Source organism: Pagrus pagrus, assembly GCF_965226575.1.
Source record: "Pagrus pagrus genome assembly, chromosome: 1".
NCBI lineage: Eukaryota > Metazoa > Chordata > Actinopteri > Spariformes > Sparidae > Pagrus > Pagrus pagrus.
The window spans coordinates 36,463,211-36,905,223 of record NC_140185.1 but is presented as its reverse complement, the minus strand read 5'-3'; the positions used below and the strand labels follow the sequence as shown (position 1 = coordinate 36,905,223).

General features: G+C 43.0%; 15 protein-coding genes across 35 annotated transcripts; 5 read left to right on the top strand and 10 right to left on the bottom strand.

Annotated features, from left to right (window-relative positions):
* Positions 1-4,266: 4,266 nt before the first annotated feature.
* LOC311261717 (retinal cone rhodopsin-sensitive cGMP 3',5'-cyclic phosphodiesterase subunit gamma-like) lies at positions 4,267-6,503 on the top strand. Its single transcript, XM_084360597.1, has 4 exons — positions 4,267-4,343; positions 5,695-5,809; positions 5,909-5,946; positions 6,032-6,503. Exons 2-4 carry the CDS (start codon positions 5,697-5,699, stop codon positions 6,106-6,108), a joined length of 228 nt encoding a protein of 75 aa, XP_084216723.1. The 5' UTR covers positions 4,267-4,343; positions 5,695-5,696; the 3' UTR covers positions 6,109-6,503.
* A 10,439-nt stretch (positions 6,504-16,942) lies between these two features.
* On the bottom strand, positions 16,943-19,381 carry LOC311261683 (tripartite motif-containing protein 16-like; the record flags this gene model as incomplete). The annotated part of the gene is made up of 1 exon (XM_084360528.1): positions 16,943-19,381. The coding sequence occupies one exon, from the start codon at positions 19,379-19,381 to the stop codon at positions 17,705-17,707; it is 1,677 nt and encodes a 558-aa protein (XP_084216654.1). The 3' UTR covers positions 16,943-17,704.
* A 1,822-nt stretch (positions 19,382-21,203) lies between these two features.
* On the bottom strand, positions 21,204-28,018 carry LOC311266650 (uncharacterized protein; the record flags this gene model as incomplete). Its single annotated transcript, XM_084369098.1, has 2 exons — positions 21,204-23,704; positions 26,362-28,018. The coding sequence occupies 2 exons, from the start codon at positions 28,016-28,018 to the stop codon at positions 22,011-22,013; spliced, it is 3,351 nt and encodes a 1,116-aa protein (XP_084225224.1). The 3' UTR covers positions 21,204-22,010.
* A 5,966-nt stretch (positions 28,019-33,984) lies between these two features.
* Positions 33,985-35,831, bottom strand: LOC311261691 (tripartite motif-containing protein 16-like; the record flags this gene model as incomplete). The annotated part of the gene is made up of 1 exon (XM_084360540.1): positions 33,985-35,831. The coding sequence occupies one exon, from the start codon at positions 35,829-35,831 to the stop codon at positions 34,164-34,166; it is 1,668 nt and encodes a 555-aa protein (XP_084216666.1). The 3' UTR covers positions 33,985-34,163.
* Positions 35,832-37,257: 1,426 nt separating this feature from the next.
* LOC311259148 (guanylyl cyclase-activating protein 2-like) lies at positions 37,258-39,464 on the top strand (the record flags this gene model as incomplete). Its single annotated transcript, XM_084356068.1, has 4 exons — positions 37,258-37,452; positions 37,534-37,683; positions 39,029-39,125; positions 39,343-39,464. 4 exons carry the CDS (start codon positions 37,258-37,260, stop codon positions 39,462-39,464), a joined length of 564 nt encoding a protein of 187 aa, XP_084212194.1.
* Positions 39,465-42,776: 3,312 nt separating this feature from the next.
* On the top strand, positions 42,777-44,478 carry LOC311255645 (guanylyl cyclase-activating protein 2-like; the record flags this gene model as incomplete). The annotated part of the gene is made up of 4 exons (XM_084350281.1): positions 42,777-42,977; positions 43,098-43,247; positions 44,129-44,228; positions 44,357-44,478. The coding sequence occupies 4 exons, from the start codon at positions 42,777-42,779 to the stop codon at positions 44,476-44,478; spliced, it is 573 nt and encodes a 190-aa protein (XP_084206407.1).
* A 4,869-nt stretch (positions 44,479-49,347) lies between these two features.
* LOC311261498 (uncharacterized protein) lies at positions 49,348-84,503 on the top strand. 3 transcript variants are annotated; one of them, XM_084360192.1, is made up of 29 exons: positions 49,348-49,460; positions 50,921-50,980; positions 52,393-52,563; positions 53,974-54,111; positions 54,442-54,558; positions 55,316-55,468; positions 55,648-55,827; positions 56,002-56,124; positions 56,266-56,379; positions 56,545-56,848; positions 57,210-57,325; positions 57,642-57,759; positions 57,913-58,004; positions 58,101-58,251; positions 63,006-63,112; positions 64,979-65,069; positions 66,578-66,711; positions 67,389-67,498; positions 67,853-68,021; positions 68,104-68,208; positions 68,332-72,732; positions 80,015-80,112; positions 80,431-80,467; positions 80,745-80,891; positions 81,026-81,148; positions 81,657-81,754; positions 81,849-81,941; positions 82,022-82,136; positions 82,230-84,503. In XM_084360192.1, exons 2-29 carry the CDS (start codon positions 50,936-50,938, stop codon positions 82,386-82,388), a joined length of 7,809 nt encoding a protein of 2,602 aa, XP_084216318.1. In that variant the 5' UTR covers positions 49,348-49,460; positions 50,921-50,935; the 3' UTR covers positions 82,389-84,503. The 3 variants fall into 3 exon arrangements, with proteins under 3 accessions (XP_084216318.1, XP_084216317.1, XP_084216319.1); XM_084360191.1 differs by having other exon boundaries at positions 64,979-65,102; XM_084360193.1 differs by lacking the exons at positions 49,348-49,460; positions 50,921-50,980; positions 52,393-52,563; ... (16 more) ...; positions 68,104-68,208; positions 68,332-72,732 and adding an exon at positions 72,776-79,770.
* Positions 84,504-102,906: 18,403 nt separating this feature from the next.
* LOC311259259 (SH3 and multiple ankyrin repeat domains protein 2-like) lies at positions 102,907-313,850 on the top strand. 4 transcript variants are annotated; one of them, XM_084356290.1, is made up of 25 exons: positions 102,907-103,272; positions 116,428-116,498; positions 158,769-158,996; positions 166,321-166,524; positions 167,939-168,010; positions 172,546-172,654; positions 180,507-180,658; positions 181,887-182,054; positions 184,367-184,483; positions 189,504-189,581; positions 202,242-202,308; positions 224,075-224,498; positions 235,438-235,577; positions 237,700-237,813; positions 244,997-245,078; positions 254,021-254,103; positions 257,969-258,093; positions 283,424-283,559; positions 284,393-284,473; positions 287,386-287,409; positions 288,431-288,469; positions 289,074-289,186; positions 290,061-290,166; positions 291,229-293,728; positions 307,193-313,850. In XM_084356290.1, the coding sequence occupies exons 2-25, from the start codon at positions 116,487-116,489 to the stop codon at positions 307,719-307,721; spliced, it is 5,703 nt and encodes a 1,900-aa protein (XP_084212416.1). In that variant the 5' UTR covers positions 102,907-103,272; positions 116,428-116,486; the 3' UTR covers positions 307,722-313,850. The 4 variants fall into 4 exon arrangements, with proteins under 4 accessions (XP_084212416.1, XP_084212417.1, XP_084212418.1 ...); XM_084356291.1 differs by lacking the exon at positions 116,428-116,498; XM_084356292.1 differs by lacking the exon at positions 288,431-288,469.
* A 4,289-nt stretch (positions 313,851-318,139) lies between these two features.
* Positions 318,140-337,558, bottom strand: cttn (cortactin). 6 transcript variants are annotated; one of them, XM_084356422.1, is made up of 16 exons: positions 337,355-337,558; positions 334,794-334,894; positions 334,606-334,679; positions 334,386-334,515; positions 332,306-332,416; positions 332,056-332,110; positions 330,312-330,422; positions 329,292-329,402; positions 327,290-327,400; positions 325,158-325,268; positions 323,488-323,543; positions 323,338-323,407; positions 323,004-323,248; positions 322,042-322,186; positions 321,423-321,491; positions 318,140-320,167 (listed from the first exon to the last, which is right to left on the bottom strand). In XM_084356422.1, the coding sequence occupies exons 2-16, from the start codon at positions 334,875-334,877 to the stop codon at positions 320,031-320,033; spliced, it is 1,620 nt and encodes a 539-aa protein (XP_084212548.1). In that variant the 5' UTR covers positions 334,878-334,894; positions 337,355-337,558; the 3' UTR covers positions 318,140-320,030. The 6 variants fall into 6 exon arrangements, with proteins under 6 accessions (XP_084212548.1, XP_084212550.1, XP_084212549.1 ...); XM_084356424.1 differs by lacking the exon at positions 337,355-337,558 and adding an exon at positions 337,015-337,187; XM_084356423.1 differs by lacking the exon at positions 337,355-337,558 and adding an exon at positions 336,759-336,995.
* Positions 337,559-340,341: 2,783 nt separating this feature from the next.
* Positions 340,342-383,019, bottom strand: ppfia1 (PTPRF interacting protein alpha 1). Of its 11 annotated transcripts, none has more exons than XM_084356327.1 (32): positions 381,844-383,019; positions 379,260-379,529; positions 365,234-365,335; positions 364,331-364,495; positions 364,134-364,208; positions 362,418-362,519; positions 360,796-361,029; positions 360,406-360,552; positions 359,629-359,763; positions 357,428-357,511; positions 357,172-357,303; positions 356,791-356,853; positions 356,606-356,685; positions 356,368-356,518; positions 355,359-355,582; positions 354,753-354,984; positions 352,686-352,715; positions 351,427-351,551; positions 350,399-350,571; positions 350,190-350,283; positions 349,740-349,751; positions 347,617-347,698; positions 347,312-347,512; positions 346,965-347,027; positions 345,181-345,207; positions 343,682-343,857; positions 343,398-343,495; positions 343,087-343,262; positions 342,694-342,762; positions 342,428-342,596; positions 342,148-342,212; positions 340,342-341,942 (listed from the first exon to the last, which is right to left on the bottom strand). In XM_084356327.1, the coding sequence occupies exons 2-31, from the start codon at positions 379,527-379,529 to the stop codon at positions 342,157-342,159; spliced, it is 3,747 nt and encodes a 1,248-aa protein (XP_084212453.1). In that variant the 5' UTR covers positions 381,844-383,019; the 3' UTR covers positions 340,342-341,942; positions 342,148-342,156. The 11 variants fall into 11 exon arrangements, with proteins under 11 accessions (XP_084212453.1, XP_084212454.1, XP_084212450.1 ...); XM_084356328.1 differs by having other exon boundaries at positions 340,342-341,920; XM_084356324.1 differs by lacking the exon at positions 342,148-342,212 and having other exon boundaries at positions 340,342-341,920.
* A 2,497-nt stretch (positions 383,020-385,516) lies between these two features.
* Positions 385,517-390,210, bottom strand: LOC311259365 (ZP domain-containing protein-like). The gene is made up of 6 exons (XM_084356484.1): positions 390,051-390,210; positions 388,910-389,094; positions 387,991-388,391; positions 387,676-387,775; positions 387,221-387,413; positions 385,517-387,139 (listed from the first exon to the last, which is right to left on the bottom strand). The coding sequence occupies exons 1-6, from the start codon at positions 390,118-390,120 to the stop codon at positions 386,991-386,993; spliced, it is 1,098 nt and encodes a 365-aa protein (XP_084212610.1). The 5' UTR covers positions 390,121-390,210; the 3' UTR covers positions 385,517-386,990.
* A 1,832-nt stretch (positions 390,211-392,042) lies between these two features.
* Positions 392,043-403,604, bottom strand: LOC311257022 (CUB and zona pellucida-like domain-containing protein 1; the record flags this gene model as incomplete). The annotated part of the gene is made up of 14 exons (XM_084352468.1): positions 392,043-392,535; positions 392,618-392,813; positions 393,392-393,491; positions 394,686-395,086; positions 395,171-395,361; positions 398,566-398,624; positions 399,258-399,401; positions 399,517-399,658; positions 399,941-399,944; positions 400,641-400,781; positions 400,876-401,014; positions 401,432-401,524; positions 401,725-401,930; positions 403,482-403,604. The coding sequence occupies 14 exons, from the start codon at positions 403,602-403,604 to the stop codon at positions 392,399-392,401; spliced, it is 2,076 nt and encodes a 691-aa protein (XP_084208594.1). The 3' UTR covers positions 392,043-392,398.
* An 897-nt stretch (positions 403,605-404,501) lies between these two features.
* LOC311255926 (uncharacterized protein) lies at positions 404,502-412,538 on the bottom strand (the record flags this gene model as incomplete). Its single annotated transcript, XM_084350628.1, has 13 exons — positions 404,502-405,143; positions 405,226-405,421; positions 405,725-405,824; positions 406,781-407,181; positions 407,266-407,456; positions 408,019-408,077; positions 409,139-409,282; positions 409,396-409,537; positions 409,831-410,278; positions 410,373-410,511; positions 411,249-411,386; positions 411,542-411,747; positions 412,416-412,538. The coding sequence occupies 13 exons, from the start codon at positions 412,536-412,538 to the stop codon at positions 405,007-405,009; spliced, it is 2,424 nt and encodes an 807-aa protein (XP_084206754.1). The 3' UTR covers positions 404,502-405,006.
* A 6,660-nt stretch (positions 412,539-419,198) lies between these two features.
* LOC311254188 (uncharacterized protein) lies at positions 419,199-429,184 on the bottom strand. The gene is made up of 13 exons (XM_084347808.1): positions 429,056-429,184; positions 427,251-427,456; positions 426,958-427,095; positions 426,322-426,460; positions 425,411-426,227; positions 424,960-425,101; positions 424,703-424,846; positions 424,004-424,062; positions 421,735-421,925; positions 421,250-421,650; positions 420,239-420,338; positions 419,742-419,937; positions 419,199-419,659 (listed from the first exon to the last, which is right to left on the bottom strand). The coding sequence occupies exons 1-13, from the start codon at positions 429,176-429,178 to the stop codon at positions 419,523-419,525; spliced, it is 2,793 nt and encodes a 930-aa protein (XP_084203934.1). The 5' UTR covers positions 429,179-429,184; the 3' UTR covers positions 419,199-419,522.
* A 5,064-nt stretch (positions 429,185-434,248) lies between these two features.
* LOC311257015 (uncharacterized protein) lies at positions 434,249-441,364 on the bottom strand (the record flags this gene model as incomplete). Its single annotated transcript, XM_084352455.1, has 13 exons — positions 434,249-435,211; positions 435,711-435,888; positions 436,089-436,185; positions 436,269-436,663; positions 437,221-437,408; positions 437,592-437,650; positions 437,779-437,922; positions 438,142-438,283; positions 438,376-438,634; positions 439,219-439,360; positions 439,934-440,098; positions 440,376-440,563; positions 441,212-441,364. 13 exons carry the CDS (start codon positions 441,362-441,364, stop codon positions 435,081-435,083), a joined length of 2,241 nt encoding a protein of 746 aa, XP_084208581.1. The 3' UTR covers positions 434,249-435,080.
* Between the last annotated feature and the right edge of the window lie 649 nt (positions 441,365-442,013).

Genomic DNA, 442,013 nt, shown 5'->3' with positions numbered 1-442,013 from the left:
CTGCAGAGCGTCGGCACCACTGACCTCACATCATCACTCACATGTCGATGGGATCACAGGTGCATTTATTCAATACACCAGACCCTCCTCACAAGACGGACAGTAATCAAGTCTTTGTTTTTTACTAGCTTTGATTTTTATATCATTGCCTTGTCTGATGGTATCGATGTCCTTTGAACTCTTAAAATGCAACTCTAAAAAAAATTATTATTATCAGTGGTATTATTACTGATTGCAGCTTAAATGAGTGAGTCAGAGGCGTAAAGTGACACTATCACGCAGGCAGAATCTGTGGACAGACGGTCGGACTGTGGATTAATGAAGGGAACCATGTCAGAGGCTTTGAAAGCTGCTCAGTGGTTCAAAAAGTTCAACTTCCAGGGTGTAAAATACCAGAACCTTCTGCACAGCTTCTGTATTGAATGCTGCTGTGAGGACTCCTAAAACCTGGAAATCAGGTAGCATTTTAGCAAAACTCTCAAAGTCTGTGAGGTCTGAAATAAGGTGAACATGTTTACACATGGGGCTGCTGTAGCTCAGTGGGTAGAGCAGGTGACCAGCAACCAGAAGGACCAGAAGGTCACTGGCTCAAGCCCCGGCTCCCCTGGGCAGAACCGAGCTACATGCCGAAGCATCCTTAAGCAAGATGCTGAACCCAGAAATTGCTCCTGCGTGGCAGCCTCTGCCGTCAGAAAGGGCCCTGCAACGAACTGGCGACTCGTCCAGGGATATACCCTGGCCATCGCCCATATGAAGACTGGGATTGGCTCCAGCAACCCCGCAACCCCCTGAAAGGGTGGGATAAAGCGGCAACATCCCCGCGACCCTTACGGACAAAAGCGGACAAGAAAATGAGATGATGTTTACACGTTTTGTTCTCCAACATAAAATCCATCATTAAATGTCCCACAGTTGAATTCTAAAGCTCTTCCGTGTGTTAAAGACGGTTAGCGGTTGCTAACAAGTGTCTGAAAGAGACTACAGAGGTTGTCGGGGACATCAAACGTCCTCACAGCGAACACGGAGACTCATCTACTCACTGGTCCGTCTTTACAGGCCCACTTTAGTTACACACTATTCCGTATATATTTAACTTACGCTTCAGAAATCACAAACCTGGAGGTATCATAAATATCTCAGCAATATTCCAAGCTCAGAAGTCCCATCAGGCTTTTTGTTGAGGGAACCAGGGCGACGCTAACTTCAGGCCTGACCTACAAATCCTCGCTACACCCCTCTACTGTGTGACCCATAGAGCGAGTTCACAAGAGACTTCCTCCAGTCCAACAGCGAACTTCTGGTTTAGCCCTCCGATAACTTGATGCACTGAGACCCAAAAAGACGAGAAGGAAGCAGTGATACAGTGAAAGGTGCCTTAGTAAGTATTTGTAGCTGCAAGATTAATTTGTTATCTCTATTCAAGTTAGCCTGGCGCTAAACCGGAAGTTATTCAGCTTGGTCAGCAGTGGTCTCTCTAGTACACACAGTCTGTGAGCCATGTAACACAGAAGATCCAGGTAATTTCACAGTGCCCCCAGAAGTCAGACTTCTGACTACCTCACCAGACCTGACCTTGAAATCCAAGATGGCTGCCTTATAAATCAACGCCTGAGAAAGTTGTAAAATATTGTGTTTCTTCTGTCTTATTTGTGTCTCATTAAATGAGTCTTACAAGCATGTTGATTCTGTGTTTTTATGAGTAAATACTGTGTAATGAGTTTTCAATCAACCGGGTTTGTAATCAACAGCTAGCAGGTTCTGACCCGGCTGGAACTGGTGTTCCAACTTGTTGTCCTGGAAAGCAGTCGACTCAGGTAAGACGTCGTTCCCAGCTCCGAGGAATGCACCATTACACCCGTAAGTCGAGTTTTATTAGCTTCATGTGCCGCTGAGCAGTTTCCACAGGAATGACCGGGCCCTGCCTCCAGCTCCGTGTCCACACTTTAGTTGTTAGATCCATTAATAAAATGATTTAGTCGTGCGGCTCTTCTAGACTTTCCAAAATATTAACGGATGCTCAAAAATATTTATCCAACGTTTCTTTACCTTTTCTTTCACAAGTCTAAGCTCATGTGAAAAAGTCCTTATTTAATTGATAATTGAATTTTTTGGCCGCCGAGTCAAATTGGCTTCAAAGCCTGGCGCCGCTCCTGCTGGCCTGAGCCCGACAGACGGGCATATACACACCTGGCAGAACCTCAAAATGGCCTCTGTTGTTGTACCGCTACAAGAAGGGTCACCAGGAGCACACACACACACACACACACACACACACACACACAGTACACTAGCAACAATCATGAGGCATATTTTGTTAGTTTATCTCAACTACTCTTCAGTTTCAGGGGGACTGTGTCTGCAGTCGGCCTCCCACAGAGCTCTAATCTAATCGACTGCAGGTTGAATCTAATTGGATGTAATCTTATCTAATGTGATGTTATTCAATCCAGTTTAATCCAATCCAGTCTGTCTGTGCTGCAGCGCATCTGACCGACCGACCACTGTTTACTGCATTATTATTATCATTCATAAAAAACAAAGCAACATTTTCAATCTCAGAGTGATAAAATACTTTTTAAAAAGATTTAAAACAGATTACAAAAAATATGTGTTTGTAATCATGTTATGAATATTGTGTCAGATTAATTATAAGCAACATGCTGATAAGATGGACGTCTCTCTTTACATCTTGTTGTTTCCATCAGATCCTCTGTTCCTTCTTGTTTTTCCCCCTTTAATATTCTTTATTCAATGGGGAAGTAACACTGAGTGCAGAGCTGACCTGAGGACAGAGTGAATAAACAAAAACCAGTGATGATGGTAATGTGATAATAATAAAGGAAAAATATTTAAATACATTCATATAGACGAAAGTACGACAACATGTATTTTAAGATATCCTTATTGTATGTGTTCAATTACAACAGCCGAGAAAAAAGAATGAGAATAAAAGAGTTAAACCTAAAATCATTTAAACCTCTAACCATTTTGTTCACTGCTGGATAAATAATGAAGATTTGGGGTAGAGGGGTAGAGCCAGCGTGTTGTTTCAAAGGTCGCTGGTTTGATTCCCCTGGTCTGCTCCTGATGTGCTGGTCGGCACCTTGCATGGCAGCCACGCCATCAGTGTATGAATGAATTACTGCAAGTCGCTTTGGACAAAAGCGTCTGCTGAATGCCCTAAAAATGTAAATAAATAATAAAGAGAGCGGGTGTTATCAGTGTATGTCTAAGGGTTACCATTAGTAGGATTGTTGTATATGCTCTGGTTAGGTTTAGGCACAAAAAACACTTGAATAGCGTCAAGAAAACATGTTGTTCTGGCTTAAAAACACCGGTTTTGTGTCTGGAAAATGTCCAAATGTTGTTGAAAAGGACACTGAGGAAACTCAGAATTTAACTTTTACAATATTAATGAGGTAATAATACAAACTTTGTTTGAATGAACAAGCTGTTCTCAGAGGATAATAAGGTCCCAGAACACTGTTTGAAGCTAGAGAGGTGAATTCAGTTTAGGGTCAGTTTGTTTATTCAGTCATGAAAACAAAGAGAGTTTGATCTTCGATCTTTCTCTGCTCATGAAGAGTGCACTTTTAAAATGATCCAGTCCTGTCACACTGACAAATGTTGAAACTCAAACTGCAGTCACCGGCTTGGCGGCCTCGTCAGCTGTGAGATCACCACGATCCCAGCTGACTCCCAACATGAAAGTCAGCTTATAAACATGTAATGTGATATGAGACGTTTTTTAAAAAGTCAATATGATTCGTGGTCAATTATCAACGTATCAGCGGTTTGCAGAAACGTTACCAGCCAACATTTCATCCAGGCGGCTGGGCAGCGACTCAACAACCCTTTCACTACAATAAAATGGGATTGAGAGTTCCTATACAAAAAGGAAAACAAGATGGATTCTTGATGAGTGACTTTAGTCGTCGTGTGCGTGTTTTAAGACTGCTTTACATTTCCTCAGCTCTGAAGAAGAAACAAACTCTGAACTTAATGAAAAGCTGACTTTAAAGATGAGCCGTTATATCATGACGACCCAGAATGAAGCTTCACGATGCTTCTGGTAAACACTAAACAGACCTGGGACTAAACAGGGATGCTGACACAGGTACGAGCTGTTCCCACGATCATCAGATTATCTCCGTCATAACGCCATTAACAGCTTTGTCTATGAGCACAGCGGGTATATAAACTGTGGGAGGCTGAGGGAGAACAGAGACAGAGAGACTGCAGAAAGAAAGAGAACCTTCTCTTTGTTTTGCAGATCTTCCTTTGCTCATCGCTTCCAGCAGCTTCTCTTCACCGATCCAAACTCCCACCAAACTACAACGCAGGTGAGACTTAGCACACGACAGCAGTGACTGTGCCTGTAGACTGCAGTGTTTTATTGTAAAGGGACATTTCAAACAGCTCAAAGGGACATGTTGGACTTCAAAATAGGTTGCTCTGAAATTATACGAGATGACTTACAGTTGATCTTTGTGTGGAGACAGTTTATCAGTTTAACAGCCTGCAGCAAGAATATTGAGCACCATATTGAAAACTGAACAGTTATTTATTTCGGCATATTTTCATTTTCAGATCAGCTGACTTGAAGCACCCTGCAGCTGCTTTTGTGTCGATTAGACATGTTCAGTTAGAAAATCATCATCATTCACTGAGGTTTAACTTGTTTTCACTGGCATATTTTTGTCTTTTGTTAAATATTTATTCAACCGGACAAAAGTGATCGTCTTTAGTGTTTACATTTTACTTTCCACTGGTGATTTCTTATAGTTTTTGGTCTTTCAATGCTCAGTTTCTTGCTAACGTCTCTTCCCAAAGGAAAACAAGTTGAGCATTCTTTATAGTTTAATGATTAATGTTTCAGTTCATTGGTGTTTATTTTTGTTTATGTATCTTTGGGTTATTATTCGAAAATCCCAAATTTATTCGCTCAAGGTTCAAGAAAACATTTTAAAATGTTTTCCTCGTTATATTTCGATGGGAAGATTGATACCAAATCATGTCTGTGCATCTCAAATGCAGCTGGAGCGAGAGGAGGATTTAGCTTAGCTTAGCATGAGACTGGAAGTAGAAGGAAACAGTTAGCATGGCTCTGTGTATTTATTTGTGCGCCCAACAATACGACTTAGCTGACATAACTGACCAGCTGGGATCAGCCATCTAATTATGACTAATTATGGAAGCATATGAGCTTAACTGTTCACAGTTAGGTAAGGGAATTAGCTGAGGATGGGGACCGCAGCTTGAGATAGATAAGCTCGTTTTATCACAAGGACAGTATGGACATATTTCATTTATAGGTGCAGTCTGACATTGGTCCTCGGGGGCTGACTGAGTGAACACAGTCCAACTGCCTTTGTTAAACATCTTATAATCCAGATAAGGACAATAAAAGTGTAATGTATTATTATTATTATTGTTATTATTATTATTATTATTATTATTATTATTATTATTATTATTATTATCATTATTATGTGAGGCTTCACATAGTGGTCTCACAATCATTAATATTTTATTGGATACCTTAAAATATTTTAATGTAAACAGGAAATATTTTTGTTGGACCCATTTTAGACTCAAGGTATTGACCATGTTCAGCCACTGGGGGGGGCAATGTCTCTTCTATATCCTCTGTTTCTTTTTCACCTCATGTTTGGATCTTTGTTGGTTTCACAGACATGAACGCCGCAGCAGCATCAGCACCCGAGGGCGCCAAGGCCGCTCCCCCCAAGTTCAAGCAGAAGGAGACCAGGCAGTTCAAGAGCAAGGCTCCCAAAGCTGGACAGAAGGGGTGAGAGTCACATCCTCACATTGAACATCACGCTGCTCATCCAACATCTCTGATGACACAGAATATTTAATATCTGGTTCTTCTTTTTATTCCAAACAGGTTCGACAACGACGTCCCAGGGATGGATGGTCTCGGAGGTGAGGCTGAATTTGATGTTTAACTTTAACACTTTAACGTGTTTGAATGTTGCGTCTGGACTCATGCTCTGTTTCTGTCCTGCAGACTCTGCCGTCATCTGCCCCTGGGAGGCGTTCGGTGACATGGAGCTGAGCGACCTGGCTCAGTTTGGCATCGTCTAGACATCGTGCCGAATGGACACAGTTTATTCCTGGAGGCTGCGATTCAGCAGCTTTTTGTTCTTGGTGCTCTCCTCATTAGTTTGGGGCTCGGAAACGAGCCTGAGTGACTGATGACAGGAGAGGGATCAGAGCGACCTAAGAAGCTCTTGGACAGCAGCCCCCAAGAATGACTCTTCTTCTGTCCTGGGCCAGTACACCTCTCCACCTGGAAGTGTTAGCATCTCTGAGCTCTGTATTATCTCTGATTACAGCAGGAAGCCTCTGTTGTGGCCTCGTCGTCCTCTGTAGCCCGGCAGCTGTGTAAAAGTGTAGATCGCTGTACCGCTGCTCGGGTTTCAGTAAAGGATGATCGGTACACAACTGGGATTATAGATTATCTCCAGATTATAACCAAATCACAGAAGAACATGTAAATATGTTATTGTGATGTTATCTATCTATCTATCTATCTATCTATCTATCTATCTATCTATCATCACACTGTGATTAACTCTGGTAATAAAGTGATTTAGTTACATTTTTCTCGTTAGTCTCGTTTCATTTCCTCCCTTTTTGTGTGAAATCATGACCAATTCATGCGTACTGAGTTTGATGGCAGCAACATGTTTTAAAGCAGTTTGGACAGGAGCAGCTAAAGACTGTGAAAGTGATCCGGAAACACCTGTCCCACAGGTGAACAGGTTCAGTGGCAGCAGGTGATGGCATCATGACTGGGTATGAAAGGGGCATCCAGCAAGGTTCACTACTCTGTGAAACACGTGATTCCTGCATGGGCTCAGGAACACTTTGTAGAAATGACATGCTACATAACTTTATTTTGTTATTGCAGGTCCAAAAAGACCTCAGTGTCTCTGTTTGAGCTGAAGATTTGGACCAGAATAATATTTCCCAGCACACACTTTTAAACCCTAAATGTAATGTCAGAGCTAACTAGCTAACAGCCAGACTCAGTCAGCATCTATTTAAGCAACAAGTGAAGTTAAATCTCAGACAGTTGAGTAAAAGCAGCTGAAAACAACATCTCCATGAAGTTTGATCCAGTTTCACCAGTATAGTTTGTATTGTGTGACACAGAGCTGTAAAGCATGATGCACTTCACTGATCCCACCAACCCACCTTACAAACTGAAGTGATCCAAGTGTAACAGAGTTTGTAGGGAACATTATCACAACGTTCTGGTGAGGACGCACTTGTGTAGAGACGTTGGCTCGATGGCGCCCTCTCTCAGAGGTGGCAAACACGCCACCGGCCGAGACGTTGCCGGTTAATGAGAGACGTGCTGCACAGTGAACAAATAATGTGTATTAATGACCGTGTGCCCTTCTTTATGAACATGTGTGCACTGTGGGTTATAGAAATGGTGATGATTAGTGTTGTCACACTTTTTAACCGTGGAAATGTTCAATAATGCACTCTGTGATTAGCTAGTTAGCCACTGAATGAACCACGGCGTAAAATCGTCACACTTCACATAACGCAGAGTCGAAGGCAGGGGCGTCTCTAGGATTTTGACACATCCGGGGCTTAGCCCAGAAGAGCTAAGCAGATGCGCGCGCAGAGCGTGTGCCAACATTTTTAGACATAGAGACATTCTCCACATACCCTACAGGTACCTGCTCTTCTGGACTGAATTGAATTAAGGCATTTCATGGTTACCAGTTAATACCGGTGAAATCACATATCACCGGTGAAAAAGATGAAAACGATGCAATCCCATAACCACAGATCATCAAATGAATGACCCATTTTGAATTTAGTTTGCACCCATGCACTGACATTAGCTAGCTAGGTAACAACACATTGTTATTTCATTTAACACATTAGCAGCTACAGTAAAAGAGGCCGGCTGTGCAGGATCCCTATCTGCTAGCTAGCTGCTATCGGGCATGAAAAAGAAAATAAACAAGATGGTTCGACGTTATAGCCTAACATTAACTTTTTTATTTTTTTGAAAATTAAATATTCCGGGCTAATTAAAAAACATCCGGGGCTTTAGCCCCAAATGTTTTAGCCTAGGGACGCCACTGGTCGAAGGGTTGCTTTAACCGGTTACAGAGGCTCAGAGCGGGACACACAGAGACACCGTTCAGCCTTTAACAAGTCAGTGTCCCGTCAAAATGGTTTTAAAGCTGTTAACTTCAGGTCAAATAGTTACATAATGATGTTGTTTTAATGTCTTCATTCTGGACGCATGACACAAAGAGCGAAAAGGGCTGAGCTGGAGGAAGGTGGGACTCTAGGCTACGTATAATATAATAAACAAGGAGGTGGACACGTTAATACAATGCACGAAACTGTAGGTGACATCATCATTTAAGGATTTCACATGAGGAGAAGTTATATAACGAAGTGTGTCTGCAGGTAAATGATGAGCAGAGTCCCATCAACACAAAAATTTACAGTGTGGATTAACAAAAACTGTGCATGTAACCTACTTTTTGTTCACCTGGACCGTGAGGAGCTCAAAGGTTGACATGTTGCATCACGGAGACTCTGGTGCTGTTAATGGGATCCTGCAAAGCTGAACTGAGCTCATACAGTTTAGTACATGTTCCTTATTATGCAAAGGTTTCATGATCCCCTGACGCTCAACGTGCAACAGATTATTACCTGTAATCCTGTTTTTCTCACCACGCTGTCCCTGCACGACCCCCGACACACTGCAGAGTTAATGATCATATCAGTTTGGTGTCAGTTATCGTGATTCATTGTCAGTTACAAGTGAGAAACATTATCAGGAGAACGGATCCTTAGTTAATAGTTAATTTAATATTCTTTAAGCGAGCAGTGAGTTCAGTTACAGTTTGGATATGATTATTTTAAACAAACAGAGCAAAACAAAAAGACAGCTGGACACTAGACACTCTGATCTTTGACTCAGCAGCTTACTCATAAGTCTGCACTCAAAATACCCATCAGCCCTCGTGTCTTCAGACCACCACGTCTCAACAAGTTATTAGTGGGAGGTGGTCCAGGCTATAAAGGCTCTGGGTGATGTCCTGATGATGAGACAGAATAGAGAGACTGCAAGAAGAAAGACGACTCGGTCTTTGTCTTGCAGCTGCTTTTTTGATTCTTCTCTCAGTCCTCAGAAAAACAAGTAAGTGCATTCTTATATATATATTATATATTATTATATATTTACACTCATCATCCTTAAAGGATGCTACATTTATAGATTATTAAAATGAAGTTAAAATAATGAAATGCTTTATAATCTATTTATTAAGCAAGGTTGTAAATGATTTATAAAATGTTTTTAAGTTTAAATAACCATAAATGTACCATTGATTAACTGAAAGTTATTATAAAGTGTCTCACATGTTCTCACAGTTCATTTATCTTTTCATTTGCTGTTCATGTGTCTTCTTAAATACTTTTGGTTTGTATAGTGACGTGATATTTCACACTCTTCTGCAAAGTTTCAGCCTCTGATGTTTGATTGATGACACCATTGGTTTATTATAAGAGTCAAATATTTAATAATTGTTTTTCTAAATGATCACTTGAGTCAGTATCTCAGAAATCCTGTAAATCATGAGACACTGAGGTGTTTTTGTTTGTCTTGTTTATCTGCTGCTATCTGAGCTCAGTATTCATTTATCATTACTTTTCAAACATTTTCCTTTTAAATTAAACACACGAGGCCAGAACTGTTCGTTCTCTGTAACTAATTCGAGCACAATACGACCTTTCATAAACGCCATGATTATTAAATCTGAGGTCAGAAGTTGAAAATGAGCAATGACTGAATAATTGAATCTACTACAAATAACTTTCACCTTCAGTTGGCCACAGATTCATCAATTCATCCTCAACACTAAAATAGTTTTAATTTTATAAGTTATCCAACACCGATAACAGGCTTCAAGAATATAGAAGCATCAGTGTTAAATGAGACTGTTTCAGTCCAGTTACAAGTTTTTTAACTGAAAGAGAAAAGTCCAAAATAAAATCCATTCATAAATTTACTTATTCAATGAGTTTAACAACTAAATATTTCCTCCTCGTTACAATGTTTTCCTTCTTTAAATGCTATTAAATGGATCATATTTGGCTGTTTTTTGTAACTTTACCTGCTATTGAAATACTTTCTTGATCTCTGTGGGGAAACTACGTTACAGCAGCTCCTACTAGAATAGAAAAATCAAACTCTAGAGAGATTTAATATAATATAAATACAAATAAATATACAAGTAGTAAAATATAAAATAACTGTCAAAATAAATATGATTTAGATTCTGGTGATATAGAAAAAGATATTTGTCGTTAATTTAAACATTTTATGAGTATAATATTTACTTTGAGATGTTTAACGTGTGAATCTGAAGACATGCAGCAGGTCCGTCTTTGAACACTGGCCCAGTCGTGACGTAGACACACCAGCTGATCGGGTTTCTCTGGATGTTCAGCTGCTAAATGTGTTGAAAATTATCTTTTGAAAAATAGATTATAATCCTGGTGGTAATCCGCCCTCGTCCCAGAACGTCAGACGGATCAATGAGATTTTCTTTCGATCCTCAACCTCACAAACATGTTGTGATCCTGTGACGGTCGACCTCTGACACAAATAGGATTAACGCCGTCAAATATGGAAAGCGTTTATGACGAGTGAGCAGATCAGAAGACCGCTGAGATCAAGACGACTTATGAGGAGAATTATATAAGACGGAAGTTTGAGTCACGTGAGTGTGTGGAAATATGTTTTTGGGTAATAAACGTTTCGGCAAACCACAGAAATGTTGAAGCTTTACATTTCTTTATGTCACAACTTTACGTTTCTTTAGCTTCATTTTACAATTTCAACGCTGCTTATGTTCTCGTTAGGTTTAGGCACAGAAATCAGTCGGTTAGTGAAAGTCAGGTCAAAAACATACAGGCCTCATGTGAACACATTTTGCAGACGTGTCCATACGAAGCCTATGATACGTACAGAATGTGAAGGTCTCGGTGGTTACATCCAGCGCATCCACTCCTCTACTCAGCATTTATGATGAGTAAAAAACAGTTTTCTCTTTCTGATGAAGAGACTCCAAGATGAACGCATCAGCAGGTGCAGGCGCCAAGGCCGCTCCCCCCAAGTTCAAGCAGAAGGAGGCCAGGCAGTTCAAGAGCAAGGCTCCCAAAGCTGGACAGAAGGGGTGAGAGTCACATCCTCACATTAAACATCACGCTGCTCATCCAACATCTCTGATGAAACAGAATATTTAATATCTGGTTTCTGTTTAAATTCCAAACAGGTTCGATAACGACGTCCCAGGGATGGAGGGTCTCGGAGGTGAGGCTGAATTTGACGTTTAACTTTAACACTTTAACGTGTTTGAACTTTGCGTCTGGACTCATGTTCTGTTTCTGTCCTGCAGACTCTGCGGTCGTCTGCCCCTGGGAGGCGTTCGGTGACATGGAGCTGAGCGACCTGGCTCAGTTTGGCATCGTTTAGACGTGTTTGTTAGACGTGAGCTCCCGCTCTGGTCCGGGAAAGATGTGGTGAGGAAGATGTTTGAAGATGGAGGAGTGATTTCAGTGTGGGACAGATCTCTGCTGGCTCAGGGTGTTTAGAGGCTCTCAGTAAAGAAATATGCTTCTTATGTATCTATTTTTCTAGGTGCTGGTTAAATATATTTATATTATTTTCCTATTAAAAAACGAGACATGATGAATCAGAACAGCTTCACTGTCACTACATCACCTGTAACACTGTTGGTACAATAAATACAATAATCATGTTTGTGTTTTCTCAGCTCATTTAATTTATCATGTTTTTAAATGAACTTACAGGATCCTGCATCAACTGGGACATTATTATTGGTATTGATTGGTTATTAGCAATGATGGAATGTAACTAAGTACATTTACTCAAGCACTGTACTTAAGTACAATTTCAAAGAGACTCAGATAGACATTAAAGGGGCACTATGTAACTCTCTTTGTTCTCATGACTGAATAAACTGAATGAACAAACTGACCTTAAAGGACAACACAATTTATACTGTTTTACTTGGCGGACCCTGCCACCTGTCTGGCTTCAAACTGTTCTGGGACCTGATTTTCCTCTGAGAACAGCTTATTTATTCACTGATGGAGAAAAATACAGATTTCTGAGTTCAAACGTAAAATCGTTTGTGCAGAATGAGTTGTGTCCATCAACCTTTTCTGATGAGATACTTCAAAATGTTCATAAAAACACATTGATGGAAACTCAGCTTGTGTGTTACTTAAAATAAAATCTCAATTTCAGCTTTTGTTTGATTGTTAAACCTTTTTTCAGATGAGTCGTCAGATATGAGACATTTTCAGACAGATAACAGACTGATGTGGCCACATCTCCAATCTTACTGTCTTCATGTGATTGAACGGACCAGATGTGGGGGGTCAAACTGGGACTTGGGACATCTGTACTGGACTCATCAAAGTTTAAGGACACTAACATGTTGACACTCTTTATATTTACTTTTTGCCATAACAGACATGCTCTAATATGCACATACACACACTTTGCTGATTCATTTTCTGGATCATAATATACGAGACAACAAGTGTAATGATGATTTCATATTTTGTTCACACCTGAGACGTACAAACTGTGAGTATTGTCCTGGTGTGTATGTGGCATTTCATCTCATCAGGAGACGTTTCATTACAAATAAATACAGATGTGTGTTCATCTCTTTACCTTTACCCAAAGAAGACCATCTGTGGTTGAATTAATCAGATCAGTCAGATCCGCTTCAAATAAAGACAGTAGAGTGCTTGATGTTTTTTATTTCCTTTATTTTATTTCTGAAGTTACTCAACACTCAAGTCGTTTTCTTCAATAAATTCTTTCATACTCTACTTTAAGTAGTTATTTAGATCACAACCTTTAAGTCATTACACAATTTAGTGGACTCAACTCATCTTTTCAAATCAATTTAACATAAATATACAAGTTTTATTTATTTCATGTTGATTAAACTTTAAATTTGTAGTTTTCAGTCTCCACATGAAATGATGAGTAGGATGAATGTACTGTTCAGAGTTCAATCAACTAATTGAAATAAGTTTCTACACAAACATCTTCAGCACATTGGCAGATTTCCCAGCATGCACTGTTTGAGAGTTCAAACTCTCCTGAGACTCTTTCATACTTTGACAACAACATAAATGATGGAAACTTTCTGATTGTTTTTAACATATTTGTTACTGTTCTATTGTTTCTGAACAAAAACTTTTATTATGATAATGAAGTATTTTCTATTTACCTATAAACTTTACCCAAATTCTGTCCTGGGTTTTAACTAATTAACAATCCAAAAGAAAAATCACAAAAACACTTAAAAGTCATGAAAATTCATTCAGATTTAGAAATTTAATGATGCATCCACCTTAATTTTTAAAAAGTATCAGTATCGGTATTGGCAATTATTTACTTGGTATAGGATCGATACCAAATCTTGCAGTATCGCACACCACTAGCAGCTGGCACAGATTCCTGACGGCACAAGATGACGTCATTAAAGGAGCAGTCTGTAGTTATGGATGAAGAAATGTTAATGAGCAGAGAAAGATCTTGATTGGCTGAACAAACTAAATGAACAAATTCTCTTTGTTTTCATGACTGAATAAACTGAATAAACAAACTGACCTTAAAGGACAACACACTTTATACTGTTTTATTGTGTTTATATGTGGCGGACCCTGCCACCTTTCTAGCTTCAAACAGTGTTCTGGGACCTTATATTCCTCTGAGAACAGCTTGTTTATTCGCTTGTGGAAAAGATAAATATTTCTGAGTTTAGACGTAAAATTGTTTTCTGCAAAATGTGTTGTGTCCATCAATCTTTTCTAATGAGATACTTCAAAATATTCATAAAAACACGTTGATGAAAACTCAGCTTGTGTGTTACTCAAAATAAAATCTCAATTTCAGCTCTAGTTGTTTGATTGTTATAGACTTTTTCATAAATATTAATAATAAGTATAAATAAAATATATAATTATACCCAGTCTGCATCTTTTCACATCTCTCAGCTTTAGTAGAAACATTCAGTCTTCATTCAATAGTTTCTCAGTAGAGCTGCAATGATTCATTGATTAGTTGTCAACAATGAAATGAATCCACAAATATTTTCATGATCAATTATCCAAATAGGTTTGAGTGATTCCTAAAGAAGTCCAAATTCTCTGATTTCAGTTTGTTGAATGTGAACATGTTCTGGTTTCTTTCCTCCTCTGTGACAGTAAACTGAATATCTTTGGGTTTTGGACAAAATGAGACATTTGAGGATGAAACACTGATCGACATTTTTCACCATTTTCTGACATTTTATAGACCAAACCGCTCAGTTAAAATGTGAACTTTTACCAGAGAAAATCATGCAGATGTGTCTCATTTCAATGAAATAGTTTCAATAAACATATTTTTTCTAATATATATTAAAAAAGAATTCAACAATTGTCTGTATAAAACTGTATAATCAGGAGTTGAAACATCTGGTCAATCAGACAGAAGTCATCAGAGCACCGGGCTGACATACGGCAGGAAGTGTGTCTGTTGTGTTAAATGAGCTTATTATAACTAAAGTTCAGGAACTAGACCACGCCTCTGCCTTGGTGATTCTCTACCTGGGTCCCTTTAAATCAGCACCTGTGCCTTTCCAATCCAATCACCTGTGCAGATCTATATTGTCGAGCCTAAACATTTTTCTCCCGTTCATCTCAAGTTCTCACAACCCTCCCCCAAGACCCTCTACTTCTCCGTTATCCTCCCCCACAGGACCACTAAGCGGATCAGCTATCGACATCGGCGTCTCGCAGCAAGAAGACTGTCCAGAATTGGACCCTGATCATTCAAGCACAGGAACCACAGGGGATAATGAAGACGAGACCCACGCTCATCGAGATGTACCCCCACTCTGAGTCTCAACCTCCCTGGTTCCTACACGGACCAGAAACTCTACAACCTTATACGATCCCTCTCCTCTATCTCAATCTCGACCCCACCCGGTCTTCTCCATCCACCGATCTCGACCCTGTTTTTCCTTCATCCACCTACCTCGACCCCCCTTTCCACCGTTCAATGCACTCGACCCCCCTTTCCGCCATCCAACGGACTCAACCCCCCTTTTTGCCGTCCAACGAACTCGACCCCCCTTTCTGCCGTCCAACGGACTCGACCCCGCTTTCCAACATCCAACGTACTCGACCCCCCTTTTTGCCATCCAACGGACTCGACCCCGCTTTTTGCCATTCCATGGACTCGACCCCCGTTTCCAACATCCAACGTACTCGATCCCCTTTCCGCCATCCAACTCACTCGACCCCCCTCTTTGCCGTCCAACGCACTCGACCCACCTTTCCACCATCCAACGCACTCGAACCCCTTTCCGCCATCTAACAGACTCGACCCCCCTTTTTGCCGTCCAACGCACTCGACCCACCTTTCCACCATCCAACGCACTCGAACCCCTTTCCGCCATCTTACAGACTCGACCCCCCTCTTTGCCGTCCAACGCACTCGACCCCCCTTTCCGCCATCCAACGGACTCAACCCCCCTTTTTGCCGTCCAACGAACTCGACCCCCCTTTCTGCCGTCCAACGGACTCGACCCCGCTTTCCAACATCCAACGTACTCGACCCCCCTTTTTGCCATCCAACGGACTCGACCCCGCTTTTTGCCATTCCATGGACTCGACCCCCGTTTCCAACATCCAACGTACTCGATCCCCTTTCCGCCATCCAACTCACTCGACCCCCCTCTTTGCCGTCCAACGCACTCGACCCACCTTTCCACCATCCAACGCACTCGAACCCCTTTCCGCCATCTAACAGACTCGACCCCCCTTTTTGCCGTCCAACGCACTCGACCCACCTTTCCACCATCCAACGCACTCGAACCCCTTTCCGCCATCTTACAGACTCGACCCCCCTCTTTGCCGTCCAACGCACTCGACCCACCTTTCCACCATCCAACGCACTCGACCCACCTTTCCACCATCCAATGCACTCAACCCCCCTTTTTGCCTTCCAACACACTCGACCCCCCTTTCCACTGTCCAATGCACTCCTTTTTGCCATCTACCTCGACCCTCTTCCCCTTCATCCACCTACATCGACCCTCTTCCCCTTCATCCGCCTACCTCGACCTCTTTCCCCTTCATCCACCTACTTCGACCCCCTTCCCCTTCATCCACCTACCTCAACCTCTTTCCCCTTCATCCACCTACCTCGACCCCTCTTTCCTTCATTCACCTACCTCGACATCCTTCACCTTCATCCACCTACCTTGACCCCCTTCTCCTTCATCCACCTACCTCGACATCCTTCACCTTCATCCACCTACCTCGACCCCTCTTTCCTTCATTCACCTACCTCGACATCCTTCACCTTCATCCACCTACCTTGACCCCCTTCTCCTTCATCCACCTACCTCAACATCCTTCCTCTTCATCCACCTACCTCGACCTCTTTCCCCTTCATCCGCCTACCTTGACCCCCTTCCCCTTTATCCACCTTCATCCACCTACCTCGACCTCTTTCCCCTCCATCCACCTACCTCGACCCCCTTCTCGAGACAACAAGTGTAATGATGATGTCATATTTTGTTCACAACTGAGACGTACAAACTGTGAGTATTGTCCTGGTGTGTATGTGGCATTTCATCTCATCAGGAGACGTTTCATTACAAATAAATACAGATGTGTGTTCATCTCTTTACCTTTACCCAAAGAAGACCATCTGTGGTTGAATTAATCAGATCAGTCAGATCCGCTTCAAATAAAGACAGTAGAGTGCTTGATGTTTTTTATTTCCTTTATTTTATTTTTGAAGTTACTCAACACTCAAGTCGTTTTCTTCAATAAGTACTTTCAGACTCTACTTTAAGTAGTTATTTTGACCACGACCTTTAAGTCATTACACAATTTAGTGGACTCAACTCATCTTTTCAAATCAATTTAATGTAAATATACAAGTTTTATTTATTTCATGTTGATTAAACTTCAAATTTGTAGTTTTCAGTCTCCACATGAAATGATGAGTAGGATGAATGTACTGTACAGAGTTCAATCAACTAATTGAAATAAGTTTCTACACAAACATCTTCAGCACATTGGCAGACTTCCCAGCATGCACTGTTTGAGAGTTCAAACTCTCCTGAGACTCTTTCATACTTTGACAACAACATAAATGATGGAAACTTTCTGACTGTTCTTAACATATTTTAAGATGAATCAGGGTTTTTTTTCACAATAATGTTAAAAAGCTGAACATGATAAAGGTTCATGTTGAATTAATTCTTCACTTCATCAGTTTGTCGGAGCAGAATCTCAGCTGTGTACAAGCAAATAAGGACTGATCTCCTGATTGATTATGATCATGTGAACTGAGCTCATCATGAGCAGTGACAGCCTCTGAGGCTGAACAGACACAGGAAGGAGCGCCGCCTGAACACACTCAAACATTTACACAACAACAAGAAGATGTCAAAGTACCGCCCACAAGGTTTGATTGACAGGTGAAGAGATGACACAACAATCAGCTCTCAGCAACAATGATGGAAACAAAACAAGAAATGAATCACAGAATTTAACCCACTGACCCTGAAATGACTTCAGTCTATCTGAGTCTGCAGATCTCAGCAGTGACTCCAGGATAAACAAGAAGTCCAGCATAGAGAGGCTGAGTGAATGTGGTCTGGACTCTGTGGAGGAGAGTCATGGTGCCAGAGACACTGTAGAAGGACAGAATACCTGCACTGTGATCCAGGTACACTCCAACTCTGGAGGACCGAGGACCTGAGACGGGAGTGTCGACACTGTTGTGATAAAACTCATAACTGTCTGTTTCACAATCTAACCTCCAAGATTTGTCATTGAATCCAAATTCACATTCCTTTGACTTCCCTGCTCTCCTGATATTCTTGTATGCGACTGCTACATAAACTCCTTCCCCCCTCCCTCTCCACTCCACCTCCCAGTAACAACATCCAGTCAGACTCTCTCTACTCAGGACCTGCCACCAGTAAGTGAATCTGTCTGGATGATGAGAATAAGACTGTTGTTGTCTCATGCATTTTGCTTTTCTATTCCCCTCAGATAATAACAGCCATTTGGCTGCTGTGTTTGGATCCAGTGTGACTTCACGTGAATATCTTAAGAAGTCAGCTCTGGTCTTGGGCTCTGGTTGTGGCAGTAAAACATCCACTTCAGTCACTGTCGGTGAGACGTTTGTCTGTTTCTGTCTCAGGACGTCCTGTAGTTTGTCTCTGACCTCTGACACAGCTGCTGTCACATCCTCAAAGTACTTCAGAGGACGGATATTGATGCTGGATGAGTGTGTAGACTCACTGAGTGCTGACAGTGAGGGGTAGTTGTGTAGAAACTGGTTGTGATCCTCTGTGTGTGAGAGCTTCTTCAGCTCAGCGTCTTTCCTCTTCAGCTCAGTGATCTCCTGCTCCAGCTTCTCCTGAAGCTCTTTGACTCGACTCACTTCAGTTTCCTGCTGGGATCTGACCTGCTGCTTCACATCAGAGTGTCTTTTCTCCATGAGACGGATCAGCTCGGTGAAGATCTTCTCACTGTGCTCCACTGCTTCATCAGCAGAGCCATTGATGGCCTCCACCTCCTGTTGAAGCACCTTCACATCTTCCTCTCTGTCCTGGATTCTCTGCTGGATGTTTTGTCGACTCCCCTCCAGCTCTCTCTGCCTCTCAGTCCTCTCTGCTGCAGCTGACACTGTGTCGTGGCCTTTATGTTCCTCCACAGAGCAGAGATAACAGATACACTGCTGATCAGTACGGCAGAACATCTTCATCACCTCATCATGACGAGAGCAGATGTTCTCCTGGAGCTTCTTGGACGGCTCCACCAGCTTGTGTTTCTTCAAAGGAGCTGATTCATAATGAGGCTGCAGGTGTTGCTCACAGTAAGAGGCCAGACAGACCAGACAGGACTTTAATGCTCTCAGTTTCCTCCCAGTGCAGACATCACAGGCCACATCTTCAGGTCCAGCATAGCAGTGATCAGCAGGAGCAGCTTGGAGTCCAGTCTTCTTCAGCTCCTCCACTAAAGCTGCTAACATGGTGTTTTTCAGCAGCTCAGGCCTCGGTGTGAAGCTCTTCCTGCACTGAGGGCAGCTGTGGATCCTCCTCTCATCCTCTGTGTCCCAGTGGGCTTTAATACAGTTCTTGCAGTAGCTGTGTCCACAGGGAGTAGTCACCGGATCCTTCAGTAGATCCAAACAGATCGGACAAGAGTAAGTCTCTCGGTCCAGGTGAACTGCTCTCTGCGCCATTTCACCTCTCAGACTGCCTGAGTTTCACTTCCTGATAACAGAAACTGGGTTGAGCTCTGATCTGAACAGTGTGTTTGTGCAGTGAACGAGGTCTGTCAGCTCAGTTACACTCATCCACAAAACTGTAGCTCTGAAGGGAGGGAACAAGGAAATACACTGCCACAGTGGAGCTGCTGTGTGAGAGGAGGAGGAGGAAGAGGGTGTGAGGAATTAAATAGTTATCCAGTCAGTAAGCAATGTACTGTAAAGACCATATCAGGATGTGAGAGCAAAAGGGGAGAATCCCTTTTGGTGTGGGGGTCATAAAGTCAGATGAGAGGCAATTGTCTCTGCCTGAGGTGTTACAGGAAGATAGATGGTAGATGACGTTTACATTCTAATAAAGCATCAAAGGGTCACTGTCCCAGGAAAGATACAACCAACCAAATATCAAGGGGTCATTGTTTTGGAAGAAATATTGTAACCCCCACTCTGTTTGTATTTAAGTCAGAAACATTTGGAAGACTGGAGAGAACACTTCAGGTCTTCTCTCCATGCTGCATGTATTAAAGAGATCTTATTCATCACGCTGAGTCTACAATTCTTCTGAGATTCAGCAACTCTAAACCTCACAAAGGAGAATTTCCACTACAAGGAAGCGGTTATTGACCTTTGCTTCATTGCAGGACGAGGAGCAGCTCTGTGGATCTGAACTCTGTTTCTCATTTACTGCATGTTTCATGTTGTAAATGTTCGAGTGTGTGTCTGCAGTCAAGTTTTCATCCTGTTCTCAATCCAGCGATCTCGACCCTGTTTTTCCTTCATCCACCTACCTCAACCCCCATTTCCACCATCCAACGCACTCGACCCCCCTTTTTGCCGTCCAATGGACTCGACCCCCCTTTTTGCCGTCCAACACACTCGACCCCCCTTTTTGCCGTCCAACACACTCGACCCCCCTTTTTGCCGTCCAACGGACTCAACACACCTTTCCGTTCATCCTCCTACCTCGACCCCTCCTTCCTTCATCCACCTGCCTCAACCTCCTTCCCTTCCCTCATAAAGTCTTCTATCAATTAAAATAAAATTACCATTACCCTAGACAATGGCGTGGTCTTTGTTAGTGAAAACATATACGTTTAATAAACATACATGCTTCAAAACTGCTATTACTCCTGCTTTCCACTGCAATGTAATTAAATATTCAAGCTAACGTGTGCATTTAATTAGTCACACTCATTGGTGTAACCTGATGAAAAGAGAAGCACAAACTACAAAATACTGATGTCATGTTTCAACCACAGAGGGTCTTCAGGTAAAAGTGAAGTCATGAAGTCAGATGAGTCGTCTGATATGAGACATTTTCAGACAGATAACAGACTGATGTGGCCACATCTCCAATCTTACTGTCTTCATGTGATTGGACGAACCAGATGTGGGGGGTCAAACTGGGACTTGGGACATCTGTACTGAACTCATCAAAGTTTAAGGACACTAACATGTTGACACTCTTTATATTTACTTTTTGCCATAACAGACATGCTCTAATATGCACATACACACACTTTGCTGATTCATTTTCTGGATCATAATATACGAGACAACAAGTGTAATGATGATGTCATATTTTGTTCACAACTGAGACGTACAAACTGTGAGTATTGTCCTGGTGTGTATGTGGCATTTCATCTCATCAGGAGACGTTTCATTACAAATAAATACAGATGTGTGTTCATCTCTTTACCTTTACCCAAAGAAGACCATCTGTGGTTGAATTAATCAGATCAGTCAGATCCGCTTCAAATAAAGACAGTAGAGTGCTTGATGTTTTTTATTTCCTTTATTTTATTTCTGAAGTTACTCAACACTCAAGTCGTTTTCTTCAATAAGTACTTTCATACTCTACTTTAAGTAGTTATTTTGACCACGACCTTTAAGTCATTACACAATTTAGTGGACTCAACTCATCTTTTCAAATCAATTTAATGTAAATATACAAGTTTTATTTATTTCATGTTGATTAAACTTCAAATTTGTAGTTTTCAGTCTCCACATGAAATGATGAGTAGGATGAATGTACTGTACAGAGTTCAATCAACTAATTGAAATAAGTTTCTACACAAACATCTTCAGCACATTGGCAGACTTCCCAGCATGCACTGTTTGAGAGTTCAAACTCTCCTGAGACTCTTTCATACTTTGACAACAACATAAATGATGGAAACTTTCTGACTGTTCTTAACATATTTTAAGATGAATCAGGGTTTTTTCTCACAATAATGTTAAAAAGCTGAACATGATAAAGGTTCATGTTGAATTAATTCTTCACTTCATCAGTTTGTCGGAGCAGAATCTCAGCTGTGTACAAGCAAATAAGGACTGATCTCCTGATTGATTATGATCATGTGAACTGAGCTCATCATGAGCAGTGACAGCCTCTGACGCTGAACAGACACAGGAAGGAGCGCCGCCTGAACACACTCAAACATTTACACAACAACAAGAAGATGTCAAAGTACCGCCCACAAGGTTTGATTGACAGGTGAAGAGATGACACAACAATCAGCTCTCAGCAACAATGATGGAAACAAAACAAGTCTGAAGAAATGAAACACAGAATTTAACCCACTGACCCTGAAATGACTTCAGTCTATCGGAGTCTGCAGATCTCAGCAGTGACTCCAGGATAAACAAGAAGTCCAGCATAGAGAGGCTGAGTGAATGTGGTCTGGACTCTGTGGAGGAGAGTCATGGTGTCAGAGATGCTGTAGAAGGACAGAATACCTGCACTGTGATCCAGGTACACTCCAACTCTGGAGGACCGAGGACCTGAGACGGGAGTGTCGACACTGTTGTGATAAAACTCATAACTGTCTGTTTCACAATCTAACCTCCAAGATTTGTCATTGAATCCAAATTCACATTCCTTTGACTTCCCTGCTCTCCTGATATTCTTGTATGCGACTGCTACATAAACTCCTTCCCCCCTCCCTCTCCACTCCACCTCCCAGTAACAACATCCAGTCAGACTCTCTCTACTCAGGACCTGCCACCAGTAAGTGAATCTGTCTGGATGATGAGAATAAGACTGTTGTTGTCTCATGCATTTTGCTTTTCTATTCCCCTCAGATAATAACAGCCATTTGGCTGCTGTGTTTGGATCCAGTGTGACTTCACATGAATATCTTAAGAAGTCAGCTCTGGTCTTGGGCTCTGGTTGTGGCAGTAAAACATCCACTTCAGTCTCTGTCAGTGAGACGTTTGTCCATGTCTCTCTCAGGACGTCCTGTAGTTTGTCTCTGACCTCTGACACAGCTGCTGTCACATCCTCAAAGTACTTGAGAGGACGGATATTGATGCTGGATGAGTGTGTAGACTCACTGAGTGCTGACAGTGAGGGGTCGTTGTGTGGAAACTGGTTGTGATCCTCTGTGTGTGAGAGCTTCTTCAGCTCAGCGTCTTTCCTCTTCAGCTCAGTGATCTCCTGCTCCAGCTTCTCCTGAAGCTCTTTGACTCGACTCACTTCAGTTTCCTGCTGGGATCTGACCTGCTGCTTCACATCAGAGCGTCTTTTCTCCATGAGACGGATCAGCTCGGTGAAGATCTTCTCACTGTGCTCCACTGCTTCATCAGCAGAGCCATTGATGGCCTCCACCTCCTGTTGAAGCACCTTCACATCTTCCTCTCTGTCCTGGATTCTCTGCTGGATGTTTTGTCGACTCCCCTCCAGCTCTCTCTGCCTCTCAGTCCTCTCTGCTGCAGCTGACACTGTGTCGTGGCCTTTATGTTCATCCACAGAGCAGAGATAACAGATACACTGCTGATCAGTACGGCAGAACATCTTCATCACCTCATCATGACGAGAGCAGATGTTCTCCTGGAGCTTCTTGGACGGCTCCACCAGCTTGTGTTTCTTCAAAGGAGCTGATTCATAATGAGGCTGCAGGTGTTGCTCACAGTAAGAGATCAGACAGACCAGACAGGACTTTACTGCTCTCAGTTTCCTCCCAGTGCAGACATCACAGGCCACATCTTCAGGTCCAGCATAGCAGTGATCAGCAGGAGCAGCTTGGAGTCCAGTCTTCTTCAGCTCCTCCACTAAAGCTGCTAACATGGTGTTTTTCAGCAGCTCAGGCCTCGGTGTGAAGCTCTTCCTGCACTGAGGGCAGCTGTGGATCCTCTTCTCATCCTCTGTGTCCCAGTGGGCTGTAATACAGTTCTTGCAGTAGCTGTGTCCACAGGGAGTAGTCACCGGATCCTTCAGTAGATCCAAACAGATCGGACAAGAGAAAGTCTCTCGGTCCGGCTGAACTGCTCTCTGCGCCATTTCACCTCTCAGACTGCCTGAGTTTCACTTCCTGATAACAGAAACTGGGTTGAGCTCTGATCTGAACAGTGTGTTTGTGCAGTGAACGAGGTCTGTCAGCTCAGTTACACTCATCCACAAAACTGTAGCTCTGAAGGGGAGGGAACAAGGAAATACACTGACACAGTGGAGCTGCTGTGTGAGAGGAGGAGGAGGAAGAGGGTGTGAGAAACTAAATACTTATCCAGTCAGTAAGCAATGTACTGTAAAGACCACATCAGGATGTGAGAGCAAAAGGGGAGAATCCCTTTTGGTGTGGGGGTCATAAAGTCAGATGAGAGGCAATTGTCTCTGCCTGAGGTGTTACAGGAAGATAGATGGTAGATGACGTTTACATTCTAATAAAGCATCAAAGGGTCACTGTCCCAGGAAAGATACAACCAACCAAATATCAAGGGGTCATTGTTTTGGAAGAAATATTGTAACCCCCACTCTGTTTGTATTTAAGTCAGAAACATTTGGAAGACTGGAGAGAACACTTCAGGTCTTCTCTCCATGCTGCATGTATTAAAGAGATCTTATTCATCACGCTGAGTCTACAATTCTTCTGAGATTCAGCAACTCTCAACCTCACAAAGGAGAATTTCCACTACAAGGAAGCGGTTATTGACCTTTGCTTCATTGCAGGACGAGGAGCAGCTCTGTGGATCTGAACTCTGTTTCTCATTTACTGCATGTTTCATGTTGTAAATGTTCGAGTGTGTGTCTGCAGTCAAGTTTTCATCCTGTTCTCAATCCAGCGATCTCGACCCTGTTTTTCCTTCATCCACCTACCTCAACCCCCATTTCCACCGTCCAATGTACTCGACCCAGCTTTTCACCATCCAACGCACTCGACCCCCCTTTTTGCCGTCCAACACACTCGACCCCCCTTTTTGCCGTCCAACACACTCGACCCCCCTTTTTGCCGTCCAATGGACTCAACACACCTTTCCGTTCATCCTCCTACCTCGACCCCTCCTTCCTTCATCCACCTGCCTCAACCTCCTTCCCTTCCCTCATAAAGTCTTCTATCAATTAAAATAAAATTACCTTTACCCTAGACAATGGCGTGGTCTTTGTTAGTGAAAACATATACGTTTAATAAACATACATGCTTCAAAACTACTATTACTCCTGCTTTCCACTGCAATGTAATTAAATATTCAAGCTAACGTGTACATTTAATTAGTCACACTCATTGGTGTAACCTGATGAAAAGAGAAGCACAAACTACAAAATACTGATGTCGTGTTTCAACCACAGAGGGTCTTCAGGTAAAAGTGAAGCCATGAAGTCAGATGAGTCGTCTGATATGAGACATTTTCAGACAGATAACAGACTGATGTGGCCATGTCTCTAATCTTACTGTCTTCATGTGATTGGACAGACCAGATGTGGGGGGTCAAACTGGGACCTGGGACATCTGTACTGGACTCATCAAAGTTTAAGGACACTAACATGTTGACACTCTTTATAATTACTTTTTGCCATAACAGACATGCTCTATCATGCACATACACACACTTTGCTGATTCATTTTCCAGATCATAATATACGAGACAACAAGTGTGATGATGATGTCATATTTTGTTCACACTTGAGACGTACAAACTGTGAGTATTGTCCTGGTGTATATGTGGCATTTCATCTAATCAGGAGACGTTTCATTATAAATAAATACAGATGTGTGTTCATCTCTTTACCTTTACCCAAAGAAGACCATCTGTGGTTGAATTAATCAGATCAGTCAGATCCACTTCAAATAAAGACAGTAGAGTGCTTGATGTTTTTTATTTCCTTTATTTGATTCCTGAAGTTACTCAACAATCAAGTCGTTCTCTTCAATAAGTTCTTTCATACTCTACTTTAAGTAGTTATTTTGATCACAAGCTTTAAGTCATTACACAATTTAGTGGACTCAACTGATCTTTTCAAATCAATTCAACATAAATATACAAGTTTTATTTATTTCATGTTGATTAAACTTTAAATTTGTAGTTTTCATTTTCAGACCGATTTAATTTTCTAACTTGAAGAGTCTCCACTTGAAATGATGAGTAGGATGAATGTACTGTACAGAGTTCAGTCAAGTAATTAAAATAAGTTTCTACACAAACATCTTTAGCACGTTGGCAGATTTCCCAGCATGCACTGTTTGGGAGTTCAAACTCTCCTGAGACTCTTTCATACTTTGACAACAACATGAATGATGGAAACTTTCTGATTGTTTTTAACACATTTTAAGATGAATCAGGGTTTTTTTTCACAATAATGATAAAAAGCTGAACATGATAAAGGTTCATGTTGAATTTATTCTTTACTTCATCAGTTTGTCGGAGCAGAATCTCAGCTGTGTTCAAGCAAATAAGGACTGATCTCCTGATTGATTATGATCATGTGAACTGAGCTCATCATGAGCAGTGACAGCCTCTGAGGCTGAACAGACACAGGAAGGAGCGCCGCCTGAACACACTCAAACATTTACACAACAAGAAGACGTCAAAGTACCGCCCACAAGGTTTGATTGACAGGTGAAGAGATGACACAACAATCAGCTCTAAGCAACAATGATGGAAACAAAACAAGTCTGAAGAAACGAAACACAGAATTTAACCCACTGACCCTGAAATGACTTCAGTCTATCTGAGTCTGCAGATCTCAGCAGAGGCTCCATCTTCAACAAGAAGTCCAGCATAGAGAGGCTGAGTGAATGTGGTCTGGACTCTGTGGAGGAGAGTCACGGTGCCAGAGACGCTGTAGAAGGACAGAATACCTGCACTGTGATCCAGGTACACTCCAACTCTGGAGGACCGAGGACCTGAGACAGGAGTGAGGTCACTGTTGTGATAAAACTCATAACTGTCTGTTTCACAATCTAACCTCCAAGAATGGTTTCTGCATCCAAATAAACATTCCTGTGACCTCCCTGATCTCCTGATATTCTTGTATGCCACTGCTACAAAAACATCTCCCCCTCTCAGCTTCACCTCCCAGTAACAACGTCCAGTCAGACTCTCGCTACTCAGGACCTGAACCCAGTAAGTGAATCTGTCTGGATGACTAGAATAAGACTGATGTTGACTCACTCTTGTTGCTTTTCTGTTCCCCTCAGATAATAACAGCCATTTGTGTGCTGTGTTTGGATCCAGTGTGATTTCACGTGAATATCTTAAGAAGTGAGCTCTGGTCTTGGGCTCTGGTTGTGGCAGTAAAACATCCACTTCAGTCTCTGTCAGTGAGACGTTTGTCTGTTTCTGTCTCAGGACGTCCTGTAGTTTGTCTCTGACCTCTGACACAGCTGCTGTCACATCCTCAAAGTACTTGAGAGGACGGATATTGATGCTGGATGAGTGTGTAGACTCACTGAGTGCTGACAGTGAGGGGTAGTTGTGTAGAAACTGGTTGTGATCCTCTGTGTGTGAGAGCTTCTTCAGCTCAGCGTCTTTCCTCTTCAGCTCAGTGATCTCCTGCTCCAGCTTCTCCTGAAGCTCTTTGACTCGACTCACTTCAGTTTCCTGCTGGGATCTGACCTGCTGCTTCACATCAGAGCGTCTTTTCTCCATGAGATGGATCAGCTCGGTGAAGATCTTCTCATTGTGCTCCACTGCTTTATTAGCAGAGTGATTGATGGCCTCCACCTCCTGTTGAAGCACCTTCACATCTTCCTCTCTGTCCTGGATTCTCTGCCGGATGTTTTGTCGACTCCCCTCCAGCTCTCTCTGCCTCTCAGTCCTCTCTGCTGCAGCTGACACTGTGTCGTGGCCTTTATGTTCGTCCATGGAGCACAAAATACAGATGGTCTGCTGATCAGTACGGCAGAAAATCTTCATCACCTCATCATGACGAGAGCAGATGTTCTCCTGGAGCTTCTTGGACGGCTCCACCAACTTGTGTTTCTTCAAAGGAGCTGATTCATAATGAGGCTGCAGGTGTTGCTCACAGTAAGAGGCCAGACAGACCAGACAGGACTTTACTGCTCTCAGTTTCCTCCCAGTGCAGACATCACAGGCCACATCTTCAGGTCCAGCATAGCAGTGATCAGCAGGAGCAGCTTGGAGACCAGTCTTCTTCAACTCCTCCACTAAAGCTGCTAACATGGTGTTTTTCAGCAGCTCAGGCCTCGGTGTGAAGCTCTTCCTGCACTGAGGGCAGCTGTGGATCCCCTTCTCATCCTCTGTGTCCCAGTGGGCTTTAATACAGTTCTTGCAGTAGCTGTGTCCACAGGGAGTAGCCACCGGATCCTTCAGTAGATCCAAACAGATCGGACAAGAGAAAGTCTCTCGGTCCAGCTGAACTGCTCTCTGCGCCATTTCACCTCTCAGTACATCGACTGTCTGAGTTTCACTTCCTGATAACAGAAACTGGGTTGAGGTCTGATCTGAACAGTGTGTTTGTTCAGTGAACGAGGTCTGTCAGCTCAGTTACACTCATCCACCAAACTGTAGCTCTGAAGGGGAGGGAACAAGGAAATACACTGACAGAGTGGAGCTGCTGTGTGAGAGGAGGAGGAGGAAGAGGGAGCGGTTATCAAGCTTTGCTTCATTCCAGGACGAGGAGCGGCTCCGGGATCTGAACTCTGTTTCCTCATTTACTGCATGTTTCATGTTGTAAATGTTCGAGTGTGTCTGCAGTCAAGTTTTCATCTGAATGTATTTTGAGTTTTAACCAAACTTTGAGAAAATCATCCAAAGAAAATAAGCTTGTTTTCATCCACTACGAGTTAAACAGCAGCTGGCACGAATCCTGAGGGCACAAGATGACGTCATTAAAGGAGCAGTCTGTAGTTTTGGTGAAGAAATGTTAATGAGCGGAGAAAGATCTTGATTGGCTGACTTTTTTTCTGCCTAAACAAACTAAATAAACAAACTCTCTTCGTTTTCATGACTGAATAAACAAACTGATCTCAAAGGATGACACACGTTATACGGTTTTACTTTGTTTATATGTGGCAGACCCTGCCATCTGTCTAGGTTCAAACAGTGTTCTGGGACCTTATTTTCCTCTGAGAACAGCTTGTTTATTCACTGATGGAAAAGGTAAATATTTCTGAGTTCAGACGTAAAATTATTTGTGTAATATTTGTTGTGTCCATCAACCTTTTCGAATGAGATACTTCAAAATGTTCATAAAAACACATTGATGAAAACTTAGCTCGTGTGTTACTCAAAATAAAATCTCAATTTCAGCTCCAGTTGTTTGAATGTTAAAGACTTTTTCATAAATATTTATAATAAGTATAAATAAAATAAATAATAATACCCAGTCGACATCTTGTCACATTTCTCAGCTTTAGTAGAAACATTCAGTCTTCATTCAATAGTTTCTCAGTAGAGCTGCAATGATTCATTGATTAGTTGTCAACAATGAAATGAATCCACAATTATTTTCATGATAAATTACATAAATCGGTTCGAGTGATTCCTAAAGAAGTCCAAATTCTCTGATTTCAGCTAACCATTTTTCTCCCGTTTGTCTCAAGTTCTCACAACCCTCCCCCCAAGACCCTCTACTTCTCCTCTGTCCTCCCCCACAGGACCACTAAGCAGGTCAGCATTTGACATTGCCATCTTGCAGCAAGAAGACTGTCCAGAATTGGACCCTGATCATTCCAGCACAAGAGCCATGGGGGATAACGAAGACGAGACACGCACTCATCGAGATGTACCCCAACTCTGAGTCTCAACCTCCCTGGTTCCAACACTGACCAGAAAGTCTACAACCTTATACAATCCCCTCTCCTCTATCTTGATCTTGACCCCACCCCCTTCTTCTCCATCCACCGATCTCAACCCCCCTTTTGCCGTCCAATGCACTTGACCCCCCTTTCCACCGTCCAACACACTCGACCCCCCTTTCCAACATCCAATGCACTCGACCCCCCTTTCAACCATCCAACGTACTCGACCCCCTTTTCACCATCCAACGCACTCGACCCCCCTTTTTGCCATCCAACATACTTGACCCCCGTTTTCACTGTCCAACGAACTCTACCCCCCTTTCCACATCCAATGTACTCGACCCCCCCTTCCCAACATCCAATGCACTCGACCCCCATTTCCAAAGTGCAACACACTGGACCCCCCTTTCCATCATCCAACGTACTTGACCCTCCTTTTTGCCGTCCAACGCACTTGACCCCCGTTTTCACTGTCCAACGCACTTGACCCCCCTTTCCAACATCCAACACACTCTACCCCCCTTTCCAACATCCAACGTACTCGACCCCCTTTTCACCATCCAACGCACTCAACCTCCCTTTTTGCCATCCAACGCACTCGACCTCCCTTTTTGCCATGCAACGCATTCGACCCACCTTGTCGCCATCTAACACACTCGACCCCCCTTTTTTCCATGTAACACACTCGAGCCCCCTTTTCACTGTCCAACGCACTCAACCCCACTTCTGCCATCCAAAACACTCCACCCCCGTTTTCACTGTCCAACGCCCTTGACTCCCCTTTCCAACATCCAACGTACTCGACCCCCCTTTCCACCGTCCAACACACTCCACCCCCATTTTCACTGTCCAACGCACTGGACCCCCCTTCCCATCATCCAACGTACTCGACCCTCCTTTTTGCCATCCAACGCACTCAACCCCCCTTTTTGCCGTCCAACGCACTTGACCCCCGTTTTCACTGTCCAACGCCCTTGACTCCCCTTTCCAACATCCAACGTACTCGACTCCCCTTTCCACCGTCCAATGCACCTGACCCCCATTTCCAAAGTGCAACGCACTGGACCCCCCTTTCCATCATCCAACGTACTCGACCCTCCTTTTCGCCATCCAACGCACTCGACCTCCCTTTTTGCCGTCCAAAACACTCGACCCCCTTTTTTGCCGTCCCACGCATTCGACCCCCCTTTCCAACATCCAATGCACTCGACCCCCCTTTCAACCATCCAACGTACTCGACCCCCTTTTCGCCATCCAATGCACTCGACCCCCTTTTTGCCGCCCAACGCACTCAATCCCCGTTTTCACTGTGCAACACACTCGACCCCGCTTTTTGCCGTCCAATGCACTCGACCCCCCTTTTTGCCATCCAACGCACTCGCCCCCCCTTTTTACCGCCTAACTCGACTCCCCTTTCCAACGTCGAACATAATTGACCCCCATTTCCAACATCCAATGCACTCGACCCCCCTTGTTGCCATCTTACACACTCGATGCCCTTTTTGCCATCCAATGCTCTCGACCCCTCTCTTTGCCGTCCAATGCACTCGACCCCATTTTTTGCCATCCAACGCACTGGACCCCCCTTTTTGCCATCCAACGCACTGGACTCCCCTTTTTGCCATCCAATGCGCTCAACCCCCCTTTCCACCAACCAACACATTCGACCCCGCTTTTTGCCATCCAACACACTCGACACCCCCTTTTTGCTGTCCAATGCACTCGTTCCCCGTTTCCACCATCCAACGAACTCGACCCCCCTTGTTGCCATCTAACGCACTCGACCCCCCTTGTTGCCATACAACGCACTCGACCCCCCTTGTTGCCATCCAACACACTCGACCCCTGTTTTCACTGTCCAACGCACTCAAACCCCCTTCTGCCATCCAAAACACTCGACCCCCGTTTTCACTGTCCAACGCACTCGACCCCCCTTCTGCCATCCAAAACACTCGACCCCCGTTTTCACTGTCCAACGCACTCGACCCCCCTTTCCAAAGTGCAACGCACTGGACCCCCCTTTCCACCATCCAAATGCACTCGACCCCCATTTCCAAAGTGCAACACACTGGACCCCCTTCCCATCATCCAACGTACTCGACCCTCCTTTTTGCCATCCAACGCACTCAACCCCCCTTTTTGTCGTCCAACACACTCGACCCCCTTTTTTGCCGTCCAACGCACTTGACCCCCGTTTTCACTGTCCAACGCCCTTGACTCCCCTTTCCAACATCCAATGTACTCGACCCCCCTTTCCACCGTCCAACACACTCGACCCCCCTTTCCAACATCCAATGCACTTGACCCCCCTTGTTGCCATCTAATGCACTCGACCCCCCTTTCAACCATCCAACGTACTCGACCCCATTTTCACCATCCAACGCACTCGACCGCCGTTTTCACTGTCCAACGCACTCAACCCCCCTTCTGCCATCCAAAACACTTGACCCCCGTTTTTACTGTCCAACGCACTGGATCCCCTTTTCCACCATCCAACGTACTTGACCCTCCTTTTCGCCATCCAATGCACTCAACCCTCCTTTTTGCCGTCCAAAACACTCGACCCCCTTTTTTGCCGTCCAACTCACTCGATCCCCCTTTCCAACATCCAATGTACTCGACCCCCCTTTCCACCATCCAACACGCTCGACCCCCCTTTCCAACATCCAATGCACTCAACCCCCCTTGTTGCCATCTAATGCACTCGACCCCCCTTTCAACCATCCAACGTACTCGACCCCCTTTTCGCCATCCAATGCACTCAACCCCCTTTTCGCCATCCAACGCACTCGACCCCTCTTTTTGCCGTCCAACGCACTCGATCCCCGTTTTCACTGTGCAACACACTCGACCCCGCTTTTTGCCGTCCAATGCACTCAACCCCCCTTTCCACCATCCAATGTACTCGACGCCCCTTTTTGCCATCCAACGCACTTGACCCCCCTTTTTGCCATCTAACTCGACTCCCCTTTCCAATGTTGAACATAATTGACCCCCATTTCCAACATCCAATGCACTCGACCCCCCTTGTTGCCATCTAACACACTCGACCCCCCTTTCAACCATCCAACGTACTCAACCCCCCTTTCCAACAACCAACGCACTGGACCCCCCTTTCTGCCGTCCAACGTACTCGAGACACCTTTCCGCTCGTCCTCCTACCTCAACCCCTCTTTCCAACATCCACCTGTCTCGACCCCTCTGTCCTTCATCCACCTGTCTCCACCCCTCTTTCCTTCATCTACCTACCTCGACTCCCTTCCCTACCCTTATAAAGCCTTCTATCAATTCAAATAAAATGATAAATGATGATGATAAATGCTAGCATGGTCTTTGTTAGTGAAAACATATACATTTAATAAACGTACATGCTTCAAAACTACTATTGCTCCTGCTTTCTGCTGTACTGTAACTAAATATTCAAGCTAACATGTGCATTTAATTAGTCACACTCATTGGCGTAACCTGATGAAAAGAGAAGCACAAACTACAAAATATTGATGTCATGTTTCAACCACAGAGGGTCTTCAGGTAAAAGTGAAGCCATGAAGTCAGATGAGTCGTCTGATATGAGACATTTTCAGACAGATAACAGACTGATGTGGCCATGTCTCTAATCTTACTGTCTTCATGTGATTGGACAGACCAGATGTGGGGGGTCAAACTGGGACCTGGGACATCTGTACTGGACTCATCAAAGTTTAAGGACACTAACATGTTGACACTCTTTATATTTACTTTTTGCCATAACAGACATGCTCTATTATGCACATACACACACTTTGCTGATTCATTTTCCGGATCATAATATACGAGACAACAAGTGTGATGATGATGTCATATTTTGTTCACACTTACATGTACAAACTGTGAGTATTGTCCTGGTGTATATGTTGCATTTCATCTAATCAGGAAATGTTTCATTACAAATAAATACAGATGTGTGTTCATCTCTTTACCTTTACCCAAAGAAGACCATCTGTGGTTGAATTAATCAGATCAGTCAGATCCACTTCAAATAAAGACAGTAGAGTGCCTGATGTTTTTTATTTCCTTTATTTTATTTCTGAAGTTACTCAACACTCAAGTCGTTCTCTTCAATAAGTACTTCATACTCTACTTTAAGTAGTTATTTTTATCACAACCTTTAAGTCATTACACAATTTAGTGGACTCAACTTATCTTTTCAAATCAATTTAAGTATCAAGTTTTATTCATTTAATGTTGATTAAACTTTAAATTTGTAGTTTTCATTTTCAGACCGATTTAATTTTCTAACTTGAAGAGTCTCCACTGGAAATGATGAGTAGGATGAATGTACTGTTGTTTGACAACAACATGAATGATGGAAACTTTCTGATTGTTTTTAACACATTTTAAGATGAATCAGGGTTTTTTTTCACAATAATGTTAAAAAGCTGAACGTGATAAAGGTTCATGTTGAATTTATTCTTCACTTCATCAGTTTGTCGGAGCAGAATCTCAGCTGTGTACAAGCAAATAAGGACTGATCTCCTGATTGATTATGATCATGTGAACTGAGCTCATCATGAGCAGTGACAGCCTCTGAGGCTGAACAGATACAGGAAGGAGCGCCGCCTGAGCACACTCAAACATTTACACAACAACAAGAAGACGTCAAAGTACCGCCCACAAGGTTTGATTGACAGGTGAAGAGATGACACAACAATCAGCTCTCAGCAACAATGATGGAAACAAAACAAGTCTGAAGAAATGAAACACAGAATTTAACCCACTGACCCTGAAATGACTTCAGTCTATCTGAGTCTGCAGATCTCAGCAGTGACTCCAGGATAAACAAGAAGTCCAGCATAGAGAGGCTGAGTGAATGTGGTCTGGACTCTGTGGAGGAGAGTCATGGTGTCAGAGATGCTGTAGAAGGACAGAATACCTGCACTGTGATCCAGGTACACTCCAACTCTGGAGGACCGAGGACCTGAGACGGGAGTGTCGACACTGTTGTGATAAAACTCATAACTATCTGTTTCACAATCTAACCTCCAAGATTTGTCATTGAATCCAAATGCACATTCCTTTGACTTCCCTGCTCTCCTGATATTCTTGTATGCGACTGCTACACCCCCTCCCCCTCTCCGCTTCACCTCCCAGTAACAACGTCCAATCAGACTCTCTTTACTCAGGACCTGAACCCAGTAAGTGAATCTGTCTGGATGACGAGAATAAGACTGTGGTTGATTCACTCTTGTTGCTTTTCTGTTCCCCTCAGATAATAACAGATTTGTGTTTGCTGTGTTTGCATCCAGTGTGATTTCATGTGAATATCTTAAGAAGTCAGCTCTGGTCTTGGGCTCTGGTTGTGGCAGTAAAACATCCACTTCAGTCACTGTCAGTGAGACGTTTGTCTGTTTCTGTCTCAGGACGTCCTGTAGTTTGTCTCTGACCTCTGACACAGCTGCTGTCACATCCTCAAAGTACTTCAGAGGACGGATATTGATGCTGGATGAGTGTGTAGACTCACTGAGTGCTGACAGTGAGGGGTCGTTGTGTAGAAAGTGGTTGTGATCCTCTGTGTGTGAGAGCTTCTTCAGCTCAGCGTCTTTCCTCTTCAGCTCAGTGATCTCCTGCTCCAGCTTCTCCTGAAGCTCTTTGACTCGACTCACTTCAGTTTCCTGCTGGGATCTGACCTGCTGCTTCACATCAGAGCGTCTTTTCTCCATGAGACGGATCAGCTCGGTGAAGATCTTCTCACTGTGCTCAGCTGCTTTATCAGCAGAGCGATTGATGGCCTCCACCTCCTGTTGAAGCACCTTCACATCTTCCTCTCTGTCCTGGATTCTCTGCTGGATGTTTTGTCGACTCCCCTCCAGCTCTCTCTGCCTCTCAGTCCTCTCTGCTGCAGCTGACACTGTGTCGTGGCCTTTATGTTCCTCCACAGAGCAGAGATAACAGATACACTGCTGATCAGTACGGCAGAACATCTTCATCACCTCATCATGACGAGAGCAGATGTTCTCCTGGAGCTTCTTGGACGGCTCCACCAGCTTGTGTTTCTTCAAAGGAGCTGATTCATAATGAGGCTGCAGGTGTTGCTCACAGTAAGAGGCCAGACAGACCAGACAGGACTTTAAAGCTCTCAGTTTCCTCCCAGTGCAGACATCACAGGCCACATCTTCAGGTCCAGCATAGCAGTGATCAGCAGAAGCAGCTTGGAAACCAGTCTTCTTCAGCTCCTCCACTAAAGCTGCTAACATGGTGTTTTTCAGCAGCTCAGGCCTCTGTGTGAAGCTCTTCCTGCACTGAGGGCAGCTGTGGATCCCCTTCTCATCCTCTGTGTCCCAGTGGTCTTTAATACAGTTCTTGCAGTAGCTGTGTCCACAGGGAGTAGTCACCGGATCCTTCAGTAGATCCAAACAGATCGGACAAGAGAAAGTCTCTTGGTCCAGCTGAACTGCTCTCTGCGCCATTTCACCTCTCAGTACATCGACTGTCTGAAAAAAAACTGTAGATCTGAAGGGGAGGGAACGAGGAAATACACTGACAGAGTGGAGCTGCTGTGTGAGAGGAGGAGGAGGAAGGAGGAAGCGGTCATCAAGCTTTGCTTCATTCCAGGACGAGGAGCAGCTCTGTGGATCTGAGCTCTGTTTACTGAAAGTTTCATGTTGTAAATGTTCGAGTGTGTCTGCAGTCAAGTTTTCATCCAAATGTATTTTGAGTTTTAACCAAACTTTGAGAAAAATCATCCAAAGAAAATAAGCTTGTTTTCATCCACTACGAGTTAAACAGCAGCTGGCACAGATTCCTGAGGGCACAAGATGACGTCATTAAAGGAGCAGTCTGTAGTTTTGGTGAAGAAATGTTCATGAGCGGAGAAAGATCTTTATTGGCTGATTTTTTTTCTGCCTAAACAAAATAAATAAACAAACTCTTTGTTTTCATGACTGAATAAACTGAATAAACAAACTGACCTCAAAGGACGACACACTTTATACTGTTTTACTGTGTTTATATGTGGCGGATCCTGCCACCTTTCTAGCTTCAAGCAGCGTTCCTCTGAGAACAGCTTGTTTATTCATTCATGGAGAAAATTTTGTGTTATTACCTCATTAATATTCTAAATATTAAAATTCTCAGTTTGGGTTTTCTTTCAAAAACTACATTCTGCCCGTTTAATAATTATAATGGAGTGTATATTTGTTTATGTTTTACCTTTAACCTCCAGTAGGTGTCCAAACACACAAGACACAAGCTTCTGCTCACCTATTTATTACCTGTCAGCTGGTAAAAATAACTCACACACACATACACACACACACACTCAGGACCAATCCCTGCCCTCGATGTACATGGAAACGCCCGCCTCATTATCATATTAGGTTCAGTAGGGATTTGAAATGCTGCTCGGGGAACAGAGGAGCAGTAGTTAAGTGCTATAAATAATAAACTTTTGATCTGCCTGATAATCTTGTCCTGCCTTCGCTCTGTTCGGTCACTCAGGAGAGAAGCTAAAGTAAGAAATTCAACAAATCAAAGAGCGTTTCTGCAGACAGACCGCTCACATCAACTCCAGCCTTTTTAATTGACTCTACCTATTAGATGATTAAGTCGAAACCACATTAATCACAAGTTTTGGCGCTCGGTGATGACAGTATTGCCAGATTTCCAGACCTACTTGGAGAACGCCTCGCTGGCCGAAGGTCAAATGATTAAGAGGTTAATCAGATTGACCTCTGAGTAGTCTGCTCAGAGCGACTGCTCGCTGCTGCAAAGCTCTCCAGTTGGATTGGAGCGTGTGAGCAGATACCTCAGAGACCTGCAGACCGACAGGAGACAAACTTTCACTCCAACAAACCGTTTCATCAGGACATCTTTTATCACAGGAATCAACCGAACATGGGACAAGAAGAGAGCCACAATGAGGAGATGGATCTGGCTCAGATTCAGGAGCTGTGCATCATGTTCATGAGGGAGTGTCCGAGCGGAGCCCTGCACCTCCACGAGTTCAAGAGGATCTTCGGTGTGCAGAGCAGCTCTGCAGAGGAGTCTCTTTACATCGAGACGATCTTTCACTCCTTTGACACAAATCGGGTAAAAGACGCAGCAGATTCTCGTCGAAGAATTAGACTTTTAGTTCCTTTGTGAATAAAACTCTGCATTGTTTGCTTACAGGACAACCGGCTGGATTTCATCGAGTATGTAGCAGCACTTCACTTGATCTTAAGAGGGAATCTTGAAGATAGGCTGAAGTGGTCCTTCAAGATGTACGACAAGGACGGGAATGGCAAGCTGGACAGACAGGAAGTGAAACGGCTCATCAGGGTAAGAGAAGACATTTCAGATACAAACAGTTTATTATACAGATGACTTCCCTGTTCCAGGTGCTATTTGTAAGAAAAGGTGTTTTTGAGTCTCGTTCCAAACTCGTCAAAAACTGACATTGTATCCCAAAGCGTCGTTATCTGACGAGCTGGGAATGAGACTAAAAAATCAAAGTTGAGCTCATGTGTTAGGTTTCATAACACAAATCCTCTGAAGTCAGATTACAGTACACGCTTGGCAACAGGGCTTAGGGTCGGGGGCCATGTACTGCAGCTTCACTGTACATGAGGTGAGGCGAGGAGACGATGGTCTCTGAGGGCTATTCTTGACGTGAACATCTCTGGTGGAATTAACAGTAAGCCTCTGAATTCAGACACAAAATTAGCCCACTGTCCTCACGCTCTGAGAGGTGATATCAGGTTTTGTTCCCTGATGTGTGAGGTATTCAACTATCATATCAGCAGGAGGTGATTTTAGGAGGGTTGGCATCCTCCTCTCTATCTCCTACACTGTAAATAAAAAATTTAAAAAAAACAGAAAAAACTACCGTAATTTAACATTCGTTTTCTGTTGTTAAAATACAGTTTTACATGAGATCTTGTTCATTTTTTGGGCTTTATGTAAAAACAGAGAAATTTACTTTATACAGATTACCTGTAACAGTTTCATCTATTCAATAAATGTGGATAAATATTAATTTAATGTAAAAAAAAAAAAAAAAAAAGATTAATTAATTAAAATTAAAAAAAGAGGGTGAGGAAAAAAATGAGAGGAGGATTTTTAATTTTTTTTCATTTTGCACTTCAAGAAAAAGTGAAGATGTGGAAATGAAGTCGACTCTTCTGGTCCATCAGGTCCAGGTCCGGGAGCGGCTGACAGCTGCGAGCTGCCCGAGCCTCCGGTCTCTGCCGTTACTATATTCTTGGAGTATGATGTTCTGTGTGTCGCGTAACAATCTCTTCAGAGTCCTCATACTGACAACTACACTGTGTTTATGAGCTCAAAGAGAAATAATGTCTTTGTTACTGAAGCTGCTCTGCAATAGTTTCACCAGTTCATCTACACGCAGGGCTTTTTGTTGAGGCGTTCACATGAGCTGTGTGACGTCGTCTTTCCCTCACTCCTGGCCCAAATACTCTTCAGTAGAAATCACTACAGATAGACTTTGTTATGACAGGGTCAGGGCCACAGTCCACTCACTGTTTCCTCCACTTTAACAATCGTTTAACAACCTTCAGAGCAGACGTGCCTCAACAATCAATGACAGTGTGACAAACTGTATGTCGTGCAGAGGTCAGGTTATTGAAGCACCTCATCACTGACAATGTTCATGTTTCTCTCACAGATTATTCACAAGATCAAGCTCCAGCGCAGTGACGTCGACATGACGCCGTCCGAAATCTGCGACAGAATCTTTGAGCTGGTGGACCAGAACCACGACGGTGAGTTCGTTCACAGTCAGCATCAGTTAACAGGAAACAGGAACAACGCAGTATGTTGTGATTGTTACATGTTTGTGTTTTTATAGTGTAGTTTCAATCTTTTTTAAACGTTGTACAATCCTCACATGGGAACTTAGAAAGATTATCCTGGCACCAGATCAGAAGTCATAAACACAGTAATTTGGATCAGACTTTTTGTTGTTTTTGTGTCCCACAGGTCAGATAACTTTGTCCGAGTTCATGGAGGGAGCTCAGAAGGACGAGTGGGTGTTGAACCTGCTCAAGCTGGACGTCAACGCCACCGGCTGGGTCGTCCAGAACTGTGGGAAGTTTCCATGATGTCTGTCGGAGTGGGTTCACCGCCCACAGGTTTTTGTTTGAGGCTAACACAGATTTGCTGTGTCAGGGTTTTTTTTACCTGCGTCTCCATGTTGAGCTCCCTGTGACTCACAGCTGGAGCTCAGTTTTCACGGCTGCAGGTCTGCAGTGAGTTTGGCTGCTGGTCCAAAGGTCCTCGCTGAACGTCTGTGGTCTGTTTGACAGGAAGCTACTGTCTCCTGAGAAGAAGACTGAGAACATTTTCTGTTATTGTTATTAATTACATTAATTATTATTGTATGTGTTTTTGGTTTAGGACTGTGGGATTTGTAAAAAAAAAAAAAAAAAAGAAAAAAAAGCCCAAAATTAAAAAGTGAACTTGACAACAAAACCCCAAAAATCAATCAACAAATCACTACTTATGTGACATAATTGGTTATTGTTATTAGGTTATTTATTATTATAAAATGCTTTCACTTTATACATATTTATGACCATATACAGATATATTTGTCTTTGCTCTTATGTCAAGTGAATGAGTAGTTCTGAAATGTGAGGCTGGAGATAAACCTGATTTTTAACCATGTGTTCCTGCAGACAAACATCGAGCTGCATCGTGAACATAGTTGCTTATATATCTCAGTCTGTCATCGTTGTCCCAGCTGCTGCTGACGTAGAGTTGATTTCTGAGTATGTGCTCGTCCAAACGGACGCAGGCAAATATAACACATACAAGAATGCACCGTTTGAAGCCAGTATATGTCCGGCTGTAGTCGACTGCAATGGAAAGAGCTAATAGCGATCAGCCACAACATCTTGTTACAATGCAATGTGAAACACTGGGTCCAACATTATCTGGATGCTACTTCGACGTGCACCACCGCTCTCAGTACAGCTGGAGACCCTCATGGCAGCAGTGCTTCCTGGTGACAGTGGCGACTGTTCAGCATGTTTAGAAATGGTCCAAGGAACGTGACAAGAGCTCAAGGTGTCAACCCGGCCTCCAAATTCCCCAGATCCCAATCTGATCAACAATCTGAGGGACGAGCCGGAACAAGTCCGATCCACCGAGGCTCCACTTCTCAACCCACAGAAAGGATCCGCCCCAAGATCCTGCCTCAAAATACAGAGATGCCTCGGCTGCACGACGGGCACACGACATTAGGCGGGCGGTTTTAATGTTGTGGCTGATCGGCTTATGATTTATTTGTTCATCTATTTAAAGGTTCTCTGTGCAGCGTCAAAAATCGGTGTAAAGTAATGAAGCAGACGTCATGTAATGTATGTGGCATCTAACTTGTGTTATAATGACTGCATTAGCAAACAGTTGCCTTTTTACAGCAGAAAACAGAGAAAACATGTTAAAACAACAAGTTATGTTTGTGGTCGTTCAATAATCACAAACAATATTTTAAAAAAAAAACAATATTTGCTCTCTTTTAGCTCTGATTGGGCTTCACCAACAATGTTCACCAGATAGTCTCTAACTGTGTCTGACATTTGGTGACGGGCTGGTGCTGTGGTGTCGACAGGAACGGCGGGACAGAACCGAACCAGCCAGTGTCGTGGACTCAAACCAAGACACGAGCTAAGAGATACTAAAACGCTCCTATATGAGTGCGGTTTTGTCACCATGGGCAGTTCTTTTCATATCAGTAATCATTTGACCCATTGTACATATCAGAATATTAATATTTATTAAGTGAGATTGTGTCAACAAACTGTCATCTGATAAATAAACCCATTCAATCCATAAACGATTCAGCAACGAGGCTCCAAAAATACTGCAGAACATTTTTCTTTGAGGTGAGAGTGAAAAGTCATGCTGTATCTGTTTAAGATGTGCATTTATTTTGTTATTAAAATTATTTTTATACACGCTTCATGCTGTGTTGTCTTGAATTGTTTTGCTGAATGTTTTTTTTTATAATTCTGCCACTTGGTGTCACTGAAGTCAGAAATATTCGAGTCCTATAAATCCTATAAATCCTACGCCCCGCAGCTTTAGACACACAAGTAATCCTCCGAGGTTAAGTCTGCACAGTTAAGTCTTGGCTGCTGATCAGTTTGTCTGCAGGAGTTCAGGTGATCTGGAGTGAAGACAACATTGCTGAGAACATGAGAACATAATCTAACAAATATTTAGCTCTGTAAACTGAATCTTGCTGGTGAAATCTGTGCAGGAGGAAACATCTGAACAATGTGTGGGATGACTGCCTCACTGAACCAGATCTACAGATCTACATACCAGTGGCTGAAAACAAGAACTCCTTTTGTTTTAATTTCACTGGTTTTGTTCACGTCACACCAGTTTATAATAAAAGCTCCACTGAAATCAGGTGAGTGTTGTGGGTGGATCGATGAGGGGTGGTGCATACGAACATCAGTCATCAGGTCAGGCTGGTCTGGGGCAGATATAATGGAGACCAGGAGGGAGGACACATCAGGTGTTATGTTACCTGAGATCTTGGTTCTGCCACAGTCCAGAGTGATGAGATGGGGACGACTGAACATTGATGAAAGTCTATTTAAAGTGACATTATGTAGAAATTGTCATTTTGTGCGATTTGGCGCCCCCAGCAGTTTTCTGATCGCGACACCTGTGAAGCTCCAGAAAGGTTTTGTGGACCACGAAACTTCACCTGACTTTCATCTGCATGGAGGGAGGAGATGATGACTGAGTTTATATTTGGGGTTGAACTGTTCCTTTAAGATAATTTCATCAAACACACACACAAAACACCACAATTATGCTAAAATAATCCATATTTGTATTTATATTTATATTTATATGCATTGTGTTTGCAGTCAGAACAGGTGCAGATCGGCTGGATAACAATCAAAGACTGCTTTAGCATCTATCCGACATTCAGCAGCTCAGGAGGGTAAACTGTGTTCAGGCAGACCTCAGTGGATCGACCACGCTCCGGCTTTGACGTCATGTGTCCTTTAATCCCGCTGAGAGCTCGGCGGTGGCCTTTGGTCCCCCGGGGGGCAATCCACTCTTCGCTTTCTTTGCTGTCAAAGAGCCACAGGAGCTGTCGCTTATGAGCAAATTCATTAATGCTGAGAAGACAGTGAATCAGCCTCTTGTTCAGGGGGTGTGGAGTTACTTTTCACACTGGAGGAAATACAAAATCTGAAAAATTCTCAAGTGGGATTTGGAGATGATCACTGAAAAGTCAATTGGATTTGTGCAGCAGGTTGCCTTGAAATAGCCCACTCAGAGAAGACTGCTGGGGAGACGAGCTGTCGAGCACCGTGACGAACATGATTCACAACTTCTGTGTAGGTTTTTCATCATCTTAGCGACTTTATTTAGTGTTTTAAATCATGGGTCAAACACAGAGTGACGCAGAACATGAGGTGACTCTTCAAAACATCCAAGAACTTTACCGTAAGTTTGCGAGCGAATGTCCAAGTGGAAATCTGCACCTGCACGAATTCAAGAGGATCTTTGGAATCAACAGCAGCTCCACAGCGGAAGAAATGGCGTACATGGAAAACGTTTTCCGATCCTTTGACACAAACAAGGTAATGTAGCGCCGTCTCACGTCTGACATCATCACTGATAACATGATGCTGTGATGTCGAGCTTCAGTATTTGTCAGTTTTTGCCGAAATGTTGCATTAAATCAGCTGTTTTCTTCTCAGGACGGTCACATAGACTTCATGGAATATGTTGCAGCGGTGCATCTTGTTCTTCGTGGGAAACTCGAGGACAAACTGAGGTGGTCTTTTAAGGTTTATGACAGAGATGGAAATGGCTGCCTGGACAGACAGGAAGTGAAACACATCGTTACAGTAAGTATTCAGTCATAAAAACATTATTATTTTCAAGAAGAGAATCAACTGTTTGAACCTTTTGCTTCAACATCCAGAGAATGTCCCTCTTTTTCACATGTGTGAATCATCTTCATCAGGACTGTGTGTGTGGTTGGATCAGATTTGATTGACAGCGGCCAGACAGCATGTCCATGTCTGTCCAGACTCATATAATATATGTAGTGAAGGCTTTGCAGGAATTAAATTAAAGGGTAAATAAAGTCCTCGGTGAAATCGAAGGTATCACGATGTTGACGTGTATGAGTCCAGTGAATTAGTTCCAGAGAGCTTCATCACAAGGTGCAACGACAATCACCTGAAGATCAACATCAGTCAAGTATTTTGTCCCAAATTTGAAGAATTTCCCTCGAGGCGTTCCTGAGATATGGCGCTCAGACCTGAAATCAATGCGACCTTTGACCTTCGACCACCAAATTTTAATCAGTTCATCCTTGAGTCCATTTGGACATCTGTGCCAAATTTGAAGAAAGTCCCTCCAGGTGTTCCTGATACGTCTTCTTCACAAGAATGAGACGGACGGACCTGAAAACATGCTGCCTCAGGCCACGACTATCGCCGGTGCGGAGGCAAAAGTCCCCAAACACTGTCCTGGATTCAGTTTCGATTCAAATATTGCTAAATCCTGATTGGTGCATGGAAGCGTGTGACATCACTCCAATGAACACACACACATTCATGTGAAATAATCAGACTTTGTCACAAACGATCTGATGAGAGCTGATAGAGAAAAAAGGTTTTTGGGGCCTTTAACTTTTTTACCTTTTCCAGATTTCCTCTCTCGAGTATCTGAACTGTAAGCAGCTTGTTGTTTTGTCCCTTTGTTTTCTCCATCTCCTCAGATCATCTCCAGGATAAAGAGGCAAAACAATCCAAGTATCACGGTGAACATCCAAGACATCTGTGACAGAATATTTGAACTGGTGGACAAGAATAATGACAGTAAGTTCAAAGTTGATCATAACACAGAGTACCAACACCAATCCTCCAGCTCCTTCCTGCACTTCTTCTTGTTTCCTCTTGTCCTTGATGAATTAAACTGCTCTGATCGCTCTGACTCTGTTCCCCAGGTCGGATTTCTTTGGAGGAGTTTATCGAAGGGGCTGAGAAGGACCCCTGGGTGATGGATCAGCTCAAACTGGACATCGGACCATGTGGGTGGTTCATGGAACAGCAGGAGAAGAAACCCTGACGTCATAATGTACAGTTGTTGTACATTATGTTGTTTTATGTTCACTGATTGGACAATAAGTCACAGATCTGCCTCATCAGATGACGTTTCACAGCAGGTTTGTGGCTTTTGTGATTATTCAATGGAATAATCTGCGTTTTGTTTTCTGGTCTGGGAGATTCTGATCTCAGCTGTAGGACATAAAAACATGCCTGGATTCTGAGCCTGAATGATCATCACTGTCTCTTCTGAGAGAAACATCTCCTGTTCATCTTCTACCAAGTGTGAGGACAAAGAGTCTTTCCTCTGAAGTGTTTTTTAACATCTGTGAACTGCTGCATGGAGATCGCAACCAGACCCAACCCACTCTACATGAAGCTGAGCATTTCCCCTTTGGTACATCTGTGGATCATCAGCTTTTACAGGTGATACACTGGCAGCACTGTGGCTCAGTGGTTAGCACTGCTGCTTCACAGGTCCTGAGTTTGAATCCTGGCTGGGATTCAAAGCGGGTCAGGTGTTGTTTTTGGAGCCGGTTGTAACCTGCTTTGCTTGCACGGGTTTAATTCTCCCATCAGAACCTTTGACCAGTGAACTGGTTCTGATCTGCAGCTGGTTCCTGGGGGCTGTTTGTTGACTGCCAGACCTCTGAGAACAGTTAAATGCAGTTTCACTACTTTGTTCATTGTATGATATGTGATAAAAATAGAATAAAGACTTTTTGTTGATATATATTGACAGTGGGTGCAGGTTTATACCCATCAGCTGAAGATTTAACTGACAGGATTCACTCTGTAGCAACAAGTTTAGTTTTATTATGTGTTTTTTATTTCTTTTCCAGATTTATCAGAACTGTCTGTATCGCTTTGTTACCAGTTTAGCAAGACGTTTGCCACCAGTCGGCCATGATTAATGGCTATTTGATGAAACTATCTGCAGTCATGCTTTCTTATACTTGTTCACTTTCTTGCTGACAGATACGAACAACATCTCTAAAGTTTACTGCATCTTGTTTAATCTGAACAAAAGTCAGTCTTAATGCTAAGCTATGCTATGCTAACCATCTCCTGGCTGTGTTTTTACCAAAATGACAAACTAATTGTCTAAAGCTCAACAGTCTCAACAGATCACACAGTGACACATACAGACAGGCAGCTTCTCTGTGAAAGATGTGGTAGGCTAGTTTGTTATATTACAGCTCCACGCCTGCAGAGAAATGTCAGACAACAATGAAAAACGATTCGGCCAAAGTAGTCAACATCTGAAATGTATTGATGATTTATTATTTGAGTATTGATTTTTTTTTTGTTAATTTTTATGTCTCCAAACTTTACGGTGTTGAATTTGCAACCCAATCACCAGAATAAATGTTAGCTCAGTACGTTCCTGCAAAACCACAGATAAGTTCAAACTCAACATTTCTTTATGCTGCAACTTTCTGTTTGTTTCGGTTACATTGTATTTTATTTTTGTCTTGTCACAACGCTGTGTTTTGGCACAAAAACCACTTGGTTAGTATCAATAAAACATCATGGTTTGGTTTAAAATACCTGTCTCGGTCACCACGATTAAAGATGGAGATGATCCGACTTCCCGTGGAAATTAGTTGGTTTTGGTCGCCACAAAAACAACTGGGAATGTCTCCAGGTGTCCTTAAAATGATCCAGTGGTGTGACTCGGTCGTGTTGGCTGTAGTAACGCCATGATCCCGTCTGACTCCTTGGACGTATCTGTGGTTTTCAGAAACGTGGAGACTGAGCTGTGAATTTGTTTTTGCTACGAAACAAGAAATCTCCTCATGTTGAGCCAAGTGACAGAGATATCTGAGCGTGTTGTCTTGATGTCAGTAGAGATCAGTGCACACATGTACAGTCAGTCAAGGCTTCACCTGTAAATCTATTAACCTTCTCTTAGTTTCATCTGTAACTGCTCTACATGGAAAGAGTCATGAGATATCTTGTTATGTGTCTAAAACATTAACGTTTTAGACACATAACTTGACAGTTAACTTGACTTATCGCTGTGTTGCCGGGTTCAAAACCCAGAATACTGTTACGAGAGGTCATCTGAACGTGGGCGATAAAGAAAATAACTGCAGAAAGAAGGAACATGAATGCAAGAGCAGGATATGTAAATTAATTGTTGTCACCTTTTATGTCCTTCAATATTAAAATAAACCCCAAAAACTGTGTGCATGTTTCCACATGTTTCTGATCCACTTCAGGACCTGGTGTTGTTTCCTTTATTAGCTTGACTCATAAACAAGAAGAAAGACAAACTGTGTCAACGCAGCTCTGTAGTCACCTTATGGAGACCACAGGGGAGCTTTTACTGTATGGATTTAGCCTGACCTACTATTCTTAGCCTTTAAGGCTCTTTACCTAACAAGACCATCACCTTAAGCATCACAGAGACAACGAGAACCACTCAGACACAAAAACTTTTAGCCATTCTGAATCTCTCATTCATTTAAACTACAATTTGAATGTGTTTTCCCATCGTCAAGAAGACGACTGGCTTCCTCTTGTTTTTGTAAATTCTTGTCAATAATAATAAGTCTGCAGTGTGTGTGTGTGTGCGTGTGTGTGTGTGTTTGTGAGGGTTGGGGATGGATGTCTGTGAAGCCGGTGGATATCAGGCAAAGAGCCTTACGGCTGAGATTAGTCAGACAGGCTAAATGTATATTACTGTGACTATTAGCGTGATGCACCACTGCTGGTCAGAAAGCATAATGCTTGATACTTATATACATTATTCTTACTGTATTATGTTTGATTCTGACTAAAGTTGAAGTAAAAAGCAAAACAAATAAAATATATATACTGCAGATTGCTGTCCCTGCTCAGCTGACACTAATTCAAACTTGGCAGTCGACGGCACACAGAGAGTCCTCGTCGATCGGTTCATCATGTCCACCCCTGCTGGATTACCTACTGAGTGAGATGGTCAACGTGAGGCCACAGACCTTCAGAGGCCCCAAAGGCCACAGGTCTACGTGGGAACAGGTACAGTGACACTAATGAATGTCTCAAGGTGGTGATCAAGACCCTTTTCTTGATTCTAGCAGCACCTCACACTGTGAATTCACACAGCTGATGGAATAATAAAGGCATCAGACTCAGTGCACAAGGTTTCTGTGTGTGATGTTTTTTAATGACGGATAAAAAAAAAAAAACTCAAACGAGAAACAGACTGTGTGCAAAGGCCTTGAGAATTTGACTTATGCAATGTCTTTAATCGATAGTCAGCTGCATTAGTAATCAATTAATGATTAATCATTCATAACATATGAAATATGTTGAACATGCTTTAACCACTGACATACATGTTTGATTTGAAACCTAAAGTTATTGAATTTTCAACAAAATAACATAAAAAATATAATGACTTCATTTTAATCGTGGGGCTTCTTTTTGTCACTGTTCAACAACTGGCAACAAAATCAGCCAACACTGAGGCGACTAAATGACTTATAATAATATCAGTTTGTGTAAAATGTCTGTTTGTATTTTTTAAATTACAAATGACTTGTATTTAAAAAAAACAAAAACAAAAAACAAGTATCTGTAATCTGTTAGTGTAAGATACTCTTTGATTTTACCTTCTATGACTCTGTGGAGGCATCAGCCATTTTTATGGAGTAGTCTGCTGGAGCACTTAATAAACTTATCAAGAAGGCCAGCTCCATCCTGGGACGCCCTCTTGACCCAGTGCAGGTGGTGGGAGAGAGCAGGATGATGGACAAGCTGTCATCGCTGCTGGTGAAGGAGTCCCGCCCCCTGCAGGTCACTATCACAGCTCTGGTCAGCTCCTTCAGCAACAGACTGATACACCCCAAGTGTGTGAAGGAGAGGTACCGCAGGTCCAAGTGTGTGAAGGAGAGGTGTCACAGGTCCAAGTGTGTGAAGGAGAGGTGCCGCAGGTCCAAGTGTGTGAAGGAGAGGTGTCGCAGGTCCAAGTGTGTGAGGGAGAGGTGTCGCAGGTCCAAGTGTGTGAGGGAGAGGTGTCGCAGGTCCAAGTGTGTGAAGGAGAGGTGTCGCAGGTCCAAGTGTGTGAGGGAGAGGTGTCGCAGGTCCTTCCTGCTGCTGTCAGACTCTACAACCAGCACTGCTCCCAGTAGATCTCACTGTGCACTGTGCAATAAAAACTCTACTCATATTTATTTACCCACATTTATTAACAACAATACACTGCCACACTGTTTACAATTAGACTGTTGATATTGTACAATATTATGTATATACAATGTTTATGAGTCTATTTCTATTTCTTACCTTTTTATTATTTTTTTTAACTAATATTATTGTTTATTGTAATATTACTGTCTTTTGGCTGCTGTGACAGAAATGTCCCCGTTTGCGGCTCAAATAAAGGAATTGTGATTCTGATGTATCTGTGCTCATCTCTTATCGTTGATTAAGACATTTTTAATCAGTTAAGTTTTTAACGGAGATTAATCGATTTCTGATTAATCATTAATATGTAGTTCAGTGAACTGTGGGATGGCACCCCCTTTAAAGAAAAGAAAAAACAAACATTTATATTTATTGAGTCTATTTTAGATTAAATCGACCAAAATCAACCAGCTCTGGTGTCTCCTATGAGGCTGCTGCGAAAACGGAAGTGCTGGGTGTGTGTGCTCTTGGTGCTTGTTTCCTCTTGGATGGCGCAACACGGACCTCTCCTGGAGATAAAAACATATATGAGCTCCAGCAGACTTCCCTTCTTCACAGCTCTGACAGGTCTGACCACACACACGACCTTCATGAATACTATTTTTAATTAAACATAAATAAATACAAGAAAACATCCGTGGTTTCGTCCGGGACCTGTCACAACATGACACAGCTGCGCAGGCGCAGCTTCCCCCCAGTTGTCTGTTGACAAACGTGACCAATGCATACCTCTGTCCCTTCGTCGTCAAGTGGAATAAAATGTAATTTCGCAGGATTTTGTCGACGCTGCGAGGTTTCAGGTTGATTCTTCATGAAGTTGTGAATCCGGTAACCACTTAAAAACTAATATTTAACGGGTGTGTGTTGGTTGACTGAGCTAATTCATCAAGTGGATGGTCGAGATGTGCAGTTCAGTGCTAGCTACGTTAGCACGCAGCTACGTAGCTAGCCGGATAAAGTTAGCTAGCTAGATTAATGTGAGCCATAACTGGAGTTTGATTAGATAAGTGGCCGACTTGCCGACGCCAACCCCCGAGGCCTTCTGCCGGCCGCAGTGTGAAGCCTTTGCGGTTTAAATGAGTCGTAGTGCGTCAGTTAGGACAACAGTGGAGGTGCTAGCTTGTAACTTCGCTAATGTCAAAACGTCGGCGTCACACTGACAACTTTCAGTGACGCTACACTTTTAGCAATATCGTGTTTGAAATATGAATTTTGTCCAGCTCAGTCAGAACTACGTAGTGAGGCTTTCTGTCGCTTCAGGTTTCATGACAGCTACTATCATCTTCAGCTAAACGATGACCTCAGGAGAAACAGTCGCCGGTCTAATGTTCGTTAGCATCTGTGTGCAGATCTCATTGAGCTCTGTGTCTAACTTTAATCTGCACATCTGAATGTTTTCCTCAGAGTAGAGAGTTTGATAATGAAGCATAATGCAGCCACAATCAATAAATGACTGTGCACCAGATTGTGCACAGTTCGCCTGTTTAGTTTGCTCATTACAGTTTAGTCATTTAATATCGTGTGTGTGTGTGAATAAGTCGTCTTAAAACCCAGAAGAGTCGCAGGTAGCCATGACACCATCCAGGGTCCTGTTTCCTGCTGTGGTATGCATGAGAGAACCAGTTTGACCTGATTTTCCCCTGCGTCACATGGGCTGGACTGTTCAGCAGGCTGGATGAACTGGGCTGATCAGACACCCCCAGGCCTCAAGTCCCGGCCAGCTCAGTCTTCTAGGTGTTCGGGCGCCAGCCACAACCAGCACCAGCAGCCACACCTGTCTGTCAGTCTGGTTTTAAACGAGGTTGGGCCCTTTCAGCTGCTGAAACGGAGCCTGCAACCAGCTGCCGTACAGTGAAAAACGCTTTATGATATTGTTTGATTGTCAGTTTGTCCTACATCCCAACAATCACCCGGCTCACTTGGCCTACATCCGCTCTGCCGGTCAGGTTGCCGGATGAACTGAACTCCTTGGTCCATTTTCTGCTATTCTAGGATGCTGTAAATAATTTAAAGAAGCCGGTAGTCTTCCCTGCAACTCTATGAGGGCCGACGTGCTCGTTCATTTAAATATAACATCAGTCCCGTTCCTCTGGAGTTTGACCTTCCTCTGTATTATTTATTGTGAACCTTTAAATTACGCATGTTCATGTGTGAGGTTGTTTAAGCCTGTGTGTCAATTTACTGTGTGTCTGTGTGTGTGTCAGTGTTTGTTGCTGATTCTTCTAGATTCTGAATAATTTACTGTGTGTGTGTGTGTGTGTGTGTGTGTGTGTGTGTGTGTGTGTTAGGTCTAAGCTGAAACCATGCTGAAATGGTTTTCCGGCGAGGAGGGAGAGCCCGGTTCTGTAGTAAGTACACATGCTGGTTTTTCTCTGCTTGAATGGTCACATTGTTGTCCGTGTCAGGTGACTGGTGTCGTGGCGCTGCTGTCTGCAGCAACGTGTCCAGCTGTTACACATCTACAGGGGTTTCCCGACCATTATGAGGCTCAGGTGCAGCACCCAAGCTTAGTGGGCCAAATGATTGTAAAGTCAATGTGGAGAACATCAGAACATCTACATTATTTTACTAAGACCTGATGGTTGTAGTTGGTCTCCAGTGGGCTACAGAAGCATGTTAAATTCAATATTTATTTGCTAAATATGAGTTCCACAATGATGATCTACATTTATAATTATTATAAATTACTTTGTATATGATAACATGAAGAAAATGTCTGAGGAGCTACACAAGTGTCTCTGAAACTAAAACAAAATGTTGCTGTATTCACAGATTTGTAGGACTGTCTGTCATCAAGTGTTGATCAACTAAAATCACATACATGCCCCAGAGAGACTGTTAATGTCAGTTAGTACCACATTTATTAAACAGCAGCCGCGATTACAAATCATGTCATGTTATCTCGTGCAGCTTTACTATCACAAGCAGTTAAACTGGCTCAGAGGAAACCCAGCGATAGCTTTGCTGTCTGTTTCATATCCAGATAGACTGGATTTAGGGAGACTGCTGAGCACAGGGCTTTGACTCAGACAGTCAGAGCTCACACTTCCTGTGAGGGGGGACCACTGCTCCAGATTAAATCCCCCTGCATCCCCAACCCATTTACTCCACAGCCTAGATGCTTATCTCTACATCAGGTCATGCCAGGGATGCACTGATATGGGAAACTGCTCAAATTATTCAAAAGCATGAAAATGTGACATTAAATTAATATTTTCCAGAATATCTATTAATCTCAGGTAGTACAAGAGCAGCATCTATCCTTTCTTCTACCATCGTTATCTGTTGCCTCAGTCAAGTTCTTTTAAATTCCTGTTTCACTGTTCTGCTCTTTTGTACTTCGTATATTAAAGATATCGGACCTTGACTTGTCTTATTAGATGGGTCAGGTATTGTCTGACAACCACACGTGACTGATCCACAATAAATACACATTTTTTATGTCACTATTGTTTTCTAGAGTCCTAGCAGAGCAGTTTTATAACCTCCCAAGAACCAGATCTTTTAAATTTGCATTAACTTGTAAAGCATGTTCATGTATGAACTTACTGTACATCCTCATGTTACACCTAAAGGAGCTGTGTTGGATGAGTACTTAAAACAAGTATTAATGTATCAGAATTTTATGATAAAAGAAAAGTGGTTCTCTGAATCCATGTTGCCTCATTTCAGATCTTCTTTCAGGAAATCACAGGGTCACCATCTTTCACGCAGTACTTCTTTGAGGTTGTAGCAAACCTTCTTCCCCGTCTCTCCTCAGGGCCCAGGTTCTCCCCGTGCTGCTGCTGCTGCTGCTGCTGCTGCAGGTGGAGAGGTGGCTGTAGAGGAAATGGCAGAACGGCTCACCCAAACTGAGCAGCTTGTCGCTCAGCTGAAGGAGTTGATCCGGGAGAAGGATGCAGCACTTCGCTCCAAAGACGACCAAATGAAGGTGAGGACAATTTCTCGACTGTCTTCTGTCAAGACTTCAGTTCTTTATCAAGAATCGATCCAAATGATCCATCTGCAGCGCCTCACACGTTTGTTGTAATCTACAGTAATGTTGTTTTCACATGGCAGCTTTGAGATAAGGCGGTTAATGACTCTGCTGCACACACCTCTCAGAGTTGGACGGCAAAGTTGACAGCGCCTCCTCAGATCTTGGCTGATTAGCTGGGCTGCTGTAACAGTTATTATTCATGCCTGCAGACGTTTGCTGCCGGCATGTCCATTAAAACTGAGCTGCAGACTCGATTCTCTCTGCATCGATGCAGAATCTTCCACGTTTGCATAGCGATGCATCTTATCGAGAAGTTTCCACACCTCTTGCAGTCAGTGCTGAAATGGTCATTCAGATTGAATCATGTCTTCTCAGGTCTGTTGGCTTCATGAAATCATCTTTATAGCAAAACTTAGGATTGATCCTTGGACAGCTTCTAATAATAGTCGATGGACTTTGTGGAGTGCTCTTGTTTTACAGCATACAGCACATGTTATTTATAACAGAGGCCATATTCTCTAATTAACTAAACCATGATACAAAATGTAGCTTCTTTTCTCTTATTTGCTAGTTGCATATTTACTGAATAAAAGTGCACTCTTTATGACAGAAAAACAGAAAACATTTATGAAAACATTAACAGTAACTACACTGAAGCCAAGCACAGTGCTATTAGTGAGGTTTAATTCCTCAGTTTCAGTTCGGACTGTGTGTTCATGATAACAAACCTGCACGGCAACTCAGAAAAGTTGAACAGTTTATTTCCACAAGAAAATGTGGTAATGAATAATTGTCAGTTTCAAAAGAGACTATCAAAATCACTTCCTTCTTAAACCATGTAGATTACTGTTGTAAATATGAACTTAAATTACTGTTTTCTAAGTACTCAAATATCAAACTGCATGTAGGCTCCTACGACTGGTATGACAATTAACATGTGTTATATAATTATGTTAATGCAATTTTCTGAGTACATAATGAAATCATACAGTCTCTGTCTGGCCTCTCTGACTGAGTCAGGCACCATCGGTCACATGTGTTACTCTAAAACAGTGTGTAATGCTGCCGGAGCTGCTCCTGTTAGTCATTCAGGAAAAAACCTGGATCTAGTTAACCATTAAACTCCCGAGTCAAAAGTCTGCTGCACAATAACAAAGACAGGAATGTGAGATTAGAGTTCAGCCATGTTTGGTTACAGGAGACTGCAAACAGGAACATCCTCTTCACTCCAGCCATCACCACACTACTTATCTCATCTCCTGCATTGTTGTAATAAAGACTGTTCCTGCAGTAACTGTAACTAAGCACTTCACTGACGTTAAATTAAATGTGTGCGTAAAGAAGGTGTCATCTGTTGCTCAGGTGGAGAAGGAGTCATCTGAGGCCAAACTGTCAAAGCTGCGTCTGCAGAACAAGGCCAAGGTGACCTCGCTCAACACACAGCTGGAGGAGCTGAAGAAACAACAGGGAGGGCCGGGCACGCCAACACACGGCAAAAAGGTGCTACAGACACACACATTCAAACTGGTGTGACAATACATGTGAATAACTACAGTTAATACATACATTACACCCAAAACCTCAACACTGTGTGTGTGATTTTAACTTTTATTCAAGTTTTAACTCAGATTTAAGCAGTAAGCCATTTTTACCACTAGAGGGCACAAAGTCTCTGTTAAACACAAACATGTACCACAGGCTGGTATTATGTCTTATATTTTAGATAATAACTGCCAGCAGACACAGAGATAGAGTTTTAGTTGCGTTTCTAGTCTTCTAGTCCAGTGTGTGCAGGATTTTATAACTTTATATTTTTGTTTTTCGCTGTAGGGGTCATCAGACGGAGGAGGAGAGCAAGCCAGCCGGGGCAAGATCGTCGTGCTGAAGAAGAAGGTGGAAGATCTCGAACAGCAGCTTGCACAGAGAGTGGAGGAACTGGAAAAAAAGGTAAACTACCTTCATGTGCTCTCTTTACAGCAAAATAAGATCGATTCTGAGTGGTCTCACAAAGACGTGCAACGTGTTTATGAGTGAAAGATTAATTATAAAATGTTGTCCTTGCAAAGGTCGTGTTAGAACAGACTGTCCAACTTCCTCTGTTGTTATTAAAGTCATCGTACTAAAAGGGTTGATTGAATATCTGTGACTTCTGTAATCTTCAGTGTGTCTGGTTGTATCGTATCACAACACCAGGCTAACATTAGAGTGTTTGTTTACATCTGTGACCTCTCAGATGATCTGGTTCAGGTCTGTTTACTGTCCCCAGAGTCGAAGCTAAACATGGAGAAGCAGCGCACAGTTTTTATGATCCGAATATCAGCAACAAATTCCCAGAATACTTAAGATCTTCCCAACTCTCGGTTCCTTTCAATCAAGGCTCAAAACTTCTGTTTGCTACTGCAACTCAGCTTTCTACTTTTTATTTAAATCTTGAACGGCACTGTAGCAGCTTTTGTTGTTTTTAAATTGTGTTTATTTTTCATATTTTCTTTTAGTTTATATCCTTTTTAGACTGACTTTCTATGTCTTATGTAAAACCTTGATGCCTTGTTGTTGAAACGCGTAAACTTGCCTTGCCTTTTTCTAATGTTACATGGTTTGTAAGGTTTAAAGTGGACAGGTATACATTTACAGGGAGAGAAGCAACCAGGCACAGAAATCTGTTTTCATTTATCTGACAAAAATCATTACTAATTTCTTCCAGAGGAAGGAGGTTGAGTCACAGCGGCAGCGAGGCGAGGAAATGGACGCCATGCTGACGGAGAAGGACAAGAAGCTGGCAGAAAAAGAGGCTTATATTGTTCACCTGCAAACAGCGCTGGCAGGAGATCAGCCCGTCACACCTGCACCACAACAGGTCATACAGCTCACATGAATGTGGAGGAAACATCATCGTGACACAGTTTTCTTCATTTACTGCCAATACTTTCACATCTTTCATTGTTTTCATTCATTTTATTTCAACACAAAATGCTAATATACACATCGTAAATTGTCAATTCACTTATTGAGGCTCAACATGCTATACCTCCTCAGGTGACAGAGGAGGGTGGAGCGATGCAGGAGCTGCAGCTGCTGGTGCAGAGTCTGACCAGGAAGGTGGGAGAGTCGGAGGAGCGCTTCAGTTTGCTGCAGGAGCAGGCGGACAGCCTCAAAGAGCTGCTGGTCACAGAGAAGGAGCAGTACAGTCAGAAGGAGAGCATGTACAAACAGAACGTAGGTTTTCAAAGCGCTCAGTCGGCTTATTTCTGTTTGGAGGCACCAGAGACTTGTTTCAAATCGCGTGCAAGCAGCATCGCTTCTGTTGTAGAATTTGATACTGTTGTCTGTATTTGTTATGAGAAGCGTCGCTATCGTGCAGCTGATGATGAATCCTGTGTCTGTTTTTAGATCCAGACATTCAAAGACATCATTATTCAGAAAGATAACCAGCTGATGGAGGTCAGCCAGATGCACGAACAGGAGCTCTTCAAGTTAGCAGCAAAGTCTGATGCCAGCGCCGACTTAGAGCAGGTACTGACCGCAAAGTCAAGTTACTGCTGCAGCCACATGATTCTTATGACTTGTTTTGATGTTTCAGCAGTGGACAGTAGATGTTATAGAAAGTTTACTGTGACGTTAAATGTTAAGCACATGTTTTTGTCTTCTCCTCAGCTTCTGAAGGCTCTGAAACAGAAGCTTCATGAGAAGGAGGAGGTGCTGCTGGGTAAAACTCAGGTCATTGATGTTCTCCAGGGAGAAGTGGATGGAAGGGACCAACAGATCAAGGTCAGGAGCAGCATTCCTCTTGCTGTATATTTTGTGATAAAGTGCATATTCAACAGCAATTCATTAACTCCTCTTTACATAATAATTCAATTCATTCCTTCTACCTCATCACGTTTTTGTCACATTCTCAACGTCCTGCCTCTGCATCTTGTCTTCTCCCCACAGGAGCTTACAGAGCGACTGCGTCGGCTACAGGTGGAACGAGAGAGCTTGGAATCTAAGATGGAGGCGGAGAAGCATGTGATGCGAGCACAGCTTCGTGACCTGATGGAAAAGCAGCGGGCGGAGGTGCAGCGAATGACGGAGCAGCATCAGGCACAGATGGCCCAAACACAGCAGGAGCTCCTGGGGCAGCTGGAGGAGCTGAAGAGGGCCTCAGTAACAGCACCACCTGCCAACCAGGAGGCCTCAGGAAGTGGAAACGTGCCTATGGATGCAGCCTCCATCCAAAGGATCGCTGAGCTGGAAGGTTGGTTGATCCTAATTTTCGAATATTTAGTCTCATTGTTTTAGAAGAAGAATAAGGAGGAAATGTCCAGTTGTCATATGGGTTGGTATTTTGAAACAAACATGTCAACTCGATAGAACGAAGGCATCATCATTTTATTTATTTTTTTACAGACTTTGATATTTTAATTGTTTTCTAATCCAGACAGTAGACAGTAAATTAAATAAAGTGATAATAATAAAATAACAAGTCTATTTTATTGTTATTACAAATGTACATCATTCTTCTTCAGAACCACATTCATCCGGCCGTGGCCTTGAATATCACCGTTACATCCGCTTCATCCATTTCATCGGACTGTCTCTCTCCTCATTTCTTGCAGCTCAAGTGAACCAAAGAACAGACGAAGCCAGCAGATCAGAGGCCAAATTCCTGAAAATGAAAGCGTGGTCTAAATCTCGGATAAGACAGTTGGAAGAGGAGTTGAAGAAAAGCCAGGTGAGACGACAAGATGTTTAGGTTTATCTCCAGACGGATGAAAAAGAGATATTGCAAACAAAGATGTGTCAAAAGGAAATATTTGTTCAAATTTATCCAAAAGGAATTACATTTTTATTTTACCTGCTCATGGAAAGTCAGGTGAAGTTTGGTAGTCCACAAACATTTCTTGACCTTCACAGCAAAACAGGAGAAGCAAACAGACACAGAAACAACCCCAAAAAGCCACCATAAAATTGCTCCATACAGCTCATCCGGGTTAATCCAACTCTCTGGAAACCCCAAATTTAAAAGATGTTTGTTTTGCCTCCTTTAGGCCGGAGGTGCCCCCCCGGACCTGACGGCCCTGCGGAGTCGTATCACAGCACTGGAGGAGGAGAGAGAAGAAAACCTCTGGAAAGTTGAGCAATACGAGGAGATCAAAGCAAAGAACGGTAAAAGTCAAACCTGAGTCACATGAAGCTGAAACTTTTAAAAAAAAGTTTAATCCCCTCAGTGTCTCAAACTCACTGGAATCATAGTTAAATCAGTATGTCATTAGTAGCTCTGATGCCAAACTGAATATTGTGTTTGATGGTTTCTGCTAGAAATGCTGGAGGCGAAGCTGGTGGTGTACGAGGAGCAGCAGAGGACACTACAAGCAGACCTGGAGCAGTTCACCAAGAGGGCTGCCTCTCAGGTCAGGGCTCCAGGTCTCTTTTAAATGTTTCTAAATGTTTGGTGTAAAAACGTACTCACTGTTGTTCTGCCGTGACTCTGCTCCCTCTGGTGACAGGCGAGCGAGTCGGGCAGCGCTGACGACACTCAGAGCCAGGTGCTGGAGTGGCAGGAGATGGTAGCCGACGCAGTCAGCGCCAGGGACCGGGCCAAGGAGGAGAAGGCTACCATGGCCCTCCGCATCAGCCACATGGAGGAGGAAAGAGAGGGTAAGGCTGTTACTAGAGGATGAATGGATGAGGTGGAAGCAACAGGAATAGCTATCAGGGTCAGAGCTGGATGAGAAGACTTGTCCCTTGTTTTCTTGTTTACACTGTAAAGAAAATCTCACACACTGCCAACACTTAGTGAGTTTCATCTATTTGAAAAAGGCCCTTTAATGTATGTGATCAAAAACCCTCCCTTTGATAACTGTAAGAATTTAGTGCAGTGATGCAGCACAGGCTACAAACTTTCCATGATCCATTAGTCCGTGATTCTTGAACTGATAAGTTTATGAATTTAATAACCTCTTGCAAATCACAAGTACCTAAACAAGAAACTACTAATGTTTAAACCAGGATTATAATCAGTATTTTTATCTAACATCAAATCTTTATGAGCTCAACTGATAAAACTGACTACAATAACACAGAAATCAAAATCTTTTTACACTGAACAAAAATATGGAGCACAAGTTCACATTTGAACAGAGCGGTGGTGGTTGTTTCGTTTTAACTCTGGTCTTTCTGATTGGTTTGACTGGCTGACAGATCTGCTCCATGGACTGGGACTAACATGTCTATAATCTCTAAAGGACTATCCACACCAAGAAGTCTAACTATAACCATTACTATAATGATAACGATGTGAGCGTCCACGCTGATGAACGATAAAGTTCTGTAAACAGTAGCGCAGAGCACACGCTGCACCCTCCAGCTGTGTCGGCAGCTTAAGAAAATGAATATTGATAACCTGTTAGTGCTGTAGGTTGTGCAGAGAAGCAAAAATAAAACCCCCAGAAGGATGTGGCTTTACAAATTTCTTCACAGATGAGACGTTGTTCAGGAGAGATGTTGTCTTCAGTTAATCTGGTGATCGTTAAAGGACATCAGAACAAACTGCATAGACCCCATCAGCACCAAACAGCGTTTAGCAGTATGTCTGTATTTTGTAGTCACAGTAATATTATGTTATATAAAGTATATATATGAGTTTAATAAATATCCAGAGTGTCTCCTCAATGCCATCAATCAGCTAACAAAAAAGAGGAAGGCTACAGTTAGAAAACAATATTAGAAGCGCTCCTGCAACATTATTTTGTTTGAAAATCAAGCTCGTTGATGGTCCAGTAAATTCATTGGAGGCTGTAGTTTCTGGTGCTGTTTACCGTGAGGTCGGAATCAGAATCGGGTTTATTACCATGTAGGTTTTCACATGCGAGAGGTTGACCTTGGTATATCGGTGCGTAACAGTAAACTAGAAAATATAAAACAAATTAACTGGCAGCTAACTAATCTCATAACTCCTTTGATTTTGTACCAACACCAGAGAGATTTGGAGTGTGTGTTAACTGTTTACCACATGTCCTCTGTTGTCTGACTGAACATTACTTTCTTTATCTTATTTTTCCCCCCCTGTCCTCATCGCTGTTAATGGGGAGCATTTGGTTTACCCCCGTGCTGCCTCCCATCTCGTGGACCTCACCCCCACACCCTCCCCCTTCAGCCCCTGCTCCAGGGATGGGAGCAGCCACACAGAACAGTTTCCCATCAGTTTTGTGCATGCAGGCTCCTCCGAACCTCCAGTGCAGCTCCTGCTCACTGCACTGCCTGCAGTTCCCCCTTAACTTTCACCTTTCCCGGTGTGAGCTACAGGCAGTGCAGTGGCAGGCTGCACTTTAGAGTCTGCCATTTTGTTTCTCCTTTCTTCCCCTCTCCTGTGTTTTTCCTCTTTTCCATTTCTTCACCCCTTTCTGTTTCTGTCCTTCCGTTTCTTCCTTTCATTCTTTGTTTTCTGGTGTGGCGACATTAGAATATTTAATTAATATCACAGATAACCAAACGATATTCTCATATTTCTTTTTGTGGTGGGAAGGCTCGATTTGCACTAACTCTGGGAAGACTGACAAGAGATGCTGAGTCTCATGTGGCATCAGATGCTACATACATACAATAACATTAGTGTTCTCTTGTGATGGTCTATAACTTACTTTAATATCAGGATATACAAGCAAAATGAAAGCTATTGAATTGGGATATTTTATGAGAGCTTACTGATGGAAAAACATGTACAAGTAATATGAAAATAACATTCATCCCTCTGACATCCAGCTGTTTTATAAAAAGAGTAATGCACAAAATCTATTCTTCATTAATTGAAGTTCAATAAAACCGTGACGTTCAGAATAAAATCACTAATGGTCCCTTTTACGTTTACGCTGGCTGTTGACTGTAATTATCTGTGTGTGCGCCACTGACTGTTAAATTACTGAAGCAGTGAAGTGGAGTAGACATTAATGAAGCTGGTGAGAGTAATGAGACTCTAAAGCCTCGCAGCTCAACTCGGAGCGCTCACAGTAATTAACACTTTTCTGAAAGACTACTGAGTTGAATTTATTAAAGCCGTGCGTCTCACTCCACCAGCGTTTCTTCTTATATTGACAGAAAATCAGAAACCTGTCTCAGAACAAGAGTAGTGTCCGTTCTTTTTTACCATCCAGTCGAGTCGTTCCTTCTGGGGATGTTGCCCTGAAGTTCTGCTGTAAATATGAATTTATTGATGAAGTGGAAACTGAGTTTTGCGTGATACACACGTTGCATTAAGGTGCCTACTAGGGTCATGATAGCATGCTATACATGATATCTAAAGACACGTAACCAATGCCTGGTGAGCAGCAGTGTCACCATTTCAATTCTTAATTGAAAATCGACTGAAATCACTTTAATTTTAATTTCAATTTCGATCATCAAACTCAAAACCAAGATCTGTGATTCTGCCAGTATTTTTTCTCGACCCCGTCTTCTTAAACCTCTACCGAAAAAAAAAAAAAGACAACACAGCTAGTTTAGCGTTAGCCTGCAGCGTCACTTCCAGGCTCTCATCCTTTGTGCATGAAGAAGATCAGCTGACCGGTACCAGAGGAAACTCTGACAATGTCAGCGACATTGGGTCTATTTCTTTTTTTCAGAGATCTGCTATTGATTTGTTTGGGAAGAGGGTTCACTCTGGACAGATTTGAGAATTTCTATTTTCTTTTTGTTTGTTTTTTTATTATTGAATCTTAGACTTTTTTTTTTATTGAATTCTGTTGAATATTATTTTAACTTGTCTGACCCAAACCTGCAAAAAGATACCAGAATAATGTCAAGCTGTTGTTTTACAAGAGTTTGAAAATGTGAATGACAGTTATCAGGACATAAAATCATCTTTACAAATCCAGATGTGATACCATAAAATTGGCACCGCTGTCAGCACTGAATTCCAATTGAATCGAATCATGACCTTGAAATCCACACAATCGAATCAAGACTTTGCAGAATCAGAATCGTGACACATCTACTGCTGAGCTTTTGATTCAGGCAGCAGGAAGTCTTTGTTAGTGAGCATTATATGATTTATAAAGCCATAAGTAAGAGGATGAGTTAGTTCAAAGGGCAGCAAAGATGTTAGCTTTTGTTTTTGGAACAAAACAAATTAATCAATTGTTAAAAAAATTGAAGGTAGTGAAGCAAGTGATACTATTTTACGAAGGCCTGAACAAGCTGTCTGCGTTTGGTTTCTCAGGCATCAACTGAAACAGCCAGCAGGATTCACTTCTCAGATTTTATAGCAGAGGACGAACTGTTTTGGGTTTATTGATAACGATCATGTTTCTCCTCTTCTTACATCCTCTGTGTATAATTCTGCTGCTGTGGTCAGTGTAGGCGAATGCCCAGTACGAGGCAGACTGGTTTTATTCTACATGAACAGTGTGGATGATGTTATCCAGTCCTGATGCATGCTCAGTCTAAAATATATTCAGTAGTATGCTGTTGTAACAGTGCTGTGTTATATAAATAGTCCATTCATATAGCGCCTCTCTCTGCTTCACCCTGCTTATACACTGAACCCACACTGACCACTGCTTCACCCACTGAACTCCTTTCCTTTTTCCGCCCCTCCCTTTGCTTTGAGCTGCCCTCTCCTCACCCCCCCCCTCCATATCAAAATCAGCCTGTTGTCACAAAACAGATGGGAACATGTTTTGTTCAGCCTGATCAATTTGGTACTGCCCTGCTTGCATCCTTTTCTGCTAAATGAAAATTCAAATAAGAAGTTAAGCACTGCCAGAACCCCCTCAGATCTGTACCTGCCCTGCGTTACTCTAAATATCTGTTCTCCCTGTTGAAGAAACAGCGGTGAAACATTAAGTGTGACTCATGAAAACGGGCCCTCTCCTTCCTCCCACAGCCACTTTTACTCTGCGTCTCCCACATGTTTGAATGCTGTTTTCCTCTGCTATGCAAATCAGGTGTGCATGGCTCTGACCAGAATGTTGCTTTTGAAGTGTTTCTCAGGTCCACATACTTTATGCAAATACAGAAGTGCGTACATATCTGGAGTTTGAGTAACTCTCTCTTTCTCCATCCTTTATTCTCTCAGTCTCTGTCTCCATATTTCTCTCACAGTCTGTCTCTGTTGTTGCTTTCACTTTTTAGATTAAACTGTTTTTCTATGTTACAAAGTTCATTTGTGGTGTTGAAAGTGCCTCATCTCCCTCTTCATCAAAAACACCATCTATTCCAGCACACTTATCTATTCTCCATCTCTGTCATCCCGTCTTCAAAAAATGTCTTCTTTCACTCCGCCACCATTCTGTCCTGCCCATTTTATACCCACCTCCCATCCATAAATCCATCCTCAATCCAAACAACATTCCCCTTTCCCTGTGGCACAAAACTGATTGAGGATGACTGGTTCTTTCCTGGCTGCTCCGATCCAGCACTGGTCAGTCGGCAGCAGGAGTTGGAGGAGGAGCTGGCTCAATCTCGGGGGCTCGGCCAACACAGGGCCAAGAAGCTGGCAGCTCCAGCCCAGCGAAGCCTTCAGGTAGGTGGACAGGTTAACGTTACCTTGGCTGTGCCGTGGTATCACCAGAATACTTGTGAAAAATAATGCTTCAATGTGCTGTGATGATCCCAATGGTCTGACTCACTGGATGTAGACTGTAGCGATAAGCCTGCAGTCGGCAGACTATTTCAGGAAGCGTTCTTCCTCCTTTTGCTTTCTGCACATTAGTGTTTTCAAAATCCCAAAGTCGCTGCAGGAGCAACAAAAACAACCTCCAAGCAACCTACATGCTGAAAATGGCAGGTTCCCCGAACACTAACCTAGCCGCTAATGAACGAACCTGAGCAAGCTGTTATTTTTTTCTTTTGCAGGGATTCAGCCATTTTTAATATTGGATGTACTGCCCTGTTTCAAAATCACTGCTTAAACATAATTCAGGCTCACCAGACACCTAAACATGCCTGATGTCTTTCATCAAGATTCACTCATTGTTCCCTGAAAAATTAACGAAAAAAAACAGCTTACAATGTCAGAAAAAGTGACGACCCGTCTCTTTATCCAGAGCCACACCAAATGTTAATGGGATCTATTCTGGGTCAAGACCCGTCCTCCATCCACGTTTCATGGAAATTGTTCAGTAGTTTTCTGAATCCTGCCGACAAATCAACAAACAAACAAATGGACACGGGTGAAAACATAAGGTCTGTGGCCGAGGTTATTAAAGCACTTGATTGCAAAAAGAGTCAAATTATATTAAAGCTTGAAAATAAAGTAGTGCCAAAGGTTTGTCCTTGTTTCTGCTGCAGCGAGCTTCACAATCAGCACTGTTGGGCTCTGCGTCGCCATCAACAAGCTCCACCAGTTAAAGTCTAAACATTCCTCTTGTAATTGTAATAATCTCTAACCTAAACGTCATCATTTTATTTATGGAGCATTTTGGAACCGATCACAAATCCTAATAATAAGTTTTTTTGAAAACAGGGACAGTGCACATTGCTGTAAATGCGCCAGAATTAGCCAAGAGGCTATTTTTCATCTGTAGTCCCTAGACAGACGTTGAAGTCACCCTCCTTCTCGCTCCAGCCTGTGAGTGACCTGACAAGTCTGTTTATTCATTTGAAATTGTTCGCAGTCTCTTTTTAATTGACTGTCAAGTGGTTTTGTTTCCTCTGAATAACAGTTTGAATCGCATCCTTTAAGAAACGGTGTTCTATAATAGTAATTTAGAGCAACAATAATCGTAACACGTAACAAGTGGCGATATCACCTGTACCGCAAGGCCACGTTGGCCAATCAGAAGCCTGAAGTCATTACCAGAAAAGGGACAGCAACAACAATGCTGCCTCACGGGAGAATCATGTGTGACACTGAAGGGGAGTTACTCCTCAGTGCCACACGTGAATATAAAGTGAACAAGATCCAAGAAAATGTGGACTTGGAGTCTTGCTAATTAAAGTACGGTGATATCTTGGCTCTTTTCCGAGAGCAGTCCAGAGTTTCCTCATCGGTTTTCCTGTCTGAAAACACTGAACAGGGTGACCTGACAAGCTGTTAATGTGTGTACAGACCTAATGATTAAACATGTTTATTTGCTATCTTTTTTGCACAAAATCAAAAGGTTTTTCCAAGTTCACAATAAATCGGCAGGAACTAAAGAATAAGAGCGTTAGTAGAGCTGATCTGCCTTTTCAGTGTTCAATTGTTTTCACTCAGTGTTGCTTCTTTAACTGTTTGTGTCTTGAGGGAAATCTCAGCGATTACAAGTCTAAAGTAAAGGTTGGAATGAATAAATTACATGTGAGAGTGTGTCAGGTCAGAGCTGGATCAGACCTTGGTTAGCTTATGTTTAATACATGTGTAATAACCTGTAACTGCCCTGCTCTGATAATTTTATCCGGCCTGCAGGAGGACTTTGAGTTCGACGGGCAGGCCCCCTTCCAGGACCCGCGGAGCACCTCTGAGAGCACGACCCCGATGGAGGGAGAGAACATGGGAGGTTGGTGGCCCGAGTACAGTACTCCTGACACAGGTGTGAGACCCGCTAGACAGTTTACACCGGCATGCACACGGTCATCTGCACATTCCTGTGGGAAACTTGAGTTGCCTTTGGGTTGATATTTTATTGTTTTCACCATAACACCCAAACCTGTTTTATTGAGTGTTGGATTGTGGCTGTCGGTTGGTTTTGTCTTTTTTCATCTAACCTGCCAGTATTGTGAGCGTACGGCCTGGGTTATCTATCTGGGGTCACTGTGCTTCACACACTGGAGGGATCAGCTTGGTTCAGCTTGTTTCATTTCTACTTGTGGACTTCACACTGTAACAGGCTGAATTTAAGCTCATCTCACATTCTGGGACGATTAATGTAATCCGACGTGTTCAACACTCATCCATTGGTTTCCATTTTCATCAGTTGAGAATTTTCTTTGGACACGTGCATGCTGGTTGAGCTGCCTAGTGTTTGTTGAGATCTGAATGTTTTTTGAGATCATATAAATGTAGGTGAAGAAACTCATCTGTGGTAAGTTTTTTTTTCTTTTTTCATTGTTTGCATGTTCTGCTCCCTTTTCTTCATTTCCTCTCATCCTGACTTGTTGTGTGTTTTATTCTGCTGCTTGTCATGAAGCCAAAAATTACATCAGCAATTATCTGAAAAAGTGAATAACAATAATAACAAAACTAGAAATGATGATTGGAAGGTGGGACAACTGACTGATGTACTTTTAGGTTGTTTGTGGCTGAAACTTGAGCTCTTGAACTGCATTTCACAACCTGTCTGTAAATGAATCAGTCTGCCAGTGAATATTCTGTGATTAGACTTTGCTTCCTGTGATCATCTTTCCTAAAAAGTTTTACCTACTTTTTCTAGTTATACCAAAACAATTGGCTTTCCCAGGACATAAACCTAAGCTGTGCTTCCACCAAGCAGCCCAGTCCAGTTCTTTAAACATTATAACAGTTATTGTCAAGTTTCCTTTGGCAGAAGTCCCAGCTCTCTTTATAATCAGCTGTTTATTTCATCACAAGCACATCTGGAAATTCCAGTGGTGTCTCACTTACAAATGTTGAAACTTTGTCTGAAACTGCGGTCACTGGCTTGCCAGCCTTCTTGGCTAGCTGCAACTCCACCGCCATCTCCTGAAGGTCAGGTCATGATCATGTAATGTGAACGTGATAGGACCCGTACTGTACAATTGTTGATGTATGACATGTACAAATCTGAGCAAATCAGTGGTTTGATTAGTTTCAACATTTGATTCTGGCGACTGGGCTGCAAATAGTTATTCCCTTATAGCCACTTTTAATCTGAAACATCTGTGCAGGAAGTATTTCTAAAACTGTATCTTGAGTAAGTAAGCCCGGTGAAAAATGGCAGAATTAATGAGTGAATGAAAACAAATGGTAATTTATTTCCACCTCCCTTCGTTGGCATTTGGCTTCTGACTGGCTTTCATTTGTTCACGTCGCACCCCTAACACCTGTTCTTCTTCCTGATGATCCCAGATGGTTTGCGGTCTGTTGTGGAGGAGTTGGAGCTGGAAAGGAACCAGCTGCAGGAGCAGATCCTGAGCCTGGAGGAGCGCTGTCAAGATCTGGAAGATCGGCTGCAGCTGCAGGCCCGCATAGAGTCATTACAGGTAACCTCACAGTACCTCACCAAGCCCAACATCACATACTATGTTAGCCTGAAAGATTAGTCAAAGCAGTTCTTGTCTCATTGAATATTGTCTAACACTCACACTGAAACTGTAACTTAATCATTACTTACCTGCTGATGAGTAAACGATGAGTGAACTGCATGTTTCCCCTCCCGAGGACTAGGATTTTGTAACAAACCCTTCTAACACAGGTGACGTTTGATGTAGATGAAGATGAGCAGCCATTTTGGGTCTCTCAGGTGTGTTGGGTTTCTCGTGTGTGTGCGCTAGAGAGCACCTCTGGCGGTGACGGCTAATGGTGTGGTGTGTTTGTTTAATCTTGGTTTCAAAAAATGTTTTAAGCAAGTGAAATGTTGTGTCGCAGACTCACTGGGTGTCATTAATCACACTTCACTGCTTGACTTTGTAACTGTCAAAAACGGTGAATATTAGAGTTAATTATTACCACACGAATGGGAAAATGAATATTCTGATAATATAAGTGATTCTGATGGCGACTTTAAAACGAACAACAGTGACAATTGATTTCAAGTCTCCTTTGACGCTGTTCTCCAGCGCGTCTGCTGTCATCGTCGTCTGTGTGCAGTGAGAATTTCTACATCCGGTGCTCTGATTTAATCGTTGCGTATTGATCTTTACTTTCTCTGCCACCACAGAATGAGTCAGAGAAACTACAGAGCCAACTTGCCAGCGTCAGAAGTCAGCAGAGCAGAGATGCAGAGAAGCATCAGCTGCTGGTCAGCAGTCTCAACGAACAGCTCAAAGGGTAAGAAATCAGTTCTGCTACCTTTGATGCCATGAAAATATATCAGCATACCGAGCAAAAGATCATTAATTGAAGCTACACATATTTCTACAACCTTTGATATCCACCTTTATATTCTGTAGTTTTTAGCCATGTTGAAGGATTGTTGTTAAACAAGTTCACCCAAAAATATAAATACAGTCATTATCTCCTCACCCCCGTGCTGATGGAAAGCCCCAATCTCAATGTACCTGTGAACCCTGGCTGATTTGTGCTGCATGCGACCTGGAATTTGATATTTGTATTTTTTATTGAGTGTTAAATATGTTAACTGAGCTTATTTGAACAGTAATGATTGTCTGATATGTTTTGTAGGCTGAGTAACACGCAGGAGTGCCTGGAAAGCTCGCTCATCGAGAAGGAGAATACGTTGGCCAAGACGTCCGAGAAACTCGAGCTCATCAGCAGCCTCCGAGAGTCTTTGAGCGAAAAAGAAATTCAGTTCAAAGAAGTGTCCGACAAGCTCCTCCAGACTGAGCACACTGTAAGAGCTTCGGCTAGTTTTTATATGTTCCAGTTTAATATTCAGCACCTGTTAATTTTGTTGTTTGTTTTTTCTTCTGCAGCTTGAGAATGTTTCCAAGAAGTGCAGCAGCTCAGAGAAACAGTGCTCTGAGATGAAGACAGAAGTTGTCGACCTCACGCAGAAGCTGAACGTGCTGAAGGAAAAGGTGCGACTTTATGAATTGGAGCATCAATCATAATACTCGACATCACGCTGTAATCTTATGTGGCTTTGCACAAGTGGTAAAAACTCAAAGCTTCATCGTTGTCTTTTATCTCCTCATTTTCAGACGCAAAAGCAGGAAGTCACCATAGAAACTTTACAATCAGAGCTTGATCAGACAAACGAAGAGCTGGACAAACTAAACACTGCCTACCTGGAAGAACGAGCCCAACTCATTCATGACCTTCAAAGCTGTGAGCGGGAAATTGACAGTCTTAAAGATATCGTGTCGGAAAAGGACAAGGAGATATCAACCCTCTCTGGTAACATGGCTGAATATGCAGAACAGGTCACCGTGCTGAAGCAGGAGCTCAGACTCAAAGAAGAGAATCTGGTCCATGTAGAAAATGCTCTGAGTAAGGCAGAGCGGGAGGCCATGATCATCAGAGAGTCACAGAACTCAGACCAGAACGCCCTGGATAGCAAGATCACAGAGCTGGTCGGGAACCTCAAGGATGCTGAGATGGAGTTGGTCAAGGCCAAAGAGGAAAGAGAGTCTAAAGTGGCTGAGGTGGAGCTCCTGATAAAACAGACCGAGGAGGACAAGAAAACACTTCAGGACCTTCGAGGGGAGATCCAGAAACAGATTGTGGGTCATCGTAACCATCTTTCCGAATGCGAATCACACATCACGTCTCTGAAGGAACAGCTGACTGTATCCACACAAAAGCTTCAGGAGTCGGAAGGACTCGTTTCACAGCTCAAGGACAAAAGCACCAGCAATGTGCAACTACAGCAACAGCTTACTGACAAAGACCAGACGTATGAAACAGAACTGAAATCTCTAAAAGATGAACAGAACAAACTTCTGGCACAGGTGGAAACATACAACAATGAAATGCAGACGTTGTCCAAACAACTAGAGGAGCGAGTACAGAGCGAGGAGCTCATCAAAAAGGAGGTGCAAGAGAAACTGGAAACCGTAGCATCACTGGAGAAACAGGCCGAGGACGAGAGGCAGAAGTTCAACTCTGAACTGAAAGCTCGGGATTCAGAAAATAAGAAATTGAGCAGTGAACTTCAGAGCAAATCTGAAAATATCTCCAAACTCAAGAATGTTTTAAAAGGTGTGAATGCTGAGAAAAAGCAGCTGCAAGAAAAATTAAAAGGGCTGAATGAAGAGCTGGAGCTACAGAAGCAGAGCGTAACTCAACTTGGTGAGAAGGTGACGTCTGCTCTCGAACTAAACAGCAGTCTTGAGAATCAGGTACAACACCTCACAAAAGAGAAAGAGAGACTTGAAGTGGAGCTAACTGAGAGTGTAAAAACCGCTTCAGAAGTCACAGTTGAAAAGGAGTCGTTGCAAGCAAAAATATCCATGTTGGAAACACAGTTTTCACAAAACAACACAATAATTGAAAGGCTACAAAAAGATAAGGAGGAACTGACTGTAAGAGCTAACGAGTTAAACAGAGTTCTGGAGCAAAGCAAACACTCGAACTCAGAGATCCTGCTGGAAAAGACAAATGAATGTAATAATCTCAACCAGTTACTCAGGGAGAGGGAGGAGACGGTGGCACGACTGCAGGAGCAAGTGCAGAGCTGGACTTCTCAAGCAGACCAGCTGCAGCGTGACATGGCAGAAAAAGAGAAGACTGTCATTGATCTCCGAGCACAGACAGAAGTCCAACAACACCAGCAAACAGAACTTCAGGAAACACTGTCTCTGCTTCGAGATCAGGAATGCAGTCTGAAGTCTAGTTTAACGGAGAAGGATTCAGTGTTGAAAGAGAACCAAAGTTTGCAGAATGAAGTTGCAGAGAAGGAAAATATTGTTTCCAAACTTCAGGCAGAAGCTGAATCGCTGAATGAAGAACGCTCGAAACTTCGCCAGCAAATTGAAGAGAAAGAAGGAATGTTGAAAAAAGTCAAACAACAGTGTCAAAAACAAAAAGACAAACTTAACGACACAAACAAGACCGTTAAGTCTCTGAGTGACCAAATCAGTGTCATGGAGGAAAATGCCAGAAGGCTCGAGTCTGAAGGAGAGCTGAGGAAAACAGAGCTGGATAACTTAAACAGCTCCATCCAGGCAGTGACGGAGGAAAACCAGCAACTTCGTGCTGCTTGTGAATCCAAAGAAAAGGAGCTCGCTCAGCAAACACAGCTTCTCTCTGACCTTGACGCACAGCTGAAAGCCACGTTGGAACAAAACTCAAGTTTTAGTGTGAAGATCAGCAGCCTAACAGAAAATAATCAGAGACTACAGGAGGAGTTAGCACAGAACGTCAGATCAGTTTCTGAACTAACCACTGGGAGTCAGAAAACAATAGACGGACTGTTGAAGGAAAAGGAGACGCTGACTGCTGCAGCAGATGAGCTAAAAAAGATCCTCAAGGACAGCGAGCTGTCAAACTCTGCAGGTTTGCTTGAGAAAACAAATGAATGTGCTAATCTGTCAAAAACGTTAACGGAGAGAGAAGAACAACTTCAAAGTCTACGAGAGCAAGTTGATGGTTTTAAAAAGCAAGTTAGTCAACTCAGCACGTCCTTGAGTGAGAAAGAACAGACTGTGTCAGAACAGAGTTCACAGTTGGAAGCTCAGCAGAACCAACTGCTGCAACTTCAGGATACTGTCTCCATGCTTCAGGAACAAGGGTCCGTCCTCAAGTCAGGGCTAATTGAGAAAGACTCACTGCTTCAGCAGAAAACAGAGGAATGCAGCGTTTATCAGAATGAAGTCACGATACAGAAAACGCTCATATCACAGATGCAGAGTGAGGTAGAGTCACTCAGGCTGGAGTTCTCAGAGGCGAAACAGCAGATAGAGCAAAAAGAACAGACACTAAAAGAAGTAACAAATGAGTTTCAAAACCACAAAGACGAGCTGAATAAACGAAACGAATCAGTGATTTCACTCAGCGCTCAACTCGGCGCCATGAATGAGAATGCTGCAGAGATGGAGGCTGAAATTACCAACCTGAGGACTGCTGTGCAGAAGCTCACGGCAGAAAACAGCCAGCTAACACAGGAGGGAAAGCACAGGAACGCAGAGATAATTGATTGCAACGATAACATTCAAGCACTGAATGAGCAAAATACTAAATTGAAATGTGAATTACAGAATACAGTGACAGAGCTGTCCAAAGTGAAAGAAGAAGTCACACGTCTCAAAACATCATGCTCGGAGAACGAGGAGCTTTATTTGACCATGCAAAAGAAAGATGAGTCCCTGAATCAGCAGGAAGGTTTGATCCAGCAACTCAACAGCAGGATTGTTGAGCAGGAGGAGCAGCTGAAACTGAAGGCAGACGACAATATCAGTTTAAGTGCAAAAGTTTCAGAGCTTGAAGATTCTGTCAGAAAACTCAGAGGTCAAGTTGACAGTCTCACTTCAGAGTCATCCGAACTGAAAAATACTTTGGAGAAGAAAGAACAGGCGAGCTTTGAATATCAAAGTCATTCTTCAGCTGCTGCTGAAAATCTCAATTCAAGTCTACAAGCCAAAGAGGCCGAATGTGAGAGCTTGAAAGAGCAGATTTCACACCTCGAAGAGTCGGTCACAAAGCTCGACAACACCCTCCAAGTGCAAATATCTAAAGTGGAAAATCTGAGAAAGGCCTTGGGAGAAAAAGATGCAGCTTTCTCAGACCAATCGAAGTCTCTTCAGGATATTCAGAGGAGAGCAGATGAGGCTCTGCTCTTCAAATCTCAGTTCATGGAAAGCACAGAGTTGATCTCACAGCTACAGAGTCAAATTCAGTTACTGTCCACTGAGTCTGAAAACCTCAAGAAGTCAGCAGAAGAAACACAAAGTGCCTTCAACAACCTGCAAGAGAAGTACGCTGCTAACTTAGAGGAGTTACAAGATATGAGAAAACAACTGTCCCAAAGGTCTGATGAGGTGTGCAACCTTCAGAAGTTATTGGATGATACCAACAAGGAACATCAGACAGCAAAGACCACCATAGAAACGCTGAGGAACGAGTTATCTACGATCCACCTCAGACTAGAGGAAACAGCAGACCTGAACTCCAGTCTGTCAAAAGAAAAAGATGAAGCTTTTGCTTCACGTGAACAGAGCGTGTCGCTGCTGACGGTTGAAATAGAAAGACTCAAATCACAACATCTTCACGTTGTGGCACAAATGAATGCACTGACAGAAAACCTGGAGCAGAGAGAAATGGCTCTCCATGCAATCAACAATCAGTACACATCCCAGGCCAAACACACGTCTCAGCTGGTTTCAGAAATGCAAAGACTAGAGGAGCAGAATAAGAGACTGAACGAGGAGATGAGTCTGTCAAAGGAAGAGCACCAGAAGCTTCTTACTGCTGTTAGAAAGGAAAACACACATTTACAGGAGGAGGTTAGAAAAGCGCTCGCAGAAAAGGAAGAGCTGGAAAGGACACATCATCAGATGTGGACATCGCAGGGGGAGCTGCAGGTTCAAATGGAGCAGCAGTCCAGCAGCATGAAGGAAATAATGGAGGAAACGATGTCCGAGAAGGAGAGCCTGCAAGCAAAGGTTAGTGCCCGAGATGAGGAACTTTCTCGATTAAAAGAAAACATTCAAAAGATAGAGCAAATTCTGCAGGACTCTGAGAGAGAGTGGCTGCTAGTTCTGGATAGAGAAAAACAGGATAAGAATCTACTTGCTGAACAATTACAAAGTGTTGAGAATGAGATGAAATCTAAAGATGTTAAAGTTAATGCTTTGAAGCAAGACTTGGACAGTTTGCAGGAGAAACTAGCAGAGGCCTCGTCTGCAATTAGACAGGGCTCTGATCAGCTGAGCGCTAAAGAGTCGGAGGCATCAGCATCCAGGATTCAACTTGAGAAGGTGTTAACGTCTGTTCAGGAGAAGGATCGTGACAACATTAAACTACAACAGGCCCTTAAAGCCGCAGAACATGAGCTACACAATCTTTTAGCAGGAACAAAAGATTCTGATGAAGATTCCTCATCACCAACCACCTCTGAGAGATCAGCTGCTGTAAACATAGAGAAGGCCTCTTTACAGGACATGATTAAACACTTGCAAGAAGGTCATCAGTCTGAGGTCGATGCTTTGAAGAACGAGTTGGATACAACCGTCACACAGTTACAAAGAACACAAAAAACACTGAATGAAAGGGAGAGGACTGCTGAGGAGAAGAGTCAACAAGTTGTTCTTTTGCAAGAGATGGTAGAGCAGCTACACACTCAGCTCCACGCTGAAGTAGAGAAAGTGAAAGAAGCTACTGTCAAACACTCGTCTTCACACAGTGATTCTCAAGCAAAAGATGAACAAATCACCTGTATGAGCATTCAGATAAGTCAGCAGAAGGAATTACTTGCTGGACTAAGTCAGCAGTTGAGGGATAAAGATGCATCCATCGCTCAAGTCATGGAGGCTGCCTCGAATGAAAGAATGAAACTCGGCGAGGAAAAAACATCCTTACTAGCGCAATTCGAAAGCATGGAGCAAGAACACAAAACCTCCATGAAGAGGCTCGAAGAGATTTCTCAGCAGTTACAGGAACAAATTTCACAATCTCAGCGTGAAATTGAGACGAAGAACTCAGAGAAGCTTGAGCTGCTTAAAGAAAAGGATGCTATGAAGAGCGAACTAGCCAAGGTGTCCAAAGAAAAAGACACTACAAAGAAGAAGCTTCAAGCGGCTCTCATCGTGAGAAAGGATCTGTTGAAGAAAATCGAGCAATTTGAAAACCAAAAAGAAGAAAGCGTAAACATTAAAACTGAGGTTTCTCTTCTACAGGATCAGTTACAGGAGGTCACAAATCAAGCTCAGACTGCTGCTAAAGTGTATGAGGAGAACGTTTCTCTTCTTGAAAAGAAAGTTCTTGAACACAAAACAGAAAGTCAAAGACTTGAGGAACAGTTACAGTCAGAAAAACACATTTTGCAGGCCACGTTAAATGAGAAGGACGTTTGTTTGTCAGAAACTTTGCAAACACTGAGTGAGAAAAGCTCCATTATCGAGCAGCTGCAGTCCAGTGCTGCTGACAGAGACGAAGCATTCGAGCAGGAGAAAAACAGCTGGATGCAGAAGTTAGATGAACTTCAAAATGAAATCAGGACATGTAAAGATGAGCTGAAGGACAAGTCTTCATCCACTGCTGCTGCTCACGATTTAGAAAATGAGCTAGCGCAGCTAAAGCATGAAAAGGCGATGCTGCAGAAAAAGGCCCAGGCTGCTTTGCTGGCTCGCAAAGAGACGATGAAGAAAGCTCAAGAAAATGAAAAGAAATTAACTCAAGAACTTGCCGAACTGAAAGACGACTACAAGGCTCTTTTGGAACAACGCTGTCAGCAGACGAACGAGCTAAACGCTGTCCAGTTAAACTTTGACGAGAAGGTCAGGGAGCTGGAGGACCTCCGTAAAACCTCTTTGTCTGATCTGGATGAACTGGACACTTTAAGACAGCTTGTGGAGGAGAGGGATAAAACTCTGAGAGATTTGAAGATGTCTCTGGCTGAGAAAGAGAGTCAGTGCCATTCTCTATCAAACTTGCAAACAGAGCTAGAAAACATTAAATCCAAACTGGAGAGTGTGTCTCTGGAGATGGCTGGTAAAGATGAGGCTCTCGTGGTTGTAGAGCAAAGAGCTGAAGCTTTGAAATCAAAACTTCATATGATGGAGAATGACTTGGAGAAAGCTCAGGCAGACGTTAAAGAGAAAACCGAAGAAGTTGAGAAATATCAGGACACAATTAAAGTTGCTGAACTTAAGTCCCAACAGGAGAAACAAGCTTCAGTAGATGAAAAGCTCGCCTTGGAGACTCGGCTAAGAAACTCTGAGTCCGCGCTGGAGGGACAAGTACAAGCTGATGAAGAAAAATATAAAGTTTTGATAGAAGAAAACAAGGAACTTTTGGCACAAAGTAATCAAATGAAAAAGGAGCTTGAGACAACAGCTGGATTAGTTTCACAAAAGTCTCTGGAAGTTTCAACCATTCAAGAGACATTAGCAGAAACACAGCAGCAGCTCAGTGAAGACAAAAGTGTTCTGACTGAGGAGCTTGAAAAAGTAAAACTGCATTGTACTGAAAAAGAGACAAATTTGAATTTGTTAATTCAAGAAAAAGAAAATGCTGTCATATTAATCGATGAACTCAGAGACGAGGTGACGGCGCTGAAAGAGCAGCTGACGGAGTCCGGGAGAGGAAAGATGGAAGAAAACAACGATGAGGTGTGTTCGTCTCGCAAATGTGCCGAAAACTTCGAATTGAAACTAAGAGAGAGAAATGATGCCTTGTTAGTGTCTCAGGCTCAAATTTCAGAAAAAGAAGAATTAATAGCTGCTCTTGAATTACAATTACAGAAGCAAAGTAAAACACATGAAAGTGCCCTTGAGAGGATGAGAACTGAGGCTGTCGAGCTTCAGAAATCTCAAGGAGATGGCGCCAAAGTGAACGATCAGGACAGCCAAAACAAAATTTCCCTCCTAACCAGGAAACTTCAAGCAGCTTTAGTTTCCAGGAAAGAACTGCTGAAGGAAAATGCAACTCTGAAGGAAGAAGTAGAAAAACTGTCGGCCAACTATGACGTTAAAGAAGCCGAGTACTTTGCTCTGCAATCATCAGTCCAGAAGCTGACGCAGCAAAACGTGGACCTGGAAAGCTCCGTGTCATCTCTGAACAAGGAGAAGGACACGCTCAGCACCAAAGTTGATGGCATCCTCAACGATAACTGCAGCCTATCAGCCGCCTGCGACAGCTTGAAACACACCATAGAAAACATCACCCAGCAGAAAAAAGCCTTTTCCTGCCAGCTTGAATCTCTTAAGGACTCTCAAACGGACGAGCTGTCCAAGTGGAAGTCGAAGCACGCTGAGCTGAAACAAGAGTACGAGTCTCTTTTACAGGCTTATGAAAATGTCAGCAGTGAAATGGACAAGATGAGACAGCTTTTGGAGGGGGCCAGACGAGACAGACAGGAAGCCCTCAGAAAGATCCACAAACATGAGACTGAGATGGAGATTCTGGAGAAGCACGCTCAGGAGGTGGAGGAAGAAAACGGAAGAATTAAAGAGAGGATGCACGAATTGTCTGAACAGAGACAACAGAAGATTGAGAAGTTGGAGGAAGAGAATCAGAAAACTGGAAAAGAGCTGATTGAGCTTGAAGAAAACCACAAAGAGGCGATGTGCAAACTTACTGATAGAAATCAACAGCTGGAGGAGGAGATTTGCAAACTTAAAGAGTCGTCGGAGGATCTCAGAGAGAAACTTATTGAACTACAGGCTGAAAATAACCAACTGGCAGAGAAGCTCGAAGAATCTAGCTGTTCGTTGGAAAAGAAGCACTTGGAATCAAATACATACACAAACAACATGCAGCTTAAACTGGATGAAGCACTGAGTTTGAATAATTCACTGACTGCCCAGATCGAGGCCCAGAAGACAGAACTCGGTGCTCAGTTGGAAATCAGCAACTTGTTACAAAAGGAGAAGCAAAACCTTTCTGAAAGATTTGAGAAGATACAGAATGATCACGAATCGCAGTTGGGAAAGAAAGACGACGTCATTAAAGAGCTCAAAGACATCATCAACAGACACAGCCAGGAGACAATCAGCCTGAACGAGAAGGTGAGGATCCTGGAGGACGATAAGTCTCTTCTGCAGGAGGAGCTCGAAAATGTCCAAGAAATTTCAGACAAAGTAAAAAATGAAAATGAATATTTGGAGACCGTGATCCTCAAAAACTCTGAGAAGATTGACGAACTGACCGAGTCCCTCACTGTGTTGCAAAACCAAAACATGCAGCTGTCCTCTCACCTGGCGACTAGTAAAGAGAGGAGCAACCAAGTTCGTCAAGAAAAAGAGGAGGAGCAGCTCAAGTTAGTCCGAGAGTTTGAGGAGAAACTCAAGACGGTTCAGAGAGGCAACGAGGGCTCCAAGAACGTGAAGAAAGAGCTGCAAGAGCTCCTCAAAGAAAAGCACCTGGAGATAAATCAGCTGCAGCAAAACTGCATTAAATACCAGGAAGTGATTTTAGATCTGGAGAGCTCTCTGAAGACGTCACGGTCAGCTGTCGAACTCTTGGAGAAAGAAGTGAAGAAAGGCTCGGAGAAAATATCGGTTTTAGTGGAGAGAAGTAACCAAGTCGACGCTGAGCTGATTACACACAAGAATCTCCTCCAGCAGGCCACGGAGAAGATTCTGAGTGTGGAGTCTGAAAGAGACCAGCTGGCTCTGGACTTGTCACAGAGGAAAAAGTTAGACGAACAGGAGAAAACAAAATCACAACAAAGTATAGATGAGAAACAGTTCAATGCTTATATGGAGAATCAGTTTGTGTTACAGCAACAGATAGAAGAGCTGAGGGGCTTAAAAGATAAAGAAAGTCACAAAGTTATTGAGCTGAGGCAGCAGCTGGACTCTCAGGATCTACAGATCAGCTCTCTGAAACGAGCAGCCGAGACTTCGGAGGCCAAGCTGTCTGCTTTATCAGCCACTCCTCAAGGTGCCGACGCTGCTAAACTCTGGAATAGTTTGTTCCTAAAGACGTTACACGAGAAGGATAACCAGCTCCTCGAACAGGGCTTTGTGATCAAACGATTCCTGGAAGACATCAGAGTGAAAGACAAAGAGGTGAATGAACTACGAGTGACCAAGTCGAGACTGGAGAGGACTCTGAATGAATACTCTGTGGCCGCCGCAGCGCAGCAGAGGCAGGTGTTTGTCATGAGCGCGAGCAACGCAGAACTTACCGAGACTGTGGAGCTTATGACTGTGCAGATAAAAGAGCTTAGCGCTCACGTTGAAAGAATAGAACAAGATAAAAACGCTGTGAACCGACAGCTTGCTGACAAAGAAGATCTGATCTCCCAAATGCAGCTAAATCTTCAGCAAACAGAGAAGATAAATGCAGACTCTGATGCTCAGCTGCTGCATTTACAGTCTGTAAGTGACAAACTTCAGGCTGACTTTGACAAGCAGGAGGGAATATCTCTGCAACTGAAAACACTCCTCCAGGGCAAAGATGCTGAGATCTCCTCTTTACTGTCCTGTAGAGACGGACAGATGTCAGGATATCTGGAACAGCTGCAGGCTAATTATCGCTCCCAGGTAGCCGTGTATGAGGACAGGTTAGCATCGTCACGCTACCAAAGAGAAAAGGCCGACAAAGAGCTGAGGGTGCTCGAAGCCAAGGTCAAAAGTCTGCAAATTAAAGTGAACAGGTCAACGCAGGAAAAGGAGCAGATGTCTGCTAAGATGGAGTCATTCAAGAACTCGATGGTGTCTTTACAGAGCGAGCGGGAGCGACTGATGTCAGAATACAGAATACTTGAAGCAAAGAGTCAGTTAGGGTTAACAGGTAAAGAGGGCGGTCCTGACGGGGAAGGTGGTGCCGCCAAAGGCCTCAAACATGAAATAAGGAAGTTGTTACATCAGATGGATGATCTTAATTCTGAGAACGCGATGCTCCGGGCGCAGCTGGTTCGCTACAGAGAGGATTTGAATCAGGTTTTATCGCTGAAGGACAACCAGCTGAAGGTGCTGCTGAAGAAGCAGCAGGATGTGATCAAAAACCTTGAAAACCAAAAGGCCGCAGCTGAAAAGCAGCAGAGAGAGTCGCGGCTGGAACTCCAAAAGGAAGAAGAGGCGAGCAATACTTTAAAAGCGGAGATTTCTAAACTCAGAGCTCAGGTGTCGACACAGGAAGCTGATATATTAACTCTGAAGAAGGAGAGAGCCGCTACAAATGAAGGCAGAGTGATTGGTGATTTGCAGGAAGCTGTCGCAGCCAAAGCGGCCGAATGTAATGACCTCCAGCAAAAGCTTCTCTCTCAGAAAACCCTGACTGATGAGCTCAAGGAAAAAATGCAGCTGGTGGAAAATGAGACAAACAAAAAGCTGGGTGATGCTGAGGACAAATACAACAGTGAGCTGGACGCCTTCGAGCGTGAGGTGGAGCTGATGAGGAACGAGCGGGAGACGGCTGATCAAAGGGTGGCGGAGCTCGCAAAGGACCAACTGGAAGTGGAGCAACAGTTGTCAGAAGCTAAAACACAAAGCAAAGACTTGAGGGCTCAAAATGAGTCGCTGTGCAAAGCCATGGCTGCTTTACAGAACGACAGAGACCAGCTCATTGAAGACTTCAAGACCCTGAGAAACCGATACGATGAAGAACTCAGAGAGACTCAGGCAGCCTTCAACAAGGTCGAGCGCAGTCTGCAGGATGCCACCTCGGACTTGGCGATGTTTGCCAAGGAGAGGGACGTCCTTGTTCATAAGCTAAAAGCTTTAGAGAGCAAAGACGTCCCCGCGGAGCTGAACAAGCTGTTGGACGAGCTGTCGAAGGCTTTGTCAGAGAAGGAAAGGGAACTGAAGCAGGTCGTCCTGGAAAACAACACATACAGCAGGCAGCTATCGGCGTTCTCCAGATCCATGGCCAGCCTCCAAAATGATCGTGACAGGTTGATGGACGAGTTGAGCGGCGCCAAAAGAGTGGTTGAGTCCAGGCAAGAGTCCAGCCCAGAGAGTGTCACCTCCGCGAGCGTGGACAAATCAAAAGGAAGTGGCGTCAGTGCCCTCCAGAGTGAGAGAGATGGGCCGGTAAGTCGACTCATCAGCTGGTGTTAGAGTTTGGCTGCTGCTTGCACTTCATCTCTGCTGTGTTTCATTTTTAAGGGAAGCATGCAGGTCCAGTTAGTTTGTTTGTCATACGTACCATCGCTTTGACTTGCACGGTATCCTTTTGTTGGAATGCACATGTTCTGGTGTCCGTGAAATTCTCTGCTTGACAACATTTTTTTCTAAAATATAATATAATAAGACTTTTCTTCTTTCTTCATTTCAGGAGAGTCAGAAGATGGAAACAGCAAAGAAGATGCAAACCTACGGAGCGCCACCTGAGAGAGAAGTCAGCAGCTACCAGGAAGACACGACAGACCTGAGGTAAAAGAGGAGTGATGACAAGTCATGAATTTAAAGTCTTGTGTCCTTCAAGAGTATCTAAAAAAGTAACTGGACATTTCAGTCACTGACCTCTGATGGTTAAAGTCGGACCTTCCTTGCAGTTTGCACAGTTCATAGTTTGGTGGACCACAGCGAGTGCTTAAAGATATGATATGTATCATTTCTACATCAAAAAGTCTAAAAACAACATTATCCCAAATGTTTCAAACAATGTTTGAACCAGAGAAGTCTGTAGTTTTACCAAAGGTAGCAGTGTGTGTTATTTTGTTGCTCATGATACTGTTTTGTGTTACGTAGGTCTGACACAGAGAGGAAGGACACACTGCCAGTCAAGGTGAGTTATACGTTCTGTGTTTGTCTGAAAACTGTGTGATCTGTATCGTAGTTGTGTTGTGTTGGACTTGTGATGTGTTTCAATACTCCTTTAAATACTATTTGAAATGTAGGGGATTTTTTTGTTGTTGCTTGTTGCTAAGTATTAGAGGGATAGTAATAACAAAAAAAACGCTGGCAAACATTTGTAGTTGTTTATCATAATTACCCAACCACCGATTATTTCCATTGTTGATTATCTCGTCTTTCATCGTGTTTCTTTTCCTTTGGTACGACAGGAAACAGTCGTCCTGGCAGGTCAGAGTGGAATGGACGAGGTGGTGAGTCGGCTGGAGGCGGAGAGGATGCAGCTCCACAGAGACCTGCAGCGCTGCATGTACGAGATCCAACAACGAGACCACTACCTCCATCAACTCAACACGAAGGTAGGAAAGAGCTGAAACGCGTCAGAAGCTGCAGCTGAAGCGTTGATGGTGTTGCTGTCATTTTTCTAGGAAAGATAAATCCTCCAGAAACTAAGAATGAAAGCATTTATGTGAAACACGGACCCCATTTTCAGTTCCAGCAGGTCACGGAGGAGAAAGGTTCTGTTGCAGCTCAGCTGAGGGCCGTTTCTCAAACCCTGAGGGACACTCAGAATCGCTGCCACTGGCTGGAGGGACAAGTCCAAGGCCAGGCTCAGGTAAATAATCCTACATGTTCATGTCTGCTGCTGAAGTACTGTTTCTGTTTTTTTCCACATAAAGCATCAGCCTGTGTCTTCGATCCAGATTTGTTTTTGACATCAGATTTAAGAAAACTATTTTTCTTCCTTAACTTCCTGGAGAAAAATAGTCGTCTCATCCTCAGGTCGTTAAATGCTGACGCTTTGGGATTACAGCTCGTGCTGTTTGCCAACTCAAAGCGTCAGTATTTGATCTCAGGAAGAGACTCAACACTCAGACTTTTGTAGCTTTAAGCAGCCGGGTGGCAACAACACGGTCAGTGGTGTTGAGTTGATGTCCGTGTACAGATTCTTCTGAATTCTGTAGAATATGACTGATGTTGTTTATGATTTAGACACTTTTTATGCAGCTTCTCTCTTATTATTCCACCTGTAAACTGCAGAATGTGCTCCTGTGGTATTAAACTGATACAGCAGTAGGTTAAAGTTACATCTTCTGACCTGTAATCTGTGTCTTCACCACCAGGGGTCAGTGTACGCTGAGGTTGCACCTGGAGCCCCCCAGGAGAGGAGCAACGACTCCATGACCGCCGAAACGGCTGAAATCAGTCAGCTCAGAGAGAGGTGACGAGTCCAGAGCTTCTTTTTCTGTAGCTTTGTTCTCTACAGTCTGTCACAGATTGTTTGAGCTCATGGGTATTTTCACACCTGTGTTCAGGCTGCTGGAGGTGGAGCAGAGTCTGGCAGATGAGAGAGCGAGGAGAGAGACGACGGAGGAGGCTCTGCGTCTTTGTGAGGACAGAGCAAAGAGGTGAGACTCCACTTCATCCATCTGTCTGTCTCTCTATCTATCACACACACAAACACGTCTGAAATGTGTTTGTTTCACAGCGTTGGTTCCGGTCTGTCCAGAGACGGTCCGAGAGACTTCAGCATCGAGATGGAGACAGAGGAGGAGTGGGAAGCTCTCAGTCTGAACCCAAACCAGCCTCTGATAACACGAAAGGTGAACGACAACTTGTTCATGATTTCTGAGATTCAGATCCAGCAGTGTGTATGATGGTGTGTTTCCCTGACCGTGTTCTGTTTGGACCTCCAGGTGAAAGGCGGCATGGTGGCGTGCCGGCGGTGGCTCAGAGGGCGGAGCCTCTACTTCTCCAGGCTGCTGACGAGTCGCGCCCGCTCTCGATATTTCTTCCTGGCCTACTTACTCACAATACATGTGCTTGTCCTCATGTGCCTCACCGGTGCCCTGTAGTAACAGATCACAGCCATTTTATATTCTGTCTGTGTGTAAAGCATGAAAACACTGAACCTGGACGCAGGTACACAGCAGCCGGAGAGGGTCTGCGTGTACCTGCCAGGCTGATGTCATCACATTCTGCTAGATAGATAGATGCTAACACCAGCTAGGCAGTTCACATGTTAAAGGGATAGTTCACTCAAAAAATGAAGCTCCAGTCATCATCTCCTCCCTCCATGCTGATGAAAGTCAGGTGAAGTCTTGTAGTCCACAAAACATTTCTGGAGCTTCACAGTAAAAACAGCGTCACAGCATTCTGCTAAACACCTGAAGCAGCTTGATTTAAAACAGGAAACACAACTGGAAAGATAAAAATAAAATAAAAATGTCTCCTTACAGCTCATCTGGCGTAATGCAAATCTTTGGAAGCCTCTTAGATCCCAAATTATTTTGAAAAGATGTTATTTACACCCTCGACAGGCAGTCGAGCTCATGTACACGCTTGCACTTTTAGTTCAGCAGCTACAGAAAAGATTCAGCTTTAAAAAAGATGTAATTAACGTCTTATAAAAGCAATTTGTGATCTCGGGGCTTTCAGAGACTCAGATTACAGCAGACGAGCTGTGTGGAGACATTTTATGGTCTCCAGCTGCTGTGAAGCTCCAGAAATGTTTTGTGGTCGTCGAGACTTCAGCTGACTTTATATCAGCGTGGAGGAGGAGATGGCTGAGTTTACATCTTTGGGTGAACTGTTCCTTTAAAACTGATTTCAAATGGGATCCTCTATAAGACGTACTGACATTTTTATTTATCTGTTGTTTTTTTTAGACTGACAGAGAAATTTGCGTATTGTTTTTCTTTGAGTGTTTAAATGTAAATCAAGCCTTAAAGCATGACGCTCCACTTCGTTCTTGCTGTTGTTTCTCAGTAGTCGCAGGTGGATTCCTTAATAATTTAGGCGTGTTGCCAACAGTTTGTTGTTCTGAGATCCAAAATAGAAAGGAGACGAGGAGAGAGACTTGATTTTTGACAGAAATCCTCAAGCTGAGTTTAAGACGGAAGGTCTTGAACTTGGATGTAACGCTTATGTATAAGCCTAAGAAGGTTCAGAAAGCCATATCCGTTCTGGGTTAACACTACTGTATAAACCTTATTTTGAATCTCCTCTCCCTGAGCTGAGGCTCGGAGAACAGGAACAAACATGCAAACTGTCCCGTCTGTCAGAACCTGTTTGCTTTACATCCAAATCACAAATATCAGCACCAGCTGCTGCTTTCCTGCCTGCCTGGTTTCATAACTTGCACATAATCGTGATGCTGAGTTAAAACTATGCACTGAAACTCCAAATGTGTATATAATCATCTCATATAAGCTCAGAAGCACTACACCTCTCCCACTCCCTCCTGTTCCCTTTAACTGTAAAGCCAAAGGTGTTTGTATTCTCACCTCGGCAGTTTGAATAAGTGCTCTCATGCCCGTTAAACAAAGTGGGACACGACGATTTAACAATATCTGAAAGTTTGAATCCGGTCTCAGTTTGCCATTGAAAATGGACTGCAGAAAGAAAGCAGAGTATATGAAAGTACATTCTGTATGTATTTATGGTTTTCTGTATTTATGTGTGCATCCTCAGAAAGTATGCTGTACAGTATCTGTCAGACTGTATGTATGTATATATACATTTCTATCTTCTCTGCCTGTACATTTCTTCTTGATTGTTGAGAGTTTGAAAACGTGACGGAGAAGAGACGGGTTTCACAGAAGAACGAGCAAAGAAACAGACAAAGTAATAAGATCTGTGATTCTTGGTGTAAAAGATGCTCTCTGGCTTGTTCATTGATATTTTGTAGAAATATACGGTTGCTGGTGAGTTTGTGGGACGCTGTAATGATGATCTGTACATAAAAGTGTGATTGATGGACGAAACGATGAACTGAATCTATTTATGAAAAAAAGGTAAACTACTGAAAAATGTTGGCATATTTTCTCTACTGCCACTATTTTTAAGAGATAGTGACGCTGTCGCCTTTTGATGACATCAGGCTGAACTCGGTGCAATACTGTGTCAGAGGTGAACTTTCTCACCCTTTACCATCTGCAAAGACATTTAATAAAGCTTGTTGAACTTTTCTTTCTTCTCATATGATGTGTATTTCTAGTCCAGCTCAGCTGTGAATGAACCGAACTGATTGAATGATTGTGACGGAGCTGAATCTAAATTTGGCTGTATTTATAGCCACAATGCTACTTTGAGCTAAATGCTAATACTAACATGCTAATGCTGAAACTACACACACAGTAGATGAGACTGAATGTCATTATTAGTTTGATTAAGCCAATGAGGAAGCACCAAAAACTACAGTTCTTCAAACGACCACTTGAGGCTCCAAAGTGAGTCAATCCCCAGAAGAGTCCGTGTTCAGATGTTTAACTTTACAATAGAAATAAAAACCATTTACCGCCCGGTACAAAGGACGGTTTGGTCGCTATAGCTAGTTTATCCCTTCATGACGACAATATGTGAGTGAATTTTTTATATAACTCACTAGTATAAATTATATTGACTGTCTCCTGAGCATGTTAGCCTTAGCTAGCCTGTTAGCATCCAGACCAAGGATGTTACATTGAAACCTGGACAGTGTCGGACATGGAGCCTCGTTCATTCCTGTTAATGCTGCTCAGTGTGGACGACCACAAGTGTCACGGAAATATTAATAAAGCATTTAACTTATTGGACAATAAATGTAGGCATTCATAAATTAGTTTACAAATTAATGTATTCATCTATTCATAAATAGACTAAATTACAAAGTGATTCATTATTTGGTGTTTTAATGGGCAGCAGAAAGAGGAGTGATAAACAGAGTTTACAAATGAAATATTAATCCATCAATAAGTAGAACAAATTAAAAAGGGTTTTACAAAAACAGCATAAAACATTTAAAAATGCATTAATGTATTCATAATTAATGGAATTTAAAAATCTAATTGAAAACGCAGTTTTAAAAGACAAATAAACTGCTGGATTCACAAATCAGGCATTTAAAAGTGTAATTTCCTTTTCTATCTGCTTTTCCTTTTTCCTATTAGCGATTCCATTTGTTTATTCATTTAGCTTCTCTATTTAGCCTTTCTGTGACACTTTGGTCCTTCAGCTGGTAAAACAAGGTAACACTTGCAAATTAGCCGATGTAACAAGCTCTCTGATTGGTTATTGTCATCTGCAGACTCGAGCGGTGTGAAGACATTATTAGACTTGAATAGTCAGTTACGGAAGGAAACTTTTAAAATGGAAATAAGTATATTACTGACATATTATTATTAGTAATGCTTCATATTACTCTGTTACGCTAAAATAAACATATTACTGTAACACGTTGCTTTTGTAACACCAGAAACCTGTGGGTGACATCACGCTGGATACATTTTCAGTCAGCTGATCATAAACCAAAGTTTTTTGAACTGATGATGGCGCTACAGGGAACATTAGGGACCAATGATCAACCTTTAATGGGATTTATTAACATGAATACATGCGAACAACCGAGACGCTAACTCAGGCCTCACAAGAAGAAGCTAAGCTAGCACACAAAGAGGAAGCGGCTCTGTCAGAGACACATCCTGCAGCAGTCACACTTTTCTCCAGAGACTGCAGATTCTCATCAATGAAATGCTTTCACATTATTGTGTTAATTCACTGGGAGTCGGGTCGAACAGAATAATAAGACTTATTAGCATTATAATGTTTCAGTCCACGGGGTGAAGATCACTTCTAACAGCCGAGAATGAAAACGACCTGAGAAGAAAGAGAGTCGAGCTGAATATCTTATTAATCCTGGACTGAAGCCTTCTACAGGCTCAGTTACAGTCTTTTATTTCTTTGTGTGAGTGTGTTTCCTCGCAGGGATCATTAAAGCTTCACACGACTTTTTATCATCTCCTTGTTCAGCTGCATGTGGACCTCCATCAGCTGGACCCAGAGAAAACGTGCACGAGGGAGATGCACGTCATCATTTTTCTGCAGAGAAGAAGAATCGCGACGGCCAGATAAGAAAGTAATCTCACCACCACCACGAGGTGTTCTGGAGCTTTCCATCATATCACATGATCTTCATCAGCAGACAGGTGAACAGTGCAGGTAAAACACTTTGATTCATCTGTTTTATTCATGTCAGAAGTCCTTCAGTGTCGTTCATGTGGATTATCTGATGCAGCACCAGTTACTTTACTCGAGTACTTCCAACTCGATTACCCTTCTCGCCATGAACATGAAGTGTTTCGGTGGATTTTACTCCAGTAAATGTATTTACATGTGTTTACTGTAATGAGCACATGAAGCCAGTAGATGGCAAAACCTGCACATTAAACACCAGAACAACAAACCGAACACTGACAGCCGAGTGTAAAACAGCCTTTTTCTATTGCAGGTTTATATTTTAGTGTTTTTATTTCATAACCATGAATGGGGGAGGTGGGCTCATCCTCGTATGTCACATATTGTTCATGCTTTTTCTCCATTTTCCTTTTTTTTTTTTTTTTGTTATTTCAGCTACAACAGCTGATTTCCTCTCTCTCCTCTGTGGCCGGCGTTCAACCTCATAAATATTCATGGAGAAAAATTCCTTTTCTTGCCTCTCCAGTATGATCTCAGATATGTGGAGGGGTAGTCCTTCCTCAGAGAACCAGCTTTTCTCTGGTTCTCTTCAATCTGTCGCTGCTATTATCCTCTGTTCTCTTTAACAGCCCTGTGGTCATTGATCAAAGGGGAATCACACATCTATACCTTCATTTTTCATCACTGTATAATCACTCTCGCCTATTATCCCGTCGTAGTAACAGTCAGTTTAGTCTTTTTTTGTGTCCCAGTCCAAGATGAGAATGTATTTCTTGGTGCTGACAGGGTTTGAATCATCCATTTCCACATTTATGTGCCGGAACTGCACAATTTTACACTTTACACCGACATGAAGTCAACTCGGATTTGATCTCGTGGTTTCTGGAGGAAACTCGGTTCTAATAAAAGAAACCCGTCTTGTTGTAAACCTGCATCTCGTTTGGCTCCTGCAGCCTTCAGCTCTCTCTCTCTCCCTCTCTCTCTATCAGCTGGAGTGAAAACGGTCCTCCAGTTTGCCGCTGACCCACTTGCCTGCCTCCAGCGCCAGAGGAAGAGAACCGGAGGAGTAGGAGAAAATGGGCGGGGAGGAGGTAGAGGTGAAAACATGTGGGAGTCTGCAATGATTAATGTGCTTTCAGAGATGGAGTGAGTGAGAGAGAACAAGGGCATGTGTGTGTGTGTGTGTGTGTGTGTGTGTGTGTGTGTGTGTGTGTGTGTGTGGTGGTGGGAAGAGAGCAAGTAGTAAAGGTGCGTTCAACAAACAACATGACCCCGTCTTCATCTTAATGCATCCACCTGAAACAAAAGCATATCAAGAGAAATACTTCAGCAATTATATCTGCAAAAGGCAAACAGGCACTTTAACTGCATGGTTCGGTTTTTGTTCTCACTCCCGGTTGGACTCAATGATTTTATCTCTCCGGGGAGCCGAGCAGGACTCTTTTCAGATAAATCAGCAGGGACTGCGACCATCAGTCGACCCACTTTGATCCTCCTGATACTCAGAGGATCGATGGCATCAGTGGTGACCTCCTCCTCGCCACAAACGAGTGGGCCTGTTCGATCCTCCTGGATCTTGACACAAATGGCAGCTCGGGATGATGAATGGCTCCGTCACCGCGGAGAACACAAAGAAACGCTGCTGCAAATCTGATTTCTGAGCTCAGCCGAGTTATGAAGCTCGTCTTTGTTCATATTCTACATTTATCTCTCTGCATAGAGACATTTTTCACAAATGTCATGCTTCTTCAATCCTGCATGTTTGTTAGTTTGTTTGTATATCGGGGGATAAGTCAATGGACTTAAAGGGCAATTCCACTGATTTTCCACATGAAAATGTGTTTACAGGTGTTGGGGAGTAACACTGCATGTGTGAGCTGCATGTAATCTGATTAACTGTCTCCAGTGATGTCACTCTGTGGCTAAATTGCATTGTGGGTAATGTAGGCTCCAGGTTTTGAAAAGCAGTCCACTGCTCCAGGATTACACTCCCATAACATTACTGACTCAAAACACCTCAGAACAACAGATTTCACCTTTTTAATTCTGCACGTTCTTCTTCTTTTTCAACAACCCGCCGCCTACATTACTCCACCTAATAGACACGTTACCTCATCACCATGTGTCCTACAAACAGCTGTGTTTAAAAAGAAGAAGTATTTAAAAATACTCCAAATCAAATGCTTTTTATGACCATGGTGGTGCTCGTACTGCTCCTGTCCACAGGGACCGCCAGAATCAACAAAGTGAAACCTCCTTGTAGCTGCTTTAAGACAGAGGCAAAGAAAAAGTTTGGATCAAGAAAACATTTTTTTTTACACCCAGTCTTTCTCAATTTTGCCCAGACTGTATTACTAACTGATCAAATGACCCGCAGGCTCTGAAATCTGCAACTGAGATAGAAAAGAAGATCAAATATGTTGGAATTCAGCATTAAAAAGTCCAAAACCGACGAGACCTATGTTATAAATCTTGTTATAAATCTTGCTGAGTTTACTCAAGGTAACGGTGCATTTCATTTGGTCGCCTGTCGGTACTTCTGGGATTGAGAACTGGCAAAGGAGAGTAAACTTAACATGAATCGAACTTTAAAACATGACCTCGTCTGTGAGCATTTCAGTCGTCACATCAGATATAATTTCATCAGCAGTTCTTGTTTAATGGTTTATTCACCACAGGCAGAGCTTTTATTTGTGTTTATTCAGGTTACTCATGCATTGTTTATCCGCCCCAGACAGCCGGATGACTTTATACGTATGTAGGTGAGCACTAAGCTAAAGTTAGCGAGCAGCGAACAGTGCACACCGGTTCAGACTCTCTGTAACGTTCATGAAGTAAAGTCCATTTCCCCTCCAGCTCCAGTCAGCAGTCAACATTACAGAACAGAACCACCCGACAGTGGAGGTCACCTCCGGATCACTGCTGCAGTCAGGCTGATACACAGGAGTGAAGATAAATCCACTTTTTAATCCCACAAGTTAAAAAGTAATCTCTGAGCTCTCCTCCCGTCGGATCAGAACAGAATCTGATGTGACTCCGGGTGTTTATTCCTCCTGAAGTTCTGGATCTGCACCGACTCTCCTGCTCACTCTGCAAGTGTCTTGTGTTTTGTTTTGATCGCGAGCCTCCGAGTGGCAGAAGTTACATATTGTAATTCTGATTAGTCTGTAGTTGTTTAATTGGAGAGGGTGTGAGGGGATGTGGAGCAGGGTATCAACCGACGCCTGCAGGGTGCAGCTCCTGACTCGTGGCGGCGGTTTGTGTCTAGATGTGTTCATTGTTTCAGTAAATATTGTTGATTTTTGTAAATCAGATCACCACACAGCAAACAAGGATCCCACAGTGTGCACAGTCCACACACGGTGGACTCGGCACTGTTTGCCCCTGAGACCCATTAAGAATAAAATATTTAGATGAGCCTGTGCAGTATATGGTTAATTCATACACTTTACATTGTGCCAGCACTGACTTGTGATCATTATTCCAGCAGAAGGAAAAAAAAGATCTCTTGGTTCGTTTCTTGCTTGAAAATCTGCGGCAGCTCAGCGAGAATCCTTCTAATGAATCCTGACTTCATCGTACAGCAACATAATTACAGTCCGGGCTACACTTCCTGTCCTGTGAAGCTAAACTTGATAACAGAGGAAGTTATTTTATTAAATAAAAGTTAAAAATCTTCTTCCCCTCATATGTACTGTTTTCTTATTTATATAAACTCCTCTGCCAGCGTGTCCCGCACCGACACATTATAATCTGTGTAATTCAAACTTTATTGTCCCTGAGAGGAAACTCAATTTGCTGCCAGACAATCAAAGCAATCAGCCACATGTGAAGTTAAACACCAGGAGCACAGCTCAGCGAGTGAGGGAGTGTGAGTGTGACCTGCATGTTGGATGAATTAGCTCCAGTTCAGAGGAAAACTTTGTGAAATTGAATTCAGAGAAACGATTGAGAACATGTGATGATGTCAGAGATGACGACGGCGACTAAACTTCTTCTGAGGTGTGAAACGAGTGTGTGCATGTTTGTGTTGTCTGGACGCTGCAGGACTTCACTGCATCGCTGCTCTCTGCCTCCTATTCTCTTTTTAGCCCTACATTTTTTTCAGTGTGCCCTATATAATGTCCCACTTTGCAATTAGGTCTGCTGCTGCTGCTGCTGCTGTACGGAGACGAACAGCAGGACGGAGACTCTGCACGCTGTGTGTGTGTGTGTGTGTGTGTGTGTGTGTGTGTGTAGTAGTAGTCAAGGCCGTCTGTGATCCAGTCTCACACTTTCCTCGACTTCCAGACGGCCTTTTCGTCGCCTCTGGAATTGGTTCCACTTGAAACGTGTCCTGACAGAAACTTGTTCTTTGTCCTCGTCCTGCTCTTTTTTCTTCCTCCTGTGTCTTGTTCATCTTCGTCACTGTCCGCGGTCACACGCCACTCGACCATCTACACAACCTTTCCTTTACTCTGTGGTCTGTCTTCACTCTGCCACGTGTGTCTTCAGATGCTTCTCCTTCCTTTTCCTCATTAAGCGAGTGTTTTTACTCGTCCTCTCACAAACACTGTGAAATGGCCCACTTCAGCATCTTTACTGGAGATCCAGTACTACATGCATGACCCCCCCCCCCCTCCACATGGTTCATTAGTTGCCATAGCAACAAGGTCTTCCCTGGCTACCAGCTCAAGACCCCCGACTCCTTCGACCGTACATAATACAGCATATCCAGATGACTTGTTTCTCCGTCCTGTGTGCACCGGAGGTTTTCATATTAATACGTGTTTACACTGAGCTGAAAATGTGCTGACAACAGGGATTTGTAGGAGAGAGATTTCAAGAGCCTGATGTAAAGAGTGAAGCAGTTCAGTGGCTCTTTGTCTCTGAATCTTAATCAGGATCTTAGACGTGCATTTAGTGATATTTCTTTATTGTGCTGTGGTTTTATTGCCGGACTCATACTGAGCAGTTAGAAACATAGACGGTTGTTTCCCCCCAAAAAAACCTCTTAATTTTTCTTCAGCTCAATGAAACTTCCCTCTGTATGTGTAGAGAAGTCGAGGTTTTGTATCTGCCAGCTTCTTTAATGTCCAAAAATGTATAAGTTCATCTTGTTTGATCAGTTTTATGATTTTGTGCTCAGCTCAAGGTGAGTGTGAGGCTGTATTGTAATATTCTGCAAACAGTAAGTATTGGTTAGTCACGCACTAATGAACTGAGTGCATCTGATGACTAAGTCCTCACAGTCGCTGACAAATCAACACGACAGTGTTAATGTCTTTTTGTTTTACCATGGAGTGCTCTGATGCTGCTTAGACAGCACATTCAAAACTTGACTTTCAGTGTAGACAGACAGACAGTCAGACAGTCAGACAGACAGACAGACAGACAGACAGACAGTCAGACAGACAGACAGACAGACAGTCAGACAGACAGACAGACAGACAGTCAGACAGACAGACAGACAGTCAGACAGATGGATGGATGTGAGCATTAAAAAGCATTGTGAGCATCTGAGCCTGGATGATTTAATTACAGTGCTGAAGAGAAGTTGTCAGTTAATGTGTTTGAGAAGATCCTGAACCTGCCTGTGTAACTTGTTGTTGCAGTACGACACCTGCTCATAGTAACTGCAGCATTATTGAACATGTTTATTGTGATGTTGAGCCTAAACACAGGATCAGTAAAACGATCTGTGTTAAAATTTGACATCAGAATCTTTTCCTAAGCTTAACCAAACTGCTCATGCGTCTTAAACCTGAACACAGGCAGGACGTGAACGTTTGTTTCTAATGTTGGAGCCCTTTGCTTTGCACCCATCACCCACCCTGACCACCTCGCTGCAGATAACGTTCAGCATGGTTGAATGAACCTGCTACAGTTTCTCCGAAGCCTTCTTGTTCCTCATCATGTGAGCAGATCTGCTGCTGCAGTGGTTCATATTCCCTCAATGATCAATCACACCACCACAAACCAATTAACCAACATGAACCTTTCAGGGCCCCTGGAGCTCTGGGCCTCGGGGCAGGTGCCTGTGTTGCTTGGTTGGTAATCCAGTGTTGGCCACGAACAAAGAAAATGTGCACAGCTAACAGCATTAGCGGTGGAAATGTGAGCGTTTGGAACATATTGAGTTATAAATGTACACAGGAGAGGAAGATCAGTCTGCAAGAGCGGTCTGAGACATTTCTCTGGATGAATTTGTGACTGTGCTGAGTCACCATCTGTAGGAGCTGCAGAAGATCCAGGCTGAGAGCTGCTGATGTCGTTATGAAGGAGCTTTACCTTTTAAACCTGCGGGAGACTCAAAACATCTGACGGTGTTGGTGGTGCATTTCTTTAAAGTTCTTGTCATATCGAGCTGCAGTTCTTCCTCGAATGATCTGAATTTTCCAGGTTTGCTCCCTCAGAGTCGACTCTCTTCTTCATACTCTAGACTCGTGCTGTATTGTTGACCTCAGACAGATGATCCACACCGACAGGCACCGTCCTCCTCTCCTGCAGTTTTCATGAAGACACACAAAGACACTTATCACTCGCTTATTTACCGCCCTGCAGGAAGTTCTGCATCATGAAAGGTTGATATAAGAGGAGGAGTCTTTCCTTTCCACCCTTGCCCTCGAGAATAATGAATTCATTTGAAACACAAAAGCTGCAATAAAGTCTGAGGTGGTTGTTGCGGGAGAGGAGGGTTCACTTCAGCGCAGCTGGTAAACAGCTTGTTTGTGACATCGCTGTGCTGGTGATTGTAGTTTGTTCATGTTGGAGTGAGTGCAGCGGGGGAAAGCTCTGAGACAGGAGAGTTTACAGAAAATGGCTCCAGACGTCACACTCAACAGGCCGGGCAGAGATCAAACATGACAATAAGGCAGAGCTCACTTCAACTTTACATCTCACCAGTTTTCCCTCTCTGTCTTCTGTTCATCGATCGCTGTCGGCTCCAACTGCTCCAAAACTCCTCGATCGTACAGTGTGTCGACCGTACATGTCCAGAAGTTTTAGCGTTTTAGGTACAGATAACGGACGCCACGCTCATGTTTGAAGCTACACACGAGACATTTAGCTTCATTTAGCATAAAGACTGAAGGTGGAAGTATCTGTACGTATACACTCTTGTTAACAGAGACAGGGAATGAGGAAGAAGATCGATTAGGGAGATGGACAACTACCCTCAACCCCCCACTGCTGCAGCCTTCACAACATGGTGACCACTAGCAGCCTGCCTGCCGTCCAACGTAAAGAACTGGGTACTGATTGGACCAACGCCTCTTGTGTCCTGTCTGCCTCTGGATTTCAAACTGGACCTGACAGCTCGTTTTTGAAACTTTCTTTTAAACTACAATAATAGTCCACTGAAATGTGTTTCTAAAGACATTTTACAATGAAGTCATGCAGTTGCAGAATCTGTCATCACTTTGACTCGACAGTGGTTGTTTTTTAAAGTATTTTTTTGGGATCAATGGATACCCTGGATTAGCATAATCCCTAACCCTAAGTAAACTAGACCTCAACTTTACACAAATGAGGAGCATGTCGTCTCTTGAAACGCCACCAGAATACGTTGCACAGCTGCTTACATATGCAATGAATGGGAAATGTAGAATGATGGCACATACAATAAGAGACCCAGTTTAAACCCTGATCTCAGAGTAAAACAGCTGGTTGTATTAATGAGTTGCAGGTTTTGTAGAAAGACTGTCGGTTTTGAAGCGTCTCAAGTCCCGGTGCTGAGAGGAGACACATATTAACAGGGAAACAGACTTTGACACAACACCGGAGCGTCTCCATCCAGTGAACGCCGTCCCTCTATCCCTCTTCCTCTTCACCTTCTTCACCTCCTCCATCAGCAGTGTCCACAGTTATTCATGTTGTTCCACCGTTACCTGAGGAGAGTGACCGGGGAGAACGATGCCTCTTCCTGTTTTGGTTGCGCAATGGCAGACAAGCTTCTTTTGTGCGTTATCTAAGCTTTGTTTCTCCGGGAAAATTCAGCCAGATGGTGTCATTTTTCTACAGCCGTTACACTGTGACATCAGTATTTACTTCAAGATTAAACGTTAAAGCAAAACGTTATCTTTTTGTCAGTTTGAGCTTGAGGAATGTCATATTTTCTTTGCTGTGTTTACTCACGTGTCCATGCTCTTACGTTACGAGCTTTTCATCTCCGCTCAAACTATCTGTTCAACTACTGAGACGTCCTGAGGCTGAATTATTCCTGGCAGTTCAAACAACGAGCTCATGTCACGTACAGAGCTGCATCCAGAAATCAGCCATTTAAACCCACAAACAGCTGGACACACGTGCAATCACAAATATGCGTCTGACAGCTGCTAACTGTGTCTCTGTGCTCACACACTGTAAGAACTGCTGATTAAAGAGAAGCAGATATGGAGGGCGATAAAGACGAGGGCAAGGTTGTGACAGAATAACACAACAGTTCCCCTCATCTTGCATTCCACATCTTAATTGTTTATTTACATCGCGATGAAGGCACCCAGAAAAACTCTGTTTATCAGGAGGTTCAAAGAGAGAATGCAGGGCAGAGCTCGCTGGGTGGAGATCCTTCTGTTAATTGCCATATTTCTCCGTCAGATTAAGTCAGCGCCGTCTCGTTTATTTACTGCCCTGCAGGAAGTTCTCCATAATAAAAGGATGATACAAGAGAAGGAGTCCTTCCTCTTCCACCCTTTTTCTACAAGAATAATGAGCGCTGGATTCATTTGAAACACAAAAGCATCTGAAGCTGCAATAAAGGGTAAAGAGGTTGTTGCAGAAAGGAGATTTTATTTCCGCGCTGCTGTTAAACTCCTTGTGTGCGTCGTCCCTGTTCTGGTGCTGGTTGTTTATTCATGTTGTGCAGCAGGGAGCTCTTTATTAATAACTCGCTGACCGAGTGCTTCATTTCTTTTATTTCCTCCTTATATTCTTTGTGCTTCTCGCTCTCCCGCCCGCTTTGAGCTGTGTGGTTTTGTGATTGTGAAGAACGTTGTAATTCCTGTTTGGGAAAGGTTATCGCTATAGAAATAAATCGTCGCTTATGGTTTAGTTTATGTGTTTTGCTGCTCTTCAAAGGCCGTGACCTTTTAGCTGGAGCAGCGCTGTCCGTCTGCATTAACAGGCTGCATTTTCATGGACGGCACAGTGCTGTCAGTGTTTGTGCATTGTCTCAGAATTAAATGATAAAAAGCCCGCAGATATCTTCCATTACAGGAAGTTTTCCTCACAGAAACTTAAATCTTTTTAAAGTACAAAATGTTGAGGAACCAATGACCACATGCAGATGACACCCTCCTGTATTTGTGTAATTTGGCTGCTGACAATGAAAGTGTTGCTATGGGCGTGATGAAAAACATTTATTTTGTTCTCTGTCACGATGTACAACTTACACTACATGGACAAAAGTATGTGGAGGCGAAGTCCTCCCCCTTCTGATGGACGTGCACAGGAAAACATATGTACAGTGGATGACGAGAGCATCACACGTATGACGTTTGTCAGTTTAAAAGATAATATTTCAAGTCAGTAAAGTGTCAGTTTGTCATCAAACTAATAAACTATCAGACTGTGACATCATTATAAAGACAACACAGCCAACAGTGTCGTTAGTGACGTCGTCTCCTAACTTCAACATTGTAGAGCTGCTCCTGTATATCAGCAGCTCACAGAACTGAACCAGAACCAGAACCAGCTCTCCTTTCACAGAACTGCAGTTGTCAATATGAGCAGATTTACTGTGATGTTCATCTTGTTTATGACCTTTTCTGAGCCCAGTCAGCTTCATGTTGGTGCTGGTGACGTGTGTTGAGTGAGACGATGTAGTTCATCATCTGTGTGATTCATGACAGAGATGGGTTAAAAAATGTATTTAAAAAGATTCTTAAATACGATTGGTTACACTGGATTTTGCCTCTCTGTTGATCTGCTGCCTCCACTCTTCTGTTTTCAGGCTTTTCACCAGGTTTTGGGAGCTGGCTGCAGCGATCAGCTCTCGCTCAGAGCATCAGTGAGGTCCAACACTAATGTGTTGGTCTGGCTCACAGTCGCTGTTAGAGCCATTTATACAAAAGGAAAATAGTTGGACACTATTCAGAGTTTACTGTTTTTGATTTGCCAAGAAAAAGCAGCTCTATAGTTTCAATGCAGCATTCTTTATTAGAGCCAATTAAAGGAACAGTCCACCTAAAAACAAAAATCCAGTTCATCATCTCCTCGCATGCTGATATAAAGTCAGGTGAAGTCTTGTAGTCCACACAACATTTCTGGAGCTTCACAGTAAAACAGAGTTGCAGCATTCTGCTAAACACCTGAAGCAGCTGGAGATGATTTAAACTGTAAAAAACAACATACAAACAGCTCTCAGGAAGCCCACAGATCCCAAATTGAAAATCTACGTGTGCTCGAGCTCGTATGTTAAGGTCAGCAAAAATAATCAAGGTCATAAGCACAGGGCCTACATTGATTCGATAAGTCTGCATGTACTTCAAAACGTTTGCAGGAGTTTCTTGAGCTTCGTTCTCAAGTGTTATCATTAAAAGACGACTTATAACCACGTATGAGACACACAAAGAAAAGTCCAAGTAGTTTAACGTTGCAGCTTTTGGAGTCTCTTCTAGAAGTCACAGAGGAATAAAAAAGTGCCTGAGCAGTCGTTAATGGGGTTACCGGAGACCAAAGTAAATGATGTGCAGAAATAAAACAGTGAAGCTGCTGTTTTGTTACCGACAGGACTGAAATAACCTCCAGATATAACCTCGTCCTGGAAGCAGCTCGTGTTTCTTCCTGAGATTACAAGGAAGGATGATGAATTATCAAACATGCACACACACGATGAAATGAGATCACCACAACATACTGCATTTTAATTCAGACACCTAATTTTGATTTCATGAGGCGACAAAGATCCACTTATGAACATCATTATTAAAGTATGAAAATACTGCAGCAGGAAGTCACTGCGAGCTTCTTAAAGCAGCCGTCTGTTCTTTTAACACGGATCCAGAGCCAACAGACAGTTAATGAATTATAAGAGTGTAGAACTGGAGATATTTAGAGACGTTTGAAGAAAAGACCCCAGATGAGTTTCATCACAAGAGCAGCCCCAAAGTGTTCACCAGAGGCCGGCTCACAGCTGTCAGAAGCTGTGCCACAGAGAGCCGACTGCAGGCTTTCACTGGCAGAGCTTCATCTGGCTGCGCTGCTGCTGCCGCTGCCGCCGCCGCCGCTGCCGCTGCCGCTGCTGCCGCTGCCGCTGCCGCTGCCGCTGCCGCCGCCGCCGCCGCTGCTGCCGCTGCCGCTGCTGCTGCTGCCGCCGCTGCCGCTGCTGCTGCATGGACAGGAAGCTCTGGAGCACAGGTCAAAGTCAAGTCAAAGTCCTGTGTTCACATCTTTGATTGAGTTAAAGTAAAAATTTAATCATCCAAATATTCTTAAACTAAGTAAAAGTGTTCATTAAACAGAATGATGAATATCACGTGACTGAATCAATAAAAGTCTTATCTTAACGTATAATAATATATTTGTTGATTTTATTTTGAATTATTGATCTGAATCTGCAAAGTAATCAGAGTATTTACCTCTGAGGTACTGCAGTAAAAGTAAAAAGTAGCAGGAAAATGGACATATTATGAATTATTATTTTGTATAAAATATCAATAAAAAAACAACAAAATACTTCTAATATTAATAAACTTTATTCGTACAGAGAACAGGGTGTTGCAGAAGGAAAAACAAAGAATAAAAATCAGACGCAAGTAAAAAACAAGAAATGAAATCATGGATGATAAAATAAAAACAGCAAAACCAAAATAATTATAATAAATATTGATGAAGTTTTTCCTGTGAAGGAGCAAAAATCAGTCGATCAGCAGCAGACAAACCAAACATGAGAGTGACTGACAGAGACCGGTGACCATCATGAGAGCTGCATCATAAACACATCGTCTGTCAGCAAAGTGTTAACTTACTATAAACTTCTCTGGAAGCCTCTCACGTCTGTCAGGTCAGGTTAATGCTCTGTCTCCACCCGTCCTGCACAACTCAGTGAGGTTTTGGAGCGCTCCCGGCTGGAACACCTTCAGCTGAGGCTTGGTTTGATTTAAGACTTTGTGTTTGAGCCAACACTGACGATGGAGGTTTCATAAGGACACAGTCTGAATGTGAAGGGATCCTTTCACCCTGTCACGTACAAACAGCCAGAGAGGCTTTTTCTGCCCATCAGGAGAAAAAAAAACATCAGCTGAAACATCAAAACATCAAAAACATCAGATTTCTTCTGCAAATTTCCGCCTGTAGGTGAAACAGAAGAAGAGTTGTCGTATCAGGTTTCTGAAAATGCAAACTGGAGCGTGCAGTGACGGTTTACAGCCAGATGATGGTCGGATATGAACCTGTCAGCCTGACTCCAGCTGCACACAGCAGGAAGGTTTATAACATCTGTGAATTCAGAATCAGCTGATTTGACATGTAGAGGAAGATAAAGATGTTTAAATGTAAACTAGTCAATTGAATAACTTTAACACAAAGGAGGCCGTGCTGGGGACGGTTGGTTTGCATCACGCTGACTCCACTCCTTCGGTAAAAACATCTTTTCACAACAGTTTTCATAGATTTCACGGCTGACTTCATCAAGAACAGTCAGTTCCAAAAATTATTCACAGATTTCAGTAAAGATTTGACTGCTAGTCCGCTGGCTGAGGAACAAGTGTGATTTTTGTATCTGGTGTTGATCCAGGAACGTTTCAGAGGATTCATTTTGTGAGCGAACCTTTTGAACATTTCTACAAAGTTGAGTTGAATTAAAAAATATCTGGCACGACTGAGTCTGCAGAGCCGGATCCACATGCAGATTAAACCTGATGAAAGATTTTGAGCGTTGTTGAGTCCTGGTGGACGAGACTCAGAGGAGTCTGCCCGTCTTTCATGGACCGCTTCTCCTGCTCGATGACATCACAGGTTTGAGTTTTAGGTCTCACAGACAGATCTACATATTCACTGTCTTGTCAATTGACTTTATGGTATATTATTTGTTTAGTTCACCTGTGTTTTACAGAGACACCTGTCGAAGCTAGCAGTCGTACAAACCACAACAGTAAAATACAACATGTAAATCCACAATAAACAAAAGAACAGCGATTCAAATGTTTATATGAAGCTCTGGCCAGGAGAAAATTAGCCTAGCTTAGCTTTGGTGTGTCCAGAGTTCAAATATACAGCAGTTCATTTAAAGATAACACATTTGTGCAGATAAAAACATATACTGTGTGAGATGTAAAGAGTCCAATCTGAAGTCTTCAGGTCCAGTTTTCAATCATTCTCAGAAATATACTTTTTTTCTCTGAAGATATTTTTATATTTATAGTACGACGGTAAAGAGGCAGACAGGAAATATAGTGAGAGCTGAAGCGGTGCGACGTGCAACAAAAGTCCACAGCTGGAGTCAAACCGTGACGTGTGTTTGTGCTGCAACCATTTGGTTGGTTAGGTTCAGGAAAAGATTATGACATGAGGTAAGAATAAGTAAATGAATCCAGGAAGTTATCTGGAGAGTGTTGTGTAGTCTGCAAAACTACAGATGTCAGCCCATCACACCGAGATGAATGACTGGCGTGCGCTCCTCTCTTGTGCTGCACCTGCCGTTTTTCTCGAGTTTTTAGAAGTTGAAATATTCTCAGGTACACCACGCTGTGTTGTCACACCTGTACCATGTTGGTGTGATCGGGCCAACAGACTCAGTCATAAGGTTTATGCTCTTTCCTGACGTCTCATCACAGGATAGTTGGCACAGACACAAAAATTAAAAAAAATTAGCACATGAAGTTGTCATCACTCAGAAATAAGGAACATTTTTGATGTTGCACAGCAGCAGAAGGAACCAGACGTGTTTCAGGCCCGGGCTTTCCTCAGTGTTTCTGAAGCATTTGTGGGTGTGACCCCATTGAAATCCTTATTTCCTGGCTTTCCATAATTGACACACAAACATGAGAGCAGTCTGATCTTATCGAGAAGTCTCATCTGTGCATTTCCCAGAATGTCAAACTGTTCCTTTAAAGGTGCAGTCACCCACACTGTGATGAACAGGATGTTTTTGGAGAGCTGACAGGTGGTTTTGGATCTCGTCCCTAAATCACAGAACAGTTCTGATCCCAACAAAGATCTCCAGCCTTCTGTGTGAATACTTGTTGTGGAGGAGAAGATGGCCGACGCTGTGCGACCTGTAATTTGTGGACTGGATGTGTTTTACGCTGAGCTGCTGTCAGTGGAGAGAAATGAAAAGCGGCTCACACTCTTGTATCAAACCCCTGAGTTCACACGTCGACTCGCCCCTGGGGTGGAGCCGGGCTGTTGGTCTGGCCGCTCGCCACTGTTGCCATGATCGACATCATCCCGGTCCAGCTTGTAGCGTGGTTGTCATGGTAATGACCGTATATTTTGCAGGGGGCACTCTCGTCTCCAATATTTCCGGGAAACACACACAGACAGTCAGAGGAAGTGGAGGTGAGGGAGAGATGAGGGCAGCCGCCAGACAGACAATTTGCTCAAAGGGCAGGTGGATGGATCAGGCTCACGTAATCTCAGTCGGCCCGTTCTACAGAACAGTAATAACCCGACAGGACCGCAGATATCACTCATTTAGTGCTGATGACTTTGTTTTCATATCACCATCGAGTCATTTGTTCAGATCAGTCAGACTTTTGTTAAGTAGTTTGATGCTTCCAAGATTTTTTTATCCACTTCAAGAAATAATTAGTTATAATAATTAAAGCATATTTGAAAAGAAAACAAACCAAGGATTAGAAATTAATGTCACAGTCAAATAAATCTTAATCTCTTAAATAAAACTCCTCACCAAGACTGAAGGTGAACAACGACTGAATGAACAGGTGTGCACAGAGCGAGCGCACTGGAGACTTAGCCGCCGGCTAACTTCCTGTTTAGCGCCCGGCTAACTTGAATGGGGACAAAATAATTTAAGCGTGCGGCTCCTTTCCAAATGTTATTGGACCGAATGGCTCAAACTATGACAGTGAAACGAGTCATGTCTCAGGGTCGTGATGCTCAAAACAACGTATCCACGCTTCTTTCACCAGGACATCACGTGACGCTGTAGCTACAGATCGATCACTAAGAAACTTCACTTCAAACACCGACCCACTGCCTCGGAACCAATGAGTGATGAGGAAAGGAAAGGAAGTGAGCTAAAGGAAGTCAGGCAGGTGAGGAGAGTGTGAGAAATAAGAAAATAAGAGCCTTTACTCGGCTTTAATTATTCTTTAATTAGAACATATGACATATTTCTGTAGGCTAACTGAGGTTAGCATGGCCCTGGTTCCCTCTGTGGATTACTGAACTGGATTTTGGATTATTACACCAAATAAATTCTGTGACAAACACAAGTTTATGATTCTTCCGGGTTCTGTTCATCAACATGATCTTCACAGATGAACACTGTGATGTTTGAAGCGTAAATTACATCTCCAGCAGTAAAAAGCTAATGTTAGGCTACAAACAGACGACATCACGGTCACATGACTTAAACGTCTCCACCACTAAGTCGAGAGCCTGAGTCAGTTTTAGTTTGGTGAACTTGTTGGAGACGTATTGATCATGGGCTGATTGAGTTATTGATTTAAAGAGGCTTCAATATTAATGAGGTCATACATTCACACAAACTCAGATATACGTATTTTCTCCATCAGTGAATAAACGAGCTGTTCTCTGAGGAAAATCAGGTCCCAGAACAGTTTGAAGCTAGAAAGGTGGCAGGGTCCGCCACATATAAACAAAGAGCAACATTATGAATCATGTTGTCCTTCATTCAGTCGTGGAAACAAAGAGAGTTTGATCATTTAGTTTGTCAGTGCAGATCTCCACAGAGGGCTCCTGTGGGTCATTTTGTCAGAGAGGCTCATGGGACAGTTTGCCGGCTGCCATGTTGGGTCTCATGAGAACCGGCCTGGACGCTACAGGCCCACAGCCTCTACGAGCCCTCCGGTTCTCTGAGTTTAGCTTCCTCGCTGTCATGAATGTTTAATGAATCCTAAATTAAGACACTGAGAATCCTCGATTCCCTTTCAGTTGTCTTTTATTCATAGACACATGCACCTTTCATCAGGCTGCAGCTGCAAGTCGAGATGTTTTATTAAATTGCATCAGCTTCACTGTATACTTTCTATTTATAACCTCCTGCACTGATAATGAACAGCTCCCAGGATCCATTTTAAAATCCACTGGATGTGCACTTTCAGGAGGTTTCTGCTGTGGCCCCAGGTGACAGAAATGACAAAGATCTCCACCGGCACTCATCCACCTGTCTCTGCCTGGTGTCCCCCCTCCTGCCTCCCCCTCTCCTTCCCTCCCTCCCTCCCTCCTGCCTGCCTGCCTCCCTCCTCCAGCTCCAGCTCTCAGCTCTGTCTCGGTGTCAGGCGGGAGGAGATGTGCAGCTCGGAGCCGCGCTCGCTGTCTGTCGCCTCAGATTGAATTTCAGCGCGGCAGCAGTCGGGTTTCTCTGCTGGAGATCAGGTTTTTAAAAAACGCGTCCTGCTCTCCCGCCTCCCCCTCTCCCCCGCCCCGGTGCTCTCCTCCGGCCCGGCACTGCGCTCCTCCCTCCGGCCACAGAGCCGCACTTTGGCTGGAAGTTTGCTCCGGTCGAGCCGGTGCGCCGTCCGCGGTGCGCCCGGAGAGTCGGCGGCATGAGGCGGCGTTAGGAGCGAATACCCGAGGACAGAGGAGACAGAGGACAGAGGACAGAGGACAAGGGAATTAAACAGTCTGACTTAACAGGAACCAGGGACGACGTCTAAGGTAGGTTTGGACATCTTCCTACTTTTTATACCACAAGAATACTGCAGTACAGCGTGTATTAATACTGCAATACTTCTTTGAGAGACTTGAAAGTGAGTTTTTAGGACAGCTCTACTTTTATACATCCTGATGTTGGACGTCTTTGTTGGTTAAAGACAACCTGAGGCATCTTTCATGGAGGTTTTTGAGGTAACAGGCTTCATTTAAACAGCTTTCTTCATAGATCAGTTGTTGCTTCTGGTTGCCAGATGCTGTAAAAATCCCTCCGGCTGGGCGGTCATCAATACTCATTAATACAGTCATTAATATTGGCTAATGAGCTTCAGTGGGATAATGAAGTGGCTCCATGAATGTGTAGAAAAGTTGAGGCGTGTTGACTCATCACAGGTGCAACTAATCACCTGCCTGCTCCTCTCACCTGTGGGCTTCCTGCTCTGAGGGTCAGAGTGTCTGCTGTGGAAAAGGTCTGTGGATCTGAATCACTGGGCTGAGATCAGCTGGGCAGCTCGGGTTCAACTTTAATTTCGTTTTCATAACAGGAAGCTGAAGTGTGAAAAGACACACGGCCTCTTCAGCCTCCTCAGAGCTGCTGATGGATATTTAATTCATGTGTGAGGGTGGCGTGAGTGAAACGTCCTCAGGCTCCAGTTTGACTTTAATTCTGCTGGTACAGTCGTCAGTGAAGTCATTAACAAGCTTTTCACCGTGTGATAAGCCGGCAGTTACAGTTTGTACGTAATCTGTAATTAAAAATCTTAATAAGCTGTGAATAAAGAGGCTTTTACACTTTTCCATCTGGCTCCAGTTATAGTTAGTTAATTTGGTGTTATTAGATGGATTTTGGTCCAGAAGCTCAATTAATTAATTCAACCAACAATTAATTGATTAATTGATTGAAGTGACCTGCAGCAGGACAGTGTCTCCTCCAGCCCAGATGTGAAGCTGTCCTGGTTTTAGTCCTCAGAGATCAACTGAACCTGAATCTTTTGTTTTGGACGGTTGGTTGTACAAAGTGAGAAACCCTCAAGCATCAGCTGGGATTTAAAGATTATAGATTTCTGTCATTTTAGAGACTGAACGGTCTAAAGAAAGACGGCAGTTTAATTGATTTTGGGAAGTAATGGTTAATTGCAGGACTTCTCTGCAGCAGTCAGTCGGTCCACTGGAGTCATCTTCATGATCTGATGAGCTGGTGATAAAGAGGAGGAGGATGGACACCGGCCAAAGGGATGTTTCACAATCTGGCAACCTGAAAGGTGTTTAAATTAATGTCTTATAACTGCCCCCTCGAGCCGGTCCAACACGTAAAAATGTCTTCTTTATTACTGAGTCCGTGTTGACTGAGACTGTGTCCTCAATGACACACAGAGCTGGTCTCTATGTTTCCTTTGTACCTGATGAAGAGCCAGTTTTAACAAAGAAGACGTTTTCTGGGTTTAAAGTTTGTTGGGAAACAGAACCGACAGAACCAACAGAACCTGTTTGTGCTGCTTTTACACTGATTAACCATAAATAAAGTCTTTAGTTTAAAAACCTCATTAAAGGTGCCTTATCAAAGGATCTGAAGCATTATGAGCAGTTTACATCTTGTTTCTGTTCTTAAAGGTGCAATACGTAAGAGTGGACAATATACTCCAAACACATCGCGAGGAAACCAGAGCAACCACTTAGCCCAGTTAGCGGTGCAGGCAGCAATCCCAACCAGGAGCTCAGAGCACTATGACAGTGTTGGTGTTCACAACTCTAGCATAGGAAGCTTTGGACCGGGCGGGGATGGGGCTAGCTGTTTAGCATGCTAACTTCAGTAGATATCGCTGCATAATGTCTAAACTGCTATTTTCTGAACATTTTTAAACAAGGAAATCTTTCATATTGCACCTTTAAGCTTCTTCCTAGTAGTTCCTAGTAGCAAACCTGCTAAGGGCTAAGTTATACTAGCAAAGAGCTAGCTCTTAGCATGGATCTAATGAGGGACATTTGGATACATGAGAGGCAGCAGCTCGTTCATAAAACTGCTCAGTGGTGAAAAACAAAAAGAAAGGTGGATAAAGTTCCTCCTCCTGTGTGCAAACAAAAGAAGGAAGAGTCGTCACGTGACTGAATCTCACTGTGGTGCCAGACTGTGGTGACAGCTGTATTGAAGCTTATGGGAGATGAATGGAGAAACACAGTAAAACCCAACAGATCTACATCGTATAAGAGACAGAGGAGGCTCACCACTGATTACTTTTCCCCAAGTGACTGACAGGGCTGATGATAATATGGTGTCCAGCCAACTATCAGTGACGAGACTGCAGTCACACTGTGGACAGGAGCGTTTCCCAAACCAAACTGACGGATGGACAATAACAAAATGAGTGGTTAACCTCTCTGGAGTGTGTTCTTTCATTTCCTGGAGGCTTTTCTTCATCAGTAGTCAGACGGTGTACATATGTTGGGTTTTACTGTGTTTCTCCATGCATCTCCCGAATCCTTCAACACAGCTGACACCACGGTCTGGCAGCAAAGTGAGATTCAGAGACGTGATGACACTTCCTCCTTTTTTATGTCCCTCAGGTAAAATTACCAGGATCTTTGGCATTGTGAGTCCCGCCGAGCAGCTACCCTTCAGTTTAGCCCTCCGCTAGCTTTAATGGGCATAAATCAATTTAATGGTGCTGCTTTCTACACTTTCTACATGTTATTGGACTGTAGCAGAGGTTGTGACGCTAAAAAAAATTGATCCAGCGTCTCTTGCACAATGTCTGGTAGCTAAAACAACAAGTCAACACAGTTCATTAAAAAGACGTATTCGTACTTTTTACTTGATGTGAAACTATTTGCACATATTTACTTTCCACAACAAACCATCAGCATCAGTTGAGATTATGACATTTAAAATGTGACCGAACCTGAGAACGACCTGAACATCCTCACCCTCCTTCATCTGCTCGCCACATTGCTCCACCCGTCTCTTTGCACCTTCGCTTCACGTCTCTCCACTAATTCATCAAAATGTTCATCGTGACTGTTTCTGTGTTTCTCTGTGTTGTCATTAACCTACGGTACTCTGTGTTGGATCAGAACTCAGTCTGTCCCAGTATAAGACTTCCTGTTCAGGTTTTGTTTTTAAAATGACTCAGCCTTTGTTTTTTTTGTCTGTTGGTAACAAATTAATTTGAGCCACAATAAGAGCCCAGCACCTGCTCCACTGGTCGAGTCAGTTTGCTTTGTGTCAGCCTGCGAGCATCATTTGGTCGGTAATTGAAAAAACATTTTTTTTAAGTTATTTTTAGCACTTTGGATTAGTCCTGTTCATACAATAACACATTTTTCCGGAGCAAGTGAGCATCACGGAGACTTATTGTAATATAATGTCAATGAGATTTCAATTTATTTTCTTCTAAGTGCACTTTATTATCAGGTTTATGTGAGATTGTCTCCAGTTTCCAGCCTTTAATGTCACTTTAATCGGTTATTTGTGATGATAATGAGGCTGCTGATGAATCTCTTGGGCTGCAGCTCGTGAGTGTTTTCTCATTGGCAAATCATTTAGTCCAAAATTGTAAAAGGAAACCTGCCTACATAAACTCCAAGAGACCAAGGTGATGTCTCTAAAACCGCTTATTTTGTCCCACTCACAGCCCAAACACCAGCAGGATCCACCATGTTCATTTCAAACAGAAAATAAAGAGTAAATTCTTGCATTTGAGAGGCTGGAACCAGAACATTAATTATTTTTTCCTCAGATTGACTGATTGATTATCGACTGATGATGATTGCAGCACTGGAGCTGCTGTCGCTGGTCGATCCAGCATCTCTATGAGCTTCTTTTATGTTCGGTACTGGAAGAAAAATTCTTCCAAGTCAACAAAGCTTCAAATTTTTCATTTTAAAGGAAATAGAAAAAGATAACTTCTCAAAATGTTTCCTTCTGGGACACCGTGAGCTGCTCTGAAGTTTCTGAGCTTAACAATTTTCACACGTTCAGGACTTGAACAGGCAAATACACCGTAAATCCATAAAAAATTGCAATATGTGACACTTAAAACGAAGAGTAAACCTCAGGACTCGGGCAGAAACAGCCGTTGAGTTTGTCTGAGACCTGGTTTTCTGTGGCAGCGCCGGGATTTCATGAAACCGTATCATTTCAGCCGCTGCTTCGCTCAGCTGTGACATCCAACCTGAGCAACCGAGGGATGGCATTTACCGTTGGATAATTTACGTAAATGTCAGGTGTAAGCATATATGTGGGCGGACATCTCATTTACCTAGAGATGTTTAATTAATGCTTGACGGTTGGACAGCCTGCACCTGCTGCCTCCTTCGAGTGTTACAGTACGTGTGTCGTGCATCGGTTTTCTCTCCTGTCTTTTATCAAGATTTTCAAGGAATATTAATCTGGACGGCCTTCTGTTTCCTCCCCCAGCCTCTTTTTGTGTACTGGACACTGCAGACGCTGATTCATGCTCAGTTGAACTGCTCAGTTCGCTGATGTGGAAACGCTCCTGTGTACTGATGGTAATCTGAACAGGGTCAGGGGTCAGGGGACTGATTCCTCAGCTGTTTTCTGAACGCCACCTCCAATTTTTCACACTTCTGATATGAGTGTGTGTTTCAGGAAGGCGCTGACCCGGATACTGACGCTGTATGAACTGCAAATGTTAAACCTGATGGCGTCCCTGGGAAGGAGAGTAGGACATCGAAGCAAATGATAGAGGATGGTGCTGCTCAGAAATAATGACTGATGGAAAGATATTGTTTGATATGTGGTTGACTAGTAGGCTTCGTCTTTATACTTTATACAGGTGATGATTTATAACAGTCATCACAGTAACACTGTGATCGGTCCAGTCACCAGGATACAATGTTAGCGGTTAACGTGTCACCACAGATGCGTCCGAGGTCGACATGTGTAGCTCACCTGGCTTATCACGTTCACATTAGTCAAACTGACTGCGTCACACCACTGGATATTTTTGAAGGACACCTGGTGAATCTCCAGTCGTGATCATGGCGAACAAAACAGGTATTTTAAATCTAAAGCATAATGTTTTCTAACTCTAACCAAGTGGTTTCTGTGCCTAAAGCTAACCGGAGGATAAGCACAGAGTTGTGACGAGAGAGAAAAAGAAGATTCAACCTAATTTATCTGTGGTTTTGCAGAAACGTACGTAGCTGACATTTATTCTGGTGGTTTGGTTGTCTGATCAGTTACAATCCTGAAGTCGGGACGATCTGTAAAACAGAAGTAAATCATGATATGACAGGTACAGGACACGGTGCAAAGACAATATGGATAAGGTTTTACAAAATTAAGCTGGTAAAGATATTCCAATAAAATATATCGGCTGGTTTACAGTACACACATTTTTAGCAATGATCCCTCAAATGTGGTTATCAACACAGCGCTGCTAAAGAAAGGTAGCAGAGGCTGCAGGATAAATCACAGTTTAACAATTAACTTGAACTTGATCAATCAGGCCTCAATTTTTGCAAATATCTGTTTATTCTGAGTTTGAGTTTGTTTTCAAACAAGTCTGGACAGGAGCAACAGGAGACTGAAGCCATGACTGGGTGTGAAAGGGGCCTCGAGGAGGATTTGGCGAACTGAAACGTGACTGTATAAAGGAGATTACTACACGAGCTCAGGAACACTTCAGGAAACTGTTGTCTGTTTGTTTGCACTTGTAGGCTTTTGGACGTGTTTCGGTTTGATGTATTGGTCTTTGAATATCTGGTCAGATGTAGAAACTGATGGATATGAAACCATGAGAGCTGTGATTGGTCAGCTCGGCTGTTTGGTGTTTTGTTCACTAGTTTCTGATGCTGGTGAGGTTTGTTAACTGTCAGAGCTGAAGTGAATGAAAGAATATAAATATGACTTTGGTTACTTTACTTCTGTCTGTATGTGGTTGGACGAGGCTAAACTTCCCTTCATTGCTCTGTTTTGATGGTCGTCTCTCTTCAGGACATTCAACTAATCTCCAACTGCAAATGTGTTTTGTAGGAAATGTAATTCCACCTTCATTTCATTGTTCACTGCACACATTTATACAGTTTTCCAGCAGCTTCCTCTCCTCAGGGCCGGAGCCAAATTAGTATGTTTAGGGCCAAAATAAATGAACGGACGGAGTCTCAGCACTGCTGACTGTGGAGGTTTGTTTTGGTTTTGTTTGTGGCGAGTCAAAGACGTGTTCAGGGGACGAGGCTGCTCGGGGGGTTTGGACTCCTGACCTCAGCTTCAGCTCGGCCTCTCTAAAGCACGATTGATGTTGGTTCAGTTATAATTGATACATTTTAAAAGACAGTTGGAGGAAGATCATGACTTAGGTGAAATATTTTAAAAAGCCAAGCCGGATTTTTAACATGAGACTCAGAGCTTTTCAATATTTAACTAAAAACATCATCTTACAATCAGTTTTAATAGCTTAACCTTAAACACACGGCCGGACGCAGGAGGCAGATCCTGATCTCTGGTGTCCTGCGCTTCATCCAAAAGTCATATTTGGCAACAGGACATGTTAATTCTGAGTTCTGGTTTCAGGCCAACGTCACGAGCTTTGTTACACCTCTCCAGCTTTGTGTCCTCGTCTGAAATGAACGCATGTAAGATCACGTCTCTTCTCTGGGTTGGGCGTCATTAAAAGTCATTCTGGAGAAAAGGTAGGAAGTCCACCTTCACCTCATCACAATAAAGACAGATGTACGAATTTCAGACAGAAAAGAAAAAGGAAAACCTGCCGACGCCTCAAACCTCCAGAGAGCACGGCCCGTTTCCTGCTGCTCGCTTATCTCGGCTCTGACACAGGAGCCAGGGAGGGTCAACAGGAAGTGTGTGTGTGTGTGTGTGTGTGTGTGTGTGTGTGTGTGTGTGTGTGTGTGTGTGTGTGAGAGAGAGAGAGAGAGGCAGAGAGAGAGAGAGAGAGAGAGAGAGAGAGAGCACTTTGGACTTTGTCATCAGCAATGATCAAAGTCAAAATTGGGGGCATCTGAGCCCAATCACTTTATCAGCCCTGGAGGGTTTATATATATAGAGAGAGGGAGAGCAGAGGGGGGAGAGCAGAGGGGGGAGAGCAGAGGAGGGAGAGCAGAGGGGGGAGGTAAAGATGGTGGAAAGCTATGAAAGAGAGATAGAGTACACAGACAAACAGAGGGAGGGAGGCAGTGGATGACAATCTGTTGTGCTCCCGAACTTTCTCATCTCTCTCCCTCCTCTCCCTCCCCTCCCTCCTCTCCCTCCTCTCTCTCCCCTCCCTCCTCTCCCTCCTCTCCCTCCCCTCCCTCCTCTCCCTCCTCTCCCTCCTCTCCTCCCCCCTCGCCCACCCTGCCTGCCCGTGGCCTCCTCCTGCTGCGTCTCGCGTCTGCTGGGGGGAAGAGAAGGCTGATCTTTAGTCTTGGCAGGGAATCCCCAGCAGGCCCACTGCCTCCTCACACCGGGGCTGGTGACGCAGCGCTGTGCAGCAGAGGATGCAGGCCGGCTTTTGGAATTGAGCTTCTTACCTGTTTGCTTCAATCTAGAAAGCAGATGGCATTTTCCCACTGAGCTTTATCTTCTGTGAGGAAAATAGAAATAGAGCCTGGTGGCAGGTACACGTGGATGGATTTCAGCTCAGCGCTGGTTGGTTCTGGATGTTTAAGACACACAAACTCGTCCTTTAAAGCTGCACTCAATCATGTTTTTATATGAACACGTGGATCAGATAACTGTGTCATGTGAAACTGGCTGTTTACAGTGACAATCCTATTACCCCTTTTCCACTGTGTGTGCACTGAGAATATGTTCACTCTGCATTTACACCCGGATCCACTGACTCTGCAGTAGACCCGGTTTTTAATCACCTCGGCTCGGCTCACCCGGGTGAACACGCTAAATCCTGCCGCGTGAAGTGATGACACGTTATCAACATCCGGTGGTGGAGCGTAAATAAGGAAGGTGTTGTTGTTTTCTCTTCTGTTACAGCTGTTTCTGACACATTCGTGTCTTGAAACGTGACGTCAGTAACGTACAACGTAACGCTTCAGATAAAAATCGGGCTGTCTTGTGGGAAGTCAGAATGGGGTCAAAACACGATTCTTAGCAGGTTGACCCGCGTTTAAAAAACCCGTCTAGACCCGCTAATGTTGGTTGAAAAGCGGTACTACAGACACTTTGCTGTTCCCCTCAGCTCTACAGGGTGTTTTAGCATTTAACGTCACTTTGTGTAAGGAAGCTGTGATAAACCCGCTCAGCATGAAATGACAAAGTCAGACTAGCTGCTGAAGATATTTTTCTCAGGAGCAGGAGTGTCACGACTCTCCAAATCCATGATTCGATTCGATTTAAAACATTTTCAGCACGGACAGTTATGTTATGGGTAGAGTGAGACTTTTATTCCCTGAGTCTTTTACATTTTCACATTCTTCTTTGAAAAGAGGTTGCCTTTATCCTGGTGTCTTTTTGCAGGTTAGTGTGAGTCAAGTTCAAATAATAATCACCAAAAATATAGAAATTTAGTTTGTTACAAAGTTTGGTGTCACAAACCTGTCCAGAGTGAACCATCCTCTCCAGTAAATTAATCGAGGATCTTTGGTAATGTTATTAGTGTAATTGAGTTCAGTTTTTCTATGAGTGAACCCTGCGGGGGGGAATCATTGATGCTGCATCTGAATTCGATTGTTGAAATTGAGGTTTTTTTTTATCAATTTTTAATTTTAAAATTGAAATCGTGACACGACCTGAAAATGATCTGTGGATTTTCACGTTGACATCAGACGAGTGTTTCACTACAGTTTCACTGTCTTTTACTGTAAATTATATTCCAGACATGTGAAAACAAATATACACAACAGTTCAGGCTGCACAATATATTGTTTCAGCATCGATATCACAACAGTCGCATCGCAGGAAACAAACAGTCCTGTGGTCCAGGATCCAGTGGCGATACGACGCAGTGCAGTCAGGTGTGATATAAATAATGAGGCGTAAAGCCACTCAGTATCATTATAAATTAAAACGTGCATTATTTTCATGTTTCCGACTCCCAATGAAACATTTGGCAGGTTATGTTGGTTTTATTTCCACATGTACAGCATCCATATTAATGTAACTTTGTCATATTTGAGTGGAGTTATGCAACGAGGGAGACGTGCAGAGCTGTTATTGTGCAGTGCTTTTGGTCAGCCGTGCTTTGTTGAGCCTCTCTGCTGCAAATGTAACTCTTTACTATAATTTATTCATGTATATCAGTGCATTTGCTTTGGCTCCTTGTGTCACTGAGGGCTCACGCTTCCTGTTACTTTGAGTGCTCGCTGCCACCTGGGTTTGGTCGTATCTGCCGTTCTGTGTGTGTCTGTGTGTGTGTGTGTGTGTGTGTGTGTGTGTGTTCTTCTATTAGTTCGAGCCTCACAGGAAAGGTCCTGCCTCTAGATGCATTTCCCTCCTCGCTCTATTTTTTCCTCCAGACTCTCCAATCACAAAGCTTTCGGCTGCCTCACAGGACACCGAGGTCACAAATCCATGAAATCTCAGTTAGATTATAAATACGTCTCCGCACAAAATGCTCCGAGGCCGTTAAACGGGTATGCAGTCGCCATGGATACCTACTATATCATGAACTCCACTGCCGGGGAGCCCATTTGGTGCCATCCTGAGCAGCTGGTGATTGAAAATTGCAAGTCAGCACCGTCTGAGAAAATGGACATGGGCCTTCTTTCAGTCATCCACGACCTCGGGCTTGAAGGTTTTATCACCCGATGAGGTGCTGGCAACACTACGGGGTGGTGCCCCCGTGAAGAGTGGGCTGCTGAGTGCCTGAAAAATGATCCCCGTCCTGCAGATCCATGACATGGTCTTGACGGATTGATGAACATACAGTGTGCGTTGGCACAGAGCTGGGTATCTCCTGGGAACGTGTCCAAAAGACTACTCACTGGAAAAGGGTCACACGACATTTTAAAACAAGTCGATTTGTCGTTGAAGGTGACGAACACGTGCCGCCACATCCACCTGATTTGACTCAAGATCAGACCCAAGTTGAGAGTGATGATGACGTTATCACTGCTGTGAGCCACTTTCTGGAGGTCCAAGACGCAGACTTTTACAAAGAAGAAATCTGATTAAACGATGTTTAAAAAATTAAACGTGCCAGGTTTTCTAAAATTGACACCTTCTGTCTTCGTCGGCCATTAACTTATCAATTACCAGTCGTGCATTATCTTTACTGGATACTCGTTCCAGCCGAGCACTCGCTCAACCTGAATGTTAATGACAATATGTATTTCTAACATGTTAAAGATGTTAAAAGACCGACGTAAAACATTAAACAAGAGAATCTCTGAACCACAATCACTGAATCAATACAGCAGAAAAACAACAGATGAAAAGCTTGTGTGAAATTTAATTAACCTGCCAACATGCTCCATTACTGAGCTGCAAACTGACCTGATCTGGACGAGCCTCTCGTAAACACTATTAAAAGGTTAAAACACTATAGTTCACTTATCATAAAAACACAATAAACACGTGTGTGTGTGGTTTTTGCAGATTATTAGTTTAATTTCTTGTTCCTGTAGTTAATTAAAATCTTCATTCAATTTTCAATCTCATCGTCAGACTCTCAGGACGAACACACATTAAATAACATTTAACCAAACAATAAAACCAACACGGCAACAAATATTACGCCAGACGTTATGAATAATGTAATTTAAGTATCTGGAAGTTCGTCTGAGAGTTCAGATGATTCTGTGAATCAAATTGAACTTTGAAAGCAGTTTCCTGCGCTCATATTTATTTTTAATTTCCCTGAAGAGAAAATCCGAGCCAAGAACTCCTCCTTGAGTTTTACGCTGACAGCATCCAGACAGTCAACATGTGAAGGCTGCTTCAAAAACTCAGTCTCAGTCAATGAGGTCACTACATGTCCTTAAGCATTATGTAATAGCATTGAGGGGAAATAAATGCCAGAAATTGTGAAGCACAGACGGATTTTATTCAGTTAAATGTGACTTTCTTCATCAAAAGGATCAGAAGATTTATTATTTATTACCAGGACGTTCTGTCACATCTGTATTTAAAACGACTGCAAGAGATTTTTACTCTCATAAATGAATAAGCATGAAAATATTGGTTTGTAGTAAAATAAAAACATTAAATTAAACATATAATATGTAAGAATTCTGCGTTGAAATGTCTAAAAACGATCAGTACTTCATTATATATTTTGTTGAATTGTGTACTTAAGTTTTCTAGTTAGCTACTGAGTTTACTCGAGGTAAAGTTGCTTACAATTGGTCGCCCAGAGGTCGAGTTGTGTTACACTGTGAATTCAGCCACGTCATCATTTGTGTTATTCACATTACTTGTGCGATTGTTTATTCACTGCAACAGCTAGATTGCGTTACTGAGCGTTAGCCACAAGCTAGCGAGCGATCACTCAGCCCTCAGCAGAGACTCTGGTTCTGGTTCTGGTTCTTTGTCTCCTCTCTGTAACGTTGCGTTCATGAAGTAAAGTCCATTTCCCCTCCAGCTCCAGTCAGCAGTCGACAGTACAGAACCTGGAGGTCACCTCCGGATCACTGCTGCAGTCAGGCTGATCAACAGGAGTGAAGATAAATCCACTTTTTAATCCCACAAGTCAAAGAATAATCTCTGAGCTCTCCTCCCGTCGGATCAGAGCAGAATCTGATGAGACTCCGGATGTTTAGAGACCCCTAGTGGAAGAAAGTGCATATTGTTCTTTAAATGTGCACGAGGTGGTGTTTGTGTGGAAGTTTTCTGTTCATTAACTGGGTCAACAGATAGTGTGTCTCTGGTTTGATGGTAAAAACTGAGGACACACCAGAATCTGTCCGTCCTTTGTCCTCACTTCATGTGTTATTTCCATGTATCATTACAGATCGTTCACTTTACATCTCACTGATCCAAACGTAAACATCACGGCTGATTGAATATTTCTACACGCTCTGTGTATTCTGTCGATCGGTGTGTACTCTGTTATTCATGTCAAACCTCCTCAGTCTGTTCGTCATCATTCAGCTTGTTGTTGTTCAGCCCCCCCCCCCCGAACCCCATAATACCTATCACACACACACACACACACACACACACACACACACACACACACACACTGTGATGGTCCTGTGTTTACGTGTCTCAGGATGATATTCAGCCGAGGAAACTGCTGATTTTTATTCCATCTTTGATCTTCAGCTGTTTACGTGTTTGTTTTTCCCCTCCCCCTCCTCCCCCCCCCCCCCCCCTCCTCCTCCTCTTCCTCCTCCTCCTCCTCTTCCTCCCCCTCCCCCTCCTCTTCCTCCTCCTCCTCCTCTTCCTCCCCCTCCTCCTCATCACCCCCCCTCACTCCCACCCATCCTCAGAGGTTTGACTGTGTGTGCAGGCAGCTGCATCACAGCAATATTACTGTGTAATCAGGTTTTATTGAACATAAATCTTGTCTACAGTTATTGTACAGGAAGTGCATATTTTATGCATTAGCTGTAATTCTGGGTCAAAGCTCGGCGTGTTACAGTGTGTGAGTTCCTGTGCTTCAGGTTATTGTGTCTTCTAATTTGATTTTGTGTTATTTGCATCTTGAAGCAGAAACGACACCGTTAACGTGTCGTTTGTAGAGATTACAGCCTCGGAAAACACACGTGTTAGACCCAGAATTAGTAAAATTTGACAATACTGGGAATCTCCTCTCGCAGCAGGAAGGATGGCGCAGGACACAAAATAAATAACCAGTGTCAGGAATCAAAATTGACAAAAGATAACCCCCCTCTCCCACCCACCCGTTTCTCTCTCTGCAGGGAGAGAAGTGGGGAGTGGGAGAGCTGTTGTAGGTGGATGGGTTGATGTGATTAATGCTGAAGCTTTGTGTTTAACATGTTGCATAATCATAAATGGGATTTGCATGTAGCAAACACTGTGTCACTCAGTTTAGAAGTATTAGATAAGACACATACAGTGTGTGTCGATATCACGTGAAGTAAAACACACACGTTTCACCTCTCTAATGTTTTACTAACCGTCTTCATGTGGTGGTACAGGTCCTGTACTTCTCACTGTAAATATGAAATATTAAAGCTGATGATATTTCCTGAGCAGTGTGTAGAAGGCTCCAGTGATTTAATTCACTGTAGACATCTCTGTTTCCTCCCTCCCTCCCCTCTCTTCTCTCCTCCTTCACTCAGGGAGCCTGGGTGCAACAGTGGAACCTCCTCCTTGAGAGAGCTTTTCTCCTCTGGATGTTATGGCTGAAATGGTACGTAGGCTCAGTCAAAGGATAAAAATACAGTCGAAATAAAAGAGGGATGATTAACAAGCAGGAAGAGACACGAGTGCCTGAGTGTGCATGTTCCCTGTTTTTCATGTATCATCTCGAGCTGGGCTGGTTTTAGGATGAAACAGAATGCAGAGCTGGAGAGATGACCGTCTTCATGAAGCAGAACAGAAACAGATCGTCCGTGTTGATTCAGTTTGACCCAGTGAAGGTCAGGGATGGTTCAGATGAGGGCTGGGTGAGGTGGATACAACCTTTGGTGGTGTTAAATTCTCTGGAAGGTTTCTGTTTCTGGATGATCTGTCGAGGTTGTTCATCACACTGAAGCAAAAATCCTGTAAATCTAATATTCCTATAAAGACGTCCTGCTCATCGATGAGTATTATTGCCTGCAGCTGTCTCATACATCCAGACTATGGGTGTAAATATCGATGGTGCCTGTGTTGGACGGAGAATAGTTGAGCTTCACTTCCTAAACTTCTCTCACTCGCTCTCTGTGGTCCTTCTTATCATTACAGATATATTTTTGGTTACAAGCAAGATTGTTATGATGTTGTTTCCCTCTTTTGAATAAAAGTAAGGAGACCTCGTTTTCACCACACACAGTGCAGAGACAGGATGTTTCCTCTGTAGCTCTGTAGCCTGTCAAACACAAGTCAGGCTCAGTTTTCAGTTTGCAAATGAACACTGGTCAGTTGAATATGAGCTCACTGTTTTTATAAAAGTTGACTGAAGTTATTTTGTCTTAGCACTGACAGGTTATAACACAGGATGATAAACTGTTAGTCTGATATTACTCAGTACTAGCTGATATGATAAGTCCATCCATCTTTGCTCACTGCATCAACTACATACAAACTACAGTTAAGAGTCTTGTTGCACTGTTGTTTATCTCATCAGTATCAGTCTTGAGAGTCGGGTCAGTTTTGGTTATCAGCTGAATCGTGCATCCCTAGATCTGACGTGATTCGCAGGATGAGAGTCACCTGGTGAGTCTCCATGGTGACATGGCAGTCATCTGCTTTGTAATTGTTTGGAGTTGTTGTGTGTGTCCGTGTGCATCGGCGCCATCTATGGAGGGTGATTGGGTTTTATGCTCCTACTGAGTTAAAGACAAACGCTGTGGTACAGTCTGGCTGCTGGCAGTGGCCATGTGAGAGCTGAGACTGTTACAGCCTGTGTTCTTCTTACATTTAGACGATGTACACGATGAGACATCCGTCTGTGGGGGATTTTGTTGCTCTGAACCTGTGCTACCAGCCGAACCATGTGGGTGACCTGCGTGCTGATGTCTAGCGGATTCAGCGAGGGAGCGAATGTGTGAAAGAAGCGCCAGCATGTTGCCACAGCCACAGAAACGTACATGCTGTTAGGGGTAGTTAAGGCTGCAGCATAATAGTTACTGAAAGGCATCGTGTTGTGTTCACTGTCACAGAAAATATAATAAAACCTCTCTGTTGATGCAGTCACAAATGTGTCCTCCTGCGCTCTTCACAGCAGAGTCGGTCCAGACTGTGAAAAGCTAGCTAGAAGTCAATTAAGATAAACTAACCAAAGTTTCCCCCACAGATCTGGAACAGTTAAAATGTAGACGCAACACCTGCGACTGTATTTATGAAGTGGATCACATGATCCATCACAGAACCCATTTTTTTGCCCCCCAATGTTCAACCCAAATCGACGCCAATCTCAGAGTGTGAGAAATTACATGTGTGTTTAGGAACAAATCTGCTGCTGCAAGTTGTTCTCACATGATGCCCAGTGTTCAGTGTTTCACTACGTGTTCAGTGTTTCACTACGTGTTCAGTGTTTCGCTACGTGTTCAGTGTTTCACTACGTGTTCAGTGTTTCACTACATGTTCAGTGTTTCACTACGTGTTCAGTGTTTCACTACATGTTCAGTGTTTCACTCCGTGTTCAGTGTTTCACTACGTGTTCAGTGTTTCACTACGTGTTCAGTGTTTCACTCCGTGTTCAGTGTTTCACTACGTGTTCAGTGTTTCACTACATGTTCAGTGTTTCACTCCGTGTTCAGTGTTTCACTACGTGTTCAGTGTTTCACTACGTGTTCAGTGTTTCACTCCGTGTTCAGTGTTTCACTACGTGTTCAGTGTTTCGCTACATGTTCAGTGTTTCGCTACGTGTTCAGTGTTTCACTACGTGTTCAGTGTTTCGCTACGTGTTCAGTGTTTCACTCCGTGTTCAGTGTTTCACTACGTGTTCAGTGTTTCACTACGTGTTCAGTGTTTCACTCCGTGTTCAGCGTTTCACTCCGTGTTCAGCGTTTCACTACGTGTTCAGTGTTTCACTACGTGTTCAGTGTTTCACTACATGTTCAGTGTTTCACTACATGTTCAGTGTTTCGCTACGTGTTTAGTGTTTCACTCCGTGTTCAGCGTTTCACTACGTGTTCAGTGTTTCACTACGTGTTCAGTGTTTCACTACATGTTCAGTGTTTCGCTCCGTGTTCAGTGTTTGACCACATGTTCAGTGTTTCGCTCCGTGTTCAGTGTTTCACTACGTGTTCAGTGTGCTGCTGTCGAGCAGAAACGATGAAGCCATGTCGGATAAAGTTGCGAAGATCCTCTTAAAGAAGTCGCAGATGTTTAAAACTCTGATTCCCTCGAGGCAGCTGTACGAGTGCCGGATGCAGCAAAAAACTACAGCTGCACTCGCCGAACACTGAGAGGATAACGAGTAATATAACTCTCTCTGTGATTAACCAGCAGGTATCGGCTCGACGGGGAGTTTCTGACGCTAGAAATGTTGATATTTTGGTCCGTCTGTGTCGTTTGTGTGGAAGCCAATAAAATCTCTCTCTCTGCACTTTTACTAACTGAAAATCAAGCGAGTCTTTTCAGTTTCAGCGGCATGTTATCATCGTCTTTATCACATTATCCAACCACTCAGCAGCCGAGTGTGTTTGTGTCTGCAGGTGTGTGTGTGTTCAGCACAGTGTTTATTCTCTCTGCTCATCTCGCCGTCCTTAAATGTGTGTCATTTATCTCATGCCGGTCCATTGATTGTCCCCCCATCGCTCTGCCTGGCGGTGATTGGACACTTTTCTCCACGCGTCCCGTCTCCCCACTGTTCTCAGCAGCAGCGGAAAGGAAGCGCTTTAACATATTTCTCTGAGCTGCTGCCAGTTTCACCCTCAATTTGTCTGCATTTTGTTTTATACCAAGTTTTTTTGTTTTTTTTTCAGCTGTTATCTCAGAGTGTTGCCATGGGACGTGTGATAAGGGAGCTTTCCTATTGTAGCGGCTTCATTGTGAATGTGATGAGTTGTTTTTCATTTTAAATTGGACCCATTTAGTTTGGACCCAGATGGCTGCGAATACGAGGGGACACGAGCAACAGTGTCTGTTAGGCAGACGACAATATGACCGCTTAGAGATGGAAAGTGGGAAAAACACTGAAGGTCTGAGAATATGTGTGGGAGGAGGGTGGAGGGAGGTGGAGGAGGATGGAGGGAGGTGGAGGAGAGAGGAGGGAGGTGGAGGGAGGTGGAGGAGGGTGGAGGGAGGTGGAGGAGAGAGGAGGGAGGTGGAGGAGGATGGAGGGAGGTGGAGGAGAGAGGAGGGAGGTGGAGGGAGATGGAGGAGGGTGGAGGGAGGTGGAGGAGAGAGGAGGGAGGTGGAGGAGGGTGGAGGGAGGTGGAGGAGGGTGGAGGGAGGTGGAGGATGGAGGGAGGTGGAGGGTGGAGGGAGGTGGAGGAGGATGGAGGGAGGTGGAGAGAGGAGGGAGGTGGAGGGAGGTGGAGGAGGATGGAGGGAGGTGGAGGAGGGTGGAGGGAGGTGGAGGAGGATGGAGGGAGGTGGAGGGAGATGGAGGAGGGTGGAGGGAGGTGGAGGAGGGTGGAGGGAGGTGGGGGAGAGAGGAGGGAGATGGAGGAGGGTGGAGGGAGGTGGAGGGTGGAGGGAGGTGGAGGAGGATGGAGGGAGGTGGAGGGAGGTGGAGGAGGATGGAGGGAGGTGGAGGGAGATGGAGGAGGGTGGAGGGAGGTGGAGGAGGGTGGAGGGAGATGGAGGAGGGTGGAGGGAGATGGAGGAGGGTGGAGGGAGGTGGAGGGTGGAGGGAGGTGGAGGAGGGTGGAGGGAGGTGGAGGAGGATGGAGGGAGGTGGGGGTCCAAGTTTTTGAGTGAACAAATAAATTAGCAGCCTTGCGAGCAAATTTGGCGAAGAGAAGTGAGAAGGAGGGCAGGAGCTCCAGGAAGAGCAGAGAATTAATTAAAGGGAGAAAGCGAAGGTTCTGGTTCTGCGTCACCGTCCTCTGGGCCCAAAGTACCGCTGGCTTTCATATTGTAGTCAGCACAGGTCCTGATTAGGTGGCAGAATTGAAAAAGCAGCAGGACTCTGGGGCAGAGGAGGATAACCTTGAACAGAAAGTCAACAGTCTGAGTAAAGCCAAAAATCATTCCCTCCAAACTCCGACCCTCTTAAAGTCTGAGCTGTGTCGGGTCCCTGAGGTCCAGTGTCCAGAACCGTCGTCGTAATCAAAGTAGTGTAACTGCTGAGATCTTGGATTTGCAGCGATGCAGCAAAAATATAGATCCAACGAGTCAACAAACACGAATATTCAGATGATTATTGCTTCACTGGTGATGTAAAATACTTCAGCTTCTGTAGCGCCACCCACAGGTGTCATGACTTTCCTCTCAGCATCAGTCACTGATACAAACATATTTAAGTTCAGCGGTCAAAGTTTTAGGCCTCTGCACTGATCAAGTTTGTTCAGGTTGTCTATTCGTCTGTCTGAAAATGGGGAATTTTTTGAAATTTTGCACAAAGATTCATCTGAACTCAAACTGATTAGATTTTGTGCTCAAGTGACTGTGAGCTCACAAAATACACTTTTAGCCAAATCCCAAGAATTCATCCCAACATTCATTCGAGATGCCGTGTCATGTAGCTCTGTCCTTGTCCTTAAAGAGTTTGATGCATTGAGAAGCTGCGTCCTCTGCAGCAGCTCATCATGTTGACAGTGTTTGTTACTGTGAGCTCATTCGCTCACCTGTAGTCTGTTAGTTCAGCCCACGCAGCAGCGAACTCTTCATATGAGAAAATACCTGAATGCTTAAAGAAATGAAAGTTTTCTGCTGTTTCTCTCGGGTCCGATTACATATTAAATCACATATAAATACATTACCTCATCGTGATCCATCCATCCTGCGGTCTCGCTGTCACTCCAAAACAAATGCACACGCTAGCAAAGATCTTTACAACGCCAGGCGCTGGCGTCGTAACGCTTTTGTCAACAGGGGGCGCTAGCATCAACAACAACTCAAAGTTCCTCGTAGTCACTTTAATAACTAAAGTAATCTGAGTCGAGGAGTACTTTAAAGGATAACATTTGAAATGAAGCGATGATTTATATCAATACATTCACACCACAGTGACGTCTGTGATGAGACAAACTACAGTTCCTCTGCTGCATGTGGAAGCAGTGTACAGTACACACCGGTGCACACTGACCCACTTCTACCACATACAGGGCACATTAATAATTCATGTTCTATATGTTCTGCTGCTCTGTGTGTGTGCGTGTGTGTGCGTGGGTGTGGTTGGCCTTTATACTGTGAGGAGATCAATGAGCATGATGGTTCATAAACCCAGAGAGAGGAAACGTTCAGCCTGTGGGCCGGTGCTGCTGCGGCCAAATCATTTCCAGCTGATTCAGAGTTAAAGATGTGCGCTGGGTTAACGAGTCAACAAGGTAACGGTTATGAAACTATTCATGAGATTAGCAGTCGTTGGAATTTATTGCTACTGTAACAGAATCGTGTTAGTTCTGGTCGATCTGGTGACACCGGTGGTCACTGGTGGTCACAGCGAGCGTGTTCACTGTTGTAAATATGGATCTCAGGTTTCTGGAACAATTAGTCAGACGTGATGTAACGTGACGTTTGAACTACAACCTAATGTCAGCAGGTCGTAACGATGTTACGTCGTGAGAGCGCACAGCATGTCCTGACGTAAACATGCATGCTCAGGTATTTTTGCCGTGTGTTTGTCAGAGTTTGAACAAGCTGAACACATCTCAGCATCTGGCCTCTCAGTCAGAACTGAAGAAGCCTCTTGGACGAGAGGTGAAATGGTCCAGTTGCCTACGATACGGCACTTTGAATCTCAGAGCAGCAACAGCACACCGAGCCCACTGAGGCAGTCTGACATTTACTCTGCTGTCTTGCCTCTCGCTCCGTCACTGTCTCGTTTTCTCATCTTAGCCTCCTCCGTCAGCCTCCTCTTTGGTCTCTTCACCTCTGTCATGATGTCCGTAGAGGCTGCTGAGCCTGGTTCTGTTGCTCGCTTGTCTGGCTCCAGTTCTGGTGCCACATTCCTGCTTCGGACCTGTAAATCTCCTCCTTGAAAGCTGCTGTGATAGTGAAGTAGACATCAACACATCCGCTTCAGCTAACAGAGCTAACTTGTAGCGACAGTAACCAGCAATTAAAAATCTTTTCATTTTTACATTCCTCTGTGATCAACTGTGATCTGATCGCCTGCTGAGTCGTGGAGCAAGTAGATCTCTACACAACAGCACGGCACAGAAAGGATCTGTTGACCGGGCTGGTGTGCTTGTTGTCACAAACTGCATTAGGAGCCTGTTGACTGCAGCTCTGTGTGCTCCACTCCTGTACGGCAAAACTAAAAATGATCCATGGACACAAATCACCAAATGTCATGTTAGCAGCCCGTCACTGCTAACCTCAGTGACACAGGTTTTGTATTTCCTGTGGCTGCTTCGCTAGAAAAAAAAAGAGAAAATGGCAAAAGGCTTTGTGTGCCTGGATCACCACCCCTGATGATGTACGAGGGTCTTGAAGGGGAGCGGGGTAAAACTTGGAAATGGTATTGAGCCTTGGAGAGTGGACAGTAAACCAGCAGGATTGTATCAAGTAGATAACATTATTGCAACAGTAAAGGAGTTCGTGCGTGCACAGTTTTCTGTAAATCCCCTGATGAAGGTCTTAAAACACTCATAAGTAATGTAACCTGGCTCACGGTGTTAATGTGACTTGTAGTCTGAAATAACAGCACATGAATTCACACTTTAAAAATGGCATTTAAGCCGGCTATGTCATGAGATAATTTGAATTTAGTCGCACAGCACCATGAATGTCAGAGCTAAAGCGTAACCCCGAGACGTGGGGCATGGGTCCACATTCACACGCTGCTAAATCAGACCCTGCAGGAGCTGAAGGTGCTGAAAGTGGCCAGATAATGAGCCGTGGGTCCGTAAAGAAGCCAATTAGCCCTAATAAGCCACAATTTCTGGCAACCCGGGGGGAAAGGATGAAGTGTGTGTAAATTGTACATAGTATACACATATATATACACACACACACACAGTCTGCCGTTGTCTCCAGATTCGGGCCTCTGGGAGACGGTTGTTGGTCCCTGGTGTCCGTGGTGACAGTTATTGATCAGAGGACGACGGCTGCTCCAGTTCGTTCTCGCAGTCAGGAGAACTCATTACTCCACCGCTGCTCCCGTTCAAGCCACGGCATGCAGGGGAAGCGTGGAGGAGAGGAGGAGGAGGGACTGAATGAATTCTCAGCCACATGCAGCACATCTCAGTCAGTCCACCGCTGATCTGAGGGGAGTGGATGTATAAAATGGAGCCTCTGCTCCTTTTCTCCTGTGAATTTGAAATGTTACTGACAGCTGACGTCCACATATTCTGACTTGTGCATGGTTTAGATCTGAACAGTAACAAGGAACACGTGTGTGGTGGCGCTTTTAATATTTATAATGTCCTTGTAATAAACGTTAGGTAGGAATTAAAGTCTTTATAAGATGCTTATCAACATTATTACAGTAGTTATTAAAGTACTTTACTGTACTTCAGTACATGTTTCAGGTATCTGTCCTGTACCTGAGTATCTCTGTGACTCTCCCTCTCTACATCTGAACACAAACATCTGAACTTTCTCCTCCTCACAGACGTAAAAGACGTGAACAGACAGAGAGGGAGGCTGAATGGGGAGAAAAGGCGTGTTAGTGTCTCGTATCTGCAGAGAGTTTCTTATTTTCTCTCTTTGTTGCTGCTCGGGACGCTTTACCAACCCAACATGTGGCTATTTGACGTCCTGGGAATGAGACTAAACTATCAACTATCTTTGTGGTGCGTTCAGGAACAGCTGGGACAAATCCTACTGACTCTACCTTTAACTTTAATAGTCTGAATTATATTAATATGACGTGAGCTTCAGTTAGCTTTGACCACAAATGTCCTTCAGAGGGAGACTTTTTACTCTGATACTCTGAGTACATGTCAGAGCCTGTACTCTATTACTTTTACTGGAGTAAAGAAGTTGAATCTGTACTTCTACTTTTACCAGAGTGTGTTTTTTCACAAGTATCTGAACTTTTACTGGGGGAAACAATCTGTGACATGCTGCGAGTCGGGCGATTCTTGGTTTTGAGTCCATTGTGTATCAGGAAACCAAAAGGCGGCTGGCTGGTTGAAAATCATCAGTGTTGTGGATCATCTGTCCTGTAACGGCTCACGTTGTAAAGCGTAATAAAGCAGCCATACTGTACAGCACTTATTCCATCAGTCATGTCACCACAGTGCTGAGTTTTTCTTTTTATCACAAGAAACTGTTAATTCAGTATTTCATTCTCTATTAACTGAACGTTGCTATTCGCAGTTCTTTGTTCGGTGTTAAACTGAAACCCAGATGCTTCCCATTAAAACCAACCAGGAGGATGAAGGTTATTCAGTTTCCTTGACAGCAGAATGAATAGAAAAAACTGAATCAGTGATTGAGATCAGCGTTTCTGTCAAAATAAAGGTCTGCTTGTCTCTGTAGTCGAGGAAGATAAAGAAGAATTTACTGAATTCATTTTATTTTGCCGCTCGCCCAGTATCGGGTGGGATCGTCTCCAGCCCCCCTGTGACCCTGCAAAGGATCAGTTGTTACAGACAACTGATGGATGGATTATATTTTTCTTTTATTTGCTCCGACTGTCAGATAATCAGTGTTTAATTAGTGTTTGGTTTTTGTCTTAATCACATTAAAAACTCCTTAATCCTCCTGAAAACAGACCTCCTGCAAGTGGCCCTCAACTGGTGGTGGGAGATTGTTGTTGACATGATCCTGTTCAGCTTGATCTAAAATAAAAACCATGATGGCTGAAGCGTTAGTTCTTTATGCAGAAGGAAGCTGTGGCCGTCGCCTCGCGTCTTATTTGTTGTATCTGGCGATGACGTAATAATAACGACTAACGAGCAGTGGCGCCAGAGGACTGCGGGAGATTGTTGTCGACGTGATCTTGTCTAAATCAATCGATCTAAATCGTGTCGTGTCGTGCAAAGTAGAAACTTTAAGCTTGATATATTTTGTAGTTTTGATCAAAGTGTATCGTGTAGTTGTTAAACACATTTAACATCTGAAGAGACTCAAAAATAACAAAGAAAGAAAATATTTCTATTGCAGATGAAACGATTAAAGTGTCTGTTCATAAAAATGAGCAAATATCAAAAACCGAAATGTGTCCACAGTTCAAATAAGTTGTGGAGCGTCAAGAAATGTTTTGTTCATGTTTCTACATTTAGAAATATTTTGCATTAATGCTCTTTTGTTTTTGTTCAGTGAAAGTTGATGAAAAACTCATTGATAATGTTTTATTGATGCACATTACCTTTTAGCTCAGGTTGTACAGAGTTCAGAGATATGAAGCATTTGAAGATACTCCAAGAAATGACGTCACAGTCAAGCAGAAATACTGATCTTTGCACTGTGGCGCATCATTTCCTGTTGCAGACTCCTGGCCTGTGGTCGAAGCCTCACACTGATCACAAACTGTGATCTTTGATTTGTGTAGATTTGTTTGTATTCTGATTGACTGGTGCTGATTGTGAACGCACCGATGACGGACACGTTGTTGATGATTGTGGTCATCACGTTGACAACATTTTCTCGTCTCGAGTGTTTCAATCAGAATGGCAAAGAAGAATAACTGTTGTGTTGAACGTACACATCTTCTGCTTAAAGCTGAATCTGTGAGGCAGAAATGAGTAAATGCACAATATTCATTCATATCATTCAATCTGAGCATTTGGCTGATTTGTTTCCCCTCAGCGAAACAATTAAATGTTATCAGCGACTCCTCTGCAGTTGCGATCTCCGCTCATCGGCAGTATTTCCACGTTTTTCGTCTCTCGTTGTTTTCTGCCTCATCGTCGCATCTAATTGGGGCGACCACACAGCCATTGAGATAAGGCTGATGATTGCTTTCATTTGAGGGGCTGCCACCTCTCTGCCATTTAACAGGCAGAATGGATTGTGCCTCCTCTCCGATCAGGATGCTTGAGCGGTTCGGAGCAGAAGAAAAGCAATTTCACACCAAAAAGTACACAGGAGCCGAGAAAGAGGACGGCAGCTAACAACAGGAGAGTGTATTTTGGTGATGTGCTGCAAATACAACACACGCCGAAGCACATTTTTTCCCCTGTTTCATCCAATCCCGGCTCTGAAATTGATAAGATAAACAGCAGCACAGACCCTGGCGTTGATATCCCAGAAATCTTAGCGGCTGAAGCGGGATGAGGTGTGACATTTGTGTAATGGAGACCAAGTGTGGGTTTTGTGACCAATGCCATTGTGGAGTGAGATACGAGGCGCAGATGTGTGAGACTCTCGGTCTTATCTGCGGTGAGATGTGTCCGAATGGAGGCTGCAGGAGGCCTGAAGCTGGCACACAAAAGGAGGACGGTTTTATCACTCTGACTATTATTGAAGCCCCTTTTTCATTTGTTTGCTCTGCGCCTCAGCATCGTTAGAGAGGAAGAGAAAGAGGCCAGAGCGGGCTATTGTCTGACTCTCGAGGTGCCAATAACAATTATTGTGTATGTGTTATGACTGCTTCGCACTGAGAGGCATTCACATAAAGGTTAGAGACGAGCCTCATGACTGGAGGGTCAACGGCTCAAGAATCTCATTAAGTCGGCGTCTCCGAAGGGCAGAAAGGCAGGAAGGAAGCCAGTAAACAGCGTACTGAGACCTCGTCCGCACTAAGCTGACTAATTGTGAAAGTTTTTCTTGGTTGTACCCAAAATAGAGCCGGTTTAAAAACACTCCAGTGTGGAAACATCTAAAAACCATCGCATCAAGTTTTAATGTGAAGGGAAAAAATCCAGTAAACAAAAAGCTGTTGAGGTATCGTGGTTGACCAGCAGTTTAAAATTGTTTACAAGCTTTATCTAATCTTCATGATGTATCTGAAACGTGACTCCTCGAATAGTTTGGTGGTTTCACGTTCGTCTGCACCGTCCTCCACAGTTCATGTTGGAGACCTTTATCGTGACATTTTATCTTGAAATAACAGGTGTGTTTTCAGGCAAAATAACAGTTTGGTTGGGTTTAGGAGAATATTGTGATGTGGCTTAAATTAAACACCTTACTTATGTAACTTCAGTTAATAAGCTGCTTTCACAGTTGACTTACATGGACCTTTTTCTGATGAGGACGGGCGGGTCAGAGGAAGGGACACTGATTCTGGAGAAAGATACAGTAGTTGATTGATGAGTTTCACTCCCAGGTCATCAAATACCCATCCAAATTGTCTGCATTTGACGACCTTGGAAAAAGACTTTCTCCAGAATTCGCCTTCCTTACCTTTAATCCAGGAGACGCACCGCTCCGTCGTTGTTAGTGAAGAGAACAATGGTGTAGTTCAGTGCAGGTGACGGGCCGTGAAGTGGGTCAGACGGACTTTGGATGGACTGAAACACAATATAAATGATAATGGAGTGTAAAGTAGAAGTTTAACCTGCCGTGACTCGGCAGAATCACTGAGTTGTGTCAGTCTCTTCTGTTCTGATGAAAGATGTAACGTACAATTATTGTTGTTTATTGACCAGAAGAGGAAACAAAGGAGAGATTGGGCCAGAATCAGACCTTAACTGATGAACTGACAGTGGACGAATAAAGGCCAGAATAATGCCACGAGATGTGAGAGCTGCAGCTACATTCACACTGTTCAGTTAAATCTGAAGGTTGTTTTAATAAAATTACATGCAAATGTGCTTCTCTATTCATTTTAAAGAAGTACATCCAGTCCTGCAGGCACAGACAGAGACAGCAGCTCTCCGTCCTGTGCCGGTTGGCACGGTGGCTGTTCTGCTCTGGCACACTTGGCGTGGTAGACGGCGTTGGTTGGCACCGCGGGTGGATTTACCTTGTCTGTTGTCTGGCAAACTCTCCTCTCGGATTTAGGAGCTCATTTTCAACAACATTTCACACCTTCCTCCTGCAAAACAAGTTCACCTGTATGACAAAGTGTAAGAATCTGCTCTGATAAATTGTCTTCGGAAAAGAGTCAGCTGATGTTTTACTTTCTTTCAGTGAACCTGAGGGGTCGACTGCGATGTGTCTGACAGATACTCCTCTGGTCTCTGTTCAGACGGTGTTTCCTCTGTAGTTTTAAAAGCTGCAGGGCTCTGTCGTGGCTTCCAGGTGAATCATCACCTGCACTTACATTTCTTTCAGACACTCTGCACTCAGTGAGCTGCAGCGTGTTTTCTTAAACTGAACATGTATTGAGGGTTCAGTCGGTGGATCAGATGGTGTGTTATTGACAGGCTGACTGGTGGGTAACTCCTCACAGCAGCATCACTGAGTTTTATATATTTATTTTAGTTGTGCTTCTGCAGCATTTGAGTACAAAATCATTTAGGGAAGTGGAAAAATATGCAGATATGTAGGAGATATTTGGAGTAAATAATAAAAGACCAGGCTGTACACCGGGATGTAATTTGATTTGGGCTTTATCTAGTTTTTCATAACTTTGTACCTTCCTGACATTTCATCAGGGTGTGAAAGAAAAGGTAAAAGTTGAGCTCCTGGTGATACAAGTTATTTTAGGATGTGATGCTGAGTATCTCGTATGTAATCAACCTACAGGCTGGGTTTGAATTATGGCCCAGAGTGGCTGTATAATTGTAGAGGGATTTGTGTATTTTGCCAGTCGTGCGATGTTTCCCACACCTCTCGCTGGAGTCGACTTTATCTTTTATGAACGAAGGGAAAAGTAGAATGACGTTTTAGTGCCATAACACCAGTTTGGGAGGAGGTCGGGGTCGATGGTTGGGGGAACAAAAGTACGCCATTGCATCCTGTCACATACCAACAGTTACTGGTTGTCAGAGGACGTTACTGCACTTGAATTGAGCTTTAGGTGAACGAAAAGCAGAGGACATGTTTTTTTTGAGTGAGGCGACTGTTCAGACCTTCATGCAGTCGCTAAATTGATTATGAGATGAGATGGGATTTGTTTGATTCAGCTCAGCATGCGACATCGACTGATTGATCACATCATGTTTGTGCTGTGGTAATTTACACAGCAGCATGTCGTGAGGTTGGGACAAATGAAAACCAGCTGGAGGCATTTATAACTTCTTATGAATCTGAATCATTTCTGTTGTGGTCATATGTATTTGGAAGTCACTGTGAAACGGTTTCATCCTGTCGATGAGTCACCAGATCATCAAATGTTTCATTTCCAAAGGTAATGTCACATTAGAGAGGCTGTAATTGAATAAACTACAGGAAAGTACGTCTCTGGATTGAAAGATATAATATGAAAGAATTCTGCAATAAATAAATAAAGACCTTTGTTTTATATTGTGTTAAGTTGTGTATTTCAGCTGTTGCTATATCTTCCAGGAGAGTGTCAGCGAGTGAGGAAGGAAGGAAACGTTGAGTGAATAAACAGCCAGATTACTTTACTGTAAAGTGCAGATGTTTGAATTCAAGTCAGCCTCTGACTGAAGTCAGCACTCAGCAGAGGCTCTGGTTCTGGTTCTGGTTCTCTCTCTCCTCTCTGTAACGTTACGTTCATGAAGCACATTTCCCCTCCAGCTGCAGTCAGCAGTCAACAGTACAGAACCTGGAGGTCACCTCCGGATCACTGCTGCAGTCAGGCTGATCAACAGGAGTGAAGATAAATCCACTTTTTAATCCCACAAGTTAAAAAGTAACTCTGAGCTCTCCTCCCACCGGATCAGAGCAGAACCTGATGTGTTTATTCCTCCGGATGGTCCGACTCTGTCCAGCTCTCCTCACACGGACGTCTTTTGTTTCGTTTTGAATCAGAGACCCAGAGCAGCACAAGTTACATCTCGTGTGTTTAAGGTTTCTAAATGGTGTCACTGTTTTGTTGGGATTATGTTGTTTTTGGACATAATATTCAACATGCACTGAAACTTTATGAATTTGAGTCCAATCAGGCGAATTTAGCTGTAATCACAGTTCTCTGCTCCGCATTGTGTAGCAAACTTCAGCTCCCAACAGGACGTCCATTTTCTCTCCTTTACCTCTTTATGTCGGTTCTTCATAAATGACCCGTCAGTGCCGAAGCTTTAAATCTCTGTGAGCTCGACGTCACCACAGGAGGCTGCTGGCCAGGCTTCACATCGCTTTAGGTCTAACGTGCATTTATGTATTTTTATATAAAAGTCCATCTGTCGCACTCTGAGTGTTATGAAGTCTCTTGTGCATCAACACACCTCAACACACCTTGTGAGGCTGCGGACACGAAGCAGCATCTGTTGTTTTCTTGACCTCACGTACTGCAACTCGTCAACACCTACACACACACACACACACACACACACACACACACACACACACACACACACACACACACACACACACGCACACACATGATCTGAGGAGGAATGAGTAATGAGAACCAAGCCTTTAGTTAATTAATTGTCATGCGTCTGCTTCTTGGGGAAATAAGTGTTCAGTCAGTCGCTGAGCAGCGAGGATTACTAAGAGAGCGAGAGAGTGACAGAGCAGATAAAAAGAGGAGAGAAGAGAAGAAAGATGGCCTATTACGCTCCATTTAGACTCTTCTCAATTTGGAGGAACTCCGCTGTGTGTTGGCCTCTTTACACCGACTCATCTACAGAGACATGAGCAATGTGTAGAGAGGAGGGAGGGCCGGGCGGAGGGACGGCGGTGTTCATGATGAGTGATGAGTCAGGGACGCGAAGAGGAAGACTCAGTGAGGCGGAGGCTCGTTTGGGTGGAGTCATGTGTGCATGGTTAATAATCTGATTAGAAACACATGAGGAGAATGGGAAGTCCAGTTTAAAGCTGTACAAACATATGATCTGTATCATCATCACTTAAAGCACCACCGAGGTGATGCACAGGAAGTGTGTGTCTGTGTGAGTGTTCCCACTTGTTGTCTCATCAGGTTCATTGTGTCTCTTCTGCTACGTGATTTGATTTGATGTTGCAGCATTTTGAATGTTTAATGTTATTTCAGTAAACACAGGCTGCTGGATCGGGTAGATAACGTGCTCAGAGTTAATGCTGCACTAATCATTATTTGTACATTAAAGGGTGACTTTGGTATTTTTCAACCTGGACCCTTTTTCCACATGTTTTTGTGTCGAATGGTGACAACAATTTTTGACCTCTGCAACCAGCAGCCACGAAATGAGCTGCAGTGCATTTGTCCACTGTCAGAGTAAAACAAAGTTCACAGCTCTTCCTCAGTTCTTGGCTGATTAGCTGGACATGCCGTAGTCTTTATGGCTACAGACGTTAGCTTCAGGTGAAAACGGCTAATGTGGTATTTAATTGTTGTCAGGCGGATTTTGTCCAGTTCGTGCTGCCCAGTAAAATCTGAAATGTTCTCAGATTTCCACTTTCAAAATAACGGGTGTGTTTTATTTTTATTTATTTAATTTTTTTTCACTCAATGCTGATCTCTGCCTCCCTCCACCACGTGGACCAACATAAGTTATGTCAGCCTAATGTCAGCCCACAGTTCAATGCAACGCTACTTGGCATTTTTTTTAGCAGTTTCTTTGTTCAGTCAAGGCCGAACAAAATCAACAATCAAAGTTAGCGGGCCATAATTTTGTGTAGGCCGAGAGATTGATCTCTGATTTGAGAAATATCTACATCTCCATAAGTAACATCCAACTAAAGTTGTCGTTTTTTCTCTACTGACAGGCTCAGATTATTCGTGGTGTCTGACGACATCACAGCCGCAAAATCACTCTCGTCAAAACTACCAGACTCCTTTTGCAGAAACAGTTATTTTATCAGTATAAAGCAACTTCATTTAAACTCAAGAGAAACAAATTAAAATTCACTAAAACCATCTTGATTCATCTCTACACTGTTCCAACAATCCTGATCACTGATATGATTTGAAAAAAAAAGCTTAATTTACAGCATTCGATGTGAAAATATTGGGAGCAGAGCAGGAGGGAGGGCGGAGACATCAGAGGAGCAGTGGAGTGGGTTGTACCAGAGTATTTTCCTTTCTAAAAGTGAAGTTAAAAGTTATTTGTCTTCTGTGACTCTCAGGGTTCATGACATCGTTCACCGGTTGGAAACATTAGTGTTGGACCAGGATGAGTGTGTAAATGCTAAGAGATGCTGGGCCGGAGAGTTGAAACTATGATCGGTGACATTTACAAAAATAATTATAATTTTGTCCTCCGTTTAGTTTCATTAATGTGTGAAAAGTTGTTGTTTGCAGCTTTGTACTTTGTCATTCAACCAAAAAATGACTGCCGAAATTAATATTTCATGCGACGGTGTGAAGCAGCACAAAGGAAATTAAACTGATGTCATTTCACATGTTCTGCAGCTGTAACCTGAAAATCCTCCACTGTAGCGTTTACTGGAGCTCTCCTCGAAACCATCTGTTATTCATGAGCTTCAGAAGGACACGTCAGTATCTCCTCCTCACTGACACACTCCATGTTTTATAGAGTAGAATTAAAAGTGAGTAAATCGTAGATGCTCATATTTAAAATATTTTCTGATGAGATATGATGATAAACTGGACCTGGAATAATTAGCGTCTCCATACATTTTGCTTCAGTGCACTCAGTGACAACACCGGGACATATTTCGGGGGCTGGTCGGGAGCAGAGTGGCAGACGGCGCTCGCTCGGCCCGGAGACCCTTCCTCCGCCTCGGCCAGATCCCTCGCTGTGCCGCCGCCGAGTCACGTGAACCATTTACAGCCAGTTTCTGTAAATATTTCCCGGCCTTGACATTTGGCAACAGAGAGAACAAGCTCAGTGGGTGCATTTATTCAAACTGTCAAAACTGCATTTGGATGTAATCTGATATCCTCAAAGCGGGCCGATGGGTTCTGAGATATAACCTGAATACATTACAGCCATTTACAGTAATGTTGTGTAGTGGATGTTGGTGCTGAAATCAAGGTCGTGATTCACAACTGGGACACCACCTCATCAGATCCCACTTTACTCTCTAAGTAGAAGCCAATCTGTGAGCAGCCCACTCATTAATCTGAGTGAACCTGTTTAAGATGGAGAGAGGCTCCACAGGCGACCGCGGGAGAGCAGCTGAGGGTGTAATGAGGCCGAGCGGCACGGCTCTGCTCGCTGCTCATCTGACAGCACAGGATCGGATCGACCATACAGATAACACGGCTCGGCTGAGGCTGTCACTTACAGCACAAAGTGTGTGTGTGTGTGTGTGTACGGCACACATATGGACATGACTGTGGCTGCATGCCCATTTGTACGAGAGCAATGTGTCCAAAGGCCGGCGCTGTCTGCAGACCTCGTTTGTCACAGCTCATGTGTCACAAAGGGAACAGGAGACTCTCCCATATGTTGCTCAACCATCAGCCCTCCTCTCACTCTGCAGCTCTGCCTCTGAAACCATCTGATATCATAAGATTCATCAGTGTAGCGCTAAAACAATTAGTGTATGAGCTTATCGACTGAAAAAATCTAATTAAATAATCAATGGATAATTTAATTTGTTTATCACGGAGAAAGGCCACATATTCTCTGGTTCCACGTGAGTTTGCTGCTGCTCTTTGTTTTCTGTCACTGTGCACTGAATATTCTTGGGTTTTGGACGGTTGATCAGACAAAACAAGAAGATTGTGATCTGCAGGTTAATATTTTTCATTTCATAAACTGCACGACTTATTGTTAAAGTGAAAAAATAATCAGGAGACCAAGTCCATGATGACAATAATCATCATTTATACATATAAAGCAGCGTAAATGCACCAAAGATACATCAATAAATCAAACAACAAACAGAAAACACGTTTATTCATCATCTGTTTTGTACAAAGTAAAATATTAGATTTGCAAGAACAAATACTTTAACTGCTTTATGAATAATATTTGTCACGGCCGGTCATATTCATGGTTATTGTGTGCAGGAGCGGCCATCCTTGTGTTGTGTTGTCCTCGATCTGCACAGAATTGATACTGAAGAGTTAAAATACAAGTATTTGGTAAATGTGATGATGGTTATTAACGATAGCCGTTATGTTTTCAGGTTGTCCGTTAGATGGACACTGATCCTTTGTGGTTTACTATCAGTTTTTTTTTTATTTGACATCAGGACATCAGAGCGAGGAGGATGTGGGTGGTGACATGATCCTTAGAGGACAAAAATAAGGTGAATATTATCGCAGAGGCCAGGAGAAAGAAAAAGAGCGATGTTGACGTCACCAGAGCCTTTTTGAAAAGATGTGAGATTTTGAACTCAAAGCGCTCAAAGAGCAGCCGCACAAAAAAGGACTCAGAAAAAAATTGCCCTTTCTGTGGGCGGCCACCTGCCGCTGCATACGCTCGCTCCTCGTTAGGAACGATTGAAAAAAGATGCTGGAGCTCGTAAAAAGACGCTTTGTGTACACAGGGCCTGATGGGATGAAATGATAAAGTTATGACATTTTATATTCAAAAGATCAAAAGTCAACTTCACTGCGACATCATAATGTTCTGCAAAAAACTCTCTGGCCAATATTCAAAGGCTTAACTCAGTGACAGCAACTTGACTGCTGCACGGAGGCAAACAGCTGGGAGGCGGCTGTGGATCAGGAGGTGGAGAGCGGTCCTCGACCAATCAGAGGGCCGGTTGTGTGATCCCCTGCTCCCGTGGTCCAAACGTTGTCAAGTGTCGAACCCCAATTTGCTCCGAGTGGCTCATCCATCGGCGTGTGAGTGTGTATGAATGGTTACAGCTCCTGATGAGCAGGTGGTGCCTTCACGGTGGCCTCTGCCGCCACTGAATGAGTGAATGCTGTCTTGTAATTGGTCGCCAAGACTAGATTAGCGCCAAGTCCACTACCGTCCATTTATGTGGTGTTTGTGTTGTGACTTTGAAGTTGCCATTTTCATTTCCATTCAGTTAATTTTGGCTTGATGAAAGTCTCTGCAGGCGCTCAGACTCGTCATACAACCATCAGTTTGCTGCAGGCGTCCATGTTTTCCCCGAGCAGATGCACTGGGACACATTCAGATTGGTACTGGTTATATTTTTTTTGGTTTAGTTCACAATAGAGCATGATGAGGAGTATTAGGATGATTGGTGGAGTGGAGTGTACATCTTAGAGCACATCGCCCCTGGCTGGCATCATTTTGTAATGAGATCAAAGGAAATGTAAAGTTAAGAGGGAAACGACCCGATCGGCTGATGGAACGACTCACAAGAGGAAAGATTCACAGAGACAGACTTCCTCTTCGATCTTGAGATTCTTCGGTCGTACCTCGACCTCTTCCTGCCTGAAAACAAGCTGCTGGAGTGTAACAGAGACCTTAAACTGCCCCGAGGTTTGAATCTGAGTGTGACTGAGTGTCTCTCTGTGTCAGCTGTCTGATGGACTGGCAGCCTAAGCACAAAGTCCTCCTGCACTCGGTGTCTGATGGGATAAGCTCCAGCCTCTGTGACTGTGCATGCAAATCAGCGGGCAAACTGAAATCTGAAATATTCTCAACTGAGTGACATCGGCTGCTCCATCAGTGATGCACAAAAAGCCCACGACAGATAAGATGTTATATAACAACACACGAATACAAAGAATGTATTTCTGTACATTTCTACACTTGTGTTGTCTGGAAATCCTCAAATATTTTCCACAGTCGCGGTGACTCTGAGCCCGGTCCAGTCTAATCTTTAAGCGTTCTGCAGACCTGCTGAATTTGTCTGAACCTCTCCAGACTCCCTGAAATGACGTTAGAAGAGAAACCTCTCCCACATGGTTTGAAAGGTCCATCAAAATATCCACTGACTCCTAATCCCATTTCAGATGTGGCCGGGATTAAAAGTCCTGGCAGTGACAATCATAAAGCAACCAGGAGTCCTGATTAACATAATGTGGATGACACGGTTAATTATGGAACGACTCTTCAAAAAAACATTTCCTTTGTGATTTAGTTACACCTCGAGATGTTTTCCAGCCAACATTTTGACACAAACACATTCAGTTGAGCAGGCATATGCTTTTAAAGGAGTGGGAGGAGATGTAATATACATGTTCTCTATCTGACTCTGCGTCTCAGGAGGAGCAGAAGTCGACTTTGTGATGTTGTGAAAGTTTCATGCTCTGTTTCTCAGCTCGTCCTCTGTTAAATGGATCAGCAGAGCTGCACAGATGAGATCAGCTCACAGCTGTTCAGGCTTTCCTTTATTGTACTGAATGAATAATTATGAAATGTATCTCACAGCTGATCTGATACGTCAGTTGAACATAGTCACTGTTCATGCTCTGGTTAGTTAAGTTACATTTTATTGAATATTTACTTTTTGAGTCTTCTATATCACACAGCTCTTCCATCAAGGTCATGTAGTGGAGTTACTGTACGGTGCTGCTTCTCCTCAGTGTTTATATGCAGCAGTTTGATGACGGTGAGCAGCACTGAGGAGTTTATCCTGCCGTGTTTTGCACCTGGCAACCCGGAGCTGAGTCAGCAAATACAGCCGCTAACTTAGCTGCATGGCTAACCGAGCCCAGCAGCTGTATCAGCAGCAGTTAGTGGTTACTTTAGCAACAAAGCTACAAGTATCCGTCCATCAGGAAGTCCATAAATCACCTCCGTGCTGTAACTGGTCTCCTTCATTATTGGAGGCTGCGTACGGCCCCGGGATCATTAGCAGCAGGTAGCAGGTACTTCAGCAGCAGCCAGAAAATATATTCTCCAAGAAATATGATCCAGTTTCATCCAAGTCAGTGGATAAAGTTTCAAAGTTCTCGCTCTGGCAGAGCCTCCTTTTATAAATCCACGACAGCAACTTAAAAATTAACGCAAAATTAGTAAACGCCCCCGAGTGAGTGCATGATGAGTCATCAAGATTTTTCTTTGTTTTCCAGTAAATTACAAACTACAAAATGACTCTCTGTCTTTGTTCGGCCTGATACTGGATCATATGTGAGATACAGAACAAGATGTATGTGATAAAAAAGCTCAAACATCGATTTTGACTTCTTCAGAACATCAAAACTTAAAAACAGAGAATAGAAGGTTATTCTGAGGTTAGCGCTGGTGAATATAGTTTTTCCTCCCAGTAGCTGCAATTGTGCCTTTTCATAGCAGCCACTTGTGGGTGCAGAGGGGGTGTTATCGTCATGTCAAAAGTGATGCCACGACATACCGTCCGTACACAGTCCTGCTTTCTGAAGTGGAGGGGACAACACACAACACAGAACTGTCACCACAAGATGGATCTGAGCGGCTCTTGTGTCAATATGTGTCAGGCTGAGATGAATGCCGTCGTTCATTGTCAGTTTCAGATGAAGTCTTTCTCTGCTGTGGATGTGAACAGAATAGATGTGTGCCAGCAGTGTGTATTTTGGAGGCATCTGCAGCTGTTCTGACCTAAAACTAAAGAAATAAACCATCTTGTGTTCCCTGCTTCACTTGTGCTCACACATGATTTATGTCCTTTTGTGCTGGGAGCAGTGCTGATGTGCTCCTGGGCAGCGCTCGCCCTGACTGACTGCAGAGTGAGATGATTCAGCTCGTCTGTTCGGGTTGTCGCTCCTGGGAGGTTAACTGATCCCTCCGTCTCTGCTCCACGCGGTGCTGATGTGCTCTGGTGGAGGCCGTACTTGTTGCGAGCTTCATCCGCATCCTCGGTAGTTTCATCTCACTGCCAAATGTTCACACCGGACTGAAGAATCGTTCTGTTCAGACAGGATAAACTCAGTGCACCGGGATCCCTCGCAGCTCGAACGCTGGCCTCCACTCAGTGACTTCTCGTTAGTTGTTTTTGCTTTTTTTGTTGTTGGAAACACGTCTTTGTCCCAGATTTCAGCTCGGTGGAATAAATGTTTTGTGTGTCGATGCTGTGAATGGTCCATCGGGGCAGATATGTCCCCGTCTTTATCAACTCCAGTTGGCTGATCTGATACGAAGAGAAGAGTCAACTAAAATACTAATTCCAAATTAATCCGTCCACCTGACGGCTGAGGCGAATTAAGATTTTCATCAAACAGCATAATAAATGCACAGATGCGACCTGGACTGGTGACAAAGAAAGGCCACGCTGAGGCTCTGTCCACACGTGTATGCATATTTTTTCAAACAAAGTGTTTTCTCTGTGTTTTGGCCTTTCCTGCACGTAAACACTGAAAACAGAGCTTCTGGTGTGTACGAAGGGCCGAACCACAGAAACAAAGCTTTGTTTAAGAAACACCTGTGAACAGGTGGACGGGGCTCTACTGGTGTTTCTTACTGTCTTTGCAAGTTTGTTGTTTTGCATTTGAATGCACCTTTTATTGTGTCATATTTCACTCTCACTCATTCTACCCACTGTTCCAGCTTCAGTTTAAAAGTTAAACTGTTGTAATAACTCTCATGTGCAGCTTTTGATTTGAATAATTTTGTGGTGTGAGAGTATGAAGTAAGTACTCATCCTTTTTAAATCGATTGAGGGATCCTAAAATTAACTGTGAGAGCTCCATTATGTTCCTGTATGGCCCTCATCGTTTTAATGGTAATGTTAAACGGCTGAAATTCAGCAGCAGTGCACCGGGCTCCATGGTAGATTAATGTTTTTGCATTGCTGTGGGGCGTTGATGGATATTACTGTGGAGATCTTTTTAATATAACATGTTAGTCAGCATGGTCTGTTACAGGAGTGGGCAGGTGGTAAAAAGCAGCGTGATTGAACAATAAACCAAACATGTGAAGAGAAGCGGCTCGCTGCTGAACAATGGCCAGGGGATCTGCTGCAGAGAGAACATAACAGAAAACTGGGCAGAGAAAGAGAGAAAACAAGCGTTGTTCTTCAGAGAGCCTCGACTCATCTGTTTGTTTGGCTGCTCGGGGCATGCCCGCTGCACTGTTTGTATCTTTACCTTGCAGGCATTCAGCTGACACTGCTATCCAGAGCAAATAATGATAAGTGAAAGAGCCAGAGCCCCAGTGCCATGACAACATCCAGTGACCCTGCAATGATCCTGCAGGAGGTTTTTAAGCTCCAACAGGAAAAATAAAGCTGAAACAGGATCGTGATGAGGTAGAGATATTAAACTCTCAGAAATCAATAACTCTGGTTTCCATGTAGACTTTACATGCACAAGCAGCTTGTTCAGCGACCTCTGGTTAAAATGCCTTCCAGCTCAGTGTGGACGAACACCAGGACGCTGAACCTTCTCTGTTTCACAGTCACAGGACTTTTTCTGATCTTTAATAAAGTACATCAGATAAACTTCACAAAAGATGTATTGAGTGTTTGACTACGTTAAACAAATGTTAAGAACTGTATCAGGCTGCATCATATCGCACCCAATCATCCAGTATTAAAAAATAAATCGTCCCTGAATCATGTCAGAGCCCAAGAAGCTGGATGCGTATCTGATCGTCTAATAAGGGAGAGAGTGAGAGCCCTCTCTGCCTGCCAGGATCCCGTTAGGACACATCAGCACTGATCTAAATGGAAACAGCGCAGGTCGGTGAAATAAAAAGCCTCAGCGCTGCCTTCTAATAAATAATACAAAGAAGTCAAAATGTTTGCGTAAGGAAGTCGACCAGGCGACTCTTCATTCTGCCTCCAGCTTTGTTATCTTAGCAGCGCAGACACACTAACCAGATGTGATCTCCAGCTTCGGTCCTTCAACTCTGTGACATTAGTTTGATTCCCAGATGCTCACGCTGACTCACTCACTCACTCGCTCGCTCACTCAGTCACTCGCCCGTCCTCCTGAGACTGTCGAGCCTTCGTCTGTGTCGACAGCCTCAATTTCCTGTTGGACTGTTTGTTGAAACACTGAAGCGTCCGGCTGTGTTTGCGTGATGGCAACTTCTCATCAGCACCTGACCGTCAGTGATGCTGCTGCTCGCTTCATACAGTCGAAAACTTTCCTCTGAAAAGGAAAATGAAACTTAATTTGATGTGTAAATAATTACAATTACCAGAAGCAGATCTTATCACCACGTCTCTCTCAGTCTATGTGTAGTTGTAGATATGTGACGCTGAATAACTGTATTAGAAGTTTAAATTGTGTCATCGGTCACTACACCTCCTGTATCTGTTTCAAATTAAAGTTACTGTTTTTGTTGAGCGGTTGTTGCAAGAAATAAAAACATGATGTGTCCCAGTTGTCCTGATGGACACAATAGATCCTCATGAAGTAAAGGACGTGTCCTTAAATCACAATGGTTTTCTCTGCATCGGTCTGTTCAGGACATCCCACACAGATCTGATAGTCATCTTTTTGTTGCCGAGGTGTTCATTCATTCATCGCACCATCATCTATAATTGGATTGATCTTTTCCAGCTGTGAGCAGATCTTCCATCTCTTTTATCAATAACACACTCAGATATTTTAGCATCCGTTGTGACGATAGTTGTTCACTGACACGAGTTCCTGCTCCTTCATGTATACAACACGACATACTGTGTTAGTACGAACATTTATGCTGCTTTAGAAGATATTTCACTCAGGTGAACCGAAACTGCCGTCACAGGTGATGTTACAGTATCTTATATGAGGTTTACCTACAATCACAAAGCTCCCACTGATGCATACACACACACACACACACACACACACACACACATACATCAGTTGAGGCCTCATTTCTGACTCCCTGTGGCTCCATATAGTTTTCCTCATGAATATTCAGTGTGCGCAGACGGGCCCCAGATGTAAGCATTAGGCAGAACTGGGCCATGTGTGTATAATTGAAGAATTTCATTAAACTTTAAACTTGAACGGTATTTCCTGAATCGAAGGTCTTCGCTTGTAGTATTTATGAGTTTAATGGTGTGAAACAATAATTATTTCTACACTGATAAAAACCTCACATGATCTGTGTTGAATTCAGATAGTAAAGGAACAGTCCGTAAAACTTCTGTGTTCGGTGTTAATCACTTCCTGTCTGCCGCCTCTCACTTCTTTGAGTAAACAACATTATCGACTGTGAGCCATGACGACCCAGTAACGTGTCTGCGGACCTTTAGGGTGTACTGCTGCATGTTGGGATACGTACAGCGCTGTTCCTCCCCTTACTCGCACTACGTACCGCTCACTTGTGTGTTTGCACCGCGGCCTCTGAGGGAATAGAAAGCTGTTAGATCTCTGCTCACACGAGCCGGAGAGAGTTGAGATCTTAAACACGAGCAGCGTGTATTTGCATGTATAGTTTATTATTAACGTATCTCTGGTCCTTCTTTACGTTTCCAGATTCTCATGAACTTCAAATAGAAACCGTTCCTATAGCTGCCTCGCAGAGAAATCAGCCTGCATTGTCATTTCTCATTTGAAAAAACACCACAGAAGAAAGAATCGGGCTGTTTTTCAGAGTGTAGTGTACACACTGGTGGGATCTTCATGAATAAAACCTGGATTGCGGAGTTTAGCAGTAAGCCTGGCTTCCAGAGCCAAAACACACAAAGCATGGTGCCGAGGAGCATGAATGGCTTCGTGATTACTGCTGTCAGCCTGCCTGTCACTCACAGGCCTCTGCCGTCACACTCGTTTATATTAAAGAGGAAGAAAAGAAGGTAGTCAGGCTAATGATGTGCATGTACAGTGTACGAGGCGTTGGCATCATTGTTGTGGGATTCATGTTCAGAATAGATGCTTTAATTTACATCTTCGAGACTACAGTAAAAGAAAATACACTGTGGGTGTAAGAGCGACCCGACTGATGCATAAATCAGTTGCTGGGGTTATAAAGTGACACTGTCAATCCGACGTGTTGTCATTCTGTATTGTAAAAAACACACAGTGTGTCAGAGCGTGTCAATCACAGGTTTCTCACTCCTGTGACAGTTTCCATGATCAGCAGATGGTTTAATAGAAGTTTAGTGTTTGTAACGATGATTAAATCACATCTCGACCGTCACAGATGTCTGTGGAGTGTCAGCTTTGGACTCAGGAGCTGACACGTTGTTTCAGAGTTTTTGTTCGTCCAGAGTTTGAGTGACAACTTTCACACCAGCCTACGTAAATAACAGAAACACAAAGACATCAGAGTCTGTTTGAACCGCACCTGCAACAGGTTACTGTACTTTCAAATCGGCCATCAGGCAGATTAAACTAACTCGGGTGTGTTTGCACATTTAGTTTGGTTCATTGATGCTGAGGTGAACGCTGACACTTGAACTGTTCTGTGGACGGGTCCGCTTTCAAGCGAACGCTGGTCAATTGATGTGCTGATCAATGGAAGAGATCTCTGTTGTGCTCGTGTTGTGCGTTGTCGTCAGACATACAGAGCAACTCTTCTGTAACATTTCGATACTAGACACTTATTTTTGTCCTGTTTGAACTTGGTTATTGTTGTTTATGAAATATGATGCTGCAGTCTGAAATATCTCAACAACTATTCAATAAGTGGTGGAGAAAGCCTTTTCCTGCAGCGCCACCAGCAGGTCAATGTTTTGGCCAGCTGTTTGATGGATTGCTTTGAAACGTGCAGGACATCTTCACACCTGAATGACTAATAGGTTGACAGCCGGTGACTCCCAAAACACGTGATCGTTGCAGCGTACCTGCCGCAGACCTACAGGACCTGTCGTATGCTCACACCTTTGTTTTGGCAAGAAAACTACTTGATACCTGTCCGTCCACCCGTCCTCCTCGCTATGCAGACTTATGTCGCTCTTTACGTCACCTGACTTCCTCCTTTGCTGCTGTTATAATTACTACAGCAACTAGAGGTCACAACCTAACAATATACTTAAATATGTGTCGTATAGTCAACTTGTATGACTCCTCAGGACGTGATAGCTTCAGTTTCCACTTATCCTGTAAAATATCTACCGGTACAACATGTGGCATCGTGAGACTGACAGAGCCGCGAGCAGGACTGTAGACTCTTAGTCCTGGTTTTGTCCTGGTCCAGACCAGAAGAACCAAACTGAACATTGTTTAATGGACTTTTTAACTGTCCATCAATAAGTGAACAGACATGCTTCTGTTTTTACAAATGTGTTGGTACACACACTTTTAATGTGTGTCTTATTTTTTGCCTTTTGCACAACCAGTGACCTCATCATTATGATATAATGTTTAATGGCTATAGAGTAATGACACCATCGACGTTCAGATTAGATCACAATAAACCTCGCTTTCACTTTGCATCTTTGTCTGCCATCGGACACAAACTCTCCTGGGAAACATGAAGACTAACTGGCGCTGCAGTCAGTCTGGCAGCCTGGCACCACTTCTGTCTGCTTTCATGTCTCCATTATAAACTCAATAAATGAATAAAGTGGCATTTTGTCCTATGTTGTAGCTGCTGCTCTGAGGAAAACAAAAATCATCCAGTTGTCTTTGCAAACACTTGTGTATGTGTGTGTGATTATGTAACACTGAATAAAAAGTTAAAGTAAAAAACATCAGTTGATCCCTGAAGATTAAAGCGTATGTACACTTGAAACCGAGCACCGTGTATCTGAAGGCTGTTTCTCTGCAGCTCCTGTGCAGTTTTACAGTCGCTCAGCCTCGGTGAAAGCGAAAGTCATGAAAAGGAGAGCACTTCCATGTAACAGCGGGCACTCGTTCTCAAGTTGGCACGGCAATTATTCACTGTGAAATGAAGAGTATGCTCATTTCTCTTCTCTCTTCGTCTCGTCTCTTGCTTATACTCACAGATATGCACACACACAGTGTTTTCTCTTTTAAAGCGGTGGACCATCTGTGTCCTTGTGTGCTCTGTTTGTCTCCGCTTCCTTTTTCTGAAGACAGAAAAGAAAGAGAGGCTTACCAGTAAAGCGGGATCACAGCAGAGTGCTGGAGCGAGTGTGAAGCCTCGGTCTCAGGTATACGAGTCACAGTGGAGCGTTTCAAAGCCAAGGACGCCCACAGCCATCGAGCCCAACACACACTCATTTAAGAGCCGCGCTAACTAGCAGCTCATTGTCCGTTCGGCGCGCTGCGGTCGCCCTCTTTGGACCGTAGCAGGATGTCTTTATATTGAACTTTGAGTTTGAAAGTCTGTCCCTCCATTACCTCACATCCCTTTTTCTGATTTCTGTGCATGAAAGAAAACTCCACTCCATTTCCACTCTGTCCTCCTCACCCCGGTTTATTCTCCCCGTCTGCTCTCGACTGCTCTCCTTCCGTATCTCAGAGGGGAGGTCACTCAGTTCCTCTCTGATTGTCTGGGTCAGTAGGGAAGAAATGGGGAGGGTGTAATGGCGCTGAGTGACGCTGATGACATGCTGCACAGATGAAAAGGGACAAAAAGCTGACACTTGGCTCGGAGGAGTCTGTCCACACATTACAGCTTAGCCAGCGTGAAAGCTTTCATCAGCGGTGACTGGCGGCCGCTCGCTGCTTCCGAAAAGGCAATCAATGAATATAAAGTCAGCATAAACGGTGCGATGTGAAGTTCAGAAAGCCAAACGGTTACACTTTTACAGCTGTTTGTGTGGGTCAGACCCGGGGCGTGTGCCTGTGCATGTTGTGCTGTTGAAAAAAAAAGGTCTACTAATCTATGAATTAATCATCAGAGGATTCATCAGTAACACATTTTGAGTAAGGGTGCTGCTAAACCCCATTAAAATGTTGAGGAAATAAATATTAGCCTGGATTTATTTCAAAACCATTTGAAGAAATAGGGGAATATTAAAACAAAATGAAAAGTAAATAGGACACAGAATAAAGTTTCTGTGTTTGAACGTAGAAGTTCACAAGTCAACAAAATACATAAGGAAATATATAAAGGTCTAATCCTTTTTTTTAACATTTTACTGCAGGAATCTTACATCTGTGAGTTGAACCAGTGAGAACATAAAGACAAACTACAGCTGATCTATTTAGTGTGTGTGTGTGTGTGTGTGTGTGTGTGTGTGTGTTTGTGTGTGTGTGTTACCATGTGTTGATTAAAGCAGCAGGTGGTGGATTAGACGAAATTATACACTGATTAATGTGTGTGTGTGTGTGTGTGTGTGACTTTCTGTCTTTTGCCAGTAAATTGCTCTGAATCCAGTTCTATTGTTTGACGGCAGAAACTTTAACACGAGTGTGTGTGTGTGTGTGTGTGTGTGTGTGTGTGTGTGTGTGTGTGTGTGTGTGTGGTAGCCCTCTCTCTCTTTATACTCTTTGCATTCCTCAGTTTGTGAGTAAACCACAGAAGAAGACGCTCATCAAACATTAACTGGGCTGTGAGAAGATAAAACCTCACACTGAACACTGAGAACATTTTTATACGCGCCTGAAAGAAATAACTGAGTGAGTGTCAGTGATGTCATCATCAGCCGGACTGTATAATTTACCTCAATTACACGGTTGTTGTTGAGCCGCAGCTCAGCGGTGAGACGTATGTAAGGTTTTAATAACAGCTTTATTTACTGCTATTGTTCCTCCTCCCAGTTTGACACTCGGGGACATCGTGCTGCATGACTGGTGATCAATCATGATAAATCCTACTAATTAAAAAGTCCTCATTAAAGCGCTTATTAAAAATGGATTAGATGATATTTTCTTCCTCTGTGGTTCTCATGTCAGAGCGGTCGTCTCTCAGGGGCTTTTTCATTGTTACAGAGGTACGAGGAGGGTTGTGAACGCTCGACGCTGAGAGCGTTTTCATCAAATCAAACGGCTGTTTGATCACCGCAGACTCCTGAATGCTCTGTAGGATGAGAACAGATGAAGGCTGACGATGTTACGAACAGTTGAAGAGGAGATTAATGCACCGAGTCTTCAAGTGATGGTTACAGAAGCTTTAATGATCGACGTGATTCACTGTTTCTCTCCGCGTCATGAAGATACTGGGAGAGGAAAAAGAAAAACAACACATGAAAACATTGTTTAGCATCCGAACAGAGGACAGCACTGCAGAGTGTCTCACTGATATTTATATGAATATAAATGGGACGATGAAAACATTTATTGCAGATTGCGATGAAAAACACGAACAATGAGTCGGTTCGAAATCATTGATTGAGATTATCGTGAAAATCCTCACATGAAAGAAATCTTGAAATAGCTCTCTAGCTCACCAAAAAACAAAGACAATGTGGCCTTCACCAAATACCTCTGATCAAAACTGGACAACACAGATTCTGTAGACGAAACTAAGGTCAGGCAGTAAAGGATGTCGTTTAACCCTGTGGGACAGTCGTAAGACTCGTAACGTCTGCTAAACAAAGGAAGAGGCAGCAACGACTTCTTTTTATAAGACACAGCACCGGTCTAACTGGAACAGCTTCCAGTTAAACACGGCACGGGTTCTTTGCAGGGCGTAGGAGCACCTTTAAAACCTCCATCAACTCGTGTAAAGTGCTCATTAAACATCCTTTTAACTCCGGCAGTTCAGGCTTCACGTCTCCTCAGAAACCGGAGAACAATGCTCTGTCCTGGACTGACACGGGAAGTCTCAGAAAACACTATTAAGAGGACGTCTTCAGATGGAGGTGATTCAGTCCCTCTGCCTACAACCTCTGTTGCTAGGCGACAGAACTTTAACCCCATCACCTTTTGTTGAGGGTTTAGAGACGTAACCTTTAGACAAACAGACGCCACAGTCAACAACAAGACATGCAACCTTTGTGTCTGTTGCTCGCTTTCAGTCATAGTTACAATCATCGAAGAAATATGATTTATTCAAAGGAATATTGTTGAATTACACGTCCAAATATTCACACACTTCTCCTCCAAGGTTATGTTTCACCCGTGTTGTCTGTTGGTTGCTGGACTGCACAAAAACCAGTGAACAGATTTCCACCAGACTTGGATGGAGGATGAGCCTCAGCCCAGAATAGATTTTCTGACTTTCTTTAACGGTAACATGAAATGTTATTTTGGTTCATTTCTCAGGGAATAATTCAAGAATCAACCAGGTTTATTTAGATCGCTGGTACGTGTGAGTGAGTTTGATGCAGATTTTAGATCTGCTGGGTTTAATGTAAATATCCCCTGGTGTCCTCAGAAATATCCAGTCGTGTGACTCGAACTGTAGTCGGCCTTTTAGCAGGTGGCACGTTTGGTACGGATGCTAACGTTTCTGTGGTTTGCTGGAATGTTAACCGCTAATTTTATAACCTGTCGACTGAAAAGTGGAATATTGATGTGGTGTAAACAATACGTTCTCTCAAATAAGTCCCAGTTCTCTCCACTCTTGTTTTGTTATAGTAGGTGGCAGTAACGCACCTGAACGCACCTGAACGCTGAGATCTTCTACCTGTGATGATGAAGTACTGTACGCACATGAAGACCGCCGTTGTTGTCTGTTTTTCTCGTCCTTTATAAAGACTGACACGCTGACAGATCGAGGTCAGACTTCTGCACATTTTAACTCTTTGTTGTCGTGCAAACAGATGGATTAGATTTTATCGGCCTGGCAACGCTGTAACTCATCATTTTCATTTCACAAGCGTTTCATCATCACGGGCCTGTACAGTGTAGTAGGAGACAGCTCTGCATCACTCGTGTGCCTTTAAGGCGGTTTGTCACTTTTGACATCTGTCATCGACCCGTCACTCACACACACACACACACACACGATTACACACATGTTGACGAACAGCATCAATCAAACTCAAACGTGCCTCACGATCCGTCATGTCAGTGATACAAAGCAGTGAGCGGAGCACAGAGATGATCTCTGCTGGCTGAACAAGCTCATCAGTTGTCTGTCATCCGCGGCCTTTCACTGCTTTCAGCTCCGGCTTCTTATTGACCTTCACAGGAGGAAAACCCGATAAATGTCTCTTCCTCTGCCCACTCGATTCCTACAGAGAATATAACTGTTACTCAGAGTGTAAACGACACCAGCGTTACACAGAAATCTAATATATGTACACACACGCTTCAATATGTTGACATAGAAAAGGACATATGGCACATGTAATGTTCATATGAGCTCCTTATGGAAATAGATGAAGTGCTAAGTGCTGTATCGTAGGCAGCTGGACGTGTTTCAGTATCTTGGAGACGTCTCACCTCTCATCCAAGAGGCTTCTTCACTTCTAACTAGCTGGAGGGGAGTCGCAGGGTTTTAACCTCTGTGTGGGAGCGTCCTTACAGAGCCGTTAGGGACACGTGTGAGCTCTGAGTTTCAGAGTTAGGGCCACTTGTGATTCCTCGACCCAACCGGCCTTCATGTGGGTCGGGAGAGAACTCAGTACAGCATTCTAGGTGGGTGATAAGTCACGTCTTAGTCCACCTCCTCTGTTAAAGATGGTCGTTCCAGTTTGACACAGATGGATTCTTTTACTCGTCTTTCAAACCATCTGTCTTCTCTGGACAAGATGTTTACATTGTTGTCTTCAGAGGAATGATGTGTCTCCTTCAGATGTAAGTGGACAGCAGAGTCTGGACCTGAGGAGTTGGACCTCCTGTGTTGTGCCATTTGTTTTATGGTTTTATGTACAAATCTGTGCAGTCCTGCTGCATTGAACAGCATCAACTCCGTCGCTCTGTTTCTGCCTGCCGGGTGTTTTGTCTCTGTCTGCTCTGGATCTTTTAGAGGTTCTGACAAAGGTCCAGTTTGGGTAGACACAGGTTTTAAGTGCTCTGCTCCTTCTCCTTCCCCTCTGACTTAGTGGGCGCGGTCTCAATGTACTGGATGTTGGTTCTGCTGGACAGCGTGCTGTCCTGGAGCAGACGTTTCTTCACTATCTTAATCACTTATCGAGTGGGAATGCAAGTAAAAAGTGAGCTGACATCATAAGAAACCATTGTTTATCAGTTAGGAACATATTTGTATGTAGTTTATATGTTGTACATAAATGTAGGGGCTTGTTGCTAAGTTTATATGTTTATGTGTTTATATGTCCAGTTTTTTACATTTAAATACATTTACTCATCAGTTCATCACCTTGTAAGAAACATCTGACAGTTGCACTTAATTTATTCAGGAAGTCACATTGAGATCAAGATCTCGTTTACAGGTGAGACCTGAGTTAAAGTAAAACATGTAATAGAATAAAGTAATAATGAAAATGGTGACGACAGAAATATAGAAATAAAATAGGAAGAGATTTAAATATACGATCGTAGAGACGACAGCTGGACAAACATCCTTGGTAATGGAGTTGAGTTAAAGTCACACATTACACATTTGAGTGTACATGTTTAAATGTTATGTTTTAGGTTATTGCTACAGAATATGTCTGATATTACCACCGACTCACATCCTACAGGCAGCTGCAGGTTTGGTTTTATGTGAAGACTTCTGGTTTTTCTGCAGGTTTTCATTTCAGACAATCGTTACAAAAAGTCACCAGCAGACAGAAGAAGCAGAGGTTTAACTCTGGACTCATATCTGTCAGTCAGGTGTGTGTGTGTGTGCAATATATAGCATTTACTGTAGCAACAGTTATTTAAAAATAGTTCTCATGCTACAGCGATGATGCATTTGTTGTGTTGATCAGCAGGAAATGAAAACATGAAATATACGTATCTTAAGATAAGATAAGAGACAAGATAAGAGACAAGGTGCCACAGTATCAGATCGACAGTTTGTTACATAAAACTTACATTTTTCATCTGGAGAGATCATTTTTAAAAGGTGAAAATAATAACATGGTGCAACACGCTCACCTGAAGTTCACCTCGCTCTCTTGAGTCCAGCTCTGCAGAGTCCAGGTTGCCATGTCGGTCAGATCAGTTTTAATCAGTTCCTCACTGACTTGTTATTCATGAAAGATGTGGCGTACGTTATGAAAGCAAACCGTCCGTCTGCTGGATGTGTGTTGGTGTTTGGTACAGGAGCACCTGGGGCTGCCTGGTGACACAGCTTAGTCGTACCTGTTGTTCAGTCTGTTGTCTTCTGGAGCCTTTTGCTGGAAGCAGCTGTTTTTTCGTAGGGAATCTTTTCTGTGCAGGATTTAGTTCCCAGCTTTAGTTCTTGACAAGTTAAAAAGTCAATTAATAACATTTAAGTGAAACTGACTAAAAAAAGCTCCAGACTTTGTTTCATTAATGGATCAAGACTGAAAAGTGTCCTTGAGTCTAATTCTGTCATGAACAATTTAGTAGAAGATTCGAAGCATAAAATGACTTTATATTGGGATGTCTGGTTCGACGTGGAGCGAACAGCTCGAGCAGATGTCGTCAGGCTCTTTAAATGTCAGCGTGTGTGTGAAGGTTGATAACACCTGACCCAATCATGGCGTGATTCTGCACCTGGACTGGAGTAATGACTTTTCAAAAGCTCAGTGTGTCAGATTTGCTCCCAGTCGTGGAGAAATACTGAATTTGTCTGTATCAGTGTCACGGCTAACCTTTACTGCAGGCTCATTTACGCTCTGTGTTCAGTTTAAATAACACAGGGATCAGTGGTGATACGCCGCCCCGGCTAACGTGACAGCGGTTGTCGTTACAGTAATTTATTGCACCTAGGTGAGTTGTGCTTCTAACAGGTATTTATCATTACGATGTGCTCTCAGATGGTTGGTTGTTAATGAGGCTGTTTGATATTCTCCTGACGGAGGCCTGTCAGTCGTCTCTCTGTGTGAGGTAGACTCTGTTTGGGAGTGAAGTCACTTTGAGTAGAGAAACATCTCTGAAGCAACAAGCTGTGATAGAAAATGAATCTGTGTGCCTTCACACATACAACTCTTATGCTGTTACTTCTCTATTCACAGACGCTGCGAGACGTTTTCTAAATGTCTGATTTTAATTATGCAGAGCAAAACCGTATCTGAACTCCCACTTCGTCGTCTAGGAAACCAGGTAACACTCCTCATTTTGTTATTGATGATCATTTCAAGATTAACTTACCTCCGAGCTTTCTCTCCACATTTAAAATTGGTGTGACTGACGGCTGTTTCTGCGCTTGAAGACACAATCAAGCCAAACTTTGCAGGAGGGATTCAGAGGACTTCATTTTCCTGTGCCTCAGAAATGGCAACCGGTGACTTGCAGATACATTATGGACAAACAGTCGACCGGTAGAGGTGTCACAGTACACAGCAGTCATTTCAGTTTGTACCTCGGTTTTGGGGTCATAGGTTTGTTTTCATTCATTTTCCAATGACAGTAGTTACAGTTTGATCCACCTGAGACAGTTGGTGCAGTGTGTCGTACGTTTAGCAGTGAACGGTGAACAAACAAACGTCATATTTCTTCGCAGGACTTATAAAGAACACATGTAAACGTGATGTAAATGCCAGCCTGTCTGCTCTCACATCTACAGGCTGCTTAAAAACAGCGAGGAGAAGTTTTAGTCTCCTGTTTTTGTATCTTTGCCTCGCTCCGGTGATTGACACATCTGGGTGATGCAGACTGATATGCGTTTGCGTGTTTGACGTGTTTTCCGCTCACATACAACTGTCGAACAATGCCAACACACCGTCCTCATCTGATCCACTTCCTCTGCTTTTCTTATTTTAGATGCGTTTTTAACTTCACTTAAGCCTCGTTTCTGTCAAGCAGTCTGGTTCAGTTCAGGTTGTTACACTTTGAAACAATTTTTAATTTCCATCGTCAAAAGTTGTGGATGGTACCGAAACAACCTCTCAGTACCGTCCTGTTTTCTCGTCACCCTTCTGTTGAGTACCGAGCACACTGATCTGATTTTACAAGGTGGATTTCGCTTCCTGCCTGCAGCCTGTTCTCCAGTAAAGCTTGTTTCCTTGTTGTAATAAACAACATAGTACGTAGTATGTGCTATGTGTAGAGATTGTGTGGTGAAGCAAGACAGAGCGAGCAGCAGAAAAGTGACATAATGGGTGAAGTCAGGCGAAATAAATATACCTACAGAGTAAAGATGGTCGATGCGTCTCCACTTCAGAGCACTATACAATGATAAAGTCAAAGTGTCCTGGCTGTGAGGGCGGCCGTACTGCACTGGTGGTGTCATTTGGAGCCATACACCCGCCCGAAACACCCACAGGTGTGGCTCAGCTGTCAATCATGATGTCACACCCTCTTTTTGTGACACCACATAATGAATTAATGAAGCAATCAAACTTATCAGACAAATGAAGACTTAGACTTGATAATATCCACCTCAAGTATTTGTGATGTGTCCTCTGAGTTTGCACAGTTTTATATTAAATGTATTTATTCTGCTCTGACGGCCCGAGCACTGATCCCAGGTGTTAGTTTTACAGGTGTTCAACAAACTCTCAGCCTCTCCCTGTTACAGACGTTTACACTGGAGAGAGCGACGCCTTCCTCTCCCTCTCTCCCTCGTTTATAGCTCCCTCCCTCCCTCCCTCTCTCTGTCTCACATTCATATGCACGTCTCATGCAAATCAAAAGCAAATTACTGTTTTCATTACTGAACTCTGCATACTCTCTTAGGTACCTAAAGACTTTGGAAAGTCTCAGAGAAAGTCTTTTCATCTTTTCAATTACACCAGTGAATGAAGTGAGGGGGGAAATTAATCCAGAGATGACAAAAAAAAAATGGCCTCGTTACAATGGTCAGAGCTGTGTGTGTGTGTGTGTGTGTGTGTGTGTGTGTGTGTGTGTGTGTGTGTGTGTGTGTGTTTTAAAGTAGAGGTGGTAAAAAAAAAAGCGTGACAAAAGAACCAGTCACACTCCCGTCCTCCTCCCGTCCTCTTCCCGTCCTCCCGTCCTCCCTCTCTCCCTCTCTCTCTCTCTTAGTCTCACACACTCTTCGACACATTCACACTTTGACTTTCATAGACGCAGCCAGAGAGAAAGTGACGGTGCTCAGAGCCAGAGAGCGTTTCAGGCCAGACGAGTTTCTCTTGATTCGATGGTGTCGCACATTCAGTAGGCAATCTGAGGGGTGACATGTCCCCGTGATTAAAATACACCTGTCATCCCCCAGGAGTCCACGCTGCCTCCCTTATTTGAGGGGTGCAAATATTTAATGTTTATTTTCAAAAATTCAGCCAAAAATGAAAAAGTCAGGGGAAGTTTCGTAGTCCACAGTTTAAACACTGGCTCTAAATGCTCTTTGCTTTCTTTGCGTCCACCCTGGGGGAGGGTGAGCCGAGGGTCATCTGTACCATTCTGCTGCTAAACCCACCACACCAGTCCTGATAATACACAGTGATAAAAAGACAACGTAGGGAGAGGAGGGTGACAACTGCGCTGGACTTGTGTAATTAGAAAAGGCCAGTTCTGGTTAACGTGCCCAGCAGCAGTGGCCGGTGCTACACGGGTGCTGATAGGTGGTGTGTGGGCCGGTTGGTGCTGTTAGAAATGATCAAATCATGTGCACATGAGAAACCTGATAGATGTCACAGCCCTTTGCAGCAGAACCAGGTTAATGAGGCCGATCTGTAGAAGTTGCTTGAATGGTGCAATCTCCTGAAAACTGTCAGTCAGTCTGCGATATGAATGTCATCAGACACAAAATCAGAGGCGCTGTGAGATCCCATCAGACCTTTCTGCTTTTGCCTGAGATCTATAACGATGCTGCAACTCGGTCATTACTCAAAATGTATTCTCAGAGAGACTTTCAGACGAGAAATCTTTCTTTAATCGTGTCATTCTGATTTTTTCCTCCTCAATTTAAACAATATTTGAACCTGTCTGGAAAAACATCCTCATTTTAAGCATTTAAAACATACGCGTCCCGTTATCAGAGGTAACAGTCACGCCTAATTTAAATAAAATAAATAAATTAACTTAAATAGGATTAAGCTTTGACCGTTCTGTGAACGTTTATGTTTCCCGTGCAGAGACGTGTCTTCAGGCATGTCTGTTTAGTGTTTTGGCTATGAATGAATTAGCATGCTAATCAGCTGATAATTATCACGTTGTGTGACAAGAAGGAAATATTTGATTGGCTTTTTGTTTTTTGTTGCGCAGCATTAAGATTAATGGCGGAGAAGAAGCAGCCGTGTGTGAGCAGAAGAAGGTGTCTCATTAATGTGTTTCCTCCGACGATGCCTCTGCAGAGTCTGATGATCACAGACTCTTCTGTGTGTTTGTGCCGGTGGTGTGTAATGAATGTTGTTGACATACAGGGAGCTTTGCATGTGTGTTTGTTTTCTGAAGTAAGAACTAATCAACCAAAAGAAGAAAAAGTTTCCCTGAAATTACATGAATACGATTTCCTGCCCTGCATGTATTTATCAATACGCACTTTGATGATGAGAGAAATCTATTAAATCCATTTTCACCACTAACAACATCAAGAGGTAAATCAATTTCACTGAGTTTGTTGAAAATTAAAAATGGCTATTTTAAGTAACTACTGAATATTTACATTTTCCTCTTAATTGTTTTGTCTTTGCCCGTTGCTCAGCAACAACAAGTCCTCTTTCTATTTCTGCCTCTTCAATTTGTTCAGTGTGACTCCAAAGACCTTTGAGTAAAGAAAAGTTAAGAAAATGTTAAAGTCAATTTAGAAAATAACATCTAGTGAAAGGTTTGTATGAGTGAGTTCATGACTTTACCTAAAACAATTGAGGAAACCAATTATCTCAAAATGAAGGTAGACTAACAGTTTTAAAGAGGTCATATTATGCTGATTTTCAGGTGCATACTTTTATTTGTGTGTCCTGGTAGAACAGGTTTACATAAAACACTATTAGCAGCTGTGAAGTGAAATCTTCTTGCTGGAGAATCAATAACCCATGTTGACCTCGTTTCACCGATCATTTCTCATCCAGACTTGTTTCCTTTCTTTTTGATTTTTCTCACTGTAGAGTTTAACGTTACAACAGAAAGTTGTTGTACTACAGCCTCCGTTCGTTTACATCTGCTTCCCCGTGAGATCACGTGAGGTGGTGAACATCCTGCAGCGTACGATGGGGCGTTATTTTCAGATCTTGAAGTGTGTGAACGTTCAAGATTAGAGAGAAGAACATCTGTAAAGATTCTCCTGATGCAAAGCGAGTGCTGTTTGCAGGTTTTCCTCTCAGGCTTGCGGACGGCCACATCAAGCTCCATCGATCAAAGACTCAGGACGGCCTGTGTGTCGCCTGAGAGGCAAAAATATACAGAGATAACAAGAAGCCACTTGTCAGGCTCGTGTCAGTTAGATTGTTATTTCTGTGTGGGATCAGACGACATCGTTATATATATATAACATCAAAAAGTAGAACAAAACATCTTTGAGTAACACGACAAGCACAAAGTTTTGTTCTTATCTTAACTGAATTAAATGTTTGTATGTGAGCAGCCGCCTCAGTCTGTGTGCATCCTCCATGTTTAAGCAGGAGCTACTGGTTGCCATAGACACAAAATGTTTTCATCTATATGAGCTCATCGGAAATGATAATTAAGTTCATCCGAGCATCAGTCATGTAAGTGAATTACTCAGCTAACTGACTTATTATTATTTGTTTACTTAATTCGCTAGATTTTAATATTTGACATATTTTTCAGCATGATGTAAACACATTTGTGAACCGACACACACGATCACACACACACACACACACTCTCCATATGACACTGTAGTATCTAGAGTGTGTATAATTGACCACATGCTGATTGAAAAAGGATGAAAGGAAATTATACAAATTACAGTTTGAATCTCGCAGCAGGAAGCCGTCATGGAGACGAACAAAAAGCTCCACTGAACCAGAACTGACGTGCAAACTGATCATTTTCTAAACACCTTATTATAACAATTCACACCCTCAGTGCACTTTTCTAGGGACGTCACACTCGAGGAAAACACAGTGAAATGAGAGAAGCAGCAGGATGAAGTCTGTGGAGAGAAACGCTGATAGAAATCTGTTTTTTATCAGAACACATTGTCTCAGCGGTCGTCCAGGTATCTGGGACGGCGCCATGACACGATGACCGGCAGCTCAGCTAATGGACGTATGTAGAGCAGGATGAGTGTGACAGATGCTGCGAGGTGACACATTTCAAATGGCCCCACAGCTGAATGTGGCGTCTGTTCTCTGTCGGCTGCTCTGATTGGAGAGCTGCTTCTTCATCAAACCAAACACTTCACTGAAAAGTGAGGAATCAGCTCTTCTTGTTCACCGCTGATGAACAGAAATGATCGTGTTGGTGTCGCAGAGATTCTGTCAGTAATCCAGATCAATCAAACAGCAGGGGTCGAACCAGGCTTCTGTTATTAAAGGGACAGTTCACTCCTCTAAAATACTTCCTCTTACCTGTAGCATCTATCCATCTGAATGTTTTTGGTGTGAGTTTTGCAGATACCAGCTATAGAGATTACTGCCTCCTCTCCAGTGTAATGGCTCATGGTGCTCAAAGAAAAGATTGAAAATACTCAACAGCAATATCTCTTTCCAGAAATCATGACCGGCTACTCAAGATAATCCACAGAGCTCGTTGTGAGAAGTTTAATATAGGTTGTATTAATAAGAACTCAGGTCTTATTACTCACTGATCTAGTAGAAAGAGCGCTGGTTCTGAAGCGTCTCCATCAAGTGAACGTCCGTCCGTTCACTCTGGTTGTCACCTCAGTTTCTATCCCTCTTCACCTTCTTCGCCTCCTCCATCAGCCGGCTTCTTTTTCTTTTGCAGCGTAGAGTTTCCACAGTTATTCATGTTAGAGTTGGGCGATGTCTGAGTTGACAGATGACGATGTCTACAGTGAAACATCGTGATGGACGATGACATCGTTGTTTATGAATTTGAGGCAGCGCGTCCCCTCAGTGTTGTCGTAAGGCAGCAGTTGTGTGTTAGCTCACCACTGTAGCCGCCGCTGTTTCCCACTGCTGCTCTGACAACTCCAACTGTCTCACCCTGCAGAGGAAACTGTCTCCTGTTACCACCGACAGACATCCCTGTGCCCGTCCTCGTCTCTGCACCACATGTCCGTAACTGAGCTTTGTTCAGACAACGTTGTCCGACTAGCGAAGGAAGTGTCTTGGGTTCGCCTAACGGAGCTGGTTTAATGAGAAAATAATAAACGGTCGTAATGTTAGCGCACTGAGCAGCAACATGCTTCTTTTCATTTCCTCTCCCCACATATCACACACAACAACGACTCTTGCCCTACGGCAACTCTGAGGGGACACGCCACTTAATTGTGCTCTCTGGTGGGGAGCCTTTTGTTACGAAGGTCAGGGATTAGTAGTCGATGGCTGTCAGCCATCAGCGATGGACGATGGCATTGTTCCAAACTCCAATTCCAGGATAGTGACCTGGGACAACAGTGCCTCTTCCTGTTCTGGCAGACGTGTTTCCTTTGTGCCGTCATATGACGGGAAAAATCCAGACTGATCATTAGAGTGAAACCATCTGTGTACAGCCGTTACACTGTGACATCAGTGTTTACTGATGACGTCGTGTTTCTACAGACTGGAGCTGCAGCTCTTCGTGTCACAGAATCACATTGAAGCTTTCTTTCCTTCAGTTTTGTCCACAGACTGTTTCCTTTGACTTTTTTGAAGATCCAGATCATTTCCAACACAGTCGCTCATATTTACTGATTCACTGAATTTAATCAGGACAGTAGCTCCGAACATCACCCCACCGTCTGACAGTCTATGCAGAACATGAAGTGGACTTCTTCTGACAGAACCATGGACACTCTGTGCATTTTTTTCCATTTCTGTGTGAAATATGTCACATTAGAGAAGATTAAGTTAACTGCCACTGTCTTTAAGGTCAAACAACTGCAGGTATGCAAAATGATATTGTTGTTGATATTCAGTTAATGAATGATGTTCAAACCTTGAGTCCCTGCAGTCTAACGTCTAATGAGGACACCGTGTGATTAGATATTCAGGTTATTTTAAATGTCTTAATTCTATAACCACAAGCAGTGACTAATGACACGGTACCTCTTTCATTTGCTGATCCATAAATCACGCTGACGCCTCGGCTTCACAGAGTGCAGTCACTTGGCCTGCTGCCTTTGGTCAGATTGCACGGCTGCTTGCAGGTGCAGATTTCATCTTGCTGAAGTACTTTTGCTCTCACACAGTATAACTCTAATGAAGCGAATCCTTCAGTGAAGATGTGCAGTCACATGTATTCCTCAGGGTTCCTCCTGCAGCACAGAAAGGATGAACAAACAAACACGCATCGTCTTCGGGGGCTCTTTCAGAACACGAGAAGTGTTTTAAGGGGATCAGGGGGATTGTAAAACTTTAATGCCTACATGTCTTAATGAACAGTTTGTGCTCGTGTGACTCTGACCTTTTCTTCTCTCCTTCTGTGTCGCAGCTGAATCCGGCGGGCCTGCTGACTATGCCCCGGAGCCCCACCTCTAGTGAGGATGAGATGGCCCAGAGCTTTTCCGACTACTCAGACGACTGTGCCTCCGACAGCTCCCGCGAAGAAACCATTTACGAGACCATAAGGGCCACGGCCGAGCCATCGCAGAGCCGCATGGACGACATTCACACAAACTCGCTGGTCGTCCGCATCCTCATCCCCGACCTGCAGCAGACGGTGAATATCTGTGACACAGATGTGGAGGCTGGTGATTAACATGTGTCAGTGTACAGCTGTGTGGGGGTCGATATGAAATATGAGCTAGATTTTTTAATATTGACATCTGAGCATTGATTATCCAACCTGCTGCAGAATGAATGATGCTGCGTCTGACACGTTAAAGCTTTTTATTTTGGACATCAATACATCACCTCAACTGTTGATGTTGGAGCTGCCGGAGAGGCTGCAGGGACCTCTGTGGTGCTCAGCTGTGGGTTATGATCGCTCAGGATGCATTAAAACAAACAGGTGTATTTATAAAAACGTCCATAAAGTGGAATGTGAGTATAAACTCACAGATGTGACCCACGTGTGCACTCTCTGCTCACTCAACGCACAACAAGCAAACAGAATTAGCTTTTTTTTTCCAGAGCTTTGTCAAGAGATGGAGTACAAAGGCCCTGTTTTTTTATTTTAAAGAAACAGTTCACACTTCAACCCCCAGAACACAGACTTGTTCTTTATTCATAGATTCCACGCTCATGATTATTTTTGGGAATCCGAGATTATCTTTTATTAAGAATAAGCCATCCAAAAATGAAAAAATGCTGATGGAAAGTCAGGTGAAGTCTCGTAGTCCACAAAACATTTCTGGAGCTTCACAGCAAAACAGCGTTGCAGCATTCTGCTAAACAACTGAAGCAGCTGGAGACCTGATTTAAAACCCATGCTGGTTTGAGATGACGGTAATTACACCTTTTTAAGATGAGATCTTCACTGTAGTTGCTTAGTTGAAAGCGTTGGCACGCACCACGTCTGAAGTTGGTTCATGTTCTCGAACATGTGTCAAGGGTGCAAATAACTTCTTAGGTGGAAACAGTTGGGGGGTTTCTGGAGACTTGGATTACACCAGACGAGCTGTACTGAGACATTTGTTGTTTTTTGGTTGTTTTTCAAGTCTCCAGCTACTTCAGTTGTTCAGCAGAATGCTGCGACTCTGTTTTACTGTGAAGCTCCGGAAATGTTCTGTGGACTATGAGACTTCACCTGACTTACCATCAGCATGGAGGGAGGAGATGATGACTGGATTTTACTTTTCTGGGTGAACTGTTCCTTTAAAGATATTCATAAACCAGCCTGATGTCTTTTACTGCATGTGACAACTTTTTTGTGTCTGAATGGTGCTATAGAAACAAATCTGCATTGGCTTAAAGAAAAAATGGACATGGGAATACACAACGCAGCATGTAGTAATGTAAAATACAGTGTCCCACTTTGCGACACTGTGTTGTTTATTGAGATATAACGTGTTGTACAGCATTAATTAGAGGCAGGTAACTGTTTCCCCTATTTACAGTCTTTGTGCTCATAAGCTAACGAGTAGCCTTATGATTGACAGATGTGAGATATAAGAGTGGAGTCTGATTTAACTTTTCACCAGTGAAAGTTTATTTCCACATGTTGAGAACAAGCTGGGAGTCCTGGTAGCATTGTTGTCTCTTAGTCATAGTTTGTGTAGTTACGAGGTCTGGGCCTGAGAAAATATTCATTATGCATTGTTTGTTTTCTACGTGACATTCATTTACATATTGATGGAAAACGGGGGGACAATTATGATGTGTTTCATTCACTTTTCCTCGGGGTTTTCACGTTATTATCCTTCACCACAAGCTGCAGCACCGCTACACAGCCAGCTGCGGTGCTCTGAAGGCTGGAGCTTATCTTGATACGTATCACTGATCAATAGAGTGGGCCCCGTCTTATATTGTTCAGTATTGAATCATGCTGCGCCTACACACACTAACTGTCCCTGTCCTCAGTCATTTACAACATCTCAGAATCTCTCCCACAGTGTTTTACAATCACACGTCCCCCTGAATAATACAACGCCCCCGTTAAACACACACCTTCACCTACGCACAAGTCTGCAGCATATATCAACCCCCTGCATGTCGCCCACTCCACATTCACACACCGCTGCACGTTATCACAGTAGCCATGTGAGTCCGGCTGGTAAGTGCTCATTTAAGTCCAGCTCTTCACATCAAGATGGAAATAAGTGAAAGATTTCTGTAACGAGGTGATTTAGAAACCACAGGCAGATAGTTCATATTCATGCTGTAAGCTTCATTTAGTCCACACAGTGTTTCCTCCAGGAGAAGTTCAGATACTTGTGTAAAAACAGACTCTGGTGAAAGTAGAAGTACTGATTCAGCTTCTTTACTCCAGTAAAAGTAATAGAGTACAGGCTCTGACATGTACTCAGAGTATCAGAGTAAAAAGTCTCCCTCTGAAGGACATCTGTGGTCAAAGCTAACTGAAGCTCACGTCATATTAATATAATTCAAAGACTATTAAAGTTAAAGGTAGAGTCAGTAGGATTTGTCCCAGCTGTTCCTGAACGCACCACAAAGATAGTTGATTGTTGAGTCTCATTCCCAGGACGTCAAATAGCCACATGTTGGGTTGGTAAAGCGTCCCGATATCAAATGTGAAATTAACTTGTGTATATAACAATAGCTTCAACAGTGGAGTCTGTGAATGATTTATATGTTTTATTAATATCAACAGTGGGAATTATGGATGTTTTATTTACACAGCAGCTCCATGAATTCATCAGCTGCTCGGCTGCTGTAGCTTCCGTGGGCAGTATGTAGCTGCATGCTGCATCCCCATTGATCATATAGCCCGTATACTATAGCTGTCGATGGATATTGCTTTGCTGTCGTTCCTGGAGAAGGTTTGGATGTAAAGGTTTATCATCAAAGACCAGCTGGGCCTCACTGAAGCTCCCTGTGGAGGAGCAGCTGGAGGTGCCGCCAGCATCTGTACAGGGCTAATGTAGCTTTGTACTGTAGCTTGTCGTTTGATGTGCGTGTCCGCGGGGACTGAGAAATTGTTCTGGATAGCTTTACACTGCAGGTCCAAGGCTGTACAGTGAGTGAGAGCCTCTCCTCATCATGTGCTGGCAGAACAAAACAGACGGAGGAGGAAACAGGAAGTTGGCGTCGAGGCTTCTTGGCTGAGCTCTGCAGCCACCTGATGCCCCTCTCTCCTGGGTTTCATCCTGACTCTGCAGCCCATTTTATTCCATTTTGATTTTCCATTTGGATGTTCTCTCACCGCGCACATCTTTTCATTTGTGATGTAAAATTTCATCCCACTGCGGCTAACACAAGGAATGCTATTAGCAGCCGCTTCAGAGCACTTTGGACCCACTTTGCAGAAGCACTTTGTAACATCCTGAATTGCAAATCTGAACAGAATAAAGGAATGGTGCCGTGTGTGCGCACGTGCGCGCGTGTGTGTGTGTGCGTGTGTGTGTGTGTGTGATCCAGTGGGGCCAGATCCTGAAGGTACAGAAGCTACAGTGTTGACCCAGAGATGAACTCATGACCCTTTGATGTAATTAGCTCGGTGGTTATAACTCCAGGTTCGTTTGTGTGTGTGTGTGTGTGTGTGTGTGTGTTCACATGTGCACTAAGCACTCTCACATGTATGCACTAATGCTCACTGATTTCACATTCATCGATGAGTGAATGCACTCAGCGGTGCCTCTCGATCACATGACTGAGTCACACAGTCGTCCACTCGGAGATAAAACTCAGCTGAATAATTCAAACACGCAGAGACTCACGTGAACGAGAGCGCCCGGCCTCCAGCTCCATCCATGATGTAGTGTAGCGTGCAGAAGTCGGCTTTTACAGTCAGAACATTTCATTTATTAAAAAAGAAATCTTAACTCACTGGTCATTTCACTGGTAAAAGAAGCAGACATTACTCAAAGAGAATTAGATATAAAGATAGATACGACTCAAGATGTCAATACTTTTTCAGTATTGACATCTGAGTATTGATTATCGGACCGTCTGGAGAACGACTGCTGTGTTTGACATGTTAAAGTGTTGTTGACTGTCTGTAGAGCTCATTCTGCCACACAGTAAACTCAACACATCAGCTCTGCTGTTTATGTACCTAAAGGTGTTGGAGGGGCTCTCGCTCTGCAGGTCGTCTGTCTCAGCTGTGGGTTATGATTTTGCTCCAGATGCTCCGGTGGGCTCACTGCTCACTCCACGTACAACGAGCTCAACTGAATCTCAGAAGAGAGCTTAATTTACACTCTTAATGCTAATCACCTCCTGGCTCCAGCTCTTGGCAAGAAAATGAACCAGAACATTTTTCCTCGATGTTTTTCCCCGAACTACTCCTTTAACTCTCTCCTGGTCACATTCTGAGTTTGTTATAACGAGCAGCCTTGAGACTAAAAACTGGCGGCAGCTGTAACGACGGTTGTCTCCTTCACACGAACCAACCCGACAAAAACATCTCGGGCCATGAGAGAGAAGGACAGATGTCGGGAGCGGTGCTGTGTCCTCCCCACATGCTTCTCTGTGTCCTCGCTTCTTCTACGTTCTCCAAACTGTCCTCCTCAAATGAGCCTTTTCTTCTCACTCTCTGTCACCAGTCTCCCCTCTCATTTCATGCCAGTACACAGCTCTTATGTCCAGATGGAGACACCATCTTTTCAGAGCTCATTTTGCTAATGATTCAAAGACTGGACACAATGGTAGACTTGAGGTCAGACAAGCAGGCTAGTTTTTTCCAAACACTGTTGCTTTGAATTGTTGGACGACGATCGGAGGGTCTGAAATCGCTGGAAAGCTACTGCTGCCTCAAATAACCGAGTGTGTTCACACTCTGCCCAACTACCCACCATGTGCCATCACGTCTCCACTGAAAACAGTGTAAAAAAGACTTGGCAGGTGATTGGACAAACCATCTGTCTATCACCGACTATCACTGCACCCAATCAGATCAAGGAGAGGCTTTTTAGTCTTTCTATTTGACAGGACAGCCTAGAGAATGACAGGAATCTGAACCGGGGTCGCTGCTGGACCCAGGACTCAGTCTCCGGTACTTGGGCTGCCCGCTCTAATAGTTGATCTAGTTGAGCATCAGGTAAACGTGATTCGACATTTATACCAAGGTGAAAGAGTGTCCCATCAGGTGTGAGGCCGATCGTAGAGTCAGCTGCATTCTGACTGCAAACAAACGGCAGAGATTGAGAGAAAGCGATCAGAGACCCGCCTTTCCTGATGTTCTCGGCTCTGTCTGGTTGTTTTTGTTCACATCTGCACAAACGAACCAAACCTGAGGGTGAAACAGTCGGGGTGTCATGGTTTGGGTTTTTGGTTTCCTGGATTATGTTGAACGTTTATCCTCATGTGTCATGTTTTACCTTCCACTTCCTGCCTTTGTCTGTTTTCTGTGTTGCTCTCCCTGTGCACTGAAGCCTGTGTTTTCTCCTCACGCTTTGTTTGGTTTGTCTGTTTTGTTGCTGCACCTCCTGTGTTTCTCTTCTGTTCCCTGATTCTGTCTTCCTGTCGTGTTTTACTTGCGTTTGCTGCCTGCGTCCTCCCGTTACACCGGTTTGTACTTTGATTTGTTTTTTAGGTTGTTCTCAGTTACCTCTTGGATAACTTTTTGCATTTAGGTCCTCTTTTGCCAAACTGAACACCAGGTATCCAAACAACTGGTCCAAACAGGCTCAGTATGAATACACCTTAAGACCCAGGTTGAAAAATACAAAAAGTTTCCTTTAACCCTGTCAACCCAAAACCTAAACGCCAGGTTTTTATGGGTGTGTCCCTATTTTTTCTCTCCTGCTGTCTCTTCCTTAATCTCCCAATTTCACAATGGTCCAAATCAGCTGTTTCTTAGTTTCTGTGTGGGATGTGTGCCGTGGTACCTGGCAACCAAACCCAACGCAAACATCCCGGCCTGATGTGTGTCACTCGTCCCTGCGTCTCCTCGAGCCCTCGCTCTGCTCAGTCTGCTGGATGAAACAGGTCCCGTGAAGAGGAAACGCGACCTCACCTGATATCAGACAGAACTGGCAACTTGTTTCAACATTCGTATTCAGAGTCAGTGAACTCTGTGGAGTGGGAGGATTTAAACATCTGGACCCGGGCTATGTGAGACCTTTGCCCTTATTGACTTTCACCTCCTGTCTCACTCGCCCATCTCGCCTCAACTCTGCAGACTGTGGTCCTGCATCATTTTATCCTTCCTCTTCTTTTTCATGGTCTTCCTGGAATTCATCTCGACTTTCAATGGCTTTTTTCATACATTTAATGTGTTTTTTAATTTATAATACTGTGAACTAAGAACTTCAGGGTTAATTGAGCCATTTGCCATACCCCCCAAAAATCTCACTCTTTTCACAGCCTGATGTTGGCAGCTATGTTTAAACTGTTCCAGTCGAGTAGAGTTGTTGAGTTTAAGCACTGAAGGAGGCAGCAAACTGCAGTAATGAAGCCGTAGAAGAGCGTCGTTGTGCCATTCACGCTCTTATTTAATTGATGGTTGTGTCTTGTTACAGTTGGGACGAATAACAACATACTTTTTATCTGAGAGCAGCAGGAGCTCTGACACACATGCACCACATCATCATTGCTCTACTTGATTGACTCCCAGCTCCCTGGAAGCTTCTTACACATTGTTTAAGTCAAACTCATGAGGAGGCAGCAGTGATGGGAGCTGTAATAAACCAGCAGAGGGATGAAGGTCGTATCAGTCCAACCAGCCGTGCCAGATGCCAGACATCTGTTTCTGTATACTGTACCTTCAACCTTCATCTTCCTCTCCTCTCCTCTCCCATGCCCACTCCACGCCAGGCCAGAGGATTACGGTTCGGCGGAGTTCACAGACTGCTCATCCCTTCAGCCTTTATCACAGACGCAGGGTTGCTATCGCCGGCTGAGCAGCATATCCAGCTGTAAACACTCACAGACACTTCCTGAATGCCACGGCACAGCGCCCATAATCCCCTCTGATTCAGACGAGGCCGGCATTCGATGTTTATTCACTTCAGGGAGGCTGCGACTGGGAGGGATCGGAGGGCAGAGGGGTCGTGTCACTTACATCCTCAGCGGGCCAAGTGTGCCTGTTTAGCATACAGCATGCTAACAATAAAACAATATAAAAGCCTGGCAGCGCTGCCTGGCAGCCGCCGTTTATTTGTAGGAACTGGGACAGCGTTTGTGTTATTGAAGCACCAATTTCTATGCGTCTGATCCGTGTTGATTGGGCTCCATTGTTCTGTGATTCTATTCAGATCCTCTCATTACTGTTACGTCTCTGCTTATTTACATCTGTCAGTCAAAAGTAGGAAGTCCAGTTTTGCAAGTGGAGTGTGTCACATGTTGATGTTATTTCAGACATGAATATTTCATTCGTGTTGATTTCTCTGACTGCCAGTCGACACTGAACTCATCACCGTTTAATCAATTTCCTCTCTCACACTCCTCCACTCTCTCCTCCTGCTCCTCACACCAACCAGAAATGCATGCGGTTCAACCCGGATGCGACCGTGTGGGTCGCCAAGCAGCGGATCCTGTGCACGCTCAATCAGAGCCTGAAAGACGTTCTCAACTACGGGCTGTTCCAGCCGGCCAGCAACGGGCGGGACGGCAAGTTCCTGGATGAAGAACGCATCCTTCGAGAGTACCCCCAGCCAATCAGCAAGGGCGTCCCCGCTCTGGAGGTAAACCGACAGCCAGTTAGATTATTTCTCCAGTAAATGTATTAAATATTAAATATGTGTTGGTTCAAAAACCAAACTGGAGGCAGAAATATGTCTTCTCCTGTAAACCAGGATTACTAAACAATTATAAAAAATATATATGATATAAATTAATATGTATGTTGAGCTAAAATATTTTTTCCATTCATGCGACTTAATACTTTCACTTCACTACATTTATTTGATAACTTAAGTTACTAGTTACTTTGCAGATTACACACTGCGTCAGAGCCAACGCATTTTTAAATTCATTTATTTCATCAGGAATCAGATAAATAAATAAATATAATTTACTTTTACTTGTACTTTTAGTAGTTAAGTACATTTATTATTATTCGATCAGTTCAGGTTGTTTAATGCTGCTGGACTGTGGATTTCTTTGTGAAGGACTCGGGTCGGATTTTCCGCGACAGTCCAAAGGAAGTGACTTTATGCCCGTTCTGCAGCGCCTCTCTCCTCTCTGCTAACAGAGAGCAACAGTACCTGATGTTAGTTTAGAAATCAAGCCGCTAACATAAACTGACGACTGAAAAAGCAGCAAAAACAAAGAAAGATTGTCTGAGATATGTAAAATCTTTAATCTGGTTAATATCTAACATTTGAATCTGTGTAAGTTTTGCAGTGTGAAATGTTGCTGACATGACAGAAACTACTGAACAGATCCACTCAACTTGGATGGCGGTCCGGGCCCAGAATAGAACCTGTTAACTTTCTGTACGGATCTGGATAAAGGGGCAGATCCAGGAATTTGTTTCTCTCTTTAACAACGCGAGACGAAATGGTTTTTTTTAACATTTTTGTTAATTTTCCAGGTGATAACGAAAAATGTCGCTGTATTTAGGTGGCTATCTATGAGTGAGTATGAAATGGGACTGTTGGGACTTGGCGGAGGTATGCGCTCTACTGAGTGCCATTCAGATTAACAAAAATGTTGAAAGACGTCCATTGTTAAAGAAAGTGTTGAAAAATGGATCCGTCCCTCCCTGGAGACTCATCCTCCATCCAAGACTGGTGGAAATGTGTTCAGTAGTTTTTGTGACGAACAAATCAAACAATCAATCAGGCAAAGATGAAAACAGTCACACACCAACACTTCATCCTTCAAAGAAAACATATGATGTCATTTCATATTTGTTACAGCAACATTAGAATGAAAGTAATAAAAAAGTGCCTTTAATAAAGAGGACAGATCTCCGGCCTGATCCTGCAGCAGTCCCCTCTCCGGAGGAACAATTTCTTTGGAGATGCACTCAGAGGTGTAAACAAGTCTGAGGGAAAGGTCGCCCGCTCCCTTGTGTACACTGTTATTGGAACAGAGCTTCAGTGGAAACCTTGTTTGACCTGTCGGTTTGCTTTGGACCTTTTCACTCAACAGTTCCGCTACAAGAGCCGAGTGTACCGGCAGCCCAATGTGGACGAGAAGCAGATCGCCAAACTTCATACAAAGGTGAGTTCATTTGCTAGTTTTCATCTTCAAAATCACTAAACTGACTCTGAATTTAAATGTTAGCTGCCAATGTTTGGGTCCCACTGGCTCTCAGAGGCTGCAAATGATTGATGATGAACAGCAGCACAAGTGCCAGCTTTGACTGTAAGCACAAACTGGTTATGCAAATGTGGCAATCAACACCACATCAGTGAGAAATGTTTACTCCAGCTTGATTTTGGCACTCAAACAAGCAGCGTGAAGCATTTCCTGTGTGTACATGAAATTATCCAGGAGACTTTACACAGCACCGTAAAAACATATTCAAAAGGATTTATAAAGTGGAAGCATGAAACTGGTTGTTTGCTGTGCACCCGAGGTTTCTCTTCCTGGAGAGCCCCACCTGACACAGTGTTCACAACGGCAAATTAAAGCTTTCAGAAACCGGTCAGCGATAGACTCTGACTGTCTGTCTTCCACTCCACTCTTCTTTAACCCCGTTTTGAAATTGTGGGAAACATTGCCAGCTGGGAGACAAACTGGGGGGAGAGTGAGCAGCTGAGCAAAGATGTCACGACAGCGCCCACCTCAGTCTGAGAGGGACTTCAGACCGGGTACCAACATCTGTCCCGAGTTATCCGAACACAAGAGGACAGTCCGTCACTAACGTGTCTACAGTGACCTCGTTCCTGCTCTGTATGCAGATTAACATATACATCACTGATACATACAGACACAATGTTTTTAAACAAGAATATTTGCAGAAATGAGACAGCGTTTCACAAAGTTTATAAAGTTTCCTCTAACTCAACAACTCACGAGATTGAGACATTTTTTAAGGGAGTCTGGTGACTTTCTCTAAAATGTGACATGTTTAGATCAATAAAATGTTTCTTCTTTCATAAACTGAGTGTAAATGGTGAAATCAGTGTAAACAGTGTGTTCAAACAGCTGCTAAATGTTGGCAGGTAAGACTTCAGCACTGTAGACACAGAAGCAGACAGGCTGGTACAGCCATGCTGCCACAAACTGACACTTTTTACAAGGAAACAAACAACTTCTCAAACAAGTTTCTCCTCATTTAACAACTCTGAAAATCACTCGATTTGTGAAGGGAGTCTGGTGATAGTGTGGTAACTAGTTCAGTGGTGGGATCAGTTCAAACAGTCATCTGGTGCTGACATTGACAGGTTAATGGTCACAACTTGTAATCCACTCTGCCTGCTTCTTCTTCCTCTTCTTCTTCTTCTTCTTCTTCGTCTTCTTCTCCTTCTTCTTCTTCTTCTTCTTCTTCTTCTTCTTCTTCCTCTTCTTCTTCATCTTTTTCTTCCTCTTCTTCTTCTTCTTCCTCTTCTTCTTCTTCTTCTTCTTCGGTCCTTCAATGTAGCCCAGGACACCTGTGAATGGTCTGGCTGAACAGATCTTCAGTAGTAGTGTGAGAACCTCACAGTAATCAATGTTTCATGTCAAAGGTGTTGCCAAAATGAAATCAATATTTTAGAGAAGGGAAGGAGACAGACTTGCAGACTTACAGACTTACAGACTTGCAGACTTACAGACTTACAGACTTACAGACTTGCAGACTGAATCATCAGCCTCGCTGGTTAATTGAAGGAAGAGATTGTTTGTGTCCGTTTGGTTTAATTCTTGGCTGATGAGCCGTGTGACAGGAGAAGGATGGGAGGAAAAAACCCTCTCTTCTCTTCCCCTGTGATGATAAAAGAAAATCTGTAAGTTTGAATGCTGCTCAGAGGGAGTCTGTTTTTGCTCCATCTCTTCCCACCCACATGAGCTGAAGTGAATCTCTACAGTCATTTCTCTCGTTGTGTAAGGCCAGCTCTGGGCTGCCGTCCCATAGCTACTGTAATCCTGTAGTGCAGCCAAAGCATAAGTGTCTCTGGCAGCTCTCTGTTAGCAGCACACCAGGAAACTGTCTGACAGCTGCTCTAATTTCTACATCTGAATGCAGGAAGGAGAGCGACGAGCAAAAAGACGGAGAATGAGAAATGAAAACGGCAAAAAAGATGAAGATAAATGTGGAGCGGCGAGATGAAAACACACATCAGAACACATTCACACCGAAGTCATTAGTCACAAAATATGGCTCCTCTTTAATACACATTTATTTCTAATTCTGCGTCGTTGTTTCTCATTTTCTTGGCCTGACCCAACTTTTCCGAGCTAATCCTCTTTGCCGTGCAGTCTGCTGCTCTGTGGTTGGCTGGAGCTCACACTGAGACAGCCAATCAACAGCCAGCCTCCCAACCTGTTTCAGCAGGGAGGGAGAGAGCGAGGGTACCATCCTCCAGACTGTGATTCACCAGGCCTGCAGACACACACACACACACACACACACACACACACACACACACACACACACACACACACACACACACACAGGCTGGGGACATATCAGCTACATTAAATAAAACACGAGGTCACGTACACGACCCCTCGACATTTCCAGATATTAGACTGGCAGTGACTCATCGTGGTTGATATCCGAACAGCAGCAGCGCTCCCTGTCTGCGGTCAGACTCGCTCTGTTTAATTAGTTTACTTTGATTTCATTAAATTGTCACCGAGACTGTCACAAAATAATCCTCAGGTATGCTGCGGAAATGAGTTATGAACCCTGTAAACCATTGCAAACATTTAATAGGAAGAGAATCAAATAAAACAAACAAACACGGGTGTTGGTGGCACTAATAGAAAGGCAATTAAAAGTCTTTTAGCAGCGAATGTCTGAGCAGATTTGTGGGATCTACACCGATTAATGGCTGTTGGATGGATCGTGATGAGCCATAAAAAGCCTGATGCGTCGTTGATTCTTTGCTTTCTGCTGATACACCAGCTGTTAAAAGCTTCACAGTGATCAGACTGAATGATCATTTTCATTATTCAGTTTGACATCGTGCTCATGTTAGCTGTTGACCAGTTTTGCAGTGACTGTGGAGGGTTTGTCTAGAAAGCAACGAGGAGCCTCTTAGCAGGGATGTCATTCATATTTTCATGCGTACATATCGGCTGAATAAAGCCTGATCCATTTTTATATATTTATTTGTTTTCTACAAGAATAACCTGACACGCCAGATGGTTTGTTACGTGGTACCATCTGGGAAGTCGTCTTTGGAAACTGTTTTCAGGAACTTTCAATTAAACTTGGCAGATGATTGGACAAACCATCTGTCCATGAATGTCTATCACAGGCTAACTTCAACCAATCAGATCGACAGTAGGAGAGCAGCACCGTCAGTGGAGCCAGTTCATAACATTGATTTCTTAACAAAGCCAGAGAAGAACAAGAAGCCTTCAGTGTCGCTCTTTCTCTTCTTACAATGAAATAAAGTCTCCAGCCCTGATAGAACTGATGCTACAGCAGCGGCTACGCTAACCTCCGGTGGAGCCGCCACACTTAAACCACACCTGTAGCTGCCGGTAGTTCCTCATGGAGGCTGGTTAGCTCATAGCTTGAAGTCTGGCAAGATGAATTTGCGTGATCTCACGAATCCAGCTGCCTCACGAGCTAACTATAGTTAGCACTCTTATGTACAGACCCGTTCTCACTCCCACTGCGTCAAATACAGCAGCTTCTTGAAGAGGCCGTCCTGCAGCAGTATAAAGAACGAGAAAAGGAGTTCGGGGGTGTTTGGATGGGTCATGTCAGACTTTACCTCCAGACAACCAGGGTTTGCGTCCTGTTAACCTACATGACTGACGTACGTAACGTAATTATGTCACAAGTGAGTTACATCACTCACTTAAAGAGACTGAACTGAGTTATTATCCCAAAGTGTGATCTTATGTTAAAGACACCATGATGTGTCATAATATGTGAACTGTTTGTCAGCAAGCTTTATTTTGAAAGTCAAAGCGGATGCAGTGTCCTATGTATAATTGGTAACTTGACCACGAAGCCCGTCACGTGATAAACTGAATCTGGAGTATCGACTTGCTGCTGTATTTGAAGAGTTGGTGTGTACGAGTAAAAGACTTCTGATCAGAAATCAATATGGTTGTTTCCTGTGTATCGGCTCATGTTCTAGGTCAGGATCAGCAGCACAGTGTGATCAGGACGTCTCCACCTGTTCGTCTCCTCCCACCTCATGTCTCTGCCTTTTTCACTCCTCCCCAATTATTCTTCTCAGTCTATTCTTTTATTGCTACCCATTGTCTTTTTCTTCTTCTGGTGTCTCATTCTTCTTTCCTCATTTTCTCCTCTCCTTCGGGGAGCTGCTCTCTTATCTATTTTTATCATGCGGCCTGGAAAGAAAGCAGACAGGAACAGAAACCAGCAGCCATTCCTCTCCTCGCAATCGCCACTCTGAATCCTTATTTTCCTCCTTCTTTAACACTGAGTCCGTTTCACACTGTTTTCCTAAACGCTTCCACTCTTCACCCTCTGTTATGTTTGACCCACTACACCTTTTCTCTATCTCAACTTCTATTTCTGTCTTTTTTACAGCTCGATCCTGACTCTTTCTCTCTCACACCCACCACCATTTGTTCTTTCTTCTCACTATAATAGCTCTTTCTTCTTCTCTTGGTTTGCACAGGCCAATCTGAGGAAGTTCATGGACCTCATCCAGCACAATCAGGTGGACAAAGTGTCCAAGTTCCTGGACAGAGGCTTCGACCCCAACTACCACGACAGTGAGACTGGTGGTAAGGCTGCACTCGTGCAAACACAAAATACTCAAGAAGTGAAGACTTCAGACTTAAACATGATCTCAGTGGCAGAGTTACAGGAGTGCTGTGTTTAAATGTCACTTTGTGTTTGTGTCTCTGCCTGCATGTGTTATTTATACACCAGGCGATTCTCCAGAACAGGTACCAGCGTTCATACCCGCGGGCCTCAGAAAAACAAACGCTCAATAACAGAGATAGTTTACAAAGAAAGAGCACTTCATCAGTTCCTCCAGAGTCCTTTTCCCCAGTCTGACCATGAATAATCCCAATTTATGCCAAGTGACTGGTCCACTAACAGTCTACGATAATGTTGCTAAAGTGTAATTACACCAGTGTATCACATTAAAGTGAGTAAAGACCTGTAAAGTGTGTTTACAAGTCATATAAAGCCTTTTGTGGCTCCAGAGGAAGCTGCAGGTTGTATGATAAATTGCCTCCAGTGATGTCACTCTAAGTTGCATTGTGGGTAGCGCAGGCTGGTGTAGGCATATGCAGTAGTTCTCCCTCAGACTTGTTAACACACTTTAATGTGCAAACTTGGCATTACCCTTTAATCATTCTTGTTAAAGGAGCAGTTCACACAAAAACTCAGTCATCATCTCCTCCTGATGATATAAAGTCAGGCTCAGTCATCATCTCCTCCTGATGATATAAAGTCAGGCTCAGTCATCATCTTCTCCTGATGATATAAGGTCAGGCTCAGTCATCATCTCCTCCTGATGATATAAAGTCAGGTGAAGTCTCGTAGTCCACAAAACATCTCTGGAGCTTCACAGTAAAACAGAGTTGCAGCATTCTGCTGAACAACTGAAGCAGCTGGAGACTTGTTTTCTTCAGCTGTTTAGCAGAATGCTGCAACTCTGTTTTACTGTGAAGCTCCAGAAATGTTTTGTGGACTACGAGACTTCACCTGACTTTCCATGCATGGAGGGAGGAGATGACTGAGTTTTACTTTTTGGCTGAGCTCATCCTTTTAGATGATACTCTCCCCAGCCACAGGTCACGTCCTGCACAGGTTCAGTTGACCTCAGGTACAGAATTACCTGTACAGGATGTAGGGTAAGAATGTAAGGAGAGACAGGTGGGTGTCATTTCCAGAGCCGCGGCAGCAATTAGTTCAAATCTCCTCTTAGAGGTTGTCGAGGTCTTCAGGGGTCAAAAAATCTGTGACCTGACCCGGAAACGACAAATGTAAACTGACCTGAACTCACCTGCATAAACACTTTTTTGTTTTTTTTTAAAGAGAATCTGATTCGGCCTGAGGATAATTAGACCGGGTCCACAATGTGGTCGACCCAAACTGACTGACACAGAGAGAAAATGGCAGCAGGATGATGCTTCACCAAATAACAAGCAGCCTCAGTAATACATGGTATTTTATATCAAATGTCTCCGTCTGCCTCAAAATAATAATTTCTCTCTGGTGGTGATTATGATGCACTACAGAGCACATAGTGATAGTTCACTGGGATATCAGACATGTTGACTCACAGACCTGGGACAGGACAGAAGCATTTGTTTCTGTGGTGTTGCTGTTAACAGGGAGGTCAGTGGATTAATCAGCTTTGTGTTTTGTGGTGCACAAAAATTTACATTCCCCTCTGTTGAACAGGGTCAGCAGCAGTTTACAAGACCAGTGTGTTTCTAGCGCTGAGGCTGCAGATTGTAACCGACCGAACACCCCTCGTCTCGTGCTCCATTACAGTGGCTGCTAAAAATGCAAAGAAATGTCCGTCTCTGGGGTCAGTTTTTTGCTTGACTCCATGGACAGGACCTGCTCCCTCTGTAGATACAAGTGACTCCCAAAAAGACAAGTATTTTTATTGCCTAAACCAAACTTTGACTGAAAAGTGCAAATATTGCTTCAAATACGTAAAAACAAGTTTAGTAAAAAGCACAAAAACACACGGGATGCAAACTCTGGTCGCTCACACAAGAATCACAAACATCATCCTCTCCAGCTTGTCATGCCAGTATTGTGTTATTGGAGCATTTTTATATTATCTCACCCAAAGACCAGCCTGTCCACCACGCACACGGATGAGGTTAAATGCACAAATAATTGAAAAACAACTTAGATCACGTATGCACAGTCCCGTAGATGTAAAAGGCTCCATGAAGGTAACAAAAACACAAGGACTCTTAGCTTCAGGTGATTACACACCAACTAAAACATAATTATGAATATTATGTCCCATTTCTGCCCCTGAATCCACACTAAGCCTTTAATGAGCAGATTTTTGTAAATCATCGCTTTAAGACAACACAGTCGACACAACAACAGCCCGTTAAAACATTCAAGCCTTATTATTTACACTGTACTGAAACAGATATAGCAGTTTGGCCTGTAAAAAGATCTGCTAAAAACGCACTGATGTGCAGAAGTTCAAGAAGGCACCCGGCAGCTCAGCTACACGAGTGCAGCGTGTTGCCCTCTGGGCAGCAGTGAAGGAGTCTGTTTGTTCTGAGAGTCTTCCAGGTGAACACTCGAGTTGTGTACCTGTTCCTGAGAGGAGTGTGTGTGTGCAGTCAGCCAGCTGCATGCAGAGAAAATACAGTTATTGTAGCCAAAGATTTGGCTCAGTGTTTTTATACACAACCAAATTGGGGAGCAGCCAGTGCCCACAGTAATGAGCTGTGTCCTAATGTCAGTGTGTTCTCAACACAGCTCACAAATGTCCCATAAAGACACAGTGAGCAGGTGTTTCATGCAATTTTAGGTTAGGATAATAAGTCCTCTTAGGCCCACTCGGAGGCAGAGAGTCCTGTCAGGAGAGACAAACATATCATCTCCAAACATGCACATCCACTCACCTGCACTCCACTTAATTTGTTGTGCTTCCAATTAACATCAGAGCTTCTTCTCAGGGAGTGAAATCCATCAGGAGGAACACGTGCGTCTGTCTGAACCGTGCAGCAGATTCAATACGACAAAACGACTGCACGCACAGAACGTGTGGAGCTAAAGCACGCGCTCATTTTCACAGCTGTCAGACTGAGAGCTTGTTCATGTTTCTGTGGTTCGTCCAACAGGATTCTGGGTAATGACAGGACGGCGAGATGAAGCAGGTTGAGGGGAAATTAACAGTGAATGAGGGAAAATGTTAAAATCAGGTTTAGTGTGAAAATATCAAGATAAACTCGAGTAGTAAGAGAATAAGACAGGAATCAAAGTGCCTGTTGTAAACATCTGTCAAACATCTGGATCTCACTTACTTACTGTAACTGTGCTCACACAAGTTCTGATGACATTTCAGGCGAGCTCACTTTAATGTTTTACCCCCGAATAGGTTGTTAAGAAGACCTGACTAAATCAATGAAAAGTGAGACCCATCTAATTGACACATACAGTAATTATCCTTTAAGTGATTTAATCAATAGCTTCACAAGCAGGAGACAGATATTACCCACAGGAGCTGGTGGAGACCAAAAACTGAGCTAAAAGACTATTTACCTTTACCTATATTGGACTCAACTCACCAGGTGCACGAACATGACTGCAAATGATTCGTCTTTAACTCAAAAGGTGATGATATGTCAGTGTTGTGCTCTCACATTGTTTCTTCTGCTCCACGTGGCCAAACAAGCTTCCACAGGGTTTTTTTTAGCATTCTGGGAAATGTAGGATGAAACTAAAGAAGTCGTTTTTCAGACATTTATATGAATCAGTGCATATTGAATTAGACAGTCTTATTTGTATTTAAAGGTAAAATATCAGGAAACTTGTAATGTAAGCATCACGATGATATATAAGTGACACATTTTTACCCTACTCACCATTTTTGGGTCTAAAAATGTCTTTAAAGGCTGTTTTATCTGTTTTCTTTGTTCTTTCTTGTTCTCTGAGCCAGAAATCTCCACCTCAGCAGCAGGTACTGACAGATTATAGAACATTTCATTCTCAAATAAAACAAAAAGTATCTGTGTCAATAATTGTCTTAGTCATAATCAACTGGGAAGTTTCATCGTGATATCTATTGACTGCCGTCACCACCGTCTGCTAAGGAGCAAGCTACAAACACTTTAAACTCATCTTTCAAGCCGACAGGTGCTGAGTGTCTCTGCTCACCTCGTCCACGGCTCCTCGAACGAGTCATATCGGCTGTCGGTTGAGTAACGTGCTCAGCGGGAGCGTGAGTCAACGATCCATAGGATTGACAGGAAACTCTCGAGGCATTGTAGTTAGAGCACCGCAGGGGGGCGAGGAGGGAGTCGGGTTAAGAGCCGTGCTCCGGCTGCTCGTATTACCGAGCCTCTGAGAACCACACAGGGACGTGGACACTAATCAGCAGTGAGGACCTCTGAAGAGCTCTGTGAGAGAGGAAACGTCGCTGTTTTATCTGTCAAGAGAACAAAAGAAATCACTGATTCTGAGGACGTCCTTTTAATACGACACTGTTCCACTGCTGTACTGTGAGGACGGATTATAGGATTTCAAATTAACTTCTAGCAGTCTGTATTTAAAAGCTCAATCATTTGATAACCAGTTTACCTGTGTATTAAGAGGGATAATAATGTTTATTTATGAGCATTTAATGAATATGTCAGTGGTATCTCAGCGGTGCAGGTGCTCTTAATACAGCCACAATTGAGTGGAGAGAATGGCCAGAAAAAACTGGTCTATTGAGGCAAATAAAGGTGGAGCTGAGAGGAGAAAAGGTTATTAAGCAGAGAATTGAGGTTATCTTAATGGACTCTGAGAGCTATTGTTAAATGAACGCCTTATTGCTGGTGGTAGGAGGCGTCCCTGCAGACTGGGACTCTTGCTACTCAGCTCTTACTACCTATTGATTTCAGCCGTCCACTAAAAGCTCTCCATGTGATTAACAAAGGAAAAAACAAACACTCGTCTTCCTCCTGCTGCTCCTGTCGGCACACAGTCGGAGAAAACGAGGCTCATTTTCATGCTTTCAGAAGAAGCCGCTCGCTGTCAGTCATACTCGAACAATGTGAGAAATAACTTCACCACACTCGAGGACTGCCAAAGCTCATCTCTCACAACAAACATGGAGATTTCATTTCCTGTGGTAAACGTTCAGTTTCATCCCTGTTTTATCTCGACCGCTCTCTGATTTCTGTCAATCTCGTCACATCGACGAGGAGTTTTTCAAAATCAATATACAAACACACAAGTTTAACACATCACGCAGCGCACAAGAAGCTGCATCTGCTGTCGATGTTCTGGATGTGACGGGAAACAAAAAGTTTCATTTTGTGCATGCGCATATGAACAGGTAACTTTTACAAACTGCACTTCACAAACAGTTTTCCCGACACAGACAGACCGAGAGACGCAGTGACAGACAGACGAGAGGGAGACGAACTGTAAGACAGCACATCAAAAAAATGCTCCTGATATTTTCTGACATCCAACTCAGAGGAGGGAACACAACTCTACCTGATTGCTGTTGCCCTGTACTGCACTTCATTTAAGTCAAGTTTTAAAGGAACAGAAAGTAAAACTCAGTCATCATCTCCTCCCTCCAGCTGCTTCAGGTGTTCAGCAGAATGCTGCAACTCTGTTTTACTGTGAAGCTCCAGAAATGATTTGTGGACTACGAGACTTCACCTGACTTTACATCAGCGTGGAGGGAGGAGATGACATATCAGTTCCCGCACTAGCATTGACAAAAAGTATACTAACACATGCTCGTGCTGTTAATGAGCACATTTGTCCCAGAATGCAACACAGAAAGGATTTGAACAAGCAGCTCCTGGCTGGAAATGAGATTGCAAATGATGATGAGACGGCTCCAAAAACACAAATATTACATATTTAATCTTTTGAAACTGTGCAGTTGTATGTGTATCAGTAGGATTTTGACGTTGAGGTTTAACTGACATCAGCTGATGTGAAACATTTCTGTTACATATTGAAATTAGGACACTTCATTTGACTCTGAGTTGCGTTTTGATGACCTCATTTAGATTGACATGTCTAATGATGTCTTAATCACAGCAAAGGTTTTATTAGTCTAATTAGTTGCGGCAGACAACTGACCTGGTTTTATCAGCCCGGTTCACATCAGTGCAGAAGAGGAGACAACAACCTCACCAGTGACATGTGCTGGAAAGAAATAGTAAAAATCACAAATAAGGAGCAGAAATCTTATTTTTTCCGTCCGCTCGCTCTGTCGGGCCGCGGCCTCGTCTCGAGGCTAACCTCGTCCACATTCACACTTTATTTGGAAGACGTTTAGTTGCACCTTCAGCTCATTGTTGGAGGTGAGCAGTGTCATTCAGACCACTTAACCACAGCGAAGAGACTAAAAATGAGTCTCGGGCCTCCTTCGAGTGAACTGTAGTGTGGAGTGGGAGTGTAATGTAAGCCAACTGCAGGAAACAACCTGAGAATAGATCTGATTTATGAAATACATGATGCAACTGCGAGTCATGTTCACTGTGACATAATGAGCCAAGAACAAACTTGATCCATAAGTGACCATTAACTCGCTTTGGATAGAGTCTGTTGCTTTGTTCTTCCCACTGGACATTTTATAAATACATGTACAGTAACACGCGACCTGCATGGGTGAGAACAACCGGCAGACGAAACATGCAGATCGTTTCCTGTCGTAGATCAAATGAGCAGTTCGACATCCTCAACGATGCATCATCAAGATCAGTGGGTCACTTGTGTTTTTCAGTGCTGTAATTACAGTTTAATCACTTAAAGGGGCTTTATTCTGCTCATTTTCAGCTCTATTTGTGTTCTGGTGATGCAGAAGAGCCACCACCACTTCATCTTCTGCTTAGAGGCACCGCAAAGTAGTGATAATGGACACTGAATCTGATGGCCTCACTTATTAACGTACAAAAATACAACTTTCTAACTTTATTCACTGATTGTTTTTTTTTAACTGGATTATATTTCGTAGAAAAAATTACTCAGTTAGTCGTGTAGCTAGCTGCTGAGTTAGCCGTGTAGCTATCGGTCCTATCAGCTGACTGTGCTCGGACTGGGAGCCTGACATGTGTCTCTTTACACCTTTACAGCTTTGATTCACCAAAAAAAAGGGCTAGTCCGAGGCAGTGGGAGAGTCAGCTACTAGGACTGCTAACTGCACAGCTAATTGAGCTAACTAGCTAATTGCTGCTATAGTTTGCAGCAGTTAGCGGTTTCTTCAGGAACATATATGATTGTTAATAAAGTTAATACAAGAACACCGAGGAGGCTGGATGGAGGGTCCAGGTGGGTCCAGGTGGGTCCAGGTAGCGATGTTTGGGGAGCGGCTGAGGGCGGTGACTGTTTGGTTGTAAGTCCTGATGGCTCGGTTAAAGGCAAAGTCTCTGAATACAGCCTGTGTGCATTTCTCTGTGGATTGAGCATTTTAATACTATAGCCTACAGTATTTATGAAAGACCAGCCTGCTTTTTTACAAAACAAGACCTTTTCTGGTACCAGGACTGAAGGATCGTCTCTGTGGTGCTTCTTGCTCTTTCTTTCTGCTGATTCTTATTTCAACCTGAGGTGAAAGTCTGGTTATTAATTGTGTGCGTCATGTGACTTTACCTGTAAACTGCTCAGTGTGAAGTTAAACCAAGCAAACAGAAGAATGCCGGCAGACTTTTCCCAGGTGGTTTGTACCAAAGAAAACAAACTGTGTCATCACATCCTCAGTATCGGTCCCTGGAGTCGTGTCCCACACTGCTGTGGGGTAAATCTGATCACTGTTTTAGTCGTAACATGTTTACGAGTTTGAGAAAACAACACTTCTTAAAGCAAACCTGCTGGATATACTTGCTGGGTGTGATTCCTGTTCATCACCTGCTCTCTGACAGATATTAGATTAATGAAATTAAAATCTATTCTCTCTTCTTTCTCCAGAGAGTCCACTGACATTTGCAGCTCACCTGGACAATGTGGTGGAGATCATCAAGGTCCTGAAGAATGGAGGAGCTCACCTGGACTTCAGAGCCAAAGACGGCATGACTGCCCTCCACAAAGCCGCCCGGTCCAAGAACCAGGTCACACTCACGGTAAAGAAACCTGCTCTCATCAGTTCACACCTGCTTACACGTGCATCGCTGGATTTCTTGAAGCTGGAGTCTAAATGCGAGCCTGGCAGCTTCCTGATCATGCTTGGCGATCTTTTTGCAGCATCAGCAGCGTCACGTTTTGATGCATGCAGACCTGTCGCTCAGCAGCACGATGAGATGATGAAGCTGCTGATTGTTCTAGTAAAGTGAAGACTAAAGAAAAGAGGAGGCAAGACTGCCGTCAGCTGTCAGAGCGAGGACAACACAATCAGTTTTACTTTTTAACTTCCATGAATATACAGTTTCGTAGTCGCAGTTCTCTAATCGTTTTAAACTTTTGTCAGCTTTGATATTTTAATCATGTGTGCTTTGTTTCTTGTGACAGAATAAAGCAATTTGTAACATGTTTCAAGAAAAGAACTGAGAAATAACTTTTATTATGATAATGATGATGAATATTATTATACATCTTTCCTGAAAGGAGCACTTTGTAAGATATGGCCAGAAGTTTAAAATATTCAGAAAATGAACTAACATTATCGAGAGAGTGTGAAGAAACAACAGTGTTGACATTATGTTAACGACGTCTCTGTTCTGTGCTGCAGAGATGACTGCTGAAGTTAACATGCTAACCAGCTAGCCCCTAGCCCGTCCTATCTACTGATACCTCTCTGTAGCACAGAGGCGATGGAGGTCTGATAGCACCGTAGTTTCAGCTGAGTCTAATAAGTCAACAAGATAAACTCACAAAATGTCAAGAAAGGACAAACAGATAAATCCAACCGTACACCGTCTAAATTCAACTTTCTCTCCATTTTCCACATAATCATCTTGTTAATTCACCTGTAAATCACCTCTGTAGTGTTTCCTCCTTCTGCAAACTGACCTCCGTCGCTCTGAGAGGCTGAGTTCAGTCCCAGTCTGCTGTCCAGCCGTGTTCACTGGGAGGCTGCTGAGCTGTTACCTGCGTGACTCCCTCAGTGATCTGTCAGTCAGCTAACAGGGCCACTTAGCTCCACTGAGCTACTTGCTAACAGCAGATAGTCGCTATAGCTAAAGAGCGACAGCAAAGAGTTTACTGAACACGTTTAAGGAGGCAGTTTTACCATAACTTTGAAATCTGAGTTGAGAATTTTTCTCAAAAGGCTAAAACTTGATGACCCACCTCGCTTTATAAGTAAACATCCTCAGTATGTTAGTGACTCCACACACACCTGTTGCTCCTCAGACACTGCTGGAGTTGGGAGCCTCCCCGGACTACAAGGACAGCCGTGGTCTGACTCCTCTGTACCACAGCGTGGTGGTGGGAGGGGACCCGGGCTGCTGCGAGCTCCTGCTGAACCACCACGCCTTCGTCTGCTGCCAGGACGAGAACGGCTGGCATGAAGTTCACCAGGTAAACACACACACACACACACACACACATGCACACACACCACCAGACTCACCAGGTGCACACACACGAGCACAGAGGGATTTTTGGCTGTTTGTTGTTTGCAGCAGCTTGTATTGGGAAAGCATTACTAAAGCACACACAGCCTTCGCCGGCTGTGGGCGACTGTCTTGGCAGCTGTTCCCCGTCCACCTAGATAAAGTCGTTTAAGGAGATCCTCCCTGCAGCGGTGACTAACTGTGAGCGTCCCTCACACATGGTTGTGTGTATGTGCGTGTGTTAGTGTGCGTTAAAGCCATCAGCTTTATCAGATTGCTCATATCTCTCTCTCACTGTCAAGTTGTAAAATCTCTCCCTCTTCAGACACGATAACAATCAGCTGTCAGGCAGGACGCTGAGCAGAGAGGCTGCTGTGAGTTCAGAGTTCAGGGTTGTGTTTCTTAATTCATAAAATAAAACCAAACTAATTATTACTGTAAGAATCGTAGAAATGTTGAAATTCATGATATTTATAAGTTTTTGCTGGTTTCTGATGATGCTGCAGATTACAGTCTGAACACACATCAGCATTAAAAATAAATGAGTGGAGCTGAAGAAGTTTGCTGATGAAACAATGAAGATTATTTCACAACAATTTAGTTCATATTTTAATCATTTTTAAATCATATATCGAGCAACACGACTGAGAGTCGCCGCTCTGTGAGGTTCAGTGGCGTTTTGAGCTAAATGCTAATGCTATTCAATTCAATTAAAAAAACTTTATTTGTCCCTGGGGGGCGCTAAAAGAAAAGTCAGGGAGGGGATCAGACTCAGTATTCGATCCAGTCTGTCGACACCGTGAATGTTTTTACAAAATATGATGGAAGTCCATCCAGAAGTCTTTGAGATGTTAGTCTAGACCAAAGTGTTGGACCAGAACGGCGTCGCTCCATCCAGCCGCTTCGTGTTCTTGTTCTAGCGTCTCAAATGTGAAGATTTGATTATTATTATTTTTGAAAAACGAATTAAACTTCAACAATAATTCAAATGTGGTGGACATTTACACATTTTATGGGTTCGGACGATGGGGGCGGGCAAATGGTTCACTAGCGGCAGCTAAGTCTTAACAACGTTGCAATAAAAAGTTTTTTCGTTAAACGGCGCGGCTGTGGCGAATTTCGACAAGTTGCTGGAACTCGACTGTACCTGATTGAATCTTCACCAAATGTCACGTTTTATAAGAGTAAAGGCTTGAAGACGCCCCCGGTGTCCAAAGGGTTTCTAATGGTCACATAAACAGCACGTCACCTCGGAAAACTTAATATTTGAAAGATTCATTGATAATGACAATAATCATTAGTTTCAGTTTCTATATAAACTTTGTTCCACATCTATCAAGTGATTTACTTGGAGGCTGTTGGCAACATGCTGATTTGAGCACGAGCAGCTGATCGGTGAGGGAATAGATTTTTCTCCTCATGCTGTATTGAACTCACACTGAACCCTGACGTCCGCGTACGGTTTTATCTCCACTTGATGGATTTGAAATCATCGTCATCAAGTATTTATAATGATTCACATGTTCAACAGCAAAACTCTGAGTTATTCCACAGTAACTGTCAGAATATCCTGTGACCGAGCCGACCTCAGCCTGATGAGAAGTTCAGCATATAAAAGCTGCGTCCTCTCCAAACTGACTGCTCATATTTCTGGTGTTAATCTGCAGTTTGAACAGAAATGATCTGTTTCTCTCAGAATAAATTAAGCCTCACGCTTAATTATGTAGCACAGCTCCATCGCTCTTGAGATGATTGAATAATAATTTTATTGTAACCTTCTCTGGGTGATAAGCAGCCCTCAGGGTTCCTCTCCTCCCTCCTCAGACCTCTCAGTCTCAGTGTAAATAGGCCATTTCAAAAATAATCTCTTTTCATACTAAACAGCAAACTGTCCTCTGTCAGCACAACCCCGAACATTACAGAGAGAAACGGAAAAAAAATAAATGGGTTCATAAAAGCGATAACTTCCCGCTCAACCTCTGCTCGTAATTGTTTTAATTTACGCTTCCTCTTTGAATCCAGTCATGCACTCGCACACGTCCTGAAGCTTTCCCCCTGCACACGCTCATCTCCTCATCCTGACATCTTCTGATAACTGGGTTCAAACTGAGGCTACAGCTGCTGCTCATCGTGATGTTATCTCCTCTGCAGCACACTGACATCTAGTGTTAGAGGCCTGTTACTGCAACTACTGTCAGTGAAAGTGTAAAGACTGTATTTGACAGTGAACTGTGTGTGTGCGTGTGTGTGTGTGTGTGTGTGTGTGTGTGTGTGCAGGCTTGTCGTCATGGCCACGTGCAGCACCTGGAGCATCTGCTGTTCTACGGAGCAGACATGAGCGCCCAGAACGCCTCGGGAAACACCGCTCTACACATCTGTGCCCTATACAACCAGGTGAGCAGGCGGAGCGCGTGCACGACTTCCTGTACGTGTGTGTTTGTGTGTGTGTAATGTGAATGAGATCATATAACACTGTTGGGTCGACCCGGTGCTATTTTAAGGTTGTTACGCCAGTTCTGTCAATTCTGTCGAAAAATAAGTGGCAGAAATGTGGAGCGACGTGCTGAACTGACCGTGAAGGAAACTATAACACGCACTTCAATAAAGTTTTAAATAATAAAAGTCTCTAAATTCATCATAGTATCAACTTTCAATCTTTTCCTGAGATTTACATTGACCTTTTTTCACATTTCATTTTTTCTCCAGGTGTTTGTATTCTCAAAATGTGTATTTTTTCAAATTGTATTCCCTGACACATGTTTTTAAATATATTTGAATGTTTATGTTGGTTTTGTAATAAATTTGATTATCATCCTTGAGATAAGTTGTTGTACTATAAGGCAGAAGAACGATATACGAACGTTATCTCCTTATTTGATTTTGATCATAAGCCGGGTCAGCCCGTTTCAACAGAGGTTCAGCTGGTAGCACGTTGCAGCCAGGTGTTATTGTCTCAGGCTCAGGTTACGTCAGCTTGGCGTGCTGTTAATGTTCTGAGTTGTGTGCAGCGCTTGTGCAAACTGAGAAAAAAAAAATCATTTATGAGTTAAGATGTACGACGCTCCATCAGTAAACAGTCACACAGTCTAACTATTAATCATAATTAGAGGTAGACGGTGACGTGGCGGGTTGGTTATACTTCAGAGGATTCTCCGAGCGGCAGGAGTCCAGCATTAAGACATCAAACAGATGATAAATAACATGTGAGGAAAATTTAAAATAATTCATCCCAGGGGACAGATGAACAAAGACCCTGCAGGATGTGTACAAACAGAGCAGAACTGAATGAAGTGGAGGCAGCAGCAGCAGCAGCAGCAGCAGCAGCAGCAGCATTCAGATGAGGAGCGTTCAAGGCCGTCCGGTCGGGTCAGTGAGATGTAACGGTTAGCTGTCAGCTGACACACACACACACACACACACACACACACACACACACACACGACTGACAGTGTTCAACAGGTTCAGTTCTGTTGTGTACAACAACATGATTTCTTCTTCAGGTGCAGAGGAATCAAACGGACTCAGGTGTCAGACTCACTGAAGAATTTGTCCTTGTTGGTTTTTGCTCAAACCGACTGGATACAAGTCAAACAAGTCTGACTCAAGATAATACCTCCAGTACATTTACTCTCAAGTACTGTACTTAAATAAGTACAAGTATCTCAAAATTGTACTTGAGTATTTCCATTTTCTGCTACTTCACATTTTGGAGACAAATACTGTAGTTTTTACTCCCTCACATGTTTTTGATAACTAACTGAGCAGGCAGCTGGTGTTACAACAGCAGCAGGTCCGACTCTGTGTCCCTGCGGCTTTTTATTCAGTGAAGAAGAACATCTGAACGTCAGTCTGAGTCTCCCACCCCTTGCTCAGTTGCTAGAGTCAGCTAGCAGAGCTAACTTGTGGCTAACGTTAGCAGGTTGCTTTTTAGGAATATCCTTGAATCCAGGAGGGTTGAGGCAGAGCAGCCAGAGGACATCAGAGGGAAAAATGTGATCCAGTTTCACTAAAATCACTGATAGTTGGTGCTTTTTTATAAAAATATAAGTGTTGTGAAATTCTGTCTTTGTTCATTGTGAACTAATCCCACGTGCCGACTGAAACCTACTGAACTGATCACAGGGACAGTGATGTATCTCATTCTTCTCTGCTCCATCCTTGTCCATTAAAAACACATCAGTGAGTCACACTGTTGCAGCGGGCGACACGTTCCTCCATTTAATACACCAGATGTGTATAAATCCACTGCTGAAAATAGTCCCCATCAAACTCACTTTCTCCTCCTGTTGAGTCGCTGAAAACTCCAGTTAGCAGCTGTTTTTAGGAAACGTCTGACCGAGCAGAGACATGAGAAATCACTGAGACACCAACACACTGTTGGTTTTGGTCTTTTAATGGTTTAATCCTTTAACTGAATGTGTACAGAATAAATGAACCGTTTCAAAGAGCACTTCACTTCAAACCGTCAGTTTGCTCTGGAGCTAAAGGTCAGCAGCAGCCGCTGACCCGTGTTTGTAAGCCGTTCATCGGAGACCATTTAACACGTTGCCCTTGGAGCGAGGCCAGTTCAGCAGAGAACTACAGCCGCGAGTCCAAATCAGCCCACTGGTGTGTTCGAATCAAAGCAAACATTTAGTTCCACTTAAAGAAGATAATTCCTCAAATGACTTTCACACCAGCTTCAGTTTGTTGGTTACGTAGAAAGTTGTAGCTGTGAAATCCTGCGTCTGCATCAGAGCACAAAAAACTAAAGTTGCACTGTGCAGTTTTGGAGAAGAAATTTAAAACTCAGAACTTTAAATATTCTCAGTAATAATGAGGTAATAATACTCAGAAATATGTATTTTCTCCATCAGTGAATAAACAAGCTGTTCTCAGAGGGAAATAAGGTCCCAGGACACTGTTTGAAGCTAGAAAGGTGGCAGGGTCCGCCACATATAAACAAAAAACAACAGTATAAATCATGTTGTCCTTTATTCAGCCATGAAAACAGAGAGTTTGTTGATTTAGTCTGTCAGTGAAGATCTTTCTCTTCTCATTAAAATTATTTTCCCAGAACTTCAGACTGCTCCTTTAATAACAATGACAGCGGCAGACGATGTCGTCTAGCAGATTCACTAGATTCACTTTAGATTCAGTGAAAGATGAAATGCACAGGGCCATCAGTGAGTTTGATTCTGGGGATATTTTCCTGCAACATAATGTTGCAGCAGAGCTTCTAAGGCTGTTTGTGACTGTAGCCGACCTCTTTATGTGAGATAACTGATGTCAGTTGAGAAGCACTGTGTTAGATGGTGTGCTCAAATTAAAAATCAAACGTATTTAGGCTGCAAATTATGATTTTCTGCCAAATGGTCTGTGGCACTGATGGAGTCTCTGTAGTTGTCTTTGCTGCTGTCCTCTTCAACGATCACCAGGAGACTTGATGTTGCTGAATAACAGAATGAAACACCAGAGTTTTCCTCTCATCTGTGCAGAATCTTGTGACACCATATCTTCGTTTCTCTGCTTTATCAATATCCATTTTCCCCAAGCTGCTAACACAGCTGGAGCGTGCAGTGTAGGTCATCAGGGATCTTAAAAACAATAATGCTAGTGTTGAGGAAGAAATCTACTAGTAGCTCTGAGGCGTGGCAACCAGTCACCAGAATAAACGTTAGCTGGGTACGTTTCCACAGATACGTTTGAACTGAACGTTTCTTTATGTTGAATTGTCTCCTTCTGTCTCGTCACAGCGCTGTGTCTATCCTCTGCTGTGGTTTAGCCACAGAAACCACTTGGCCAGTGTTTGGAAAACATTATGGTCTGGCTTAAAAATACCTGTTGTGGTCGCCATGATCACGGATGGAGATGATCCAGCTTCCTTTGAAAAATAGCCGGAAACAGCTGGAAATGTCTCCGTGTGTCCTTGAAAATATCCGGTGGTGTGACTCCAACTGCAGGCGACAGTTTGGCTGTAATAACACCTCCATCATCTCCCCCACCTCCTCATGTGAACGTCAGCTATAAGCATATAATGTGAACGTGATATGAGACGTTTGCTACACATCTGGACGTATCTGTGGTTTGCAGACATGTTAACTGCTGACATTAGATCCTGCAGACTGGGCTGTGCATGGAGGGCTAAGACACATCAGGCTTCTGATGCACAGATATAATCCTTGTTAGTAGCATTGTTCGTTTTTATATTTCATGGGATTAGCTGATGATGATAATGATATAGAATATCCCCCCTCTTATCATTCAAAGCTGAAGTCGGCACTGATGGCTTGAGTGAAACAGAGGAGGTTGAAGTAACCTGGATTATTGTGTTATTAGGTTGTTACACTGTACGTCATAAATATGCATGAGTTCTCACTCCTTCTGGATGGATGGAGTACTCTGAGCAGATTCCAGTGCACAACGTTGCATAAAAACATAGAAAAGTAAAAAAAAAAAAAACTTCTGGCGAGAATATGTGAGAATCCTGCTCAGTCATCTCCTCCATCAGTGATCTGCACTCACCTAACACAACATGAAGCGCACAAGAGAAATCCATTTGGAGATGAAGTTTCCACGGTGTGTCCGAGCAGCAGCGCCCTGGATTATCCTCAGCATCGTGGACATTAGTCCCTCCAGCCTCTCCAGTCACTACATTTCCATTTTTACCCTTTCTTCTTCTCATTATACTCTAAAAGCTAAAATGCCTCTGCTTCAATTCATAGCTCTGATGTGTGCCACACATTTCCACTTAGACGCTTCATTATACAGTAAATGCATCTTCTATAGAAGAAAAAGAAAAAAGAAAACGTCGTGGGATCGCTACGCTCCAGATGGAAACGTCCACGACTAAAAATAAACACACTGATGCGTGTCTTAAAATAAAATGTCTAAATGTCTAATGGCAGGAGTATTTTGTGAAGCCAGCAGCAGTGTACAGATTACGGTTGTGTATCAGTGAATCTGTGTGAGCCGTTTTCCTCAACTCTCAATAGCTTATTGTGGATCTAAAAAAAGTATTTATATTCATGTGTGTGTGCACAGTACATGCGTGGTTGAGCACTTTGTGGGCGATTGTGCAGTAGATTCAAACCCCTCAGCACTCTCCATCTCTCTGTTCTCCTCTCTCTCTCTCTCCTTTCTCTCTTTATCTCTCTCTCCCTCTCGCTCTCACTCCCTCTTTCTCTTTGAGTGGAGGAATAGATCCACACTTAACAGCGAGTGAAGCTCCCGTTCCTCATGTAGGTAGTAGATGTTCTTGTTGGTCAGAGCTGGGATGTTTATGATCAGTTCCTGCTCTGCTGACTTCTTCTTCTCCTCCTGATAATGTCACTGGAAGCTCCACAAAGTAGGAGAATTAAAAGATTTCAGTGTTGTTTTTAGATTTTAGCAAAGCTTTTATCTTAATATTGTTTTTTTTTTTTTATCTCCTCAGGATAACTGTGCCAGAGTGCTGCTTGTTCGTGGAGCCGACAAAGAAGTGAAGAACTACAACAGCCAGAGTCCATTTCAGGTAGAGTGAAAAAAAAACAAAAAAAACACACAAACTCTCTTTGTCACCGCCGCTTTTATGTATAATTGATTATAGAGGATCGATTGCAGCCTTTCAGCGTCGGGAAATATTTTTTTTAGAAGCAACACATTTCCTTCGTCTCATTTGTTACCATGGCAACAGTGCAAAAATGGTCAAGGTCAGTTGTAACCAGGGATCGCAGCTGTCTTTCTGGCCATTATTAGATTTGTTTCACTTAAACAGTATTAAGTGGGGAACCAAAATTGAGCATCAAACCATGACAGAGTTTGCTTAGTCATTTGAGCTGGTCGTCCTTGAGCGGATGTCTTCACACATTTTATAAAAAAAAGTGTGTTTATCCGCTGAACGTCAAGTTTACGTGCAGTTTTGAGTTTGTTCTGAAGGTTTTTATAAAGGAGAGCTTGTAGGAAGAGCACGCAACCCTTCAATTAACTCAACGGAGAATATGAAAAAATAAAAAAGTTCCTGTGACGAGGTTTTTATGTGACGGTAGCAACAATAATTCTGTTATTATCAGTCAATCGAGCATTTCATGTTATTTCAGACCAAAGATCATTAAAAAGGAAGCATAGTTGTTCACTAAAGTTTGAGTGTGCGTGTGTGATAACGAGCTGGTGCTCTGTGTATTTCTGCATGTGGACTTGTGTGTGTTTGTGTTGGTAACGGTTGAAGTGTGTGTGCTTCATCCGAGGGAAAAAACCCCAGCAGCACTGAGAGCTGCCTAGCTGGAATGATTGACTCATAACCTACGCCTGAGTTACAAAAGAGCCTTACTCAGGCGGGCGTTTATGAAAGGCAGTCCCACGGGGTCCTCGACTGTCCTCCACAGCCACTCCAGTGGAGCGCTTCATTAGCTGGAGCGCCTCGTGAAGGGAGCGAGCACGGGCCGAATGCAGATCACATCGTGGTGTTAGTCAGTGTTCGAACGCTCACCTGTGCTGCTCGCTGTGGCCTAGATTCAGCTCGCTGTGCGTATCTGTGTTGATGTTGCTGTGCGTGCAGGGGCGGCTACCCGGGCTCTGGTTCTGGTTTGGGCCTTTGGAGTTGTATGTTCTGCCTGCGTGTGTTTTCCCCGGCTGCTCCCACAGTCCGAAGACATGCAGGTTTATTGCTGACAAAATACCCAGGAGTGTAAGTGTGTGTGTGTATGTTTGTCCCAGTTTGTCAGTGTGTGTGATCCGTGTGAGTGACCGACCCGCCTCTCGCCCACTGCAAACTGGGCCTGGCTCCATGTATCGCTGAAGGATGGATGTTACATGCAGCTTTATTTCTCTCTGCGTGACGCTTCAGTTTCCAGATCCAGGATCAGAAACCTGCTCTGATGGATTATGAATTTGGAAGTAGACACTTAGAAAACAGTCAAGTTTTGACTCTATTAAACATGATGATGATGTTTGATTGGTGACAAATTGTTTTGATCATGTTTGGGACATGATGTTTGTGTGAAACATGAGAAATGTGGTTATATCATGATCATAGCAGTACTAAGGCTCAGATTATTTGCGGTACTGCAGGCATGTCCTCGAGTCCACCCAGCTAATACGTAAAAAGAAAATGCATGCATGTTGTTGCTTCAGGTGCTGGTGGGACATGAAATATGATCCAGGAAGTCCAGTTTCAACATTAAATTATTGAGTTTGCAGCCACCAAAACACCGAACACAGTTATTTTCACAACTTTGTGTCACTTATCATCAATAATTTCATTTTTTTGCGGCAAACTTTGCCAGTTAAACATTAGAAAACAGTGTTCACAGAGCAAAGTCATCAACCAGGAATGTGCATTTGCTCGTATTTGATTGGCCAACGCAACGTATTCCCAGATGACAGTTGAGCATAACTGAGATACTCCAAAAACATGATCATAAACAATTCATGCAGATGTATTTATTCACTGAGTGGAGATGACAAATGCAGATGATTAATTTAAGGCAGCAGGGTCACTGATTGGATCGCTGAGTGTGGAAATGATGTGAATCACGTCCTCGAGGCTTCAGCCACCACATCTCAACCCAACTGAACATCTGTGGGAGATTTGTTTGTGACGACTGTCCGCCACCATCATCCAACTCGAAATGAGCGAATATGTTTTTATAAAGATGCCGTTCGTCCCTTCAGTAGAGCTCAGAGCAGGGCTGCCTGAACTTCTTCCCTTGGAGGGTCAAAACTGAAACCTAATGGTCGGCCAAGGTCCAAAAACAAGACACTGTTGTGTTGTTTTGTTAAGATGCAAAATGGTATCAAATGTCTGACTTCCTGCAAAGCGTCTCTGCCCGCTACTCTCGGATTATGACTTTGATTAAGAATAATTCAAAATTAGGGATCCTACATATATAAATACTACATATTTCTTTGCTAGACAAAAACAGGCGGGCCAAGTTGGATCTTATGGTCGACCAACTTCAGCTTGTGGGCCCATTTTTGGGAACCCTGGTTGGTGAATCTCCACTGAGCGTGTACTGTATATGCAGGATTTTTAAATTAGATGAAGCAGCAGATCATAAACATCATCGGACTACGATCAGAAGACGTTAAAACTTGTTTTTTTAACTTCAACACTCGTCAGATCATCGCGCCTGATGAGGGACAAAAATGTTCAGGAGCATATTCTGGTTTCATCACAGCTGATCGGAGCCAGAACCGATAAATACCTGTGACTGCTGCAGAGTCAGCTGACGCAGGAGTGAATACAGATTATACACGTTCACATTCAAGACAAGCAGATGTTTGTGTTTGTGTGAAAGTCTAAAGCTGTTCACACCTCAGAGACACTTCATGCTGGTATATCTCAATATGGTAAATGTATACAGTGCAGAAACATGTCTTTATGTCTTTATGCTCACCTGGACACCAGAATTGTGCATAACAAAATATACACGACAATTTTCATAGATTTACAAACAAGCCGAATGTTTTTCATCAGTTTCTGACAGGAACAGAATTACTGACTAATGGGAGCGCTCGGCAGCCAACATTTTGTTCTAGCTTCTCGACAAACATACAGGCAGAAATCTGTTGTAAAAGAGACAAACAGCAGTTCTGGTGCTGACAGAAGCCTCGACAGCAGAACAACAAGCAGCCACTAGACATGCTGTGGACTCTCACTTGTTTTCGAGTGGAGAAACTCGCTCTCTTGCTCTTACTATCTTTATCACTGTTGCACTCTCCACCTACACAAGGAGCCAAGAGCTGAATCCAACAAGTTTATGCCTGTTCTCTGAGCGGCCGGCGTTCTTGGAAATCAGCACTGAAGCCGAGGTAGATGAAGGGAAAAAGGATAAATGCATCAAAGACAAACGAATTACAACATTAAACTATGCTGCCTGATGATTGCAATTAATCTGACAAAGGGTCGGACGGAGCATTCACCTCCTGCTCTCACAGCCTCGACTCCTCTGGGTTCAGGCTTTTCCACCAGATGTGGAACCTGCTGCGGGTGGTTTGCTCCTATTCAGTATACAAGTCAATTAAACTAAACAACCAGCATTAATTCCTGCATCAAATAACTCTGCAGCAGTCGTGGTTTATAAGCTCCGATCAGCGCTGATGGAAACACAACACCTGGGTGGACACGCTAATTATCGCCCCTTTTCAGGTGCAATGCTACGTGTTGAAGTTCAGGACGTTGGTGCTTCAAGCAGCACTCAGACATCAGAGCTCAGTTGGTGTTGAGTCTGAAAAGGAAGTATGAAATAAAATATATTTTAAAGTAAACACCAGAACATTGTCACCTCCATGCTGCTTTCTGCTGTTCCCTGTTCGTGATGTCAGACGTGGCCTAAAGGCGAACTCATCCACTGACGATGAGAAAGGAGTCAGTTTCCTAGTTTTTCCATCTTTGAAACTCCTTCATATCTGCACTGATTATGGTGTAAAAATGGTTCAGTTGAGGTCCAACACTGGTGCTGGTGATCAGATCTGGCCCACAGTTGCATGGGGTCGAGTTCAGGTCTCTTTCAGACCAAACAGGGAAGACTCTTTCTTCATGGAGCTGCTTGCTGCACAGGAACACTCTCATGTTGAACAAGAAAGTGACACAAAATACAAACTGCAGCTATAAAGTTTGAAGAACTAAACTATTTTTCAAAAATATGACTGTATGTTACATTAAGATGTTCTTCTTCCAAACCAAGAAAAACAAGTCCAAACCAAAAGCTGTGTGGGCAGAAGTTTCCACATACAAGGACTCAAAGACTCACATACTGAAGTATCAAAGTTCAGTTTCTACTGAGTGATAATCCTCCTGGCCAATTATCACATTCCACATTCTGCACTTTTCTGATTATCAGAATCAGTTGGGTTTCTTTTTTTAAAATCTAAATTGCCAATAAGATAAATTAACACAGCATCAATGTTGCTGTTTGCTGGCAGCAGTCTCACCGGACCTTTGTGATATGTTCTTGCAGTTTGGTTACGTTTACGCTACGTCAGGTTCGATAGTTACGTAACTATTGTAACTTCAGTTACAAACGTACCAACGTACGTACAGGGCTGAAAAATGTGCCGCTTCGCTCTGATGCAGCAGCAATCTGAAAAGTAACTAGTAACTAAAGTTTTAAACTAAAAGTAGTAGAGTAAAAGTACAATATTTGGCTCCAAAATGAAGTGGAATGGAAGTTTAAAGTAGGAGAAAAAGTAGAGTACTCAGAAGAAGTACTCAGAGTACCTCAGCAGTGTATTTTAATAAACATATGTAGCGACAGTCCATCAGTGATGTTTTGCTGTTTCCTCTAAGCCAGTGCTGCAGGTGTGTGTGTGTGTGTGTGTGTGTGTGTGTGTGTGTGTGTGTGTGTGTGTGTGTGTGTGTGTGTGTGTGTGTGTGTGTGTGTGTGTGTGTGTGTGCGCTGTAGTGGGTGATTACGTTCTCTCATTCAGGTTTTCCTAACGAGGAATCTCCTTTTTATACATTCACATGGCTCTTTAATTATTCGTGCCTGTGTTTTTACCCACACGCGTCTCTCGGCGTGCTCGTGGACGCGGCGGGGGGAAACACCATCGTTTGGATCCAATCTAACAACTGGAAAGTGCAAATGCTAATAAACAGCTGAGTGAGACACGCGTTCGCTGTGCTGCTGCGTGTGCGCTTAATTAGGACACTGTGTGGGTGTGTGGCCATGCCATTTGATAATATCATGTGTCAGTTCAGTGTGTGTGTGTGTGTGTGTGTGTGTGTGTGTGTGTGGGTACCACAGCTTAGCCTGGTAGCCATTGTTGCGTTCAACAAAAGGAAAAGAACTGGAAAGCACAGAAACTCCCATCATCCTCTCTGAGAGCCTGGTTCTCGAGACAGAGGGCTTTCAAAGAGATAAAAATTCATTTTCTTTATTAAATAATCTCCCTCCAACAATTGGTTACTTCCTCTGCACTTCCTCGAAACTCTCCGTGGCTCCTCTTCTCTCGTCGAACGGCATTTTCATATCTCCAATCTAACCTCCGTGCTCCTCTAAGCTTTTCATCCTCTCCACCAAACTTGCCTTTACCTTTCTTCCCTTCGCTCCATTTTCAACTCCGTGTTTCTTTATATCTCGTCTGCACTTTCTTCTATAACATCCTTCTAATCTAATGACTCTCCGCGCTCCTCATTATATTCATTGTCTATATTCCACTTCCTTCCTGCGCCTTTATCTCCTGCTCTCCACACAGTCTCTCGTTCCATCCATCGCCCTTGGCACATACTCCAAGTCAGACATTATTTCCCCTCCCCTGCCTCTTTCTGTCTTATTATTCAGAGTCACGTGCAGCAAATTACAGCCACCAGTGACAAGTCATGTAGTACAGTATGCCAACGTGTTGTCAAATGTGCACGTCGGATTATTCCAGAGCTTCGTGCCATCAGGACGGTTCTGCCAAAAGACGAGCAGACATTTTGTCATGTCACTTTTGTCAGTGTATAAATAGTTCTGTAACGCTAACAGAGTCAATTTTAACCTGCTTAAACCCCCAATGAACAGCTGAGAGTGGGTGCCATAGCAACAATTGCTGAGGACAGAAGCCCAAGAGATGCTAGCAGGGAGACCCACTCCCCATCCCCCCGTTCCCACTCCGACACTGGGAATTATGAGCAGCAGCAGAACCTGAAGATAACAGAAAGTGACTCAGTGGAGATTAAAATGTCTTCAGTATGTTAGATGTTGAAACTAATATGTCGTAAAATGTGTTCCACGCAAATTTAGCTTCACTCCTTAAAGCTGCTCTGATTAATATTCACATATTTACAGTAAAACAGAGGTCGCTCATGATGACACACCCACAGAGACACAGTCCCCCGCAGCTGTACAGAGCATTTTAGCATCTTTCAGCTCATTGTTTTGGTTTTATAGCGACTTAACCTCCATATATACTTATAAACCTTGTCACGATGCTGCGCTTCTGCTCTGGTTAGGTTTAGGCACAGACACCACTTGGTTAGGGTTAGAAAACATCATGGTTTGGATTCGGTCGCCACAATCATGGATGGAGATGGTCCCACTTCCTGTTAAAAGTAGTTTTGTCACCACAAAAACAGCTGGAAATATCCACAGGTGTCCTTAAAGATATCCAGCTCGTGGTCGGCCGTTTGGCGGCCTTGTTGGCCGTAATAACTCCACCTTCTGATGTGAAAGTCAGCTAAAAAGCATTTAATGTGAGCGTGATATACCAGGTTTGGTACAAATGTCAACCATGGAAGTGTCTGTGGTTTGCAGAAATGTTGACTAACATTATATCCTGGAGACGGGGCTGAGAGTTTAGCTGGTGAAGGATTCGGTGGAGACCAAAAACAGATGACGGAGAGTGAATATCAGACTTTAAATGAATGCTAATGCTGCTCTGTGTCTGCTGGATGTGTAAATTAAATTACAAAACATTATCTAATGTCACAGAAATATTCCTTTTAGTTATTTGTTAAACAACAGAAAGCTGATGTCTGACTCATTTAGTAATTTATTATGTCCCCAAGGCTTATGTTGGATATGGGAGAGGGTCTCAGCCCGTCTTTTAATTCTTCCAGATGAGTATCGGCTCATATTCACCTGCGCTATCTGCACACGTTGGTTTGTTTTCTTTGTTCAGAGATCTTTATTGATTTGTTTGGGAAAGATTTTTCTCTCAGGTCAAATTTGAGATACTGAACTTTGTAACAAACTGAATGTCTTTTGTTGTTTGTTGTTGAATCACTGAAGGCTTTTTTGGTGAATATTATTTGAAGTTTTCTAACCCAAACCTGCAAAAAGCCCCCAGGATAAAGCCAAGCTGCTGAATATTTTAAACTGTAAATGACAGTAGTCGGAGTATTGATCTTCCAGATGTGATTGTCTTACGATGGCAGAGTCGTCAGTGCTCATAAAAAAGGGTCAAGTCAAATCAGATGGTGCTAAAAACCAAATGATTTTGGTTCAAACTGATGAAGTCGTGTCTGTCTCCACGTTGCTCCTGCTCACATATACATAAGCTTTTTGTAGATATTAGAAATTAATTTGATGTGTCTTTATCTTTAAAAATGAATCAGCCTCAAGAAAATTGATCATATTTGCCAGTTATTACTAATTTAAATAATGTACTGACATGTTCATGTAAATATTAAAGTAATGTCTCTCTGGTTTGTTGGTCCACTGTAGTCTAACTTTAGTTATTAATCTACGGATGGAAACACTTACTGGAGTCTGATTAGTGTTTAATAAAGTTTGTATTTTATGGGTTTCTGACCCTTTTTTAATCACGCAGCTCTGTTGCATCACGAAGGATCACTGCTCTTTTCTCTTTCCTGTCTTGGACTTTTGTTCTTTATTGATCGTTGATTGATTTTCTTGTCTTTTGATCGGGCAGACTTGTTGCCTGTGCTGATGTCGGATGCGAGTGGCTCACAACGCCGCTCCCCCCCCCCTCCTCTTTGTGTTATACACAACCATTTGTCTCCATGACAACCAAGGGAGATGGGAAAGAATTGATGTGGGGGCGGTGATGGTGGTGGGCGGTCGAATGATAATAAGAGATAAATTAGAACGGCGTTTCCTGTTTCTTATTGGTTACGTTGTTTTATGTGAGCTCATTAATTACAATGAAAGTTGTAACTGCCTCTGCTGCCCTCCGTCACCTCTCCTCAACTCTGGATTCCTCTCAGCGCCTGGGAGGAAAAAGCACAACTGGGCCAGTGAAAGATCAGTGCAGAGAGGCGAGGAGAAGTCAAACGACATATAACGAGATTGGATGATCAGCATGCACCGCTGCCGAGATGCTTGATTAAAACCCTGCACCCAAAGGTCTCTGCTTCAGTGAGCTCCTCACTCAGCAGCACCGTGACTGCCAGTGACTTCATCTGGAGCTCATCGCTTCCTGTCCGCTGCCGTTTCACTGAGGGAGGCTCTCGTGTCCCTCCAGAGGCCGATGCAGAGAGATGCAGAGAGATACAGAGGTGTTATAGTGATGTAATTCATGACATGTTGATACTCCTGCAGAGCCGACGTAACACTCAACACAAACTGAACTGACACATCTATCAGTTGTACAAGTGGTCCTTGACATGAATTATCTGTACAGACACACTGTTGTCTTGCTTAGTGTTGTAACATAGCAACACTGTGTTTCTCATTTCCTCTTTTGGATCGTCACTAACAAGGAAACAAAACAATTACTTTCATTCTCGGGCCAATCACAGCCTTTTAAAAGCAATGAGACTTGAGGGGTAGATCCCGATTGGATGACTGAGAACCCGAGGACACGCCGTGATTATAAACTCGATAGGAAACTGTTTACTGAGGCATCAGTCATTTTCTCATAAGCTTACATACAGTCGGACTTCATTTAGAAACCGGCAGAGCCTGTGTCAACGCAATGTGCTTAAAGGGTAACTCCAACAATTTCCCACGTTAACGTGTGTTTACAGGTCTGAGGGAGTACTACTGCATATGTGAAAAAGCAGTCACTCAGTGGCATTGTGGGTAATGTAGTCTCCAAGTCTTAAAAGGGAAGAAGAATGTGTGGAGTGATGCAGGTGACACCTCTGGTGCTGCTAAATTGATTTTGATCTTTTATTTTAAACTAACGACCCTCTCAGCCTGGATTTTGTCCACGCCGCCTACATTACCCACAATGCAACAGACATAGCCACGGAGTGATGTCACTGGAGGCAATTTATCAGATTACATGCAGCTTCCTCTGGTGACACAAAAGACTTTATACTATAGACTTTTCACTTATGCAATGGTACTCCTCAAGACCGGTATGTAAACACACTTTAAAGGTGCAATACGTAAGATTTGGCCACCTATCAAATTTGTATTGGAAACATATCTGCTGCTTACTTTAGCTGCCCTTAGCTATTTAGCTAAGTTAGCAGTTAGTTGCTGTGTACACTGCTAGCACAGGAGCTGTGGACCGGCACGGGACAGGGCTAGCCCGTATCATGCTAACTTCAGTGGATATCTCTGCAGCTCAAAACATCGATGTCATACTTTTAAAGACTCGTCCACATTCTGTTGATAATTTTAATACATTTTTGAATGTTTACAACAAAAATTCTCACATTTTTCGCCTTAATGTGTGAGATTGGTGGAGTTCAGCACAAAGCAGGGTCTGTTTATCGATATAAAGCCACTGGAATGATGTTAAATCGTTCAGTGTAAACCCTTAAAATCTAATTTAGCTTATTAGCTTCGCCCAGACATCACCACATCAGAACAACACAACAGGTCGGCTGTTTTACTGCCACAAAACAAAGCCCAGTGTGTCTTAGGTTTACTGTTACGGTACCATAAGTGTCCAATGCACAGAGTGAGTGAAGTTGTGATGGTGTTGAAAGGCAAACTGTTACGTCACCATTACAATCAGATCTGAAATAACAACTTCACGTGTCACCCTGTCACTTGATCCTGACGTCTCACTCCATCACATCCAGTGAGGCTGTGCTGGGATCGGGGCTCCTCTGGGACGATATCCTGTCATAGATGTGTCACACGTGCACTGTGGGAGGAGGTCAGCCCGAGTGGGAGATGGAGCAGCGTTAAAGATAACGTCCCCTCCTCCCTCTCACTCACAGGAAACATCACATTTGCTCCACGAAGAAGAAGAAGAAGCACAACGTTACACTGATCGACTCACTGTTTGGTTCAAAGTAAGCATGAAAATGTGGGATACTCGGTATGTTAATGCAGCGTGTTGAAAAATTCAAGAGGATGAGTACTTGTGCATAACATCTTCGTTAGAGGCTCCCGGGTGCTTTTTCTCAGAAATGCTGCGTTTTTATTTATATGGAGAAAAGGTCAAGTGTGGAGGGAGGAGGAGCAGAGTGTTACTACTCCAGCCAACTCCGCTGTAATAATACACCTGCTCTCCATCAGCTCCATCTCTCTTCCTCCTGGATGTTTGTTCTCCAGGAATCAGAGCAGGCAGGCTTATATAACGCTGCCGGGGTTCCCTTGAGGTGTGTGTGCACGCGGCCGTGTGTGTGTGTGTGTGTGTGTGTGTGTGTGTGTGCAGCACATCAGTGGAAAGTGAACCTGACTGTATTCACTCGGATCGTCCTGACTTGAGGTGGACTGTAACCGTGCAGAACTGACTGTAAGCAGCAACATGACAACAGGCAGTGTGATCTGGGTCACTGACAGTGTAACAACCCCTCCAGCCAGCTCGGGAGGAAACCCCTCTACTGCCCCCTGGTGGACACACAGAGGACAGACGGCTTTGTGTGATGTGGCCGGCTGATCACAATCTCACTCTACAAAGTAAAATCACTTCAGTTCTGCAAAATAAAGACAAAAATTCAGTTATTTCTTTTATTTTATTGACAACAAATAGCCAACAGTCAGACATTAAGAAACCAGAAAATAATCTCTGCAACCAAAAATGCAACAGAACAAAGATTCCTTTAACGAGATAAGTCATAAGAAAAACTCCCGTTTACTCAGGGAGGAATTTCATTTTGACTTTTTTTGAGATTGAAAGTTCATTCTGCATCGAAATATATTAATGATAATAATAACGATAAAAATGATAATTCAGGCTCCACAAATAAGCTTTCTTTAGGACTTTCAGTCACATCTCATGGTGTTCCTCTTCTTGCTCTCTAAGACGCACTGTCAGGATTTAATGGCATCTAGAAGCTTTGAGATTGGAGATTGCAACCAATTGAATACCCCTCGTCTCACCTTCCCCTGCAGTGGCCACTAAAAACTGGGCGGTGCAACATGGCAGATAAGAGCAGCTGCTCCCTCTGTAGATATAAACACAACAGTTCTTAGCTTCGTGTGTTTTTACACCAATGAAAACATAACTATTTATATTATATTCAACATCTGCACCCAAATACAGAGTAGTGTCCCCTTTTCTGTTTTCAGATTTAGATTTTTTTTTTGGCATTTGTCCAGAGAAATATATTTAATCAGATCATTTCTGAACGATACGGTTCATAGTCAAAGTAAAACAATAACGTCTGTCCTGACACATCAGCAGTTACACAACAGGAATCATTTCAGCTCGCTGGCTAAGTTAAAGTCAATAAATAATATATTAGATTATAGAAACACTGAATTTTCTATACAGCAAAGGCATCCTCCGAAGGATTGACATATTTAAATCATTTAAACATCAACGTGATATTAAGTGGCCAGAAAAAACCTCAAACCTTTCTGGATTTTTGAGAGAATGTTTCCCTGTTTTATAAATTCAAACGAAACGGACAAAATATTAAAAACACAAAAAAATTTACAGCTGAAAAAGCAAAAGTCTCAAGCAAAGATCTTCACTAGTCGTATTTATTTATTCATATTTGAGCTAATTCTGTTTCAGCTTACACTTTACACTTGTTTCCATTTTACTCTTCGCTCAGTTTAATATTGAAATGAATGATGATAATAACTTTATGTTTACAGCATACACCTTTCAAAACAAATGCCTGCTTCCAGACCCATGAATCACTGAGCATATTGTTCAGTTCCAAGTTCAAATGAATCAAAAAGACGATTCAGTGTCATCAGGTCGATTGAAAGTGGAGAAAAGTCAGAAAAAAATATTTTGTGGGAGAAAAATCGAAGCTACTGGAACAAACTTCATTATAACAAAGAGTTTAATAGAAACAAACTAAACTAAATCTTTGTAGTTTTTATGGTAAGTTTCATCAGTTATATGTTGAAAACATTGACCGATGAATAATGTAACATCTCCTCCGCTGCAGTCCGTCCCGCCTCAGTCTGTCCGTCTTCAACTCTCTCTGCCTCACATGAACATGTGACTTTGCGTGTGCGCTCTGCGTGCACGCCGTCGCGTCATGTGTGAATCTTGACTCGTACACGTGTGTCATAGATTACTAGACTCCCTGCTACAGACGATTTAAGCGATGAGGAGTAGATATTTTAAGTTCAGCGCGGTGGAAAGTTCAGTGATGAAGGAGCTTTTTCTTCTTCCCTTCAGTAACTGTTTATACAATCACCTGTATTTGCGTTTCTTCTGTGGGAGAGAGAGCTTTGCTTTGTTGCAGAAGGATGATATATGGTGCATTGTTATTGATCTGTTATTCAGAATAATAAACACGAACCACTTTTGTAAAATAAAAAAAATCCTTTTCTGCTTTTGATGTTTCTACATAACACTTTCTGGACGAACATGCAAACATGAACTGTGTTTTTTTGTTTCCTCCTCTTCCTCTCTGCTCGTCTATTTCTCTCTGCAGGTCGCCATTATCGCCGGGAACTTTGAGCTCGCAGAACTCATCAAGAACCACAAAGAGAAAGATATAGGTAAGAAGCAAAGCAGCAGCTCTTCTTTTCTTCTCCTCCATCCATCGTTCATCCCTCACCTATTCTTCAGCCGCCCAGCGAGTTTTCCTGAATCTCGCTCAGGATACATTTCAAATCCCCCCGTGGTTTGATCCTCCTAAATGACCTCCCGGTATAATCCCCTCCGCGGGATTACGACAGCGTTGCCAAGAGGATGAAAGTTTATGTTTACACCGGGACAATCCCGGGCCGATTAGGCCGGGAGAAATGATCAATGCCTCAGCCAGTGGGAGCGAACTGATTGGTCGGTTTCCAGAGGTGTCGGCTGGTCTGTGTGAAAGGATTTGTCTGCAGATGGATTTAACAGTTCTCTCTTCATTCTGATTGTTTTTTACACAACATAATGTTCAGTTTCGTGCATCCTGTGTAGGCTTTGGGAAAAACGATTTCAAGCTTTAATACGTTTGTCTTAAAACAACTGGACCATTGGTCTTTACTTTGTTGAGTTGTGTACTGACATCATCCCAGATGTTTCCAACAATGTTCAAACCAGAGAAATCCACAAGTTTCCTCAGTAACAGTCCCTTTTTTATTTTGACATCTGTCGCTGTAACTTCCAGGAGAGAGTCAGAGAGTCAGAGAGTCAGAGAGTGAGGAGGAAGGAGGACGTCAGATGTGACCAAACATAACATGAATAAAACTTTAACACATTAACTCGTCAGTGAACATTTCTGCCTGAGTTACATCAGATTGATTTTCATTGGCAGAGGTGCTCTTTAGCGATGAAGACAAGAATTCCCATGAGCCAGTGCTACTTAACTTAGATGTTTGCTGAGTGTTGTGCCGGGCGGGGCTGCTTGGAGCCGGACAGTTCTGGAGGAATAAACACCCGGAGTCACATCAGATTCTGTTCTGATCCGACGGGAGGAGAGCTCAAAGTTACTTTTTAACTTGTGGGATTAAAAAGTGGATTTATCTTCAGTCCTGTTTATCAGCCTGACTGCAGCAGTGATCCAGATGTGACCTCCACTGTCGGGTGTTTCTGTTCTGTAATGTCGACTGCTGACTGGAGCTGGAGGGGAAATGGACTTTACTTCATGAACGTAACGTTACAGAGAGGAGACAGAGAACCAGAACCAGAACCAGAGTCTGGTCATGTGACTGGTGGTGAGCACACCATTAAACAACCATCATGCGCTGATGATAATCTGTCTGACATGACTCAAATGTTCACAGACGAGGTAATGTTGTCATTTTTATTCACGTTATGTTTCGTCTCATTCTCCAACTTCCTTCCTCTCTGAATCTCTCCTGGGAATGAAACGCACCGTCGCTTTGTGCAAAGTCATTTTTTTTATTTTAAAATAGACATCTTGATTTTGGTGATTGGCAAAATGTAAAAACGACCATTTTGTTTTAAATGCATCCCTGATACAACTCTTATTGCAGTGATGCTGGGATCTACGTTAGTTTGCACACATTGAATTTGGAGGCTTCGTGCTTTTAAATAATATATAGACTGTTTAGCTCCAGTGAGGATTCAAGCAGCCACAATCACAGATAAACTAATGACCCTCTCAGCCTGTATTTTGTCCGCTGCTTTGTGAAAAGGTTACTTTTGTTAGACTCCATGAGGATGCAGGAGGGAGCCGGTATATATTTACTGTATGAGAGTTATTTCACTCTGCATCTGTGTGTGTGAGAGGAACGAGAGGGAGGTGAGAAGACGAGAAAGATTTCTCACGAACATACAAAAATGAAAAAAGAAAAAGATTCTTGAACAAATTCCATGCTGTTTTTTTTTTTCCCTTCTTGCTATTTATTGCATTCGTTGCTTAGTTGCCACTTACTCATTTTATTAATTCTGCAGAGACAGATTGGTGGTGGCAACAGATTCAGCTCCGATTTAACACCTGATCAGAGACACAGTTTCAGCTTTAAAGCCGTGCAAACAACCACAAATCAGCTTCAGTTTACATTAAAAATCAACCACTTTTCTCTCTGCTGCTCACAGCTGGTGTGTTGAATGAATGTAGACTGGAAAATAGTGAACACAGAGGTTGACTCCAGGACTGACTCGGGCCTTTAGAGTAGTTCATGGTGCACAGAGACAGCTCGGGGATTACGGGGCCTCAGAGAAAATGAGAAAAGATGAACAAACAAATGAATATATAAAAGGAGGACAGAGAAAGATTGAGGGGGAAAATGAATGGAGAGAGAGAGAAATCTAATCTAATCTAAAGATGTAATCCCGCAGTTGTTGCCCTCTCTCGTGGACGCCACCCACCAGCGGGCAGCCTCACGCGGAGGCGACCTGGTGAAGGGCTAAAATGGGACACGGTGGCGGTGCAGGATTACCCCAAAGAGCCTTGTTCCTGTCCACCGCCGCTACACACCCCCACCTCCATCCTCCCTCCATTCACAACATCTCGACCCCAACCACGAGGGCTCGGCCTCAGCGGTGACTGGGGTTAGCCACAGGTGATCAGGTAGTCAGTCGGGCTTTCGTTCCCTCTCGTGTTCAGACATCTTTGTTCTGTGTCGGTCCCCTGTGGGCCGGTGGGACTGTGGATTTTGGGATGGGACATCTTTACTTCTGGATTCTCGATTGGCCACCATGGGTTCAGCCTGCTGCAAAGGTTGGTGCCCCCCCACCCCTCCTACGCCCTCCCCCGATGCTCCCATCAACCCTCCACCCGAGCTCCTCGTCTCACTGCCCCACCTTAAACACAGACACACACACACACACACACACACACACACACACACACACACACTCACCCAACCCTTCTCACCAGAGACAGCTTGTGTCGTGTCGAGCCTCTTGCTGGTTATATGCAGCTTTAGTGTGTTTTAATGTACTGACCGTGTGTGTGTGTGTGTGTGTGTGTGTGTGCGTGTGTGTGTGTGTGTGCGCGCGTGTGTGTGTGCGTGTGTGATGTGGTCTTAACACCATAAGCCTCGTGGCTTTCACAGTTTCTCTTGCTGACTCTGTACAGATGATGTAACAGCTCAGCCACACAGATCTTCTACCTCATTACGTCATTCTTTATGTTTCAGTACATGGTCGAGGTCGGTGTCGGTCTGTGCAGAACCAAAATGGCCAATCAGTGGCCAAGACCTCCAGACCCAAATAAAACCACAGTTTAATTTTGAAATATGAAGCACTGAAGCAAAATATCTGTCAGTACCTCTGCACTGGTCTGACCTGCAGGTGTATTTATTAGTGTTTTTCATCATTTTTATGAACGCAGCGTTTTCATGAAGCGTGTGAAATAAAATACCAAAACAGTTAAAATAGAAAAATAAACTAATTAAAGAAGCAGCATTGGGTAAAATCAGGAGTTGCTTTCCGATGAAAGTACAAGACTTAAGAGGAGACATGGACTCGCGCTGCCTCACGTCCTCGGCCCGGTCGTTCCAGAGCCTCGGGGCCCTGACGGGAAAAGCTCTGCCCCCTTTAGTTTTTAACCTGGAAACGGAAGAAGTTTTTTAACCAAAGCCGTAATCTTTCCTAACCTGCCCAAGTAGTTTTGGTGGTTTATTTTGAAAGTTGCATGTTTGTTATTGGTAACTGGACCGTGGATTGAGACTCAGTGGCAGCGACAGGTGGGCCGGTGAGTCTGTCAGACAGTTTGTTGTGATATCGGGTCGTTAATTGGAATCAATAATGAAAAAAATCATTATTTGCAGCTCTGTTTAATGCTCACACTGGTTTACTTTATATTGTTTATGTGCACATCCTGACTTAAATGTGTGTTTAATGAAACTGTCTCATCAGATAAGGCCCACAGCAGCTGCCCCTCTCCCTCAGCCCCTATAATGTGTAAATGCAGCTCTGTACATTGGGTCTAACACAACAGGATCAATCCCACATTGATCTCGATTATTGTATGAGGTAAAATGGATTTAGGCACCAAATGTTCACTGTATATCTTCGTGCCGGTGCATCTTGTATATGAGTTAAAAATATAAACATCGCTGTGTGGGAACAGAAGGTGTTGGATCACAGATGCAGATGTCTGCAGCTGTGATCATCAACAGTCAGCAGTTTACTGCATGTGCTTATTGAATCTGTGCTGCACACAACTCAGCCGCAGGGCGAATTACTCAAATCAAACATTCAGATTTTGTTTTCCATCAACAGAAGGTGCAAGAAATAATCTGTCTGTCACATCTGACGGGACAGCGTGTAAGAATATTAGATTGCAGTGACAGCCGCAGTGTTAACACCTGATGAATGCGGGTCAGACACACGGGAGGGAGCAGCGCCGAGCGCCGGAGCTGCACGTTAATATGATCTTCATTTGGTGGTTATGAGACTTGGAAGTTTTTAATCAATCAGCCAGTTGTTTCATATGAGTTAACTCAGAGAGCTCAGATGATTATTGTAACTTCAACTTCCAGTTGCTTGAACTCAGAGAATTCAGTGCTGCCATCATTTCCCACACGGAGACAAAGTCGGACAAAGCTGTGAAATAGGACACAATGTGACCGGTGAAGGAGAAAGGAAGGCTTCTCAAAGGGCACTGCCAGCCATATATGTAGCCTGACGTAAGTGTGTGTGTGTGTGTGTGTGTGTGTGTGTGTGTGTGTGTGACCCATATACTGCAGTTTACAGTCATTACAGGGCTGTGCATGGACAAAAAAATAGGGCAAAATGCTGAAGATGAAGACTGTTCTACTGCAGACCAGTTACTATTATCATTATTATTATTATTATTGTTATTATTATTAGTGGCAGTAAATCAACTCACTCACACTGGATGTTTGAGGTTAATGTCTTTATTTTGACATCCTGCTGGACGATATTTCTTTTTCACAAACACAATCAAGTCATTTTTTCTGAATACTTTGAGTCGATCGAATACAATTTCCATCTGTTTTATTTTCCGCCCTCGCCTGGCACCAACAGATACATATCATTTTCATTTAACACTGTTGTTCACGTCTCTGACCCGGAGAAACTAGTCTCTCATGACTCCCACTTTGATGACTGCAGCTCTTTCTGTTTTGGCATCACGCCTTCTTCTTCTGTCGTCTTCTCGTCTCCAACTAGTCCACAGCGCTGTAACGAGGGTCCCAGCGAAACTCCAAAGTCTCCTGTCCGTCCCTAAACCCAGAGCTAATTGTTACGTGACAGGTGACTCATTCTGTCCTAAAACCTTTCCAAACAGGAAGTAATGTCTCAACTCATATTGGATGATTTGCCATGAAGTTTGGTACAAACCTTCATGTCCCACCACAGGATTAACTGGAGTGGCTTTGATTCTTTTGATATTTCTTCTCGCACCATCATCAGGACCAGAGCGGACAGTGTCTAATGGTTAACATTAACTTTGGTTAATGAACCAATAAAACTGCAAAACTAATTACAGTCCCATCAGCGTAAACATGATATCAGCCTGTTGCGAGCATGCTTCTCTCAATAAGGCCTCAAAGAGCCGCAAATGTGGGTGTAGAGTTATTTTTTATTTTTACTTTTCCTTCTCTTGTCCTCTCCATCTTCTCTTCTTTTACTCTTTGCACTGTGAAGCACTTTGGATCAATTCTGTTACGTATATACATTCGATATAACTGCATACCTGCAAATATATATATATATATATATATATATATATATACTGTACATGCAATAAGTGACACAGTATCACTTGTAATCAGCCAGTGATGCCTGTCTGTGTATCAGTCATGATCTAAGAACATTAAAGGAACACTTCACCTGAAAAATTAAAATGTAGTCAGTGTGTACTCAGGCTCGTGCTGATCGAAGTTTCCTTATCCACAAAACTTTTCTGGAGCTTCACAGTAAAACAGAGTTGCAGCATTCTGCTAAACAACTGAAGCAGCTGGAAAAAACAACCAACAAAAAATTTGAAAAATGGCACGATGCAGCTCGTCCGGTCTTCGGAGTGCTAACGCTTTGAGTTTAGCAGCTACAGAGAAGACTTTGGCTTAAAAAAAGGGTGTAAATAACTTCTTTTCAAATCAGTTAATCTAAACAAGTTTAGGGGGAACTTATCCTCTGAGACGCACAGGTGACAAGTTAAAGAAAAAACATTTGAATCAGATGTAAACGACCTTCACAGTCACCCGTTTCCAACTGTCATCGAAACACCAAATGAGAGAATATCAAAGAAAGATCTTCCTTCCTTCCTCTTTCATTTGTAACCAATCTGTAAAGTATATCTCACATTACAATGGTTTGGTGTAATATTTATTTAATAGATCATAACACAGTTTTACAGTATGTACCTACAACATAATAAGTATCTGTGAACAAATAACCGTCCAACAGACCGATAATGAACACATTTACACACGTCCACAGAAGTCTCTTCGTCTTTCCCATTAATTCCTAACACATTTCCATTTTTAGATATAGACTTTCATTAGCAGCAGTGAACACGAGCCGGGGTCACGGCAGAGACGAACAACAACACGACAATAATGGACAAACATTTACACTGCTGGTACAGCAGGCCGCTAATTCTGAAATATGCTTCTGCAAAAAGATTATTTAGTTTCATTACAACTGGCTCTCACACTGAAATGAGACACACACACACACACACACACACACACACACACACACGTACACACAGTAAAATGAATGAGTGTGTGGTGAGGATGTCTGCAGCAGATATGTGTTGTATTTGTCCTCTCCATACAGCAGTAAGCCTGGGTAAGAATGATTGACAGATGGGCGTATTAGACCGCCCGCTGCCAGAGTGTGATAATCCGACAGGGAGTATGTATTGACCAAACACACACTGTCATACTTACACACACACACACACACACACTGTCTCACATGCACGTGACACACTCTCACATTCACACACACATTAACCACGTTCACACTCTTCTGTTCCCAGTGTGCTGCAGGATTTACAGTTTAGACAGTTTCTAAATGTTTCTTAAAGCTGGAGTTGGTTCTGAACTGCACCTGAACACGAGCCAATCCCTGCGAGAGCCCCGAGAAATGACTTTCAAAATCCTCCCAAAAAATCCAGAGCTGCTGACACGCAGCAGGATCTGCTGCAGGAAAACAGACATCTACCTGTCAGCCGGTGAAAAGTCACGCAGGGCAGGAGGGACGGCATGTTTATGCATCAGGGTTTATTTTTACACTCACTCAGTGTGAGGCGCTGGTTAAAGACAGCTAACCCACTGATTCAAGTTTGTGTTAGTGCTTCAACTCCAAACAATGTTATACTCCCGACTCCACAAGCTCTACGTCTTCTGGGTCGGCGACCTTTAGCTTTAAACTGTGACGCTGTAGGTTTGACTCCTACTCCTCTTCTGATTGGTTGCTCTCGTTAGATATGTTTTCTGCACTTGACTCAAATGTGAGTCTGGTTATGTTTGGGTTTTTTTTCGGTTCTGATGCAGCGAGAAATTAGCTTTAGTTTCCCCAGTAAACACACCAACCTCCTCGTCCTCCTTAAGGCCTTAATTAGAGACATTTTATCAGTTTTTGTATCTTCAGTTTTGAGTTTTAAATCACAATAATATGCTTAAAAGTTGCAGTAAAAAGATTTTTTGTCTTTTCATTTTGTTTTTCCTTTGGTCTCCTGTAATGTAGTACTATTAAAACTTGTGCAGACGGTCATTGCTCTGTCTAGAGGTGACTGTTAATGTCACTTATTGTTGCACCCTGGTCAGACTTTCCTGTGTGACTCAGCTGTGGTGGAAGCTGTCACCTCTGCCTGCAGGAGATGAACTCTCTGCAGGAAAACGTTTGGCGGGGGGGCATTTGGCATTTACATCCACGTTCATCCACAGAGTCGCCCTCTCCATCGCTTCTTCTCTTGTTTGACACGGTAATAGTTAAAATGTGTTGGCTCATCTTCCCTCCACCTTCTGAACTCTGAAGCTTTGATTGGTTTTGGCAGGAGCTGCTGTAGCTGAGGTCTGTCCAAGTGTTTCTAACTATATGTGGCACCAGTCTGCAGTACTGTCAGTGTGTAACACATTCCTCTGGCAGATAGTAGAGCTGGAAAAGCAACAACACAAAAAAAATAAAAATAAATAAGCATCCATATATAACCTTTATTTAATCAGGTAACATATTTTAATCACAACATTTGCTTTTTATGAAAGTATGAGGAATAAAGAGTTATATAATGAGCAGAAATGACGAGTAATTACATTTTAGTTCATTTAGGAATTTTTAAGAAATGAATCACCAATAATTTGGAACATTTCTCAGGCAAAACACTTAACTTTCTTTGGCAATATGTTGCTTTTTTGTCATTTTAAATTGGATATCTTTCACGATGTGGACAGTCGATATCTTTAAGCAATTTGAAGATCACCTTGATTTTATCGACTTGATTTTAAAAATTACAAAAGCTCAGTGAAGAGGTTCAGAATCGTCTCTCTTCCACAAAAAGAAAGTTGTTTTATATGTCTTTGAATATAAATAAGTGAAGGACTCACGTTCATTTATTCATCACTATTAAATGTTCTCTTTCCTCAAACGAGGTTCCTCCTGTGTCTTATATCCACACTCTGAAATCTGTGCTATATTTGGCTGATTGTGCCAGCAGTGTCCTCAGGAAGGAGGACAAATTGACTCGCACAATTTCAACATCCTGTCAGCGAGGAAGAAGAACTTAATTCACACAGATTTGATGATTTATTTATTTCACACGATGTGCTACATTTGTGTTTTCTCACATCTTAAGCTGCTGCAACAAGTCTTGTATACAAAGTGTTCTGTCCTCATGAAAAGGTAAATTTATTCTGAGAACACGAGCTGGAAATTAGCATACAGCCCCGAGGAGAGCGCTCATTCACTGGGTGACAAACAGCTAAACTGCTCATTAGTATTGATTGGTGTTATAATTAGATTCGACTATATGATGTGGGTGTGAGCTGCATTTACTGATAAACATGGTTCAGTAGCAACAGAAAATTACCTGCTATCTCTCTCTGTGTGTGTGTGTGTGTGTGTGTGTGTGTGTGTGTGTGTGTGTGTGTGTGTGTGTGTGTGTGTGTGTGTGTGTGTGTGTGTGTGTCAGATCCGGTGCATTCCTTCACAGACAGGTGCCTCTGGCATCATAATGACATTATAATTACTGATTGCCCTACAGAACAATTACAGGTGCGACGTGTACATCTGTGCTGCTTATTTTAAGACAAAATTCACAACACAGAAGGTCCGAAGTTCTACTCTTTTTGGCCGATAATTTGTGGACAAGCTGTGCGTCTGCTGTTTCCTTCCCATCATGCCCCTGTGCAGTCAGGTCCCTCAAGAATTTGTATTCCTTTGTTTTCCTGTGTTGACTGACCTGCACAGACGACACCGCCGTCACTCATTAAAATAAATGTGAGCTAAGTGCGTTCGTGCAAACCACAGATACCTTAAAACTGAACGTTTCTTTGTGTTGCAACTTTAGTTTGTTTAGGTTGAATTTTCTATTCCTCTCCTGTCACAGCGCTGTGCTGATGCCCTGCTTAGGTTTAGGCACAGAAAAACATTTGGATAAGGTTAGAAAACATCATGGTTTGGTTTAAAATACCTGTTTTGGTCACCACGATCATGAATGGAGATGGACTGACTTCCTGTGAAAAATAGGCGGGTATGTCGCCACAAAAATGGCTGAAAATATCCCCAGGTGTCTGGATAAAAATATCCAGTGGTGCGACTTGAACTGCAGACAGTCGTTTGGCAGCCCTGTTGACTGTAATAACACCACCTCCATCTCCTCCACCTCCCAATGTGAAAACTGGTTAATGACCATATTCTGTAATGTGAACGCAATATGACAGGTTCGGATGTATCTGTGGTTTACAGAAACGTCACCTGCAAACATGATATCCTGGTGACCGGGCTGACGCATTACAAACAACGACGCAAGTTCAGTTCATTACAGGAGGAAATCAACAGTCTTGCAGGGTGATGCACAGAGAACAAAAATCCAAGGACCTGACTGTTTTTTTTCTTAGAAAAAAGGGGGAAAAGACACAGACCCCTGTCTGCATCAGTGGAGCCAACCTGTCATGGTCTTCACACATCTCCACCCTGGTACAAAAAAAGCCCAGAAAAGGCTCGACTTCTCACTGAAACTTAAGAAGGTTAAATTCTGGAGCCAGATTCTTGTTTTTGTGCCCGACCCAGGACAGGACGGCTCTGCAGCAGGTGATTAAAACCACCCAGAACATCAGTGGTACATCAGTGGTGCCGTCTACAGAGCATCAGTGAAGTGAGATGTCTGCACAGAGCACAAAGATATTAAAGACAACACCCACCCAGGCACCGTCTGTTCACCCTGCTGCCATCTGACAACGGATACAGAAGTATCTGCTGCCGTACCACCGGACTACAGAGCAGCTTCACTCGTTCCTCTGTGGAAAGAAGGCTACAATCTTTTATTATAAAATAACAATTCAATTAATCTTGAATCTTGAATCTTGAATCTGAAACCTTTGGGACGAACTGGAACTTCAAATGCAAGCCAGCCCTTATCGCCCGCCATCAGTGTTGGACCTCAGTAATGCTCTTGTGTTTGAATGGGAGGAAATCCCTGCGGCAGGTTCAACATCGGCTGGAAAGATGTCGAGGGTTAGTGTGTCCATATACATTTGGCCATGTAGTGTAATCAGGTGACTGACATATCAACCCGAAATGAAAACCTTGGATTATCAAACAAATCAGTACATAGATTACATTTTTTTAAACTGGAAATATTGGTAAGTAGACGTGTATTTTCCTCCATAGTTCATAATTCGACTCATTTGTTTGAAGTCTCAGTGCACAGCATGGAAACACCCATGAAGGAAATCTGCTCTCATCACTACATTACTGCATACTTTATGACAACATATGCTTTGCACGAGCCATCTGCTACGTTGCTCCACAGCGGGGTCAGCTCTTGGTGAATTTGTATCAGTGTGTCACCACGTTTGAAGCGGCGGTGGAAGGAAGCGAGCGGGGAAATAGAGACGGCGAGCTTTAACAAGCCTTCATTAGGCAGGACAGTGTGTAACCAGATGGCTTCACACCACAGCAGAGCGCGACATTAAAGTGGAAGCAGAACAAGTACAGAGAGAGGGAGTCATATTAATGTACGTTACATCATACAACAGGCAGGTGTGCACGTTGTGCAGCTGTAATGATGTATGGAGCCACCCCCCCTCTCTGAGTTGCTTAGCAACAACACAGATTTGTTTCTTGAAGAAGCTGCTCACCGGTCCACCATCGCTCAAATCCCATTTTTTCCCCCCTTCATCCTCTGCTCCCAACAACTGGCTGATATCAAGATAAACTTCCTGAAAGTGATCTATAGAATAAAATATCCATCAGCCTCAGCTTCATTCAAAGAAACCGTCCTTCGTTGTCTTCCTCTATGCAGCTGAAGATCTTCACGTAGACCAAACCTAAAAAAATATGAATCGAGTTCATTTGTCTAAAATAAGAAACTTAAAGAAATGCAATTACTGGTTAGTCTCTTTAAACACACATGGTTGAATGGTGGAATAATTAAATTTGTTGTTTAATATCGACAGATTTTCCTCTTGAATGAACTTTATCTAACTTTGAGCTTTTTATAAAACCAGGATCTGTTTTTATCTCGCTGTTGTTAAGCACACAAGGTGACGTACATCCAGGGAACCAGTGCGTACTTTCCATTTTTGCATTTTGGTAATGGAATTTATATTTACACTTGGTTTACATCACATCTTCATCTCTGTACTGTGTGTGTGTGTGTGTGTGTGTGTGTGTGTGTGTGTGTGTGTGTGTGTGTGTGTGTGTGTGTGTGTGTGTGTGTGTGTGTGTGTGTGTGTGTGTGTGTGTCTTGGGGTTTCAATCTGCACCGTCAGTTGTTATTTCGCTCCGTTCTTTTCATGTTTTATTCATCTGATATGTGCAAATGAATCGACTGTAAACACCTGAGGCTGCGACTGTAAATGAGAATCACACGACTGAATGTGATTTTATCTTTTTATCTTTTCAAATGTGACGATGGCTGATATCAGTCTGATGATATTCAATAAAAGTTCAAGTTGCTTTTCTGTTTTTTCACATTTCATTGTCAGAAATTAGAGTTTGATTTTGTCTCCAGAACAAACAGCCTCTGAGGAAACATTCAGACTCTCCCCTGAAGCCACACGAGTGTAAATCTCTGAGCAGTTACTGCCCTTTAAATGAACACGTGCTTGAGAAAATGTTATTTAATAGTGTAAACAAACAATATTATAAAACTGATTTGCAGTCTGTTTTGTCAGAGAACAGATCTAATGACCAACATCTGACATTTGATAAGAGGCCGTCATGTTCTTCATCTTTCTTCTTTTGGAAATCTTGTTTTCAGTCACATGATTTAAATTATTTCAGGTATTTGTAATTAAACGTGTACAACTACAAGTTCAACCTCGAGCCTCCAGATGAGCTCACGTGTCTCCCTGGCGAAGAGATTTGTGTCGATGTGTGAAGGTGTTGATTATTAAACTATGATTACTTTTTATGGTGTTTTATAAAACTATTTTATCAAGCAAATATCACACAAAACCATCAATCAGACCATCAGTTAGAGTGAAAACCAACATCAGTGAGGTGTTGTCCATCAGCGCGTCTTGTCATACATAAATGAAAAATTAAAGTCTGTAAACTCATTCATGCTACACAAACATGCAACATATAAACAGTTATCTATACACATATGAAACACGTGGTGCATTTTTTGAAACACTGTCCGTAGCATCAGTGACGTAAACACAGAGTCCACCTCTCCTCCAGCTGTAGTCCTGCGCTCTGTTGGGTCAGAACACGTCCTCCCGTCAGTGTAACAGCTTGAACCCAGGACGTTGTGGTGGAGACAGGTCTCTGTAAAGATGTAGAGACAACAGTCACTGCTTTTTCTTTGTCTGAGTCCCATTTCCATTATTTCATTTCCCTGCAGCCGGACGTCAGCCAGGAGAAGTCCAAACTTTATTTACTCAGGGGCGTTCGCTCAGAGGAAGCCTCTCTTTATCAGGAACGCCCCGATCACATTCACACCTACTACCACAGTGTGATCTGTCGGCCACTGAGCAGCTCCACTGGAGTGATTGGGGTGAACAGCCTCTCAGTGGTGGTAACACGGGGCAGGTGCTGCTCTTTAACTCGCCCCACCCAGGTTTATCCTGCAGGTCTGAGAATGAATTGGTGACCTTCCAGGCACAAGCTCGCTTCTCTGACCTTTAGGACGCCACTGGCCAGTTTGCAAGGTGAGCAGTGTTTAGATGCAGAAAATGTTTTTAGGTCATTCAGAAACAGCGTTTCCTCTCCAGAGTTGTATTCTGCCTCCACACAGGTGACAGCCACGGCCAGAGGCGTCATGTTTTCAGGTTGGGCGTACGTACCATTCTTGTGAACACAATATCTCAGGAACAAAGGGGATCCCCTCAGATTTTGGCACAAACGTCCACTTGGACTCGAGTATGAACATAATGTTCTTCAGAAACACTTGTCTGGCCATTATTCAACACCTTCACTCAGGAACAGAAGGGAGATTGTGATCATATTTCACATTTGGTCAGATGCTGAATCAGTGGCGCTGATCTTCAAACTGTGCTGATTGCAGAGATGTTCAGTGCTGCTGAGCTGAACGTGTGTGAAGCATCAACATTTAAAAATCTGTAACGTCTTTGCGTTCTATCAGAATCAGCTTTATTCACCGAGCATGTGAACACGGACGAGGACTGACTGTGTTTTGTTTCTCTGAATGAACCTTCACACTGACAGACATACAGCAGCAGCTGATTGGTTTGGCTGATATTGATCTTCAGATGATTGTGATGAAGTTCTCCATCAGTCCTCTGTAGTCGTCTGTAAAATCAGTCTCTAAGTGAAGACAGCGTGTTAGCGATGACTTCGATTCACCAAGAACTACAATTAATACTTTTTAAGTGTTCACTACATGTTAAATGAGTCGGGACAGACGTGGGTGAACCGCAGCGTGTCTGAGGTTTACAACAACAACAACAACAACAACAACAACAAGGCGTTATTCCAGTTCAACTTCACATTGTCCTCACATCTTTGTCACATCTGTGACTCTGTGGAATCATCTGCATCTCCTCCAAACATCTCTGCTGTCTGTTGCTTTGAAAGCAGTCTGTACTGAGCTGAACCCACACCTTCTGCACCACCTTCCTTCTGCACCTTTCTTGCTCCTGTCACTGCCACTGCATTGGCTTCTGCTCGGATTACAGTGAGACTCCACTGTGACTCCACCGTGCAGTTGTGCAGCGCGCTCTCCTCATGGGAGAGAAAGAGAGGGAGAGAGGGGAGGTGTGTGAGGGGCGGGCCAAGGGAAGTCATGTGTGTGTGAGAGTGTGTGTGTGTGTGCGTGTGTGTGTGTGTGTGTGTGTCAGCGGAGGGGCTCGCGCTGGCTCCGGGAGGCGGTGGTAGTGGAAGGCGTGAGCGGGATCATGTGCGCTGCGCGCGGCAGCTCCTCTCCGCTGAGTCGCTGTCCGCGGTGCTGAGCGGCTCTGAGTCCTGTGACATGCACCAACTGTGACGGAGTAGCAAAGGAGTGAAAATGAAGTCGATCATCAATGCCTTAAAAAAGGAAGGTAAGCAGCCGGCTCTGGCTTTTGTCACTTTTAAATCAGGCGCGTCGGTTTTTCGGGTGTTTCGTGCGCGTAAAAGCTCCAAGCGTCAACTTCAGGTGAATGTGGAGCGATTCTCTTCAAGAAAAGTGCTCGTGCATCCTCTTCCATGTGTTTAAAAGTGCTTAGCATCACTCGAGGTATTTTTACCGCCGCTATTAGGGTGTAGGTAGGTCGGCGCGTATTTAGGTTACAAGAATAATCTCCTTTTTTTTTTTGTTCGGACGAGAGAGAAAAGGAGGCAGCGCCAGTTTTTAGGTCATAGAGAGAGAAATGGGACTCCGAGGTGGAGAAAACACCCACAGACGTGACTATGTGCCGCTTCCCTCACCCGAACAGAACCTAAACAGCCCGTCCATCTGCCTGCGTGTGAAACCATGTTGGCGGCTTGACGCTTTGACTGTTTTCTCAATGAAGACTGGAGGCTGTGGAGCGACCGGCGCAGCGGGCTGCAGCCTATAGCCGGGAGAGCTGGCAGATCTGGCTTCTGTAGGAATGAAGTGACACTGAGTGCACAGCTTGTTTTGTGCACTTCTACATCCGGAGCTATTTTTTTTATTATGAATGCTTCCTAAACACTCAGTAGCACTAGTAAGTAGGATGCTTTGGGTGAATGCTGCTGTATTGGATTGCATTAGTTGTAACTGTTTGAAATGTGTGTGTGTGTGTGTGTGTGTGTGTGTGTGTGTGTGTGTGCGCTGCAGGCTGCTGCAGCTGCCAGATAACATATTTATGATGTCACTGAAGCTTCCAATGGCAGAAAGTCAAATCTAGTTTGTAAAGACAGAAGGTCAAATGTTTCAGTCTTCAGTCATTCACTTCTATTCTTGGAGAAAACTCCGACCCTCTGGTGTGTCAGGAAACAAAGATGTTGAATCATTTATTTTGTAAGAATGAAACTTGTGTGTCCGAACTGATTCGTACCAGTAAAATCTGCAGCAGAGAACTTGTGCTTCAGGCTTTCTGAGCTCCTGCTGTCACATCTGAACTCTTCAGACTTTCTTGCAGCTGTTTGATGGCAGAAAGATTCAAACCAGTGACTGGATGAGAACAAACCTGAAGGTGACATTAACTGAGCGTGCAGATATGAGAATGTGATGATTGTTGACCCTAACGCCAGAGAAATGAGTGACCGATCTGCCAGATTCAATGACAGCGTCACTATAAAAATGTAAATCTGAAATCCTCCCATCATTCACTAAAAACAGCAGCTTATAGAAACTATAAATACTCTGTAGTGAGCCGTAAATTGCGGTTGCGGGAACTTATGAATCATCACCATTTTGCGTCACCACTGACAGCGTAATTTCACATGACTGTAATTTACCCATCTGTCATGTCATACGCACAGGCAGAGCCGTGCATTGTGGGATTTTTATAACATGTAAGGAGCTCACAGTCGCCGCGTTTCTGCTCCATTGTAGGAAGCTCTAATGTGGACTGAATACAGGAATATATTAAATGTTGACAATTCAGAAGGTGAAATAAAATGTTTCAAACAGGGACACAGAGGAGACGTCCTCCGGGCTTCAAGAACCCGATCCACAAACACCCAAAACACTCCAGAACACCAGCTGTCTCAATGTAGAGTGAAAGGTGATGTCATCAACATGGTATAAAGAAATAGAAGCTGTTCTGACAACAAGAGCTTTAAATGTCTTTTTAATCTGCGTCCAAACAAACTTTAGTCTGCAGGTTGTCTTCAGAACCAGAACATGTCAAAGTGCACTCGGTGGATGGATTCATGTTGCTGCCACACGTCACCAACTCCCTTCACTTAAACTGAAGAGAGCCATCTGATGGAAGTTTAAAATATTACATCTTCTTATAAATGTGAATGTTTGTTAAACCAAACACAAGTTGATCATTTTAATTATCAGACATGAGAGGAGACATAAAGTTCTGCAGCCTGAACAACAAAATAAGTCTTTAATGATCTGTTGTGTTGAATCAGACCAGCAGGATGTGTCAGTGTCTCACTGATCAATACAAACTTAGATCAAACTATGAGTGTGTTGTAATTTGCCGCCTCTGAGGTTAAAGGTCCTGTTTATAAGAAAAGTAGATTTTTGAGTCTCGTTCCCAACTCGTCCAAAACTGACGCACACTCGCCCTCCATTTTTATTTTTATTAAATTAATATCAGCAGTCCTCTGAACACTGAGGAGGTCCTCAGAGTTACTGAAGCGGGCCAGATTATTGTGAGATGATATTTTTAAACTGCATATTTTTTCAAAATTGTAACAACTGAACAAACAAAACATTAACATGAATCCAACAAATTATTAGAAAAGATAAATTCATTAAAAAAACATTTAAATTTCACAACGTTGCTGACAGACTACCCATGATTCCTCGTGTAATCGTGTGAGCAAGCTAACCTAACTGTACGCTAAGTCACAGTGCGACACGATATCCATAATATCTAACAGCTGAATATTTGTAATGGAAACATATCGGCCAGTTATCTGTATTGTTATGGACCTTTCTGTGAGCTAAATGGATCATTTTCTGACAGAACCTCCACCTCAGACCATCAGAGGCCAACATGGCCGACGTTAGCCGTGCTGTAACTGCTGCTGACTTATTTAAACGTGGCGCTATCAGCTGACCTACGCGTCACTGTGGGCTCAGTTTAATATGCAAAGCGAGTTGTTTCTCTATCAGCTCTGGCCTGAAGAACGTGGTATGAGACGTTGTCCTCCTTAGATCGGGGAACATCAAATTTGGGCGTCATGACTGATTGTTGTTGGAAAGAGTCTGTTCTAGTCTGAGCTGATTGTTGTTCAGCGTCAGAAGAAGAAAATCGTTTGGTGTTTAACGATCCAAATAATTTTGCCTTGTAACTCAGTTGCTGTCTGTAGTTCTCCTTCTGATTATCTGAAACATGTTTGTTATTTACTATCAGAACCTGAACCGCTGACATCACGTGTGACGGTGAGAGATCGTTGTAACAATATAAGAGCAGCTTTTATGTGACACTTCATCAGGCCTCCGCTCGGAGCTGCAGCTCAGCGGAAGTTAACCTGACTTTGATGAAGTTCTCTCTCCTCCAGCCCTCCCTGCAGAGTTTGTCCTCCATTCACATCTCGTCCAAATTTAGAGATTTTTGCTCCGTTTTCTCGACGTATTACAGCTTCAATTAGCCAGCGAGGGGACGCCCTGGTGGCCTAGAGGTTAAAGTACCGACCGCAAAATCCTCAGTTCACATCTGGAGTGGGACCTTTAGTAACGTCTCTCCCCGTTTCTCCTGCAATATCTCTTCTGTTACTGTCTCATAAATGCATAAAATGCAGAGAAATAAAAAAATCAAAGAAATTAGCAAGGCAACCTCCCAATATCCGTTATTTTTTGCCAGAAACATGCAGGAACTTGTGTGTGTTGGAGTGTGTGCTCCTTTCTGGCCTCCAGGACTCTTCAAAGGTTTTCAGTAATATTATTTTTTTATTTCCCAGCCCCAGAAAGTGGTTGATTTTCTGGTTTGGACGTCCCTGGAGAAATGAAGAATAACTGCTTCTTCTTTCTCAGACAGGCTGGTTTGAGTGTGAATTGACCTGCAGAATGAAGTCAACTGAAAGTGTGTGAGAAGTTGTCTGAAAAATGAAAGTCTTGGTTCTTAGTGTCCTGATTTTAGCCTGAATTTTACTTGATAATCACACATCACAGCGCACAAGCCGGACTGTAGAAAGACAAACAGCATTTGAACTGGGTGTATTAGCATAATGTCAACATCATCATTTCTCTCAGCTGAGTGCTTCCAGACTCGCTGACCTCTGACACGCGCTCTGTGTTTCAAGAGCATTTAATTATATAGATCCCGCTGATTGCTTTTCCAACTCTTACATAAGATGCTCGGCTTGTTGTGACTCCCCACCGCTCTTTTACTTGGTAATTAATTTGTGTGAGCGATTATCTGCAGGAGATTCAGAGGAAGGAAGCGAGCGGGTCGATGCATTAGTGTGAGTGTTCAGCCGAAAGTTAAAAACTCGCCCCGGCAGCTTGGAGGGCCACAAGCACCTCAGGGACTCACGCAGATAGCCTGGTAGCTCCAAAATGTGCTAGCTCATTAGATGTTAGCACCTCTCCTCTTCATCAACACGTCGGCTGTAGACACACAGAGAGAGAAAGGTCTGAGATATTAGTCTGGGAATGTGATAATGACTCAGTGAATCCCCTTTCAGATGTTCAGGCGAACAGCAGGAAGCTGCACCACAGCTAGCAGGCGACCGTGATTAGCGCGGTACCATTGTATTAATCAGCTCATAATCAGGAGATGCTTATTGGAAAGGCTGCCGGCCCGGTTCTGTTCTGCTCTCCCTGCACTGTTGTAATTGTGAGGAGGAGAGCCGGTGATGGCTGTTGTAGGCTCGTCATCCCTCGGTGTAATGGAGAAATGTGTCCGTGGGGAAATCAAGGCCAACCTCCATTACTGGTTCAGTCCGACGGTACAGTGCCGGCAGCGAGGGCCAGAGGAGCTCAGCTCGGCTCCTGTAATCCTGATAATCATGCTAATGATGGTCAGAGAGAGAGCAGTGTGGAGCCACGGCCAATCAGCACTCTCAGTTCAATATTCGTGTGTGTGTGTGTGTGTGTGGGAGAGACAGTTATATCCTTCCTTTATTGATTTTACCTGCCCTGTGTTGGAGTGAGACCCAGTCAGAGAGAGAGATTAGATTCTGATGGATTGATAAGAAAGAAATGACAGGACATGTGCAACAACACCGGAGAACGAGTGGATGGATGGATGGATGGATGGATGGATAGATGGATGGATGGATGGATGGATGGATGATGGATGGATGGATGATGGATGATGGATGGATGGATGATGGATGGATGATGGATGATGGATGGATGGATGGATGGATGGATGGATGATGGATGGATGGATGGATGGACGTGCGTGTGCACACAGTCTCCTGGTGAGTCTCACGTCACCGAGAGAAAAAATAGCCCATCAGAAGGAGAAGGTGAGCTATTTATAGACTCCTCATCTCCTCCCCTGTGGTTTACAAATGCTGATATGAGCTTTGTTTCCACTCAGCACATGGAGGGTTAACTTCAGGCCCATGTCACATGTTACATAGCTCCGGTGTAGGTTTGATTTTTAATTCGGTGTTGAATTTCACCAAATGTTTGTATTGTATGTGATGTGAGGCTGTGTAGACAGTACAGGCAGGGACGATGTGTGTTTGTGGGATAACATGTAAGTTTAAAAGCCTGTGGGATTATTTACCTTTGGATTTCTTTGGTTTGCTGAAAATAATCTCTGTGGCAAACACAAGTTTACTCAAGGTAACGCTGCATTTGCATCTGCTGCTTCGTCCCTGATGAGGAAATCAGCAAACGAGACTGCAAATAAGGTGAATAAAACTTTAAAACATCACCTCATTCCTCCACAAACACCAGCAAACATCTGTTGTTTTGATTTGAGCCCCCTAGTGGCAGATGTTTAAACCAAACATTATTTAGCATGGAAGTTTGTGATATTACAGAGAAATGATAAAACAGGAAGACTGTTCGACCGGCAGCACCACGAGCCGTCACTCATCTAATCATTGTTTTGAAGCAACAACATCACAACAGTTTAACACCGACCTTAAAATACAAAGAGAAATGACTTCAGCCAACTAAAGACTGACTGACAGTATTAAAGACAAATAAGGCTCACATCATGTACGCTCGTTCAGGAGGAGGTAACGTCTAGTGTTTTTAAAAGTACACAAAAGATATTGAGTTCAAATATTATCTTGGTAAGAGTGAAAGTCATACGAACAGTACTTAATAATATAAAAGGTTTAAAGTATCTGATATCAAACATACTTGAGTATCGCTGGTAACGGGTTTGTTTCAGTTGGATCTCTGCAGGACGTCTTTAGGATGTTTTACAGTCACAGTGTGTTCGTGTCGGTCCACACTGGGATTTAAAGATCAATAACAGAATCTGGAAATGAATTCAACAGATTTGAACCAGATGTTGTGTCGCTCCAGTTGTTTTGATCAGAACGCTGCTGCAGATGTGTGAAGGGACGACTCAGGCTCAAGAGACGCAGCTGTAGAAACAAACTGCAGCGCTTTGAATGATTTTCAATGTTCTCGATCTCTTTGATTCTGATCGTTTCAGCACTCAAGACTAAACACTGACTGTATCAATGGTACAGCAGCAGAAGTCTAACGAGTAGTACCGTACTGCGGTTACAGCACCGGTGCTGTACAGATCAGAACGACTGGTTTTCAGTCCTGTGAGCACAGCTGCTCCACAGTTACACCTTTCCTCCCCGGGCCCAGTCATCGACAGATCGTGTAGCTGTGGTTAGAAAAACTAACAAATCATTCCAGGACTTTGATCCAAGGTCAGTGTGACGTTTCTCTAATAGTGGCTCAGAGTTCAGGAAAGCTACCGGCCCTTCATCATCACTGAACGACTGCCTAACATGCAGGAGCTCTTTGTGCTGCTGCTTCAGGGTGGAGGAGGAAGGAAGTGTCTCCACTGACAGACTGTGGATTCCTCTGTGGTTCTGGTACCAGATAGTGTTTAAGTTTGTAGAATCTATAGAAAGACGGGATAATTTGAGGCAGTAATGTCGCCCTCTAATGTTGATTTTCAGTTTGTTTCATTTTATACTGTTGGACCTGCACGTATGCAAATTATAAAAATGAATATTGTTGAAATGAATCCCTGTTGTGAGTATTTTACAAATTAGACCGGTGCATTTGTGATAAGACGTGCTGTGGACGGCCCTGCTAGTATGTTTTTCCTTCTGAACACCATCCACGTCACCTGCTCGTGAAGATATCTGTTACTTTCCAGCTCCACTTTGCATGTATGTGTGTGACTCATCATGTGTGATGTCAGAGATTATACCACCAGGTTAAAAGCAGGCGGGGGATGATGGTCTGCAGGTCTGAGGGACTGCCTTGTATTGTTTTTTCATCTTTTTTTTTTTTTACATACTTCATTCAGCATTTTTATAACAGGCCTGACACTCCAGGACAATCAGTGCAGTGTGCCAGGCGGGAATTCTCCCGATGGCCGGTCCGGGCCTGCCCCCAAAAACTCCAAAAAAACATTATGTCCTTTTTTATCAGCATTTAGGAAATGTAAGGAACTGAGAGATGAAACAAGCAAACGTTCTCTACTGGAACAATTAAACACTAACTCCCTCTTCTCCGTTCCTCGTCAGTGCCTTTCCGCGAGGCTCCAGCCTACTCCAAACGCCGCCGAGGTCCATCTTCTGGCAACGGCAGTGGAAACGACCAGTCCCTCTCCTCGTTATCAGCGCCACGGGTCCTCCTGCGCTCCAACAGCGACAACAACCTAACGGTCAGTCAGTACCAGCAGCACGGTTCTCCCGGCAACTGGGCGCCTCATCTGCAGCAGCACCAACACGCCCAGGCCCACCTGCAAAGGGCCCCCCTGCAGGGTCACCCGCAGCCTGGCTCCTCAGCATTACACCGCAGCCTGTCACCCCAGCTGCTCCAGCAGATGCCCAGCGGCAGCCCCAATGGCAACGTGGTGGTCCGGACCATGGGGAGGGGGGCGAGGAGCCGGTCACCCTCCCTCAGCCGGCTGGGGGAGGAGGCCCGGCGGGCTCAGCGCCAGCCCAGGTGAGTCTCTGCAACACAGTGTGTGTGTGTGTGTGTGTGTGAATCAGAGGAAGGACTGACACACACACTTTGTCCCTGTCCACTGTGGTTTTTATTCTCCTTTTCTTCTCACAAGATCCAGACGGACGGAGCTGCAGGTCAGAGGTGTTCATGTGACTCAGCGTTTCACTGTCAGTAGTTTGCTGTCGTGTTTCAGCACAGTTGAGATCTGCTGAGGGACGGCTGTTAGCTGTCACATTTAAGAAGCTGTCACCATCACTTAGATACGTGAGCGTCAAGAGCGAAATGAAACTAGACCACAGAGAAGATTCCCTTCACATTTTTGCATGTTTTGCAACTGTCTTGGGTTTTAAGTTACGCCTCCGCACTGGCAACAGTTATTGCCGGAGGTATTGCGTTTTTGGGTTGTCCGTCCGTCCCATTCTCGTGAAGGTGACATCTCAGAAACACCTGGAAAGGATTTCTTTAAATTTTGCACAGTTGTCGACTTCTATTAGATTTTGGTTACGCTGATTATTTCACAGATTTCACACAGACAAATGTCTAAAGGGATAAAATGACACAGTGACATTAAAAGTCAAAGATCAACTTCCCTGTAACATCGTCACGTTCTGCTGAAACAGTTTGTGGCAGTTATTCATCACCTTCACTCAGGGACAGAAGGAGATTGTGACCATATGTCACATCTGGTCAGATGCTGACTCGGTGTCACTGATCTTCAAACTGTGCTGACTGTAGAGATGTTTAGTGCTGCTGGGCTGAACATGTGTCTCATCGTGTTCTGTCAGAATCAGCTATATTCACCAAACATGAATACATCCGAGGTATTTAATTGTTTTTCTGTCAATGAACAGTGATAGACACACAGAACATGAACAACAAAGCTTAACAAAGTGAAGTCAGATCAGTTTTGTCTCCTAGGTGTCTTCAGGAAGAACATTCTGTCCCGTCCCTTCCTGAAGAAGGTACTTGTGTGAGTCGACCCGCTTCACTTCCTCTGGCTCAGTTCATTTGGTTCAGTCGTTTTATTATCCCAGATGGGAAACTTTGATTTGCAGTCAGGGGCACAAGATAAAAAACACGCAAATACAAAAAACAAAAGTACAAGAAGTTTCCTGTACATTGAATATACACACAATACGACAACAAAACAATCTCTAAAATATTGATTTACACGTGCAGAGTAAGCAGCGTTATTGCACAGGGAGCAAAGGAGCTTTTACTCCTACTGCACTTCCCTCTACGAGCTGAGGGAAGAGTTTCAGACTCAAAGTAAAGTGGCTGGTTTGTGCAGTCTAATAAAGATCTGGACTTGCAGAGAACCTGCTGCTCAAAGATATTCAGTCGTCTGGGGCTCTGTGGGACACCTGTCACCTTCACAGTATCAATCAGGTGGTTTGTGTCCCTGATGTTCAGGTTACCATACCGAGCAATCATAGAAACATAAGAACAGATTAACTTAATGACTCGTAAAACAAATTGTCCTATCTACATTAAAACATTTATAAATGTAGAAGTGTAAAAGATGTATGCAGAACTGACATCGAAGTCCTGTCTGGATGATAACCAGGACAGCGTGGTAATCCACCACAAGCTGATTGGTTTTTTGATGATATTGATCTTCAGGTGATGAAGTTGCACCATGTGATGAAGCTCTCCATCTGTCGTCTGAACTCTGCTGAGAAAAACAGTCTCTCAGTGAAGACAGTGTGTGAACCATACATGTCAATATAGAGAGAACTTGTGAAGAGAACAATATATAGAGAAAAATGCACTTAATTCATTTTATTATTTGAACTGCAACCTGATTGGTCGACTCGTTGACTTGACTCGAGGTGAACAATCACGAGGTGGTAATTCCACTTCGTCCCGGTCGTTGAAGATATCGTAAAAAGCTCTGACCTTTTCAGGGGGAGGCGAGAAATCTGATTATCAGCCTGCTGCATGTTCACACAGACTCACAGTAACCAGGTTACTGCAGCGCGTTAAAAAAGCTTCCTCTGATTCCAGACTTAACCTGGTTCCTCTGATTAACCTGATTATTTTAAAGGAAACTGCAGATTTCAGCATCCGTTTGAAAATGATGAACCTTAATCTCAAACCCCCAATTTCCAGCACCAGGTTTTGACAAAGAAGAAGAAGAGTGCACAGAATAAAAAAGCGATTTTGCTTCCATGATTTTAATAATTTAAAAGGCACCAAAACCACCTGGTCAGGTCTTGGAAAAGATCACGGTTTGGGTTAAAATAAGCTACGTAAGTTAACATAACTACGTTACATAAGTTGAAATAACTCAGTCTTGACTTTTGGTTTCAAGTCCTGTGTTTGACCCATCCACCCACCCTGACCCCCTCTCTATGGGGACTTTACTGCTACTACGTCACCTGACTTCCTCCTTTGCTCCCATCACCACTAGGGGTCATCGTCTAACAAGAAATGTGAATGTAGGTCGTAAAAAGCTGCTTGCACAGATGACCTGTGCGGCCGTGTTCAGGGGGAGGACGGCCTGAGTCTCGGTTGGAGGCAGAAATTCCAGATATCTCAGATCCTGGAGAAATAAAACCTGAGAGTCTCTGCATGATGAGAAAATGTTATTTTGTAATTTGGGTGAACTTACCCTTTAAACGAGGCCTTGTTGCTGGGTGTAGAGCTCTCAGTGTGTCTCCTCTGGCAGCGAACAGTGAAGTCTTCATGTACTGTACGTACAGTATACATGCTATCCCACCATCCCCCATGCGAGATGATGTATGACGGGTTCCTCTGGGAAACGTGCCATCAAACAGACTCGGGCTTCCTACAGTAGCTACGGCAACTGTTGCTATGGTTGCCTACAGACACTTTGCAAATGCATGCAAGTTTAGTATGTATGCAGTATGTATGTGCACTACATACACCTGCCGTACGTGCACCTGTGTGTGTACGTGTGTGTTCATTCAGAGATGACGCCGTGTGTGTGTGTGTGTGTGTGTGTGTGTGTGTGTGTGTGTGTGTGTGTGAGAGAGAGAGAGAGAGAGCGAGAGAGGGAGAGCGAGCATGTGATCTGGTAGAGGATTAAAGTGTGACGGCCGTTTATCTTGAAGCGATGTAACTGTCAATCCCGATTAAGACACATGCTCTCTGGCCTCTTCCTCCTCCTCCTCCTCCTCTTCCTCCTCCTCCTCCTCCTCCTCCTCCTTGGCAGATGGACACATTTGGAAGCTCTCTGCTGCACCAACACTACCCACACTCTGTAGCTCTGCCGCTGTCCAACACTGAGGAGAGGGAAAGTGTGGAGAGGAGAGGAGATGCAAAGACGAAGCAGCAGAGTTAAGACAGGAGAGTAAAGGAGGAGGAGGAGGAGGCAGATTGAGGGGTTGAGAGTGAGGGTGGAGAGGACGGAGGGGAAGACAAGTGGAGGAGGAGATGAACGAAGGGCCAGAGAATCAGGGGAGGACAGTTGCAGTTGCTTTGCAGTAACATGAACGTCACTATCACGTCTCGACATACTTCAGCGTTAAACTTGAGGGGGCGCTTGTAGAGAGAAAGCAAGTTTGATCATCGACAGCAGGGATGTTTTTGTGAGCTGTGTTCAATCTGAGGAGCTCCACCGTCTTCACATCAGCGGGGTCTACGTGTGATACTGTCGACTGCAGCTTTGTGTCAGCATCTCTGATGTGACGACCAGCGGTGTCGTGTGTGACCTCAGCTCCACCACCAGATCCTTACATGCACGTGTGGCTGTGTTGCCTGTTGAATGTCAAATAAGGGAGTAGAAACCCTTCCCTAAAACTTAAACTGAATTAAAAGGTTCAGGGGAAAAGACACCCAGTAAAGATCAAATCCATATGTATTCTGCGCCCTGGAACTGAACTGTGAACTAATTATTAATGTATCTGTAAGTCCACGTGTTGCCCCAAATCAGTCGACATGATAAATGTCGGCCAAGTACGTTTCTTTTTGTTGCAACTTTACGTTTGTTTAGGTTCAATGTTCTATTTCTCTCTCGTCACAACACTGTGCTCCTGGTTTTTCAGAAACGTTAACTGCTTACATTAAAGCCTGGTGACTCCTGCGAGAGGTCAGGTGACTCCTCTTTGGCCAATAGGAAAGGAGATCTGACGGTTAACAATTGCAAAATTCAAAGATGAATAATAATGTCAGTCTGTAACCTAATCACCATTTTGTCTCTCGTCTATCAGGATGTTCGTAGCTCTGCTCAGCCCCTCGTGGCCCGGCTGCAGGAACCAGGCAATTAATGACTTCTAATCAAAGATCAAAGTTGATTTTTTTTATACTTACTCACATTTTTGAAAGTCAAATTATATTTATGTGTTAAAGGATATTTTTCTCGTTGTCCACAAATCCCTTAAACAGACCAAAACCAACAGTGAATACATCAACATCCTCTGAGCCATAGATCAACATTATTGTTACACACTGTAGTTTATTTTGAGACCACAAATACTCACTAGAGCACCAAATGTGGATTAATCCGCTGCTGAAAATAGTCCCCAACAAATGCATTATATCCTAGATCTTTATGACTGAATGATACGTCGTACCAGTTGTTCTAAGAGAGAGAATTAACGTCCTGCTACTGTGGAAAACGCTGGTTCTGCTTGAGCGACAGGAGGTGCCGGGTGTCGGGCCCTTAATTTGTGCAAGGTATCGTGATAGGGAACCAATCAGAGTCGTTGTTCTGCAGCTCTTACACTGTGCAATCAGTATCTACTTCAGGATAAACAGAAAAGTGCTCTTGATAACATTTATTTTTAATAAACGCAGCTGACGACACACATCAGTGGATTTGACTTCGCTATAAACCAGCTGAAACGTCGCTAACATGTCCGATAAGTGTGAACTGTAGCTGTCAGAGCTCTTCCAGGCGTTCCCACCCAGCTGCCCTTTAAAGCCCCTGATGCTGCCGCTTTCCCTCTTCGCTCCAGCTTTCACTCCTCCTCTTCCTCTCCAACCAATAATCCCATCCTCCCCACCCCCCTCCGTCATCCAGCCTCCGCCCACACACACACGACAGCGTCTCTGTGGCTTCCCCCTTGCTCCCACTTGACATGTCAATTGTTGGAATGCAACACACACACACATACTTATACACACAAACAAGCACACGGTGGCAGCTGTCAGTCAGCCCCGGGGTGTCATGGCAACAGCTTCCCAGCTAGATGTGGTGAGAAATGAGATGTGTCCAGCGTCAGGACACACAGATCTGCAGATGATTGAAGACTTGGCAGTAATTTGACTTTTAACAGCGAGAAATCTGTTGACGAACACGCGTCGTTGTCGTGAGTTCGAACAGATGAGACGTTCACAGAGAGCGACTCTTCACGAGGTCCAGACGGACGAACCAGGAGGTCAGAGGCGTCTATATGAGTCATAAATATTTTACTGTTAATATTTACAGCTGAGATCTGGTATCATCACATCTCTGTAGGTCTGAAGCATCGCAGGCGTCTCATATTACAAACAAAATACGATTACATCTCAGAGAAGATTTCCTCTGTGAGTTTGACCCGATTATAAAATTCCCCTGATTGATTTAACTCGTAACGTCGTAAAAGCAATATACCCACAACAATAAAACAACGATAACCGAGACAAAGACACCAGTTCAGTAGAGTCTGAGGCACGGACAAATAAAATGACATTAAATTAGATAGTAATGAATAAAACTTTTAATAACATGTAACACAAACAGTCTGTTTCACATTTCAGACAAAGTTTTCCCAACATGTTGAGATTAACAGATTCAGATAAGACTTGCGTGAAATTAAAATAATTAAAGTCTGTGTTTTAGGCAAGTTCTTACAAGAATGTGAGGACTTATGCTGCGTTTACCTTTAAGTAGATGAGGTGATATTATGTCAGTGTTGCGTTCACAGCTTTTTAAAGGAGACCTTTAATGCTTTTTAGGTTTTTTTTTCCTTCCTTTGCTTCGTTTTTCATCGGTTCTTGTACCTGTGAAAGGTCTTGAAAGTTAATAAGTCCGTGCCGGTGGAGCTCCTCTCTCCCACAGAAAACACTGCCCCTTAAACACCTCATCAGTAGTCCCGCCTTCTTGACATCACACTACGTCACATTAATTCATGCCCGTACTCAAGGTAGAAGTGAAGCTACCTGGAAGCTGAAAACACGACAGAGTTAACCCGTGACACTTTGAGCAGGCTACTGGCTCAGGTGTGTGTTAGCTGACCAATCAGAGCAGACTGAGTATTCAGGAAGGGGGGGGGCTTAAAGAGGCAGCGTTTCAGATAGAGCTGCTGTGTGAGGAAAATGAGCACTGAAGCATCAAAATCTATTGTAGTAGTAACACAAAATAAAATAATAAACCTGAAAATGAGCAGGATATGTTTTCCTTCCTGATTGTGCATTAACTGCAATTTCACAACACTGATGTTAATAAACTGCTCTGTGTTTGTCTTTGAACCTGGCTGGGATCCAGTCCCAGTGTGAGCCAGACCAGCTCCAGGTGTGGTCTAGACCCGTGCATCACCATGTGTTGCTCTGAGCTAATAAGATGTCCACATGCATGTTAGCAGCAGGTGTGAATGAGGTCACGGTCTCTCCACACACAGTCAGGGTGGCGTCGGGCAAACTGCACAATATAAAGACTGTGAATGTTGATTGTGCAGTATTTGTGTCTGCACTGAGATGTTGTCTCTCCCTCTCTCTCTCTCTCCCTCTCTCTCTCTCTCTCTCTCTCTCTCTCCCTCTCTCTCTCTCTCCTTGTCTCGGGTGATCATCCAATAATAGCACAAATTATGCACAGCTGGTATTAATCAACACTGTCTAATTAGCACCTCAAAGCCACCTGGGTAATTGCCAAAAAAAAAAAAACTATGGCTGACGGTTTCTTCTCCGTCTCAGCCGGTACCAGCTGATCCTGTCGGCCGGATTCAGTTTCATCTGAATGTGAAGCGGCTTGGTGGGAAATGTTTCTCCCACATCATGATACCCACAAGAACAGATTCAGAACCGGTCCCACAGCAGCCGTGGATGATGACTTGTTCTGTGTGTGACAAGAAGACTTTGAAGAGTTGTGTAAAAATTTGCAGCGTGTGTGTGAGAATTCCTTTATTTAAGTTTTTGCACAATAAAAGCACATTTTCTAACACAGAAGGGACGACAGATGTAAAAGATAAAAGTGCTGTCAGGTGTGATGCAGTGAGATGTCTCAAACTAGCAACTTGCTAAAACCCAGTGCAATGCATCTCCCTGTTATGTGCAGGGTTAATGTTTTATTGTGCACTGTCCCTGTTCAAATAAAAGAAATAACAACAACTATCACTACATGAGTGAAGAAGCAGTGAGAAGAGTTTTCTTGTTGCATTAAAGTCCTGTACACCTGCAGAAACAGGTGTAACGTCACCTGTGGCTCTGCATGGTGTTAAAGTGATGCCATCACAATTATCTCTTCTCGGGCTTGGAGACAATTTAAGATCGCTGTGGTTACAAACCAGCACCAGTAATGGTGCCCTCCATTGTACTGTAAGAAATAAACAACCTCCGATACAGAAAAGTGCAACAGAGTGGTCATCCAAGTGGGACTGTCGGAAAGATCCATGTTTTTCCGAGCAGATGCACCGGAGCGCTTTTAGATCGGGAATATGGACTCGGAAATTCCAACTTCAGTCTAAAAGCTGTTGGTCTTTACCAAGCAGATAATATCAGGTTGCATTATGGGAAATGTAGGCTGTAGTGTGTATATATATATATATTATCCTGACAGATACTATGGACTAAAAGTCCAGATATCTTTGTCTCTGCTGCTTCAGTTCTGAGAAACTTTGAGTTTTGAGAAATTCATATAATAATCTGCCCCCCAACTTCATGCAAGTGCAGTAATTCATTGAGTTCCACTTAAATATAAATGTTTTTTATTTTGGCGACAAGAGTACACGTCATATACCTGAGTAATGATCAACTAATGCAAACATTGATGCAGGATGTATCTTGAATTCCTGTCATCATCAAGTTACTGTGACTTTAAGTGATTATTTCACACTAAATACACATAAAAGTAGAATAATGTAGCTGGATTTATATGCAAATATTTGCATCTTATGACCAGTTTGATAAAACAAAACAATGCTCTTATTTCTGTGAGAACAGAAACTGTTCTGCTTTCAGAGAGGCTGAGAAAATAATCAGATGACGTCCAGCTAATTTGATCAGATAATTAATGCATTAAATCCTCTCGAGTCCTCCCTAGAATAATTACAAAACATTTAAAAACAAGAAAAGCATTTAGTTTCTGTTATCAGCCTTTTTTTTAATCATTATTCCGACTCTGTCCCAACAGCCTGTGCAGCAGAACATCAGGAGCAGAGCCGGTGCATGAGGATTATATAATGTCCACATCTGTAAAAATAGGTTTGGTTCATGGCTGTTTGGGTTTACGTTGTTAGATCGCCGTCTTGATGAGACCCTGGTCACTTTCACAGTGCTTTATATTGTGATGATTAAATTACTGTAAGTCAATCATGTGTAGCAGCAGTTTGATGAGGCTGATATCATCCACAACTTCTCACTGGACGGGGTTATTGAGGACTTGTTGAACATGAATCTTACCTTGTACGTGTTTCCCTTTTTTTGTTTTTTGCCACTGGTCCGTTCATCCTCTACAACAGGAAATGAAAGAGATTCTCATTAAGAGTCGCAGACATGAGACCAGTTGTGGTTAAGGTCTTGTTAAGCATTAAATATACATAATTACAGTCATAACATCCGTCTCTGTGATGCCCTCACAGGTAAAGAGCCTGACCAGATTATTTGTGAATTGTCTTGTATAACGCCGGACGTCAGCCGTCGAGCAGAGCGTCTCCAGAGCTTTTTAAATTGCTGTGTTTGAGTCCTGCAGCATTATGTCTCTCAGCGGTACACTGAGTATTTCTCAGAGTGCACAGTTGCAGTTTTGTCCGTGGCTTTCCCTTTGGAAACTGTGCGAGCAGCCTCACTAGGTATTGAATGGGGTTAGCTCTCTAAAGGCCCGTGAAGGTTTGAGGAGGAGCGCAGTCTACAGGACAAGGTGACCCACTTACTTGAAAAAACCATTTCCTTCCTCTCTCTCAATCCCTCGCTCTCGCACTCCATTTTCCTTCTTTCTCTTTAATCTCCTAGTTTTTTCCTTCGCTGTGGTTTTATCTCTGACTCGTCCTGACTCCTTCTGTCTCTCTGCATTATAAAACAGTGTGTGCATGCAGGACGCCAAGAGAACGTGGTTGAAAACTTTTCAGCGTTTGTATAATTTAAGGTGATATTAAAGAGAGACGTGTCCTGGTCTGAAGCCGTCCCTGTGGTTTCACCTCATGTATTTGACATGAAGATTTGAAGACGTTAAGGAACTTCACGTGTTTGCAAACGTTCAGCCTCATATTTCATCTCAGTCATTTAACAATTCAAACACATTTTATTTCTGTGCAACAAAATGTCAAGAGCTTGAAGGTTTTTAATAAAACATATCACGCTCTTACATGTTTGGTTAGAATAAAAACTGTATTCTTCTGGTCCTCCGGGACATTTGTGTTCCCAGTCTAAACTTCAGTCGGTTGTGATAAGTGTTGTTATGGAAGTTGACCACTAAGTGGCGCTACATTATCATGTCAGGTGCATCAACCAGCACCACTGTGGTCACATCTCAGCTCTGTGGATGACTGAAGGAGTGCTGGGGATCTGTTTTCTGTTCATAAATCACACTGACCCTCTTCTAGAAATAAATTAATAATTTGGTATTTTGATATTTGACTGTTTGAAACACCGAGCCGGGTCCTGGCAGCTGTGTGTGGTCTTTAGAGCGTCTTGTCTTCTACCCAGAAGCCACTGCAGCTCTGTGGGTCAGAGACCGCCCATATTCTGCCCCACTTACTACTGAAGACACGTGTCTGCTGGCCTCTGAATATCTCCGCTGCATAATTGGTTTTTGTGTGTGCGCACATGTGTGTATCCATATGCATGAGTACAGTGGAGCTGTGTGTGTGTGTGTGTGTGTGTGTGTGTGTGTGTGTGTGTGTGTGTGTGTGTGTGAGACAGCTCGTGTTGTTAGTGCTCATTCGTTGAAGCTCATAATGATATTTTCTTATTTGTTTTACACTGTTAAAGGTTATTTTTAACCTTTTGAAACACTGTCGACCTGTAAAGATTTATGAAACACGTCTCTGCTGCTCGACGAGGTCACATATTGTTTTGTATTCCACTTGGTCTTTTTAGAAATATTTCAGTTGATTATTAACTTCCCACATTTTGTTGTGTTAATGTCTCACACATGACTGACATATTGCTCACAGAGATTTCAAACTATCACTTCATTAGCTGCAGCAAATTAACATTTAGACATTTCCACTTTAAAATGTCTAAAAAGAAAAGACCTTCGTTATAGAAATCTGTAATTTACTCGAGGTTACGGTGAGTTTCATTTGGTTGCCTGTTGCGTTCAGGGGAGAACATCTGATGATTCGTCAGAGAGACGAAGAGAAGTCAGAAAACATTACTTAACAGTGTTTTTAAATCCTGGTCTGCTTGTTGTAGATGTTTCACTGCCCCCCAAACACACCTGAATCAAATGAATGGGTCTTTATGAGGCTTCAGCTTCAGCTTGACGGAGCGCTGATGCTTTGATTCAGAGCTGTTGGATCTAAAACATGAAGGTCAGGGGGCCCGAGTACCAGAATTAAAAACACTGTCTGAATGTAACGTGAATTAAAAAACTTCATTACCTCGTCAGTGAAGATGTCTGCCTGAGTCACGTCAGATAGATGAGGACCAGCAGTGAAGGTTGTTTAATGAAGTCAACAACTCCCATGATCCCACGCTCCTGTACGACATCATCAGACTATCTTTTATTTTCATCGTTACGATTGACAGACTCCCTGCTGCATTAATTACTCTACACACTGTCACTAAATGTAAATCTGAGTCCTGACCAGTGTCTCGTGTCCTCTCTTGTCAGTCCCAGCAGTCACAGCGAGGCGGTCGGCCCCAGGAGGAAGCTGTACAGCGCCGTTCCCGGGAGACATTTTGTGGTGGTGCGTGCTTACACCGCTCAGGCCGAGGGGGAGATCAACCTCTACAAGAGCGACAGGGTCAAAGGTGAGACTGAGGACAACCTTAGTGTGTTCTGTTGTTTATGTTTTTAATCACTGAGGGACGCATGGTCCCAACCTTGACCTCCAGGAGAGCCGGAGTTGTTCAGGTATGAGTAACACAACGTTTGACCCTGCAGAGCTGCAAGAAGTACTCAGATCTGTCACTTCAGTAAAAGTACCAATACTGCAGATCAGAAATACTCTGAAGTAAAACAACACGTAACATATTCTAGGATTATGATTATTGATGCATTCATGTGTCGGCATCTGGTAAAGAAGAAGTTAGCCTTACACACTTAACTTTTTATACATTTTACTGCTCGATAAATGAATCTTTAATCTTTATTTTGTATTTATGATCTGAGTCTGCAGATAAACTTGTAACTCAAGATGTCGGATATGTTTATGGAAGTAAAAGTGAAACGTTAATATTTAAGTGGAGGGTCTCAAAACTGTACTTAAAGGAACAGTTCACCCAAAAATCCAGTCATCGTCTCCTCCCTCCGTGCTCATGAAAGTCAGGTGAAGTCTCGTAGTCCGCAAAACATTTCTGGAGCTTCACAGCAAAACAGCGCTGCAGTGTTCTGCTAAACAACTGAAGCAGCTGGAGAAAACAGCGGAAAACATGAATATAAACTGGCTCCATACAGCTGTGTGGTGCAATCCAAGTCTCCAGGAGCCCCAAGATCCCAAATTGATTTGAAAAGCATTATTGGACGTTATTATACCTCATGGAGCCGTTTGATGTTTTTCTTTTAAGTCCCCAACTCCAGAAATGTTTTATGGACTATGAAACTTCACCTGACTTTCCATGAGCACGCGGGGGGAGGAGACGATGACTGATTTTATATTTTTGGGTGAACTTTTTCCTTTAAAACAGTATGAATGTAATGTACTTTGGTTAATTTCCGACCCCCGACCACAGAGAGATAAATAGAACTGGATGATGATGAAAACCAAATACCGAAATCAAAAAGCAGATAAAAGGCTCTGATTCGTCTTCGCCTTCATTTCATAATTGTGTCTGAAAAAAGAGAAACTGGAAATCAAACAGCAAATTATCGTCTCTGATGAAAATGAGGCTCTGCAGGGTCTGAACACAGATGCTGAGGAACAGCATCGACCTTAAGATCGAACAGTTTCGGTCACACTGCAGCTCTGACGCACAAAACACATTATTTACTGAAGAAACATCCATCATAAGTTTATTTTTAATGCTCAACAAGAATGATTTTGTCAATAGTTACTGAGCTATATGTGTTTTGATGGAGCTCAGCTGATGTCTCATAGAAGAACATTTCAAAACCAAAGTTTGAGTTTCAGAGACATTAACAACAATAATAAACAGCAACAGCATCATTACGTTAAATACTTTTCATTTCACTTTTAATTCTCAGGAACCAGACTGATAATTAACTTGTCATTTTGATACTTAAGTACATCTAACACCAGACACTTTACATATAATATTAAGTATTATTCATATATATTAACACAAAATCTTTTCTTTTTCTTAAGTCTGACTTTGGGATACGTTTTTCCAGCGCAGATCTTCTAAGCGGATCTTTATCTCCATGAAACTGAACTGAAGGATAAAAAAACAAAAGGTCTTCAATAACGGTCATAAAAACCAAAGATCGTTCTCCCAACGTCTGATTTTGCTTCAAACTAAACAAACTAAAACAAACGATTTGAAATGTTCTCAGGAAGAATATTTCTGTGACTGTCAACATGTGCAGGCTTCAGCTGCAGCTCTCACCGTTAATGGATGACATTTCAACAACCTCTCACAACTGTGGGAGTTTTTCATTTTGTTTAAATGCATCATATTTATCAGCTCCGTGCTGAATACCAGCAGATTCTTGTATCGCAGTCATGTTCAGAACATCCTTTATTATATCCTTTACCTGCGGTTCTGTTCATGGTGCCGTGGGCCTCGGGTCTGATGTATCGTAGGAGCGTTTGTATAAGCAGAGACCTTTAACTTAATGTTTCACTTTCTATTTAAAGGAGCCATTTAAATGTTTAAACTGATCTCTGGGGAGGCATTGTTCTCTTCTTCTTTTGTGCTCTGAAGCTGATGTCGTTTTTCACTCTGCTCTCCTCTCTCTTCCCTTTCGGACCAGTTCTGAGCATCGGAGAGGGGGGTTTCTGGGAGGGCAGCGCCCGCGGCCAGGTGGGCTGGTTTCCAGCCGACTGTGTGGAGGAGATCCCGGCCAAGACCTCCGACGAGAGGAGCTGTAAGTCTAATCACTCGGGGTTGTGTGGCGGTTGGAGGTGGGACAGCGACTTATGTAGGACGCGCTGTTTGCTATCACCCAGTTTAGTGGAGAGAGGCAGAGAGAGGGAGGACGCAGAGAACAGAAGCTCGGGCTAAATGCTGAAGCTTCCTGAGGCAGCGTGATGGCACGTGGCTGCTCTCTCTGCAGTACAGGAGCTGCGTGTGTCTCTGCTCCTCTGTCTGCTCGTCTCCCTGTCTCTTTCTGTCTCCCCGGGCTGTGGCGCACAAAGCTAAGCGCTACATTGCCCTGCTAACTCAGCTGTGCTCTGATGTCCTCTGGGTGCAGGCTAATGAACATATCACGCCATGCTCCATCCCCCACAAACATCACATTTTTCCTTGTCCTTGGAATCTCTCTTGCTGTTGTGAGAGTGCTGTCAGTGCGTCTGAGCGAGGGAGCGGGTTTGAGAAAAGGCCCGTCTCTGCTGTCTGTCCTGCTCTCTTCCTCGCTCCACGATCTCTCTCATCCTCTGGTATTCTGCTCCCTGACAGTATTTAATTATTGACATTATCACAAAGCGCAGTGTCGCTGGAGTCAACTCCTCACACCCACCCGCTCTCTTAGTCTTCCCTGCTCTTTAGGAGTATGTCAGCAATGATGAAGGCAGATGGGGAGCAACTTGTTCCTCTCTCCTCCTCGCTGTTTGCCTTCTTCTGGGTGGCTTATTTTAAAGCCTAACCCAAGGCCATTGGCACGGGGAGCTCTGCTAACACTGTGCCACATCCAAATTGCCCTCAGGTCTGCCTGCAAAGAAAGCCTGTCAGAAAATGGGAGCACAGTATGGTGGTTCGCGAAAGACCCATTCAAAGGCGACCTCGGCCAAGGCCACGGGCCATGCATGTGTGTGTGCTGCAATTAGCCGGGCGGTGAATAGTCTGCGTGAAACCAACAGTTGTGGCTGATTGTAGGAGCGAACGGGAAGCTGAGAAAAAGATTTTTAGCCAAAATGATTCCCGTCAGACGGACAGGTGGATGTAGAGAAGTAGCTTTATCCTCTCATCCATCATCGGCTGTCTGAACATCTAAAAGCTCATTTCTTTTCTTACTGAGAGTTAGATGAGGTGAGTCTCATCTCCTCCCTCCATGCTGATGAAAGTCAGGTGAAGTCTGGAGACTTGATTTAAAACGGGAAAACAACCAAAATGTCTCCATACAGCGCGTCTGTCTCTAGAAGCCCAGAGATCCCAAACTGATTTGAAAAGACGACATTTTTCAAAGCTGAAATCTTCACTGCAGCTGATAAACTACAGTGAAGATTTAGTTTTTTTCAGTCGCGTCTTTTCAAATCAGTTTGGGATCTAACCAACACTGACTCGACATGCTGTCTTCCCTCCCTCTGTGGTCTGTCCTCCATCTCACTCCTCAAACATCAACCTTTTTAATAAATCAGTGCCGAGGTAAAAAACAATGTGTGTGAGAGTTACTATTTGTCATTGACGAGCCGTAAGAAAGTAACAGACGACAGAAGATACCTTCACAGTCCAGAATACCTGACACGTGAGGCTGCGATCAGAACAATAGTTACTGTATCTTCTCTCAGTGGAGCGTGCAAACTACCAGGACTCTGCAGTTTACCCATCAGCCCTCACGCACACGCACACACACACACACACACACACACACACACACACACACACACATGCTGATTTAACTTAAACACCTTCAGCTTCTAATCCCTGTGATTCAATAGATGTGATGCAGGAGGATTAAGTCCCGCTCAGACACGCTTTGTTTGGGTTCAAGTTTGGACCTTGAGAGCTCTTCAGTGAGTGAAGCCTGGACGTCACTGAGCTCACAGAGGAGCCAGCAGAGTGTTTGTATGACCTATTTAAACCATCTATAGCACCACAGAGCGAGTGTTAATGATAAATCATCATTTATTTTTCAACGTCAAGGTGTAAATGCTGTTTCAGCGCATGTCCACACGGCTAGGATTAAAATGCATGGTTGAGAAACGCTGAAGCGTTTTATGTATTATTCTGTCGGCCTAAAATGTCTAAAAACACGGAGATAAGCTCATAAAATGCGCATTTTTAAACCAACATTTTCACAAGAGGAGGTAGCTCAGTGTTCGCTCTGTGCATTAATTAATGTACTGTACATTATCTGTGCACAGCAGCTCTTTTTGTATCGTTACAAACAAAACTGACTAATTAACCTGATTTTAGAGAGTCGTCTGTTTAAGTAGGTTCATCTGATCCTGGACCAGTTTTGGTTTGATGACTAAAATGAGTCACTTGGTCCCATAAATGATGTGTCTGAGAGAGTTTGTCCTCTGTGTGCAGGAGAGTGCAGTATATTAATATACAGCAGTACATTTAACAAACTATATCACTCACTGAATGTTTATTTAAAAAATGATTCAAGGCTTTTATTGACACACGTGTCGCCGGGTCAAAATCCCACAGCTCACCTGAACCTGCCACCGCTCAGGATCCAGTGACGTGAGCAGTGTGAGCGTGTGCAGGTTCATTACAGTGTGAACATGTTCAGACTGTGAGTTAAGATGATTGATGCTCTTCACACGCTGGGGACAGAAACGATCAGAGTAACAAACAAATGTATCTGTTCCTTAATTAGTGTTGTTTGAATCATCACCCTGAAGCGTCTCACATCAGTTACACAGTAACGTGCAGCTCAAGCAAAGCACAGAGATACAGTTTTTGTTTTTATTGTTCATTAACAATATCTTAATTAATCTTAATATATAAATACAGAGGATGATTGTCTTCTGATTATCCTCATGTGACCTTCACATCTGCACCAAGGGCACAACACCAGGAGCAGGACACAAGTGTTCAGGTGTTTGTTCTGTGTTTCCTCAGTATCAGCAGAGACCAGCTGGCCTCAGGGCTGCTAATTATTGTAGTAATAAACTGCTGCTGATCTGATGGGACTGTAGAAGATGATACACAGCCGGCCGTGACGTTTTAATATGACTTCCACTGATAAAGATTTAAAGATTAGATAAAGATTTTGCCTTTAAGCTGATCCTTATTTTAATAAGTCTAATAGTGGTCTATGTGCACGTGGATGTTTGGGTCAAACTGGTCGGTTAAAATATTTCAAAGTACAAATACTTCCCAACATCACAAGACTGATTTCAACCTATCAGAGCACATCACGCACGGCAGACGCAGCGAGACGAAACAAAGACATAAAAGACGTGAACAGACAGAGAGGGAGGCTGAATGGGGAGAAAAGGCGTGTTAGTGTCTCGTATCTGCAGAGAGTTTCTTATTTTCTCTCTTTGTTGCTGCTCGGGACGCTTTACCAACCCAACATGTGGCTGTTTGACGTCCTGGGAATGAGACTCAACTATCAACTATCTTTGTGGTGCGTTCAGGAACAGCTGGGACAAATCCTGCTGACTCTACCTTTAACTTTAATAGTCTTTGAATTATATTAATATGACGTGAGCTTCAGTTAGCTTTGACCACAAATGTCCTTCAGAGGGAGACTTTTTACTCTGATACTCTGAGTACATGTCAGAGCCTGTACTCGATTACTTTGACTGGAGTAAAGGAGTTGAGTCAGTACTTCTACTTTTACCAGAGTCTGTTTTTAGATACAAGGTCAGGAGGCGAGGAGGGACACACTAAAGACCTGGAGAGGCCCAGACGCACACACACAAACACACACACACACACACACACACACACACATGGCTGAGGTACAAACATCTGACAGACCAAAAACACAAATACAGACGTGGTAACGTGCATATTTTCACACAACACACACACACACACACACACACACACACACACACACACACACACCATGCATGCAGTATCTCTATTGATCTGTGACCATAGAAACCAGCTGGTCGCAGTCAGTTGCTATGGAGTGTGACTACAGTATGTTGTGGAGATCCTCTCTCTCTATACTCTGTTTTTTTTCTTACACATATAAACTCTGTCTTCTTCCCCCCGCCTGCTCCTTTTCTGTACAAAAACACAAAGCTGTAACCCATTTTTCATCTCTGTCGGTCGATCATCAGCTCCCAGCCGCATCCTCCCTCCTCCTCCAATCTGACACTGTGGACGTAGAATCAGGAGGGGGGGAGAAAAAAAAAAAATGTTCCTGCGAGGATGACAAGATCTAAGCCGGATCAGAGGAGATGGAGTTTCTGTGAAAGTGTGACAGCTGGTGTGAGAGAGTATGTGAAGTGAAGGAAAGAGAGGGAGAGGAAAGGGGGGAGGAGATGGAGCTGAATGGGGCGGAGGATGACAGGAGGCAGCTTCACTCTGCAGGTCATGTGTGGGTTTAAAATACAGCTTTTTTATAAACCATCTGATCCTCTTTTCCTCTATGAACTGTTACTGCACAGACTCTTTAAATGTAATTAAAGACAGGCAGATGAAGGAGGACTGAGGTCAAAGGAGAGCCGAGTGTAAAACCGTCTCATTTACCAGACGAGCCTTGAATCCGAGGTGTTTTCCTTCTGTTTTCACGCTCGACACATCCACCATGTTTAAACAATCTTTGCAGTTGGAGGTTAAACAGTCAAAGCCTCTTATTTCTCTGTTTATTAGTCAATATTGCCGCCCTCTGCACCTCCCCTGGTTTAAAAGCTATATTAACTAATGTTCAGTAAGAGCCTTTAATTGCCGCAGTGTGAGCAGGTCACGCTTCCTGTATTTGTCCTGTCGAGGTTCATCACTGATTGTTGATCTCAAATTATCTGTCTATATTTATATCATTTACTATAGATGTTAAATACACATAAACTGATACCTTTTTGCATTTTAAGAGGAAACTTGTTGAAAATGTGTGTCCGGCACTGCCTCCGTTCAGCTCCATGTGTCATTGCCAGTGACTGTTAAGATGCTACCAGCTCGTAAAGTTGCACTCACTGATTATATTTAAATTAATATAGTTTAATCTAGCTGTTGACACAACCTTTGAGTTTGAGTTTTGAAACCAAGGCAGGGCTCTGCAGGTCTTACCCCCCATAATCTGAGGTTCAAGGACTGTGTCTTCTGTGTTCTGGTGACATTTAAAGAACGAAAGTAACAAAAGAAGTCAAATGCAACAGCATTTTTACATCAAATCAATGTAATCTTCAGAAAACAATGCAGAATAATTCACCCTTTCATGTAAACATGCATAAATCTGCTGCCCTTCAGAGAGTCCGTGCACGGTGCTGCCCTGTTGAGTCTGTTGATGGGGACCGACAGAAAAAAATCAATGTGACAGAATTTACAGCCTGTTTCCTTTAAAACTCCCTCTGAAGTTTATTCAGCGGACTACACACTGCACAGCGACAGAGACGGGCTGTGATTACTGAAAACGTTTGACAAATTGGGGGTAATACGGGAGGAAACCGGGAGGGAGCAAGTTCTGTCCAATCCAACAGCAGGTAACACCAACACGATGCAGATACTTTGTACAAAAGCTTAATGAAACAGCATTCTGTAGTTTTAAGAAAGCAAGAAACTGTGGTTTGAACATCAGCACACAAACTGAAGCACTTCAGTGATAAACTGATCACCTGTATCTCCACTCTCTCTCTCTCTGCATGTCTTATTACTTTCACCTGAACTTGTATGAAAAATATGCATCATTGATTTACAGTCAATTAATAGTACCCAATGTAAAATATCAGATTGAAGCAACTCCACACATGACAGTGTTTGTGTTCAGCCATCATCATCAACTGCAGAGTTTGCTTACGGGTGAAAGAAATCCCTGTCGACCTGTCAGTTCTACTTAGACCAGATCCTGGTAATGGTATTGTTTATTTCCACTGTGTCCCTGTTGATGATAAAATACACGTTTAGCCCAAATTGCTGAGTTTGGGTATCGATCTTTGAATAGTTTAGGATGTATCGATGTTTCTGTAGCAGTCGGCACTTCACAGGAGTTGGCAGAGGCAGAGGAGGGAGGTAAAGAGAGAGTGAACATTAGTCAGATATCCAGAAACACAACCACAGAGAGACGCTCATGATGCTGCGAGTCTGCTGGATTTGTAAACAGGGAATTGTTTACTAAGACAACAACTTTAATATGTTAGATTTTAATTACAGCTTTTTCTTCCTCAAGTGGCCAAAAAGTCAGTTAATGCAGCTTTAAACTCAGTTAATTTTCAAGGATCAACAGGATTACCGTATAATAATACAGCTGACTGGGATGTTCATTATGAGAGCGTGATGCTAAATCCTTAAAGCTGCGGCTGAGGAGCAGATCTGATGGCTGGACGCTTACAGAGTAACTCCAACAACTTTACACATTAAAGTGGTGCAAGGGCAAAGTACACAGATGGGCTGCTGTCATCTGTCACCTCCAGTGATGTCACTCAGTGGATAGGTTGCATTGTGGGTAATGTAGGCGACAGGTTTTGAAAAGCAGTCTCGTTATGGACAGTTTAAAAAACAAATTATCAGATCGACACAGAGGAACCAGAGATATCACCTTTTTTATTCCACGCAGTCATCGTCTTTTTCAAAACCTGGTGCCGACATTACCCACAATGCAATTTAGCCATTGAGTGGCATCACAGGAGGCAATTCATCAAATAACATGCAGCTTCCTCTGGAGCCACAAAAGGCTTTTTACTTCTTTATTCACACGTGCAGCAGAACTCCCCGACACCTGTGAACACACTTTAATGTGTAAAACTGGTGAAATGATCCTTTAAGAGTGTAACATTGACTGCAGTGTATCTGTGTCAACGCGCTGCTCGTGCTCTGGTTAGGTTCAGGCACACAAACCACTGAGGGTTAGAAAAACAAGATCTCGTAACATTTCCCGTAGTTTGACACTTACAAATATTTAAACGAGCTCTTGGACTTCTCAGCTTCTCGCTTCACCTCCGCTCCCACGCGTCTACCTCACGATATAAAAGTCAGAAACATGTAACGTGAACGTGATATGATATGTTGAAATGTCAATAAGGTACATAGTTTTGTTTTTTCTGAACTCTTTCGGCTGTAGAGGAAAGATGAATGAAGTGAAATGAAATGTTGTCGTGCTGACACATCTCTCATGTCTAACAGATACTTTGAAAATGCAGGAATATATTGATTTGTGTTAAAAACCTGTCCTGCCACGTTGATGGATCGGATCCTGAAGTTCTATCATTAGTCACAAATGTGACCGATGTGAATATTAATCTCGTTCCTCTGTGTTTTGTCAGATTCCCGAGCGGACCGCGCCGACAGACGGAAGCTCTTCAGACATTACACTGTGGGCTCCTACGACAGCTTCGATGCTTCCAGGTGAGACCTCACACCTCAGCCCTGTTTCCACCAAGCGGTCCGGTCCGGTTCAGTTCACTTTAGTTTGTTACACCGAGCATATTGATTGGTTACCTAAAGGGTGGAGCTAGAAACTTCTTCAGTCTGCTGACTGGTCGACAGAATCGACACAATCAAGGAATAGAGCGAAAATCCAGCCACAAACCCGCTTCAGTGGGTTTCTCAGCGATCGGCTGCCCGGGGCTTCCAGCGCACGTCCGAGCAATGCAGAAAGCTCAGGAGTGATTTTCAGGCGGATTAAGAACCGCAGCAGTCGAGAGTGTTGCTAATAGATAAAGCTGGAGACGGTTCACATCACATTAGATATCATGTCAGGTTAGTGACGTGGCTGACACACCCGATAAATACTCCGCCTGCTGAGTAAGAGTAAGATCTGTGGTGGAAGCACGGAGCAGAATCTGGGTTTACTGTTCTGATGTGTAACGAACTGAACTGAGCCAAAGCGACTGGTGGAAACAGGGCTGTATGTTTATTTATGTGTATATATACTGTGTCTTTAAAGCATTGATCGATATAAGATTTAGTTTCAGGAAGCTGTTTGTCTGTTTAAAATGTTTTGCGTGCAGTGAAATCAACGTACAAACAGAATCTACAAACTAATCTGCTGTCCGTCTTTGCGTGGAGCTGAAAACAAACTGGAAACGTTTCCGCTGTTCTTGAGGGGAAAAAAGGATTTAGATGCGATCGTGTCCCGTCTAATGTCACCTGACGTTGAATCCCAAGGTCTCCACCATGCTCTGCTCTTAAGTTATTCTGCTCCACTCGTCTCTTCCCTTCTGTCACATCCACTTCTATACAAGCTTCATTAGAAATGAAGATAGATGTATCCTCCTCTGTGTGTGTGTGTGTGTGTGTGTGTGTGTGTGTGTGTGTGTGTGTGTGTGATAGAGAGAGAGAGAAAGAGAGAGAGTGTATTCTCCATCGTGAACAAATCCTATTTAGAAAGAATCGATCACACAGGTGAGCTGATCGTCCTTGTAGGAGCATGAATATGAATCAGGTTGTGTTTGATGGCACCGGGTCAGCGGACCGACATCATCATTCACGCAGCGGTTTGCACGCCGTGGTTTTTAAACCCCTGCATGGAAGCGAGGCAGAAGTTCTGACCTTCCTCCGTCTGTCCTGCACGGAGAGACGGAGCTGCAGAGGATGAAGTGCAGGCAGATTTTGCTCCGACTTATAAAAACTGCTTTAATAAGAGATGAGCGCTCTGACAGCTGAGCGGTCCGCTCTCATTCCAGAACTTTTAATGATGATATCACGGCTGTAGCTGATATTTAGTCATTTATATTGATTCATCTCTTTTATTTCCACATTCAAGAAGTGACAATACATGAAATAAAGTAAAACATTTGTTATTTAACTTGTTCACTTTGTGCAGTTGTGTACTTGTACTTGAGTACACGGGAGTTTTTCCCTTCTTTTCCCACTACACACTTCTGATTCACTTTATATTTCAGGGGCTGATATTGCTTTTTACTCCGCTGTATTTATCTGACAGCTGTGGTTACTCATTACTTTGCATATTCAGTTTTTATAACTGTGATGCATTGTTAAAGATTAAAGATTAAACAACCGAACAGTATGAAAGCAGTTTAAAATCAGGCAGCTGCAGCACTGAAATAATAAAAAAGAATCCATCGTTGTAATGCTTCCTGATATTAAAAGTGTGCGAAAGGCTTTTGTGTGTAATGAGTTTGTTTATCTTTGATACTTCAGCTACATTTTACTGATTCAGTACTTTTAAGAATTTAATAAATAACTTTAATAAATCAACAGAAGTCACTGCTGACTTTTTGTCGCCTCTTGGATGTGGAAATAAATCAACGTTTTCTTTGCGTCAGACGTGCTCCTTTAAGACATTTGTCGTGTCCTTGTCCGTCCTTTTTCACGATTCAGACCTCACATGTTGGCGGTCTTTCATCAGCTAATGGACGGCTCTAACAGGCTTCACAACAACACGCTGATTGAATCTCAGGCTGTCGGTTTGGCCTCTGCGTGATTAACTAATTTCTTTAGGATCAAAAGTATCAAACATGCTGATTCTGCCTAACTGTATGTGAAAGATTAACAGTGACGAGCGGACACAAAGGTTTTGTTCTGTCAGTTTTAAATGACTACACTGCTCTCTGCACACAGAAAGACAAAATGTCACGTAGTCATATATCACATGTGGACGTGTGGGGTGATAAGGCCGTGAAGGACAGAGTGTAGTTACTCTGCTGGATCTCCTCTGGCCGTGAACACACTAGAAGGTGTTTTTCCAGTCGGTGTCCAGTATGTGGGTCAAGGTGAACCTTCTCCCACCCAGCGCAGGTTGGCCGAATGTGGGTTGTGGCTCAGACTAAAGACCCATGTGACATCAGAGATCCAGGGGAAATCTCAGCTGGAAATGAAAACTGAACCTGGATATAGACTCGTACATGTCGGTCCTTCGCTCTCTGATGGAGCCCACTGTGTCATAACTCGTATTTTTCCAGATATGAGAATAACTGTGTGCATTTCCTTTTGGAAAGCTGACTTTTCCGAGGCACTCACATCACGTCCTTCCTCTGCTCGTTAAAGATTCATAATTGTTTTTTAAACTGGCAGAGGGTGCCGTTAAATGTTGCATGAGGCAGGAAGTCCCCTGGTCTGTGTGTTGACGGGCAGGAAGAAGGTGCCAAACAGCGGTCTGATCTCCGCTCACTCACAGATTTAAAAGGGAAGATGAGCCGAGCTGTGAGCGCAGACCGACACTCATTGTGACTCGACTTGGCAGGAAATAAAATGACTTGAGCGCGAGACTCGACTCCGACTTTGGAGGTCAAAGACTCGTGTCGACTCGAGACGTGATGACTCGCCTGCGTTCATTTCATGTTTGAGTATTTGATTTATTTCTGTGGACGGTTATCAAACAACGAGCAGGAACAAGAAATCCTCACACATATGCGGCTTAAGAGCCAGAATCTGTTCAGAACTGAGAGTCTATTTCTGAGAGCAGACGGACAGACGGACGATGAGGACTGTAACAGAGTTTGATGTTATGAAGTCTGACCGTCAGTATTTTTCTGCTCAAAAGTGAAGTGGAGGGAATATTTATTAATTATAACACAAATGCAACTCATTGTCATCCTTAAACAAATAGACCAATAATATCATTATCAGACACGTACTAATATCGTGTCTTTTCTCTTTATAAAGATCGAATCCTGCAGGTTTGTGCACGTGTATGTTCCCCGTACGTATGAAAATAGAAAGGTCCGTCTCAAACAATATAAGCGTCACTGCCCACACAGAGACAAGACAAAAGACATTATTTTCTAAATATTGAGCCTTCTCCCCAGTGAGAGGAACATTTGGTTGGAAGTAGTGACTCGATCATTTACTAAGTAATCAATATGGTTATTGTTAAATTAAACACATAACAAATTAAACACGCCAAATGTAAAAATACTAGAAAATGCATCGTGTAAGATTTAAAGTGTAGTACGTAAAGACACGGAGGACATGACACTGAGGACATCGTGTCTTCAACAGAGCTGCAACGATTCGATGATTAATTGAGTCAAAATAAAAATAATCAGAAGCTATTTTGAAAATGGATTCATGGTTTCAGTGCATTTTCACGATGTGTCCAACGTTAACGTCTTCCAGCTTCTTTAATGTGAAGATTCGCTGCTTTTCTGACAGTAAATGAAGAGTCTTTGGGTTTTGGACAAAATAAGTGATTTGAAGACGTCACTTTGGGTTCTGGGGAACTGTGATGAGCGTTGACATTTTATATTAAAAGTAGATTAATCAATAATGAAAATACTCATTAATTGCAACTCTAGTCTTCAGTGGTAGCTCTTATCTGACTGTGTATAAGTATAACTGATGAAACATGAACTAGAATCATAAAAACAAATCTCAGGTGGAAGCTTTATCACTATTTTCCTCTCAGTCTCAGTCAGTTTATTCTTCTACACTCTTCACAACAATCATAACTGTGACCAGAGGGTCAATGCGAGTGAAAGAAGAGAACAGGAATCTACTGTGAGTTTATGGCTCATGTTGAATTATTAAGATAAACGATAGCCATCTATAATGATTTACACGATCATACGTCATAATTCCTCCTTCCACACAGAATATTTCAGACTTCCATATAGGAGACAGAGAAGTATGTGATGCTTTTGCACACGTTATGTTTAAAATGACCTTTTTTAACATAAAAAACGAACACCGAGCAAAGGTTATGAACATTATGGTACTGATTACCATAATGGATGCAGAGTGTAGTTACAGCAGGCCATAACGCCTCGCTGACAGTTCATTGTGTGCTTACATAAATTAAAACTGTGCTGTGCTGCACCTCCAGGCTCAGAGAAGATGCACAGTCATCCTGACGACAGCGTGCAGCACATGGAAAACTGCTTATATTTGGGTTTTTTTACTGGATTTATCTACGGATCCAGAAAACTCACTGATCCAAGGGGATAGATATCAAAGTCAGAGCACGACATGGTCCCAAGATGTTTAGAGACACAAATGAAAATATTTTGTCATGAGCAGAAAACTGATCTCATTAGTTTTCTTCTTAAAACACATTGTCTTTGCTATAAAAGGAAAAATAGCAGATTTGTTCATACTGGCAGCGATGTGTTGCTGTCAAACTGTTTGTTGCTGACTCTTTAGCACTGCGTGTCCTGATGATGGTGTCAGACTAAAAGTTCAGCGCTGAGAGTGTGCACGAGCTCGTCTCTTTTCCATCCGTCTTCAAATCTGACTCGTGGACAGACGATCCCTCCCCGCTGGGTGAGATGCAGAGGGAGGAGAGCCAGATGTGGATTTCGGTGCGTGATGCATCAGCTCTCTGCCGTCTGAGATAAGATGCTGATGATGCCGGTGCCCGAGGAGTCGTTGCAGAGTCACGTGATTGCATACGGAGGAATGAGAGCGCTCTGCAGAAGCATCCAGAGGTTAGAAGCCCTCAGCCACATGACTGACAGATTACCCTGCATCATTTTCTCCGCCAGCCATCAGTCATGCGGTGTAAGAGCTCGATGACTGTCTAACCACCCTTGAGCCAGACCTCCAAACTCCAATAAAAAGTTTCTCAGCGGGTGATGAATGTCTGACAAACAAACAGTCGTTGCATTGCATACAGAGCCTCTCCTCCAGACTATAAATACACCGCGGCCTCCCACGGCGGAGCCCAGATTGAGGCAGCGTGCTCCCTAGAGTAAGCTTGCACTTTATCCCGTCAGCCTGTCGTACAGCCTGTCCCACATCCTTCACGCTGCATCCACTTTGTTTTGACGAAGTGGACCGTCGTCAGCACCGCGCATCACTTGTTGAACACGATGACACCTCCGATAAACTGTCAGGCCCCTTCTCTGCAGCAGGCTGACCTACTGAAGCTGCCGCCATGCCAGATTTGGGTGATCAAGGTGTGATTACCTGCAGCCGTCCACTATGGACCGGAGGGTGTGTGTGTGTGTGTGTGTGTGTGTGTGTGTGTGTGTGTAGAGGAATGCTGGGAGATAACCTTCAGTGTGTCAGCAGTGCGGGCCTCCTTCCTCTCTAGACAGATTGCGTTGCTAAGGGAACTGTTGCTAGGATGGCAGTCGCACCTCTCTCTCCGTCTTTATACTCCCCTCTCTCTGTCTTTTTCTCTCTCTCATCCCACGTGTCTATTCAGCGTAATCCTCTCACCTAATATAAGCCGAGCGATGCACCCTCACGGCAAAACACCTCCGGCGTGGAGGAGAGAACTTGGCCTTTTAAGTCGCACCTCTCCTCGGCTCGGTACCCCCGGCTCAGATGACTCTGGTCAGTCTCAGCACACCAGGCCCGGCCATGATTACTGCAGGAAATGAGAGGCGGAACGTACCATTTCATGCATGTTCCAGAAAACGGAGACCAGCGGGGGGCAAAAATAAACTGGGTTAACATACAGGATTGTGAGCTTAGAGGAAGATGTCAGATGAGACGGTTTGATGCTGAGTCAAACTTGGAGAGGTGCTTCTCGTTTGAGAGTAATCCTTCTCCTGTAGCTGCATCACCATATGGAGGATTCCTCACATACACAACTGAGGCAACAACAGTGTGACGACCACAGCTGCTGCTACTGTTAGTCAAAGGCAGGAAACGAGATACAGAACGTCACATGCATTTTTTAATTTTGAAGCCACGGTTGCTGACTGCAGCGCTGTCTCCTCTGTTGTTTAATGAGGATGAATCATGGAGCATTAACCTGCGAGCACCTGAATTCATTTATGAAATAACTGATCTAAGTTATCAGATATTACCAGATATTTGTTTGTCAGAATGCACCGAGTAAATCTGGATCATACGGCCTCATTTTCATTATGTGTCAGCTGCTTTTTTGGTAATTTGACGACCAAAATTTGGGCTGCTTGGTCCCTCGAGCAAATCTGACCCTACAAATCTGCAATCTGTCTTAGCTGGCCTGTTAAAAAGGGGTAACAATTAGGGCTGTAACACATGATTTTGTTTGGTTATCAATTAATCTGCAGATTATTTTGAGTTAAGTTGATTAATCGTTCAGTCCAGGGCTGCCCGGAGTGAGGCCCGCAGGCCAACTTTGGCCGGCCGTAAGGTTTGTTTGGACTGCTGTCTGGTGATCAAAATGTCAAACTGACAAAAAATATGTGAACATTAATCGCTGATTAAGCTGTTTTAATTGTTGTGTAAATCCCTTGATTCCCTGAGATCCTCGCACCACTCTGCATCCTATCATTACTGTTTTTGGCCCGCGGCCCTGCAATCAATGCAGAAGTGGAAAGTTTGTGCAAGAATTAATCTTTTTCATTGGAAGTGGATTTTTTTGTGACCTGAACCACAAAAAAAAAAAGAGATAAAGCAAGTGGTGTGCGTGTTGCCTTTGACCCGTTTGGCTCTCGTCCCAATATTTATTTTCAGTTTTTGCCCTCCAAACAGAAAAGTTTGGGTCCACCTGGTTTAGTTTATAAAATGTGCTCATCACAACTTCTAAGAGCCCAAAGTGACGTCTTTAAAATGTGGCGTTGTGTTGTTGTACTCAAGATAAGTCTCAAGAGATAATTATAAAATATAATATAATAATAAAATAATTGTTTGATACGTACTGTCAGATACTTAATGACGGTTTCTACGGGAAGACGAGAGTCGTCGAGAGAAAACCTGACGCTTGCATAAACACTTCCCGTCTTGTGTCAGGTGGACAGTAAAACACTGAGAAGTGTTGAATAAAGAGTTAAGTTAATTTCAGCTCCTTCCTGTTTGTATTTATTTGCGCTATACAGCAACAAATGAAGAGAATGAAAAGGAATCTTTCTTTGTCTTCTGTGGCATTTTATTACATTACATTATTCATTACATTTTATTGTGTATCATGCATTGTGGGACGTGCACTGGTCCCTGCTCTCTACTCTGAGGACTGCAGTACACAGCGAGCTCATCGGCCAAATGAAAAACACTTGAGAAACCACTCGAGTCATTTCTTGCACTCTAGCACAATGCATGATGGTATATAATGCTTGGTTAGTGACCATCAGTTGTACACTTATTTTCATGATGCATTGTGGGAAACTATATAGAGAATAATAATTCTCACAATGCATTCAGACAGCACTACAAGATGGCACTTTATGGGTCGTGGGTGATTCCGGACACAGCCTCGGTCGTGACTCGGTCTCGGTTCAGGTGTTCAACGTCCAGTTGCTTCTTTTGTCCAAGCAACAGTTCAAAACCCAAATACTTTCCATTTACTGGCAGAAATGACAAAGAAAAGCAGCAAATCCTCACGTTCAAGAAGCTGGAACCAACAAACGTTTGATATTTTTGCTGGAGAAACAAAAGGACTGATTGACTGTTGCTTAATTGGCTAATTGTTGCAGCTGAAGTTACAATAGGTCATTCCTGTCATAATATGTGCATATGATTTTCTTTATAGGCTACTTTTACCTTCTATGGCATCCAAAAATATGACTCTTTGTGTCGTTTTTGTGACAGAGGTGAACGTTTTTAGGATGAAAGTTTAAATAAAGTTGTTTAACAAAAGTTAAATAAGTTAAATCGATCAAAAAAAAAAAGATGAAACAACAAGCAGCTTCTGGAGAAATGTGAGTGAATCGACCTGACAGGTGACAGCAGCCCTCAAATCTGAACCAGATCATCAATCAATCAGTCAATCAATCAACTGATCAGTCGGTGAGTTCGGCAGACTGGACCATATGACACACACACACACACACACGCACACACACCCTCCCCACCAGCCAGTCAGTCGCTTGTGTATCTGTGGTTGCACATTGCAGAGCCGCGCGCACAGACCTCCATCCACACCGACTCTCTGCTGCTCCCTCCGTTGCGCGCTCCCTCCCTCCACCCCCCCCACCAGCCCGGCGAGCCTCAGCCTTCCTCCCCGCCTCATCATGAGCCATTAGCCGCTAACACCACCAGCCCGATGTCGCTTCTCCTCGACGGCGCAGCACTCCCACACCGCCGGCCGGAGCCTCCGCAGCAGCAGCGGCGGGGGTAACCGCGCTGCCGACCCGCGTCTCCGCGCAGGAGAGGCGGCTGAGGGGAGCGCAGAGGAGGAGAGGGAGGCGCGCCTCTCTCGTCGTCTCCCTCTTCTTTTATTTTCTTTTATTTTGGGTCGTCTCTATCTGGAGATGCTGTCGCCGGGCTGTCGGGGCCGCTGTCATACCGTTTGATAGAGATAGAGGCCGGCGAGAGGAGGAGGAGGAGGAGGAGGAGGGGGAGGCGGCAGCGGCGGTGGTGGTGGTGGGGTGGGGTCGGGGTTGCCCTGCCCTGCCCTGGCCGGACTAGCTCTCCTCCAGCAGCATGAACCTCCACTCGGGCAGGGCGTCCGTGGCCATGCTGCGGATGATGGGCTGTGCTAACGGGCGCTCTGCTCGGCATCTCCTCCACAGTGACTGCGTGGTGGACGAGAAGACGGTGGTGCTCCAGAAGAAGGAGAATGAGGGATTCGGCTTCGTCCTCAGAGGAGCGAAAGGTAGGAGCATTTACTGACTTTATGTGCTTTTAGTCATTTATCTCCTTTTACCCATTCACACCCACAGTCACATCTGTCTGTTGTGGCGCTTCCACCACCAGCATCCACACATCTGCACACTCTGCAAGAATGTACTAAAGTGCATTTTTGTGCAGTTTGTCTCATGTGAGATCATCCTGAGGAGAGAGAGTGAGAGAATGCATCCCCCTCCCCGCCAACAGCAACATGCAAACAACTTCTGCAATTAAAAATACATTGAATGCAACTTTATTGTGACCTCCAGTGAAGCCTCGTGCACACATCACACACACTGCAGGAGCGTCAGATCCATGTGATGTCAGGGATGCAGCTGATTGTAAAAACACCAGAAGTTGCCTTCATTTTCTGTGTTTGCACGACTTTTCTGCAGCTTTCAGGGCTCAAATAAACATCTGTAACGTGACATCACGTGTTTATCGAGGAAAGGCATTAAAGAAATCCTTTTTTCCTCCCCACCGCCGTTCACCTCTCCACCACCACCACCACATCATCATATGAGTTGTTGTGATCCCAGCGGCCGATCCAGGCAGTTTGATATTTTACCAGGCCGTGAGATTGCCTCTAAAAATAGCCAGTTTGAGCTGCTGCGTCGGTTTCTATGACGATTCTCGCCATGTCATAATCCACGTTGCATTCCACAACTGTGCGGTGCCGCTGGATTGGTCTACGCCATGGTTACTGTCGAGAGGTAAATTTAGTGTATTCGTGCGCCCGTGCTTTTCTTTTTTTAAGACGTAGAGAGAGAAAAGAGAGGAGGGGGGAGGCAGAGACGGAGAGAGGGACTGACATGGAGGGGAGAGAGGGAGGAAAAGAGGGATTTGGCTTGAAAAACAAGAGGAATGTTCTAGTCATTCTGACACACTCTGCTATCACCCCGGGGAACTGACCCAGCCGAGCTTATCCCGCACGGGGGTGAACACACACACACACACACACGCAAACACGCAGCGCCGCTCGAGCTGTCACATAAGCTCACATCCTCTTTTGCTCCCTGCGTGTTTTTTTTGTGTGCTCTCCATCCATCCCTCTCTCCCTCCCTGCATCCCTGTGTCAGACACCTAAAGAAACACAGTCATCACAATCATGTAAATACCCTCGTACGCACTCGTGGACTGTGTCTTCCAGTAGGAGGATGAGTTATAGGAAGTGTCACTTGTCACCACTGGTTTCTCCCAGCCGCAATATTTTTTAACCTCCCCGAGAGCGAGAGAGGAAGGGAGGGATGGTGGGCTGGTGGGCTGGAGCCATGTGTGGGGGAGAACAGAGTGATACTACAGTGCAGGCTGGATGTTAACTGTGGCTGGAAATTAAAGGAAACAACATTTGCATTTTCTGTGCATGTACTGAAACATTGTGTGTATGCACGCTGGTTCTGGTCTCCATCGTGCTTTCTGGCATAAATAACCATCTCTGTTTGTCTCTGTTACTTTCATCCCCTCTCTGCTTCTCTCTTGTTAGACATTAGTGCCGGGTATCTTCCCTCAATACTTCATGAGTATCAGCTGAAATGCAGCTCTAGCGCTGAGCATTGAAAGCTGTCAGGGACGGAGAATGGTTGGCATTGAAATGTTTGTGTCTTCATTATGTAATCTTTCATCAGATAAATCATAATTTTGCTAAATTTAGACCGTATTGTCCGCTGCTTTGTGTTGAGACTGAGAGAATTTGAGAAATTTGGCGACAAAGAGACTTCAAACTGTCTCACTTTAGTCAGGGCTGCTGATCGTCTTACTCGTGGACAGACGAGATGATCTCTGAAGGCGACCCCAGCAGATTATGTTAACGGTTAGAGGATCTGCTTGTTCCCTGTGTTGACGGGCCTGGGACAATTAATCTAATCTGACTTGAGTATTGTTAGCCCAAAACAAAGTTTTGAAAATTGTGAAATGGTACCAGCCATTATGAATAAACTTTACGTTCCCTCATGCTCTTCCGTAAAGCACTTTCCTCCATCAGATCCTGAGTAGACACAAAAAATGCTTAAATATGAGCAGAGATTCAGAAATATCTTGAAAATCCTGTGAAGACAAAGGTTTGCTACTGACACCACAGTCTCCCTTTTAATACATAAGTTATGTGTTATTGTTTAAAGGAACGCCTTGTCAGAGATCAGAACGATATTTGCTGCCTGTCTGTGACTTTCTGCGTGTTATAACCAGCTGAACGTAGCTTAGCACAAAGACGGGAAGCAGTATTAAACAATTAGCCTCCATCAAAAGTCGAATAATGACAAAGAAAACCTGTAGAGTCTCTAAAGCTGTCACGTGTACTCATAGTAAGTCACTAACACTTTAAAAAATCACCTTTTGTTCAACTGTGACGGCTAGCCAACCTGCTATCCTCTCTGAGGTCACGACTGCTGACATGCTAATCGCGTCCAGCTGGCGGGAATAAATCCAACGTGTGAGCTAATGCTGCTGCGCCCTCACAGAAAACTGAAGTAAATCTGAGCGTTCAGGCATTTATTATACCAGCTGGTTGCAATCGTCTAATCTGTGATTGAACCGTCGATGGATTAGAGAGTCACGCTATACAAAATTAGCTATTGTGTCGTGAAATGTTAACAAGTGACAACAAGGCTCAAACATCTTTTATTACCTCAGTGGAATATATTCGCTAATATTGGATTTTATTTAGATTAAAGTGCCGGTGTTGGGTCATAAACAGGAGACACTGTAGCTGTAAAATAATAGTTACAGTCTGCACAATCTGACACAAACTCTGAAGCCATTTCTATTTATGTTAATTATGCATCATACGACAGGTGAATATGAGAGTTTGGAGTTGGTGTAAAGCCTATTTATTACTGCTTATCTGTTTGCTATTTAGTTATTTGAGTTTTCATCACAACATAACAAAGTAGCTCACGAAGCACTTCATAATAATCTATGCATCCCAATGAAAAATAAAAAGTCATAGCAGAGCCTCGTGAAAAAGACTAAAGTACTGTACAGTAAAGCATTGCTTCATGCCTCTGTGCTCAGCTCGGGTCAACACAATCCAGCCACGTCTCGGTGATTTAAAATGGTAATAACGGTCGTTTCCACTGCAGATTTGACTTGTTACAGTAGGATCAGGCGTTACTAATATCATTCAAGTCCGCCCAGAAACGAAATGTCAGTGGTTTTCTATCCAGCTCCATCCTGATGGAAAGCCGGGTGATAGTTCGTCGTCCACAAAACATTTCTGGAGCAAAACAGAGATGCAGCGTTCTCCTGAACAACTGAAGCAGCTGGAGGCTAAAAAGTAATCCAAGTCTGTGGAAGCCCTGAGATCCCAAATCGATTTGAAGAGACGTTATTTACACCCTCAGTCGAGGTGTGCGCTAAAACTTTAGCTTAGCAGCTACAGTGAAGATTTGAGTTTGTAAATTACGTCTTTATTTAAATCAGTTCGAGATCTGGAGACTTGAATTCCACCAGACGAGCTGTGTGGAGCCATTTTATGTTTTGCTGTGCTTGTTTGAGTCCCCAGCCTCTTCACTTGTGTAGGTGCGATACTGTTTTCCTTTCTTTGTCTTTCTGTATTGGTTTATTTAAAACAGCTGTGAAGCTCCAGAAATGTTTTGTGGACGACGAAACTTCACATAATGACTGACTTTTCAATATTTTTGGGTGAAATGTTCCTTTAATTGCATTCAGTTGTAATTGAAATGCAGCCATCAACAATGGTTTGAGTTATTATCTGTTAAACTAAACCATCCTGTTGTTGTCTCCTCGTCAAACCTTCTCCTCTGACGTTGTCTCATCTTCTGTCTGCATCATTTGTGTTTTGGTTCGCTCTCTATAATCGTCTCCGTCCTCTTCTGTCCCTCCTCGCTGTGCAGCGGACACGCCCATCGAGGAGTTCACTCCCACACCTGCCTTCCCCGCCCTGCAGTACCTGGAGTCGGTGGACGAGGGGGGAGTGGCATGGCAGGCGGGGCTCAGGACGGGGGACTTCCTGATCGAGGTGAGAGCTGCTTCATTTTACAGATGGATTTTTGTGATATCTGCGTATGTGTTCGGTTGCAGAACCTGGTCCAGCACGACCGGGAACGTGATGAATCCTGAGACTGATTTTAAAGATACTTCTTGTGCTTATTAGCTGGTAAATGTTTCTGGCTTTGGTTTCTGGCTTCAGTCGTTGTTGTTGGATTCTACTGCTGGTTGCATTTTGGTAACGGAGGATGCTGAGCTGCTCCTGCTGCGAAGTCCTTCAGGATGGAAGTAAAAGGCTCCGTAGCTCTGACCTGCTGCCTTATATTTAGTTTCTGATGAATATTCGTGTTGCTCGTGTGCATCGATAAGCAAAGTGTGAGCTGTGTGAGCTGTTCAGTGGATCTTCTTCAGGGTAATGTGTTCAACTGTATGTGAGTTATTATCATCATAATACTCAGGTGCATTTAAAACGGTTTCAGCAGCTTGTTACTGTGTAATTGTCAGTTTACGTCTGTAGAGCAGCTGCGTCTCCGGCAGCCTCTGACTGGAACGTCGGCTCGCGGATGGAAGAAACGATTTGTCTGATTGGTCACTAAATAAACTGATCCAATAAGATCGATGTGTGTTTACTGAAAGATGACGGCAATCAGTTAATCTTGAAGTTCTTTTGAATTCTTCACACATTTTATTGAAAAAGCAACAAGTATGTGAATGAAATGTAAACTTTGATTGGAGGTTTAGCAGCTTTACTCTCAGGAACGTCTTCTGTGGGATTTACAGGTGATTAGTAAAGTTCCTTCAGTGGTCGTGTGTGATACGTTCCCCGTGTTTCTGTGCCTCCAGACAGAAACAAACGGATTAAACACGTTGTTATTAGGCGTTAATATTCTCCCGTTGAACGGATTATCAAAGGTTTACATCGACTCTCTCCACCAATCCGAGTCCAGCTCTGACTGATGTGTTCATATGAGGCATTCATGAGTCCGACTGGGCCGCGGCAGCTGTTGGCATGTGATGAACGGTGTCCAGAGTGAGTCTTGAGACCTGTGTGCAGTGCTCCTGAGGCTGTGGCGGTGAGGTTAGCCAAAGCGCCAGTATTTTGGCTCTCGCTGTTCCTTAAGCAGCCGGTGATAGTGAAAAGATAGACCTGCAGGGTTTGAGTCTTTCAGATATTTATTTAAACGCTTCGGTGTAATCCAGCTGTTTGATGAAACTGTTGTGCTGTTTACGTTCACGCCGCTGCGACTTCCTGCCTGTAACAGGAGAAACTGCTGCTAATGAATTGGATAATATAGTTTATATTTAACTGGTTGACTTCACACCCAATGAAAGGCACCATCTCAGTGTGAGAAGCTGAGGATGATGAGGAGTTTTAAAGGATCGTCTTTTCTCAGGCTGCTGTGTCTCAAAGTAAAACCATCTTTATCTGTGTGAGTGAGACCTCCGTTGTCTTTAATATAACTGATGAATTAGATTTGTGTTTGAATTAAGTACGCCACAGTATTATTAAATTAAAATGAAGAATCCTGTTAATTCATTTGTTCAGTTTATGAGACTCGTGTCAGCACATGGAGCTGTCCCCAGTGTGACGACAGGCGCAGCGTCAGTTTACTCTCCACATGAAGGAATCACTCCTGTTGCTTCACTTTGATTCAGTTTTTATTTTAAGTTGGGTAAAGGTTTGATTTCCCACTAAGGGTCTTCTGTGTGGGGCCACAGTTTGTCAGTAGCTTTTTGTCTCAGAGAAGATGTTAGTGAAGTTCATGACGACTCTTGCCGGGTCTGTCTGAGCGCTCATCAACCAGTCTAGTTGTTGCATCATGAGGAACGTGACGATTGTTGCAGCTGCATATCCAGAACGGGGGAAGATAAATAGAGTTACACCACTGTTAGACTCTCTGTTGACCTCTGGGGATGTTGGCCCGGTAACACCCGTCCACAGAACTGTGTGTCACGGTGCGTCAGACTGGACCTCTCCCTCCATTCATCTCTGTGAGGAACAGGGTGACACGTATCTGCGTCTGGTCGTGAGCTGAACCGCCATCTTTCACTTCATGCAGAGTGTAATCGTGTCGACACTGTTGTGAGTTTGGGCGGTATGGCACACGATAAGGGACAAAATGAATTCTACTGAGAGGCGAGCAGAGGCTGTTTCCCAGCTACTGATCTGGCCAATGATAAGCCGGCGCTGCTAACTGAGGGGCCATCGGTGGAAAATGAGACTCGTGTCCAACCTACTAACCCGCTGGGTCAGGTCCTGCCCCGGTTGGACATTAGCGTTCCTCGGCTGGTAGCTGGTTCTGATGCTAGCTACATTAGCGTTCGATCGGGTTTTCTTCCTCTTCTCTTCCTCACCAGCCTCTCGGTTACCAGTGCTGGCTTATCATTGGCCAGATCAGTAACTGGCCTCTGCAGCATCAGTTTTGTCCCTTATCCTGCACCGTAGGGGTTTGACAACATATTGATACGGAAATATATTGTATTGCTTCCTCAGCAGTACGTTATCGATACACTTTTGCCAAATATTTGTATTAAAAAGCATGCATGAGCTCTGAGCAGATGTTTGCCTTCCAATGTATCGCAGAATCACTGTACAGTGATACGATGGTTATTGTGCACAGCGTATCATTATAGTGTCATATCGTGAGTTACTCTGTGATTCCCACAGGCTGTCCATTGTTCAGCCATTTTGAAAGACGGGCTTTGATCATAGAGCGCAGTTGACGCACTTTATTGTCCAGAATGACATCAGTGCACTGAAATGGTGAACTCCACTGGGACTTCAATAATGATAAATTACCCAAAGCATCTTTTTCTGCATTATGATCTTTAAAAACAATGCATATTGGACAACATATACGCCAATACCAATGTATCCATGATTTGGTCGATCGATACTGGAATGAAATGAAGGCAGTGGAGAAGGAGGGACGCTGTGACAGAGGCTGATGGCAGTAAAATATTCAATATCTCATTTTGTCTCTTAAACTTTGTGGAAGCTGTTGTTTGCCACATTAGCTCCTCCACAATAAGAACAGAGACTGGAGAAACATAACTCAGAGTCAGTCACAACCTTAGTAATTGAAACGTACAATGATTATTTTCATTGTCTATTAATCGATTAGTTGTTTGGTCCAGCAAAAAAAGGCGTCAAAACACCAAACAACTAATCGAGTTCAGGATTTCAGTTTAATGTTTGTCTTTCGTTGTCATTTCCTCTCTCTGATCTCTGACATTGTTCGACACTTGATATATTTCAGAATAAATCTAATCCTTCACTCTTAAAGATACATTTCCTGCGTTTATAGTTTTTTTTTTAGGTTTTTTATGAAGCCTGCACAAATGAGAATTACACTGTGTTGTGTAACATTTGATCTCTTGGGTTTATTTTCCAAATGCCTTCATATTAAATACTTTTTTTTTTTTTTTTTTTTTTCCAAATAACTGAAAATCATCTTTAGTGCTGCACAGCGTCTTCATCACTGCTCATGTGTCGGGTGAAATGTCATGTGCTGAGTACGATTGTCAGGATTTCAGTTGTTTCCTCGCTTATTACAAATCATATCACAGCAGCTGAGAGAAAAAAACAGTCAGAGGAAAAATCACATTGTCTATTTTGAGCTGCACTTTCTTGCTCTTCTTATACGACTCCATAACGACTGTGTCTGAACGCAGCGCTGCGCTGGGGACGGCTTTATTTTGTGTTTCTGTTAAATGGAGCATCAAATGAGGAGAGCAAACTGTATCTGCAGCTCGCTCTCCCTCAGCATCGCTCACTCCTCATCTCTCATTTGTTTTATCTCAATATTCTGTTGACCCCTTTAATCGTCTCATCAGTCTTCTGCCGACTGAAGTCAAAACTGCAGAAGCATCAGAGAACGAACATGTTTACTAAATGCATCACAGGGATTGAGGATGTTTGACGCTCTCACAGCTGCACAGCCTCTAGCTGCTGGAGTTAGCCGTCCACAGCTCGTACTCTCTAATGAGTGTGAGCAGAATATCACGCTGATTACAATCACTGTGGTCTGAATCTGGACCTCAGACTGCAGTTAAAGTCTAAATATCTGTTGAGAGATCCGTCAGGACTCTTCCAGTCGCCTCAGAGGAAAGTTTTTGTGGCGCTGTTTGAGTCCGACCGTCCTCGAGGTGCCGCTCAGCTCCCCGACAATAAAACAGATCCCTCTTTAACGTGACGAACAGCTTCCTCTTCCTTCACGTGTCAGTCCTCGCCAGCTTCATCACTCTCCTGTCCTCGCTCCTCAGCTCCTCCTATTACCAGTAGGAGATGCACGGGTATGATGGAGGACACGACACGCATGAGCGTCTCAGTCCAGCCTCGTTTTGAAGTGCTGCCAATGAGCTCGCTGCACAGCTGTCTCACCTGTCTCACCTGTCACCGGGCTCATAATGTATCGTACTGTCGTCATTTAGTGTTGTGATGTGATGTGTTATTGTAACGGCCGCTGTGTTCTGTCTGTAAATCAGCAGACATATTGAAAAATGTGTTGGAGAAGTGTAAAGTTGAAGAGATCCAAAGACAGATCAGTGACAGATATGAGCACGATCTGATACTGCCGTGTTGGTGTTTTTCCTTGAATGTCCGTTGTAATGTCAAAGCTTTGCAACAATGTGAAAATATAAATTTATTTAACTAAGTATTTTAGTTCCCTATCTCTGACCAGTCAGCCAAAGAAAACTGAAAAGAAATGGAAAATAATAATAAAGTAGTGTTGTTACGATACTGGAATTTCTAACTTAGATCCAATACCTTGAAAAATATCGATATTGGAAAACATGTTTGAGGGCAAAACGTCTTTAGATATTTAATAAAAGATGAATATAACAAGGCTTGTGTTGTGTGTGTTGAGCACAACAGCATTCAGGATAAAATGCGTCTGAGCGTTTGTCAGAAGAACGAGAGGAGGCGGCTGCACAATGTGGATGCTGTGGAAACAGTTTCAAATGTTCAGCATTGATATTTTTCCACATTTTGATATATTTTACATCACTCGTTTAATGTTGCGAAAGTACTGAGTACTGATCCAAACCATTTAGAGACAGAAAACTGAAGAGGAACAGAAGATAATGAGTGAACAGTATAAAGATTTGATCCAAGCAGTGTGTCGATCCTGAGTGACAGTCCGGTACCTGACCCACTCGACCACGACAGCTTTTCTTAAATTCAAATGATGGTCGTTAAACATTAATTACGATGTTTTAGGAACAACACGGTGATCAGATACACCATCAATCATAAATATGAAGGGACAGAAGCAGTTTGGAACAAAATTAAAGAAACGTGGAAACGATTAGTTTTTATTTATGATTCAAGCTCTCCAAGAGGGGTTTTTTGCCGTGCTGTTTTATGGTGATCCATAATAAACCACTTTTTATTGGATCGCTGAATGTTCTGGGATGCTTCAAAGAACAAAAGAAATGTCGACACACTGATGATGTGAATCCTGACAGTGAGATGAGAACTATGATGGATCTGGGGCTCACACTTAGATCACACATGGAGTCACCACGTTTCACAAATGATTGTCACTTGCAAATTGCAGATGAAGCCGTGAGTCCTGGACGACTCCGGTCGTCTCATGTGCAGCATTTGTCATGATCAGTAAAAAGGAAACGATCTCAGGTTGTAAACTGAGTGAAGTGGGCTCAGACTCACATTACAGAGACTGATAGTGACAAAAACACATTGTAGAGCATTAAAACCTGTTTATTGAACCTTAATTAAGTCTATACTAGATTAATGATAGTAGTGGACGAGCAGCAGCTGACAGCTGACATCTCGCAATCGGTGCATTCAAATCATGGATTTACAAAAAGTTTGTTCAAGTTTCTGGAGGACTTGTTTCAGGCCCGGTCTCTATCTCACCCTCGATGAATGCGTGTTGTTTGTTATAACGTTGTCGTGGTGATGATGCGGCGACAGTGTCACCTGATGACCTGCAGGATTCAGCTGCTGGACAGATTTTAAACGAGGAGATGTTTGTGTCATATTTCTGTGACAGGTGATCTCCTTATCTCCATTAGTCTCATCACATGTGTGCATCACATGTCTGGATAATGGATTTCCATGTACAGATACAGCATCATCACTCTGAGCTCCTCTCAAAGTCTCCTCTCCTACTGAAGCATTTAAGTAAGTGGGACATCCTCACAGATGATGGATTTTCACAACACGAGTTAAAGGACAGGAACAAAGATTCGGTAAAAAGAACGAGACAGAAGCCTCGACTACCACAAAAGATTTGTTTTATAGCAGTAAAGGAACCGATGTGAGTTAGCAGTGTGGACCGGTACCTGGCTAACGTGTGTGTATGTGTGTGTGTGTGTGCGTATGTTTTAAACATCTGTTTTGTGTCTGCATGGGTGCACATGTTTCCCTCCTACTGTACATTAGCAGAACATATCCATTTGCATGCATGATTTAGGGCCTGGCCGAGCATCAATCTTTCATTGCCTCTTACAGCTTGGCATGAGGATGCATGCACGCACTTTTCTGCTCTCATACACGAGCACTCAAATCATTTGCCTAAATGTGTTTAAGTGGGTGCTTGTCGTGGTCCCCATCAATAACCGCCATGCTTCAGCGGTCTGGGCTTCATATCAATACAGCTCGTTGACTTTGAGTAAGTGAGACGAGTCAACGAGGGGAGGCTGCGGCGTGTGACGAAGGAGGAGGAGGACTCGTTATTGAGATCCTAATCACCTGTCTGTTGCACTCCAGAGGCTGAGAGTCAGAAATCAGAAGATCAGAGGTGATTGTGATCTCCGCTCTCGGAGATGGACTGTAGCTCAGTGTCCTCTTGGTCAGTGCGTGCTGCAGCACAGAGTCGTTCCCGTGGCCACAGGAGGTGAACGGTCATCATAATTACGTGGTGTCCATTGGGATCGTCTCATCACTGCTGATTAAGCCGGAGGCCGAGTTCATGGCAGGACACTGTGGCTCATTTTCTCTGCTTCATGTTACCCCAACGTGTTTGTGCAAGCGACAAAGCCTCAGTGTTGCTTTCAGTGTTCAGGAAATTGGAGATCCACAGTCACCGCTCACAAATCCGTCTTTAGTCTTGAGATGCATCTGTGTTCGTTCTGTCTTTAATTAATGTGTTGTGAATTTGTCTAGAGCTGCGTATCGCCACTGATTTCTGATTTGATTAATTATCAATTCAGTATGAGATATTTCAGCTACAATACCATTTTTTTCTGGGATATGAAAGAGATTCTGAGAGAACTGATGCTGTAAATTGTCCGAGGAACCGTCCGGCCGGGTTCAGTATTAAAGAACATTAATGTTTACATGAAGAATTAAATTAAACGGTTTCTGAGATTTGTTGTTAAAATCTGCCGATGGAGAAACGATTTGAATATTGTGATGATTTTAGCTTCTAGAACTGAATAATGCTGTAGTAGCACAGTTTCTTATTATTCTGGTACCAACATGTATCCGTCAGTGTGGTTGATTTACTCGCCAGAAGAAAAATCTTCCCACGTTTGACGCTTGGGTGTTCATTTCGGACCCTGACGTTCACCCACAGGAAAAGGCAAACGGTAAAAGAAAGAAGATTTAAAAGTTTAGAAGTTTTAAAACCTTTAAATTAGATTTAAATAGTAAATACTGCGGCTAACCGTCTGCATTCAGTCTGAGCTGATGATGAAAACAGATTAGAAAAAAGAGAGGAAAATATTTTTGGATGTTTGCTCGTCACTCTGTGGAGACATCTGTGATTACATCTGATGAGGAGTGTGTGCAGCTGTTTCTCCAAGTGCAGACGGCAAGAAACATTCGGTTTTTAAGAAGTCAAAGAAATAAAGTCAGAAAAAAACTTGTGAATAAGAAAAAAATAAATGCTGAATGAAGAACGCAGACAGACGTGAGTCAGTCAACACGCAGCTCAAAGGGTTTTTTCAGTTTTTCGGACAAAACATTTTTCCTGTTTTTCTCGTGTCGCTGTCAAAAAAGGCTAAATGACCTCTTGACAAAGGTCAGATCCATTGCACAGCACGAGGTGATATTTTCCCTCATTCACTTTCTTTGTCTGCAAATGTGACAAAAAACATTTTAGACTTGGACCAACATGATAAACAGGTGGTGGTCACGACGGGCCGCTGCGCTGATTGATCAGAACCTGACTGAGGACGGATCGTTGAGGCCAAACACTGATGTTGATATTTGAGAGATTAAAATATAGCAGATGTTTAATGTTTCTATACCGTCACATCAAATCTTCATCCAGTATCAAAGTTGCTTATTGAATCAACTCAAGTTAAAAATACTGAAAAATTCAAAAACTCAGGTGAGATCAGTTCCTTTTGTTGGCAGAATGGATGTGAACATATTTGAGTTGTGGCCTGAATATACACAATTTTTAGATAAAACCTGAAAATGAAATGTTTGAACTTATATTTGCACAACTTATATTTCACAGGTTGTTGGTGTATGGTCCGAGAAAACAACCAAATCATTGAAAATTTTGCGATGGATTTTTCAGATATGTTGAAACTTTGTGTTTCTTCAGGTTCAATTTACAATCTTGTGACAATGTTTGGCACAAAAATCATTGCTAGTGTTAGAAAAAGTGTTGTTTTGGCTTAAATAATAGTTTTAGTGTCCACAAACACATCTGGAAATTGTCCCAAGCTCTACTTAAAAGCATCAAGTGGCTTCATGGTTACAGATGTTGAAACCCAGCTGTAACTTCACCACCATCGCCTTGACCTCCCGACATGAAAGTCAGGTCATAAACATGTCGTGTGAATTTGACGACGTGTTTTGTAGAAGTGTCGGCGTGTTCGCAGAAACGTGACCTGCCAACAGGTCTGCTGGTGACTGAGCTGTCAGAAACCTGACCCCCTGGTTCAGAAGTCAATCAGCAGACATGATATGAGTGAAAGTCAAACTGTGAGACTCGTGACCCTGACGTGATGCGATCAGCTGTCTGGTTTCAGTGGAGAGGACTCGCTCTCTGTCAGCCTCACTGAACTACAAAACCACAGTTGGCTTCATCCATCAGCTGCGTCGATGCCTCCGTCTGACTCCATCATTGACCATTCCCTGAACCCCTGCAGAGGGACGTACGTACACTAACGGCTCTCCCGAAGTTAAAAATATACGCTCCTATCCTCGCATGTCCTCCCAGCTCAGTGTTGATGTGTGAAGCTCAACCGCGAACCGAAGCACCGACAATGAGCGGGAGGACGTCGGGGCGCTCAGGAGGTCTGTGAGGTCCAATAACAGCATGAAGTGTGTCTTTAAAGACGAGAGCGCTCGTCAAAAGCTGCTCTGATTGGGCCGTGAGACACAATTATATAGTAAGTGTTTTACTGACTGTACATAACGGGTATAAAAACTTAACGTGTGTGTGTGTGTGTGTACGTGTGTGTGTGTGTGTGTGTACATGTGTCTTCTGTGTGTGTGTGTGTGTGTGTGTAGTGTAGGTAGATGGAGTAAAGCACTTAGTTTCTTATATAACACACAACTTTAGCCAACAGAAGGATGTGTGACCAGTGTAACATGCAAATGCATCTGCCTCCCTGTGCCCTCAGGTGTGTGTGTGTGTGTGTGTGTGTGTGTATGTGTGTGTGCTTTGGTGTGTGTGTGTGTGTGTGTGTGTGTGTGTGTGTGTGTGTGCGCGCTCTTGTCCTTCTGTCAGATCTCTGCCTCTCTGCATCCCTCTGAGGGCTGCAACACAGCACACAACTGTCAGTTGTGCAGTGAACTAGCACAGGCAGTCCTCTGCTCACCATTTCTTTCTCCAAAAGCTCTTAAAGAAAAAGGAGGAGGGTGGAGGAGGGGTTGTCTCTTATTGCCGTGCAGCAGGACTCACTGACTCCGTCTCTAAAAGAGTCTGGTATCCCAGCCGCCATGTGCGCGCTTTGATTTCTGGATTAAAAGGATCGTGTGTTCATGTCGAGGCCGAGCGATGATTTTTCCTCCCAGATAACATTTGTCATAAGCACGTGATGTGAAACACAAAGAGATTAACGTCTTCCACAGTTTTTAGGTGTTTTCAGCTGAGGAAAATATTCATCTCAGGGATCGTTTAACAATGTTATCATCGACTTTTAGTTCAGAATAATACTCAAGTTTCCTGAGTGAGAACTGAAACCTTAAATGTCGGGCTGCGACTGATCTCTTTTGATCGGTCAGTTGTTTGGTGAGTCAAACGTCAGGAAATAATGAAAAGTGTCCGTGTTGCTCTAAAATGTTTCCGACCCAAAGATATTCAGTTTACTGTCATAGAGGAGGAAAGAAACCAGAAAATATTCAAATTAAAGAAGCTTTTTTTCTTAAAAAATGTCTGATTGATTTAATAGTTAATCAGGATATTTGACCTTCACTTAATAGTTGACAACTTATCAGTTCATCTCTGCAGCTCTAATAAAATGCCATGAAACATGATGCAATGCCAATTTTGAGTTAAAATGTCAAATATATCTCCGAGATACTTTGCAGAAAGCCCCAAATTTTACAGTACTACAGTAAATTGTATCATTGTTTATTCTAAATTTTGATAAATTAAATAAATTTACGTCCAGATATCGGTCATTGTATCAGTCGATCCATAATATCTTCAACACTGTCTGTGTCCTCGTGTGCATGCAGAGCATCCAGTTGAAGCTGTCATAGATCTAACTTTTATCTTGTAATGTCTAACTTCTGTATTTTAAAGATTTATTGCCGTACAAATCTAACTAACAATACTTCATTCTGGTGCCTGACGTGATCCTTGTGACGGTAACAGACACGACGTGCCGTATTCAGAAGTAATCTTCCTCTTAGATTTGGCCAAAATATGCAAAAAGCATTATTTCAGATGTCACTCTGTGTCTTTTTCCTCTCTGCGTCTGTCATCCTGAAGGCAGAAAGCTTTAACACGCAGTTAAATATGGAAGAGAAAAGCTGCAGTCGGCGTCCGGGGACACGAGCAGACTGTCAAACGTCTGGCTTCACTTTGGGTTTGTTCCTGTCTGACCTCTTTTTTTGAGATCTGGATTCAGGTTACATCATCTGTTTCTGTGTGGACAGACTGATCTCACTTTAAATACCAGTTTAAAACAAAATCCTGCTACCTTTTTGTTCCTAACACTCGGCGTCCTCTTGATGGATTACAGGCATTATTGCTCTTGACCCACTTCTGGTCGACTGGGTCGCCCGGTGGCTGGTGGCAGCGTGGCTGACCGGAGGGTTAGAAGGCCAACTGTGGCCGCTTGTTGGCTTATTAAACAAAGACTTCGGTTCCCCTTCGGGATTTTCACCTTCACAACTGACATTTTACTTCTGCTACATGAGCAAATGTTTGAAAATGTGATCAACAGTGACTACAGTGACTTTGTCCAGTAATGCGTCGCTACTTCTAATTTCATACATTGTTCACAGATGTTTTTCAAAGCGGCTCATAACAACCTGAATTTTAACTTTTGTCAGTATGAACCTGCTCTACATGGTCAGATTAGTTAGATTCTCCACAGTTCAGTCGTTTAACTGATTTTCCAGCGTGGCAATAAAAGGAGACGGTGGCTGATTTCCTTTGAGGTGGTCATACAGTCCTAATTTGTGTCCTGTCTTCAATGATTTTTGTTCCTTTAGTCTGTAAGTGTCCACTGATCACAGTTGTGAATATTGTCCTGTGAAGTCCATCAGGACACACAGGACACGTATTGTCTCATCTTCCTGCCGCTGTGTTGTTGAGTATGTCGGTCTTTCTTCATGTTGCTGCCGACAACATGAAGGTGTCTCCACCTGTTTCTGTTCGCCAGCGCTCCCAGTTCGGAGGTCCGACCGGCTCGTGTCTTCGTGTGTCGGTTGCCCGGGAGCCGAGCTATTTTTTATTTTTCCAGTTGTTTTCTAAATGCAGCTGAACGCATGTTTTATATTCAACAGAGACCAGGCTGAGGCTGTAATAGTGAGACAATATTACCTTTTATAATGCTGAGTCGCCATTCTGCAGTTTTTTTTATGACTTTTAAATGATAGTAACTAGTAATATGTAATCCATTACATGTTGGTTACACGCCTGTCTGAGAGGTGCACGTAAGGAGGTGTCGTTCCCTCCGTGATCCGTGACTCCGACCTCATAAGACTGGAAACCTGCACGTTTATTAAAAAAACGTGTCTAAAGGGAGACGACTGGCAATATTGTATATTTTTGTTGTTGCATGTAAACCGCATGAAAAGACAAAAAACAAACAATGAAGTGCTGTGTGTGTTTATCAAAGCCTCGTGTATCGTCCTCCTCTGAGCCACACAGATCCACTGTTGTCCAAAAGCTATCAAACATCAATGAGCCACACTGCTGCACTGTGACATGATCCTTCATTACCATGAACACACACACACACACACACACACACACACACACACCGTCCTGCTGCCATGAAAGCACCGAAAACACAACTGAAAAAAGTCCCCGACAAATTCTCTATTTACTCCTGCGTCAGTGTTGTTTGCTCTGCAGCCCCCAGCTGTTTTTGGAAAGCAGCTGGATCTGAAATGAATTATTTAGCCTCTGGATCCGACTCTCCTCCAGTCGCTCCGAGCCAGTCCACCTAACACACACACACACACACACGTACACACACACACAGGAGACGTTCAGATAATGAGGTAATAGTTTTTAGAAGATGGCAGAAACGTGACCCGTGTCGACGTCTGACTCGAGGTCATCCGGAGGTCATTCTGCAGACTGTGAATCATCTCAGTCAACAACATTATGAGCCACTCAAAGTTTCCCCGTCATCCTGAGACCTTGCAGAGAAGTTGGCCTGCAGCTATTACATTTCCTGTTTTCAGAGTTTCAGTGAAAAACCCACAAGAGGAAGTGTCTCTGTAAACATAATATAATGCTGTGGGAGTGATAGAGTAGACTGCAAATCACACAGAGGAAAGATAATAGAGGAGAAAGTGTTCAGAGCGTCCCTCCAGCCCAGAGCAGCTCACACAGATGGCCAGTGTGTCCTTGTTTGTGTCGCTGTGTAGACATGTTTGTGTGTCGACACTGCATCTGCATTTGTACATTTGTGTTTATTGCTTTCTGCGACCAGGTGTGTGAGTCTGACCGGACGCCTGCAGCGGTGCATTCCCCGCGCTGGACACGGACAGTTTAATGTCCGGTTTGCTTCTGCAGCGTTTGTCTTGAAAGTCCGTCTGAGAGACTGAAGCTGCCGAGCGGCTCCTGTCCCCACGTTTGCATTTATATTTACCTGCTGACTCTGAAGTTCTCAGAGCCCAACGTGACGTGACGTGACTTGCTTGATAAATGAAATAATTAATGTATTACCAAACATTCTGCAATTAATTTTATTTTGATTGATTAGTCTGCCAATCGTTGCAGCAAAATCTAAGATGATATCATCTCATACTCATAACTGATTGATCCACTCATCCAGCTACAGCTGACGTCTTTTCATCCTCTGTGAGTTGAGATTTTTTCTGCAAAGTAATAGTGACTGAATGTTTCAGTTTCAAGATTTAAGGCTGCAGTATTCAGTATGCTTTAATGAACAATGGATGAAACTGTGCAAAGTGGAAGGTGTCGCTTGCTGTGACAAACTCAGAGAATGATCTGTTTTGGTTTAGTCTCACCAGCTTCATCTCCGTCAGCAGTGTTCATCAGAAAAGCGCTCATACACACCAGTTCCTCCAGGAGGATGCAAATTCTTCTCCAACATTTCTGCAGATTCGACCAATCGTCATACCGATGTGGTGTTTGTGAAATCTACACGACGTTGCAATGTCCTGCAGGAACCGGTTCACCACCTGCTCAGCACCAAACAACAGGCTCAGTTTAATGCTCGAGCTGAGTGGAGGGTAAATATTGTACTTACATTCATCAAGTGGCCAGAATCAGCACTCCAGATGAATGCTAATGCTGCTGTGTGACTGCTGGATGTGTAAATAATAAGTGTTTGCTCAGACGTTCACCTCATCAGCTGTGATAATCGACATCCACAGAAATCAATTATTTACAATTTCTGAAATCATCTCATCGTCCATACAGGATGTTTTTTAGTGACATGACATGTGACACGTCTGAGCTCAGTCAGGTTCATGTGTGTCTGATACTGAGTATTGATTCCTGTTGTGGGGACCTCCGGGAAGGCAGACGGAGAGTTTCTCTGCTGGTCGCATTCACCAGCTTCATCTCAGCTGCCTGTCCCAGTCCAGGCTCCGGCCCGGTCCGTTGAGATGTATTAATGAGTTAAAACAAAAGTTACAAACAAACTAACCGATCGAGGCGGCAGTGGACCAGCAGCGCCGACGTTCTTCAAAGTAAAATTACCGTTTTTATCAAAGTAGTCTGGTGGAGGTGAGCTCAGCTTCAGATCCAACACATACAGCAGTCTGTCTGTGCAGGGAGCCATCGAGGTCACCTTCCTCATGTTGTCTTTATATTTTTGTGTCCTTGGTCATGAAATACAGCGTGACGGCATAAACAGTCAGCAGGTCACGAGTTGTGACATGACGTCAGTTTCCTTCAACCTGATTAGTTGACGCCTTCATTTGCAGTGAAAAAAAAATCAACCTTGTTCTGAAAAAAGTCACTTTTTCGCCGTGTAATATTCTGTGTGAAGGTCCTCGTGACAAAAACAACAAATATTGACGTGCGAATGAATCACACAAATGAAAACACCTCCAGTGTGTGAAGAATGAAGAAAGCCCTCCATCGTCATCATCAGCTCCCCTTTACTCGCTCTAACACTTTAACACTGATCAATACCTCGCTGTGGCCTCTTTAAACAACCCTGCAGGAATCTGTTGTTCTGCTGGCAGCTGAGGAGGCAACAGAGCCAAATCTGCATCTGCGTTAAAAGTGTGAGGCGGCGTGCCAGGAGCCGCACCAGACGCTGACACTGTGATGTTACACGTCACGCCTCTTCCTGAGCGTACCTCTGAAATCACACGCTGCAGCAGCATTACGCCGCCGTTTGTTTGGTTGAGTGTAAAAAAGCAAAGCTGGTGAACTGACAGCTCTTCATTACGGCCGTGTTGCAGGATCTCAGCGTAAGAGAAACTAGTGAAGGTCAGGAAGCTCTCACACATACAGCTGTGTGCACACAAACCCCACAAGCCGACGCGCATACGCAGAGACACGCAGTGAAATCACATGACGCTCCGTCTTAAAATAACACAGAGTGGAAGCGTCGTTTCCTATAAATAATTTATTTATAGGTACAGCGCACAAAGAGCAGCGTGCCTGAGCCCACGGAGCTCAGGGAGCTGCTTTTTATTTTTAAAACAACCACATCGCAGCCCGCTGTGAAAATATGGCATGAGACTAAAACCTTTAAGATGGCTGCAGCAGGAGGAGGAAGAGGAGGAGGAGGAGGACGAGGAGGAGGAGGAGGAGGAGGAGGAGGAGGAGGAAGATGAGGAGGAGGAGGAGGAAATGGGGCTGAGATGTTGACGAAGCGCTCCATTGACAAAAGACGAGCTTGGTATCAAATTAAGTCCCCCTTTAATAATGAATGGTATGATCCCTCCCCACCACCAACACTGATAACATTCTCAGCACCACTCCCACCTCCAGCGGTATCACACGGCAACTGTCGCTTAGCAACCGGGAGCATGTTGTGGCTCACTGTGTACACAGTGATAACGCAGCTTTTAAGAGTAAAGCAGAGACTCGGGAGACGGAGAGACTGAGGGGATGGAGGACATGAGGACAGAGGGGAGACGACCAACAGACCAACACGAGTCTGAAGTCTTTGAGTTGTAGATTAGTTGACCCTGATTTTTCTGACGCTGATGAAATGTATTTTGACGAGCTTTCAGCTCGATGATCAAACGGTTTCACTTCACTCGTTCAGCCTGATGTTTTGTTCCTTTCCTGTCGTATCGTTCAGTGAACCTGTCCTTGTTTCTCATTTGAGTGCTTGTTTTATCTCATTGTTTTAATTTGTCTGTTTTTTTAATTTTTTTGAATGGTGCTATTTAAATAAAAAGCTTATTATTATAATAATTGCTCTCTGCTTTGTTTGGCTCTGAACGTATACGTCCACCGCTCTCTGACTCTCTGACTCTCTGACTCTCTGACTCTCTGACTCGGTCTCAGGAGGAAAACATCCCCATTCTTAATCCCATCAGCTCATTGTGTTGATGAGCAGAACACCTGACAGACTTTGAATTGCTAATTAAATCAAACTGACGTGAGTGAAAGTTCAGAGGTCTGGAATCGGGTCAGAGCTGGACCTACATGGCGTTACTGTCCTGATGGGGAGAAGCAGATTTTATAGGAGACTGTTGATTCCAGATGTGACCATCCACCAGCAGGTGATTCTCGCTGTCATGTCAGGAGCTGCTAAAGATGCTGAAGTGCTTTCAACAACAAATCCTAACTGACTGTGCCGACAGCTTCAGTTTTTATGTGATAAACCACTTCTGAAGTCAGTTCGCCTCCAAACGACAGAGATGAATAGAATCTGTTTGTCACTGTTACTCAGCTCGACTATGTCAATACAGTTTCTGTTACTGACCCTTTGAGTTGTAATTGTAGTGTGAGCTCAAACAAATCGAACACAAGGATTTAAAACAGACTGTGTGCGTGTGTGTGTGTGTGTGTGTGTGTGTGTGTGTGTGTGTGTGTGTGTGTGTGTGTGTGTGTGTGTGTGTGTGTGTGTGTGTGTGTGTGTGTGTGTGTGTGTGTGTGTGACAGGGTGTGATGCAGACGTGGGTTTGTGCCTGTCGACGGTCTGGATGTGTGCCAGTAGGGCAGAGCGGTAGTTAACCGCCACCAACTATCCATTAGTGTCCTCCTCTGTGCTGCATGAGAGGCTTATCTTACTTCTGTTTGGCCATTGGCTGACGGCTCGGTCACGTGACTCCTCTGGTGGCGACCCGAGGAGAGCCAGCAGATTCGACGAGAGACGATACCTGTCAGTCAGACTGTCACCTGGGCGTCATGTTGGTGCTGTGGGAGTGTGTTTCAGCAGAAGGACTTGAGAATGAGTGTGTGTGTTGAGGGTGGAGCTGATGTGCAGGCCACCACTGGAGAAACTGCATCCAGAGTGTGTGTGTGTGTGTGTGTGTGTGTGTGTGTGTGTGTGTGTGTGTGTGTGTGTGTGTGTGTGTGTGTGCGTGTGTGTGTGTGTGTGTGTGTGTGTGTGTGTGTGTGTGTGTGTGTGTGTGTGTGTGTGCGTTCCCTAACATGTGCTCTCATCGTCCGTTTGATATTCAGCCACATGATTCATCAGAGTGAAGACTCCTCTAAGTAGGACTCTGAGTCATCAGAATCAAACTCTCGTCTCCGTCCCTGCTGCCTCCCTCCTCATCCTGTTTCAATCCTTTACTTTATTCTTCTTTATGTTTCCCTGTGTGCCTCTCTCTTACACACACACACACACACACACACACACACTCTGTCTGTATATTTCTGTATTTAATGAGCCTGCTTTGATGTACTCCAGCTTCCTACAAGGGGAAAACACACACACAGGATTCAGAGAGCTCTCACCCTCCCGCCTCGATGCAGATCAGCTCCAGTGTTTCAGATGCTGATGAACGCTGCTGCTTTCATGTGTGGGTGAAGGTTTACAGCCATATGCAGCTACCTGTAACACGCCTGTGTCAGTGTGTGTGTGTGTGTGTGGTCGCGTGTAGTTTTCGCGTTTCATCACTTCTTTTTTCTTTTTTTTTATTATTTATGTTTTTTTTTATTTAATTTGTTGTTAAACGTCTTTTCTTTGCGACTGACGAGTCAAAAGACATCAGATGTTTTACGGTTCAAACTGAGCTCAGTTTGGTTGAAAACTGGAGGATTATGTCTGGATTTTAGAAATACTGACGTCCAGGTCAACGATCCGACAGAAAAATGTGACCAGAAACCAGCAATTAAGTCTGAATTCTTTCATTATTTGGATTAAATTGATACTTTAAGTGTCCAGTTTTATTTATGTTTCCCAACATCTGTCTGTCCTGCAAACAACTTGTTTTATTATTATTATTATTATTATTATTTTATTAACGTTAACTTTTTGTGAGCTATGGAAAACTATTTTCAGCATTTTCAGTGAGAAGACATCAGATGTTACTGTTGAAACTCAACTAAATGTGGTTGAAGTGGAGGATTGTTCGGCTTGAGACTGTATTACCAAACAAATCAACGCAGAAGAATATCAACGTTATATACAGTGTTTCAGTGGGTTAGGACACCAGTGAGTGGTTTGAGACTGAAAATAGTGCTGCTTCTTATTTATTCAATCAAGTCTGAATCAAATCGAACACCCAATAATCAGAATCAGATTGTATCGAGTGATCAAGACTCACACGCCTTCATTCATTTGTATAAAACGGCTCAAATCAGCTTGTAAAACATCTAAAAGAGAGAATTACAGCGGAGGTGACCTCGGTGTCACTACAGTCATGTCACCATAACATTTAGATGAGTATGGATTCAGCGATCTGATCTGATCCACTGGATCAGTTCGACACTGACCTTCTTAAGCGGATTTGGTATCAGCATTTAAGATCCATAATTAAATACAGCTTCTTCAACAATGTCGTCATAGAGCTCGTGTTTCTGTGATCTGTGCTGCCTTCAACGTGACCTGGAAGATTTCATTTCCTGGAAAATGGGAGAAAATCCAATCAAATATTATCTGTGTTTATCACGTTTAAATAAAATACAATAACCCAAAGTCAAAGTATTTGAGAACCTGGGAATGAGACTGAACAATCGACATCTTTTTCCTGACGTAGTCCCGGCGGCACACAGAACAGGTTTTAATATCTTGATATCTGATCGTGATCTGTGGATAACCTGAGCTGAGGTGTTGAAAATATACACAAAAGAAAATATTTCAAGGTGAAGTTTCACACTGATCAACAGGTCTGTGGACACTAAACCTTTACGTACATACCTTAAATAAACTCATGATTTGTTAAAGTTTTGTGTAAAAATAAGACTCGTGAATTAAAAGTGATACTTTGAGAGAAGACCTCGTCTGAGTGGAGCTGTGTGACCTCCCTCCATCTGTTTTCTGGTGACTCGTGATGAAGAGTGACAGCATTAGTCATTTGTTCAAATGCCAAAACACAACCTGTGTTCACGGTTATCTGAGGAGAGCGAGGTGACGGATCGGTTTGTTGGGAGGACTTGTTGGTTTTCTTCCACCGCCCAGATCTGGTTGGATTATGGAGTGAGATCAAGCTCCTCCGTCTGCTGCAGCTTCTCCTCCACATGCTTCTGTATCCGGCCTGTGGTGAAGGACAGAGGTGATCTTCAGCGCTCACGTCCTACATTCATCTGACCTTCAGTGCCTCTTCACCTTGTTGTCCCATTTCTCTCACCTTTTCCATTTTCTCTCTCTCTGTTCATTTGTATTTCATCGCTGACATTTGCTTTTGTGCACATTCAGCTGTTCGAGCCAGTCTGACATTCTTCTTTCATTTTATGGTTCTGGTTTGCTAAATGTTTCACTTTGAAACTACCAGAAGGTTGTTTTTACTGCAGACTCATCCTCTGCCAACACCTTTTTTAATATTTAAGCCAATATTAAACCCTAACCCCAAAAATGTGGGACGATTTGTAAATCATAAATAAAACAGAATGTGATAATTTGCAAATCCTTTGATATAAACTCAATGAAAAACAGCACAAAGACAATATATTTAATGTGTGACCTCATCGAATTCATTGATTGATTTTGTAAATATCTGCTTATTGTTTTAAACATGTTCAGACAGGAGCAACAAAAAACTGTTGAAAGTTGTGTGACGCTCCAAAAACACCCGTCTGGAACAAGTCACAGTATTTTGATTGGGTATGACATAGAGGTGTCCACAATTCATTTGATTCTAATTTAAGGTCACAATTCGATTATCAATTTAAAAATAAATAAATAAATAAATGATGTCATTGTTAGACTCATCTGAATGAGAAGATGAACAGATCTTTGTTTTTATCCTGATTCGTGTCTTTTAGAATTTAAAATGGTTCTTTAAAACAATATTTTATGTATTTATTTATTTACAGCTTGATGTCATCCTGGTGGTTTCTTGCAGGTTAGGTTCAATAAATAAAACCCTTCAGTGACTCAAGAATAAACAACAGAAGATACAAATTCAGTTTGTTTTTTAAATGTTCAGAGGGCGGCTGCAGGCTAATGCTAAGCTAGTCGTGTCTTCTTTGACGTGTTCTTACTTTTGGATGCAGCCTTTGATTTAGATGATCGAGACTGAAAGCTCATTTTGATCCATTTTCCCGACATGGTGAGTGTGACGGGGCGTCTTTGATCGGCTCAGACAACTCTTTAGGATCAGAGTTGTACATAAATGAAGATTTGAACGGCCTCTGAAAACAATTAACTTGTCGCTGTTGTTGTTGTTGTTGTCATCCAGTGTTCTCTCCTGCAATAAAAAAGCAGTACAGCAGGTTCCTATTTGAATCACAGATTTGCCGTCTTTTATTTACTTGTACTTTTATTGCCTCCTCTTTTCCAACACCACCCGATCCTCAACCCGACAGCAACAACACAATGTATGAATTATGTATTCAGTGAGGTATTGCAGGTGTAAACAAAGATTTATGTTAAATACTCGCGTCTGTGTTTATATTGGTGTAGAGAGATGAGCTCAGCGCGGGCTTGTTAACCCCTCCCGGCTCTGACGGGCTGGATTAGCGGCGTCTGTGTGGGTCAGATTATAATTGATTAATCAGATTAGCGACTGTCAGCGAGCGAGGAATATTTGCCTGAGATGAGATCGAGCGATCAGATAGATTCTGGGCTGCCTGTGTTCTGCTAAATGGGCCGGCTGATGCTTAATGTTGTGGAACTATTATAATGGTTATGATAATGATAATGGCTTTTGAATAGGCTCCTTCTGCCTGATCTGACAGACGGATGGCTTTTACATGCAAACTGTACCGGAGGCCCGGTTTGTCTTCTGTGTTTTCCATCTTTAAGTGTATGTGTTTGTCTGTGTGTGTGTGTGTGTGTGTGTGTGTGTGTGTGTGTGTGTGTGTGTGTGTGTGTGTGTGTGTGTGTGTACTATTGATTAAACTGTTAATGTTCAGGCATAAAGCTGCTGCTTCAGTGCTGTTTCTCTTTCTTGTACTTATTGGTTCAGGAGTGTTTGGGCTGTTTATGGCCTTCAGGCTTCATCTCTCACTCTCTCTCGCTCGCTCACTCAATAAACCACACTCATGTGTAACCCATGAGTGTCAGCGTTCGATTGGCTGCGGTCACACCGGTGTCAACGACGGCAGAAGTTAATCAATACCACTAATCGACTGCATGTAAGTGATAGCTGACGCACTGATTTGCTCCCTGGCGACCTCGTCTGACCCGTCACACAGCAGCGCTCCATCGGGGGGCGACTTCTTCATTTTTTATTTCCACTCCGCACTATTAATGGTTAAAATGGTAAATGGGCTGAATTTAAGTGCTTTTCTTTTTTTGGGGGCCGGAGCTCCCTTGCTAGTTGCTGTCCTGCCCCCCAGGAGACGCTCAGGGCCCGTGTCCACATAGTGTCCACATAGTGTCCACATAGTGTCCACAGAAAAGCACTTGCTGTACGTTTTGGAGCGCTGTCCCTTTATGCGGTTTACTATCTGTTTGTTTTTTATTGGACATCAGGACATCAGAGCGGGGAGGATGTGGGTGATGACATGATCCACAGGAGACAAAAATACGGCTCTAATGTTGAACAGTGCCGAGAAGGTGGAGGAAACTGGTCTCGCCTGTTGTTCCTTGCTGAGTTAGCAGCTCTGTACTAACTTGCTTGTGGAGTTAGCTGACAAGCTTTGTGTCACCGCTGCTGATGCTAACTGAGCTTGGGTTCTGGCAGGACCTCACGTTGCTGCTGTAGAGAGGAGTTCTGTGGGCCGGTCGGACCTGCAGCTGGCCGCTCTCTGCAGTTGTTGAGCCCAGGAGAAAGAGTAGCTCAGAGGGCGGGGGGGCCCTGGAGAGAGAGAGAGAGAACAAACAGCGTTTTTTCCACCAGCACTTTTGGCCGAGTCAAACTGAGCCACCCAGATTTGCTTTTCCATCATGGACCTGCTCCGGGCAGGGCCAAGCCGCATCTGCCCCGCCTCCAAGCGGGCCGCGGTGACGTTTCGCGACTGTTTGTTGCAAATCGATACTGAACTCATGTCTGTCCTGATCTGAATGACTTTAGTTTCTCTCGTCCTGTTTGTTTCAAACATCTGCTATGTTTCACTGTTTCATCGTGTTCACTTTCAGCTGGTTCATGTTTAGTTACTGCTGCTGAAAACACAGCGTTTCCTGTGATGCTGCTTCATGATAAAAGCTTTAAAATGACTAAATACTGCGGGATGGAGACGAAGTGAGTAGAGCCAGGCTGGAAGTTGTAAATGGTAAAACGCCAAAAGAGGCAGCTGGAGTTTAGTTTTCAGGGGGGTCTTGTGAAGACGGGACTTCTGGGGGACTGAGTTCAGTTCAGAGTCCATTTTGAAATCAACGATGAAGATATTAATCTTTGGATCCCGACAGAAATAATCATTAGTTGCAGCCCGAGTGGGCAAGTTTTATAGTTGGGTTCAGTTTTCTAAGTGTTAACTGTGAAATGAAAACCCAATTTCTATGCTTCATTTTCAGTGGAAAAAATAGGTCAAAATATTTTTTTAAAAATGTGGGAAAATGAATTGACAAATGCAACAATGGATTCAGTTTCATATTCTGACAGCTGTGAAGTGAGTAAAGAGTCAGTGGAGAGAATCGTTCCTCATACTTTCAGATGTGAACTCGACGCCCGAAGATAAATGTGTTCTCAGTTTTTTGTCAGCGTGTCAGACTCATCTCTCGTCCTCGCAAAGGCCTCTCCAAAACCAGTCTTACACCGAATCCAAGCTGGCTTTTCACTCTGAAGTTGGCAGAAGAAAATATTCATGAGTGTGTGTACGGTCACGTGAGTGTGAGTGTGTGTGTGTGTGTGTGTCCGTCCATCCTTCACGCATAGTTACATAATAGGGTGGACAGACAGAGCGGATTACATAAGGCCACCCCTATATGTGAACCAGTGTACTGGATGGTATCAGAGAGGCTCGGTGTGTGATGGAGCCCGATGGAGGGAACACGAGGTCACAGTGAAACAGCTGTTGGGGCATTTCTCTCTAATTATCAAAATGTCCGCCCTCGTGACGGCCGGCCGGCGTCTGTTAGATTAAAACCACGAGAGAGAAAATATAGTCTTTCTCTGCGTGTCGCCATCACTTCCCCTCGCCGCCGTCACTCCATCGTCCTCTACATTTTCCTCCTCATTCCTCCCCCCTGACATCCATCATCCGTCCCCGTCGCTCCGGGCCGGTCTCTCTTTTCATCCCTCCATCTGACCCCTCCTCCGTTTGTCTGGGAGAAGAGAGGAGGGGTGGAGGAGATGAGAGGAGCGCTGCAGCAGGGTCCATATTAAATTAGACGAGCAGTAATGAGATTAAACCCTCCTCCATGTGGGCACGCATGTACGTGTTGAAAGAGGAAGTATAAAATATCTGTGTGTGTGTGTGTTTAAATCTGATATGAGCATGTGGGTGTGTAGCGTGTTGGGTATCAGCTATATTCAGATGTTAATATACAAGCTGCCCGCTAGTGTCACACACACACACACACACACACACACACACACACACACACACACACACACACACGTCACCTTTAATTATAACCGGATCGTGGCTGAATTTTCAGCAGCAGGATTTTTTTTGGCCACAAACCAACTCGCTCTGATTGTCTTTGAAGGCCGACTGTGAGGGCAGCGGCCGCGGCTCCCTCTCCTGCCGCCAAACATGAATGCTGCAATTATGAAGATTGGCAGCAGGACGGGAAGAAAGAGCTAACACCCAACCAACCAGCGCCGTATTTGCATATCCATGGTCAGGTTGAAAATTGCATTTTTCAGGCTTTTTCCTTGAAGTCTACTTAGTGCTGCGAGACATTACCTGCAGGATGAATCAAAGGATAATTCGAACTGTTAAAGTCACAAATTTTCACCATCAGGGACAAAAGCCGCTGCGTCCCAATAATCCTCTGCTCGTGTTGTCCAGAAAACCCAAAGACTTTTCATTTACTGCCATAAATGAGAAAGAAAAGCAGCAAATTCTCACATTGAAGGAGCTGGCAGAGCAGATGTTTGACTTATTTGCTTGAAAAATGACTTTTTATCTGATTATTCAGCTAATTAGTGCAGCTCTAAAGGTTCAGTTTATTACCATGAGACAAATAAAAGCATAGGAGCTGGATTTATAAGGACAAATGACATTTCCTGTCTTTCTCTTAGATGTCAGACTTCCTTTTAAAAGAAAAAACAAAAAAAGAAATAACTTTTCAAAGGAAATGATGTAAAACAGATGCTTTTGGACGTCAATTAAACTGCATGAAACACCAGCTCAGGTTAGGATGGAGAACAGACGTATAATAAGAGGTGGATACAGCGTTGGAGGCGCGGCCCTGTTCATCCCTATGAAAGCTGCTCAGTGGCGCATGAAGCCAAGAAAAAAAGTTTGACTTGATCTCCTGCATAGTTTCTGTATTGTGACGCCTGTGAGTGTGTGCGCTCAGCTAACTTGAATGGGGATAAAATGATTTAATCGTGCAGCTTGTCTAGACTTTATTAATGTCTTTGGACCAAATGCATCAAAATCTGATAGTGAACGAGCCGTTTTATGGAGGTTATCCACCATTATGCAGCTGTGTCTTTCACAATCTAAGCTCCTCTGGGGGCTCAGATCAGAGATATTTGTGGCAGGTGCAGGTCAGTTTGAGACGGGAAGCTCGTGTGTGAAGTGAAATCTGTTCTGACCGCTCCACCCAAAGGTTGGAGGAGGATTAGAGGGAAGTCAATCAAACGGTACTGTATGACACAATGTTGTACGTCTCTTTACCCACCCTCCAAACATTCAGTCAGTGTTGGCACACTGTGTGTAATCGGGACACATTTTATCATATCGAAGTGTACCGTCAGTCCCTCCCTCTTCCTGTGGTCAGTGGAGTTGATGCTGCATCATTTGTCAGTCACTTTGATGAGCTGTCTATCTGGAAATAGCATCAGGCCCAGCGTGAAGCCACCGCAGGCTTCAAGTGAGAGTCAGCAACTGCTGCAAGTCTCTGAATGTCTTGTCTGCTGCTGGTTTTTTCATGCTGTTTACCACCATGAAGGTTCTGGATTGTTGCTTTAAATTTGCTTTTCAGAGATGATTTTTTTCCGTCTTGTGTAAACAAACATCGACGGTTAAGTTTATTTTCTCAAAATCACAATCGGACTAAAAGGATGGACCAGTTTTGCCTCTCGACCCGCTGACATCGATCATACATGTCAAATTATTTGTTCCAAACTTTCCAACAATGTGAGTCCAAGTCCCGCCGTTAATGACTCCACTGATGTGTGTCCACGGCAGGTGAACCAGGAGAATGTGGTGAAGGTGGGCCACAGGCAGGTGGTCAACATGATCCGCCAGGGAGGCAACCGGCTCCTCATCAAGGTGGTGACGGTGAGCCGGAATCTGGACCCCGAGGACACGGCACGCAAAAAAGGTACGATGACCTCAAATTATACTTTTCACATTTCTACACTGAAGAAAATCTATAACCAGAGTGAGATATCCTGTCCAGACTGGGGTAGAAGTGACTGACGGTGTGATAGAAAATCATACATGGATTAGAAAATAAAATAATATTGAGCGGCAGGACACAGCTGGTGTGAGAAACCTCCTGCTGCACGGCTCTGCTAACAGTTGCACCTCCTGTATGAAAATGCCAGAGACTCTGCAGTAAAGCAGTGTGCTGACTGATGATGTGTTATGTAATAACATCCCTCAGAGGCAGACAAACCTGACTTCCTCCACGTTCACAATGCAAACAAAAATAACAGCAGCAGAAGTTCACATGCTTCGCTGCTGGATGTCAAAAGTCAGCTGAGTCTCTGGGAGGAAATGAGGCGGCGTAATTGCAGCTTGTTAGATGTCAGATTATCAGAACTTCATTTAACAGTTCAGAACCTCAAAGTTTTAACTGCCCGTCAACACGAAGAGTAAAAGGAAGCGCACAAGATGTCAGGAAATGGTGAAAAATGTCGATCAAGTGTTTCCTAAAGCCCAGAGATAGTCAGTTTACCGTCACAGAGGAGGAAAGAAACCAGAAAATACTCACATTTAATTTAATTTAATTCCAAACAGAGCGTCTCAAGTTATCTGGTGAAAATTCACCTATTTTTATTAATATTTTTGCTGTATATATCACAGAAAACCAAGGTATCACAGAGTTTTTCAGCCCTGATTCTAATTCATGAGCATCATCTATGAGAAAAGTCACTTCACACTTGAATAAAACAAAATGACATGTCTGTGTTTCGTCTCTGTGTCCCTCAGCTCCTCCTCCACCAAAGAGAGCCCCCACCACAGCCCTGTCCATGCGCTCCAAGTCGATGACCTCTGAACTGGAGGAGCTCGGTAAGGTCTCCCCGGTTTGACTTTAACTCAGCATGTCTTCAGGAACTTTCTGTCTAACAGCTCCTCTCTCTTTTGTTCCCCTTTCTTACTCTCATTGATTGTTTAATCTCTCTGTAGTGGATAAAGGTAAGCAGTTAATGCTGCGTAACCTTCTGCCTTCCATTTCGCTCAACTGCAACTTCCATCGGCTCGCAGCGGCTGAATGAAGCGTTTGTTCAGGCTGATGCAATTTAAGTTTCCATCGTTTGATCATTTTGCTTTGATTTGACTCTTAAGAAAATATTTTTGTGTTGTTTTTTTCTTTGCTTCTCCTCCCTCCTCGTCTCCTGTCCTCTTTGCCATTATGCATGAAGGACTCTTGCTTCTAAAGACCCACGCATCCATGAGCTGTCGCTGTGGCTACAAGGCGCAAATGAGTCAAAAAATATGACAGTAGTGTGACAGTGTCTTCTCTGTTTTTGTTGCTTTTTATGTGTGCGTGTGGTGAGGACCGCATCAGAGGACCCCGTGTGTGTTGCGTTATCAGCTGCAGCGTCCTGATACTTTCTGACAGACGGGACAGTCAGCGTTTTCTGAGACGCACGAACAGAAAGAGAAGCCACGTCGGTGCTGATCAGGAAGGAGAGAGAGGTGGAAGGACAGGAGGAGTGAAAGGCTGCGTGGAGGGCAGGGCGTATGTGACAGAGAAGGAGAAAGTAGTAAATACTACACCAGGGTTTTCCCTCAGGAAGCCGTCAAACAAAGGGTGATAAGATCCTGACACGTGTGACGTCATCAGTTCAGTCAGCAGCTGGCAGCCGACACAGTGATCGCTCTCGTTAAACCCACTGTGTGTCTCTCCTCCTGAAACGTGTGCTCATCCATCAGGATGTTATTTATTATGTTCAAGTTGTTTCCCTGAGAGTTCAGTCCTGGCTGATTTGGCAACGCTCGTGGTTGCCGTGGTAACAGCGAGTGCGGTTTAATACTACAGCCAACACACTCCTCGAGCAGCTACAGTCCAGCAGAATCAAACTGGTCTGTCTGTTTACAGTGCAGCCAAACGCTCGCTCGAACAGTCAGTCAGTAATAATTACAGCTTTGATCTGACTTCAGTGTTAGTTCAGCACGCAGCAGCAGGACGCAGTGAGGAGAGCTGGAGGTGTGCAGCCCGTCACCGGCTCACCGTGGCTGCTCCGTTACTCCCTGACAAAAATAAAAAATATCTGTTTTGTTGAAGCAGTCAGAGCTGCTGACCACGGTGCCGAAGAAATTTCCTGTGACTGCTTCACAATAAAAGCCAGCGCATGTTTAAAACAGTTAAATGTTTTGAATGTGAAGCAGCAGAAGTGGAAAGACAGTGAGGCCAAAGCGGTGCGACTCCATGTCTTGCACTGAATAGTTATACTTGTAGTTAAAATATTTCAACTTCTAAAAAGCACAAGAAAAATGTGTCGCGCAGCAGAAGAGAGGATGGTGAGCCAGGCGCTCCATACCATAATAAACACTGGATATCTGGATGGTTTTCAGTGACACATCTCGGTGTGATCGGCCTCTTAGGTAGGCAATCTGAATCTAGCGCAGGAATGCCGGTTTCGCCACTGCCAATAAGAAAGTACACACATTCGACTTTAAACTGTTTTTATTAACATGGTAACCGTCTAAAATTGTGAATAATATTGTTAAAGTCTTACTGTGTCGACTCGTTACGAGAGAAGCAAGCCTGAAGTACTCTCAGGAGGAGTGAAACCGAATCGTGCAAAGGAATTAGTTGCAGTCGGTTTTTTAAACGGTAATAATTTTATCAGACTGCTTGATTCAAGCTGTCAGCTTTATAAATATACTCATACTGAGATAATTACTGAGGGTATTCTGGATGTTGAAGGAACACGTCGAGCAGGGCTTGTCCTTTTTTTGGCGAGCTGGCCGATCTCTTTTCTAAAACTCTGAAACAATTGTTGATTAAATCGTTCGTCAAAAAATGAAGCAAATAACGTTTTTTTTGCGTCTCTTTTGGTTTGTTTCATTGTAAACTGAATACATTTGTGTTTAGGGCTCTAACAATTAATCCATCAGTTGTCAGCTATTTAATGAATCGCTGTTATCGGGAAATAAAAGTCAAAATTCTCTGATTCCCGCTTGTTAAATATGAATATGTTCTGGTTTCTTTCCTCCTCTCTGACAGTAAACTGAATATCTTTGGGTTGTGAACAAAAACAAGACATTTCAGGACACGTTTAACATTTTAGGGGCCAAACAGCTGATTAATTAGCCGAAAAAATTATTATAGAAAAATAGATTATTTTAAAAACAATCGTTAGTGGCAGTGTTAATTGTTTTTTGGACTTTTGTTACGGCAACAACCAATTAAAAGATCGAGCTGTGAGAACTCGTTGTTCATTTCTAGCTGTATTTTGTGACAATAGAGGTTGAATGATTAATAAAGACTCATAAACACATCATTAGTTGCAGCCTGATTGGTGCGTACATTGTTCTGAATAGCAGCTTGTGATTCAGTGTACGTACTTCTGGATCAATCAGTAATAATTGCAGCTCTGCGGCCGGTGTCAGAGGTGTGCAGAGAGCCGGCCGGGAGATGAAAGGTGAATGAATAAATAAATGACAGCGGAGGGAGTCCACTTAGATTACAGAAAAATGCTGACAGAGAGATTCCTGCGGTCAGCATGTTCTTTATAGAGCTGCTTATTTGACACATTTGCATTTCATTCTTTACTTTACTGCATTTATAGTAGTGATAGTGTGGCTCGGTAGCGTGTGTGCATTATGGGATGCACTACACATATGCATCAGCTGCAGCAGGACACATTTACACAGATTAAAAACAAGTAGATTTTGTGTTGATCTTGGGAGGAGGACTGAGTCTGTGTTTGTGCTTCAAAGACTCAGAAATCTTTTTGTGTCGTCCCTTTAAGCAACTCTAAGGAAAAAGAAAGGTGGTAAGTTCCTGTAGGCATGTTTCACTCTGATCCAATGATTGACTCCTGTCACGTATCTTCCCCACCCACTAACACTGTTGTACATGTTGACAGTTTGTTTCAATATTTCCACAAGGATTTGATTTTGATATTTGACTTTCAGTGCAACTGAATGGTGTTGCCCGTAGTGTGTTCTTGCATGATTTGTAAATTTTTTACTGCAGATGTTTTGAACTTCATTGTGTTCTTAATGTTGTTGGTGCATGGTTTAATGTTGTAGTGATGTAGAATAGAAAGATGTCTGAACTCCTCTGTCCCTTGTTCACAGCCACAGATTATTTCTTCTTTCTTTTGACTCAATATCGCGACCGCGTGGATGCTGAGTAGTCCTTTTGATTCACGTTGGAGTAAAAGCTGTAGTTCAGTCCTAAACCCTTCGTGCAGGAGCAGGAGCGAGCCCACGTATTTACTTTTCTGGGAGCTTCAGATGCAAAGGAACACAGCAGCAGATCTTTAATGAGGAATTACAGAATGTTTTACTCGTGCGTCTTTGTGTCTGTGAGTGTTTGTGCACATGTAAAGAAAAGATGTAAAATGAAAACAAAACACGGTCGCTGTAAGTCAATGTCTGTTCACTTTACCTGAACTGTGAAGGTTTGTCATGTCTCTTCTTCACGTGTGCCTCTTTTTTTTCCTCCTCTGTTGCAGGCTTGTGTGTGTGTGTGTGTGTGTGTGTGTGTAGGTGTGTGTGTGTTTTTGTAACTGTGAGTGTGTGTGTGTGTGTGTTTGTGCGAGGAGGGGGAGGTTTATTCCAGGAAATGTTTCACTCACAGATAGGTTTCCAGGGCAACCGTGTTGCATGTTGTCTGATAAGCTGTAGCTGCAATCGGAGAGAGAGAGAGGAAATGTGCATTTTTTCTGTTCTGTGTGTGTTTTTGTGTTTTAGCTCTGACTGTAGTGAAGGTCATTGATGTTCCTTTCCTCCCCCTTTCCTCCCCTCCCCACCTCTCCCCCTTTCCCCACTCCTCTCCTCTGTGTGTAGATGCGCAGAAGAAGAGGATTGTTTTCCAAGTCACTCTAAGTAATCACTCCCCCTAATGCATGGAAGCTTTCTACATCCTAGACAGAGCTAGGGGAAGCAGGGCGGTGATAGAGCGAGGAGGCTAGATCAGGGATAGCATGTAGCTTCTGTTAGCATAAACCCTGTAGGTGGACTCTTATCTGATGGCATCATCACACGCCAGAGGGAAGTTCAGTTCTGCCAAATTTGCCGTTGACACCTTTCCCACTTTGCAGGCTCAAAAAAGAAACCAGACTGAGAAAGATAACGGCAAACTTGACAGACTTCACATTCATTGCTCATTTTACATTCAATGAGGGAACGACCCTGAGAGTTAGATGATGCTGCTGAGTCGGCTGTTTGGAAAGAGCTTGCACGGCTTGCAAGGCTGGACGCACCCCGATGCATTTCATCAAAGTCCTCCTGTGCCCCCCCCCCCTCCACAAAATTTTCTTTCAATGTTTTTTGTTTCAGTTTCATCCGCAGCTCAGTGTGGACACACAGGGAAGGGTCACTGTGAATGATTAGCTTGCGTTTGGCCCATAAAAACCCTTCGAAGGCTTTGCAAATTAAGTCCTGCCCTCGTCGTTTTTGTTGCTCATCACGGCTCGTTTTATCTTTGCAGACAAAGTTGAAGAGATGACACACGCCCAGAAGACCTCACCTGTTGATATGAAGATCGCTACAATCAAACCACGCCCATCCAGTCGCTGTTTGGTGACGCAAGCTGACATGAATGTGAGTGAAGAAAACTGAACTGAACATTTGATTATTTAGTACACAGAATATATTATGTAAGATAAGGCCTGACTTTACTCTCTAACTCTTACCAAACAGTTAAGTACAACCGCACACCTTCTGAATTCAAGTCTCTCTCCTTTATCAAACTAAGACGAGCTTAATCGACTCATTAACTCATCGTAAAACACACTTCAGTCAAACTGGACACAAACTAAATAAAACTTACCAAAACAGTCTTGATTGTTTTTCCATAATAAAATTAATTCTTCATTCGACGAGTAAGATGTGAAAATATTCTGTCTCTACACGCTGTTTTCACCGACTGCTGATGTCCACCGTGTCTTCTCGTCCCTGGAGTCATAGTCCTGGTCCGCGCCGCTGTAAATCACCTCTGTACTATATCCCCTGTCTTCAAACTGACCTCTGTGGCTCTCAGAGGGTGTGTTCAGTCCCAGTCTGCTGTCCATTTTCTTTACTTGGAGGCGGTAGAGCCCAGTTGCCCACAATGACTCGCCCTGTGATCCAGGCAGACTTCCATCAGCTAATAGGGCCACTAGCTCCTCAGCTAGCTACATCCAAAAATAGCTAGCAAAGCTCAGCAGTTAGGTTTCCCCCTGTCATTTTGGAGCTCAAATTGTGGCCATATTTTACACATTAAACCTTTAAATGTCTTTAGACTAGAATGTTTTTGGTTGTTTGCCGCCTCCACAGATTGAACTCCCTCAATACAATTCTTTGAATTTGATGTTGACATACAGCAGTTTGTTTTATACCGTCTTTTTTAATGATAGATATCTGAAACCGAATGCTGTTAGGCAGCCGGTGATGTGTGTGTTTCTGGGTGTGTCATTAACAACATTCTGGTTTGCAGTCCTTGTATCATGACCGCCAGGGAGTAGCAGTGGTGCCACCCACTGTGCCAGGGGCCTTCCTGGGGATACCTGAGAAGGGGACGATGAAAAAGCAGAAGTCCATAGGTATGATGTGTATACAGTGTGTGTGCGTGTTGGAGGGCACAGTGTGTGTCAGCTTGAGTTGTGAACTCCAGCACCTGGTGCTTTTAGCTTGTCGTAATATTCTATTAATGCTCGGAGGACTTGCTCTGTGTGCTCAATATTAAAGCTAATTATAGATAAATTAGAATGATCCAGTCAGCAAAGTGTGCTTTCAGGCGATAATATTGGAGGTCATTAAGCATATGCTGAGACCTCATTCTCACTGCTGAACTAGAGGGACGTCATGCAGGCTAATGTTACTCACAGCTCTTTTGATTTGCAATGCCATCATTATTATGACAAAAATTGAACGCCTTTTTTTTTTTATTTTGCTTTAACTGCCATGAAAGCACTTTGAGCTTGTTCTTGTTTGATGACACTCTGGGGAAAGATGACACTTGGGAAATGCTTTCATCTGTGAAGTATATGATGTCACTCACTGGCCTGAGCAAGGTGCTTCCTCCCCCAACTTTAACATTAAAAGAATTGTGCGTAGGAAAGGAAGTAAACAAGCGTCTTCTGAAAGCTGGATGAACAGCTGTCTCCTCACGTCTAGATACCCAGAAGGCTGCTTCAAATCTGGATGTTTCTTATTTTCTGAGAAACAAAATAAAACACATGTACATTTGTGCAGGTCATGTTGGTCTTTAAATTGAGATAACTTTACATGACACCTTTTTCATTTATACAACTCCATGGCTACTATTCGGAACACATCTCGATTCATCATTCGGCCTTTTATCTAAATGTTTATTCTTGTCCTTGTTTCCGTTTTTCAACACTTCAGTTGGAGGGTAATTGGTCAAATTAACTCACCAGGAAATTCCCACTTGGTGCTGCAACATCTTATAGTTGGCCACTTTTCTTTCTGGCCTCCACCAATTTCAGGAACCCCCTGCCTGGATAAATAAAGGTTAAGAAACAGCTCACATCAATGAATGAGACATTTCCTGTGGAAAGAGGAGGCCATGCTTGAAATAAAAAAAATAGGGATGTCTCCCTCAGGTCCTCACATAATTTTTCTTTCTGCTCCACTTCTCCCAGATACATCGCAGGATGAGAAACAGGGATATCTTACACCTCCCCTACTCAAGTTCGCCCGCAGCCTCTCTATGCCTGACACCTCAGAGGACATTCCTCCTCCCCCAGCCATTTCACCCCCATCGCCACCTGCCTACAACTCAGCTGCTGGACCTACACCCAAGAGCTACGGCACCACACGACCCAGCTTCACCCAGAACTCACCCAATGCAGTGACAACCATTAGCCGAACCACAGACGTCGGTACGTTAAGGCGTGGCTACTTCCGCCAGAGCTCAGAGCATTTTGAAAGCACACGCACCCGAGGGCGCACGCCAGTGCCAGAGAACCCTTACTCCGAGGTGGGCAATAAGACACTGTACGTGCCAGCAAAACCAGCGCGAAGGAAGGGAATGCTAGTAAAGCAGTCCAATGTTGAGGACAGTCCCGAGAAAACATGTCACATGCCATCGAGCCCCTCGGGCCCGGTTTCCATGCCTACCACGCCTGTAGAACGAACATGCTCCTCCATCCCCATACCCACTATCATTGTTAAGGAGCCCTCCACCAGCAGCAGTGGCAAGAGCAGCCAGGGTAGCAGTATGGAGATCGAGCCCACCACCCCTGAACACCCACCCCTCACGCCCACTGTAGGTGGAAGCGGTGGTTTGCGTCCTGAAGACCCTATGTCTCTAAGCAACCCGTTTGCAGCAGCTATTGCCGGGGCAGTACGGGACCGGGAGAAGAGGCTAGAGGCAAAAAAGCACTCAATTGCCTTCCAGTCAATAGACATGGGGGATGATGAATTCAGTAGTCCCACACCGACCCCTCGCCTTCGCCAGTCAAAGTCCATCGATGAAGGCATGTTCAGTAGCGACGAGCGGCTTCGAAGGATATTGGCTCCTTCATCAGCACAGCTCGGGCCCCCTGTTGGGGGTGGCAGTGGCAACATGACAGATTTCAACACTCCTGAGCCCACAGTGGTTCGGGAGCCTCTTAACACCAGAACAGGCCAGTGTCCCAACCTGGACAGTCCTGTAAGTCTCCCATCCACTCCTCCTAAGAGCCACTACAGGGCCAACGGGACCTACCTCCATCCTGTCACCGGCAAGCCCTTGGACCCTAACTCTCCACTAGCTCTGGCCCTGGCAGCTCGTGACCGGGCCATGAAGGAGCAACAGAACCATCCTCAGAATCAGCCACAAAATCCTCCTCAGGTTCAGCAACCCACCAAGCATGAAGCCCAGTCCCTCCCAATTCAGCCAAGCCACAAACCAGACCTCAACCAACCGCTGTTTATTGACACCAAACTACGCTCTGGGATCGAGACAAGTTTCGCTGCGATCTCCACTGCAACCATGGGGCGGCCCGGCCGAGGTGGCCTGCGGAGACAGATGACAGAGCAGAAGTATGAGTCTGACGGGGCACGGGAAGAACGGCAGCATCAGGCAGTTGAGGAGAGGAAAAGTGCGCCAGCGGATGTGGCAGACACGTCACAGCCAAAGTCAGCTGGGCTGTTGATGGTCCACACCACAGATGCAAGCAACAAGGTGAACAACCAGGAGGAGGGGCAGGACAGCAACAGGCCATCAGAACTGAAGGACCCCAACCAACCCGATCCTCTCAAAGCTTCAACTCTGTCCGCCAACCCCCAGCCGCCCTCGTTGCGGAGGAGGAGCATTCCCTTAGGCGAGTCCTTGGATGAACCGGTCAAGCTGCCCTTCCGCATCCCCCCTCCCCCTCTGGCCTCAGTTGACATCGACGAGGACTTTGACTTCACAGAGCCCCTCCCCCCACCGCTGGAGTTTGCCAACAGTATTGACATTCCTGACGATCAGGCTAGTGCCATTGCAGAGATGCTTCAGCAACAGAGACGGAATGGGGGACCTCCTCTACCCCCATACCACGCTCACGCTCCACCACCTGTCACTGATCAACACAAACGGGTCGCAAACAACATGCCACCATCATACCCTCCTCCTCCACCGGACCCGGAGTCCGGGGTAGGTGACTCGGGCATCGAAGAGGTAGACAGCCGCAGTAGCGGGGATCCTCAGCACATGGAGACCACCAGCACCGTTTCCAGTATCTCCACGCTGTCGTCAGAGGGAGGCTTCTGCGACAGCACTCTGGAGAGCCTCTATGCCACTGCAGACGGGCATGCCTTCCTGGTGGATCGGCCTCCTGTGCCACCCAAACCCAAGGGCAAGTCAGTCATCAACAGAACATCGCTTTATCATGACGCTCTCATTGAAGAGCCCCCGGAGTCCTATGGGTCACCACCTCAGGCCCCTCCCCCTCCCCCTTCATCCTCTGAACCTCCTAGGACTCCTACACAAAGGACATCCAAACTGTGGGGCGATCAGCCCCCTGAGCTGCGCAGCCCTCCATCTACACCAGACTCCAAGAACACCGTCATCACCGAACTGAGCTCCATTCTGCAGCAAATGAACCGTGACAGGCCAGCCAAGCCAGGAGAAAGCCTCGACTCCCCCACCGGGACCAGGGGAGCCTTCGGAACAAGGTACGTCATCGTGACTCAGGTTTTACTAATTCTTGGTTCTCAATTTTTGTTATTTTGGTTTGCATGCTCCATACCTCATGTTTTCCATGACCTGAATAAGCCCTGTCTACTTCACTCAAAGATACTCCCTCATCTTTTACTTTATTTATCATTTATTTAAATTGTTTGGAAGAATTTCCCACAAATTTTAGAAATACAAAGAGTATTAGTACAGCATTGGTTCAGCCACGATACAGCATAACATTTTCTCACTTACTCCTTGAATTATGTAGGTTTTGTGATATATATGACAAAGGAAGCTGTCAACAGTTTTCATCGATGAGCTGATTGCTGTTTGCACATCATTGATTATACATATAAATTTGGTTTTGTGTGGGCAGTTTTTTTCTGTTCTATCGTCTGGTGGTTTATTGGGTCTTGTTGGCTATAAGTTTTGTACAGTGAGTGCAATCTTTACAACTAAGCTGGTGGTTTTGAGTGGTGTGGGGCTGCAGCAGTCTGTTTGTATGTCATGTGAAGGTTTAGAGAAGTTTACATAAACTTTATAGAAACCATGGCTTCACATTGTTGTGGCTTATAATTCTTTCATCCTCTAAAAGCACAAATTCTGTTTCTGTTCAGCACCTGTTAGTAGTTGTTAACTTTAGTCAAAAATGTTGATCACTACTGTAACAACGAATTGTTTTCTAGCGGGAAGATTTTGCTTGTCGCACACGGATGCTGAGGGTACATTGTGCGTCTGTAAGAGACAACCAAAGGGTATGACTAAGAACTTGTGTTTTTTAATGACCTGGGATGAGATTGTGTGGCTATCTACGTATTATTGAACGATACTAGCCAGTTAGCTACACGTCATTGTTTAATATGCAATATAAGTTTACACTATACATAGTAGGGGGTCCATGCTCTGTATCTCTAACAGCTATGGGGTCCTTGGCCTGAAAAACGTTGGAGACCCCTGCTTCAGGGCAAGTTAACCTCATGATTGACAAGTCCTCTAGTTATCAGTCAGATCCAATCAGGATATCCTCTCCAGCTCCACTGTCTCATCCAAATGTGGTCACTTCCGAAATTAAACTTGAGGTTTCAAAAGGGTAGTCCATGTTGGAGGGTTTACTCTTATTGAAACGTGGCAGCCGTTTCTGCAGGTCGTTGTGTTACGGAGTCATGATCAACAGATAACCTGCTGTACGTTCTTAACCTGAAGATCTGATGAAAAACACTGTGGGGAGCTGAATCCTCAGTTTATAATGTAGCACATGTGCAGACATCACTTATCATTCAGCTCATCCTCTCACTACTTTATCTGTTTGACATTTATTTACACTGTTTTCTGTCACATTTCTCAACAGAATGTTTACTTGGATGGAAGCACAAAGCACCGTCCGAGATTGAGAACAGTCACTTTAGGCGATAAATATGAACATAAACGCTGTTTACTTGTTGATCGGCGCAGTGTGGTACATTAGGTATAACAAGATTGATTCCTTGCCTAGCCATGTTTGAGACTGTCCAGGGCACGCAGGAGTCAAATTTGCAGTAACTGGGACAACGTTTTGGTGGACCCTGCACCTGAACCAGCTCATCTCATGTTTTTTTAAACTCACATCTCCCGTGTATGAGAGGGAAATAAAAAGCACAATAAATAATTCACTGCTCACATGCATTTTGTATGAATGGTCCCATCGCTCATCAGCGAGGTGTAGAGAGCAGAGGGAGAGAGTTGATCCTCTGGGTTCCTGCTTTCTCATCTTCTCGACACTGTTGCATCTACTCAGTGACGTCTAGTTGTGGTAATTACAGTGAGATGGCTGGCAGCTGCTCAGGTCCGGCCTCGTATACGCTCCTTCACGCTTCACGCTTCAAGCCGCATGCTATCATGTTATCCTCATTTTCCTCCTCTGCAGTTCAAAGTCATGTCTGTTGACCTTTACACCTTGTACTCATTTCATTTTCAGCTCACGCCTCTCCATCTTCATCTCCATTCTCTTCAGTCTCCCGTAGTTCCTTCACCTCTTCTTTCTTCATGTCCTCTGTGTCTCCCATCTTCACAGGTACGTTCCACCGGCTGCCACCACGTCACACCACAGCCCTTTTTCCAATTTTGTGTGTTTTAAATGTGGATGTCAATCCCGGCCATGCCACATGCCTTTTAGGAAATTAAAGAATAAGTTCATCAATAACTGAACATTCAGTCATTATCTCCTTCCCCCCATACTGACGGGAAGTCAGGTGGAGTTTCATAGTCCACAAAACATTTCTGGAGCTTCACAGCAAAACAGGGTTGCAGCATTTTTCTAAACAACTGAAGTAGCTGGGGACAATAGTACCGTTTTGTTATAGGCCGATTTCAGTCAAACTAAATATCAGTCGAGCCCTTTAAAACCATGAAATGTCTCTGTATAGCTCGTCCAGTGTAATCCTAGTCTCTGGAAGCCCTGAGATCCCACATTGATTTTAAAAAGATATTATTTACACCCTTTTTAAAGCCAAAAACTTCACTGTAGATGCTAAGCTAAAAGTGTTAGCGTGCACCCCATCTGAAGTAGTTGCAAGAGCACAACAGCATGTCAAGGGTGCAAATAACATCTTTTCAAATCAGTTTGGGATCTCAGACTAGGAATACGCTGGACGAGCTGCATGGAGCCATTTATGTTCTTTTTGTTTGTTTTATATCTCCACCAAGGAGGTTGTGTTTTCACACGTGTCTGTTTGTTGGTCGTTGGTTTGTCAGTAGGATTACACAAAAACTACTAAACGTATTTCCGTGAAACTTGGATTGAGGATGAGTCACCCAGAATAGACCCCAATAACTTTGGTACAGATCCGGCAATGTTTTTTCTCATGTTCTTTAACATTGTGAGATTTTTCAACATAATGCATAGATCTTGATGAAAAAAAATCAGGCGTATACAGGTGGCTGGTATCTATTAGTGAAAACAAAAGAGGACTGTTGGGCCTTGTTGGAGGTATGCGCTCCACTGAGTGCCATGTATTCCAGTCAACAGCAACAACTTCAGTTGTTTAGGAGAAACTGTTTTGCTGTGTACAAAACTTCACCTGAGTTTCCATCAACATGGAGGGAGGAGATGATGACTGGATTTACATTTTTGGGTGAACTGTTCCTTTTAACTGTTCCTTGGGTGACTCACTTGTTATAAATGCTTCTCCTATCGAGTAGATTTGATTTAGGTCACTTTGCAGCATGAAGTTGGATATAGGTGAGGAAAAATGCGATGTATTGTAGCGGGTTCAGTGTTCAAGATATCCCTTTATATGACACCAAATACATTTTAATGCAACCATATGTTAAGTCAGACATTTTGGCAAAGAACTTAAGCAGAATAAAGATATAAATTATACACAATGCATAATGAATGAGCTTAATTAATGACTTCATTACCACAGCATTGTATTTAAACTCACAGTGATTGTAGCGTCACGTCTTTTCCCATAAAGCAAAGAGTCATCTGCTTGTCTCTTTCTGCTGTTAGTAGTTTGATGACGTTAAGGTATCAGGTGCACGAAGCTGGCAGCTTCTCAAAGTAAACTGTTTATTCCCCCCAAGCCATGTATTCACAGCGATCTCCTGTGCTAAGAGGATTGTTTGGCTCAGTGAATTTTCTCATGATTTCTAGAAATCAGACATTTTTATGTACTTCTTGTTGCAGTTTTAAGGTCATGTGACTCATTTGCAGCTCAAATTTGAGCTGCAAATTGGGAAAACTCTTGTGCGTCAGCTTCCTGATGAAAATTAAAAAAGAGATGTGTTGGATTATTTTTCAGGTTCTGGTGTTTCCCTCTTGGCCTTTTGAATTGCGTAAGAATGGGAGTTGAATTCACAGAGCAGTCAAAGGAAAAGCAAACATTACACATACAGTACAGCAAATTTTAAACTCAAAGTTATGCGTGTGCTGTGTGCGAATGTGTCAAATCCTTAAAAAAGAAAAACAATGATTAAAATGAGGAATAAATAGAAATAAAGGGGGAAACAATTAAAATACTTTACATGTGCATCTTATATTTGGCCCAGCTAGGATCAGAACTACAGTACACTTATCTTCTGCATCATCTGAGGGACATTAACTATCTGACAGGAGACAGGAATGGACCTTGTTGCTCCCCAAATGGTCATCAACAGGAGAAACACCTGTGTGCCTGGGCTGTTAGGTATCTACTCACTTTAAATCACAGAAACAAACACAGTAACACTTACTGAACCAATCTGTGTACCCATACATCAAACAGTTATCTTCTTGGAGCACAGAAATGAGCATACATGTCCTTTAAAGGGTCATATTCACAGAAACAACACATCTTTAAGGTGGGCTGAAAACCACAAAAGAACATTAAGGAACATGTACTGATTCAAACTAACAGCAGAAACATGATAAAAAGGAGTTAACCCATGTCAGTTATGTCTATCACAACACCTAAATAATAAATATTTAGCATATTACAGAGAAAGTCTGTGGCATTGATCCTCAGAAAAAGAGTAATATAAATTAGGGTGTCATCTGCATACATAGTGATGGGTGTTTTCTAAAATGTTGCGTTTTTGTAATAAACGTTCATGAGCGTTTATTACAAAAACGCAAAATTTTAGAAAACAACCATCACTATGTATGCAGATGACACCCTAATTTATCGAGTGTGCGGACGTAGTTCAACATAACTAGAGAAATACTTACATACACATCTTTTTGAGACTGATGCACACCTTTCAACATCAGGCCAGAAAGTCTCTCATACTTCATGGATAAAAGAGAAACCCCCAGAAGGATATGGGTTATGGTTCGGGTTTGAAGAATCCAGCACTGTAGTTTTCTAGTTGTCACTCTAGTTTTATTAATACTTTTGGCTGAGTCAACATCAATTAACCTGCCGATCGTTATAAAGGACATCAAAACACCGCAAAGACCCCATCATCTGAGACTGTTTGGCAGTATAGTATGTCTCAGCTAAAATTATGTTTTTATGTATATTTTACAGTCTGGTATAAGTTTTATAAACATTTCATAAGTTGGATAGATGTCCAAGACTGAGCTACAAAGTAGACCATCTAAAAAATGTCTCCTGAATACCATCACTTAGCTTAATTAAAGGAGGTCGGCTATTGAAACGAATATTAAAAGCCATTCTGCAACATTTTGTAGGGAAATGCCCCCGAAACCAAACCAGTTGATGGCCCGGTCATTTGGGGTGTATTCTGATTGGCTGTCAGTGTTTGTGTTCATCAAAGTGAGCCCAAAGATATCGTTCCCCACTGTGGTTGTGGTTTGGACTCCTCCATCCATTTGGGTTAGAACGATATTTAAAACTATCTATTTATCGTTCTTGTGTGGACGTCCCTTCAATGTAAATAGGGAATATAATCCAGTGATATTTGTACTGAAATCTGCTGGAGTTATTTAAACAAAGGTTGAATAAGACCCTTATTTGTGGATCATTACTGTCAAGAATTACAGTAGCTGGATGGAGTCAGACTGATCAGTGTTTCACATCAGTAGTCGATTACCTGAAGCTGCAGTAATGGGTGGTGGTGTTGTAATTTCCCAGTGACAAAGCTACACCCACAGACTTCAGTTCCAATTCGTTGCAATTTGTGGTCTGAGCTGGTGCTTTTGTGAGGTGTAGCTATCTCAAACTTGGTTTAATATTTCAATATTTCTGCCCACATTAAAGACAAAACTCATCATAGTTGTCCCCAGCTGCTGAATATACAATCATACACAGCTGAGACTCATATAAAGCAAATGTAATTTACAGCTCTGTGGTTGCTATTTACTGTATTTTGAATCATATGCTTAAAGAAACAGGTCTCTTGGCTGCCTTTTTATCTGCGTGTGTGTAGTTTGAAGTAATGGTGACTGGTCTGATGAGCTCAGTTCACTTCAGTAACTGGTTCATAACAGGATCAAACAACCAGATGTCGTCCTGCCCTGACGTAACTGCAGCGTTCGCCCCTCGTTCCTAAAGCGACGCCGAACATCCCGCTGAAATCTCTCAGTCTCTTGTAATCTGGTCTGTTCGATTGTTGCTCTGAGGAGTTTGTGTGTGTGTTTCTCGTGTCGGATGAAGTTTTAAACCCTACTCACTCGTGTGCCGCCGGGGTCTGCGATTATCTGCCTCTGTGCTCAGAGGGGGTTTTTGAGTTGTAGCCGTGTGGAGAGGGTTGCCAGGCGCGGCGGTAGAAGATAAGGTTGTAGGCAGCGAGAGGGCACCTCGTCATGTGAAGAGGCCTGCGGAGGGTGAAGGTGGTCCTGCTTCTGAGGCCGTCAAACAGATGGCAACAGAGATGCACAGAAGATGGCCTAGATTCACACATGCTCTCCCTCTCCTCCTCGCTCTCCCTCCATCCTCTGCTCTCCTACTCTCTCTCTCTCTCTTTTTCTTCCTCACTATGTAAGAATCAGCCTCATCACCAGTGCAAACATCAGATTTTCTTCTTTGGACATTTGTGTTTTCTTTCTCTGTTCTTCTTCTTTTTTTTTTTTTTATCTATCCCTGTCTCTCAGCCTCCCAGATTAAATGTGCGTTGGTTGTGCCTGTGGACGAAAGGGTTGCCTAGCAACCAGCTGATGAGAGCAGCCTTGAGGCCTGCAGTGATGTCAGTCTGAGTCGGGGGAGGGGTGTGTGTTTGTACGTGTGTGTGTGTGTGTGTGTGTGTGTTTTGAGATGGAGCAAGAGGATGGCGGGCCTAACCCTCAGCAGAGTTCAACATCATCTCACGCAGGTCACGTGCCGCGCTGCTTTAGTAGGCCACCGTTATGTAACCCAGCACAGCCGAGTCAGTCCGTATGAGTGAGTGTGTGTGTGTGTGTGTGTGTGTGTGTGTGTGTGTGTGTGTGTGTGTGTGTGTGTGTGTGTGTGTGCATTCAAGCTTCTATAAATAAAGGCAGCATGTGCATGCATGCCAATGAAACGACCCTGTATGCGTGAGCCGGTGTGTGCTAGAAAGAAGCAGGGAGTCATGCGATGTGTGGGCGTGGCGAAGGCGAGGTCTCCCACCACTGATATCAATAGCTCTGCATCACTTTCCTTCAACCTGCTCAGCTGATGGAGGGCGAGCGCTGTTCCTGCTGAAGTGAAGGAGGCCAGCGAGGGACACGTGCTAACGTTACCTATGTGTAGTGCATCTGTGGTACATTTGCAGAAAGAGGCTGCTGGTTTGAGGCTGAAACTTCCACAGAGGACTCGATCCTGCAGTTTAAAGCTCTGTGACGACTTTTATTTTGTATTTTTTGTTTTGTGACTTTTGAAGTAACACTTAACAAAACAGACAAAATGACCTTGAATTATTATCATTATTATACTATATTGTGATCATGATTTGAGACTGTGCTGTATAAGGTCTTAGATTTTGGATGTATTATGACATAAGTGTTTTCTCTTCCTGGTTTTAAAGACTGCATCACAGTACAGTGAACATACCAGACTGTTCGTCTTGTTCTAATACTTGTCTTTACCTACTTGGTATCTGAAAACTGTTAAAAATGACCATCTCAGGTGTCCTATAACTCAAATTGCTCATTTTGTCTAACTAACAGTCCAAATCCAAAACATATTCAGTTTTGTAAAACAGACAAAAGCAGTAAATCCTCATATTTGAGACGCTGGATCAAACCAATGACCACATCAGGTCTAAAATTAACACACAGGAATTTATTTAAATAATGAATTTTACACAAAATCTTGTTTAAACGATGAAACATGAGTTATCCATTTTGTCCAGTGCTCAACCCAGATAACAAAACTGTTGCCCAGATCTGGCCCACACCAGACGTGTTCATCCGGCCCACATGCAGCATGGAGTGATGGCGCTCAGTTCGCTCCTGTTTGCCAGAACTGAGCCACAAGCGAGCCAAATAAACCAGAACTGGCCCAGATCTGGGCCACAGTTAATTTCTATTTTAGTGGTCTGGATCTGGCCCACATGAAGGCCAGTTCTGGTTTATTCGGTTCGCTCTTGGCTGACACCTGACACCATGTTATGGTCTGCTCAGATCTGGCAAACAGGAGCGAATCGCCCAAGTGCCATCGCTCCCCGCGGTGTGTGGGCCGGATGAACGCATCTTATACAATTTTGCTATGGGATGTTGTTTCCTGTGTTTCCTTTCAGGGTTACAAGTAATAAATAAACCTCCTCAGCCTGCAGTTAAAAATGAAAAGTTAAAATGTTGCTTGTAAGAATCCTTAAGTGACTCGAGGGATGACAAAGTCAGGCGAGGCTGCATCACATGAAATACCTGAAACTGTTGTACAGACTTTAATCCAGAAGATGAAGTCTGCTGACTTTAGTGATGCCCTGGTTTTTCATGTGCAGGTCAAAGTTTATCATTTTCTAAAGCTGCAGCGATTAGCTGATGAATCAAAATTGACATTGTCTGTTTCCAGCCTCTTAAATTTGAGGATTTGCTGCTTTTCTTTGTCATTTCTGATAGTAAATGAAGAGTTTTGGGGTTTTTAGACGAATGAAGCGATTTGAAGACGTCACTTTGGGAAATTATGATGAGGCCTATTCACAATTTTTTTTGACAATTAATAGACTAAACAATTAATCAATTAAACATGAAAATAATCATTAGTAGCAGCCCAACAAGTTTCCATTAAAGTATCTCCACATCGACCACGTATTATGACACAAGATGATGAATTGTAATAACTTTCATGATCCTCTCACTTTTTTTTTTTTGCTCTATTATCAGATCTAAATTTCATCATGTCCAATAATTTGGTAAATGACCGAACGCCTGCAAAACAAACACTTCATCAGCTCTGTGTTTGATGCTAATTAATAAACTAAACTCAAGTGGTGACCCTGGTTAAAAAAAAATAACTGCTTAACCTCACCGTGTCAGCGTGCAGAAATGATAAAAACTTCTGTGCACATTAAAGGTGCAACACGTCACTGACTGAATGATGACTGTCTGGATTCCTGCCTGGACCTTCTGTGTGTGACTGCTGCTGTTAAAGTGACGTCTGAGCGATAAAGATTGTGTTTCAATCAACGAAAAAATATATATTCACAAATCATCCGGGCGGCTGAGAGAAACTCACAGCGTAGCTCGTCCTCTTTTTGTCATACGTGACTCCTGGTGGCTGCAAGAAACGGTAATAAGGTCAGAGAAGCTAAACGAGGCACTGTGCTAATTAGTCTAATAGGCAATTACATACTTTTCACATCAATTTGAGTCCTGTAACAAAACGTGTTTAATAGAGGATGAAATACCAGAATACCAATTAGACAAGTGCTCGACAGATCTCAGGTTAAGTATTTTTAAGCATCTGTGCTGTTGTTTGGAATCAGAGTCGGTTCGTTTGTTGTCGGGTTTGATGAAGATGAAAATTAAAATGTGACCGAGGAGCACGAGTCCAGGTCGCACAGCAGAAGTGACAACAGAAGGCAGACTGATGAGCATCCCTTTGTTTTCTTTATCTCACGTCATTGTTTGTGTGTCATGTCGTCCATCACGTGTCTAACATCGTCCTCTGTCTCCATCTCATCCATCAACACGACTTCCTGTGGAGAAGCTGGTGTTGAACAGTGAAGACTGTAAGTTTTTTCGGGCTTGTTGAAGGCAGCACTTTAACAATGGCCCACTTCCGTGTTGGCAGAGCCGACCCCCTTTAGTCCCCTTCACTTCCCCTCGGGCTGTTCCATATGTTACAGTAAGGAAAGAGCCCGATCTGGGCTACACGTAACCTCGTGGTGGTTTTCTGCCCTTGTCTCAGTTTTTCTCACAAGAGTCAGGATCAGCTCGATTTTTGAGTTGAAGATTCAATTTATTAAAAAAAAATCCTCGGGGGAAGTTGAAGGAAGGTGTGATCATTCTGCATGGATTGGTGTGTGTGTGTGTGTGTGTGTGTGTGTGTGTGTGTGTGTGTGTGTGTGTGTGTGTGTGTGTGTGTGTGTGTGTGTGTGTGTGTGTGTGTGTGTGTGTGTGTGTGGTGTCACTGCATCATCACATCCCTCCATCTTGAGAGCAGCAGGTAACATGAGGCTGACTCTCTGTAACTCTGATGTGTCCTGTGTTTTTTCCTGTGGTGGTGGACTTTGTGTTTTAATGCAGAACTGTCTTGTTGGGGCTTTGTCTTGGCTTAAAGGAACAGTTCATCTAAAAAGTGTTTTAAAAATCCAGTCATCATCTCCTCCTGATGATATAAAGTCAGGTGAAGTCTCGTAGTCCACAGAACATTTCTGGAGCTTCACAGTAAAACGGAGACGCAGCATTCTGCTGAACACCTGAAGCAGCTGGAGATGATTTAAAACATAAAAGACAACCAAAAAACCATCAGATGGATCCATACAGCTCGTCCGGTGTCATCCAAGTCTCTGGAAAGTCTCTGGTCGAGCTCGTGCACCCACTTCAGTCGGGCTGCACGGTAGTTTCACCAGGATAGTCTCTGAAACTTCACCTGACTGTGAATCAGCATGGAGGGAGGAGATGACGACTGAATTTATATGTTTGGGTGTTTTTATCCTGTAATAACTGGCTCATGTTCAACCCTCCTGTTTAAAAGTATCTTAACACACTTTATTAGTTTTTATAAGTCAGTTGTTCTATAAATGTCAACAAATCCCTTGAAAAGACCAAAACCAACGTGTTGTTTATTATAAATAATCTGAGCTCCAAGCTCATTGGTTCCTACTGAAGACATATAAGTTCCTGATAAAATTCTGAATATGGATCCCACACATAGTATACAGAAGGTACATTACATGCATTTAATATATGTATAATTTACTTTTACTTATCATACTTTTGACACTTTCACTTTTACCAAAGTAATATTTTAACGTGATATCTTTAACTCAAGTAACTTTAACACTGGTTTCCATCCAGAGGTTGGTTTTGGTTTTCTCATGGGATTTTTTGACAATAAGAAAAGTTACAGAAGAAATAACCAGACTAGACTCGTCCAATAAAATGAAACAGTGTCTGCTTGTGACCTTTTATCGCAGGTTGTCTTTGAGCTGTGAGCCGTTTAAACCTTTCGAAGATGAAAAACTGACTGTACTTCAAAAACAAAACAAGGGAAGAAAGACCAGGAAAATGTCAGAAAAAAGTCATTTGTATGTTAATTTAAATGTTTCCTGACTCACCAATCAGATTAATCTGGTGAGCTCTTCCAGAGAGAAACAGCTATGCTGCAGTTTAGCTGTATTTCTTTTTTGTTAAAATGAAATGCGAGAAACGTTTCTTTGCTGACGATGTCCATTTCTCCGAGGGTGAACAGTTACTTCAGTATCCTATTACTCTGTTCCCTCTGGTAGTGTGAAGGCTATATAAAGGTTTGAGTAACCTTCCCCCTCCCGTGAAGCCGTACACGTCCGTCCATTAGGAAGCAGGCTTCCCTCCGGCCGTGGTTCACTCAGCAGGCAGCGGCTGAGCGTGGACTTTGTTACGACCCCCACAGAAATAAAATCCTTTAAAATCCTGGAAAATCCTTTAAATGTTGTACATTTGAGGGAAAACGTGGCGAAAGGTGGAAGCTTCATTTCATCTAGGGAATAATTATTTTTAGACTTTATTAGATAGAGTGAAAATATTATATACTATTTATCAGGATTTCTTGAATTGGCGTGATTATGAGTAAAAAATCTCATGTAAAATCACGACCAATATCTTGTTTTTCGCCAAAAGAAGACGACTTCAAGTTGTTAAATTTCACTAAATAAAATCAAGGTTTGATCACTGAGGTCCATGTGAATCAGGGAAGATTGTTTTAATAATCCTGTTTTAATCGTTTGATACTTTTAAAAAAAAAAGAAATAACCAAAAAACCTATAAAACTTACTTCCGTACTCAACAGTTAATCAAATCCAAGGAGAATATCATTAAACTCTGCACGTTAATCAATACGAGGTTCAAATAATTATTATGATTTTTAAAAAAACATCTAGAAATTCAAAAATAACATGTATCTTAACATATGTAAGTTTAAATTTAAAAAGAAAATATCCCTCTAATGTGTTTAACTGATCATAACCTTTAATCTGTGTTTTAAAGCAGGTTCCTGTTAAAGGGGTGGAGTGATTCCCATTTCCTTGATAATTATTCCATTGATAAATATTATAGTAAAAAAATAATTTTATCAAAAGGAAATTAATCCAAATAGAAGTGACACGTACACGATGACAGCTGACAGAAGAGTAAATATGAACACTAACAGTAGAGTACGGATACTGTAACTAAACAGTCTGGATGGAGATTCAAACCAAACGGCTCTGACCTGATTTAACATCCAACATGTTTCATCAGCTGCTGCACATTTGGTAGAAATGTTCGCCTGTGATGCCACCTACTGTTCACTGTGCAGCATCACAGCCTCAGATCCTTCAGCAACACGGTTTAATGAACAATAAAGAGACTTTTAAAATAAACCTTCAGTCTTTCATTCAGCTCTTCACCACACGTCTCATGACCTGTCACATGTTTTTAGGATGATTTCCAACCTCTCAGGTGTGTGTTGGTTTCAGATCAGGACAAAGAGTTACAGAGATCACATTATTTTAACATCTTCTGTGTTTAATCTTCTAATTAGAGTTTTATATTTACATTTTAACATTTCCTACAGCTCCTCCCCCACCTCTCCGGCCAAAAACATCAAATAATGCAGGTTTCGAAGGCTGCAATCAGTTGTTGACTGATTATTATTGCCTCTCAAACAAGTGAAGAATTAAAACCAACATTTATATTCTAGTTATAAATTCAGGGGAACAGCCAATTACCAGAATAAATGTTGGCAATGTATTTTTATTTTTTTGCAAAACCACTGATATGTTGCAACTTTGTTTCTTTAGATTCAATTTTCAATTTTATCTGCACTGGTAGATTGGTCCAGTTAGGATCAGGCACACCAGCCACTGGTTCGGGTTACGAAGACATCATATTTTGACCTAAAATACCTGTTTCGTTCGGCACAAACACAGCTGGAAATGTCCTGACTTCCCATACAAAATATCCGTTTTTTGACCAGACGAACAGCCCGACGTGTCCCAAGGTCTCGTCAAAAACACCCAGACTTGTTGCCACGGAAACCAGAAAAATGTTCTCGAGGTTTGCTTAAAGATATCCAGTGGTGTCACACTTACAAATGTTGAAACGCAGTCTCAAACTTTAGGTGAACGGCTTGTCAGCCTTGGCACCTGAAACTCCATCATCCCCTCCACCTCCAGACATGAAGGTCAGCTCATAAACATGTAACGTGAACGTGACCTGAGACTTTTTGTTGAAATGTCAATATTGGTGGCCTATGACACGCTCACATGTGAACACTTCAGTGGTTTATAGAAAGTGCATTTCATCCTGGTGACTGAGCTGCTGACAGTACACGTGGTTCGTAGTCTAATAATGTGAAACAGCCCCTCCACGTCTTCATGATGATCTTTGGTTGATCTTTGATCAGTCTGTGTTTGTCTCGCTCTGACTGACCTGTCGTCTCCTCTGTCCTCCTCAGGCCTCCCACTGAAGACTCAGGAATGCGTAACAACGCTGCCGGCGCTGCTGCCCTCACCTCCACCCCTCCCAGCAGCCTCCCATCCCAGACGCATCCTTGCAGCCCGCCTGACTCCGCCTCCTCCCTCACCCCCTGCTCCTCGCTGCCGCCCTCCGTGTCGCCCACCCTCACTGACGTCTTCGGTCTGCCCACCCCGCCCATGGGCAGTGGCGGCGGATACAGCCTGAGCTCCTCCTGCGGCGGCAGCGGGAGCTCGCGCTCTCCATCGCCACTCACGCTGATGCAGGCGGTGGCGGCCTCGGGCAAGCCCTTCGCCTCCAAACCCATGGAGCTGTGGAGCAAGCACGACGTGGCGGACTGGCTGGAAAGCCTCAACCTGGGGGAGCACAGGGACGCTTTCCTGGACAATGAGATCGAGGGCGCCCACCTGCCCTCGCTGCAAAAAGAGGACCTGATAGACCTGGGCGTGACGAGGGTGGGCCACCGCATGAACATCGAGAGGGCCCTCAAGCTGCTGCAGGACAGATAAGCCCCGAGGAGACGGGGAGGAGACGCGTGGAGTCCAGGCCGAGGAGAGGGAGGTGTTACCGATCACTTTTACCAATCTCTTCATCAGACATAATCTCAAGTCGTGGAACTGGGTAGAAGTTTTGTCCAAGCTGATGCTGCCTCTTGCTGTTTTTGTCCTCTCTCATCCTCTGTCGCCCTCATCTCAGTGCTCCGGTCTTGTCCGCCCTCTTCTTCCTTCCCACCGCCCTGAGCATCAGGCGATCATGGGATGTCGGCGGAGCTGCAGGGGGAGAGAGAGAGAAGAGAATAGCTGCTAAGTCACATGAAGGAGAGAGAGAAGAGGAGACCAGTATGAAGGACTGACCAGAAAACAAAAACTCTGGAATAGCGTGTACTCAAACACTGGAAAAATACTTGTCTGGAGGTTTATTTCACATAAAGACTCGTGCTCACCCAACTGCTTTGGAATACTGAAGACTTTTTCCATACACCCGGTGTGGGTGCATGAAGAACCAGCTGAGCTGGTCGTTGCTCCTTTTCTATCTTTGCTAGAGTTTGTTCAGAGAATAATATTTCTTCACTAGAGTCCTACCGGAGTTATATTTCTGGGTGCATCTAAGGTTGTAGAGAAAAATTTGAGATAGACTCCATTTTTTTGCTTTTCACCTGTTTGTGTCAAAAATAAGAACATTAGCTGACATGTTTAAACGAATACTAAACCATATCTCATGTCCGTGCACACACAGACACACACACACACACACACACACACACACACACATACACACACTTTATGCAGAGTGCCACACGCTGACAAACGAGAACACATACTGTCTTCACACACCCCGAGCATGTGTACACACACCGATACTGCGATGGCCTTCTTCTCCTGAGAGAGAGCAAAGCGTGGAGAGAGGTGGTCACCAGAGGAGGAGCTCCGCTGTAGCAGGGGCCCCGGGGCCCCTCATCAGTCTACACCCACCCGGTGTCCACCTCATCATACGAGGAAAACCGAGGCGAGGACACGAGGTACAAGACGGACAGACAAACGTTGGACCAGAAATATTCTCACCTTGAAGTGGTTTCAGCTTGTCTGTCTGATAAGGGCGTCCTCTTGGCTTTTCCTTCAAGTGTTGTGTGTGTGCGTGTGTGTGCGTGTGATGGTTGACCCGAAATATCACTAAGGCCAGTTTAGCTCTTTCCTCGGACCCGCTCTTTAGGCCCCAGTAGGTAAACTAGAGCTGTTCTTCGCTTTTGTACTTTCCTTTTCCTCACGACGTCAGACTCCTTCACCTCACCATCAGCAGGTCAACACTCGGCGTTCATGTGGCCCCACAGCAACGCTAACGTATCCAACACCCTGTGTGTAAGAAGAGGTTCATCAGAGAGAGCATTACAAGGTTTAAAGGAATAGTTTCACAGTTTTGGGGAATAAACGTACTGGCTTTATCGCTGCGAGTTAGAACACTGATAGTCTCGTGTCTGTGCACGAAATATGAAGCTGGAGACGATTAGCTTAGCATTAAGACTGGAGGCACGAAAACAGCTAACAAAGGCTCACAGACCTGTAACATAACATGTTATATCTCACCTGTTGATCAGTGAGATCCAGAGGAGTTTGCAGGCAGATTTTTAGACACGCTAGCAGCTCCATGCTGTCAGTCAGTCAGTCAGTCAGTCCACTGCTTCAGTCCAGACAGAAATATATCTACAGCTACTGAACTACTGCCCAGAATCCCGACTACCCCTGACATTTCCTCCTGTCCATGAGGTTATTACAACATCTGGATGAATTCCCAATTAAATTTCTTCAGGATGAATTTTAATAACTTAACCTTTCATTCAGCGCCATCATCAGGTAGAAAAAAAAACTTGCCAGGTATAAAAACATATTTATATTTATCATGAGGTTCCCATTAAACTCAGCTGGACTTTTTGTTTACTGCTAATTTAAGCTTGCTAACCTGCTAAACTAAGATGGTTACCCAGTTCAACATTATACCTGGTATAAAACATCAGCATGTTAGTATGCCGATGTCAGCATTTAGTCCACAGCTAAGCTGCTGTGACTAGTAGGGATGGACATTTCAAGCAGAAATGATATTGTGTAGTCACCGGGAACTATTCGACGATCGTTCAAAGATCTGCTGTTTGTATGTCCTGTGGCATGTAGAGGCCCCAAGGCCTGAAATAATGTGATACCACCGGGTACGAGGGAAAAAACAATGGCAAATATATATTTTTAGACAAAACTATAGTTACATGAACTATTTGAATATTTCTAATTTGGATAAAGCATCACATCCCTTCAAAATTATCCATTTTGATCCATTCTGGTAAGAATGTCTGGAGGAGCGAGACGATTGCATCATTTTATTTAGCGAAGGGTTGAGCTGAAAGTGTCAGTGGACGTCTCCGTCCTCCGCACAGCAATGATGTCGGTAATTTTATATCTGGAAGTTGGACTTTCTCGGCTTCATGCATCACAGAGCAGCTTTAATTTGAACGAGGCCCTGACACAGAAGCTGTTTCCAGTCTTAGTGCTAAGCTAAGCTAATCACCTCCAGGCTTTACCTCCACATTCACATGACCGTGGTATCAATCTTCTCAACAAACTCTGAACAAGAAAATTATAAGTGTATTTCCTAAAATGTCGACCCATTTAAAGCTGTCACCTGATAGTGTTTTACTGAATCTGAATCCAGTGTTGAATCCCTTTGGATCCCTTTTTTAGCTGTCAACAATTTTAAACAACACAAGTTATAAGTAACCTGATATTTAAGAACTAAAACTCAAGTTTTGCCAGAGAAATTAAGATCTTTTCTATTTATCCGATGACTACCTGAACATTTTGTACATTGTTCTTTGTTAATAGAAAAAGAGCAAGGAGATCAAGACTCAGTGAGATTTGCTAACGTCAAGCTAACTCGAGCTCAAGTCCAACCAAACGGCACAATCCTGTGATCTGGAGTCAAAATGAAACCAACTACTGTTTCAGACCAAAACAGCCTTCAGTGGTTTTCTTTAATAAAGAAGCTGGAGACGCGACGCTGCGTTAACGAAGCTGTTGCAGACCGACGCTGGCAGAGTCAGGTCGATTGAGTTTGAAGATTAAATAAAGATCTTGTCCTATAATTGTACATATCAGCAGGTTAATACTTTGTAAAGCGACTTCAGCCTGATGACATGAAATCTCGGCGAAGCGTTTTGCTTTTTGGAGCAGATGGAGAATCCGAGGCTTCAGGGTTTTATGTAGAATTACGTGTTCACGTGAGTCCTCATGCCTCGTCCTGCCCTCCAACCACTGTGCAAAAAACACAAGCAGAGAAAAACCTGACGGAGCCGGCAGATGTTCGTCAGCGTGAGCCCTGTGTGAGATTAGAGAGGGAAAGAAAAACGTTTCTGATCCGGTGCAGATGAACTCGACTGGACAAAGAGCTTCTCCGAGCTTCTCCCGTATTCTGATCCGGTCTCGCTGCAGCTCCGGCTGAAGAGACGCGATTTAAACTTTGTTATAAGGGTCCAATTTAAAATTAATCAGCATTTATAAAAAGCTGGACATTTGTATGTGTTTGCTAGCAATGATACAGGCTGGTCAGAAGTAGAAGTGCAGTATGTGTTGAAATGTGTGTATATAAGAGTGTTTAACAGGATAAAAATGTCTATTTGATTCTATGTATAGCTCTATTAAAAGGTTTAGAGTAAAAAAAAAAAAAAAGAAATTCTATGAAGGTTGATTTATAGTTGCCAGAGCTGACCTGAGGACCAGCGCAGTGGTCTCATTCACACCATCATCCTGCAGAGGATGCCTTAAATAGCTCCCCTCCTCCACTACCTGCACCACCGTCGCTCTGTAGAGAAGAAGAGCTCGTGTTTTTATCCTAAAGTAGATTCTTTCAGAGCACACCTCACGTGTGGTTTGATATGTGCTCGACAGTAACCCAACGTCTGGAAATATATATATATATATATATCGTTTTAGAGCAACTTCACCCTCGTTTGGTTTCATATCACACTCCGCAGCTTCATGCAGGTGCAGCTTTCGAGGAGACGAAGTGAAACATACACAAGCTCTGTGTTCTGTGAACATTAAGCCGTACGGAGGCTGGCACGGGACGATGCTGCTATAACGCTGTTCCTGTTTGAACATGTAACTTATTTTAAAAACAAACAGTGACGTGTCGGAGGGGCAGAAAAGCACAGTATTTTTAAAGATTTGTATAGAGTTCTATGAAATTTTATAGAGGTTCAACACTGACGCGTGGATTGCCAAAAAACAGAAATACTATATAGATAAAAACGTGGATATTATTAGACTTATGGGTTATGTAAGAAGCAATATTTATTCTGAATGAATCTCCTTGGTTGTGTTTTTTTTTACCATTTTAAGTTACATATCATGACGCAATCACTTGTCGGTGTTTTTAATAAAGCGTTGCCAACCCAGTCGCCAGAATAAAAGGTGGCGACGTACGTTTCTGCAAACCACGGATACGTTGAGACTTTACTTTTCTCCCTCGATGTTGTGTTGTGACGGCGCTGTAGATCACCTGTCTGACAACACACTGCTCAGAAACACAACATATCTGGGTTTTCTCACCACAAACACGGCTGGAAATTGTCCCAACTTCCCATCAAAAATATCACTTTTTTGTTGCCACATTCGATCCAGGACATTGGTCTTGTTAAAACACCAGGTTGGAGATGTCCCAACTTCTCATTAAAACCATCCAGCTAGAGATTTCCTGATGTTTCGTTAAAAACACCCAGTTTTGTCTGCACGAAACACGGCTGGAAATTGTCCGACATAGTTTTGTCGCCACAAACATGGCTGAGGTTTTGTCCCTACTTCTCATCAGTCAACAAACACGTGGTCGGAGACTTCAGGACTTCACATAAAAAATAACAAGCTTTGTCGCCACCAAGGCCGGTGACGTCCTGACTTTTTTGTGGACAAAAACACGACTGGACATGTCCCCAGGTCTCATTAGATACACTCATACTAATACTTTGAAATTGGCCCAATGTCTTGTTAAAAACACAAAGATTTGTGGCTACAAACACGGCTGGAGACATCCTGACTTCTTGTCAAAAACATCTGGATTCGTTGCCACAAACACGGCCAGTGATGTCCGTTCTCATCAAAAATGATTTATTGTTTGTGGCCATAAATGCGGTGTCATGACTCCAGATGTTGAAACGCAGTCTCAAACTGCGTTCGCTGGCTGGACGGCCTTCACATGATATGACACGTTTTGTTGAAAGGTGAATACGGCACATATGAAACGTACGGATGTGAACGTGTCAGCGGTTTGCAGAAACGTTCCTGCCAACATTTCATCCTGGCGACTGGGCTGCGTGTTGCCTAAAGTAGATAAACTCTCTTCTGCAGTAGAATTAAGATTTCTTTTGGCCAATCAAGTGACCACAAACCCAGGTATCTTCTGACGACCACCATCTGCCTGACTCTCATCTCCTGAAACCCCCCCCGAGTCCAGAGTGTGTGTATAAAAAGAGCAAAAATCTGTAAATTAAAAAAAAAAAAAAAAGTATATATCCGCAGGCCATCTTGGTAGGAAACTATATGAAACCTATATATATGTATACATACATAAATCCACCACAAAGATTAGCGGTGGCTGCTGTGTCCTCTTTGTGGATCAGCAGGTCACTGAGCAGTTTCTCTGTGGAGACGTAGAGCTGAGTAGATGTAGTAGGAATCTTTAACGAGCATCACCAGGCCGTGTTTAGGACGGGCACGGCTCACTGACCCACTTCCACTCCCCGTCAAAAACACTGCTCCCACCTTTATCATCGTCCAACATTTGGGTAACTGTTTCTTTTTTTTCTTTCTTTCTTGATTAATTAATTTATTTTTCTCATGAATAGATTTTATTCTTTGATTAAGTCTTCATAGAGGCTAAGATGTTTTTTCGGTAATTTGTGCAGAGACTTGTGTTCATGTTTTCTATGTTGCTGTAATTTTGTGCTACTGAATCATCATAGAGTCAAATAATTACTGAAATGAAAAGAGAGAGAATTGTCCTGTAACTGCACTCTTCCTTCCCCCCCTGCCCCCTCGAATCCTCAAGACTTCTTGTATGGCAACCAAAATTCACTGTAAGAAATAAATATAATATTGCACTAGTGTTGTTTCCCTCTCGGTCTTTACAGTCGACGGGCCTGTCGGAGCCGGATCATCACACCTGAACTCACAAACTCAGGTCGTCAGTTTGTGTCGACCAAAATAAAAATAAGCAAAACTTCTTAATTACACACTTCATTTTACAGCTCCGCAGGTTTCGTGGTAAGTAACAAATTTGAGATTTCTTTGAAACGACCTCCCAGCTGCCACGATGATGACCTCAAATCTTTCTGAAAATGACCCCAACATGATGTAATAATAATATTCTGCTATTTTTCCAAAAAGCATTTCACACTCAGTTCATTTAATCTCCTGCTTTAACGTTTACAGTTTTTATATTTCATGAGCTCTCGTTCAAAGTTTCCTCTCTGTAGTTTAAAGATTATTTAATGGTGAACCTGAAAGTAAACGGCGTCTCACTGCTCGAGCTTTGAAATAAAAAGATTTGTGTTTAAATTGTTCAAAGAAACAGTTTGTTGTTCATTTATTATCTTTTCACTGTGGTTTTGTTTTTACTTTCAGTTTTGTATAGAATCATTTAAAGTTTAAGTTTATGGACGAGCTTCAGGATTATTTCCTCCAGAATAAATAGCTCCAGTATTTCAGTGCTGTGAGCAAAACAACATCCATCTCCATTAAACGTGGCTGGAGGACCCAGAGAACTGAAGATTCATGTGTTCTGATATTAAACTGACTCTTTGTTGTTGTTGAAGCCGTCAGTCACTGGTGACGACACTTCACATGAGAGTAAAACACCTTTCATGATGTCACATTAACATTCACATTATTTTTTTTACCTTAAAATGTTATTGTATGCAACAAAATATGTATAATTTTCAAATCTCAATGACGTCATTATCAGTACTTAGATGAATATTATATTTTATTATATTATAATATAATATAATTTAATGCTTTTTATTCAGAACACAGTTTCACGTCTTGTATCTACAGGGCAGACCCATAGACATAATATTATGTTATATATTATATTTTATATATATTATGTCTATGGGCAGACCTGCCACATCCAATATGGCGGCCACGTCGACGTACAGTGCAGCGCGTCACTGTGACGTCGACGTACAAATGTGTCTAATAAAAACGACTTCATACAGACACGTGGTGACGTTAATACAGCAGCTCTAACAGACAACATGCAGATTCAAACTACATTTCCTGAGATTTATTTTTAGTGTGTTGTTGATAAACACAGTCTCCCACAATGCATTGCGCAGCGGAAACGGGACAGCTGCTCACAGGTGGACAATCAAAGCTGATTGATGATGATGGCGAACAAAACGTAAGTTTAACAAACATTCTGATGTTTCTGTGTGAAGTTTGATTATTAGAAGTGTGAGACGAGTTTCAGTCTGATTCACGTGTGAGGGCTCAGGTGTTCAGAAACACCTTCAGTCAGATGAACATTAATGAGCTGTCAGGTAACAAATGCACTCAGTGTCCAGTTAATAAGGTACAGCATGCTAAAGCTAATGCAGCTAGCAGCAGTCCTGCAGTGAATCCTGCCCTCATGATCACAATGTTCAGCTGATGTGTTGATTCATCTGGACGGAGCTGCTGCTGTTGAATTATTACATTACAGGCTACAGAGAGGTGTTTCTATTATTTTGTCCACCCCATTCATTTCACAGAGGCTCAGATAAATAACAGAAACCACTTCCTCCAGAGACACTTGGATTATATGGAGGCAGATGTGCCTGATGCTAAACCAGGGTTGTTAAAGTAAAGATACTGTGTTCACACATCAGGCACATACTTCTGTATGTTAAAGGGACAGTGCGCATCGATCAACAGTCAAACGAATGTAAGTGGGTGAATTTAAAAATAAAAGTTGTCCAACAGATAAAAAGCTTTTACATGTGATTAAAAAAACATTTAGGCCCATAACACAGTTAGACTGTCGGCTTCTTAAGTACATTTAATGTCAGATACTTCAAGACTTTTACTCAAGTATCTAAAGTAGTTTTCTGGCAGTAACTATATGAAGTATCCAAAGTACAAGAAAAGTAAATTTTCATATATTCACATGTATATGGCTTGATACTGTATATTATGCGTTGCCAGTTATCAGATCACATATCATTAATATTCTTGTTTATATTGGAATCAGTGGTTTTGTTTTGTTTTTAAACCTAGTACAAGTACCTCAAAGTTGTACTTGAGTACAGTACTTAGTTACATCCTGTTACTGTGTGTTTGAAGTGATTTAGAAACCAGTTCACAGTTTGTCCAGCAGAGGGCAGCGACAGACTCACTGCAACTGTCAAGTGACCAACTCAGTTTATATCCTGTTCAGAAATAATGAAAACATTCACGTGAACAAAATGTTTGTTTTTAATAAACAAATATATATTTATTTTAAACTCTTAAATATCCGTCAGGCTGCAGTTACGAGCTGCAGCACTCAGGAGTTAAATATCTTCACTCTTCTGTAATAAATGTTGTTTCTGTGGATGTCATTTTTGAATTTGTGATTATTTACCAGACATGAAACCTGCTGCTGAGACAGATGTGCCAGAGGAGGAGACATCATCATCATCACCACCATCACACCTTCATCTTCATCATCATCATCATCACCTTCATCTTCATCATCAAGTCCACTGGACGAAAGCATCTGTTCATCAAGGTGAGACGTTCAGACGATCACTGATGATCAGGAGCAGTTTACGGGGAGACGCTGCTGATTTCTTAACTCAACATGTTTTCAAATTGGCACATATTTAATTAGCCTTATTTGCATATGTAAACATAAAACAACACAATAAACTGCAGTAGGAAACAATAATTGTTAATATAAGTAAACAACTGATGCCGTTTCATGGTGATAGTAGCTGAAACTTATTTTTACTCTCTTCGCCCTGAAGTAAAAGTTCAGTCAGGAGGCAAAGTTCAGTTTCATATTATAAAATCAGCATTTTAAATCCTGTAGCTCGTCAGAGAGGAGCTTATTTAAAAACAACAACACCACCACCAAAAGCTTTATTAGTCAGAGACATCATGACACTGGAGCTTCCTCAGGTCGACCAGAGTGAAATGTTGTGATTCCTTTATATAGAAATAATATTAGTGGTCATAAGTCTGAATGTTGTGCAATAAAAATACCGCAGCTCAAATATGTGGGAAGGAAGTTGACAGTCACAGTGGAAGTTATATCTGTAACAAAAATAAGGATTATAAAAACATCAGTTTGGTGGAAACAGCAGAGCTTCACAGGTCGCTCTCTGAAGTTCGTTGAGACGATCACCTCCTCTGTCAGAAGGCCGTCGCTGCCGTGACAGTTATGGAAATGAAGTGCTGCAGGTTGATTAACCTTTTTGGTTTTTTAAAGGATTATTTGTGTTCTGCTTGTCAGTCTCTGAAGTTATTTATCAAGTCCAGCTGCACCTCCAACAGACGGCTCCACAAACAGACTCAGTGGATTTATAAATGTGATGCTGTGCTGTATCCACCAGACAGAGCTCAGTAAACCAGCTCAGTCCTCGTTGTCTCGGTGGGAGCGTCTGAAGTGAGCCCGCGTGCATCCTCCTGTGCAGTTTGTATTTAATGTCACATCTCAACCTGCAGCGTAACAAGTATCTACAGCTGTTAAAGTACAGTATTTATGTATCAGGAGAATTAAAATTACTGTTGTGGCGCCCTCATCTGGCCAGTTATTTTAATGACGCTGTCACACTTTTGTTTAATGATTTAAAGTTTGTTGGATTCCAAATTTTCAAAAACAGAAAATTCAAATAGCGCCAGACAGAAAAATAAAACAAAATAATATTAAATAAAATGTGTAAAGTACAATAATACTGAAAGAATAAGACAAATAAACGACTGAATTAAGGATTATCAAAAATAAAAGTATTGTCAGATGTTCACTTGTTTTTCCTGTTATTTATTTATTAATAGCGCTTTATAAAGTGCTTCACAGAAAAGAATCCACAGCAGATAAAAACAGTAAAATTATGAAAGATCATTGAATAAAACAAGGCATAATCAGAGTAAAATAAACTGAAAACCTTTTAAGAATTCATAAATGCTTCCTATAAAAAAGGTTTTAAAAGATTTAAAAGTTGCAGATGCCGCCCGCCTGATTCCTAATCTGAATAACTGAAGCTCAGTCTGATGAGCAGTGTAATTTCTTGGTGATAAAAGTTTAGCTTAATGTTTTTTATAGAGTTTGAAAGTTTATCTCTGATTCAGGAAATCACGGCTCGACTAAAAGAAAAACAAAGACAATTCTGTTGATTTTCAGCTGGAGGGAAATAAAACAAGACGGCAGCTCATCGTTCATAGTTTATTTATTGAAACTAAAAAAAAAGAACAAGCAGGTAATGATGTGACTCAAGCAAACAGAGGTACAGATAAAAATAATGCATTTGAAAAGGTCACTTTTTTATTATAAAACCCCAAAGATGGATTTAATGAAAGCCCTCACACACACACACGCTCTCTCTCACACACACACACACTGTTTAAGCTACACTACTGCGATCCACAGACGAGCTGCCGTCTGGTAGAAATAATTAATTAGTGTTTGGAGAATTCACCACAGCGTCTTCCCTTAACAGCAGCCTGCTGTCCGTCTCCGCAGGCCGTCTTTACTGCTGAGAAATCAAACCCATTTATAAAAGGTCACTCACTCACTCGTTTGGTCGTGATGAGGATGTTCGCTCACGTGTGCACGTCAACATTTTATGACACAAAAAAACCCTCCGAGCATTCACGGCAGAAAGACACAAATACACATCCAAAGAAAACCACAGCGACGGGCGACAAAAATATGTTTTCAAATCTCTTATTTCTCAAAGCATCATAAATCAGATCTCTCTGTACATGATTCTACGCTGTTTAATGTCTGACGATGATTCAAATAATACTATGAGCTGTAGTGCTTTTGTTTAGCTTGTGATTTGCCACAGTGGAGATAGTCTTTGATATTATGGCCCCGTTATTCTGCGAACAATTTAAACATCAGTAAAGGAGCAAACCTGATTATTGATCATTTATCAAATCAACCTTAAGACTGATGCAAGCAGTCAGGAGAAGGATTCGTACGAGTCTAACGGACGTTTAGTTTCCCACCGAGAATCGAGGGGAATTTAAACTTGACGGACCAGGAAGCAAAAAGAGGTTCATCAGCTTTTTGGTCCACACTCGCTGCACTGAAAGTATTTATCCATCAATATACACGATAATCCAAAGTTTAAACTCCCCTGCTGACATTAAGGTTGAGCTACTTCGCAGTGAGCACCCTGAGCCCCGTGCACAAGACTCGTCTGAGACACATGTTCAGCTCGTTGCTGTCATTACTCTGGTCTTTGGTGAGACTTAAAGAAGCAGCGATACCTGATCAACACCATGTGAGCTCGAATATTTCTGTACAAACAAAAAGCTTCAAAATGTAACACAGGAGTCGCCTCAGGCCCGAACAGCTACGATGCATTTTGCAGCTTTAACTAATACAAAGAAATCTTTGTGCCTGTTTTAAAGGAGCTTTATGTAAGAATTATAGTTTAAAACATTATCAACAGAATATGGAGAAATAACTTTAACCTTTTATATGTGTGCTGCAGAGATAGCTACAGAAGTTAGCATGCTAACCAGCTAGCTTTGGCCCATCCTGTCTCATGACACCAGTCCAACATCAGAGGATTAAGATGCAGCGCTGCTCTGACGGCGTCTTTTTACCACCTGCGTTTACATCAAAGACAAGAAGTGTGGCAAGTACAGAGGTTGATGCTAACATTGGCGATGTAGCGATAGCTTAAAGGGGGCTAATAATGACATTACTTATGGTGTTAATATGTGAGTTAGATGAAAGAAAGTCCAGTTAGTTTGGAGTCTGAATTCGACAGGTGGCACATTCTTACATATAGCACCTTTAAGCCCAGACAGTGAGTTCTGTTTCTTCTCTTGGTATTGAATCACTCTTACACAACTCATCCTGTCCTCTGCTGCACACAGGGAAACAAACTTGGACTCTGTAGCGACGGGATGGAAAGAAGGAGCAACAGAAAGAGAGCTGGGAGACCTGAGGACGTCTCACAGTGTCGAAGCAGATGAGGTGAAGAGAGAAAAGAGTGGAAAGGAAAGAAGAAGATTCGTCTCCTTCCTCTTTTTTTTTTTTTTTGCACAAGGACGGGGGACACAGGTCGTCTCAGCGCGGCGTCATCATTGTCGAACCTCCACGTAGTTGGCCGGGAAAAGGCCGTAGGCGCCTCTGCACACGCCTCGCCACCAGCCCTCGTCGATCATCTCAATGTTGGTGATGATGTCATCAGGGTCGAAGGATATCTCGTCGTCGCCGGCTGAAACGGGAGAAGACAGAGAGGTGACGAGGGAGCACGAGGTATTTATAGAGCTGAGGTGATTAGCCAATGATTCTATTCGTCAATCAATAGAAAATTAATCAGTTACCTTTTCCAGCTCATGTCACAGATTTTCTTTAACAAGGAATCTTGTGGAAACTTTGACCCGACAGGATCCCAAAGCTGTACTCAGAATACTTGTTTACGTTCTGAGTTTTTGAAGCTGATTCTCTGTGTGTGATCTGAACCCGTCCGTCATTTTTCACTGGATTGGGTTGAAATTTCTCCTGAACCTCCAAGAGTCCTTTTTTTTTTTTATGAGTGTCACATATGTTGTTAAATTTAGCTTTAGAGCTGAAAACCCACTTTTAAGGTTATTTTGACTGCAGGTTTCCCCAAGAAGGATAATGTAAAATGAAAACATTCAAAGATGTTATTAATCCTTCGCTGGCTGTGATGTTACATTCAGCAGGTTTTTGTTCTGTGTTGATTTCACAGTTTTGTCTGTCTGATACCTGTTGAGCCTGTTTTTCATTGGCTTCTGGACATTTTAAAGTTACAGCTTGTAATGGTTTGGTTTGTTGCGTACTAGATGATGTCATCTTGCACATTATTTCACGATGCCAACTGATTTCTGACATCTTCAACATCGACAAGTTTCAGAACTCATTTATGTCGTCAGACACACAGAACAGATGACATCATCTGTGAGGCAACGAACCGAACCATTTTAGGACGTAACGTGCAAATTTCCAGACGCCAATGAAAAACAGACTTAATGAAGTCATCACAGCACAAATATCTGATGAAATAAAAACACTGACTGTCAATCAGTTGCAAGAAAGTAAAAATTAGTGGAGATATGAATTTCTGAAAATGACAGATTCTTCATTCTGGTAAAAAAAACTGTAAAGTTTCCTTTAGGTTTGTTGGATGTTCAGGACAAATTTCTACCCAATCAAGTGAAGAAGAGTCGGGGCTCTGAGTACACTTCGTCTAAAGAATCACTACAATGCTGAAATTTAGCTCCGAGAGCCAAACTTCAGAAACACTCATGGATTCAGTGGAAGCTTCAACATCCATGACCTGAACTGGGAAACGTTCTGGATTTTGGGTGAGTTGTCCCATAAAGGATTTTGTATAAAGTCACTGAGATATTGGGACACTCGACCTTTTCAGACAAAACTTTTCTGGCTTCGTCCGTCTGTTAAAGTGGTGATTTGTCATTTGGTGCACGAGAGAGCTTCAGCCTCACCTGCTTGGTAGTCGTACAGAGCCACCGCCGTCACCCCGAGGTCCTCGCCGTAATCGTACTGCTGTCCGTCTGCAAGACAACGACTGTTAGTAAGAGACGACGGACTGACTCTGGATACAAAAGGTTCGTATGAAGTAATTTTTCTCACAGGATCGTTTCTATGAGACATCATTTATTTCTTTTCTGCAGTTTTGGGTGCCAGTGTTCTGTGTTTCTTGGGTAATCTAATGCAGTCTAATACAACAGTCCTGCAAGAAATCCTCCCTTCATGTAGTTTATATGTTCAGTTGTTGTTGAAACAGTTTGAGAGACGTCTTCATCTTCAGGTGTTCATGAAGGAGGATTTATTACAGGACTGTTGTCTTACACTGCATTACTTTAACTAGTTGTACCTAATAAACGAGTGTAAATTTGAATAAACTGCCATCATTTTTTCACCTTTGTAGACAATAAAGTTTTACTGTATTCCTGAAATCTTTGTGAGCGTTTCAGTAAAACTTTGAAGAGACGTCTCTGATCTCGTGTCAGATCTGTCTGATCAATCCACCTCATAATTAACCCTGACGAGTAATTTATCAATCATAAACATCAACGGTCACAAATGAAAGCAGAGCCTCACCTCCTGCTGGTGTCTCCTCGGGGGTCTGGTACAGGTCCTGGTCCTGGTCCGGTTCCTCCTGCTGAGCAGGCTGGCTCTGAGGCTCCGGCTCATACAGCTGCTCTCCGTTCTCCTCCGCGGCATCGTGCGACACTTCCTCTGCGCTCTGACGAGACAAACACAATCTGCTTTAGGGACATCGTCTCCTGCAGAGAACACTGAAGGAATCAAATCAATTCTGTTTACATGTTAATCAGGTCACAGAGTCGGAGTGTTACCAAGTGAAGCTAAACGCACACAGTCAGGCAGAACCGAGAGCTAATTATGCATTTAAGAGTGAAAAGTATGTCAAGTGCAGTAAAGATGTGGTTTATTAACAACACATTAAAACAGGAGGACACAGACTTTTTATATATCTCATGATTTAGGACAGAGTTTACTCTCCTGATTTAGATGTAATAGTTATTAAGGACGACGCTTTAATTTGATACTTTCTGATCGTGTTTTAGCATTTTTTGCATAACTCTACTTGCAGTTTACTTGTAATTTCAAACCGACAGCTGTAGCTTCATTCATGCTTCTATTGCAATATGTGTGAAAAAGGTTTTGAGCCAACAACACATATACAGTAAAAGTGTTCCTACACCTTTTCTAGAGTCCAATTCAGTCACTTTTCAAGCACTTTCAAGGTGCATTTTCAAGCTTTTTCTGCACCTAGTAGCTATGGTAATTTACAAATGTATATATGTACACACTTAAAATACTTATTTTACTTCATCACATTAAATCAAACGTTATTGTGCTCCAAACAACCAAAATGATGTCTTGTGACATCATGGCTCTGTGCTGAACCTGGCTGAGCTGATCACTTGAACAAGCGATTTATCGAGGAGCATCAATCACTTTATCCAAAACTTAACCCTTGAAAACGCCTCATTAAAAGCACTCGTATGAACCCTGCTGTAACAACCAGCACGCCTCACCTGGTATGTCGCTGCAGCTGGCTGGACTGGTGGAGTCGGGCTGGGACTGGGACTGGGACTGGCAGCAGGGACGGGAGAAGGGGCCTTGGCCTTCTCTTCGATTTTACGGCGCGCCTCCTCTTGCTCCTGCTTCTCCTTGGCCTGTCGACGCGCTCGCTCCTCCTCGGCCCTCTTCCTGTCCTCCTCCTCCTTCTGCTTGGCGATGTTCTCAAAGCGGGCCTTGATGCTTCCTGTGCTGCTGCCGGCTGATGAGTGGAGAATCGGAGGATAAAGAAATGAGTTCACACGTCGCTTTAAACTCTGACTGACACACAGCTGATGTTGACGAACTCACCAGCCTCCACAGGTTTGGTTTTCTGGTAAGATGAGGTCGGCTTCTCCACCTCATCAAAGGTCCCTGCACTCTGTCGAGACAAGAGACAAAGACGTGACAAAGAGCTCTCCTCATCATTTCACACACACAGACACACAAAACACTCCTCACCTTATCCATGCGATCATTCTGGACTCCAAATTTTCCTCCAAATCCTTTAGAGTAATCTGGTAACAAACAGGAGAAAAGAACATTTTAAGTTTCTGTTTCACATTAATGACTCAACCACAGTCCGCTTCACCAGAACCTGTTCCCCACAGCGGACCTTCAAGTTTCTGTATTAGAAGCTTCTCAGGTCTGCTGAAGTTCAGATGAAGCAGACTGCGGTTGGTTTCAGGAACTGATAAACTGAACTGAAACGAGCTGCTGGGGGCTGATGAGCTCATGCAAACCTGTAGAGAGGAGCAACAAAATAAACTGAGTGCAGACAGAGACAGCAGGAGGACGGACAGGAGAGTCTGAACGTAACAGAAGGCAGACAGGTGGGGTGAAGCAGCCATCTTGGCTCAAACTCTGCTTGAAGATCAGCCGTGTCTGTGAGCTCACAGCAGGAGGCCGCTGTGGTCGGAAGACTTCATGCACAAAACAAATGCAGAAGCATACAAACAGCAGGGGAGATGATCAGGGAGGAGCAGGGCCGAGGTGATATACAGAGATGAATACTGCTCCATTAATGTCTCAGTTCCTTCATATAATGAGGTAACGTATGGGCCACGCCACAGGAGGAACTCTACACGTCTACAGCTCACTTCTGTTTACATTATTTACATGAAGCTGCACACTGATTAACATCACCTGACCCAAAACAAAGCTGTTTGCAGCAGGGAACGATCTGCACACAACAAAAATAAATAAAAGAATAAGAGCAAATAATAAAAAGGCTGGCAACAGAAAGTTACCACTCCTGAGCAGCACAGAAGAAAATATAGAAATATTACAGGAACGTAGACTTAAGTGTTTCCTTCCACAGAGAACATCAGTCAGACTAAAGTTTAAAGAAGTCGAATAAAAACTGATTTCTCTCCAATTAAAAAGGGTCAGTTCACCCAAATAACAAAAACATTTTCCCAACTGACTCTGGGGACATTTTCATAATTGAGAATGATGACTTTAAAAAATAACTCAAACTGATTAATCGATTATCAAAAATAGTCGGTGATTAATTTAAAAGTTGACAGCTGATCGGTCAGCTCTAACCTGGAGTCTGCATTTTCTTTAATCTGTTGTCCGAGAGGTTCATGAGGTCTCCACAGTTAACATTAATCAAGGTGTTATTAATGAGAATTAAAGTGGCAAACTTGCATTTAGATGAAGAACCAAGAACATTAAATTATGAGTTGATGCAGGAGTTTACTACCCAGTTATTGTAAACAAACATTACGATTGGTTCATAGCTGTGTGGTGTGCTTCCAAAGTCAAGTGTGAACTTTGATCTTCATAACAACTGTTGTCTTGAGACAGTTTAGTTTGTGAAAATATACATTTCCTATCAAACAAAATGACACCAGAGGCAGGCGAGTTTGTCGTCATTTGGGTGAATGAGCTCGTCTACAGTGTTCATGTTAACTGGTTGGTGCTGCAGAGGTGGAGGCTGTGTGACAGTGAGGGGTTATCTGACAGGAGGGGCGTCCTTCACTTAAAGGAAAACAGCCATTGCTGAGGATGAGGAGGACGGAGTGAAGGACGGAGTATCAGGCTGGGAGGAAGCGTTTGGGTGAGGATTGTGGGGGTAACTGAAATGGGAGGTGGGGGAGGTTGTGGTGTTCTGGGGGTATCTGTGCCTTTCTGGGACTCGTGCTTGGCCAGGCTCTCCTTGTGCTCATAGCCCAGGGCACACTGGTCCTGCTTCTCCAGCTCTACCCCATACCGCCCTCCAAACCCACGCTTATAGTCTGCAACACAACACAACACAACACAACACACACACACATATATGTGGACAGATAAACACACACACACATATATATACACATATAAACAGACAAACATATAGAGACAATGATGCACCGGGCAGGTGAAGGAGACACGTCGTGGTTTAAAACAGGATATTTGTGGGAAAAATCTTCATTCTTCACGTGATGTTGAATTCTTGAGATCAGAATCACTGCTGAACTCTTTCTGAACATGATGGAGGTCAGAGGTCAAAGCTCTACAGTGAACACTGAGCTCTCCCCTCATCCTTCTCCCCGGCCTCTCTGTCCCTGCTCTCTTTATCTGGCTCATTTCTTTACTGGCCTCCTCATGTAACATTTAGTGACCGGATGCTTTGCTGCGTTTGTCGGCCCCATCCCAGTGTCCCCCTCGTTCCTCAAACCCTGAGCCTTTATGGACTGAGGTGTCAAAATGGTATAAATAGGACTGGGACAGCAGTTTGTGACATTTCACTTCCCCTCTGTGGGTTTGGGACTTTCGATTTTAAGTTTTAAAATATACGACAACAAAAAAAAAGAGAACACATCAACACAAAACAAACCAGAGCAGCAGCTATCGATCACTTTGGTAATCGAGTATTCTGGCGAGTAAGTAATGAAGTAATTTTCAATTACTTTTGCTTTAAGAGCAATAGTAATATCCAGAAGAGAAAGTAAGACAGGTCTCTTTGATGAACACATCATTGATTTCCTTTTTTGAGAAATTAATATTTTTATTGCTTAAATTGTAAAATCTGTCAGTGCAGCAGTTCAGAGGAGAGGCTGCAACAACCTGATCACAAAAACGACTTTAGTAATCAAGTTAATCGAGGAATCGTTTCAGCTCTGAAACAAAACAAGCTCCAGAATATTTTTCAGCTCGTTACTTTTTTAGTTGAAAAAGCTGAGATGAGTGATTTGAGTGAAGAATCAGTTTCAGGAGAAAAATGTCAGATCTTAACATTTTTGTGCTTGTGGAATAATAACACTAACCAAATAATAAAGAGCGTCATTAGTAGGATTATCAATGTTTTTTTTGTTCGTTTTTTTAGTTTAAGGGCTTTAAAAACATGACAACGCTGTGAATTGTGGGTAATTCCTTCAGGTAAAGGACTTGTGGCTCATTTCTGCTCTGGCCGTGACTCAAAACTGAATCTAAAAATGTTTAGTTTTAGTTTTTTCTCGTCTCGTCACTTCTCTGAAAGCACACTGGGTTCATTTCTCTGTTCAGTCACTGCACAAAATGACCTTTGCTGTCTGATAATGAGCTTCAGGAAGTTAGAAAGTTGCAGACCTCGCTGCTCGACCTTCAGAGAAGCTTTCCTCAGCTTTGAGAATGTTTTTAATAGGATAAAGGGCTTTCTGTTTTAGATTTGTGATGCTGGTCAGACAGCAGTGTGACTTTATTTCACAGCTGACCTTATTTACTGTGAATGACAGCAGCATCAGCAGACATGCAAATCTAAATCTGAGCTGCGGTTTCACTTCCTCTATCTGAAACGTTTTTCACCCACAGATTGAGGAAGTTTTCAACCTTTGAACGACCACATCCAAAGCCACAATCAAACCACATCAGAGCTGAAGAGCAGGGCCGAGGAGGAAGAAGGGTTTTTACAGTGAACACACATTGTTTGCTAAACTCAAAGCAGACAACTTATAAAGGCTGACGTTTGGTGGAAATTCCCCCAAAAGGAGGGTTTGATGTTAAACAAGACAAATATCCAGATTTTATTCCTCTTCACCCATAATTTATAATACATTTCTTACTGAATCTAATTTATTGACAATAGAGAAGACAAAGACTGTTTTATCAAGTCGAGTATAAAACCAGACGAGCTTCAGCTGGTGGTGATTAGTGTTTAACTGGGGTGGATTTTCCACACTGAAACAATCAGATTTGACATCATCAGTCTGGGGGTCTAGATTTTCTGTCCCCATAACTGTAGATTTTTGCTCAGACAGATCGTGTCTTCCCTAAAAACCATAGAAATCAGAACCAGTACCTTTCTGGGACTCGTGGAGCTGCAGTTTCTCCTGGTGGTCCCATCCCAGCGCCGATTTATCCTGTCTGTCCGTCTGCACACCGAACTTGCCCCCGAAGCCTTTGACGTAGTCTGCAGAAAAACAGAACACACGGGAGAATCAGACGTGAACACACGAACATGTTTCTGGATCCTCTGGTTGAATTACCTGAAGTAGGATCGATAAAATCACCCCCGTTGTTCAGTCATCATCATCAGTGACGTACTGACAATAAAAATGTGGTAAATTTCCTGCTAATTCTTCTGACAAACTGGTTACAGATAAAATTTTACGCGTGAGAATCTCAGCAGCGCACAATTAGATTTGATTCTGACTCAGAGGGCGACGTGTTGATTTTTATTCTATTTTTTAAGGCAAGCCGTACTTGTGATGATCCATAATCAAAGTAAACAGATTAATTTACTTTCATCAGGTTTGTTCACATTGAGCCGCCCTCACCAAAGCTCACACAGAAACACAGCTCAGAACGTAAACATGAGGCACGTTTATGTCCGTTACATTTCATCATAAAGAGCGTACAACTGTGATACAGGTGATCATAACGTCAAGAACTGGGTTTTAAATTTCTGATTATTAAACTTTATCTGCAAAGCAAAATCTTTCAAAAGAGAATCACGATGCATTAAATAATTAACAACTCCCCCCATCCGTATAGAAAAACCTGATGGGAATGCTTTGGACTATTTCAGTTATTTAACATAAAGCAAATATCCCATTAAACACTTCTGCTCACTGATCTGCAACAGCTGCATGAAGTAAATATTGAGAAACATTATCAGGGATGTACGATTTACATTTATATTATCAGTCAGAGTTGCTTTCATTGACCAACAAGCACAGCATCTACACGCTCTGATTCAGTATGTGGCGGTATGCACCTTTAAAGTTGGTTTGCGATCTGCCAACAACCACAGAAGACAAAGAAGCGTCGGACGCTGCAAACTGCTCGACCTCGTAGAGCCACAAAGTGTTGACCAGACAGCCAAACATGTTGCCAGTGTTTTATTTAAGTTTGAGAGGAAGACGACATGATTGTAATTTGCAAAACATGTTCCACAAGGATTCAGAGAGGGACAAAGTTTTAAAGCTTTGACACAAACCTTATTAGAGCTGTGAAATATTAAATCATCCATCTGTGCTCAGAGCATCTGAGCCTATATTATCCAACAGTGAGCATAAAACACAAGTTAGGAACGTCTTTTTAAGAGATTATTGATAATATTATCAGTATCGGCCATGAGAAACGGGTAATTATTGGTTATTGTATCATCTGAATAAAACCTCATCCTGTTTCCCTACGCAGGACTGAAACTTCTAAACAGATGAGTTCCTTATGCACAGGTTGTTTTATCACTGGTGCTTTAGAAAGTCTGGTCCTGTTATCAGAGCATGTGACCCAGTTATCACAGCCTACATCACACATGCAAACACAGCCCGGTGCATTGTGGGAATTCTTGAGGTCACCCGCGCCTTCGACATCATCCCGTATTTATAAGCTGCAGTTGGCCAACAGGCAGTAAAGTCAGTCAGACAAGAAGCTGCAGGTAAAGCTGCTCTGCTGTGTTGCAACAGAGTCCAGACAAGTCAGGACACACATGAAGGTGCGACTCAGTCGGTTCCCTCTGGACACATAAACCCACTGATAACACATCAGCAGCAGAGAGTTCAGGCATCAGAACAAACCACACCTAAATATGTTGATGACAATCCGATGGTTGGTAAATGGACTATAGCCAGGTGTCCATCAGAACTTTTGCAAAGCTTCTTCAAATTTTGTGATCTCTATCAAACTTTAAATCGCTAATAAAATACATGGATGTAAACAGCTTATATGATCAATACACATTATCACTACGTGGGAATATTAGTACATGACGGCAGAGGCTCAACTGGCTGATATCTCTACACATATAACACATAATACAGTGTGTTGTGATGTGATGTGTCTCTGATGATACCAACCTTTCTGTGACTCGTGCCTCTCAGTTTTGCCCTGGTACTCGAAGCCCACAGCGCTCTTGTCCACCTTGTCGGTCTCGACACCAAACTTTCCGCCAAAGCCCTTGGCATAATCTGCCGATGGCCAAAGCAGAGGAGGGAGAGGAAAACACAAAGTTAAGTCAGGAAGAGGTGGAACAGAGGTAACCCACGACCGATGAGTCTTTCACCACCAAATATTTTTCTCCCCATGCAACGAAACTGGAGATATAAAATGAGATCCAACTTTATATAGATCTATAATTGTTTGTATATTCATTATGACTCAATATAGTTTATCTAAAAGTTATCAGTCACATGTTTCTTCTGTCAAACTCTATATTTTACATGAGACATAAACTAAGAGCTCATTATAATCCCTCTGAAATACTCAAGTGAGCCTCTGAGCATATTTCAGTTGTATATCTGCATTTTCAAGAAAGAAAAAAAAGAGAATAAGTGAACAGGAAGAAACCCGATGCCTTCACAACAAAGGGCATGTTCATCAGGCTGAAGCCACAGACTAGAAGGTGCTGGCGACTCTGAGCCTCTCTCACCTGAAACCTGAGATGAGGAGGAAGCAGGAACATGAAAGAGAGGAAATGGCCTCCTACGTCTAATAAGACTTCAGAGTCCTTAACGTCCTCTGAGGCAGATGTACTGTGTGTGTCATATCTTACAAACAACATAATAAAATGTTTTATTTGACACTGAGGCAAACAAACATCACGTCACACACGCAAAGAGAGTTAACAGAAAACAAAGCCGTGGTTTGCAACCTTACATAAGCAGGCTGAGGAATGAAGGAAGAGGAAGAAATGCAAAATAACATGATTTGTCAGGACCTGCGTGGAGCTGTGCTCAGTCAGGACGCGTCGTTTGTAGAGGTTGTGTGTGTGTGTGTGTGCGTGTGTGTGTGTGTGTGTGTGTGTGTCTCTCCATTATCCACATTTCTCCATACCCTCCGGGTTGATGGGAATTCTGCGTCAGGAGATCTAAACAAACCTTTCTGGGAATCGTGTTTCTCGGTTTTGCCCTGGTAATCGAAGCCCACTGCGCTCTGGTCGACACGATCTGCCTGCACGCCGTATCGCCCCCCAAACCCAGTGGAGTAGTCTACACAGCAAAGCAGGGGAAGTGGGGTCAAGGGTCAAAGGTCAGGGTGAAGCAGCGGTCACAAAGCAGCCCAATTCCAAAATTCCCCATAACATTTAAAAAATGTCAGCTGTCATCATCACACACCTGTCACGCTGTTCTTAAATCCTGTTCACCCCAAAATCAACAGTACATATTTTTCCTCTTGTATTGCTTTTTATACATCTGGATTGTTTTGCTGTGAGTTGCAAAGTTTTGGAGATATCGGTCTCTCCAATGTCATGGAGCCAGATGGCACCATAAAATTACATTTTAAAACACTCAACAGCAATTTCTCTTTCCAGAAATCATGACCTGGTTACTCAAGATAATCCACAGACAGAAGACAACGTGCATCAAGGACGAGAGGCTCTTGCTCATGACAGTCTAGGATGTAAACGTTAATGGCGTCCTCATCGGCTGAGCTGTGATGTCAGCCAGCCTCTCGTCCATGAGTAAATGTACACTTCCCTCTGGACAGGTTTTGGTCGATGCAGTTTGAAAGAAAATAGTTCCTACGTGAAACTTATGGGGAAAAAAAGGTCTATGGACGATCTGGAGTAACCCGGTCATGATTTCTGAAAGAGACACTACTGTCCATCCGGCTCCATAATGTTGGAGAGAAACAAACCAATCCAAGGCCCAGATCTCCAAAGCTCACCAGAAGGATCTAGATGGATGCATTTTTGATTTTGGGGATGAACGATCCTTTTAACGAGATACACTTAGACTTAAAAAGAGGAATATCCGCACTGTGGTTAAATAGTGACACTGCGGAGGAATCATTGGAATTGGGCAAATGTGCAGCACTCCTGTGCATGAAACTCTGGAGGGGATGGAGCAACACAAAGGTGATGACAGTATGAGCTCATGAGATCGCAGCTTTAAATACCAAAAGCCCAGAAGCCAGAGTGGACTCCAGAGCACTGAGGCCGCCGTTCACACTGTACACAGTGCAGTGGGTAAGTGTTGTGAGTAGTTTTATTTCAGCACATCAGCTCTTAGAGTGTTGAATTTAAACTTGAATCTGTTTAGTTCTTAATGTAGAAACCACAGCTCCATTTACATCCTCACTGAGGGGCAGAAGGGAAACAGTTCAACACTGCTGATGAGTATCTACAGCTCAACGTGTCAGTTTAAATGCAATCTACTGACTGTTTACTACAAAGTAACATCCCACGACCATAACACTTACAAACTGCACTGTTCACTATGATGCGGCAGTAAAACAAATACAAAACAGCAGCTTCACTAGCCAACAACATTAACACAGCTTCCAGACGTGGTGTCTGTGCGGGACATCCTGGCAGAGCAGAGCTCAGCCAGCCTCTGATCAGACAACAGCAGCGCACATGGTGCAGCTGGCCACCAGCCAGATGTTCATCAAACTGTTTGTGCATCTAAAATGTGACTCCTGTAGGCCATTTACAGAGCTAATCAAAACCTAACAGGCTGATAAAAACATAAACATTCATTTGTGTCCCCTGAATGAGGAGGTCAGCTCCATGTCCTGGATTAATGGCGACATATATTTATTCAGAGAAGTCTGCCAAACATAACTGCAGGTGATCTGAGGCTGAAGCAAACGTGCAAGAAGTCAAGTTTGTGACATCACCTTTCTGCGAAGCGTGTTTCTCCGTCTTCCCAGCGTACTCGAACCCAACAGCTGACTGGAATGAGAGAGAAGGATTCAACACAATCACTGCTGCAACGTCACTGCAATGATTATGGACATTTTCTGCAACAGTCTCAGTCCAGCTGTGTTTCGTGGAGGAGTTTAACATTTTATGCATCAACAAAAACCATGTTTAAAATCAGTGACATGTGTTGTTGTTACTGTAAGTTGTGGACAGGACAGGAAATACCTGGTCAACACGGTCAGCCTGCACTCCAAACTTCCCTCCAAAGCCCTTGGAGGTATCCGTCTGGGAGCAGTGCTTGGACAACTTGCTCTGATAGTCGTGACCCACAGCAGACTGTCAGCAAACACACAGAAAAAAGACAATCTCAGTACATAAAAAAGAGCAGCGAGGGAGCATCTGAGGAGGGCAGAGGTCAGGAAAAGAGCAACACAGCTGGAAACACAGCCAGCGGTTTGGAGTGGCGACACCTGACTCATCACAGTGTGGTGTAAACAGTGCCCGGTCATCACATTCACGCTGCAGTGACCACACAGCCCAGAGAGAGAAAGGTGTGGATGGACGGAGCTGCTTGCCAGGAAAGATTATCGAGTGTGAAACGGTCACAACTGACTCAGCCTGTTCACGCACACACATGCACACACACTCACATACACTGAGAGGAACATTAGAGAACCTGCTGAAAAGGCTCAAAGGACTCGCAGGTGATTTAGGTTTGTGAAAATGTTCTAACCCTCTTTGAAAAAATGAAAAGCTACAAAATGTTTAAGAAATACAAACCGGATCTAACAAGCTGGTTTATATTTAGCTACAGCTGCAGGAAACTGGTTTCACACCTCAAAGAAAAGTGGTGAAAAAACACAACAGCAGGATACGATTTAATCTATCCGTCTCTGTATCAGCTACAGAGAACTTACTGTACCGTCGTGCAGCTGTGCACAGGCAAGATATTCACAATAAAGTGAACAGAAGGTACATTACATTAGAAGAAAGCATCCATTATTGATCCAGAGATCAAATAACAGTCAACAATGAGCACTACAACCCAATACAACCTAATCTGGGATAAATGTCTGACACGTAATGTTACACTACACTGAGGGTGGTGGTGATGATGATGATGATGATGATGATGATGATTTCTTGTTGGACAAGGACATCAGAATATGGTGAAATACTTCATTATCAAGCTCAGGCTTGTTGACAAACCGGTTTTGTTGAGCACGTAGATTTTGCTGCTTTCAGGCGTGACTTTCTAAAACACACAAACTTCTATTAGATCAACAGGCAGTTTACAGTAACTGCTGCGCACAAAGACCTCAGGCTGACAAGATCCTTCTTCAGAGCTGGAACGACTTTAATGATTCTGGGACGTTCCCGTTTCAGGGCTGCAAACCTGGGCCGGTGTTTTTGTTCTTTATAACTCATACTGTTGCCAGGTAAACCAAGAAATCTTCATTAAAATAAAATAACAGAACTGTTTAAGTCATTCAGCATCACCAGGACCACACAGAAACTACAGCCGCACAACTCCACACATTTTCCCAGATTTTAAACAAGTACAGTCGCTGCTCTTCAGGCTCAGATCATTAACACATCTCCACCCTCGTGTGCATGTGTGGGACAGTCGTGTGTCATACAGTCAGTGTTAAGACCAAAGACTGTGGTGCAGTGCGACGATATGTCAAAACTGGATTTGCTGCTGAAATAAAATATTTATTTTGACCTGCTTGAGATATCATAAGGTTTTTTAAATGTCAAAAACAATGTTTCCTATCTGAAATTCACTTAACATGTAGATATTCATTCTGGATCACCACTGAAAAGTGTGACAAAATCAGCAGATTCTGTTTGAACGAGCACAAATTCAGTCAAACAAATTCATGAAGCAACCTTTAATACAACCTTATTTTACACAACAAATATCCTCTTTTGGAAATAAACTGCTTTGAATGCCTTTTTATCCAGCTAAATAACCAATGACAAGAAAATTAAGGACTTACAGCCTTACAAACTGACGGCAGACATGTCACGAGCTCATGTTCCCGCACGATTGTTGTAATACAACAGATAAACATCAGTGATTGAAATCTTATCTGCCGACATCGGTCAACAATGAGAATAAAGGTTGATACCGTCACTCACCAACAAATCAGTGCATCCTTAGTTATGATACACAAAAAGTTTGAAAGTTTATTTTGTACATTGGAAATATCACTTGCCAAAATAATCTCCCTGTGAGCACCACTTAGAGGTCCTCACAGGGACGTTCAAGTGTGAGCACATGTCTTGTGGTCCCTCTTACCTTGTCCATGCGGTCCTGCTGAACTCCAAATTTTCCTCCGTATCCATGCGAGGCTTTGGGCATGGTCTCCAACTCCTTCTGCTTCAGGCTGGTGTGCTCCGTCGACACCGTCTCACGCAGCCGGTGGATGCTGTGCAGAGGGAGGGCAGAGTTAGGTCACACATTTTAGTGCTTTCTACGTCAAACTTTATACCAAATGAAAAATGATTCGCTTCCTCACTCTATGTGCTCCTGATGTCCGGAGCCCGACACCGTCTTGGCCCCCCAGCGCTGCTCCTTCTCCGATACGTCATTCTAGAAAAAAAATGGCAAGAGCAGGAAAATGGCGATGAGGAGAATGAAGGAAGGAGCTGAACTTTAGAAGCAGAGCGAGGAGAACTAAAAGGGAAGCAGACGAGTGAAACGTACCTCGAAGTCTGGGTCAGTCTCCCAGTCGTCTGCCTCGTCATTTACAGCCACATTGACTGACTGTCCTGCTGCTGCCTTCCACATGTTTAGAGCAACTCGCACTGAAAAACCAAGAAAGTGAACTTGAGACAAACAGAGTTTAAACAGGCAGAGAGCTTCAGTTCTTCAGGATAAATAAAGAACAGTTCAGTCAGTGGACCGTATGTTTTAATGTTTTAATATTTACTGCAGTGTGTGTCCCAAAATATGTTAAACAATAATCACATGTAGAGCTGTGATGATGTAAACTGGCTAAAGACAAACCATCACTGTTTACACTAACCAGCACCTCAGAAGATATGAGGGCATGTGGGGAGGGTATAGAGCTGCAACTAACGGTTATTTTCATTGTTGGTTAATCGGTCAAAACTTCTCCCGATTAGCTGTTCGGCCTATAAAAAGTCAGAAAATGGTAAAAAAATGTTCACCAAAGCCCAACATGTCGTCTTCAAATGTCTCGTTTGGTCCACAACCCAAAGATATTAAGTTTACTGTCACAGAGGAGGAAAGAAACCAGAAGATATTCACATTAAGGGGAATCAGAGAATTTTCACTCAATGAGACTCAACTTGGAAGTCAAAGACTTGTGACTTGACTTAAGACATGATGACTTGAATGACTTGTCTGTGTCCATTTTGTGTCTTCAGATAGTTGTTTAGTCTGTCTGTCAGGGTTTCACAGCTTAAAAGTGGTCTGGAGTGAATGAATATTTGTTTTTGCCTGAGAAGAAATTAAGAAATAAGTGAGCTTTTATGAAGCTATTTGTTTATTGATTGATTACATTCATTTAGAATACAAATTTAATTCATTGTCTTGTTTTTTTTAACAGGTTATGTAACAGGTTACATAAATTGTCCTTGAGGTGAGACTGAAGCATCCCAGGAGGGGAACTTGCCTTAATTAAAGACTCGACTGACTTGCCCGAGAAAAGATCACCTGCTTGATGACTTGAGTCACATGTCTGGTAATTCCTTTAATAGTTGATCACTGATCAATTAAACGTTGCCGTTCAAATACACTCAAAATTAGTTTGGGATATTTTGTTGTTTCACTTGATTGTTTATCCGGCGACATATCTGAATTTTAATTTTGTGAATATGTTCGGTCCCCACAGATGACGTGAAACTTGTCATTTAAAGGTGCCATTTGTAAGAAGCTGATTTTTGAGCCCCATTCCCAACGCGTCACATAATGACGCGTTGGGACAGTTTTTGACGCGTTGGGAATGAGACTCAAAAATCTACTTATCTTAAAAAAAAAAGCACCTTTAATTTTTACTGAATACCCATGCACATGTATATATGCATCCATATCACTATATCCCTGACTACTTTTTAGAAGTGTATTGCATTAATATAAACTTCTTCTAAAACTCTCCTTAATAAACTATCTTAGCACAACATGCCGAGTCTCTGCCAGCTCATATACACCAAATCCTGCTTGCAGGCTCAAGTACACCAACCTGCAGAACCCAACAGATTCTGGATCTCTGGGCCTGAAACCAATATTGGAAGGTAAAAGATTTCAATATCAAAATACACTGATCCTTCAAATGTGGTTCAACTTTATATTCAAATATATCTGTGACAGTCCAATGTACTGGATCAGAGATGCTGCACAGCTAAATGGTGTCTATTGTCTGGCTGGTTCTGGTTCTGGGTGATCTCCGGTGATCTGCCATCTGACTGGAACAAAAGCGTCCTGTGCTAATCTTAATTCCTGACTCAGCACTGTGTGGTCAGTCCCCATCTGTGTTGAATCAGAGGGGGCAGCAGACGTGGCTCCATTCACCTCAGGAGCAACAGCAGGAGGCTCCTCAGACCAGGAAGCAGCCTGACAAGTCCCAACTTCCAGTGCTGGTTACATGACTGAGGTGTCTCCGACGACACAACCACACCCATCTGCTGCTCACATCCAGATACTCACACTTTCAGCGTTTCTGAGGAGGAAAGCTTCGGTTCGTCAGTGCTAATGAGTCGGGTCCACAGGGAGCAGCTAGCAGAGCCAAGTTATCCCGAAGCATTAGCGTGATTTCCGTGAAGTTGGCTCGTTTGACGTCACCCCAGCTAACGTTAATGTCGGTTAGTTTGCTCCAATCAAAGTGGGTCGGGTCAGGGAATTAAAGACGATCATGTCCGGAGATGAAACGCAGTTAATTAGACGGTTAAACTGACACAATTACCCGTCTCTCCTCGCCCGCAGACAGGCTCTGGAGACAGGATGAACACCTCGGAACCGGACCTGTCGACACATCGGGGTTTAAAGATGAGAGATGAGGAGCGGTACCGCGCTTATTTCAGCTCCAGAATCAGAACAGTGTGTGTCTGTGTGTGTATGTGCCTGGCTCTGTGTGTGTGTGTGTGTGTGTGTGTGCCTGGCTCTGGCATTTCCTGTTCCAGTTTTCCAGTTAGCTAGCATGCTAAAGCTAACATGCCTGCTGGACTGATTAACTGACTCAGCGCGCGCTCGGCGACACAGGTAGACATTTTCCTGAAATCCTCCTCGGAGCTGCTCACACTCACCTTCCGACCACGAACACAGCTCCGACCGCAGGCTCGACTTTGATTCTCCGGTCCCCCTGGTGGATGCAGCCCGTTCACACCTCCAGCTCTGATGGAGAAGCAGTTCGCGGGGCTCTGCTGGGTCTCTGCTCGGGCTCTGCTCGCTCTCTCGCTCCCTCCGCGGCTCTTCTTCCGGCTCTCCCAGTATCCCGTCCTCCGCCAGCGCTGACGTCACAGGTGGGCGGGGGACGTAAACAATAATGATTTAGTTTGAAATGTCTTTAAATTATGAAATAAAAATAGAAACTATGAGATAAAAAGTCATAATTATGAGACGAAAGAATCTAAATTATGAGGAAAAAGTAATATGAGACATAAAGTCGCAAAAATCTAGATTGAAATAGAGAAAATGATTTAATTTAATGTAAAATTTAATTTAATTATGAGATAAAAATACAAAATTATGAGACAAAAAGTCATAATAATGAGATTAAAAAATAAAGTTGTGAGATAGTCATAAATATGAGACAAAGATGCAAAAACTGAAATAAAAAGTCAAATATGAGATTAAAAAAAAAAAGCAAAAATTATGATTAAAAAGTCAGGACATTTTAAAAAATCGAAATTATGACCTAAAAGTCACAATTATGACACAAAAGAAATCTAAATATCAAGAAAAAGTCAATATGAGACATAAAGTCGCAAAAATTGAGATTGAAATAGTGAAAAATGATTTAATTTAATGTAATTATGAGACAAAAAGTCTATGAGATTCAAAATCTAAATTATGAGATAAAAGTCGCAATTAAACGAAAAAATATAAATATTGAAAAAAAGTCAGTATGAGAGAGTCGCAAAAATTGAGAAAAAAGTCATAATCATGAGACATAAATTCAAACATTTCAGATAAAGACAATTATTATTCACTATTATGAAAAAGTCGCATAATGAGATAAATAAAAATTATGAGATAACAATAACAAAATGTATCTGATAATTATGACTTTTTATGTCATAAATGTATTTATTTTTAAAAAAAATCAAAGTAAAGTTTTATTTGGGCTTCCATATTTCTTGTTTTCTTATAAATGCATTAAAATGATACCACAACAGAAAAAGCCTCGTTCTCAAAGGGTTTTATCCTTGAATCCAAATGGTTTTACCTCACACACAGTTGTGACAGACTGTAAAAACAATCACTGACTGAATACTTTTTGCAAGTATTAAACAAAGCTTAAATAAACTTTACTGTATAATGAAAGATAAATGACCTCAGGTTTGCACCTGCGTGTTAAAAGTACCAATATTTTGTTTTGGATACAACTGTGAGGTACCAGGCAACAGACTGCAGCTGTAACCGTGCATGTTTTGTTCTGTTCAAGTAGAAGTAGATACAAATGTTAGCAGTTACACTTTCTGCATGTGTTTCAACATTTGTAAACGTGACGCACCTGAATACTTCAAAGACAACCTGGGACATTTTCTGGCCTGTTTGTTTCAGAGACACCTCAGGACATCTGCAGTGTGTTTGTGGCGACCAAAACAGGAGCTACTTTAAACCAACACACAGTTTTTCTGACCAAACCAAATGTGTTTTTGTGCTTAAACCTGAAACTTTGACAAGAAACAAACAAAACCTTTCTTTAAAAAAGTATTACTTACTATGCACCACAGCACCACCAGCACCGGGCTCAGAGGCTCCACAGACAGGTGTGTGGGGTGCAGGTTGATTGGCCGTGGACCAAACCACTGAGAGGCACGTGGAGGGTGGGAACCAATCTTTAGAAACTTAAAAACATAATTGCTTTTGCCTCTTTAATTAGCAAAAATGTTTTCAATGCATCATCATCATTATTATATACTTTTACATTATTTTTTTTCACTGATAAAGGTTATTGAGGACAAATCTCTCTTTTTTTCTGGACGCCCTGTCCCCCCAGGATTTCTGCCTATGCCAACATCATTAACTGATAAAACTAGAATATTGTGTTCAGCATTTTCTCCATCTTCTCTGAGTTTGTCAGGAAACAGACAAGTGGAAAATAAAATCTGATGAATTAGGTGTTTTTTACTGTCACATCCTCAGCTGCAGCTGTTGAAAGATGGATTATGTTGCCAATTACACAACTTTTAATTATAAAAACAATCCTTAAACAAATATTTTCAAAAATTCACCTTTTTCATTTCAGCAGAGATAATTCTTCATTTTGACATGAAAATAATCTTTTTCTGTTGGTCTGTGACCAAAATAACATTAAATCATCTTTAATACAATGTTTTTAGATAATAAAACTGTACATAGGTGCTATAATTTTCTAGAGATGCTACCACAAAGAACTTAAGTTAAGACTAATTATAGGTTCATATAAATGTATGCACATACTCACTCCTTATTCATTGTTATCAGAAACATAATTCTTTTGTTTTAATTTAGGGCCTATGTTCAGTTTTCTTGTCTGTCAGCTGACCCACTCTGCAGCAACTAAACACTGTCTGGTTAAAGTAGCAAATAACAAGAAATAATTTGTTTCAAGTTTAACGACGATGCCTCAATTTTCCTCTAAAGTTAGAATCAAAGTACATTGTTGTTTTTTCTGGGAAGTTACAGCCCATAAATTAAAGTGTTTCTTGACCTTTTGAACGGTGCTGACTCATCACTGCAGCGCTGCCTAAAACTGGAAGTGGAAAATAAAAGTTTCCTCAGGGGATCCTGAGATCGGTGAGTAAGGTTTTTCTCTTTCACATCTTTTTAGTGTCCTTGCAAGTCATTTCAGTTTAACATCCTCATCTTGAATGCAGGGAATTCCTTCATCTTCTGACCAGCGGTTACCTAAAGAAATAATCCCTGAGGCAGACGACTGTTGACACATTTTAGACCTGCACATGACGACACAACACAGTCTTTACTCCACTTTTTGTGAGTGTCAAGAAACCAAAGACAGAACCAGGAAATAGCGAGAGATTGTTGAAAAGAAAAGCTTAAAGTCTGTTTTATCTGCAGTGGAAAATAAGTTTCAGTATTTTATTGAAAGTAAGCAATAAATAATATTGTGATAAAAATAGTTTATAAGTACTCAGACTGTACATCATTGTTACAAGATCAGAAGATTCAATGGGAAGAGCAGGAATAAAACAACAGCAACATGATTTGTGCATAAATGACTAAATCACAAACAGAAAAAAGAAGCGTTTCTACTTTAATCTTCAGCTACATGAAGGGTGAAAGAAAACTCTTCGGTTCCTTCTCATTCATTAATGGTGGAACCTGTGTTGGGAGCGTAGACGCGACAAACTCAGACGTGAGGAGCGTTGCTACATTCATAGGAGCAAACTATGAAAGAGTAACTGACGAAACACAACGTGGATGAGTAACAATAAATAAGAACAGACGACAGAGAGGAGTTAAGAAACAATAAGGCTTGATATGAAATCTTCGTACAAAGTGTTTTTAAAAAAGGGCTGTGGGGGATCGCACCGCCTTGAGGGGTATCGACTGAGGCCTCAGTGAAGTTGGTCCATCGAAGGAGTTTCCACACGTTTGACTCGTCTGTATGTTTCAAGTCCTCCTGTACAGGTGAGCCTGTGTGTTCCTCCAGAGGTGAGGGAGGTTTGTTTTCGTTAAAGGGTGTCGAGCTGTTGGGGTGTGGTCGGGTGGGGACAAGTGGAGAAGTTTCTGCATGCAAGGTCAACAAGAGAGAAACCTCGAATTCTGTTTTCACTTGCATCCGAAAGAAGCCCTCTGTTGTGTTTTCGCTACGGTTATATGGCTTAAATTCTTAAATTCAAGAGTTTCATTTTGGTTTCGCAGATATGAAAGAAAAAGAAGAGAAAAGAGAGAGAAAAGGAAAATATACTGTGTGTTTCACATGATATGTGTCGTCACCATCACCTGGCTTGCCAGCAGTTATTTTAACGGCGATGGATGACTCACAGTGTTGAGCAGTTTGTGAAACAGTCTGACAACTCCAGCAATTTTGTCTGATATTCACACATCCGTAGACCTAAGAGCTGCATTTACACAAAATCACAGGTAATAAGCTACAAAAATTACAACAGTTAAAAAGGGCAAAGGATATGAATTAAGTTATATCACATATCAAAGTCACTTAAGCATAAATTCAATGATTAGAATTCAAATCAAAGAGAAGAGGGAAAAAAAACATACATCTGGTCAATAGAATCAGGATTATAAAAAAGATTAGATAAAATGTCTGTTGGTAGAAATATACAAACTCCAGACAGCTGAAACATTCAGTTACATACATCTGAGAGCTGAGCTTAATACGGGCACAGTGGAGAAATGTTTCTTTTTAAAAAAGAAGGTTGATTAAGGGGATAGAGGCGAAAGGGATTACATAGAAATTCTAAAATCAATTAAAATGTCCCATTGGTTTACATAAATATAATAACAAATGTAGATAAATCTAGAAAGTTTCCTCTAGGGATACTGAGATCGGTGAGTAAGGTCTCTCTCTGCGATGACGACAAAAAACAAAACATCTTTTTAGTGTCCTTGCAAGTCATTTCAATTCATCATCCGGGTCTTGAATGCAGGGAATTCCCCTTCATCCTCTGACCAGCGGTTACCTATAGAAATAATGAGGATAAACTGAGAAGGGGAAGAGAGAGATGAGCGGGCACGAGAGGGGAAGCAGGACAGAAGAGGAAGAAGAAGAGGAGAGGCGTAGATCGTGCGTTATTAAAGCCGAAAAAACGAGACAGCTGCTTTCTGCTTGGAGAGAGAGGAGCAGAGTGCAGTCAGGTATCAGCCGTACTGAATGCTCTGAAGTTACAGGTGATGTGTGTGATCTTACCGTTGTGTGTTAACAAGAGTAGGTCCTGACTGTGGCAGTGTCCAGCCTCTGTATAGACTGACTTCCTGTGTTTCCATGTTGGTAGAATCACATGCAGAGACGTGCCATTAGTCACAGCAGAATAAACGAGCAGCAAAGCCATTCAAGAAGAATTAAGAGTTCACGAGGAGTCTGGGCTCGTTAGGACCCGTCAGAGAAGTATTACTGGAGTAAGTAGCAGCAATGACAGAGATATTACACACACACCAACACATTCACGTGCACTCATTCCTCAGCTTACCCTCCATCGGGCTCCTCTTTGGCTGCGTGGAGGGAGACGACGCGCTGCTGCTGGTCACTCGGAAGTTGGCAGGCAGGGTGTCCGACGCACCCAACGACATCCCCCTCATGTCTTTGGGCCTGAACTTCTTCCTCCATGAGGGAGCCCGGCGGAAGTTCTTATCGTCATCCTGAAGGAGGAGGAGGAGGGTGGAGAGGAAGTTGGTTTCACATATCATTTCTCAATCGGTTGTGTGTTGATAAGTGTGTAGTGTGTGTGTGTGTCACCTCTTCCATTCTCCTGTCTGTGCCAATGGCAAGCAGACTGTTGTATTCACGCTCAAGTGTTGCTCTGGCCTGGAAAGAAAGAAGGAAAGGCTCAGAACAGTACTGAACCTCTTTACATGAAATAATCACAGCATCTCTTTGACTTTCAATGGACACATGGGCCAATCATACATCACACAGTTTATCTTGGATGGTAACACTTATCTAACTCCACTGACATCTCCCATCACGTCCTGTCTTTCCTGCCGACATCACATTTCGGTTAATTCTGACGACTCAAAAGTGAATAACTTTTTCCTGTTTTCATCTTGCACACATGGCCCCTCGGCTTGTATCTCAGATGATGTTGAAAAGTGCAGCAAGTTGGTGAAACGGCTGACGAGCTGTGTGTACCTGTGTGTTCTGTGTGGGGATCTGCAGCAGCAGGGCGAGAGCGTTGTGATCGAAGGTTTCGTCGAGGGCCATCAGCGCTCCGTGGACTCCGCTCTCGTAAAGGTTGCCACTGTACTCTTTCAGCCCGATGGCCTGAACCCAGCTGATCACACGCTCGTTACTCCACACCAACACTTCTGAAAGACATATGACGTATGAGATTGTGTCTTACAGATTCATTTAAACATATAAACTATGGATGTGGATGGTCTTGTGTCACTGAATCTGCAGAATTTATAGTTTTGGTCACAAATCTACAGGATGTTTGTTACCTTGAAGCTCCATCTGAGACTCTTCCCGTCTCCTCTCCAGCTCCTTCCTGTCATAGTTGAGCCGCCTCAGACTCATCACTCCACACTGAAAACTGTTCCTGTTGCGCACACAAAAAGACAATTATTTAATTGGATCCCCATTAATTTGTTATCTTGGCAAATCTACTCGTATTAACTTGATAAACATTCTTTCTTCTGTATTAGTGCCTCCCAATGAAACACTATAGCCCCATCTCATGTTTAACAGTTAAAACCATATTTACACTTGGATCGTCTTGTTTTACCTGTGGAAGCTATCCACCATTTTGAGCTGTCCTCTGAGGTCCTTCTTGGTGAGGTGGTCAAGCATGCGGGCGTCCACCAGGGACTCCATGAAGTAGGAGCGGTACTGCGGTAAACCCAGACTGGGCAGCCACTCGTTACCAATCCACTCGTGGTTCATGTCTCCATACGCGAGAGTCTACGGTCAGAGAAGAGACGGCTCAGCAAGTATTTGTGAGTGCTGAAAATATGGATATTTAAATTTATAAAAGTGCCACGATTTTTTTCTTACAGGAGCTTGAAATATTTGTTTTCTGATGAATACAGTTAAACTTCTTACTAACTTCTCTTTTTCATGGCAAGTAAAAATATAACCTTACATCAGCCTTACACACTGACCTGGAGGAATCTTTCAGTCCTAATACGACCATCGATTCAAGGTTTTAAAAGGCAGACAGGTGAATGATCAGATGTAATTTATTAAAAGCCATATGGATGTGTTCTAGTGAGAGTACAATGTAAGTTATCTTTATATTTATTTGATTAATCAAAATGTTCAGGAAAGCTTTCACTGTGAGCTACGTGTGTGTGTATTGTCTGAGTATCTTCCAACACTCTCTGGGGTTTTAACACAGGAAACCAGACTTGCTGCACAGAAACCACAATTGACAAAACCTGTGATGAGAAAGTCACCACAGGTTTCCTTCTGACAAATTCATCCCTGCACTTCAGCTGGACAACCACTAGATGGGACCAATGAATCGCTTCTGAAAAGTCAAGCGACTGGTGTGAACTGTACACCACAACACATTATTATAATAAAAAGCAAAGAAAACAGAATTATGGTTAAAAGATAATTCATGTGTTGTGTTTGCAGCCTGTCATTTTATGTTATTTTATAAAAATAACATAAAAAATAACCATCCTCTCTGGTTTTTAATTTGTCTCTGTCCATTCCTTAAAAAGTTTATTTCATAGGGTTTAAACAACAGCGGAAAGGCTCGACTTCATCATTTATGCAGCTCTTGTTTCATTTGCATTATTAACCCTTCTTTCTCGTACTTCACCTCAACTGGCTGTGATGAACAACATGAAACATCTTGTTCTGGGGTCGTTTCCTGCAGCTGGTTTGTACGATGCTCTAACTACCAACAAACACACCCACAGTTTTTATCATTTCAGTACAGAACTTTGGTCAGCTGTTGTTGTTTTTAAATGTGTTTTATAAATACATTTTGATTGATTTTGAATGATTGATTGATTGATTGGTTGATAGTGAGAATCTTTAAGTAGTTCGACTGTATAAACGAACCAAACTAAAGGGGTAAAACTGCACAATTCGAATGGATCATTCAAACATGCTTGTTGTGAACGCACCCTCAGTGAAAAGTGATTGGAATTAAACATAAAGGGAAAACTGTGACATCTCCTCTATGAGTTGAAAAGTAAAAAACACAGACTTAAAGATAGCAGAATCTAGAAGGTGAGCAAAGGGGAGTTTTTGGGGGGAACGTGTGCAAACCTGGGCCCAGCTGCCCTCGTCATCCTCCTGGTGTTAGCATGGTTAGAGTGAGCATGGTGAGAAGAACAGAAAGGCGAGGGGTTAGTGAGGCAGCAGTGCCGGGTTAGAGCAGCTTCATGTGGAAAATATCATTCAAACTAAAATAACAAGACACAAATTAAAGGAAAGGCGTCGAACAGGAAATAAAAATGTGGACCAACGAGAAATTGTCGCAGTGGGCGATAGATAAATCCTCTATTATGGGTTATTATTTGATTATGTAATTGTATTCATCCATATCAATATAGTGTGTGTGTTTTATGCAAATCTAGTCAATTTAACACCAGACAAACATTAATTAAAAAATCTGATATTGTAATAAAGCAGCAGATGTTGCCGTGTTCCCACTGCACGGTACGGCTCGGCTCGGCTCGGCGCACGTTTGGTGCCAGGTACTTTTTTTGATTCTGTTTTCTACAGCTGCTGGTTCCCTCTCAGTGTAGGTGGGATTCTTGGCTGAACGTCATAGCAGCACCAGGTGCAACTTTAACACGACGCAACACACAGAAACAATGGCGGATATCCTTTCTTTATGAGATCCTTTCATCAGCAGCCGAACAGAGAAACGTCTGAGCCACAGTGTGGTTTAGTGGACGTCACGTGAATAAAACTGGAATTACCAGTCAGGTCTCTGTTCCTGAGCTTTGGTATTGAATAATGGCCTGAGCATTGTTTTACATAATGATGTAACAGTGAAGATGACCTTTGACCTCATGGATATAAAATGTCATATTGCCAGCAATGTTCATTGTGGTAAGAAATTACCACAACACATTCTTGAGATACTGCAATCACAAGAATGGGACGGACGGACGGATGGACAGCCTGAAAACATCTGGCCACATCCATCGCTGGCGTGGCGCTACATAGAAATTTCGGTCAGACGTTATGTGGAGTTAAGTGAGGAAGTCTGTGTCATCCTGGTGACGATTATCTCCCACCAGTCAGCGGTCTGCAGTTTCACTCCATCATTTAGTATCGGTTTAGCTTGCTTGGACCAAGAACCAGGTACTGTCCGCAACTTTTGTCAATGGAAAACCGCACCATGCAGTGGAATGAGGCACTTGTTTGCACACAGTGGTATAATACAACAGATATAAAGACCTCGGTATAAATGGTATCTGACAAATTCTTTTTGTCTCGTTTTATATACAATTATATCACCCAACCCTAATAAATTGCAGTGTTACAGAAACAGTTTATTAAAAAATAAATTAAGTTAAATAAATGAATAAGGGTGAAAGGTGACAGCTGGAGGGAGTCCTTCATGCATATTTTCAGTGTCCTTCTGGTATTTAGACACCTTGTTCTGGCTCAAACTTATAACTTATCTTATTCAAATTTAAAAACATAGAAACCGCAATAAACTTAGCAGCAGGTGTTTTCTCTAAGCAACTATAAATGACCAACACAAAAACACACACAAACACTAAAAACTAACTAATATAAAAGCAGAAACACACACCGCTTTATAAGGTCTTAAGGAGGAGACGACAAAACTACTAAAGCCGACAAGAAGGAAAGTAAAATACAAACTACACGACAGAATAAGATCTTGTTCCAAGTTGCCTGCTGACAGTCCATGCAGCCAGATTAATTATGGACTGATAAACCACACTGACGTGTCAAATAATAAGCATGCAATGAATGAGGTTTAGTGGCTGTGAAGGCAACTTGGAACGAGCCTCTACAGTCACCACAGAAGCGAGAAGCCACCAGCGTCCAGCCAATCAGGGTAGACTAACCGTGGGAGGTGTGGCTGCCAAAGTTTCCATTTCTTCATGTGTGACCCAAACGTTTCCTGTGGTCTGATCATGTGACACCCCCCAATCACAAGTGAGAGAAGTGTGTGAAGAGGGAAGAGCGATGAAGGACAGAAAGAGAGCAGGATGGAGAGAAGGTCAAGAAAAAGTTTGTTTATTTATTGTTAGAAGAATTCAGCCAAAATCAAAACGAGTTCGATCCTGTCATTAGTGCAGGTTAAAGTAGTTAAAATGTTAATGCAATAAAGTGTCATGCCCAATCAGATGACAGGAATGTGTAGACAGAGAGCTAAGAGGGAGTGTGTCTCAAACAGCTCCTGCACAGTTACCGTTCTCGAGGTCGGCGGGGCAGATGGGCTGGTCAGAGACATGATCTCCTGGATGGCCAGGCGAAGCTTCAGGCGATGTAACGGGTTGCTGATACCGATCTCCCTCTGGATCTCAGTGTCTGACAGCGCTGACATGATGGCTCCACTCTTCACGTTGGCACGGCAGGCAGCCACGTACCAGGCTGGCATGCCCACCCACAGCTGACGAGAGGGGGCAGGTCAGAGACATTAGTGAACCTGGATAAATGCTTACAGACAAGTTACTGGTGTAAATGGTTTTCAGATCATCTGTGTGTGTGCCATACCTCCAGCCAAACCACAACAGTCGGTCCGTCCCACTGGGCAAATGGCAGGCCCTGCATGCGAGCCTCCTCCAGTAATTCATGCCTGACACACAAAATATATATTAAAGCACATATGCAATAAAAGTTCACTGGCCAAAACACACACACACTTGCACAGCCACTAGGGGTTCACGATTTCGATTCTAAATTGAAATTCATTCAAAATGAGCTTTTAATTTTGATCTTCAAAATCAAATTTTTCCAATAATCTTTTTCTCTCCACCTTCGCCTACTTGAGAGCGTCTGAAGGGTAGAAAGAACATAAAACTTCAAAGACAACACAGCTAGCTTAGCGTTAGCTTACAGCTGCACTTCCAGACACGTATCCTGTGTGCATGAAGACGATCAACTGACCGGTACCAGAGAAAACCCTGACAGCGTCGAAGATGTTGGGTTTATTTTCTTTATCAGAGATCCTTTGTTGATTTGTTTGGGAAGAGGGTTTACGTGGGACAGATTTGAGATACTGAACAAACTGAATTTCTATCTTTTGTTGTTTATTGTTCAATCACTGAAGGCTGTTTTTTTTCTGTTGAACTCTGGAATCTGTATTTTGGGTTAATATTATCTAAACGTGTCTATCCTGGCGTCTTTTTGCAGATCAGGGTTAAAGTCATGCTGTTGCTGTTTACAGCAAAGATTCATTCTTGATTTGGTTTGAAAGAGGGTCAACTCTGCACAGATCTAAGAAACTGAACTCCGTGAAACAAAGAGAATTTCTGTCTTTCGTTTGAACATGTATATGACAGTCGTTGGGGCATAAAACCAATGATCTGTTGATCTTTATAAATCCAGATACAAAAGTATAACTTTGGCATAGCCATCAGTGCTGGAAAAAAAAAGGGTTAAGTAGAACGTCAAATCGAATCGTGGTTTTGGAGAATCGTGACACCCCTAATAGCCCCACATCTAGCAAGCTCAAACCCACAGAGCCCGTCGTAACTCCCAATATGCAATCCATCCAATTCACCGTTGGAACACACACGTACACAAACCCAAAGACATCAACCAACATGCACACTCCAAACAGAGAGCAGGAGTTTGAGAGAAAACAAAGAAACTGAAAACCAGGAAGACTCAAACAGAGACATGCTCATCTGGAAAACCTTCACATGAAACACTGGCCTTTAAAGACCAGAAGAGTAAAAACATCCTCAGTATTTTTCAAGCCTCGACTGTCCAGGTTTGACCAGATGGCTCTTTAGTTAAGCCTCTGAGGAGTTACAGCCGCCAGGGCTTCAGGAATGAAGACCTGACTATTAGTCAGTAGAGTTTTCTCCCAGAACCAGTGCTTTGAGAGTCCACTGAGGAAATAAATTTAGTATGGATGCATTCCTCTACAACTGTAGGGGTCATAACATGCATAGAGGGAAGTATTTAAAGCAGGAAAACCTTCGAAACTCTGTACGTCCATCTCATGCACATTCTCAGTTTGTAATGAAGGAACATTTGGCAGAAAATCGCTGCAGGTTTCTGGAGACTTTGGAAGATAGTGTCTGATTTAAGTTCTCTCAAAGTTGATCCAATTACTGGGTCCTAACTGATGTTATAACATGAAGACAGCAGTGGTATTTGTCCACTAGATGGGGCTGTGTGCCACAGATCACTGATAGAGAACAAGCTCATCCTCTGTTTGTCAAATCTGCCACTTTAAAAGGCTTCAAATATGTTCTAAAGCTTCATTAAGAAAGTTACTTTAATTAAAATTCTGATATTTACAGCAACACAGTGACTGTGCTGAAGTATATTATGTGATTTTTTTCCCTACTTGGACAAAAAAACTCACAAAATGTCACCATTAGGTTAAATTCTTCCATTAACTATCTTTCGTGTAGCTGTGGTGCATAACGTCATGCTCCAATAGGAAAACTGCGAGAGGAAAATGTGCCACTCACTAAATATCAGCACACACACATTCCTGTTAGTTAAGCTCTGTGGAAAGCAGGGTAAAGAGCAGCACGGAAAAGCCATCAGACATTCGGAGGGACAGTTGTTCAGGGTCCTCAGAGTTATTGGTGAGGTCAACATGAAGCCAAGTGTGGGAAGAAGATAAGGCAAAGCAAAAGCAACGTGAACCAACTTACCCGGTCTTTGGACTACACATGGAATGAGAAGGGGATGATAAAAAAGAAAAGGGAGGTTGGCAAAAACAATAAAGAGAAAGAATGATCTAATGCTAATTTTAGAGCTACATGGAAGCAAAGCAACATTTATGGTGTTTGTAATACGTCTGCAATTAAATGAGAATGAAGGAAAGAAAACATAAAAGAGATGTGGGAGGTGACTGCGATGGAAACAACTGGGTGGGGAATGGAAGGAAGATGAGCTGACTGGAGGGAGCGTGGGTCAGATGGCGGGGGGTGAGCGTGTGAGCCAGCCCTGGACTGCAGCAGGAGTGCCAAGGACTTTTAATTTATTAACACATCAGACATCCGGTGTAGTAGCGTGATATCTCATCATCTTTAAACTTTTTTTCTCAGTCTACATAAAAAGTGGAAACAGCAGGAGGTGGGAAGATGTTGGAGGACACTTACTTCTTCTGCAGCTTCCTGTTCTTCTCTGCGGGGCCGCCCAGGGTGCCCATTCCTAAACCATCTTTAGGTGAGCTCTCTGCCTCAGGAGTGCCAGCTAGGAACATGTACAAACACCTTGTTCAGCGGTCTGACAGGGCCAGGAACACAGCAATACTGGCAGCGTGCTTTACATTTACATAAACATGTGCTGCAGTGTAATAAAACCTGACCTTGGCTGGGGGAGTCCTTGCCGGGAATGCTGGGTCGGCCCTTCTCCTTCTTCCCAAAGAGACGTCCGATGGAAGACTTGATGCTCTTCTTCTTAGCTGCTTTGTTGAGGGAGTCCTGGCTGCTGTTACTGCTGCTGGGGTTACTGCCCTGGCCGTCCTGCAGGCCTGCCAGACTATCGATCCAAAGGGTGATAAGATGGAGAGAATAAAAATATGAATGAAGGCCCCCAGGAAGAGCGCCAGATTTCTTTTCTTTTCTTTCTTTCTTTCTTCATCCCTTACTTTTCTTTTTCTATATTTGTGATTGCAATGTACCTGTACTGTCTGACTGCTGTACTTGTTTACATTTAAAAACAATAAAAAAGTTGTTCAAAAAAAAAAAAATCTTTAGTTTTTTCTCCCATGGACGAGTCAGAACACGCTACACTAGCATTGGTTTTTAAAAATGGCGCTATAAGCGGTTGAAGTTGGACCTCGGTCACGATAAACCCCCACGCCTCCTGACTTAAGAGATTCGTTGTTTCAAACCAGCAAATTGTTGGTGCCACTCTGGAACCAGTTTTCCTGGCTGAGAACCAGTCCTTTGGCTGTGGAAATGCAAAGAACTGGTTCCAGAGTAGGCACTGGCTCTGAACCAGAACCTGAACTGGCTTGGTCAAAAAGCGGTAATAGTGGCCAAACCATGTATTTACGTCCCGCAGTGAACTGGGCTCAAAAAGGTTTTTTCCTATAAGCTTATATTAAAATAGAAGCAACTGAAAAAAAAAATAAATAAATAAAAAATTGAGTGTCACAAAATGATTAGACTTTGATCCATGTGGTCCAATAACATTTGGAAAGTCTGCTGAAGTCTCTAGCGAGCAAACTCTACTATTTTGGCTTCATGTACCAAGTAGCTTTAATAGGAACTAACAGGGCTCTGCCTCTGATGCTGGATCCAGATTGTTCTCTTATTAGATCCATGCATCAGTGGTAGAAAAGGAGAAAGACGACGATAAAGGAAAATTTACAGGTGTTGCAGGTCTTACCCTCGAATGTCTCTGATGTCCTCATGGCTTGCAGCATGCCCTGCCTCCCTGTTCAGGCGCATGGAGCGTGGAGTGGTGGGGGGTGATGTTTCACATCGGATTGTGGCCTTGTCATCCTGAGCAGACTGCAGAACAGCGGGAGGGTTACATGTTAATGAGGTGGATCGTTCCTGATATTGCTCTGTGCAGACCATGAGGTAAAGACAAAACCCTTCATCATGATTTATCTTTATCATGATATCATATCAATAGGATATAGTGCACAGTTAATAATGAACTGTCTAACAAGTGCAGCTGTACTGTTGCTTTGCTATTGACAAAAAGACACAGAAACACTGTTCTCCAAAACTAGAAGAATTAATTCTCAGAATTTCTGCAAGCAAAGAAACAAACATCGTAGCAAAGCAAAAGTATTAGTTACAAGGTGCAAAGAATCAGGACTGACCAGGAAAAGACCTCTAAGCCAGGTTATATGTCTAAGCAATAACACTCTAGACCTTAATCATTGGCATTATGTTCTTGTTTGTTTGGTACAGAGTCGATTTTGACTTCTCTTCTTGTTTTGGAACGGATGCAACAGACGACAATTTGTAAAGTTCCTGAAAACCAATTAAAGGATCAAAACGCTGACCCGGTGCCAAAACGTTGAGTTATAACTGGTCGTACTGCTTTAACTTGTTGGGTGAAACAACCTCAGTGTTTTGAAGTGTCAATCATCTTACACCTTTAGTCACTTCCTCATTTATATGATTTCCTGTCATACAATTTTTATTTTCAATATCTATAAATCTGCTAAATATGATATGGATTCACTGATAATAGTTTGATCTATGAACTGTCAGATTACGCATGTTTGTTTTGTCTGCCCAGCAGTTCAAAACCCAGAGATTTTCAATTTACTAAGATGTAAGACTAAAAAGCTGCAAATCTTTACATTTTAGTGGTTAACCTAGCAAATGAGTTGCTTATTTTTTTATAGCCATCAAAATTGTTGCAGACCGATGTCTTTCATTGACCTGAGCAGTCACTCTATTAATCATTTTAGCTCTAGAATAACATAACAGTTCCTTCTGTACGACAATGTGTTGGTGGGAAAGCAAAGCCCCTCAAAGACAACAAGAATCTCTGAAGATCTGACGGCAGAAACTTTGTATGTTCAGTAAAAGAGTGTATACATTGTGGATTTCACTTGGGGGGGATAATATGAGGGTAATATACAGGTAGATGACAGAGCCCAGGAAAGCAGGTCTCTAGTTTACCTTCCTGCGGTGCTTGCGCAGGTCACTAGGCTGAAGCATGGCAAAAAAGGAGAGAGGAGAAAAGCCGTTAATGAGACGAACAACAGAGCAGCGGTGGAACCAAGCCATGCACAAACACACACGAGCGGGAAATCAGAACGAGATATACATTTACCCATGTATACTGGTACACAGAAACACACACACAAACAGTGAAGACAAAGAGAAACTGTCGGTTTAATTGCGCAGTAAGACGTGCAGTTCTTGGGAAACGGGAGAATCACCGCAAAACAACCACAATGAAGGTTGGGTCAGGATGGCAGGATGGGTGCAGCCTAGCTCGAGGAAACAGATAAAGAAATCAGAGGGAGAAGTGCAGACTTCAGTCGAATCAAAGCCTTGATGAAATCTATTTGAAGAGTTAACTGAATTAGACACCAAGCAGCGAACAGGTTACTTCTGATTAACATGGGAGTGCTGAAATCACAGGTGACGACACTATGCGCTCATTAGCTTCAACGTTTACTGGGTTGTATTTGGCCATGGGCAGTCTGACACCTGAATTTATGGAGCAGAGCTGTTCGTCATATTTTCCACTGTGCATCTAAAGGGGGGGGGGAGGATTTTTTTCCCTGCTGCATTCCTCACCGGCCTGGCATTAGCAGAGCAAATAAACCACCAGCGTGCCACATTTCTACAGGAGTTTCTCTTGCCCCCAGGAGGAAAATACCTAATCACTCATTTCCTTTCCTCAACTGACACACGGAGGCCCGGGCAGGGAAGAGATTAGTGAGCTATAAAAGGGAAACAGGAAGAGGAAATTGAGGGGGTGAGCAGCAAATTAATTTAATCGCCCAAAATGTTCCTTTTCTTCGAGTGTCTGAATTAGAGGATATTTTGACAAGTTTCACAGATGCTTTGCACACAGATGTGATAGTTTATCAAGGCAAGATTGAAAACAGAACTATGTTAAGGCTGACAGTCTTTTCTCAGACACTATCTGCCAAACTACAAGCAGCACTCCTTTCATGTCTGTAATGTTTTACAGTCCTACTTCAATAAACCTCATGATCTGTCTAAATCCCTCTGTCTCTGCTCTGCAATCCAGCCATTGCATGAGGATTTCATTTTTTATTCTTTACTTCAATAAATATGACGTTACTGGAAGTGCTTAGTGATTGGTGACCTTTGTCTTCCAGAATTCTTGCAGGACTGAACACATGTAAACTGCTTAAAAGTGAATTCTTAAAATCGCAAGATCACAAACTGGTGAAAGACCAGACGGATGGGTAGCACCAGCGCCGGTGTTAACAGGAAAACAAATGACTATTCCTCAACATGAGACGACTTGAACTACCAAACAGACCAGGCGAAGAGAAACGCACGACGGACAGGAAGTTAAAGCTAAAACCACGACTACACTTACAGCAACTTTAATTCAGTTACATTACGGCTGTTAGTTTCATAAAGAAGCCGTTTCTTCACAACAAAGCCATAATCACAATTACTGTCAAGCAAAGTGATGTTTGGAGATGCAAAAACGAACAGAACGGAGAGAAAGTGGCAGACTGCACCCATCTGCAAAGAAAAGGAAGGAGTCGTCCAGAGATCTACAGGTACCTGTAAGTATGGTGCATAGCTATAGGCCTGAGGGGGAGGACTGAAGCCAGCTGCACCATAGGGCAGGTAAGTTACAGTCTGCTGGGAGAGGGAGCTCTGGATGATGTAGGGGTCATAGCAATAATGCTACGGGTGGGGGGCAGTTACACATACACATGGTTACATTCTCTCATGCACACATACAAAACATTAGTGCACTAATCACACTGGAGAGTGGAGCTTCAATACACAAAATCAACATGGAAAGACAAAAGAGCAAGTTAAAACACAGAGGAAGAACAGACAGTACAGTCTTAGATCTGAACTACAAGAAAATTACAAAACAAAAGACAAATTACATAGGAAACTATAATCCTTACTTATTAGAGTTACTTAATGATGGAAAACAAAACTAGCGGGCATTAGCAAAAGGAAGTGCAATGTGCCTTTCAGTGCACTTGTATGATCTGAAAGTAAACTAAGCGTTACCAAGGTCATGACCCCCATTCGGTCCAGTTCTCTGTTGGGGCTGCGGGGGATGCGTCTGGGGGTGGAGTGGCCGGAGCCCGGGGGCGAGCCTCCCAACGAGGAGCCCGCACACAGTGACGGAGGGATGGAGCTCATGGAGCGGAAGCGTCCTCCCAGGCTATCGCCGCTGCCCACCCGGCACTCGATCTCCTCTGCCCGGATGGCTGTGCTCTCCTTCTCCTCCTGGATCATCCTGCAACGATAAAGGAAGGAGATGGTGAGGTTAATTTAACACACAACAGTCCCTGACATTTTTAATGAAAAGTATTAGAGCTACAACGACTAACCGATTAAATGATTAGTAGTCTCATATTAGTCTAAATTCTCGGATTCCAGCTTTTTAAATGTGTTTTTTTTGTTTCTTCCCTCCTATATCTTCAAGTTGTGGACAAAACAAGACATTTGAGGATGTCATCTGGACACTAATCAACACTTTTCACAATTTTTTGGCATTTTATAGGCCAAACTACTAACTGATGCCAACAACAGATTACTGGACAATAAAAGTAATCGATAGTTGTGGCCTTAAAGAGATAAGGTTTTGGTCTGCCATGTAGCTGCTGGTACCTAATTTCATTGTTGATAGCGTCCAGCTGCTCCTGCAGCATTAAGGCGAGGGTCTGTGCGTCAGCCTGGCCACCAGGGGACAGCAGGTCCACTGAGCTGAAAATCGTCTCCCGGTCCTCCTCCAAGTCTGAAGCATCCATGTCACTCTCAAACGCCTGGGCAACATTCGCCAGAACGTTGGCCTGCTGCATGCGCTCCCACTCCTGCTCATTCAAAGTCTGCACCTGGATTAAAACAGGGAATGGACAGGAAATGGAGGAAGGGTATTCAGACAGGGAAGGCAGATACAGAAAGCAGAAAAAGGATATCAAAGAAAAGAATAAAAACACAAAAAGAGACACAGAATGAGAGGCAACAAACAGGCAGGAAGTTAGCTTGATACTTGAGCATTGAACATTAACACACCACACTGACACTTATCTCCAACACACTGACTTACATGTCGCTGATGTCCAAAGCGGAAGCAAACAGAAAGAAATGAAGAAGAAAATCATCAGGGAGAACTCAAACATTAGACTGAAACAGGTAAAGGAAGGAAAAATGCACACAATACAAATAGCACATTACGAAGAAGACACCACCCCCCAAAAAAACACCTTTCTAGAAAGTTTTTATTTTCATATTTGATTGGAAAACATGAGTCATTGTTTATGCTTCACAAACTCTATCTGGGCTGAAAAAAATATCAAATGTTTTGACAGACTGCAATTGTGGTTATCAATTGTCACGATTTTAGTGGGATCATCTCTGCAGCACCACAATGCTTCATTTATAACAGTATGTTGAGACACCTTTTACACTTTTAATTCGAAAAATGAAGCTTCTGCGATTCAGATATTGTGATTTTAATAATAAATGAAGTAACTGGTCATCCTTACTTTCTACATTGGAGTGTCAGCCTAAATCACTGGGGTTGATACTACAGTGGACATGTAGATTATCCCAATTTTTAGATAAGTGTTGCATGTAAACAATAAATAAGCCACCAGCAGAGGAGCTGGGAGCTCACCTTGGATGGTTCGTCCCGGAGCGCTGCCATCCGTCCTTTTTGAGGCCGTCTGAGCACAAGAGCGCTACCATAATGGTCTGAGTTGCTGTCCATCATTGAGGAAGCCGACACTGGATACCTGAAATCTGGAGTGCTGCCCAGCTGAGACCGTCTGGGGAAAACATAAAAAAAAAAAGAATCAGAAAGACTCTGAGGTCCAAGGTTGAATCTGTGAACTCTTAAAAGTTAAATGGCTTACCCGTGTAGTAAGGAGTTGCTTCTGCTCCGCCCCTGCTCGTTCTCTGCTCTCATGGTCTCAATCTGGATCAGGAGTTGCTCCTATAGGAGAGGACATTCACAGACATAATAATTATTATAAGGAGCCAACATTCCCCCAAAAAAACACAGACTTAGGGGGAGATTCAGTTTAAAACGATCCCTCACCTTCTCGTGGTGAGACTCCTCGATTAACTTCTTGGTGTGATCCAGTTCTCTGATCAGGGCGTTCTGAGGAGAGACAGGAAGAAGTTGACACGCTGGCAAATAAACAGTGACCAAGCTATTTACCATGCACCATGACATGCCATCATTAGGGATGCACCATATTGAATTTTTTTTAACCACTGATAAGATATCTGATAATTCTGTGTTTTGAAAAGAAGCTTGTTACAGCCATGAGATTTTTTTTTGGCATTATAAACTAGTCATGGGACACACACAGTGGAGGAACAACAAATGTCTATTTTGGTACAGAATTACTGTCCTCAGCTTGTTTGTCTCTTTGTTAATCTCACTGACTTTTGATCACATTTCTGTATTATTCACCTTATCCTCCAGAGCAGACATCCTCTCTTTGAGGTGAAGCTGAAGTCTCTCGTTGGACTCTGAAAGGAGCTTGTCCACCGTCTCAGACAGTCGCTTATTGTGCTCCTCGTTCATCTTCTCTCGCTGTCGTGCCTTTATAAACAGACAAACAACATTTCAAAATGTGCACATGATGAGATTGTCTCTGTAGCAGTGAAAGCATGAGGCGGAGGTCTGGTGTAGTGACAGCACATTTCCACTTCCCCATCTTTCTCACCCTGAGCAGTTCCTGATTCTTCTCCTCCAGCTGGGCCTCCATCTGCCTCAGTCTCTCCTCCACATTTCCATGACGTTCTTCTGCCTAAAAGTGGGAGACAATAATTAAAACCTTTATCTTCTCTGTACCAAGATGTCCAAGTGTCTCAGCACCAGTGCTAGGCCTTGATCTCCCCTAGAGTTGTTTGTAATCCATTCTGGAGAAGGACCTCGCTGAGAAAGGCCTAAACTTGGCCCTGTTTGAGGTTGTGTGTGCAAAGCTTAAGTCCTTCAGAAGGATGGAGTCATCAACATGAAAAGCCAGATAAGCAAGCATCTCTAGCAACTTACAGCTAGAGGTAATAAAATCATGCACCAGCAGCACGACCCACAGAAAGACCACAACAAATACAGCAGAGAAAACTTCCCTTAATGCAAATCTACCACAGAATCATCACGGTTCTACTGAGAAGTACAGACGTGTTCATGTGAATAATGATTTCTGTCTCATGAATGAACAGATGATAAACCAGTGTTCACTAACATATTTTATCAGTGTATTGGCTCTTAATCAAGAGTCAGTAGACTGGTAAACATTTTTCTGTGGCACCGCCTGTTCTAGTTTTCAGTAGCTCTAACAGGCAGGGTCCCCTTTGAGCAGATCAGCTGGCACTTCCTGTTTGTTAGACACCAAACCAAAGCGTTTTCTGTGTTTAAGAAAAAAGGAGAGGTACCAGCATGACTTTCCGATCAACACGGCTCACCAGCACATAAAGCAGAAACACACAGAGACGTACAAGGAAGATTATGATATAAACTGTTATGATGAAATATTGTCTGATACTGCACTTAACCAGGCACTTCTCATGTAAAAGATGTGAAGAAATTAGAGATCTTGGTGACAATGTGTTTGGAAATTTTCACTATTTCAAGAAACAACAATCATTTCCCCCTCAGCTGTTCCAGAAACACTCCTCACTAAAACTTCTATCTGCCTGGTTAAGCTCAGTAGCAGAACACAACTAAAATGTTCCAGTATCCAGTGGGACGGGTTTTAGCTCTGTGAGTAAAGCTGATCTACCTTCTTCTGAGTCTTAGCGCCTTTAGAGCCACACAGAACACACTAGGGGTTTGACAAGGAGGTGGTGCAGGCAGCATGAAGATCACACAAAAAGAGCACGACGAAGACAGAAAGAAATGAGAAAGAGGAGAAAACAGAGTGTACGTTTAATGTGAGCTTTAGCACAATTAAACTGTGGTTGGAGGGACAAAGTGAGGACAGACGAGGTAGATTCAGCAACGGAACATGACTTTGATGTCTGTTGTCATTTCCACTCCTAGCATGAAGACAGAGCAGGTAGACAAACAGATGACACTGTGTGTTAGACGAGGAACAATGTTGCACAGACAGACTTCAGACTGAACAATGGATGATGGAACAACTGCACTTTAAGCTCCTCCAAGATTGGGAGGGTGGAGAAAAGTGTGGATGATTTATGTTGATATCTTGGAACTGCATTGAGGCGATATTAAAGAAATACCAAGCACATCTGTCAGTCTGCTGTGTTCTATATGCCAACTATGTGGCTTAGGCTGTAGCCAAAGATAATTAAAAATACCTTATCTATAGGTATATCTAAGATAAGACTGAAGAGTTACAGAGTGGGGAAAAAAAATATTTTTTTTTTTAAATGGAGGACAGAGACACGTGCTTCCTGATAAACTTCAAAAGACTCAGCTGAGAATAAGAACGAATGCTAACTTAAATATCAGATTTGCACTGTGAGCCAGTTCCTACACTAATAAGGTGCTAAAATGTCTGTGTAGGTTCAGCAGCATGTGTTGTCCAAGACAAAGACTCAAACTATAAATGGACAAAAACATGAGCCAAATCTCTAAAAATAGGTCCCTGTGGATATTTGGAGTAACATAAACAATGGCTTCCCCAGCAGCTTCCGCAGGAGCTGCTGGTTGTTGCGATGTAAAGGAACTAATCTAACAGTCTAGGTGACTTTATGTGTGCTGGTGCCCAGTGAACGTTTAAGTTACAATCATGATTTGAAGCAATGCAATTTTTAGTTTATTCATTAAAAAAAAAAATTCACAGTTGCAACCAACAGATACGCTTATGCAGGAGGCCCCTAATTACTAAACATTGTAATATGTCAAGAGAAGTTGAAGGTGGGTTAGGAGGGACATGGGGGGGTGGACAGGTGCTGGTACCTTTGTGAGGGCCGCTACCCTCTGAGCGAGCTCGGCCTCCACCTCAGGCAGAGTCTCGGCCTTGCGGATGGTTTGCTGCAGCTTCTGCTCAGCCAGCTCCAGCTTTTCTTGGAGTTGCCGGTTTCTGTCTTCAGTCTATAACAAACAAACCAAAAGCAAACAGTCATTGGCAAGCAGGCTGAAGACTCGTCTGTGCTACATCCTGGCCTCAGGGTTTTTTGCTTTCAGTTCCACAAGGTGAAGAGAGGCAAGAAATAAGACTGCAGGTCAGGGAGTTAGAGAGAGGGAGGGAGACAAAGGGAGACAGGGAAAGAGGATGGGTAAGGGTGGGGTGGGCAGGAAGTGAGGAAGAGAGCATTCATAATGACACAAAGACGGACAAAACCCATAAGAAAAGAGGAGAGCGACATCTCCATCTCAGTGAGTACATGTAAAGAAAAAGACAGTGTCTTTGAGGCTTCCCATTCAGAGCCTGCTGCGCTGGTCAGTGTGAATACAGCAGGAATTCATTAGCAGGGGTTTGGAAACTGACAAGGGGAACTGCAGGCGATTCCTGCTGGCAGACAACTCTGAGACGCAAACACCAAAATATACACATGACTTATCAACTCTGAGTCAGATTATAACACACAGATATGTGTCGATGTTAGGAGTGTGAGGATATATCTAATATCTTATAAGATGCAGTGAATGAGGTAAGAGATTCACAGACAAGTCGATGCAGGCTTCAACAACTCTGTGATTAGACACTAGTCAAATTAAGAACAAGGGACTTACTTGTCTGAAGAGAGAGTCCTTGTTGGCCACTTCATTCTCCAGCTTGTCGTTCAGGTCATGGACGGAGGTAGCCTCCCGCTGAGCTGCCAGGTAGCGCTTCTCCAAGGTTGTGATCCTCTCCTCCATGTCTTCCTTCTGAGCCATTGACTGCACATACATAACATTAGCATTAGTGTCCTCATATGACTGGATAATACTGTACAAGCACAAACAATGGCTGACAGAATTTTTCTCAAATATGCAGGTAATGCTGTTAACATTGTTCTGCAGTATATTGTACATAAACAGCATTCTGATATCATCTACTGAATGAAAATAAGTAATGTAAAGGAAAAGAAAACAGATAAAAGGAAGTGTTTAGATGTTGCTGCTCTGCTCACACTAACCCACCTCTCTCAGGTCTCTCTGCAGCCGCGTGTTCATGTCTTCAGACTTGATGAGGTCTTTTCGGGCCGTGTCCAGATCCTCCTCCAGCTCACTGATGCGTGAAACCATAGCAGCCATGCGCTCCTTCATCTGGCCCAGATCAGCTGTCTGACGGTCCACCACATCCTGGAGCTCGCCGACCTTCCCGAACACAGGCCCCGACTCCTCCTCCTGACTCAGCGAACCATCCGATGACCGCTGTGGGTGAATTAACATGTTTTAGTGAGCTCGAACAAGATGTACAGAACAAAGGGCAGATCCAGCAGTGATTTAATTAACCTTATTCAAACATCTTCTCGAGGGAGATGAGGCAACAAGCATAAACGTAAGAATGCAAAACACCTCAAACTTATACGAGCAGTTCAGCAAACAGTGAATACATAGGTAACTTTCAAAATGCAATGTCTTCACATTTGGGGATTTTTTTGTCTTTTTGTCTGTGCAAGCCTCTCTGGTTGTTGATTTTGTGTTTAGGACATCAATTCATTTTTTAACTGTGCGTATAAAAGACAAAATTTTCTAGATAAGTACAGTTTACCTCATTAGGTCTAAGGCTGCACAATATATTGTTTCAGATCAACATCGCAGTGTGCGCATGTGCAGTAGTCACATCGCAGGCCCCATTAACTTTTGGTGCAGATCCAGATAAAGGGATGGATCCAGGAATTTTTTCGAACTTTCTTTAACATTGCGAGATTGCATATATTGATATTCATTAATTTTTCAGGGAATAATGCATGGATCTTGATGAAAAAAAAATCATTTATATTTAGGTGACTGTTTAGATGGCCTCGGTGGATGTATGCACGAGTGCCATTCTAGTCCTTGATGCTTTGGTTGTCTGATAAAATTAACTCCCCTACAAAATTTCACACATTCATTCTTGAACGATGAATTCCTTCCAATTAGAGCGACTCAAGTTATCTCGAGGACATTCCTGCTGTTTTTTGTTTTTTTCATATTGCAATATATTTAGCAGAAAATCCACATTAAATATGGCGCAGCCGTAAGATATGTTGCCATTTTATATTAGGATTAAGTTTATCATGCACATAATGATCATGAGAACCTTTCACACTCACTCTAAAACTGCAGTATGTCCCAGCTTAAAATGATAAAACTCTGACATTAATTAATCAGTGCTTGAGGAAAAGCAGAACGAGCTGTCAGCAGTAACCTGGACTATTTCCAGGCTGCCCACCTCTTCCATTCTTGTCCATGCATGAATATAGACGACATAGCATAGTACAGTTAATTACCACGTGCCAGGACAGAAATGTTACATTTTTCTGAATAAATGGAAGGAGGGAGAACAGAAAAATACATGCATTATTAACATGCAGAGTTTCTGCTTATTCTTATTTGTTTAAACAGTTTGTAATTGTGTTTTCATCAGATTTATGGACTTGCAAAATATCCACAGTAGACACAGTGCATATATATCCTGAGTTCATTTAATCAGGTCAGATTTTATTTCATTAACTGAACAGATGCGAGACACGTGTCACACACAAACAACTGTGGCCTCGTCTCCCGCTTGGACTTCACACACATACAATTTAACATATGCTGTTGAGTAACCTCACCTTGCCATTAGTGCTTGGTGTGTTTTCAGAGTTGTGGTTGACCTCGCTCGTTCCATCTGCCAGCCCTCTCTTCTGGCTGTGCTGCTCCCTGAGGTAAGCCAACTAGAGAAAACACCAGTTTGTTAACACCTTCTGCAGTCATTCATCTGATGGTGATAACCCTCTAAACAATTATCTGGTTGACCACGCAGCCAAGAGCACTAAAACTAGTGAGTCTCCTTTTATCATCTGTGATGCTTATTTTTTTCATTTCGCTAAAGCAAGTACTCAGTGTGTGTGAGTGAGTGTGTGTGTGTGTGTGTGTGTGTGTGTGTGTGTGTGTGTGTGTGTGTGTGTGTGTGTGTGTACATGGGACAGATACACAAAGAAGTGCAGCCAGCAGCTCTCAGTGCCCAGAGCCTCGACTTCAAACCACAACTATTCTGGTTGCACACTCACATGAATGAGCTGCAGTACATAATATTCTCTGTGCCACATGGTCAAACTGTGAGAAAACAAAACAGCAAAAAGCCGCCTCGCCTTAGGATGTAAGGTTACTAATAAAAGCAAAGAGTGGCAAGTGGTGGATTTAATGTGTTGGGGTGTGTGTGTGTGTGTGTGTGTGTGTGTGTGTGTGTGTGTGTGTGTGTGTGTGGTCCCAGGCTGATTCCCGGGAACAAAAGATGAGTGTAGCATGAAGAGCTGTCGCATGAAGCAGAGAAGAAATCTAGGACACTTCCCCAAGATCCTCTGGGCCTTTTGTCAATCTTAATCCCACTCAGCACACAGTGGACTCGAGACTCTCTGTCCATTTGCATGCATGTGCACATTTATGTGTGTAGGAGTCGTAAATCTCTTTTTATTAGATTCAGTGTGAACTGAATGTCACTGCATTTCACTGACATGTTGTGATAACCGATATACACTTTATTCACTTTAGATTTCTATGAAGATATACAACCTAAATTAATTTCCTAAAGGAACAGTTCACCCTAAAATGAAATTTCAGACATTATCTCCTTCCTCCATGCTGATGGAAAGTGCAGCATTCTCCTAAACAACTGAAGTAGCTGGAGACTTGTTTTAAAACGTAAAAACAATCCCAAAAAAAAAACAACATCAAATGGCTCCATAAAGCTTGTCTGCTGTAAGCCAATTCTGTAGACGCCCCAAAATCCCAAACTAACAAAACTTCACCTGACTTTTCATCAGCACGGGGGGAGGACGAGATAATAACTGAATTTTACCTTTCAGGGGGCCTTTGAATCAGTACATGTGGGACACCTGACCTGTTTAAATATGAAAATCTACCAATAAACTCCTCAAAAATAATAAAAAGATAGGGACAACTAGTCCTACTGTGGAGAGCTTCCCAATAAAGCATGAATACTGCTCCTGAAGTTCAACATTTATGACAGCAGCAGGGACAGCAATTTTTGGGAAGCATCTATTTCTGCACTCAGATTGTCTTTGTTCAGTTTGGTGTTAAATTTAAAACTAAATGTATCACTCACCAGGTGCACATATGCTACGCAGGAAATAGCTGAGAATAAACAAATGTAAGCACGCTACGTGATTTGAATTTATTACTTTAAGCTGTCAAACTGTTCCAGGAAATATTTCTATATCACCTGTGCAGAATATGACATACAACTTGAAAAGGTTGTATTGAGTTGGAGGTTGCAGTTAAGAAAATTTCTCTTTTTTGTTATTTTCCTTTAAGCTCTGTTTGCTTACTTCTTTGTGTGAGATGGTGAGTTGTTCCTCCAATGCGCTGCATCGTTCCAAGGCAACGCGAAGTCGCTCTCTCACCTAGAAAACATGTCAAACAAATATAAACAAACCTCAACTTTACAATTCTTTATGTCTCTCCTAAGTCTTTGTACACGTACAGTATGTAGACACACCTACTTCAATCACTCCTTTCAACGTACCTTCTCATCGAGGGCTTTGTGGTGTTCGAAAAGTGACTTAAGGGCTTTGAGGACCTCCACCTCACTTGAGACTCCTGCTGGAGACTGAGCCTGTCTCTTCACCACCGTCATTCTCAGACTACGCTCATGGCGAGACACCAGGCACTCCAGGTGCTCCAAGAGGAGCTGGACATACACAAGACAAATGGGTTAGAAACCATTCAGAATAAAACTTGCACATTTGAAGTCACATTTGCAAAACCTATCCTACCACAATAAATCACTATAAAATGTTTTTATACAGCCATCGTAGAGCTTTGGTGGAACTGTGATGAGGTTAGTGCTGTTGGATCAGGAGTCCAACTTTGAATAATATTTTTGAATTACTCATCTTGCATGACTGACGCTTTTCATTGACCTATACTATTATGATTCAGATATTATAAGCAACAGATTGTTCTATGCAAAGAGCATGCAAAGAGTAAACACAGTCACAGAGAGACAGTACTGACTAATACCAAACACTCTCTGAGTTACGGTCCTGCTGCGTTTCAGCACAAACAGCTGGAATCTGTAGTGAAATTTATAGTCAGCGGTTGAAATATTTTAATGACTGAGCAATTAGCAACGCCCATGACTTCTGACAATGGTTTGGATTATAGGACAGAAGCTGATTAGTCAACCAGTGTTATGACAACCATCTAAAACCAAAACAGAAACATGCAGGAATTTGACGAGCACGCAAAAAATGTTCCTCATTAATGGTGGATAGTGGAGCTTGTGTCCTGTGTCAATGTGTCATACTTGTTTGTGGAACTTTGTCCTAAACATTGATGGACAACTGTGTGTGTGTGTGTGTGTGTGTGTGTGTGTGTGTGTGTGTGTGTGTGTGTGTGTGTGTGTGTGTGTGTACATTATACGAACCCGTGTGTTGTTTCTCTCAGCCTTCAGCTCTGCGATCTCCTCCTCCTTCTCCAGAAGCTGCTCCCGGCACACGTTCACCTCCTTCGTTAGTGCAGCAAACTCCTAGAATAGAAATGTACAAATACAGTATCATGTAACCGCTGCTTACTGAGCTCAGTTTTTTCCTACAAAGCTGTGCATGGGAAAGTCTAAAAACTGTTGGTAATGTAGAGGCAGGGAACTTGCATAGTTAGTTAAAGTTTAAAACTTCTACAGTGAGAAATCGATTCTGAATCCACTGCAGAAATATAACGTCTGATCCTAAAAGGTTTGTCAGACGGCTGCAAACTGTTTAGGATCAGACGTCTGTGTTTTCTGGTCCACATCAGATCATCAGACTTTGGATCTGATGTTGCGCCAAGGCAGTTTTTCTTTATTAACATATTTGTTCTGTGCTGGTGTAAAATACCAGTAAATGTAGTTTCTATATCACTCTTTTTGTTTGGACGAGACTATGGTCATGTTTACATTGGAAGAAAATTTAGTTCAGAGGACTGCTTGCTGTGTTAAAGTGTGTTAACTCTTTTCTATTGGCACAACATATGACTTTCAGACTAGTCAGACTGCTGGCCTCTTTGTCAATATTGTTAAACATTTAAATCTTTTAGAGCAGATGACTTACTCCATACAGCTTAAAAAAGAACTGGGAGAAAAGAGATGGGAAATTTTTGTTGTATTTTTAGCCAAATTGCTATATTGTATCATGTGTAACTTTTTATTTTAAAATAGGCACATTTGCCTTCATTTAATGATTGTCCTATGACCTTGTGTTTATCGTTTGTATTTGTTTTTCCCCCTTATTGTCTTTTTGTGCACAGTTCTTATAATGTGCATAATGTGAAAAATGTTCATAAATAAAGACTTAAAAAAAAAAAAAAAACATGTCAGAAGGAGAAATCCCAGGTAAGTCTGTCTGATCTACAAACTCCACGTGAGAGTGACAGGGGACTCCTCCGCTGATATTACCCACGTCCCGTATCTCATTAGCCTAACAAGACAAATTTCACACGTTAGGATTTTGACTCGTAGATGGGTCCATCAGGACATCTCTCAGACCACATCTTTGTCAATTCAAACATGATTATTGATTCTCATGGGAGAAAGCACCAATTTGCCTCTGATCTGGAGCGTTTGTCAGCAATCTCCACAAACTGTGTAGAGTTAATTGTGTAGACCACACAGACTTAACACAAACCAATCATAGCAGAGTGTAAAACATACAGCACCAAGGTTTGATGTTAAAATAGAAAAAGAGAAGATCAAGATGCTGAAACTCCATCAGAGAGGCTTCTGACAAACACCTCCAAGTCAGTGAGAAATACGAAAATACAGTAAATATAATCACACTCCACTTTTAGAACAGACTTGTTTAAATAAACCTCATATTACTCAAAGCTTTCTCAGGTTCTCTCTGAATAAATGCAGCTGTGCACACACACACACACACACACACACACACATACACACTCTCTCTCACACACTTGCTTTTATGGATTACATGCATGGTCGGACCTAAAGAATGTGCCATCCTGATTTTTTGCCCCGCAAAAACCAGCACAGGCGCCCTGAGTGCTGAGGCCTTCTTGCTACGTTTCTGAGTGTGTGTGTGTGTGTGTGTGTGTGTGTGTGTGTGTGTGTGTGTGTGTGTGTGTGTGTGTGTGTGTGTGTGTGTGTGTGTGTGTGTGTGTACGTACAGGGGCTGGGGGGGGCTGGAACTGATCGTTCTTTTCAGTCACTACCACAACTATTCTCTCTTCCCTTCACTCCAGCCTCTGAGCTTTTCCAGCGACTGGCACAGATTCTAAAGAAGTGAGGGGGAGTTTGCTATTGGCTACGACCAAAGTCTCCACTCTCTGCTGGCCAATGAGAGGCCGTTAGAGGCAGGCCCGGGGGTAATTACAGAGTGGCTTACTTCCTACATTCCACAGCAGACGCTGAGGTTGAGTTGTACAGCAGCCTTGAGATTTGTCTCTGCTTCTATCTGCCATTTATGACCCGCTTTGTTCTTTAACTCATCATTTATACAAAAAATTGTACGGAGCAAAAGCAAATGGGAGTGTATAAGGAGTTTAAGAGTGTGATGTAAAATAAAGCCAGACAGGAGCACACATAAGATGCTCACTGGCTATCAAACCTAGTATATTGATGCAAAGATATTAGTCATTATAATTAATCAACTGCAAAAAATATTTATTTTGAATACGGACGTTTAAAGTTGAAAATAATTGTATTCGTTACACGGCGAATATGTAATACCTTCACAAAGGAGGGAGCAGATAAAAAGACAACCTGGACCTTCAGTGGACCATCAAAACCAACCCACAGTCACTCCCACCCACTACATAACGTACATATGCCAACCCACCTCACAAACTGGGCACATGCCCGACAATACTAACACTTAAACACTTTAACTTTAAGAATCTTTACTTTCACTGTCATGTATGGAATCCAGACATCAAATGTAAAATCTGAGCGTTCATTTGTTTCAAACGTTCAACACTTTAATCCCAAAATAAATACTCTTAATGTAAATATGCAGATTGAATGCAGTAGAATCATAAGCTGGTATACATGCGAATGCAGCCATGGGCATTCGAGCTGATCCCATTTCTCCCTGCAGCAGGGTGAACTGGTGTATGGCTCAGCAAGAGTAGACGAGCGACATGCTGGTTAGAAGTGGACTGAGCTGCTCTGTAAGCCTTAGAACAGGGGAGGGGATTAAGGGGGGGTACACGAATATGTGTGCCAACCTATTAAAGGAACAGTGTACCAAAACACAGAGGAACACACAAAAGCTTTTCAGGGATGACTGTATGGTCATTTTCTGCATTCAGCCTCACGGAGCACAAAGACGGAGACTTATTTCTGTATTATAATATAATTAAGAAATCTGCCTGATTTGATGCGAGTGAAGGAAAATGCGAGCACAGGAATGACAAAAATGAGTAATGCTTCAACACAGCAATAAAATGTTTTCCTTAGTTTTCATATATAAAAACTAGGGCTGCACAATTAATCGCAAATATTCTAAAAATTGCAATATTGAGAAGCGCAATATCCAAATCGCAGAAGCTACAATTCTTTGATACAGGTGAAATAAAGTAAAAGGGCGAGAGGCGGAGATGTCCTGGCCTACAAATCTTGTTCTCCGTGTAAGAAAATACGTTTGTTTAGCACACACCACAACATCATCATGATTTTAATAGTTTTTGTTCAGTGAAAATTGTGGTCCTAAAAATGTAATAATCATATTGAAATTTCTGTCAAAATACTTACAATATATTTTTCAACTATATCATGCAGCCCTAATTATTACATATTGTGTAGGATTGCTCATTCTTTCCACCACAAAATGTTTTACAAAAAGGATTTTTTGTTATCTTGTTTATTTTATATTTCATATTATTTTTTGTAATATAGAATTAAAACAATTAACATATTTCGGCCCAGCAGTCCCAAAGAAATTAAGACTATGCTTCCATCATTATACACCTCAGAAAATAACACAGTTTCACAATGTTACACAATTCTGATTATTAAAAGCTACATCAGCCCTTAAAAGGGAGGAAAACTAAATGGTTTTCTAGGTTGAGAAAATACTTTACTTTAAAAATATAATGTCCTGACAGGCTTTAATCTTGATATAAACTTGAAATATTTTCTAGTAATAAAATACCATATATAAGCAAATGTATAGTGCTGCAACCTTAGTGCAGGGGACAGCAATGTAGGCCAAAGATATCTCATATTTTCTGTCCATATAACAATGCCTTTTTTTTGTTGGCAGATCAGTTATAAACAACAGGAGAGAGGAACGGACTCCACTGCAGCTCTGGCTACACTGATAAATGATGGACGAAGATCAGGAAGCAGTGAGGCCCCTCTCTGTTATGTCAATATAAGGACAAGAATGTAAAACAAACTCCAAATGACAACATACTTGGTGACGCTAAAGGTCATTTTGTGTGCACGTTGAATACATGTCATGACTGCCATCGCTGAAGGCTCCTGCCAACACTGCTCCATCACAGAGCTGCAGCCGTTCAACCTACACATGAGCATCTTTTTCATTCTGGAACAGTCAAAAAAACAAATTTAAATTTTGTTTCAGACTTAATCTGCTTGAAAGCACCTGTGCTTAATGGATTCTCAATTTCATCAAAGCAAGGCTGCTGATGAATAACTTCTTTTTACTTCCTACAACATGCCATCGACAGACTGTGCTGTATTTGGGACTGAGATCGGAACCAATAGGCCTTCCTCCTACATAATGACTTTAGCCGTTCTTAAAAGCTTATAGCGTGTGCTGAAATCTGACACTGTGCAGAGGGCATCTGTTCTCCTGGAGGAGGACTCACCGTCAAAAACTAATTAGACACCACAATGGCTCCTATTCAGAGCTGCTCAGACTGCTGCCCAAACACACACAGACAAAGTCAATTTAAAGGAGCTGACCGAGTGATAGTCCCCCCTGTTAAGAGACATCTTCATTATGTTCTGTTCATCAGATGTCTTGCAGGAATCCCTTACTTCATGTACAGCCCAACACATGTTGTTCTGTGTGTATCGTAACACTTCTTCTGTCAAAATATTAAAATGAGTATGTAGGGAAACAACATTAGAGGTGATGCAAGTTCCTTCTAATCCACCATATTGTATATTTGGTCGAGGCATTATCTTGTTCACTACCACAGTAGTTTACCAAATGACTACAAGGTAAAACAAAACAAGTGTGTCACTGGCTACCTCCAGACAGGAGATGGAGAGATTTCTGTTGGGTAACATTTACGTTCCCTACGACTCTCAAATATATGAACAAAAATTACTACATTAATTCAGACTGAGGATGAAATTAAGAGGTATATGTCAATAAAATATGTACAGTTTTGTGACTCTGTGTTCTCCCCTCATGTATCTTGAGGATGCACCCAGAAATGTGTAAGGCCCCATAAAGCTGTTATTTGCTGCTTTGCAATCATTGTCAGGATTTTATTTTGAAGTAGCTACAGTCTCCTTTAGCCTTAACGGTGCAATATGTAAGAACTTTAATTGGAAACATTCAGAAATTGACTAAATCTATCCACAGAATGTGAAGAAATAACATTATTGACGTAATGTGGCTATGTATCATGTTGAAAAGATATCTACTTAAGTGAGCATGCTAACCAGCTAGCCCAGGCCCATCATGGTCCAAAGCTCCCATGCTAGTGGCGCTGGCATCAGCACTTCCCTGGTGCTTCTAGCTCACTGTCTGTATGGCTAGTTGCACAACTAACTGAGCTAAGTAGCTCACAGCAGCTACAGTAAGCAGCAATTAGTGGTTACTGTGGTGATAAGCTGCCCTCTATTTGTTGTGAGTATGAATTCGACAGGTGGCCAATTCTTACATATTGTACCTTTAACTAGTAATATTAGTGACTCCTAACTCCTCCGAGTGTTACCGTAGGTGTAAAGAACGATCTGAACATTTTTCTGCACTTCTTGTGGATCAGTTACGATATCTTAGGGATGAACTTTCACACAAGGCTGCAGCCACAGTAAGCTGATGAGATGTAGAAGCCTCACTGCAGTTTGGATAATCATAATTCGGCACATGTGCAACAGGTGAGGACACCTGGTAGTGTAGTAGGTCCAAGACCACCTTGTAGAAGTGGAATAAGTGAAATGAAGAAGCACAATTCTTAACAAATTCCTCGTTTTTAAGTTTCAAACTAAAAAAAACATTTGAACAGATGCCTGCCTGCCTGCCTGCCCCTGGAAATCAATGTTATATTGTGCACATAAAATTACATTTTTGACTAAATCCTATTAATACGAGTTAGTAGGACACACTCTCACTTAAGAGGCGAATAAAAGAGAACCTGAGAACACAAACAGTGGTGGGGACACTAAAAAGGTTGAGGTTATTTTCAGTTGCACTTCCCTGTTCTGAAGAGTTTTCTCATCACTTGCCTCGTCCTGACTGTCTTTTCACATGGACTAACCGAGAAATTAACTTCCCATCTTCACTGAGAACCAGATAGGTCTTAATCTTGAACTACCCTCCTTATTCCTAGCCCCCAAGATACCTTGTAGTAAATTATGAAACTTCAGGTGCACCCGGTCACTGAACCAGAAGCGGTATTTTCGATGCTAAAAGGAAGGCTACTCTTCTTCTTTATCTAGTGAATACTACTGACATTATTTTTATTGCTTAGCCCACTTAGCTAAGCTGCTGGTGCCTCATAAGGCTCATCATTCAGTTGGATACATGTTTGTCAGGTATACATACATATAGCTAGGGAATAGTTAACACACTGAAATTATAACTTAAATTTTGTTTGGCAAACTACCTTTATTAAAAAGTGAAGCTCTACTGAGACGGTGAATACATTGGTATTAAAAAGGTGCCATGTATCAGCTGCTGTCTGAAATCTGGTTTACAAAGACAACAATATTAAGACTGTATTACTGATCTGGTGACAGTTTGCATGAAAAAATGATAAGCTCTGGACATAGGGCCCACCATCTTAATCTGATCAGTTCCTCTAACACAACATTGTGCCTTGCTGCAAGAAACTGCTTCACAAAAAACAGCTTTAAGGATCTTTGGTGCAGCTTGTGGGAAGTTAACAGCAGAGAGCAGTCAGCTTTAAGGCCGAAGTGAAGTGAGGAGCACGGCCTTCACTTCCCTGTCTTCGGTCTGTTCCCTTTTAAGTTTCAAATTCAGCTCACATTTGGCAAAAGGCAACACTTGCACTCTGTCACTTTCATGTCACTGTGTGAAACAAGTCAGTCTTTGTCTCCGTCTTACCACTGTGCACTCTGAATTCATGCCATTGTGCCACTGACTTTGGTCAGTGTGGTCAACTGGCCCCTTCTAAATCATGAGCAAAATATCACAAACAACTTACACCTGTGATTCTGCTTTTGAATCATAAATCAGAGAGATCAAGTTTTTTTTTTTGCCTACTACACCAGATGTTTACCAAACCACAACCCCAATACTGAGGTCTCCAAGTCTATTTTCTACCTCTTTAGCTTTTAACAGCACGGAACAGTTTCTCATCTTGCACAATAGCTTAAGATGGAGAACAGGACATTTTTTTTTTTTTGCCATATAACATTGCAGTTTGTTCATTCAGCAAGTTTAAAGTTGAAGGCTCAAGGACCAAAATACTTCCCGTACTCACTTTCATTTCAAATCAAACAGATTTACAGACAAAGCACTGCGCTGGTCAGTCCGATTACAGCTCGACTGTCATTCTGCTGTGCACCACACAACTGATAAAATAGCTGACACAGTGCTAACTTTCTAAAGTTGTTGTAGTCTTATAAACCACAGGGTTGTGGTATCTGATAAGCCCTCAAACTCCCTAATCTGTATAATACAGAACATTCATTTGGGAGGTGCTTTTGTCCAAATCAAACTCCATGCAAGACGAGAGCTAAATGTCCTCAGAGGAAAGGGAGCAACTTAAACTTTTATCAGTGCAATAGAGGACTTTTTTCCATTTATGCAGAAATAAGGCGTTTGCTGGCACTGTGTTAGTAGAGTGTGAGTAGATTTTCAGCTTGTGGCGTGTGATGGGCAGTGATTCTGCTGTGACTTCAGTCAGGAGTTCGTTTCACCACTGTGGGACCAGAACAGAGAGGAGCCTTGACCGAGATGAGCGGCGACAGGGTCCTCACAGTGACAGACAGGCAGGGGTTTCATTACTCACACCAGCCTCATGGGTTGTATTTCATCTGCTCACTGGTACCTGAAGCAAGAGCCACTTGCATTTTTTAAGGCAGTGCTGTTTATGGTCTGAACGTCTGGGGAGACCCTATATACAAAAAACATGAACCTAGTAAAACTAGTAAACCCTTCTGTTTTCATTCCTTTAAGGATAATTGTAATTGACAATAACACTATTAATTTTGTAATGCTGTATACTGTGATACCACAAAACCTTGCTATCGGTGGTAATTGTAATGTGAAAATCTCATCCCGTTGCAATCCTACTGCCTATAATCAGTATGGTCATCTGCCCCAAATGTCCAGTATGAGTCAGCCTCTAGTTCACAGTGTCACTGAGACAGTATGTTGCTGGACTGTTGAACCACACGCAGCTTATGTGCAAGTGCAAAAAAACTCTATACAGAAAGTCCAGTAAACTCATTAAACACAGACATGACAGGATGTCCCGTTAGCTTACACATAACCGAAAAAAAAAATACACAAAATATGTCTAATTAAACTGAATTTCCACTTAATTCACATGTTCGACAAAACAATATTATTTTCAGATTAAGATTTACATTTAGAATTGCGCCCAAAGGCAATAGCCCTCACCAGACATCACACTAGAAACAACACATCAGCATCACCATGTGGAAAAGTCATCAACACAACTGCGCCCATGACAAATGGTCAATGACACCTGTTTGTTTGTCCAAATGCTCGGATAGTTTCCTTCGTTTCATTCACACTGAATTTAATGCTGACATATGAAAGAGTTGTGCCTGACATTGTCATGTGGTCGTGGTTTTGGCTGGGACTTTTTGCTTCTTCTGCAGTGAGGAGTTGGGAGAGGAAAGCGGTCACCCAGAGCGTCACCTGACAAATGTGTGTGGGAAAACATAAAGAGGCAACACCAAGCATTTAGCTTACTACTACCACTTATTTTACTACTTTTACTGCCTTAACAATCTTCACAGCAGTTGCAGAAAAGCAGCTGGAATTTCACTGCCAGCAGACATAAACCCAGTGAGGCCCACTTCAAGCAGAAATATTACAAGCCTTGGCTGACACAGAAGCAACGAAATTATCTTCGCCGCAACATGTGGGCCCTAAAACTGGATCACTAAAGAAATCTATCTGTGCACACATAAAAACTGGAGTCAATGAACTTCCCACAAGACAACATTTGTTTGAGTGTCGGACCAATTAGGCCTGCACACTGAACACATACTGTACAGCATAAAGAGAAAACAAAAAAAAGACACCGTTCAACAGGGCGCCGCTGGAGTTTGGAAAAGCTGTTGACGTGTGAGCGAGCTGCCCTGGAATGTTTGTGCATTCCAGTGGAAGGGTACGCTCACCAGGAGGGAGGGGACGACAAACTGCACCTCCCCTTTACCTATCTACTCCGGCCTGAACACTCAGACTCTCCCTAATGCAACTGTTCAAGACAGCACCAATTTCATCCATTAACATCTCTTTACGGTTACTAGAGCCCAATTCGAACAGGACTAGTATTACCTGGGGACTTCTGTTAATTTATCATAATTGCAAAACACGTCTGTGATCTTAATCCTGTGCAAATCTTCAGACATGTCCGTAATTTGCTAAGTAAATATTCCACTGCATACTAATGACCATATTTTGCCAAACACAGAGGTCATGTGATAATATTAGTCTCGTGAGAACAAACATGTCAGGGGAGCAGCCAACACGACATGCCACTTCTGATATCAATATATTTAAATCACACTTTTGAGACAAAAATGTAAAAACTTACTGAACTTACTTTAATAATGTCCAGGACAGTATCAATAGGCTAATGCTAAATCGGTGGGTCAGTCATTACAAACTCTACTTTCTAAACCAAATAAGTAGAGGTCCTTACAAGGTCCAATGTGTAGGAATTAGGAGGATCTATTGGCAGAAATGGAATATAATATTCATAACAGATGTGCAGTCAGATTGGTTGTAGTGATGTTTAAAATAAGTGATGAAAAGGTTTGGAGCAACAAAAGGATGTCATACTCAAGTACAGCCACAAAGCATCTGTCACTCAATATAAATGAACTGCAAATGTGTATTAATGCTTCCAACATGCTAACACATGCGGAAAGTGGGAAAAACAACAATACACTTTGTAATTAATCTGGCTGCTGACGTACAGACGCTTCCTACACTGATGGTACGTTGATGCTTTCACATCATATCCAGGGGATAATGTCAGTAAAATACACTTTACGATACACAACATTTGCACGGGATGGTGGGTAATTTCAGTATCTCAGTGCAGTCCTCAGGCTTTTAGTTGTTCTTGATTTTATGTTCCCTTTGGTTTACATATTCTCCAATTATCTTTCATTGAAAACGCTTCTTGAAAAGTGCTTTTACCACTGAAAATCCATCTTCGATCCAATATTAAGTCTACAAATCGAGATTCACTGGCCAAGCGTGAATCAATTAATAAATCTTTCATCTATGATGGATGAAACCAAGACAGAGAAGAGATGCAAGACAAAACAAATTAAAATTCTGATGGAGCATTTTGTGTAAGAGCTTCTGGTTAAGAAATCCTAAAATAAACTAAAAATGATTGACAAATGTTTAAATCTGGATTCTGTAATTGGTCTGCCGAGATTTCTTTAAATCTAAATAAATAACATATTTAAAGTTAGGATTTGACAAAACAACAGAACATGATACACTGATACACAGGCCTGCTAACGCAAGTGGTCTTGAAGTCTTATATAAGGTTTATAAAATATAAAATACTAATGAGTGGAGCTGTAATGATTAATCAATTAATCGATGAGACAATTGAGGGAAGGATTTGCTGCTTTTCTTTGTCATTTATGTTATTAAATCCAGAGTCTATGGAATCTGGGTCGTTAGTTGAAGAAAAGAAGCAATTAATCAGCAGATTCATCGATCGTGAAAACAATCGTTATCTGCAGCCCTACTGACGAGGTGATCTAATCCTTCGGTTACATGATGTTATTAATCAATTAGCGGAATTAAGTGAAAACGGCTAAAAAGGGGTTTTGGATTGGTAATTTACACGCAAACTGCACTGAAAACAAAAGAATGTCACGTAGTGTATTAACACCAGATTACAGCATATAAAGTGCTTCTACTTTTTTTAACAGCTGGATTTTCTGGCCTTCCAGATACAAATCCCAGGAGGCTTGGCAGACAGCCAGACAATCAGCTGAAAACACCAGCGCAGCATAAGCAGCAGCAAGCATGCACACGTACGGGCACACAGCGAAGCACACGTATGAACTCTGAAACTTCTCTGATGAATAACAGGAAGAGACGACGAGTATAACAGAGTGAAGCTGAAATACAGACAGAAGTAGATTTATGGTGACTGATTACCTGTTAGACTGGATTAAAAAGTGAGATTTCATAAGCTAACAAAATGATAACAGACATCACTAAAGTAATGTTTCTTGGGGGATATTTCATGCTGTGTGTAAAGTGATGATGAAAATGATGCTCGTCAATGATTTTTCCCCAAATATATACACTTTTATCCCTTCAAGGCAACGCAGTGAAGACAAGTTTGAAACACCTAAACATGTTGGATGTTTGTGAGATGGCCCTGCGTCGACAGGATTACAGCTTTAATATCTTTAGCTTTTAGTCTGAATAAATCCTTGATTCATTGTCTATAGCTTACCACAATTGATTTTCCACGTTCAGTAAATGACTTGACTGGCTGGAGATCGGCTCCTCTGAAATATTTTTGATGATATTTGACAGATAAGTTTCGCACCCACTGGCTCCACATGCACCTATCTTTTTAAATCAACGTTCGGTTCACAGGCATTCGTCAAGATCAACAACTCCTGGTTGTTAAGAAGTTCGCCTCCAATGCTGTCATTAATTCAACATCCATAAACACAATAACTTGAGTGCTACTGGTGACAACGCTTTACTTTTCCATATATTTATTCTGCACTACATTAAGTGTCAACTGAATGACTCAGAGTGCTAACACTGTGTCTCAATGTTTTCACTATGGATGTAGTTTTCCTGGCAGTACAACACAGAGCTGCAAATAAAAGCCTTTGCGTCCCACAAGTGTGTTTAACATCAGCTGTTACCATCTGCTGTTCCAGGAAAGTTTGTATACGATCAGTTAGACTTCTGTGTAACCTGTTCTGCTTTCTTTATGCAGTGGTCCCTCACAATCCACAGGCCCCTCTGCTGTAAGTACTGTGATCTGTAATCTGTCATATTCTGAGCTGTGATCGCTCACAGCCTCATGGCTCCCTCACACTCATTTAATAAAGAAACAAACGCCGACAATAAACAGCGTCTGAACTTTATACACTGAATGCATATTTATTCAAAACTACAACAACGCTTAACTGATAACGAGCCTCTTATGCATTATTAAAATCTGGAAACCTGACCGCTTTGTTTTACCACGGCGGGTAGAAACATGAGTCATTAATATAACAAAGACCTGCAAGCAGATGTACAAAGTCGGGATCGCCGTTCGTTCCACATTACGTTATGCAAATAGAAGAAACGGAAGCACGGCTATGACAACCTAATTACTGTAAGACTCTTACATTTTAATTATCTGCACAGTAGGACTGAATGGTATTTGAGAAAGAAACATCTTCTTGTTTTGAAAAATAGGGCCTTATTTTATTTTGTGCACACCCCACTGCACCTTTCAATCAGTCGGCCGTACAGGTACCCGAACCGCACTAGACTCTGGTATCACTTTCTCTAACGTAGGAGCCAAAGATCTTTGAGAGTGGTCATCTCAAGGTGAGATTTAGACTTTGGCTGACAGTGCAGCAAGGAGCCATACAGGAAGATTATTACGCAGGGTGCTGGTATTTTTTTAAACATTACAAATGTTCATGATGTGAAATAGCAACAAAGACATGTTCGTCTTCTTGACCTTTACATCCTGAGACCTGATAGATATTCTGGACAGCTTAGCAGAAGGGGTGTAACAATCCATTGATCCGAATCAATATATCGATTCGGTGATCAACGATCCACTGTGACATCGATCCATATAATCATTTTAAATATGCTGCTTTATTTTGAAATCCTCCTGACACGTGCATGTCACCCTGTCTGTCCAAGATCACATCATTTGTTAACAGTCATACAGTGCTGTCACCAGGCAGGTTATAACAAGAAGAAGATGATGAGGATATTTACTCGCCTGGGAATAAATCAGATAGTGGAAATATCTGGATTATGAAATGAATCACGATGTGGACAATAAAGCCTCACTCGACTTTGCTCCCATGCTTTGGATTGTGGGCGGACATAAGCCTAACGTTACTTATGTAGGAGGTATGTCAGAGGGAGGCAGAGACCATCTGCAAGAGTTAAAAAACTCTGAGTATTTTTTTAAACGGACATCTCGGGGCACATGTCGAATTTTATGAACTTGCTGGGAAGTGGACGAGACTTCTGCTACACAACAATTATTAATCACGTTAGCCATTTTCACATGAAGATAACGTCTGCAGGCATGAATAATAACTGTTACAGCGAGCCCAGCTAATCAGCCAGGATCTGAGGAGGCGTTGTCAACTTTGCCGTCCAACTCTGAGAGGTGTGTGTGCAACAGAGTCAATAAATGTCTTATCTCAAAGCTGCCATGTCAAAACAATCTTACTGTAGATAACAACGAACATGTGAGGCGCTGCAGATGGATACATGTTTCGTTTGATGCATTGAAAAGATGCAACTTTTATTTTGTATGATGATTGATAGATTGTTGAGGATGCCGTACACTGAGATGCATCGAGAATCGCTTTGCTTTTGAATCGTTGACAGCTGAATCGTAATTGAAACGAATCATGAGGCCGGTGAAGGTTCACACCTCTAGTGGGAATATGTTGGATTTTGGAAGCCATGTTTTTTGTGTGTTAGTAAAGTCAGTTTAAAGTAAACTTTCCTGCACTAACCCTTACAATTACTTGCTATTATTCATGAGTTGTTTTTGTTCTTTAATGGCCAGAACCAGAAAGGAAAGTGGTGGCAGCTTCTACTGTGTTAAATGGACATATGAATTAAATTGTATTGATTATCGGGGCAGACTTTGTGACAAAGGCAAATGTTAAATAAATACATAAATAAATAAAGACATGTGATTTACAACCCTACTTTGTACAAGATGGCAACTGCAGCTGATAAATCTCTCTCATCTCACAGTACACATGCTCATATCATCCCACTCCACGGCTGAGCTTTCTTTAAAAAAATAAATGAATAAAAAAGGTCTCTCTCACTTACTTGTGGCAAAGCAGTGTTCAGTTGTCTCTGCAATGAGTCTCTTTCATGGCTGACTTCGTGCAGTTTGCCCTGAGTCAAGCCGAGATTCTCCTGAGTCTCTCTCAAAGTGTCGAGAAGACGATCCCTCTCCTCCAGCATGGACACCATCAGCGACTCAAAGTGACCCTCCGAGTCCGACTGCAGTGGAGAGCCAGAGCCCCGACGACCACCGCCGCCTCCCCCGCCAGGCCCTTCGGCCTCGCTGATGGTGGGCATCACCTCGCACATCATCTACGACCACGGATCAGACAGGACCGAACAGCGCCAGAGGAGACAGCAGGAGAAGAAACAATTTGGAGTTAGAATGGAGATGAAAATGGTGAAGGCAAGAAAATCTCAGGAGAAGAAAAGACGTGATGAAATGCAACATTTCAGTTTTTAAACATCTGAACTGTAAAGTGAGTGAGGACAATAAACCAAAACATTTCCAGGAGTATTTAGATTGTTTGGAGGGTTTATTTCAATACTCATCGATAAACCAGTATGAGCGGCGCGTTCCCGCTCTCTTTATTTTTAAAGGTCTAATATCAAGAGAAAAACATGAATGTTTCTTAAGCAGACGTCCTGACAGATTTGAGATAAGACAGAAGACGGCAAGTTTAAAAGTGCATCTCCCAGGTGATTAATCCACATACTTTGCAATGGCCACTACAGCAGCTTATTGACCGAGCAGAAGGCAAAACAGCTGAACGTGCTTACTGATTGTTACTAATGGTTAACTACTGCTGGAATATACCTGCCCAAGGTAAACGGTCAAGTTAAATAACACAGGTCCTGTTTAGAAAACAACAGAGAACACTTAAATGAATGACAGACAACAAAAAGAGCTGTGCTGTCTGAAGCTTTCTGAGTCGTGTTGCATCTAACAACAGCTGGGCAGAAAGGTCTGGGGAATTAGAAGCAACCTCCACACCAAGGAGCTTAGGTCCTGCAGACAGACTGTTAGACAAAAAGCCAAGAATCATGTGAGCTGGATTTAACATACCTACAAGGAACAACAATTTACAAACTGGAACAAGTCCAGTAGGAACTTGGTGGCAGCCACAGCAACCCCCTTCATCTTATTCTTTGCATCGCCTGAGATGCCAAAAGCCATTTGCTTTCAGAAACCACTGTGTTCGCTTCAGTGCACCAACACTCAACTGTGTCTTCCAACAACGGTGTTCGATGGCTGGAGCTTACCTGTTACATGTGAGTTAACCGGACGAAAAACAACGTGCAATCTTTAATTGACTTCAATTGCAGATTGCCTGTTTTGGATGGTAAACACTATTTCTGGTGGGAGAAGCCAAACATAACCTAATTTATCAAAACCAACGCTCCATATTGAGGTCAAGCCACTCAGGCTCAACAATGTTTATGAGGGGGAGGGTCACACAGCATCCACGAGAGGGTGTGACAGATGGTGGGTCCAGAGGAACTTAGCACAGACATCCTGTGCGTCAAAAAGTAAAGATGACAAACCGTGATCTGACGGCAGGACGCTCAAATAGACCTGGACATAAAACCACTTCATCGACTTAAGTACAATTCTGGAGCATTTCTATTTTCTGGAGTATTTTCTATTTTTGGAGCATGATGCAGAGATAAGTGAATATCAGAGAAGCATGACAGAAGACTGAGGCACCACCACTTGTGACTCGGTTAAGATGAGGGGTGGGACCAAAAAACAACACAAAACATCCCCTGACAATTCGATTTACCAGAGTCACTACTTCAGAGCTTCTCCTTGTGTAAATGTCTGTAAATCTAATTTACACAGATTGAAAAAAATGTAGCTGCATCTTTCCTTTAAACATTTAAACTCCAGAACTGTTCTGTTTTCTGGCACTTTTGCCTTTTAGCAGTTTATGGCTATTTTACACTGAAACGAAGGTACACATGGAAATAAACATGTTTCAGTCTGTGTGTTTGTTAACGATGCACTGAGCTAAGAAGCTAAACACTTTTTTATACTTTGTTCCACTCAGTTCATTTCAAATTCTGTCAAACTGACAACACAATGCGGTGATTGAATACACAACTCCTGCACTTTGTCTTTTTAGGGGTATTTTGTATTGTTTAGTGAGTAACACATCAGGACATATCATTAGATGATTGTCTTGCAATGTAAAGATTATCGCAGAATTGCTGTATCGTGATAATATCAATAACAATATGAGTTACTCTGTGATTCCCACCCTTACTTATAACCTATGTGTAAACTGAAAGCTCTTCTTATTGTGAGACAAAGCTGATAAACTGATGTCAGAGAAGCAAATCTGTCTTTACATCAGACTGAGGACATTGACACTTGTGACACAGTTGAGATTTGATTTGATTTATGTAATTATAATTGCACTTGCAAGTGTCAAACTTATGAGATATTAAGTTTATATACATTTGGTCTTCTGACATCCTGCAGGAAAAAAGGTCAACTTAATGCCAGAAACTGAAGTACAGTTCAATCAGTGCTGTCACACACAGACCAAAATATGTTTCTGACACGAAACTAATTCACTTTATGGCTGAAGTTGTTAAGTGTTCACGTGTGTCTGTATCTCACCTTTGAATAATAAAGTTAGTCCAGGTGCAGGTGTAATCCAAGTTACTTTATGATGCCAAGTAAACACCAACAAAGTCCAGGTCCTCCAATTTATGTTACAACCTTGTCAAGCTCCACAAACATCCAGAGTCATTAAGCGGATATAAATTCCATTCAGATGCTGGGATGCATTAAGGCTTCAAAAAAGGGTCTTCTCGCTGGAAAAAAAAGGGATAATTTCCTAAAGGCCTCAAAGCGAAACCCACATAAAGTGAGCAGGGGGCAGGACTCCAAGTTTGGCCGGCTAACTCAACGTTAGCAAGCTAGCATTAAGTAAGCTGGTGATTCGATGATTGCATATCTGGATTTGGAAGATAAGTGTCTATCTTTGCTTGTCAAAACAAACGGCCATCCTCTAACATAAAGTTCAACACGCCGAATAAAACATTTCATAACAGCTACACATACGACGTTACAGCTGGGTGACGTGGAAACAGTGGTAGCCTGGCTAGCGTTAGCTAATTTGAAGCAGTTCTTTGGCTTGAAGTCAGTTTAAAGTCGACCGCTAGCCAACGTTAGCTACTAGCCAGCTAGGTAGCTAACACTTGCTAGTTTCATATACTAACTTAGCTAAGATAACGTCAAGGTAGTTATCTAAGGATAAGATCTGTTTCGTAAAAAAGTAGACAACATGATATAATATCTCATTACTATCTGTCTTACATTATCGAAAATACTAAAATAAGTATTAAAAATCCTGAAGTAGGTCTCCAAAGCTCTGCCGAAATGATTAATCTATCAAGTAACGTTAGCGCAGCAGCTAACGTTAGCTTCCCGTCGACTCGGTGGAGTCGCGTCACCACATCACTGCTCGACCCGAAAACTTCCAGCTAACACTGAACGTTAGCGCGGTTTTGGTCCGTTTGGGAAGTCCAAACCACGGATACAAACTTATATTCCCTTCGTTTCCGTCCGAGTTTCCGCGGTTCTCTCGGTATTTCCACCAAAAAAAGGTCCGTCGGTCCGGTCCTTCCCTGTCGCCACTGCCTGCCAGCCTCGGCAGTCGGGACAGCCAATGGTGGGCTCCGTGTCGCTGCTAGCACTTTTCATTAGCCGGGTCGTCCACGGGAGGAGAGGAGCGCTCCTCGGGCTGGAGCAGGAGGAAAGGGAAGAGCAGCGGCAGCTCTCAGTTCCTGTCGGACTCAGGTAAACCCACACAGCTGCAGTTACTTAACATCCATACAGACATATGGAATAATCTATAATGCAGGTAGGCCTATTTACTAGTCTTTAATATACCAATAATAACAACAGAGGCCTGTCATGTAACACTTAATACACTGTTTGTCTTGATTTCCTATTTAATTTTGTAGACTTGTTGAATGCATTTTTTTTTTTTCAACAGCCAATAAAAAAATAACAAAAATGCAGTTTAACATGACTGAAAACAAAATTGTGCATTTCCCCCTTTGGATTAAAATTAATATAACTGGAAAAAATATATATCAAATTTAAATAAATAATTGAAATTGCACTCTTTAATATACTTAAATAGTAAACATAATACTGCATAATTTTTTTTACAAATAATATATTTAGTTTAATTAGCGTAACAGTTTTTAACCATTTCACTGACTGACCTACATTCACATGAAACTCTCACGTAGACTCACAATAAACGGAATAAGGGCGCCATCTTGTGGTTAATCAACGCAACGCGCCTCTTATTTATAATGCAGAGTGTAAACTAATGTGAAGTCTTACCAAGGAAATACAATTACACCTTTTTATAATTAAAATGAAGCATTATAATTTCAATCTTCAGGCAGGATTTGCCATTATTTGTATGTCACATCTTTGAAAAAGATAGGCCAAGAATGATTTAATGTAATCTGATTACAGGCATGTGGGTCCTTAGAAATAGTCAGAACCAGGGCTGTATACGCATATATTATTATATGGTGATATGACTTAACTGTTGTCTTTTGCAGACTGTTCTACTTGTTTTAATGTTTGTCTTTACCCACTTAGTCGTTGGATATAACAACTATTACTGATGATTATTTATCAGAATCCCCATTGTGTATATATTTTGAGAAAGTGACAATAGTCAAAAACACCATGATATTTGATTTTTGTCCACCAGTTGTTGCATTTATGAAGTGCGGATTGAGATATACATTGTGTAGCATGATATAGCCTAAAAAATTGCAATATCACTGAAAGGCCATGACGCCTAGCCCCATTGAGAACACCTCCTTTGTATTTTGGAGGGAATTAAAAGACTAACGCTTGTTTTATTTACTGATTCAAGGATTTTTTAACATTTAAATTTCACTTTTCAGCCGACAAAGATCACATGAGTATAGGTTTCTGTATTTCTCCACAGCTCAGAGGAGACTGTAAGTGTGAGGATGTAAGAGAACAGTTAACGTGATGGAGTCGATAAAGATGGAGCAGAAAACAAAGTAATATAAGTAACATTACGTAGAAGTTGTCTTTTTGTGTGATCTGGCGCCCCCTACAGTTTCTGAATGCAACACCACTGTCATACAAACAGATCCCAAGTCTGTAACGGTCTGTCAGACGTAATGGAGGTGCGAACTACTAACAAAACTCATAACCAGTGGCGGTCCTAACTTGCATGATGCCCCGGGCGGACCTCACCTTCAGCGCGGCAAAACTGCTGGTAAACATGGACAATGTCTCTCACCCCCTCCACAAAACTCTGGACAAGCTTAAGAGCAGCTTCAGCAACACTCATTCAACCCCGCTGTGAATTCACATTATGCTTCTCTTTCCTCCAGTGATCAACCTGAACCTGAACCTGGTCTTCCTCGCTGGATGTCTTCTTGCAGCTGTCGGCATGATCAGTGCAGTGGTCATGTACAAACAGTGGCGGATTTAAGAAATTTGGGGCCCAAGGCAAAGGCAGGCATGGGGCCCTCTGAAATGAGAAGACAACACACAAAACAACAGGTCAATTATACAGAAACATACATTTCAACAGAATACACATGTATTATGTGTTTTACCTGTTGTCCCTCTCTTCCTGTCCCTTTTTCACGTTGTCTCTCTCCCTCATTCTGAAAACAAACACACAAACACAGTATCAGGCTCTGACCCAGTGGTGAAGTGTAAGTATATTTACTCAAGTGCTGACGTAGACATTTTAGGATTTCATGCAACTTCAGTTTTGTCTGCTCCGCTGTATCTCAGAGGCAAATACTGCACTTTCTACTCCACTACTGTGCATCATTTACGTTGCTGGTTACATATTTCAAACCCTTCCTGCCCAGTGAAAACCATGTACCCTCAAAATGATGATTTAATGCTAATATTTGTGATAAACTGAAAGAGTCTTCCTTTGTGGGGCGACTCCTTCAGCCAAAACTCTTTAAAAAATGGTCTTGGGCCAGCTGGAAAATACATCATGACAAGACTTCAGTGAAGTTAGTTTTAAGTTGGTTATTCGACATTCGCAAGCCACTCCAACATTTCAAGTGCACCCGTATTGCAGACTTTACAGTAAACACACGGAGAAGACGACTACAGCGTGTACCGACTTCCTGTTTTCAAAATAAAAATGTGGGATATTTAAAGCAGAGATACTGTTTAAAGCTATTGACAAGCTATTGAGCTAACATGCTAATATTTACATATAGCCTAAAAATTAATAAAAAATTATGAACAGATGTAAAATGTAAAAACAAGAGGCGTATCTCATGCAGCCAGTGTAGTTACATGATCCCAACATGATTTTGAGTCAATTGATCGCCTGACCTGGAAGCTATTGAGCTAAAATGCTAATATTTGATAAAAATGCTAATATTTGCATATACAAATTAATAAAAAATATTTAGAGACGTAAAATTTAAAAACAAGAGGCGTATCTCATGCAGCCAGTGCCGTACTTGAACTTATCCCTGCTACCAGTTGCAGTCAATCGTAGAAAAGTCGTACAATCTGCATCTCTGCACCAGATTACAACTGATAATATTTTAATTAGCATGCTCTTCTTTCTCAGTCGTGTTTCTATCATAAACTAATGTTAACTTCTTTTCATCCAGTGTGTATTTCACAACATATAACAGCTTTTACAGAAGGCAAAAAACAATGCAACCCAGTTCATTCAATCTTTATTTATTGATATTTGAGAGATCATTGAGGTCACCCTCATTTACAATCATATCGAGCCAATACAAAGCAAAGAAAAGGAGTCACACTTTAAATCATCAACCCGATAAGAGACCGATTCATTACTGGCTTTAGATAGAGGCTGTTCTTTTAGATAAAAGCCTTCCTGTACAGAAACAATCACATGATGTACTCTAATGTAGACATTTATGACTCTACCTACTGTTATCGTGTCAGCTCAGTTAGCTGTGCAGATAGTCAGAGTACCAGAGGAGTGTTGGCGTTCACACCGCTAGCACAGGAGCTTAGGACTCGTCTTTTTAGTTTTGAACAAACATTCTTGCATATTGCAACTTTAAGCAATAAAAGTTAATATTTTAAATTTCTTATCATGCGAATACTTTATCATTTAAAAAAATATCTTCACTGATTATTGTTTATTGCATTGTGTCAACGTGTGTGTCAAAGTGATTAATTGTTTGAGTCGTTTTTCAAGAAAACTACCAATCATTTCGTCTTGTTTCTAATCTATTACATGTGACAATTTTTCTGCGTTTCTGTTTTATGTCTTTGACCCAAGAACAGTTAACTGGGGTCACATGGTGCAAAGACCTGCCCCTTACTGGACTTTTTTTGGCCACAGGTCCAGGTGAAGGTGCGTGTTAGTGTGTATTGGATATAAAGAAACTGAAGGAATGTATTTAATGATGCAATAAACAAGAGTATCCTAACTGACATACATGGAGCTATACAGTTCTTAGACATATAATAATGTCCTTTGACGCAGGTATAATTGGATAAAATAAAGATACTTGCCTGACATCATGCTGTCATACATAATAGTAGAAGCAGCTGTGAAACTAAATGGGATCCCACAACAGTAAACACTGAACCTGAACACCCAGCAGCTGAGGTACCAGCTGATCATCTTTTCAGGGATGTCAAATATAAAACTTTCTGTCTGACAGCAAGCAAAGCAAAAATAAGCTTGAGATCTTCAAACGTAAATAACAACAGAACTTGTATTCTGCTCACGCTGCTGGGATGCTCTCACATGCGTTCAGAGGTTGGTATTTGACCTCTGACATTTTGGTTTTGTACAGGACCACTGCACTGATCATACCGACAGCTGCAAGAAGACATCCAGCGATGAAGACCAGGTTCAGGTTCAGGTTGATCACTGGAGGAAAGAGAAGCATAATGTGAATTCACTCTCAAACACGCAGGCGTGCTGTTCAGAAACACTCCCTGTCCTCATTACCTGGGCCTTCAGCGCCCTCTGCTGATCTCTTCAAGCGGAGGGGACCCTGGGAAACCAGGTGCCTTGAAGTCTGGGTGACAGCCTCTCTTCTTAGGACATGACGGCCTGACCGCCCAGAGTTGATGCAGCCCTGAGAGCACCTGGTGTTTTCGGCCTCCATTTCACACATCATGACTGAACAGCTGATGTACACCTGAATACAACAGGACACGCTGTCATTACATCATCAGACATTGTCTCTTCTGGACAAATATTTAACTTTAAAGGAGTTTAAAAGTAGAGTATTTAGAAAAAATATCAATTATTAATGTGATAAGAGTTTGGGGTGTTTGGAGGTGATTTGTAATGTGTTGTTACATGCTGTGGCTTCAGTATAAAGATGTGGTGGTTTCACATTGTTGCTCAGGATTTTCAGGATTTCAACCTTTGTTCACACGACAGTGTATTCCCAGCACCTGATCATGCAAACTGATGAACTTGAAGGCCTCCATGCTGAACCTGAAGTGTCTCTTGGTGGGGGAGGGATGGTGTTTAACAGTCGGGTCCCTGTTGCACCTAGCGAGAGCAAAACGTAGAAACCATAAGACATGTTGCCTCAGTAGCTCCGAGAGGGAAATCAAGACTTTACTTTAACATCCAGACTCACATGGTACAGGTAACAAGAGGTAATCATCTACAAGATGCGTAGATGAACTTCTCATAAACAAGCACACAACAATATTTACGTTGTTACATCCTCTGTTGCCACTAGAGGGCGTACTCATACCTACCCCTTGTCAATGATGGGGTAGGTTGGCTGGGAGTTTGGGTTGTCATATGGTGCAGCACTGCAGGACTCCACAAACAGCTCGGTGTTGCTGAGTGTCGTGGTGGCCTTTATCTGCATGTACATCCTGCTCCTGAGCTCACACTGCAGAGGGTACAAACTGGAGCTAATCACGCTCCTGTACTGGTTGTCAGAGTAGAACTCAAACTCGTAGGTGAACCTGCCGAAGCCTTTCTCCAACACTGTGACGTTCTCTCTGTGTGCTGAGAAGGTCTGTTTCACTTTTCCCCGTTTGGGGTACTGGCACTGGAACTGCACATTCACCTCACATTTTCTGGTGATCAGGTCATTGGGGTTGTCGACTGAAATGATTTCATTCTTGAAAATAAGGTTGTCATCATCTTCCTGCAGAGTTAAAGGTCACAGGGTCAGTCATCATACTGGTTTTATAAATTAATTAACTGATGAAAAGGAAAAGCAACTGCATTCACAGATAGCCGACACAATCGGGCCTCATCAGGGTCACTTATGGTCGGTTACAGCTATAGGTTGCTGAAAATGTCATGAGGTGGGCTCGACACGTTGCAAAAATATTAGCAAACGATTCTGCAAACCACAGATATGTCCAAGGTTGACATTTGTACCAAATGTGGTATATCACGTTCACATTATAGAGACATAAAGTCAACTCATCAGTGGTTTCGCAGAAATATATTCTAGCGATTGGGTTGACATGTGGCCCATGTGGCTCACATATGCTGGACCTTTGGCTGAGATGATCCCGCCTCACTCACCCCGAGTCAACACCATCACTCAAGGCCAAAGTTGGGCCATCAGAAAACTGCACATGTTGTCACACTTGGGCCAAAAACTCATAACTATCTGGGATAACTAACAGACGGGCGCTTACGACCCTGCGTTACCTGGATCTTAGTGCCACAAGAGTTGAGGGGGACGACAGTGTAGATGTGGGTGCTGTTGGACTGGAAGCTGCAGCGGCTGTCGCCGTGCTCAAGGAGCTGCAGATGACCAACAAGGAGTCCGGGGTACGACGCTCTCTCAACGGCCGCTGTCATGGTGGTCTCAGTGCAGGTCACGCTGGATTTAACTGGAGCAGACGGTGGATTATAAACTGTTTATGGACGTAATGCTGAAAACTGCACACTGTCAACAAGATAAGTTTGACAGTGTGCAGCTTTATTTTCTTTTATTAAAGTGCTTGATGCAGTAAGATATACAAACTCCACAGGACACTTTAAAGGGTAACTCCACCCATTTATTTCCAAATGTGCTTTAGCTCTACTGGTGATGGAATGTAACTCAAGTACTGTACTCTAGTGCTAGATTTGAGGTACTTGTACTTTACTGGAGTCTTTTCTACTGATGCTACTTTATACTTCTACTCCACTACATTTATCTGACAGTTTTAGTTACTTTACAAAACGTACAACTAACTTTAAAAAATGTGTTTTGTTGAAAAATAAACACACAATTGGTGCTTTTATGTTTAATTGTCTTTTAATTTCATTTCATGTTCAGACTTATCACTTTGGGCTCTGATAACTTTTAATTAGCTTTTCTCACCATTCTCAGATTTTTTTTTTACCAACCAACAATCAATCAGTTCATCAAGAAAGTAACGATCAAATCCATCAATAATGAAAATAATGATTAGGTGTGCTCCACTTCAACCAACTCCAACAGTAAAATGCTTATTTTCCATGAATGCATGAGTAATAATTATATAATAGCAGACCATAACATTCACCGGGGACATTTTCCTTTTAGTACTTTAATGCTTTTACATTTCCCCTGCTCATACTTAGACCTACATACTTACATCACATTCCCAATGCAGTACTTTTACTTACGTAACAGAGAATTTTTCTGCAGTGGATGCAACAAAACTCGTTTTTTTATTTCACAATCAACAACACATGTTAAAATCACCAAACTTTCTTCAGAGGCAAATTAATAAATACCACAAATTTGAATATTAAAGACGTCACAGCTTCACCCCTCTTACTTTCACTCACACTAATGTGTAAGAAAAGTGTGATTTACCGCAGCTCACTGTCCTCAGTCCTGTCCTCAGTCCTGTCCCCAGGAGGACCACAACTGCGAAAAAATACATTTTCTTCTCACAGGAGTCCCTTCACGGATCTGAGACTCTCCAAAAGGTTTAGTCGGGGTTTTTGACCGTTTTCTGAGACTGCTGTAAACATCTGGCACCACTTCAGGGGGAGGAGGATCGATCCCCAAAGTTTTGACTCTACTGATGTGAACAGGCCTGATGTGCGAGTATCGATTCTTTCCTCAGTGGGATCAATGTCAGATCACATCCTGAGAACATGGACACTCACAGCTGCTGTATTTAAGATCTCTGCTGCTGCTTAATAAGACTGGATGATTCACATAATTAACATTTGATATTTACCTTTTTAAGGCTGCTTCGTGTTTAAACGTGCATGTGATTCACTATATATTTATATTGTATGATGGAGCAGTGGGAAGAAAACACCTGTGTGTTTGGGAAGTTCACCTCAGACATCACGACATAATGATCACATCGGTATTGATATCGGTGATCGTGTGCCACGTAGTGAGATCTGATAAAACAGTCAGATCGAAACTTAATTCTGCCACTTTCCAACCGAAACCGAGTGCACGCGCCCTCCGAGATGCATTCAGGGGCTGCACGGAAATAACACACGTTGTATCACATTGCATTCCAACTATTCAACGACTTTCCTGCAGCACTTGGGCCAAACTGACACATAGACTGGTCTCAAGAGAAGTGTTGTCAGTCTCTTGAGTCATCTGATGATTATCATCCGATGACCGCAGAGACCTTCAGAGGGGCAGGTGTTCAGAGTTAAATGGGGAATTAATTGCCATCTAGTTTGATAATTATTATTAATTGACATTATTAAGACATTTTTCAAATAAAAATGTCAAACATTCTTTGGTTCTGGCTTCATTTCTCTTCTCTTTACGAGGCATCTCTGCACTGCTGAGTGAAAGTTCATGATAAATACAAGAAATGTTTTATAAACATAGAAACAATAAAAGATGCACACAGTTAAAACTGTGTAAGTTGCAAAGTGAACTATTGATGACACAATGATCGATCTTCAGCAGCTTTACATCAGAATTCTAGATTAGCTGTTTGATGATCCATGCTTTTAGATTATTGAACATTTATGGCCTGTTTTTCTCAAATATTCTACTTTCTGCTATTAAAAGACTCATTAAAAGGGAAGAGATAGAAAAACGCTGTGGATAAACAAAGGTCATCAGCAGCAAAGAGGCTTTTAAAGGGGCACAAACTCATAAATATTTATTTTTCCATAAGTGAATAAACAAGCTGTTCTCAGAGGAAAATAAGGTCCCAGAACACTGCTTGAAGCTAGAAAGGTGGCAGGGTCCGCCACATATAAACAAAGTAACACAGTATAAATTGTGTTGTCCTTTGTTATGTGACGGCCTCAGGGTTGGTCCTGTTCTGTCCTCTGCTGGCTGTGTATTTCCTTTGTTTCAGGAGGTTGATGGGTGGAGCTGAGTCGTCAGTGATGCAACACACCTGAGCAGGCTGGGCTCAGGTGGCTATAAATCAGACCTGCAGGATCCTCTCTCGCTCTCTTGCCCCGACCTGCCGACTGACATTGTTATTTGTTTCTCTTTTTACTTCCACATTTATACACCCACACAGACATTGCATACATACTGATTGACTGATGGACATAATTTTATTGCTTATTTCATTTAGTTAATTAAAACCTTTGGCATTATTTACAGACTGTGTGTGGTCTCTCTCTTTTGTCACCTACTGTTAAGGCAGGTTGTGACAGTCAAAGAAATGAAAACAAAGAGTTTGATTATTTAGTTTGAAAATAAATCAGTCATCAAAAGACCTTTCTCTTCTGATTAACATTTCCTCCCCAAAACTACAGATTGCTCCTTTAATGTAAAAGAAGTTTAATGTCCACTCAGTTTTTTTTTCATAGTTTATTTCCCAAAAAGCAAGCAAACGAAGAACAAAGGAATCCTGCACGCCTCTCCTCCTTTGGTAAAAACCAGAAGCCCACCCAGGTGCATCATGGTCCTACACCTGCCCTTCTACCTATATGACCTAAGGTACCCACAGCGTTACCCCAAATTTCTGAGTAGGAATTTGACAAGTGGCCAATTCTTACATATTCATATATCATTTGGACGGATTACACACATAAATGAAGATAAATCATACTGTAATAGTAGAAACAGTTGTAAGGTTACATGGGATCCCACAACAGTAAACCCAACACCTGAACAGCCAGCAGCTGCAGTACCAGCTGCTCATCCTTCATTTTAATATAAAGCTTCTTCAAACTTAATTAACAACAGAACTTGTATTCTGCTCACGCTGTTGTTTAACTCTCAAATGTGGGCAGAGGTTGGTATTTGACCTTTGACATTTTGGTTTTGTACATGACCACTGCACTGATCATGCCGACAGCTGCAAGAAGACATCCAGCGATGAAGACCAGGTTCAGGTTCAGGTTGATCACTGGAGGAAAGAGAAGCATAATGTGAATTCACTCTCAAACACTGCAGGCGTGCTGTTCAGAAACACTCCCTGTCCTCATTACCTGGGCCTTCAGCGCCCTCGGCTGATCTCTTTAAGCGGAGGGGACCCTGGGAAACCAGATGCCTTGAAGTCTGGGTGACAGCCTCTCTCTTTGCAACGCGATGACCACCTGGCTGGGTGGAGTTGAGGCATCCCTGTGCACACCTGGTGTTGGGGTTCCCTGCTTCACACATCATGACTGAACAGCTGATGTACACCTGAAAACAACAGGACATGCTGTCATTTAGCAGACGTACACTTCTCTTCCTGACAAACAATGGGTTTATTAAAGATAGGTGTTTCAGTCGTGATCATCAGCAATATGACACTATATATATAAAAATATATATCTCATCTCATCTCATTTTCATGTCCGCTTATTCCTTGTTCGGGTCGCGGGGTGTTGCCGCTTTATCCCCCCTTTAGGGGGCTTGCGGGCTACTGGGGCCTAATCCGGTTATCAATGGGCGAAGGCCAGGGTACACCCCTGGATGAGAAGCCAGCTCATGGCAGGGCCCTCTGATGGCAGAGGCTGCCTCGCAGGGTGCCAGCTGCGCATCAGGAGCAATTTTGGGGTTCAGCATCTTGCTCAAGGATGCTTCGGCATGTGGCTCAGTTCCACCCAGGGGAGCCGGGGTTCGAGCCAGCGAACCTGCTCTACCCACTGAGCTACAGCCGCCCCAAAAATACATATAAAAGGAGGAAATTATGAATTGGACCTATTCATTGAGGCATTATGATCACAGAGACATTTACAGTCACTCCCTCCAGTCTTACCACATAATCCACCCCTCACCTGGTTATTCTGACCGATGAACTTGAAGGCCTCCATGCTGAACTTGAACTGTCTCTGGTGGTCAGGGATGTGTCTTTGAAGAGTCGAGTCCACGTTACACCTTATCAGAACAAAGAAAATAGAAAACTTAAGAGATGTTCCCTCTGTACGTCTTACAATGGATAACATTAAAGGGGCAGAGTAGAATATTATTCTATTGAAGGTATCTACATGATGAGGAAATGTAGGCGAAACCTCAACTTTCACATCCAGACTGTGGATGTCAGTTTAGATATTCCTAATCAAAACACAGTCGTATTGCAGCCTAGTCTCATTCCCAGATACATGTTTTCTCAGGTCCTTCAGCGCCTCATACAGACCCAGACGTTATCTTTTTCCATATGAAGGCTTAAACTAATACCCCATCTGTGGCAATATGAGACAGTCAGAGCCTCCTCCACCGCACTTTGTATACAGAGCGATGTCCCAAGAAGGGTGCTGCTTTGGGTTAAAATGGTGCATCACACACAGGACCTTCACCCAGGAGATCAGGGTTCATGTCCCGCTTGCAGCCAAACATCAAGGATCTTTTCCTAAACCTAACCAACCGGCCATTTCTTTTTATCCACGTGCTAGAAAGGCTTTCTGACAGGAAGGCCTTACACGTATGCTTTGGCCAGACACAAGGATGTAAACGCAGACTTCGTCACGTTCTGGAGTGTGTCACCTGAAAATCATAACGCAACGCGAGCTGCAGGCGCCGTAGCACAACAAGAGAAACCTAAGTCTTCTGCTTTCTCTCTACACACACCATGTTTGTTTACTACTATGGTCATGGAAATGTCTGATGTCTTTTTGGACTGAAGTTTGTTACCTCCTCCTGCCTGTGTATATTAAGTATGTTCTATGTTTACTAGGGATGCACATCTGTGCCAGCAGGGGAACTGCATCTGGGTCTGCATTCACATACTTGCATGGACCACATTTCTGGCCTAAAGGGAAGGCTCTGATTGTCACACACAGATGCTACAGAGTACTTTGTGTGTCTGTATGGGCAGCGAGGGGCGTGACAAAGCAGCATCAACATTTGGGACCCTGGATGAGGACATGTTGTGCATAGGTAAGCCTCTCAGGTAAAAAGAGATAATCATCTACAAGGTAAAACGCATTCAAGTATTTAGTTTATCTTTCCATCCACTGTCTACAATTGGATGGATAGATGGATCCTAACGTAGCAAGCATTCACACTCTCATTCACGATGACAGCCGATTTGTTATGTCCTCTGTCGCCACTAGAGGGTGTACTCATGCTTACCCATTTTCAATGATGGTGTACTTTGGCCTGGAGTTTGGGTTGTCGTATGGTGCAGCGCTGCAGGATTCCACAAACAGCACGGTGTTGCTGATTGAAGTGGTGGCCTCGATCTGCATGAAAATCCTGCTCCCTATCTCGTACCCCAGAGGGTACGTATTTGGGTCCACCATGGTTCGGAATGTGCTGTCAGGATAGAACTCAAACCCGTAGGTAAACTTGCCGTAGCCTTTCTCCCAGACCGTTACGTTCGGCCTGTGCACCGTGAAGCTCTGTGACACATTTCCCCGTTTTGGGTACTGGCAGCGGACCTGCACTTCCAGCAGGTGTTTCCTGGTGATCACATCCGTCCTTCTGTCGACGGTGGTGATTTCATTCGTGAAAATGAGGTTGTCCTCATCTTCCTGCAGAATAAAAAGTAATATCCTCAGTCATCATACTGCTAAGAAGAGAAGAGCACATGACACCAGAAAATGAGCCTGGGTTACCTCGATCTCAGTGCCACAAGCGTTGAGGGGGATGACAGCGACGACGTGAGTGCTGTTGGAGTGTCTCTGGAGGCTGCAGACGGTGTTGGTGGGGTCATTGAGTCGCAAATTATCCTCATGGAGTCGAGGGAATGAAGATTTCTCAATATCTACTGTCATTGAGGACTCATTGCAGCTCACATAGGACTTAACTAGGGCAAGGACATACAGTTTATTTGTCAATCATGTATAGACATTATGCTGAAGAGCAGCTCAGGAATGGCCTGAAGAAAGTGACAAAGAGCTCACAGCATCAACCTGGCCTCCAAATTCACCAGATCCCAATCAGATTTAGCATGCCTTACTCATAAAACACAAGACTGAACGTTGTGTCCTCTCCTTGAACCGACACCTTACCGTGGTGGAGGGATTTGAGCACCTGAATGATCCTAGGAGCTATGTTGTCTGGGGCTTAATGCCCCTGGTAGGGTCTCCCAAGGCAAACGGGTCCTAGGTGACAGGTCAGACTAAGAGCGGTTCTAAAGCCCCTTATGATAGAGACTACATAGAGGCAGTTCACGTCGCCCGGAATGGCGTCACCAGGGCCGGCGCTGGGGCTCGCAGGCGAGCCCTCCAGTAGGCCCACCACCCGCAGGAGGGTCCAGAAGGGGCAGGTGCAGTGGGATTTGGGTGGCTGTCCTGGGCGGGTGCCCCGGCGACCCAATCCCCGGATGGTGACTCTAGCCATGGGGACATGGAATGTCACCTCGCTGGGGGGGAAGAGTCTGAGCTAGTGCGGGAGGTTGAGCGCTACCGACTAGAGATAGTTGGGCTCGCCTCCACGCACAGTCTGGGCTCTGCAACCCAACTCCTTGAGAGGGGCTGGACTCTCTTCTACTACTCAATGATCGACTTTGTGGTCGTGTCATCTGACCTCAGGCCGTATGTCTTGGACACTCGGGTGAAGAGAGGGGCTGAGCTGTCAACTGATCACCACCTGGTGGTGAGTTGGATCCGCTGGCAGGGGAGGAAGCTGGACAGACTTGGCAGACCTAAACGTATTGTGAGGGTCTGCTGGGAACGTCTGATGGAACCCTCTGTTGGAGAGGTCTTCAACTCCCACCTCCTGGAGAGGTGGGAATTGAAGCAAAGGCGGTCGCGGAAGCAAAGGTTCGGGTCTGGGAAAGGTTCGGGGAGGCCATGGAGGAGGACTACCGGTCGGCCTCAAGCAAAATCTGGCAAACCATCCGGCGCCTCAGGAAGGAGAAGCAGCCCTCCACCAACACTGTAAGGTAGAGGTGGGGAGCTGTTAACCTCGACCAGGGATATCGTCGGGCGGTGGAAGGAATACTTCGAGGATCTCCTCAATCCCACTGACATGCCTTCCATAGAGGAAGCAGAGGCTGGGGACTCGGCAGTTGATTCATGCATCACCCAAGCTGAAGTCACTGAGGTAGTTCAGAAGCTGCCCAGTGGCAAAGCACCGGGGTGGATGAGATCCACCCTGAGTACCTCAAGTCTCTGGATGTTGTGGGGCTGTCTTGGCTGACACATCTCTGCAACATCGCGTGGCAGTCGGGGACAGTGCCTCTGGATTGGCAGACCGGGGTGGTGGTCCCTCTATTCAAAAAGGGGGACCGGAGGATGTGTTCCAACTATCGGGGGATCACACTCCTCAGCCTCCCTGGTAAAGTCTATTCCAGGGTACTGGAGAGGAGAATTCAGCCGATAGTCGAACCTCGGATTCAGGAGGAACAATGCAGTTTTCGTCCTGGCCGTGGAACACTGGACCAGCTCTATACCCTCCGCAGGGTGCTCGAGGGTTATGGGAGTTTGCCCAACCAGTCCACATGTGTTTTGTGGACTTGGAGAAGGCATTCGACCGTGTCCCCTGTGGCATTCTGTGGGAGGTGCTTCGGGAGTACGGGGTCAGGGGCCCTCTGCTAAGGGCTGTACGGTCCCTGTACGACCGGAGCAGGAGTCTGGTTCGCATTGCCGGCAGTAAGTCAGACCTGTTTCCAGTGCATGTTGGACTCCGGCAGGGCTGCCCTTTGTCACCGGTTCTGTTCATTATTTTTATGGACAGAATTTCTAGGCACAGTCATGGGCCAGAGGGGATCTGGTTCTGGAGCCACAGGATTTCATCCCTGCTTTTTGTAGACGATGTTGTCTTGTTGGCTCCTTCGAGCCAGGACCTCCAGCATGTCCTGGGACGGTTTGCAGCCGAGTGTGAAGCAGCTGGGATGAGAATTAGCACCTCCAAATCCGAGGCCATGGTTCTCGACCGAAAAAAGGTGGCTTGCTCCCTCCGGGTTGGGAGAGAGTTCCTGCCTCAAGTGGAGGAGTTCAAGTATCTTGGGGTCTTGTTCACGAGTGAGGGAAGAATGGAGCGTGAGACTGACAGGCGGATCGGTGCGGCGGCCGCAGTAGTGCGGTCATTGCATCGGTCTGTCGTGGTGAAGCCTTACGGCTCAGCTCTCGATTTACTGGTCAATCTACGTTCCTACCCTCACCCATGGTCACGAACTTTAGGTCGTGACCGAAAGAATAAGATCCCGGATACAAGCGGCCAAAATGAGTTTCCTTCGCAGGGTGGTGGGGCGCTCCCTTAGAGATAGGGTGAGGAGCTCCGCCGCACGGGAGGAGCTCGGAGTAGAGCCGCTGCTCCTCCACATCGGGAGGAGCCAGCTGAGGTGGCTCGGGCATCTGTATCGGATGCCCCCTGGACGCCTCCCTCGGGAGGTGTTCCAGACATGCCCAACCGGGGGGAGGAGACCCCGAGGAAGACCCAGGACACGCTGGAGTGACTATGTCACCCGGCTGGCCTGGGAATGCCTTGGGATCGGGGAGAGGGAAGTCTGGGTGTCCCTGCTCAGACAGCTGCCCCCGCGAACCAGCCCCGGATAAGCGGAAGAAAATGGATGGATGTTGTGTATCAACAGGTTTTATAGGAAACAGTTGTAATCTAAGAGGGTTAAAAAATACCTTCATGAAATGGAAATACTCGAGTAAAGTACAGGTACCTTGTTACATTCCACCACTAACATGACTTGTGTTTGTTTTCAAGGAAACTCCACAGGTTAACTTTAAGTTTACACTAAAAAAGCAAAGTGAAGTATATTCATGGAGAGGCTCCAGTTTGTATGAATAAAGAACCCTGGTGGTATTTTTGCATAAAACTTTGCAATATACAATTGATGGTTTTGTTTTGTAGCAAGTTAACCTGAACACAGCACTTAAGATGAGTCCAGTTCTTGCAGCTTTAGAAATTGTTCTCTCATGTACAGCAGTTATGTCGCCAATATGTGTCACTTCAACATAGCATTCAGCACGTGATAGTGTATTGGGTGAAAACACATCATTACAATTGTAGTTACACGACAAAATGTTGATATTAAAGTAATGCTTGAAGTCACCTTTCTGATCCACGACGTCCACCACAACACACCTCATCTCAGACTGGTAGATACGATACCTGGAAAGCATCAGTAAACACTGTTACAACATTTTAACTGAGAAGGTTAATGTCTGTTACTCATTCAGCTTGGCTCATTTTGTCATTGTCAAAGTCTCCAGTAATATGTATAACGTGTAAGAATTTTGGTTTCAAACATTTAAAAAAATTAGTTATCTACGGAATGTGAAGAAATTACAGTTCTTACACTTTGTCAAAGATGTCTATGTGTTGTCTTGTAGAGATATCTACTGACTGTCTTGTAATACCTTTGCAAGCTCCCAGTCTGGACCACTTACTGCACAGGTAACTGAGCTAACTAGCAAAAGGCAAGAGTTTAGCAGGAGTAAGTGGTTACTCATGACATGCTGCCCCCTATTTGTTTGGAGTGACCTTGGTTCGACAGGTTAACCCTAACCCTTACATGTAAAGTGACAGAAGTGTAAATGTTGAGTGACTTAAACCACTATCCAGTAAAAGTAAAATGTAGTTTGAAAATACTTTTTGAAACTTTGTTTTACTTTTGATACATGTTTACTTCTGACTTTACTATTTAATGAACAAATTTTTATTCTTTGAATGTTGGCAGCTTGATAAGTTCCTTATTTGTTCGTAGCTTTCCTAATTTTCACTTTCTCTCGACTCTGAGCTCACCCTGCCATGGATTCAACAGCAAAGCAGATTGAGTAATAATTTCCCAGTTCGTCCGTGATAGGTGTCCACCTAATGGCAAAATCGCCATTTGTTGTCCGGTGCTTGCTGATATTCAAGGGCCCACTTATGATGATATCAATTATTCTGTATGGAAACAAAAGAAAGAAAACACAGACTTCTTTAATCTGATGTTATTTTACCTGCTGAAATGATAAAAAATGTTTTTTCTGCCACATTGATCTTGTTGGTGCTTACTTACCTTGCGTATGAAGCTTGTGCTTTGACTTTTATCTCCAGTTCTTTGTTGATCTCTGCTTGGATGCGTACTCCATTTGCAGGCGTTGGGGGCAACAACCTTGGCAAGTAGAGCCCCTCCTCACATGACGGAGCAGGTGGGTCCACTGGAGTTAAAAAAAAAAAAGAATAAATTAAATTCCAAATGCAGTTATTCAATGACCAAAAGACAAAAGTTAACTGAATAAATAAAATATTAAAAATGTCAATAATTAGGAAAAAAAAGGTGGCTTCTGGCGACAACCACGTGTAACATTACATGAGGGTGTTGCATGAGCTGCAACATGCACAAACGTTTCTACTCAATGTCAAAGTGTTTTAGTCTAAGATATTAAAGAATAAAGATTTTCTCATTAATAATGTAGTCAGAAAATGATGACAAGAGAAACCTGACTTACCAAGAAAAGAGAAATGCAAAGGTAGTTTACTGAGAGGACCAATGGTGCCAGGGTGCGATGTGGTTGTGGGTGCAGCTGTGGTTGTGGTTGTGGGGGCAGCTGTGGTTGTGGTTGTGGGTGCAACTGTGGTTGTAGTTGTGGGGGCAACTGTGGTTGTGGTTGTGGGGGCAGCTGTGGTTGTAGTTGTGGGGGCAACTGTGGTTGTAGTTGTGGGTGCAGCTGTGGTTGTGGTTGTGGGTGGAGCTGTGGTTGTGGTTGTGGGTGGAGCTGTGGTTGTAGTTGTGGGTGGAGCTGTGGTTGTGGTTGTGGGGGCAGCTGTGGTTGTAGTTGTGGGTGCAACTGTGGTTGTAGTTGTGGGTGCAGCTGTGGTTGTAGTTGTGGGGGCAACTGTGGTTGTGGTTGCAGCTGTGGTTGTAGTTGTGGGGGCAACTGTGGTTGTGGCTGTGGGGGCAGCTGTGGTTGTAGTTGTGGGGGCAACTGTGGTTGTAGTTGTGGGTGCAGCTGTGGTTGTAGTTGTGGGTGCAGCTGTGGTTGTGGCTGTGGGGGCAGCTGTGGTTGTGGTTGTGGTTGCAGCTGTGGTTGTAGTTATGGGGGCAGCTGTGGTTGTAGTTGTGGGTGCAGCTGTGGTTGTAGTTGTGGGTGTAGCTGTGGTTGTGGTTGTGGGTGCCACTGCTTGTCTCTTTGCCCTCACAGGCAGTGGTGCCCTGTAGGACCGGGATCCGTCATCATAGGTCAGACTAATGCTCCTTTTCGGGAAGTCCTCCACAACCATCTCAAATCCATAAACTCTGACATCGGCAGAGGAATAACGGTAGTTTAATGTGCAAGAGCCCTGACAATGTGAACAATTACTAGTTAAGTTAGGCATCAATCAATTCATCAATAATCAGTTTCCTCATACCTCGTATATGGATTTGTTGACTAACCTGATCTAAGTCGAAGCCTAAAGGTGAGCGGCACGAGCTGCACTCCGCAGATCTGAATCTTCCATATCTGCATCGAACGTTGTCACCGTCGGGATCAAAAGACGGCAGTTTGTATGTCCGTGGACAGTTTTGAGGCACTCTGGAATAGAAACATTAACGGTTAGTGACGGCCTTCTGCAAAGTGCATCGGCCATGTTTGACACTAAGGTACGGTGGAGCTGCGTGAACAAACCACACACAGACCTGCAGTAAAACCAGAAATGTGTTAAACAGGAACTTGGTTGTATGAGTAACTGGACAATGGTAAACTTCTCTCCATCTTGCCTGCACCCAAAGCCCCCCACTCTTTTGCCAAATGATACAAAATAGTCATCTGAAGGATTTTTGAAGCATTTATGTTTATGTGATTGCAACATTTTGTAAGTGATCCTGCTCAGTTATTTCAGTATCTTTGGACTTTATTTTGACACAATTATCTGGCTGCCTCACTATATCTTTTACGTACTACCACTGGGAGAGTAGGACGTCTGTTTCATACTGACTGCAGGGAACTTACCGTAGGAAAGGTAGGATGGCGATGTCTGGCGATCTGTTTGGTTGTCCGGTGTCAGATCTTGTTCCCAAATCCACAGAGGTCAGTGGAGACCAACTGTTTAAATGGTTACGGTTTGCAACCCAACAGCAGCTGGATGCCCTGGTATGTGTGGAAACAATACTCATTATTGATTGTGTGCAACTGGGTGACTCAAAGCAGGTTTGATCACGAAGACGAAGCTTCACAAACTTCACTCAATAAATAAAGATCAGCAGCAACTATATTAATATGATTTAATGAAGCAAAAAACTCACCTCAAATTAAAAGGTTTGTCACTCGGGACGATTCTTGTTGAGACCGTCTCAGTTTCGCACCATCGGCTGTTATATCGGGGTGCATTGGTGCTGCTGTCAAGTGTGCCTCTCCTATAACTGGTTCTACTGCCACAGTTGCTGTTGTAACAATACCAGTTGAGGCCAAACCCACATCCATCAAAGGTTTCCCTGCTGCGAACATCAATCTGTGGAAAAAGATGAGGTTAAACAATTGTGCAGTTGGAGATGCCTGAGGTGGAAGGAGTCAGTTTTAGAAAACCTCGAACATTTATTCATCCTTGTTAAAAGCATTAGCGTCATCATCACCGTCAAAATGGTGACCAGTGAGCTCCTTCTTCATCTAAGGGTGGTAAGAGTAAGAGGTGGTAGTCTGAGGGAGTCAAATCAAGTGAGCAGGACGGGTGGACGAGCCATCAACACTGTGGACTGTGGGGACTTCCAATTTTCAATTACCTGAAGGCTGTGAGCTCTCTGTTTTGATAATTTCAGAGCAGATGTTTTTGAAATCAGAAAAAACAATTATATTGCAATATGTCGATGAAGTCATTGTTTGAATGTGGACATAATTAAGGGTAGACAAAAACCAAAAACTAATAGATACCATCTTGAAACTTGTTGTGTTTCAAGATGTGTTTTTTTTTTTTTTACAGTTGTGGTTTTTTGTTGTTTTGGTTTTTTTTTACATAAGACAACATTATTTTGCATTACAAGATTTGATATGTGGTGTTTGAATATGTCATCCATCTGCTTAAATATATACAAAACACACAAATTTCCCCGTTTTGACCAACAAAGGAATTCTGATTCTGATTCTGATATTTTCATTTGCATACATTTCTGGAGCAGAAATCCAAATTAAAATCAACTCTTTTTTAAAAAAAGACACCTTTCGTAGCAGGAACAAACACAGAGGCAGCTTTGAGTGCTGAACATGAACATGTTGAAGGGCGTAATGGCTGGTGTAATCTCATCTTCAGATGATCTGTAGCTTCTTTATCGTTTCTTTAAAAAAAAGTGAGGCTGGAGGACGTCCCTTTAAACTAGTGGGAAATTCCACAGTAGCTAATTCTTCTTTTATCCGTATCGTTTATTGTTTTGCAGGCACATATTAATCAAAGAATGTTTTACAAGATAATATAATTTACTGTCCACTCAAGTTCTACGTTGAAGTAACTATTGTGTCTAGAATGTAGGAAATCAACAAAGCCATTTGGAGTGAAAATACTAATCACAAGAGTATAATTAAAAATAATTAAGCCCTCAGTGGACAATCCATATTATTTTTAAGTTGTCTTGTCATCAGTTCTTATCCTCAGATGTCAAGAAACTTTGACAAATGGTTGCTTTACATGTTGCGGCAAAAACGAGAGACATCGGCTGTGAAAGCTTCCTTGAAAAGTGACAGAATATTTTAGGTTCCTTTGGTATGCAAACAAGATCAGTATCAGTGGTATTTTTTATTGTTTCAGAGAAACAATATTTATCAGAAGTCAGATTTTCCTTCTGAGAAAAAGTCTGAATTCTGACTTTAAGCTCAGAAATCTGCAGAAAAAAGTAACTTTTCAGAGAATTTCTTTTTTTTGTCCCCATAGTTCTGGAGAAAAAACAAATTTTCACAGGTGGTCTTAATTCTCTTCTGCAGAATAACAACAGCAATAATAATAATAAAGTGACAAAATAAATTCACACATTATCTGTATTTAATGTTATGTCTCAATAAAAGTTGAATCACTCACCCTGTGTGAGCCATCAGGGTTTTTGCCTTTGTAGGTGAAGGTCGAGGTTGCACCATAGTGATGTGATGCCGACGCCAGCGAGACCAGGAGCGGCAGAAGCAGGATCACCAGTGTGGAGGCCATGATGCTGCAAACTCTCCTCTGGCTCTAGATTTGTCGCTTTCAGCATCTTTTTATACACCTGCTGGAGAAGCTGACTAGCAGTCCTGTAAGTTGAAAGGTATGTGCACTATGTTTCAGAACAATGGTCCAGCTGCAAAACCGGTTTCATTGAACAGACTGAAATGAAGATCTCAGTTTTCCCTGAAATGTGAAACCTGTTTGATACCTTATTGTACAACAAGCAGGTTTTCTACATGTCATCCATCAGAGGTGGAGGCAGAGACATTTAGCTTTTAGTTTCTGTCCTGCTGTTTCTCTGCTCTGACCTGAGTGAGGGTTAGGACTACAGATGCGAGCAGAGTGGTGCAGGAATGAGTCCTAAAAGCTTTAGTTCCCGCAACAACAGGTGTGTCCAGGGTCACATTTTACCATTGCCACTTGCACAAACCCGAATGAAAACATGTCATGCATTGTGACGATTCTGTCTTAGTGTTAGTGCTTTTTCCTGGCAGCTGATTCCAGTAAGTAGAGCTGCGCTGTTTCCTCATAGCTCCAACACACAGCTGCGACCATAACAGTCCTACTTTGGCCTCCCCCCCAGAAAATAATTCAGGTAGAGAAACAACGCAATACAACTCAACAGCACCACAAAGTACACTAAGGAGACGGGAGGTAGTGGTTTGGCTCATCAAGCACCCCGGAACACTTTTTGAAGCGAGAAAGGTGGCAGGGTCGGCATCAAAGCAAAACAGTATAAATTGTGTTGTCCTTTCAGGTCAGTTTGTTTATTCAGTCATGAAAACAAAGAGAGTTTGATTGTTTAGTTTGTTGAGGCAGAAAATAAATCAGTCAGAAAACGACTTCTTTAATGTAATGTAGGCAGGCAAAAGAAGTTTAATGTCCACTCAAAGGTTTGTCCAATAGTTTATTTCCCAAAAAGCAAGCAAACGAAGAACAAAGGAATCCTGCACGCCTCTCCTCCTTTGGTAAAAACCAGAAGCCCACCCAGGTGCATCATGGTCCTACACCTGCCCTTCTACCTAACCTTCTGACCTAAGGAACCCACAGCATTACCCCAAATTTCAGAGTAGGAATTTTGCAAAGTGGCCAATTCTTACATATTCACATATCATTTGAATGGATTACACACATGAATGAAGATAAATCATACTGTAATAGTAGAAACAGTTGTAAGGTTACACGGGATCCCACAACAGTAAACCCAACACCTGAACAGCCAGCAGGTGCAGTACCAGCTGCTCATCCTTCATTTTAAGTTTAATTTAACATACAACTTCCTGTATGTAAGATACATTGATTTGTTTAAAAGTGCATGTAATCAGACACCTGCCACCCATCACCTCGAGCTTCATATCTTCAAACTTAATTAAAAACAGAACTTGTAGTCTGCTCACGCTGTTGTTTAACTCTCAAATGTGGGCAGAGGTTGGTATTTGACCTTTGACATTTTGGTTTTGTACAGGACCACTGCACTGATCATGCCGACAGCTGCAAGAAGACATCCAGCGATGAAGACCAGGTTCAGGTTCAGGTTGATCACTGGAGGAAAGAGAAGCATAATGTGAATTCACTCTCAAACACTGCAGGCGTGCTGTTCAGAAACACTCCCTGTCCTCATTACCTGGGCCTTCAGCGCCCTCGGCTGATCTCTTTAAGCGGAGGGGACCCTGGGAAACCAGGTGCCCTGAAGTCTGGGTGACAGCCTCTCTCTTTGCAACGCGATGACCACCAGGCTGGGTGGAGTTGAGGCATCCCTGTGCACACCTGGTGTTGGGGATCCCTGCTTCACACATCATGACTGAACAGCTGATGTACACCTGAAAACAACAGGACATGCTGTCATTTAGCAGACGTACACAAACAACTAAGAAAAATTAGCTGTCAGACCCCAAATACAAGATCATGCCTTTGGTTAGGCATGTCAGCACTGGGTTTATTAAAGGTAGGTGTTTCAGTCGTGATCATCAGGCATCAGATTTGCAATATGAAACTATATATAAAAAATATATATATGAAAGGCGGACATTATGAATTGGACCTATTCATTGAGGCATTAAGAGATGATCACAGACATATTTACAGTCCCTCCCTCCAGTCTTACCACATAATCCATCCCTCACCTGGTTATTCCGACCGATGAACTTGAAGGCCTCCATGCTGAACTTGAACTGTCTCTGGTGGTCAGGGATGTGTCTTTGAAGAGTCGAGTCCACGTTACACCTTATCAGAACAAAGAAAAAGAAAACTTAAGAAATGTTCCCTCTGTACATCTTACAATGGATAACATTAAAGGGGCAGAGTAGAATAATATTTTATTGAAGGTATCTACATGATGAAGAAATGTAGGCGAAACCTCAACTTTCACATCCAGACTGTGGATGTCAGTTTAGATATTCCTAATCAAAACACAGTCGTATTGCAGCGCTGCCTGGTCTCATTCCCAGACTGTCAAATATACATGTTTTCTCAGGTCCTTCAGCGCCTCATACAGACCCAGACGTTACCCTTTTCCATATGAGGGCTTAAACTAATACCCCATCTGTGGCAATATGAGACAGTCAGAGCCTCCTCCACCGCACTTTGTATACAGAGCGATGTCCCAAGAAGGGTGCTGGTTTGGGTTAAAATGGTGCATCACACACAGGACCTTCACCCAGGAGATCAGGGTTCATGTCCCGCTTGCAGTCAAACATCAAGGATCTTTTCCTAAACCTAACCAACCGGCCATTTCTTTTTATCCACGTGGTAGAAAGGCTTTCTGGCAGGAAGGCCTTACATGTATGCTTTGGCGTGGACCATGTTTCTGGCCTAAAGGGAAGGCTCTGATTGTCACACACTGATGCTACAGGGTACTTTGTGTGTCTGTATGGGCAGCGAGGGGCGTGACAAAGCAGCATCAGCATTTGGGACCCTGGATGAGGACATGTTGTGCATAGGTAAGCCTCTCAGGTAAAAAGAGATAATCATCTACAAGGTAAAATGCATTAAAGTATTTAGTTTATCTTTCCATCCACTGTCTACAATTGGATGGATAGATGGATCCTATAGTAGCAAACATCTATGATGGACAAGATTTCACACCGACAGGCGATTTAGTGTCAAACTAATTATTGTCAAGCAAGCAACACATCTTTGTTATGTCCTCTGTCGCCACTAGAGGGTGTACTCATGCCTACCCATTTTCAATGATGGTGTACTTTGGCCTGGAGTTTGGGTTGTCGTATGGTGCAGCGCTGCAGGATTCCACAAACAGCACGGTGTTGTTGATCGAAGAGGTGGCCTCGATCTGCATGAAAATCCTGCTCCCTATCTCGTACTCCAGAGGGTACGTATTTGGATCCACCATGGTTCGGAATGTGCTGTCAGGATAGAACTCAAACCCGTAGGTAAACTTGCCGTAGCCTTTCTCCCAGACCGTTACGTTCGGCCTGTGCACCGTGAAGCTCTGTGACACATTTCCCCGTTTTGGGTACTGGCAGCAGACCTGCACTTCCAGCAGGTGTTTCCTGGTGATCAGATCCGTCCTTCTGTCGACGGTGGTGATTTCATTCGTGAAAATGAGGTTGTCCTCATCTTCCTGCAGAATAAAAAGTCATATCCTCAGTCATCATACTGCTAAGAAGAGAAGAGCACGTGACACCAGAAAATGAGCCTGGGTTACCTCGATCTCAGTGCCACAAGCATTGAGGGGGATGACAGCGATGACGTGAGTGCTGTTGGAGTGTCTCTGGAGGCTGCAGACGGTGTTGGTGGGGTCATTGAGTCGCAAATTATCCTCATGGAGTCGAGGGAATGAAGATTTCTCAATCTCTACTGTCATTGAGGACTCACTGCAGCTCACATAGGACTTAACTAGGGCAAGGACATACAGTATATTTGTCAATTATTTATACACATGATGCTGAAGAGCAGCTCAGGAATGGCCTGAAGAAAGTGACAAAGAGCTCACAGCATCAACCCTCAGATTGAGCATGCCTTCCTCATAAAACACAGGACTGAATGTTGTGTATCAGCAGGTTTTATAGAAAACAGTTGTAATCTAAAAGGGTTTAAAAATAGCTTCATGAAATGGAAATACTCGAGTAAAGTACAGGTACCTTGTTACATTCCACCACTGAACATGACTTGTGTTTGTTGTCAAGGAAACTTAACTTTAAGTTTACACCAAAAAAGCAAAGTGAAGTATATTCATGGAGAGGCTCCAGTTTGTATGAATAAAGAACCCTGGTGGTATTTTTGCATAAAACTTTGCAATATACAATTGATGGTTTTGTTTCGTTGCAAGTTAACCTGAACACAGCACTTAACATGAGTCATGAGCATTCAGCACGTGATAGTGTATTGGGTGAAAACACATCATTACAATTGTAGTTACACTACAAAATGTTGATATTAAAGTAACGCTTGAACTCACCTGTCTGATCCACGACGTCCACCACAACACACCTCATCTCAGACTGGTAGATACTAGACCTGGAAAGCATCAGTAAACACTGTTACAACATTTTAACTGTGGAGGTTAATGTCTGTTACTCATTCAGCTTGGCTCATTTTGTCATTGTTAAAGAGTAACTAAACCCCCAAACCACTTTTTTTCTGCTGAAAACAAATGTATTTGAGTATGAAGTAGTGTTGTTGATTGATTTTGGTCCAACTCTTGATATTTTAGTCAAAGTATTTCAATTTGCCGTATTTTGTTGTAAAAAAGTAAGAGTGAATGCCCTCTATGGGTTGAAACCCGGCTATTACAATTGAAGTTTGCAACTGGCAGAGATGGAGGTCAATGACATTGTGGTGGCAGCTTTCATAGGAGGGGGGCTCTGTTGGAGGCTGCACAGAGTGACTGGGCGTGTCTTAACTGCTCCAGGAGCCCCGCTAAGAATCAAGGCATTTTTTGAATTTCCAGCCAAGATGCACCTCAGCCAAAACCTAGGGCTTTAGTTACTCTTTAAAGTCTCCAGTAATATGTAAGAACATGTAACAATTTTGGTTTCAAACATTAAAAAAAAAAAAAATTATCAACGGAATGTAAAGAAATAACAGTTCTTACACTTTGTCAAAGACGTCTATGTGTTATCTTGTAGAGATATCTACTGACATTAGCATGCTAATCAGCTAGCTCCAGCATGTCCTGTCATGTAATACCTTTGCAAGCTCCCAGTCGGGACAACTTACTGACAGCTAACTGAGCTAACTAGCTAAAGTTTAGCAAGAGTAAGTGGTTACTCATGACATGCTGCCCCCTATTTGTTTGGAGTGACCTTGGTTTGACAGGTGGCAAATTCTTACATATTGCGTATTGTAAATGTTGAGTGACTTAAACCAGACTATCCAGTCTTAAAAAAAGATTAAAAATGAAGTAGTTTGTAGTTTGAAAATGCTTTTTGAAACTTTGTTTTACTTTTGATACACATTTTCCTCTGACTTTACTATTTAATGAACACATTTTTATTCTTTAAATGTTGGCAGCTTGATAAGTTCCTTATTTGTCCGTAGCTTTCCTAATTTTCACTTTCTCTCGACTCTGAGCTCACCCTGCCATGGATTCAACAGCAAAGCAGATTGAGTAATAATTTCCCAGTTCGTCCGTGATAGGTGTCCACCTAATGGCAAAATCGCCATTTGTTGTCCGGTGCTTGCTGATATTCAAGGGCCCACTTATGATGATATCAATTATTCTGTATGGAAACAAAAGAAAGAAAACACAGACTTCTTTAATCTGATGTTATTTTACCTGCTGAAAGGATAAAAATGTTTCTCTGCCACATTGATCTCATTGGTTCTCACTTACCTTGCGTATGAAGCTTGTGCTTTGACTTTTATCTCCAGTTCTTTGTTGATCTCTGCTTGGATGCGTACTCCATTTGCAGGCGTTGGGGGCAACAACCTTGGCAAGTAGAGCCCCTCGTCACATGACGGAGCAGGTGGGTCCACTGGAGTTAAAAAAAAAAAAGAATAAATTAAATTCCAAATGCAGTTATTCAATGACCAAAAGACAAAAGTTAACTGAATAAATAAAATATTAAAAATGTCAATAATTAGGAAAAAAAAGGTGGCTTCTGGCGACAACCACGTGTAACATTACACATGAGGGTGTTGCATGAGCTGCAACATGAACAAACATTTCCACTCAATGTCAAAGTCTTTTAGTCTAAGATATTAAAGAATAAAGATTTTCTCATTAATAATGTAGTCAGAAAATGATGACAAGAGAAACCTGACTTACCAAGAAAAGAGAAATGCAAAGGTAGTTTACTGAGAGGACCAATGGTGCCAGGGTACGATGTGGTTGTGGGTGCGGCTGTGGTTGTGGTTGTGGGTGCAGCTGTGGTTGTGGTTGTGGTTGCAGCTGTGGTTGTAGTGGGTGCGGCTGTGGTTGTGGTTGTGGGTGCAGCTGTGGTTGTAGTGGGTGCGGCTGTGGTTGTGGTTGTGGGTGCAGCTGTGGTTGTGGTTGTCGACCACCACCGCCATGGGGCTGTGGTTGTGGTTGGAGCTGGGGCTGTTGGCCACCATGCTTGTCTCTTTGCCCTCACAGGCAGTGGCGCCCTGTAGGACCGGGATCCGTCATCGTAGGTCAGACTGATGCTCCTTTTCGGGAAGTCCTCCACAACCATCTCAAATCCATAAACTCTGACATTGGCAGAGGAATAACGGTAGTTTAGTGTGCAAGAGCCCTGACAATGAGAACAATTACTAGTTAAGTTAGGCATCAATCAATTCATCAATAATCAGTTTCCTCATACCTCTTATATGGATTTGTTGACTAACCTGATCTAAGTCAAAGCCTGAAGGTTGGCGGCACGAGCTGCACTCCACAGATCTGATACTTCCATATCTGCATCGAACGTTGTCACCGTCGGGATCAAAAGACGGCAGTTTGTATGTCCGTGGACAGTTTTGAGGCACTCTGGAATAGAAACATTAACGGTTAGTGACGGCCTTCTGCAAAGTGCATTGGCCATGTTTGACACTAAGGTACGGTGGAGCTGCGTGAACAAACCACACACAGACCTGCAGTAAAACCAGAAATGTGTTAAACAGGAACTTGGTTGTATGAGTAACTGGACAATGGTAAACTTCTCTCCATCTTGCCTGCACCCAAAGCCCCCCACTCTTTTGCCAAATAATACAAAAATAGTCATCTGAAGGATTTTTGAGCTGCTGTATGAACCACAGATTGTTGTTCTACATTTAGTATGTGTGTATCCACAGACACCAAACTCTGATCTTTATACGTATGTACTTCCTCCCACTGTTTTCTGAACATATACATATTGATGTTAATAAAATTTGTTTCCTAGAATAGTTGTAGGTTTACTGTTCTTTGTTTGATTTTTTTTCATGTTCAAAATGAATGAATGAATCAATCAATCAATCAATCAATCAATCAATCAAATCCAGTCATGTTTCTGTGATTGTAACATTTTGTAAATGATCCTGCTGGCAGATCTTTTGGTTTGTCGACGTGCTGTGGGAAACATTCCCAGTAAAAATGTTTGCAGTCTACGTTTTGCTTTCAGCCTAATTATTTCAGTATCTTTGGACATGATTTTGACACAATTATCTGGCTGCCACAATATATCTTTTACGTACTACCACTGGGAGAGTAGGACATCTGTTTCATGCTGACTGCAGGGAACTTACCGTAGGAAAGGTAGGATGGCGATGTCTGGTGATCTGTTTGGTTTTCCGGTGTCAGATCTTGTTCCCAAATCCACAGAGGTCAGTTGAGCCCAACTGCTTAAATGGTTACGGTTTGAGACCCAACAGCAGCTGGATGTCCTGGTATGTGTGGAAACAATACTCATTATTGATTGTGTGCAACTGGGTGACTCAAAGCAGGTTTGATGACTAAGACGAAGCTTCACAAACTTCACTCAATAAATAAAGAACAGCAGCAACAATATTAATATGATTTAGTGAAGCAAAAAACTCACTTCAAATTAAAAGGTTTGTCACTCGGGACGATTCTTGTTGAGACCGTCTCAGTTTCACACCATCGGCTGCTATATAGTGGTCCATTGGTGCTGCTGTCAAGTGTGCCTCTCCTATAACTGGTTCTACTGCCACAGTTGCCATTGTAACAATACCAGTTGAGGTAGAACCCACAACCTCGGAAGGTTTCCCTGCTGCGAACATCAATCTGTGGAAAAAGATGAGATTAAGCAATTGTGCAGTTGGAGATGGTTGCTCTGCTGAAGCTACAGAACCATTTTAAAATTACATTTCTTTATATTTCATAAATATAATGTAGTCCATGCTAACAAGAGTTTACAAGAGGTGATAAGTTATTATTTTTTAGTTGTCTTGTCATCAGTTCTTACTCTCAGATGTCAAGAAACTTTGACACACAGTTGCTTTACATATTGCGGCAAAAACGAGAGACATCGGCTGTGAAAACTTGTATATATTTTAAATAACTTCCTTGAAAAGTGACAGAGTATTTTAGGTTCCTTTGGTAAATCAGTATCCATGGGATTTTTATTGTTTCAGAGAGGAAAATATTTATCAGAAGTCAGATTTTCCTTCTGAGAAAAAGTCTGAATTAAGTAACTATTCAGAGAATTTTTTTTTTTCTGTGGCCCAAATCCTTTTCTATGGTATGAAAGAGCGTTAAGACCAATTTGAAAAATGAATTTGAGTTCTGACTTTCTTTTGTCCCCATAGTTCTGGAGAAAAAACTAATTTTCACAGCTGGTTTTAATTCTCTTCTGCAGAATAACAACAGCAATGATAAAAATAAAGTGATAAAATAAATTCACACATTATCTGCATCTCATGTCACATCTCAATAAAAGTTGAATCACTCACCCTGTGTGAGCCATCAGGGTTTTTCCCTTTGTAGGTGAAGGTCGAGGTTGCACCATAGTGATGTGATGCCGACGCCAGCGAGACCAGGAGCGGCAGAAGCAGGATCACCAGTGTGGAGGCCATGATGCTGCAAACTCTCTTATGTCTCCAGATTTGTCACTTGCAGCATCTTTATATACACCTGCTGGAGAAGCTGACAAGCAGTCATGCATGTTGAAAGGTATGTGCACTATGTTTCAGAACAATGGTCTAGATGCAAAACCAGTTTCATTGAACAGACTAAAATAAACTTCTCAGTCTTCCCATAAACGAGAAACCTGTTTGATACCTTATTGTACAACAAGCAGGTATTCTACATCTCATCAGTCAGAGGTGGAGGCAGAGACATTTAGCTTTTAGTTTCTGTTCTGCTGTTTCTCTGCTCTGACGTGGGTGAGGGTTAGGACTACAGATGCAAGTAGAGTGATGCAGGAATGAGTCCTAAAACCCAGAGATCAGTTAGCATTTTTGCACATCCGGTTCCCTCACCTGAAAGTCTTTGAGTTTTTAAAATGGGTTTTCAGTTAAATGTGTGAAGTAAGGTGCGTGGTGACCACAAGTTATTTACACGTTTGTTTCTACGACATCAAATCCATCATTAAATGTCCCACAGTTTAATTATAAAGGTCTTCTGTGTGTTAAAAACGGTTAGCGGTTGCTAACAAGTGTCTAACTGTACAACTTGTGCATTGATCAGTCTTCAATCATCATAAAGTGGTGTTCATCTGTGAAGATTATCTTGATGAACAAAACATGTTAGTATCATAAACTTGTGTTTCTGTTTATTTTCTGCAATAATCCAAAATCCAATTGAAAAATCTCACAGGCTTTTTGTGGAGGGAACACGGGTGATGCTAACTTCAGGGTTAGTCTACAAAAATAGATCATCCGTGCGGCATCAAATGGTTACATATGTTGGAGCTGAACGCTCCCTTTTATATTCGATTCAGTTCAATTCAACTGGAGACTTGGAACTGGTGATGGGATTACTGCATCATGATGTGATACCTCAGTACTCATTCGTAAGATCCCCCCTTCTTCGGACTAGATCTTCATTTAGATGTCACCTATACGTCTGTACAGCTTCATGACTGCATCTTGCACAGATGTGATGCTATTGTGTCTCAGACAGACAGACAGACTTAAAGTGATTGTGGGTCAGGGCCATAGATGTCCAATGGCTCCATTCTCCATTCCTACATCCAGTGTCCCGGCGCCCTTGCTCGGACCACACCCATCTTGTGTTTCTGCCTATATTTTGATCTCAGTTGAACACCTGGAAAGGTTCATGACTGCATCATGCATAGTTGTGATGCTATTGAGACAGATAAACACCCGGCAAAGTACTGAAACCACTTCTGTGGGAGTTCCCAGGTATACAACAGGTGTGTCCAGGGTCACATTTTACCATTGTTGCTTGCACAAACCCGAATGAAAACATGTCATGCATTGCAAGGATTCTGTCATAGATGTAGTGCTTTGTTGTTGCAACTGATTCCAGTAAGTAGAGCTGCACTGTTTCCTCATAGCTCCAACACACAGCTGCTGCCATAACAGTCCTACTATTGCCTCTTAACACCTTGTTTTTATCTACATCTCCCATCGACATTTATCAATCTCATTTCTGTCTGTGAGACCTTGTGAATCAGGTATGATCATACGTCTGTTTGTTCAGCTTTCAATAAATTACACATTGTCAGTCTAAAACCTACATGGAAGTAGATGCACAGATACCACAATCCAATCCAGTCCAATCGTGATAAAGAGCATAATTATATGGGTAAGCAGGGCGAGGACAGGCATTGTTCCATGACGCCTGAATACAGTTTGTACGACTTCTTTCTCAAACTGAAAGAGAAACTAAGAGTTCATTATGAATTAGGGGTGTCGCCCATAACCAGTATTGACAATAATCGTGATATTCAGTGAGATATTCAAACCACACAAGATAAATCAGAATGTAAAAAGATTTAGATTTTACAGAAGTACAGATACAAGAAGATAGTGAAACAGAAGAGAGCAATAGGAGCCCACATCCGTCAATGTGTGAGGCAGCAGGATCCAGGAGAGAGAGATGTTCCTGGAGGGCCGTGGTCCAGCAGAAAGGAGCCTGAATGAAAAGAGAGGAGGAGGGCGAGGAGGATGAGGAGGATGAGGAGGAGGAAGAGGACGAGGACGAGGAGGAGAGTGAGAGAGCAACACAGCTTGAGGGAACAGAAAACAAAAAACTAAGGTTAGAGAGATATGAGACTGAGACCGGCCAATATTGATTGCTCATTATGTTAATAATAGACATATGATAATATTGTGTAAATAATCCAGCGCCTCTGTAATCGATTCTGTTTCTTTCTGTTCTCTCTTGTTATAGCAGGTGGCGGTAATGCACCAAAACACTGAATAGTGTAGAAACATAAAAGCTGCATGAACAGTTAACTGTTGGCTGGCTAGTGCACAGTCTACTGAACCCGACGTTCCACAGCAGTTAATGTGTGTCAGCTTATGAGTGACAAGAAAGTGCAGAACGAAAATGCCAAACAAGTTTTGAGGTCAATCTATTTTTTTTTTCTGACCTACTTAATTTTTCATTAATAAGAGTTCATTCCATGCAGGTGCAGGTCAAATCTTTGAGTTGATGATGAGGTTATCGCTGCTGTGGACAACTTTATGGAGGTCAAAGACGTCGACTTCTGCAAAGAAGGGTTCTGTACACTCCACAACCGCGAGGTGGTAAAAGTAGGAGGCGACTGTGTTGGATAATTAATGTGCTAGGTTTTCTTGACTCCTTCTACCTTTGGTCACTAACTTACCAATTTGAACAACCCTGGTGGCCTGCCAACCCAAAGTGTCTGAAGCATTCTCCAGAGTCGCTTCCCACACCTTTAAATAGCATGTATACAAACAGCAACCCACACATTCTGTGTTTGTCTGCAAGGTTACCCAGGTAAACAGAACCAGACCAACTTAGAAGCGGGTCAGGATGTAATTGTTAGCTGCAACAAAGGCCAGCTTTTGCAGACAATGCTGCAGCAGGTGAGATCTCTGACCGGATTAAAAGTCAGGGCCACTGAGGTTTGGCTGAACACAAACACACACCCATGACTGTCAAATGTTCTCACCTATTCAGAAGTTATATCTGATGCCAGGAAAAATACAAGAACAACAAACACACTCAGTAGACCAGTTTGTCCTCTTTGTAACTTCAAGAATTTAATAATAATTTTAATAATTTTATGTAATTACCTTCAGCCAAGGTTATGTTTTCATGCGTATTCATTTTGTGATTTGTTTGTTGGTTTGTCAGCAGGATTACACAATGGAGGAGGAGGAGGAAGGAGGATGGGTCTCGGTCCAGAATGGACAACATTAACTTTTTGGTGCAGATCTGGATGGAAGGATGGATCCAGGAATTACCCTTCTAACTTTTTCAAATTTCGGACTGTGTGACAATGATTCAAATCATCAATAAAACCCTTCAAAAGAGACAAAAACAGCCTCCTGGATGACTGCCTCACAGTCACCCCACCATCCTCTCCCCCAGCTCTACTCCTCTCCACCCTCAAATCAACATTCTGCCAACTTGTGTGCCCCTTTCTGCCGAAAAGACGACAGGACCCAGCACATCCCTTGAATTCCTCGGCATCACTCTCAATTCACTCATCTTCCAAGCCTCCCTGCCAATGGACAAGTTACTGCATACATCCCTGTTCATTTCCAACTACCTCCTCGCCCACCACTGTACCAGGCGCCAGCTTCTCTCCCCGCTCGGGCACCTACACTACGCCATCCGCATCATGCCCCAGGGCCAATCCTTCATCTTCCACCTACTATCCCTGTCTTCTGCCATTCCATCCCTCCACAACCACATCGTCCTGGATGATTCATGCAAAATGGAGCTGGGATAGTGGCACGATTTTCTGTCTGCATGGGACGGCATTTCCTTATTTTATGATGACGGGATCACCCAACCGGAAGACATCCAGCTGTATACAGACGCCGCACCCTTGACAGGTTCCATCTGCCGGCTACTATGCCGGCACATGGTTCGCCTCCACGTGGCCCCCAGAACTGTCCTCACTCTCCCCTTCCTCTACCGTCTACGAAATTTATCCAGTCATCATCGCTGCTCTTCTTTGGGGGCACAAATGGTCCAGAAGAGTCATCCTCATCCAGTCTGACAATCTCACAGCCATCAACATCATCAACCAAGGCCGCTCACAATCACTGGACATCATGCAATTCATCCGTCGCCTCACCCTAGTATTACCCTAGACCTTTTTGCAAGGCGGAACCCCAGCTTGCACCAAAACGCCTACCACTGACTGCAGACCTCCTCACCCACTGCATCCTAAACCTCTGCTCAGGATACTCATCCCCATTCATCGACTTGACCCAAGAATCAATGTTCCTCCTGGCATTCTTCGGCTTCCTGCGATGCTCACACCCCATCTTCCTCTTCCGATTAAATTCATACCTAAGCCCTTACGAGCCCATTCAGTCATACTTACTCCAAAGACGAGCATGCCACGCTTCCACACAAGATCCACTCTTCATCACCGAATCAGGCAGAGTCGCTTGCTTCTGGTTCCATCACCATTTCCAGATTTTAACCAAGTCAGGGATCTCTCCAGAACTCTATTCAAGCCACTCCTTCCACATAGGCGCCGCCACCACCACCACCAGACAAGGAATCCCTGACCGCACCATCAAGCTCCTCGGCCGCTGGTCCTCCCAAGCCTACAGCTCCTACATCCACAGCCACATCAGCGATATCCATCGAGCGCATTTCCGTATAACCTAGTAATCCTTTTGGGGGATGATGAAGCCACACCGACTAAGATGTGGGCCCATCGAGACGTACCCCTATTCTGAGTCTCGACCTCCCTGGTTCCCAGACGGTCCAGCCAATTGGCAACGCTAGTCAAACCCCCCCCTTTCCTTCATCCACCAACCTCGACCCCTTTCCCTCATCCAACAACCCATAACCAATTCCTATCCTCTCCAAATATTCCACCAATTCAAATAAACTAACTTAAACGTTAAACTGCGGCGTGGTCCTGTTAGTGAAATGGAGCTATTATAACTAAGGTTCAGGAACTGGACCATGCCGCCTCCTCGCTGATCTGTCACCGAGCCCAGCCAATCCAACCGCCTGCGTCTTCAATCAATAACCTGTGTCTCATCAACCTAACCACCTGTGTCTCATTAACACAACCACCTATGTCAACCTGATCCAATCACCTGCAACCTCATATAAGCATGCCTAACCAGTGTTCTCCCGTTCGTCTCAAATTCTGATAACACTCCCCCCCAAACCCTCTCCTTTTCACTATCCTCCCTCACAGGATCGCCGGCACACAGGTCATTCCAGCACAGAAACCACGGGGGGATGATGAAGCCACGCCGACTAAGGCGTGCGCCCATCGAGATGTACCCCCATTCTGAGTCTCAACCTCCCTGGTTCCCAGACAGTCCAGCCAATCGGCAACCCTACTCAACCCCCCCCCCCCCCCCTTTCCTTCATCCACCAACCTCGACCCCTTTCCCTCATCTAACAACCCCTTTCCTCTGCAAATCTTCCACCAATTCAAATAAACTACCTTAAACGATAAGCTGCGTCGTGGTCTTGTTAGTGAAGGTCCTTTGAAAACTTGGGTGACATGCCAATTTAGATGAGTGCCCCCACTGGAGCACTTGGGACCCGGTAGAGTCTGGGACAAATATATGACTGGGTGGACAGTCACTGGAGTGCTCTACATCCCACCTGGCTGCAGCCACCACAAACTGGGGGGTAGGATGAGTTCATCAGCAATCTCGTCATTGTAGAAGGAGAACTGACGAGAGAGGGTGTCGGACTTGGTGTTCCTGGAGCCAGGGCAGTAGTTGAGGGTATAGTGAATACGACCAAGGAACAAAGCCCAATGAGCCTGGCGAGAGCTAAGCCGCTTGGCCATGAACTGGAGACTTGGATCCGGGTGGGAAAGGACCGGAGCCATGGAAAACAGCGTCTTCAGCTGGAAAAAACGCCTCCTCACTTCAGGTGTTCAGAGAAATGGGAGCTTGGCGGAGGTGAGCTGGGTGAGAGGTGTAGCCACACGGTTGTAATGAAGCATCGATAGAAATTGGTAATTTGAGCTAGAAGTCTGCCGTCAAGAGCGAATACATGCCGTCAAGAGCAAATACATCTTTGGATGATGAGAGAGTGAGTGTGGGAATGTTGGCTTGAGTTACTGTGTCAGAGTCAATACAATTGTCGTCAGCACCTGAGTTGACAAGCACCTGTAGAGGGAGAGTCTGTCGAGGCCACGAGAGGATTCCCTGGAGCTGGATACAAGAGGGGGAGGTAGTGGTAGTGGTGGTTTGGCTCATCAAGCACCCCCCAACACTGTTTGAAGCTAGAAAGGTGGCAGGGTCCCCAACATATAAACAAAGCAAAACAGTATAAATTGTGTTGTCCTTTCAGGTCAGTTTGTTTATCCAGTTTATTCAGTCATGAAAACGAAGAGAGTTTGATTATTTAGTTCGTTGAGGCAGAAAATAAATCAGTCAGAAAAAGATCTTTCTCTTCTGATTAACTTTACCTCCCCAAAACTACAGATTGCTCCTTTAATGTAATGTAGTCAGGCAAAAGAAGTTTAATGTCCACTCAAAGTTTTTTTTTCATGGTTTATTTCGCAAAAAGCAAGCAAACAAAGAACAAAGGAATCCTGCACGCCTCTCCTGCTCTGGTAAATAACAGAACCCAACCCAGGTGCATCATGGTCCTACACCTGCCCTTCTACCTATATGACCTAAGGTACCCACAGCGTTACCCCAAATTTCTGAGTAGGAATTCGACAAGTGGCCAATTCTTACATATTCATATATCATTTGGACGGATTACACACATTAATGAAGATAAATCATACTGTAATAGTAGAAACAGTTGTAAGGTTACATGGGATCCCACAACAGTAAACCCAACACCTGAACAGCCAGCAGCTGCAGTACCAGCTGTTCATCCTTCATTTTAATATAAAGCTTCTTCAAACTTAATTAACAACAGAACTTGTATTCTGCTCACGCTGTTGTTTAACTCTCAAATGTGGGCAGAGGTTGGTATTTGACCTTTGACATTTTGGTTTTGTACATGACCACTGCACTGATCATGCCGACAGCTGCAAGAAGACATCCAGCGATGAAGACCAGGTTCAGGTTCAGGTTGATCACTGGAGGAAAGAGAAGCATAATGTGAATTCACTCTCAAACACTGCAGGCGTGCTGTTCAGAAACACTCCCTGTCCTCATTACCTGGGCCTTCAGCGCCCTCGGCTGATCTCTTTAAGCGTAGGGGACCCTGGGAAACCTGGTGCCTTGAAGTCTGGGTGACAGCCTCTCTCTTTGCAACGCGATGACCACCTGGCTGGGTGGAGTTGAGGCATCCCTGTGCACACCTGGTGTTGGGGATCCCTGCTTCACACATCATGACTGAACAGCTGATGTACACCTGAATACAACAGGACATGCTGTCATTTAGCAGACGTACACAAATAACTAAGAAAAAATAGCTGTCAGACTCCAAATACAAGATCATGCCTTTGGTTAGGCATGTCAGCACTGGGTTTATTAAAGGTAGGTGTTTCAGTCGTGATCATCAGGCGTAAGATTTGCAATATGAAACTATATATAAAAAATATTTGTAAAAGGAGGAAATTATGAATTGGACCTATTCATTGAGGCATTAAGAGATGATCACAGAGACATTTACAGTCCCTCCCTCCAGTCTTACCACATAATCCATCCCTCACCTGGTTATTCCGACCGATGAACTTGAAGGCCTCCATGCTGAACTTGAACTGTCTCTGGTGGTCAGGGGTGTGTCTTTGAAGAGTCGAGTCCACGTTACACCTTATCAGAACAAAGAAAAAAGAAAACTTAAGAAATGTTCCCTCTGTACGTCTTACAATGGATAACATTAAAGGGGCAGAGTAGAATAATATTCTATTGAAGGTATCTACATGATGAAGAAATGTAGGTGAAACCTCAACTTTTACATCCAGACTGTGGATGTCAGTTTAGATATTCCTAATCAAAACACAGTCGTATTGCAGCGCTGCCTGGTCTCATTCCCTGACTGTCAAATATACATGTTTTCTCAGGTCCTTCAGCGCCTCATACAGACCCAGCATTACCCTTTTCCATATGAGGGCTTAAACTAATACCCCATCTGTGGCAATATGAGACAGTCAGAGCCTCCTCCACCACACTTTGTATACAGAGCGATGTCCCAAGAAGGGTGCTGGTTTGGGTTAAAATGGTGCATCACACACAGGACCTTCACCCAGGAGATCAGGGTTCATGTCCCGCTTGCAGCCAAACATCAAGGATCTTTTCCTAAACCTAACCAACCAGCCATTTCTTTTTATCAACGTGCTAGAAAGGCTTTCTGACAGGAAGGCCTTACATGTATGCTTTGGCGTGGACCACGTTTCTGGCCTAAAGGGAAGGCTCTGATTGTCACACACAGATGCTACAGGGTACTTTGTGTGTCTGTATGGGCAGCGAGGGGCGTGACAAAGCAGCATCAGCATTTGGGACCATGGATGAGGACATGTTGTGCATAGGTAAGCCTCTCAGGTAAAAAGAGATAATCATCTACAAGGTAAAACGCATTCAAGTATTTAGTTTATCTTTCCATCCACTGTCTACGATTGGATGGATAGATGGATCCTAACGTAGCAAGCATTCACACTCTCATTCACGAAGACAGCCGATTTGTTATGTCCTCTGTCGCCACTAGAGGGTGTACTCATGCCTACCCATTTTCAATGATGGTGTACTTTGGCCTGGAGTTTGGGTTGTCGTATGGTGCAGCACTGCAGGATTCCACAAACAGCACGGTGTTGTTGATTGAAGAGGTGGCCTCGATCTGCATGAAAATCCTGCTCCCTATCTCGTACTCCAGAGGGTACGTATTTGGGTCCACCATGGTTCGGAATGTGCTGTCAGGATAGAACTCAAACCCGTAGGTAAACTTGCCGTAGCCTTTCTCCCAGACCGTTATGTTCGGCCTGTGCACCGTGAAGCTCTGTGACACATTTCCCCGTTTTGGGTACTGGCAGCAGACCTGCACTTCCAGCAGGTGTTTCCTGGTGATCAGATCCGTCCTTCTGTCGACGGTGGTGATTTCATTCGTGAAAATGAGGTTGTCCTCATCTTCCTGCAGAACAAAAAGTCATATCCTCAGTCATCATACTGCTAAGAAGAGAAGAGCACGTGAAACCAGAAAATGAGCCTGGGTTACCTCGATCTCAGTGCCACAAGCGTTGAGGGGGATGACAGCGATGACGTGAGTGCTGTTGGAGTGTCTCTGGAGGCTGCAGACGGTGTTGGTGGGGTCATTGAGTCGCAAATTATCCTCATGGAGTCGAGGGAATGAAGATTTCTCAATCTCTACTGTCATTGAGGACTCACTGCAGCTCACATAGGACTTAACTAGGGCAAGGACATACAGTATATTTGTCAATTATTTATACACATTATGCTGAAGAGCAGCTCAGGAATGGCCTGAAGAAAGTGACAAAGAGCTCAAAGCATCAACCCTCAGATTGAGCATGCCTTCCTCATAAAACACAGGACTGAATGTTGTGTATCAACAGGTTTTATAGGAAACAGTTGTAATGTAAGAGGGTTTAAAAATAGCTTCATGAAATGGAAATACTCGAGTAAAGTACAGGTACCTTGTTACATTCCAGCACTGAACATGACTTGTGTTTGTTTTCAAGGAAACTCCACAGGTTAACTTTAAGTTTACACCAAAAAAGCAAAGTGAAGTATATTCATGGAGAGGCTCCAGTTTGTATGAATAAAGAACCCTGGTGGTGTTTTTGCATAAAAACTTTGCAATATACAATTGATGGTTTTGTTTTGTAGCAAGTCAAAGCAACACTAGGTAGTTTGGTCTCATTACTACCCCCGGCTGGTTCAGAAGCGCAATTATCTGTTACTAGTGTCGTAAATACTGTCACTGTATGCGCATCCCTGGGGAAAATGAATACACGTGAATTTGTTGACGGAGCCGGCGAATCGCAAAGAATCGTTTGGAAACATCAAAAACATGAAACCTCAATCGAGTGCCAACAACAAGCTAGATTCAGAGATAGCAGTTGGTATTTGTTAGCATATAGGCTGCACAGCACATTAGCATGCTAGAATTATTCTCATACCGAGTTGGTTGTAGTGATTGCACCGACTAAGTTACTTCTAAAACACAACGCTTGGGCGTGAAAGTGTTTAGTAACGTCTGAAAATATAACTACGTTTTCGGGAGTTACTGAATAGAATCGCAAGTTGACGTTGTGTTCGGCGTAATAACTACAACCAACTCCGTATGACAACAGTAAGTAGCATGCTAACGTTGCCTCCCGACCACACTGTTCAACAATTACGTTGATTATCTGCATTAACTAAGGAATCCGCAACTTTTCAAGACAAGGCGTTCATAGTGTTTTAGTAAGTTACTCATCGTTTACAGTCACTACATGAAAACGTGCAAGCTGACGTTGTGTTTGGTGCAATAACTACAACCAACTCGGTACGACAACAGTAGCTAAGTAGCATGCTAACGTTACCGATAACAACAATAGCCTGACGCTACCTCCGGACCACACTGTTCAACAATTATGTTGATTATCTGCATGAACTAAGGAATCTGCAACTTTACAAGACAAGACGTTCATAGTGTTTTAGTAAGTTAGTCATCGTTTACAGTCACTACATGAAAACGAGCAAGCTATCGAAACGGACAGCATTAGCTTATCTCCCGGCTTTATTACGGTTATAAACTGTGGACAAATAGAGCCTTAATGAACACCACATAACAACAAATCAACTCAAAGTAAAAGTCAGTAAGATAATAAATATGTATATATGTAATATATGACGTACAAATCCAGTAGCATCTAGGCTAGGTCGCCATCGGTTCTCTCAGCTCGCTCCACCGAGTGTAAGCTATTCTAATATTTATCCATGTCCGGCTCATGTTATATCACTTTCTCTTTTTCTTTTCTTCGCCTCCTCAGACAATAACTTCTTGGCTTTTTTAGCTGGCTTGGCCATGGCGTTGGTTTACAAAAATCCAAGTAGCTGCTGGCTAAATCCACCGATGAATAAACGTGTCGTAAACCAGGTCGCACTAGACTTCTTTACGTCAGATATGTAGCTACCCACTCTGGGAAGTTACACAGTGCGGTTTCTGCCGGTGCGACCCCCCTCAGGCTGCAGAGGCATCACTGTTCATCCTATTAACTGTTATTCTACCACTTAACTGAGTTTAGAAATATTATTTTAAGGTCGAAAAACTACCTAGTGTTGCTTTAACATGAACACAGCACTTAACATTAGTCCAGTTCTTGCAGCTTTAAAAATTGTTCTCTCATGTACAGCAGTTACGTCACCAATATGTGACACTTCAACATAGCATTCAGCACGTGATAGTGTATTGGGTGAAAACACATCATTGCAATTGTACTTACACTACAAAATGTTGATAATAAAGTAACGCTTGAACTCACCTATCTGATCTACGACGGCCACCACAACACACCTCATCTCAGACTGGTAGACACGAGACCTGGAAAGCATCAGTAAACACTGTTACAACATTTTAACTGAGGAGGTTAATGTCTGTTACTCATTCAGCTTGGCTCATTTTGTCATTGTTAAAGTCTCCAGTAATATGTAAGAACATGTAAGAATTTTGGTTTCAAACATTTACAAAAATTAAGTTATCTACGGAATGTGAAGAAATAACAGTTCTTACACTTTGTCAAAGATGTCTATGTATTGTCTTGTAGAGATATCTACTGAGGTTAGCATGCTAACCAGCTAGCTCCAGCATGTCCTGTCTTGTAATACCTTTGCAAGCTCCCAGTCGGGACAACTTACTGCACAGCTAACTGAGCTAACTAGCTAAAGGCAGGAGTTTAGCAGGAGTAAGTGGTTACTCATGACATGCTGCCCCCTATTTGTTTGGAGTGACCTTGGTTCGACAGGTTAACCCTAACCCTTACATGTGAAGTGACAGAAGTGTAAATGTTGAGTGACTTAAAACAGACTATCCAGTAAAAGTAAAATGTAGTTTGAAAATACTTTTTCCTCTGACTTTACTATTTAATGAACACATTTTTATCCTTTAAATCTTGGCAGCTTGAGAAGTTCCTTATTTGTTCGTAGCTTTCCTAATTTTCACTTTCTCTCGACTCTGAGCTCACCCTGCCATGGATTCAACAGCAAAGCAGATTGAGTAATAATTTCCCAGTTCGTCCGTGATAGGTGTCCACCTAATGGCAAAATCGCCATTTGTTGTCCGGTGCTTGCTGATATTCAAGGGCCCACTTATGATGATATCAATTATTCTGTATGGAAACAAAAGAAAGAAAACACAGACTTCTTTAATCTGATGTTATTTTACCTGCTGAAAGGATAAAAATGTTTCTCTGCCACATTGATCTCATTGGTTCTCACTTACCTTGCGTATGAAGCTTGTGCTTTGACTTTTATCTCCAGTTCTTTGTTGATCTCTGCTTGGATGCGTACTCCATTTGCAGGCGTTGGGGGCAACAACCTTGGCAAGTAGAGCCCCTCCTCACATGACGGAGCAGGTGGGTCCACTGGAGTTAAAAAAAAAAAAAAGAATAAATTAAATTCCAAATGCAGTTATTCAATGACCAAAAGACAAAAGTTAACTGAATAAATAAAATATTAAAAATGTCAATAATTAGAAGAAAAAAAAAGGTTTCTGGTTAAGCTCTTCTGGAGACCACCACGTGTAACATTACACATGAGGGTGTTGCATGAGCTGCAACATGAACAAACATTTCTACTCAATGTCAAAGTCTTTTAGTCTAAGATATTAAAGAATAAAGATTTGCTCATTAATAATGTAGTCAGAAAATGATGACAAGAGAAACCTGACTTACCAAGAAAAGAGAAATGCAAAGGTAGTTTACTGAGAGGACCAATGGTGCCAGGGTACGATGTGGTTGTGGGTGCAGCTGTGGTTGTGGTTGTGGTTGTGGTTGCAGCTGTAGTTGTAGTGGGTGCGGCTGTGGTTGTAGTGGGTGCGGCTGTGGTTGTGGTTGTGGGTGCAGCTGTGGTTGTGGTTGTGGGTGCAGCTGTGGTTGTAGTGGGTGCGGCTGTGGTTGTGGTTGTGGGTGCAGCTGTGGTTGTGGTTGTGGGGGCAGCTGTGGTTGTAGTTCTGGGAGCAGCTCTGGTTGTAGTTGTTGCCCTCCACCACCACGGGAATGTGGTTGTGGGGGCAGCTGTGGTTGTAGTTGTTGCCCTCCACCACCACCGCCATGGGGCTGTGGTTGTGGTTGTGGGTACAGCTGTGGTTGTAGTTCTGGGAGCAGCTCTGGTTGTAGTTGTTGCCCTCCACCACCACCGCCATGGAGCTGTGGTTGTGGCTGTGGGTGCAGCTGTGGTTGTAATTCTGGGAGCAGCTGTGGTTGTAGTTGTTGCCCTCCACCACCACGGGAATGTGGTTGTGGGGGCAGCTGTGGTTGTAGTTGTTGCCCTCCACCACCACCGCCATGGGGCTGTGGTTGTGGTTGGAGCTGCGGCTGTTGACCACCATGCTTGTCTCTTTGCCCTCACAGGCAGTGGCGCCCTGTAGGACCGGGATCCGTCATCGTAGGTCAGACTGATGCTCCTTTTCGGGAAGTCCTCCACAACCATCTCAAATCCATAAACTCTGACATCGGCAGGGGAGGAGCGGTAGTTTAGTGTGCAAGAGCCCTGACAATGAGAACAATTACTAGTTAAGTTAGGCATCAATCAATTCATCAATAATCAGTTTCCTCATACCTCATATATGGATTTGTTGACTAACCTGATCTAAGTCGAAGCCTGAAGGTGAGCGGCACGAGCTGCACTCCACAGATCTGATACTTCCATATCTGCATCGAACGTTGTCACCGTCGGGATCAAAAGACGGCAGTTTGTATGTCCGTGGACAGTTTTGAGGCACTCTGGAATAGAAACATTAACGGTTAGTGACGGCCTTCTGCAAAGTGCATCGGCCATGTTTGACACTAAGGTACGGTGGAGCTGCGTGAACAAACCACACACAGACCTGCAGTAAAACCAGAAATGTGTTAAACGGGAACTTGGTTGTATGAGTAACTGGACAATGGTAAACTTCTCTCCATCTTGCCTGCACCCAAAGCCCCCCACTCTTTTGCCAAATGATACAAAATAGTCATCTGAAGGATTTTTGAGGCATTTATGTTCATGTGATTGTAACATTTTGTAAATGATCCTGCTAGCAGATCTTTTGGTTTGTCGACGTGCTGTGGGAAACATTCCCAGTAAAAATGTTTGCAGTCTACGTTTTGCTTTCAGCCCAATTATTTCAGTATCTTTGGAGTTGGTTTTGACACAATTATCTGGCTGCGTCAAAATATCTTTTACGTACTACCACTGGGAGAGTAGGACGTCTGTTTCATGCTGACTGCAGGGAACTTACCGTAGGAAAGGTAGGATGGCGATGTCTGGTGATCTGTTTGGTTGTCCGGTGTCAGATCTTGTTCCCAAATCCACAGAGGTCAGTGGAGACCAACCGCTTAAATGGTTACGATTTCGGACCCAACAGCAGCTGGAGGCCCTGGTATGTGTGGAAACAATACTCATTATTGATTGTGTGCAACTGGGTGACTCAAAGCAGGTTTGATGACAAAGACGAAGCTTCACAAACTTCACTCAATAAATAAAGAACAGCAGCAACAATATTAATATGATTTAGTGAAGCAAAAAACTCACTTCAAATTAAAAGGTTTGTCACTCGGGACGATTCTTGTTGAGACCGTCTCAGTTTCACACCATCGGCTGCTATATAGTGCTGCATTGGTGCTGCTGTCAAGTGTGCCTCTCCTATAACTGGTTCTACTGCCACAGTTGCCGTTGAAACAATACCAGTTGAGGATGTTCCAACATCCAGTGAAGGTTTCCCTGCTGCGAACATCAACCTGTGGAAAAAGATGAGATTAAGCAATTGTGCAGTTGGAGATGGTTGCTCTGCTGAAGCTACAGAACCGTTTTAAAATTACATTTCTTTATATTTTGTAAATATAATGAGATCCGTGTTAACAAGGGGGTTTACAAGAGGTGATAAGTTACATGAGGTGGAAGGACTCAATTTCAGAGAACCTAGAACATTTATTCATCATTGTTTAAAGCGTTAGCGTCATCATCACTGTCAAAATGGTGACCAGTGAGCTCCCTCTTCATCTTAGGGAAGAGGTGGTAGTCTGAGGGGGTCAAATCAAGTGAGCAGGACGGGTGGACGAGTTCCAATCCGGTTCATTTGCATACATTTCTGGAGCAGAAATCCAATAAAAAAAATTAACTTTTTTAAAAATGTTTTCTTTCTATTAGTCTGAAAGATGAAAATTCTCACCTGGGGAAAGAAAACGAGAACGAAAACTAACGATAACAATTCTGGTAAAAGAAAAAAGATACAACAGCAAAAAGAAAGATGAAAACAGCACAGCCTATGCTGCAGACACAGGATCATGAATCAATAAATATCTATTTATTGACTTTTATTGAGTTCAAAGTCTGAATTAAAGTGTGTGTGTGTGTGTGTGTGTGTCATCATGACAAAATGTGGTCCTGCAGACACCGTTTGTAGCAGGAACAAACACAGAGGCAGCTTTGAGTGCTGAACATGAACATGCTGAAGGGCGTAATGGCTGGTGTAATCTCATCTTCAGATGATCTGTAGCTTCTTTATCGTTTCTTTTAAAAAAAAGTGAGGCTGGAGGACGTCCCTTTAAACTAGTGGGAAATTCCACAGTAGCTAATTCTTCTTTTATCCGTATCGTTTATTGTTTGACAGGCATATATTAATCAAAGAATGTTTTAAAAGATAATATAATTTACTGTCCACTCAAGTTCTACGTTGATGTGACTATTGCGTCTTGAATGTGGGAAATCAACAAAGCTATTTGGAGTGAAAATACTAAACACAAGAGTATAATTAAAAATAATTAAGCCCTCAGTGGACAATCCATATTATTTTTAAGTTGTCTTGTCACCAGTTCTTACTCTCAGATGTCAAGAAACTTTGACACACAGTTGCTTTACATGTTGCGGCAAAAAGGAGAGACATCGGCTGTGAAAACTTGTATATATTTTAAATAACTTCCTTGAAAAATGACAGAATATTTTAGGTTCCTTTGGTAAATCAGTATCTGTGGGATTTTCATTGTTTCAGAGAGGAAGATATTTATCAGAATTCTGATTTTCTTTCTGAGAAAAAGTCTGAATTCTGACTTTAAGCTCAGAAATCTGCAGAAAAAAGTAACTTTTCAGAGAATTTATTTTTTTTCTGTGGCCCAAATCCTTTTCTATGGTATGAAGGAGCGTTAAGACCAATTTGAAAAATGAATTTGAGTTCTGAATTTCTTTTGTCCCCATAGTTCTGGAAAAAAAACTCATTTTCACAGGTGGTCTTAATTCTCTTCTGCAGAATAACAACAGCAATGATAATAATAAAGTGATAAAATAAATTCACACATTATCTGCATCTCATGTCACATCTCAATAAAAGTTGAATCACTCACCCTGTGTGAGCCATCAGGGTTTTTCCCTTTGTAGGTGAAGGTCGAGGTTGCACCATAGTGATGTGATGCCGACGCCAGCGAGACCAGGAGCGGCAGAAGCAGGATCACCAGTGTGGAGGCCATGATGCTGCAAACTCTCTTATGTCTCCAGATTTGTTTCCAGTGGTGTCTTTATATACACCTGCTGGAGAAGCTGACAAGCAGTCATGCATGTTGAAAGGTATGTGCACTTTGTCTCAGACCAATGGTCCAGCTGCAAAACCGGTTTCATTGAACAGACTAAAATAAACTTCTCAGTCTTCCCATAAGCGAGAAACCTGTTTGATACCTTATTGTACAACAAGCAGGTAATCCTGGGTGAGGGTTAGGACTACAGATGCGAGCAGAGTGATGCAGGAATGAGTCATAAAACCCAGAAATCAGTTAGCATTTTTGCACATCAAGTTCCCTCACCTGAAAGTCTTTGAGTTTTTAAAATGGGTTTTCAGTTGAAATAAGGTGCGTGGTGACCACAAGTTATTTACACGTTTGTTTCTACGACATCAAATCCATCATTAAATGTCCCACAGTTTAATTATAAAGGTCTTCTGCGTGTTAAAAACAGTTAGCGGTTTCTAACAAGTGTCTGACTTTACAACTTGTACATTGATCAGTTTATAGAAAACCTGTATAGTAATTGTGCAGTAAGACGCTTAGTGGTGGTGACGTTTAAGTCATGTGACCGTGATGTCGTCTGTTTGTAGCTTAACATTAGCTTTTCACTGTTACACATTTAATTTACGCTTCAAACATCATAGTGGTGTTCAGCTGTGAAGATTATCTGGATGAACAAAACATGTTAGTATCATAAACTTGTCTTTTCTGTTTATTTTCTGCAATAATTCAAAATCCAATTGAAAAATCTCACAGGCTTTTTGTGGAGGGAACACGGGTGATGCTAACTTCAGGGATTGTGTCTCAGACAGACGGACAGACTTAAAGTGATTGTGGGTCAGACTTAGGGCCGTAGATGTCCAATGGCTCCATTCTCCATTCCTACATCCAGTGTCCCGGCGCCCTTGCTCGGACCACACCAATCTTGTACTTCTGCCTATATTTTGATCTCAGTTGAACACCTGGAAATGTTCATGACTGCATCATGCATAGCTGTGATGCTATTGAGACAGATAGACACCCAGCAAGGTACTGAAACCACTTCTGTGGGAGTTCGCAGGTGTACAACAGGTGCATCCAGGGTCACATTTTACCATTGTTGCTTGCACAAACCCGAATGAAAACATGTCATGCATTGTGAGGATTCTGTCACAGATTAAGTGCTTTGTTGTTGCAACTGATTCCAGTAAGTAGAGCTGCACTGTTTCCTCATAGCTCCAACACACAGCTGCTGCCATAACAGTCCTCCTATTGCCTCTTAACACCTTGTTTTAATCTACATCTCCCATCGACATTTATCAATGTCATTTCTGTATGTGAGACCTTGTGAATCAGGTATGATCAGTCTGTTTTTTTCAGCTTTCAATAGAAGTTATTACTTTATTTTCATTCAACTGTAGATAAATGAAAAACCTTTGTATTTGCTGTGATATTGCTCAGTGATAGGAGGGAGCTGCACTATTGGCTGGTGGATTATTTTGGGACTTTAGTCGACAGGTTGTCGTACATCACTGCACAAAAACACATGCACACTGGTCTTTTTTGTATTATTTCACACTTTGTAGCTAACAACTAATTTCATCCCTGGAAACAAAAAAAGCCTACCTACATAAAGTTTTCAGGTCTTCACATTCATGCATCCAGTATCCACTATTGAGATCTACTACTTCAAATGTAGCTTTAATAACAATCCTGCAAACTACCTGAGGTCAGAGACCAAAGTACGACAAACTTTAGCATTTTCATGGCGACGGCTTACATTTTTCCGCATCATTCATTTGGTTCAGGGAAACAAGCCAATGAAAGCTACTCAAGTTTGGTCCAAGACCAAACAAACAATTCAAGTTCAGAATCAACCGACATCTTGACGGACTGTTGTCCTGCGGTTGTGCTTTGAATTTATAGTGAATAGGGATGCGGCCCAGTGGTTGCTGTTTGAATTTTGAATGGAAAGTTTCAGGTACTGAGCCGGTGCTGAATACACATTGTAAGTCTAAAACATACAAGGAAGTAGATGCAGACATACCACAGAGTCCAATCGTGATAAAGAGCATAATTATGTGGATAAGCAGGGCGAGGACAGGCATTGTTCCATGACGCTTGAATACAGTTTGTACGACTTCTTTCTCAAACTGAAAGAGAAACTAAGAGTTCATTATGAATTAGCCGATAACCAGTATTGACAATAATCAGTGATATTCAGTGAGATATTCAAATCAAATCGAATCAGTTTTATTTATATAGCCCAAAATCACAATCACATTGTCTCAGTGGGCTTTACATCTTCTGCCCTTAGACCCTCGATTCAAGTGAGGAAACACTTGCCATGTTGAAAAAAAAACAAACTTTTACCTCGGTAAACAAAAGATGGAAGAAACCTCAGGAAGGATCTCTCTCCCAGGACAGACAGAAAAGGTTGATCTCGATTTAGATTTAGATTTTACAGAAGTGCAGATATAAGAAGATAGTGAAACAGAAGAGAGCAATAGGAGCCCACATCCGTCAATGTGTGAGGCAGCAGGATCCAGGAGAGAGAGATGTTCCTGGAGGGCCGTGGTCCAGCAGAAAGGAGCCTGAATGAAAAGAGAGGAGGAGGACGAGGACGAGGAGGAGAGTGAGAGAGCAACACAGCTTGAGGGAACAGAAAACTAAAAACTAAGGTTAGAGAGATATGAGACTGAGACCGGCCAATACTGATTGCTCATTATGTTAATAATAGACATGTGATAATATCGCGTAAATAATCCAGCGCCTCTGTAATCGTAAATCATTGATTTACTACTGCTGCACAAAATTGTGGAAACAACACAGTTTATTGCTTCCACCGACTCTCCCTCCACCTCCCGACACTCGTATGATGAGTGTTATTCATTTTACAAAAGACAGATGAAACACACAAGTAACAAAGCGGACATGAACGTTTCTGAACAAAAGTTCTTCGGGCCCTTACTGAGCAGATCTTCCTGCTGTCGGGGTCACTGCCATCGGGGAAAACAGTCGCTAATGGATGGGGGCGTGTGATTGGTCTGCGTCAGTGTTTGGGTATGTGATGCGTGTCAAGTGGTACCAACATGAATGTCAGGAACTCGACGTTCCACAGCAGTTAATGTGTTGATGAGTGACAAGAAAGTGCAGAACGAAAATGCAAAACAAGTTTTGAGGACGTTCTATTTTTTTTTTTTTTGACCTAGTTGCTGTTTCGCTCAGTGTGTCCCAGGGCTGATTGACAAGTTCATGAGTTCATTCCATGCAGGTGCAGGTCAACTCTTTGAGTGATCAAGCAGGAAGTTTAAGGCTAATAACATCTGTGGTATTTCTGTTTCTGGTAATTCAAAATTGCTATTCATTCACAGTCCAGCCCACAGGCTGCCATCCAGAAATGTGGATTTGAACTTGTCCAACAGGGGGTGGGGGGGTGGGGGGGGTGTCAGGTTGTTTCCATAATTTGGTCGTCTGTTCCCTTTTGACAGTGATGATGAGGTTATCGCTGCTGTGGACAACTTTATGGAGGTCAAAGACGTCGACTTCTGCAAAGAAGGGTTCTGTACGCTCCACAACCGTGAGGTGGTAAAAGAAGGAGGATTAATGTGCTAGGTTTTCTTGACTCCTTCTACCTTTGGCCACTAACCTACCAACAACCCTGGTGGCCTGCCAACCCAAAGTGTCTGAAGCATTCTCCAGAGTCCCGTGGGTCAGGATGTAATTGTTAGCTGCAACAAAGGCCAGCTTTTGCAGACAATGCGGCAGCAGGTGAAATCTCTGATCGGATTAAAAGGCAGGGCCACTGAGGTTTGGCTGAACACAAACACACACCCATAATTGTCAAATGTTCTCACCTATTCAGAAGTTATATCTGTTGCCAGGAAAAATACAAGAACAACAAACACACTCAGTAGACCAGTTTGTCCTCTTAGTGACTTCATCAGAGGTTGTGTTTTCATTTTGTGGATGGTTTGTTGGTTTGTCAGCAGGATTACACAAAAACAACTGAACATATTTTCACTAAACTTGGATGGAGGATGGGTCTCGGTCCAGAATAGACAACATTAACTTTTTGGTTCAGATCTGGATGAAAGGACGGATCCAGGAATTATTCTTCTCAGTTTCTTTAACATTTTGAAATGGGGCGTTTTCAAACACTTTTGTAAATTTATCAGGGAATAATGAATAATCATGTGGAGCCAAATAAAAATCAGAATCTAGGAGATTTTAATATATTTTATTGGATATTGGACTAGGCTTGATTGAAGGGGACTGTTAGCGGAGGTATGCGCTCTACTGAGTGTATTCTAGTTCAGTTTTTAGTTTTAGTAACGTGAGGTGGAAAATGAGACTGTCCCTGTCTCACTCGGTTGTCTATACAAGCCTGTGGACGATTAGTTGAAGTTGTTCAATGCTGCTGGACTGTTGATTTCTTTGTGAAGGACTCGGGTCGGTTCTTCCGCGACCGTCCAGAGGATGTGACTTTATGAATGTTTTCGAGTGCCTCGTCTCAGTGCCTCTCTCCAACAGAAAGCAGCAGTAGCTAATGTGAGCTTAGAAATCAGGGATGTTTAATTAAAACCTGGACACAGCGTTGGAGGCTGAGCCCTGTTTATTCCTATGAAAGCTGCTCAGTGGCGCTTTGAAACCAAAAAAAGCAATTTTAGTGACTGAGTTTATGTCAGCAAGACTTCCTGTCCGAGAGCTCATTCAGCTCATTGATCTGGTTTTTAAGATGAGGCTGCAAATTGCATTTCTTTTTGTTTTGTTTTGTTTGTTGGTTGAATTAATAGATAATTTTTATAATTGGACCGTAGTTTTCAGGATTTTTTGATATAGCAGTGAGGGCAGTGGTTGATTGGCTATAAATTGTTATATAATATTCTTATATTTTCAGAAAATAGGATCCAAATGCACACACACAAAGGCAAGTAAGAGGACAAAAGATGAGCTTTAATAAAGTCAACTGTAATCCAAAAAGTCCAAAATACAAGAAACAAAAGGAAAAAAAACACAAGAAACATGTAAAAGTTCCCAATTTATTTTCGTTCGGTCGACTAATTGTTGCAGCTCTACAAAAACATATGTGAACAAACTTTGTCATTAAATGTGTTATTGTAACATTCAGACACTAAATGAGACTCTCCCCCTTCAATTGCATCATGCTACAACACCACTGTTGTTCGAATCATCTGCTCCCTCGAGTGGCTGCCAGTTTGTGCAAACGTTAGCCAGTGATGCTAACGCTAGCATGAGGACATACTGTAGGACGTGTGTTCTTCTTCCACAAACTGGCAACTCCTAAGACTCTTGATTGCTGACGAAACACGGCGTTACACTACTGGCTGACAAACCGTTACAAGCTGGAAACAACCGTAAGAATTCTGACACAGCGATAAACAAAACAAAAATGATTTGTGAACTGACAAACATTTAAAATCATAATATTGTTGACTTTTACCCTGCACCATTCGACGAGCTTCTACAGCTGTGCTATTTTTTAAAAATGTTACCGACATGACCTTTAAGTGAAGAGAATAGATACTAGCCATGTGTTTAGCCTTACCCTAAAATATATAATCAGTATACTCAAATTCATATCAAGTGACTAAAATGTTTCCCTCAAACCTCTGCAAGTAATATTAAAAACACATTTGTAGATATTCATTGTCAGCGGTGAATTATCTTTTTCCAGTTTTTACAGACTCATCCACACACTATGTGCTTCATATTGTCTCAACCGATAAAAGCAACCTCTAACTTTTTCAAATTTTGGACTGCGTGACAATGATTCAAACCATCAATAAAAAGAGACAGAAACACACAGACTGTAAGAATGAGAGAATCTTCCTAATCATCAGCTCTGCGAATCGAAATGGCTTCTCCCTCTTCAGTCCGTGTCAGAGGTTGGTAGCCGTTGGTATTTAGCGTTGGACCTCCTCGACCGGTAGATCACCACGCCGCATGCCAGGAGGCAGCCGACAACGAAGACGATGTTCACGCCCAGGTTCAGGCTCGGACCTGATGGTGAAACAAAAACACAGAATTCAGGTAGAGTAACAACACAACACAACCCAACAGTAACACAAACTACTAACTACTAACCTCGACACAGATTCATTTGTCACGAACTCATCCAGAGAATATTTGTTATATTTTACGTTATTTAATTATAATGCTGTTGAAGAGTAATGTTCCCCATTGCTAAATAATGACAGCATTGTTTCTCTTGTAGGATTATTGGCCCGATTGTCACTGAACCTCCACAGAGGAATATGTCATAAAATGGAAGCCAACTTAAAATGAATTGAATATTCAATTCCCTATTTGCTTTATTTCTGAAGCAAAGGACAGGTTTTTAATTAATAATTTGGTTTGACTACATGGGCTCCAAGTTAAATATGGAAACTATACAGTCAAAGCTCTTTCTCCTTCATGAAGGTTCAGATTATTGCAGGACTGTTTCATCTGCAGCAGGAGTATCTAATGAACTGGCAGCTGTGTGGACGTGCACGCTGACCTTGACTGTCAGAAGTTTTGAGGTGCAAAGGACCCTGGGAAATGGAGTGGCTTGAAGTCTCGGCCACAGCTTCTCTTTTGCGGCGACTGTTCCCAGAGGTGGATCCGACACATCCCTGAGAGCACCTGGTTCCAGAAACGCCGGACTCACACAGGATGACTGAGCAGGTGATGTACACCTGCAGGCAAGAAGACGTGAAGTCAGACTCAGTTGTAAAAAGTTATCGGAAAGACAGAGAGGAACCGTCTCTTCTGTGTTTAAAAATATATATATATATATAATAAACATGTTACTTCCAACAAATTCTGACTTTTTAGGTGGTGGGAACTACTTAATATTTATAATAGGAAACATCTGTGATTTACAAAGTGACCTCACCTGTTCATGAGCACCGATGAACTCAAAAGCCTCCATTCCAAATCTGAATTGAGCGCTGGAGCTGGGGTAGATCTGCACTGTGTTGTCCTTCACACACCTGCAACATGACGCAGTTACAATTTATAAGAGAAATAGAGGCAGAATAGAAGAATTCGAAGCCTTTTCATTGTGCACACATACCCATTTTGGATGATGGTGTAGCTGATGCGAGAGTTGGGATTGTCAAAGGGCGTGGCCCTGCAGGACTCCACAAACAGCTCTGTGTGGGGGATGGAGGTGGTCGCCTCGATCTGCATGAACATCATCTGTTTGAGGTACACCTCCACCGGGTAAGTGCTGCTGGAGACTTGTTTTCTGAACCGCTCGCTTTGAAAGAATTCAAACTCGAAGGTGAAAGCACCGAAGCCCTTCTCTGTGAAGGCGTACGGGTTTTTGTGCATGAATCCCAGGGTCAGGTTGGTTCGCTTGGGGTAGACACACGAGAAGGCGATCTCGACGTCATGTTGCCTGGAAATGACTCCACTTGTGTCAGCAGAAGTGATCTCGTTCTTGAAGATGATGTTGTTGTCATCCTCCTGAAAATGAAACAGAATTACATTTGGACTCTGAATAACCCCACCAGTAAAACGGCCACATGTTCAGTATGCAAGGCTGTCATTTCAAGGGGTTGGGCACGAGTGTTGCCAATTTCAACACCAGCAACCTTGTAAGCATTTGAAGACGCATCACACGAAAGAGCACGACGACTTCACCAAGGCGAAGTTTGTCAAGTTTATTGTCCTGGACGACCAGCCCCCGTCGGTCATCGCAAATGTGTGTTTAAAGTTTTTAAAGGACTTGTTATTTATCCGAGATTTCTTTATTTGTTCTTTTTTTGGTTACGACTGACTGTCAAAATAGATAATAAAAGAAAGAACAATGATAGCAATCAGATCACATCCATACAGGGTTAGTAGTGTATACAGCTGTTATCGGATGGGTACAAAGCCCGGGTATCAAAATCGGTATCGGGAAGGAAAAACTGGTATCGGAACAGATCTAGTTGCTAGTAACAGTCAACGTTTGAATGGCTGAAGACAACGCAGATGTGAGCATAGAATAAAAGGCGCTGAACAGTTTCTACGTGCTTCACCTCGATCAGGGTTCCACATGTGTTCAGCGACATGAAGGCCACCAGGTGGGTTGAGTTGGAACGTGTTGTCAGGTTGCAGGAAGAATCCCGGAAGTCGTTCAGATGCAAGTTGTCCTCGAAGCGTCTGATGAGGTTGGTCTTCTCCACCTCTACCTTCATTGTTGTTTCACTGCATGTCACGGTGGCGTCTAAAATACAGTGTGAGATACGTGACCTTTATTTGTGTCATTGTGATGATGCAGTCAGGGTAGACGTCAAGGCTTTATGCTCTTAACATCTATTTGTATTCTATCACACTTGTTCATTATAAATTCATGGACGACATTATAGAAAAATGACTGTTGTCTAATAAATAAATGTCGTCTACTTACCATGGTGTCCAACATCAACAGTCACACAGCGTGGCTCTGATTGAAAGCCTCTGTTGCTTCTGAAATATAGCAAATATATAAAATAAAACATAATAAAAATTGGATTTGTTGTTAAATGTTGTAAGTAAGTTACCATATTTAACGTGGAGCCCATGTAGTCAAACCAAACGATTAATTTAAAACTCACCTGTCCTTTGTTTCAGAAATGAAGCAAATAGGGAAATGATGATTCGATTCATTTTCAGTTGGTTTCCATGTTATGACATATTCCTCTGTGGAGATTTTTCTAGATGAAATTCCCTTTGGTCCAGTGACAATCAGGCCAATAATCCTACAAGAGAAACAATGCTGTCATTATTTAGCAGTGGGGAACATTATTCTTCAACAGCATTATAATTAAATATAACAAATAATCTCTGGATAAGTTTGTGACAAATGAATCTGTGTTAAGTTACAGAAAGTAGGTCATGATTGCAAAATAAAACCCAACAGGAGAATTTACACCTGTGTAATGTCATTACAGAATGACTTAAACACAACGTTTCCTTACGTGGCGTTTTGTGCTCTGGATCTGACTTTGATGCTGAGGGTCTGGTTGACAAACGCTGGAAGATTTGCTCCATTAATTGGAGTCGGTGCCAAGAAAATGGGAATGTAATCACCAGCAATGCATGAAGGGGCAGAACCGTCCACTGAAAATCAGATGACAGAATAGTCAGATGTTGAGTAACTGATAAAAATGTTTACATTTAAATCAATGTTGTTAAGAAAAAAAAAATCTAACCATGAATAATGAACTGCAGGGGGAGCTGGCTCAAAGGAGCAATCGATCTTCGGAAAAGCGCCGTGGTCGCTGGGACAGTTGTGGTGATGAGTTGTGGGCTTTGACGTTTACTCCTTCCCACAGAAAGGGGGCCCTTCGATGTGTACGATCCATCAGAGTAGGACAGCGTAATGTTTCTGTTGGGGAAGTCCTCCACCAGAAGCTCAATGGGATAGTACCCATTTGAAGTTGCTCTTGTATACTTTAATGTGCAGGAATTCTGACAAAAAGGAAAAATATTTTCATCACACAGTATAAATGACAACAGCTGCTTCTGAATGGATGCACGCTACAGGTAACAGCCTATCAATAATGAAAGCTACTGTGCGACATACAGGCAAAGAGACTGGACTACTCCAGTGTGTCGAAGGGAGGGCGGCACATATTGGCAATGTTGCAATAAACATCACCATCTTGTGATCATTTCTATTTTGAGAAGCGTGCCCAGTTTCCCAGTAACACCACTGAAAATGCCCCAAATCACTCCATGCAGGTGAAAGCTGTGGCCTTTAAATCAGTTGCTCTTCAACAGCCAATCACTTCACTTCATGTTAAGTGTATTATCACTAAAAAGTAACAGTGGCACAAACTGTTTTTTGCATAGTTTAACTAGCATCCTTGGTTTCAGTCCCATTTATATCCCAATGTTCTCTAGTGTTCACTACAATTAGGTTTTAAATTTGAGGAATCATGTTTTATATTGAAAACCTCTTTATTTGATGAATTGAAGTTAAGGAAATAATAATGTGATATAGCTTCCTCCTCAAAAGATGGATCGATGGATGGACTGGAGTTCCTCCTTACCTGATCTAAGGAGAAACCTGTCATCAGACCACACAGCCCACACTCAAAGTGACTGGAACGTGCTCCGACCTTGCACCTGACTTGGTCACCGTCAGGGTCAAACATGTTCAGATTGAATGATCGAGGGCAGTTCAGGGACACTCTGTAACATACAAATCCACTGAATTTAGGAACAGTTTGCTTCTGATGAATTGAAAGAACAAAAACAATAATTGTTTGTAGTTTAGTAGTAGAAGTGCATTCACAACATTGAGACACTAGAAATTACATCAGTATCAGTTGAAAGGTGTGGAAGATTTTAATTGTATAATTGTATAATTTCAAATAAAACACGTTATTTTTCTCATATGGTGCATTGCTACAGCATCCCTTTTCACGCTGTGTCTCGAACACTTAGCTTAGCTACATAATGAGACATCGTTGCACATGCACATTACTTAACAGGCAGGATGTAGCCAATCAGAGGCAGAGTAGGGCGGGTCATGCCAAGAAGGTAGTGTGATCTAAAATAATGTTGCTACAGCAGTAGCAGCTGTGTCTGCTGACTGACTGGAGTATATTTATCCTATTACATAGTAACACACATAAGTTACGGAAGCAAAGGCTCAATTACAAACGACATCACTACCAAATGATAAGCATCGTATTGTAGACATCGGAGCGATGCAACAAACCAGCAACCATTAAAAACAAAAGAGGGAGTGTTGGTCATTACCTGAGAAAAGGCAGCATGGTAGTGACTGGAGGTCTGTTGGATCTACCAGTATCAGATCGGGTTCCCAGGTCAATATTTGCCATCATTCTCCAGATACCCGCTGAGCTTTTGACGTTGGGTAGCCAGTAGCCCTCACCAGTGGCTCTAGTGAGCCGAGTGGGGTATCTGTTTGAATAAATATTTGAAACAGTGTGTCAATATTTAAAATGTTATCTCTCCAATGGCACAGTAACAAGATCTTCTCTGAACACAGGATGGAGTTCAGAACTATACTGCCCGGCCTCCTCGCAAAGGGAATTAGCAAATAATTGAAGAACTATTGGTCCAATCATCATAAAACTTGGTAGATATCGTCAAGTTTTCAAGTAATGTAATTACAGAATGTATTTCAAAATCAAATATTGAGGTGGATTTTGCTCAAGAAATCCAAGTGACATCTCACCTGATCAAAAAGGGTAGGTTGCTGGGTAGTTTTCTTTTTGTCACCACCTCATGTTGGCACCAGCGGACACTAAAGGAATTTATGGCAATTCGTGTGACGCTGTAGTACGTCTGAGACCCACAATTACCGTAACACGAGTAGGAATTCACAAAGCAATCACGTACGGTTTGCTTGTCACGAAGTTCCACCTGCAAAGAATCATACAAAGATTATCTCTGTGACAACTCCAACAAAATCTGTTGAACTCTTAAGCCAGAAAAAAAAGTGTGTGTTCGATATCTCATTTTGAAACCAAACTTTGAATTGACATTCATCTTGTCGTGATCGTGATATTTAAGGCACAGTCAAGCAAAGATTCATGGATGAGGAGAACGTCTCAAAGTGGTTCTCATGTAACTGACAAGCCAATAATTGGACGGAGTATAGAAGAAACTGTAGACCGCAACAGAGTGAAATAAAAACTAGACTTAAAAAAATGATAAGTGAAATAGAATTAAATTAAAAAGACAAAAACGAAATAAATATGACAATAAAATAGATTTAAATGCTGTAATGATAATAATAATAAGAGATCAAATAGAATAAAATGTTACTACACAAATACAATAAAATAAGTAAAGAAAATAAAGTAAATAATGCCTGTAAACTGGTTGAGCTGTAAAAAAGTTTTGTGACATCCGGACATTAACATCTAAAATGTATATATATTCTATATTTTCTTTATTTGTAGGATTTTTATTTTTTCTCTGACAATGAAAATATCAGTTAGGTATATCGTATCGATCGGGATGTGACAGGACACCCTCTGATGAGATGACACCTAAAGTTGAACTTACCTCATAAGTCCCGTCTGAATTCCTCCCTTTTGGAGTGACTGTGAGCGATCCACCATAGAACCTCTTCATGTTTGGGTCAGTCCTGATCCTGGGCCATGCTGATGCAGCGGAGACCATGAGCAGCAGATGCAGCAGCAGCGTGAGAGAAGCCATCTTTCTGAATACCCCAACTTCACCGTGAGCTGACTCCTAAATGTTCTGCTATGAGGAAACGAAGACACTCGACAAGTTGACTTAGTGTCCGCATCATTTGCCGAAAGTCTGAAGCATGAAGTAGAACTAGTTCCACCCCCCTGTCCCATCAAAGACCTCGGCTGTCTTTCAGCAATGCTGTAATGTTAAAAAACACATTTTGAGAATGGGTGGAACAGATATTTCAGATGCCCTGCTGCAATCATGTCGAACTCATCAAACACTTTGGGTTGGTGACCTGCCAACCTGGGAATGAGACTACTACCGTATGCATTTAACTTCTAATTATTTCTGGTTCACAAAGTTTACCAGCGAGGAGCCCCCTCTCTGTGCGACAGTGTGCAAAGGTACATAATCTTTTTTTTTTTACCCATTATCAGAATGAAATACAATAATAAAGTGTCAGCTGGATTATCTTCCAACAAATAGCCATTTTTCGATAAAAGCCTAAAGGATTATTATTTTCTTTTCACCTGTGTCACCTGAACCTGTTTGCTTGTTGGTTGGTTTGTCAGCAGGATCAAACAAAAACTGCCGAACAGATTTCCACTAAACTTGGATGGAGGATGAGTCTCGGCCCAGAATAGACTTCATTAACTTTGGTGCGGTT

What these genes read in the sequence shown, in the direction of transcription:
- LOC311261498 (XM_084360191.1), top strand. Translation starts at nt 50,936, where the DNA reads ATGCTGAAATGGTTTTCCGGCGAGGAGGGAGAGCCCGGTTCTGTA. An exon ending in CCCGCATAGAGTCATTACAG is followed by an intron (nt 66,712 to 67,388) that starts GTAACCTCACAG and finishes CTGCCACCACAG; the next exon opens with AATGAGTCAGAGAAACTACA. An exon ending in ATCAGTCAGCTCAGAGAGAG is followed by an intron (nt 81,755 to 81,848) that starts GTGACGAGTCCA and finishes ACCTGTGTTCAG; the next exon opens with GCTGCTGGAGGTGGAGCAGA.
- LOC311259365 (XM_084356484.1), bottom strand. Translation starts at nt 390,120, where the DNA reads ATGTATTTTTTCGCAGTTGTGGTCCTCCTGGGGACAGGACTGAGGACA. An exon ending in CTTGTGGCACTAAGATCCAG is followed by an intron (nt 388,392 to 388,909) that starts GTAACGCAGGGT and finishes TTAACTCTGCAG; the next exon opens with GAAGATGATGACAACCTTAT. An exon ending in AGAGGGCGCTGAAGGCCCAG is followed by an intron (nt 387,140 to 387,220) that starts GTAATGAGGACA and finishes TCTTTCCTCCAG; the next exon opens with TGATCAACCTGAACCTGAAC.
- ppfia1 (XM_084356324.1), bottom strand. Translation starts at nt 379,529, where the DNA reads ATGATGTGCGAGGTGATGCCCACCATCAGCGAGGCCGAAGGGCCTGGC. An exon ending in TCACCATCTCACACAAAGAA is followed by an intron (nt 362,520 to 364,133) that starts GTAAGCAAACAG and finishes TGTTTTCTCTAG; the next exon opens with TTGGCTTACCTCAGGGAGCA. An exon ending in AAAGAGGAGCCCGATGGAGG is followed by an intron (nt 341,921 to 342,427) that starts GTAAGCTGAGGA and finishes TTATTTCTATAG; the next exon opens with GTAACCGCTGGTCAGAGGAT.
- cttn (XM_084356422.1), bottom strand. Translation starts at nt 334,877, where the DNA reads ATGTGGAAGGCAGCAGCAGGACAGTCAGTCAATGTGGCTGTAAATGAC. An exon ending in GAAACACGCTTCGCAGAAAG is followed by an intron (nt 330,423 to 332,055) that starts GTGATGTCACAA and finishes TTTGCTGTGTAG; the next exon opens with ACTACTCCACTGGGTTTGGG. An exon ending in TCTGTACGACTACCAAGCAG is followed by an intron (nt 320,168 to 321,422) that starts GTGAGGCTGAAG and finishes CTCCCGTTTCAG; the next exon opens with CCGGCGACGACGAGATATCC.
- LOC311254188 (XM_084347808.1), bottom strand. Translation starts at nt 429,178, where the DNA reads ATGGCCTCCACACTGGTGATCCTGCTTCTGCCGCTCCTGGTCTCGCTG. An exon ending in TTTGCATTTCTCTTTTCTTG is followed by an intron (nt 425,102 to 425,410) that starts GTAAGTCAGGTT and finishes TTTTAACTCCAG; the next exon opens with TGGACCCACCTGCTCCGTCA. An exon ending in TACACCATCATTGAAAATGG is followed by an intron (nt 420,339 to 421,249) that starts GTAGGCATGAGT and finishes TGTTCTGATAAG; the next exon opens with GTGTAACGTGGACTCGACTC.
- LOC311259259 (XM_084356290.1), top strand. An exon ending in CGGGGGACTTCCTGATCGAG is followed by an intron (nt 258,094 to 283,423) that starts GTGAGAGCTGCT and finishes TGTCCACGGCAG; the next exon opens with GTGAACCAGGAGAATGTGGT. An exon ending in TCTAAGGAAAAAGAAAGGTG is followed by an intron (nt 287,410 to 288,430) that starts GTAAGTTCCTGT and finishes CTCTGTGTGTAG; the next exon opens with ATGCGCAGAAGAAGAGGATT.
- LOC311261717 (XM_084360597.1), top strand. Translation starts at nt 5,697, where the DNA reads ATGAACGCCGCAGCAGCATCAGCACCCGAGGGCGCCAAGGCCGCTCCC. An exon ending in CCCAAAGCTGGACAGAAGGG is followed by an intron (nt 5,810 to 5,908) that starts GTGAGAGTCACA and finishes TATTCCAAACAG; the next exon opens with GTTCGACAACGACGTCCCAG. An exon ending in AGGGATGGATGGTCTCGGAG is followed by an intron (nt 5,947 to 6,031) that starts GTGAGGCTGAAT and finishes TCTGTCCTGCAG; the next exon opens with ACTCTGCCGTCATCTGCCCC.